Source organism: Helicoverpa zea, chromosome 29 (genome assembly GCF_022581195.2).
Source record: "Helicoverpa zea isolate HzStark_Cry1AcR chromosome 29, ilHelZeax1.1, whole genome shotgun sequence".
NCBI lineage: Eukaryota > Metazoa > Arthropoda > Insecta > Lepidoptera > Noctuidae > Helicoverpa > Helicoverpa zea.
This window is the reverse complement of record NC_061480.1, coordinates 1,352,413-1,835,968: the sequence shown is the minus strand read 5'-3', so window position 1 is coordinate 1,835,968 and position 483,556 is coordinate 1,352,413. Positions and strand designations below refer to the sequence as shown.

The 483,556-nt window shown below is 38.0% G+C and overlaps 26 protein-coding genes and 6 long non-coding RNA genes across 48 annotated transcripts; 18 read left to right on the top strand and 14 right to left on the bottom strand.

Annotated features, from left to right (window-relative positions):
• Positions 1-8,358: 8,358 nt before the first annotated feature.
• LOC124644336 (probable tyrosyl-DNA phosphodiesterase) lies at positions 8,359-56,610 on the top strand. Of its 2 annotated transcripts, XM_047183645.1 has the most exons (14): positions 8,359-8,491; positions 8,583-8,681; positions 9,144-9,300; positions 9,909-10,102; positions 10,881-11,060; positions 12,245-12,347; positions 46,323-46,445; positions 46,712-46,807; positions 48,110-48,280; positions 50,353-50,521; positions 50,942-51,044; positions 53,151-53,250; positions 54,763-54,967; positions 56,269-56,610. In XM_047183645.1, exons 1-14 carry the CDS (start codon positions 8,455-8,457, stop codon positions 56,389-56,391), a joined length of 1,860 nt encoding a protein of 619 aa, XP_047039601.1. In that variant the 5' UTR covers positions 8,359-8,454; the 3' UTR covers positions 56,392-56,610. The 2 variants fall into 2 exon arrangements, with proteins under 2 accessions (XP_047039601.1, XP_047039602.1); XM_047183646.1 differs by lacking the exons at positions 54,763-54,967; positions 56,269-56,610 and adding an exon at positions 54,296-54,532.
• LOC124644339 lies at positions 21,535-22,371 on the top strand. The gene is made up of 2 exons (XR_006986048.1): positions 21,535-22,140; positions 22,308-22,371. It is a non-coding gene; the product is annotated as an uncharacterized LOC124644339 (long non-coding RNA).
• Positions 25,385-27,362, bottom strand: LOC124644338 (galectin-5-like). The gene is made up of 3 exons (XM_047183647.1): positions 27,179-27,362; positions 26,521-26,731; positions 25,385-25,603 (listed from the first exon to the last, which is right to left on the bottom strand). The coding sequence occupies exons 1-3, from the start codon at positions 27,244-27,246 to the stop codon at positions 25,403-25,405; spliced, it is 480 nt and encodes a 159-aa protein (XP_047039603.1). The 5' UTR covers positions 27,247-27,362; the 3' UTR covers positions 25,385-25,402.
• Positions 30,069-35,882, top strand: LOC124644335. Of its 3 annotated transcripts, none has more exons than XM_047183644.1 (3): positions 30,069-30,761; positions 30,870-31,010; positions 31,401-35,882. In XM_047183644.1, coding segments are annotated over exons 1-3 (498 nt in total). In that variant the 5' UTR covers positions 30,069-30,759; the 3' UTR covers positions 31,756-35,882. The 3 variants fall into 3 exon arrangements, with proteins under 3 accessions (XP_047039600.1, XP_047039598.1, XP_047039599.1); XM_047183642.1 differs by having other exon boundaries at positions 30,076-30,761; XM_047183643.1 differs by having other exon boundaries at positions 30,076-30,765.
• On the bottom strand, positions 36,664-39,652 carry LOC124644340. Its single transcript, XR_006986049.1, has 2 exons — positions 37,692-39,652; positions 36,664-37,605 (listed from the first exon to the last, which is right to left on the bottom strand). It is a non-coding gene; the product is annotated as an uncharacterized LOC124644340 (long non-coding RNA).
• Positions 56,611-63,564: 6,954 nt separating the features above from the next.
• LOC124644142 lies at positions 63,565-84,373 on the top strand. The gene is made up of 9 exons (XM_047183377.1): positions 63,565-64,144; positions 72,169-72,252; positions 78,056-78,164; positions 78,929-79,042; positions 79,723-79,877; positions 80,298-80,355; positions 81,005-81,114; positions 82,162-82,239; positions 83,411-84,373. Exons 1-9 carry the CDS (start codon positions 64,139-64,141, stop codon positions 83,486-83,488), a joined length of 792 nt encoding a protein of 263 aa, XP_047039333.1. The 5' UTR covers positions 63,565-64,138; the 3' UTR covers positions 83,489-84,373.
• A 12,972-nt stretch (positions 84,374-97,345) lies between these two features.
• On the bottom strand, positions 97,346-97,765 carry LOC124644284. Its single transcript, XR_006986042.1, has 2 exons — positions 97,615-97,765; positions 97,346-97,481 (listed from the first exon to the last, which is right to left on the bottom strand). It is a non-coding gene; the product is annotated as an uncharacterized LOC124644284 (long non-coding RNA).
• Positions 97,766-105,727: 7,962 nt separating this feature from the next.
• LOC124644306 (synaptic vesicular amine transporter) lies at positions 105,728-129,364 on the top strand. Its single transcript, XM_047183603.1, has 13 exons — positions 105,728-105,857; positions 113,226-113,377; positions 119,990-120,145; positions 120,585-120,717; positions 121,009-121,067; positions 121,359-121,480; positions 122,434-122,578; positions 123,958-124,059; positions 124,833-124,967; positions 125,617-125,708; positions 126,186-126,369; positions 126,777-126,910; positions 127,599-129,364. Exons 2-13 carry the CDS (start codon positions 113,245-113,247, stop codon positions 127,662-127,664), a joined length of 1,461 nt encoding a protein of 486 aa, XP_047039559.1. The 5' UTR covers positions 105,728-105,857; positions 113,226-113,244; the 3' UTR covers positions 127,665-129,364.
• A 4,831-nt stretch (positions 129,365-134,195) lies between these two features.
• On the bottom strand, positions 134,196-186,368 carry LOC124644070 (conserved oligomeric Golgi complex subunit 7). Of its 3 annotated transcripts, none has more exons than XM_047183276.1 (18): positions 186,245-186,368; positions 185,257-185,343; positions 184,466-184,546; positions 183,229-183,402; positions 164,118-164,208; positions 163,917-163,972; positions 162,599-162,716; positions 161,766-161,935; positions 155,965-156,066; positions 154,408-154,540; positions 139,817-139,950; positions 138,794-138,928; positions 137,485-137,671; positions 137,056-137,238; positions 136,618-136,712; positions 135,968-136,051; positions 135,418-135,511; positions 134,196-134,399 (listed from the first exon to the last, which is right to left on the bottom strand). In XM_047183276.1, the coding sequence occupies exons 1-18, from the start codon at positions 186,245-186,247 to the stop codon at positions 134,293-134,295; spliced, it is 2,034 nt and encodes a 677-aa protein (XP_047039232.1). In that variant the 5' UTR covers positions 186,248-186,368; the 3' UTR covers positions 134,196-134,292. The 3 variants fall into 3 exon arrangements, with proteins under 3 accessions (XP_047039232.1, XP_047039231.1, XP_047039230.1); XM_047183275.1 differs by having other exon boundaries at positions 163,917-164,002; positions 164,148-164,208; XM_047183274.1 differs by lacking the exon at positions 163,917-163,972 and having other exon boundaries at positions 164,062-164,208.
• Positions 157,232-159,180, top strand: LOC124644072. The gene is made up of 2 exons (XM_047183277.1): positions 157,232-157,930; positions 158,647-159,180. The coding sequence occupies exons 1-2, from the start codon at positions 157,399-157,401 to the stop codon at positions 158,697-158,699; spliced, it is 585 nt and encodes a 194-aa protein (XP_047039233.1). The 5' UTR covers positions 157,232-157,398; the 3' UTR covers positions 158,700-159,180.
• LOC124644073 lies at positions 179,280-180,382 on the bottom strand. Its single transcript, XM_047183279.1, has 2 exons — positions 180,151-180,382; positions 179,280-179,824 (listed from the first exon to the last, which is right to left on the bottom strand). Coding segments are annotated over exons 1-2 (531 nt in total). The 5' UTR covers positions 180,153-180,382; the 3' UTR covers positions 179,280-179,295.
• Positions 180,808-181,508, top strand: LOC124644074. The gene is made up of 2 exons (XM_047183280.1): positions 180,808-180,970; positions 181,155-181,508. Exons 1-2 carry the CDS (start codon positions 180,965-180,967, stop codon positions 181,485-181,487), a joined length of 339 nt encoding a protein of 112 aa, XP_047039236.1. The 5' UTR covers positions 180,808-180,964; the 3' UTR covers positions 181,488-181,508.
• Positions 186,369-187,388: 1,020 nt separating the features above from the next.
• On the bottom strand, positions 187,389-188,414 carry LOC124643902. The gene is made up of 2 exons (XM_047183028.1): positions 188,056-188,414; positions 187,389-187,927 (listed from the first exon to the last, which is right to left on the bottom strand). Exons 1-2 carry the CDS (start codon positions 188,399-188,401, stop codon positions 187,389-187,391), a joined length of 885 nt encoding a protein of 294 aa, XP_047038984.1. The 5' UTR covers positions 188,402-188,414.
• A 4,044-nt stretch (positions 188,415-192,458) lies between these two features.
• On the top strand, positions 192,459-198,115 carry LOC124644285. The gene is made up of 5 exons (XM_047183556.1): positions 192,459-192,654; positions 193,400-193,571; positions 193,981-194,200; positions 196,532-196,821; positions 197,628-198,115. Exons 2-5 carry the CDS (start codon positions 193,405-193,407, stop codon positions 198,100-198,102), a joined length of 1,152 nt encoding a protein of 383 aa, XP_047039512.1. The 5' UTR covers positions 192,459-192,654; positions 193,400-193,404; the 3' UTR covers positions 198,103-198,115.
• A 9,553-nt stretch (positions 198,116-207,668) lies between these two features.
• LOC124643962 (glycine-rich protein DOT1-like) lies at positions 207,669-213,037 on the bottom strand. 2 transcript variants are annotated; one of them, XM_047183097.1, is made up of 3 exons: positions 212,843-213,037; positions 208,516-208,931; positions 207,669-207,783 (listed from the first exon to the last, which is right to left on the bottom strand). In XM_047183097.1, exons 1-2 carry the CDS (start codon positions 212,879-212,881, stop codon positions 208,524-208,526), a joined length of 447 nt encoding a protein of 148 aa, XP_047039053.1. In that variant the 5' UTR covers positions 212,882-213,037; the 3' UTR covers positions 207,669-207,783; positions 208,516-208,523. The 2 variants fall into 2 exon arrangements, with proteins under 2 accessions (XP_047039053.1, XP_047039051.1); XM_047183095.1 differs by lacking the exon at positions 212,843-213,037 and adding an exon at positions 210,454-210,610.
• Positions 213,038-218,013: 4,976 nt separating this feature from the next.
• LOC124643963 lies at positions 218,014-222,487 on the bottom strand. Its single transcript, XR_006985989.1, has 3 exons — positions 222,332-222,487; positions 219,796-220,045; positions 218,014-218,103 (listed from the first exon to the last, which is right to left on the bottom strand). It is a non-coding gene; the product is annotated as an uncharacterized LOC124643963 (long non-coding RNA).
• Positions 222,488-232,872: 10,385 nt separating this feature from the next.
• LOC124643964 lies at positions 232,873-233,690 on the bottom strand. Of its 2 annotated transcripts, XR_006985991.1 has the most exons (5): positions 233,659-233,690; positions 233,476-233,570; positions 233,270-233,365; positions 232,981-233,047; positions 232,873-232,905 (listed from the first exon to the last, which is right to left on the bottom strand). It is a non-coding gene; the product is annotated as an uncharacterized LOC124643964 (long non-coding RNA). The 2 variants fall into 2 exon arrangements; XR_006985990.1 differs by having other exon boundaries at positions 233,476-233,681.
• An 11,133-nt stretch (positions 233,691-244,823) lies between these two features.
• LOC124643960 (ciliary rootlet coiled-coil protein 2) lies at positions 244,824-273,575 on the top strand. Of its 4 annotated transcripts, none has more exons than XM_047183091.1 (15): positions 244,827-246,156; positions 254,982-255,133; positions 258,694-258,828; positions 259,275-259,417; positions 259,828-259,989; positions 260,417-260,656; positions 261,186-261,386; positions 261,833-262,010; positions 262,350-262,514; positions 262,988-263,113; positions 263,856-263,958; positions 268,224-268,355; positions 268,806-268,937; positions 270,276-270,361; positions 272,702-273,575. In XM_047183091.1, the coding sequence occupies exons 1-15, from the start codon at positions 244,892-244,894 to the stop codon at positions 272,878-272,880; spliced, it is 3,399 nt and encodes a 1,132-aa protein (XP_047039047.1). In that variant the 5' UTR covers positions 244,827-244,891; the 3' UTR covers positions 272,881-273,575. The 4 variants fall into 4 exon arrangements, with proteins under 4 accessions (XP_047039050.1, XP_047039047.1, XP_047039049.1 ...); XM_047183093.1 differs by having other exon boundaries at positions 244,828-246,156; positions 270,276-270,381; XM_047183092.1 differs by lacking the exon at positions 270,276-270,361 and having other exon boundaries at positions 244,828-246,156.
• A 3,206-nt stretch (positions 273,576-276,781) lies between these two features.
• Positions 276,782-278,690, top strand: LOC124644093 (39S ribosomal protein L43, mitochondrial). Its single transcript, XM_047183306.1, has 3 exons — positions 276,782-277,022; positions 277,447-277,553; positions 278,311-278,690. The coding sequence occupies exons 1-3, from the start codon at positions 276,886-276,888 to the stop codon at positions 278,628-278,630; spliced, it is 564 nt and encodes a 187-aa protein (XP_047039262.1). The 5' UTR covers positions 276,782-276,885; the 3' UTR covers positions 278,631-278,690.
• A 386-nt stretch (positions 278,691-279,076) lies between these two features.
• Positions 279,077-295,245, bottom strand: LOC124644092 (mannosyl-oligosaccharide glucosidase). The gene is made up of 16 exons (XM_047183305.1): positions 294,897-295,245; positions 293,458-293,609; positions 292,864-293,041; positions 291,957-292,116; positions 291,333-291,478; positions 290,741-290,928; positions 289,984-290,139; positions 289,451-289,599; positions 288,707-288,879; positions 287,526-287,656; positions 286,311-286,421; positions 285,812-285,900; positions 285,448-285,567; positions 284,741-284,858; positions 283,937-284,127; positions 279,077-282,984 (listed from the first exon to the last, which is right to left on the bottom strand). The coding sequence occupies exons 1-16, from the start codon at positions 295,110-295,112 to the stop codon at positions 282,848-282,850; spliced, it is 2,415 nt and encodes an 804-aa protein (XP_047039261.1). The 5' UTR covers positions 295,113-295,245; the 3' UTR covers positions 279,077-282,847.
• Positions 295,246-298,651: 3,406 nt separating this feature from the next.
• LOC124644032 (LIM domain-binding protein 2) lies at positions 298,652-354,629 on the top strand. Of its 6 annotated transcripts, none has more exons than XM_047183209.1 (9): positions 298,652-298,681; positions 316,684-317,075; positions 344,344-344,419; positions 345,875-345,977; positions 346,411-346,583; positions 347,614-347,814; positions 348,370-348,493; positions 351,136-351,254; positions 352,142-352,630. In XM_047183209.1, the coding sequence occupies exons 2-9, from the start codon at positions 316,684-316,686 to the stop codon at positions 352,298-352,300; spliced, it is 1,347 nt and encodes a 448-aa protein (XP_047039165.1). In that variant the 5' UTR covers positions 298,652-298,681; the 3' UTR covers positions 352,301-352,630. The 6 variants fall into 6 exon arrangements, with proteins under 6 accessions (XP_047039165.1, XP_047039163.1, XP_047039164.1 ...); XM_047183207.1 differs by lacking the exon at positions 298,652-298,681 and adding an exon at positions 301,519-301,882 and having other exon boundaries at positions 352,142-354,629; XM_047183208.1 differs by lacking the exon at positions 298,652-298,681 and adding an exon at positions 301,519-302,004 and having other exon boundaries at positions 352,142-354,629.
• A 1,740-nt stretch (positions 354,630-356,369) lies between these two features.
• LOC124644202 (translocon-associated protein subunit delta) lies at positions 356,370-358,619 on the top strand. The gene is made up of 3 exons (XM_047183453.1): positions 356,370-356,725; positions 357,543-357,699; positions 358,462-358,619. Exons 1-3 carry the CDS (start codon positions 356,480-356,482, stop codon positions 358,560-358,562), a joined length of 504 nt encoding a protein of 167 aa, XP_047039409.1. The 5' UTR covers positions 356,370-356,479; the 3' UTR covers positions 358,563-358,619.
• Positions 358,620-359,538: 919 nt separating this feature from the next.
• On the top strand, positions 359,539-360,470 carry LOC124644203 (cytochrome c oxidase assembly factor 4 homolog, mitochondrial). The gene is made up of 2 exons (XM_047183454.1): positions 359,539-359,916; positions 360,359-360,470. Exons 1-2 carry the CDS (start codon positions 359,815-359,817, stop codon positions 360,461-360,463), a joined length of 207 nt encoding a protein of 68 aa, XP_047039410.1. The 5' UTR covers positions 359,539-359,814; the 3' UTR covers positions 360,464-360,470.
• A 1,813-nt stretch (positions 360,471-362,283) lies between these two features.
• LOC124644201 lies at positions 362,284-372,141 on the top strand. Its single transcript, XM_047183451.1, has 4 exons — positions 362,284-362,408; positions 363,098-363,304; positions 364,369-364,538; positions 371,874-372,141. Exons 1-4 carry the CDS (start codon positions 362,335-362,337, stop codon positions 372,035-372,037), a joined length of 615 nt encoding a protein of 204 aa, XP_047039407.1. The 5' UTR covers positions 362,284-362,334; the 3' UTR covers positions 372,038-372,141.
• Positions 372,142-374,311: 2,170 nt separating this feature from the next.
• Positions 374,312-396,065, bottom strand: LOC124644033 (programmed cell death protein 4). The gene is made up of 10 exons (XM_047183214.1): positions 395,619-396,065; positions 392,131-392,291; positions 386,692-386,793; positions 383,679-383,796; positions 383,164-383,326; positions 382,739-382,828; positions 382,266-382,398; positions 381,477-381,587; positions 379,515-379,654; positions 374,312-378,693 (listed from the first exon to the last, which is right to left on the bottom strand). Exons 1-10 carry the CDS (start codon positions 395,875-395,877, stop codon positions 378,621-378,623), a joined length of 1,350 nt encoding a protein of 449 aa, XP_047039170.1. The 5' UTR covers positions 395,878-396,065; the 3' UTR covers positions 374,312-378,620.
• A 459-nt stretch (positions 396,066-396,524) lies between these two features.
• Positions 396,525-397,941, top strand: LOC124644034. Its single transcript, XM_047183215.1, has one exon. The coding sequence runs from the start codon at positions 396,612-396,614 to the stop codon at positions 397,824-397,826; it is 1,215 nt and encodes a 404-aa protein (XP_047039171.1). The 5' UTR covers positions 396,525-396,611; the 3' UTR covers positions 397,827-397,941.
• Positions 397,942-398,519: 578 nt separating this feature from the next.
• On the top strand, positions 398,520-411,904 carry LOC124644252. 2 transcript variants are annotated; one of them, XM_047183507.1, is made up of 5 exons: positions 398,520-398,749; positions 403,386-403,471; positions 407,494-407,670; positions 410,747-410,861; positions 411,722-411,904. In XM_047183507.1, the coding sequence occupies exons 2-5, from the start codon at positions 403,396-403,398 to the stop codon at positions 411,843-411,845; spliced, it is 492 nt and encodes a 163-aa protein (XP_047039463.1). In that variant the 5' UTR covers positions 398,520-398,749; positions 403,386-403,395; the 3' UTR covers positions 411,846-411,904. The 2 variants fall into 2 exon arrangements, with proteins under 2 accessions (XP_047039463.1, XP_047039464.1); XM_047183508.1 differs by lacking the exon at positions 398,520-398,749 and adding an exon at positions 403,012-403,112.
• A 6,378-nt stretch (positions 411,905-418,282) lies between these two features.
• LOC124644135 (cilia- and flagella-associated protein 91-like) lies at positions 418,283-447,658 on the bottom strand. Its single transcript, XM_047183366.1, has 23 exons — positions 447,583-447,658; positions 446,987-447,063; positions 446,416-446,479; positions 445,847-445,979; positions 444,729-444,845; positions 443,229-443,329; positions 442,787-442,853; positions 439,104-439,224; positions 437,318-437,486; positions 435,860-436,057; positions 435,007-435,180; positions 434,592-434,776; positions 433,948-434,094; positions 433,143-433,272; positions 432,443-432,534; positions 431,466-431,614; positions 424,099-424,268; positions 423,468-423,595; positions 421,881-421,968; positions 421,221-421,337; positions 419,648-419,776; positions 418,827-418,925; positions 418,283-418,415 (listed from the first exon to the last, which is right to left on the bottom strand). The coding sequence occupies exons 1-23, from the start codon at positions 447,656-447,658 to the stop codon at positions 418,315-418,317; spliced, it is 2,832 nt and encodes a 943-aa protein (XP_047039322.1). The 3' UTR covers positions 418,283-418,314.
• Positions 447,659-450,667: 3,009 nt separating this feature from the next.
• On the bottom strand, positions 450,668-459,679 carry LOC124644236 (otolith matrix protein OMM-64-like). Its single transcript, XM_047183485.1, has 12 exons — positions 459,413-459,679; positions 458,650-458,748; positions 457,513-457,718; positions 456,547-456,649; positions 456,021-456,131; positions 454,780-454,887; positions 453,765-453,891; positions 453,246-453,478; positions 452,594-452,716; positions 452,011-452,101; positions 450,947-451,685; positions 450,668-450,808 (listed from the first exon to the last, which is right to left on the bottom strand). Exons 1-11 carry the CDS (start codon positions 459,458-459,460, stop codon positions 451,513-451,515), a joined length of 1,422 nt encoding a protein of 473 aa, XP_047039441.1. The 5' UTR covers positions 459,461-459,679; the 3' UTR covers positions 450,668-450,808; positions 450,947-451,512.
• A 527-nt stretch (positions 459,680-460,206) lies between these two features.
• Positions 460,207-465,812, top strand: LOC124644084. The gene is made up of 2 exons (XR_006986004.1): positions 460,207-460,316; positions 465,683-465,812. It is a non-coding gene; the product is annotated as an uncharacterized LOC124644084 (long non-coding RNA).
• A 3,438-nt stretch (positions 465,813-469,250) lies between these two features.
• Positions 469,251-472,589, top strand: LOC124644159. The gene is made up of 5 exons (XM_047183395.1): positions 469,251-469,321; positions 469,498-469,753; positions 470,133-470,237; positions 470,368-471,416; positions 472,395-472,589. The coding sequence occupies exons 1-5, from the start codon at positions 469,295-469,297 to the stop codon at positions 472,575-472,577; spliced, it is 1,620 nt and encodes a 539-aa protein (XP_047039351.1). The 5' UTR covers positions 469,251-469,294; the 3' UTR covers positions 472,578-472,589.
• LOC124644160 lies at positions 472,587-474,323 on the bottom strand. The gene is made up of 2 exons (XM_047183396.1): positions 474,000-474,323; positions 472,587-473,856 (listed from the first exon to the last, which is right to left on the bottom strand). Exons 1-2 carry the CDS (start codon positions 474,125-474,127, stop codon positions 472,689-472,691), a joined length of 1,296 nt encoding a protein of 431 aa, XP_047039352.1. The 5' UTR covers positions 474,128-474,323; the 3' UTR covers positions 472,587-472,688.
• Positions 474,324-483,556: the final 9,233 nt, after the last annotated feature.

Here is a 483,556-nt window from a genome sequence, read left to right as displayed (position 1 = left end):
GAGCCGCGCGCGATAAGCATCGATCGCATGTATTGCTAGATCCGCCGCGCGTGCCCTCACAAAGGTTCCTCTACGAAAGATGGCGTCCCAACTTTAGGGCCTTATACCTACTATAGTTGGTGTTAAGTATAAACAATTGGTGTAGTTATTGTTCGTGTACATGTTCGAGTACCATAGTGTCCGTTTAAAATGCCGCGAACGCGCCAACGGCAATCACTCAATGGCTCGCACGCCGAAGACCTCAACGACAGCGTCACCATGTCTCGCGACAACTTTACCGCACTGCTGACGACTATCCAGCAGTCCAACGCGGATATGTGCGAGCGCATGCTGCAACGCCTGTCCGCGACGGCGTCCACCCCGACCGCATCACCGGCACCAACGCCGAGCGCGGCAGAGAGGACCGGCAACTTCGCTCGATGCACGTCGAGATTCTCCGGATCGGCGAAGGAAAACGTGGAAACGTTCATCGACGCCATTGAGGCATATAAAGAGTGCACCAATATTTATGACGATGTGGCCATAAAAGGCATGTCCATGCTACTGACAGACGACGCAGCGACCTGGTGGCAGAGCATTCGTTCCGAAGTTTCGTCGTGGAATGACGTAATAAAATACCTACGCGACGCATACGGAGATCGCCGCCCCGAGTACAAAATATACCGAGAATTGTTTAGAATCGAACAGGCCGAGGATGTTCGAACAGACATTTTCATAGCGAAGAGCCGAGCGCTGTTATCGCGCCTACCAGCGGGCGACCTGTCATTGAAGGTGCAGCTCGATATGGTTTACGGCCTACTTCATCGCAAAATTCGAAAACGCTTACGTCGCGAAGAGTTTAATAATTTCTCTGAACTTCTGAATAAATCGAGAATTATCGAAGAAACTATCGCCGAGTCAACAAAGAGCGAAGCGCTCTACTCCGCACCGAAAAACACTGCGGCCAAACAGCCCGCAATGTACAGCAATGCACGCGCCGAGCCGCACGGAGCACCCGCAGCGCGACGCAACGACGGCGGCGGAGGCCCGCTTCAAGCGCCCGCGCGCCCTCTCCCCGCGCGCCCGCGCTCCCCTCGCGACGAGACAGCGCCGACGCCGCGCGAGCCGCGCGCGCCGCGCCCTCCGCCCGAGCGAGCGCCCGCCTCCACAACACGTCAGGAGCAGACGCATACGTCATCACCGGCGTCATCGAGACCTGCATCGCGACCATTCTGCGTGTCCTGCAGAAGATTCGGACACCGAAAGGAACAGTGCCGTAAGTCAACAGGGTCAGCTGCTCAGACGGTGTCGTGTTATCAGTGCGGTACACAAAATGTGACTCGTGAAAACTGTAAACAATGCAACAACGAACAAAGTTTTTATAGCATTGCCCCGCGATGTGTTTCTTATTCTAAATCAACGCAACAGTCGAATCATAATATAAGTAATAAGAGTTACGTTGCAAATTGTATAGAGTCGACGTCGCATTCGAACATATTTTCTAATAATAATTGTGTTCAACAGAATAGCGGGTCATGTGATAGTCCGCGCATAAACGAGCAACCATCTAAACAAAAATTAGATTCGCGTTATTTACGTAAACAAAATAGTACGTGCTCAACTAATAACTTAAAACTAAATAAAGAGTTTGCGGACGTTCACTTGACCAGCAACGTGGTGAAATGTTACCACGAATATGTTACGAAGAATAATAGCAAGGATAACACGATTATTGATAACGCTCATTGTGATTTAGGGTGCAAGCGCCAATTATCTACCATTGTACCGAAAAACATTTTATGTTGTGATGACGCCGACGACGACTATTCTTCGCATTATTTTAATATGTGTAATGACGCCCGCGATATAGAGGGGTGTAACCAATATGCTTGTAATTTGTTTAGTGATTCTTTTTGTTCTTGCAATTGTTTTAAGCATAAGTTAGATATTAAGGTGTGTAGTGACACAATATATTGTGATGAGAGCACGCGCGCCGGTGACGGTAACCATGATAAACTCGGGGTAGTTTCGCGACCTATTTTTAATATAATAAAAATATTAGGCGCGTCGGGAACCGCGTTAGTTGATACCGGTGCTAAAAATTGTATTGCGGGCCACACGCTGCACATCCTCCTACGTCGCAAGGGTCATCCGCTTCAACCGGCGCGAAGACGTATCAAACTCGCTGACGGACACGCGCGCGAGCTTGACGTCCTAATGACGACTCTGGACGTGCACCTGGAGGGAAAGGTGGTTCAGGCACCCTTCCTCATCCTTCCGGATGCACGACAGAATGAGACATTACTGGGCATGGATTTCCTCTTGGCAGCTTCATTAATAATGGATTTTGCTAGGAAATGTTGGTGCTTTTCAGAGACTCGCCACGTGGAGTACCCAATGCAGTTCGAACCCTCCATCTTGCCACAGCTTTCCTGTTCCTCCGCGGATGTACTCCGGGAAGATGAAGGTACAGTATTAACCCAACCGGAACGGGACCTGCTGGAGCAGACCTTGGTGGACAATGGGGACATCTTCCAGCTAGGGGGAGAGCCTACCCCCTATGCTGAACATCGCATTGATACTGGTGAGCACCCTCCTATCTCGGTACCACCGTACCGATTGACCCCGGCCAAGAAGGAACTTATGCGTCAAGAAATCGAGAAGATGCTCAAGGACGACATCATTGAAGAGTGTGAGTCTGCATGGTGTTCTCCTGCTCTTCTAGTTCCTAAGGCCAACGGCAGCATACGCTTCTGTGTAGATTACAGGCGCTTAAATGCTGTTACCAAAACCGACCATTATCCTATACCGTTGATTGACGAACTATTACAATCAACGAAGAGGGATTGCTATATGAGTACCCTGGACCTTAGGTCAGGTTACTGGCAGGTGAGTGTGAATGAGCAAGATAGAGATAAGACCGCTTTCATCAGCCCACTGGGAACTTTTCGCTTTAAGCGTATGCCTTTCGGACTGAAGAACGCGCCATCGACGTTCCAGAGGCTGATCGATCGTCTGCGCTCATGCTCATCTCTAGCCAACGTCACCATCCTGGCCTATTTGGATGACCTCCTGATCATCTCCGAAGGTTTTCAGCAGCATCTAGAGGATCTCCGGTCTGTTTTCAGTCGCCTTCGAGAATTCAAGTTGCGGGTGAATCGAGATAAATGCGTATTCGCCAGGGGGAGTGTCCAGTACTTGGGCCATGTTATTACCCAACAGGGAATCTCACCTGACCCTGACAAGGTCAAGGCCGTTCTGGATATGCATGAACCCAACAACTTGAAGCATCTACGAACCTTCTTGCAGACCTGCTCGTGGTTCCGCAAATTCATCCCGAATTTCTCGGCCGTGGCCGAACCTCTGACTAGATTAACTAGGAAAAGTCAGACTTGGACCTGGGGTACAACGCAGTCCTCTGCTTTTCACGACCTGAAGCGACTTTTGACTTCAGCTCCAGTGTTAGTCCAGGCAGATTTCAATCGCCCTTTTATCCTCCGCACCGACGCTAGCAATTATGCGCTGGGAGCCGTCTTGCTCCAGGGGGAGGATAAGGAAGAAAGACCCATCGAATACGCCAGCCGTCTTTTGACCGTCGCTGAGCGAAATTATTCCACTACTGAGCGAGAGGCTCTAGCCGTCGTATGGGCTGTAGAGCGATTTCGGTGCTACTTAGACGGACATCCCGTAATTATAGGTAGCGATCACCAACCCCTCCGTTGGCTTATGACGCTCAAATCCCCTACAGGACGCTTAGTAAGGTGGGCTCTTAAACTTCAGTCATTCGATATTCAGTATCAGTACACCCCGGGAAAGGCGAATGTAGTGGCAGACACACTGAGTAGGCCTATATGTTCACCAGATACCCGCGACTCTTGCGGTATCTGCACAGTGATTGTCGACATACCCGCTAGGAGCCCCGAAGAATTAAGGCGGGAACAGCTTGCCGACCCGGAGATTCAGAAGATCCTCATCGATATGGAAAGTACCGACGAAGTAGCGTCACGGAGATGGACAGAACGCGGATACCTGTTATCCCTAGGAGTACTTTACCGATACAACCCTGATTCGGATAGTGAGTCTCCTCAGCTCGTCATTCCTCTCTCCCTTCGTCCTGAGATCCTCAAGGAGTGCCATGATTCCCCCCTAGCGGGACATTCTGGGATCGATCGCACTTACCTCAAGATCGCTCAGTCTTTCTATTTCCCTGGGATGCGGAGGATCGTTACAGATTATGTGAAGGCTTGTGTAGATTGTCAGCGATACAAGGCTACCAATAACAAGCCCCCCGGACTGCTCCAAACGCCAGTGTTACAGCAACGCAATGAGGTCTTAGCTGTTGACCTTTTCGGTCCCCTACCTGAAGGTGAAAACGGTGAGAGATGGATTCTTCTGGTTGAAGACACCGCTACCAGGTGGGTAGAACTTTTTGCCCTGCAGGAGGCGACTGCTGAAGCTTGCGCACGAGTGCTAACCGAAGAATACTTCCTTCGGTATGGTTTACCCCGCAGGGTAACGTCCGATAACGGCGTACAATTTGTTGGGGCAGTCATGCAACAATGTATGTTTATCTTAGGGGTAAAACAAAATTTTGTACCACTTTACCATCCAGAGGCAAACCCCGCTGAACGGAAAAACCGCGATCTAAAGGTCTGACTGCGAAATTCTTCCCCAAACGGGACGGACCCTACGTGATCACCAAAAGGGTTAGCCCGACTACCTTTATTATCTCGCCAATAGAAAATCCGGCCGACAGTCTAGGTAAATATCATACACAAGATTTAACACCGTTCGTGGACACTGGTACAGGTAATGCCGTACCACCCAATCCTGTTCGACCCAAACGACGTCGCGGACGTCCGAAACGCTCGGGCAATGAGCTAGTCCAGGAGCGAGGACGCTCTCCAGAACTAGAGGGGGAGTATGTCGCAAATCGAATTACCCCGCGCATTTCCGGACGCCGCCAAACTCGCGTTCCCGCTCGTTTCCTAGAATAGACGGAAGGGGTGGGACGTTCGTAGCTTACGCGAATGCGCGCCGACGCGCCACGAACGCGCAGCGACGGGCGCGCCGACATCTTGTTTTTTTTAGTCAGTAGACGCAGGAGCCGCGCGCGATAAGCATCGATCGCATGTATTGCTAGATCCGCCGCGCGTGCCCTCACAAAGGTTCCTCTACGAAACTGATTAGATAGTGGTTCTGCTCAATAATACTGGGTCTATATTTGTCAATTTGCTGTGAATTTACCTATCGATAAAAAAATATAATTTAAGTAAGAAAAAAATCATCATCTCAATTTTATTTCTGGTCGGCGCAGCATATTTTCTTCTTGCATACTCTTCTATTCTATCTGCCGTCATCTGCCAAGTTTTTCTTTATAACCATGCCGAGATTCAGACAATTCATGGATGAATCGTCTCTGTCGTTTTTTCGGTCGTCTTCTTAGATTACATCCTGTCCACGTTCATACCCAAAACCAGAAAATCCCGATAAAAGTTTACCCAAACGATAAAAAGGCGGGCAAACGGTAAATGTTGCCATAAAAAAACACACTAAATTGGTAGAAAAATCTTTGTTAATTGTTAATAGTGTGTTCGTCAAAAACACAGGAAATAAAGCGTGGGTGTTTTGAACTTGAAAAAGTGCTGTTTTGCCAAGTTTAAATGAATGATTTTGAGTTCCTTTTGTTTTGATCTAAGAGCAAAGTTACGATAATTTATTCACGACTGAAAGGGAACTTACGTGTGTGTAATGTTTTAATCGAAATTAATTTAAAATTCAGTAAGAGATAAATTCTGTAACTTCTACCTAACTTGTAAATTGTAACTTTTCCGATTATAATAATAATAATAAGCCCCGCAGGGCATCTGAGGCGGATGACGGGGAGTAGCGATCCTGCGGGGCTATATATCCGAGTGCTCCAGGGAGAGTATACTGTCCCTCACCTCCGGCTTGCCGGAGTGAAGCATGACGGGGGATAGGTCTCCCGCCTCTTGGCTTGCCTTCATCGGCCGGTCAGAGTGGAGTCGCTAGAGCAAGGTTAGTCCTGCTCGGAGGGTAGGTGCCTCGTGGTAAGTGGCGAGTGGGCCGGTGATGCTGGACCCACAGGGAGCGCGTGATCTGCGTTTAAAGTCCGCCGAGGTATCCTCAGCCTTCTCAGCCGCTCATGTCCCTGTTGCCCTCTTGTTGCTTTTCAGTGACTGATTCCCGGGGGCCCAGTAAGTGAGTTGGCGAGTCTCCACCTGCCATTTTAACATGTATTTAATACATTGTCATCGGCAGGTGCCATAGTTCCCGTAGTTTCCCCATTCCTAGTCCATTAGCATACCATCACAATAGCCTAAGTAGTTTTCATCCATAGTTAGCAATAGTTTAGCACAGAACCGGGGATTGTCCTTGGGTACATTTCTATAGTGTATACAGGGATAATCGTCGGTTTTGTGTTACCATTTCATTAAAGTTGTCTCAAAAGGGCTTCAGCGTGTTGGCTTCGGCCCCACGTTCGCCTTCCAAAAATCCGGGACTCTGTAGTCCCGAGGTCAGAAAGAGACATACAAATAATAATAATAATATAATCTTTATTTCAGACCAATGTCCATACATAAAAACATACAGAAACCAGTTTACAAAATTTGAGCACGTATAAATGCTTTCAGGACGTTTGAGTCTTGCTTTTCCGCAATAACCTGTAGGATGCTGTTGGTGCTGCTCCTGACTCTGTTCAGCAATGATGCGAGCCGCTTGCGTATTATAGCATGGAAGCCGTCTACCCTGGCTTCCGCAAACATACCGGAGGCACTGCAGAAACGGGGCAACCCCAACAACATCCTAAATCCGTTATTATATTGGACACGTAGAGCATTGAGCGTTCTCTGTGTATATCTGAACCACAGGCTGCACGTGTAGAAAGTCTGGCAGTAGGCTTTAAAAAGTGTGACTTTAACTTGTTCACTACAACGCACAAACCTGCGGGCCAGCATGTTACTTCGCACTGCCAATGCCCTACGTTCCCTTTCCATGTCAACTTTGTCCTCAAGGTCCTCAGTAACGTAATGTCCGAGATATTTGAACTTGTCAACCCGCTTTAGTTCAATGCCATTTAGCTTTATTGCGGGCACATTTAGTGTACATTTACCGGGGGCCTTGAAGACCATGTACTCGCTCTTCTTAGCATTGTACATCAAACCATGTTGAATGCTATATGCTTCACATATTGCGAGCAACTGCCTCATTGCACTTACAGTTGGGGTCAGCAGCACCATGTCATCTGCGTAACTAAAGTTGTTCATACAAATGTTGCCAATCCAGCATCCCACTCGAGTGCTGCTGAGCCCAACTATAAGCTCATTAACGTACAGGTTGAAGAGCTTAGGAGAACTTAAACCACCTTGCCTCACCCCACACTCCAACCTGTACGTGTCTGAGAAGGTGTTTGCCCATCTTACAAAATTATTCTGGTTTTGGTACCAGAAGTGAAAAATTCTTTGCACCTGTGTAGGCACGCCAGTTTTCTTGAGTTTCTCCCACAACACGTCATACGACACAAGGTCGAATGCCTTGGAGAGGTCAAGAAAGCATGCATACACAGGTGTACTTCTTTCCGTATAGTATTGAACAGTGTGCTTCAGACTCAGAATTGCGCTTTCAGTGGAAAGTCCCGCGCGAAAACCAAACTGAGCGTCATGGATATTGAGATGTTTATCAAGTTCTGAGTCGAGCACACTGTCCAACACCTTGGCTAAGATTGTAGCCAATGAAATCGGTCGGTAATTGTTCTTATCAGACAAATCTCCAGTTTTATTCTTTACAATTGGTACCACGATGGTTTTCATAAGATCCGTAGGCAAGTACGAGTGATTTAGACACAAAGTATAAAACATTGCGAGCACACGTGGTAAATGCACACCAGCATGTTTTAAATGCTCGATACTGAGTCCATCGTGACCCGGTGACTTGCCCCTAGACATGCTACTCACAATTTGTCGTACTTGTTTAGCAGAAACCCTATACAAATCACCAGTCACGGTGGACCCAGGATCTGCAGACGAGGGACCCAGTGGAGACTTAGTGGTAAAATGTTCTCTAAACAGTTCCGCTATGTCTCTGCTATCACTCGCACCTCCCACGCTCACTGGAAGGCCAGTCTTATGGTTTAAACTGTTGGTTGCTTTCCAAAAGTCACTAAAGTTTTTAGAGGCACGACATTCTGAAATAATGTCCATTTTTAGCCGTTCTTTATTATTGTGCACAATTATGCACAAGGTTTATTTAAAACATGTAAGAGTATGTTTTGATCAATTTTATCTTATAAGCCTTCCTCATGGAATTAGTAAGTCCTGGACGTCCGATTATCCGTCTAACATAAGTTCATGTCATTGTCACTCTGACATCAGCCCATTTGATTTATTAAAATTTTGAATTTGAAGTTGCCACTGCACTGATAGAAGGATTTAAAAACATAAAAATACTATAAATATGAGTACACCGAGTAAGCGAAAAGAAACTATGGACGGTAAGCTTTAATTACTGTGTTAAAAGTCTTAATTACAACTTGTATTTGGCGCCAATTTTGACGAATAATACACGTTCTTCTCAAATTTCAGATAAACAAAATAGTAAAAGGCCGAAAATGCAGTGTCCTTATGCAGATAAATGCTTCCGATTAAATCCTATACACTTTAAGGAGTATAGCCATGAACACTGTAAGTTTTGAAACTATTTTTTATAAAAGAAAGTTCGCCATATGGAAAGTTTACAGAAAAAGAGGTTGCTTGCTTGCTCCTTACAAAACTATAAGATATCTTTAGAAAGAAAATAGATTGTTTACTTAGATTTATCTTTACATTAATTAAAAAAAACTAGCTTCTACCAGCGTGTTTACCCGTGTCTCTTGATAAATACCTAATCTATGCAGTGTGCATTTAGGATATAAGTGGTCTATACATGAGTCTTTCTCTACACATACCCTATTAATAAATATACAAAATATTTTTTTTTTAAATTGTGAAATTAGTCTTGAGATTAGAATGTTCAATGAAAGCAAAATCATTTAATCAAATTAGGCTGAAATTAGCACTTTTTGAACATCCAAAAAGCAAAAAAACAAACCCTTAACCATTATTAATATACTAGACTAACCAAGAAGTATTTACTCATAATTCCAGTGGAATCCATCCTGGATTCGTACACGGGTTCTGGAGACTTTCCGATCCCGTCCAAGCTGCAGAGCCAGAAACAGATGTACGTGGATCAACTGAAGATGCTTCTACACCAGCAGTTGTACACTCCCGGCAAGAACTTTGGCACAGAACTTAGTGCTGGGTGAGTTAAAAAAAAAGACATCTGCCGAGCCTTCAAAGTCAAAGTTGTTTATTGAAAGTAGGCTAGTTTTTAGCACTTTTTCACGTCAAATTTACAAAAGGACAGCACCCCCAAAATGCCCTCCTTTCACCACTTCCTAGTGTTATGGCTGGGAAGAAGAAGTGGTGAAGAACAAACTTCCCAGCAAAACAGCTGTCTATTACAATTTAATTATAATTAAATTACAACTTATACAATTCAGCCAGGTCAGCTTCCATCAGCACCGGAGGCAGTCGTGTACCAGTGTGCCACATTAAGTGATTGCCTAATTGATCTCTTCGACCCAGTTACCAGGGCAACCCAACACCCTTTCATGTGACTGTTTGTCAGACTTACTGGTTTTTGTTTGACTACCAATAACAACCGCTAAAGACACTCAATTGCTAGCTTAGCCAATTTATCGTGTCTTCCAAAACATGGAAGAACTCGTCATGTCAAGAAGGTGACCCATCCACAAAGTGACCGCGGCAAGAGTTGCTTAAAAACTTGCAACTTTGACTTAGCTATGATCTCTTCAATTAAAAGTTCCCTAGTAATTAGACATTAAAATGTTCCTTCTACATTCACAGTGCATCAACATCAACAACGTCAGAAGATGTAAAACCTCAGAAGAGGCCAGAAGAGAGGAATGTGACCCTCAAACCAGTCTCACATGAGAAGCAGCGGGAGACTAGCAAATCTCCTCATGATAGAGGGGGAAGTGGTACTTCTAGAAGTAGAAGTGGAGAGAGTAAGGGGTCTTCTAGTGGGAGTAGTCAGAAAGGTAGGTTATTTTTTTTTAGTTAGATTCCCTCACACCTCCCCCCTTATCTATACTAATATAATAGCAGGGTAACAGTTTTTGATTATATGTACCCTAAAAGCTCCGTAATTACTGAACTGATTTGAAAAATCTTTTCACTCTTGGAAAGCTACACTATTTATGAGTGGTAATGGCCTATTCACATGACATAAAAATGTCATGCGCCGTGTAGCGACGGCTTAAGAATACATATGTCGCTACCCCTTCTTCCAGTGGGTGTCGTAGAAGGCGACTAATGGAGTAAAAATGCACCGAACACCAGTGCGAGAGAAGGAAAACTCGGAAAAAACCCTCTACCAACCCGTCTGGCCAGCGTGATAGCAGTAGGCTAAATTCCTCATGTGCAGAACAAAAAAGCCACGGCCCCTAGTTCCCGGCAGTCCCGCTATTCCCGGTCATGGTGGCGACCGTGGTTACGGCGGGGCAGGGGGTGCGAAGAATCTCCGGGTTACGGGAGGCCACCAAACAAAACTGACTCTGGCGACGTACAACGGCCGCGCGCTACGGCTTGACTCGCATCTGGCGCAACTCGAGGTGGTTTTTGAAGGTCCACTCAAAGCTTGTTCTTTTCCAGGCTCTACTATAGACTATCTGTGTACCTACCTTTTATATTTATATTGGTTCAGTCAGTCCTTTCGGCGTGTAAGCTCGACAGGTAGACAGACAGACACATTCCCATTCATAATATTTGTAAAGATTGTAATAAGTAGGTATGTAATTTTTTTCATAATATTTCCAGACAGTGACTACCGTCCCATAGTGAACCCGACTCGGAGACCAGAAGACTTCCTTTCCGTGGTGCTGCCAAAAGGCAAGATGGCCGCCAAGCATGCAGCGAGTGCTCCCTACTACATATTCTATACCACCATTAAAGACGCCAAGGAAACTCATACACAGCCGTATTCTATTACTTTTCAAGGTAAACCTCTTACATCTTATGCGAGCCTAGTACCTTTTGCAAGACTTTCAATTTTAAAAAAGAATTTGACATGTTCTTTCTATTCTAATTAAGGCAAGTAAGTCCTTAGAGATCTCTTTAACTTTATGTGCGCCTAGTACTTTTAGCTGATCCTTTTATTATCTGCCTAGCCTTCCATGAGGTTTTTGGGTGGGCATTCGTCTCACATGATAGCATCTCTTGTGACTCTTGTGAGCCTAGTACTTTTAGATAAGCTGTTGTACCATTTGCCTAGCCATTTTCAATTTAATGTAATCTGCTATCGCACGAAGAAAAATTATTCACAACCTTTCTATAATTTTTCAAGGTAAATCTCTGAAAATCCTCTCTATCAAAATTGATCACTTTTGTTTTTTTCAATATTTTATTTACATTTATTTACAAAGTTATATACATAGATATTTACAACACAAAAAAAAACTTTCTTAGTAGAACAATTAAAAAAAATATATATATATATACACTATATCTAAAAGGCGTCAAAAAATTCATCCCCATCGCTGTCAACTGGGAGCGTACCCAAGAGGCTGGCAGCATTACCTCGTTGGATGGCCATGCTGATCCTTTGTCCGAGGTAATAGCCAGCCTTTTGGTCACGAGAAGCGTCAACCAGCCGCCTAGACAGGTCTTTAAATAGGGTGTGCGCATTCGGACCCCACGACCCGAGGGTTTCAACCCCAAACGGTTCGAAAATATAGTTGCCGACAAGGCCTCTATATTTCCGCCGCTTGAGGTTCTCCGCGGCCGCAGCGGCAGCAGCAGCACAGCACGCAGAACTTGGAAGATGGGATGGCGCTTTTGTTTTTATAATATTAGTGTGATTGTTTTTTTCTACGCCTTTATAAGGTCAACCTGTGTGTAACTATGTAATGGAATCTAACGTAACCAATTTAACCATCTTCCAAGGATCGTGGCGTCATGAAAATTAGCAGCTGTATGTAGTTCTGATGACAATACAATAATATGGTACTGTCGAACTGATCTGATGATGGAACCGGAAGATATGAACTGGACCTTCATATGCAACATCGTATCATAGCTGTGTTTGGAATTGTTAGAAAAACCTTGTAATGAACTTTAACCATATATTTTTACGTGTATTTTATTATATTAGGGTTTTTTTAACTATTAATTGATTATTTCAGAAATCCTGGACCGCAGTTTGGGTGAGCTGAAATGTTCGTTACAAATCAACTTCATGGTAGAAATAGGATGGCTGTTGGCGCAATATTACTTCGCTGGCTATAGGTGTGTGTGTATCACTATTCTTATACATCCTTCCCTTCTCTCGGGAACAGGGGCCCGATTCTCCTAAGTTAATAATGTCAAAATTGAATAGAAATTGCATCACAATAGCAGTTTTAACCATATCGGGCATTCTGCTACTAATATAAGACCAATCATCGTATTCCAACGACATTGCTATTTTGGTGATTTTGGTCTAACGGTAGTTTGCTCTACAATCATATTGCAATCGTAAAGCACGCAAAATGATTCATTATTGAATGACAGAAAAGGATAAAAACATAATATATTTCAAAGAAACAGTTGCGGCGTAGCATCGGGTGGCACCCGGGGCGGAGTTGTTGAGCAACCCCCTCCCCCCCCAATATAATTACGTAGTTAAAAAAAATCATACCGAATGAACATAAAAGTACCCAAACAAGTTTGAAAAAGTACCGCATAGTGAAGAAGCCGCGAGCGTAGCGAGCGCGAAATTTGAGATTTTTGGGACGCAAAAAGATATGTAAAGAAAAGTACCACAAAGTGTAAATCGCGAGCGCGGAATTTTTAAGGATTTTAACACAAAAGTACCCGAACAAGTTTGAAAAAAAAGCACTGTTAAGTGAAGAAGGCGCGAGGGTAGCGAGCGCGTAATTTTTGATATTTGGGACGCAAAAAGATATCTAAAGAAATTAGAGAAAATTACTGTAAAGTGTAAGGCGCGAGCGCAGCGATCGCGAAATTTTTGAGTTTTTCAACACAAAAGTACTCAAACAAGTTTGAAAAAAGAACACGACCGCAAAGTTAAGCAACTGCGAGCGTAGCGAGCTTAAAATTTTTAGAGATTTGGGACACAAAAGTCCTCCACCTCCGCTTACAAATAGCGCCTAAATAGCTTAGAAATATCCACTGTAAGGTGATTTTTTTAATTGTTATTTTTGAGGACTCTCTAATTTAACTCAGAATTAAGCACAAATTAAAAGAAACCGTGACTGAAGCGAGTGTCAGTTGTTTTTGCTACTTCGCTGCTTTAACTTCTTGCTAGGTTGAGGGGTCCTGCGTTTACCCTTAAAAGTAAGCGCAGAACAATTTAGAAATTAAGAGAAGTCCGGAATTTTTTTTTCTAACTTTGAAGAATTAATTTAAGTAATTAGATAAATGCAAAAATACAAGAGAAGGGTGACTGTCGAACTGAGAGGGGTGACCGCCTCGATGTCTCACATATGCACTGTTGTAGTTTTGTTTAAAATTTGAATATCGCGCAGAAAATGGTAGTGAACCTAGGCTTCGTAGATAAGAATGGCACCCTTAGTGACTTGTCCTTTCTGCCCGCGCCATCCTGGTCGTGCAGATATATGTCGACCAAGATGGCACCCCCCGAGATGTGGCACCCGGGGCGGACGCCCCCCCCGCCCCCCGCTTACGCCGCTACTGCAAAGAAAAAATAGCGGAATGCCACATACGCTTCAATCGTAATTGAGTCGTGATTGGATCGCAGTCGGATGTGTAACGTATGTCGCTAAAGTAATATAGCGGAATCGTGCCCCTGTCCTCGTTAAAATATAGCCTATGTTCACCGGGATTATGTAGCTTTTCAATACAGAAAGAATTTTTAAAATCGGTGCAGAAGTTTCGGAGCCTATCCATTTCAAACAACCCAACAAACAATCAAATCTTTCCTCTTAATAATATTAGTGTAGATATATCATCATCATCATCATCATCATCATCTCAGGCATAGGACGTCTACTGCTGAACATAGGCCTCCCCCTTAGATCTCCACAGATACCTGTTGGAGGCGACCTGCATCCAGCGTCGACGGCGACCTTTATAAGGTTGTCTGTCCACCTTTTTGGTGGATATAGGATGCTGCATAAGCTTGCAATATACAGGGTGCTACATAAGTTATCAATATATAGGGGTGTTAAAGATTTTTCTAAACATTAAATTGAGAAAATAATCTAAAACTTTTTTTGTTACGATTTTAGGGATTGGGCAATTTCTGATGACAATAAAAATACAATATTGTGTAGCTAAAATGCTTTATTTCGTTCGTCTAAAAACATTAGTTTTGTCAATTTTCAGAAAACACTCTTCTCTATTCTATTCTAAATTGAAATTTCAACTTTATTTCTATACGGTTAGGTTTCATTTTTCCTCGTCGTGTCATCTGTACAGCCCTCTGGACAATGGCCTAGAAGCTGATATGACTTAGCTTCAGATCCCCGTCCACGTCGAGGTGTGTGATGCGATCGAATGGTAAGCGATGCTTGAACTCGCAGAAGGAATTTCCGTTCATTTTCACCTGGGCATAATAATAATTATGATTAGAAGGCAGAAGGCAGTAATCCTTGATACGGCGCGTATTGTGAGGAGGTTTCTGGGACCCTAACCACCGGGACCTTGGACCCTGTGCCCGAAATCGGTGGCCATCTATTTTTTATATTTTTAAATGCTTTTTATTTTTATATTAAATATTTAAAAATGTAATTTATATGTTGAACAATATATAAATGATAATATCAAATTATGATTAAAGTATTCTCCGTGAAAGTTCACCTCAGTGGACACAATAATCTGCCGGGGTTGCGGGATTGTTCGCGCGAGTTACCGCGGCCCTGGTACATAAAAGGCCTACGACGGAGCACCACGGTTTTTAGTCAGTAAGGGCCTTACTACAAAAACTTTAAACCCTGTTTTACACTTGTCTAATAAAATTTTGGCTGCAAAATGAACCATATGTCAACGTCATAATTTGTCATTTTTTTAGACAAGGCATAAACTGACGTTTAAAAGTTTTTGTGGTAAGACGGTAAGAGTCTGACACTCCCTCACCGCTGCTAACCCACAGCGGGAGGGGTCATTTGATGATTTTTGACGTCGTTAAAAAAAAAGGAAAGATGGGATTTTTACATTAACAGTAAGCAAAACAGCAGGTACATAGAATATTGAATATGTCAGTTTTCTTAAAACAACCATTTTTTGAATTTTTTGCTATGAATATTTACGTTCAATTTGCTCTCAGCGGGAGGGGTCATTTGATGATTTTTGACGTCCATCCGCTTGTTCACGTGTGACGCCCGATATTAACGAAAGATATGTTTACCAATGGGTTCATTATGATATACCTTTGATGGTGCCAAAAAGACCGGCCTGAAATCCATGGGGTATAGAAGCTATATCATATTATAACAAAAATAGGTTATGTTGATTTTAAACATTTACATCAAGGAACATAGAAAAACAATATACACTAACATTATACAAGCCAATAGTAATATCCCCATAGTTACAGAGATGGGCTGGCGATTAATACTCCAGATACGATTAAGCACTGACCTGACCGAATGGTCGGCCCAAAGAGTCGGGTGTATTAGGGCGAAGAAAGTAAATGTTCCTCGTCCCCCGCACTCCCGCATGTTATCGCGCTACTTTCTTAGGAGATTTTCCGTTATGGCACCTATTTTTAACGACATCAAAAATCATCAAATGACCCCTTCCGCTGTGTGTTAGCAGCAGTGAGGGAGTGTCAGACTCTTACTGACTAAAAACGTCGTGTTCCGTCGTAGGCCGCGTATGTACCAGGGCCGCGGTAACTCTTCGCTAGCATTGATATACAAAAACCCAAGATGCAGTCTCGAATAAAAGTAACGCTCGAATGTGTCCTCAACCACTAACTCTGTCTCTTTCTATAAGGTACAAGCTTATGTCATTGCAAGTTCAACTTTACGCGAATTGTTTAAAGTCATTATTACAACGCACTGTACTTAAAGCAATAAAATTGGGAGTATGCCTAAAGTTTTGTGAAAACAATTTCTAATTTTATTATTTGTTACTAACGTGTTTTTTACTATATTTTCATTTTATTTTATTTTTTTATATTATGTTAACTGTATTTTTAAGTTTTTATTTTTCATTTTAAATTTAAGTTTACGATTTATGTAATTGGCTGTTAAAGCCGTGTAAGTCGAATAAATAAATAATAATAAATAAAATAAGCCCCGCAGGGCATCTGAGGCGGATGACGGGGAGTAGCGACCCCGCGGGGCTATATATCCGAGTGCTCCAGGGAGAGTATACTGTCCCCCATCTCCGGCTTGCCGGAGTGAAGCATGACGGGGGATAGGTCTCCCGCCTCTTGGCTTGCCTTCATCGGCCGGTCAGAGTGGAGTCGCTAGAGTAGAGTTGGCAGCCCGCTCGGAGGGTGGGTGCCTCGTGGTAAGTGGCGAGTGGGCCGGTGATGCTGGACCCACAGGGAGCGCGTGATCTGCGTTTGAAGTCCGCCGAGGTATCCTCACCCTTCAGCCGCTCGTGTACCTGTTGCCCTCTTGTTGCTATTCAGTGACTGATTCCCGGGGGCCCAGTAAGTGAGTTGGCGAGTCTCCACCTGCCATTTTTACGTGTATTTGTTACATTGTTATCGGCAGGTGCCATGGTTCCTGTGGTTTCCCCATTCCTAGTCCACTGGCATCCCATCACAATAGCCCAAGTGGTTTTCATCCATAGTTAGCAATAGTTTAGCACAGAACCGGGGATTGTCCTTGGGTGCATTTCTATAGTGTATACAGGGATAATCGTCGGTTTTGTGTCACCATTTCATTAAAGTTGTCTCAAAAGGGCTTCAGCGTGTTGGCTTCGGCCCCACGTTCGCCTCCCAAAAATCCGGGACTCTATAGTCCCGAGGTCTGGTAGAGACATACAAAATAAAATAAAATTTTACGACCGAAGTGGTCGGCTAGGAAGGGCACGCCACCATCGTGGCGGTAAGTCCCCTCTTTGAGGAGTGGCTCGGGAGGAGTCACGGCGCCCTCACGTACCGCATGACGCAGGTCCTCACCGGACACGGTTGTTTCGGGAGGTACCTGCACCGCATCGGTCGTGAGGAGGCGCCCGGGTGTCACCATTGTGCGGACAGCCCCGAGGACACGGTGGACCACACAGTCCAGGTGTGCCCCGCATGGGAGGGGCACCGCCGGGTCCTCGTCGAGGCTTTGGGCGGCGGCGACCTCTCGCGTCCGGCCCTGGTTCAGGCCATGGTCCGGGGCGAGAGGGAATGAGGCGGAACGCCAGAGAGTTCGCACCTCTCATCCCGGCCGCCGCGCTGGACCAGGTAAACACCATGGGCGCCAGGTGTCGCGAGATGACTCCCGGCCACCGTAGGCGTGGGTCTGTGGACTGTGAGTTCGGGTGGCTCATCGCCCCTCTGTCTACTTAGACGACAGACCCGTGTCGACGGCGCGCGTTGTTCCACGCGCTCCTCAAAGAGATGTCAGCAACCCCAGCGTGGCCCATCAGGGCCAAGGCCTGCCGGGGCTGCGGGTTGTTCGAAAGAGATACCGCGGCCCTGGTACACAAAAGGCCTATGACGGAACACGACGGTTTTTAGTCAGTAAGAGTCTGACACTCCCTCTCCGCTGCTAACCCACAGCGGGAGGGGTCATTTGATGATTTTTAATAATATTATTATTTTTAATTTTTGACGTCGTTAAAAAAAAAAAAAAGTGATCGGCTAGGACAGAGCAAATGAGCGCACAATTTTGAATGTTGCGCTCATTTGGTGAGGACGTTTTTGAGCCGTTGAGTGTGCATGTAGGTTTTTGTATATCAATGTTCGCTAGTCATTTTGTTCTCCATGGGGGTCTTACCTTAAAAGCTGAATCGGTACATTCGATCTCAATTTCGACTGAAGTGCCTGGCGACAGTGGGTTCCCGCCGGCCGACTCTTCGTCCTTAAATTCTTTTTGCGAGCGGCTGTTGCGAACAACCCTACCTTCCTTGAACCTTGGGCATAGGTGGAAGGCGATGTCTTCTGGTTCAATCGTGCTGGATCCGCATAGGAGATTGATTGCGAATCTGTGAAGTTAAGAGGAATCTACATTTGTCGTCTGCGCAGCAAACAACTATGTTGGGGTCAGCTTCCAGTCTAACTGGATGTAACTGTGTTTTTATAAGGACTGCCTATCTGACCTCCTCAAAACAGTTATATACCCCTATATATCATCATCATCATCATCATCATCATCATCATCATCATCATCATCAGCCTATCGCAGTCCACTGCTGGACGTAGGCACCCCTATATATAGATACCCTTTTTTTTATAAGATCGTCAAAAGTCTTCAAATGACCCCTCCCGCTGTGGGTTAGCAGCGGTGAGGGAGTGTCAGACTCTCACTGACTAAAAACCGTCGTGTTCCGTCGTAGGCCTTTTATGTACCAGGGCCGCGGTAACTCTTTCGAATAATCACGCAGCCCCGGTGGTATATAGATACCCCTTGGTAAGATCGGTTCTCAGACTTACTGGCTTCTGACTACCCGTAACGACTGCCAAAGAAGTTCAATGACAGCCGAATGATTTACATAAATAAGCATATAGGTGACAAATAATATAAGTCTTACCTTACGGCATTCGAGGGTATGTTGCCCTTCACCGTTATTTTGATGCCGCTGTAGACACCATCAGGAAATTTAATCAATAATTTCATGGACTGAAAAAAGAAGAGAAAAGTCTTAAGAAACAGATATAATTCGTGGTGGCCTAGTGGGTAAAGAACCAACCTCTCAAGTATGAGTGTGTGTTCGATGCCAGTACCAATGCAACTTTTTTAAGTTTGTATGTACTTTCTAAGTATATCTTGGACACCAATGGCTGATTAAAGGTGAAGGAAAACATCTCGGGGAAACTTGGACTAAATTGTCTGAAATCAGCAACCCGCATTGAGCAAGCGTGGTGATTAATGCTCAATCCTTCTCCGTGTGAGAGGAGGCCGCAGCCCAGCAGTGGGACAGCAAAAAACTTCACATAAACCATCTACTAAATAGTTCGAACAAAGCCTTAACATTTGGTTTGGAGTACTTGAGTTACAAAATTACAACGAAAAGTTTTATTTATTTATTTAAGGTTCCAACAGCTTCTGTGTAGAAAAAGCTTAAAATACAGTTTTTGTTATGACTAGGACTTACACAGTCGCCAATTATAGGTTAACCAACGTTCACAAAATAAATGATAGTATAAAAACTAGAACATGAATGAGTACTTGGGCAATAATAGAAACAACAAATAAATTATACAAACCAAAAAAGAAACGCTCCTTATAATCTATACTAATATTATAAAGCTGAAGAGTTTGTTTGTTTGAACGCGCTAATCTCAGGAACTACTGGTCCGATTTGAAAATTTCTTTCAGTGTTAGATAGCCCATTTATCGAGGAAGGCTATAGGCTACTTTTTATCCCGGTACGGGAAGTAGTTCCCACGGGATGCGGGTGAAACCGCTGGCAGAAGCTAGTTAAAAATAATAAAATAAACTAAACATGTGTCTATCAACTAAACGTGTATCTATAGCACGTAAACTTAGAACAGAATAACAATTATCATAGAAATATCATAGTTTTATACATATAGATGGATTTGTATCTAAAAGTGTCGTAACACAAAAATTCAATTGCTTTATATTATGTCTGCTATCGGTCTGTGATTGAAAAGAAAAAAAACAAACATCCATTATTTTAGCGTTATCTAAAACACGGGCTAATTACTTTTTTTCATTCGTCACGCATATTACGTATCAAGCTAGTTAACTTACAAAACTTTTAATGAGCAATTATACCTGTCTACAATCATGATGAAGGAAATTTATGAGAAAAGTCGCATTAATTCAGCTCCATGCGTTTCTTCATCTGCCTAGCCTTTTGTAAACTCATCATCATCATCTCCCTTTTACCAACTATGTTGGGGTCGGCTTCCAGTCTAACCGGATGCAGCTGAGTACCAGTGCTTTACAAGGAGCGACTGCCTACGTGACCTCCTCAGCCCAGTTACCCGGGCAACCCAATATCCTTTGGTGCTGTTTACTGACACTCGGATGTATATAGTGCTAGATGATAATTTCAGCTTTTAATTATGAATAGTGTTTACCTTTACTTGTGTATGTAGCAGAAATGAGAATGCTGAGATGGATGTGTGATGTTAAAAGAATGGATAAAGTGAGGAATTATTACATTAGAGGCAGTCTGAAAATAGCGCCAGTTACGGAATGGGGCATGTAATGAGGAGGGATGAACAAATAGTGTGCTAAGTATGAATGTAGATGGATGGAGAGGAAGAGGAAGACCTAATAAAAGATGGATGGATTGCCTAAAAGATGACATGAATAGGAAGGGAGTGAGTGTCAGTATGACGAGTGACGAGGAAAGAAGGAAGAGGAAGACATATTGCGCCGACCCCAAATAAAATTGGGAACAGGGCAGGAGGAAGAAAAAGTAGTTTACCTATACTAATATTATAAAGCTGAAGTGGGTTTGTTCGCTTGAAGGCGCAAATCTCAGGAATTAGTGGAACGATTTGAAAAGTTCTTGCAGTGTTCGATAACCCATTTATCGAAGGAGGCTTTAGGATACTTTTTATACTGCAATATACAAATTGTATGCAAAATATATCAAACAATGTTGAAAGTTTCTTCTAACGTACAGATAGACATGTGTTGCTGGGGAGTTTGTTGCGCCACTTCTTCCCAGCAATAACACATAGGAAGTGGTGAAGGGTGGGCGTTTTTGGGGGCTGTCTTTTGTAAATTTCTGACGTTCATAAAGTGCTGTCTTACAGCTAAGTTTGAATAAATGATCTAACTGAAAGAAAAAGGAAAAAACCGGCTAAGTGCGAGTCGGACTCGCGCTCGAAGGGTTCCGTACCAGAGCAAAAATGAGCAAAAAATCACGTTTGTTGTATGGGAGCCCCCCAAAATATTTATTTTATTCTAGTTTTCAGTATTTGTTAAAATGAAAATTTCAGCTCTCTAGCTATCACGGTTCATGAGATACAGCCTGGTGACAGACGGACGGACAGAGGAGCGAAAACAATAGGGTCCCGTTTTACCCTTTGGGTACGGAACCCTAAAAAGAAAGAACACTGAAAGAATTTTTCAAATATGTCGTCGAGGAATGAACCTTACATTATCGATTGCAGCCATGTTTTCCGCTAGCGGCAACTTTTCGAAAAAACTGATTTCACTACACCGCGTCGCTCATGGACAAACAGAAAACTGAATTTGCAGCAAACATGCATTCTATATATATGCGAAATTATCAATCATCTCGGAGTACGGGTCCGTTCAGACAGACCGGCTCGGAGAGCAGAGCAAATTCCTAACACGTTGAAAATTGAAAGAAAGAAAAAAGAAAGAAAATACATTTAATTACGTAATTGAGGACGCATACATAAGTACCTACATAAACAATCAATATAATAAATAAAACAAAAAAGGGCTAAAATAGAAAGAAAACAAACATGAGGGGGTAGTATGCGTCACAACCACGCAATACGGCCCTCGCTCAGCATGATGCTGCGACCCCGTGCGAGACAAAGTCCCAGCGCTGATTTTCAGCGACAGCCGAAACTAACGTTATGGCGTCCAACGGGTGATTATGCGAATATGTGTTAAATAAATTGTGTTTAAATATATATTAAATAAATAGTGTTTCTTTGAAGAATATAATAGAATATAATTAGTTTACTCCATATGATCAAAATACATGTGGTCGCGCCATTAATTATCTATGCCTGTAAACCATAGAGGTCAGTGCTGTAACTTAAACATCTGTCAAAAACTATTTCAGCTACTGAAAATAAAAATGTATTTTTAATGGCGACCGACGCTTTCGTACTTTATTATAAGAGGGTAATATGCTTTACAAAATATTGTATAGTGTGTATGTATCATACGAGATAAGTATCTTGAGCAACGAGTGACTAAGTTTTATCTTATCCCAGTTTGGGATCGTGCGAGGTGTTATAAAATATGCTTTGTCATGACGGTGGGTGAGTAGAAGTTACACGTGGATTGCGAATAGTACGTAGTAAGCAGCATTCAACTTTAATTAAAAAACAACATTTTAGTTAAATTAGGGAATATAAAAAGTAAGGAATAATAATGATTTAATTAAATTTAGAATTAACATTAAAATCGTAATGAATTGATATCACAGGTACATAAAAATATATGAGGACATAACAAAGAACACAGATGAAGGATATTTGGAGCAATATGAGCCGACACAGCCCCTCCTCCAAGATTGCTCAACGATCAGGAGCCACGCTTCTACTACAAGTGTGCCTCCAATGCATCCCACGCCTCAGGAAATCCCTACAAAAAATTGACTACTTAATATTTGAAGTAAGGTTTATTTTTGCATGCGCACTGCTTTTGTCATTGAGAATGCTCGAAGGCGCTCGGTGTGAAATAATAAGAGGAGCAGGTCTTCCGATCGTGTATTTTTTCTTGATGTTTGGCTCCATTTGCATGCTCTTTAATGCTCGCATAGCCGATCGGCTCCGGTCTGTGTGAAAAGAAAAATGCGCGCCGATGATCTCCGACCCGGTCTGTTTGAACGTACCCTTAGGAAAGATGACCGGGGATGCAATAATGCAGGTAGGTCGGGCACCTTCTAGGTCAAAATCGTACGGTGGACACGACCAAAACGATCAGTTATGAGTGAACTAACGAAGCGTTCGGGTTCCTAAGACATCTGTTAACGATTTTTGGTATTACAAAAAACCGGCCAAGTGCGTGTCGGTGCGCACGTAGGGTTCCGTACCATCCAAACTAATATTCTATATGTATTTATGGATATCGAGCAAAAATGAGCAAAAAAATCACGTTCGTCGTATGGGAGCCCCCCGAAATATTTATTTTATTCTAGTTTTCATTTGTCGTTATAGCGGCAACAGAAATACATCGTCTGTGAAAATTTCAACTCTCTAACTATCACGGTTCATGAGACACAGCCTGGTGACAGACGGACGGACGGAGCGACAGGCACAGGAGCGAAAACAATATGGTCCCGTTTTACTCTTTGGGTACGGAACCCTAAAAAAAGGTCGGGTCCAAAGAATTCGCATTAAAGCGAAATCAGTATCGTCGTCCCCCTAATACTCGCATTTTGTCGCGCTACCTTCTTAGGCGATTTTCCGTTATTGCACCTCCGCTAGTCATTTTGTTCTCCATCAATCAATCATACACTTATATATTTTAAAAATTATTAATTCTTTCAAATGAAATTATGAAGTCACGCTGGCTATGTGACTTACCGGTAGCCCGGGTAACTGGGTTAAGGAGGTCAGATAGGCAGTCGCTCCTTGTAAAGCACTGGTACTCAGCTACATCCGGTTAGACTGGAAGCCGACCCCAACATAGTTGGGAAAAGGCTCGAGAGATAATGAACATTGTCGGTTTTTAGAAAATATTGTTTACTAGCTTCTGCCCGCGGCTTTGCCCGCGTAGAGATCAGTTATATCGCGTTTACAAGAGAATTATTCAAAAGTCCGGGATAAAAACTATCTATATTCTTTCTCAAGGTCAACTCTATCTCTGTACCAAAGAACAATGTCAGACGTCCATAGTAACTTAGGCTCAATAAAAATATTTCATGTACAGTGAAAATTCTTACAGTTTTTTGTGTAGTTTAATGTCAGAAGCTTTTCTATGTTTTCCACTTTTGCATTGAACTTCTCAAAACCAAATTATTCAGACATTGTAAATTGGAGGTTATTTATTTTTACAGAGTAAATTAAACAAAAAAATATATAGTAATTGAATAGTTTTATTCGTTTTCACCATACTCATAAACATCATCTTCATTTTCGTTATATTCGTTGTAGTAAAGAACTTTGTGTCCGTGAGAATTTAGTTTTAAAAGTTGATTGGGCCGAAACCTGACATTGTTCTTTTATTAAAATCAGTTCAGTGGTTTAGACGTGAAAGCGTAACAGACAGACAGACAGAGTTACTTTCGCATTTATAATATTAGTAGGGATTATTAGGGATACTAGCAAACCCGGCGAACACCGTTTCGCCACCTGGCTTCGTTTTATGTAACATTTAGTTTTGTGATTAAAAGATAAAGATTTTTTTTGTTTTATATTTCAAAAGGCAATTTTTTTTTATTTCACAATAACAATTAACTTACTAAGAATTAACAATGTTATCAAAGCTATAAAATAACATGTGGAGGCATATCCAGGTATATATGTACCTAGATATTTAAATTAAATTTTACCCATTAACGTCAATACCTATTATTTGCAATTACATGATAATACAAATAGACTTTTTTATGATTTCCCTTCTAGCTCTAAGTATTCGAAATTATTAAAAAACTAGCTTTTGCTCGCGACTTCGTTCGCGTGGAATAGTGGCACCCGGCAAATTTTATAGAAATATAAATAGATGGCGCTATATGTCCGGAATAATTTTTTATTTTTATATTTCTTTGTAATAAAAACTATCCTATGTCCTTTCTCAAGTTCCAGACTATGTCTGTACTAAATACACAAATCAGTCCAATAGTTTAGGCGTGAAGAAAAGACAGACAGACAGAAAGACAGACAGACAGAAAGACAGGCAGACAGAAAGACAGGCAGACAGAAAGACAGACAGACAGAGTTACTTTCACATTTATAATATTAGTTAGGACTAGCCGTTTTCCCGCGGTTTCACCCGCGTGCCGTGGGAGCTACTGCCCGCACCGGGATAAAATATAGCCTATGTTACTCGCACATAATATAGCTTTCTAATGGTGAAAGAATATTTAAAATCGGTCCTTTTTATAATATTAGTATAGATGATAGGTAAAAAAGTCGTGGTGGCCTAGTGGGTAAAGGACCAATCTCTCAAGTATGAGGGCGCGGGTTCGATCCCAGGTCAGGCAAGTACCAATGCAACTTTTCTAAGTCTGTATGTACTTTCTAAGTATATCTTAGACACCATTGGCTGTGTTTCGGATGGCACGTTAAACTGTAGGTCCCGGCTGTCATTGAACATCCTTGGCAGTCGTTACGGGTAGTCAGAAGCCAGTAAGTCTGACACCAGTCTAACCAAGGGGTATCGGGTTGCCCGGATAACTGGGTTGAGGAGGTCAGATAGGCAGTCGCTTCTTGTAAAGCACTGGTACTCAGCTGAATCCGGTTAGACTGGAAGCCGACCCCAACATGATTGGGAAAAAGGCTCGGAGGATGATGATAGGTATTTCTGTAGCCAATAAAAATACAATCAAGAGTGGATAAAAATGCTTTATTGCGGTTTTCAAACATTATTTTTGACAGTAGTCGGAATAGATTCTTCTGGATCTTGGACCTGAGAAGTCTTTGACATATCAACTTCCTCCTTTTTAGGTAGAAGTTCATATGTCGTAATGTTGACATCGCCGTCCACTGTGAGAGCCTTTACCCGGGTGTACGGCACGCGGTGAGCGAAATCGCAGAAGCGTTTACCTTGAACGTTCACCTGTATGGACACAAAAGTAATATGATTAAAGAGTCTGTGAAAGTAAACCACACAATAATCCCCGAGCCATTTTCCCAAACTATGTTGGGGTCGGCTTCCAGTCTAACCGGATGAAGCTGAGTACCAGTGTGCCACAAGGAGCGACTGACCTATCTGACCCCCTCAACCCAGTTACCCGGGCTACCCAATACCCTTGGTTACCCTGTCCCTTGGTTAGACTGGCGTCCGACTTACTGGCTTCTGACTACCCGTGACGACTACCAAGGATGTTCAATGACAGCCGGGACCTACAGTTTAACGTGCCATCCGAAACACAGTCATTGGTGTCTTAAGATATACTTAGAAGCATCACACAATAATATGATTAAACTAATATATGTATAAACAAACTTATATATAAAACATTGTTGAAAGGTTCTTCTAACCCGCAGACAGACATGGTTAGAGAGTTTCTTGCGCCACTTCTTCCCAGCAATAACACGTAGGAAGTGGTGAAGAGTAAGCGTTTTAAGCCCTGACTTTTGTGACTATCTGAAGTTCAGAAATCTTCTATCAGAAGTCGTGGTGGCCTACTGGGCAAAGAACCAACCTCTCAAGTTTGAGGGCGCGGGTTCGATTCCAGGTTAGGCAAGTACCAATGCAACTTTTCTAAGTTTGTATGTAATTTCTAAGTATATCTTGGACACCAATGGCTGATAAAAAGGTGAAGGAAAACATCTTGAGGAAACCTGGACTGTAAAGTCTGAAACCACCAACCCGCATTGAGCAAGCGTGGTGATTAATGCTCAATCCTTTTCCGTGTGAGAGGAGGCCGCAGCCCAGCAGTGGGACGATAAAAAGGCTGTAACAGCAACAGTAACAGAAGTTCAAAAAGTGCTGTTTTGCAGCCTAGTTTGAATATACGATTTTGATTTTACCTTAAAAGCCGATTCGTCACACTCGATTTCCAACTCGAAGGTACCCTTTGAGAATGGCATGCCTCCGAAGGATTCCTCGAGACCCCACTGGTTGTTTTCGAAGCAATTAAGGACCACCGTATTGTTGTTGAACCTCGGGTTCAAGTGGAAGGCAATGTCTTCTCTATCCGTGATGCTGATGCTGGGACCGCATTGAAGATTTATTGAGAATCTGTAAAGAGTTTAAAAGAATCTATCTATAGTCATCATCTGCCTATCTGAACACCGCCTTGTTGGTCTAGCTGTCGCAAGTGCGGCTGCTGAGCACGAGGTCTCGGGTTCGATTCCCGAGTCGGGCCAAAATTGCTCTGAAGACTCACATAGCAGCCCGGAGCCTGGAAGTTGGTGATTGATACACCCGTGTATCGGAGAGCACGTAAATGTCGGTCCTGCGCCTGATCTCTCTCCGGTGGTGTCGGATTGCCGTCCCATCGCGCTATGAGAGTGAAGGAATAGTGAGTGCACCTGTGTCTGCGCAAATGCTTGTGTGCTATGATATGTTCTGCGCAGTTGGCTAATCTCCTTACATGAGAACAGCCGCCGTAGCCGATAATCGTCTAGGAGAAGGAGAACATTGGAACATTGAACATTGGTAGGTGACAAATAATGAAAGACTTACCTTATAGCGTTTGAAGGTATACTGCCCTTTAAAATTATTGTTTTGCCCCCATAAACGCCGTCCGGCATTTTGAGCAAGCATTTCACAGACTGAAAAAAAAAGACTGGATCAATATATTCAGAAACAGATCTTTACAATTATGGTAAAGGTAAATACTGTGAGAAAAGTATCAGTTCGTCAGCATCTGCCGAGCTTTTTCCCAACTATGTTGGGGTCGGCTTCCAGTCTAACCGGATTTAGCTGAGTACCAGTGTGCCATATGGAGCGACTGCCTATCTGATCTCAACCCAGTTACCAGGGCAACCCAATACCCCTAGCTTAGACTGTTGTCACACTTATTGGCTACTGACTATCCGTTACGGCTGCCAAACCTACCGTCCGTTTGTGAAGGTGAAAACATATGTTTCTTAGAAACAGTTGTTCAAAGAAAACTGAAGTTTACTTTGTGTAAGCCTAAATAGAGAAATGAAGGAACTTACTGGATCGACAGCGGGCATATTTTAAAGATATTTTATTTTACATTGGCGATATTAAAAAAAAAAGGCTTAAGTATTTCACAGCACTGTGCGTCGCTCACCACAGACAGACCACTGAATTGGAAATAAACGTGTATTCTATATATATGCGAAATTATCTATCATACACTGATAAATGTGTAAAATACGGACTCGAATGATCTAGAAAATACGGTACCTTTTTTGAAGGGAAATTATCAAGTGACTCCTTCCGCTGTGGGTTAGCAGCGTGAGAAAGTGTCAGACTCTTACTGACTAGAACCCATCATGTTCCTTCGTAGGCCTTTTGTGTACCAGGGCAGCGGTAACTCTTTCGAACAATCCCGCAGCCCAAAATACGGTACATAAGGTAGACTGGCAGAGAACGCCTAAGGCGTTATGACCGCCGTTGTACATTGTGCAAAAAGTATGTATAAATGAATAAAAAATTTGAAAGACATTTTCTTCGTTCAAATGAAATTATCTAAATGTAAAAATTGAAGTCGTAGTGGCCTAGTGGGTAAAGGTCTCTAATAATCCAATCTCTCATGTATAAGTTCGATTCCAGGTCAGGCAAGTACCAATGCAACTTTTCTAAGTTTGTATGTACTTTCTTAATATATTTTGGACACCAACGACTGTGTTTTGTAGAGCACGATAAACTGTAGGTGCCGGCTGTCATTGAACATCTTTGGCAGTCGTTACGGGTAGACCGAAGCCAGTAAGTCCTACAATCCGTCTGACCTAAGGGTGTTGGGTTGCCCGGGTAACTAAGTTGAGGAAGTCAGACAGGCGGTCGCTCCTTGTAAAATACTGGTACTCAGCTACATCCGGTTAGACTAGACGCCAGTAGGATATTATTGGGCATTCTAATCCACCTTCCGTTCCTACGGCTCACTCCGTTCGCCTCCGTCGCTCTCGGTGGATTAGAATGCCCAATAATATAAATGGATTACCTTGTTCGATCAGCAAACGGATTGGGCGCCATTCCACTATTTCAGTTCACACACACTTTACTTACACGTTAACAAACAAGGTATTTCGCTGTATGAACCGCTAGCCTAAAATTCAGGACAGATTGTCTCATGTCTCTCCACAAAGTAAGAGATTGTGCATCGCTACAGGTTACACATACTCCGTTTTCTGTGACCAGATTGGCTCGAGGACATCTGAACTTTAGGATACCGTATATATTAAACTAAAATTTGGGACAGATTGTCTCATGTCTCTCCACAAAAATAAGAAATAGCGTATACTCATAGGCACACACACATTCTATTTTCTGTGACCAGATTGGCTCAAGAACATCCAAATTTTAATTTAATTCATTCATACAGACGACACACACTTTACTTACACGTTAACAAATAAGGTATTTCGCTGTATGAATCGCTAGCCTAAAATTCAGGACAGATTGTCTCATGTCTCTCCACAAAGTTAGAGATTGTGCATCACTACAGGTTACACATACTCCGTTTTCTGTGACCAGATTGGCTCGAGGACATCTGAACTTTAGGATACCGTATATATTAAACTAAAATTTGGGACAGATTGTCTCATGTCTCTCCACAAAAATAAGAAATAGCGTATACTCATAGGCACACACACATTCTATTTTCTGTGACCAGATTGGCTCAAGGACATCCAAATTTTAATTTAATTCATTCATACAGACGACACACACTTCACACTTTAAGAAATAAGACATAATGGCCATCTGAACTCTGAGCGTTGAAATAGATTATGGTGCTTTTACACTTGCCGCCGACAAAACGGTACATGAGCCATTCGACGCGACGGCGCGGCGGGGCGGTCAGCCGGTGCGACGTACTATATCATAAACCGCTTGTCGATGAAGTCGGAAACGATTTTATTATGCAGTCGATGAGTAAGTGTAAATGGGCTCTTAACATCTGCAAAACTGCAGAATTGGATTATGAAATAACTTGCAGTGTAAGAACTTTATAGCATGCGGTGTGAGTGTGGGTAATTTCCATAAATATGTTAAGCAATCATATTACAAGAAAGAGGACCGCTGTGTATGTTGCGGCTATAATTCAAATTAGTATTTTATTAGAATTCTCCATGATCAAAAAAAATTTAATTGACACTTATATGGATTATGTCTGAAATAAATGGTTAATAATAATAATAACCAGTTGTCAGTTCTAGTTAAGGAATTGTTTATAAGATATTCTTAATCATATCATTACCTATTGAATTGAATAGCGTTTTTTTTATTCGAATTCCAATTACATGAATTTAATGTTTTATAAAAAATGTTCTAGTAGTTTGATTTGATTATTTTATTTCAATTTTAAGTTAAGCTGTAGCATTATTGTTATCAAAATTTTTGACGTGAATTTCATTTCATAATTTCATATTATGAAATGTTTAAAAAAAAAAATGTTCTAGTAGTTTGGTTATTTTATTTTAATTTTGAGTTATACTACAACATGGTTGTAAACTAAATTTTTAACGCGACTTTCGTTACATGAAATGTTTTATAAAAATTAGTAGTTATTTTATTTTAATTTTGAGTTAAACTACAAAATTGTTGTAAACTAAATTTTTACCGCGACTTTCGTTACATGAAATGTTTTATTAAAAAGTTCTAGCAGGGGGTTACTTTACACCAATTTTGAGGATAATTGTAATATTTTTTTTTTGAAATATTCGTATAATGTCATATGAAGTTTTATATTAGCGTTTATTAAACAAACAAACTTACATAATTTTATTATCATACCTATAATGATTAGCGACAGCCAGGTAAGTAGCTATCGGTTCCACCTTTGTCGGCGTTGGTGGTTTTATATTTCATTTCTCACGATAAAATTGCAATTTGACAGTATTGGTATGCAAGCAATACGATTTAATTGGACGTAAGTGACATAAATTGGTAATACAACTGTAATACATATTATTTAAGGATTAATTTTGTGATTAGGTAAATTTTGCTGAAATTGTATTTTTTTATGAATATAAACCGATGGATTGTATCCAAAAATTACATTTGCTCCAGTATTTCCAAGTGCTCATCGCTGTCTACCTTACGTTATAATTACGTGAATCTCTCTTCATAAAATGTAAGTAAGTACTACTCAAAATTAATTTAATTAAGAAGGTTAGATATTTCAGTGCGTTCTTTACATCATAATTGTTTTATAAAAAATAACCTTTGTGTTCGATTGCAGGTCTGACTCCGAAGTTGAATACCAGTCGCTGCCGGGGTGCTCAGCAGTAACCGAGGCTTCGAAAAACGTGCAGCCGAAGAAAAAGGCATCGAAGCGCAAATCTTCTGGGAGCGGCACCACGCCTTCGGAATCAACATCAAGGTAATTTTTGACTTTATTACTTACTTGTCGTGTATGTTATGTCCATTAGAGTTTTATTCACAAATCGAAACTAAACTCTAGTTCAGTAACGCAGAGAGCACTATCATAAATGTTAGATACGATATCTTTCATACATCACGTTTAGTTGGTCATATTTAGGAATTTCTTCTGTATCGTGGGTGCGTTTACAGACATAAATCTCACATGCACACACACACCTAGACCCCGAACAACTATCTGTAGATTATACAAATATTTGTTCCGTGCGGGAATCGAACCGCGACACGCAATGCAGCAGTCGATCGCTCGACCACTGCGCCAACCGTGCCGTCAACTTTGAAGGTATTATTATCGTAATAATTATAAATAAAATGTTTTATTTTGTTTCAGTAAATACAAACATCACAGCTCGGACCTCTTCGGTCTAGAGAACGACAAGCTTCTCCCAGCGACATCGTGCGGAGACCTTGGATCGTCCCTCGTCAGCCGCGTCGCCAACGGGAAAGTTCGGCGGACAGCTGACCTAACGGGGGACTTCTACGTAGAGGTGAAGGTGTACCATAAGGCTGACGCCGCTTCCACTCCTAGAGAGGATCGGTGGAAGAAGGCGTCGGTTGCACTGAAACTGCAACTTAATAGAGGCTCCTCGACGTGGGACGCCTTACAAATATTTATGAGACGGGCTCATGAGCTGTTTGATAACTCGGAGCCCATCTTTTATAGTGATAATATTAATATAAAATAATTTTTTATATTAATATTATCATTGAAAATTTAATGAATTTAATTTTTTTTTATATTTAAATTGTAATTGAAAATGTCATTTTCACACATTTTTTATATTTAATTATAGTTTCGACACCAGTCTCTTACATCATAGTCCCTATTGTGTATACCTAATGTGTTTTGGATATATTGCTTTTTACCTAAATAAATAATTTCTTTCTACTTATACTTAACTTATACTTTATTTTTGTACCTTTTGCTGTCTTATATTAACACATAGCAGCATCTTCAGTAATTTATAGCTTGTTCTAACTTTAAAGTACAAGGTAATTAGCATAATAATAAAATGCCTTTCTGTACTGTTTGTAACACATCTGTTGAGCGCAATCACTGGGTAGGTCATTTACGCAGTAACGATCATAAAAATAAAAATATTTCACATTTTTGCGAAGGCGTTGAAATTATACATTCTGCATTTCGTAATCGTATAGCTTCTTATAGAATTACCGATTCGTTTGAAAATTGTTCTTTAGAATCATTTTTAAATAATATTCAGGATAAAATTCAAATGTTAATAGATATGTCTCTTAAAGAACATACTTGTTTGAAAGTAAACTTTGAATATTTTGCTTTGTTTTTATTGGTTAAAAACGAGTCTCAGGAGATGAAATCATTTTGTACGAAAAATTTCAGTCTTTATCAGAATTATGATTATGTCACTTTGATATCTCAAGTTGAAAATACTTTAAAGAAAAAGATTGAAGAATTCCAAGACCGTGATAGTGGTTGGACTTTATTAAGTAGTTCTCATTTGGAAATTAACATTAACAAATATCAACCTTTGCGCGGCTCCGGTTTTATTGAGTTACCGGCAGCAATTAAATCAAAAAGAGCGTGTGTTAATATTCATAATAATGACGAATATTGCTTTTTGTGGTCAGTAGTTGCTGCTTTATATCCAGCTAAATCTCATCCTGAAAGAGTTTTATCGTACCCACATTTCAGAAACGTGTTAAACATAGAAGGTTTGTCTTTCCCATTGAGTTTCTCTGACATAGCGCAGTTTGAAGTAAATAACCCCGAAATTTGTATTTATATTTATGGTTTAAAAAATAATACCGTGGTAGGACCGCTTTACAAACCAAAATCCTTGAATAATAAAAAGGTGATCCATTTACTTTATTTACAAAATGACAATCTGTCACATTACTGCCTCATTAAAGATTTACCGCGACTTGTTAAGAATCAAATAACGAAACATCACAGTAAATTGTACTTTTGTGAGGAATGTTTAATGTTTTTTGATTCATGTGATGATCTTAGTTCGCACAGTTGTGGAGGAATTGCCACTGTGCTGCCTCCAAAGGGCTCATTCATACAGTTTGAAAATTATAATAGAAAGCAAACTGTTCCATTTGTTATATACGCTGACTTTGAAACAATGCTGGAAAGGTACCAATCTTGTGACCCTGATCCAACAACTGCGAGTACTGTAACACGTCAGCGACATGTACCTATAGCCTTCGCATATCATATAACGTGCACATTAGCTGACAGCCATAATCGTTACGTTTCGTATCGCGGTTTGGATTGTGTATCTAAATTTGTTAAATCTATTTATAACGATGCACAAAAAATTTATGGTATTTTAAAAAGTAACGTTCCTATTATTTTTACTGATGATCATGCTCATGACTTTGAAAATGCAGCAACATGTCATATTTGTGAGCACTTTTTGTTCGGTGACAAAGTCCGTGATCATTGTCACTTGACTGGTAAATATCGCGGCGCAGCTCATAGTTATTGTAACATACAATACAAAGTACCATCATTTATACCAGTATTTTTTCATAATTTATCTGGTTATGACTGTCACCTTTTTATAAAAGAATTAGGAGAAGCTCCAGGATCTCTTAAAGTGATACCTAAAACGAAAGAAAACTATATTTCTTTTACAAAATTTATTCCGATTTCCCCTAAGGAAAGCATTCAGGTTCGGTTTGTAGATTCTTTCAAATTTTTGGGAACTAGCTTAGAAAAGTTAACTAGTACAATGAAAATACAAGAATTTCAACAGTTAAAATCACATTTTCCTATTGAAACACAATTCAGTTTGTTAACCCGAAAAGGAGTGTATCCATATGACTATATGTCTCAATGGGAACGTTATGAAGATACATGTTTGCCATCTAAAAATCATTTTTATAACTCTTTGACTAATGAATTAATTTCCGACGAAGACTATGAACATGCTCAATCTGTTTGGTCAGTATTTAATATTCAAAATATGGGTATGTACACAGATTTATATCTTAAAACGGACGTTCTATTGCTAACAGATATATTTGAAAGTTTTAGAAAAACTTGTAAACGATATTATAATCTCGATCCTGCATTTTATCTTACAGCACCAAGCCTATCGTTTGATGCAATGCTTTTGAAAACAGGAGTTAAATTAGAATTAATTAGTGATGTTGAAATTTTTAGAATGATACAAAAAGGTATCCGCGGAGGTGTTTGTATGTGTTCCAGAAGACATGCCAAAGCTAATAATAAATATTTGGATTCTTATGATACGTCCAGTCCAAATTCATTCATTATTTATTTAGACTGTAACAATCTATACGGGTATAGCATGTGTCAGGCACTACCCTATTCCGATTTCAGATTTATGAACAGAAAAGAAATAGATGATTTACAATTGAATTTAACAAATATTAGTGATACCGCGGAAAAAGGTTATATTCTTGAAGTTGATTTAATGTACCCTAGGCATTTGCACATTGATCACAATGACTTCCCATTCTGTCCTGAAAAATGCTTACCACCTGGCGGTAATAATAAAAAACTAATACCAAATTTGTATGATAAATACCAGTACGTTATTCATTACGCACATTTAAAAAAATGTCTACAGCACGGTTTAGTGTTGAAAAAAATCCATCGAGCTATAGAATTTAAACAAAGTTGTTTTTTAAAGCAATATATTGATCTTAACACCCAGCTACGTCAGAAAGCAGAGTCGACCTTCGAACAAGATTTTTTTAAATTACTAAACAATAGTATTTTTGGGAAGACGCTGGAAAATAATGAACAAAGAATAGATGTAAAATTAGTAAACAAGTGGTGTGATTCGAACAATAAAACAAAAAAGACAACTTGTGCTGAGAAATTAATAGCCAGCCCTTATTTTCATAGCGCGTCTGTCTTTTCTGATAATTTAGTAGCAATCCAAATGAAGCCTTCGCGTGTTATTCTAAACAAACCAATATATATAGGGTTTGCTGTATTAGAATTGTCTAAGAGTCACATGTACGATTTCCACTATTCCACTATAAAGCCTTTTTATGGTAACCGAATTCAATTGTGCTACACTGACACAGACAGTCTGGTTTATAAAGTTGAAACGAATGACATTTATAAAGATTTCAAGATGCATTTCCTAAAATACTTAGATACCAGCAACTATGATTCGAATAACGAATTTGAGTTACCAATTATTAATAAAAAGATTCCAGGGCTATTTAAGGACGAAATGGGTGGTAAAATCATTAAAGAGTTCGTTGGACTGCGCTCAAAGCTTTATTGTATTAAAACGTTAGATAAAACTATAAAGAAGGCAAAAGGTACTAAAAAATGTATTACGAAGCAGTTTAAAATGACCGATTATAAAAGTGTTTTGTACAACTGCAATGTCATTCGCAAAAAAAATATTTTGTTTAGGTCAATAAAACATGAAATATTCACACAAAATGTAAATAAAGTGGCACTTTCAAGCAATGATGACAAACGATTGCTATTATTTGATAAAGTGTCAACTTTAGCCTGGGGAAATGCAACTATTTTTATGTAATGTGTAATAAATAGGTATTTTTCAATCCATTTTTACCTTGTAACTTCATTAATGTTGCAAAATATATGTAATTAGCTACCTAAACTTAATCAATGACTATAACTCCATACCTACTATCTATGATGTAAGTACCTACCTAGGTACATGGTAAAAAAATATGTAATTTTGAATGACTGGTGTCCTAAATAGGCATAAGCTTTTTGTAATCCATAATTGTAAGGACTAATATTAGTTTGTAAGAATTATGTATACTAACCAAAATATTTTTATAAATAAATATATTATGTTAATTATATCTGTGTTTTAATTCCTGATTGCACTCGCAAGTTGCAAAGGTATAAAGAAGTCTGTTGTAAAAAAATTAAATAGTCTTGATTATGAAAACGTATAATTGTCATGTTATCCGCAAAAAAATGTGTTGTTTAAATCAATAAAACATGAAATATTTACACAAAGTATAAATAAAATAGCACTGTCAAGTAATGATGATAAACGGATGCTAAATATTAATATTATATATTTTTAAAATATTATGTAAAACATACAATAATATATTTTATTTCCATTCCTGATGTCAAATATTTTCAAAACAAGTGCTCGAAGCATACAAGATCAGACTTGTGAAAACATTAGTTTCATGTTCATTCCTGTCTATTGCGCTTACACGTATCTGATGTTAAATATGACACCACACAGGTGCGCTCGTATAAAGTATACAGGTTTAAACTTGTTAAAACATGACATTGTTTTTTTTTACGGATTAGTTCCGTCAATGTAACTCCTCATCCATACCAGTTCTCGCAATACATTCCTCTCGTACTTTCATTCTTCATACTGTGCCTTTCTTACATCCTTTCCATATTTTTTTTTTTTTAATTTTTTTGCCTTACTAACTTTAAATTAGCTACAGTAAAATATTTTTGTTTCAAATTATGGTTTTTAATCATTGTTTTTATTTAATATATTTTATGACCATATTAGCGTATATTTATGAATTAAAAAACTGTAAATACAATTTTCCTATAGCTAATTTAAATACCAATGATTAATTATAATAGAAAATGAAACATAATATAAATTTAAAATTTATCCTGTTTATTTAAATATATAACAGTAACTTATAATATTATATGTACATTGATAAACTACAAACTATTCTAGATAAAGTTTAAACATTATATATTTTTACAACATTACTATAAAATTAACTTTATAACTGCGCAAATATAATATTACCAGAATCAACTACAATACTACTACACAGCTAATTATGGCTAGGTACAATTATTTTTATAAACTTAGATTAAAATGTGATTTCCTTATATATTTAATATAATGATTACAATTAAACATGTGATGTGTAGACAAAATAATAGAAATATCCTAATGTTAATAACTAAAATCTACCTATATTATTCACATGCAACATATTTACATACATACAAATAATCATACTTAATTATAACTATAGTTTTCACAAAGTTTCCTTACATATATATAAAGATTACAATTAAACATGTGATGTGTGTAGACAAAATAATATAAATATCCTAAAGTTAATAACTAAAATCTACCTATATTATTCACATGCAACATATTTACATACATATCTACAAATAATCATACTTAACTTATAACTTATAACTATAGTCTTCACAAAGTTTTTTGGATATTTTATTTATTAATGCCTGTGTCTCGTCCATTATATAGTCCACAGGCTCAGTCACAACGTATTGCGCACTCATCACTAGCACTTCTCCGTCAGGGGTTGCAGGTTTTTGTTGTTCATTAATGTCCAACACTTGTACTTGAATGAGCCGTACTCCTTTTTTCTTCTCATTGTTGATGACGAACGATTGGTACACTGGAGTCTGCTTTTGCTTTTGACGTCTCACTCTAGGCTTCTTACTCGCACGAGGTTGTGGCTCTGGTGTATGCCAGCTCAAACTTGGAGTAGGAAAACCTTGAGCGTATTGTGAGAAACGAATGTCAGGAGAATCACACATTATTGATGATCTGAAACAGATAAAACAATAAGTAAGTTTTAAATCAAAATGAGTAATACAGATATACTGATAGAAAGATATAGGGTCAATACTTACAATGTTTTATTTTTTGATGAGATGTTACCACTTCGACAACGGACAGCGCAATGACGAAGGAAGTGAAATAGTTTAATGTAACAGTACTCAATAAAGACTCGTATGCTTTGAATCAATGTCATGTTTTAACAAGTTTAAACCTGTATTCTTTATACGAGTGCACCTGTGTGGTGTCATATTTAGCACCAGACACGTGTAAGTGCAATAGACAGGAATGAACATGAAACGAATGTTTTTCATAATATAAGTATGTATAATGGTATTTTATGACACATTATTAACAATCCACTTCATCATTTCCAAACTTTTTGCTGAATAAATTAAACACAGACATGTTATTATCAAAATACCATTTTCTTATACACACAGCATTATTTAATGCACAGTTAATTCTATGATGCACACAGTTAAAGTCTCTTTTATTTTTTAAAAACATTCTTTTTAATGTTGAAAGATTAGGACATCCCTTTTCACCAAGATCAATCACTTTACAGTTCGTGCATAATTCTTGAATCCACTGTATTTTTTCCAAACCCTTGGTCATTATTTTCTTATTCTCGAGATATAATACTACGATGCGTTGAAATTCTTTATAATCGATGTAGCCCTCACTCCAGTAAATTCCTCGATTTCTTTCTATCCATCTCACTTGCTTCTTTTCTTCTTTAGACAAATAATGAAACGGATATGGTGGTTTTACTAAGAATGTTTGGGTAAGTTCCTGACTTACAATGGCCACTTCCTTCACGATAAAATTATTTTGATTATCTTTAAATCCTTGGAGATCAACTATGATGGTATCTGCGTTCATGATATCTTCTTTACGATGTTACTTAATGGCTTGTATTCAACAATGCAGTCATTCAGAATGAGACAATAAGCTGCAGTTTGATCTGGTAGTTCCGAATCACTCTCAATTTCTACTCTTACATCTACGACAGGACCCGCCTTTAGATTATCTGCTTGTCTAGAGCAATCGACTACAAACAGCGGTGCTAAATCTTTAAACTGTTTCTCACTTAACAAGGGTTCTGGACGGCGTCCGTAATACGACTGTTGAAATCTGACGTATTGCTCATATAATAATGCAATTCTGTTATTAGCGAAGTTCACATTAAGACTTTCATATGGAAAATAAGTTGAATTTAGGTACACTTTTACGTCACGAACATTGCAGTGATCGAATTGAGACATGTCAGAACTTGCACTATTTTTCCTATTTGTCTGTAAGCCTATAATGACGTATCTTGGTTTTTCAATTTGAGATGCAGTTTTGATAGACCACGTATGCTTTGTAGTTTTAGGTAAAGCTGGATATTCGTAGAGATCCCAATTTCTGTAAATCATCTGAAGCGGACGATCTTTTTCTAACAGTTTTAGCAAAGAAATTTTTTCTTTATCTGATACTTTAACATGTGGTACGCGCCATATGATTTTGTTGATGTGAACGTCATCCACTACTTCGCCGGTGCTAAGTTTTACAGCGTTCAAATTAGTGTTACTTCGTAACAGTACCAGTTCGTGTCTACTATTTATGATGACTTTTTTAAAATCTTCAGCGAAACCGAGGATATTGCGAAGTGGGATAGAAGCAGAAAAACTTCCTCCATGATTATTTTTTATTCCATCGATATTCCAACCCCAGGCGTTAGACATCTTTGATTCGCCCTCATTCATTGATATTAACGATTTTATGGTTGTAGTTATACCAGCATTTTTTATTTTATCTATCTCTACTCCATTTAGCTCATACCTAATATCTTGAAATAAGTAAAGTAGAGCATTGTTGGTGAAATGGACACTAGTAGCTTTGTCTTTCGTATCCTTCTTGCTAACTATAACGGTTCCTTCCAAATATAAAGTGCTAGCTGATGGTAATATGTACAGGTCCTGTTGATTGATAGGTATACGTATTTCATCATTTCTATTAAAACTTGTTACGTAGGGTTTGTAAGAATGAAATTCAATTCCTTCTACTGCAGTGTCGTAAGTCGGAGTGGATAAAACGTCTAATATATTCATTTTAGTAATCCGATTGCTTTAAGGAATGCCTTATTATCTTTAGTTAATTTTATTTTCTTCTTAGAGCGTGGTCTTGTATGGTGAGTAGCTCGAGTAGAACTGATATTTTTAACTTGTTGAGGTACATATTTATTGTAGTCAATCATTTTTTCGTCTAAGATGCAAATACAGCTGCACTTCTTCACCACGTAAATTTATTAAGCGATTCCTTATGTCTAATAGCCTAATATGAATACAGCTTATATTATTTTGATTTATCGGAAAGTATATTGCGTTCTTCGGTATTTCTATGATCCTATATCCAGGTGGCACGTTGAGTGCAAATTCGTGAATAATGTGACTTGGTTCACCGTTTATAAACGAGCCGCTTACAATATCACATTCAACCCTGATCACAGTCGTAGGTAAAATGTTGACTGGAAACTGTGATACATGCCATTTATTACCTTTTAAAATCTGCTTATTAAATCCTAACAGTCTTCTGAAAGAGCTTTCTTTGCTAAAATCAATGTCTTTTGTACAGAAAATAGTAGTTTTTAACGTATTATTATTGCACAGTAGTTTTATTGTTGCATCCTTAATTTCAGATTTTAAATAATCACTGATATCTTGCAATTCATATGTACCTTCCGGTATTTCAATAACTTCGTTGGAACCGTAGTAGAACTTGTTATTCGTTTTGTCAATGTTGGGAATAGAATTAAATGTTGAAAAATGCAATAAGGCGCACTCATAAGCTCCATCTAGTTGCAACGTATTTGGATAGTATGTAGATAAATTTGACGAATTTCCAGTTATTGACAAAGTGAGTGACATTGTGGAAATGATTAAAATTAAAGAAAAACATACATTTTATATTTTTTTATTCCAAAAAGTCATCAAATACTCTAAACATAAGTGACCACAATTTACTGCATTGAATCTTTGATATCTTGTGTAGTTATAATAAACATTACAATTCTTAAAATATCGCATTAATTCTGTTGGAGGTTTTAAATCTCCATAGCTATCAAAATATTCACAATGCTTGTATAATTTAACATAAGCTACCCAATGAGTTCCTTCGTTCTTAGAATCGTCTAAGTTTACGATAGCGCATTCAATTTTTTTCGGCTTCCTTGGTAACTGATCCTTCATGTAGATTCCCCGGAAATATGGGATGTCTTTTGCATACTTTTGAATATCTACATTAGTCAGAGGACGATTGGGTAGCATACTTTTTAGTTTTTTGATGGTTTTATAAACAAACCTTTGCCATTTTTGTACGGTTTAATGTATAAACCCTTGCCCACCACTAAGCCTTCCATAACCTTATTGTGTCGTTCTGTTTCTCGTAAATTTTGCTGAGCTGCTTTGTAATCATTCACAGTTTTTGCAATACCAGCGGCACCACCAGCTAAAGTTCCTAAAGCTGATAAACCAGCGAAAATAGGGATTAGAGGCAAAACCCCTCCAGTCTTTGGCAAAGGTATTACTCGCGGTACTCGAATTCGATTAATTCCTGGAAACATTTTTTTTGCTGCTAAATAAGCAACTTTAATCAAAGTTTTACTATTCTTGGGTTTCATTTTTTTAATTTTTGATCTAATTTTTGAAACCAAGCTTCTAAATGTTTTTACACCGGAACCAGACTTCAGTTTTGCTTTCATAACCTTGCTCACTAGCCATGAGCTTAACTTTTCACCTTTTCCCGCATCTTTTGATTTAAGTCTTTGTTTAGCCATGTTGAGTAATTGTAAGTCAGCTTTGTGACGATGGGATAGATCTGTATGATTTGCGTAAGCAATGTCGTGGTGCATACAAGCTTCGTCTAGCTTATTCACGCCTCGATCACCTCGCAACAATCGTTTTTGAAGTTTAGTTCCTGGTCCGCAATAATTGTATCCGGGCAAATGAACTTCGAACGGTAGATTATTAATTATGTTATTTACTAGTCCACCACCTTGCATTACTTTAAGTGTACTGATACAAATATTACATCTGTATTATTTATATATTTTAACTCATTATTGCAGCTTTATCAATCCAACTGTTTTCTTCATCATTCAGACCTAACCACTTCACGAACAGTTTACGTCCTCTTCTTTTTAAAACTTTTTCTATCAAATAAACATCAGAATAATTAGATTTCTGAAGTTCTTGCTCATAAAATGCCCCCAATATTATTTTTTTTCGCTGATCTTCTATGTGGTATGTTACTGGTATGGTTTTATTAATCTTTTTAATAGTAAATAATTCAGTTGACCAATTGGGGGTGTAACCTTTCTCGAAATTGTGTTTGTATTTACTGATGCGTACATAATCGCCTACTTTAAACTTAGGTTTCTTTGTATGGAGAGAAGATATTTTCTTTAATGTTCTGTTAATATTTTCTTTTATATCGTGTTCATTATATTTATTTACTTCAGCTGGTTTATATTTAATAGTCTGATGCTTTGTATTATTATATGTCTTCAATATTACTTCTAACGGTTGTCCTAACCATTTGTAGTTTCCGTTATAGCTAAAAGATTTATATAACTTGTTTTTAATAGTTCTTATTAGTCTTTCAACAATCGAAGCTTTTTTGGTTGAAAACGTTGAGTAATGGTTAATATTGTTCGTCTTCATAAGATTCTGAAACGTATTGTTATAAAACTCGGTCCCCATATCCGTTTGTAAATTAACAGGTCTGCGATTACTATCAATCAATATCCTTTCAAATGCATGAGTAACATCTTGTTTATTTTTTGATTTCAATGGTTCCGCCCAAGCATACTTTGAGAAGCAATCAATAACCACTAGCACATAATTGTAACTTTTATTATACTTTTTCAAGTTTTGCATGTCCATCAGATCGGCTTGCCACAAATCATCGATTCCTTTTAAAATAACTGAACGCCTCAGGAAATTTCTTCGTGCGGCTTTATGTATTTCATTAACTATTTGCTGTTTTGCCATTAGGGAAATTTTTAATTAACTTATCTACCTCTGCTTTAGTATAAAACTTGTCTTCGAAATGAGTCAAAACGTCTGATGACTTTGTTTTTAAATAAGACTTAACTGCATTTTGCCCATCTATTATAATTTGAGAACGTAATGAAGAAATCAGTCTATTGAATTCTTGTACTGTCTGAGCATTCATTCGATCTACATAATCCTTGTTCACAGCTTCGTCTCCTTCTACAGGAGATCTTATTCCTTTCAATCTAATTGTTTTTAAATCATAGTCTCCCGTTTCTGACTTGCACAGGGCGTTCTCATTAAAGTCAAGTAACTCTGTTAAACGTAATCTTTTATGAACGTGATGTCCAAATTTGTCTACGTTCATATTTAGGTGTATATTGATGAAAGGTTAACAATAAAATGAATACATTTTTTAAAATCATTTATTTATTATTTTATTTTCACGCAATTCTTCAATGATAGATATAATTTCATTGTTAACTCCAGTGTTACCAGCATCTCGAGAAGCTATCAGTAATTTTAACCTATCCACTAGTTCATTTGGATCATCCCAATATACAAAATCTGTGTTCTTTTTCCACATTTTTGTCAATGACAGTCCTTTTCCCTTCGGAATACTGTCTTGGATGGTACTTTGTAGTTTAAAAAGTGGCTTAATAACTTGTAAATATTTCTGCCCCTTATTACTTTTTATTGGTTTACCGGAATCATAGTCTCGTCGATGAGCATTTGTATCGAGTAGCATTGACTTATAATGTTGCATATCCCTGTCGGTTACCAAACTTAAATCTACATCTTTCTTTAGCAACAACTGTTTTAAACCAGGTGTATTTTGATATTTGTGACCAGACACATTAATATATTCATCGCTGATTGTTATGCGAGCTGAACCTAGCATCAAGTTCCCATCCACCACTCTGACACCATATGGGACCCCGGCAAGTGCTTCTGAGGTTATTGACCAAGATGATGTATCACCCTGTTTATTTTCAACCAATGATTGAAACGAACAATCACTGTCCTTGTCGGATTCATAGTCACCGTCGACTTTACTCAGGTTTTTTTTCTGAGAAGCTGAATCAATAAATGAAATATCTGCTTCTTCATTTCCCGTAGCATATAAACGAGGAGGTTGCATGCTTGCATTTGCAATTAGGTTGAGAGGTTCTGTTACAGGCTTGAACATTGACTCCAGTGTCTGATTATTATCAATCTCAATGTCTTTCATCTTTCGTATTTTTTTCTTAACAGCTTCTGCAGCATCAACAATTTGTTTTTTTAATGTTTTTTCCATTTTTATATCTTGATAGGTTAAGCGTTGTTTAACGAATAATAATATTTCTGTGGTAAGATACTTAAATATTTATGATCTTAATCAAAGATTACAAAAGTGTCAAATTTATTTCTGTAACATCCTTTATTTTTGGAACAATCCTTATTAATGACTATATAATTGAAAGGTTCACTCCATATTTTTGAACACATTTCACGGAATTCGCTCCATGACATATCAGTGTTGACATGTTCTTCATAAATATGTTTCAAATTAATTTCATCTTGTTTAAAAAGTATAATTAAGTTAGCATTGTCCCGAACTAACTGTTTAGGAATTTTAGTATATGTTTGGTTAAGATAAAAACAATCAATACATTTATGTCTTCCCATCGCAAAGTAATCACGCATATTGTTTTGGTTTTCGCAAGCAACATCATCAAATATGATCACAGAATTAGGTTTTGCCTCCTGGACACTCAGTACTTCCTCATTACCATGATATTTCTGGAATGATACACCAGGAACTCGTTGCAAAACTTGTTCTAAAAAAATGTATTTGGGTTGATGCAGAGTTTTCGAATAAACATAAACATTTTGAAATCTTAATCCATTCTCATGTATGAGAAGACCTATTAACAAATTAGTTTTTCCAGAATTGGAAGGCCCGCAAATAATGCAACGTACAGAGTTGGGTAGTAGGTCTCCATGACGAGAACCAGTATTTCGAGGCTCAATACAAACTGTATTCACATTTAATGATTGTGGCTGTTTGACAAACTTCATGGTTACTACATGAAACGAACAGACTAAAAATGACTCAATTAATTTGTTACATTCACATTTATAAGCAACATTACGCCAGCAAACACTAAATAGTCTGTTCTCATGCTCGTTTTAGTTTTAAACTAATAACCAATTGGAATGGCGCCCAATCCGTTTGCTGATCGATCAAGGTAATCCATTTATATTATTGGGCATTCTAATCCACCGAGAGCGACGGAGGCGAACGGAGTGAGCCGTAGGAACGGAAGGTGGATTAGAATGCCCAATAATATCCTACTGACGCCGTCCCCAACATAGTTGGGAAAAGGCTTACCTAATAGACAGACGTGTGTTTATTTTTTTTTTTTATTTATCTTTATTGACCAACCAACAATTGTTTATACTGTTACATTTTAACATAAATACTCTATAAACTAAGGTTAGTATAACAATTTCTTATAGGTTAGCACCGCATGCCCCATAAATTAACAATTAAAATGCGCTACAAACACTATCCTAAAATTAATTATTTATAACTAGCTGGTGCCCGCGACTTCGTCTGCGCAGGTTTAGTATTTCGAACAATATGTTTACAAATTGTAGCCTATGTGTTATTCTGATGTATAAGCTATATTATTGTAAAGTTTCATTAAAATCCATTCAGTAGTTTTTGCGTGAAAGAGTAACAAACATCCATACATACAAACTTTCGCGTAGTAGGATTATTTGACGATACGGCGGAACTTGCCTAAGGAGTCGTGTTGCTGGGGAGTTTGTTGCGCCACTTCTTCCCAGCAATAACACTTAGGAAGTGGTGAAGGGTGGGCGTTTTGGGGGCTGTCTTTTGTTTTCGACGTTCGAAAAGTGCTGATTTATCAGCCTTAATTGAATAAACGTTTTTGAGTTTAAGCTTGAGTTTGATACCTTAAATAAAATTAAATATACCTACAGGTATTTTTACCTAATAAAAAATGTTTTCTTTATAGATACTAACAATGCAATATAAGAGATTTTTATATGTATAATTTTTTACATTATTATCTATTTTCGCACGACATAATTTGCACTAGCCCAAAAATAATAATTTAGGTAATATGGTTATAGGCATAGGCATTTAGCTGACCACAAACCGAACACAAAAGTCAAGGTCGGTTATTTACCATGATAATACAAATATTTTATATTCTACATTATAGAATGCAATAAACGAAATAATTATGATATGTGGTTCTTTTTTAGGGTTCCGTACCCAAAGGGTAAAACGGCACCCTATTGTTTTTCCTCCTCTGTCCGTCCGTCCGTCTGTCTCTCATGAACTGTGATAGTTAGAGAGTTGAAATTTTCACAGATACTGTATTTATGTTGCCGCTATAACACAAATATTGAAAACTAGAATAAAATAAATATTTTGGGGGGCTCCCATACAACAAACGTGATTTTTTGTCCGTTTTATAAATAATGTTACGGAAACCATCCTGCGCGAGTCCGACTCGCACTTGGACGGTTTTTTAATTTTTACGTATTTTTTTTTCTATAGGTATGCTAATCGCCATATATTAACCAGTAAATTAACGTATTTAATTTAATGTGTATAATATTTAATAAATATTTTTTTAATGTTTTCAGTGAAAAGAAGCTAACTATACTATACGGAGATGACTGCTCGGATTTAAAGAATATCAAAGCGAAAAAACCTCATGTAGATGCCCACTACGTAACTATGGCAACGCCTTTTGGAAAACATCATACGTAAGTCTTTTCATTAAATGCCTAGCCTTTACCTAACTACGTTGGGGTCAATATCTTTCCGGTGGTGTCGGATTGCCGTCCCATCGCGCTATGAGAGTGAAGGAATAGTGAGTGCACCTGTGTCCAAACAAATGTGCGTGCACTATAATATGTCCTGCGCAGCTGGCTGATCTCTTTATATGAGAACAGCCGCCGTGGCCGATAATCGGCTAAGAGGACATCATGGTGGGATATTTTTAGTAATATTTTTAACTATTTCGTTTCAGTAAAATGATGATACTGTGCTATGAAGATGGATCTCTTAGAGTGGTGATATCTACAGCTAACTTGTACCTGGATGACTGGGAGAATAGAACTCAAGGGTGAGTTTTTTTTTATAAACCAGCTGTTTCTTGTTTTAACAGTTGGAAAGCTATAACATGCCAGAAGACGCTGGATGCAGGTCGCTTCCAACAGGTATCTGTGGAGATCTAAGGGGGAGGCCTATGTTCAGCAGTGGACGTATAGGACGCCTGAGATGATGATGATGATGACTATGCCAGAGTAACATAGGCTCTTTTTATCCGAGAACGGAAAATAGTTTCAACAAGACGCGGGTGAAACCACAGGAAGATATAATTAAATGGTTAAATGGTTGCATAAAAAAACAATATGAAATTTCATCGGTGTGCATAACTGATGAAAAAATAAGAACATGAACTCATTGAACACAAACCCGTTATTGAAAACCGCATCAAAATCGGATCATTAGTTTAGAAGATAGGAGGGAACATTACTTTGCACAAACACACACACAAACGCACATCTCTCACCCTAAACGCATATACCTGCTCCGTTCCGTCGTGGGTAAAAATCGAATTCTGATAAATATTATGTTGGTTTGTTTAGCCAAACGTTCGTACAAGTCAAACTGACACCCTCCTTTTTAGGGTTCCGTACCCAAAGGGTAAAACGGGACCCTAATGTTTCTCCTACTCTGTCCGTCCGTCCGTCTGTCACCAGGCTGTATCTCATGAACCGTGGCAGTTAGTGAGTTGAAATTTTCACAGATGATGTATTTTTGTTGCCGTTATAACAACAAATACTGAAAACTAGAATAAATTTTGGGGGGGGGGGGGAGGCATACAACAAACGTGATTTTTTTGCTCACTTATATATAATGGTATGGAACCCTTCGTGCGCGATTCCGACTCGCACTTGGCCGGTTTTTATTTATTTATTTATTTATTTATTTATTTATTTATTTAATGCTTCTGCACATTTCGTACAAGGCGGACTTAACGCCATAGGCGTTTTCTGCCAGTCTACCTTTGGGTGGTGGAGAAAAAGCTGTGGTAGGTGCAAAGTTTTTGTTAAAAATATTGTCAACAAAGAACACAAAAATATATATATATATTTACAATATATGAATAATAATAAATATACAGTATACATACATACTTAAATACATACATACTACACTATTAAACTATTTAATTATTACTATTTAATTAACAAGAAATATGGAATTTCATGATGGAACATTGTATCATAGCTGTGTTTGGACTTGTTAGAGAAGTTTTTTGATGAATTTTGACCATTATAAGGTTTCAAGGTGATGAAGCCGGATTTTGATATATGAACGCGTGTTTTTGTAGTGACTTTGAACTATTAATTTATTTCAGGCTATGGTTCAGTCCCGCGTGTCCGGAGATGCCTCCCGAAGCGATGCCACATGACGGCGAGTCTCCGACGTTGTTCAAGAAGTGTTTGCTAAGATACCTCAATCATTACCATCTGCCCAACTTGGCGTATTATGTCGACAGGGTCAAGAGATGCGATTTTAGTCATATTAAGTAAGTATTTATCATTATCATTAGCCTTTTTATCGTCCCACTGCTGGGCTGCGGCCTCCTCTCGCACGGAGAAGGATTGAGCGTTAATCACCACGCTTGCTTAATGCGGGTTGGTGATTTCAGACTATATAGTCCAGGTTTCTTTGAGATGTTTTCCTTCACCTTTAATTAGCCATTAGTGTCCAAGGTATACTTAGAAAAGTTGCATTGGTACTTGCCTGACCTGTAATCGAACTCACACATGCTTGCGAAGTCGGTGCTTTATCCAATAGGCCACCACGACTTTTAGCCCAACATGACTTCTAGGCCAGCACGACTTCTGGGCTACCATGACTAGGTTCATACGACTTGTAGACCTTCACGACTTCTAGGCCACCATGACTTCTAGGCTGTCATGACTTAATTCGTGACTTCTAGGCCACGACGACTTCTAGGCCATCTTGACTTCTAGGCCACCCCGATTCAAGGCCTCTATGACTTAATTTTTTTTTCTGCTATTTCTCAAAATACATGTTGTTTATTGTATTTTTTTCTCAGTGTATTCCTAGTAGCATCGGTGCCAGGGTCCCACTTCGACCAGGACTGGGGCATGACTCGAGTCGGCTCGCTGCTGCGGCAACATTGCGCTATCCCACCCAGCGAGAACGCTCAGAGACCTCTTAAAGCTCTAATCAGTTATTAGTGTCCAAGATATACTTAGAAAGTACATACAAACTTATAAAAGTCGCATTGGTACTTGCCTGACCTGGAATCGAACCCACATACATAACTTAGGGGGTGGTGCTTTGCCACTCTGCCACCACGACTTTTAGGCCATGACGACTTCTAGGCCAACATGACTTCTAAGCTGTCATGACTTCTAGACCTCCCCATGACTTCTAGGCCCCCTTGACTTTAATGTTTTTTATCTATTTTCTCAGTGTATTCCTAGTAGCATCAGTCCCAGGGTCCCACTTCGACCAGGATTGGGGCATGACTCGAGTCGGCTCGCTGCTGCGGCAACATTGCGCTATCCCGCCCAGTGAGAACGCTCAATGGCCTCTTATAGCTTTAATCAGTTATTAGTGTCTCTAAGATATACTTAGAAAAGTTGCATTGGCACTTGACCGGTCTGGAATCGAACCCACACATTAATGAGAGGTTGGCGCTTTATTTATTTATTTTTTATTTATTCCTTTATTTCAGGCAACTAGGGCCCATAAAAATACAAATACACATATATCGTACATTACAATACTTATAAACTAATACATAAAATCACCATATCAATATATATATACAATACTATATCTAAAGTACAACAAACATACTATAAATACATAACAGATATTCTTAAAAACTAATGCACACGATGTGTCGGCGTCGTGTTACCTTTACCCACTAGGCCACCACGAATTCAAGGCCTTCATGACTCTAAGGCCACCCCCACTTTTGGGCCATCTTGACTTCTAGGCCATCTTGACTTCGAGGTCATCTTGACTTCGAGGCCATCACGACTTCTAGGGGGGGCCTAGGGACTTCAATGTTTTTGCATCATGATTATTATCTATTTTCTCAGTGTATTCCCAGTAGCATCAGTCCCAGGGTCCCACTTCGACCAGGACTGGGGCATGACTCGAGTCGGCTCGCTGCTGCGGCAACATTGCGCTATCCCGCCCAGTGAGAACGCTCAGTGGCCTCTTATAGCTTTAATCAGTTATTAGTGTCTAAGATATACTTAGAAAGTACATACAAACCTAGAAAAGTTGTGTTGGTACTTGCCTGACCTGGAATCGAAACCACTCATGCTTGCAACGTTGGTTCTTTACCCAATAGGCCATGACGTCTTCTAGGCCCACATGACTTCTAAGCCAGCACGACTTCTGGGCTACCATGACTTTTAGGTTCATATGACTTGTAGACCTTTACGACTTCTCGGCCACCATGACTTCTAGGCTGTCATGACTTCCTTCGAGACTTCTAGGCCACCATGACTTCAAGGCTTCCACGACTTTAGGGCTACTTCGGCTTCAAGGCCTCTATGACTTCATTTTTTTGTCTGCTATTTTTCAAAATACATATTTTTTTCTCAGCGTTTTCCTAGTAGCATCAGTCCCAGGGTCCCACTTCGACCAGGACTGGGGCATGACTCGAGTCGGCTCGCTGCTGCGGCAACATTGCGCTATCCCGCCCAGCGAGAACGCTCAGTGGCCTCTTATAGCTCAAGCTAGCAGTATCGGCAGCTTTGGGAAAGAGCCTAAGGTATGTCAGTTTATTATTTGCCTAGCCTATTTGAAAAGGTTTCTGGTCTAATTGGTGAGCGGGTTTGAGAGAGTGAGTAATCATGTGAGTGTGTGAGTTAGAGAAGGTGAGCGAGTCAGTTTGTGAGAGCGAGTTTGGGAAGGTAAGAGTGGTGAGTGAGTTTGGGAAGGTAAGAGTGTTAAGTGAGTTTGAGAAGGTAAGAGTGGTGAGTGAGTTTGAGAAGGTAAAAGTGGTGAGTGAGTTTGAGAGGGTGAGAGTGAGTTCGTGAATGAGATAGTGAATTTAATTAAGGTAGTGAAAGACTTATGAATAGGCCAAGTGAGCATGTGAGTGAGCTTAAGAGGGTGAGTGAATGACTGTAAGTGATTGAATGTGTGAGAATTACATAACAAATATTCACATTGATTATTTTGTCCACAGCTATGGCTGACGGGTGATTTTCTACACAACTTCACTAAAATCAAGAATCAGTCACAGTTGTTATCCACTCCGTCGCCATTGAAGATTATTTACCCATCTCTAGGTAAGACTAGCCGTTTTCCTGGTTTCACTCACGTCTCTGGGGTACTTATTCTCTTGGATAAAATATAGGATGTCTTACTGGGGTATTGTGTAGCTTTCCAAAAGCAGACTGTTTGGGTATTAGAACAAATCGATTCAGTAGTTTTGGTTTGATAGCCAGACAGGCACTTTTTCATATAAGTAGATTCAATGGTTTTTTAACGGACTTCCCAAAAAGGAGGAGGTTCTCAATTCGGCCGGCATGTTTTTTTTTTCTATGTATGTACATCGATTACTCCGAAAGTTGTAGGCATGCATAGGGTAAAAACTCGACACTGAGGTGTACGCCTAAAAGCACTATTCAACTGAAGATTTGGAGCTGACCTGATGATGGAGACCAGAGAGGGCCGAGGGAACTCGACAACTGAATATGTAAACTACCTCGTGTTTGGGCTTAAATTATTTGTATTGACAAGATCTTTGCAACAGTGAAGGTTTGGAGCTGACCTGATGGTGGAGACTAGAGAAAGTCGAGGGAACTCGACAACTGAATATATAAAATACCTCGTATTTGGACTTATATTCTTTGTATTGATGAGAACTTCCCACTTATATGGATAGTGACAACTATTCGTATCACTGAAAAGCTGTAAATAAAAAACTTTTTTGCTTTTTAGTGTTTTGGGAAGTCGGTTTAATTTTTTTGTTTATAGTCATACAGATTCTATGTATGCAGTGCCGGCTTTAACTCTACTAGCGCCCTGGGCGAGATTTCTACGGCGCCCCCAACTGCAATTCAAACCCATACGAAAAACAGAGACATATGCAGTTACCGATTGCGCGAGCGAAGCGAGCGCGAATTTTTTTTTTATAGTTAACAAGTCAACGCAAAAATTACCTAAAATGTAGCCCAATCGTACATAATTTATTGCTGGTTGGTGAATGCAAAAACACGGGATCACAGGTTCTGATTGCGCGAGCGAAGCGAGCGCGAAATTTTTTGTTATATTTTAGAACTCAAAACAAAAATGACTTAAAATGTAGCCCAAACGTAGATAACTCTTTGTTGGTGTTGGCGCCTATGAATTAAAATTTTGGGACTTAAAGAAGTACCATAAATAGAAACTAGAAGTTACTTTCTTATTAATAAAAGGACTTTAAAACGACGCTACCTTTTTGCAAAAGAAAAAGCTTTTTTGAGATTTGGATCACTAAAAGTCCTTAACATATATAATAAAAGGCGACTGTGAAGTGAAGAAGCCACGAGCGAAGGGAGCGCGAATTTTTTGAGTATTGGGACATTACATTAAAAGTAGCTATAAGTGAAAAAAAATTTAAGTGTATAGTAAAGAAACAGCGAGCGAAGCGAGCGCGAAAATTTTTGAGTTTTGGGACATAAAAGTAGTGTATCTAACGCGCCCAGCATTGTATGACAATACATTAATTTAATTGAAATTTCTGGTCCAGGAGCGTACCGCGGTGCCCCTGAGCCCGCGGCGCCCGGGTTATTCGCACACCCTGCACCATAGGTTAAGGCGGCCCTGATGCTATCCATACATTTGGATACAGTTCTTGTAAGCTGCGATCTTTGATGAAATTTAAAACAAAAATAGGAGTAAAATTCTGATCAAGGATTGGTTGGGGGCGCCAGGCGCCCCTTATGTCCGGCGCCCTGGGCCGTCGCCCAACCGCGCCCTACCCTAAAGCCGCTACTGTATGTATGCATGTAAAAATAATGTAATCTTCTAATAGTTGCAAATTAAAAATTCTATAAGAATTAAAAATGACGGTGCTATCGTGAACATCCCTACTATCCCTACTAATATTATAAATGCGAAAGTAAGTCTGTCTGTCTGTTACGCTTTCACGTCTAAACCACTGAACTGATTTTAATAAAATTGGGTACAGAGATAGAGTTAGCCTCGAGAAAAAATATAGAATAGTTTTTATCCCTGACTTTTGAAGAATTCTCTTGGAAACGCGATATAACCGAAATCTACGCGGGCGGAGCCGCGGGTGGAAGCTAGTATTCAATAAATATATTTGATTATTTATAAACTCATTTTTTTATATTTTACAAAACAAAAACAGAAAAAATAATTAATATATTAATTTCTATTGTCTTCAGAGAATGTACGACAATCACACGACAATCTTTTAGGCGGTGGATGTCTGCCGTACGCCGCTGAATGCCACGCTAAACAGCCGTGGCTCAACAATTATTTATAGTGAGTATATTTACTAATTAGTGTTCCGAGTAGGGCTGCCATTTCGAATTTGGACAAATATTTAAAAAACCCGGACATTTGGCGTAAATGGCATTTCCCCGGCCGTGTCCGATTTTTTTTTTATACGAAACAAGACCTCATTTTTAATCCATTTACTATTACCATATACTTAAATTCAATGAGGCGTTTCCTTACATGAAAAGTGTCCGGGTTTTCCCCGGACTCTTGAAACCCCGCCCGGACGGACCCCGGAAGGCCTCCAAATCCGGGGAAACCCGTACGGATGGCAGCCCAGTAACTAATTCTGTTACCAGGATATAATATACCCTATGACACTCAAATATAACTTAGCTTCATAGTAAAAAGCGTGCTAAAAGAATTTTCGAAATCGGTTCAGCAGATCCTGAGATATCTTCGTTATAGTATATGCGGGTCTTCTCTTATTATATATCTCAGTTAAAATGTATACTATAATTTTGATGACTGTTGTTGCCATGTCCTTGTCAAATTAAATTGTGTCGATATTGGTACAGCCATTTTCCCGTAAACGGCTCTAGTTTTCTCTTCATCATTTTAGCAACTTTTATCTACTCTTAGCCCAAGATTGCTCTGTGGCTTTGTCCATAATGCTAGCTAGTTCCCTGTCAAATTTTATCAACGTTGGTTCAGCCATTTTTTCCCCGAAGAAAAAAATGTGTTTTTCAATTTTTTTTAGTTTTCTTTGTTAAAATTCTCTCTAGATTTCCCCAGTCAGGGGGTAGCTGATCATGCATGTACATACACACACACGCTTATCTATTTAGTAATCTTAGTTAAAGAGTTGTTGATTCGTATTCGCATTCTCTTTCGAATTTGCAAAAAATGGCGTCTTCCAGGATCGTTAGCCAGATTTAAGTAGTTTTATGGCTTTCTCCATGATTCTAGCCATTTTCCTGTCAAATTTTATGGACCTTGGTTCAACCATTTTTCCCCAAAAACATGGAATTTTTTTTTTCCATTCTTTTTTGCTTTTTCTTTTGTCATAATTTCCCTCTTTTTTGACCAGTCAATGGGTAGGTGATGTGAGCGGTCGCAGCCGTGCCATGCCACACATAAAGTCGTACTCGCGCGTCTGTAGCGACAGCGCTGCTTTCTACCTGCTCACCTCCGCCAACGTCAGCAAGGCCGCTTGGGGACAGCTCAACAAGGCCAACCCAGCCCTGAGGCTTGCATAGCCGGTCCTTTGTTATATTTCACCGATATCGATACTGACATTTTGAGTGTGAAATTCCAAGTTTTTGAGTGTTATTTTTGATTTTGAGTGTCATTGTCCATTTTGAGTGTAATTTTGTCCATTTTGAGTGTCATTTTCCATTTTGTGTCATTTTCCATTTTGAGTGTAATTTTCCATTTTATGTCATATTCCATTTTGAGTGTTTTTTCTCCATTTTGGGTAATGTTCCATTTTGAGTGTTTTTTCTCCATTTTCAGTGTCATTTTCCATTTTGAGTGACTTTGTGTGTATTTCGGCAGTCAGTGGGTAGGTGATGTGAGCGGTCGCAGCCGTGCCATGCCACACATAAAGTCGTACTCGCGCGTCTGTAGCGACAGCGCTGCTTTCTACCTGCTCACCTCCGCCAACGTCAGCAAGGCCGCTTGGGGACAGCTCAACAAGGGCAATGGAGCTCTGAGGATCATGAGCTATGAAGCTGGTGTCCTGTTCCTGCCTCAGTTTGTGGTAAGTTTCTTTTATTTTTTATTTAGCCATTTATAATAATAATAAAAACTTTATTGCAGACCAGAGTTCATAAAAAAACTAAATTACAATTTTAATAGTCCCAATACAAAAACACACACACAATCACACATGTTATAATTTAATTTAAACTTTTACAATCAGGCAACAATGACCCATTGATACATACCTTAAAACGAACACACATACATTATATACAAAACTTGTTAGTAAATAAAACTTAAATCTATGTTAGTAGCACTTCACTTATTATACACAACGTCTGTGCGTCCATGTGGAAAACACATAAAAGAAGAAGTAATATAAAATAGTACAAAGGTACTGCTTATTTCTAATGAATTCTCTTCCAGCAGACCCGTAGTAGGAGGGTTAGAATTTCAGTATCTGCCCTAGCCTTTTTTCTACTATAGAAAGTTTTTTGTTACCGGTTGCGGCTGAGTACCAGTGTTTTACAAGGAGCGACTGCCTTATCTGACCTCCTCAACCCAGTTACCCGGGCAACTTAATGGTTAGATTGGCGTCAGACTTACTGGCTCCTGACTACCCGTAATGACTGCCAAGGATGTTCAATGACAACCATCATCCTCCGAGCCTTTTTCCCAACTATGTTGGGGTCGGCTTCCAGTCTAACCGGATGTAGCTGAGTACCAGTGCTTTACAAGAAGCGACTGCTCTGCCCGACCTCCTCAACCCAGTTACCCGGGCAACCCGATACCCCTTAGTTAGACTGGTGTCAGACTGGCTTCTGACTACCCCTAACGACTGCCAAGGATGTTCAATGACAACCGGGACCTACCAATTCAAAGTGGAAACACGGAGGTACTTATGAATGATAAGATGGTCACCTTTCCTCGGACCAATTTTTCTAGCAAACGTACTGTTCGCACCCGGGTAACATACCATATGTCCTTTCTGAGACTGTAGACTCTCTGTGTACCGAAATTCATTTGAATCCTTTCAATAGTTTTGGTATAGTCGTGGTAGCCTAGTGGGTAAAGAACCAACCTCTCGAGTATGAGGGCGCGGGTTCGATTCCAGGTCAGGCAAGTACCAATGCAACTTTTCTAAGTTTGTATGTAGTTTCTAAGTATATCTTAGACACCAATGGCTGATAAAAAGGTGAAGGAAAACATCTTGAGGAAACCTGGACTATATAGTCTGAAATCAGCAACCCGCATTGAGCAAGCGTGGTGATTAATGCTCAATCCTTCTCCGTGTGAGAGGAGGCCGCAGCCCAGCAGTGGGACGATAAAAAGGCTGTAACAGTATTTTATTTTTTACAGATAAAAGAAGACTTTTTTCCACTGAAGCGGGGTGCCAAGAACCGTCTGATAATTCCTTACGACTTACCTCCTGTCAAGTATACGCCTGACATGTCAGCCTGGGTGTCAGACTATCTCAGATAGACATAGTAAATTAAATATTCTCCTTTGAGTTGGTAATTAACTAGAGGTAAACAATTATGATATGACTTTTTACACTAATTATGTCCAAAATCAAAATCAAAAATCATTTATACAAACTTGGCTGCAAGACATCACTTTTTGAAAGTCAGGAATTTACATATAGTCCGGTCAAAATAGACATAAAAGTAGTGGTCAAATAACAAAAATTCCCACAAAGCTGATTTTTGGTGGAGAGCTAGATTTGATCATTATAAATAAAATACTAAAAGTCCCCATCGATCCCATGTGTGCGTCAAAAGTTATTCGAGGTCAAATGTCAAAATTTTAGGTTTTTTGTTTTTTTTTAGAAAACGGTAAGTTTTATCAAAAAAAGACATCAGACCAAAATTGTAGGTCTTTAAATTTTCTACAAAAATGGCATTAACAGTTTTCTCCTAAATCTTAACATTCCTGAGATATCGCGATGCAAAGAGTCACACTACACATGATATGCACATATAAGCCACGTACATACGAGGGCTGCCTTTAAGTTGTATCGTTTGAAATAAGTACAGACAATCTAATAGGTTATAGTTCGGCCATTCAGAGAATGCGTTCCTGACACGTCGCGATTGAACTGACGACGTAACTACATTCATTGATTATTGATATAATAATGTTGTTTTAATGCTCCTCAATTGTTAAAACGGTAAACAACCAGCAAAAATATTTTTATCGTAACTGCAACGCCATTGCAAAGTTACGTCGTCAGTTCAATCGCGACGTGTCAGGAACGCATTCTCTGAATGGCCGAACTATAATACCATTTATTGTTTTTCAAAGAATTCTCCGCGATATTTAATGCACTTTTGCATGCATTAAACCCAGTTCTTGAAATATTTATTCCATTCTGAAGTGGGGGTAGTCAAATTGGCCGATTTGTATGCGTCAACAGCTTTTTCAGGTGTGCTGAAACGTTTACCACGAAGACTTTACTTAATTTTGTGGAATGTAAAACAATCGTTATGCCCACGGATCTATGTCACGGTATGTTACATGTTGGTCTGCGACAATTAACTGCCGCATAGCCTCGATATTATCTTGGGTCATATCGGGTTTTGAACTACCTTCACGTGGCTTGTCTCTAAGGCTAGATTGCCCACTTTTAAATCCTAAATATCAGCGTACTGCAGTCCTAAGGCATGGTTCTGCATCACTAAACACAGAACAATTTTTTTTAAAGAAGTCGCGACAATCCGCTTTTAAAGTTGTAGAAAATTATCGCACGCTTATTTTCCTTCGACATTTCCATTTTTATCCAGAATTGATATAAAAATTTGTATATATCCTCCTAGCCGATTATCAGCTACGGTGATTGTTCTCATATAAGGATATCAGCCAGCTGCGCAGGACATATTAGAGTGCACGAGCATTTGCTTGGACACAGGTGCACTCACTATTCCATAGCGCGATGGGACGACAATCCGACACCACCGGAGAGAGATCACAAGCACGACCGACATCAACGTGCTCTCCGATGCACGGGTGTATCAATCACCAACTTCCAGGCTTCAAACTGCTTAAATTTTTAGCACAAAATTTTGGATTAATTGGATTTGTAATGACGATTCTTAGCTAGTCATGTATTGTCACCAGAACTCAGAGCGTGTGAAAATTTCAACTTAATTGAAGTCGGGGAAGTGGGTCAAAGAAAAGATTCCAAGATTTTCTTACATACATAGTTACAAGTGAAGCTAATATAAACGTGTTAAAAAGTCATCAAGATTGTTTATCTTTAGTTTAGTTCCTGCTCAGATAGAGTATAGGTGGAGATTAAGGTCACCCATCATATGGCTGACCGCGGCAAGCTAAGCTTAATGTTTGTGATTCCATTGTTTAAATAAGATGTTAAATGGTGATATTTTTTGTAATAAATCAATTGTTTTTTGTATTTTTTGGTTGTTTTATTTTGAATACCCAGTTGCAAAATAAAGATACAAATTGTTACTAGGCATATGATGTCCTCCTCGCCGATTATCGGCTACGGCGGCTGTTCTCATTTAAGGAGATTAGCCAGCTGCGCAAGACATATTATAGTGCACGAGCATTTGCGCAGACACAGGTGCACTCCCTATTCCTTCACTCTCATAGCCCGATGGGACGGCAATCCGACACGACCGGTAAGAGATCGGGCGCAGGACCGACATTTACGTGCTTTCCGATGCACGGGTGTATCAGTCACCAACTTCCAGGCTCCGGGCTGCTTTGTGAAAGTCTTCTAAAACCCACAAAGCAATTTCGGCCCGACTCGGGAATCGAACCTGAGACCTCGCGCTCAGCAGCCGCACTTGCGACAGCTAGACCAACGAGGCAGTTGAAGTAGGCATATAAAAAAATGCGAGCGATAATAAATGTCTTTGGTGTCTTCGTGCTGAAACGACTGCACCAATTTTGGTATGCATGCACAAAGCTGGATTAAAACATGAGTCATCTGGATAGCTTTTTCTCAATTATGTTGGGGTCGGCTTCCAGTCTACCGGGATGCAGCTGAGTACCTACCAGTGTGCCACAAGGAACGACTGCCTATCTAAGCTCTTCAACCCGACCCTCGGTAAGACTGTTTGTCATGTTGACTGGTTTCTGACTACCCGTAACGACTGCCAAAGATGTTCAATGACAGCCGGGACCTACAGTTCAACGTGCCCTCCGAAACACAATCAGACAGGTCTCCAAGATATACTGAGAAAGTAAATACAAGCTTAGAAAATTTGCTTTGGTACTTGCCTGACCTGATTGGTTCTTTACTCACTAGGCCGCCACGACTTTTCTTGGTGGTACATTATTATCCGGGTGCGAGAATTAATTCCTTCGGGACGCGGGTGAAACCGCTTTCCTAAGCTAGTCTTACCACAATAACATAACAAAACGGAAATAAGACGGATGTATGAATTATTAATACGTTCATAAACGGCTCGGTTACTCTTACATAAGTCTTTAATTGTTAATTGATAGGTAATCACTTTCACGCGATACCTCTAGTTGTGTATTCTGTAATCTTCAAATTGAGATTGTCAGTTTGAAATTGGTCTATGGATGGTTAAACCTGACATTCATTAGGTCTTCAAACAGGCGTAATAGCTTGCTGAATTCTGTTTTTTAAGAAACCAAGTTAAGCTTCATAGTATAAGTATAGTTTCGGCAAGAAAGTTATCTAAAAACAGGGGTGGATCAAAATGACTCGGGCACATTTATATACTTAAGGGTAAGTACATAAGGGCGTGCATAGGGGAGTACATATGGTGTGAGTAGGATACATAATGGTGAGTCCACACCATACCAACTTCACAAAGACTCATAGAATTGTGTCTGCGCAACAAATCGTGCATCGTCTGAACCAATGATAGATAAGTCTACACAAACATCTTGTCATCATATTATTTCCACTCACACTTAAGATTTTTACTAAGACTATCGTATCCAGTGGACCCACCATAAGGGAGTATATAGGATGAGTACATCTGGAAGTATAGAGACCAGTATAATAAGGCAATACATAAGGGTCAAAGTCAAAGTAAAAAACGATTATTGAAACTAGGCTAGTTTTTAGCACCTTTTCACGTCAAAAATTACAAAAGGACAGCACCCACAAAAGAGGGTACCTAGTACATAAACAAAAGGGAAGGTATGTAACTGGTACATTGGGTAATGCATAGGTGAGTATATAAAGAAGTCGGTATATAAGGGTGTACAATAATGTAGGTACACAGATAAAGGGGATGTAGGTATTCCCCTTATCAAAATAAACCCAACCCGAAATCCCTTGGTAAGACTGATTGTCATACTTTCTGGCTTCTCTTCCCTTATAAACTGCCAAAGATGTATAAATGACGGCCGGGACCCACCACTTTAAAGTGCCTTCCGAAACAGTACAGGCTAGCTAGACTAGACTTAATTTAGAGCACTTCTAGAGCGATCAATTTAGCAATCAACAACCACATCTACTCACCCCCTTATAAGTGGTGAGTATGAAGATATTACGCAACCCAGTAATTATTACATGCGTCTGACCGCGACATATAACCTGGTTAATGCTAACTAGGGTTTGTTGGAACGCGTGATTTTTAACTCATTTCTCCGAGTTCGATATTGATCTAATCGTGGTTATTAAAGTAGACTAGACTTGAAATAAAACAAGTATTGAAACATATGAAAACGTGAAAGTTTTAAGGTTCTTTTGTACCGGAACGACTGTTTACTTTGAAAATTAAACGTCAACATTCACTTATAATACCACAAGAGCTTCAAAATTATCGGGTATTTTCCGATAGGTTCGTTGCAAACAAATGAAGGAGTCAAGTTTTTCAGGTTAAAAAATAACGAGCGCGAAGCGCGAGTGATTTTTCCTGAAAAACTTGACGACTTTATTTGTTTGCAGGGAACCTTGAGGGAAATGCCAGATAATTATGAAGCTCGTGTGGTATTCGGGAGATTATTTTTCCGTCCCAAATGTCGGCCACAACCTGTCAGTTTGACGTAGCAACGACCAGAGAAAATATTCAAAAAATTTTCAGTATAATACCATGTAGGTTGTACCACGTGACGTCGAATGGTGCAATTCTATTGGTCGATATTTGGGTCGGAAAAATAATCATAGTAAACTGGTTTTTTGTCGGTGAACTTGGACCAAGTCTAAGAAAATTTTCAAATCTAAATACCTTTAGGTATTCTCAGTACGTTTGTACAGTATGTACGTTTTCTCTTTCGATTTTCATAGTAAGCAGTACTTTTAAGAAAACTGACGTTTATGTCGGCGTTGAACTTAGGCTCTGGTACATGCTGATCAACGTGGTTCAACCCGTGTCCCGAAGGAACTACTTTCCGCCCACATGGGTAAAAAGTAGCCAGCTCTGTTACGCTTTTACAACATTTTGGTGCATGGATAGGTCTAGGCTTCTTTATAAGGTACGTATTGAATGCTAGCTGCCGACTGCAACTACTAGATACTACTGCTAACTCTAGCGCTGCGTCTGCGGGACTTCTTTCGTGAAATGGGGCAAAAATAGCGGAATGCCACATACGCTTCAATCGTAGGTAATTGAGTCGGGATTGGATCTCAGTCGAACGTGAATCGTATGTCGCTTAAGTAAAATTAAGAGAATCGGGCCCCTGATATAGTGGATAAACGGTTGTTTCAACAAACTGACGTTTACGTTGTCGGTGAACTTGGAATGTTAATAAAAGCCTGCAATCTGTAAAAGTTAGACGGATGCCTTAATTTAAAATACATGTTGATAATAATCGGTTTTTAAGCAGGTCAATAATTAACATGTGAGCAAATAAATAACATTCAATATATTTATTTTCTTGTTTGTGAATATTTTTAATTAGTAAGCGATTAGTGGAATCCACTCGTGACCAAAGGGCTGGCCTATACTTCGGTCAAAGGATATGCATTGCCATCCAGCGTGGCAATGCAGCCAGCCTTTTGGGCACGATCCCAGCTGACAGCGATGCGGATGAATATTTTGATACTTAGTTTCCCTATAATAAGATCATTTTGTAAAACTATTGAATAAAATTAATAAGATAACCCGAAAATGTGACTTGATACTTTTTGTACCGGTAACAAAAGTACCAGGAGCCCATAACTAGCAAAGAGATTGTATACATAAAAACATTCAATTAATTAACATTTTATAGCTCAAATTATGCCTATTATGTATTGACTGCACAGAGTGTGCTATAATCATATAGGTATAGGTAGATATATAGATATACTTGATTAGGTACGCGAATTGCTACATTTTTGATTTTGAAACTAATAAGGTTTGTAGGTAGATGACATAATGAGCGGTCTTATCGCTAAGAGCGATCTATTCCAGAAAACTTTCCATATACCAAATAAACAATATTCGCTGCTGTATCTGTCTGTCTGCGCAAACCTCAAAATCTACTGGACGGATTCCCTCAGTGTTTGCAATAAGAGATAGATTTATTTATGCGGAAATTTAAACGAACGTGCAAAGCCTAGATCTGGGCGGGATGCTATCAGAAGATTAAAAAATAAAAATCTCTTCCTTTTTCAAAAGTTGGTTAAAAACCAAGGCAATTATGTACGTAATTAGTCTGTTCTTATGAAAATATGTACTCACCGGTTACCTTGTTGACCCTCAATTAAACGCCTAAAGCAGTGCGTAGATAAGGTCAAAGTCAAACACAAATAGGTACGTTTATTGAAATTAGGATTTAGTAGATAAATAAGGTTGCGGTATTGTTTCGAAAATGTTGCATGGATTCGAAAGAGTTACCTCGGTCCTTTTACATTAGGAGGTACATGATGGGTTGTAATCAGTAAAAGTCTGATACTGCGGGACCCACTACACCCATAGCAAAAAAAGTCATCTGATATTTCCCCACATCTATAAAACAGAGAAGGTCTACAATCGTCAATCCACCTTCAGCAAGCGTGAAGATTAACGCTCATCCCTTCTATGTAGGCGAAGAAGACTTGCAATGAGACAAAACAAGGCTGATGATGAAAATTTTGAAACATAGATTTGGGACCGCATTATCGAAACAGGTACCTAATATTTTTGGGAGCGCTTTTTTATTTTGTTTCGTTCAAATGGATCCTGATACACCCTGTATCGAATTATCGATTAATTAAAGAAAATATATGACCCTGATTGTTGTCCACGAAAATGTAATAATGTTATATGAAAAGTAAATATAAGAAGTTCAACTTAATGATTCCACAAAAAATACAGCCCCATACCGATTGTATAAAAAAAATATAATGTATAAAAATGTTAAAAGGAAACATTCAAAATCAAAAGTCATTTTATTCAAAGTAGGCTGTAAATCTGCACATTTTGAAGGTCGTAGTCGCTCCTTGTGGCACACTGGTACTCAGCTGCATCCGGTTAGACTGGAAGCCGACCCCAACATAGTTGGGAAAAGGCTCGGCAAATGAGGTATAAATATTTGTTATGTATCTTTCTTAATACAGCATATTGAATATGTGTAATATTTTACACAATTATGACCTCATATCATGAATGTAGTAACCATTTTCATTTTTGTAAACACGCTCGACGCAAGATATTTTCACACAATTGAAATTCATTCGTTTGTTTGTTTGTTTTAACATGCTTATCGGAATTTAGTTCAAACTGTACAAAATCTTTCAGTTGTGGACAATCCTTCTATCGGGGAAGACTAGTTTTTTATTCAGCTGTGTTAAATAGACGCGATGATAGGGTTAAAAAATAGTCATAATTATTATTAGTTACACACGTATTTAAATTAAACTTAAAAAAAAAAAACTAAAATATACCTATGATTCATTTAAAAAGACTGAATGTTTGAGACGTCATATTTAAAGTTTTTAAATACCTATAAAAGAGATATAAATTCCAACGCGTTTGTCTTTGTTATTTGTTTGTGAAAGAAAAGAAAAATAATATTGAAGAAACCATCTTGAAAAAAAATAATACGTTCTCGATTAATTTGTATTTAAATCATATTTCAAGTGTACAACTTGTAAAAAAATCAATCATCCGAATTGAGAACCTCCTTACGTCATTATATTAAAAAAATAAACTTCTGCAATCGGTTCTTTATAGTAAAATTTCGCTACAATCTTCATACGAGTTTTGCTACGGTCTATTGAGCCTTGCTTAACATCTATATATGAGCAGATTTCATAATATTAAACGCATTTTCCGTCTGTCCATCACTTTGTGCGGAGGCCTTTGCAGTTCTGACAATGAGGGTGAGTTATATTTTTTTATTATTTATGTAGTTAACGGTATTTACAGTAATATACAACTAAAACAACAAATAACAATTAACCAAAAAATATTTACTTACAAATAACAAAAAAATTGATATTACAACTAACTAATCTAAGTATTTGAAAAAATCGAATTGATTGAATCGATGAATGATCGAATAAATTTATTTTATTTTATTTATTTACAAGGCACACCAACAACTTATTTACAATTACTTTCGCATATATAAGTTTACAATTATGGTAAGTCCTGCGTAAATAAGTTAATTACAGGTGCGCACAACGCTCAAATTAAATTAAACCAAACCAAACTATACATAACAAAAATAATAAAAAAAAGCAGAATCGATAGAGGCAAATGATAAGAAAGTAATATTTCATAATAGGTACTATTCTAAATTGGCCAATTTTGTGCAAAAATTAATTTACATGAGGCATTTACATTAAATCTATACTAATATTATAAAGCTGAAGAGTTTGTTTGTTTGAACGCGCTAATCTCAGGAACTACTGGTCCGATTTGAAAATTTCTTTCAGTGTTAGATAGCCCATTTATCGAGGAAGGCTATAGGCTACTTTTTATCCCGGTACGGGAAGTAGTGCCCACGGGATGCGGGTGAAATCGCTGGCAGAAGCTAGTTTATTATAAGGATCATGGAAAATGTCAAAATTGTCCGAGCTCCCGCACAAAGAGTTATATTCATTGCAAATTCGTGCCACAGGTGAGCGTTTACCAACATTGGTTCTGTAAAATAAATTACTAGTTAAACAATTTTTATAAATGAGCGTACGTAAATATGGCCAAAGTTCTTTAAAAGATTTTCTAAAAAATCCAACACAGCTATGATACGATGTTCCATCATGAAGGTCCAGTTCATATGTTCCGGCTCCATCATCAGATCAGTTCGACAGTACCATATTATTGTATTGTCATCAGAACTACATACAGCTGAAGCATGACATGACATGACATGACGCTACGATCCTTGGAAGATGGTTAAATTAGTTACCTTAGATTCCATTACATAGATACATACAGGTCGACCCAATAAAAGCATGTTAAAAAGTGATCTTAGTATAAATATTTTGGATATGCGTAAATCCGAAACCTACCTACTTAATAATTAGAAATAATTTAATAGTTAAAATAATTTTAAAAAAAGTCGTGGTGGACTAGGCCACCACGACTTTTTTTAAAATTATTTTAATTAATGGGTAAAGAACCAACCTTTCGTGTATGAGGGTGTGGGTTCGATTCCAGGGTCAGGCAAGTACCAATGCAACTTTTCCAAGTTTGTATGTACTTTCTAAGTATACTTAGACACCAATGGCTGATAAAATATGAAGGAAAACATCTCGAGGAAACCTGGACTATACAGTCTGAAATCACCAACCCGCATTGAGCAAGCGTGGTGATTAATGTTCAATCCTTCTCCGTGTGAGAGGAGGCCGCAGCCCAGCAGTGGGACGATAAAAAGGCTGTAACAGTAATTTAATAATTAATCATTAATTTGTGACACAAATTAATAGCAGCGTTTTACCTGAAATAAAACGCATATTAAATACTTACCTTATTTGAAGCTTACTAGTTTGAGATAGGCACCTACGTGTTTTCCGCTTTTATCTCCGTCCTTTTCTACCCCATATCTTGCATCTCTCTCGCACACCGACCAGTTTCACTCCCCACCAGGCAGGAGGCGACGAGTGTTCTCGGCGGCCACAGTTCGTCATTGAGTCGAAAACACCAGGCAGAAATTAAAATGTAAGCTTCAAATAAGGTAAGTATTTAATATGCGTTTTATTTCAGGTAAAACGCTGCTATTAAATTCTTGACCGTTATTTGAAGCTTACTAGTTTGAGACGTGTTTGTTATCGCCTGGTGGAAGTGGACGCCAATGTGAGCAAAAGCACAATGAAATTGTGTATGTAAATAGGTACTTAGGTACACGAGTAATCACATGTAAGTATGTGTATTGCGTCCTGGAATACTAATGTAATCAAAGTTAACTGGTACTGGTACTCAGCTACATCCTGTTAGACTGGAAGCCGACCCCAACATAGTTGGGAAATGGGCTCGAAGGATGAGTAATAAAAATTAAAAGAGAGATGCAAGAACAAAAGCAAAATTGATTTCATTTTCTAATAGTAATTAACAAAAACATTGCGATACTTCTTAATAACAATAGTAACAAAAATATAGACATTAATCAGCCGGATTAATTAAATAATCGAGATAACTTGCTACTTCTATTTAGTGGGTATCTTTCCCTTCTGTAAAAATGGGCAAATGTATTGCCTGATCGCCAATTACCCTTTGCTAATATATCGTCCAAAAGTATATTGTCAACACAGATTTTGACGCTACCGCCGAGTGGAAGCTTCCTGGGGTTGTAGTTATTCCTGCCTCTTTTAACAATGTCTTAATCCACCCGCATCATCGTTCGGGTGCCTGCCTTTGGTTGGCCTCTAACGGATATAAATAAATTTAAGGAATTAGCCGATGTCCGTCTATCTTCTAACAAGGCTTTAGTCTTTCTGACCCAATACACTGGACTTAGATTTATATTTTCCTGATTATCCATCAAACAACAACCCGACTGCCTATGACTAGAACTGTCGGTCTTAGAGCCAAAGACTGGCCATAAGATTAAATTATCTTTGTTGTTTTTGAAATGTTCTGGGTCTATTGCAAGCAAGGAAAGATCATGGACTCGCCTTTCCGAAACAAGCTAGCAAAAGAAAGAGCAGCAGTGTGCCTGGAAGTTGCAAATGGATTATTCTCGTCTACGTTTACTGCACTTAAGTAGGTTACCAATTGGTCATTGTTCCAGATGGACGGCTTCCCGGGGAACAGGTTTGCTCAGCGCTATTGATTTTAAATTGTGTCCGACTAGAAAGTGTGAACCTAGCTCTCCAGTGGTTTCTGCATTGCATAGTGTAGCTATAACTGACTTGTGTAATAAAATAGTATTGTATGTTAGTTTATTTACTATGTGTAAGTCTGCTAAAAATTGGGTAAGTATAGGTCCAAATAGGGATTCAAGGATTCATAGGATCCAATTTCATACTTTTCGCCCCAATTTAACCATCGACTCCAAGCTGATTGATAAGTGTTGCGTGTGGATTGAAGAAGACTTCAGTCGGAGAGACTCCTTGTCCCTCCCCCCCCCCATTTCCCTGACCTTGGCAGGGGGTATCCCCGTTGCTGTGTCTATCGGTTTCTGCTCGAGGTTCATCAGTGTGTAGGGTACTGCTAATGATCGGGACTTCAAATCTGCTCGCCAAAATACCTGGTGCCACCGAAGGAACTACTATGAGATTAACTCCCGTTCCTGAATTGAGATGACTGAGGACCTACGGTATAAGGTAAGGTGGCGGTAATACCCATGCTAGCGGGTAAGTCAAAACTTGAGAAAAGGGCATCGTGGAACCCCGCTTTCGGGTCCTTCAGATCTAGGGGCACGTAGTACACAACTATGTGTCCCTGGGCTCGCTTCGAGGCAAGTAGGTCCACTGCTGATACAAGATGCCACTCCGGTGGAGGTTTGTGTCGGGAGAGATGGTCTGCCTGACTGTTGAATAGGGCTGGTATATGATTCACGACGTGATAGATTTGATACAGCTCAAGATAACTGAATACTCTTGTACGTCAAGTTCGGTAGGCTCCTTGATCGGGTGCCACCTTGATTTCTTAGATATGACACCACAGTCCCATTTTTGCATTGAAAAATGGCTGTTGATCTCTTTAGCAACTTGCCGTGATTTTCCAGTTAATACTGCAAGCATCTCTTTCAGATCGCAGTGAAAGCCTTTTTCTCTCTCGTTCCATGAACCCATTACGGGAGTTCCGTTCAGTTGTGCCCCCATCCTACATCGGAGGCGTCCGTGGTTATAAGGTGACAGGGAAGTGGCGAATGAATATCCAAGGTTTGGTGGCAGCTGACCAGCCACCACTTTAGATCTGCTAAGGCATCTGCTGGTAGGTTCAACATTGCTATACTCCATTCACCGAGCCGTGAGCCCACAATGTAACCAAAGAATGACACTTTTTCAAAATGGTGGGTATAACCCGACCGATGACAAAAACGTCACATTTTTATGTAAAATGTTCTTAGTATCGTGGTCTTCAATTAAGTAGGGTTCTATGTATGACAGTCAAGACTTCTAGGTTCATTTTACATGTAAACGATTTACTACATATTTCATTAAAATTAAGAAAATAATTTACGGCCTTTATTATACATATTTGATTTCAAATAAGTTTGAAAAGATTGCATAAGTTCCACAGACATCGTTCTAAAATATCATTTCTAATGTTGTCAGTATATTACTTTCGTAGTTATTTTTATAAAATATGATCATTACTTCAATCGTGACTTATAAGAACCCTTTTTATGGTTTGTTCACCGTTTGGCTCACGGTTCCATGAATAGGGTAGGTATAGATTGCTGTTCAACACTGCATTGAGGAAAGTGAGGAGAGCCCGGTAATGCAGTCTGCCGTATGGAACAACGAAAACTTGCGAAGTTTAAAAGTCCTATCAAGCTATGCAGGTCTTCTAAGTTTGTCGTGCTGTTTGTCACGTAGTGCGTTTTGTCATTATCTTGTTGATAATGCTTGCGATTTATTCACTTGCCATCCAAAACGTGGTGCAAATGATCCCAAAGTAGGCAAATATATCTTGGTGAGCCACCAGAAAATCGAGATACACAATTATAAGTAACCCTTGAGTTTTCAAAGTTTGAGCCACCCAAATTGGTCACTGTGGCGAAGGTCTTGGGTGCCGTGCTTAAGCCAAATGGTAGGCACGTAATCTGAAGCAGTCTTCTTCTGTATACTAGTCGAAGAACATGTCTGTGACCTCCGGCTACCGGAAGGTAGAAGTAAGCCTGGGCGAGATCCACTTGCACAGCCATTCGTCTTTCTGAAGAAACTCTAGCACCCGAAAAACATTTATTAAACTGAAGGGTTCCGTAATTATGAACTTGTTGAGAACCTTGAGATTGAGTATTGGACGGTTCTTTCCGTCGCCTTTTGGGCACAAGAAACATATTGGAAAGAAAGCTGGCAGAATTTGCAGCTATCAATAGAACTTTTTGTTTTATCATTTGGGATATGACGACATCCATCTCTTTGGACTCTCTGGTCAAATCTGGCATTATCTATCAAAGGTGGCTCTTGGCCAATGGTATGCGATACCCAGTTATTATTTTTGACAAGAAAGGCGGAGCTCCCATTTCTTTCCATTGGTCTTGATATAATGTTAGGCAACCCGCCTGGAAAGTCATAACTTACGTGCCTTGTTGGACGCATCAAAGTCCGCCTGCGGTCCTGGACGCTTTCTGTTTCCTCTGTTGGACATGGTTCCTATTGTAATTTACTCGTGATATCCCAAGGGAGCTTTTAGAGTTTTGCGTCACACGCCATTCAGCGTGAGTGTGATTACCATTTCCCTTCGAGGGAAGGTTATAATGGCGACTCTTCGAAAGTCGATCCAAAAAGCCACCCTGCGAGGGTAGATTGCAATGATGGTACGACCCGCAACATGCATGATTGGTACCCTGCGAGGGTCCGTGATAATGAGCCGACCCCTGCGGGGGGTGGCTAGTATACTTACTGGTCCCTGCTTTGTAATGATGCTGCGACTCGCAAAATGCAAGATTGGTACCCTGCGCGGGTCCGTGATAATGAAACGACCCCTGTGGGGGGTGGCTAGTATACTTACTGGTCCCCACTTTGTAATGATGCTGCGTCTCGCAACATGCAAGATTGGTACCCTGCGCGGGTCCGTGAAAATGAGCCAACCCCTGTGGGGGGTGGCTAACATACTTACTGGCAGTCCTAGGCGGAGCGTACCAAGTCTTTCAAGGCCGAAAAGCATCACACGCCGAGATAATGAGCCGACCCCTACGGGGGGTGGCTAACAGACTTACTGGCAGTCCGAGGGGAGCGTACCAAGTCTTTCAAGGCCGAAAAGCATCACACGCCGAGATAATGAGCCGACCCCTACGGGGGGTGGCTAACAGACTTACTGGCAGTCCGAGGGGAGCGTACCAAGTCTTTCAAGGCCGAAAACCATCACACGCCGTGATAATGAGCCGACCCCCATGGGAGGTGGCTAACAGACTTACTGGTAGTCCGAGGGGAGCGTACCAAGTCTTTCAAGGCCGAAAAGCTTTCTTGACACCATCAGCCCTCTTCAAGTGCGGTAGTGATCAGTCCGAACTAAGGAGATGCTGGTTGGACCGCACCTCACACCATTCTTTTTTGTCAAACCGTTGAACGCCTTGCAGGATTGAACTAGGGCCACAGGTGCCTTAGGAACTTCGGGCTTGCTTTCTTTTCCATAGTCACGTGCACGGGCTGTGGTAGCTTTATTATTTACCGCATCTGTATTTGCTTTATAAGTCACTCATTCTGAAAACAAATTACTGAAAAAAAAGTACACGGAAGAAACTCGTGACAAAAAAGGGGTAGATGTACAAAATATTAACACTTGATTTCGCAAAATCGAATATCGAACGGTAAAACCGTTAACAAATTGTATAAAATATTATAAACTCACCTGTGTTCTGCGAGAGCACTGAGTTTATTTTTCAACGAAATACTACAGCGGTTGGTTAGACAACCTTCTCGGGCGGAAAACAAGACGCCAATGACGAACTGTGGCCGCCGAGAACACTCGTCGCCTCCTGCCTGGTGGGGAGTGAAACTGGTCGGTGTGCGAGAGAGATGCAAGATATGGGGTAGAAAAGGACGGAGATAAAAGCGGAAAACACGTAGGTGCCTATCTCAAACTAGTAAGCTTCAAATAACGGTCAAGAATTTAATGATTAATTATTTCATTTCATTAAAGTTGTCTCAAAAAGGCGTGTTGGCTTCGGCCCCACGTTCGCCTTCCAAAAATACGGGACTCTATAGTCCCGAGGTCTGGTAGAGATATATAAAAATAAATAATTATATGTAGGACCTGTAAGATAAATGTAATTATGTAGATATGTCGTTATATTTGTCACTCTTTCACGCTAAAACTAGTGGATGAATTATGAATAGCTTAATTTATCAGTATAACATACAGGCTGTTTTTTATCCATGTATGAAAATTGCATCCCTCGGAACGCGAGCGAAACCGCGGACAGAAGCTAGTACCTACCTATAAAAAAAAATGATAAAAAGCCTTTTTTATTTCTTGTAAATTAAATATGTAAACAAAATAAAATACTGCGTATATAATAAAAATATTAATAATTCTTAGAATTATTTCAGTACCTATCTGTTGTTTGTAAACACTTACTTAACTATGCATTCCATGTATGCATTTCTGTCTTTTTATTATGTACTTTATTTTAACTTAGAATCAGCCTACTGCATACCGTAATTACCGTGCTCTTGCTATTAATATAATACTGGAAGTATATAATACGGAAAGATTTTTAGGGTTCCGTACCCAAAGGGTAAAACGGGACCCTATTGTTTTGGCTCCTCTGTCCGTCCGTCACCAGGCTGAATCTCATGAACCGTGATAGTTAGAGAGTTCACAGATGATGTATTTCTGTTGCCGCTATAACAACAAATACTGAAAAGTAGAATATAATAAATATTTATTTACTCCCATACAACAAACGTATTTTTTTTGCTCATTTTCTAAATAATGGTACGGAACCCTTCGTGAGCGATTCCGACTCGCACTTGGCCGGTTTTTTATTTTTGAACGGTCTAGTAGCTTCTGAGATCAGCGTGTGCAAGTACACAAACTTTTCAGCTCCAAATATAGTATGGATTATGGATATATATGTAAGTAGGTACTGTCAAATTAAAGTATATTAATTAAAAAAAAAATTGTGAAAGAGTAACATACAAACATACGTTCTTACAATCTTTCGCTTTTATAATATTAGTAGTATTACTTTAAACTCAAGTTTTAAAAATATCCGAATCAAACCGACGGTTACCCATCCATAATTTCACCGCGATGTATTAACTTAACTTAAATATTATTACAGTTGATATGCTTCTGGTGTTTCCTGCTCGCGGCGGCAGTCAGAGGTCAAAATAACAACTACTATGCACCACAGACCTTTCACCAAGTAAGTACATCAATATTTAGAACAGTTTCTTTAAGCCCTTGTTTCGGAGAGCACGTTAAACTGTAGGTCCCGAAATGAAATGAAATGATTTATTTGCTATGAATGTAGGTACAATAAATTTAAATTAAGAAAATAGTGTTCAAAATTTCAATGAATATAAATTAATAATAGTGTGAATACAAAAAATATATTTAAAAAAAGCGTGGGGTGCTTTTTTAAGGTATTATCGAAATGAAAATCACTCTACTCATATCTGTCAATAAAATATTTATAACTATTGACACCATGCACCCCACGCTTTTTTTAAATATATTTTTTGTATTCACACTATTATTAATTTATATTCATTGAAATTTTGAACACTATTTTCTTAATTTAAATTTATTTTCTATTTTTTAGTTCGGTTTTCTATAAAAAGCGTGTTTTTTAGTTTTTTTTAAACTATTATTTATTTTCTACTTTTTAGTTTTTTTGTTTAAAGCTTTTCAGTGATACGAATAGTTGTCACTATCCATACAAGTGGGAAGTTCTCATCAATACAAAGAATATAAGTCCAAACGAGGTATTTTACATATTCAGTTGTCGAGTTCCCTCGACTTTCTCTGGTTTCCATCATCAGGTCAGCTCCCAACCTTCACTGTTGCAAAGGTCTTGTCAATACAAATAATTTAAGCCCAAACACGATGTAGTTTACATATTCAGTTGTCGACTTCCCTCGACTTTCTCTGGTCTCCATCATCAGGTCAGCTCCAAACCTTCACTGTTGCATAGGTCTTGTCAATACAAATAATTTAAGCCCAAACACGAGGTAGTTTACATATTCAGTTGTCGAGTTCCCTCGACTTTCTCTGGTCTCCATCATCAGGTCAGCTCCAAACCTTCACTGTTGCATAGGTATTGTCAATACAAATAATTTAAGCCCAAACACGAGGTAGTTCACATATTCAGTTGTCGAGTTCCCTGGACCCTCTCTGGTCTCCATCATCAGGTCAGCTCCAAATCTTCACAGTTGAATAGTGCTTTTAGGCGTACACCTGAGTGTCAAGTTTTTACCCTATGTATGCCTACAACTTTCGAAGGTTGCCCTCGATTTCTCAGGTTTCCATCATCAGATCCTGACCTGATGACTATGGGACCAACTGGCAGCTATTCTGAGTCGAACAAAAAAAGAATCACGTAAATCGGTCTATAAACCTCGGAGTAATCGATGTGTATGTGTAACCTCCTCCTTTTTGGGAAGTCGGTTAAAAATTGAATAATTTTATCAAATTAGTGTATTGTCATCGGTCCTCAATAAATCTACAAAGTTTGAACGAAATCTGGCCGTTTAAAGTGGGTCAAAATCGCGCCCAAAGAAGTCGGTTACAAACCTACAAACATACAGGTGAAGCTAATAAAAAGCGTGTAAAAATATGGTGTTAAGTGAAAGAAGAGTCCAGTACATTCTACCATGAGGCATGCAAAAATTTATATATATTTTTTTTAAATGCTATTATTTATCGTATATCAAATGGTGTTAAAATATAGTCCAAAATTCTCAATTTGTAGCTTTGTGTTCAAGTAATACAATGTCAATAATAAAAAAGTAATTTAAAAAACGATGGTACAATGTCAATAATAAAATAATACAATAAAAAACAAAAACGATGGTAAGACTAAAATAAAAAACATAATATAAATGGTAAAATTGGGAGTCATGAAGAAATTATTTTTTTATAAATAATCATAATATACATTCGTCGTCCAAAAAATCATCTATTGTATAATAACATTTTTCAACCAGCAATTTTTTTTATTTTTTTTTAAATAATTCTTATATACAGTTTTTTATACTGTCAGTGATCAGGTATTTTATTGTATACCATTACCACCACCATACCCGGCTGTCATTGAACAATAAGAACAAACTGAGAATTCTAAGCTATCATTGAACATCTTTGGCAGTCGTTACGGGTAGTCAGAAGCCAGTAAGTCTGACAACCAGTCTTATCAAGTGATATTAGGTTGCCCGGGTAACTGGGTTGAGGAGGCCAGATAGGCAGTCGCTCCTTGTGGCACACTGGTACTCAACTGCATCCGGTTAGACTGGAAGCCGACCATGACATAGTTGGGAAAGGCTCGAGAGATGATGGTTTTTCAACCCTTTTGATTACAAGACCCTTTATGAATGAAGAAATATTTCTAACCCTACGCGTTGCTTTTTTTAAGTATTTTATTTCGTAAAAAAACATTTGTACAAAGTAGGCTGAAAAACAGCACTTTTCGATCGTCAGGATTACATGAGACAGCCCCCAAAACGTCCGCCCTTCACCACTTCCTATGTGTTATTGCTGGGAAGACGAAGTGGCGCAACAAACTCCCCAGCAACACATGTCTGTCATTCTTATGAAAAAAATCTTACTGATTTCAATACAATTCATACGGAATTTCAATACATTTATGTCATTCATAATATATGAAATATGTATGTCTTTCATATTAAAAAGAAATCATCTTAATGATTTCAATACGTTTACTAAAGAATTTCAATACAACACTTATGTTATTCATGATACATTTACGAAATTATGTAATGAATGGTGTAATGAGATATCTAAGTATTTACATATATTAAAAGATGTCTTTGAACAATATTTATTTATTTATTTACACATACCTAACAGATGGTTGGAATATCATATTTTTTTTTGCATTACAAATGATTTATCTTGAACTAATATCGCAGTACGAGTTTTATAAAGTCCACCATTGTTACAAAAAATGTCATAAATGAAGTACCACTGGACCGCTTTGTGCAAATTTCACATTTCTATATGCAGACTAGCTGATCCTAACAAACTTCGTATCGTTTAAACCTTCCCTGGACCTCTCTGAACATTTTAAAACCAAAATAAGCCAAATCGGTCCAGCCATTCTCGAGGTTTAGATTAAACTAAAAATCAGTTAATTAGATGATGTCATATGTTGACAAATTGACGTAATCAATAAGGCAATATACGTACGATATACAATATACACCGTATTTGCAAATAAATGGTATTCAGTCACCGAGTACGTTATACTATTGTCTTAATCAAAACATAAACGCCAGATTTCTTAAAACAACTGTTTATTTTGAATTTTCTTTCAAGTTTCAGACTAAACAGTTTTCATAAAGGAAAATGGGCGTGGAAAATAACAATGCCTAAGTAAATAATAATAGTAGTTTATGTCAGAAGAAGGTCCATGAATTGTAAGGAAAATGCTAAGGTACATAATTATTATGACAAAACTGGCTCCTAGCGGTTTCAATCGCGTTCTATGGAGACTACTTCACAAACTGAGATAATTTTTCAAATGGTACATGTCAAATAAGTAATTTTATTTCATCTAAGCCTTTACAAGCACTTATGATCATCAAAAAATATAAATAAACTTGATTCTAGTTGCCGATTCCAAAAGTAGCTTCCCATGGAGAAGAACGGGCAAGAAAATCTATAGTTACTGCCTTTTCTCAACTACATATGTCGGGGTTGGCTTTCAGACTAACTGGGTGCAGCTAAGTACCACTGTGCCACATGGAGCGATTGCCTATCCGACCTCCTCAACCCAGTTATCCGGGCAACCCGACACCCCTTGATTGGAATGGTTTCAGACTACCTGTATCGACTGCCAAAGATGTTCAAACGACAGCCGGGACCTACTAAGCTAACGTGCCTTCCGCAACACTGTCATTGGTCTCCAAGATATACATAGAAAGTACATACAAAACTTAGAAAAGTTGCATTGGTACTTGCCTGAGCTGGAATCGAACACACACTCATACTTGAGAGGTTGGTTCTTTACCCACTAGGCCACCACGACTTACCTACGATACTCATTAAGTATTACTAATACATAGTTGCTTCACATAATTGGAACAGTTAAAATCGTAACATTCTTAGCTAAAATTAATTGAACTGTGACCAAATAGTATGCGGGCAGTGGACTGAGACTGCTAATTAAACTTGAGCAACTGTTGATCCATCACTTTTCATACTCACTAGCTTTTTATGTCAAGCCCTAGTTTACAAACTTCTTCTTCTTTCGTGTCGATGGCATGTCTTACAGTGAGACTACACTTTGTCAGCCCAATATGTAGCCAGAGCGAGAGCTCGGCCTGATACGCTCATTAGGTCCTCCCGCGAGCAAGTTTCAGGGCACAGTGGACATGCGATGAGGTGCGACATGGTCTGCATACAGTTTACAAACTGAGAATTCAAAGCTGTCATTGAACATATTTGGCATTCGTTACGGGTAGACAGAAGCCAATAAGTTTGACAACCAGTCTTAAAAAGTATGAGGATGCATACTAAACTGGGTTGACGAGTCATAGGCAGTTGTTACAGCCTTTTTATCGTCCCACTGCTGGGCACAGGCCTCCTCTCACAAGGAGAAGGATTGAGCGTTAAAGGCAGTTGCACCTTGTAAAATAATGGTACTCAGCTGCATCCGGTTAGACTGGAAGCCGACCTCAACATAATTGGGAAAAGGCTTGGCAGATGATTATGATAATTCAAACCTCGTCGGTCGTGATATCGGGACCGTTTCGGTGTCAGGCCGAAATCGCATTGCGGGTTTAAGAAACTTTCACAAAGCAGGCTGAAGTCTGGAAGTTAGTGATTGATACACCCGTGCATCGGAGAGCACGTAAATGTCGGTCCTGCGCCTGATCTCTCTCCGGTGGTGTCGGATTGTCGTACCATCGCGCTAAAAGAGTGAAGGAATAGTGAGTGCACCTGTGTCCAAGCAAATGCTCGTGCACTATAATATATGTCTTGCGCAGCTGGCTGATCTCCTTAAATGATGAAGCCACCGTGGCTCGACCCGTGTGGCTTCATCAGGCTATAGCCACGAGTCACGAGCCCCTTACTCAATGTTTATCACCTTAAAACTACACCAAAATCACAATACCTCTTTTTCGTCTCCCCAAGTCGTTAAACCCTTCTTCGAGTCCTTCCCTGAGACATCAAAAAGTACCAGGACAGCATAAATTCTAAGATACATATGTGACAGGTAGATCCCGTTCTGTTCAAACCATTGGATCGCCCTTGGAACCAAAAGAATATAGTAAGAAAACTTTCTATACAGGGTTTATGACCAAACGGTAGCTTATGACCTATCTACGTAGATGGAAATCGGTGTTTCAATAACTTATCCATCTATTTATGTGCTTTCTAGAGATAGAACTTTGACGTTAGCCCCATACTATATAGTCATGTCATGTTCTTATCTCTAGTAAGTTAATCGACAGATGGATATGTTTTCGAAATGACGGTGGATTTTACGAAATATTTAAAGATTATCTGTAGGTTTCTGTGTACATAAATCCATTTATAGAAATAATATTTTTAAAGTTATATAATTGAAGATTTTAATAAATATATATTTTTTTTTAGTTCATTTGGACAGTGAAATTATTTCATGTATTTTGCTATTTTAAGTCATTTTCGGACGTCGAAAATTAGGGCAAGGGTGCATGCGTAAGACAGATATTTGGTGAAAACCTAGTACATACAGTAGAGTCGCTTTGTTTGTTGAAATTCACAACATTTCTGTAAAAATCTTATTTTTCTAGAATGATCCATACCAGCGACCGTAGTTCTCACCAGCTTATTTCTTATTATTTTAAATATAGGAGTTTATTATTTTAAATATAGGACTGGAGTACATGCATGAAGCGCCAAATAGCGATTTTCAGAAATAAAGAGTTCTTGCAAACTGTGGAGCTGGATTCTTTGTTCCTTGAAATCTACCATTTTCTGTAAAAATCTATTTTTTCTAGAATGATCCATATCAAAGGGCGTTGTTCTCGCCGGCTCCGAATGACGTGAACGCACAAAGTACTACCGTGGTAGACCCATGGAGACCAGCGCCAGTCAATGAGTGGAAAGGTAAAATATGACAGATACATCCGATCCGATCTCCTCCTTGATATAAAGTCGGCTAGTGAAAAATAAATAGAAAAGAAAGATAAATAAAAACTAAATAAATGGCTAACTTTATTTTTAACATTTTAACTTTATCCGTCTTACCACAAAAACTTTTTAACGTCAGTTTAAGACTTGTCTAAAAAAATGTCAAATTATGACGTTGACATAAGGTTCATTTTGCAGCCAAAATTTTATTAGACAAGTGTAAAACAGGGTTTAAAGTTTTTGTAGTAAGGCCCTATATGTTTAACCGGGACAATATCGATGTCGAATTTTTCATCTATATTACAACACCGAGGATGTGTAGGTATTACAATTCACTAGGATTTTCCGCAGATTGATAGATATTTTTGAGAAAATATACTGTATAATATATGATTAAAAGATGATATTGATTTGTAAGCACGGAATTATAATTGTTAATTTAATACTTTAGAAAAGTCGTAAAAATTTATAATTACAATAAGTTAGTTTTTGTTTTTAACAGCCAGTTTCTTCATCAAAAGTAAAATCCAAAGTAATGTCATAAAGTAAAAGTAACGGTCAAACTCGATTTTTCAAGGCTAAAGTAACAGCAAAACTAATAGAAAAAACGAATTTGACCGTTACTTTTACTTTATGACAATATTTTGGCTTTTACTTTTGAAGAAGAAACTGGCTGTAAGACAACATTTTTATTGAATTCGATCTTTTATCCCTATTTATCAAAATCGTTGTAATTTCAGAGCGCACCACAGCGGGTCCTATAATACCTAAAGCGGAGCCGTGGCGTCTGCCGTACGGACTCACCAAGGAGCAGCAAGCGGCCATCTTGCACCACAAACAATCACTGACTTCAGGTACAGAACATTCACAGATATTTAAAAAAAATGTGTCACACGAGCGGGTGAGTCATACTTCTGTGTGTAAAACATGCACATAGTCATTTAAATAAAACTACCTTTACAGATTTTATCGCGGTTATATTATTATTATTTAGTCCCAACGTTTCGGATCCTTTACGGCATTTAACGGCATCCATGGTCACGGGCAGACTACCGACTGTCTGCCCGTGACCATGGATGCTGTAACCGCGATAAAATCCGTAAAAGTCGTTTTATTTAAATGTCTAATATTCGCGAGTAAGTGTCAGTAATCAATATGCACATATTATGGATTTTTGTATGCGTAGGCAATGGGCGAGTTGCTAGTAAATACAAAAATAATGTGCATGTTCTTTTTCCGCTCGCGTCCCGATTGAACTATTTCCCTCATATGGATAAAAAGTAGCCTGTATATATTGTTGTTCTGGCTGTCAGATTTACTGCCAGGTTTCATCAAAATCCAGCTACCTACTACTTAGTGTTGCGCGAAAGAGGAACATACCTACCTACATCCATACAAAGTTTCGCGTAAATTTTTTAGAAGGAATAAAATCAGAGATTTTTTGGCATTGCAGAACATTCTAGTCTCTAAATTATCATAAGGATAAACTTATGAAGTAACCTGCTCTGGACTCAAAATACCCTATTACTTCCAGACGGCGCATTCCGCTTCGAGTACGCATCAGACAACGGTTTGGCAGCTGGTGAACAAATAGAGCCTGATGGCTCCAGGGTCGGCGCCTACCAGTACAAGGACCCCAGTGGACAGCTCGTCAAGCTCAAGTATAGGGCCGGGAAGGACGGATTCCAGGTAAGGATTATTAAGCATTTCATTGTCAATGAATACTACAAAGTCATGGTTAAATTGATTTATTAAAATTAGTTCCACAAGTACTTTATTACGTCAAATTGATGATGATGTGTTCCTTGCCGATTTTTAGTTGTTCTAGAAACACACAGACATGTTATAGTGCACGAGCATTTGCTTGGACACAGGTGCACTCACTATTCTTTCAATCTCATAGTCCAATGGGACGACAATCTGACACGACCGGAGGGAACGACATTTACGTACTCTCAAATGCTAAATTCTGGGTTCCATAAAGCAATTTTGTCTGACCCGGGACCTCGTGCATAGGAGTCGCGCTTTGTGACAACTAGACCAACGAGGTTATGAAATTACCTATATTTGTACTTTCTAGGTAAACTTATCATGATGCATCTCTTACAGATCTTGGAGGGCAGCCATTTACCAAAGAGTCCGGAGCCTGTTCCCCCCAGCAACGCAGGTTAGTACTATATGCGATGTTTTATCTCACCAAAGCGGGCGAGCCATACATGTGTGTACATGACGACTCCGTCACTAGCATAAAACCTTATTTTTTTTAAAATAACTTTCTAAACTCTTAAAATTATCTTATTTTTTATGACTTTTTTGTTTTAAGGTAAGTTTTGAATTCTTGCCGACTGCAACTGTCGACCGCACTTGATCATTATATCGATGTCTGATATCTGAGGGCGACTGCACGTGCTGCTGCCGCTTCGATCCAAAACGGTTTCATGTACATACAAACCAGTAGTGCAGCTGCGGCCGACTTCATGCAGTCGCGGCTTGTGCGGTCCGCAGCATTCAAAACGTACCTTTAGACTTTGGTACATTGAATTATAAATCTTTGGAGTGACTGCGATTTAGGACATATTAATTACTAGCTTCTGCCAGCGGTTTCACCCGCATCCCGTGGGAACCTCGGCACGAACCCGGATAAAAAGTAGCCTATAGCCTTCCTCGATAAATGGGCTATCTAACACTGAAAGAATTTTTCAAATCGGATTTATTTTGAGATTAGCGCGTTCAAGCAAACAAACAAACAAACTCTTCAGCTTTATAATATTAGTATAGGTATGTAAAACACGTCTAAATAATTATGCCTGTTTCAGACAACTACTACCAGCAGGCGTACGCGCAGCAGAGACAGCAGTACAACCTGCAGCAACAGTATAATCAGCAGAAGCCCAACCCAGCCCAACAGAACTGGGGACAGAACCAGGTAACAACCAAACAACCACTAGCTTCCTATTGAGATACTCTCATCCATGGAGTACAAAATGGACGAGGAACGTTTCTGTTTTCGCTCTTATACGCCTTCGTCGGACCTGAGCATGTTACGCAATACTAAAAATAAATAAGATAAATAATGTCGGGACTTCTTTTCACACACGGTCGGTTAGCCCCATACTAAGTTATTAATTAACTTGTGTTATGGGTGCTAACACAACTGATAAACTACATATGTATATACATATTTATAAATACATATTGTAACACCCAGACCACGGCCAACAAGCATGCTCATAACACAAATGTCGACCGAACCGGGAATCGAGCCCGAGACCTCAGGTCCGGCGTGACCATTGTGCCATCGACGTCGTCAGAAAATCGTTGAGAGATGTCTCAAAGAACCCGAATGCCTCATTAGTTCACTCGTAACAGATCGTTTTGGTCATGCCCACCGTAGGAATTTGACTTAGAAGAAAAAAGCACCTGACTTACCTGCATATAATGGTATCTCCGCTCATCTTTATTTACTCCGTAGCGGTTGAGAATCCTCCTAGCTTGATAACAAAGTGGTAGTAGTAGATATGTTATATAGAACAGTCCTTTTTTTTTCCGACGTCAAAAATCATCAAATGACCCCTCCCGCTGTGGGTTAGCAGCATTGAGGGAGTGTCAGACTCTTACTGACTAAAAACCGTCGTGTTCCGTCATAGGCCTTTTATGTACCAGGGCCGCGGTATCTCTTTCGAACAACCCGCAGCCCCGGCAGGCCTTGGCCCTGCTGGGCCCCGCTGGGGTTGCTGACATCTCTTTGAGTATAGAACAGTCCTCCAGCTGTGATTGTTGAAGTGGTTTCTGATTTTGCAGTGTTTTTTTTTTGTTTTTAAATATTGACGATTTCATCTGTACCTGTAATTCTATAGTAACAAAACATGTTTTGTTTATTTGTGCCGCAAGGGCTCCGAAACTTTAGAACTGATTAAAAAAAATGTGCAGCCATTCTCTGCGATAGGGTACTAAATGTGCTCTTCCTCCTCAGGGTCCCTCAGAACAGCGTCCCGCTGGTAACCAGTACTTCGTCTCCAATTGGAGAGGTCAAAACGAGGACGACGGACAGGTAAGAACATCAACTGCGTAGCCTTTTCTCAACTATGTTGGGGTCGGCTTCCAGTCTAACCGGATGCATCTGAGTACCAGTGCTTTACAAGGAGCAACTGCCCTATCTGACCTCCTTAACCCAGTTACTTGGGCAACCCAATACCCATTGATAAGACTGGTGTCAGACATACTGGCTTCTGACTACCCGTAACAACTGCCAAGGTTCTCACGGGTATTCAGAAGGGATCCACCAATTTAACATGCTTTCCGAAACACGCGACGTTGGCAGTCGTTATGATATTGATGGTTACTCATCATCATCATCATCATCATCATCTCAGCCATAGGACGTCCACTGCTGAACATAGGCCTCCCCCTTAGATCTCCACAGATACCTGTTGGAGGCGACCTGCATCCAGCGTCGACGGCGACCTTTATAAGGTCGTCTGTCCACCTGACCAGATGAGTAACCGTTGATGGTTGCTACTACCTGCTCCAAGCGTTGCTTAACCGTATGAATTATGATCGATAGACGCTCTCTTTCTTCTCGTCGTATATAAGTCGTGGTGGCCTAGTGGGTAAAGGACCAACCTCTCAAGTATGAGGGCGCGGGTTCGATCCCAGGTCAGGCAAGTACCAATGCAACTTTTCTAAGTTTGTATGTACTTTCTAAGTATATCTTAGACATCATTGACTGTGTTTCGGATGGCACGTTAAACTGTAGGTCCCGGCTGTCATTGAACATCCTTGGCAGTCGTTACGGGTAGTCAGAAGCCAGTAAGTCTGACACCAGTCTAACCAAGGGGTATCGGGTTGCCCGGGTAACTGGGTTGAGGAGGTCAGATAGGCAGTCGCTTCTTGTAAAGCACTGGTACTCAGCTGAATCCGGTTAGACTGGAAGCCGACCCCAACATGATTGGGAAAAAGGCTCGGAGGATATATAGACGCTCTCTTTCTTACAAATAAGAGATTTTTTAAATAAAATTATGGAATCCAGCATTACTTTGCGGAAATCCATGATATGTTTGGAAAAATATGTAGCGTTAATTTTCACGAGACAGTTACAAACACAGATTGGATACTCGCCGTGTTTCGCCCCTCCACGGAGTATCTTCACAAGATGTTAACTCGTCGACCGCGAAATTTTTACTTAGTTTAAACATTTATTATATATTTTTTTTTTATTACAGTACCGTGAAAATGAAGTAGACAACGCGAACAAACCGCACAGCTTCGGGGATGGTTTTGCGTTCGCGTTTCAAGGATAAAAACTATTTGAAGCCTGCTATTTATCATAATTAACAACATCTATTTAATTTATTGTCATCTTCCTGCCCTTTTCCCAAGTTATCTGAGGTCGGCGCAATATGTTTTTTCTTCCATTTCTCTCTTTCAGACGTTATACTAATATCGACATACTTCTTTTTCATGTCCTCTTTCAGGCAGTTATATAAATCTGTATCTGTATAAATTATAACATTTAAAATTAAACTTAGGTATACTTTGATAAAGTAGGGGTTAAACACTTTTTTTACTTCTTACTGATATAAATTATATTCTAAAACCTTTCTTATGGAACCCTCTATCTATAATTGAAGTTAGAAAATCCATGTAGTATTTTCTGAGCTAATTGACGGACGCGCCTTATTTTGATAAAATTGACATTACTTCAAGAAGGAATTTTAAAACTAGGATCCACAGTTTACTGAGGGAACTATTTTCCGCACTCGGATAAAAATAAGTTTTTTATGGTGACGTATCTGCTAATAATATTTAAATATCTCCGTTCAGCTGTTTTGCACAACTATGAAGAAGTTACAAAATAACACACACTCAGAATGTTTTGTTAGTTTTCATAATGTTAGTGTGATATATAGTTACCGGCACGAATCTTGAGCTCTGACCTTCACCTGCGCAGAAGTAATGAAATGAGGCGCAGGGGCGGGCTAAAGCGGCATAACCGTCACTCGGGATTGGTTATTTGCTAATAAACACTTCTGCGCAGATGTAGGTCAGAGCTCAAGATTCGTGCCGATAACTATACCCTAATTAAAGAGATGTTGCTAATTATGGCTTAACTTAACGTACTCTCTTACTTAAGTGTGTATAATAATATTATTAAGTAAATTATATAATGAATACATTTGTAACTATTTCTTGTTTATTTTACAACCTAAACATACCAATCTTTGATAAAGTATTATTAAAAATAAGGACGTCCAGACCGATTTTCACGGCGGCGTGTTCTCATACAAGGAGATGAGCAAGCTGCACAGGACGTATTATAGTGCACGCACATTAGCTTGGACACAGGTGCACTCACTATTCCTTCACTCTCATAGCGCGACAGGGCGACAATCCGACACCACCAGAGAGAGATCAGGGGCAGGACCGACATTAACGTAGGTACTCTTCGATGCACGGGTGAATCAATCACCAACTTAGAAACTCCAGGGGCCCGATTCTCCTAATTTTACTTAAGCGCCATTCGATTCACGTTCGACTCGATTCGACTGAGATCCAATCCCGACTCGATTACGATTGAAGCGTATGTGGCATTCCGCTATTTTTTCTTAGAAATAAACGTTTTTATCCTTTTCTGTCATTCAATAATGAATCATTTTGTCTGCAAATGATTTACGATTGCAAAATGATTGTACAGCAAACTACCGTATAGACCAAAATCACCAAAATAGCAAATCAATCGCACACCAATCAAATGTCAATCGAATACGATTGGTCTTTTATTAGTAGCAGAATGCCCGATATGGTTAAAACTGCTATTGCGATCATATTGCGATTCGATTTCTATTCGATTTTGACATTATTAACTTAGGAGAATCGGGCCCCAGGTTACTTTGTGCAAGTTTCTTAAGTCCTACAAAGTGCATCTGCATCTGAATATCACTAGAGTTGGTGTCGAAGCCTGGCAGATAGACTTAGTAACAACATTAGTAAAGCCTAGCTTATGCCCGCAACTTAGTCCGCGTTGGATTTGTGAAAAGAGGGGAAGAAATAATAAGCACCAGACTATCCAATGCCCATAGAACCTACGAAATTTTGTACGGTAGACTGCACATCAGTGGTAACTGTCATGCACCTTAACTCAATAGTAATAAGTACGATTTTCCTATAAAACTGTTACCACTGACCTGAAGTTGACTGCACCAATTCCTGTTTAAGGTTAACCACCAACGCTGAACAAGGGCGAGCAGGATCACAATTACATATATTGAGCGAAAAGCGTACCCTAATATTCTTTTGAAGTAAGTTGAGACAAAAATGACAAATACCGTAGAAATGGGATCTGTGAGTAGTGGCTGGCAGTTGTTTTTCTCAATCGGGTCATTCGTCATCTCGACACACTTAACGCACCACGAATGTGCCCACTTGGTGAAACTCAAAATTTTAACATTAATCATGTCGTCAACTCGACACGTTAAGATTTTGAGCCGTGTCCAGTTAATGAAACTTAAATTATACACTTTTATGTTTTCACCAACTCGACACGTTTTAGAATTTAACCCGATTTCAAGCAAAAAGTACAGTCAACACAAACATCATCGGCCATTGAACTTCCGCTTAGCAAACGCTTGAAACGCGAACATGGACTCCCAAACTACTTACTACAAGTACCAGGAAATCATAAGTGCATTGAAATTTTTGAATCTACATATTTATTATATTTGATTGATACTACAACTACTCAATCTTTAGCAGTTTTCAAGAACCTGGTAAAAAAACACTACCTTTCTAATTTGTAGTTGGGTATAATACCATACTGTTGCAGACTTGTTGTCAAGTTTAATTGGCGACTTTAAAAATATATCATATATGTATACATATTTCTGTTATATTTATCTATTATATATATAAATATATATATATTTATTATATTTTATTTGTTATTGTTTTACGTATTAATATTATACATACATAGTGCACCAAAACTACCTGCGATATGGTTATTTCCTTTTTTCACAATCCATCCAAAGGTTGTCTGGAAGAGATCGCTTTTAGCGATAAGACCGCCCATTGTGTCACCGACTTCAAAATGTTTGTTTGTTCTTGTTGTTTTTTTTTAATTGGTGTGCATAATAAAGAATATATCTATCTACACAAAATGATTAGTTACACAATTTCTTGCCATCGCAAATACTTAAGAGGTTACCTATAAAGAACTACATATTTAACCGCATCTAGTTAGACGAGAGACTGATTACGACCTAGTTAGAAAGTTAGGTTAAATATTAACTAGAGTAGCTTACCTATGCGATACCGCTTCAAAAGGACTTACCTATCTAAGACATGTTTAAGATCTTTACTTAGGTATTTTTACATACTCCTATACAGGTACATACTATTATTAAAGTTGACTCCGTCTGTAGTAGAAATTCTATATAAAAATCCTTTATTTTGGTATTTTATCTTTTCTTCCATTACTCCTCAACCCAATGCCCCTTGGTAAAACTGGTTGGCTGACTGTCTGGCTTCTGACTACCCGTAACAACTGCCAAGGATGTTCAATTACAGCTGGGACCTACAGGTTAACGTGCCATCCGAAACACAGTCATTGGTGTCCAATATATACTTTGAAAGTACATACAAACTTAGAAAAGTTGCATTGGTAATTGCCTGACCCACATTCGTACTTGAGAGGTTGGTTCTTTACCCACTAGGCCACCACGACTCACAGCTTTAACCCACAGATATTCCCAAAAAATAACGGCAGATCAAAGCTAGTAGTAATATTAAGATCTGTGTGAAACCGCGGGCTGAATACAAAGCGGCATATTATATTGGTACCCCGATAGCTGGGGATGGAATTGAACGTGTCTGCCGCAGCAGTCGGGTAATAAAAGGGGATGATAATTGAAACCCCGAGCGGGTAGACTATGTTGCGTAGATGCGGGGTTAGGCAGAAAACTGTGATGGCGTACTTTTAAAAAAATATTGCAGCTCTTTTTTTGTATATTTTATTATTGTTTTGTTTTAAGAGACGTAGATAATACTATAAAGCCGAAGAGTTTGGTCGTTAGCCTTAATGCGGTAATCGCAGGAACTATAGAAAGAATTTGAAAAAAAAAACTGTTAGATAGCCCACGAATCGAAGTAATAATTTTCATCAATTAGTTCATATCATATCGTGTATTGCATTCCATACAGCAGTGCGATTCTATAAGACTTCACTCTAAACTTCGAATCTGCATGTCGATTCTATAAAATATCACAACTCACTTCGACATCACTCTCACTTCGACTTCGATCTAAAGGTAGAATTCCGTGGACGCGACAATAGTCAACCTATGAAAATGTATGGCACCGTTGTCGAGGCCCGTGACAGTCGCGCGCGGCCGACGAATTTCGTAAGCTGCTCGCGGCATTGTCAAAAATTTAATTCTGGTTTTACTAAAATTCTATAGATGTTATTAAGCGCTAGACCATGTTGAGAAGCGTACGGCCGCGAGCGGCTCACGAAATTCGTCGTCCGCGCGCGACTGTCGCAGCCCTCGGCAGCGGTGCCATACATTTTCATAGGTTGACTTTTGTCGCGCGCGGCTGTGACAATCGCGACCCACGGAATTCTACCTTAAAGTTTCGTGATTGACATTGTCAAACTACACTAGCGCTACACTATCGAGCGTGTTGACAAGTTGAACTAAATCAAAGTCGAGATTTTGACAGATCTGTCAAAATCTGTCTATCTATAGGGGAGGTAGGGGAGAGATGGGCAGTTGGGAGACATGATCAAATCAGAATAAAAGGGGGGTCCTTTTATTCTGATTTCTGATCATAGTTTTGTTTTTTTTTATTGGGTAGTTTACGTAACCGACTGGTAACGGTGTTCATCCATAGACTATCTGTCATTTCTGTGAGTTGTCAAGAACAAACACTCGTAAAAGTACTTAAATATTTTGTTGCGGTTTCTTTGTTGTTCTTGGCTAGTGGCGGTTACCAGAAGGTTATTAAAGAGGGCATCAGAACTTATTTATCGCAACCGTCTGCATCTCGTTGCATAAATGAAGTAGTGGAAGCTCTGAACAATCCGGCCGTAGTAAAAAAATATATAAGGTTTCCTCAAAATCAGCAAGAAAGGCAAATTGGCGCTGTCAGTATTTTTTTTTCGTAGGGTAAGCATAGATTATATTCACAGCACGAATTTAGAGATTTCTGTTTATTTTATACTTAAAAGCTGCCTCAAATTCCTTACAATAACAAATTATAACTAAAACATCATATTTAGCTAAAATTCTGTGTCAAAACTGATAAAATTAAAAACTGATTAATCTCGGTTGACATTTTGTCGAGTGGGGAAGTCACTAGCACAGCATTGGTCGATGTCGAGCTCACTTCACTTCGCAAGTGATTAGGTGATGTTTACAGAATGCAAAATCAAGGTCGTTCTGAATCGAATGCGAAGTGAGAGTGAATAGCGAAGTGAAATGCGAGTTGTTGTTCGAATTTTATAGAATCGACGTGCAGGCAGGCCTTGGCCCTGTTGCGCCCCGCTGGGGTTGCTGACAGTATTCTACTTGTGTAGCCCTTTCATTTGATACCCATATTGAGGGGGCTGTGCCATTTTGTGCCGGTGGCCATATTGGATTTAATTAAAGGTGTATACAAAATTTCAGACCAATCGGTTGACAGGAAGAGGGTGAAATTTGAATTACTAAATTTGATCCAAGAATAAATAATAAAACAAACGGGGTGAGCTAAATAAAACCGTTTAAATATCTCGTAATGTTGAAACTGATTGTAATTTTTAGGAAAGCTCTTTCATTATATCTAGCCGAATATAAGAAATGGCAATAAAAGTTGATAATGATCTGTAAAATCTGATTTTTTATGCAATAAATTGTGAAAAAGTGCCCATCCCTCCCCTACCTCCCCTAAAGTATGAAATGACATTACGAATCGAAGTGAAATGCGAGTTGTTGATCGAGTTTTATAGAATCCCAGTACTGAATCCGCCGTGAGTTTCGTGATTGGCATTCTAAAACTCGGTTGATGATTCGAATCTACACTAGCGCTACTCTTGCGAGCGTGTTTGCGAGTTGAACTAAATTGAACTCGAGATTTTGACGGATAAAGTATGAGATGACTTTAAAGTGGCATTCTATAAGGATTTCGACGCTCACTTCGCACTCGAACCTGATTCAAAGTGTCAAATTATAAATATCTATTTTACGAGTGAAAATAGAAGAAATTATAGTTAAAATAGTGTTTAAATAAAGTTTTAAGTGTTCTAAGTTCTGAAATTATTGTTGGATTAATAAAATAAACACTTCTTTAATTAATATTGTTTTTAACTTTATAACAAGAAATATAAACTTACTTCATGATTTTATCACAATTACGGCGAAAACTGGCAAAAACAAACAAGCTTAAACACAATACAAAGACAGAAGAGAAGAAAATATTGTCCACAGATTAATAATGGTATTGGCGCTGTCAGTATTTTTTTTCGTAGGGTAAGCATAGATTATATTCACAGCACGAATTTAGAGATTTCTGTTTATTTTATACTTAAAAGCTGCCTCAAATTCCTTACAATAAGAAATTATAATTAAAACATCATATTTAGCTAAAATTCTGTGTCAAAAACTGATAAAATTAAAAACTGATTAATCTCGGTTGACATTTTGTCGAGTGGGGAAGTCACTAGCCAGCATTGGTCGATGTCGAGCTCACTTCACTTCGCAAGTGATTAGGTGATGTTTACAGAATGCAAAATCAAGGTCGTTCTGAATCGAATGCGAAGTGAGAGTGAATAGCGAAGTGAAATGCGAGTTGTTGTTCGAATTTTATAGAATCGACGTGCTGTACATTAGGTGGAAAATATAAAATTTTGATCACAATTATGCACCCTGATGGTCACAGCAAAATAATTCAGCGGTTTTGGCGCCACAGCTGGACAAACAGAGTTATTACTTTCGCATTATATTAATCACATAAGTCAGAATTATCTTTTCCCCATAGATCTATATATCCACTTTATATAATTGAACAAAAGTCTCGTCTACGGCATCGCTAGTCTATGACAGAGGGGAGGTCAAATGCTAAGGATAATACTCAGCACTTCAGATAACATGCGTTTACATGCCGATACAAATAATATTCAATAATAACGATGTATTTTTATTCTAAGTACACTTTAGTTACCACTTTAGGCCTTAGACATCAATGACCGTGTTGAGAGAGCACGTTAAATCGTATGTCTCGGCTGTCATTTGAACATCTTTGGCAGTCATTACGTCTTACCTGGGGTGTTAAGTTATCCGGGTAATTGGTTTGAGGAGGTTAGATAGGGCAGTCGCACCTTGTAAAACACTGGTACTCAGCTGAATCCGGTGAGACTGGTAGCCGACCACAATATAGTTGGGGAATAGGCTAGGGAGATGATGACTACATATTACATTATAATGTAAACTGCTCATGAGCAGGCCCCCATTTGATGGATGGACGATGTCACGTTTGCACATACAAGATTAGAATTGAAGCATTGGTACTTGCCTGACCTGGAATCGAACACACATACTCATACTCAATAGGTTGGTTTTTTACCCACTAGGCCACCATGACTTTTTTCTAATAATATTTAGATAGATGTAATATGTAGAGGTCTATTTTGATATTTTTTGCTTAGCTAGTTGTCTTTAATTGTTATCACCATGTAAACTCTGTCTAAAACGTTCAACAGGCGCCGTGGATAGCGCGCACAAATTGAAATTCACTTATTAATTTATTTTATTTAGATCTCAAGGAATATCTATAAATAAATTCCAGTGGCGAGTCTTCTTATACTGAGAAGAAATGAGCGTTAATCACCACGCTTGCTCAAGGTGGAAGCAATAGCAGAATATAATAATGAATATCTCTATACTAATATTAGAAAGAGGAAAACTTTGTTTGTTTGTTTGGTTGTAATGAATAGGCTCAAAAACTACTGGACCGTTTTTGAAAATTCTTTCACCATTCGAAAGCTACATTATCCACGAGTAACATAGGCTATATTTTATCTCGGTACGGGCAGTAGTTACCACGGGACGCGGGTAAAACCGCGGGAAAACGGCTAGTCAGAATATAAAAATAATATGATATAATTAATGCACCTACCATGTTATCTCCGCATCACCCTAAGGTTGACTAGTGAGAATGTCTATGGCATTAAGTCCGCCTTTGTAATTTTAGGATTGCATAAAGTTAAATAAATAAATAAATAAATAATATGATAACTAGATTTGTAGATTTGACCTACGTTTCCAGTATTTTTTTTGGGACGTTGATGGTGCTTAGCTGTCATTTGAACACCTCTTGACAGTCGTCTAAGTATATCTTGGACACCAATGACTGATTAAAGGCGAAGGAAAACATCTCGAGGAAATCTAGACTATATATAAAGTCTGAAATCAGCAACCCGCATTGAGCAATCGTGGTGATTAATGCTCAATCCTTCTCCGTGTGAGAGGAGGCCGCAGCCCAGCAGTGGGACGATAAAAAACGCTGTGTCAATTTTTTACATTTAAAATGTTTTCACATGTTTTAACTTTACTTGGAAATAGAAATAGTTCCATTCACATTCGCAAGAAATAACTCACTACTGCAGCTTACACACAGGGTGTTCAAAACTTCAACATATTTAAAATGCTCGCACACATCGCTACACAGGGTGTTCTCAGTCGGATATTGATCTGAATTCCTGGCGATCGTACGCGTGGGAAGGCTTTATTAAATAACTGACGCCTTCTGAATTCTATTCAGTACGGACAGTAGGGTGTGTATGAAAACTTGGGAAAATATAGGATAAAAATTATGCAGGAAAATATGGTTATTTGTGGTAAAAAAACTGTTAAAAGTCGGAAATTTATAAAACAACAGCCTACAACATAAGGAAAATACTTTGCAGGTTTAATTTACTTTTTTTCACATATGATTGTATATTTTTGTTTCTGTATATACAACGTAAAACTATTAATAAATACGGTTTAATTTTGTGTAAATAAATTACGCAAGTAAGTGTTATTCTGATATTTCATCAAAATGCATCCTGTAGTTACAGCGTGTAAGAGTAACATGCATACAGACATACTCAAATATATACAAACCTTCGCATTTATAATTTTAGTAGGTAAATCTCTTTAAACATTCTTAAAAGTTAATAAACTTATAACGGCTTCGCCCGCGTGGTGTGTTGATAAAAAGTAGCCTATGTGTTAATCCAGGGTATCACCTATCTACATACCGAATTTCAATCAAATCGGACCAGCAGTTTTTGCGTGATTGAATAACAAACATACATCCATACATTCTCACAAACTTTCACATTTATAATATAAAAAAGTAAGAAGTAAGACTATTGTCAAAACTACTACGAATTTTGCTACGAGGCAGCTACGGCGTAGCAAATACTACGCGGCTACGCCGTATTATATTAAACATATTATATTAAAGTAAATAATGTATAGATAGGTTTTTAAATACATGGAATTTGTTGTATCGCTATATAAACACGAGTAAAACAGGGAGAAACAGCTCGTATTAAATCCTTTCAAAATCAACAATTTGATATATTTCCTACAAATGATACAGCATTTTCTTTTCAATACAAATGTCTTACTGAAATCTGAAATTATTGTCTCACTAACTCAACGTAATGAATTGACTGCCATTTACAAACAAATTTCAACTCTAAGTCTTACACATAAAGACTATATTCGCATATCAAGTTTCTCTTTTAACGGAGTCCGAAGAATTTGATTGACGAGCAAAGGATTTTCGGCTTTATTTTGTACGTAATAAGGTTGGTTTTTCTATGTAAAGTTTTAAATATAAATGTAAGGGCCGAATTTCCCATAGATAATGCATTTAGAATAAATTCTGTCTTAAGTGAGGACTATGAAAGTATGTCGAGTGCTTTGTCTCTTTCTCTCACTGTGAATGTGAGAGGGACGGCAATAGGACGGAATAGATTATGTTATGTTCTCATTATTGTAATGAAAATTATATTTAGAATAATGTGTAAGAAACCTAGTTGTTTCTCGTGGTTTCACCTGCGTTCAGGGGGAACTATTTTTCGCATCCTATGTTTTTTTTTCTCAGGGAGTAGGTAGACTATACGTTTACGAAAGAACAATGGGCGAAATGTTTGGATGTTGGTCTACTCCCCCTCTAGTAATGAGTCATACATCATTTGAAAGGTCTTTTCAAGCGTTACATTTTGTACTAACATACTACTTACCAATTCTTAGTAATTTAGATGTTAGAACACGTTTAAGGTTTTTTTATCGATAGTTAGTTTAAAGTTCTTAGATTTCTTCTCTAGTAAGGCCTTTTTTAATAGAACATTTCGTACTAAAATACCTCTAACAAATTGTCAGTACTTAAGAAGCTACAGCAGATTTTTGACATAGTTATTATTTCACTAAACACGTTCTAACTCCCTAAATACTAACAAAGGCCAATCGCCGCCATACAAGAAAATATTCTACATAACACAAGCTTTCTATTGATATATCGCTTAATGCTGGAGGAGAGGTAGACCAAAACGCTCATTGCCCTTTAATGCTGGAGGAGAGGTAGACCAAAACGCTCATTGCCCTTTTAAATTAAACAAAAATTTGTTTAATTTTTGCTAAACAAATTTTAACAAAAATTTGTTTTTGTTAAAACAAATTTAACAAAAACAAAGTTTTGTTAAATTTAACAAAAACAAATTTTTGTTAAATTTAACAAATTTAACAAATATTTGTTAAATTTTTGTTAAAACTGAATTAATAAGTTGAATTGTTTGCGAGAAAGTGCGTTAGACAGTGTTAAAATCGATTTTTTTTTTAATAAGCATCTTTTTATTTACAGATAACTTTTATGTTATCTTAATAATGAAGATACAAACACCATACTAACTTATTGCCTAGTATATTTTTAAATTAGATTTTACAATATTTCTTCTTTCTTCTGCCCTGTTCCCAAATTTTACTTGGGGTCGGCGCAATATGTCATTTTCTTCCATTTTCCCCTGTCACTCGTCATACTGACACTCACTCCCTCCCTTCCTATTCATATCATCTTTCATAATTAGATTTTACAAGCCTATATTTCAGTCATTGCTGTTACTACAATGTACACACTATACATATATACAAACTTAAACTACTTATTTTTAAACAAAACTAAAAATAAAATACTATATACAAAATATATATAAACATAAAATATATAAAAAGAGCATCGATCAGGCGTCGAAGTATTCCTCCGCATCACTGTCCTCCGGAAACGTGCCCAGAAGACTGGCTGCATTGCCACGTTGAATGGCAATGCTAATTCTTTGTCCGAAGAATAAGCCAGCCCTCTGGTCACGCGAAGCGTCGACAAGCCTTTTCGCGATGTCCTTATAAAGTAACCGCGTACTCGGGCCCCATGGTCCGAGCGTTTCGACCCCAAATGGCTCAAAAGTATAGTTCCCAATAAGGTTACTATACTTGCGCCGCTTGGTGGTCTCTGCAGAAGCAGCAGCCGCACCAGCATGACCTGCCGTGCAGGGAAGATGCGATGGCGCCAGGGTGTCGACGCACGTTGCATCCCACACCAAGGGCCTACCCAACTTCCATGGCAACAACGTCATACCATCTGGCCTCTTTCCATCGTCACGTACCAGTCCATTAGGCTCTAACACGGCTGGCACGCCGGCGGTGGAAAGAGCACGACGGATAATGTCGTTAATGCTGGCATGCCGTGCAATACGACCAGCACTTCTGCAGCACAACAGACCATGGTGCCCGAAGCTGTCGACGGCTTCACCGCAATGGCAGCGATGCGGAGCAACACAGGGAGCGCCTAACCGTAAGCATGTAGCGATGCGGAACGTTGTGTCATCCAGCATAGTGCCTATGCTAGATGACGGGATCGCCTGTAACCAGAGGCCCGACTCCCACTCTCCCACAGCCAACAAACGGGCACGCTCAGCAGCACTATTACACGTATTTAATAGATTATTCCGTATAGTGCTACAGAGCGGCCCGTCCCATTGTCTCTGAGAGCAGCGGTTGCCGGGCAAATCCGTATTGGGAGTAGCCATTTTCCAGGCATCCAGCGCGTCGGTCAAACACGGTACTTCAACATCAACCAGTGCAGAAGACGACAATATCTTTCTGGTTAATGTATCAGTACTGTGAACCGAGGAGAGGAATGCCGGTAAACTAACACTTGAAATTTTGCGGACGCCGAGACCTCCCATGCGTATTGGGAGTGCAGCTTGCTGCCAGGCTCGATCGTCCAAGGCCACATTGAGGATGGAGGTGAGGGTGCATCTGATAATTTGGTCAACTTTGTCCAAAACTTGTGGGTGCTTCCATATATGTGAGGAGCGAAGAATATAAGTAAATTTTGGTCCAAAACAACAGTACCGAATCAAAGTGAAGGCCGAATGTATACTGATTTTGTATAATCTCTCTGAAACATCATTAAAATTTTGAATTTTCTCGTTAATATAACTGGTGAAGGACTCATCGAGAATAGGTGATCCCAGGAGGCGAAGGGAACTTTTTTCTAGTACTGTCAAATTTGGAGCTATGGATTGGAATTTCGAAAAGACTTGTTGGTTGTTATCAGGGATGAAGATTTCACATTTTGATAAATTTAGTTGTAAGCCAATCGAGTCGAATTTTTGTATTAATAATCTAAAGTCGTCAGCTACAGTATCTGCGTCGCCTCCTAGGATCCCATCATCGAGGTACCACACATTAAATTTAGAATTTAGCTGTCGAATGATAGGGTTAATAGCTAAGCTGAAAATGGCAGGCCCCAGAGGATCACCTTGTTGACATCCGACGGCCGAATCTAGAACTTGGTCTTTATAGAGTAATTTAGTTGAATGTCTATAACACTGCCAAAGAAATTTATATAATTTTGGAATTTCATTTTTAACTTCCGTCAACAAGGTATCTCTATTTACGGAGTTAAAGGCGTTCCTAATGTCAACCTTAAGGATGACCTCGCCTTTCCCGCTATTTACGTACGTGGAAAGGGCGTGTACCGCAGCCTCACAACCCCCTTTCGAGCCAAAACCTAGTTGTAAGGGCTGAAATTTGGCGGCCAGGGTTTCTTTGTAGTAGGCACAGCCAAACTTGGCTGCGATACGGCGATATGTGCATCCCACGGCAATGGGACGGATGCCGCCATCTTTTTTACGCAGGGCACATAAATTGGCACCATACAAAACGTCGATGACGGCTCCGTTCACATTGCCGGAGAGCATTAGGTTAATAAGGGCTGTCAGCTCCTTCAAAAGCGACTCACCAGCTTCCCCGGCGCTTGAGCACGTCAGATCCTTAAGGTGCTGCGGCGTCAAGCCGTCGAGACCACCGGCAGAGCCGCTCCGGAAGGAGCCGACAGCAGCGCACAATTGGTTGGCTGTAATTGATAGATTATCTGATTCTGGGGCAGGAGGGTCGGGGAAGGAGAGGTCATCCGATGCTGCCGGGTGTTTACTCTCCAGAGCTGCAACAGTCTCTGGGGAGCACGGCGCAACCACATCACTACTGAAAAGAATTCTAGCGGCACCCCTTATGTCACCTTCCCCTAATTTTGACTCTACATGATGCAAGAGTCCTTTGTGGGAAAACTGTGCTGTAAATTTTGGGTCAAACGAAGTAGAAGGACTATTACAGTTCTCTTTAACTTGGGCTGTTAGGGTTTTTTTGGAGGCCAAATTTTTTTGGACATGTAGTATCTTATAGGGAAAGGTAAGTAACCGCTCCCAAGCACGTTCAGAGTTCTCTCGGACGACGAGAGAGACGCATCGTGCCAAACACGCTGCCACGGATGGTCTCGCGCCTCGAGGAACTCTTTTTAAAACGGGTATGGAATTTTTAAATTTACATAGCTGTTGCCAAATGGGGGTGGGATCAGGATTAGATGGGGTACTAGGTAAGGATACGGGGGCCGAAGGCACACCGTGAGGTTTATGAACCTTGCCGCAGTGCACCTTCAAACCCCGTTCACCTTTAAAAAAACGTGCTTGTGGGCAGTGGGGGCATCTCACTGATCCTTCCAGCGATGTGGCAGGCTGACTTCCACCATCACTACATGCGTCACTACATAACATGTAAAAAAAACAGTAAACTTACTCTATTAAATTAGAAATAAACATAAATTAATAAAACACAGAAAAACTGAGAGTCATTTTTGACACCTGGTGTCACTGGTGACGCATCAGGACGCCACCGGAGGCGCCGCCGCGCTGCGCCGTGCATCGTGGCGCAGCTGTTGAATATTTTTAGAGATCCGTGGATATAAATATGAATAACTGGATGAAATTGAAATTTTTTTATGCAAAATTAATTGCAGATGACAGGAATGACAGGTTGGAGCACTATGCCGTTATTCTTGTAATCACCTTGTTCTTGGTGATTTATTTATTTACATTTCACTTTTGTGTTCTCATTGCTGAGCTTTCCTGCAGCAATTTGCGGCATAAGTCTAGGTTTTGCGGTTCAAATTAATATTTATTTATTATATATATTGATGTCCTTGACAGCTCCTTGACAGCCGATGATTTTACAATATTTGTAAGCATAATTACTGCACAGTTGCATCAAAATTAATCTAGTAATCTTAGAGTAACAATCACACATACAAGGTGTTGATTTGCATTTGTGCCATAGTTCAGGAGGAGGACATACAATACGTAAATAATCGATTGGAATTACAGTAGACGGGAAATAGCTAATATGCACTGCTTTTTTTGTCATTGTAATGTCGTGGTATTTCCGAAGTAATCCAATTTTATGAATGAAATTTATGAGTGATCGTTGCGTATGCTTTGTGTTTGCGTTTGTGTGAGGGTGCTGCACGGTTTTAACGCCAGTAACACACGCGCCAAGTTTAAATAAGGCTAGATGACATTTACGGAATTCTGAAAAAAAATTACGTACCAATTTTTTTATTGATTTGGGTCGAGAATCATTAGCATAATTACCTCCTTGAATATGGCACGGATACAAATCAACAGCTTGTATAATAGTGCATTTATTTATTTTAGTTTATATAAATATTTATTCGATCTCAAAAGCAACTGCACACCGTTTATACATTACTGCGTAGAATATATTCCTCTCAAGTTTTTTCAAAATCCATCCAATAGTTTTAATGTTAACGAGTAAAAAACTGACACTCACACTCATCTTTGAAAACTTTCGTATTTATAATATTAGTTCTACCTTTCACACAAAACTTCTGCCTAAGTTTGTAAAACATAGTCACAACGGTTGCCTAGCAACGCGCGTGATTTCTCAAGATTGAACCAATTACTATCATAGACACAGTTAACGTAAGAATTCAGACTTTATTTCTGAAGAGTAAGCTATGAATATTTTGACCTCTAAAATACCTGCTGAGTGAAACTAGAAGTATGAAGAAGTCATGGTGGCCTAGTGGGTAAAGAACCAACCTCTCAAGTATGAGTATGTTCGATTCCAGGTCAGACAAGTACCAATGCAACTTTTCTAAGTTTGTATGTACTTTCTAAGTATATCTTGGACACCAATGACTGTGTTTCGGATGGCACGTTAAACTGGAGGTCCCGGCTGTTATTTGAACATCTTTGGCAATCGTTACGAGTAATCAGAAGCCAGTAAGTTTGACACCAGTCTTACTGGGTTGCCCGGGTAACTGGGTTGAGGAGATCAGATAGGCAGTCGCTCCTTGTGGCACACTAGTACTCAGCTGCATCCTGTTAGACTGGAAGCCGACCTCAACATAGTTGGGAAAAGGCTCGGACTATGCTGATTTCATTTCGGCTAAACAACTGGATAGGCTAAATAATAGGATGATGTAATATTCAGCACACACAGAGACACACGTATGAGTGTGTGCTGTAATACGTATAGAGGCGTTGATTACTGGCGAGTGCATACCTATGTACAGATGACGTGATGCTCAAGTTAAGAGCTATGGAGTCGACATTATTCTTCGATTATAATATTTAAGTTGATAATGAATATTTATTTACTAATCTACTTATACTATTTAGTACCATAAACCTGAAAAGTTTGTTTATTTGAACGCGTTTATTACAGGATCTATCGATTGAAAAAAACAACAAGAATAAAAAGTAGCATATAACCTTTTTATTCGGGAGAGCAATTTAGTTCTCACTGGAATGGGATGAAACCTCTAGCCTCTAGCCGAAGCTAGTCATATCTAGAAAAGAAATTGCCTTCCTCGATAAATAAACTTTCGAGCAGCGAAAGAAATTTACCAAAAATTAGTACGTAGTTCCTGAAATATACCTAAGCGTTCAAGCAAATAAACAACAATTCGGCTTTGTAATATTAGTTCTTGATTCGCTAAAAAAACTTTTGATATCATTTTATTTTGACTTGTTATGGTATATCCGAATAAATAAAATATAGCTCTGTTAATAAGTAATAATATAACATTCTAATGGACAATGAAGAAAACTTTAGAAGCGTAGGTAGATAATACAACTTTTATGTAATCCTTCCTTTTTCTGTTCTATTTATTTTGTTTATTACATAAATATTTACACAACGAACACATTTACAAATACATATTTGACTATACTTGTAAAAAAAACAATAAATCAATATTTTTTCTTTAAACGTAACACCACTCCACTCCTTTTCTGTCCGTCCATCTGTCCTTAAAGGACTTTAAGTGTTAGAGCGAGACAGCAGTTGTAAGAGTGAGAGAGAAACAGATCTCGGCTTATAGTAGGGCAACTATGCTTTAAGATTTTATGGGGACAAAAGGTAATAATATAACGTTTTATGGGATATCTTTCCTATATATTTTTATGTCAAAACTAGCGGTTTTGCCCGCGTCCTGAATTAACTTCTTCGTGAACGTGGATAAAAAGTATCCCTAAAGGTAAGGTTAGTTAGGATATCGGCTCGCCAATGTCACAGCGTCTCCGCTCGTCGTGCGTTCGTGTCTGCCCGCCAACCGTGGCCCTAGACAACCTTTCGCACCTCGCGCTGCGCATAGCCGAGACGACAGATAATAAACGTACCATAGATGTAGCTGCTACTATTCGCATACACTACAGTACCTTCTGTTATAAGATTTATAAATGTCAAGTTTTATTAAAATCCATTCAGTTGTTTTTGTCTTCTAGAGTAACAAACATACATGTCTATAAACGTTTGCATTTGAATAAATAAATAAAACAAATTACGTATTATTTCTTCAACATAACAGCGGAGGTACCTAGTATAGAGTTTTCTCACATGGAGAGTAAGTAAGTTAAATAAGTACCTACTTATTCGTAATACGTGTGCTAGGACAAGCTCTTTCTGAAAACCACTACACGAACTCAGATAAAAAGTAGAGTACCATCCCATCGCCCTATGAGAGTGAAGGAATAGTGAGTGCACCTGTGTCCATCAAATGTGCCTGCACTATAATATGTCCTCTGCAGCTGGCTGATCTCCTTACATGAGAACAGCCGCCGCGGCCGATAATCAGCCGGGACGTTAAAACCACAATAAATGGTCACCCTTCGAGAGTATGACTACAGATTGGCTATCGCGTTACTTATCTTTTCGGTAGACTATTAAAAGATTACGCAGACTCTCTCCGATCTTTAGTATTTAAGTAAATTAAATCGGATTACTTTAATAAAGTTGGATCTTTGGCAACCGTTACGGGTAGTCAGAAGCCTGTAAGTCTGACAATCAGTCTTACCTAGGGGTATTGGGTGGCCCGGGTAACTGGGTTGAGGAGGTCAGATAGGCAGCCGCTCCTTGTAAAACATCATACTCAGATGCATCAGGTTAAGAAGCAGACCCCAACATGGTTGGAAAAGGCTCAAGAGATGATCTATATCTATCATCATCATCATCATCATCATCATCAGCCTATAGCAGTCCACTGCTGGACATAGGCCTCTCCAAGTGCACGCCACTGAGATCGATTATATACTATATCTATAGTTATAATAAATCTGTAGAGAGATCAATTCTGTACATTAAATATATTTCCAAAATAACTATCAGGGGGTGATTAGTGATCGATACTGATGCCAAAAATGCTACACAGAAACAATGTATGACGGAAATGTTCTCCTTAAAATTATGTAAAAAATATACCATGACAGTATATGTCTTTTATGATTGGCTCAGAATAACACGTTTAACTGTCGATAGCGATTACGTTTATAATACTCTCACTCACGCTTATTTAAAAAGTTATTCTTTATTACGTACTTATTCAATAAAAAAAGAATAATATGAATCGGTAGTAGGTACGCATAGATTTAGATAATTGGATAGGTAGGCTGGTGTTTATTATTTCTTCCTCTCTTTGCACAAAGTCCGAACGCGGACGAAGTCGCTGGCAGAAGCTAGTATTTTAATAAAATTTCAGGCAGGCACTCCATGGATTATAAGGTTAAGTCGGTCGATCCGTGGATGGGTGGACTTGTCATGGCGAGTTCCTAAAAGCTCTTTAGATTGATCAGCTGTCAATTAAACATCTTGGCATATTATTTGATGACTTCTTCCATAAATATAGTCTATGTTAGTGAAAGGGGCGCGTTTTGGGGGTGCTGTCATTTTTGTAATAATTTTGACGTTAAAAAGTGCTAATCATATTGGCCCACTTTAATAAATGATTTTGACTTTGACTTTGACTTTGATACTGTAGTTCCCCAACAGAGAGATAATTTTCAAATTGATTCAGTTTTGAAAAAAGAAGTTTCTTTAGTTTATGTTAGTAATAGTAGCTTTTATTGTGTCTTTTTGAAATAATTACTTCGATATTTCAGTATTTTTGTTCTTTACCCACTAGGCCACCACGACCTCTCGAGTATGTGGGTGTGGGTTCGATCCCAGGTCAGGCAAGTACCAATGCAACTTTTCTAAGTTTGTATGTACTTTCTAAGTATATCTTGGACACCAATGGCTGACAAAAAGGTGAAGGAAAACATCTTGAGGAAACCTGGACTATAGTCTGAAATCACCAACCCGCATTGAGCAAGCGTGGTGATTAATGCTCAATCCTTCTCCATGTGAGAGGAGGCCGCAGCCCAGCAGTGGGACGATAAAAAGGCTGTAACAGTAACGATTTTTGTTGTTTTGTTTGTTTGTTTCACCGGTCAATTTAAAGTCAAACGTGGGAGTGTAACAACTGTCAATTTGCCACGAAATAATGTAAAGCAGGATCTCCTTATTACCGAATTATCTAGTTATCACTAAACTAGACTTTGACTGCAATTTTGTCTTTATTTTTGGATATGGTTCAAATATTTTATTTCTAGTTATTTATAAATAATATTAATAGGTACGCAAATTGCAGGAGCAACTGCCCACCGTATTGTCTTTTCCTTCTCGTCGATAAGACCGCCCATTACGTCACCAATTAAAGATCTAAGATCAACAATTTTAAAATTGGTGTACCTAATAAAGTACATATATATTTATCTTTTCTATAATCATAACTGCTAATGTAAGTTTGTTAATTTGTTTTTACAAACAAACAAATAATTGGTACTGGTGAAGGAACTCATCATGACTTCCATAGACTGATCGCTCTAGCATTGTTTAAATATATGATCGTAGATTCGTATCATGCAGAAAAAGGAACATAACTTTTAAAAAGAACAATAATAAATAAATATATACTTATGTAGATATGTTACCTCGTAAACATTTAACTAGCCACCAAGTATTGGATTTAGTACCAATATTTATAGCCTGCCAGCTGTTCCCTGCGTCCCGAGGTAACTACCTCCCGCCCCCGATAAAAGTAGCCTATGTCCTTTCTTAGGCTCTAGTATCTATACCAATATGTAAACCAAACATTTAAATTGGTGAATAGAATTAAAGAGAGGGTGAATGCTGTATAAGGAAGTTCAGGAGTTGGCACTAGATAGGCGTTAATGGAAGGAGCTGCACCGACAAGAGCTGGGCTCTTAAATTGAAGAAGAGGAAGAATAGTTGTATCGTGGAAGCGTAACAGACAGACAGAGTTATTTTCGAGTTTATATTTTAAGTATAAGGATTCTGTTCAAATTGCATCTCTTGATCTGGATGTTTAATGATACCTTACCTTAGTTTAATCTGTAGCTATACAAAATCTCATCAAAATCAACCCATCAATTTAGGAGCTACACACGAAAATACATACCTACACATCCAATCATAACCCTTTCTGTCTTCTACACTTAATATCACAAAAAAAGACTTAACCAGTCCACTTGATTGCAATAAAAAGGGAACAAAAGTTCTAGAACAAAGGTTCTAAGATTTAAGTTAAAATGTAACTTAGTTGCAAAGCCACAGCGCTTGAAGCGACGCCATATTGGTTCTGCGTCACAGCGAGATAGACAAATTGTGTAGTGAGATTGAAAGCTGGGTGTGTGTTTGTTTGTGTGTGTGTGTGTGAGTTTAAAACTTTATTTACAAATAGTGAAAATAATAATGAATAAGTATGTCCTTTTTTGGGAAAGTATAAAAAAAATAAAAATACAATACCTTTGTTTGTGTAAAAAAGAAAATATTGTCATCATCATCGTCAGACTTTTTATCGTCCCAGTGCAGGGGCCCGATTCTCCTAATTTTACTTAAGCGACATACGATTCACGTTCGACTGAGATCCAATCCCGACTCAATTACGATTGAGGCGTATGTGGCATTCCGCAATTTTTTCTTTGAAATAGACGTTTTTATCCTTTTCTGTCATTTAATAGTGAATCATTTTGTCTGCAAATGATTTACGATTGCAATATGATTGTAAAGCAAACTACCGTATAGACCAAATGGCAGACCAATCGCAAACGAGTCGAATGTCTTTAGAATACGATTGGTCTTATATTAGTAGCAGAATGCCCGATATGGTTAAAACTGCTATTGCGATCATATTACGATTCGATTTCTATTCAATTTTGACATTATTAACTTAGGAGAATCGGGCCCCAGGGCTGTGGCTTCCTCTCACGGTTGTTTGGACCCTAGTCTTCTCCTTTTTCATGCCCTACTACACTTTCTATTTATCCATTTAAAACAGTGTCTGAGTTTTGGCGTGAAAGCGTGACAGAAATTAACTTTCGTATTCTACAACATTAAATAATAAAGTAATAAGTATAGTATATTGGGTAAACAGAAAACTCGGACTTTAAAATATTACAAAAAAAAAACTACTTCATACTGAATTCGATTATTTAATATTAGATTATTCGATACGCGCACAAACACGCAGGTCAAATTGAGAACCTCCTTTTTTAGAAGTCGGTTAAAAATGCAGTCTATAGTTGTATTTTTTACATACTTAATTTCAATAGAAAACTTAAGAAACACGATCGCCAAGAATATTCAAGCAAAAATTGGAAAAAACATTAATTTCCCCAAAAATTTTCCAAGCGAAGTCAGGCGGCAAAGCAAGTATTATAACATCAAAACGCGGGAGTCACGCCTGTAAGTGACGACAGAGATGGCGCTATACATATACAACGTGACAGACAAGGATGGAGCGAGAAATTAAGTACCACGCCTCGGGGTGTACGGATAAGTGGGTATGTGCACTTTTGGGAAGTCATTTGAATTAATTTAATATATTTTTAAACAGTAGTTTTGACGATATAAGTTTTCTGATACCTTTATCGCTTATCTATTGTATCCTACTGAACTACATTAAATATTATAAAGCTGAAATTTTTATTAGTTTTTACATATAAACGCGCTAATCTTAGAAAATATTGGACCAACTTGAAAAATTCTTTAAAAAGCTTTAGATATTTAGTTTTAGTTTGATTCGTTTTAGATAGCAAATTAATAGAGAAAGTCTTTTTATCCCGATGCGCAGAGTAAGTCCCCATAACGGAACCCATGTACACCGCATGAAGGCAGGAAGCTAGTCTTTCAAACAAAAAAATCTAAAAAAATAATCTAACTACAAACCACTAAAATCAGTTAAGTTTGTCAATACCCTGAATTTTTATGTAATATTGGACAAATTAATCTAAGGTAAAACATTTGTACTTATAATCTTAAAAATTGAAACATATTTACTAACTTAACAAAATAAATATCCCCAAAAGATAAGAAAACGCGCAATAAATCAAACCATTACAAAAAGACTCACTTACCCCATTATCTCTGACATCAAACGCGCGCATTTTCAGCGGAAACTTATCGAAAACCTGTAGCTTTTGTATTAATCGCGAATCAATATAAACCTTATTATTTAAGCCTTACATATGAAAATCCCTTGCACATTTCCGTTGTGTTGGAAAATTTTGCACTACAGACTAAATTGCATCTTATGTGGTAAGGAATAAGGTGTATTTTCTAATGTAGGGGTTAACACAAGCTGATAAGGTAGACCAATAGTGTTAGAGCTCTCACCCCTCCCGTGACGTCATATATTGACATATATAAAAGGGGTATACTTGTCTATAGAGTAGAGTTCAGGATATTCTGGTCTATGGTATCCAGGCTTCTATCCTAGAGGAGAGAATTTAGTCGCGCCGCGGACATCGCGCGGGGCGGACGTGTCTAATAGTTAGTAAATACATATTATTTTATATTTTTTTTCCCTTTATAATTGTTAAGTAAAATATATATTAATTTAGGCTCGCTTCAAACATGTTGGTTGGTGGTTTCAAGGCGTTTATTTAGAGTGAGTAATTTTCTTTCTTATTTTTTAGGAAAGTAGTATTTTTTATATATTTGATCTTTGATTTTTCATACGTTTGCAGTACAGTTTTTGCCTCAAAATTGTTATTTGTTAAGCTTTTAGAAATGTAGACATTTAATAATTTTGGTAAGAAGTAAAGATTTGGTGATTTAAGCTCCTGTAATTGACTAGTTTCTGTCTGCGGCGTCACTCGTGTACTTACTAATTAAAAATATATTATGTCGTTAACATCCTACTAATATTATAAATGCGAAAATTTGTTAAGATATATAATGTATGTACCTATAGGAGATTAGGTTGTAGACTGAAAACCGACCCCAACAGTTGACAAGGCTAGGCACATGATGATGATAATAATACAAGCGTGTATGTGGGTGGTGTTTATAACACTTTCACGCAAAAACAATTGAATGATTTGATATATGAGCTACGTTTTATCTTGGTCCGGGAAATATTTCTCAAAGGAACCTGGTGAAACCGCTGACGGAAGCTAATCTATGAATAATGTAATTTTCTATCAGTAACCTCTATTCAGAAGATCTTGCAAGTTTTTCCCTTTAATCGAAGTTTTTAGTCGGTCTGATACCGGCTGGATATCTGATCGTTGTAATGTGCGCTACCATTCATCTTCATACTGATTTATGAGTCCAAACAAACTGCTGACTTGAAGTTTTCAGTGTTATCGAGCTTTTATCTAAGTGATATTTTCTTGCTGAAATGTTCACAGATGATGTATTTTTTGTTGCCGTTATAACAACAAATACTGAAAACTAGAATTAAATAAATGTTTTGGGGGGCTCCCATACAACAAACGTGATTTTTTTGTCCGTTTTATAAAGAATGGTACGGAAACCTTCCTGCGCGAGTCCGACTCGCGCTTGGCCGGTTTTTTTATTAATTCAGTCTATCTGACTAATTTATAATATTGTTTTTTTTTTAAGCATTTGTCTAACTAATTTATTATATTTTCGCCCGCGTTGAGTTCGGTTATATCGCGTTTCCAAGAGAATTCTTCAAAAGTCCGGGATAAAAACTATTCTTTGCTCTTTCTCAAGGTCAACTCTATCTCTGTACCAAATTTTATTAAAATCAGTTCAGTGGTTTAGACGTGAAAGCGGAACAGACAGACAGAGTTACTTTCGTATTTATAATATTAGTAGGGACTAAGAATATAAATATAAAAAGCTCCACCATTTATTACTTACGTAAAAATTCTCCAATGACTAATTCCTTTGAACATTTCATTTCAAAGATAAGTAATAATAATTATCTTTTCCTTTAGAAATTGTGAAAAAAATGTCCAACCATTGAGCTCTCTTATAAATACAGGACAGACATAAAAATCTTTTTATGAAGGTCCTCTCATTCTTGCGGAACTCAGAAATTACATAAAGAATGACCTTTTCGTGAATTCATAATTTTATTTTAAAAGACGAATTTAAGTGAAATAATAATATTCATTTATTTTAGACAAAAGATCCATAAAAATAAAAGTAAAAGTACTTCATGTAATTATAAAAAACCGGCCAAGTGCGAGTCGGACTCGCGCACGGAGGGTTCCTAACCATTACTTATATAAAAAAAGGTTTATTGTATGTGAGCACCCCAAAATATGTATTTAATTCTAGTTTTCAGTATTTGTTGTTACAGCGGCAACAGACATCATCTGCGAAAATTTCAACTCTCTAACTACCACGGTTCATAAGATACAGCCTGGTGACAGACGGACGGACGGACGGACAGAGGAGCGAAAACAATAATAAACATAGCGAAAATAATCCCGTTTTATCCTTTGGGTACGGAACCCTAAAAAGAACAATTTCTCTCTTCTCTTCTGTCTATATACAAAAAATCATTCCACTTTTTGTTGCTATTTTACAACTGAAAAACGATCTCACCTGTCCAAACCAAATGTTTTGTTTGGAGTATTTAGTAAATACTAAAAAGCTTCAAAAAATTCCTACTCATCGCTGTAAACCGAGAGCGTGCCCAAAAGGCTGGTAGCATTGCTACGCTGGACGGTAATTATCCTGAGTACAAGGTAGTAGCCAGCCTTTTTGAAAGTTCTTTAAAAAAAGCGTGGACATTCGAACCCCACGACCCGAGGGTTTCAACCCCAAATATAGTTGCCGATAAGGCCTCTTTATTTCCGCCGCTTTAGGTTCTCCACCGAAATGACAAAAGATGAATGACGAAATGATAAGATATTGTAAATTCGTGGTGGTCTAGTAGTTTAAACACCAGCCTCTCAAGTATTTCAGGCAAGTACTGATGTTACTTTTCTAAGTTTGTATGTACTTTCTAAGTATACATATCTTGAACACCAATGATCGTGTTTCGGATGGCACGTTAAACTGTAGGTCCCGGCTGTCATGGAAAATCTTTGGCAGTCGTCACGGGTAGTCAGAAGCCAGGAAAACTGACAAACAGTCTTACTAAGGGGTATTGAGTTGCCCGGGTAATTGGGTTGAGGAGGTCAGATAAGCAATCGCTTCTTGTAAAACACTGGTACTCAGCTGCATCGGTTTAGACTGGAAGCCGACCCCAACATAGTTGGGGAAAGGCTCGCGAGATGAGGTAGCATTATATTAATAGTCAATCCATTAACAATTATATAGATGGGCTCAGCTGAACAATTATGTCAAGATCCATTACTCAGTAGCTAAGATTGAGTGCCAAAATTAATCATAATTATGCCTGAATTTCTTTGAGAAATAACTTTCATTTTATATTCTGTGGAGAAGTCTATCTTCTATTTTTGGTAATTTGAAAATAGGTACTAGCTGTTCCCCGCGTATTTATCCACGTTCAGGGAAAACAACTTTCTGCAACCGGTCAAAATAGTTCATGTTCTTTCTCAGCCTCAAGCTAGGGGATCCTTGTAGTAAATTCCATTGAAAATGATTCAGCGACAAGGAGGAATTTTTGAAGCTTTTTATGTAATATCTTTTACAAACTCTGTACCTACATATTTTTGTTGTAAATAAATGCTCAATGCAATACTTGGTTCAGTTAGTAGTTTAGAAGTGAAAGACAGACAACGCGCAACAAATGGCGCGAAAGCAGATTTATTTTCACATTATAATACATACTAGCTTTTGCCCGCGACTTCGTTCGCGTGGAATAGTGACTTCCGGCATTACACCTTTTTACTGTTTATTTACATTTTTCTGATGGATTTTCCGATGAATTAAAACAATAACATGAACCGAACACGTGTAATGACACCATTGCGCGATTAACGCCATCTATCTACGGAGCATAGGAACAGCTCGACATTTGACCAATAGATGGCACTGTATGTCCGTAATAAATTGTATTTTTTATTTTTATTTTTTGTAATAAAAACTATCCTATGTCCTTTCTCAAGTTTCAAACTATGTCTGTACCAAATTTCACACAAATCGGTTCAGTAGTTTAGGCGTGAAGAAAAGACAGACAGACAGACAGACAGAAAGACAGACAGACAGACAGAAAGACAGACAGACAGACAGAGTTACTTTCGCATTTATAATATTAGTTTGGATGTATAATTAATATGGATTTGTAGATTAATTGTACTCAGCTGCATCCGATTAGACTGACTTTTTTTCCCAACATAGTAAAAATACTGACTTTTTTTACTTTTTACAGTATTTTTACTTTTTCCCCAACTATGTTGAAAAAAAAAGGGAAAAAAGTCAGTATGTTGGGAAAGTTCGGATTATGATGAATTTATAAATTAACACACGTATTTTTCGTTATATTTCACAAGCACTATTTATTTATAGGACGATTGAAATCTCGATCACATTTTCAAATCATTTTTTCCCACCCAGTTTCAATAACGGAACGGAAATAAAAAAAAGATTGACAGAACTGTTTATCGAACACAAAAGATCGCTCCGATGGATTTCCCGAGAGATCAGACGTTTATCTTTGATAAAACAACCATTAAGAGATAAACTCCTATCAGAAAGTAGACTGACATTTCGTCATCTCCCGAGCCTTCTCCCAACTATGTTGGGGTCGGCTTCCAGTTTAACTGGATGCAGCTGAGTACCAGTGTTTTACAAGGTCAAATGTTTTTATTTCAAATTGGCCTTTGCAGGCTCCCATGAAACGTCACACTAGTTGCACGGTTCCAAAAAGTTGGTCTTATGGAGAAGAGCCGGCACGAAACTCCATAGACAGTTTTTTAGGGTTCCGTACCCAAAGGGTAAAACGGGATCCTATTGTTTTCGCTCCTCCGTCCGTCCGTCGTCCGTCCGTCCGTCTGTCACCAAGCTGTATCTTATGAACCGTAATACTTAGAGAGTTGAAATTTTCACAGATGATGTATTTCTGTTGCCGCTATAACAACAAATACTGAAAACTAGAATAAAATAAATATTTTGGGGGGCTCTCATACAATAAACGTGATTTTTTTCATAAATAATGGTACGGAACCCTTCGTGTGCGAGTCCGACTCACACTTGGCCGGTTTTTTTTAATTAATACATAACAATAGTATAAGGAGACAGCTACGCAGGACTTACTATAGTCTGATGGGACGGCAAACCGACACGACAGGAGAGAGATCATTCGCAGGACCGACATTAACGTGCTCTCCGATGCACGGGTGTATCAATCACCACCTTCCAAATTCCTGTGTGAAAGTTTCTCAAACCCACAAAGTGATTTCGGCCCAGGAATCGAACTTGAGATATCTTGCACAGAAGTCGAATTATTATTAATACAGTAGTGATTAAATATATTTACGACTATCAATAACTCAGCGTATTTCTTCTTGTCACATATATTATGAAGTAATACATCATAACGTTAGCTTCTACGTGCTGTAATAAAGATGAAAAGGGTCAGACATAGAGGTCTGAGTTGGATTAACCTAGCTCTGTAGTTACATAGCTTTGGTCTTTGGCTTAGGTCTTGTTTTACTAGATTTTGAGTAAATATTAAATGACCCGAGCCTGGAGGAAATGGATTCACTGAATTTATTCATATATAATGAATCCCTACTATTAATATTATGAATGCGAAAGTAACTCTGCCTGTCTGTTACGCTTTCACGTCTAAACCACTGAACTGACTTTAATAAAATTTGGTACAGAGATAGAGTTGACCTTGAGAAAGAACATAGGATAGTTTTTATCCCGGACTTTTGAAGAGTTCTCTTGGAAACGCGATATAACCGAACTATACGCGGGCGAAGCCGCGGGCGGAAGCTATTAATCAATAAATCTTGAAGTATGAATACTCATATTAATAAAGTGGAAACAAAGTTTTTTTGTACCCTGAACCGGATTAACCGGAAATCGGTTCACAGATTACTTAGTAGTTACTACGACTTCTATCCGCGTGACATTGATTTTACCTACTTTATCCAGGTACGAGAAGATGTTCCCCGGGAATGTTGTTGAATGATTGAATGAATGTTTTAAAACAATAGAAATAATCTGTTAATAACTTTTAAAACTTCAGTATGTTATCATCCTCCGAGCCTTTTTTCCCAACTATGTTGGGGTCGGCTTCCAGTCTAACCGGATTCAGCTGAGTACCAGTGCTTTACAAAAGCGACTTAAAACTTCAGTATGTACTGACATTTATTAACTATGGCCATTTATACCTTAATTTATTTTGAAATTCTCTTTTTAAAAGTCATGTTGTAACTCTGACCGCATTATTGCAATGTTTTCAACAGCAAAATATGCTTTGAAGACCTCGTTTGAGCAAAATATTTGTACGAAACTGAAACATAGACACGTTTTCCTGTTATTTTGTTAGTTTTTTATAACGCTGAACTTTTTATTTTTTTCGTATTGTCTTAACTACAGGTCGTCATTCTCCTGCCCTTATCCCAATTTAATTAGTGGTCGGCGCCACATGTTTTCTCCTTCCATACACTTCTATCTGCCGTCATCTCACAAGTGACATTCTTTCCAGCCATATTTTACATATTTTTTTGGTCGTCCCCATGTCGTCCCATTCCATTTAATTGAGAGTGTGTTAAAAAAAGTAGCTAAGCTTGTTAAGGTGTTCTTTAAATCTAACAGACAGACATGTGTTGCTGGGGAGTTTGTTGCGCCACTTCTTCTTCCCAGCAATAACACACAGGAAGTGGTAGGTGGGCGTTTCGAAAGCTGTCTTTTGTAAAGTCGAAAAGTTCAATTCGTAGCTAAGTTTGAATAAAAGATTTTGAGTTTGAGTTAATCCTACTCTTTCAAAGTAGTGTATTTTTTATTTTTGTAGGCTTCATATCATAATGAAAGCCCGCTTATCAGCTGAATAAATACTTGTGCCATTTTTAAACCATCTATATATTAAATAACTTTCCTTTCATATAAAACAAATCTTTTTATAAAAATCTTAAAATAACACTCAAAAAGAACATTAGGTAACTTAATTAATTCAGCTTGAATTAAACAAAAATAAAAGGTAAGACCGGAAGCTCCGCCATATTGGTGGAAACTGCTCGTTACCGCCGTCGCGTGGCTTCCGGCGGCCATCTTGATACGTCACCGCCGCCATTGTGAGACGCCATTTGTAAATTGTTAATTGGCGGGAAGATTCTGTAAAATCTGAGGATTTCGAGTTTCTGTTTAAATAAAAGCAGTTTTGAAATGAATGCTTTATTTTTGATCATAATGGGTTGATATTAATAATTTTCTTTATTTTTTCTCTCTATATGTTTAACCGAACCCCGCTATATGTTTTTGGAAATGCTTTCTAATATCGTCCGGCGGATAAGAGAATAAAATGGTTATCACTCCGCAAGAACCTTAACTAAAAAAAACATTATTAGGTATTTCAGTATTATTCATATCAGCTGTACCTTCAAGGCTTATTTTGGAACCCATCTGACGAACTTCCAAATGATAAGGAAACTCGGTCTTATAAAAAAGGATTGCGGATAATCTAAAAACGACTATTTGCTTTAGTTATTGTTTTACGTCAGAGGCTGCCAGGTTTTTTCGTGTTAGATGACTAAACCTGCAGCTCATTCAATAAAAGTAATCAAGTCACCTACTCGTGTCTTTTTTAGGGTTCCGTACCCAAAGGGTAAAACGGGACCCTATTGTTTTCGCTCCTCTGTCCGTCCGTCCGTCTGTCACCAGGCTGTATTTCATGAACCGTGATAATTAGAGTTGACAAATTAATTAGAGTTCACAAATGATGTATTTCTGTTGCCGCTATAACAACAAATGAAACAAAAACTGAAAACTAGAATACAATAAATATTTTGGGGGGCTACAAACGTAATTTTTTTGCTCATTTTCTAAATAATGGTACGGAACCCTTCGACTCGCACTTGGCCGGTTTTTCTAGAAAGAGAAGCAATATTCTACCATTACTAACCCAACCTTTTCACAGGACCAAAAACACCATCAAAATGGGCGTGGCATCAGACGGCTTTGCGAGCGGGTGGCGCGCGAAGATCGCCGCTCTGAGGGAATCCAGGAAGCTGGTGCTGGTCATCGTCGCCATCGCGTTGCTGCTAGATAATATGCTGCTTACTACTGTTGGTGAGTACTTGGACACTACACCCTGGTTTTTCGGAAGGTGTTTTTGTTTCTACAGCTTAGTTAGAGTATACTGCAGACTAAACAGTAGATCTATCGACAGTTAAACCGATGGTTGCAAAATTATTTATTTTAGTACTTATATCGTGAATCCAATCAAAGTTTTTCAGTTACGGTTTTCAGTCTTCTTAGATAGTCTTGAGTTCAATCAATTTCTCTAGTCGGTTTGATACAAGCTGAATACCTGATCGTTGTAATGTGCCCAATGTGTGTTAAGAGCCCCCTGACCGATCATACTACCGGCTGACATAAAAATTTCAATGTGCTCTATTTGAGTAGGCAGTTAACTAAAGACAAACCACATTGATGGGACTTACTGCACAGTGCACACATACTTAAATAAGTAAATCTAATTAAAATAAATATTCAATTGATTAAAAAAATATACCTATTGTATTCAGTAGCGGCTTTAGGGTAGGGCGCGATTGGGCGACGGCCCAGGGCGCCGGATCGCCCCCAACTAATCCTTGATCAGAATTTTACTTCTATTTTTGTTTTAAATTTCATCAAAGATCGCAGCTTACAAGAACTGTATCCAAATGTATGTAGGTATAGCATCAGGGCTGTCTTAACCTATGGTGCAGAGTGTGCGAATAACCCGGGCGCCGCGGGCTCAGGGGCGCCGAAGCGAATTTGTGTTTAATTCAGCGCTAAATTTGAGAAATTCTACTTTTATGTCCCAAAACTCAAAAATTTTCTCGCTCGCTTCGCTCGCGGTTTCTTTACACGGCAATTTTTAATCACATATAAGAAGCTACTTTTAACGCCCCAATACTCAAAAAAATTCGCGCTCCCTTCACTCGCGGCTTTATTACTTCACAGTCGCCTTTTGTTATATATGTTTAGGACTTTTAGTGATCCAAAACTCAAAAAATTTTCGGGCTTGCTTCGCTTCACAGTTGTTTTTATTTTTCAAAATTTATTTAGTCTACCCTAGCAAAAAGGTAGCGTCGTTTTTAAGTAATTTTATTAATAAGAAAGTAACTTCTAGTTTCCATATGAACTTTCTTATTTGCGGTACTACTTAAGTCCCAAAATTTTAATACATAGGCGCCAACACCAACAAAGTGTTATGTAGGTTTGGGCAATTATAATTTTTGTTTTGAGTTCTAAAATATAACAAAAAATTTCGCGCTCGCGCAATCAGAAGCTTTTTTCCCGTGTTTTTGCATTCACCAACTGGCAATAACTTATGTACGATTGGGCTACATTTTACGTAATTTTTGCTTTGACTTGCTAACTATAAAAAAAAAATTCGCGCTCGCTTCGCTCGCGCAATCGGTGAATACATGTATCTCTGTTTTTCGTATAGGTTTGAATTGCAGTTGGGGGGCGCCGTAGAAATCTCGCCCAGGGCGCTGATAGAGTTAAAACTGGTAGAGTTAGATTGTATTTAATAACTTCCCTATCCCATGAGTCATATGTGATACACACTGAGGGCCTTACTACAAAAACTTTAAACCCTGTTTTACGCTTGTCTAATAAAATTTTGGCTGCAAAATGAACCATATGTCAACGTCATAATTTGACATTTTTTTAGACAAGTCTTAAACTGACGTTAAAAAGTTTTTGTGGTAAGACGGTGAGGGCCTTACTACAAAAACTTTAAACCCTGTTTTACACTTGTCTAATAAAATTTTGGCTGCAAAATGAACCATATGTCAACGTCATAATTTGACATTTTTTTAGACAAGGCATAAACTGACGTTTAAAAGTTTTTGTGGTAAGACGGTGATTGTTTAACTATTGTGTCTGTATCGTGGACAGTGAAGTGGTTAAGATAGATTTTTGACGTATTTTATTTTCAAACTGAGTTTTTAATAAAAAATCCTATGAAGCTAGTTTCTTTTTAAATGGCTACTCAACTTTTTAAATTTTTTACCTATTATGTATCTTTTTGGTGAGATATCAATATTCTACCACACAAAACTAAAACATTTCTCCCATTACTTAATAATTCTTACCTCCCCATTATTTCACTGTTTCCCCGTGAATTCGTTACGTTCCTTCAACAGAGAGAAGGCCATTACACGGGCTAATGAATTGCAGATGAAGCAGCACTCAGCTGATTGTCCGCCATATTGGATCCTACGATAGATAGGAAACGGTTCAATGGTAGAATGGTAGAAAGTAGTGGTTTGAATTAGGAATAGAATGTGCGCTGTTTTTTGTTTTGGATATGGAATAGAGAAAAGGATGGAATGGTCCCTTCTAATTATTGTAAACTAACTTCTGCCAACGGTTTTGCAAGCTTTTCGAGGGAACTACTTGCCGATCCCGGATAAAATAATAAAGCTGTGTCTGTTCTTTCTCAGTAAGTATTTAGGTAGATAGCTGTGTTTCATATTTTTTTAAACGCTACAGCAGTTTTGACGTATAGGTGACCATTTAATTTAATTTTTTAGAGCTTTCTAAAAATTATTACTCATATTCTTTTCAATACTTTCATTTGATTTGAAACTGATTTCTTCATCTTCGTCATTCGGCTTCCCACAAAGGTTTTTTTTAATCAAATTAAATTCTGTCTTATCATTCAAAACTATAACATTTAACCAAAACCTCCCTTACAATTTAACTATAACAGTTAAACAATGGTTAAATCAAATGGTAAGATTTCAAACACACGAGTCTGAGAGAGTCGGTACGGAAGCTGAGGCAATTTCCCCGTCGGCGAGATCAAAGTGAAATTCACTTAGCCGCCTCATCAAAAGAGCCGACGCGTAGGGCTGTGATTTTGTTGTGGTATGTCGATAAATGAATATGGGGAAGTTTAATTTTTCTATGTGGGTTTTTTTTATGTTTTATACACATAAAAATACCTATATAAACATTTTCATTATATTTCATGCGATAATATATTTGTCAATTTTTTTAATCCATATTGTACCTATAAAATATTTTTTGTAGGTCAATCCATTTATTTACATATCAGTCAATACTTAATAATAAATGCGAAATCAACTCGTTGAGTCGCTCTGTCAGTTTGTCTCTTAACGCTAAAACTACTGAACAAATCTATTTGTTTGGTACAAAAACAGCTTAGCTTGGAGCCTGAAAAATTACATGGCTACTTTTATCCATGTAAGAGAAAACCACTTTCTCGCAGCGCGGAAGGAACTGCTGGTTTCAGTGAAAAATGAAATATAATAACACTAAAGAACAAATTCGTATTGACACTAACACATCCATCACTAAAAAAATCTATCGACAACAATTCTATTGACAGTGCCCCCTCCCTAGCGCAGAGGAGGTCCTCGTAGTCGCATTTCAAATCATATTTGAGCGAGTTTTCACCCTTTTGCCACGGGCAGAGTTTAACTCTATTTACTAGTAGTTAATTGCCTTTCCAGTTTCGGTGGAAATATAATGAAACATTTAGGTTTTGCTCGATTTTATTCTGGTTATTTATAGTCTTGTATAATAAGTAATTTAAAGCGAAATGAAGCATATTGAGTATATTAAATTCATTAAAAAATAGGTAGAAATATATATTCTTTACAGTCTGTTTCCCCAGGGGTTACACGAGCTGTTGCGAAGAAACCACTTCCCGTACTAGGATAAATGTAGCGTAGGTATATCTTTCTCAGGCTCTAGAGTATCTGTATGCCAAATGGCAGTTAAAGTGATTCAGTAGTTTGGGCGTGAAAAACTGTCATATAGAGTTAGGTAGTCTAGTTTAAAAATATGATTGAAATATACCTCGGCAACTCCATAACAAAGATTGATTGACAGATTTTCTGACTACCTACACGTAACAACTGACAAAAATGTTTGACCAATTTAACGTGCCTTCCGAAACACGGAGGAACTCATCACGACATAGACGTCATCATATATCCGTCATAGACGTCATCGCGGTAGCACCGGCTGTCGCTAAAAACCAGCTGGGACTCTGTCTCGTTTCGGGTCGCAGCATTATGCTGAGCGTGGGCCGTATTGCGCGCTTTAAGACGCATATTTTCCCCTTCTATCATTATTTCTGTATAATGTGCCTAATTTTAAGTGTGTGTATGCGTCTATTGTTGCGCAATAAAAATTATTTTCTTTCTTTTCTTTTCTTACATAGATAGTCACCCATCCACAGAGCGACCTCATCGAGCATTACTTAACTTTATGAACGATCGTCCCGTGCGGCTGTTACTAAGCCGAGCGCTACGAGTTACGAGCTCCTTAAAAAACGCACAGATTAACAGAATTCTCAATATTTTCGGATAGCAAATTTTAATATAGGATTAAAATATAATAATTATAGAAGTACGAGTAATTATAAAACTCATTAAATATGTGAAAGCACTTGAACACGAACTGTTAACCCCGAAAGTGGTTTGGCATGGAGAACAAAATGACTAGCGGAGATGTCATAACGGAAAATCTCCTAAGAAAGTAGCGCGACAACATGCGGGTGTTCAGGGGACGAGGAACGTTACTGTCTTCGCCCTTATACACCTTTTTTTTAACGACGTCAAAAATCATCAAATGACCCCTCTCGCTGTGGGTTAGCAGCGGTGGGGGAGTGTCAGACTCTTGCTGACTAAAAACCGTCGTGTTCCTTCGTAGGCCTTTTATGTGCCAGGGCCGCGGTATCTCTTTCGAACAACCTACGAAAAATTGTTGTACCAAAAAACACCTCGTTAGTTTACAAATAACTAATCGTTTTGTTCATGCCCTCCGTAGGTATTTGGCCTAGAAGAAGGCGTGACCTACTTGCATTATGGCATCTCCGCTGATTTCCTTACTCCATGAGTTCGGCAAACTTCGGCAACGCTCGGCTATTTCCGACGAGAGCCGAAACGCGTCATATTCGGAATTAACTGTCGTTTCCAACGAGCTCTTGACGAAGTGAAGAGCTTTTCAAATTTGGAAGCTCGATCGAACGGTATTACGTTCCGATTTAACCTAGGAATCTATGCGTTCGTTTGGAAAATGTGATGTCATCGAATTTGAGGATATTTTTAAAGCGTGACCCAAAAAAAGGGTGTTATGAGACCACTATATGATTCTATCTTATTTTTTGAATTTGGAAAGATAAAGTAGCCAACTTTGGATAAAAATAGATTCCTGATCTGTACAAACAAATGCTGAAGGAATGAAATGGAATTACAAAGTCATTTCATGTGAATAGGCATGATGACAGTAATCAAAAATCATTCAAATAATATATTTATTAAATTAAACTTGAAGCTTGGAATATAAAACGCGCATTGTTTTCTTTATTAATAATGTGATTAATATGTATTTTTATAAAATAAAATTACGAAATAAGGCAATCCGCCATGATATCTTGAACACCAATCAGAGCTCGTGACGTAATTTCTCAAAACAACTCGCGCGAAAGCGCGCGAACGTGACATTTCGTTATTGTGATCTTCCACTGCGATCTTTGTTTTTAATTAATTATAGTTCGGCCATTCAGAGAATGCGTTCCTGACACGTCGCGATTGAACTGACGACGTAACTTTGCAATGGCGTTGCAGTTACGATAAAAATATTTTTGCTGGTTGTTTACCGTTTTAACAATTGAGGAGCATTAAAACAACATTATTATATCAATAATCAATGAATGTAGTTACGTCGTCAGTTCAATCGCGACGTGTCAGGAACGCATTCTCTGAATGGCCGAACTATAATTGTTTATAACACGAGTTATGGAGCCCGGATTTATCAAGGCAAACAGCGCTAATTTGCCTAGAATTGATATCATAATGCTGGGAAAGTTTTTGGCATCAAATAAAGATTTTTGTTCAGCTGAATTTAGAAATGTTAAAACTTCCATGTAAGTATACTAGTTTAATTTAAAAAAACTTTAATGTAAGTGTATTAGTTTAATTAAAAAAACTTCTATGTTAGAATCTAGAGAACTATGTAATAACTTACATCAAAGTGATCTTCACAAAAATAAAGTTGTACCCTGGGCAATATTGCTTTTGAATCTCGCCTTGCAAGTTTAAGCGACTTGTTTCGTATTTTTTTATTGTGAGGAACGTACACAAATAACTTATCAGGAGTTGTTGTGGATGTGTTCTTACACTGGGGGACCCCACAACACCCATGCACTTTCGAATTCATATTTAATAACACAAAAAACTTAATTATTGCACGAGCGTTGTTTACTTGCGTCTTGTAATTTCAGTCGTGACGTCACAAGTGACGACATGACACTGACAAGCGTTTTCGCGCCGGATTCAAAGTGGACAGAGAAAAATGCAATTATTTGATAAAAAAACTTCGCATTTTCTTAAAATTAATAATTTTTCATATAAAATAGACGTATACCTACATCATACAAAGGAATTTAAAAATTTGTCATCATGCCTATTATACACATAGGGCTCGAGAAGGAACATGGTTAGGTATTTAGTGCGTAATGGCCTTCAGTAAACGTTCTTACAATAGAAATGATTCTCATTGACTCTCAAAAGGAGCCATCATTTGACGATTTCCGAACTACCAAAAAAGAAGTAGATAATAGATTTCACCGTTTTTTATGATCCCGTTTTTTCCTCAATCCCCAATTTTCCGATATAACGGGTACTAAATTATTATAATCTTTCGTAGTACCAATAATCCCGGAGTTTCTCTACGACATCCGTCACCCGGACGCGCCGCTCTCCATGTCCTTGGAAGACATCACGCTGCCACCACCGTCACCCACGCCCTACTGCCCCTGTCTGCAGCAGAACACCAGTCTAGTGCAGAATGAGACGCAACATTGTGAGTATACATCAAAATACTACAACGTTGCTTAACTTCGAGTTCTATGTTAAAAGTATTTCAGAAAACATACCTAAATATCTGGGGCAAACATACAAAAGCTATGCTATATATTGTTATCATAAAGGTACTTTTTGAAAGCCAGCTGTTGATTGCAACTGTTGCTTACATGAGAACATTTTGGATCGAAGCGGCAGCAGCATGTGGTCGCCCAGTCGCCCTTAGCTATCGACCAATTTCATGCCTGTAGTCGCTGCAAGTGCGGTCGGCAGTTGCAGTCGGTGACTAGCTTTCAAAACGCTTCTTAAGGCATTTGCTGTTTAAGTATAGAGTTGATAATTGAAGAATGCTCAATGATTTATGGCGACTTGTATTTCGCAATTTAATTGATCGCCTAAGCTGCCCGTTACAGGCCCATTAACCACTTCTCTATTTGCAGTGAACCTGACGGTGCAGCGCGAGGAGAGACATCAGGAGTTGATCCACGAGACAGTGGCAGTCGGCGTCATGTTCGCCAGCAAGGCGCTCGTGCAACTCCTCGCTAACCCCTTCGTAGGACCCCTCACACACAAGTAAGTATGACAACCTGGTAAGACTACCAGGGGGTATTAGGTTGCCCGGGTAACTGGGTTAATGAAGTCAAATAGGCAGTCCCTCCTTGTAAAACACTGATACTCAGTTGAATTCGGTTAGAGTGGAAGCCGACGCCAACATAGTTGGGAAAATGCTGGGCAAATGAGTCTTTGTGCCAGTGGCTTCCAGTCTAACGAGATGTAGAGTATCACATCTATGCCTCAAAATCATTTAGGAAAATAACTTCACTAACCACTTATGTATTCTATAACCCACTGTTTTCTTTTCAGGATCGGTTACAGCGTCCCAATGTTCACCGGCTTCATTCTGATGTTCCTGTCTACTCTGAGTAAGTATATTAAATAAAGCACATAATGTCTTCCTTCAAACTATCCATTAAATTGAGCTTGAAAAGCTCATTGCTAACTTTGACTACAAAAAACTTTTCAAGAAAATTACCAAGTGCACTGTATCCCGCGTCCAATTCCTAGATCGGGCTATTTCGCTTTGTCTTAGTTAAACTTTCACGAAGCAGCCAAATGCCGTCAGAAGGATTTGAGACAACTCCGACACTAGGGCTTGCACTATTATACCTGCAGCTTACTCGATAAAAAGATATAAGAAAGTTCCTTTCTTCCAGTCTTCGCGTTCGGGCGGTCGTACTCGGTGCTGTTCATAGCTCGTGCTCTGCAGGGCATCGGGTCGTCCTGCTCCTCCGTGTCAGGCATGGGCATGCTGGCTGAGAGATACCCTGATGATAAGGTGAGTCTGGTCCCGAATACAATGTCCCTCCAGACAGTTTCCGAAGGAGATCAACCATGACTGGAGACTTACTACTAAGAGATTAGCCATCTGAGTAAGACATATTTACAGTGCACGAAAGGAGATCAGCCAACTACCCAAGATATTATATACCGCCGAGCGCATAAGCTTTTGCGCGGACACAGAGTGATTTGTAATCTAACATTTATTATAGTCAAAAGGGATAGGACTTATTGTTTGGAATTGGATTATGAATTCGTACGGGATTCCAACAGAATGCGGTACTGTGACGCACACAAATGTATCTTCTGGTGTATTCGCTCTAGCAACAGGAACACATTGCGCGCGAACATTTGTAAAATGTCCGCGAAACTACAACCTCTTTCAAAATACGCTAGCTGTGGTCTCGCGCCGAAACGCATACAATTTCACCAGGGAATGTGGAGACAAACGTAACGAAACGAAACGTAGTGTAGGACGTCCTCAGGCACGGTGGAGTGATGACTTGCGCAAGACGGCTGGCAGGAGCTGGATGCGAGCAGCCGAAAATCGATCCCAGTGGCGTGCACTTGGAGAGGCCTATGTCCAGCAGTGGACTGCTATAGGCTGATGATGATGGTGATGATGATGCGGAGACAAAATTTATTTATTTTAACCATTTATGTACACAGTATAGACACACGAAAGAAGTAGAAGTGACATAAAAAAGTACAAAGGTGCTGCTTATTTGTCTAATGAAATCTCTTGCAGCAGACCCGTAGTAGGAGAGATTATGGTTGAAATCCCTATTTTAACCACCATTGGTCTTACTACAAAACCTTCAACATGTGTCGAACACTTGTCTAAAAAAAGTGTGGCTGCAAAATGGACCTTATTTCAACGTCATAATCTGTAATTTTTTTAGACAAGTGTTAAACTGACGTTTTTGTGGTACAACGGCATATGTTTTTCAGGAACGTGGTAACGCCATGGGTATAGCTCTCGGCGGTTTGGCTCTAGGAGTGCTCATCGGGCCGCCCTTCGGAGGACTCATGTACGAGTTTGTTGGCAAGACTGCTCCCTTCCTGATGCTGTCAGCCCTGGCTCTTGGAGATGGATGTGAGTATTATTATATGTCGTTTCTTAAGCACCTGTCTATATGAAATAAAATCCTTTGACTTTGCCTTTTGCTATACTAATTCTCCTGCGGTTTTATCCAAATCCGAGTTTCTCCGTGGCTCGGAAAACACGTTAAATTGATGGATGGACCGACTGTCATTTGAACATCTTTGATAGTCGTTACGGGTAGGCAGAAGCCAGAAATTAAACCAGTCTTATCAAGGGATATTGGATAGCCTGGGTAACCTGGGTTAAGAAGTCAAATAGGTTATTGGCGAAATCGGGTAAGTTGGTTCAGGTCAGAGAGACAGTCGCTCCTTGTGGCACACTGGTACTCAGCTGCATCCGGTTAGACTGGAAGTCGACCCCAACATAGTTGAGAAAAGGCTCGGCAGATGATGATGAGTTTTAGCGTAAAAGTGTGACAGACAGTAATTTTAGATACGCTAACAGTGGTGTAAAATAATAATAATGGCGTCCACGGCCGATTTCGGCCACGGCGGCTGTTCTCATTTAAGGAGATCAGCCAACTGCGCAGGACATATTATAGTGCACGAGCATTTGCGCAGACACAGGTGCACTCCCTATTCCTTCACTCTCATAGCGCGATGGGACGGCAATCCGACACGACCGGAAAGAGATCAGGCGCAGGACCGACATTTACGTGCTCTCCAATGCACAGGTGTATCAATCACCAACTTCCAGACTACGGGCTGCTTTGTGAAAGTTTTAAGAAAACCCATAAAGCGATTTCGGCCCGACCCGGAAATCGAACCCGAGACCTCGAGCACAGCAGCCGCGCTTGCAACCACTAGACCAACGAGGCAGTGTAGAATACATCTAGCTTGTAAACAATACTTTTATTTCCAAGTTCAGTAACAGAACTCGACATTAATCTCGGTCATTATCAACAATAAGCGCAACAATATATTTCCTCCTCCAGTGGGCGGCTAATGTGTGGATTGTCAGCAATGTGATACGAATTATAAGTTAATAAGTAAATTGTCTCGTAAGTGGCAAGTTTGTTGCGACTGACGATGATTTAGTACGTTGAGAAGTTTGTTGAGGTTATTTTTTGGATAGGTGACCGGGTGTCGCAAGTTATACCTAATCATTCAAACTGGCAATCCTTATTTTCATTTTGTAAATGGTAAAGTTACTCTATCTGACTGTCACGCCAAAACTAATGAACCGAAGGACATAGGCTACTGTTTACCCGGTTACGGAAACTGGTTCTTCCGGGACGCGGGTGAAACCGGGGGTAACAGCCAGTTATAAGTATGTCTAAGGATGTATAAGAAATGAACAGAACATTTTATAATATAATGTACTAAAGCACATTGTCCTTAAAAATAAAATAAAACGTGTTTTATCCCCAGTGCTTCAGCTGATGATCCTACAGCCAGGAGTGGTGCGTCAGGAGTCTGACCCGCCTTCTCTGAAGGCTCTCGTCTGCGATCCTTACATTCTTATTGCTGCAGGTCAGTATTGGGCTAAAAAATGTCAAAATGGACGAGTCCTATTACTACATATATTTGAGCGCACGTAACTATAGATAAACAATTTTGGTATGACTTAAGGCTCGAGCAGACCGGATGCGTATGCGTAACCACGTCGTAGTCACGCGCGTAGTTACGGCGTAACAATGAGTTGTAATGTATGGAAATGTATGAGACAGGCCACACCGCTTGCGTAACGTAGACGTGCGCGTCGTTAATTATATAAAACAACATTATTATATCAATAATCAATGAATGTTATTACGTCGTCAGTTCAATCGCGACGTGTCAGGAACGCATTCTCTGAATGGCCGAACTATAAAAACTCACTTTAAAAACAAAATGCGTCTTAAAATCAGTATAAAATACCTATGGCAATGGCAATAACATTATGCATTTGAATCTTTTATTACTTTCGGAACCTTTAGAACTGTTTAGCCTGCACACACTGCAGCCTAAACAGTCGGTCGACAGAAACCCGATTCTTGTCAAAGTTTTCAGTCCGTCTGATACAGGCTAAATACCAGACCTTTACAATGTACGATCTACCTTTCATATTCACACTGATTTATGTACCCAAACAAACTATTGGCCTACTCAAAGTTTGCCGTGTGACTCTTAGTAAAGTGCCTACCTCAAATTGTGTTTTTGAAAGCCATTTTTAATATTATCGATTATATCTAATAAAGTTTTTGTTACTTGCACAATTTTGAATATATGTAGCTTACTAAAATAATGATTTTCGTTAATCACAGGAGCCATAACATTCGCGAACGTGGGCATCGCGATGCTGGAGCCGAGCCTGCCGATCTGGATGGCGGACACCATGGAGGCGCGACGCTGGCAGCAGGGAGTCGCATTCCTACCCGCCAGCATCTGCTACTTGATTGGTGAGAAATTAATTATTATAGGCTTCCCGCGTACGCCAGACTTTGTAGTGCAAATAGTCCGGCCGATTTTTGTAGGAATTTCTGATCAGCTATTAGATCGGACCGGGCATCCTCAAAATAAAGAATTCAATTCTTGTCTTCTTCTCTTTCAAAGAACCAAAATCAAACCAATTTGGTTTAATTTTAGTTCTTTTAGTGTTTAGGGCCCATTTATCGAGGAAGGCTGTAGGCTTTTAAAAGGGTATAATCGCGTGGTCCCCAGTCTATGTCTTACGACTTTGCAGGCGTTCGGAAGAATTTAAAAAAAATCGAAAATCGGTCCAGGCATCTTCGAGTAATCGGTGAACATAAGATCCCGATGAATTGAGAACCTCCTCCTTTTTGGGAAGTCAGTTAAAAATCTCTGACTTTTGCCTGCGGTTCCACATGCGTGCCATGGAAACTTCGCTCACCTGGATAAAGAAAATCGCATACAGCGCTCCTCAATAAGTGGGTTTTTACGACACTGACACATTTTTTCTAATCGCGTCAGTAGTGCTTGAGTGTGGCGCGTTTAAAAAAACTTTGCCTTTTAGTATAGATCTGGCCTGGACACATGATTACCAATTGTACAGTAGGTACATATAATCATGTTTTTATTTACTTTCAGGTACAAATCTATTCGGACCACTGGGGCACAAGATGGGTCGTTGGCTAGCAGCTTGCTCAGGACTGATCATCATTGGCTTATGTCTTATTCTGGTAAGTCCTTGTCATCTACCTAGCCTGCTGAGTGCCAGTGTCTTACAAGGAGTGACTACCTATCTGACCTCCTCAACCCGGGAAATGAAATGAAATGAAATGAAATGAAATGAAATCGTTTATTTTGCAAGTTGGACATTACATCACTTTTACACGTCATTTTAAGAACGCTGGGGTCGGGCAACCTAATAGCCCTTGGTAAGACTGGTTGCCAGACATACAGGCTTCTCACTACCTGTACCGTAACTATAGCCAAAGATGTTCAAATAACAGCCAGGTCCCACGATTTTTTGTAAAACTACATATATTTTGACTCAAATATTTATTGTCAGTTTTACCGGCTACTGATAAAGTCTCTGATATCCTATCAGGAACTTTTGCTTTTATGGGTACCAATATCTGGCAGATAGCATTAACTACCAGATAACTAACCGACACTATCAGCAACCTAGCCTTACTTACTTCTTTTCTCTACAGATACCAATGGCGCGAAAACTTGAACACCTGATCATTCCCAACGCTGGTCTCGGCTTTGCCATCGGCATGGTGGATTCTTCAATGATGCCTGAACTGGGCTTCCTGGTGGACATCCGACATGCCGCTGTGTACGGCTCAGTGTACGCTATAGGAGACACTGCCTTCTGCTTGGGATATGCTGTTGGTATGTTATGGGCTCCTGGTACTTTTATTTTAGAAACTTACATGTTTATGGCACCGTAGCTCCCAAACGGATGAACCGATTTGGATGTGACTTTTTTTGGTAGAAAGCTGGCTTTTCAGCGGTGGTTCTTAGATATGTTTCATCAAAATCGGGTGAGCTGTTTTGCAGATATTTTCGGTTTTGTTAACTTTTGACGGGAATCTTAGTCACGAGATATCAGATAGGTACATAGGTAAGTCATGAGTTTGACGACGCGTTCTAAAACCCGTTTAAATTCCTAGTTTTAAATAGCAAACTATTTAAAATTGTTTAAAACATTCAAGTTACCTATGTATTACCCACTTAGACAAGAGTTCTCGTGTGTTATATCAAACTACATTATTAAAAAAAATGTCTTCCTTCCTCAGGTCCTGCCCTATCTGGCGCCCTGATGAACAGCATCGGCTTCGAGTGGATGCTGGTCATCATAGCAGTGCTGAACTTCGGCTACGCTCCCTGTCTGCTCTTCCTCAGGTCACCACCGGCGAGGGATGAGAAACAGGTGAGAATAACGGTCTATTAGACGAGGGATAAAAGGGGGACCTTTCAAAAGAGTCCATTTGAAGGCTACTCGGTAAAAGAAATTGTGAATTAGGTACACTTTTTTGTACAACTGCCATAGTTCTGCCTTTTTTTATAAAACGGCTTATACCGTCTTAGAAAGGTTTGAGGACACGAAAACGGTGTGTGGGTGAAGTTACAATCGATACCGATCCATATTGAAAGTCATAATTTACCTAAGTATATGAAGGTGATGTCAAAATTCAATATGCAATCGCAAAACCATGGATAGATTGGTTACCCACAGTAAGTAGGTGACGAGATGTTTGAATCACGAAATTGGCTATTGTCTGTTAAAAAACTTTTCCGCTCGACTTTGGTCTGAAATTGTATAACACATAATGTAGTGTGTATTTTATTTTATAAATAGACTAGCGACCCGCTCCGGCTTCGCACGGGGTAACATTATTTCCCCACTATTTAATGTATTTTATTATACCTACATATAAACCTTCCTCTTTAATCACTCTATCTATTGAAAAAAACCGCATCAAAATCCGAATTTTGAAGATATAAGCGTACAAAGGGACATAGGGACAGAAAAAGCGACTTTGTTTTATACTACGTAGTGATACAGATTGAGAAACCAAAATTAACTCATAAATAATCATTCTAAATTATATTTTCAGAGCCTAATAATAAGCGACAAGTCCTCAGTACGCTACGTGAGCTACCAAAACGAAGAAGAAGAATAAAGACTCCATTTTGATCCCGCCATCTTGAAATTTTAAACGCGGGAGATTTTTTAAAAGGGGTTTGCTATCAGATATAATATAAATAAGGTAATATATGTATACTGTAGATAATTGCCCATAAATAAAATGTATATTAAATCATATCTAAAAATACATATTTTACTAAATAATATTTTATGTCTATCTTATACAATTTGTAACTAAATCTTCTCTGTATCCTTCCGACCAATTTTTGCTCTGTGACCTGTAAAAACGTGTATATTTTATGTAGATCTGTATATTAATGGCTTGTAGTTATATACATATAAATTATATAAATAATATATTTAACATTTATACTACTCTTTATGCCTGCCAAAATTATGGCACAAATATCTATAAATTGTGTAGGTATTTACTTAGTTATTTTTGAGATAAAACACTTGAAATCTTTGTAGCAAAATACGCAACAACTTTAAGCAATGTTAAAAGTAATAATCAGTCAGAATAATACTTGAAAAAATATCTAAATAAAACCCTATTTTTAGTTGGTGTTACATGATATCGAAACAAAAACTTTCTTTTGAAAACTGTAAAATATCATATTAATATGCCATTTAGATCAGGGTGTATATTTTAGCTACGAAAATGTATATCTTTTCAACGTATTTACTAAAATGTGTCTTTACTCTTCAATGCGTATAATATCGCTATAATACTGATTCTACAATATGTATATGTATTTTAAAAGAACCTAATTGCAACTTATACTTAAAAAAATGATTACCAAATGTCAAAACATAGTTGGAATTGTTTTTAGTATGTTGTCTATTCAATAATGTATACATTTGATATTTGGCCTATGAAATGTATAATATATACCTAACTATATACCTAATATATATACTATATACATTCCTTATATTATGTATATTTCTTAAACTATTACTAAAGATTTAATTTGCAAAGGTGACTTTGACAATATTTTTCATTGTAAATTTTTTATTATTAATATATGTATACCTACAATAATTAGGACAATAATATACGAGTTTTGCGCAAATATATTTATACATTTATTTGATATAAATATAATATATTAGACTAGATTTATTAAATGTTGCCCAAAGACATTAAATTATTTCTAAGTTGCCAAAAAATAATATTACTCATCTTTTTATTGGATTAATGGACCAAAAAATGTAGATTTTTCTTTCATAATTCAAATATATGAGCTTAAAATATATAATAATGTTGTAAATACGCAATAATAATTTAAATGACAATATGTATCACAATAATATACGCATAAATATTATTACACATATAGTTGTAAGATATATCGCATAGAGATTTTTGCAATTACCAGTTATTACGTATTAAAAAAATAAAATGGCGTCTTTGCGTCGGGATTGGTTTAAAAATTGTGCTAATAAGTATGTATATCTTTTTCATCCATTTTCAAATAATGGCTGTTTCCAATAATCTATCTTCTGTTGTTTAGATTACCTACTAGAGATAGGAATTTGATATTAAGTCAAATTTTCAAATTGTTTGTTACTGTTTGATAAGCACCTATACACAAAATAAATGGCTGGTTATTCCATGAATCTCATAAATGTATATAATATTTTTTTGTAGATAGTAATTGTAATTAATTGCTTAAATTTTATGGAATTTACCAAAACGAAAATATTAATAATTATAGTGAATATATTTATAAGATTTTTTGAGTATGCAGAATGTTTTAATAACTTTACCTATGTGATAAATTCAAATGTGAATGATTGTAATTGTAAATATAGTTAGATATATCATAATATATTAATCACTAAATACATACTTATCATGAAATCTTAGTAAAATTTCTTGATATATCAAAAATAGTAGTGTCATGGTGTAGTTACCTATACTCCATTAATTTCCATTTGCTTAGGCACTTAACTAAAGGTAAACAATCTTGATACTTAGGACTTTTTACACAAATACAAATTAAACAAATACACTACTGCTTAAAAGGTGAAGGAAAACATCTTGAGGAAACCTGGACTATATAGTCTGAAATCACCAACCCGCATTGATCAAGCGTGGTGATTAATGCTCAATCCTTCTCCGCGTGAGAGGAGGCCGCAGCCCAGCAGTGGGACGATAAAAAGGCTGTAACAGTAAAATAATGACTCAATTGATTGAGTTACTGCTTTTTTGTATTTACATTGATTTTTAGCTGCATTTTATTTTTAAAGAGAGATTTTAAATACAAAAGTCATATTATGAAGATTGTTTGTCTTTAGATTTTTTCGCATAAAAGCATTGTTGTCAGTGATTTTTGAAGTAAAAATTGCAAAATAAATTGTCTACTATTCATGAATTCGATGGACATAATTTCTTCATTATAGTTCGGCCATTCAGAGAATGCGTTCCTGACACGTCGCGATTGAACTGACGACGTAATAACATTCATTGATTATTGATATAATAATGTTGTTTTAATGCTCCTCAATTGTTAAAACGGTAAACAACCAGCAAAAATATTTTTATCGTAACTGCAACGCCATTGCAAAGTTACGTCGTCAGTTCAATCGCGACGTGTCAGGAACGCATTCTCTGAATGGCCGAACTATAGTCGTCATTCATTATAAAAATCTGTATTTCCAAATAAAATAATTCATTCCACCTTTGATTTTCAAAGTAAATATTTTTAATTAAATACTTTTATACTTACCTGTGTATTTAAAAAACAAGGTTTCATCGTCGTTCTTATCAAAAAGTTTTCAATATGTTTTAATTCAAAACGAGGAAATATTTTGCCACTTTATTTATTTCTCTCAAATACCTTTTTATTTTGAATATTTTGTGTAAAAATAAGACGCGTTGAAAACAATTCATGTATGGCTGCATGGTTTGTTCGTCAAAAATGTTGAAAGATGTCCATTTCATTCTATTCTTATACCTTGAAAAAATTATATTCAATGACATTAAAAACGCTATATATTAAAAGTAACAGTATCTCTACGCAAGTATATAATCACATAATCTTCCAATTTTAGAAGATATATAATAAGGTACATTATATATCAGTATATCAAAGTAGGTATAATGTATACAATTTTCACAAATACATTTTTATATACCTGTAACAGTCGGCTTAAGTAGTTTAGTAGCAGATACGAAAAATATTCACAAGAAGCCGATTTTTAAAGCAATAAGCCGCCCGAAGTCTGGGGAGGGCACGTAAAGACGGCGTCCCCGAATGCTACTCAGTAGCAGTCGTTGTTACAATTCCACGTCAGAGGCCGTCAGGCGGATTTGAGAATACTCTGACACATTGTTAGGTGATTAAACCTGCAGCTCACTCGATAAGAAGAACGCAAAAGTCGGTTTCCCTCTAGTTTGAACAGTTAATTATAACGTTTGCACATGTAATAGGCAATTTTTTTCTCATTCACAAAGATATTTTGAAATTTAAATCGCAATATATCAATGTATAATGTAGGATATTTACATGTAGTTTATTGTAGTGACATTTTAAAATAATTAAAATATTACAATCATTCATATTTGATAAGTTTTTTTTTTTGAGAAAATATGACAATAGCTGGGTTTGGGTCCTGACGCAGATTATGTATTTTTAAATCATTTTCGAATAAATTTCGAATTAAAATGATTTGTATATTTGAATCCGTTTTACTCGAACTTGTAGTGTTTTTAGGATTTTTTGGAATTTTTTGAAGTTATATTATCAAAGAAATGAAAATAGTATAAATAACCATACATTGAGAGCTTCGTAACAGTATCTAATATCGTTTTTTTCCTCCAATTTTATTTGGGGTCCGCAAATAACAAAATTGCTATGGATATAGTAATATACAAATTATCAGTTTTAAATATTAAAAATTCTGACAAAAACTTTTTATTGGCAATATAACTTTAAAAAATAATAACAATGTTATACAAACATATACATATATGTATTATAAATAATAAAAAAAATATATAATTATAATAAAACAAAAAATAACTTAATATTAGTACAAGAGCCGTGAGCTACAAGTGTATCCTAGTAATAAATATAAAAACTTTGTAAAATAGCAAAATATATATTTATGTGACTTTTCATATATTTACCTACATACTAATGATATCTTAATTCTTATATAGGAACGTTGACCGGGTATTCTACGAATAGGTATTTCATGTCAAAGTTAACAAAGCTAGTTTTGATATATTGAAAGCTGCTTAGCATTTAGATATTAAAGAATAAAAATATAACAAATTCTTTTTGGATAGTGATAGTGTGAGTGAATGAAATGAAAAATGAAATCGTTTATTTTGCAAGTTGGACATTACATCACTTTTACACGTCATTTTAAGAACGCTGGGGTCATTTCCTAACTGACTGATCTCTGAGAAGAAACGCCGAAACAATCTCATAGTCTCTTTTAAATGTTTTGCTTTTTAACCGACTTCTCAAAAAGTAGGTTTTTAATTCGAATGTTTAGTATTTTCAATGTTTGATTGCCCATACCTCGGTCGTTTACCAACAGTTTTGAACAATTCTTTCTGTTTTTAATACCATTTCGTGCTTTACCCGGTTTATATAAAAAAGTGAAATTTTATCGCTATTTCGCTAATATTAAAATAATATATTATATTTATTATTAAAAATATATATATAGTAATCTTATAAATGTGATAGATTAGTGATATTTTCCGCTTTTTAGATTTTTAAGGTAACGTTAAGTATAAAATAATGAGTATTTATATAATATTAAATTAAATATTTGTGCCCTGAGTGTTATATTGTTGAATTTATGATGTGTATTAACTGTATGTGACGGAATTCTTAATCTTTTTTTAATATATTTACCTTATATATTTATAATTTAACACCGATTAATATTCCACAATAATACATGAGATATTTCCATTAAAATAGTATATTTATAATTAAGTATCTTTCGTAGGTAAATAGATTGTTTTATATGTTTTACTGATATCAAAAAAAGTTCTCAGTTTGATTCTGTATATATGCATGTACGTAGGTACCTGTGTGTATGTTTGTGCGCGATTATCTCACGTTTGGCTTAACCGATTTGGATGAGATTTTTAGCATATTGTTTGTCAGACTAAGTAGAAAGTTACAGATTTATTATTGAAGTCGCTTTTTCCCAAAAAGATTGAGAATTTCCCACAAGTAAGTAAATGTGTTATGTTAAAAACGTAAATGTTTGTTTATTGTTATTTACGTTAATTAGGTATAATCATATCTAGTCCTGCCCTGAACTTCTAAATCTTAAACTTAGATATAAGTTTATATTTTTTAAATTAACTACTGCGCTTGTTGACAAACTTGGCCAAACTTGGCTGTCCAATTTCATGCTATCAAAAACGTTTTCATTTTCATTATCTGAAGAATATATTTGACGTTTTGACAGTTTTTGTAAAGAAAATAATATGTCAAACGTAAATGTCGGTACGGCTGATCTCTCTCCGGTGTTGTCGGATTGTCGTCGCATCGCGCTATGAGAGTGAAGGAATAGTGAGTGCACCTGTGTCCAAGCAAATGCTCGTGCACTATAATATGTCCTGCGCAGCTGACAATCGGTTAGGATGACATCATGATCATGTCAAAACGCCATATTTATTTTTCAGATAAAAGTTAACTGATGATTGCAAAAATAAAAAATATTGACCAAATATCAGTGTTTTTAAAAAACTTGGCTACATATCAAAATTTACATCAAAATATCAAAGAATCTTGGCCTTTTATCATTACCTATTTCATTCTTGTTGTCCATTTTAATATAAAAATAATCATTGTTTAAGTATCTTGGCCTATGTGATGACAATATATGTAAACTTGGCCTCTAGCCAAGTCGTAGACAATAAAAGCGCAGTATTAAAGTGTTGAAGTATGATTTATTAAAAATGTGGGTATATGAACTTATGATGTCGTTTTATTTAATGTGTTTCTTCATAACTCATCATCTCCCGAGCCTTTTCCCAACTATGTTGTGGTCGGCTTCCAGTCTAACCGGATGCAGCTGAGTACCGGTGTTTTACAACGAGCGACTGCCTGTCTGTCCTCCTCGACCCAGTTACCCGGGCAACCTAAAGGCAAAACTGGTTGTCAGACTTATTCACTACCCGTAACAACTGCCTAAGATGTACAAATGACAGCCGGGACTTACAGTTTATCGTGCTTTCCGCAACACGGAGGAACTCGTTAAGACATTGATTTGCTAGTGTAAAACAGCCGTTGATATATATATTAAAAAAAAATACTGTAATACAGAATTGACCTACATCAGACACCAGTATGTCAGTTTAACCCGGTGCGCAGATCTACGCGAGACACAATTGATTTTCTATTGTTCTCTAATTGGCGGCATTCGAGCAGTTAATGCAATTTTGTAACTACCAAATTCAGGTATTTGATGATGCGAGTGTCAGTATGACGAGTGACAGGGAAAAATGAAAATGGAAGAGGACATATTGCGCCGACCCCAAATGAAATTGGGAACAAGGCAGAAGGAAATAAATAAAAAGTGATTGATTGTTTATTAGGCTTTATTTTACAACTTAAAACTACTAAGTTAATGGTTACATAAGTTGGTATAATTTGCTACAATAAGATAAGTTTAACATGTTATTCACTGCTTGGGCTGGGCGTGGCGGCTCGGAGTGATTTTTCTAGATTCCTCAGAGATGGCGTTATTGTACTCCCTAGATCTTCTACCACGCTTGATAAGTATACTGAAATATGGAAAAATATATACGTTTTACGGCCAGTTTCTTCATCAAAAGTTAAAGTTAAAGTAATGTCTAAAGTAAAAGTTACGGTCAAATACGTTTTTTCAAGGTTAAAGTGACACACAACTAATAGAAAAATTGAATTTGACCGCTACTTTAACTTTAGACATTACTTTGACTTTTACTTTGGCTTTAATTTTTGATGAAGAAACTGGCTGTTAGTGGTATTTTTCTTGTTATATAGTTAATAATAGTATATATAGCTGTTTCCTGCGGTTTCACCCGTTCTATGGTATCTACTTTCTGCATCGGAATATAAAATAGTAGTGAAATCGGTTCAGGTAGTTTTAGTGTGACAATTACTTTCGATTAAAATATATTTGTTTTATACTTAGTGACTAGCTGTTTTCCCGCGGTTTCACCCGCGTCCTGTGGGAATTACTGCCAGTATCGGGATAAAATATAGCCTTTGTCAATCGCAGCTCGCAGATAATGTAGCATTCTAATGGTGAAAGAATTTTGTAAATCGGTCCAGTAGCAAGTTATTTTTTTTTTTTTTAATCCAAAATATGTTTTTCCTCTTTATATTATACTTAGATTTATAGATCATCATCCTCCGAGCCTTTTCCCAAACTATGTTGGGGTCGGCTTCCAGTCTAACCGGATTCAGCTGAGTACCAGTGCTTTACAAGAAGCGACTGCCTATCTGACCTCCTCAACCCAGTTACCCGGGCAACCCGATACCCCTTGGTTAGACTGGTGTCAGACTTACTGGCTTCTGACTACCCGTAACGACTGCCAAGGATGTTCAATGACAGCCGGGACCTACAGTTTAACGTGCCATCCGAAACACAGTCATTGGTGTCTAAGATATACTTAGAAAGTACATACAAACTTAGAAAAGTTGCATTGGTACTTGCCTGACCTGGAATCGAACCCGCGCCCTCATACTCGAGAGGTTGGTTCTTTGCCCACTAGGCCACCACGACTTAGATTTATAGATACTTATAAAAAATCTTACCGATATCATTGAGACAGCGTTTAGTGCCCAAGGCATCCATATTCCTAATATTTAGGATTTTCTCAGCATAAACCTCGCAGGTATGGGTGCAAACCTAGAATAATAATAAATAAAAAAATATAGTATATTTTTTTAGAAACAAGTACTAAATATATCGGTCTATATGTATGTCGGTCCTGCTTGTGATCTCCCTCCGGTGGTGTAGGTTGAAGGAATAGTGAGTGCACCTGTGTCCAAGCAAATGCTCGTGCACTATAATATGTCCTGCGCAGCTGGCTGATCTCCTTACATGAGGACAGCCACCGTGGCCGACAATCGGCTTGGAGAATATCATAAGCAGACATAAACCGTCGTACCACAAAAACTTTTAAACGTCTGTTTAGTACTTGTCTAAAAAAATGACAAATTATGACGTTGAAATAAGGTCCGTTTTACAGCGACACTTTTTTAAACAAGTGTTCAACAGATGTTTAAGTTTTAGTAGAAAGGCTGGTAGCGTCCATTTTTTTAGAAATTGCACCCTGGTATAAGTAAATATGATATTTCTTACGTCAGATAAAAACTGCAATGGAGCCTGTTTCTCTGACAGATGCAACTCCAAATGCTGTGGCAAAGTCATCAGGTATTGTCCAATCTGAGAAAAAGAAATAACATTAATTCATCATCATCATCATCATCATCTCAGGCATAGGACGTCCACTGCTGAACATAGGCCTCCCCCTTAGATCTCCACAGATACCTGTTGGAGGCGACCTGCATCCAGCGTCGACGGCGACCTTTATAAGGTCGTCTGTCCTTAGTTAAAACTGCCTTCTAAAAGTTAAAGTCGTGGTGGCCTAGTGGGTAAAGAACCAACTTCTCAAGTATGAGTATGTTCGATTCCAGGTCAGGCAAGTACCAATGCAACTTTTCTAAGTTTGTATGTACTTTCTAAGCATATCTTGGACACCAATGACTGTGTTTCGGATGGCACGTTAAACTGTAGGTCCCGGCTGTCATTGAACATCTTTGGCAGTCGTTATGAGTAGTCAGAAGCCAGTAAGTCTGACAACCAGTCTTACCATCGGGTTGTATACGTAACTGGGTTAAGGTCAGATAGACAGTCGCTCCTTGTAAAGCACTGGTACTCAGCTGCATCCGGTTAGACTGGAAGCCGACCCCAACATAGATGGGAAAAGGCTAGGCAGATAATGAACTTACCTCAGTAATATACTCTTGTGGTGATAGGGCGAAATCTGGTAAATCCGTAGACAATGCATCGTTGTTATTCCAAACTGACAGTTGGGGTATTTTCTCTGTAACAAAATTTTGTTTATTGGGTAGTTGGTCAATGAGTGTGTTAGTGAGTTGGTTAATGAGTGTATAAGTGAGTGTGTCTAAAGCAATTAGTTCAGCGAGTGAGTTTATTAGTAAATGGTTTCGTCAGTGTATGAATGAGTGCATTAATGGCTACGGTTTGTGAGTTTATTAGGGAATGGTTATCTGAGTGTATGAATGACTGTAGCGAGCTAGTTTATTCGTTAATTATTAGACGAGTGCATTAATGAGTGCACGAATGACAACTGCACGTGAGTGTACGAATGACAACAGCGAGTGAGTGTACGAATGAGTGACTGTTTAGATAGTCCAGCTACTAACCTAGTTGCACATCCACAGGGTTCCTGAGCACGGCGCGGGCTAGCCCTCGCAGCTGTTCGGCGGAGCGGCGCAGCCCGGCAGCGGAAGCCGGAGGCTCCGCCCTGTATGACGGGAGCCGTTGACGTACCTCCGCTTCTAGTAATAAAGTTGGGAGGTCATGGAGGGGGGTCAGGTGTTTTGTTTCTGAAATAAAAAACAAGTTAAATTGGTAGGTCCCGGTTGAACATCTTTGGCAGTCGTTATGGGTAGTCAGAAGCCAGTAGTCTTACCAAGGGATATTGGGTCTTACCTAGGAGAATCGAGTTGCCCAAGTTACTGGGTTGAGGAGATCAGATAAGCATCCACTCTATATGGCATACTGGTACTCAGCTGCATCCGATTAGACTGGAAGCCGACCAACCCAAAATAGTGCTCGGGAGATGATCTTACCTTCCTCCACCTTCATGCTGGCTAGAGTCTCCAAGATGTTGGCAGCAGCAGTCTGCAGCATCAGAGAGGCTGGGAAACAGCTGGATAACACTCCAGTGGTCTGACCAGATGTGGCTGATGATAGGAACGTAGACTCTATGCGGCGACTGTGACTTGATATCAGAGAAGAGAGTGATGATATGAAGTTCTGGAAATAATATTATTCGTTTATTACTATCTATACTGTATGTCTCTTCCAGACCTCGGGACTATAGAGTCCCGGATTTTTGGGAGGCGAACGTGGGGCCGAAGCCAACACGCTGAAGCCCTTTTGAGACAACTTTAATGAAATGGCGACACAAAACCGACGATTATCCCCGTATACACTATAGAAATGTACCCAAGGACAATCCCCGGTTCTGTGCTAAACTATTGCTAACTATGGATGAAAACTACTTGGGCTATTGTGATGGGATGCTAATGGACTAGGAATGGGGAAACTACGGGAACTATGGCACCTGCCGATGACAATGTATTAAATACATGTTAAAATGGCAGGTGGAGACTCGCCAACTCACTTACTGGGCCCCCGGGAATCAGTCACTGAAAAGCAACAAGAGGGCAACAGGGACATGAGCGGCTGAGAAGGGTGAGGATACCTCGGCGGACTTTAAACGCAGATCACGCGCTCCCTGTGGGTCCAGCATCACCGGCCCACTCGCCACTTACCACGAGGCACCTACCCTCCGAGCAGGACTAACCTTGCTCTAGCGACTCCACTCTGACCGGCCGATGAAGGCAAGCCAAGAGGCGGGAGACCTATCCCCCGTCATGCTTCACTCCGGCAGGCCGGAGATGGGGGACAGTATACTCTCCCTGGAGCACTCGGATATATAGCCCCGCGGGGTCGCTACTCCCCGTCATCCGCCTCAGATGCCCTGCGGGGCTATCTATACTAATATTATAAAGCTGAAGAGTTTGTTAGTTTGTTTGTTTGTTTGTTTGAACACGCTAATCTCAGGAACTACTGGACCGATTTGAAAAATTCTTTCAGTGTTAGATAGCCCATTTATCGAGGAAGGCTATAGGCTACTTTTTATTCGGGTTCGTGCAGAGGTTCCCACGGGATGCGGGTGAAACCGCTGGCAGAAGCTAGTAATAAATAAAATTTCAAAGTTCCCCATGTTTCCCGTGTGCAAAAAAAAAAATATTCAAGGTCAAAGGTTGTTTTTTTTTTTGTGATTTCCAGGAAAACGGTAAGCGAAGCGGCCAGCGATGACACTCCCCGTGTATAAAAAGAAGTACTGTAGGTAAAGAAATTTAAACTTACCTCTACGGCAGGCATATAGTACGGATACATGGCGTCCCCAGCAATCTTCCTAGCGCGACTCTGAGCTGTGACCAGCCAGCCTTCACAGCGCTCCGACACTGTCAGAATAGCTCTGGAAAGTTCTAGGAGATCCTCCTGGAATAACCGTCAAAATATCGTAAGGACTTTAACTCCAGCACTCAGAGACATCTACCCCCTTACTTATAAAAATCTCTAATCACCTTCTAAGCAACATTTTAACTAATCTCTACTAAAAGCCTTAAGTAGTGATTAAATGTTAGTTAAGACATGCTTAAGCAACGTTTATAAGTAAGAATTTTCTTAAACAGCCCGTAAGTATTACTTATTATTTAATTCACGTTTATAAGTAAGGCTGTTAATGGTTCTCCGTAGTGACGAATTGTCAAAGAAATCCTTCGCTAAGGAATGGCTTAAGTAGCCATGAAATGTCTCTAAGTGCTGGGGTAATTCTTTCTTCTTACTTTTAGGAGGAAGGTGATGATTAGAAATGTAGTATATCCAATACTGGTAGGAGCAAAGAACCGATGGATGGACTGTGTGAAAGTCGACATGGCTAGAAAGAATGTTACTTGAGAGATGACGGCAGATAGAAGAGTATGGAAGGAGAAAACATGCTGCGCCGACCATTGACATAAGGGCAGGAGGATGATGATGATAAGTAACGACTTTTATTCATAGTGAACATTTAATAAGTATTGTTGGTGAATAGCTCCGTGGATCAGACCATTTTATCATGACGAGTTCCTCCTTGTTTCGAAAGAATTGATAAATTGGTGGGTCCCGGGAAACGAAGGATAGATAAGCGGAAATGCCGTAAGGCCGGTATGCACCTTCTTCTAGGTCAACTACGGACGGCGGTATGATCAGAACGATCCGTTACTAGTGAACTGACGATGCGTTCGGGGAAAGGACTCGAAAGATTTTTTTCTAAAGACAGTTTATAATCTACTTTTGCTAATAGCAGGCAGAACCGCGGTTTAGAACTAGTGTATACAACATTACCTGTTTAAGCTGTGGATCATTCAAATAATTGAGCAACAACTGCGATTGTAACTCCGTGTATTTCGGCAGAAGTTCTCTCAGCGGCGCGTACGCAGCTCTCCCGAATTCCCTCAATATGCCCGCCAGAAGAGTTTCTATGGACAATATTGTCTTTTAAATACCAAAAAGAAATAATATTTTATTTATTTAAACATACACACTATCATTACAGCTTAACTTAACCAATACGATATGGTCACATCACAATCTATACTATAAATTATATATTATAATATTATAAAGCTGAAGAGTTTGTTTGTTTGTTAGAAAGCGTCAATCTCAGGAACTACTGGTCCGATTTGAAAATATCTTTCAGTGTTCGATAGCCCATTTATCGAGGAAGGCTATAGGCTATATATCATCACGGTAAGACTAAAAGAAGCAGACCAATAATGAATAATATTACAAAATCGGGGGTTGAAATTCATAGTGTACATAAGGAAATACATAGGGCAGTACATAGAGTGTACATAGGGGAGTACATAGAGTGTACATAAGGAAATACATAGGGCAGTACATAGAGTGTACATAGGGGAGTATATAGTGTACATAGGTGAGTACATAGAGCGTACATAGGGGAGTACATAAGGAAATACATAGGGAAGTACACAGAGTGTACATAGGGGAGTACATAGAGTGTACATAGGGGAGTACATAGAGTGTACATAGGGGAGTACATAGAGTGTACATAGGGGAGTACATAGAGTGTACATTAGGAAATACATAGAGGAGTACATAGAGTGTACATAAGGAAATACATAGGAAGGACATAGAATGTACATAGGGGAGTACATAGAGTGTACATAAGGAAATACATAGGGCAGTACATAGAATGTACATAGGGGAGTACATAGAGTGTACATAAAGAAATACATAGGGGAGTACATAGTGTACATAAAGAAATACATAGGGGAGTACATAGAGTGTACATAGGGGAGTACATAGAGTGTACATAAGGAAATACATAGAGGAGTACATAGAGTGTACATAAGGAAATACATAGAGCAGTACATAGAATGTACATAGGGGAGTACATAGACTGTACATAGGGGAGTACATAGAGTGTACATAGGGGAGTACATAGAGTGTACATAGGGGAGTACATAGAGTGTACATTAGGAAATACATAGGGCAGTACATAGAATGTACATAAGGAAATACATAGAGCAGTACATAGAATGTACATAGGGGAGTACATAGAGTGTACATAAGGAAATACATAGGGCAGTACATAGAGTGTACATAAGGAAATACATAGAGGAGTACATAGAGTGTACATAGGGGAGTACATAGAATGTACATAGGGGAGTACATAGAGTGTACATAAGGAAATACATAGAGGAGTACATAGAGTGTACATAAGGAAATACATAGGGCAGTACATAGAATGTACATAGGGGAGTGCATAGAGTGTACATAAAGAAATACATAGGGGAGTACATAAGGAAATACATAGGGCAATACATAGAGTGTACATAGGTGAGTACATAGAGTGTACATAAGGAAATACATAGAGCAGTACATAGAGTGTACATAGTTGAGTACATGGAGCCTACATAGGGGAGTACATAGAGTGTACATAAGGAAATACATAGGGCAGTACATAGAGTGTACATAAGGAAATACATAGAGGAGTACATAGAGTGTACATAGGGGAGTACATAGAATGTACATAAGGGAGTACATAGAGTGTACATAAGGAAATACATAGAGGAGTACATAGAGTGTACATAAGGAAATACATAGGGCAGTACATAGAATGTACATAGGGGAGTGCATAGTGTACATAAAGAAATACATAGGGGAGTACATAGAGTGTACATAGGGGAGTACATAGAATGTACATAGGGGAGTACATAGAGTGTACATAGGTGAGTACATAGAGTGTACATAAAGAAATACATAGGGGAGTACATAAAGTGTACATAGGGGAGTACATAGAGCGTACATAGGGGAGTACATAAGGAAATACATAGGGGAGTACATAAAGTGTACATAGGGGAGTACATAGAGCGTACATAGGGGAGTACATAAGGAAATACATAGGGCAATACATAGAGCGTACATAGGGGAGTACATAGAGTGTACATAAGGAAATACATAGGGCAGTACATAGAATGTACATAGGGAAGTACATAGACTGTACATAGGGGAGTACATAGAGTGTACATAGGGGAGTACATATAGTGTACATAAGGAAATACATTGGGGAGTACATAGAGTGTACATAAGGAAATACATAGAGGAGTACATTGTGTACATAAGGAAATACATAGGGCAGTACATAGAGAGTACATAGGGGAGTACATAGAGTGTACATAAGAAAATACATAGAGCAGTACATAGAATGTACATAGGGGAGTACATAGAATGTACATAAGGGAGTACATAGAGTGTACATAAGGAAATACATAGAGGAGTACATAGAGTGTACATAAGGAAATACATAGGGCAGCACATAGAATGTACATAAGGAAATACATAGAGCAGTACATAGAATGTACATAGGGGAGTACATAGAGTGTACATAAGGAAATACATAGGGCAGTACATAGAGTGTACATAAGGAAATACATAGAGGAGTACATAGAGTGTACATAGGGGAGTACATAGAGTGTACATAGGTGAGTACATAGAGCGTAAATAGGGGAGTACATAGAGTGTACATAAGGAAATACATAGGGCAGTACATAGAGTGTACATAAGGAAATACATAGAGGAGTACATAGAGTGTACATAAGGAAATACATAGAGCAGTACATAGAATGTACATAGGGCAGTACATAGAGTGTACATAGGTGAGTACATAGAGCGTAAATAGGGGAGTACATAGAGTGTACATAGGGGAGTACATAGAGTGTACATAAGGAAATACATAGAGGAGTACATAGAGTGTACATAAGGAAATACATAGGGCAGTACATAGAGAGTACATAGGGGAGTACATAGAGTGTACATAAGAAAATACATAGGGCAGTACATAGAATGTACATAGGGCAGTACATAGAATGTACATAGGGCAGTACATAGAATGTACATAGGGGAGTACATAGAGTGTACATAGGGGAGTACATAGATTGTACATAAGGAAATACATAGAGCAGTACATAGAATGTACATAGGGGAGTACATAGAGTGTACATAAGGAAATACATAGGGCAGTACATAGAGTGTACATAAGGAAATACATAGAGGAGTACATAGAGTGTACATAAGGAAATACATAGAGCAGTACATAGAATGTACATAGGGCAGTACATAGAGTGTACATAGGTGAGTACATAAAACGTAAATAGGGGAGTACATAGAGTGTACATAAGGAAATACATAGGGCAGTACATAGAATGTACATAAGGAAATACATAGAGCAGTACATAGAATGTACATAGGGCAGTACATAGAATGTACATAAGGGAGTACATAGAGTGTACATAAGGAAATACATAGAGGAGTACATAGAGTGTACATAAGGAAATACATAGGGCAGCACATAGAATGTACATAAGGAAATACATAGAGCAGTACATAGAATGTACATAGGGGAGTACATAGAGTGTACATAGGTGAGTACATAGAGCGTAAATAGGGGAGTACATAGAGTGTACATAAGGAAATACATAGGGCAGCACATAGAATGTACATAAGGAAATACATAGGGCAGTACATAGAATGTACATAGGGGAGTGCATAGAGTGTACATAAAGAAATACATAGGGGAGTACATAGAGTGTACATAGGGGAGTACATAGAGTGTACATAGGTGAGTACATAGAGTGTACATAAAGAAATACATAGGGGAGTACATAAAGTGTACATAGGGGAGTACATAAGGAAATACATAGGGCAATACATAGAGTGTACATAGGTGAGTACATAGAGTGTACATAAGGAAATACATAGAGCAGTACATAGAGTGTACATAGTTGAGTACATAGAGCCTACATAGGGGAGTACATAGAGTGTACATAAGGAAATACATAGGGCAGTACATAGAGTGTACATAAGGAAATACATAGAGGAGTACATAGAGTGTACATAGGGGAGAACATAGAATGTACATAAGGGAGTACATAGAGTGTACATAAGGAAATACATAGAGGAGTACATAGAGTGTACATAAGGAAATACATAGGGCAGTACATAGAATGTACATAGGGGAGTGCATAGAGTGTACATAAAGAAATACATAGGGGAGTACATAGAGTGTACATAGGTGAGTACATAGAGTGTACATAAAGAAATACATAGGGGAGTACATAAAGTGTACATAGGGGAGTACATAGAGTGTACATAAGGAAATACATAGGGCAGTACATAGTGTACATAAGGAAATACATAGGGCAGTACATAGAAAGTACATAGGGGAGTACATAGGGTGTACATAAAGAAATACATAGGGGAGTACATAGTGTACATAAAGAAATACATAGGGGAGTACATAGAGTGTACATAGGGGAGTACATAGAGTGTACATAAGGAAATACATAGAGGAGTACATAGAGTGTACATAAGGAAATACATAGAGCAGTACATAGAATGTACATAGGGGAGTACATAGACTGTACATAGGGGAGTACATAGAGTGTACATAGGGGAGTACATATAGTGTACATAAGGAAATACATAGGGGAGTACATAGAGTGTACATAAGGAAATACATAGGGCAGTACATAGAATGTACATAGGGGAGTGCATAGAGTGTACATAAAGAAATACATAGGGGAGTACATAGAGTGTACATAGGGGAGTACATAGAATGTACATAGGGGAGTACATAGAGTGTACATAGGGGAGTACATAGATTGTACATAAGGTAATACATAGGGAAGTACAAAGAGTGTACATAGGGGAGTACATAGAGTGTACATAGGTGAGTACATAGAGTGTACATAAAGAAATACATAGGGGAGTACATAAAGTGTACATAGGGGAGTACATAAGGAAATACATAGGGCAATACATAGAGTGTACATAGGTGAGTACATAGAGTGTACATAAGGAAATACATAGAGCAGTACATAGAGTGTACATAGTTGAGTACATAGAGCCTACATAGGGGAGTACATAGTGTACATAAGGAAATACATAGGGCAGTACATAGAGTGTACATAAGGAAATACATAGAGGAGTACATAGAGTGTACATAGGGGAGTACATAGAATGTACATAAGGGAGTACATAGAGTGTACATAAGGAAATACATAGAGGAGTACATAGAGTGTACATAAGGAAATACATAGAGCAGTACATAGAATGTACATAGGGCAGTACATAGAGTGTACATAGGTGAGTACATAGAGCGTAAATAGGGGAGTACATAGAGTGTACATAAAGAAATACATAGGGGAGTACATAGAGTGTACATAAGGAAATACATAGGGCAGTACATAGAGTGTACATAAGGAAATACATAGAGGAGTACATAGAGTGTACATAGGGGAGTACATAGAATGTACATAAGGGAGTACATAGAGTGTACATAAGGAAATACATAGAGGAGTACATAGAGTGTACATAAGGAAATACATAGGGCAGCACATAGAATGTACATAAGGAAATACATAGAGCAGTACATAGAATGTACATAGGGGAGTACATAGAGTGTACATAAGGAAATACATAGGGCAGTACATAGAGTGTACATAAGGAAATACATAGAGGAGTACATAGAGTGTACATAGGGGAGTACATAGAATGTACATAGGGGAGTACATAGAGTGTACATAAGGAAATACATAGGGCAGTACATAGAATGTACATAAGGAAATACATAGAGGAGTACATAGAGTGTACATAAGGAAATACATAGAGCAGTACATAGAATGTACATAGGGCAGTACATAGAGTGTACATAGGTGAGTACATAGAGCGTAAATAGGGGAGTACATAGAGTGTACATAAGGAAATACATAGGGCAGCACATAGAATGTACATAAGGAAATACATAGAGCAGTACATAGAATGTACATAGGGGAGTACATAGAGTGTACATAAGGAAATACATAGGGCAGTACATAGAGTGTACATAAGGAAATACATAGAGGAGTACATAGAGTGTACATAAGGAAATACATAGAGCAGTACATAGAATGTACATAGGGCAGTACATAGAGTGTACATAGGTGAGTACATAGAGCGTAAATAGGGGAGTACATAGAGTGTACATAAGGAAATACATAGGGCAGTACATAGAGTGTACATAAGGAAATACATAGAGGAGTACATAGAGTGTACATAAGGAAATACATAGAGCAGTACATAGAATGTACATAGGGCAGTACATAGAGTGTACATAGGTGAGTACATAGAGCGTAAATAGGGGAGTACATAGAGTGTACATAGGGGAGTACATAGAGTGTACATAAGGAAATACATAGAGGAGTACATAGAGTGTACATAAGGAAATACATAGAGCAGTACATAGAATGTACATAGGGCAGTACATAGAGTGTACATAGGTGAGTACATAGAGCGTAAATAGGGGAGTACATAGAGTGTACATAGGGGAGTACATAGAGTGTACATAAGGAAATACATAGAGGAGTACATAGAGTGTACATAAGGAAATACATAGGGCAGTACATAGAGAGTACATAGGGGAGTACATAGAGTGTACATAAGAAAATACATAGGGCAGTACATAGAATGTACATAGGGCAGTACATAGAATGTACATAGGGGAGTACATAGAGTGTACATAGGGGAGTACATAGATTGTACATAAGGAAATACATAGAGCAGTACATAGAATGTACATAGGGGAGTACATAGAGTGTACATAAGGAAATACATAGGGCAGTACATAGAGTGTACATAAGGAAATACATAGAGGAGTACATAGAGTGTACATAAGGAAATACATAGAGCAGTACATAGAATGTACATAGGGCAGTACATAGAGTGTACATAGGTGAGTACATAAAACGTAAATAGGGGAGTACATAGAGTGTACATAAGGAAATACATAGGGCAGTACATAGAATGTACATAAGGAAATACATAGAGCAGTACATAGAATGTACATAGGGCAGTACATAGAATGTACATAAGGGAGTACATAGAGTGTACATAAGGAAATACATAGGGCAGCACATAGAATGTACATAAGGAAATACATAGAGCAGTACATAGAATGTACATAGGGGAGTACATAGAGTGTACATAGGTGAGTACATAGAGCGTAAATAGGGGAGTACATAGAGTGTACATAAGGAAACACATAGGGCAGCACATAGAATGTACATAAGGAAATACATAGGGCAGTACATAGAATGTACATAGGGGAGTGCATAGTGTACATAAAGAAATACATAGGGGAGTACATAGAGTGTACATAGGGGAGTACATAGAGTGTACATAGGTGAGTACATAGAGTGTACATAAAGAAATACATAGGGGAGTACATAAAGTGTACATAGGGGAGTACATAAGGAAATACATAGGGCAATACATAGAGTGTACATAGGTGAGTACATAGAGTGTACATAAGGAAATACATAGAGCAGTACATAGAGTGTACATAGTTGAGTACATAGAGCCTACATAGGGGAGTACATAGAGTGTACATAAGGAAATACATAGGGCAGTACATAGAGTGTACATAAGGAAATACATAGAGGAGTACATAGAGTGTACATAAGGAAATACATAGAGCAGTACATAGAATGTACATAGGGCAGTACATAGAGTGTACATAGGTGAGTACATAAAACGTAAATAGGGGAGTACATAGAGTGTACATAAGGAAATACATAGGGCAGTACATAGAATGTACATAAGGAAATACATAGAGCAGTACATAGAATGTACATAGGGCAGTACATAGAATGTACATAAGGGAGTACATAGAGTGTACATAAGGAAATACATAGGGCAGCACATAGAATGTACATAAGGAAATACATAGAGCAGTACATAGAATGTACATAGGGGAGTACATAGAGTGTACATAGGTGAGTACATAGAGCGTAAATAGGGGAGTACATAGAGTGTACATAAGGAAACACATAGGGCAGCACATAGAATGTACATAAGGAAATACATAGGGCAGTACATAGAATGTACATAGGGGAGTGCATAGTGTACATAAAGAAATACATAGGGGAGTACATAGAGTGTACATAGGGGAGTACATAGAGTGTACATAGGTGAGTACATAGAGTGTACATAAAGAAATACATAGGGGAGTACATAAAGTGTACATAGGGGAGTACATAAGGAAATACATAGGGCAATACATAGAGTGTACATAGGTGAGTACATAGAGTGTACATAAGGAAATACATAGAGCAGTACATAGAGTGTACATAGTTGAGTACATAGAGCCTACATAGGGGAGTACATAGAGTGTACATAAGGAAATACATAGGGCAGTACATAGAGTGTACATAAGGAAATACATAGAGGAGTACATAGAGTGTACATAGGGGAGAACATAGAATGTACATAAGGGAGTACATAGAGTGTACATAAGGAAATACATAGAGGAGTACATAGAGTGTACATAAGGAAATACATAGGGGAGTACATAGAGTGTACATAGATGAGTACATAGAGTGTACATAAAGAAATACATAGGGGAGTACATAAAGTGTACATAGGGGAGTACATAAGGAAATACATAGGGCAATACATAGAGTGTACATAGGTGAGTACATAGAGTGTACATAAGGAAATACATAGAGCAGTACATAGAGTGTACATAGTTGAGTACATAGAGCCTACATAGGGGAGTACATAGTGTACATAAGGAAATACATAGGGCAGTACATAGAGTGTACATAAGGAAATACATAGAGGAGTACATAGAGTGTACATAGGGGAGTACATAGAATGTACATAAGGGAGTACATAGAGTGTACATAAGGAAATACATAGAGGAGTACATAGAGTGTACATAAGGAAATACATAGGGCAGCACATAGAATGTACATAAGGAAATACATAGAGCAGTACATAGAATGTACATAGGGGAGTACATAGAGTGTACATAAGGAAATACATAGGGCAGTACATAGAGTGTACATAAGGAAATACATAGAGGAGTACATAGAGTGTACATAGGGGAGTACATAGAATGTACATAGGGGAGTACATAGAGTGTACATAAGGAAATACATAGAGCAGTACATAGAATGTACATAGGGCAGTACATAGAGTGTACATAGGTGAGTACATAGAGCGTAAATAGGGGAGTACATAGAGTGTACATAAGGAAATACATAGAGCAGTACATAGAATGTACATAGGGGAGTACATAGAGTGTACATAAGGAAATACATAGAGGAGTACATAGAGTGTACATAGGGGAGTACATTGTGAACATAAGGAAATACATAGGGCAGTACATAGAGAGTACATAGGGGAGTACATAGAGTGTACATAAGAAAATACATAGGGGAGTACATAGAATGTACATAGGAGAGTACATAGAGTGTACATAAGGAAATACATAGGGGAGTACATAGTGTACATAAGGAAATACATAGGGCAGTACATAGAGTGTACATAAGGAAATACATAGGGCAGTACATAGAATGTACATAGGGAAGTACATAGAGTGTACATAGGGGAGTACATAGCGTGTACATAGGGGAGTACATATAGTGTACATAAGGAAATACATAGGGGAGTACATAGAGTGTACATAAGGAAATACATAGAACGTACATAGGGGAGTACATAGAGTGTACATATAGAAATACATAGGGGAGTACATAGAGTGTACATAGGGGAGTACATAGAATGTACATAGGGGAGTACATAGAGTGTACATAGGGGAGTACATAGATTGTACATAAGGAAATACATAGGGCAGTACATAGTGTACATAAGGAAATACATAGGAAGTACATAGAATGTACATAGGGGAGTACATAGAGTGTACATAGGTGAGTACATAGAGCGTAAATAGGGGAGTACATAGAGTGTACATAAAGAAATACATAGGGGAGTACATAGAGTGTACATAAGGAAATACATAGGGCAGTACATAGAGTGTACATAAGGAAATACATAGAGGAGTACATAGAGTGTACATAGGGGAGTACATAGAATGTACATAAGGGAGTACATAGAGTGTACATAAGGAAATACATAGAGGAGTACATAGAGTGTACATAAGGAAATACATAGGGCAGCACATAGAATGTACATAAGGAAATACATAGAGCAGTACATAGAATGTACATAGGGGAGTACATAGAGTGTACATAAGGAAATACATAGGGCAGTACATAGAGTGTACATAAGGAAATACATAGAGGAGTACATAGAATGTACATAAGGGAGTACATAGAATGTACATAGGGGAGTACATAGAGTGTACATAAGGAAATACATAGAGCAGTACATAGAATGTACATAGGGCAGTACATAGAGTGTACATAGGTGAGTACATAGAGCGTAAATAGGGGAGTACATAGAGTGTACATAAGGAAATACATAGGGCAGCACATAGAATGTACATAAGGAAATACATAGAGCAGTACATAGAATGTACATAGGGGAGTACATAGAGTGTACATAAGGAAATACATAGGGCAGTACATAGAGTGTACATAAGGAAATACATAGAGGAGTACATAGAGTGTACAAAGGGGAGTACATAGAATGTACATAGGGGAGTACATAGTGTACATAAGGAAATACATAGGGCAGTACATAGAATGTACATAGGGGAGTGCATAGTGTACATAAGGAAATACATAGAGGAGTACATAGAGTGTACATAGGGGAGTACATTGTGAACATAAGGAAATACATAGGGCAGTACATAGAGAGTACATAGGGGAGTACATAGAGTGTACATAAGAAAATACATAGGGGAGTACATAGAATGTACATAGGAGAGTACATAGAGTGTACATAAGGAAATACATAGGGGAGTACATAGTGTACATAAGGAAATACATAGGGCAGTACATAGAGTGTACATAAGGAAATACATAGGGCAGTACATAGAATGTACATAGGGAAGTACATAGAGTGTACATAGGGGAGTACATAGCGTGTACATAGGGGAGTACATATAGTGTACATAAGGAAATACATAGGGGAGTACATAGAGTGTACATAAGGAAATACATAGAACGTACATAGGGGAGTACATAGAGTGTACATATAGAAATACATAGGGGAGTACATAGAGTGTACATAGGGGAGTACATAGAATGTACATAGGGGAGTACATAGAGTGTACATAGGGGAGTACATAGATTGTACATAAGGAAATACATAGGGCAGTACATAGTGTACATAAGGAAATACATAGGAAGTACATAGAATGTACATAGGGGAGTACATAGAGTGTACATAAGAAAATACATAGGGGAGTACATAGAGTGTACATAAGGAAATACATAGGGCAGTACATAGAGTGTACATAGGGGAGTACATAGAGTGTACATAAGGAAATACAAAGGGCAGTACATAGAATGTACATAGGGGAGTACATAGAGTGTACATAAGGAAATACATAGGGCAGTACATAGAATGTACATAGGGGAGTACATAGAGTGTACATAAGGAAATACATAGGGCAGTACATAGAATGTACATAAGGAAATACATAGAGCAGTACATAGAATGTACATAGGGGAGTACATAGAGTGTACATAAGGAAATACATAGGGCAGTACATAGAATGTACATAAGGAAATACATAGAGTACATAGAGAGTACATAGGGGAGTACATAGAATGTACATAAGGAAATACATAGGGCAGTACATAGAGAGTACATAGGGGAGTACATAGAGTGTACATAAGAAAATACATAGGGCAGTACATAGAATGTACATAAGGAAATACATAGAGCAGTACATAGAATGTACATAGGGGAGTACATAGAGTGTACATAAGGAAATACATAGGGCAGTACATAGAATGTACATAAGGAAATACATAGAGTACATAGAGAGTACATAGGGGAGTACATAGAATGTACATAAGGAAATACATAGGGCAGTACATAGAGTGTACATAGGGGAGTACATAGAATGTACATAGGGGAGTACATAGAATGTACATAGGGGAGTACATAGTGTACATAGGTGAGTACATAGAGTGTACATAAAGAAATACATAGGGGAGTACATAAAGTGTACATAGGGGAGTACATAGAGCGTACATAGGGGAGTACATAAGGAAATACATAGGGGAGTACATAAAGTGTACATAGGGGAGTACATAGAGCGTACATAGGGGAGTACATAAGGAAATACATAGGGCAATACATAGAGCGTACATAGGGGAGTACATAGAGTGTACATAAGGAAATACATAGGGCAGTACATAGAATGTACATAGGGAAGTACATAGACTGTACATAGGGGAGTACATAGAGTGTACATAGGGGAGTACATAGAGTGTACATAGGGGAGTACATATAGTGCACATAAGGAAATACATTGGGGAGTACATAGAGTGTACATAAGGAAATACATAGAGGAGTACATTGTGTACATAAGGAAATACATAGGGCAGTACATAGAGAGTACATAGGGGAGTACATAGTGTACATAAGAAAATACATAGAGCAGTACATAGAATGTACATAGGGGAGTACATAGAGTGTACATAAGGAAATACATAGGGCAGTACATAGTGTACATAAGGAAATACATAGAGGAGTACATAGAGTGTACATAAGGAAATACATAGAGCAGTACATAGAATGTACATAGGGCAGTACATAGAGTGTACATAGGTGAGTACATAGAGCGTAAATTGGGCAGTACATAGAGTGTACATAAGGAAATACATAGAGGAGTACATAGAGTGTACATAGGGGAGTACATAGAATGTACATAGGGGAGTACATAGAGTGTACATAAAGAAATACATAGGGGAGTACATAAAGTGTACATAGGGGAGTACATAGAGTGTACATAAGGAAATACATAGAACGTACATAGGGGAGTACATAGAGTGTACATATAGAAATACATAGGGGAGTACATAGAGTGTACATAGGGGAGTACATAGAATGTACATAGGGGAGTACATAGAGTGTACATAGGGGAGTACATAGATTGTACATAAGGAAATACATAGGGCAGTACATAGTGTACATAAGGAAATACATAGGAAGTACATAGAATGTACATAGGGGAGTACATAGAGTGTACATAAGAAAATACATAGGGGAGTACATAAAGTGTACATAAGGAAATACATAGGGCAGTACATAGAGTGTACATAGGGGAGTACATAGAGTGTACATAAGGAAATACAAAGGGCAGTACATAGAATGTACATAGGGGAGTACATAGAGTGTACATAAGGAAATACATAGGGCAGTACATAGAATGTACATAGGGGAGTACATAGAGTGTACATAAGGAAATACATAGGGCAGTACATAGAATGTACATAAGGAAATACATAGAGCAGTACATAGAATGTACATAGGGGAGTACATAGAGTGTACATAAGGAAATACATAGGGCAGTACATAGAATGTACATAAGGAAATACATAGAGTACATAGAGAGTACATAGGGGAGTACATAGAATGTACATAAGGAAATACATAGGGCAGTACATAGAGAGTACATAGGGGAGTACATAGAGTGTACATAAGAAAATACATAGGGCAGTACATAGAATGTACATAAGGAAATACATAGAGCAGTACATAGAATGTACATAGGGGAGTACATAGAGTGTACATAAGGAAATACATAGGGCAGTACATAGAATGTACATAAGGAAATACATAGAGTACATAGAGAGTACATAGGGGAGTACATAGAATGTACATAAGGAAATACATAGGGCAGTACATAGAGAGTACATAGGGGAGTACATAGAGTGTACATAAGAAAATACATAGGGCAGTACATAGAATGTACATAGGGGAGTACATAGAGTGTACATAAGGAAATACATAGAGGAGTACATAGAGTGTACATAAGGAAATACATAGGGCAGTACATAGAGTGTACATAGGTGAGTACATAGAGCGTAAATAGGGGAGTACATAGAGTGTACATAAGAAAATACATAGGGAAGTACATAGAGTGTACATAAGGAAATACATAGGGAGTACATAGAGTGTACATAAGGAAATACATAGGGAAGTACATAGAGTGTACATAAGGAAATACATAGGGCAGTACATAGAGTGTACATAAGGAAATACATAGGGCAGTACATAGAATGTACATAAGGAAATACATAGGGCAGTACATAGAATGTACATAAGGAGTACATAGAGTGTACATAAGGAAATACATAGAGAAGTACATAGAGTGTACATAAGGAAATACATAGGGCAGTACATAGTGTTCATAAGGAAATACATAGGGAAGTACATAGAGTGTACATAAGGAAATACATAGACGTCAAAAATCATCAAATGCCCCTCCCGCTGTGGGTTAGCAGCGGTGAGGGAGTGTCAGACTCTTACTGACTAAAAACCGTCGTGTTCCGTCGTAGACCGCGTACGTACCAGGGCCGCGGTAACTCGCGCGAACAATCCCCCAGCCCCGGCAGACCTTGGCATATAGACTTTATCTCATGTGCAAAAACAACAAGAAATGAACTCACCTTTATTCTGCCTAGGCGCATCTATAACTCCTTCAATGCAAGTTATAAAGTCTTCTATATCATTTCTCAAGTCAGTCAGTAATAATATACCTTCTTCAGGAGATGAACATAACTTTAAGTTAGCTGAAACCACCTGAAAGACGACGGTTCATCATCTGTCTAGCCTTTTCCAAACTATGTTGGGATCGGCTTCCAGTCTAATGAGATGCAGCTGAATACCAGTGTGCCACATAGAGCGACTGCCTGTCTGACCTTCTTAACACAGTTACCTGCTGTCATATGAACATCTTTGGCCGTCGCTACGGGTAGTCAGAAGCCAGAAAGTCTGTCAAACATTATTAAGAGCTATCGGGTTGCCTGAGTCATGTCATTGAACTCCCTTGGCAGTCGTTACGGGTAGTCAGAAGCCAGTTAGTCTGACACCAGTCTAACCAAGGGGTATTGGGTTGCCCGGGTTCTGGGTTGAGGGGGTCAGATAGGGCAGTCGCTCCTTGTAAAGCACTGGTACTCAGCTACGTCCCGGTTAGACGGGAAGCCGGCCCCAACATAGTTAGACAAGGCTAGGCAAGTTATATAATTAAGCTCAACTATAATATTTATTATGTACGTAAATTATACATTTAATTATAAATATCAATAACCAGAAATCCTTACTAATATTATAAATCGGAAAGTGAGTTTGTTTGTTTGTTTGTTCCACTTTCACGCCGTAACTACTGAACCGATTGCTTTGAAATTTTGCAGACGTAAAGTTAGAAGTCCGGATTAAATAATAGGGTACTTTTTATCCCGAAAAAAAATAGATATTCCCGAGGGAAAACAAAAATATTGTTTGCTTGATGGATGGATTGTAGATGGCGCTGTGTGTCGTTTAAAACAAGGTAATATATTGCAAACGAATATAAACATGTAAACTTAGAAGCTAAATGATACGATAATGAATCCCCGAAAATGAGGAATTCCCGAGGGATGATGTACAATTTGTTTAATCGTCTAAACTGTTTTTTTTTACATCTACTTATATATTGCAAACGAATATGAACATATAAATTTAGAAGCTAAATGATACGATAATGAATCCTCGAAAATGAGGAATTCCCGAGGGATGACGTACAATTTGTTTTATCGTCTTAACTGTTTTTTTTACATCTACTTATCCTGAAATAACTATAATTCAACGAATTACTAATTGGTATAAGTATTAGTTAAGTTATTTAGTTCTTGAGGTATGCGATAGATGGCGCTGGGTGTTTTTAAAACGTGGTAACGATGTGTTTTTAAATACGTAAGAAGTGGAATGATAGCTTTTTAAAACGTGGTGACGTTGTTTTTTTTAAGATACGTAAGAAGTGCAATGATATCTCGCGCTTTAACCTGTAGCTCATCGTATCCAGCGTTACATCGCGCTTCTTAGATTTTTCCGTGGGAATGAGAAGTTTTCTTATAGTTGTGATTTATACCGCAATATAACCGAATTCCACGCGGGCGAAGCCGCGGGCGGAAAGCTAGTATAAAATAAATAAATACTACTTATTCTTAAGCTTATTTCACACAGACCTTAGTAGGTGGCGGGTCCAAGGAAAGTAGCAAGTCGGTATACAGCCTTATCAATTCCGCTAGTGGAGTCTCCGATTTCAATACATTTGTCAACCAGTCCACCTGTAAAGGAAAAACCGTGTTCATGACATATAAAACCTCATTGGAGGATGTATTTAATTTTAATTTTTTCTAAAATGTCAAGAACAAAAGAAATGAATGTCACTCTGTACAAATTTTTCCCTGTGAGCACGTTTATATAATTTCTTCTAAATTAATAAAAGTATTTTTACATATTTACACCACTTGGAAAGCCTTTTTCTTTTATGTTCCCAATGGCCACACCAGCGTGATATTGAAGAACTAATTATTTAACTTTGTGGGGAACATAAAAAGTGGTCCTTCGAGAAAAAAGTGGTCCTTCGAGAAGAAAGTGGTCCTTCGAGAAAAAAGTGTGATCCTACGAGCTTTCGAGAAGCTGGTCCTTCGAATATAAGGAAAAATAGGTCCTTCGATTGTCTTCGACTTGCATAGAAGAGAATTATTCCTTCAAATTAAATATATGTAAGAAGATAGTACTCTTATAAAAGTGGAGAAATTTGATGCTTCGTATTACAAGGCAATCCCTTTATGAAAAAGTGGTTATAAAGAAGAAAGCCACAGGAGGATTCGGAGTCATCCATCAATTGTGCGTAAGGGTGTTTCCGTGCTATTACGGAAGCAGTTTCGCTGCGTGCATCGCGCGTATCCAAACGTGCAAACGAGGTAAGGCGCTGCCAACCCAAGAAAACGAAACGCGACCAATGAGCGCGCGAAGAGCGACCGAACAATGAACATTTGCCGTGAGTTTCCGGCCAAATATCGAACATCGAGTGAATGAATTGACTGTCGGCGTTCATCATTTTTTTCGCGTCGCCATTTTTTTACACGTTTCTGTTTGTTTTGTTAGTTGTATATTATTTAATTTTATAACAGTGTACTTAACGTTAAGGTGTTGCTTACATTTGTTGCATCTGGGTTTTGGCTTGCATCTTAGGATATAGCACCATGGCTCTTAGTGACGAGCTGGCTCAATTAAAGCTCCGTAGGGGCTATGTAAAGGGTGCAATAACTCGTGAAGAAAGTTTTTGTAACAGCGAAGAAATTGTGATCGCGTCTAGTGAGTTGCTCACGGAGCGGCGCAGTCGCTTGGTGAAAAACTTTGCCTCTTACGAGGACCTTAACAAGAGTATTTTGTGCATAAATCCAAAGGACGATGAAGAACCCGTTGTTTATGAAAGTAAGTACTTCACCTGCATATCCAAAATTGATCGTCAGCTCAATGCTTGTCGTACATCGGGGCAGCCCGAGGCGGAGCCTCCTAGGCAAAATGCAAATAATTTCAGGAAGCTCCCACAAATTACAATAAAAGAATTTAGTGGTGCCAATATTTTAGATTATCTACCTTTTATTAATATGTTTAAGGCAGTCATTGATTCTGACACAAGCTTGAGTCTGTGCCAAAAATTATATTATTTGAGATCATTTTTAACTGGGGAAGCCTTAAGCTTAATTCAAAATTTGCCTTTGACTGAAGTAAATTATTCTGAAGCATTAAAGTTGTTAGAAAACCGCTATAACAATGAGCCAATGATCATTAACCATCACATTAATACTTTGATTGATTTGCCTAAATGCACTGCTGATCTTAGATCTTTGGTAGCAAGTGCTAATGTACATTTAACTGCACTAAAAAGTTTAAACATGCCGGTTGAAGCTTGGGGTCCGATAATGGTCAACATTTTGCTCCGAAAAGTGGATTCTGAGACAAACAATGAGTTTCATTTAAGACGGGATAAAAAAGTTGTGTTTTCTATGCAGGAATTCATAGATTTTTTGGAGTCCAGAGCGTTGGCCAGGGAGAATGCAATGGAAACAATGCCTGTGAGTACTCCCAGTGGTGTGAAGACTGGCAAGCCTGCATGTAATACAGCAGCAGCAGTCTCATGTAAGTATTGCAATACTAATCATAGATTGTACATGTGTGCCAAATTTAAACTTGCTGCTGATAATGACAAGGGTCAATTTGTTAAAAAACATAAGTTATGCATTGTTTGTTTGAATGCGCATGGTGGTAAATGCAAGCTGCGTTTGAAATGCTCAATCTGTCAGCAACGGCACAATACGCTTCTGCATGGTGTGGAAATGGCTAAGATGGAGGCGAGCAATGTCACCACTGCCAGTTCTTCTGCCGCAGTGCCCTGTGCTGATGTTGGAAGGTCTGACAGGGCAGTAGCTATGTCAAGTACCTCGCCTGTGAAGGATGTGCTGCTACCTACCGCTATAGTGCGTATTATCACCAAAAATGGTACATTTATCCATGCACGCGCTTTGCTGGACACGGGTAGCCAGGTATCTTTTATTACAGAAAAGCTTGCTGATCAAATTGATTGCAAGATTACACCGGCAAATCAGCTCATAACAGGTATTCTACAAGGCACTAGTAATATGCACCAGAGGGCAAATTTTGATATTTATGCTGCTAATAGTAACTTTAAATTAGCCTTAAACTGTTATATAGCTAAGAATATAACTTGTGAACTGCCACAACACAGTTTTTATAATGTTGGGTTTAATATTCCTTCGCATGTCTATTTGGCAGATAAAAACTTTAATAAAACTGGTGAAATTTCTTTGTTATTAGGGTGTGATGTATTTTTCCAGGTGCTTCAGAGGGAATCACTGCCTCTAACGCCGCAAGGTCCCTACCTGGTTAGTACCAGCCTAGGTTATATTGTAGCAGGCAGCCTGCCAGTATCCGTTGGAAACATCCATTCTTCAAATTTCTGTGTAACAGTTCAAGGTACCCCCCATAATATTTCTCATAATTCTCATAATGATCAACTTGATAGTATTGAACATACTATTTCAAATTTTTGGAAATGTGAAAAAGTACCTGAAATTTATAAAGAAGGTATTACTGAACATCAACTAGCTGAGGAATGTTTTCAAAACTCTGTCAAACTTGTTGATGGAAAGTTTTGTGTAGATTTACCTTTAAAACTTAATTTAAACGATATCCAGATGGGTAACTCATTTAATCAGGCATTGCATCGTTTTCATAATTTAGAAAGGCGTTTCGCTAAAGATGATAAGTTATATCAACAGTATAAGAAGTTCATTCATGTTTATCTTGAGCAAGGCCATGCCATGTACTTTGATATATCTAACTATGATCCTAGGGCAGGTAATGTGTATTTCTTACTTCACCACCCAGTCATTAATTTAAATAGTAAAACTACTCCGGTTCGAGCTGTCTTTGACGCGAGCATGAAAACCAATAAAGGTATTTGTCTAAATGACATGATGCTTAATGGGCCTGTTGTGCAAAATGATTTATTTGATATTTTGACACTATTTAGGAGTTTTAAATATGTTTTACTGTGTGATATAAAGGCTATGTATAGGGGTATATTAGTGAGTAAAGACCATTGCTGCTTGCAAAATATTCTTTGGCGAGATTCTGTTGATCAAAGTGTGCAATGTCTTCAGCTACAAACTGTCACATATGGTTTAAAGAGTTCTGCATTTTTAGCAACTAGGTGTTTGATTGAACTTGCTGAACGGTACCAAGAGAAGTATCCATTAGCATCTTTTGTGTTGAAATATTCTACATATGTCGATGATGTTTTATGTGGTTCCAACGATATTTTAGAGCTTGTTGAGATAAAAAGGCAACTTATTGAGCTTTTGAACTTAGCTAGTTTTTCATTACACAAGTGGTGTTCAAATAACACTGAAATATTAGATGACATTCCTATAGAAATTCATCAATTAAATAAAGAGGATTTTGATAAAACAAATACTTTTGTGAAAACTTTAGGCTTGTCATATGATGTGACTTCTGATACTTTAAATATGAAATGTCCAAGTGCTGAAATACAAAAACCTTCTACTAAGAGACAAATGTTAAGTTTTATTAGCAAATTTTTTGATCCTTTGGGTTTGGTAGGTCCTATTTTGGTGCAAGCTAAATACTTAATGCAACAAGTCTGGTTTGAAAAGTTAAAGTGGGATGATATTCTCCCTGATGCTTTAAATAAAAAAATTCTTCAATTTGTTGAAGGTTTGATGAATATGTCTTGTATATCTGTTCCTAGAAATATCAATGTATATCCACATAAAAGGCTAGAGTTAGTTGGTTATGCTGATGCATCTAATATCGCACATGGGTGTTGCCTTTATTTGAGAGTAGTCAGAGATGATAACACTGTAAATGTTAACCTTTTGTGTTCCAAGTCTCGTATTAATCCTAAGGATAAAACGTTAACTATTCCTAGACTTGAGCTCAATAGTGCTTTGTTGTTAGCCAAGTTGGCAAGAAAAGTGCATGATACTTTAGCAGTAAAATATAATTATATTCCTATTTACTTATATTTAGATTCAAAGATTGTTTTATCATGGCTTAAGATTGAGTCTGTAAAACTAACTGCTTATGTTGCTAATAGAATAGAAAAAATCAAGCAGTTATCAAAAGATGTACACTGGGACTATGTCAGCACCAACGACAATCCTGCTGATTGCTTATCTCGCGGTCTTAAACCAGATCGGTTAATCGAAAACTCATTGTGGTTTCATGGTCCACAGTACTTGCAAAACAGTGAATATGTTCATGATAATTCTCAGATAAATACTGATGTTTCTGATACTTCTGAGCTCAATTCGATTCCTTCAACATGTAATTCTTTAATTAAATGTAAGGAAAATAATTTGTTTTATAGTTTTAGGTATTCTAATTTAAGTACAATGGCTAGAATAATGGCTTATGGCTTTTATAGTCTGATAATGTATCTCCATTGAACTGGCCTGTAGGTAGAATTGTAAAGGTCATTCCAGGAAAAGATGATTTAGTTCGTGCAGTGGAGGTAAAAACTAGCAAGGTCACGTTGTAAGAACAAGTGTTATGGAAGTGTGTCCATTACCTATTGAGTATAATTAATGGACCTACTCTTTAATTTTAAAATAAGAATTACTCCTGAGTTTAGTTTATCTTTAATTTCTTTACTAATCCATTTGGGTATTTATTTTAAATGTTTAGCTTTATGATGAGTTTAGCTTGTGGCTGAGGCCCCAGCATGTTCATGACATATAAAACCTCATTGGAGGATGTATTTAATTTTAATTTTTTCTAAAATGTCAAGAACAAAAGAAATGAATGTCACTCTGTACAAATTTTTCCCTGTGAGCACGTTTATATAATTTCTTCTAAATTAATAAAAGTATTTTTACATATTTACACCACTTGGAAAGCCTTTTTCTTTTATGTTCCCAATGGCCACACCAGCGTGATATTGAAGAACTAATTATTTAACTTTGTGGGGAACAAACCGCTTGTGATCTCTCTCCGGTGGTGTCGGATTATCGTCCCTTCGCGCTATGAGAATGAAGGAATAGTGAGTGCACCGCTGTCCAAGCATATGTGCGTGCACTATATGTCCTGCGCAGCTGATCTCCTGATATGAGAACAGCCGCCGTGACTGTTTTAGTGTTTGTTGTTATAGCGGCAACAGAAATTCATCTGTGAAAATTTCGACTAGAGAGTTGAAATGTTCTGTATCTCATGAACCGTGATAGTTAGAGAACTATCACGGTTCATGAGATACAGCCTGGTGACAGACGGACGGACGGACGGTCGGACGGAAAAAGGAGCAAAAACAATAGGGTCCCGTTTTACCCTTTGGGTACGGAACCCTAAAAATAAAGGCAGAAATTACCAGCAGCCTTTATTTGGTAGGTAGCATTCACTAACTGCAACTGGAACCGAGCCTATACGTAGTACATACCTGTCTCCCAGCTTCAGTAGCCAGCATCCTGGTGAGGGCAGCCAGGGTGTGAGCATCCAGTCGTCTCCAGCTGTTGGCGAGCCTGGCGGCGGCGGCGCGGCGCCAGCAGCGACACACGGACACCGCGCGGCCCATGCCGCTGAACAGCGACACGTACGTCGCCGTGCGCTCTGAGTAACACCCCCTTGGTTATATGTGAGCCTAGTACTTTGGGTGACTTGTACTTTGCTTTTCCTTACTGGGCAGGGTGTTAGGTGAGAACATCTTCTGCTATATGGCAGCCTAGTACTTGACAAGGATACGGAAGAATGAAATCCCTCAAATCATTGCCGTCCACTAAACGGAGACCACCAACCAACCAACAAGGAATGCCAACAATCTTATGTACACCTACTAGCACTCGCTGGTTTTAGGTAAGCGCTATTTCTCGATTGTACTGGGATCACAGTACTAAGCGATACGTTAACATACACCCTCTGGGTTATGCTCGCCTAGTACTTCGAGAGGCGGAATTGTAAAATTGGCCGGCTGCACATTCAGTTTCCGGATCAGGAATTCAGATTAGGAAACCGAAATGCTCTTTTTTTGTACAAAATGTTCACAAAAACGCACACGGTTTTACTTTTCCCGAACGGAAAAAACTGAAATTCGTTTCGAAATTTTATCGGCCTAAGCATTTCCTTGCCTCATAGATGCAGCTGAATAGCAATTTTAGAAAACTTAACTAACTATACCATCCTACCAGAACTTCCTTGGATTTTATGGCAGCCTAGTACTTGCTGTATAGGACTATTGAGGGGGGAGGGGGAGCGTAGATAGTAAAATCAACATACCAGCATCCATTTGAGTGAGAGCCTCAATGAGAGGCGGGCTGATGGCTGCTTCCAGCCTATTGTATAGCGTCTCCAGTTGAAGCCGCTTATTCTCATAGTCGGGCGCCTCACTTAGTACCTAGAAATAAATACAGTTTATTTTAATGACTGAAAAAAACAATATCGACTGCAAGCAAGCAATACCTCCTATCTGACATTTTTGTTTCAAAAAACCAAAAAACTTGTATCTACCATAAACTACCTTTAGATTCAAAATAAAAACAAAAAACTTTATTAATCAATACTATGCTTAGAAAAAGAAAACTTGGATTTTCAGTATCTCATTATACCTTCCTCGGAATAAGGATTTTATTAAGTTTTATTGTTCCCCTTTAAAATCCACCCGGAGTCAGATAGGAGGTATTGCTTGCTTGCAGTCGATATGTATGTGTTTTGGGCTTCGGGATTGTTCGAAAGAGTTACTGCAGCCCTGGTATATAAAGGGCTTCAGAAGGAACATGATGGGTTTTAGTGAGTAAGGTTAAATAACCTAGTAGGTAAAGAACCAACCTCTCAAGTATGAGTGTGGATTCGATGCCATGTCCGGCAAGTCCCGAGGCAACTTTTCTAATTTTTTATGTACCTTCTTAGTATATCTTGACACCAATGACTGTGTTTCGTAGAGCACGGTAACTGTAGGTGCTGGCTGTCATTTTAACATCTTTGGCAGTCGTCGATGAAAGTCAGAAGCCAGCTTACTTAGGGGTATTGGGTTGCATGGGTAATGCCCGGGCTGAGGAGGTCGGGTAACTAACTGGGTTGGAAGGTAGATAACTACCAGGCGCCCATAAACTCGAGGGGCATACCCACGGTACCAGGCGCCCATAAACTCGAGGAACTTACGTCAAGACTGGCAATCATAGCAGCCATTTGATCTGATAACTCCACCAGTTTCTCGGTGAGCACTCCAGATTCCAGGACATCTTCCAGGGAATTAGCTAGGACATATCCACGTTACCAGGCGCCCATAAACTCGAGGAACTTACGTCAAGACTGGCAATCATAGCAGCCATTTGATCTGATAACTCCACCAGCGTCTCACCCTGGGTGGCACTCCAGATTCCAGGATATCTTCCAGAGAAGTAGCTAGGACATACCCGCGGTACCAGGCGCCCATAAACTCGAGGAACTTACCTCAAGACTAGCAGTCATAGCAGCCACTTGTTCTGATAACTCCGCCAGCGTCTCACCCTGGGTGGGCACTCCAGATTCCAGGATATCTTCCAGAGAAGTAGGACATACCTAAGTTACCAGGCAAGCATAAGTTAGAAGAACGTACCTCAAGGCTGGCAGTCATAGCAGACACTTGCTCTGATAACTCCGCCAGCTTCTCACCCTGGGTGGGTACTCCAGATTCCAGGATATCTTCCAGAGAAGTAGGACATACCTAAGTTACCAGGCAAGCATAAGTTAGAGGAACGTACCTCAAGGCTGGCAGTCATAGCAGACACTTGCTCTGATAACTCCGCCAGCTTCTCACCCTGAGTGGGTACTCCAGATTCCAGGATATCTTCCAGAGAAGTAGCTAGGGCTGCCCATTTGTCTGCTTCGCGAAGAGCTGATGCTGCAGTCTGGAAAAAATATTTTTTTTTTTTTCAGTTTTATTTAAGTCCCCAATATATGTCTGTCCGTCAGTGGCACCATAGCTTCCAAATAGATAAACAGATGTTAATACATTAAGAAGTGCCAGGTGTCCAAGAGCATTGTTATACATAGAGCAAAGTGGAAAATTAGAGAACATTAAAAATTAGGAAAGCTTACCTCACCACTATGGGGGATAGCAGGAAAGAGAGAGAGAGAAAAAAGCATGTTTCACTGATGAAAATCTGAATGATTCTGAAATCAGGTCAGCCATTTTAAAGATATTAGCTATTTTGTAAATTGATGGCTATCGGAAGGAGCATTTACATTTAAAAATATCTAAATCTATACATATAATAAATCTGTAAAAAAGCTGTGTCTGTACATTGAATATATTAAAAAAATAATAATTGGGTGGGGTTTAGAAACAGTAATGGAGCACAAATCCAAAAAAAAAATTCTGTCTGTTTGTCTGTATGTCTGTATGTCTGTATGTCTGTATGTCTGTTTGTTTGTACACGCTAATCTTCCGAACTACTGAACGGATTTCAATGATTTTTTCTTTGTTGTATCAGTATTAGGCCTGGTCAACATATAGGCTATAATTTATCTTCGAACTCAACTTGAAGACCTGATGCAGAACTCCAACAGACCAATAAAACTATAAGAGATACAAATATGGTGCCGTGGCAAAAATTGTTTCATTTGATGAGCATTTTCAGCTGAGATTATAAATTTTAAGATCTGGAACACCTGATGTGGAACCCCAAGAGCCCAGCTTCTCTGTACCATATACAGGTATGCCGTTTTAGCAAAAGTTGTTCAATTTGATAAGCACTTTCTATTGACTTATACAAATTGAAGATCTAAAACACCTGATGTGGAACTCCAGGGGCCCAGCTAGACTATAGCATATAGAGGTATGACGTTTTAGCAAAAGTTGTTCAATCTGATAAGCACTCTCTGTTGACTTATAAAAATTGAAGATGTAAAACACCTAATGTGGAAACCCAGGAGCCCAGCTAGACTATAGCTTCCCCCCCGATTTTGTGCTGTATTGTTTTAATGTTAAATTGGATTTTGTATAATTTTATAATTTTATTGTTTATTATTGTGATTATGATGGTGATTTGATTTTTTTTCGTTTTGCAGTATTTTAATTAATTATTTATTTGTAATGTTTTAATACCATTGTTATGTATCGTATTTATTGAATTAATAATGCTCATTTGGTGGCACTCATTACCTAATATTTTTGTTAAAATGAGGATAATGCAGTGGGCCACAATATTGTTATCACTCACCCTTATTGTTAATTTATCAGTATGTATTGTATATTGTGGTTGTTAATTGTCCCTAAATAAATAAAATAAAAAATAAAATAAAGATATGACGTTTTAGCAAAAGTGGTTCAATCTGATAAGCACTCTCTATTGACGTGTAAACATCGAAGATCTGGAACACCTGATGTGGAACTTCAAGAGCAATACTACACTTGAAATGTATAGAAATGAATGTTATGAAATAGGTATAGTGAATCAAAATAAGTAATTAGTCCGTCTTTTAGATAACCCTAAAATAATGGACACGCATTTTTCTTTTCTCTCTCTCACAAACAAATAATAACGAAGATACAACAACGCTTGAATTTCGTGTTAAGTCACTGCTTAGTACAAATTTTACATACCTAGACGTGGCGTCACGAGCCTCCACTCTCTAACTTTGTTGCGTTTTATCTTCATTATTATTTTGTATATCTCTTCCAGACCTCGGGACTACAGAGTTCCAAATTTTTGGGAGGCAAACGTGGGGTCGAAGCCAACACGCTGAAGCCCTTTTGAGACAACTTTAATGAAATGGTGACACAAAACCGACGATTATCCCTTTATACACTATAGAAATGAACCCAAGGACAATCCCCGGTGGACGTCGTTAAAAAAAAGACAATCCCCGGTTCTGTGCTAAACTATTGCTAACTATGGAGGAAAACTACTTGGGCTATTTTGATGGGATGTTAGTGGATGACAATGTATTAGGTACATGTAAAAACGGCAGGTGGAGACTCGCCACCTCACTTACTGTAACCAGTCACTGAATAGCAACAAGAGGGCAATAGGGACATGAGCGGCTGAAGGGTGAGGATACCTCGGCGGACTTTAAACGCGGATTACGCGCTCCCTGTGCTTACCATGAGGCACCTACCCTCCGAGCAGGGCCACTAATCCTGCTCTAGCGACTCCACTCTGGACGGCCAAGCCAAGCCAGAGGCGTGAGACCTACCCCCGTCATGGTTCACTCCGACCGGCCGGAGATGGGGGACAGTATACTCTCCCTGGAGAACTCAGTATATATAGCCCCGCGGGGTCGCTACTCCCCGTCATCAGCCTCAGATGTCTTGCGGTGCATATATCTCATTATTATTGTCGTTATTATCTCAAGAGCCTTTGTCCCAATTATGTTAGGGTCGACTTCCAGTCACGATGCAACTGAGTACCAGTGTTTTACAAGGAGCGACTGCCTATCTGACCTCCACAACCCGGTTACCCCTTGGTAAGACTTACTGGCTTCTGACTACCCATAACGACTGCCAAGAATGTTCAATGACAGTCGGAACCTACAGTTTAACATCCCCTCCAAATAACGGTCATTGGTATCCAAAATATACGTAGAAAGTACATACGAACTTAGAAAAGTTGCATTGGCAGGCACTTGCCAGACCTGGAATCAAAGACGCACGCTCATACTTGAGAGATTGGTTCTCTACCCACTAAACCACCACGAATTCCACTAAGTCACCACGACTTTGTCATCTATTTAATGTTTTTTTACGAAATAATACCTACGTGTAATATTTTTGCCACACACAACTTAAATGCGGTCTAATTAGAATCACTACTTTTATCCCTATGGTCACGTCTATTGCGACTATTCAGATCTTTGATTTTGCTGACCCCATAGTCGCTGGCATAAGGGACAGGATCCGCGTACGAAGTCGCGGGCAGAAGCTAGTTCTAAATAAAAGCATAGCACCACATACCTATTATTTCTGACTAATTTCAATGGTGTATTTTATAATTGTTGTAATGTTTAATGATGATTGGTGATTGATTCACCCGTGCATCGGAGAGCACGTAAATGTCGGTCCTGCGCCTGATCTCTCTCTGGTCGTGTCGGATTGCCGTCCCATCGGGTTATGAGAGTGAAGGAATAGTGAGTGCACCTGTGTCTGTGCGAATGCTCGTGCACTATAATATGTCCTGCGCAGCTGGCTGATCTCCTTGTTTGAGAACAGCCGCCGTGGCCGAAATCGGCCGTGGACGCCATCATCATCATCATCATCATCATCATCATCATCAGCCTATCGCAGTCCACTGCTGGACATAGGCCTCTCCAAGTGCACGCCACTGAGATCGATAGTAGTGTAGAATTGGGGTTCCTGGATCAAAAAAATCCAGGAACCCCAATTCCACACATGAATTATACCTACTAGACTACCTATCAATCAATCTAACCTGATCTGATATCTGGTGTGTGTGAGGGTGTGTGTGTGTGTGTGTAATTCTGATCTTATCTGTTTCTGGAGCTTAATATTTAGCAGGTGTTTAATGAAATACGTTGGGTCTTATTTTTACGATATCTTTATTTAAATTAACAGTATCGAGAAACAATTACAAAATCCACACCCGAACAAATATCAACTCTTGTTCGTGTGGGAATCGAACCCACGACACTCGGTTTAGATGGATAAAGAACGTGTTATATTGCACTCAGTTGTGACCGGGGGTCTTAACCATTAAGCCAAACGTGTCGTCGAATATGTAACAAAATAGCGAATTGCTTCATGCACTTTGTTTACAATAATGAGACATGTATTGTATGACATCATTCATTAGATGCTCTTCCATATATAGTTTTCATTGCAACATGAAAGATTTCTCCCTAACACAATTATTTACGATGTTTTGACACTTATTGACATATTCTCCCCCTTTCACAGCGTTCAAATAAAAACACTGTGGAAAATTTATAGCATGCTGCATCCAAGGATCATCATAAATTTCCCAATCTTCTATAACACCTCCGCATGAAAAACATGCTGCTTTATCATATGGATTATTTCCGTAATAAAAGAATCCCGCATCAGCCATTTCCATCACTAATCTTTTCCTTGAGTTACTCGTCCCCCAATAATAATTAAAGGATAATTCACGTATTTTGTATGTATTATACATATCATATCGAGGTTTATATTCAGTTTGAAACATATTTTATTTATTTAGTACTAGTTCTTGATGCTAATAATTATAAACGAAGAATGACACTGCTTTAATGCTGCAAGCAATTTATAAACGTGATTGTATAGGATTGGGAGAGATAGTAAACATATTATAAAAAAATGAAACAAGTTTTTTTTATTGCATAAAAAATTTATTATCATGGCACCATTTATTTAAACACAATATATTTTAAAAGCACATACAGAGTTATGATAAATACAATTATACAAATCTTCAGAATGTTTATATTGATCATATAAATGTACTAAACTAGAACAACCCTTATCTTCTAAATTAAATATATTACTATTACTATTTTCTAAAATATGCTTTAACCATAAAACTTTTTCTGAACCTTTAACATAAACACATTTATCTCTTAATATATCGAAAACCAAAGTCTGGTAATAGGAATAAGGTACAAATCCTTCACTCCAATATATCTTTTTGTTACGTTGAATCCAAAGAACTGTCTTCTTTTCAGAGTCCGTTAAATTTTTAAATGGAAATGGCGGCTTAACTAAAAACACTTGTAATTTTTTGTTACACAAGATAGCGATTTCTTTTAATATAAATTCATTTGCTTCTGTTCTAAATCCCTGAATATCAACAACAGCAATCATGATAACCTGCGCACTATGTTGCTGAGAGGTTTGTATTCCACAAGTCGATCGTTTATAATTAAACAATACGCAGTTGTTTTATCTGGTATTGGTGTGGAACATTCCACTTCTAACCGCACGTCCACTGGACCGGTTTTTAAACTATCGTTTTGTCTTGAGCAATCCAAGATGAAAAGGGGGGCCTTTTCTTTAAAATCTGTTAGATCTAGCAATGGGTCTACAGGACTGTTGTAGTACGACTGACGAAATTTCACATACATATCATATAATATACTGTACTTGTTCTCAGAAAACTTTAAACTCAAAGGTTCGTAGGGATAATATTGCGAATTCAAAAAGAGTGTTACGTTGGTCACTTCACAATGATCGAATAGTGAACTGTCTTTAGTCCTATTATTTCTCCTATTAGTTTGCAAGCAAAATATAACATATCTAGGCTTTTCCAATTGTGAAGCTGTTTTAACTGACCAAGAATGCTTTGTAGTTTTAGGTAGCAAGGGATACTCATATAAATCCCAATTTCTAAAAGCCATCTGAACAGGTCTATCTCTTTCTAAATGTTTTAAAAGCGTTAGTCGTTCTCGATCTGACACTTTTATATGTGGCACCCTCCACTGAACTCTTTGTATATCTATTTGAAAATTAACAACATCATCAGTAAGGATAACACTATTTAAGTTAGAGTTACTTCTACTCAAAATAAGTTCATGTTTACAATTTATCACAATTTTATTGTAATCTTCTGCAAACCCTAAAACCTTATTCAATGGTATCACAGCACTAAAATGTCCATCACTTTGAAATCCTGCTAATTTCCAACCCCATAAAGCCGCAACTTTATTTTCTGCTTCATTTAATGAAATGTATGATTTTATTGTTGACGTAATTCCCGAATTTTTAATACGGTCTATTTCGATACCATTCATTTCGTATCTGATGTCTTGAAACAAAGACATAACAGGGTTATTAGTGAACGTAACAGTTTTCTTGATCGGATTCCCATCTTTACCGAACAGCCTTGTCTGTCCTTCGATGTAAATTGAACTGGCTGATGGTAGCACGTATATGTCTTGCTGATGTATGGGGATTCTGATTTCATCGTTTTCTCTAAAGCTGTTATTGTAGGGATTGTATGTATGGATTTCATAACTTTCAATCGAACTGTCGAAATGCGGTAATTCAGTTATCTGTAGCATATTCATACTTTAAACCCAAGGGCTTTAAGAAAGTCTTTATTTGCTTTAGTCAGTTTCTTAATTTTTGTATTACGTCCTTGCACCTTAGCGGTCGCAGAAGAAATAAACCTATTTATTTTCATTCCAGTGTTTTTATAATATACTATCATTTTGATTTTCTTAAGTGCAGACGTAACTGAATATATTCTTCTTTGAAGTTAATACAGTGACCAAATTGATCAACAATCTTAACAGATATGGATGAAATTATATTTTTGTTCACTGGAAAGTAAATAACGTTTTGTGGTATCTCTATATAATCATGACTTAGCGAAGTATCTGATACAAATTCATGAATAAAATGTGTTGGTAATCCGTTGCAGTATGAACCGTACACAAGATCACATTCAATTTTGATCACAGACAGAGTGCTAGTTTTAATCGGAATATCTGGTCTTGAATTCAATACTGAAAAGTATAGTAAACCGCACTCGTATTGATCAGATAAATGAAGAGGTGGTTGAAAATACGAGACCAGTTCTGATGTATTTCCAGAGATGGTAACCGTAGTAGACATGCTTATATACTGGACTGTTATGAAAGATCCCGTTTATTTTATTGCTTTGTTGACCAAAAATTGTTTAAGAAGTGTATACAAAGATGCCCGCAATTAAAGGGATGGTCACGTTGTATATTTTCATAATTGTAGTTCACTTTAGAACCCACATATTTTATAAATTCCTTTGGCGGCTTAAGATTTCCGTAACTATCAAAATACTCAATGTAATCGTCGTATTTTGCATAGGCTACCCAATGAGAGCCAGAGTTTTTAGAGCTATCTAAATTAATAACACCACATTCTTTTTTGAAGGGGTATTTAGGGAGCTCATCTCTCATAAAGACACCTCTAAAATATGGGATGCTATTTCCATACTTTAAAATGTCCAAGTTAGTTAAAGCGCGATTGGGTAGCCGAAGTCTTAGTTTTTTTCTTTTGATATGAATATTCCAAACCCATCTTTATGTGGCTTAAGGTGTAGCCCTTTTCCTATGCAAAGAGCCTCCATTTTTTCATTATGTCTCTTTGACTCAGCTAACAGTTTTTTAGCCATCTTGAATTCATTTATGGTTTTAGCAATGCCAGCTGCACCGCCTGCTAGAGCTCCAGCAGCAGATAATCCCGCAAATATAGGAATTAAAGGTAGCACTCCACCTGTTCGTGGTATAGGAATGACTCGAGGAAGTTTGATGGATGAACTATCAGCTAATTCTCTGGCAGCAGCCATAGCTAATTCTATCGCTGCTTTTTTGCATTTTGGTTTTAATTTTTTGATTTGTTTTTTCGTTTTGGTAATAACGCTTTTAAACTTATTTTTTAATCCTTTTCCAGTTGTATCTTTTTGAGAACACTTGTTGCTACATTTCTTTAGACCAGAACCAGTTTTAATTTTCATTGACATAGCGTTGCGTACTAAGCGTGCCGCGAGTTTTTCACCTGGACTTGCATCCAAGGCAGCTGCTCGTTCTTTCGCCATATTTAACAAAGTTAAATCTGCCTTGTGACGATCCTCTAAGTTTGATGACTTGTGATAAGCGATGTCGTGCTCCTTGCAATACTCGTCTAATTTATTAATACCTTTATCTCCACGTCTAAGTCTTTTAATTATTTTTGTGCCAGGCCCACAATATTTATAGCCTGGTAAATGTAACTCAAACGGTAAATTATTTATTATCCAATTGAGAAGACTGCTCTCTCCAATACACATCATAAGACTGATAAGTTATGAATTGAACACTTAATAAATAGTGTTGTTAAGTGAATTAATTTGTTACAATTTATTCGACTTTTCAATCCAGCTATTCTCAGAAGAAGGTAGACCTAACCATTTCACTAAAACTTTATTTCCTTTACTTCTTAGAACTTTCTCTACTAGATATACATTGGAATGTTTCGTTTTTTGAAGCTCTTGTGCATAAAATGCACCTAAAATAGGTTGACCTCTAATTGTATCTTCAATTAAATATGTAACAGGAGTTGTATTTTGTATTTTTTTTATTTTAAATATTTCTGTTGACCAGTTGGGTGTATATCCTTTTTCAAAAGTTCCCTTATATTTACTTATACGCACATAATCGTCTACTTTAAACTTACTTTTTGTATTTTCATTTTTTACTAAACTTATATATCTTTCCAATATATGTTTTTTATTTTTACTATTTACACTTGCAGGAATTTCATCAATTGTGCGATGATGAGTGTGATTATATTTATAAACAACATTATCAAGAGTGTTATCTACCCATTTATAGTTACCTTTTAAATTAAATTCTTTATACAGATTAGATTTTAGTGTTCGGATAAATCTCTCAACAATTGAAGCTTTTTTTGTTGAAAATGTTGAATAATGATTAATATGATAAGATTTCATAAGTGCTTTAAATGTGTTGTTATAAAACTCAGTCCCATTATCAGTTTGCAGATTTTTAGGCACACGTCCTTGGTTTAATAACGTCTTGAAAGTATTACTAACAACATCTTTGGTCTTACATTTCAAAGGAAAGGCCCATGCGTATTTCGAAAATGTATCAATAACGGCGAGAATAAATCTAAATTTTTTATTTTCCTTAGAAATTGATTGCATATCTATTAAATCCGCTTGCCATAGATCATCTATATCTTTCATGATAACGTGTCTTCGTGAAAAGTTTACTCTAGCATTTTTATGAATTTCGTTGACCACATCGGCTTTACTCATGTTTATTTTTTTCTAGTTTTAATATCTCTCTCTTAACAAGTTTAATGTGATACTGAATAAAAGGCACCTTACTTTTACTATTTATTCTTTAATAATGTCTGCTTCCTTTAATTCTTCAATTATTGAAAAAATTTCATTATCATGGTTTGTGTTGCCAGCATCTCTTGATGCAACTAATAACTGCAATCTCTCAACCAGTTCATTTGGGTCATCCCAATAAACTAAATCAGTGTTCTTTTTGTATTTCTTGAGCTTTGGCAACTTTCCTCCTTGTTTAATGGGAGTTTTATCATTTGATATGACGGAAAGCAGTGGTTTGATGATTGCACGATATTTTGTTCCTTTATCTCCTCTTATTTGACCATTAGGATTAAAATCTCTTTTGTGTGCATTTGTAAAATGCAACATATCCTTATAGACAAGCTTATCTCTCTCAGATATTAATTTTAAATCCGGTTTTCTTCGAAGTAAAAGTTCTTTTAGACCAGGGGTTAAATTATAGGCTCTGTCGTCGATTTTAACCATAATTACATTATCGTTATTCAAGTTTTCCGTTTTAGAAAAGGATACTATTGAATTGCCCATCCATAATTTTTTATTTTCACTTCTTATCCCGAAAGGTATATTTACACCATCATAAATATCATGGATATCATGCCCTTCTAATGAAATTTCTAGGTCATCTGGTGCCCCCATTTTAGGCGACTTTTCAAATAATAGTTCAGAATCTTGTTTAGGATCGTAACAGTCTTCAAACTTTGCAAATGAGCTAGTATTATTGTCATTAGATTCAATGCTGTCATTATTACTGAAAGTTGTATTTTCCACATTCCTATTTTTTATTATAGATAGATTCGAATCAACAAGGGTTTTAAGAGGATCTGCAATAGGTTTCAGCATTTTATCGAGTGACAAATTCATAGCGTATTCCTGGGTCTTCATTTGTTTTATTTTATTCTTAATGGAGTCTACTGACTTCATTAATTCTATTCTAATATTTTTCTCCATCTTACGTTAAACGACTGCATTCACTCATGGAAGAAATAATACTAGTTTTCATTTATATGGTATTCATAATTATATATTGTATCAGTTTCCACCACCAACATTCATCAAATTTCCAAAATATATCAAAATTATTTCTATACCTTCCATGATTCATTACTCATACAAAGTACAAACGTCCCTTGACCATATATTTTCTACATGCACTTCCTATGTAATTGTGAAGCAATCATTAGGTATATGGTAGATAAAGATAAATTTATTTATTATTCAAAGTTAATGAAATTATCAAATGATTTTCTATATCTGCCATGTTTCAAATCACAGTCTTTATTGATAGTCAAAAAATCGTATGGACCCCGCCATACTTCTGAACAGAGATTTTTGAATTTAGACCATTCCATATCTGAACTTACATGTTCATCATAAATATGTTTTAAGTTTATATCATCTTGTTTGAAGATAATCAGAAAGTTAACATTGTCGCGTAACAACTGCTTTGGTACTTTTGAATATGTCTGAGATAAGTAAAAACAATCTATTGCTCTGTGCCTTCCCATTGTAAAATAATTACGTATGTTTATTTGTTTTTCACCAACCACATCATCAAATATTATTATAGAATTAGGTAATGCATCATTAGGATGAATCACATCTTCATCGAATGTAAAAATAAATAGTTTCACACTTGGAACTCTATCCAGGATTTCTTTGAGAAAGCGATATTTTGATTGTGAGCTTGTTTTGGAATACAAATATACGTTTTGAAATTTTAGCCCATTTTCATGAATTAATAAGCTTAACATGACGTTAGTTTTTCCACAATTCGAAGGACCACATATTATACTGCGGATGTTATTCGGGAGAAGTACGCTATGTTTCGAGTGCAGCGTATTCTCCTTCACATCAATATTTTTAACTGCTAAGGATACCGGGTGTTTAATCCACTTCATTTTTGTGTCTGACATAAATAATATTTGTTCTGGTATTTATATAGTTACAAGAGATCAGGGATTTCTTTTCCTTTCATTACAACTAAGACTTTATTTTATATAAGAATAAAATCAACTGATAAAAAAATATTAGCCAGTCAATCAAGATAATATCGAAATTAACCACCCTGGATGCGCCGAATATACTCGATACCGAATATACTAATTTACTCGAGGAGGCTATTTTCACGCAACGCTTATACATGAGAAAATCACTTTAAATATCGTAAATGACAAAACCTCAGTAGGTAATTAAATAAAACACATATAATTATGATTCATATAACAATCATTTATTTCCATTTGTATTTTATTACATATATTACAACACACAATAATTTGCACTTTGCAATTACACAATAATTTTTTATTATTAAAGTTAAAAAAGTCGTTAACATTAGTTAGCATACGTGATTACAATGACCCCAAGGTACAGTGTCAATTTGGTTTCTTAAAATTTGCCTTTTATCGTCTATTCTATTCAGGACTACTTTATTTACTGTTTCTGAGAATAGCACATGTTTCATTGATCTGATCATATTCATCTTTCGCTTTAAAGATAAATTTTTAAATAAAGCGTGCTTATAGTTACGTGATTTTAAACTACTGGTTATAGATTTTGATACACCTTTAGCTTTATTAATTTGCATTTTTAGTGATTTTATACAGTACAGTTTCGCTCTTAAGCCTATAAATTCAATAATTGGGTCACCTCCTAATTCATCCTTAAATAAACCAGGTATTCTTTCATTGACCTTTGGAATACAGTAATTATTGTTAGATTCAAAATTACTTGTGTCAAATTCTGTTAAATTCTGTCGTATATCTTTATATATGTCGTTAGTGTTAATTAAATACAATAAACTGTCTGTATCGGTGTAACACAATTTAGCTTTATCACCATATTTATTCTTAATAAAATTATAATGAAAATTGTACAAATGTTGTTTAGAGTATTCTAATACCGCAAATCCAACATATATTGGTCTATCTAATATAAGTTTTTCTAGACTGAGTTGTATAGCTAAAAAGTTTTCATTAAATACGGAAATACTTTTTAAATTAGGTTTTGCGATTAATTTCTCAGCACCTACTGTTTTGTTGGTTTTGTTCGAATAATCACTCCATTTACTTATTAATTTCACTTCAACATGCTTTCGTTTATTTTCTATTGTTTTTCCAAAAATTGAATTATTGAACAATTTAAAAAAATCTCTTTCAAATGAAGTTAAAGCTGCTTGCCGTAGTCTAGTATTCAAATCTATATATTTTTTTAAAAAACTTTCTTGTCTAAAACAAAGGATTCTATGAATTTTTTTCAAAAGCAAACCATTTTTGAGACATTCTTTTAAATGAACATAATGAATGATGTAATTATATTTATCATACAAATTTGCGATTAGTTTTTGCGTTTTCCCTCCAATAGGAGTGAATTTCTCTGGAGCAAAAGGCAAGTCACTATGTAAATTATGTAAATGATCTGGATACGTTATATCTACTTCTAAAATGTAACCGAACTCTGAATTATCGGGAATATTAAGCACATTAAAATATTTCATATCATTGTCGGTCATGAACTTAAATTCTGAAACGGGTAATTTTTTCGTCATAGCATATCCGTAAAGATTATTACAGTCTAAGTAAATTAAATAAGTTGATGGCTTTGAATTATCGAAATGAGGTAAATAAACATTATTCGCTTTGGCATATCGTAGAGAACATTGAGCTAACCCACCTCGTATTCCTTTTTCCAACATTTCGTAAATTTCTAAGTCATGAATCATTTCTAACTGAACACCTGTGTAAAGGAGCATAGCGTCCCAACTCAATCCAGGTGAACTTACATAATATGCAGGATCAAGTTTATAATGCTGGAGACAAATGTTTCTGAAGCTTTCAAATATATCACACAATAATAGTACATCACACTTTAAATACAAGTCAGTATATTCACCAAGAGAAGTAATATTAAAAAGATTCCACACATTTTGAGCATGTTTATATTCATCATCAGTTATGTGTTTCATTTGTAAAGAGTTATAAAATTTATCCTTGTCAGGTAGTTGTGTTTCATTGTATTTAGCCCATGTACAAATATATTCATATGGGTAAATACCTTTCTTTCGCATTAAATTAAATTGATTTTTTCTCGGAAAATGTGTGAATAAATGAACAAAATCATTCTCCGTTAAACTTTTACTCAGGTTATCAAGACTTGAACTAAGAAATTTAAACGAGTCTATAAATTTAATTTGTGCTGGTTTGCATCCTTTACCAGTATTTATTATTTTTGTTATGGTTAAATATTTTTCTTTAGTTTCTGCTATAATTCTTATCTCACCTTCATATTTTGATAATTCAGTTATAAATATATGAGAATCGTAGCCAACTAAATTGTGAAATATAACGGGTATAAAGGGACAAACTCTATAATTTAAATTGCATTGCGAGTGTGCCGCACCTCTATACTCAGATGTTATATGATCATGATCGCAAACTTTATCATCAAATAATAAATCATTACAAATATGGCATGTAGTTGCATTATTATAATTATCAGTCTGATCTCTTGTCATTGGTCTCATAGGTTTCTTTGTTAATAACATTTTATGAATTAATTTCACTTCTTCAATCAAGCTTTTAATAAATACTTCCACACAGTCAGATCCTCTATATGATACAAATTTATTTAAGCTGCTATCATGAGAACAACACACATAGAAAGCAAAACAGGACGGTTGATGTACTTTATTCTTTACTGTATTTTTATCATTCTGTTCCATTTTACAGTTTAACAATATACTTTCAAAGTCAGCGTATATTACAAAATTAATTTTTTGCTTTCGCTCATAATTTTTGAATTTTAATGTACTGTTCTTATCAGGTAGTACGGTTAAAATTTGAGAGCAACTATGACAATTATACTTTATTTCAGAAGTAAAAAATTGTAAACATGTCTCACATAAATACATTCGTCCCTTATGACATGAAACTTGTCTTCGTACTAAACGTAGCAGATTTTTTATCAAACAGTAATGACCTTTATTATGTTTTTCAAAGTACAGTAAGTTTATATGTTTATCTTTCCTGCAATTCGTCACATAAATAGGTCCAGTTATAGTACCATGTTTATCAAATCCATAAATATTAATACTCAAGTCACAATTATTTTTTTCAAATAATTTTATATCTTTATGTGAAGGTGGAAATGAAATTCCTCGTGTATTAAGTACTGTACTAAAATGTGGATAGGAGTTGACCCTGCAAACATTATTTTTAGCTGGAAATAATGCTGCAACTACGCACCACAAAAAACAGTATTCATCATTATTATGTATATTCAAACAGCTCTTTGTATTTTTAATAACATCTGGTAGCTCTAAATAAGTACCACCCCGCATAGGGCAATATTTATTTATATTAATTTCTAAATGATTTATTGAAACAAATGACCATCCGGATTGACAATGTTCAAATTCGGTAAATTTTATTTTGAATGTTTCTATTACATTCAAATATATGTCATCAAAATCAGTATTATTATATATAATTTCATATTTAGTATTAAATGATTTAAGCTGTTGCTCACCTAACGTAGGCAGTAAAAAGTAAGCAAACAGCTCGAAATTAACTTTAATGCAGTTATGTCTCATTAATAACATTTTAATTATATTAGAAACATCTTTTCGCTTTTCATCTAAGAACGCCTCTGGTGTGAGGTACTCATTTTCTATAGATGGATTTAAGCGATAAGTCAGAATCCTGTTTTTAAATGCAGTTGCTATAATATCAACATTTTCAAAATTTGACTTTATTAAACAATTTGATTTATGGATATTCGTTCTTTTATGGTATCTGTATTTATGTTCGGGGATCTCAATTTTACATTTCTCGCAATATCTTTTTAATAAACAATTAGTCTCAATAACATTCGTTTCATATTCATGTTCGGGGATCTTAGTTTCGTATAAATCATTATAAGTATCTGAACTTGCTGGTATCGCATTACTCGCTTGTGTAACTGGAAACAAAATAAATATAACACATTTTAATCGTACTGAATACTTTAATTAAGAAATAGTGGGTTACAAAAAAAAAAACTTAAAAACTAATTCACTGAATATAATGTAGGTTATAAGGTAGATTATAATAATGTAATATTATGATTATAGGTTACATATGTTATAAAATAACTGATTATAATATAATATCTCATACCAATAATTGAGTATAATACATTGGTACTTAATTATTGGTATGAACTTATAAACGTTGGAGTACAGCGTTTGAACTCCCGCCTAGTACTTATAATGAATTCATTCAAGTGCCTCCACGATTCAGAATCTTCGTCAGTTTTATTTTTTATTGTTATCACCGAGTGACGCCACCTATTCACGGGTTGAATCCGCTCTATCTCGTCACACTTGTATACTTTAAGTTCTATGTAGAACGCACCTTTTTTATTCTCATCTATTTGACGAGAAAAACCGTTGGCCAGCCTCCGTGTGACATAGGAGTAAATCATCGGAGGCTTCTTCTCCGCGGGTGCGTCTACCGCGTCGTCGTCGCTGTCACTCCCGAACACCTCGCGAGCCGTAGACTTGGTAATAGGAGGGATGGGGCGAATAACTGTCTTGCCTTTCTTACTGGTAGACGGCTGGGGGCTGCGCGTTGGCGACGATTTACGTTTCTTGTTCTCCTTTGTCTTGACCTTCATCTGCACCCCGTCCGACGATTCGTCCTCCGAAGGGAAAATATGGTCAGCAGTGTGTTTGGACCTAGAAAATAAAGATAAAAAATATTAGATAACATTCATATAAATTGTGAATTGAATGATTGAAGAAAATGAATGAAAGTAACTTTAATGATTGAATAATAAGAAAATGAAACATGAGGAACACGAATGAATATATATTGAGTAAGCATGATTGACAGAATACTAAATAAAACAAATAAATGTAGTGTTTGGACATAGCAAATAAAAAATATTGGGTAACATTTACATAAAATAAGAATGGAGTGATTGAAGAAATTAATAAAACTAGCTTGAATGATTTAATACTAAAAAATGAAACACCGAATGAAGTATACGAGTAATACTTACATTTTAGAAGATTGGTGGTTCTTTGGTATGTACTTCCAAATTTGGATGTGACTGCTTCTAGCTGAAGAATTGTTGTGATCCAGTCCCTGCAGATGATCTCTTAAATAGCACTACATCCACGTGACGGTATACCAATTAGGGAATAGGGCACGGGTTTGCTAAAATGCTTTGTCAGATCTACCACCCAGGTTGCTGGAAAAATAACTTAGCAACATACCGAGATCACGCAATATCAACTTTATCTACTTCATATAAGATATAATGTAGTAAAATTTAATAACACTGAAATGTAGATCTTATTCAGATTAAATAATACATACTTATTACACCTGGGTTTGCCTCCTCCTTTACGTTGGTAAGCAAATGTAATAGTATGTGCACAAATCTCTTACCATTTACCTACCTCATAAAGCTCGAACGATTGCTTTTTTTTATTTTTAACAGTCTTCAAAGAGGAGGTTATACCTATGTTATGTATACTCTAATAAAACTATTAAATACACGAGTGAAGTGGTGGGGCAACCTAGTTTATTAGTATGGATGAACAAACTTACACAAAACCGATTTCGATATATATAAAAAGTTATGTTTAATTGCAATCCGAAGCGGTGTAGCGCCGTGTTGTCTAGAGTGTAGAATTACATTTACACGTTTTAAAGTACCGATAATATCGATGCTAATTTGAACTTTATGTTCCTTTACAAAGTATTTTCTAAATTCTATATAAAGGATATAATCATGCGAAAAAATAAAAATAATTTAGTTTAATTCCATCAGCGAGCGGGGGCGCAAAGACTCTATCCTAAAATAAAATATGTCGGTGAGTTATTTTCTTTAAATAGTATCTATATATAATAACTTAATTAATTGAATGCAACTTAATAATTGTTACACATTTATATTCAATACAACACAGTTCTAATATCGATTATTTGAATTTATAAATAAAATATACCTATAATATAAGTTACAAAATTGATATTGATTATTATTATTATTTTTAGGACTATGAAAATGACCTGTTCAACTTCATTCCCATGAACAGGGCAGCTGCGGAACAAAATAACGATAAACAGTTGAACCTAGAAGGTCCTAGCAGCAAGCAACTGAAAAAATCTTCAACGGCTGCATTTACCTCTGTAAAAAAACTTACACGAGGTGCTAAAATTATAAGAATCGAGATTTATGATACCGAAAACTTCCCCGATCATATAAGTTCATTATGCAATTGTGATGCTGAGTTATGTGTGCAGCATGTGGTTAAAAATGTTTTTATGGACGATGTTTATAAATCTGTTAAAGAAATTGCTTTAAAAGTGTCAGATATAATGCCATAAATAAAGTTCAATCAATTATTATTGAATAGCATTTTTTTTTCTACTGAAATTATGATTTTTACAACCTCTTACGATACATTTTATTTATCATCCAGTAGTTTTGATTCCTAAATTCCAATAAAAAGTGTAGAGTGAGCCCGGATCGTGTTACGAACGTGAACGGATGTTATCACGAAGTTATCACGGAGGTAAGGTAAAGGTGTATGGATTTGCGATTGGTAACTTGGTAATGGTTGTTTGTAAGTATAAATAATCCATGTCACTACATCCTCTAGGGGTTTGTAGGCTAGTGACCTATAATTGGCTAGTTATAGACAAAAGCTTAATTATTCTTCTTTTTTTGAGGGATAAGGGCTTCTCAGCTGAAATGAGCCAGTAAAAAGGTTGATAATCAATCAATTCACATAAAGTGCTGTAAGTATGTCGACAGTCCTATATAAGGCGACTATGAAAGTCATCTGAGCGCATTATAATTTCAGGGCTGCTATGTGCTAAATAAAGGATGCAGTGGAATATAGATTACACGTATAAAATAAATAGTAATGGAAATAATGATGAAAGTTATTATATCATCAGTATATTTCTTATTTATTTATTTAACAGTTTATGTACACATAAAAACACAGACAAGAATAAATAATAGAAAAAAAATTGTACAAGGGCACAGTTTACTTATCTCAAAAGTATTTTTTTTTCTTCATTGAAATCATATAAAGGTTGTCCTAGTTTATTAAACTTATTTAAAGAATATGAAAACTCTCATGATCTGTATAGTTGTACTTATCATGATTCTGTATGTGCTTTGAAAAACGTTTTTTTCACGCAGATGTTCGAATCAATGTAAGTGCAAGCAAAGTAAATACAATGAAAACCATATAAGGCAGTGCATCGAATGAATGATGAATGATGTCATACAACATGCATATCGTTAAAATAAACAAAGGGCATGAAGTAGTCCGCTATTTTGTTACATATTTGACGACACGTTTGGCTTAATGGTTAAGACCTGATCACACAATCAAATACTAAATTTCACATTCCTTAATCACAAAGCCGAAGTGTCGTGGGTTCGATTCCCACACGGACAAGTTAATATTTGTTCCGGTCTGGTTTTTTGTTTTAGTTTAAATGAAGATTTCGCGCTAACATTTCATTTAACCGCTAAATATTATGATCAAGAACAGATCAAAGAAACAGATGAACGCATAATATTGATACATTTTTGTACGGCCGGTCACCATCACACCGATGACATCCACTCGTGAGTCCGCAAAAGTAGAATGTTTCAACTTTGAGAGAACGAAATGTTTGGTTATGTTGAAAGTAGCTGTCAACTATTATTCCTAATAAAGAAAAGATTCTTAAATACTTATGTATTCCGCGGTGATAAAATGATTAAAATAAACATTGAGATTTTAAAAGCAAATTGGTACATTTGAAATTATGTAACAGTATTCGAATAAGATGGTACTTATACTAGTTTTTGAAGTATCGATGTATTTAAATAGATGATTTATTTGAAATGATGTAACAGTATTCGAATAGATGGTATAATAGTTTTTGAATTATCAAATTGTAGTAAGTAGTGGTATTTGAATAAATGAAATTAAATTATTTGAATAGATATCATATTTGAACTAATGTATAATTGGGGTTGATGGATCTCTTTTGATCCAGAAACCCCAATTATACACTACTATCGATCATCATCAATGTTTAATTATAACCTGATACACCTTACCTCTAACCGACTCTTAAGCTGATCAATCTTCTGCAGGCTCTCAATCGAGTGTCCCGTCTGCTCCTCAACGCTCTGCACCTTCTGTTCAAGAGAGAGCAACTTCTGTTGCAGCATCGCACCTTCTAGCTGGAGAGCTGATGCATCTTGCAGGATGCGGGGGATGGACGTCACTATCTGAAGAGCGGATTGGTGGTTTAACAGTCAGTTGCACAAAGCTCCATTAAAGTGAGAGCTTCTTTAAATCTTTTGCTAGCTCTTTCTTTGTCAACAAGATAAAAAGTGTTAGCAATAAAGATTTAATGAAGCTTTAATTTTAATGGAGCTTTGTGCAACTGACGGTTAGTGAGAATGGCAGTAACATCAGGAATCAAAATGAAGTTCAAAATCATGAAAATAGCACTTTTTAAGCAACTTCCCAAGAAGGTTACCAAGTTGGATGTCTGGTATGTACCCATAGTCATTTGCAGATCTTTGTCATTAGTTAGAAGGCAAAATGTCTTTCAAACTTAACTTGGTTTTGGGTTGGTAACTGGGTTGAGGAGGTCAGATAGGCAGTCGCTCCTTGTAAAACACTGGGACTCAGCTGCATCTGATTACACTAGAAGCTGGTAACCAGTATTACTAGGGAGGGTAGGTAAGTAGTGAATTTGTACCTCAAAGCAACTTAAGGCGATTATCACACTGCCCCGCATGATGCAGCGTAGTGCGTGGATGCGTTTTTTTCCGTTGTATGGAAATATCTCCGTTTGTATGGAAAACACGCATAGTCCAACACACTGAAAATGCATCCACGCGCGTTCATGCGGATCACGCACATACATGCGGAGAAACACGCACCCCCGCGCGTAGGTGCGGGGCGAGACGCAAGGTATGGCACACTGAATCCCGCAATGCCGCGCGTGATTTTGAATGGGCGTGACGTGTATATTTGAAAATGGAACTCGCTGTGCGTGAATTTACAAAACGCACCTACGCGCGTGAGTGCGTGAAAAACCCGCACGATGATGCAGATCTGCACTCCCGCAGGAACGCGCGTAGGTGTGTCGACACGCAAGATGCAGCGTGATGCGGGGCAGTGTGAAGATCACCTATATATCTCTGCCCAGTTCAATAGCCACAAAATAAAAGTCCCAACTAGTTTGACGTTTTCAAAAAGCTTTCATAGGCCATTTGAAATAAACTGACTTTTACAGGGGTCAAGGTCATTTGCTGGTCAAAGTATTTTTTTTTAATATACCTGTGTAGTGGTCTCATCTAAGGAGTTGGTTAGTTGCTTCATATATAACTGTAATCTGGACACTGTGTTGGCCACAAATATCTGAAATATATATAAGACATTTGTTTTATTTATGGTCGCTGCACACAGCGGGCGGGGCGCGACGGGACGGGACGGCGACGCGACACTGAGCAGTTGTAATGTACTAGATATTACGGACGACGTCACACAGAGCCGTCCCGCTCGGCGCGACGGTAACTGTCGCGCCACGCCGCCGTCGCGCCGAGCGGGAATACAAGTCACGTATACAACGCACACGAATACAGGCGGGGCGGGACGTGATCGTGCCCGCAGTGTGACCGATCCCGTCGCGCCAGCGCCGCGTCGCCGCCCCGCCACGCCGCGCCCCGTCGCGCCGCGCCCGCTGTGTGCAGAGACCTTTAAAGTCATGGATAATTTTTAAATATTTAAAAATTCAACTTAATGATAAATAGATGAATACAAAATCCATAGACTAATTTTAATCATTATATCATACATTTCATATTACTTGTGAGATGACGGCAGACAGAAGAGTACGGAAGGAAAAAACATGTTGCGCCAACCCCAAAAAAAAAATTGGGTAAGGGCAGGAGTATGATGATGACGATGATGATGATGGGGAGTTTTTACCAATTTATAGATGTAATTGATGAATTAACATGTACATTTGAACTACACATTACTGTGAGATCTAAGCAAGCAGCCTATCTAAGCATTGCTCTTGCTTACGTATTTAGAAAATAGCATATTTACTGTATTTTGAAGTATACCTCCTTCTCCTGATTGCCGCTGGAACGCCAAGCTTTATTAATCCATTGCTTAGCATCAAAATCGCCTTCTCCAAACGTTTTTAAGTCCTAAAAACAAATTTTATTATTGTTCATACAAGAATCTGCTTGACTAAGCAAAAACTGTAATATATAGGTTTACTGAAACTACTTTCACAAAGTATCCTACAGTTAGGGAGTTAGTGGTCTGGACTCTCCTGTCTCGACAGACCAGAATTCCTAAATATTACGACCATTCCTTAAACGAGATTGGGCAAGAATGTATGAAGTTTGGTCCAAATGTCCACCACGAACGAGACCTATATAATTAAATAGTCCACTTAATTTAGAGTAACTTTTACTAAGCAGGTAAAAAAAAACAATGCCAAAAAAAGTTATAGCCAAAAATGTATTGTTAATTTTCGGTAGTTTTTATATGTTATCATTATTATTTTTTATTTTATTCCACTTCCATTTCCACACTTTGTCTAAAACTAAGATGAGTAAGACACGTTTGCATATAAACAGCCCATATTTTTTGCCCGATGGATGTACGAATCACTAAAGCATTGAGGCGCCAGAAGTGCTTGAATATACTCAGCGGTTCCTGGATCTAAGAAAGTTCGATGTAACTGGTGAGTGGTGGTGTCTTCTCTCTAATAATGAACAATTCTATTTTGTCAGAAGTTACGGAAAGTACGAAAATCGAACATCACGAAAAGTAATTGAAAAATCTATAAAATGTTTTATTTGATTTTGCTATAACTTTTTTCTGGCATTATATTTTTTTTTTACTTTCATAACAAAAAATGTTCTATGTTTAACGGGCTATCTAGCCATATAGGTCTCGTTCGTGGTGGACATTTGGACCGGAATCGCCCATTGTTCTTTCAAAACAAACTTCCCGTCTATTTTGATAAGACTAATTTGCAATAAGTACTAAAATTTTTGGGAAGTTTCCGCGCTGAGAGATTAGTTAAACTGTAGTTACCATTTTAATTAGCAAATCAAGCTGATTTATTTCACTTCAATGGAGTAAACACAGATCTGAAAACTGCAATTGTATCCAAAACACCAAAAGTTTTGACTTGATGGCAAATTGCCAATTTTTGACGTTTGTGACGTTTCAGTTTTAGGATTGCCAAGTAAAATAAATTCATCATTACACGTTTTTGTTCTACATAAGTTGTTTTCGAAATACATAAGTAAAGATAGTAATATAACAATAGATAAAAGTAGAGTTATAATACAAATACATAGTTAATGGCCCGCATAAAAGGAAGAAACACACACTCATGCATAGTCTGATGAGCACATTGCCCACCCTCCTTTGGCGCGCTGAGTCGGATAAACGATAAAACGCGGGAACTTCGGTGATTAGACAACACCGCACCGAAACGACACGACGCACTGTGGGATGGATTTCGGGTTTCATAGACATCCGATTAGTAACCTCGAAAGTGATGACTTTTACGCCTGAATATCTTTCGGAAGACCACATACATACTTTAAAATTGTATCATTATAGTATAGACTCGTAAACGGCTCTTTGAGAAATTTTTATTCATAAATTTGTATGAAGCTGAACGAATAAAAGGACATATCTCCGGTCTCGCACAATTGGCCCTAATTATTTTTCAGGGAGTCAATCTATGAATTATTTGAAATTTTTTGATATATTGCATTATACGGCCAGAGGTGCGAAACATTTTTTTTTAAATTATTAAACTTTTTTTTTTGGAAGTATCAAAAGTTTTAGTTTAGGCCAGCTTGGCGTCTATATCTAGCGCAATAAAAATAGGGATATGAATGGGGCTATGAAAATATATGAGAAATATATATTTAAGTGACAATTATTTAACTTGATTTACCATACATACATAACATAACCATTTGTAAACTATTCCTCAATCAAGAAATATTCGATTATTTAAAATAATAAACACGATATATAAAAATAACATAATCAAAGATAAGTCATAATTAATTTGGAAACAATATTATGAAACAATCTTAAAAAACATAAATTAATAAAATAAAAAAATCTTAAATCTTAAAAAAAATAAAAAGACAAGTAGGTATTCATGAAACTAAAATTAATGTCATAATAACAATCACACTCCAAATCATCACGATCATTCAGAGTCCGAATCAGAGTCACAGTCCATTTCAAAGTCAGAGTCTAAATGCGAAATGTCTGTGAATTCAAACTCAGAATGTTGAAGCTTAAGTAAATCAAGGGTTTCTCTAAAGAAAGTTTTATTTTTCTTCGCGTCAAAAGTGGGTCTTATTGATGAAATAAGTGGATCCGAAGAAAGAAGAAGAAAGTTTAAAATGTCATCATTGGAACTCACTCTACTTTTCTTACGGGAGTTGTGTTCCCTGAATCTTCGGAAATCCTTGTTGCAGGTTTCCGAAGCCTCTTCAGAGAGGTTGTGTGGTACGATCGCATTACAAGTAATGATGTCAGCTCCATGAAGTAGCAATTTGTGCACGGTTGCAGTCATGTAGTACCAATTATACATGGATACGTACCTTTTAGCAGTTTTGTATGCGTAATCTTTGAATTTTACGGTATCCACATCCTCACCGGAAGTTATCGCTTGCAAAATAACAGCAAACCTGTGAATCAGTTTCGCATCGAGTCCTGTTATATCGGCAGTTTTCACTGAATCTGTAAAGAATTTTCTCGCTATATTACCGTCAATGGTCGTACCATGGCCATGCTTCACTACATCAATCAGTAAGCCGAGTTCATTTTGAAAAACGATCTTGATCTATCTTCTTTCTCGCATCTCTTACATTTTGTTCTTCTTTTTCCTCTTACAGACGATTTTTTGATATGAAGTCTGTATGATATATTTAAAAGGCATCCCATCACATTTATACGTGCATGCAGCGTAGATAGTCCAAACTTCAACATTTCCGGTGATGTCACTCTTTTTTCTACAAGTTCCAAGTTGTTCATCTCGGTCGGTTTCGCTAAACAAATGTAGCATGCAGCATTGGACTTAGCCTCTGAAAGATAAGTGCAAATCTTGACATCAACCATTGTCATCATAAGGTCATGGGTTACTTTGTTAGTTTCATATTCGGTTGGTCGAAGATCTGAAATTTGCTTTTCCATTTCCGTTACTTCGGCCTTCATCACAGCCTCACTTTCTTTTTCAAATTGAAACTGCTTTGGACGACAAAAAGCTGGTGAACAAGGTTTTTGGTTTTCCCAAACTGTTATGTCTTCACACATTATTTTTAAAGGCACTAAGGATGTCATAAAAATGCTGGAATCATCGTCTGCAGAATCCAACTTTTGCTTATATCTAGTTTGGCTCGATGCATCGTCACAACCCCATTTCGATACCAGAATCATTAGGTAAAAAGCTAATTAAAAAACTAGCCTAAAAGCCATATTGTGAAATTTGTGTCATAGTCATATACACATATTACATTAATATACTCATACATGTCATACATACTGATATACAAATAAATTTTAAATACAAAAATACTTATCGAATAATTTAAAGAAAAGTTCAATAAATGTCACTTAAATATATATTTATCATATATTGTCATGGCCCTATTCATATTCCTATTTTTATTGCGCTAGATATAGACGCCAAGCTGGCCTAAACTAAAACTTTTCATCATCATCATCAGCCTATCGCAGTCCACTGCTGGACATAGGCCTCTCCAAGTGCACGCCACTGAGATCGATTTTCGGCTTCTCGCATCCAGCTCCTGCCAGCCGTCTTGCGCAAGTCATCACTCCACCGTGCCTGAGGACGTCCTACACTACGTTTGCCGAGGCGCGGTCTCCACTCTAGAACTCGTTTACCCCAACGGTTATCGGTTCTTCGGCTAATATGGCCAGCCCACTGCCACTTCAGCTTGCTGATTCGATAGGCTATGTCGATGACCTTGGTTCTCTGACGGATTACCTCATTTCTGATGCGATCCCTCAGAGAAACGCCGAGCATAGCCCTTTCCATAGCCCGCTGAGCGACTTTAAACTTGTGGACCAGCCGTACCGTCAGTGTCCACGTTTCGGCTCCGTAAGTCATGACAGGTAGGACGCACTGATTAAAGACTTTTGTCTTTAGGCACTGTGGGATCGACGATGTTAGGACCGTGTAGCGACGGCTTAAGAATACACATGTCGCTACCCCCTTCTTCCAGTGGGTGTCGTAGAAGTCGACTAATGGAGAAAATTGCACCGAACACCAGTGCGAGAGAAGGAAAACTCGGAAAAAAAACCCTCTATCAACCCGTCTGGCCAGCGTGATAGCAGTAGGCTATATTCCTCTAATGTGCAGAACAAAAAAGCCACGGCCCCTAGTTCCCGGCAGTCCCGCTATTCCCGGTCACGGTGGCGACCGTGGTTACGGTGGGACAGGGGGTGCGAAGAATCTCCGGGTTACGGGAGGCCACCAAACACAACTGACTCTTGCGACGTACAACGGCCGCACGCTACGGCTTGACTCGCATCTGGCGCAACTCGAGGTGGAACTTGGGAAGATTAGGTGGCACATATTAGGGTTATGTGAAGTTCGAAGAGAGGGGGAGGACACCATAACCCTCGAATCAGGTCACCTAATGTACTTCCGAGAGGGAGACCAACAATCCCAAGGTGGCGTTGGGTTTCTGGTTAATAAGTCCCTAGCTGATAACGTTGTGGAGGTGTCTAGTGTGTTGAACAGGGTAGCGTACCTTATCATAAAGCTCACCGACAGGTATAGCCTCAAGGTAGTGCAAGTGTACGCACCGACCTCGACACATTCAGACGATGAAGTGGAGGATATGTTTGATGATATATCAAGGGCCCTCCACTTCACTACAAAGACCCATTACACCGTTGTCATGGGGGACTTTAACGCTAAAGTGGGAGTACAGATTTGCGGCGAATCGGCAGTAGGATCCCATGGATTTGGAAGCAGGAATCATAGGGGGCAAATGCTCGTCAACTTCCTTGAACGCGAGGGGCTCTTTTTGATGAACTCCTTTTTCAAAAAGCAGCCCCAAAGGAAGTGGACGTGGCAAAGCCCCGACACTATGACTAAAAATGAGATTGACTTCATCATGACGAACAAGAAGCACATATTCAGAGACGTCTCCGTGATCAATAGGTTTAATACCGGTAGCGATCACCGACTTGTCCGAGGCTCTCTGAATATCAACTTCAAGGCCGAACGTTTCCGTCTGATGAAGGCCAGGCTCCGACCAACACTGCTCCAAACCATGACAGGATCCGAAACGTTCCAGTCAAATCTGGAGAACCGATTTGCCGCCGTGGAAACCACAACAGACGTTAACCAGAACCACGAATATGTGGTTCGGATCCTCAGGGAGGAAGGTTCGAGATTCTGTAACATGCAGCGTAAGGGCAAGAAATCGAAGCTTTCGGAAGAGACATTAGGGCTTATGAAGAAACGACGTGAAAACCCGCCTGTCACTTCGTCAGCTAAGCGGGCTCTAAACCAAGAGATCAACAAGCACGTACGACGCGACCTCCGGTGCTCCAATACTCTTGACATTGAAAGAGCAATTGAGCTGAATCGGGGGTCAAAGGTGTTCGTACAATCTCTTGGAAGAAGCCACTTGACGAAGCTGACCACAACAAGTGGGGAAGTCGTTTCTTCGGTGCCGGCAGTCCTTTCGGAAGTGGAAAATTTCTATGGCCGGTTATACGCATCGCATGCATCTCGACCTGATCCCGGAAATGAGGATTCTAGAGCCACATTAACACGCCATTTCACCGAAGACCTGCCAGATGTCAGCAGTGGCGAAATCGAGATCGCTCTGAGACAGCTCAAAAATGGAAAAGCCCCTGGCGAGGATGGCATTACAACAGAGCTTTTAAAAGCAGGAGGTAAGCCCGTACTGGGGGAGCTCCAGAAGCTTTTTAATGCCGTCCTGTTTGAAGGGAGAACTCCAGAGGCGTGGAGTAGGAGTGTTGTCGTCCTGTTCTTCAAAAAGGGAGACAAAACCCAGTTGAAGAACTATCGACCCATTTCCCTCCTAAGCCACGTATATAAGCTGTTCTCAAGAGTGATCACGAACCGACTTGCGCGAAGACTCGACGAATTCCAACCACCGGAGCAGGCTGGGTTTCGGAGCGGATACGGCACTATAGACCACATCCACACAGTGCGGCAGATTATACAGAAGACCGAAGAGTATAATCAGCCCCTGTGTCTAGCATTTGTGGACTATGAGAAGGCCTTTGACTCGGTTGAAATCTGGTCTGTTCTGGAGTCCCTGCAGCGTTGTCAAGTAGATTGGCGATACATCCAAGTGATGAGATGTCTCTACGAAGCCGCTACAATGTCCGTCCAAGTACAGAATCAGCAAACAAGGCCCATACCGTTGCATCGAGGAGTGAGACAAGGGGATGTTATTTCCCCGAAACTGTTCACTAATGCAATGGAGGATATGTTCAAAACGCTGAACTGGAAAGGACGCGGCATCAACATCAATGGCGAACACATCTCTCACTTGCGATTTGCTGACGATATCGTCATCATGGCGGAAACGCTGCAGGACCTACAACAGATGCTGAACGACCTGGCTGAATCTTCTCTACGCATCGGCCTACGGATGAACTTGGACAAAACCAAGGTCATGTTCAATGAACATGTTCTACCGGAACCGATTGCGATACACGGCGCCGTTCTCGAAGTTGTTCGGAAATATGTATACCTCGGGCAGACATTGCAGTTAGGTAGAAACAACTTTGAGGACGAGGTGAATAGGAGAATTCAGTTGGGTTGGGCTGCATTTGGGAAGCTACGTCGAGTCCTAACATCGTCGAACTAAAACTTTTGATACTTATAAAAAAAAAGTTTAATAATTAAAAAAAAAATGTTTCGCACCTCTGGCCGTATAATGCAATATATCAAAAAATTTCAAATAATTCATAGATTGACTCCCTGAAAAATAATTAGGGCCAATTGTGCGAGACCGGAGATATGTCCTTTTATTCGTTCAGCTTCATACAAATTTTTGAATAAAAATTTCTCAAAGAGCCGTTTATGAGTCTATACTATAATTATACAATTTTAAAGTATGTATGTGGTCTTCCGAAAGATATTCAGGCGTAAAAGTCATCACTTTCGAGGTTACTAATCGGATGTCTATGAAACCCGAAATCCATCCCACAGTGCGACGCGAGGAATCTTGAAAAAAAATATTGGCAAAATGGCAACACTAAAACTGACAGTTGGTGCAGTTGTTTGATTGACAGAAAAGTGAAAAAATTTCGCAGAAAATGAGGAATCTATATTAAAAAATGCAATTTAATCGTTTATTATCATCACAATATTATTTATTTCAATTAAGTTATAATGTGTTATGTTTAATTATTTATTAATAATATTCAATTTGAGGTCACGATTTCAAAAGGTAATGATTTTAGTAGTTTGTTGAAAAACATACTGTTTTTGCTTTGTATAGACGCGTTTTCGCTGTAAAAACCTAGCTATCATAGTCAAAGTTAAAGAAAGAAACATTTTTTAAAGTAGGTTAGTTTTTAGAGCTTTTTCACGTCAGATTTACAAAAGTACAGCACCCCAAAACGCCCTCCTTTCACCACTTCCTAGTGGCTCCTTATCGCTGGAAAGAAGAGCTGGAGTACACACTTCCCAGCAAAATAGTTGAGCTTCAGAGAACCTTGATTAACACATTCATCTAGTATCAGTTTCTTTGTAATATTTGGTTCTATTCTAATGTGATGATGATTTACTCTTAGCCGATTATCTGGTGGCTATTCCCATATAAGTAGATTAGCCAGCCGCGCAGGACATATTATAGTGCACAAGCATCTGCGCAAACAGGTGCACTCACTATTCCTTCACTCTCATAGCCCAACATAACATAACTTGGTGTAATAAACAGTGTTAAGCAAAACTAAACAATGTATAAACTCTTTCATGTTCAACTCATCCATCTAGTTATCCACTTTTCTAAGTTTCCCATAGATTTATTCATATAATGCTTTCACTGTTGCAAAGCTACCCCCTTCCGATTAACGTAGGCTATATTTTATCTGGCTATGGAAAGAGCTTCTCCCACAACACGGGCAGAACTGCGGGAAAACAGATAGCTTACAATAATATCATTATTAACATGTTTTTTTCTGTTATTTCAGCAATAATGAGGAAAAAGGCGATTAGTATTAGCAGCGACAGTCACAGTGACGATGATGTACCTCTCCATTTAATAAAAACTAGCAAATGTACAGATGATCCCAATGCGTACGACAGCCTGTGTCAACGCAGTAATGAAGCATGTGAATTCTGTGATAGGATCTCTAAAACTAGGTAAGATCTAGTTATTTCCGATTTACCCTGGATAAGACCAATCATCACCTGCCTAGCCTTTTCCCAACTATGTTGGTGTCAGCTGCCACTCTAACCGGATGCAGCTGAGTTCCAGTGTTTGGACAAGGAGAGACTGCCTGTCTGACATCCTCAACCTAGTTACCCGGGCAACCCAATACCCCTTAGTAAACTGGTTGTCAGACTTACTGGCTTCTGACTACCCGTAAGAACTGCCAAAGATATTATAGTGCACAAGCATTTGCTTGAACACAAGAGCACTCACTATTCCTTCACTCTCATAACCTGATGGAACGGCAATCCGACACAACCAGAAAGAGATCAGGGCCAGCAATGTACTAAAATGATGATGACAATATGTTACTAACTAAAACTTCCTCTCCATTTCCAGATATTCCAGTTTAATCCACAACGCTAGTCATATAATCATTCCGCTGTTCAATCAGACAATCATTCGATGCCCTATATGTTTATTCTGCTTCACCAGTGAAGAGGACTTAGCTATACATAATGTTAGGAAGCATATCGAGCTCACCGCACCTAAGGTATCTCTAGTCAAGATTGAGAGTGATACTAGTGGATTAGATCATTCTAGATGTATTAAGATTGAGGTGAGTATGTTTATTAATTTATTTGTTTTATTTACATGACTTTTTCTTCTTCTTAGCGTTTATCCCGTCTTGTGACGGGGTCCGCTTTCCGTATCTTCTTCTTCCACTACGCTCTATCCTGGACATCTTCCTCTTCGAATTCGCAGTTTAATATTTGATTTACATGATTCCCAAACTTAATGACATAAATAAGAATTAGTACACTGCTAATGAAAGAAACTTTTACAAATACACACATCAAAAGTGTCTAGGGATCAAGCATTTTTATGCGGATTTCTTGAGATTGAGATGTGGCTTTGTAATAAATTTATGATTTTATAAATTTATATGGATCCTTTTTGGTGCATTTCATAATTTGAATCAGGAACTGTGAATCAAATTCGAGTAAAAGATGAAAATCAGCTGTCAATATTTTCCCTATAAACACATACAACGCATTGAAGACATTATTAGTGCTACTGTTTCCCTACTACTGATTAAAACCAACGTTATTATGGAGCGGCGACGTCATTTAAGCAGGGAAGAAATGCTCAGAGCCGTGGGAATGATAGAAGCTGGTTCCCGGCAACGTACTGTGGCTTTAGCTCTGAATACAAGTCAGAGTGTTATCAGTCGACTTTGGACACGTTACCGAAGCACTGGTACCGTAGCTGAGCGCCATGGAGGACGGTATCGCTGCACCACACGGAGACAAGACCGATACATTCAAATCTTAACTCGAAGAGCTCCAACAATAACCGCCATGATGTTAGCCGTGAGGCTTCATCACTCTTCAGGGAACTTAATTAGCGACCAAACAGTCAGAAACCGCTTGCATGAAGTGAACCTTCATTCCCGAAGACCGCTACGGGTACCACCTATAGCAATGCACAATCGTAGGATTCGATATCAATGGGCTCTTGAACACAGAAATTGGGCAGAAGAACAATGGCGTTTCGTGTGCTTTTCTGATGAGTCTCGTTTTGGTATGAGACCGGATACAAGACGTATACGACACTGGAGAACCCCTGGACGCCAACAGCGATTAAAATCCTGCCAGGAAGTCCATCCTTATAGTGGTGGAACCATCATGGTATGGGCGGGTATTTGGATCGGCGGAAGAACTGAGTTGATTTGGATCAGAAGCAACCTCAACGCTCAAATTTATGCTGAGACGATTGTATCAGACGTCATCGTTCCTCTACAAGTGCAAATCGGTCCCTTATTTCAGTTAATGCATGATAATGCACGACCGCACACCGCAAGAGTTGTAAGACAGACTCTCGCGGCAGCTAACATCAATGTCCTGCCCTGGCCTGCTCAGTCGCCAGACTTGAACCCGATTGAGCATGCATGGGATATGCTACAGAGAAGAGCTCTGCCGAATATGGAGGGTATCCAGTCGCAAGAAGACCTTTTTTTGTTGTTGCAACGAACATGGGCGGCCATTCCACATCGTGATTTGGATGAACTCATTTTGAGTATGCCAAACCGATGTTCTTGTGTTGTTAGTGTTCGCGGTAGAAACACGGATTATTAATTGTTTAAGTTACCCAATAAACTTTTAAAGAAAACTGTTATTTCAGTCTTTTTTTTCGAACTTTTGTGTTAGTGTTTCAAATGTCAAAAATCCCTTTATTAGGAAAATGGCAAATTTCTTTATTAGTGCAAAGGTGACTTGGTTTATCGTTACTGTGACAAACGAAAACACTTTATTTGATGAATCCTTAAAGAAAATTTTAATTAATATCAATCAGGAGAAAAGTTATTGCAAAAATATATGTTGATCCCTAGACACTTTTGATGTGTGTATATGTAAATAGTGTAGATTTGTCTGCATTTTGGATTTCTGAGTTTTGTTATTTTTATTGAGGTAGAGTATTTTTTTATTGATCGTCACGTCCCGTGGAAGTAAAGCCCGTACTGCTATAAAATATAGCCATGTTACTCGGGAAGAAATCGGACCCGGAGTTTCAGAGCCTTTTGGGTACAAAGAAGCAAAAAAATCTTTAATATATAAACTACATTACCCCTAATTAACATAAGCTATATTTTATCCCGGTACCGGCAGTAGTCGGCGGGACGCGATAGAAACAACCGGTTATTTCGAAATAAAATTTTTAAAAAATGAGTTTGAGATCAAACTATAAGGGCTGCGGAATTGTTCGCGCGAGTTACCGCGGCCCTGGTACATGGCAGGCCTACGACGGAACACGACGGTTTATAGTCAGTAAGAGTCTGAGACTCACTCACCGCTGCTAACCCACAGCGGGAGGGGTCATTTGATGATTTTTGACGTCGTTAAGATAGAAAAAAAAAACAAAATATAACATAATCTTTTATCTATTTCAGCAACCACAATTAAAGGAATCTCCCACCAATAGCATATTACCTACCAACCCATCGGACGTTACCAGCTCAATCAAGAACCGTCTAGTCTTCGAAGACGAGGACGATGACTTAATACTCTTGGACTGCAATCAGCTACTCAATGACTTGACAACTGATTGTAAAGTCAATATAGAGGTATTTGATACACCATGGATGAACGGTGAGGGGTATACCAAGAGTGTGCACTATGATGAGCTGGTGAACCCTGGCGTTTATAGGTGTAGGAAGTGTGGAAAAAGGTTTCCTACTAGGTGAGGATTATTTTTTTTAAAGCTAAAATGGTAAATGATCCGTTTGTGGGCACTTAACTCATTGTCTGTCTAGCCTTTGCCTAACTATGTTGGGGTTGGCTTCCAGTCTAACCGGATGCTGAATTCCAGTGTTTTACAACGAGCGACTGCCTATCTGACCCTCTCACCCAGTTAGCCGGGCAACCCCTACGTAATACTCTGGCTTCTGACTATCCGTAACGACTGCTGAAGATGTTCAAATACCAACCGTGACTTACAGTTTAACGTGCCATCCAAAACACAGTCATTGGTGTCTAAGATATACTTAGAAAGTACATACTAACTTAGAAAAGTTGCATTGGTACTTGCCTGACCTGGAATCGAAACTATACTCATATTTGAGAGGTTGATTCTTTACCCATTATCCTACTTATATTATAACTGTGAAAGTTTGTGAGAATGTATGGATGTATGTTTGTTATTCAATCACGCAAAAACGGCTGGACCGATTTGATTGAAATTTGGTATGTAGATAGGTGATACCCTGGATTAACACATAGGCTACTTTTTATCAACACACCACGCGGGCGAAGCCGCTGGCGGAAGCTAGTTTACCATAATAACGAATAATAAAATTTCTTTTTCGGTTTCTGTCTCTGGGACCCTAACCACCGGTACCTTGGACCCTGTGCCCGATATACCGATATCGGGCACAGGGTTCAAGGCCATCTATTTTTTATATTTTTAAATGTTTTTTTGTTTTTCTAATTTAATATTTTAAAATGTAACAATATGTTGATCAATAAATAAATAAACTTCTTTTTCAGATATGACGTGATAATCCACGAATCCTCTCACATTAGATTTAAAAATAGTCAAATAATTCTCTGTGTAAAATGTAATAAATACCTTCAAGGGGGTCGGAAAGACCTCAGATTCCACGAGTATATGTTTCACTCGAATATAGAAGAAAAACAATTATCTGAAGATAGTACCAAAAGGTTTTATGATGAAAATACAAAAGATAGAAGAAATTTCAACTCCGAAGTATTTACTTTCTGCGAAGTATGCTTTATATTTTGCAAAAATAGGGGTGTGATTAACTATGAATGCTTGAAGACTTTATGTGAAGTAGGTAAAAGGTATCAGTGTGATAAATGTGGGCAGTTATTCTTTGAAATTAAACTTGTAAGAAGATTGGTACAAAAGAGGGCTGGATATTCTGCACATAAGAAAAAAAAGAAAACTAATGAAGATCGTTTGAAAACTATTGTAAAGAGATTTAAAATAATGAAACATTGAGTTTGGTGTTTTATTTTTTTCTTCTTTGTAACAGCCCTTTCACACGGCAGTCCAGTTTTTTGCAGGATCCCGTTTGATCGCAAAAGATTATATTTGCTGTTGCTTTAAACTATTATATTATACGCTAATGTTCACACGAGCAAACCGCTTGCAGGATCGTGCAAAATGCTGTTCCCGTCGATTTGTGCAGTTCGGTTTTGTCACTGGAAACTGGATCGTTTGTCCAGTAAAAAGCGGGGTCCCGTTTAATGACACATATATTTCTATAGCAGTGTTCACACGGCAGTCCAGTTTTACGGGACCGGCCCTTTACTATGGATCCTACAAAACTGGACTGCCGTGTGAAAGGGCTGTAAATGTGTTGCTATTATTTAAATTATAGCAATTTAGAACGCCTGCCTCGCTAAAGTAGTAATGAGTGAAGACGCGCTGCAATTTTTTATCGTTATTATTTTATCAGGCACTTTTCCTTAGAATAATTTAAATGATTGCTATATCCTTTATTTATAAGATGTTTGAAGTTACAACTAGAAGTGATAAATTAAGTAGGTAAATATGTAACAATTATCTACGCAGTACATTGTTTCAGTTTTAACCTTGATTATGGTCCAAAATGAAATACTGGAATACTCTACGTAAAATAAACATGCAAACTGACTACTTTTGCACAATTTCTACTCACTGGAAAAAAAAATACCAGATATCAGAAAGAATGTCCGAAGCCGGCAGACAGAAGAGTATGGAAGAAGAAAACATGCTGCGCCGAGCCCAAATAAATTGGGATAAGGACTTGAGAATGATGATGCCGAGAGGTCACGAAAATCGTCTTTGGTCCTAGTGGCCCCTCTCTAAAAGGCAGAAGACGGCACGAAAGCTGAGGTTTTTAGTGGGTGCAAGCCCCACATAACCTCACCGTCTCCCCGCGGCGGTGTGTGTATGCGTCAGGCATTTTCCTCAGCTGAAACAAAAAAAAAGGAGGATGATGATGATGATGATGAGAAAGAATGGCAACCCTTCAAAAGGGATCACATATTTTCAAAACCCTGAGTGTAGCAACATGTAGGTATTTCCAGAGCTGCCTCTTTGGTCTAGTAGTCGCAAAGCACGCTTCTCATCACGAGGTCTCGGGTTCGATACCCGGGACAAAGCAGCCCGGAGCCTAGAAGTTCCGGGGCTGCGGGATTGTGTTCGAAAGAGTTACCGCGGCTCTGGTAGATACATAAAAGGCCTATGACGGAACACGACGGTTTTTAGAGTCAGTAAGAATCTGACACTCCCTCACCGCTGCTAACCCACAGCGGGAGGGGTCATTTGATGATTTTTGACGTCGTTAAAAAAAAACCTAGAAGTTGGTGGTTGATACACCCGTACGGAGAAACATTACATTGCGACAATCTTGTGAAATTAATCACCCGATTGTGTGTACTGCATATTTAGAACAAACACGTATTTGCCTAACTAATTATACCCGCGGGCTGACAGCCAAAACAACAGTTGTGATAATTATTTGTCTTATTTAATTGTAGTAGTCAAACATGGCTATTAAAAGGCAGATTGTTTCATATGACTCCATAGACTGCACGTCACGCGAGAGTTGATACGTCAATGAAAAACCTATATTTACAAAAATGAATCCCTATATACCTATATCCCTTGGTCACGCCATCACGTGTGAATTGCTGGACCGATTAAGATGAAAATTAGAGGGGAGGTAGCCTTAACATAAAGTAGGCATAGAGATAGGGTAGGTATATATAGTTTTTGTCACCATCCGGAAGCAGTTGCCTTGGGACGCGGGTGAAACCGCTGACAGAATCTGTGTTTTATAAAAATAAATACGTAAGTAGGTAATAGGAAATTTTAAAATGTCAAAGTACCCATCCGCGTGCTCTTGTCACTTGCGCATTTTAACTTGCTCCAGCTACATGCACCCTAAGAAAAATGCCTGTACCTGAAATATTTGACTCTTTACAAATTAAACTGACTGTTTGTCTGTCTTCACAGTTTAGCTGTCGAAAATAACATATTACTTAGGTACACTTTTCTAGAGCGTGGGAGTCAAGAATGTAGAATTCTTTTCACACCTTTCAAGGTTTCCGCAACCGTGAAACAGGTAATTTCGTAATACATGTAATTATAGATAGACTAGCTTCTACCGGCGGTTTCACCTGCGTCCCGTGGGAGCTAGAACCCGTACCTACCAGGATAAAAAGTAGCCTATAGCCTTACTCGATAAAAATGGGCTACTAACACTGAAATATTTTTCAAATCGAATTCCTGAGACCACTACTACTTTAGGAACTTTTACGTTCCTGAGGTATTGGGATTTATGAGCCCGATGAAACAGTCGGCCGACTAACAGTTTGCAGTGTGCTCTTAAGTTTATTAACTAATCTTTGCTTTTGCTATGCTGCTATGCTGCTTTGCTTTTTATAGCGCTGAAGAGTTTGTTTGCTAGAAAGCACTGAACTCAGGGCCTACCTACTGGTCCAATTTGAAAAATTATTTCAGTGTTAAATAGCCCATAGGTTTCCATAGGAAGCGACTGCGAATGAAACCATTGGAATTGTATAAAGCTAAAGAGTAGCTTTGTTTGATTGAACGAGCTAATCTTAAGACTCAGGTAGTGTTGCAATTTGAAATATATTATTTCTGGGTTAGACAGCTCATTTATCGCAGAAAGCTATAGACTTTTTTCTTATCCTGGCACCCTAGTACCTACCCTGGGCAGCCTGGTAGGTATTTAAAAGGCCCCCTAAAAATGCATTATGCGTCCTAAAAAGTGCACTGTTGCATCCCGCAGATATGAAAGAAAACAGACGAGTGTGACCGAGTGCAGCGAACTGCTCGCGTTAAGAATAGACATTATGCTTGGCGTTGACAAGAACAGCGATAGTGGAGACGGTGTTTGTGCTAAAACTATTGATTTTATTGTTTTAAATGGAGGAGCTAAATAGCAGCCGAGAAGGTTTTTCGATCAAAAAGGTTGACTGCTTGATTACCGCTAATTATAAAACAAAAGAAAATAAAATGTGTTTCTCACATAGGTATCAGCTCTCCGTTACACCACGAGTTAAGTAGCGCTTGGAGGATGTGATCATCCCAGTTCTTCAGTGTTCCAGAAATAACGGGTCCCCCCTCCTCCTCCCACCCTCCGGAGTTCTGGCTGTCATTCAAATATCTTTGGAAACCAATCTGATCATGGAGTATCGTGTAGTGCTCGGGTAACGTGAGTTGAGGAGGTCAGATGGGCGGTCACTCTATGTAGAACACTGAGACTGGAAGCCGACTCGAACGTTGGGAAAAGGCTAGACGGATGATGAACTATCTCTTGCACACACGTCTCAAGGGAACTGCTCCCCGCACCAGATACTAACTCTCATCCGTATTGATTTAGTTGCTTTCTATTTACTAGTCCGTGACAACAGTCAAAGAATTTTCAAGTTAGTTCAGTAATTCCAGAGACTTTAGGGTCCAAACAAACAAAAAAATCACCTTTATTAAAATACAAGCTGTTGATTTGCATCCGTGCCATATTTAAGGACGTAATTATGCTAATGATTCTCGACACAAATCAACAAAAAAAATTGGCACGTAATTTTTTTTAATTTTTTTTTCGGAATTCCGTCAATGTCATCTAGCCGTATTTAAACTTGGCGCGTGTGTTACTGGCCTTAAAACCGTGCTCCGCCCTCACACAAACGCAAACACAAAGCATACGCAACGATTATTCATAAATTTCATTCATAAAATTGGATTGCTTCTGAAATACAACGACATTACAATGACAAAAAAAGCAGTGCATATTAGCTATTTCCCGTCAACTGTAATTCCTATCGATTATTTACGTATTCTATGTCCTCCTCCTGACGTATGGCACAAATGCAAATCAACACCTTGTAGAATAGATAAGCGACTCCATTCATTTCTTCGTCTCGTAGTCAATGTAAAACGAAGAATATAAGCCAGTACGGGATCGCACGTTAACAAACCTAGTGCGTAACACAAAATAATAAAAATAATACACATAGACAACTAAATAACTATAGACAATCTTAACAGGAACTTGTGAGTCACTACAGGTTAAATTAAAAAGTATTCTATCTATTTCTTGTTATAAATAAGCTTATTTCGTGTTTCTAAATCTTTAATTTATTTAAATTATACTTTTTACTGGTTCATTTTACTAAATATTTGTACAAAATAAAAAAATCTGACAGTTAAAATTTTCCCGCGTTTTTCAATGTCAAACTTTGTTATTTTAAAAAAGTTTAAGTGAATTTAAAATAGTGAAGTGCACGATTAAGTCAGTGTGTGGACAGATAATAAATAAGTTACGGTTTTACGGTTTTTTGTGGTGTTTTCTTCTCTTTTTGTTTTTTTATTTTTTATTTATCTTTTGCGTTCAGTTAATACCTACTTACTTTTATGCTTATATATCTGAAAGCTTATAATTTAGGTAGCGGTTCTATACGGGCGATTAAAAAGAATCTATGTAATTTTTGCAAAAATAAATGATTAATTGTTTGTTATTTTTGTATTCGGACAGATGATATCATGAAATGCAAATGGGGACATTTATGCTCGTGCTAAGCACGTGCACATCAGATGCATTTGAAATTTATTTCAGTGCAACTGTTCGATAAATATATTCAATTGGGTTTGTTATGAAGTTACATTATTATTGATAAATTATATTTCTTTTGTCATTTGGTTTGCTTGACACGTTAATCTCAGAAAATACTGGACCAATTTGAAAAAATTTCAGTGTTGGCCCATTTATCGTCAATTTTTTATCCAAGTACGCAGATCAGATCCTCCGGGACGTAACCGGTGACACCTTAGCAGAAGCTAGTGCCTGTGGTAAGAAGAACAGAAATAAATTATGTTCAAAAATTATAAAACGGTGAATGTGATATATAATGTGATATGTTTCCATACATTCAAGGGATTTAAATGGGTTTATGTTTTAATAGGTCTAGGTAAATCTATATGGTCTTCTGATTCAAGCACTTCATCTTACGATCGGAACTTGCTTTTCTCAAATATTATCATGTCGTAAAACTTTCTTGAGTGCTTTCTTATAAGAATAGAATAGAATACATGAAGATAACTTTATTCTACAGAAGGATGATAAAAAACGTCACTGACTGATGACGGAATAAACGATCAAAACATCACGTTTGTTGTATAGGAGCTACGTAAATAATTATATGTTTTGAGTATGTTTTGTTATAGCTGCAGCATATACATCATCATCTGTGAAAATTTGAAAATTAAAGCTGTTTAACTGTCACGGTTGATGCGATATAACCTGGTGAAAGACGGACTGACAGACGGACGAATCTTAGTAATAGAAAGGGTCTCATTTTATCCTTTGGACTTGGAATAGAGAGTGAATTGCACACTCTCATTATGATGCTGAAAAATAATCATGGAACACTAAAATAACTATTATGCTTATGCACGTTTTGCAATATTGTGAAATAGTAGACAGACATCTTAAATCTATTTGCAGTGAAGATGACAATGCGTAGTGTCGAATGCGATGCAGTTTATAACCTCTAGTCGTGTTGATGTATTTAATCATTTAATTTATGTTTTACGCTCTCATTAAGAAGGTTTTAATCATCATTATGTACTACTAGTTTATTACCACGGTTTTGTCTAGGTATAATTAAAAAAATATTTAATTAATAATACACTCACTATTTTCATGTTTATAATAGAAATTGAAACCTTTGAGTCATTCCTAAGGCGTTTGAACAACTGAAATTCAAAATAAAAAACTTAATTTGCACGACATAAATATCTAAAGAACTCAAATGAATTCACTCAAATTATTCTTTATTTAGTTAATTAAGTTTAATTTAGTTTATTTTAAAAATAAGAAAAAAAATCCAAATAAAAAAAAAAAAACTAAAATTCACTCAAATATTATATTTTTTTACTTGTAAAAACCTACATTAATCTTAAAAGGTTATTTATAGCCCTATACAGAAAACCAGTAATAAAATTTTGCAAAAGAAAAAAAAACAACGAAAAATCTCCAAACTTTCGGCATACCACACCAAAAAGTACTAGGCGCCCATAAACCGTTAGAGTAATCGATCAAAGCTCAATCAACGATCGATCAACCAGGAAGCTTAGTTCCAACAATCAATTGGGGTCAATATAAATAATGCCCGGGTCGGCTCTTGGCGGGCTAGCTCAGTTAAATGTCAGACGACGCTTGCCAGCTAGAAATAAATAGAATTATCGAATTTTGAGGGCACAGCGAAGAGAGATATGACTTTGCTTGATGAAAGAATGTGTTTAAATGCCATTTTTTAAGATGGCAAATATGCTCTAAAGTCAAAGTCAACACCTTTATTGATTGAGGCTAAATAGATTAGCACTTTTTTTCGTAAAAATTACAAAAGGGCATCCCCAAATCGCCCCACCTTCACCGCTTCCTAGTGTTATGGCTGGAAAGAAGAAGCGGTGAAGAACAAACTTCCCAGCAACACAGCTGTCTATTACAATTTAATTAATCGTCATCATATCCTGAGCCTTCTCCCAATTATGTTGTGGTTGACTTCCAGGCTAAACGGATGCAGCTGAGTAGCTACCACTGTTTTACAAGGGGCGATCTCTATCTGACCTCCTCAACCCAGTTACCCAAGAACCCAATACCCCTGGGTAAGACTGGTCGTCAGACTTACTGACTTCTGACTACCCATAACGACAGCCAAAGATGTTCAAACATAGGCTGTTAATCAAAAAAGGAAATACAAGGTGTGAACAGCAGCAAACATGACATAAACTTTAGTCATTTAAGTACTAAAAACTCCTTCAGTTGAGATTATTCTGAGCTAAAACATTTACACGTTAATTTCTAATGAAGATTTGAATTAATCTAAATGCGATTACGAATGACATGACGTTAACAAATGAGCTTTATACGCCCTCTTCGGTTTGTTCTACATAAATCTTTGAAACATTGTAGTTTTGTATGTAGGAATGCCTTTCGTTACAACACTAACACTATGTTATTTCGATCTTTTTGAGAAACATGTTCTATCTCAATGCAACCCTGCAAAGGCCTTGAAAATCACCCAATGTAAAAAAAAAAACTGTTACTTATTTTAGTTTTCAAAACATTTTTTTGCAAATAATTCTTACTACTGAAATAATTGGCGTCCACGGCCGATTTCGGCCACGGCGGCTGTTCTCATTTAAGGAGATCAGCCAGCTGCGCAGGACATATTATTATAGTGCACGATCATTTGCTTGGACACAAGTGCACTCCCTATTCCTTCACTCTCATAGCCCGATGGGACGGCAATCCGACACGACCGGAAAGAGATCACTACTGAAATATTTATTTAATCACTCTACGTTACGTTGCGTAGTGTTTGTTCGTTAAATACTTCAGAAATAAATCGTTGTTATTTATTTTCGCAACTACAACACTGATCAATCAAGTCTTTATTTTTACTCTTACTGTAGTTTAATAATGTTTTTAACATTATGTACAGAACTGGTTCTTCAAACCATACAGACAGAATTGTGTTCCATAATTTCTTTTTCAAAGCAAAAACACATAGGAAGCAGTGAAGTACGGACGTATTGGGCAGTCTCTTGTAAACTTGACTTGGTGGTAATTTTCAGCCTACATTAAGTAAATGACCTTTCATTGCACTACAAACTTTACCTTCTATCTTTCAAAAAAAATTGGTCCTAACTTCATACCTAGCCTTTTGAAGCACAAGAAATCAAGAGAGTCGTCAACCGTGCGCGTTGTCACCTGCGTATCGATGACACACATATATTATTGGCTGAAGTCCTAATTATCAATCGTTGGCTGTCACGGCAATATCTTACGCAATTAAAATGACATCAAATATGTATACTGCCCATGTCATTTGGCATCGTAAATAATATATCGATTATTTTTCATTTTATTTATGTTTGAGGATTAATGTACTTTAAATTACTTATGTATTAATCATAATTTGCTAACCTCTTTAATACACCGACAAACTTGATTAAAATAGTTCGATAGGAATCATTGATCACTGTGTTGAGAAGGTTAGATAGGCAATTGCTCCATATAAAGCACTGGTACTCAGCTGCATCCGGTTAGACTGGAAGCTGACTATAACATAGTTGGGAAAAGGCTCGAGAGATTATGATAAATATTTCGACACAAACTCCATTGTCTACTATATTGTATCGTCAATCGTCTACTACTTGAATCAAGAACCAACACAAAAAATATCACACATAAAAATCCTTCACCAGAGAAAGAAAACACCACACAAAAAAAAACCGTAACACCGAAAAAAAACCGTAAACATCGACACATCTCTACACAAATAACCGCCATATTTAAATTCAAATAAAGTGTAATATAAATGCGATGAATAACACTCGTTCAGACTCGGAAAGTGATAGTGCATCCAGCTCTGAAGAGGATCTAGACTCAGGCATCGCGGAGGAAACTTCAGAAACGAGAAAAGAGGTCGACTGCATGGATTTATCCGAGTTCTTCGGTTATTGGTAAGTATAATCTGTAGTAAATTGACGTTTCTAGTGTTGTGATGTCCTTTTACCGGTGTTTACCGGAAAACCGATAAATATTTCGTAAAACTTGTTGTTATATTGTTTTGTAAGCATTGTATGTATTGTGTAGGAACACCCTTCATTACACCATTTCATTTTACGCCTAAAAACTTAAAAAACGGCTTTGTAATGTTTCCAGATGAGGATTAAAAATACCTGCCTTCCATTCATTTAACTGATTTTGACTAATACTTACGTCATGTTACTATTTATTCTGGTTTACACCTAAGAAGGAAAAAAAAATGTATGTTCCTACAGATGCTGTCTCACCCGCTTTCCGCGCGAACTTTTCTATACTTACGAGAAAACATTTACTTTAAAGAACATCCTTTAAAGATTCTAAGCCTTCTTCGTGTATATACATAGTATACATTATCTGTATATCTATCTACATGCCTATCTCCAATAGTTAGCTGACTCTCTTGAACAAATGTTCGTTCGCATTTTAGTAATGTTAAAAGGTGTGCGTTAAGCGCCTGAACTATTAATACGATGATGTGTTTCGCCAGCTCAGTGCTATTCGTTTTTGTTAGGCGTTTATTTCTTTTAGTTTGTCTTTATTTGTAGAAAATTGTGCTTTTGTGACTTTATAACTTGTAACTAAATTATTTTTAGCTGAACTTAAAGCCTTTTTCTGTTATATTTTACACCTTATAAAATACTCGTACTCAGCTGCATCCGATTAGACTGGAAGCCGAACAAAACATAGTAGGGAAAAGGCTCGGGAGATAATTCAACCAAATCGTTTACGTATCTAAAAAGTAAAGAAAGGTGGTGTCCAAAAAAGAGATGATAAAAAAGGCATCAGCCTTTTTAGACTGTAATCAATATGTTTAGTAACTAACTTTACTATTAAAATAAATTATTATGATGGCTACAAGTTACTTAAAGAGCTATGGGACTGTCATAGATATATCTAAAACCAACGTCAAAGGTGAAAATAAACAAATAAAAGATCATTTAAAAAATAATACAAAATTATATTTACAACTATTTTAAGTATAGTACGTAGTAGATTAGTTTCCGTCCAACGATTTTTTTTAATTTTTATATTAACGTGTACAGTTTTGTTACCTGTAACAAAAACAAAAAAATATATTACTAACATCCCTACTAATATTATAAATGCGAAAGTAATTCTGTCTGTCTGTCTGTTACGCTTTCACGTCTAAACCACTGAACTGATTTTAATAAAATTTGGTACAGAGATAGAGTTGACCTTGAGAAAGAACATAGGATAGTTTATATCCCGGACTTTTAAAGAATTCTCTTGGAAACGGGATATAACCGAACACTACGCGGGCGAAGCCGCGGGCGGAAGCTGGTTAATTATAATTCATTGGCAATGCTTGACTTTACATGGGGTTCCGAGTTCCATTCAAAGTTCTGGCCAAAATAGCTTTGTAGTTTTCAAAAACATTTGCACATCGGAGAGCACGTTGATGTTGGTCCTGCTTGTGATCTCTCTCCGGTGGTGTCGGATTGTTGTCCCATCGCGCCACGAGAGTGAAGGAATTCAACTGTGTCGGTATAGTATTCAAATATGTCCAGCACCGACCTCAAATAAAAATAGGTGTAATAACTTGGGAATGATTTACAAAGATAAAGATTCATTTATTGCATAACTGTGTACATATTGATGTTAATAAAATACAATAGATTATAGCCCAACAGTCTATCCAAGTCGAACAAGCAATATTAAAAGAAAGTAGAGAAAAAAAACACAGCTCCGTGATTTTATTTAAAAGCATTCTAGGAAATTCTCTAGAGTACTTAAGGAGGTACCTACTTAAAACTTTTACTCACCAGATAAATCAGCCGACAATATGAACCCCACCGCCCCCATTGTTTCCATCGACAACGTGCACTCCGCCCCCATAATCTACATGATCGACTACATTCACTCCTCCCCCGTAGCCACTATTATCTACCACGTGAACCCCACCCCCGTAGTCTACATTATCTACTACGGATACACCGCCCCCGTAGTCTACATTATCAACTACTGACACACCGCCCCCATAATCTACATTGTCTACAACGTGAACTCCACCGCCCCCAAAATCTACATTATCAACGACATGAACGCCCCCGCCTCCGTAGTCAACATGGTCGACGACGTTAACTCCGCCCCCAAAGTCTACATTGTCTACAACGTGCACTCCGCCGCCGCCCCCGAAGTCAATACCGTCGACTACATTGACGCCTCCCCCGAAATCGTCCTGGAAAAACAAAATACTTTACTTTATATAATACAAAATACATTACAAATAATTAGTCGGCCGATGGTTGCTTTGAGCTCATAAATTAGTATGAAGATGAATGGAAGTACACACGTAAAAACGGTTAGGTATTTGTTCGGTATCAGACCGACTAATAACCTTGATAGAATTCACGATTTTCTAAAAAAAAAGTATCTATTTTTTTTTGCTATCAAAGGCCGACTAAAGACAGTGTCTACTGTGTGCGCGCAGAATAAATGTGACTCCCATTCGTACAAACTTAGGACAGCATAGGTCTACTACTCTAGGTCTACTCTACGTCTCTACCGCGCCGTTTATTTCTGTTTAGATTTCATGTTTTTGTTTTTATCAACCTTTGAATTTATTATTAAAAATAAACTGTACATTATTTTAAAGTTAAATAAATCTATATTTACTAAATACAAAAAAAAAAAACTGAAAACTAATAAAGGGCGTCGAAAAATTTATTGGTCACTCTGTCACCCGGTACCCAAAAGGCTGGCTGCATTGCCACGTTGAATGGCAATGCTTCAACGTTGGGCAAAATAAAAGCCAGCCCTTGGTTACCGTCAGAATCGCTATTACTCCTCACCGATCCCCTCGAAATACAAATAGAGATTTGCTACCTAATTGCTACCCTCGCGGTTTTGAAGATATTCAGCATCGAAAGGTGACAGCCATTCTGAAATCAGGATGGCTGTCAATGTGAAGAAACGGCGCATTATTGAGGTTTTTTTTTCACCCAGAGTTTATCTACCTTTTGTTTTCTTTTATTTGTTATTGCTTCTTTTTGTACGTACTAAATAAACGTTTTTCATCTAACTATCTAGTTAATCACAACAGGAAATTATAGCAATCGGATATCAAATAAAACGTACTTTGCCCTTTGTCACATTTAGTCATAACTGTTTACTATGAATTTTCACGTAAGTATAGGTAAGTTTCAAAGTACAAGGAAAACAGATGTTTTTATTGTCAGTGCAAATGGGCTTACACACAAGTATTAGCTCACTTGATTTCGAGTGATAAAACATAGGTGGAAACCTACTAAATGATAAATATCGATACATGACAATTTCACCATTAGGAAACACTATTTATTTAATACACTATGAAAGACACGACACGATCAATTAAAGAAATTAATCTTAAAACCTGAATATTTTCAATGAAAAAACTGAAGGGGCAGAAAAAGTAGAACAATCACAGTTGGTGGACGTTTCCAAGAAACACTTGCTTATCTAGCTCAGCCGTATCAAAACATGAGGAAAAAGAATACAAACTAAATATTGTTCATATTATTAATATGTTGCTGGGGAGTTTGTTCCACCATTTCTTCTTCCCAGCAAAAACACATAGGAAGTGGTGAAGGGCGGGCAAATTGGGGGCTGCCTTTTGCAAAGACCTTCAAAGTGCTGATTTTCAGCCTGTTTTAAATGTGATTTTGGTTTTACGCACAAAAAACATAACCCATCTTACAGCAGTCGGATAAAAAACATACCTGAATACCATCGACAACATGGACTCTCTCGTCACCCATTTTAAAATTTAATTTTGTTAAAACAATATTACTTCGACTGTTCACAAATACTTATCGCGGTGGACTGGATAGATAAAGCTATCGATGTTTCATACTCACATTAGTACTTCAATAGATAAAGTGTTTACAGGTGTGTAATCTTGAATCACGATAATACTGATTGATTGGTTAAACTGTGGAGTTAAGACTTATTATTAAGTCATTTGCAGCTCGCGCCAAACTTAATGGCGGTCCGCAATTAACTTCAGAGAAACTCTAACCGGTCTAACATGATTATACCTGGTGTCATCATCATCATCATCATCCTCCGAGCCTTTTTTCCAACTATGTTGGGGTCGGTCAGTCTAACCGGATGTAGCTGAGTACCAGTGCTTTACAAGGAGCGACTGCCTATCTGACCTCCTCAACCCAGTTAACCGGGCAACTCAATACCCCTTGGTTAGACTGGTGTCAGTGTGTGTACTTACTGGCTTCTGACTACCCGTAACGACTGCCAAGGATGTTCGATGACAGGCGGGACCTACAGTTTAACGTGCCCACCGAAACACAGTCATTGGTGTCTAAGATATACTTAGAAAGACCACTATACTATGCTACCTTCATGTCATAATTGCAAAAGGACAGGTCCTCAAAACCCCCCCTTAACTACTTCCTAGTGTAATGGCTGGAAAGAAGAAGTTCTGAGTCACCATTAACGTTGGCACGAAGTATACAAATCTATACTATCTTATTATAAAGTTGAAGAGTTTGTGTGTTTGTTTGCTTGCTTGAACGCGCTAATCTCAGGAACTACGGGTCCGATTTGAAAAATTCTTTCAGTGTTGGATAGCCCATTTATCCAGTAAGGCTAAAGGCTACTTTTTATCCGGGCCCGTGCCGAGGTTCCCAAGGGATGCGGGTGAAACCGCTGGCAGAAGCTAGTCAATTATAAAGTCGTGGAGTCTATCTGCCAGTAATCGCCTTACAGTCAACTAGCAGTTGATTTTGAAGGTATTCATGTAAATAACATCATAGAACTTTGTAAGGCCCTTGTGCACACTAACGGAGAGTCGCACTAGTTAACTACATACAACGATAACTGAGCCATTTTTAACCGACTTCCCAAAAAGGAGGCGGTTCTCAATTCGGCCGGTATGTTTTTTTTTTTTTTTTTTTTCTATGTATGTACATCGATTACGCCGAGGTTCATAGACCGATTTACGTGATTCTTTTTTTGTTCGACGCGGAATAGTTGCCAGTTGGTCCCATAGTCATCAGGTCATGGATCTGATGATGGAAACCCTGAAAAATCGAGGGCAACCTTCGAAATTTGTAGGCATACATAGGGTAAAAACTTGACACTCAGGTGTATGCCTCAGAGCACTATTCAACAGTGAAGGTTTGGAGCTAACCTGATGATGGAGACCAGAGAGGGTCAAGGGAACTCGACAACTGAATATGTAAACAACCTCGTGTTTGGGCTTATATTATTTGTATTGACGAGACCTTTGCAACAGTGAAGGTTTGGAGCTGACCTGATGATGAAGACCAGAGAAGGTCGAAGGAACTCAACAACTGAATATGTAAAATACCTCGTATTTGGGCTTAAATTATTTGTATTATACGGATAGTGACAACTATTCGTATCACTGAAAAGCTGTAAATAAAAAACTTTTTTACAAAAAAATTAAACCGACTTCCCAAAAGGATTGGCTTTTTAGTGTTTTGGGAAGTCGGTTTAATTTTTTTGTAAAAAAGTTTTTCAATTGTCAGATCGTCGATGTGAGCAATGCGCGGCAAGTATACGGCTGGTTATGGTTTGGTTATCTACCGAGTGCCGATCTTAATTGTCGGCCGATGGTTGGCCGACAGTTTAGCAGTCTCTTATCTAATTTTTAAGGGCTGTACCTGATCGTTGTTATGTGCGCACTACCGTTCGTCTCCTGAAGTAATGAACCCGCAAAAGTTATGCACTAAAAAAATATATGAATTCTGAAAATTACATGCTTATTTGAATGTTAAGTGTTTCATGATTACCAAAAATTTTATCATTTTTTTGGGTTTGTGAGGATAATTTTTTTAAGTCCGACTAAATATTTATTAAATAAGATTTTATATTAGACGCATCCCGTGGGAACTTCTTCCCGTACCGGGATAAAAAGTAGCCTATAGCCTTCCTCGATAAATGGGTAGTTCCTGAGATTAGCGCGTTCAAACAAACAAACTCTTCAGCTTTATAATATTAGTATAGATTCAACCCGCGAAGTGTGAGACCTAGAAACCTTGAAATATCTTTTTAAATCGGACCTACAGTGATTAGGATTAACACGTTAAAACAAACTGTTCAGCTCTATATTATAATTTAAATTACCTGGTCTTGACAACAAACAAATAGGCATTGTAGACACATGTTTTCTCCACAAAGTTACAACTCACGAAGCTATTTACATATGTACACAGCACACCACTACACTCGGTACAGAGTACAAAATACAGTAGATATATTACAAATGACTGTTTCCTACATTTTATCAAATAACAAATTATCTAGTTAACACAGAAAAACCCGATATATATTGTTGGGAGGTGAGTTTACAGGGTGTTCAATTTATATAAGTCACTAATTTCCATTTTCCTTCATCAAGGTGAAATATGTAAATAATTTCTTGTGGCAAAACCTACCAATGTATTATCTCCGTCACCCAAAGGTAGACTGTAGGTAGAGAACGCTTAAGGTACTAGGCACGCTATCGTACAGTCAGCACCAAAAGTCGATGAACAGAATCAACATGACAAAACACCTGTTCACAATAAAATGCCATAAGTTATAGTCGCAACTAGGAAACAAAATAGACTGTACACCAGAAACTTACAAAAGTCGTTAAACACGAGTATTTCAAAAGTATCTGTGCACTAGTATTCCTAAAGTCGTTGTACACCATCAATCCAAATGTCGCTGAACATCATTGTATCAAAAGTCACTAAACAGCAGTAAATACAAAATTAGGTTAACAAAGTATATTTTTAATGTTGCCGTGTGTTAATGTACTTTTGACGCTAATGTTGTTCAGCTACTTTTGGGACAGTACTTGCATGACCTTAATAATGTATGTTAACACGTTAGTATCTATTTCAATAATTTTAATAATTATTTTGGAAATACACTCTTTTGCAAAAAAAGCGGGCACCTAGTTGCGAAATCTTAGTTTTAAGGACTTTACGTGTATTTTAAAGGGTTTTAATGATTGTAGTATGTTTCTAGCATCAAAAGGGTTAGCCAAGCATGCGTGAGAGTGTATTCTAAATTTGAATTTTGTACAATTGCTAAGAAATTGATTAAACCTTGTTTTGGACTAATTGCTGGCAGAAAGTTCGTCGGTGTTTTGAAAAGTTTTTGAAGTGATTTTCAGAAAACTGATAATGCAGTTTTAATTAATGAATAATGTACCTTTTTGTTAGATAAAACATTTTTGAAAAACTATGCGTATTTGATAAAATTTTCACCTGCTCTAAATGGGCTATACTGATGATTGATGGCAATGTTAAGAGTTTCGGTATTTTAGTGTAAAGCGTTCTTCTGTTTAGATATTATACCCACGTGTTTTAAAATATCGCTTTTTCGTAATTAAACACTATTTAGAGGAGTATCAGTACATTGGGCTGCGACAAAACCAATTTAAAGTAAGCAGTGCCGATCACAACTCGTCTCCTTTCGGACTTTAACATTTTTAAAAATCTTGAAATTCTACAAAATACAGAAAATAGCGCATAGACTGTGAGCACGAGGTCTTAAGGTCTCGTAATCACTGATTTTCAAACAACCTCGTCTCTTGGGAAACTCCGTAGACCTCCGAAGATCTATGAGTCTGAGCGTTCAAATAGCGTGTTTTCATCCCACTGACATTTTATTAAATAAACTTGCCTGCACCGAGATTTCCTAGCATCTACAGCACTTTACTGCTTAAATCATAACAATAATTGGTTATCTGCTCATTTCTTAAGAAACATACGTTTGGTCAATACTTTTGAATTCTTGACTCCGTTTCAGCGAAATCATCGTTTAGTAACCCGATACCTATGGAGTTATAGAGAGCTTCAACGCAGCGATAATTAGACTTTTTAGATAGCTTAAACCCTCCTCATCATTTTTCATGTGGTTAATTTTAACATTTATCACAAAATTTGGTATTTTTTAATGTCAAAGTACGATAGGAGACGAGTTGCGATCGGCACTGCTTACTTTAAATTGGTTTAGTCGCAGCCCAATGTACTGATACTCCTCTAAATAGTATTTAATTATGAAAAAGTGATATTTTAAAACACGTGGGTACAATATTTAAACAGTAGAACGCTTTGCACTAAACTACCGAAACTCTTAACATTGCCATCAATCATCAGTATAGCCCATTTAGAGCAGGTGAAAATTTTATCAAATACGCATAGTTTTTCAAAAATGTTTTATCTAACAAAAAGGTACATTAATCATTAATTAAAACTGCATTATCAGTTTTCTGAAAATCACTTCAAAAACTTTTCAAAACACCGACGAACTTTCTGCCAGCAATTAGTCTAAAACAAGGTTTAACCAATTTCTTAGCCATTGTACAAAATTCAAATTTAGAATACACTCTCACGCATGCTTGGCTAACCCTTTTGATGCTAGAAACATACTACAATCATTAAAACCCTTTAAAATACACGTAAAGTCCTTAAAACTAAGATTTCGCAACTAGGTGCCCGCTTTTTTTGCAAAAGAGTGTATTTCCAAAATAATTATTAAAATTATTGAAATAGATACTAACGTGTTAACATACATTATTAAGGTCATGCAAGTACTGTCCCAAAAGTAGCTGAACAACATTAGCGTCAAAAGTACATTAACACACGGCAACATTAAAAATATACTTTGTTAACCTAATTTTGTATTTACTGCTGTTTAGTGACTTTTGATACAATGATGTTCAGCGACATTTGGATTGATGGTGTACAGCGACTTTAGGAATACTAGTGCACAGATACTTTTGAAATACTCGTGTTTAACGACTTTTGTAAGTTTCTGGTGTACAGTCTATTTTGTTTCCTAGTTGCGACTATAACTTATGGCATTTTATTGTGAACAGGTGTTTTGTCATGTTGATTCTGTTCATCGACTTTTGGTGCTGACTGTACATGGTGTGCATTTAGTTCTAAATAAATTAAAACTGTGTACTAGTGTTATTTATGTGTACTAGTGTGACGCTTGTATGTGGTGGTGTCCGATTGTCGTGGCATCGCGCATTCAGTGAAGGAATAGTGAGTGCACCTGTGTCTGCGTAAATGCTGGTGCACTATGTCCTACGCAGTTGGCTGATCTTCTTGAGCTCGAGAACAGCCCTCATTTCTGATACTCGTCTTGGATATCACTATTATTTTTTTACCTCCCCACTCACAGTCATTTAATGATTACGTAAGTCACTCCTTAGTGACGGAATGTCATACAAATCCTTCACTAAGGAATGGCTTAAGTAACCATTATATGTCTCTGAGTGGGGAGGTTAATCATATAAGGAATTTTCCAAATCAGTCCAGGCGTCTTCGAGAAATCGCGTAAAACAGACAAGACAAACATCTGGATATTTTTAAACCACGGGCGTCGGGTGTCGAGATGACTCCCGACCACCGTTGACGTAGATTTGACGTGGCTAGAATCATCGTCTTCCTCAAATAAAGTCAGCAAACCCCAGCGCGGCTAGAGCCAAGACCTGTTGGGGCTGCGGGATTGTCCAAAAGAGACCGCGGCCCTGGTACATCAAGGGCTTAAGAAGGAACATGGTAGGTTTTAGTCAGTAAGAGTGACACTCCCGTACGCTGCACCCACGGCGGGAGGAGTCATTTGATGAATTCCCACCAAAAAAAAAACTAAAAAAGCCACTTCCTTTTTAGGAAGTCGGTTAAAAACACCCTCTAACACCTGAATCACCTACGTAGGCAACATATTTCATATTGAGCAACATGATATACTAGGAATTCCTTATCTCAATCAATCGAGGCATCATTGAAGTTTGAGCACCTGCTTATCATTACTGCTAAATGGAGGAAAAAGACAGTTAATATTATATTTTCCTCATCAATGTATTATGTTGTGTAACTCAGTGGTTCGTTGTTATAGAGGAAAAACGTTCATTGCTGGACTGCTGTCTCCACGTGGACTGGTATTTCTCCATAACCATCGCGCTGGCCATGCGTGTTGGTGAGCGCAGTGTGGGATAGTCCTGCTGGGGCTGCGGGCGCAGTGTAAAATATTCCTTAAATGTTGTGAATATTTACATGTACAAATAAGCATAGGCTAAGTCAGAAAGCATAGGTCGAATGAACACGAAGTAGGTATAACAAACCTTGGCGCCGTGTGTCTGTGAATGAGACCACCGCATTATGACAAGTTTCTCCATGTTTCGGAAGATCCGTTAGATTCTCGGTTGCTATTTGAACATCTTTGACAGTCATTACGGGTAGCCAAAAACCTGAAAACTGCTTACGAAAGGGTGGCCCAAGTACCTGGGTTGAAAGATCAGTCGGGCAGTCGCTCCATGTAAAAGTCCGCTACATTATCCTAAAATCCGACCGCAATATGTTTGGGAAATGGGCTAAGCAACACAGGTGATATCGTGGTCGGAAACTGCTCATATAACTAGGCACTTCGACGGGAAACCGCCAATAATTATGTTTAGAAAACGCCAAAGCCTACTTTAAGATAAATTGCCTGGTAATTTCGTCATTTACATAAACCATAACGTTATTATGGTCACCATGGGACGTAATGGGGTTGATTTCACATCCACCATGGCTTGTAATGTGGTTATGGTGGTTTTCATACTTATGCTTAGCATATCTACGCTAATATTATATGAGGATTTTTTTGTGCCCCAAAGGCTTCGAGACTTAATCTATTTGAAAAATTATTTGTCTGATTAAATGGTAATGAGTAAATGGGTTGAGGAGGTCAGATAGGCAGTCGCTTCTTGTAAAGCTCAGCTGGTATTCAGCTGAATCCGGTTAGACTGGAAGCCGACCCCAACATAGTTGGGAAAAGGCTCGGAGGATGATGATGACCCTAAAGGCTCCTAGAGTTTTAATCGTTTAATCGTCTTAAAAATTATGTGTCCCTGGAGAAGCTATAATATCTCGACATAGGCTATATTTTATCCGAGTAAGGGGATAAGTTTCGACGGGACGTAGGACCTAGGCACGTAAGCTGGCTTTTTTGGTGGTCATTATGGGTAGTCAGAAGTCAGAAAGGCTGGTAACCAGTTTTATTACCAGGGGTTTCGGGTTGGACGAGTAATGTGTTGAGGAGGTCATATAGGCAAGCGCTCTATGTAAAACATTGGTCTGCATCTCGTTAGAATGAAGGCGACCCCAACATAGTTGGGAAAAGGCTAGGCAGATGATGATATAGAGTGAGAAAACGGTAATTAAAACGAACGTTTTTATTTCATAAAGTATTTTATTTATTTATAAACATTAGGCACAGATCTTGGACGTGAAATAATAAAATAATAATTATTAATTTCCATCCATGTTTATTTTAATAATAATAGACATAGGTATTATTATTTAATTAAACCATAATTGAGCTAGTTTTGAAGAGTTGACCTGAAACAAAAAAAAACTTTGAACTTAGACAAACAAATCTTGGCTTTTTCGTTCTGCACATGCGAGAAGCCGAAAATCGATGTCAGTGGCGTGCACTTGGAGAGGCCTATGTCCAGCAGTGGACTGCGATAGGCTGATGATGATGATGAAACAAATCTTGAAAATATTTCAATCACGTGGCTACGAATATTAACAGAAGCTATATCTAAGTACCTAAGTAAAAGTACTGCAATTATTATTTATCATCAATCTATAAAAAGAATAGGTACTAGGTATTTGATGCCATATCAAATGCTTTCTATGAATCATACCTTAAAAAAAAACACATGAAGGTTAGCACTTTAGCAACGTGTTTCAACTAGTTCTTTTTACAATACAGTTATTACAATTTTTACTATTAATTTTTGGTTAGTAATTTACAATGATATTCACATTTACATATTTACAAAAATAAAAAAAGGGAAAATTAAAACAATGTATCAAAATATTCATCCGCATCGCTGTCAGAGGGGATCGTGCCCAAAAGGCTGGCTGCAATGCCACGCTCTGGATGGCAATGCATATCCTTTGGCCGAAGTATAGGCCAGCCCTTTGGTTACGGTGGACTCCACTACTACAGTTATTACTATCTTTACAAGTTAACAATTCGTATCATTAATAACGCTAAAGTACCTGAAAATAAAGAGGACCAGACAGGCTTCACCTAAGCAAAGTAAAACGGAGAAGTATTAGGTACACAAGCTATAGAGTTTTTCCGCACAAGGAAAGGTACTACTGGGTGAGTGGAGACGATATAGTTATCGGCACGGATATTGAGCTCTCGGCGGAAGAGTGGGGATCGCTTTGCGCACTGTACACATAAGGCAATAAACCAATAAATCACTTCTGCGCAGGTGAAGGTCAGGGCTCAATATCCCTGCCGATAACTATACCTATGGTAAAAATAATCTCTTTGGTGGATCTAAGTAATGGTGGGTCCACACGATACAGACTTTATGTTCGTACAAATATCTGTACGAAGTTCAAGTCTGAGTGAAAATCTAAATTCTCGGTGGAAATATGATGACTGTGCAGACTTATCATTGGCTCAGACAGTTGTATGCACGATTTGTTAATCATCATCATCATCATCTCAGCCATAGGACGTCCACTGCTGAACATAGGCCTCCCCCCTAGATCTCCACAGATACCGGCTGGAAACGACCTGCATCCAGCGTCTTTCGTTCGGCAACCTTTATAAGGTCACGATTTGTTGCGCAGACAAAATTCTATGAAAGTCTGTGTGAAGTTAGTATCGTGTAGACCATTACACTATTAAATAAATAGGTTTGCCTGCCTCGTTGGTCTAGCTGTCGCAAGTGCGGCTGCTGAGCACGAGGTCTCGGTTTCGGGACGGGCCGAAATAACTTTGTGGGTTTTAGAAACTTTCACCCCGTAGCCTGGAAGTTGGTGATTGATTCACCAGTGCATCGGAGAGCACGTTAATGTCGGTCCTGCGCCTGATCTCTCTCTGGTGGTGTCGGATTGCCGTCCCATCGGGCTATGAGAGTGAAGGAAAAGTGAGTGCACCTGTGCTTGTGCACTATAATATGTCCTGCGCATTTGGCTGATGTCCTTACGTGAGAACAGCCGCCATAGCCGACAATCGTCTAGGAGGACTATTACTATTAAATAGGTATTGAAACAACTTACGCCAGAAAAATCAGTCGGCAAACTGCACACTAGTCTGATCTCCATCAGAAAACTGCACAGCGGTCTGATCGCCATCAGTAAATTGGACCCCAGAATGGTCTCCATCAGTGAATTGGACCCCAGAATGGCCATCAGCGATCTGAACTCCACCACCGTTGTCGTCTACGATGTTGAGCCTGGAGTCATCACCATCAGCTATTTGGACACCGCCTCCATTATCATCTACTACGGTTATGCCTCCGTCGTTGATCTGAGAAATGGGTAGAAAACTCTTTTATATTGACACTACGGATTGCAGAAAACTATATTTAATATTATAAAGCTAATGAGAGTATTTTTAATGCACCAGTATCGGGAGCTGTCGGATCGATTTGATTCTTTATAGGTATAGGTTTAGTTTAGGTATTGTGTCTTGCGTCAATCAGTTTTCGCAGAATCAGTGAGTCAATCAATCGTCAATCAGTTTTTAAAATCTAAGTAATAATATTATAAAGCTGAAGAGTTTCTTTGCTTTGGAACTACTGGCCCGATGTGAATTATTCTTTCAGTGTTAGATAGTCCATTTTTCGAGAAAGGCTGTGGGTTATGTACTTTCTACCCAGATGCGTGGTGTAGTTTCCCACGGGACGCAGCTAAACCGCTAACAGAAGCACGGTAACATTGTATGACCACAGCCGCGGTTTTCGGTACTAGTTTTCGCACCCGGATAAAAAGTCTAACTTTCTCCTTGTTACATCAGCAAAGTCCGGTCAAAACCGGTTCAAACATTATGCGGAATGAGGGTTTTCGATACTTTTTCTGCCGCCAGGCGGCGCTTCGTATGCGTCAGGTCCAAACAGTTGTCAAATAGTATGGAATAGGCATGATGACAGTAATCAAAAATCATTAAAATAATATATTTATTAAATTAAACTTGAAGCTTGGAATATAAAACGCGCATTGTTTTCTTTGTTAATAATGTGATTAATATGTATTTTTATAAAATAAAATTACGAAATAAGGCAATCCGCCATGATATCTTGAACACCAATCAGAGCTCGTGACGTCATTTCTCAAAACAACTCGCGCGAAAGCGCGCGAACGTCACATTTCGTTATTGTGAACTTCCACTGCGATCTTTGTTTTTAATTAATTAATTGTTTATAACACGAGTTATGGAGCCCGGATTTATCAAGGCAAACAGCGCTAATTTGCCTAGAATTGATATCATAATGCTGGGAAAGTTTTTGGCATCAAATAAAGATTTTTGTTCAGCTGAATTTAGAAATGTTAAAACTTCCATGTAAGTATACTAGTTTAATTAAAAAATAATGAGAGATGAAACCTAACCTCGAAATAGTTATTTACATTATAAACTATGCTAGAATCTAGAGAACTATGTAATAACTTACATCAAAGTGATCTTCACAAAAAAAAGTTGTACCCTGGGCAATATTGCTTTTGAATCTCGCCTTGCAAGTTTAAGCCACTTGTTTCGTATTTTTTTATTGTGAGGAACGTACACAAATAACTTATCAGGAGTTGTTTTGGATGTGTTCTTACACTGGGGGACCCCACAACACCTATGCACTTTCGAATTCATATTTAATAACACAAAAAACTAAATTATTGCACGAGCGTTGTTTACTTGCGTCTTGTAATTTCAGTCGTGACGTCACAAGTGACGACATGACACTGACAAGCGTTTTCGCGCCGGATTCAAAGTGGACAGAGAAAAATGCAATTATTTGATAAAAAAACTTCGCATTTTCTTAAAATTAATAATTTTTCATATAAAATAGACGTATACCTACATCAAAGGAATTTAAAAATTTGTCATCATGCCTATTGTAGGGTCCGAACTTATTGTTTATTGAAATTCTGTTATATTGGAAGTGTTATTGATTTTATTATGGACTACGGTCAGAATAAGGTTTCCGAACTAAAAATTGAGCTAAGAGAGAGGGTGCAAAAGTCACTGGTACTAAGGAAAAGCTTGTTGAAAAATTTGTTAACACAATATGATTTAGTTTTTTTTATTTACTCAACCTCAATAGTAAAACAATAATGCAGTGCTTTAATTATAAAATAAAAAAAAAAAACACTAAAATCGTTCACTATTCATAGTAAAGATAAGCACTTTGACAGTTATCTGGACCTGACGACTCGGTGCTGCCACCTGGTGGACGCCATTTTAGAAAACCCTCATTGACAGAACTCGAGAAAAACATACGCACTTAGTAAAGAGCTATCCGTACTATTTATAGTAAAATTATAAAGAAAAAACATACACATTGGAAAGCTACACTCTTCTCGAGTAACATAGGCTATATTTTATCCCGTTACGATCAGTATCAGTACGATCAGTAGTTCCTACAGGACGCGAGTGAAACTGCGAGAAAACGGCTGGTTTTTATTAACACATAACAAGATAAAAAAGACAATTGGATTACCTATATTAACTTGTAAATATTTAAATAAAACTACTTTTACGGATTTTATCGCGTTATATTAATATTATTTAATCCCGACGTACTAAAATAAAATAAATAAATACCTGAATACTCATTGTGGTTTCAACAAAAACTAAAATTTTCCAAAAAATACGTGTTATCAACACAAAGATGGATTAACAATGAGTCGACTTACAAATATTATCTATGACCATACCTACATATTACATACGTTTTAAAAATATATCCATTATCTATAGGAACTATCAGTTTATCTAAAAAATCCTTTTTTGGCACTGTGATTGCGATAACTGTGGATTTAAGACCTTTTACGTATTTACACAAGGTTCTACCTATTTTTTTTTAAACGTCGTGTCGTCAAAAATCGGGGAGTGTCAGACTCTTACTGACTAAAAACCGTCGTGTTCCGTCGTAGGCCGCGTATGTACCAGGGCCGCAGTAACTCGCGCGAACAATCCTGCGGTCTTGTTTGCGTCCCGGGGGAACTACTGCCCGTACCGGGATAAAATATAGCCTATGTTACTCGGGAAAGGTGTATAGCTTTCCAACAGTGAAAGAATTTATCAAATCGGGTCAGTTGTTTCGGAGCCCTTACTTTTTAAGCCAAACGAAAAAAAAGTTTCCTGTTCATTACCTACATAAGTATATTAGCTTAGAATATTTTTATTCATGTGCGGAAAGTCCTTTCCTCGGGTCGCGGGTGGAAACGGGGGCTGAAGCTAATATGGCCGCAGCATATTAATATCAAAAATACATATTTTTAGTCATTTCAAAATTATTTAAGCATTTATCAAAAGATTTGTGCTTGATTAGCTCTTATCAGTTTTTATAACGATAATACAAATCTGTCCAACTCGGGTTTGGTTTAAAAATGACGCTGCCTACCTGATAATAAATATCTACATAATTAGCTAGAATTTGTAAATATCTTCTAGGTACATAATTAATTACGCAGTATTTAGTGTTATTTTCCTGTTTCTTTTTGATTTTGATTTCATATTATAGGTGAAAGCTGGTATCCGGAAACACAGATATAAATTGGTTTTTGATTTTATGTCTAAGTTAACGTTCGATGTGAGACGTGTCTTATTGATTGCGCTATTTAATCTAAATGATGCAATCCAATATATTGTTATATTTTGCATAAAAATCGGATTAGAGTACGCACACACTACTTAGTCTGGCCATAAATACTGTTACACTTAATTATAAAAAAATATTACATTTGAATTTCGAATCTGTCATTTTTATATGATTGTTCATTGTGTTTTCTCATTTTGGCGCCAATACATTGTAAAATATTTTGCGATATTAAAATGGTGTGGGGTGATAAAGAGAACCGAATCGCTGTGATAGCATTACACAAAGTAGGTATGGAGCCAAATGCAATTTTTAAAACTCTCCATACACTTGGTATTAGTAAAATGTTTGTGTACCGGGCTATTAATAGGTACAATGAGACCTCCTCTGTTTGTGACAGAAAAAGATCTGGCCGTCCACGTAGTGTTCGTACGAAAAAGGTGGTCAAAGCAGTAAGGGAAAGAATTCGAAGAAATCCTGTCCGAAAGCAAAAGATTTTATCTCGGGAAATGAAGATAGCACCTAGAACCATGTCGCGTATTTTAAAAGATGACTTAGGACTTGCAGCCTATAAGAGACGCACTGGCCATTTCTTAACTGATAATTTAAAGAAGAATAGGGTGGTAAAATCGAAACAACTACTGAAGCGGTACGCAAAGGGAGGTCACAGAAAAATTTTGTTTACGGATGAGAAAATTTTTACAATTGAGCAACATTTTAACAAACAAAATGACCGTATTTATGCTCAAAGCTCTAAGGAAGCTTCCCAATTAGTCGACAGAGTGCAACGTGGACATTATCCGACTTCAGTGATGGTTTGGTGGGGTGTTAGCTATGAAGGAGTGACTGAGCCATATTTTTGTGAAAAAGGTATCAAAACATCGGCACAAGTGTATCAAGATACCATTCTTGAGAAGGTAGTTAAGCCCCTTAACATCACCATGTTCAATAACCAAGTATGGTCCTTCCAGCAAGACTCGGCGCCGGGTCATAAAGCTCGGTCCACGCAGTCTTGGTTGGAATCGAACGTTTCGGACTTCATCAGAGCTGAAGACTGGCCGTCGTCTAGTCCCGATCTTAATCCGCTGGATTATGATTTGTGGTCAGTTTTAGAGAGTACAGCTTGCTCTAAACGCCATGATAATTTGGAGTCCCTAAAACAATCTATACGATTGGCAGTGAAGAATTTTCCCATGGAAAGAGTGCGTGCTTCTATTGATAACTGGCCTCATCGTTTAAAGGACTGTATTGCAGCCAATGGAGACCACTTCGAATAAGCTTTTTATATTTTTAATTGTTTTATATTTATGTATTAAACTGACACACTGTAAAAGTAATAAATGTTATTTGCAGTTAACAATTTTCTTTTTTCTTTATTACAATATTTATGGCAAGACTAGGTACAGATTTTTAGTCGGTCGATAATTTGTTTAGTTTCATATAAGGTTGGAGATGAATTACAAAGATCAGGTATTCAGCCGGTATCAGACCGGCTGAAAATTGGAATCAAGATTTAAAAAAAATGTTGGCCAACTGTCGGCTGACTCTTTATATTATATAAATATATATTTCAGTAATATTGAGGCATAAACCAGTGGTCCAATGTGAAAGAATCTTTGTTTTAGAAAAAAGCCTATTTTACCAAGGTGCGTGAAATAGTTACCACGGAACACGAGTAAAACCGTTGGCAAAAACTACTTCTCAAATATTAATAAGGTATTCGTGACTTGTTATTCACGCCTAAAGAAAAGAAAAACAAAGAAAATCCAATATGGCGGACTGTTTTGGCGGCAAAACAGTCAGAGCAAAGGAATTGTAATTATGCAGCCGGGTCGAGTACCTTTGTATGAGTCAGAAGTACAGTTGCCATTTTAGTGTTACTGAAAATTATTGAGTAATAAAAAATGAATTGAATTCGACTTCACAAAAGACTGAAAATTTACAAAACAACATAAAAATTTTGACATGGCTCTAGAAGTCAGTGGCAAAATAAAGACAGTTACCGAGCTCTAGAGGCAAGCGTCAAATTATTATTAATTTGGTCCCTTTAAGGTTTTGTGAAGTCGGTTTAATTTTTTTGTAATTTTTCTTTTCATGACGAGTTCCTCCACGTTTTGGAAGGCATGTTAAATTGGCTGGTGGGAGGGGCCCACCGGCTGCCATTTGAACATCTTTGGCAGTCATCATTACTTGTTTTATTCATTTATTTATTGCAAAATGTATACTGATACAGATATTCATCCTTATCCTAGTTATACATTACCCGTTTTCAGAAGCCAGTAAGTCGCTTGAGTAGGTTAGATAAGCAGTTGGTCCATGTAGAACACTGGTACTCAGCTGCATCCGCTAAGACTGTAAGCCGACCCCAACATAGTTGAGAAAAGGCTAGGCAGATGATGCAATGTTCCTGGCACTAAAAGCTGTCAGTGTTTGTTATTTCAACGATAATAGGTGATCTAAAATGAGCTTTCTATTGAAATAGGTCACTCTAAGTCATTTGTACGTAATTTCTTTTGTAACTAACCACGTCATGCTGATTCACTTGTAAACTGATGATATTTTTGGCAATTCCAGTAATCCATTATCTATAAATACAAACATATTTTTGTTTGTACCCTAAAGGCTCTGAAACCTGTAACCATTTGAAAAAATCGTTCGCGAGTACCTTACATTTATTTATTTTATTTATTGCTTATAGGATATAGAAGGTACATTTAATATTCTAAAAAGTATAAAATGTCCAACAAAACTATTTTTCGGGTGCGGGAATCAGTAATGAGTGAAACTGTGGGAGGAAAGAGGTAGTTAGTGCAAAAAATCTTCAGAAACGAGCAACCCCTGATGACTAACAGCTTTTGCAGTTACGATTTGAAGTGCATATTTCAACGTACGCAGACAGTAACAGAATAAGTATGTCTATTTCCGAAGACGTAACGTAAAACGAACCAGTCTAACGACGGTTTTCTGACGCGCGGACGCGACAACAGTCAGTTATAAACAACCTCTTTGCTCACTATCGCTCTCTATTTAATCTGTGGTTCGATAACCTATTTTTTTTTTGTTTGAAGGGAGCTGTCAGATTTTGCCGCGTATTTTTTTTTGGTTTTTGTAAATAATATTGTGTGGTGATACTTTAAAGTATTATAGTTTTCTAATAACTGGTTTTTAAAGTGAAAATAATTTTTGCCTAAGTCTATGTTTACGTTGACAGTGCGTTGTGAAAAGTGTTTTTCTTTTGTTGCCAAGTGAGGTACGCCATCTTTTGTTTCAAGTTTTTAAATTTAGAAGGTTGGTTGTTCTGCGATTTGCGGTTTGTTTTCGAAAAAGGTTTGTGACTGTAGGCAGAATAGTAGGTATACCGTTTACTGTACCGTAACATTGTATATATAATCAAATGAACGATAATTCCCTACAAAAAATAAGATTTAAACCCTGATTCAAACATACATGCACTTATATTATATTTATACTTCTTATTAATTACTTATATACTTTATAAGTTGGTCTAGTGTAGTGGTAGGAAAGCGCGACTGCTACACGACCCGGTCTCGGCTTCAACTCCCGGGTGAGGCTTTTGTTAAAGCAGCCAGGAGTTTGGAAGTTCGAAGAGTTCTATCATCTATACTAATATTATAAATAGGAAAACTTTGATTGTTTGTTTGTTTGGTTGTAATGGATAAACTCAAAAACTACTGGACCGATTTTAAATATTCTTTCACCATTAGAAAGCTATAATATCTGCGAGTAACATAGGCTATATTTTATCCCGGCAGTAGCGGGCAGTAGCTCCCACGGGACGCGGGTGAGACCGCGGGAAAACGGCTAGTAGGTAATATTATTATTCGAATGAATGTTGTCCAAAACACTATATTACGGCCCTTTTGATCATCCATTTGGCAAAGACAACTAAAATATCGAAAGTTTATTTTTTCCATTTGTTGCCAGCTAACGACATGAATATTTATAAGTAAATAATAATGTTGCCAACATACAAATTAGACAGGTGTTCTCTTACATCACTGGTTTGTGTCGGCTTAGCTTTTAATGCCTAGTAATAGTGTTTATTCTGATTTAATACTACGCTAAAGATTCATTAGAATCCGTTCAGTAGTTTTGGGGGTGAAAGAGTGATAAACAAACACAAAGTTTCACGTTTTATAATACTTGATAGCTTATTCCCGCGGATTCACCCGCATCCCGTGGGAACTACTGCCCGTACCGGGATAAAATATAGCCTATGTTACTCGGGAAGAGTGTAGCGCCCCAACAGTGAAAGAATTTTGCAAATCGGTTCAGTAGTTTCGAGGCCTTTAGGGTACAAACAAAACAAACCGTCCAAGTGCGAGTCGGACACGCGCACCAAGGGTTCCGTACCATTATTTTGAAAATGAGCAAAAAAATCACGTTTGTTGTATGGGAGCCAAAATATTTATTTTATTCTAGTTTTACAGTATTTGTTGTTATAGCGGCAACATATCATGTTAGGAGATGCAGATGGACGGACGGACGGATAGGGGAGCGAAAACAATAGGGTCCCGTTTTACACTTTGGGTACGGAACCCTAAAAAGTAATGTTTCTTCAATAATATATTTATATTATTCTGTACTTATAGAAGAAGTATGATTTTATAAAACCAAGAGAAAAGCTAGTCATTCATATACCTAAACCGTTTAAACAAGTTTATTAGATAAAAATCTATATGATTATCTCCATCCTATAATTGTATCTATCTTGATCTAGCCGAGCTAGGCCCAGTGACCCGGTTTTACCTGTTTTTACCGTTAGGTTATAATTTGGTATAATAAAGTCGATGTATGTGCAATTAATTGCCACATAACTGATCATTAAGAAAATCTTTTACTATGAGGTACTGATAAATAATCATCTGCCTAGCCTTTTCCCAACTATGTTGGGATCGGCTTCCAGTCTAACCGGATGCAGCTGAGTACCAGTGCTTTACAAGGAGCGACTGCCTGTCTGACCTCCTCAACCCAGTTACCCGGGCTACCCGACGTTTAGACTGGTGTCAGACTTTCTGGCTAGTGACGATGTTACTTCGGAAACACGGAAGAACGCATCCCGCTTTATTATAAACCGTTGTTTTAAAAAAGTACCAGATTTTGTACCACGTTAAAACCACCGCCCCGAACAAAGTTAGTGGACTAAACTAAACTAAAGCGGGCACCTACTTCTTAAAACCACGTTTTATAACAAGGTGCAATATAGGTACAACATGTAACGTAATTAACGCACACCCTCAAACACGCCAATTAGAATATTATGTTATAATCATAATACACACACTGAATTTTTAATTTAACATGTATATGCATTGTTATTTACTAAATTAGTTATACCAATTCTTGGAGAACTTTTTGGTCATACTACTACGCACGCAAATATCGCGCCGCGCGCCGCTCGACTCGACACAACATAACGAAACTACGGAAAAAGCCGACAATACACGAAATCTTATTACTTTGAGTTACGGTCTATTTGAATTTGTTTTGACTGTACAGGGTTAATATGACAATAATTTCCGTAGTTTTAATTATTTTTCTGATAAAAAATTACCTATATTAAAAATGATATAAATCGATTCAGTAAACGATTCTGAATAAACTAATTTCAGGATGTGCGTTAATTAAGTTACATGTTGTATATGTTAAAAAGATTATTTTCGGAGACGCGTCCAATCGATACTGAGTAACTAGTTCAGTTTAAAAAAATAAGCTACGTCATACATGCAAGTTTGATGCACACTTTAAGTCTTACGCAAAATAAATGCCATTTCAAACACCCGCTAATTGAATTCTCATGGTCAAACCAGTTTAAAGAAATTACGTAAAAACTAATAAATAAAACATAAAGTTGAATGAAAACCTCTTCGGTCGCGAATCCATTAGAATTGACTTAAATACTTATGTTAATAGACAGTAAAAAGTAGTCAAGCAAGACTGTATGTATACGCATAAAATGGTAACAGATTATATAAGAAAATATGTAACAGAGTGCGCAGTAAATGCTGCGGGGTTGCTCCAAAGTTATTGAAGGCCTGAAAAAAATCTGGTGCATAGGGTTAGTTGCCAGCACGACTACTGTGCCAAAGGCTTTAGGTTTCCTTCCTGGATCGGGCTGAAATCGCTTGTAACATTCACAAAGCAGCCAAAATTGCATTTTTTATATCGGTCCTCGCATAGATCCTGCTTTTCATCTCTCTCCGGTGACACTACCGGAGGATTGTCGTCCCATCTTCTGACAGAGAATAGCCGCTATGGCCGACAATCAGTCTGGACGTCATTACATTTCTTAAAATATTGTAAGATTGACCGCTATACAAAGATATCCAAAGCAATTTTATGATAACTTAAAAATACAACCATCCGAACTCAGAACTTCCTCCTTTTTGGGAATTCACTTAAAAAATAATAAAATAATCTAGTAAGCTCTCTGTTCAATCTATACTCTGTGGTATCCAAAGACGCGTAACACACACATTTTTTCTTAGCAAATATGAATAGAATTGCAACGAGTCGGTCAGGAAAACACTCAAAGAATGTTGCTTGACCTCCTTTCGGTTGCAATTTTACAACAGTTTATAAATACAAAACATTTTGTACCTGGATGTTATCTTTGTATTTATAACCTGCTTCTCAAAGATGCGTTATGCGTTGATTATTACGATTTCCGATTTACCAAGTTGGATTGCTGATTAAGGCTCTCTTGACGAGACTAACCCCCGCACTCAGAGACATTTAATCATTACCTAAGTCACTCCTTAGTGACAGATTCTCATAGAAATTCTGCACTAAGGACAGCTTAAGTAACCATTAATTGTCTCTGAGTGTGTCCAATAGACTCTAATTCTTGCCAGAGCCTAATAGCTACGTGGATCGATCGATCATAAAGTTAAGCAATGCTTGCAATGGATGGGATCATCTTGTCATAACGAGTTCTTCCGGGTCCCTGCTGTCACTGAATATATTTAGTAGTCAAATCTTACGAAAGGGTATTGGGTTGCCCGGGTGACTAGGTAAAGGTAAAGAATAGAATAGAAGGTACTCAGCTGCATCCGTGTAGACTGGAAGCCAACACCCATACAGTTAGGAAAATGCTAGGCAGATGATTACCTCTATATACTTAGGACTCGCCAAACTTTTTCTCGTCATGCGTGTACGCAGAAACTCGAAATAAATTCTAATTCTGAATGGTTCAATATAACCCAGACAGATCCATCGCAATCCTTGGCTATTCATAAATAAATATAAATTGCGTACCAATCGCATCTCAAGTGGATTCGTAAATGTAACATTGGTTCAGACAGATATATTATTTTTATATGATCAGGCAATCAAGAACATGCTGGTAGTATCGGTTTCTGAATGCTAAAATGGATTTCGATATTAATCATTTCAATAAACATGGTTTTTAATAAACATTTCCACGCGGTTCCACTCGCGTCCCATGGGAACTAATGCCCGTACCGGGATAAATTAATACAGCCTACTTTACTCGGGAAGAATGTAGCTTTCCAGCAGCGAAAGATTTTTCCAAATCGCTCCAGTAGTTTTTGAGTAAACAAAGGAAAATACAACGTTCAATTTTCAAAGTCAAAAGATTTTTTCAAGAAAAACGGACGTTTTACGTTGTCGATGAGCTTACGGGCCTACAAGAAATATTTTTGTGAAGTCGTCTAAAACATTCGGTTTCATAGGAAGTAGGTAATTAAAGCTTTCTCATTTTGGGAACTTACGCAATTCAACTCAGACAGGAAATTGACAAAATATAAATAGAAAAACAGATCTTTTCTTGATGGATTCTAAGAGACACATCCGCTCTTTTAAAGTTTTTAACCATAAAAATAAAATATGGCGGTAACCACGGAGGAAGGAAAGATAGCGGAGATTCCATAAGAAAGATGTGTATCACGGGTGTATCAATCACTAAATTCCAGGCTATGGGCTGCTTTGTGAATGTTTGTAAAACGTACAAAACGTTTTCGGTCCGATCCGGGAATCGAACTCGAGACCTCATGCACAGCAGTCGCACTTGCAACCACTAGACCAACGAGGCAGTCATAATATTAGTAGGTACTTACTTAATATTATCATCCTCCGAGCCTTTTCCCAACTATGTTGGGGTCGGCTTCCAGTCTAACAGGATGAAGCTGAGTACCAGTGTTTTACAAGGAGCGACTGCCTATCTGACCTCCTCAACCCAGTTTCCCGGGCAACCCCTTGGTTAGACTGGTGACAGACTTACTGGCAGGCAATTATATTAGTACTAGCTTCCGCCAGCGGCTTCGCCCGCGTGGTGTGTTGATAAAAAGTAGCCTATGTGTTAATCCAGGGTATCACCTATCTACATACCAAAGAACAATGTCAGGTTTCGGCCCACCCGGCCCACAATTGTCACGGACACAAAGTTCTTTACTACGAAAATTTAAATATAAAATACTAACTTCTTATAAAATATTTAATTGTTATCTAGAACTTTTCAAAAAAAAATCATTTTAATAAGTAATTATTTTGTTTATCGAGTTCAGGGTTTTCGTTTTAATAATTTGGAATAATTTGGTTTTGAGAAGTTCAATGCAAAAGTGGAAAACATAGAAAAGCTTCTGACATTAAACTACACAAAAAACTGTAAGAATTTTCACTGTACATGAAATATTTTTATTGAGCCTAAGTTACTATGGACGTCTGACATTGTTCTTTCAATCAAATCGGTCCAGCCGTTTTTGCGTGATTGAATAACAAACATACATCCATACATTCTCACAAACTTTCACATTTATAATATAACTAGTGGAAAACCCGGCTTCGCTCGGGTGAAATTTGACTCATAATACACGTCTAGTTGCAAAATGTAGGTAGAAATTTCTGTAGTCATCGGGTCTCAAGGAATATTAAAGGAATAAGCAAGGCATAGATTCGTATAGCTTCGTTCGTTATGTTTAATAAATATAATAAATAAAAACTGCAAAAGTTTTTACACAAATTATTTTTATTTCAAATTAACATTCAAAATAAACTAACACAAATTAATAAAACATATAATTTTTAAGGTTTACTCTGTGTAAACCTCTTTGTTTTAAGCACTCAGTCTTTTTCTTTACTTTGACAGGTAGATAAGTACTTACTAATTTTAAAAATAAAATATGAAATTGTGGTTCTTTATCCAAATTGGCTAAATCAAGAATAATATTAGGAAGTATGTAAATTGTAATTTTACAATGAGTACTTGTCCGAGAATTTGGCAAAGGTACTTATAAAAAAATATTCTCTATTATACATCAGAGGTTGATTATCACAAAATTTCTCTATATATAACATTTTTCGATAAATATTTATCACCTTGCAAGTCTTGTTCAGTGGTATTGATAATTTGAATTTTTACATCATCGAATCTTCGAACTCGAAACAATTGCCGAGGAAGTTTAAAATCAATTGCTTCATTCAAACATCTTTCCCATTCTTGATCGTCATAAAGGAGCCCTCTTGCTTGAGCAGCTTCTCGAAATGAGTTGTAAATAATATTTTCATAAGTTCTAACATTCAACTCTTCGTTATCGACCTTAAAGGAGAAAATATATTAGATAAATATTCAAATAATAATAACTATTGTGAATGTATGTAGGTATATCCTCACATCTCTATCTGGTAATAAGTATTATTTTTCATTTTACAGCCACAGCACTCGCAATAATCGAAATTATCTGCAAAAATATATTATACAATTAATAATGTCTATTGTATAATAAGAGCCAGCCAAGTTCAAGTAGAACTTGCGCATGAAGGGGTTCATTTCATTATCGAGAAAAACGGTGAAAAAATCGTGTCTGTTTCTGTATGTGTTCATGACACCTCAACACAGGCTATGCGTGTGGTCATTTATTATTATTTGTCGAATTATAGAGAAAAAATATTGAGCCGCTTACCGAGTATAATGTTGTCGCATTCCACACACCGACTGCACATTTGCTTTTGTTTGCCATCTCTTGCAAATATTTTGCCATTACAAAAATTGCATATCACTGGAAGTAAATAAGTACTTATTTTATTTTTAAATGCAGAAGGCTCACAATCCACACTTTAAGAAGAAAACAAAACAAAATTCACTTAAAAACACAACCTGCCTACATACCTACTAAAATACTACACACCATCTTTACGAAGAGCCCTTCGCTCCATCCACTTTCCACAATTGTGACAATGTTTACCAAATGCACGGAGATTCGGCTGTTAACAAAATGATATAGGTATCATCAAACAAAAGACTAAACGAAGACAGAGACACGACCAACGAAACATTTTATGAAATACTTACGATTTTCGGCATGATGTGTGTAATCCAAAGAGTAAAGTAATATATAGGGAAAAGAGAGCCCACTCACGTGTTATTCTTGCAACCCAATTTGACAATGCGCCATCTTTCTCTAAATTGGCCCCGAACTACCTACATAGCTATAGCTATAAAAATATTATAATTATGCATCATATTCATGACATTTTCTATTAGGGTAAGTAGCACCATGTAACTATAACGATAACCAATGTTATAGTTATATGGTGCTACTTACCCTAATAGAAAATGTCATCGTTAATATAGTAAAAGGTCGAAGGAAAACAAATAATTATTATATATTACTTTTTATTTACGCGTGTATGCGGAATGCAAAAAACCGCCATATTGATATTATTATGATCGGTTTTGTTAAGTTACTTGGAATACTGACACCAGGTCTTTTTAGATGAAATTTGATATTTGTGCTTTTTTAAACCGTATTTAATTTATTCGCCTATTATATCTTTTTTTAAATTGTCTAATATTTTCCTCATACTTTTCTCTAATTAATATTGCATAAATAATTTTATATTAACAAACAAAATCGATTATAGTGTAGTGCCATCTGTTGGTAATTTAAGGTATCTTTTAGATAGTAAATAGTTTCCGGGCCAAATAAAAGGTGGCGACTCTTCGTTTACTTAGCTGTCAAAATGTACGGAGTGTCCTCCCCCTGGTGTAATCCAAACAAAGTAAATGACAATGACATTTGAACAACTAAATGACATTTGAACTAAAACTTCGACTTTGAGGTTATGGTTATTATTCTTCTTTCTATGGTTTTTATCGCAATCGGCCAATCTTAGGTTTAAAGAAAAAACACATAACAAAAAGTATATCATAAAAAAGTGTCAAAAACAATATTTTCGCGAAACGTCAACGACTGACGAAAAGTATTTTTTGATAAGATTCACTAAACGTTGGCGATGCGTATCTAAGCAACGTTTATTAACTACCCAAGATGGCGACTGTGGTTTGCTTGTCAGTGCAATTGAAATTTAACGAAATTCTCCATAATCCGAATTTTGCGGATATATGTTGTCGACTCAAAATTAATATTTTTTTATGTTTTGTTATTCATATAAGGTTTCGATCGAGTCTACCGTACCCTTTGACGAAATTATTAATATAGAATATAAAATATATAAGTAGGACTTAATAATTTTGTCATAATCTGAGGATGAAAAGTCGGTATGCTGTAATGTAGGAAACAGTGTTATTCGCTTCTAAATTGCATCCCATTCCGTTCAACCGCTATGGACTGATTAAGCCTTCCTACTTCCTAACATTATTGTGAAAATTGTAAGTGGGTAAGGTAATAAGTACTTTGAAGCACTTAAAGGGTTAATTATATTATATTATCTATCAACATCACTAGCGAAAGTTTAGTTCGGTTCGAAATCGCTTTGTAGGGTTTAGAAACTGGCCTGGAAGTTGGTGATTGGTAGGTACACTTGTGCATAGGAGAGCATTGAGAGATGGTCGTCCCATCGCGCTATGAGAGTGAAGGAATAGTGAATGTACCTGTTTCTGAGCAAATACTTGAGCACCATAACATAATATACCTATGTATTGCGCAGCTTTGTAATCTCCTTATATGAGAACTGCCGCTAGTTGATAATGGGTTAGGAGGACATCAACTTCATTACTGATGGGCATCATCATCCTCCGAGCCTTTTCCCAATCATGTTGGGGTCGGCTTCCAGTCTAACCGGATTCAGCTGAGTACCAGTGCTTTACAAGAAGCGACTGCCTATCTGAGCTCCTCAACCCAGTTACCCGGGCAACCCGATACCCCTTGGTTAGACTGGGGCCCGATTCTCCTAAGTTAATAATGTCAAAATCGAATAGAAAACGAATCGCAATATGATCGCAATAGCAGTTTTAACCATATCGGGCATTCTGCTACTAATAAAAGACCAATCGTATTCGATTGACATTTGATTGGTGTGCGATTGGTCTGCCATTTTGGTGATTTTGATCTATACGGTAGTTTGCTGTACAATCATTTTGCAATCGTAAATCATTTGCAGACAAAACGATTCATTATTGAATGACAGAAAAGGATAAAAACGTTTATTTCAAAGAAAAAATAGCGGAATGCCACATACGCTTCAATCGTAATCGAGTCGGGATTGGATCTCAGTCGAATCGAGTCGAACGTGAATCGTATGGCGCTTAAGTATAATTAGGAGAATCGGGCCCCTGGTGTCAGACTGATGGGCAGAATATAGTTAATAAATAGTTTATAGACTACTTTTTGTCCTAGTGAGGTAAGCAGTTCTCTTAGGAAGCCGGCGAAACTTCTGGCGTCGACTAGTAAATGTAATTTAAATGCTTGATTTACTCAAATTATATGTAAGAAAATCGTATCTTTGGCAGTCGTTACGGGAAATCAGATCCCAGCAAGTCTGACAAACAGTATTACACAGTATTAACAGTATTATTGGGTTGCCCGCGTAACTGGGTCGAGGAGATCAGATAGGCAGTCGCTCCTTGCAAAACACTGGTACTCAGCTGCACCCGGTAAGACAGGAAGCCGACCCCAACATAGTTGGGAAAAGGCTCGGGAGATGATTTAAGCAAATCGAATACCTATCTAAAGAAGTAAAAGTAGTAATATTTTTTAATAATTACCAATAAAACTATGATTGCGGTTTGATTTTATGAGCTGGCAACATTCCAACGGCTCACGATCTCGAATGCCGAATATCGGATTGGCGTTATAATGAATGCTTTCGTTTTTATTGGTTTAACTCATTCCATCCTGTGGCTATGTTCGCTTTTATCTATGTACTAGCTTCCACCCGCGGCTTCGCCCGCATTGAGTTCGGTTATATAGAGAATTCTTCAAAAGTCTGGGATAAAAACTATCCTTTGTTCTTTCTCAAGGTCAACTCAAATTCAACTCAAGGTCAAATTTTATTAAGATCAGTTCACTGGTTAAAACATGAAAGCGTAACAGACAGACAGACAGAGTAACTTTCGCATTTATAATATTAGTAGGGATTTATTGCTCTTCTCATTAAAGCAAACTGTGCATTTTCACTTAATATTAAGTCACCAGCTTTTCGGTTTCACCCTTGTCCCGAGGGAACTGCCTGTATCGGAATTAAATATAGCTTAAGTTACTCGGGAAGAGTGTAGCTACCGAACCTTGAAATTATTTTCAAAACGTTTCAGTAGCGTAAACGTTTCGGCTCTCGCTGAAAATCAGCGCTGAGGCTTTTGTCCCGTATAGGGTCTCAGCATTATGCTGAGCGAGGGCCGTTTCACGCGGGTGTGACACATATTTCCCGTTATTCTTCTTCTCGTGTCGTGTCTCTTGTTGTAATTCCGTACTCTGTGTTGTAATTCGTATTTTTTTTTAAATCTAATTTTTTTTGTTGTTGTTTTGTTTTGTATTTTTCTCTTTTTTCCTTGTGTCACTCGCGTGAATAAAACGTTTTTCTTTCTTTCTTTCTTTCTTTAGCTTCAGAGCTTTTAGTGGGGTACAATATCCTCTATATTATATTGGTATACTATAAAAGTATGATAGTATAGAAGTATAAGTCGTGATGGTGGCGTGGTGGAAAAAGAACCAACCTCTCAAGTATGAGGGCGCGGGTTCGATGCCAGGTCAGGCAAGTACCAATGCAACTTTTCTAAGTTTGTATGTACTTTCTAAGTATATCTTAGACACCAATTACTGTGTTTCGGAGGGCACGTTAAACTGTAGGTTCCAGCTGTCATTGAACATCCTTGGCAGTCGTTACGGGTACTCAGAAACCAGCAAGTCTGTAACACCAGTTTAACCAAGGAGTATTGGGTTGCCCGGGTAACTGAGGAGGTCAGATAGGCAGTCGCTTCTTGTAAAGCACTGGTACTCAGCTGCATCCGGTTAGACTGGAAGCCGACCCCATGATAGTTCGGAAGAAAGCTCGTAGGATGATGATAGTATAGAAGTATGATATATGTAGATTATACAATGTTCCTAATATTATAAATGCGTTTACTCTGTCTGTATCTTAGACTCATGTTTACATTCCCACAGTTCACCACAATAAGAACTTTTATTGGAACACATACTTTTTATACTCAGCCTCAATGTCAACCATCTTGTTTTCACGAATGACGTCAATCCACTTCCTTCCAGCACTTTATGATTGATTCTGTTTATGTCTGGAAGTGGTTTAGATTTAAGAGGAAAATACGAATATTTAATTTACTAAGTAGATTTTTATTTAGCGACTTGTATCGGCTTCTTTAGCGAATGAACTCGAATTACTTATCACCAAGATAATAAAGAGATTTTATTTTTTGTGCCGACTCGACCACTACTGAGCGCTCCCGAGCTTACAAATACGAAAGACTACTACGAAATGCTTTCCTGAAATAACAAAACTTTTCACAAAATAATACCTACCGCCGTTTTACAGACTTCAACAACTTACCTAAAACCTAACAAATACTAACCTGAAAATCGCATCTAAATCGATCACCAGAACGTGAGATGAACTGAAAGAAAGAAAAAACATTTATTGGAACATCACAAGGCGAACACAAATGACAAAGAAAGTACATAAAAATGAGAAATGTGTGTGCGAAATAGGGACAGTTCAGCGTAATGCCAGATAACTGAGAACCTTCTTTTTTTAAGTCAATTAAAAATAATTACGAACCCGATGGCGCAATGGTCACCATGCCGGACTGCCGAATCTGAGGTCCCGGGTTCGATTCCCGGTTCGGTTGACATTTGAGTGATGAGCATGCTTGTTGGCCGTGGTCTGGGTGTTACAATATGTATATATGTAGCTATATGTAGTTTATCAGTTGTGTTAGCACTCATAACACAAGTTAATTAATAACTTACCATGGGGCTAACCGACCGTGTGTGAAAAGGTGTCCCGACATTATTATTATTAAATCTATTTTCAAATATGGAACTGCATTCGAACGAAGTTCAAACAAAAAGCAACAAAACTCTACATGTGTGTGCGTGGAACAGTATTTCGAACCGGACGCGGCTTTCCGTTAGATCAGCTGTTATTAGTTACACTACGTTAGTGAGGGGCGTTTATCGATTATATTTATCGGTTTTTGGGAAGAACGGTTTTTGGGTGGGCTGAGCTTCTGAATTATGGTTATGGATGATTTTGGACTGCTGGAAAATAATTTTGATAGATTTCTTTGTTAGTTTGAAATTAAAATAATAAAAGAAACTAAAATATTACACAGTTTAGGAGACACAATGTACGGTCTCGTCGCTAAAAGTCTCTTACATACAGCCTTTTTAAATTTGATACATTTTACTAAGTGGACTCGGTTGTTACTTTTTATATATGACTAGCTGGTGCCCGCGACTTCGTCTGCGCAAGTTTAGTATTTCGAACAATATGTTTACAAATTGTAGCCTATGTGTTATTCTGATGTATAAGCTATATTATTGTAAAGTTTCATTAAAATCCATTCAGTAGTTTTTGCGTGAAAGAGTAACAAACATCCATACATCCATACATACAAACTTTCGCGTTTATAATATTAGTAGGATAATTCACATCAATACGCGTTTAAAACTATATTTAAAAGCTAAATTAATTATTGGAAAACCAGCATTCGTCTATAAATACTGCATCCAAATAGTTAGTGTGCGACAGACAAAAAATCATAAAACATTTCACTTTTCTTATTGTCACGGTAGTTAATTATAAACGTAAACGTTCTCTTCCATGCAACGCGAGTATTAAAATAGACTATATTCTTAATCCCATGGACATCTCAAAAAACCTTCAGACTTACACTAAAAATAAAAACAAACATCTTTAAATTAAAAGCAAAGTCATTTCACATCTTTTATCTATACTAATATAAAAAAGATTCACATTTTTGATTGTGAAAGGCTCCGTAACTACTAAATCGATTAGAAAAATTCTTTCACTGTTGTAAAGATACACTCTTCCCGAGTAACATAGGCTATATTTTATCCCGGTACGGGCAGTAGTTCCCCCGGGACGCAAGTGAAACCGCTGGTACTAATATCTAAAAGATATTTGTTTTTGCTTGTACTCTAGTCTCCGAAAGTACTGAGTGCCTAGTGCGAGTTTTGCAAGTTAAATTTTTCGATGCGAAGATTATTACACCATTGAATTACGTAGCACTTATCTTTGAATTGTTTATTTAATAAAGACTGTCATCGGTACGTGGTCGTATTACAGTCGCGCTCACTTTTGCGAGTGTAAACATTATTAACCGGCAAAATGAATGAAGATGTTATACCTAAATCATGTGACGCAGCATACGACTCTTTATTTCAATGGAGTTATAATTACGGATCGAGTTGCGAACGCTCAAAAAACTCGGAATCAGCACTCAGATCCGATTTGAAAGAAAAAAACACAGTTGGGAGGCTACACTCTTCCCGAGTAAGGGCTATATATTATCCCGGTACGGGACGCGGGCGAATCCACGGGAAGTTCGTTGAAAAATAAAAACAAACGTGTTTAAATTAAAAGTCTAGTGTCATTTCGTCATAAGACAGGCCGCGTGTCACAGCCACGCGTCTAACAGTGCGTAGTAAATATAAAGATATAAATAGATAATATACGCTTAATGTAAATAAAAACTCTCTCGTATTGATCGCACGCGTACCACCACGAGATAGGTGGCATGTGCTTTTTGTAATTTTTATTCTTATTCGTAATTAATTTTGCCTTTTCGTTGTTGGGGTCGGCTTCCAGTCTAAGCGGCTGCAGCTGAGTACCAGTGTTTCATAGGCTTGATTTATTTCGTCTGTCATGTAATTTCGTAGGAGCAACTGCCTGTCTGACCTCCTCAACCGAGCTCTGTCTAGTGACTCCCATAGCGATTGCCAGAGATGTTCAAACAGTTGACAGTCAGATTTCACAAATACTTTCCTTCCGAAACACTTATGAACTTGACCATCCATTGCTTAACCTTATGATCGGTGGAACCGAGCATCTATTACTTAGCTGCAGAAAAAAGTAGTACAAAATACGAACAATTCGTCACCTGCAGTCTACCTGTCTCTTACCATCAATTCGTCCGCTGCCAAATGTCACTTTATTTTTATCACAACGTGAACTGTCCACTATGTCATAGTACCTATCTATACTAGCCGCTTTCCCGCGATTTCACCCGTGTCCCGTGGTAACTACTGCCCGTACCGGGATAAAATATAGTCTATCCCAAGTAGGTAGCACAAAACTGATGCTTAAGAGCTTTAGAGCCAGAGCGAGAACTACAGACCTTATGCAGCAGCTTTGCAGCCAAAGGGGCACAACTTTTTGCAGTCTATTATAGTCCCATTAGAACTTCATAGTAGAGGCATAAAAGCGATACAGGAGCGGCACTACTGCCCATACCGGGATAAAATATAGCCTATGTTACTCGGGAAGAGTGTAGCGCCCCAACAGTGAAAGAATTTTTATAATCGGTTTAGTTGTTTCGGAGGTATTGGGGTACAAACAAACAAGAAAATGTTTCCTCTTTATTATATTTGTATAGATATAGTTTAGTACGCATTACAAGGCACGTGGTGGTCACGTTTGCATGCTTTCTATCTGTTGTAATGTTTTTAATTATAAGACTATCAATCTTGTCTGCTTTTATAAATATGATGCGACAACTGTATGAAAGTAGATGTGTTTTACAGATTTTATTTATTTGTTTTATTTTATTCTACGGAATTCACCGCAATATTCTTTACATATTCTGATGAAGCCCCCATTTTTTTAAACTAACGTTTATTTTGAATATTGATCGTGAAAATTTATAGCAGACAGTTAAGAAAACTGACCGTTATGTTATCGGTGAACTTAGACTTTAGGCTCAGTTAGAACCTTTTCCATAGTTTAATGATATTTTAATATTTTTATATATGTAACTTTATACATGTAATTTTTATACATACCAAATAAATTGCAACTTAAGTAAAAAAAATGGAGAATGTACCTAAACATCGATAGTAAATCAACATCTCTACTATTTAACTGAATTTATTGATAACTACCCATCACTATAATTAACTTTCTCTGAAATAAACATTCGCTAGTGAGAACACATGGCTCGTTTGTAATTTAATTGTGCTATTGACCTTTAAAGATCATCTGCCTAGCCTTTTCTCGACTTTATTGGGGTCGGCTTCCAGTCTAACTCTTCTGCTTCCAATCTGATGTAACTGAGTACCAGTGTTTTACAAGAAGCGACTGCCTATCTGACCTTCTCAACCCATTTACCTGTAAGACTGGTTGTCACAATTTCCAGTACTAACTACTGCCAAAGATTTTCAAATGGCAATCAAAACTTGTCAATTTATCCACGAGCTTGCTAAACCATACTATCGACAAAATGAAAACGCAAAATTAATCATTCACAAAAAATAAATAAATATTGCGACATCTTCACAAACGGTCGGTTAGCCATAGTAAGCTAATTATTTATTTATTTTGTTTTAAAGAAAGCTTACAGACTAATTACACCAATTATTTAACAAGTATATATTTTAAGGATATAAATTTGCTAATGACAAGCTTCCACATGTTTAACTTGTTAGCATTAGCTTGTGTTATAACATTACTAGCTTCCGCCCGCGGCTCCGCCCGCGTAGAGTTTGGTTATATCGCGTCACCAAGAGAATTCTTCAAAAGTCCGGGATAAAAACTATTCTATGTTCTTTCTCAAGGTCAACTCTATCTCTGTACCAAATTTTGTTATAATCAATTCAGTGGTTTAGACGTGAAAGCGTAACAGACAGACAGACAGAGTTACTTTCGCATTTATAATATTAGTAGGGATAATTGATGAACTACATAATATACGTTAAATACACGTACCTACCTCAAATAACATCCGTACTATCGATAAACATTCATAAATCTCAGCACATCACTAAACTTTCCCTGCGCGCGCGCAGCTTTATATTTAGCCGAGACACTGACCTTATGCTTTTTTACGGCTGCATTTACGTCTCAACCAAATTGTATGAACTTAACTCTTAGTAATTTGGATTGAATTGACGTTTTGGGAAAAACTGTTGAAAAAAACAGGAAAATTGTATGAAAATCTTTAATTTAGGTAGTAGTAGCGGTTTCTTTTTAATAGTTTCCCTTGCTTTTTAATATTATTAGTACCTACAGAAAAGTTCTGGAATAAAAGTCAAAAGAACAGGAAAATTGTATGAAGAAAGCTTTATTTAGGTAATACTAGTGCTTTCCGCGTTTTCGGCTGCGTCCTGTTTTAACTACTGCCCGTACCGAGATAAAATATAGCCTATGTTCCTCGCAAATAATGTATCTTTTTCATGGTATAAAATGTTGCAAATCGAATCTGTAGTTCCGGAGTTTTAAGAGTTACAAACAAATAAATAAAAAATCCTCTTTATGACATTAGCGTAGAAATAAAACTCAATACCCGGTTTCATAACCCGTTGCATGTCGGATTGCAGATACATGAGACATAATTGATTTTCTATTGTTTTATAATAAGCGACATTCAAGAGGTTGATGGTAAATGATAAATAATTTATTTACTTACTCAAGTGACCATGTATATTTTTTTATTTTATCAGTAGGTAACAATTTTGTAGTCATTAATATGTATTAAATCCCGGCCCGTTAAAATTGTATATTATTTACGCGAAGGACTTCAAAAGGCGAGCGAAACTGCGGCAGACAGCTAGTTTATATTGTAATACTGCCAATACTAATAATGTACACGACCTTGTTTGTAGACGTTTCCTACTAATGCGATGATAGGTTTAGTAGTTTGTTGTATAATATACACAGACTAGCTTTTTTCCCGCGGATTCACTCGCGTCCTGTAAGAACTACTGCCTGTACCGGGATAAAATATAGACCATGTTACTCGGGAAGAGTGTAGCGCCCCAACAGTGAAAGAATTTTTCAAATGTTTTTAATAGTAGAGTCTTTAGGGTACAAATAAATAAACAAAAATCCTCTTTATTTTATTGGGAGAGATTTCAAACAATATTTGCTGTCTTACTATTCATAGATTCTCATAATAGTGGCGTCTACACCGATTGTTGACCACGGCGGCTGTGCTCTTAGGAGATCAGTCAGCTGCGCAGGACATATGATAGTGCTCAAGCATTTGCATGGACACAGGTGCACTCGCTATTCCTTCACTCTCATAGCGCGATGGGACGACAATCCGACACGACCGGAGAGAGATCAGGCGCAGGACCGACATTTACGTGCTCTCTGATGCACAGGTGTTTCAATCACCAACTTTCAGGCTTCGGGCTTCGAGTTACTTTGTGTATGTTTCTTAAAAGTAGTCAGAAAATCAGTTGTAGATGTCAGATGGGCAGTCGCTCTATGTAAAGCTAAGTACTCAGCTGCATCCGGTTAGACTGGAAACCAACTAGACAGGTAGTTGGGAAAAGGCTAGGCATATGACTAACGGTTGCACTGTTTAACTATAACGATAACCGAACCATTTTCAGTAGTCAAATCGCCGATGTGAGCAATGCGCGGCAAGTATACGGCTAGTTATGGTTTGGTTATCGTTATAGTTAAATGGTGCTACTCACCCTACAATTATTTCGATTGGAAGGAGATCTAGCCTAGTCCATTATATTGATGTTTTTATATTTCGAAACTATTACAAAACAACGATATTTTAGTTTCATGACACACATAGGTAATGCCAAGTTTTTCATACAAATAAATACCTGTGATATAAAAATAGAATTTGTATTTTTGTCACTTCGATTCTCTTGGGCACAGAAAGATATATAATATTTTTGCTGTGAAGAGAAATAGTATTTGAATTTATTTTAATCTGTTTTGAAATCTATATTCGTATCTCGATTTGTTTATTTGAGAAAACGTTTGCAAAAACATGTTAAAATGTAAACTCTTCGAGTACCAGGAGTACATAAATTACTAGGAGCTAAACAAGTGCGAATCGAAGGAATGTATTCACCAAGTAGGTGTACTATACGTAAACGCAATGTGTAGAATATTTTTATACATTATGAAATTGTTTCATAGTACTCAATTTCATTCACGTAGCTACAAAAACAATCCAATATTTACATAATATAGCGTCAATCAAAGAAAAAAAAACGAAAACAGACCGCAAACCGCGCTAAATCAACCTCGTAACATCAATATTGGCCACTCTATAGTCTATAGTTTCAGGCGAACAGTCGCTGTGACATCGCCGGCCCAAGCGGACATGACACGCGGCTGCCATGTTTAATTTCTTCAAGAGGAAAGGCGGCAAACCCGAGGCCGCGGCGACGGCCGACGACGCCCGAAAACTCCCGAACCCCGACCATACGAAATTAACATCAGTTACCGCGCGCGCGCAACGAAACGAACAGCCTAATGACAAAACGAACATACTACGCAAAGATGTAGTGAACCTGTTGCTACCTGACACCGATTACAACAACCAGAAGACTGGCGTTGGCGCTATCCTGCAGATTATGGCCGGCAAAAGAAAACGGGGGAAAAGAAAGAACGTACGAGCCGAGTCGTGTCGCATCAGCCCCTTGAAAGAGACGAATGTATTACAAAGGAGCAACTCCGATCGGAAAGCGAGTGACGTAGACGTTCCCACACAAGCCAAAAATAATTCAGACGATGCGGACTTCGTCAAAGCTTTGGTACTGCAGAAATATTCAAGGAACAACGATAATAAGGAACACGTGTCGTTAGTGTACGTGAACGAACCTGATTTGGATGAAAAAAAACATGCGGAGGCATTACTTAGAGAGATCGCGCGCACTATAGACTGCACCGTCGACAAATTAAATGAAACCAAACAAATGGGAGGTACTGACAGCAAAGTTGATAAGAGTGAACCTCTATACGAGAGTATTGACGAACGAAACTTGAATTATAGAAATGAATTGAAAGGGGAATTGGATAAACTTTTGAATGCCGACAATGGAGAAGCAGATAGAAATAGCGCGGAACCTGAGAGTGAATCGCCAGGAATATCGAAGAAATCGAATCTGAAGCCTCCTAGGTCTGACACAGAAGGTTGTTCAGATGACGACAGATCAGACTGTGGGAAGAAGAGAGTCACGTTCAGAAAACACATAGTCTTCGATGATGGGGAGCAGCAGACTGATGAGGAAGTCTGTTCTTCTTTCGAATCCCTTTCTTCTGAAGACGAAGAGTTTCTAGAAGATGCTGACGACATAATATTCGCTGATAACACGACTGTTATCAACGTTAATAGTTGTGACAGCACGCCTCCAGTGACGATTAAAGTAGAGAGTCCAGAGACTTTAAAAAGAATATCCAGTGACAATAGTGATAGTGGTTTTATAGAAATAGGTGATAAGAGTGAAGTGACTGACAAGTTAGAGGACTGTGAAGGTAATGAGAGTGAGAGTGAAGGTGAAGTGAGTGGGAGTGACTCTGAGGAGGAGATTATAGAGGAGATAATAGAAGAAGAAGTTTTGGAGACTTTCGTTGATGGAGAAGATGGAGATTTGGATGAACAGTAAGTAGCTTAGTTTTATTAAATGTCTGTTAAAAAAGTCCTTTCTTCTGATTCAGTGAGTTGCAGGTTTAATAACCTATCAAGACTTTATTATTGTGTACACACTCGTTCATGTATCATCCTCCGAGCCTTTTTCCTAACTATGTTGGGGTCGGCTTCCACTCTAACCGGATGTAGCTGAGTACCAGTGCTTTACACGGAGCGACTACCCTATCTGACCTCCTCAATCCAGTTACCCGGGCAACACAATACCCCTTGGTATACACACTCGTTCATATAAAGAGCTTAATTATTATTTGTATGAACACGCTTATCTTGCGAACTACAGAGCCGATTTAAAAAATTCTTTCAGTATTACATAGTTACGGTGGATGCTAGTAAACAATGCGATTGTATTTTAAATAAATAATGCCTAGTGTCAGAGTTTTCTAAAATTATCAATGTCATCTAAAAAGGTCTTTGGAATTTGTCATTCATATTTCAATAAGAATAATTTTGGGTTAGCATAAAATTTTATGATTGCTCAGTTAGCCAATAGGAGTGATCGTTAACGTTTCAGCTAAGCATTATTTATTGGGTTCGATCTGTTGACAAACTTTTCTAATTATGTATCTAAGTTGCGACAGCGGTTTCACACTTCTTGAGGTAGATATTAAGTACCCCATAGCCTAAATGGGTTACCTAACACTGAAATATTAGCCTTCCTCGATAAATGGGATGTCTAACACTGAAATAATTTTTCAAATTGGTTCAGTAGTTTGTAGTTACAAACAAACAAAACAATGTTTCCTCTAAATAAACTGACCGCTTTCCCGCGGTTTCCCCCGCGTTCCGTGGGAACTATTGCCCGCACCGGGATGAAATATAGCCTATGTTACTCGGGAAGAGTGTAGCTTTCCTAAAGCTCTTCTGTGTTTCGATAAAAACTATTTTACTATTTTATGAATATTTTAAGAAAAATCTAAAGGCTGAGGCCCAAGTTTACCAATAACATAAAAGTCCGTTTTTCCTAACAGCAGTCAACTTTGAAAATCATAGTGAAAATTCATAGTAGGTACACAGTTAATAAGAAAACTATTATTTATGTTGTCGGTGGTCTTAGCCCTTATAATATTAAATCTTTATTTTCAAGCAAGACTCAAAATCTTAACCTTAGTATCATATATTTACGTAAGTATCCATAAATGATGTTTGGATACACAGAAATGACTTGTGACAAAAACTATTGTGTTAATAAAACAATTAACTTACTTATAAATGCTAATAATGGAAATCCAACAGTAGAAATTGTTCGTCCTCTTCGTTATTTACTTAAAAATCTTAATAATAGAAAAACAAAAGAAAATGTTCTTAGTCTTCACAATTTATAATTGTCAACAAAACAAAAACGTGCTGTTTAGTGAAATGACAAAGAAATATATTGCATAGCAGTGTTTCGTGTTTTTCTGAACAATGAGCGAGCGTAGTCATAGTTATCATTATCAAGGCTTTTCTTTCTTTATTAATAGCTTTGTTTTACAGTCAGGCACTTCTTGTTATTAATGTCAACATGACACGAACTTGCATAGAATGAGGCCTACCGCGTATGAAATCGCCGCAAGAGGCGCTTGTGTAGCGTGAGGTCTTCGAAACGTCAAATGCCACTGTTTGTATACGCGCGAGGGTTTATATTTCTAATTAAATTAATATTGTGAATATTTAACAATACTTTAGATTAATTATGGCAAATACAGATCAGGGTTCTATAAATGTCACTGCTTTTACACTCTATCTTTCGGATACTTGTGTTCGCATTTCTTTTTCGAGCAAAACGGCACTGCGCAACACTGTGGCATCGCCAATACTTTCACACTATAGTTCTATTGTATTAAATATGATCTAATATAATCATCTAATGTAGATAAAAGTTTTAGCGCTCATAATACGAACTTTGATTGCCATAGTTTTAGACCTCATGCTACAGTTCCGCCATCTGGTGAAACAAAAAACGGTAGCCCCCATTGTCTTATTTCTGCCTTGTTCTCAATTTTATTTAAGGTAGGTATGTCTTTCGCTACCACCGTTTCTGAAGTATGTTGGGGTCGGCTTCACGTAAACGTATGTAGCTGAGTACCAGTGTTTTACAAGGAGCGACTTCATATCTAACCTCCTCAATCGACCCAGTTACAAGGGCAATCCGCCTCCTTTTAGTAAGCCTCTTTGCCAGAATTTCTGACTTTTGACTAGCCATTAAGTAAAGATGCTACTGCTAAACTTGTTAAATGCCGGCCAGGACCTACCAATTTGACGAGCCTCCCGAAACACGAAGGAACTCGTCATGACAAAGTTCATTCTTACACGGAAAGATCACGCTAAGCATTGCTTAACCAGCTTAATCATGATCGATCGACCCTTGCAGCTGTTACTTACCCGATTATTACAATTTAACAATAAATCTATTCATTAATAACAAGATTTACATGCCATAAGAAAAACAAGGAAATGCTCTATTGTAATAAATAATTACAGATTAAACGCAATATATTAAGACGTAGATTTGGCTGCATGAAGATCAGTAGTTGATCCTACGCACTCAAGTATTACGCATTTTGAAAAGCAAGCTTGAGTACTTGTCAATATTGATTTGTAGCACTCATGTTTATTATTAGATGGTAAATTACTTTCCAAGTGAGAAACTCGTGGCTAAATAGCAGCCGCATGGATCGATCGATTAAGGTTAAGCAAGGCTTGGTGCGGTGGGTCCGAGGATGACCATCTTTTTATGACGAGTTCCATCGTATTTCGGGAGGCACGTTAAATTGGTGAGTCCCAACTGTAATTTGAACATCTTTCGCAGTCGTTACGGGTAATCAGAAGTCAGTACCTAAGTCTGAGAACCAGTCTTACCAAGGAATATCATTGGGTTGCCGGGGTAACTGCGTTGAGGAAGTCAGAGTACACTGGTACTCGGCTGCATCCAGTTAGACTGGAAGCCGACCCCAACACAGTTAGGAAAGGCTAGACAATTGAAGATTGAAACAATGCTCTGTGTCTATTTACATTAAAATTATTTCCCTACAAGAAAGCCAAATTCCTCAAAATAATAAAATAATGCTTTATATTTTTGTTTGTAAACTTTAAATGCATCCGTGAGGATTCCAAGAAAACTGATTGACGCAAAACAAATATCAAAATTCCATGTAAATTAATAGAATTCTCAAAATATCTGACCAATAACTAAATTTCGGACGTCATTGATGCCTTCTCTGCATTAGGAAAATGGTTTATTTTTTGACTAAATGTCGTTTGCTACGGTTTCTTTATAATAGGTATTACCTACAGCTGTTTCTGGTTAAGCTACCGTCTAACCGGATGCGGCTGAGTACTAGTGTTTTACAAGGAGCGACTGCCTGTCTGATCTCCTCAACCCAGTTACCCGGGCCACCCATTTAAAACCCCTTCTTAGGACTGGTTGTCAGTCCCTTGCATCACCGGGATTGCTTGCAACCGGGATTGTATTAATAAAACGTGCTTTCCGAAATACGGCAAGCACAACGTCCGCTAAAGAATTTTCATTGATTAAAGAAAAATGTACGTTATTCACTATTTATTCGAAACTTCAGAACTGTAAATCATAGTATTTTCGAAGGATTACTCTTCATAAATATTTACAAAACCGATCATAGACAAACATATCATATGACCACAGATTGTAAACGAACTCAAGTGTATTTGCGCGCGCTTTTTTGACACTTCAAGGGCGCCATATTGGCGATTGACGCACGGATGAGTCATGCGTATTCTAAAATTGTAACAAAGAAAGTTTGTCAGACATGTTTTAGTTTTTATTGATTTTGTTAATGAGTTTTAGTTTGGAATGAGAAATTGAATCAGTAGGTGACATCTAAAAACTAGTTTTTATATTTTTCTTTGTAGAAGGTAGGTCATTACGAAATATAAATTGTAAACGAAATACATAATATATATAGGTATTTAATTGTCCCACGTACCTACGTGCTCCGGCCTCTTCTCAAACAGAGAAGGACTGAGCACCATGTTTGCTCAAGGCGGATTGCCGATTTCTGGTGTTTAAGTTTTCCTTCATGAAAACATCTTGAGGAAACCTGGACTTACTCAGTCATTGGTGTCCAAAATACTAAGAAAGTATGACTCTAGTTCACTACAACGTAAACGTCAGTTTTCCTAAAACAACTTTCACGAATTTTCACGTACAAGTTTCAAAATAAACAGTTGTTTTAAGAAAAACGGACGTTTATATCGTCGATGAACTTCGGCCTTTACATATGTAACTAGAAAAGTGACATTGGTGCTTGTCTGACCTGGGCCCCGATTCTCCTAAGTTAATAATGTCAAAATCGAATATAAATCGAATCGCAATATGATCGTAATAGCAGTTTTAACCATATCGGGCATTCTGCTACTATATAATAAAAGACCAATCGAATTCGATTGACATTTGATTGGTGTGCGATTGGTCTGCTATTTTGATGATTTTGGTCTATACGGTAGTTTGCTGTACAATCATTTTGCAATAGTAAATCGTTTGCAGACAAAATGATTCATTATTGAATGACAGAAAAGGATAAAAACGTTTCTTTCAAAGAAAAAATAGCGGAATGCCACATACGCTTCAATCGTAATCGACTCGGGATTGGATATCAGTCGAATCGAGTCGAACGTCAATCGAATGGCGCTTAAGTAAAATTAGGAGAATCGGGGCCCTGGGGCGCAATTCTACTAATTTTATTTAAGCGACATACGATTCACATCCGTCTGAGATCCAATCACGACTCAAATACGATTGGGCATTCCCCAAATTTTTTGTCTGCAAATGATTTACGATTGCAATATGATTGTAGGTAGAGCAAACTACCGTAGAGACCAAATGACAGACCAATCGCAAACCAATCGAATGTCATTGGAATACGATTGGTCTTATATTAGTAGCAGATTGCCCGCTATGGTTAAAACTGCTATTGCGATTCAATTTCTATGCAATTTTGACTTAGCAGAATCGGGCCCCTGTTTACTATGAATTTTCACGGACAATTTTCAATAATGAAAAGTTGTTTAAAGAAAATCGGTCGTTACTGTGATCAGTGAAAACCAGGCGTAAGAAAAGTTACATCAAATTCGTGCTTGCCTGGCCTGGAATCGAACACACACTCGTACTAGAGAGGCTGGTTCTTTAACCACTAGCCCATCCAGTTAACTGCCTAGGCGGATGATAAACCAATTCAGTAAACCATTGTTATTGTTCAAGTTTCCGCCCAAAGACGTGCTTTAGTTATTTATTTACAAGTTGTACGAAAACAGCGTGTAACGAGAAATACTAAAATAATAATGTTTATTTCATTTTCAATGTTGCTATGTTGCGATAGCTGTTTCGACTACATATTTTCATAATCATTAGCCTAGACTTACTGGACTATGTTGGGGTCGGCCTTCAGTCTAACCGGATGCAGTTGAGTACCAGTGTATTACAAGGAGCGACTTATCTGACCTCCTTAAGGGGCTGAATGCCGAAATTACCTTGTCTCAAAATTTTTTTTGGCCAAATCTAAATAGTTTTTGACGGCGAAAAAAATATATGTTAATCTTGAACATATTTCTGAGAACCCTGTTAATTTAAAAACACGTTTTCGAAAAGTTTTCTTGAAACTTAACTCTAAAATTATCTTCCAACAAAAATATCTACAGTCACACCTCGTAGGACACTGGTTCTAAGCCCGGAAGCTGGCCTTAAGATTGTTAGGAAAAGACTAGGCAGATGATGACGTCTAAGGTTAACGAAAGCATTATCCTCCGAGCCTTTTTCCCAACTATTTTGGGGTCGGCTTCCAGTCTAATCGAATGTAGCTGAGTACCAGTGTGCCACAAGGAGCGACTACCTATCTGACCTGCTCAACCCCGTTACCCAATACCCTAAGGATAACGAAATATAATGTACATATGTGTTTTTATAGCAAAAACTAAAAACATATTTATTTATTTTATTTATTTACAAATTTTTGTACACACACATAATAGAGAAAGATGACAGGAAAGAAAGAATTTACAAAGGTAATGCTTATTTCTTAAGAAATCTCTTCCAGCATACCTGCGAAAGGAAAAAGAGAATAAAAGAGATGTAGACAGTGTGTAAAAAGCAAAGGAAACAGAAATTAAAATGGAAGAAAACAGCTGTATATTGTATATTATACCTACATAAACAATACGTAAATAATGAATATATGCCTACTAAATAATATATACCCAAAAATAAAATAATATATACCTAGATACATATATAAATAAATAAAATAACTATGATGCAATGGACAGATAATGTTCTTTATTTTAGCAGTTCCCATGGCTATACCAGACATTAACGCACCTAAACCAACAAACTACCTATACACAGACTAAACCAGATGCTTGAACCATAGATAAATAAATCTAGACTGAAATCCAGGCGTAAACACTGATAGTCTGGCCAAACGTTTCAAGTGGGAAAACATATTTGAATATTTAAATGATAGGTCTAATTTTGGGCGCATCTGATTGGAATATGTAATTGAATTGTAAACAGATGTTACTGAAGCTATGTATTATGTATTGTATTATCTATACTAGCTGTTGCCCGCGACTTCCTCTGCGTGAGCAATATAGAATTTCCAATTTCGTTTATTTAATCGTTCATTGCTCAACCCCAGTAGGTGATAGCGTGATAATATATAGCTTATATGTTGAACCGGCCCCCAAGCAATAGTCATGCAAAATTTGATTGAAATCCATGCAGTACTTTTTGAGTTTATCCGGAACAAACATACAGACAAACAGACATACAGACAAAAATTCTAAAAACTACAAATTTGGGTTGAGAATTGATTATGGATCACCCCCCAAGTATTCTTTAAAAAAAATGTCAATGTACAGTTTTGACTTTCCTATCATCCAAACTAATATTATAAATGCGAAAGTAATTGTGTCTGTCTGTCTGTCTGTCTGTCTTTTCTTCACGCCTAAACTACTGAACCGATTTGTGTGAAATTTGGTACAGACATAGTTTGAAACTTGAGAAAGGACATAGGATAGTTTTTATTACAAAAAAATAAATAAAAATAAAATTATTCCGGACATATAGCGCCATCTATTGGTCAAATCAAAAATCTGCTGGTAGTCACTATTCCACGCGAACGAAGTTGCGGGCAAAAGCTAGTTGTATTATATGTATAGATGATATAATAGTATGTAGTATTAGAACCATTGATATATATCAATGATTAGAACCATTTATCAGTAAATAAACTATCGGAATCTGGCTAGGTTATTGTATGAATGAATTTACTAATCTAAAAATGTCTTGTCTATAAATCTTTAACATCCTTACCTTCAGGCTCTTACGTTAAAACTAATATTAAAAAATAGAAGAATAGAGTGAGATATTTTTTAAAACTATACCTAATAGTCCAGTTTTGGATCATTTCTGTTTTCAGCTTTGCTTTGTTCAGGTGTTAGTAGCATTTAATATTGTGCTCAAGGAAAAAATACTGGTTTTTCAGCCTGAAGGTACCTACTCTATTTTTTAAACTTATTCACCTGTCTCAAAGTTATTATTTAATTGTCCTTTACCGTCTTCCCCAATAAGAGGAGATTCTCAACTCGACAGGGTGTAAATACTTTATTCTTTCTTCGTTTGAAGCTAGCCTAGTCGTTTATAAAAGGATTTAAATATATTTTTTATTTCTTATAGAGCAATAAAAAGTTCATCATTCACAACAGGAAAAAAACTTTTTTACAAAAAAATTAAACCGACTTCCCAAAACACTAAAAAGCAAAAAAAAATCTATTTTTAGGTGCATCGGCCTAGAAGTCGGTGTCTAATGGATGTTACTAAGTTAATTTTGCCACCGACTTCTAGGCCGATGCACCTAAAAATAGATTTTTTTTTGCTTTTTAGTGTTTTGGGAAGTCGGTTTAATTTTTTTGTAAAAAAGTTTTTTATTTAAAGCTTTTCAGTGATACGAATAGTTGTCACTATCCATACAAGTGAGAAGTTCTCATCAATACAAAGAATATAAGTCCAAATACGAGGTATTTTACATATTCAGTTGTCGAGTTCCCTCGACTTACTTTCTCTGGTCTCCATCATCAGGTCAGCTCCAAACCTTCACTGTTGCAAAGGTCTTGTCAATACAAATAATTTAAGCCCAAACACGAGGTAGTTCACATATTCAGTTGTCGAGTTCCCTCGACCCTCTCTGGTTTCCATCATCAGATCAGCTCCAAATCTTCACAGTTGAATAGTGCTTTTAGGCGTACACCTGAGTGTCAAGTTTTTACCCTATGTATGCCTACAACTTTCGAAGGTTGCCCTCGATTTCTCAGGGTTTCCATCATCAGATCCTGACCTGATGACTATGGGACCACCTCGGGAGTATATCCTATCAAACAAAAAAAGAATCATCAAAATCGATTAATAACTGGCGGAGTAATCGCGTAACAAACATACAAAAAAAAAAAAAAAAAAAAAAAAATACGGTCGAATTGAGAACCTCCTTTTTTGAAGTCGGTTAAAAAGAACGTAAGATAAAACGTTAAGAAAAAAATGTAGCGCTAATTCCAAAAAGTAACCCTTTTTTTAATGGGAAATTATCAAATGATGCCCCCTCACGCTGGCGCAGCGTGAGGGAGTGTCAGACTCTTACTGACTAAATCCCACCACGGTCCTTCTTAAGCCCTTCACCTAACAGGGCCGCGGTAACTCTTTCAAACAATCCCGCAACGACAAAGTTATACCTCATTTCATAATTTATCTCACGGCAAATAAAACCTCTTTACAGGAAAACCCTGGTCTCCCAAGAGTCGAAGTTTCAATCCCAAGTGGCGACGCTGACAGAGTTAGCGGACAATAGATGCGGGGAGGCTGAGAGAGCGAGGGAACTCATCTCCGCTTATAGGAAAGAAATTGAGGAAAAGGATCAGGAGATAGAACGTAAGTATTCTACAGATATTTGAGGTTTTAACTGCGGTTTTCAAACTAGCTCAGTCGAGTCCATCTATACTAATATTATAAAGCTGAAGAGTTTGTTTGTTTTAATCTCAGGAACTACTGGTCCGATTTTAAAATTTCTTTCAGTGTTAGATAGCCCATTTATCGAGGAAGGCTATAGGCTTTATCCGAGTTCGTGCAGTGGTTCCCACGGGATCCTGGTAAAACCGCTGGCAGAAGTTAGTCATTACATACAATGTGGAACTGAAATTGAACCTACAGTGCACTCTAGTACAATTTCACAATGTTCCTCACAGTGCAATGATTGTTTGCTCGCACCCTGGCTGGGAGCCAAGCGTACTTTTTTCAGCTCAGAGACGCAACTATATGTCATGTTGACTCATATTGTTGCAATCGAGTAGTTTATTCTTTGTTTGCGGACGTTTGGCGGGAGTGGGTTGGGGTTTTTTGTTTGACTGTGTAGGAATGTAGAGTGATCATTTTTTCTTGAATAGGGATGAAAGTATGTACTTCTGTATTAGCTTCTGCGGGCAGTTAAACACGCGTCCCGGGGGAACTTCTCGTATAATATGTAGATTCTATTAACGAAAGTATAATATTTCTGTCTGTTGTACGCGCGGTAAACAGACAGAAATACTTTCACGCCAAAACTTCTGAACCAATTCAAGTGAAATTCGGAAAATATTTTCACTGTTGGAATGTTACATTCTTCCCGAGTAACATATTCTAGGTACATTTTATTCCGGTACGGGCAGTAGTTCAGGCGGGCTGCAAATAATGAATCAAATCAAATATCTAAACATCTTTCGATATCAATAACTTTTCTTTTTTGTACTAAAACACTACAAAATAAAAATATACGTATCTATAAAACTTATTTAACTATAAGTTGACAAAGTTTGCGCACTGGATAAAATTCATTCCTGTATAAAAACTTAAATCTATGTTAGTAACACTTCACTATGCACCATGTCACTGTGCGCGTATAAAATCGCGGGGCCAATAAATAGCCAGTCTAGTATGAAAGAGTTAATTTCAAACTGTCTGTTACTTGGCTGACTGTATGTCCGTCTGTCATCGGTAGCCCTTCGTGAGATCTGTAGTATTTAGCTCAGTAATTAATTATATTACCTTTGACCTTTGTTGGCGTCGGCGCTTCGGTAATTGTCTTTCTAAAGAGAGTTCATAGTTCTCGCCAAACGTTTTGTCGTTACGGCACATTGTGAATCATCATCATCAGTATTGGTAAAGACTGTATCGATCACAATACGATATTCAAAGCATTACCTGATGATATTTCTAATTAACGCAGAAACCGTGATTTTAAACCCTTCGATATTAGGTACTTCGGCATCACAAACTTTCGATATTCCGTACATCGGTATCATGAACATTCGCAATTCAGTACTTCGATGTAGCGTACATTCTAAGATCGATGCACATGAGCATCGATCTTGTGTACTTTATGGGTACAGTACATCGGCATTTTGAACTTCGAGATTCCGTGATACAGTCTTATTTATCGTCCCACTGCTGGGCTGCGGCCTCCTCTCACACGAAGAAGGATTGAGCGTTCATCACCACGCTTGCTCAATGCGGGTTGGTGCTTTCAGACTTTATAGTCCAGGTTTCCGCAAGATGTTTTCCTTCACCTTTAATCAGTCATTGGAGGCTAAGATATACTTACAAACTATATACTTTAGAAAAGTGGCTTTGGTACTTGACTACCCTGGAACCGAACCATACTACTCATACTCATACTTTAAAGTTGGTTGTTTACCCACAATTAACGGCTTTATACAGGTGTTCCCAATATTATATCAGTTGATTTGCTTACCAGAGATAGAATTTCGATATCAGCCCCATACCACCAATGTCAAATTTCTATCTCCACTAAGCAAAAGAAGACGTAGATAGATTATTGGAAACGGCCGATAGACAACAATATAACTCACCTCCCCACTCAGAGACATTTAATGATTACTTAAGTCACTCCTTAGTGACGGAATGTTATACAAATCCTTCACTAAGGAATGGCTTAAGTAACCATTAAATGTCTCTGAGTGGGGAGGTCAATCCTCTATCCTCTAATCCCCAACAAAATAAACCACAATATCTCTAATTGGCATCTTTATCTTTCTTTAAAGCCACCAATCTTTCAAAATGGCGTCGTTTCGTTTTGAAACTGTCAAACAAATTGTTAAGAGCGTTCGGAATTCGAGGGAACGGCCATATTTCTTTTCCCCAAATCAAATGACATCTTACGATATATTTAAAAATAGATCACGTTGAATGAATGAGAATAATTTTGATGTTTTTCGAAAATAAAAGTTCTTTCTTTTTGTGGTGTTTTGGATAGAAATAGGCGTCCAAAAATAATTGGTAATTATAGAATATCTTGAAAAGTTGTTCAGAGTATATAATTATCTGTTTAATAATATCTGATCGATTCGGATTCCAGTCTAACCAGGTGCAGCTGAGTACCAGTGTGCCACTAGGAACAACTGCCTATCTGACATACTCACCCCAGTTACCCGGCCCCCCTCAATCCTACCCAGTAATAAGAGACTGGTTGTCGGACTTACTTACAAAGCGTAACGATATCCGAATATGATCAAATGACAGCCAGGACCCACCAATTTAGCGTTTCCCCCCCTTAACACAGAGAAACTTACATAAATAGTTAACCATCCCCGAGACCCAAACGCCCGATGTGATAGATCCGTGCAGATGTTACTTCAACCACGACCTATATTGATGGTAGACAAGATCCTGGATATTTCTTTCAGGACACGGATGAAACCGAGAAAAATAGCTAGTCTTCAAAACAACATGTGTTGCAAAACATGATCTAATTTGTTTTGATAGACGAGACGACACAAGGATGTTTTTCAAGCCAAATTTTCTGAACGCCTTCCCGTAATTAAATCGTATTCCAGAAGATTCCATCATTTCTAAATATATCCGATGCATACTGGTTTACTCCTACGCAGCGAATAACTTTGCTCTCAAATTGCTTTCTGATGAAACTCTTGGTAAAATCGGTCCTGAACACGGAGGAGGGAAAGATAGCGGAGATGCCATAAGGCAGGTGAAGCGCCTTCTTGTTGGCCAAAGTTAGATACGGTAGGTGTTTTCAGATACTAGAATCTGAAAGAATCAGTAACTGAGAAACAAATCTGTCAAAGGATTTATTAACTGGTGAGTTGGTGTCTAAAGAATCGTACGAGGGCGGAGCTGGTAACGTTCCTCGTCCTCCAACTATGTATTTCTTGTTGGTGGTTCTCCGTGGTACTGCGCCTGATCTCTCTCCGGTGGTGTCGGATTGCCATCCTATTTGACTATGAGAAAGAATAGAGAGTACACCTGTGTCTGCACAATTATGTGTCTTTAGTTAATTGCCCTTTTAATTCATGTATTTTTTTAACAAGACGCGGTTGATTCCACAGAAAACAGTTTTTTTGCATTTTAGCAATCTTTGTTCCATGTTCCCCATTTTTTCTATCTATATACATATATATTTTTTTAATTTTTATTTCCAGAATTAAAATGCGAGTTAGCTTCAGCATACAAGGAATCAGAGCTGATTCGTCAGAGAAGCCGCTCATTGGAGGAGGAGCTGTCGGCAGCCAGGACCTGTTCCGCCAACTTGGCTGATCAGCTACATAGGCGGAATGGTATGATAATGTTATTCTTACACATCTGCGTAGCCTTTTCCCAACTGTGTTGGATTGGGACAACTGAGTACCAGCGTGCCTCATGGAGCGACTGCGTCAACAACTCTGTTACCCGGGTAACCCAATACCCCTAGGTAAGACTGTCAGACTTACTGGCTTCTGACTACCCGTAACGACTGCCAAAGATATTCAAATGACAGCCGGGACACACAGTTTATCATGCCCTCCGAAACAGTCATTGGTGTACGAGATACACCTAGAAAGTACATACAAACTTAGAAAAGTCTAATTGGTACTTGCCTGACCCAGAATCGAATCCACACTCGAGCACCTCTAAATTAACTACCTAAATCGCTTTAAGAATATACACAAAATTAAGTCAACTTCACCTTTGCTGTTAGGGTCACATACATCATATTATTTATTATATTTTCTGAAAATTCCAGATGAATCAATACGTCAACTCAGGGCGGAGTTGGAAGATGCTCTGGGCCAGCGCGCCGAGCTCGAGTCTCGAGTGCTGGCGTTAGAGCGAGACAAGGAGAGATTAGAGCAGGAGAAGATAGTACAGGAACAGAAGGCACAAGAGGTGAGCTTCTTATGTTTATGATAGCCTGGTACCTCGTAACTGCTCTGCTGCTCTTTAGAAAATTAAGTTTTGTGACTAAAATGTGTATTTTCACATTCGTTCTTCGTATAATTTTGATGATGAAATTATTTGGCAGCCCTGAAAAGCTAACTTACAGCTACTCCCAAAGCACAATGTTCGTTTTCCTAAGTTCTCCATGGTTGTAATTTAATCAAATAATGTGAACTGTTTGCCCACAAGCTCAAAATTAACTTCCGAATATCGTGTGTAGTACATATGCAACCAGAAAATACTTACTAAAACTTGGACTACTCGCTAGCATAGATAACCTTCATCGAAAGCCTTGTACACCTGGAACAGTAACTATGCTAGAATTTTCTGTACATTCTAAAATTACTGAACTTTTACAGGCCCTAGCAGCAGCAGAAGCCTGCACATCAAAATGGCGGGCAGCACACGAAGCAGCTCGATCACAAGCCGCCGCCCGGGCAGAGCGCATGCTGGCAGACTGCGAGTGGAAGATGAGGGAGCTCGAGAAGAAGGCGAGAGACGCTGATAAGCAGAATAAAGAGGTGAGCTAAGATTGGGAGGGAAAAGCATCATCATAATTTCTTGTCCGGCCTATTGACTTCTCACGACCCGAAACGACTGCAATTGATCTTGAAATGACAGGCGGGACTACAGTTATAGTGCCCTCTTATGTACTTAGAAAGTACATGCAAACCTATAAAAATTGCATTAGTTCTTGCCTGATCTGGAATCGAAGCCACATTCATATTTGAGCGGTTGTTGCATTACCCATTAGCAGCAAAACACTGAAAGCGACAAAATAATACCTTAGACAACTCTAGAACTCGGCAAAATAAACACAGTCGACAGAACTGCAGTCACAGACTTTTTTTGTCCCTTTCAGCGTTTTGTCAGCTTCAATATTTTTTTTAGTTTTGAAAGTTAAAGTTTTTAAAGCACTTTTTATGTATTTCCTCCATTTCTCCCCAGCTAACAGCAACAGTAGAACAACTCAAATCCGACCCCAAGCCGTCACCAGCTCAAGTAGCAGAACTCCAACAGCTCCGAGGAGTAGTCACAGAGCAGCAACGCTCGGTACAGTCACTGACGCTGCAACTCCAGAGAGTGGAGACGAGAGAGGAGGCGTTGAAGTTAGAGGTGCATCGACTGAAGGAGCTGTTGGAGAGAGAGACTGTCAGTGGCAAGGAGAAGGAGGAGAGGCATAGGAAGGTTAGTAGTGTTGAGTAGATGGAGGTTTTTGTTGGTGGGGGATATTATCAAAGAGTTTGTGTTTGGATAGGTAACTGATGTTAAAAGTTAAAGAGTCTAGGTGTTCTACCTTCCATCAGCAGTTTCCTTTTTTTTTAGAAGGAACCACATTGATAAAAACAATCCTATATGTTATTTATATTCATATTTATTTGCATACCATAATGTTACAATGATGTTACAAGGGGCTTAAAGCTAGGTACATATTATGGACCCTGTTAGGGCACAGCAAAAGAAAGCTAGGAAGTTTAATTACATATTAATTATTATTAATTCTGATATACAAAGCTATACTGCCAATTTTGTTTCAAGATCCATCAGCGGTTTTTCAGATGCAGAAGTAACAAAAGAGAACAGCATTGGAAAGCAGTAGAAACTCCTCATTAATTTACCAGTTCATAATTATACATAGTTAGCTTTTAACTAACGTAATATTTGTGTTATTTTTTATTTATTTTTCAATAATTTTCCCTCCTCTCTTTCCCTCCAGGAAGTCCAACGCCTAGAGCAGCAACACTCCAAGACCGTCGACTCTCTCCGCGCGGAACACCAGTCAGCCGCCGCGTCGTCCCGCGCGGCGCTCGAGCGCGCACACGCGGAGCGCACGCGCGCCGCGCTCGCGCAGCTCAGAGCTGAGGCTGAGCAAGATGCTAGGAACGCTGATAGGAAGCTGAGAGAAGTTACTACTAGGGTAAGTGTTTAGAGCTAATGGGAACATAAGAATTTATTTAATGATCGCATAATTCCTAAAAGGAAAACTGCTCAAGGTATATATGCCACGACAGGAACAGGTTTAAAAATTGTATTTGTTTTTTTCTTATTTAATTGTTCACTTAAGTTAATATCACTAATAAGAATAACACACTGCAAATTATTCGATAGTTTGAAAAGTCTCATAAATTAGTGTGAAGACAATTGATTGTGCACACATCATTACTCATTACATTATGATCGTTAGACCAACTTTCAGGCCATCTAAAAAGTTTAATAGGATTCAAGATTGTTCTAATTTAACTTTCGGCCAAAGATTTAGCCTGCAGTGTGCTCAGTACCAATACCTTGACTTTGAAAAACTAAACCAATTCCATCTACCAATTTTCGTGTTATAAAAATACATATATAAAACTTCTCTTCCAGTTCGAAAACCTAAAAGAAGTGCTAGCTAACAAGGAAAGTCAGTTCGAGCACGCGATAGCCGAAGCCCACAGCAAGGCGGACTGGGACATCATGCAGCTCAGACATATGCTGGACAAGGCTGATATCACGTACGCCAACAAGGTTGAAGAGATGAGCGAGCGGTTTGAGAAGGAAAAAGGTAAACTAACAAAGCAACAAATGAAGTAAAGAAATGTAGTAGGTAGTCATATTGGCGGGACTCCATCGAATTCCAAAAGAAAAATACATGTTGGTCCATAGCTTAGCATCACATTTCAGAAATGTATTGCCAAGATATTTTTACAACCCTGGTTTACCATAAAATTCAGTAAATATGTGCAAGTAAACATTGTAGTACGAAAATAGCAAAACAAAAACATAAATAATTAATTTTGATAAAAGAAACTAAATTTTATCTTATTAAAATAATAATTACGGAAGACTATTTTAAGAAATAAACGCGGAGGAAATAATAATTTGAATAATTTTACTTCCACAGAGAGTCTAATAGAAGAGTGGTCAGAAAAGCTAAAAGTAGTAGAAGAACAAGCAGCCAGCGCCGCAGATGAAGCTAAGAATCTTCTAGAATCTACCAGAATGAAGCTCATAGCCGAACGAATGGAACAGGTCAATAAACTCAAAGAACAACATCGACAGGAGATGGGTAAGCTATATGCCTAGACTTTTCCCAACTATGCTTTAAGTCTTACTAGAATCAGTGTTTAACCAGGAGCCTATGTGACTTGACACAGCTACTGATTAAAACACATTTTTAATAGTGAATTTAAAACAATTAAAACTTGGTATGAATGGTGGTAAACTTTTTGGTTTTTGAATAAAATTAAAAATTGTCGCAGATGTACAAAAGACAAAACATGGTTTCCAAGACGGTCAATTTAATTTTTGTACAGAAATATGTCCATCCACTTAGAGGTCATGCCAAGTGCAGACTAACGCCCGCACTCACGAGTCATTTAATAATTATTAATGTCACTCCTTATGTGTGAATGGCTTAAGTAACCATTAAATGTGTCTCTAAGTGTGTCCATAACTTAGAACTCTTAACAGTCCATATACTTTACCTGAAACTCCTCATTATAAAACTGTTCATAATAAAATTCTATTAATGAAATCCAGATGACCAATGGGAACAATTTATGGAAGACAAAGAGAATTGTCTCGCGAGAATGAAGACGGAGTGCAGACAGGAGGGAGAGGAAGAAAGAGTTAAACGAGAGAAGGAATTGATAGAAGAAATAGCTGGTAAGTTATTTAGACTTTTGAAGCTTATAATCGTTTTCAAAAGACTTAAGATGCTATGATATAAATTATAGGATACGCAACCCTATAATAAATTCACTCTTAGTGTTTTTCAATTTCTTATTCACAGATGTTGTAATAATTTTAAAAATTGTTGTCGTTATTAATAAGTTTTATAATATCTGACGTACTTCAAGTTATGGATATTATTGTGTGTTGTTTTAAAGCTTTTATTTAACTTGCTTTTTAGGTATGTATTGGCGCAATAAGCTTTTACTATCATACAAATTGTATATAATAAGTTATACGTTGATAGCTAAAAGGTTTAAACAGCAAAATTATTTTCTTATTAGAGCGTTTAAATAAAAGCTTTTTGTTTTTAATTTCTGCTAATATCGTAGTCTAATTATTATTTTTTCATTATTCATTTATAAGGAAAATTGTAATAAGTATAAATAATTGCATATTTATTGCATAATATGGCTATCTGTAACTTGTAAAATAAAATCTGTAACCTGTGTTAACAAATAAAAGTGGTTTAATTGAATTACATTTCATTTCATTTGATATGTTAAGTTTTATCATGCATCCATTGAATTTACATTATTTCATTAAACATAATATAATAATTAATATATGATATATAAAAATGTTATTTTCTTTTCATCTCTTTCCATAAAGCATTGCAATAAAAACTATTACTTACTAGACTTACTGATTAGATTTCACCAAATCCCTATTACAGAATTAAAGTCACAATTGCAGTCACAATCAAGTGAATATGACCATTTGGCAGTCAAGGCAGCTGCTTGTGGCAGGACATTAGCAGTAACAGAGCAGGAATTAAGGTTAGTGAACATTTATCACTGATGTCATTAAAATTTTAGTTCTCGTCTATATAGACGACTTTGTTACATGCATGTTTGCATTAGCAACCTAATTAGAAGACCCGTGTTCAAAAGTTGGTTTGATATGTAATAATGGATTGCGTTTTTAAAGTTTTAAAGTTACTTATATTCTGTGGCGTTACTCGGATTATTTAAGCTTTGTAAAGTCTGTCACACATGAATTATTTCAATTTCCAATCTTTGAACACGGGTCAAAATTGTCCAAAGCCCTCATTTGAAAAATAATCATTAATTTATTCAACCAAACACAATTGGTAGCGAAATTTGTTCCCAAAAAACCTTATTCTTTTAGAACTAATAACTTTTAATACTAATTTTATTGAAATATAGTCTTTTGGACAAATTTGGCTACCATGATCGCATGTCAAAATTCGCCCATGGAGTGATAACTACCATTAGTTTATATTTCATGGTCAATAACTCTAGTTATTATTTAAACACATATTTCATCAATTCATTGGAAGATGTCTTTATTTTCCTATAAAATACAAAATGCTTCATTGTTCTGTTTTTTTTTATCGTCGTGAAAGGTAATTTGTGGATCGTAACTTGGTTATTTAAAAAAAATCCTCCCAAGATCTCCTTAATTACAGTTGAAACAAAAGTCGTTTTACTATAACAATCATACCAAAAACTTAAAATTAATTACAGAAAACAGAATCTAATGAGGTCATCAAAAATATTAATCATTTACTCTATTTAATCAAATCTATTTAATGAAAGACATCTTCCAATAAATTCAAATATTCGTAGGTACACTAATCACAAATACATAATATACAAAATTGAAAAACAACAATGTCCAAAAGGCAGTATTTTAATAAAATTGTAAAATATGAATGACGTATTTTAAAAAGAGTCTGAACAATAGTTGCGCAGAAGCTTTAGAGTGGCCCCTCTTCCTGCAATGACATTGCACAATCTTCAATATGAAACCTTAAAATATTGCGCAATATAATCGTTTGTTTAGGGACCGCCTAATACAATAAACATCTACTGCGCAGCTAATCGGCTAAATTCAGGCTTGTAGTATAAAACGATTTCAATAGGTAACCTAGATTATATTTCAATACAGCTTTTTGAGGAACAAATTACGCCAAAAATTGTGTTGGTATTAGTTAAGCTGATTTTGTGTTTCATTTGTCAAAGTGACGGTTGATTTATTAGTCAAGACAATTTATTTACGAATCAATTATTGTATTTACAAAGAAAAGTAAATAACTTGTGTAGCAATCACCAAGTTCTACTTAAGGTCCGTCTACGCGATCAATTAAATTGTGCTATATTAAAAATACTAGCTTCTGCCAGCGGTTTCACCCGCATCCCGTGGGAACTACTTCCCGTACCGGGTAAAAAGTATGAAATGGGCTATCTAATACTGAAAGAAATTTTCAAATCGGACCAGTAGTTCCTGAGATTAGCGCGTTCAAACAAACAAACAAACAAACTCTTCAGCTTTATAATATTAGTATAGATTGTGCAAGTGAAGTTGGTGATTCATTCACCCGTGCATCGTAGAGCACGTAAATGTCGGTCCTGCGGATTGCCGTCCCATCGGGCTATGAGAGTGAAGGAATAGGGAGTGCACCTGTGTCCAAGCAAATGTGCGTGCACTATAATGTGTCCTGCGCTGCTGGCTGATCTCCTTAAATGAGAACAGCCGCCGTGGCCGAAATCGGCCATGGACGCCATTATTATTGTGCAATAAAAATCATTACACAATCTTTAAGTCCTAATAATGTGCAATTTAATTGATCGTCTAGCTTATTTAAGGTCTCAGTTAGTTCCTTTGTATTCTTAATTAAAAATCCTACACCTTCATTAGTCAATAGTACGTAAGTCTCTTTCTCGCACAGTGTTGGGATCATCACGCTTCTCCTATGCGCGTGGGCGGGCTGTACTCTACGGACGACATTCATCACCACTTCTATAGCTCTCATCGTGGTGATCCTAGCCAGGCTGCTGAGGAGGGCTAAACGGATGCTACGATATTAGATTTTTGGAATCACTTGCTCCATATTTGTTTCTATAACTTCCGTTAGTGGTCCTGTAGGAACTACTGTCCCTACCGGGGTAAAATGTAGCCTATGTTACTCGGGAAGAGTGTAGCTTGTCAAAAGTGAAAGAATTTTTCAAATCGCTCTAAAATTCCTGAGATTGATGATTGCCGTAGCAAAGTGACTTTGAAGCCATATTTTGGGGCTGCGGGACTGTTCGAAAGAGTTGCCGTGGCCCTGGTACATGAAAGGCATACGACGGAACATGATGGATTTTTAGTCAGTAAGAGTCTGACACTCCCTCACCGCTGCTAACCCACAGCAGGAGGGGTCATTTGATGATTTTTAACGTCGATAAAAAAAAAAAACCTTTTTTTGAAGTCGGTTAAAAATGACAAATGGCCAGTAACACTTGTTAAAAAAAAATACACGGGAAGGGGCGGCAAAATCGACAACTGCCCCGGGCGGCAGATACCCTACGCTACGCCACTGGATTTCAGACTATAGTCCAGGTTTCCTCAAGATGTTTTCCTTCACCTTTTTATCGGCAATTGGTGTCCAAGATATACTTAGAAAGATATCACTATTTTATGAAAACTTTGAACTTGACAAAGGAGTTTATCTTATTCTTAGGAAGTTAAAAACCAATATGGATTGAGTTCAATTAAAGAAGTTAGGACCCTATAACACAGTTACTTTGTCAAAAGGCTTTGTATTGAAACCTTTTTTATGGGATGTATTGATGTTAACATGTTATTTTAAAGCTTAACCAAAGAGTCGAAAAAACAGCAGCACCTATACTTTGACAATACTACTTTTTGCCAAACTTTTTGTCGTCTAGAACATTGCGCGACTCGTTGAGCCGAAACCAAGTTTAGGTACCGGGGTTTAATTTTAACTTATTTAAAAGGACTAATATTCTCAGACCATTACTTAATATGTCTAAATATGTTAATAATTTTCTCCTACAAAAGTGCTCTTGTTTTGTAAACCACTGAATATTTATAAGTAGAAAATTGTATACCAACCAAGAAGCTTATAGGTGCAACTGGAAGCCACGCTCGAAATAATACTATAATAAAAAAAAATGTTAATGGGTGTTGAAAATCTATTTACACACACAATATGTCGGGTTGTATCACCACCACGATATTCTTTAAGTTAAAAAATAATAAATTAATGTTATTTCACAAAAATTGGCCATACACTATAACATACGACTTTTACAACAAGTTTCATAGTTTAGATAAATACAATTGACGTGAACTCTGGTACTCATGTTAAGATTTAACTTGTGTTATGGGTACCAGCGCTCTTACACGAGTTTGCTCCTATTACATTACATTGTGGCAGTAAGTTACCATAAAAGGTGGTGGTTGGTTTCCAGTTATACCTAAAAGACTCTTGACATATTTTTTCTATAATAATCTTTATGTATCTTTATTAATATAAATACTGCCAATTGGACTGATCTAACACATCACACATACATTTCATTCATCATATAGAATATATTATCCAGCATTTTTATCATAATCTAGTCATGTTCAAAATCATACTTTTATATTTTCATTTTTGATATGAAAATCATCTTCAGATTCATGATTTGCTCAAATTGTTATCATTCATGCATAAGTGTTTACTTGTTCATCTTTTTTATATTTTTATACTATATTTCGAAAATTATTTTGTGTGAAATAAAGATATTGCAAAAAATATTTTTAGTTAATGTTGGTTATTGCTGTTTAGATCTTACACACTCATTAACACTTTTTGACCAACATAGTTGGGAAAACCTAGGCAGATACTTATACAGATGGAAGACTAATGATTGAGGTCTCTGTCTAGCAGTAGGATAGTATCAGCCTATTGAAAGAAGCACTTTCTAAATAATGTTGCCAGGTAAAATATTTAACAGAACATAAAAATTACCTTTACTAAACTACTTAACAATTTCGAAGTTTTTTCTTAACCATAGTTTTAAAATTTAATTTAAAAAAAACACACACTTTAGTTACCGAGTTACCCCTTTTTTCATACCTATTAATTTCCTTTAAAACAAAAAAAACTGGCAACACATAGGGTAAGAACACCATTTATCGGCAATACCACACAAAATGCAGGGTAAAAGCCCCAACAATCGGCCAAGCATATAAATTTTTATTTTTTACACAATTTAACTGTCTCTCCTTAACCGACTAACTATAGAGAAGCATTGGCGAGGGAGAAGGAGTTGAGAGAGAAGAGATCAGAAGATGCTACCAAGATTAAGCAGGTGGAGAATGCCTCGAGGGACCAGATTGAGCATCTCACGAGGAAGTGCGCTTGTTTGAGGAAACTGTAAGTATTATAAGCAAAATACTACATATATTCATTCTGGTACAAAATATTTTATACCGACTTCATTTGTATCTATTTACTTTACGAACGTACCGAATTATGAATTTTGAAAAAAAAAATAGGATAAGCTAGTTCATAAGTAAAAAAACTACCAATAGCCGCAAAAAATATTATTTATTTTATTTTATTCATAATTTTATCGAAACTTGATTCATGAGGTTATAAGAAATCGAATGTGTTATTTTAAAATTGAAAGAATTAAGTTCCTCATTTAATAAAAATAAAAGATTTCGAAGAATTGAGGACCTCATCCTTTTTTAAACTCTGTTAAAAATGAGGGCATTTTTTTAAGATTTCGCCGCTGTAAAGTTCTTTTTTTCCCAATAACAACCCTACATATTTATACTTAAAAACCAAATAAATCCACTTAATCCATCTTGCACTCCTCAGTTTCGACGACATACGTGCCCGCCTAACAGCCCGGGAGCGCGCCGCCGAGCAGGACTCCAAGGCTAAGGATAAAGAGCTCCACCAGCTGAGGGGCGAAGTCGCCAGGCTCACCAAGATACTGTTTGAGCAGAAGTTAGTATATTTACTTAGTATTGCTTACTAATTTTTATCTATAGGCCTCAATAGGCGTGACGACCGGGAGAAAAAGTTGTATAATTCTAATTTCCAAAAAATATTGGACACGTATTTTTTTATTCTAACAAAATGTTATTTTTTTATTATATCTACATCCGGTTAGACTGGAAGCCGACCCCGACAAAGTTGGGAAACAGGCTCGGAAGATAATGATTAAATATTTACTATAATATGACGCAATAAAGATTGAGAATTGGGGCTCGTGACGTCACATCTATGTATTTGTACTTAAAAGTGACGCAACACAAAATTTTATCGTGTCATATCTTCATTGTTATTTGTTTGTGAGAGAAAAGAAAAAATAAGTGTCCATTATTTGAGGGTTATCAAAAGGACTAAATACTTTTTCATTCCTCACAGGGCTGTAGACACTTCTATCTAGCTAGAGTCTAGGGCATCACCAACACTTGATTTTGTACCCACATACTTTTTTTTCTGACCCCAAATAAAATTGGGACTTTTGTAGAGTGGTACCATTCAAACAGACCGGCTCAGAGAGCATCGGCGCGCATTTTTCTTTTCACACAGACCGGAGCGCGAGTATTAAAGAGCAATGCAATCGGAGTCAAACATCAAGAAAAAGTACGCGATCGGAGCCGGTTGGCTCCTCTTATTATTTCACTCCGAGCGCCTTCGAGCATTCTTGATGACAAAAGCAGTGCGCAAACAAAAATAAACCTTACTTCAAATACTAAGTACTCGATTTTCAACGTGTTAAGAATTTGCTCTTCTCTCCGAGCCGGTCGAAGAATGCGGTGTCTTTTAATTTCAGTAAGGGTTGCACCATCTAACTACTGGTTATGGTTTAGTTATTCTTAAAGTTAAGTGGTACGTCATGGTGTAGTTGTCATTTAACTATAAGTGAAACGTGAAATGACCGCCTAATGGACAGATCGGCGATTTGACTACTGAAAATGGTTCGGTTATCGTTATAGTTAAATGGTTCAACTTACCTTATCTGGGAATATCTGGGTATGGTTTTTCTTCAACTCTTTTAACAATTTCTTCAAGAAAATAGACGAAGCCTGGTTTCACTGATTACCCATAGAGTGACAGTCAGATCTGATAGTTAATGCTGTCTGCCAGATTAAAGCTGCTTATAAATTCAGACAGATATAGCTATACAAGACCTGTGAAACCTAATTATAGTTAATCTGTCAGATAAGTTCCTGATAGCCTATCAGAGACTTTATAAGTAAGTAACCAGTGAAACCCGGTTTCTAATATTTATTGCACGAGCTTAAAACTATATCTCACGCAGTCTTTCTCTCCTAGCACTCCAAAACTAGGTGCTCGCACTAGGGCTGACGGGTGTGAGACTGCGCCCCCCGAGGAGACGCCAGCGGAGCCCCGGCGCAAGGGTATGTCACCCTGTATATAGGTGAGCACTTTTGTGGCTATAGTGTGTGGAATGTTCGGGAATAAACACCCTGTGTTGCGTAGTGGTGGGCATAATTTGATGTTGTTAAAAAACACATATGTATGTCATAATAATGGTCACTATATGTCAATATTTCTCACTAGTTTGATAGAAAATGTCATTGTCATGATTGTTAATTTGAAAGGCATCCATTGGTAAAAACTGGCCTTTGAATAGTCCCACTGTTTGCAGTCCAAATCACACAAATTCACAAAAAGAAGACATAAACATACAACCTACGTATATTCAAAGCACATTGGCGATATATTATACTTTTTTGCATCACATGAATATCCAATATTTTTACTCTAAACTTATAATCTACGTTTTAGTTTAAATATTCTATCTAACCAAAGCGCGTGAACCATTGTAGTGGGTCTAGACATAAGCACATTGTCTTTTGCATGACTCGGCGACCAGTTCTGAGCGCATCCGAGCTCATTCTTTTTTAAAAAGCATACAAATAAAATGTGCATGTACATTTATACACACAAATATTAAACTATACGATAATAGATCTCTAATCCTTAGGTATTCAATCCTTTATCAGTAGACCATGACATTACTGTGTACGCTTTAGATTCGTCATTAATAACTGTCAAAATATGCCCAGCGCTATCTACAAACCCAGGTGCCGTGTTAACAAAAGGTATTGGAACTACTCATAATGTTGTGTTAAAGGTATGTTACTTGTAATAACTATACGTTGTATAAACTCAACTCTGTCTTTATGGTAAAGTATTTGGTGGTGGCTGGTGATGGCTCTACCAGAAGGTAGTTAATACCTATCTTGTAAATATGTTGGAGACTAAACTGTCATTTGAAACTCGAATATTTCGAATATATTTTTGATTGTTTAAACAAAATAAATCTTTATTTTTTCTTTTTTTTCAATATTTTAAAATGAAAGACAAAAGATTATTGTAACGCTAACAAAAAAATATGTAACGTATGTAACATTTATTTTATTTAAATACATAAGCTTTTTCAACTTTTTTCTAACGTAGTCTCCAGTTTAATTTAAAGTTTCTTGGTCGGATGGAGTCGAGAAAAAATTTTGAAGCATAACATTTGTGCTAAAAATTGAGTTTTATTTATCCAAATTTTCTAATTACAATTTCGTCTCTTATTTTAGACTCAGAGACCGTTTTTTTTTATTGTCTGTCCTATCCCAGCCGAAAACAGCTTGTAAAAAGCACACAGGTTTAAATATTTTTGTGTATAGATAGTTTCAATGTGATTTTTTTGTTTACATATAAGTTCGTTTCTAGGTAAGCAAACGAACGTTTTTATTAAGCGTGAAGAAATATTAAGAGTGAATTGCACCATTTAACTATGACGATAACCAAACCATAACCAGCCGTATACTTGTCGCGCATTGCTCACATCGGCGATTTGACTACTGGTAAAATAAAATAAAATGGTTCGGTTATCGTTATAGTTAAATGGTGTAAGCCACTGTAAATGTTGTTAATAATCTCATTAAAAACATAGTTTTAAATTAACGACTTCTGTTAAATTAGTATGGTTTTCGCGCCAGAATTTGACATTGACATTTCTGAAACGTCAAATCACAAACTTTTTTATTGTAAAAATGTGTCAAAGTACAGGCAGGCCATGATACCTGAATCTGTCAAATGTTACCAATCGAACAATTACCTTCCACTATTGTGATAATGGTTAAAAATCTATTGAAGACATTTGGTAGATTAAGATAGGTTGATGTGCTGTCTATACTTCGCTAGATTCTGGTGTGAATAATCCTTAGTTATTTATTTTAAAGGCAACGTTTAAATTTTCAAAATTAACTGAAAGCGAGCACAATTTCTTGGCCTAAATTCTCTGCTTATCTATCTCTTTATAACTTTTAATTGAATATTGTTAAATAGTCGTGTACATAGATGACAAATAGAAACTTAAATGTTTGATTTTTAGTTTTATTAATTTAAATTAAACACAGCGGTATGAGAGCGGCTTTAAGTAAATAATGCCATGCACGAACAGACTTGCAATTTTTTAAGAAGACCATTTCCAAAATAGTTTTTTCTAGTCTGATTAAAAAGCCACATTTCAGAGGAATTTAGTTAATGGAAAACAAAAATTACGAAATTGATTAATTTTAGTAAAGTTTCACCAAAATCCATCCAATAATTAAATTATTTTTTGTGTGAAAGAGGAACAAACATAAATACATACATACAAGTTTAGTGGCACCGCTCCATCACCGCTGTCCAAGCTACCAAACTCCAGCAAAACTAACATCCATCTCTATCCTTCACAGGTGGGACTCTTCAAACTCCCGAACCAGTCCGGAAACACTCGATGTTACCCGAAGCCACGTTCGCGCGCCTAACGCCCGTAGAAATTCAAAATGGCCGCCGCCGGGCCAAAAGCGTCGACTTACCAGCGGTGCAAGTGCCAGTTAGAATAAAACAATTAGAAGAGAAGAATAAAGAATAATATTGATAGTTTTCAATGCACATTGTCTGAGTAAAAACTTTACTAGGATCCTTTGCACCATTTAGCTATTTTAACCAAAGCATAACCAGCCGTATACTTGCCGCGCATTGCTCACATCGGCGATTTGACTACTGAAAATGGTTCGGTTATCGTTATAGTTAAATGGTGCAACTCACAGTAAATAATTGAATTTTTAGGAATTGATACATTGAGTGCTTTTGATTTCATTTTAGAAAAAAAAATCACTTGAGAAATAATATTGAAACGCTGTTTGAATATATTCTTTAAGAAACTAGCTTGCAGCCGATGTGTATTTTAACTATTAGTTTTATTAGAGTCAATGACTCTCGCTCGGCTATGTAAGAGTTAGTTGATAGAAACAGTCATTGTGAATTCAATGAAGACCATTTCAAATATTGCGTTTCATATGTAAGTAATTTCAGACTTAACATTTAAATACCTCAAAAAAAGTGAAAAATAATGAAATTTTTGTCACAATGGCTCTATCAACTCATTCTACTAACAAAAATGAGTACACTCGTAATACTTTATACTCTTTTGCTAATTCGCCTCTGACTCCGAAGAGAAAGGGTATAAAAGTATACTAAAAATATAAAACTAAGTGCAATAATAAATAAGTATTTATGTTTCTCATTATTATTGTTAAGGTTTAATATAACATTCTGACAAAGGAATTGATGTCTTACTAAAATAATGTCTGCCTTTTTTCCAAAGAACCAGTTGCACCATTTAACTATAACGATAACCAAACCATAACCAGCCGTATACTTGCCGCGCATTGCACTCATCGACGATTTGACAACTGAAATGTCAAAGTTAAATGGTGCAACTCACAAGTAGCATAAATTAAACCAAGCACTTAAAAAATGTATTCCAACTTTTCCCTTTCTTTAGTTTATCCGTTCATTTAATCATAGTACTTCTCAAACTAGCTAGTACAACTCCAACTACTAGTTCATAAGCCAAGTACTAGCTACGCCTTTGAAAACAGGCAAAGTCAGACAAATAATCCTTAATATTTTGTTTCCACGGGGTTGGAAAGTAAACCCGAAAAACAGCTATATTAAATAACACCTTTTTAACCAACTAATTAAATACAAAACATTATAAATCAAAATACCTATATACTTAGGTAATTTTTGAAACTAGGGCCATAATTTTAAAATATCCGCCAAACAATGTGGTGGGAATCTCAGTGTAAGAAAGTATCTCAAAAACTCAAAGAATCGTAATTTATCTATCAATGTACTTACTTATCCAATTTACTTTAACTTTACATAAACAATATTTAAGTCGTACTATTATATAGAGTGGCAAACAACTTTCCAAAAGAAACTTATTTTTTATTCTGATTAGTTTAATCAATTCATTAAAACTAATAAGAATAAAAAAATATTTTCCTTACTGGTAATTACCAATCACCCTACATATACAACATGTAACGTAATTAACGCACACCCTCAAACACCCCAATTAGAATATTATGTTATAATCATAATACATACACTGAATTTTTAATTTAACATGTATATGCATTGTTATTTACTAAATTAGTTATACCAATTTTTGGAGAACTTTTTGGTCATACTACTACCAGGCCTCTGTCACTCGACGTACTTGCGCGCGATAAATGCCTACCGCTCGCTGGGTTACCGGTAACCCCACGCGGCTCAGGGCGCACAACAGTCACGCGCCGCGCGCGCGCTCCAATATTATTATTTTTATTTCGTGGCATGTTATGCTGTTGGTTTTTATTAGGTTTTTTAAGCTACCTAACAAACTGATGGATTATTTTGAGTTGTGTTGGTTTATATGCTACTATTGTAAGATTTAGAAACATTTTATATTTATGAACTTATCTAGTAATTCTATTTTTTTTTATAAATTAATACTTATCTACTTTATGATTTTAACAACAGAGATCATTAGGTACTTATTTTACTTTAGATACCTACTTAGTTAAATATGAACTGTATTGTGAGTTTTGTGGCTCAAAACACATCTCAAGTGTAAGTAGGAATAGTTCTGGTCCAACTTAATGACGACTCGGCACATTACGCGTGTCGCTACGCAGAAACCAATTTTAGGTAAGTATGTATCAACACTCGACGGAGTTGTACCATATGGGGTATGGCACTTGTGCTCGAAAAATAGTTGGAAACCGCCTTTGATTTTGACGAAAGCCTTACTTAAGTACTTACCTATGCTTACGTATTAGGTAATATTTAGTAATATGTACCCATACTCCATTTTAGTAGGCAATACAATAGTTAACTAAAGAAAAATATTCTTGATATTACTTTTTATTTAAAAACTCAGTTTTAAAAAAGGCTATCTTAAAATAAGCGTAGCTTTGTTTTCCTTTTAAATATTAATAAATTGTAAGAAGCAACCCTAAGCGCGGCCACGGCACGGTTGCGGTCACTGAACTGTGCGCTATCGCATTGGAATAACAATCAAGCGCTCGAACTTTTAAGGTTCATTTTATAACGCAGCTAGGAATTTGTAGGTAGTTGGGGAACTTGTAGGTGCTTATAACAGTAGGTATGGACTTTTTTGTATGGAGTGATTTATCTGTTACGTAGTAACTATTATATAATCTGTGCTACTACGCACGCAAATATCGCGCCGCGCGCCGCTCGACTCGACACAACATAACGAAACTACGGAAAAAGCCGACAATACACGAAGTCTTATTACTTTGAGTTACGGTCTGTTTGAATTTGTTTTGACTGTACAGGGTTAATATGACAATAATTTCCGTAGTTTTAATTATTTTTGGGATAAAAAATTACCTATATAAAAAATGATATAAATCGATTCAGTAAACGATTCTGAACAAACTAATTTCAGGATGTGCGTTAATTAAGTTACATGTTGTATATCAAATACCATTTCATAGAAAAAAAAATAGTCCCCTAGCCTTTTTTAGCCTATCCTCATGTCGTCGAGTGACTAGGCATCTTTATTGTATTATTACTATAATCTGTTGACTATGGTGCGTGATCACTAATATACAATTATAATGCATTCTCGTGAATTAAATGGAAGTTGTATTTAATCGTTGACTGTGTACATATTATATGATTTTTGTAATAAACTTTTTGAAAGTATGGGGGTGTTTCATTTGTGACTTGTCTTGGTAATAATTAAAATAACCTGGTACATGTTTTTATTTTAACGACGTCAAAAATCATCAAATGACCCCTCCCGCTGTGGGTTAGTAGCGGTGAGGGAGTGTCAGACTCTTACTGACTACAAACCGTCGTGTTCAGTCGTAGGCCTTTTATGTGCCAGGGCCGCGGTAACTCGCGCGAACAACCCGCAGAACAACCTGGTACTTAGGTGAAATAGGTATTGTCTCTTTAGCTTGTTAACTTATACAATAAAATATAAGATGAGATTATAATTAAAGAGTCGTGGTGGGCTAATAGGTAAAGCACCAATACTCAATTCTTATGATATTATGATCAGAAACAATATGGACCCTATAGGGTACAGCTTAAAGAAGTTGGACCTTAAGTATGAGTGAGCAGGTTCGATTCCAGATCAGGCAAGTACCAATGCAACTTTTCTAAGTTTGTATGTAAAATAATAAAATACATAAAACTAAAGAGATGATGATAAGATTATATTTGAATATCCCGCTTTAGTTGAAAGTCTCATAGTGATCACAGATTGCAAGATTACCTGCTATCTTTTGTAAAGAAAATTCATAAGTAGTAAGGGTAACGACAGACGCTCAAGGTTTAGTTATATCAAAATTATCAAAATGAATACTTGTTTGTTTAGTCTAAAAATTCAGTGAAGTAAAAAATGTTTACACCTTTTTTTCATACGGTGGCCACAGTAGAAATGAAACGCAATTTGTCAAATGTGTCACAATGTCATTTATGTCATGTGTCACAACAGTTCATACCCAACATAACCTCAATACTAAGAGACCTAAATAAAACCAAATAATTTGCAAAATATTCACTAAAAATGTCGGCGAAAAACATGTTCTTGAAGCCCGGGTTTATCCGGGCACCATTGCAGAACGGTGTGGGCCGATATGTGTGCCAGTTACAGCGAATTGTGCTTAAATTCTGCAAATCTAATGGCTCTAGTCGTGGAATGAGGTAACAATACTTTTAAAGATCCCTCTTAAGAAGCCTCTTATATAGTCGTCCCCTAAGACGACCCACTGACCCTTTGCCTATATTATATTTATATTTAACGTAGTTTTTAATAACCACAATTCTTTCTGATGGCATCCTACATGCATCTGCTATTCCTCTATTAAAAAGTCTTGTTAGCTGCACTGTATAAGTTGAGAACGGCTAAACCGATTTGTCTGGAATTAGAACTAGGAGGCTGACATAGGATACTGTTTACCCGCGATTCCACCCCATCTCTAAGAAATTTAACTGCGCAACCGCGTAAAAAGTAATCTGTGGATTACATTTAAATTGGTAATGTAGTTTTGGCATGAAAGCGCGATAGACAGAGATACTTTTCCATTTATAATATTAGTAAAGATTTGTGTATGTTTTTTTTTTTCAGAGATTTCATAGAACAAGACCTCGTAGACTTTGCTAAAGTGAACCCTGGTGTGGTTGTGTACTTGAAGCCTCGCAGACACAGAGGACCTGTTGTAGTTGCTGAGTATTGTAAGTTTAACTTTATTATTTAGGCTTAGTAACAGCTGCGCTGGTCTATTGGTCACAAGGTTAAGCAACGCTTGGCGCTGTCAGTCTCTCAAAATAAAAATCAAAAGTCATTTATTCAAACTTGGCTGCAAAACAGCACTTTTCGAACGTCAAAAAAAAAAAATTACAAAAGACAGCCCCCAAAACGCCCACCCTTCACCACTTCCTATGTGTTTTTGCTGGGAAGAAGAAGTGGCGCAACAAACTCCCCAGCAACACATGTCTGTCTGTTCGGTTAGAAGAACCTTAAACATTGTTTGATATGTACATTTGTATACAATTTAATTTGTATATTACAAAAGAGGACAATACAGTAAAAATAATGTATAAGTAATAGCTCTAAGTAATAGCTCTCTAAGTAATAGCATCTTGTCATGACCAGTTCCTCCGTGTTTCGGAAGGCAAATTAGATTGGTGGGTGACACTGCCATGTTTACATCTTTGGCAGTTTTTCTAGTAGTGTAAATATCTCAGCAACATGTCAAAAAATAGTCATCAAAATGAGTTCACAGACAATGGAGTTATTATCCACATACACAAAAAATAATCTCTTTCTCTCTTTTCTTCATTTTGGTAGGTCAGTGAAAAAGCTTTGCCTCTTCAATTTATTGTACAGCACAGAGTCCATTTTTCTTGACTGGCAAGACCATTATACACTAAACTTAAACATAACCAACAATATGTTCATTCATAAATATATTTTTTTTTAATTTTTCAGTAAACGGTGACCGAGTATGGATGAGCATGTCCAACAAAACACACTCAGAAATAACCAAATGGATTGACGTTCTACGCACCCAACAAGGTGACAACGCTACTACCCGTCTCCGTAAATACCAGTACACCGACTATCCATCAGTCCAAGGTCCCTGGACTCCGTTCACACACAAGCTACCAGAGTTGAATACTGCAGAGCTTCCCGACCCAGCGTTCGGAGCTAATAATAGATTGCCAATGTCAGCTACGGAACAGTTAAGGTTAATGTTTGAAGCACAGAAGTTGTCGGGCAAAAGTGAGGATTTAAAAACTGCAGAATAATTGTGTTTTTAGTGTAGTAGTGTGTATAGTTATTTAATAAAGTTTTATTAGTAAGATTTATTTGGTTGGTTTAAGTCATTATTATCTTCCTATTCCTACTGATACTGCAACCTTACCTTATCAATACAAATGGTAGTCATGATTAACGCCCCCCATCAAAGTAGTGACTTTGACTACTGATGCTGAACTTGCTCATCCAAACAACGACCTTGTTGACAGTTGCATATCCTGAGTCATCCAAAAATCGAGATCCTAAGCTCTCAAAAATTTATTTATTGTTCTATAAAAAGTTTTAAGGAATCCTAAATCATAAATTAAATCTCCATGAGTTTAGCCGTTCTACCATGAATTTTATTTTATATTTTTTAAAGTTAATAATAAATCCCTACCACAATTTTAGGCAAGTGTAGACGCACCCTAAGGACCAGTAAAAAAAATCAGAGCACATTTTCCAAATAATTTTATTTAACAATAAAATCTATTTACAAAAATGTACAACGTTGAAATTATAATTTTAATCGTTATTACGTGTAGTGAAAACTTCTGAACAGTCCCTTGAAAATCATTTTTTTTTCAGTATGTAGTCAGATTCAAAAGTAACTGAACAAATGAAAATTTTCATAACTGAAAAACACCGAGTCGTCGATAACTTACCAGAGTTCAGTATATGTTATTTCTGTTTTGTTAAGCAATATAAAAAATTGTTGATTTTTTCAGCAACTTTTGATACTGACCGTATTATACTTTTATAAATTCTACCTTTTTCGAGACTCTCTTAAAGCCCTAGGTACTCAGCTACATCCGGTTAGAGTGAAAGCCGACCCTAACATTGTTAGGAAAAAGGCTCGGAGGATGATGATGATGAACTTTTTCGAGATTCGTACAAGGTTTTCACTGCACGTAACAATACATAAATGATAAAATTAATATTTCATTCATCATGTCTTTTTTTATCCATTCACATAGACATTTTATTTTTTTCTAAGCTCCGTATCACAAAATAAAATTCACGTAGTAAATAATGCCTGCAAAATTTATATTTATTAAAGTATAGTCATCGGCACGAATCTTGAGCGCTGACCTTCATCTGCGCAGAAGTGATTTATTAGCAAAGAACCAATCCCGAGTGACGGCTATGACGCGATGCGCTGCGGACCAATCACCGCTTTAGCCCACCCCCGCGCCTCACTTCATACCACAAAAGGGACCCAATATATCACTTCTGCGCAGGTGAAGGTCAGAGCTCAAGATTCGTGCCGATGATTATATTGGTATGCAATACGGATCTTAGAATTTCGATTGCATACTTTTATAAAATTAATTTCTTAAGGATCGCATTGAGGAAGCATATAATTCACAAATATATAATTAGGTACATATTCGGATCTTTTTACCAACAACTACCATATTTTGCTAAAAAAAAAAACGTTTTTGCCTATTTTTTTTTCAAATCTACATATTTTTCTGTACAATTACGGGTGTGGTAACAATAAAATTTCTATAATTCATTATTTCAATATTTTTGGACTATAATAGGGAAAATTTTAGCCTTTTTAATCTGAAAATCTAAGACAAAGGAAAAATGCGTTCAAAACAACAAATATCGCTTATTCGTCTATTATTACAATTTATTACGCTAGCAACACTACCTGGATTATTTTACTAACGACAGCCTCACGTACCTTTTTAAATTTTAAGACTTAATAGAACTTATAATTTTATCTTTTTTTTTTATATAAGTACCTTTCATTTCATTAGTTTAGCTACACGGCGTAAAAACATTTGAATTTGAATCAAGATCTTTAGGGTCCGTTCAGACAGACCGGCTCGGAGAGGAGAGCAAATTCTTAACACGTTGAAAATCAAGTACTTTGGTTTATTTTGCAACATATAAAGAAAAATAACTATAAAACGAAGTTATGCTACACAAATATATACTTAATCTTCTATAATATAAAAATGAATCGCAAAATGTGTTGGTAAGCGCATAACTCAACAACGCCTGGACCAATTTGGCTAATTCTTTTTTTGTTGTGTTTGTTATTGTCAGGAGAAGGTTCTTATGAAAAAAAAAATAGGGTAAAGTGGAGAAGTCAGTTGACGGGAGCCGCGGGCAAAAGCTAGTATTATAATATAAATAAATACTTAAATAATATACTACATACTACTAACTATTAATAATCTGTGATACTACTATATTATTATTACATTACACGCCTTCCTCTCTTCTAACTATTTTGCTGTGCCCATCAGGGTCCATAATTGTGACTACCTCTATTATTTTATATTTTCCACCAAATGTACATTATGGAATGCAATAAATGATATGATATGATATGATATTTTTGCCTGTGCACTGATTTTGTCATTAAGAATGCTCGAAGGCGCTTGGTGTGAAATAATAAGAGGATCCGACCGGCTCCGATCGCATACTTTTTCTCAGTCTTGCAGACGTTTGGCTCTGATTGCATCTCACGCAGCCGATGGGAGCCGATTCCAATCTGTGTGAAAAGAAAAATACGCGCCGATGCTCTCCGAGACGGTCTGTCTGAACGGACCCATATAACAGCAGTATTTAGGTAGTTAATTCTTTTATATAACAGCTGCTTTACTATTGAATTTTTTAATTTTATCAAGCCATACTTTCTTACTAATTGTATTTATTAATAATTTTAATTTGAGCAAATTCCTAATGCGATTTATCCAATAGTTTCATGCGTCTTGTAAATTTTGTGCGTACTACAATTTTCTACAGTTTAAAATTCTTCCAATTACAAGCAGTAAGTCTGGCGCCAGAACACAAAATATTTCGGCGCCTTGTTTCACAAGCCCTTTGGCGACCTCATCCTAGAGCGCCCTAGACGGGTACCTACACAAGTAATAAACCCCTTTACTATTACTATACCCTTTTCGCCGACCCGTGAGCCCACAGGTAAACAAAGAATGACTTTTTCAAGATGGCGGGTATAACCCGACCGAACACAAAACGTCACATTACCTGTGGTCTACAATTTAGTAGCGTTCCATGTTTGACAATCAAGTATTTTAGGTTCTTTTACAAGTGAACGATTTAATACATAATGGATTTAAATTAATAAAATAATTTACGGCGTTCATTATATTTGATTTCAAATAAATCTGAAAGGATTACATAAGTTCTACAGACATCGTTCTAAATATCATTTCTTCATTTCTAATGTTGTCAGTGTATTACTTCCGTAGTTTTTTTTTTATAAAATATGTTCATTACCTACTTCAATCGTGACTTATAAAAAACCCTTTTTATGGTTTGTTTACCTTTTGGCTCATGGCTCCGTGTATAGGGTATAGCGTGTTCTTTGACTATACTGTCTATATGGGATAATTTACAAACAAAAAAATTGGAATTTGTAAATACCTACAAACTTGACCTGACTACTGGAAAAATCTGTGTGTGAAAAACAGAGAGCGACCACGGTAACAAATATTTAAATTGACACTTTTTGTCACAAAACTGTAGGTCCAGCCTATCATTGAACATCTTTGGCAGTCGTTACGGGTAGTCAGAAGCCAGTAAGTCTGACACCAGTCTAACCAAGGAGTGTTGTATTGCCCGGGTAACTGGGTTGAGGGGGTCAGATAGGGCAGTCGCTTCTTGTAAAGCACTGGTACTCAGCTGCATCCGGTTAGACTGGAAGCCGACCCCAACATAGTTGGGAAAGGCTCGGAGGATGGATGATGGAACTTTTGTCACAAAAAGGCAACAAGTTATGTCGGCTCTGTCAAAAGGCTAGCCGTTTGATTGAAAGGTGTGTTTTGTCATTTACATCCTGTCAAGAGCTGGACCCCGTAAGGTAAAATAAAATCTTGTATGTATATTTTTAAACATTCCTGCACGATTTGAAAACACAACTCAACCCGGTAGATGGCGTTAGAATCATCGGCACGAATCTTGAGCGCTGACCTTCACTTGAGCAGAAGTGATTATTTATTAGCAAATAACCAATCCCGAGTGACGGCTATGACGCGATGCGCTGCGGGCCAATCGCCGCTTTAGCCCGCCCCCGCGCCTCACTTCATACCACAAAAGGGACCCAATAAATTTCTTCTGCGCAGGTGAAGGTCAGCGCTCAAGATTCTTGCCGATGATTGTACTATCATTGTTGTTTCCAATATTTTTTTCTATGCGTCTATTTTATAAATAAAGTTCACTGAATCTTCTAGCTTCTTATGTTATCCTAGTACTCATCTGCCATGATCAGGACTACTAGCGCCGTCCAGCCGTTGAAGGGCTTACAGCCTGAACCCTTGCCGTCTTCCCCGGAGTACTGCTCGAATAGGTACCCGGCGCGTTTGTATTCGTTTAGTATGTTACCTGCGGAAAATAACATTTATATTATGTAAGTAAATACTTTAGTAAAAACGTGCTGGTCTAGCGGGTAAAGAAAGAGCCAACCTATCGAGTATGAATGAGTACCTGGAATCGAATCGAATCGGATCGGAACCCGGTGTGGGTTCGATTCCAGGTCAGGCAAGTACATACCAATGCAACTTTTCTAAGTTTGTATGTACTTTCTAAGTAGGAATATCTTAGACACCATTGACTGTGTTTCGGATGGCACAACAACAACCTTGGTATTAGTTACGGGTAGTCAGAAGCCAGTAAGTCTGACACCAGTCTAACCAAGGGGTATTGGGTTGCCCGGGTAACTGGGTTGAGGAGGAGATCAGATATGGCTACATCCGGTTAGACTGGAAGCCGACTCCAACATAGTTGGGAAAAAGGCTCGGAGAATCACGACTTTATCGTTGCTAATTGGAGACAGGTTCGACAAGAGCTCGTGGATAAGCAACAGCCGTTCGGGCCAATTTGTCACAAGATTAACCCGATGCTTGGCACGAGTTCCTCCCGTGTTTGTGTCCCGGCTGTCATTGAAACATCTTTGGTAGTTGTTAAGGATAAACAGAAGCCAGAAAATCTGTGCAACAACTAGCAAGGGGTAGGTATCGGATTGCCTGCATGACTGGATCGAGCAGGTCAGGTAGGATACTTGGACAACCTAATCTGGTTAGAGAAAAGGCTTGGCCAATTAGAAGAGGTATTCAAAATGTATAATAGCACGTTTGTATTTATCCAAAAACCCATCAGTCAAGCGCTTTACCTATAAATTCTCGGAAAAGTACTAGGCTGTTATAAAATGACAGAGCTACTTACGGACGACATAGCTATGTATCAACCTCCCCCGCCCCCCTCCACACCCGCGTGAAAATTGGACAACTCTTCTGAAAAAAGTACTAGGCTTGCATAAACTGAAAGAGCTACTCACGAACGATATTGTCTCTCAGCCTGGCGTTGAGTTCTGCAGCCCTAGCCGCGTGAGGTCCCTCTATACTCGCGTAGTGCTTCAGAGAGGACAACGCGAGATAGTTTATGGGGATCCAAATTTGACCCCTCCAATATGGGGGGTCGTGTTCTGTGTTCCTCTTCATGTACAGAGGAGATGATTTTGAGAGGGACCTGTGGAAAATTAGAAGTCATTCTTACTAAAGTTATAAGTCTGAAAGTAACTGAATGTCTGGCTGGTCGGGCGAAAATTACACAACCAAGGAAGAAAGGACATAGGCTGCATTTTACCAGGTTGTGAAAAGTGGTTCTTCATGGACGCGGGTCGAACGAAGGGAAATAGCTAGTATGACTATAAAAGTAGTTTCTACCCAATGTAACCCCAAACTATGTTCTGCCCATTTTGTCGTCAAACAATGTTCTACCCATTCTGACCCCAAATAATGTTCGCCCAAGAGAATTCCATATTCCACAACTCTTGGTATATGTAGTATACCGCACTCAGTTCATCATACTAAAACTGCCAGTTTTCCGAAAAGTATTTCTATTTGAGGTCAGCATTATTTTAAACGACCTTATAAAGGTCGCCGTCGACGCTGGATGCAGGTCGCCTCCAACAGGTATCTGTGGAGATCTAAGGGGGAGGCCTGTGTTCAGCTGTGGACGTCCTATGGCTGATATGATGATGATTATTATTTTAAACAACATATGGGCAATATTTTGAGAAGGAAAACAGAAACAAAGACAATAATTAATTAATTTTATGAAATTCATAATTATATCTAACCTGAGTCCGTATGGTGACCACAGCAATTCAGGTTTATCCAAATCTTCTAGTATTTTACCCAGCTTGTCACTGTCGGGTTTCAGCACCTTCAGTAACATCGGGAATAGGGATACGTAACCTGAAACATAATAGAATATTTAGTAAGCCATGAGAACATTTGTCACTATATTTCATTTGAGTAGATTATAGTTAAACAATCTTGATATAACTTTTTACACAAATACTTGTACTAGACAAATAAATTGCTACTCTTTAACCGACTTCCCCAAAAGAAAGAGGTTCTCAATTCGTCGGGATCCTTTTTTATGTATGTTCACCGATCACTCGACGCCTGGACCGATTTCCAAAGTTCATTTTTTTTATGCACTTTATTTTGGTGGGTCCCGGCAGCCATTTACACGGAATTCATAACACAGGGTATCCTTATTTTAATTCCTGAAAAATGCTTGTACATCCAATATTTGTTACATCAGTATATTCTAAAAATACGCTCTGTCGGGGAAAAGAAATCTTTATCATTAGAAAGTCTCTACAGGTAATCAGAAGTCACAAAATCTGAAAACCTTAGAAAGAAGTCAAATAGGCAGTCGCTCCTTGTAAAACACTGGTCAAACACACAGGTAAACTGGAAGCCGACCCCAACATAGTTGGGAAAAGGCTAGGCAGATGATATTTTTTTTTCATGAAGTATTATTTTGTGTACTTACCAAAAGCAGAAGTGACAAGCCTTGGTTGTGGAGGCACGGTGACACTGCGCACTACTCGAGCGCCCTCTGACGGATTCTTAGGCTGTTGGCGAACTAACTTCACTCCGTCTGTGTGGAGGCCTGAAATATAATTATAAAATGGACCATATTTTTTTACTTAAAAGACCGGCTAAGAGTGAGTCGGACTTACGCATTAAAGATTTCATACCACTATCTATGGAATAGCTAGATATCTAAATGGGTTGAGGGGTCAGATAGGCAGTCGCTCCTTGTAAAGCACTGGTACTCAGCTGCATCCGGTTAGACTGGAAGCCGACCCCAACATAGTTAGGAAAAGGCTCGGGAGATGACGTATTGAACTCACCATAATCAGCGTAAGTCTGTGTGTGTGAAGACCAATGCAGTTCATTTAGTAATTCTTCGTCACCTAACTGCTCTTTGGTAGCTTCGTATCTGGAGAAAACAATTAATGTGTAATGATATCAATATTTAAAACTGCCTCGTTGGTCTAGCTGTCGCAAGCGCGGCTGCTGAGCACGAGAGGTCTCGGGTTCGATTCCCGGGACGGGCCGAAATCACTTTGTGGGTTTTAGAAACTTGCACAGAGTAGCTCGGAGCCTGGAAGTTGGTGATTGATACACCCGTGCATCGGAGAGCACGTTAATATCGGTCCTGCGTCTGATCTCTCTCCGGTGGTGTCGGATTGCCGTCCCATCGCGCTATGAGAGTGGAATAGTGACTGCACCTGTGTCTGCCCAAATGCTTGTGCACTATAATATGTCCTGCGCAGCTGGCTGATCTCCTTATATGAGAACAGCCGCCGTAGCCGATAATAGGCTAGGAGGACAGTATACTCGACTTACTTGCTGGAGTCCCGATGCAGTACATCGGCGATGGTCATCATGGCGTCGGCGGCCGCGTACATCCAGCACCTCAGGTCTACGTGACGCTCTATGTCTGAAGGGTGGGATGCCCTGGAAGCAATCACCATCATTTTACCACTTGCACTTGAGACGTTGCAATCTTGGAGTTGCATCCATGCCCGTGCATGAGTCTGCCCGAGACCATGGATGCTGTAAGTGTAAAGGATCCGAAACGTCGGGATTAAATAATATTAATATAACCGCGATAAAATCCGTGAAAGTAGTTTTATTACTGTGTTCGGTTCCCCCACTCACGCACCAATTTCCCTTCCCCCTTTTTTCTCTCCGATGTCGTCCGACGCGGTCGCGCGTTTGTATCGATAGAATCGCGTTGCAGTAGCGCGTTGCTAAACGCTCGATTGCATAGCTACAAAAAGTCGCTGGGGCCGAAGGCCTAAGGCTAAGAACTCACGGAGCGATTTTTAACCGTGCCCCGCCGCGGCTGCGGGCCCGGAGCTTCTGTAGAATGCAGATATACATGTAAAAAATTAAAGCACATTTCACGACGCGATTTACGCCCGCAGTCTGCGCGTTTGTTTGCGGGTCCCGCTGCACCGGCGGGCAACTAGTAGAATCGCGCGGGCCGCGGTCACCCGCAGCCTCGGCGGGTTGCGCCCGCGCGCTCTGCGGTCGATTGGCCGGTTCACTAATAAGGGCCGATTCACTAAGGGTAACAAATAATCCATAACGATCTCTATCCTGAATCAGTGGATGCACCCAGAACCTTTTGGGTCTTTTTTTTTTCATTCTTCTGTGAAGTAAGTATAACGCAACAACTCGTTTCTGATGTGTGTCCATGGCGGTCTGGACTTCAACTGATCGTTAACTGCCCGTCTTGCGTCTTGCGATCATCGCCCGCCACGTTTGCGGGCGATAATCTCAACCGCGACGGCTGTGTAACCGCGCAAATAAACGGTCTCGTGAGTTTGGAAATAAAAACGCAGTTCCGCCACCGCGGCGGGCACGGTTAAAAATCGCTCCGTGAGTTCTTAGCCTTAGAGCGTTTCCGTGCGATTTTCCCGCATGAAAATCTCAGACCGAGCGACAGGTTCTTTGCCTCGGTATGGTATCCTGTTATTTACCCTTTCGACCTCCGACAGATAACGAACATGACATGAGGACCTGGTAATGCTCGTTAGAAAAATAATGACTTACCTAGGATAGTCATCGAGTCCTGAAGTCAGGGTCTTAGGGTTCAACTGCAGGCCATCATCTTCACGCCCACGCCAGCGATAGGAAGTGGGTTCATCCCCTTTCTGGGTGGTTTGGAACCACTGGTACCACGCCTGGAACAAACAGATACACCTCGAAATTCTCAAACGATACATAAGTAATTATTATCTACTTGTTGTTCTATCACAGCAATTTACTTAAATATTACAGGAGTACATAATGTTTGAGCTGTTCTTAAAATTGAGTGGCATTTCAGTTATTTACACTATACGGACAAATGACATGAATAGGAAGGAAGTGAGTGTCAGTATGACGAGTGACAGGGGAAAATGGAAGAGAATGACACATTGCGCTGACCACAAATAAAATTGGGAACAGGGCAGGAGGCAGAAGAAGACACTATACGGACAAATGAGAATACTGTCGAAAACCTTTTCATTATAATATTTACGTCAGGATATTCTGCAGAAAGTACTAGAAAATGCCCTAAAAGTTTTGTTTTTCGTTGACACTATTTTCTTAATTTTCATCACAAAGTACTGGGCGACCATAACAAGCTAGGAGCTCACCTGTAACCTACTGAACATCCTGTCAAGAGTGCTTCTATGCTTGGAGCCGCTGACGAACAGTTCCGGCCTTATCTTCACGAAGTGAGCGTTGTATTAGCAACATCGGCGGGTTGGCGGCCGCGTTGCTTTTTATTTGATCTACTTTGTACTTAGGCTCTCACAAAATAGCAAGAGATGCTTCCATACACCACGTCTGGCGTAGTGGCCGATTGAATGAATTTTACTATTGAAGTGGGCATAACGCAGCTTTAATTCTCAAAACAAAACATATTTTCTTGTTTAAAAAAAAAATAATATTCTTAAAACCTACGAACTCAAAGAAAACGCCCTAAAAAGTTTGTTATGGTTTTTCGTCGACACTATTTTCTTAATTTTCATCAAAATGATCTTCACAAAGTTCTAGGCGCCCATAACAAGGAGCAAAAATCAAAATCAAAAGTCATTTATTTATTCAAAGTAGGCTGAAAATCAGCACTTTTTGAACGTCAAGTCTACAAAAGACAGCCCCCAAAACGCCCGCCCTTCACCACGTGCTTCTATGCTTGGATACGCTCACAAAAAGTACTAGGCGCTCATAACAACTAAAGAGCTTACTTGCAGCCTGCTAAACATTCTATCCAGCGTGCTCCTATGCTTGGAGCCGCTGACGAACAGTTCGGGGCGTATCTTCACGAAGTGTGCAAGTTGTATGAGCAACATCGGCGGGTTGGCGGCCGCGTTGCTCTGTACCACGAACTCTTTGGGTACTCTTGCTAATGCCTCCGATCCTGGTACATGAAGAGAAGAAATCGTATGAAATTTTTGTTTTCATTCATTTATTCTTGCACATATTTATTACATTTTTAAATATTAAATATAAAAATAAAAAACATTTAAAAATATAAAAAATATGTTGCCACCGATATCGGGCACAGGGTCCAAGGTACCGGTGGTTAGGGTCCCAGAGACAGAAACCTCCTCACAATACGTGCCGTATCAAGGAGTACTGCCTTCTGAATCAGTCCCGTGATCCAGCCGCCCAACGAGAGCCTCCTGAGGTGTTCGTCGAGGCTCTTGGCTATTAAACCATTATGAAATTATTTTTTTAAAGTAAAGAAAAGATCAATTGTGTGCATGTATGTATGTGTATATGAGCTGGAAAGTGAGTGAGTTAATGAGTGTGTAAATGAGTGCAGCAATGACTGTTGTTACTTTTTGTCCAAAGGTATGTGTAAATTGCGTGTATTCTAAATGCAGATGTAAAGAAAAAAAGTGGATTAGTGAATGAGTGAGTGTCTGAACGAGTGCAGAAGTGAGTGTGTGAATGAGTGTATGAATGCGTGAAAGTAACATACGTACCTAAAATCTGTTCCCTAGGAATCCAGCCCTCAACATTGATGAGATCCAACCAATGTGCCGCGATATCCATCTGTATGTCGTTAGACCATCTCCCGATGAGAAGACCGTGGAAACCCTCGTCCCAGAGGAAACCGCGGGGGAAGAATGACCTGGGAACATGAAAGGAGAATATAAATTACCCTCTTCCTAAAAAGTGGTCTAGGCAAGCCATTATGACATCAATTCGCTTAGGTTTAATTTTCTAACAGAGCGTCAGATATCCACCTTATTCTTTGGGTGGTAGACAGTCTTGGCCAACTGATCATCTGCTTAGCCTTTTCCCACCTATGGACACTGAGGTCTGCTCAAAGTTTCATTAGAAGCATGACTCTTTGAAAATACATAGCTATCCGGATAACGCTATACCCTCTGGTTAGATTGGTTGTCAGATCTTCTACCTTCTTTTCTACCCTCTTTATCCCGATTTTCACAAATCCTCATCAAAAATTGACTACTCAAAGACCACATTATATTTTACAGTGATAAATGATTACCTGCTAGGAACACCAGTATATAGCGGCGCTCTCCAATAAGGCACTGGTTCCCTGGTATATTGTGACTGCACTCGACCAGCGCCAAAGAAATACCCCACACCTCCGAGAGTGTTCGAGAGAGCCGCTCTGGCTATAGCCACGTCGTGTGGTGGGTAGCTGGAAGAAAGAAAAGAAGAATTGAGAAACTCCTCTTTTTTGGTAAGTCGGTTGAAAAGAAAATCTGTGCCGATATTACCTCTATATATGCGAAAGTAATTCTTGCTTGAGTCTGTCACGCTAGAATCGCTAAACTGATTCAGATTAACTGACTTAGTCTCTTTTTTGTTTGTATGTATCCAAAAGGCTACGAAACTACTAAACCGATTAGAAAAATTATTTCACTGTTGGAAAGCTATTCTCGAGTAACATAGGCTATATTTTGTCACGGCACGGGATAAGATCCCCTGGGAAAATAAATGAATGCAGAAGCTGAACTGATTTTAATTATTTAGTTTTTTTTAGTACACGGTTAGTCTAAAACCTGAGAATTAACATCAACTACTTTTTATCTGAGTGATGAAAGTAGTTTCCGCCGGATGGGGATAGTACTGGGAGGGACAGCTAGTTAAAAATATTAGACCCTGTTTAAAATATCAGTACTGGTAATGTCCTGACGCCACGCGAAAAATGTCGCATACTATGGTCCAGCAAATCAATAAAACGGTCCCTTCACAACAAACGAGCAATACCAATGAACAAAACCAGTGTAAAAACTCACCCTTTCTCATCCAATTTGAATTTCTCTTCAAATTCAATATCAAACGAGGTCTTCTTAGACTCCAAAGCTTTCGTATACTTCTCCCCCTTTAACGGAGGAGTGGGGAGATCCTCCGTGGTATAGACTATGTCTATGGAAAATGGCGTTTCCACCAACATCTGTATTGGCACGAAATTTATGTCTTTGTCCTGAAAATAAACACAAAAAAATATTATGTAAAATCCTTATTAATATTATAAATGCGAAAGTAACTCTGTCTACCACGGATAATCTAGAGCTTTCTATCCGGATGCGGGAAGTAGTTATGGGGTAGCAGGGGAAACTGCGAGGAACAGCTTGTATAACCAAAAATGTTGTTACTACCCAATGTAACCCTAAAATATGTTCTACCCATTCTGACCGCAAACAATGTTCTACCCAATGTAACTCCAAAATATGTTCTACCCATTGTGACCCCAAATAATGTTCTACCCAATATCATCCACTCATTCTTAGCCTATAAAACTTTCTTTATTTCATTCCATTTATTCTACTTTATTCCATTTCATTCCATTCTATTCCAAAATTCTACCACATTTCTTGGTTTACATACCTTGCTAAGTTCATCATCAGCCCCCAAAACTGCTAGTTTACCAAAAATGGAATGTCTTTCCACCTTCAGTAGAGCATAGAACTTCTCTTTGAGGAGATGCAGCCCTGGTGCGTGGGCTTCCGAGTATGATGTGTGCAGGAGTTTACCTAAAAATATTAGGGGAAATAAAAGTTTTAAACAAACTTAAATTAGAAGATTTTGTTTGAATGCTTTTCGTTATCTCAGGAATTTTCGTCCAATTTGAAATAATATTTCATTACGAGACAAGGTATACCTTGACTACTTTTTACCCAGGTATGCTTTAAAACCACTGGCAAAAGCGAATATATTTGTATATAAAAATATAACTTCTTATAGCACTTTCTCTGTGTATGTCGTAATGGACAACTTTTTTATTATGTTAATATTGTATGTATCTGCAAAACTTGCTTTTTGTGCCCTTTTTATAATGATTAATTTAAGAGTGAAGTTGGATGTTCATATGTAGCTAAAAAAACCAAACGCGGACGTTACACACTGTGGGCTCCAGAAGGAAAATGATGGGTTTTAATCAGTAAGAGTCTGACACTCCCTCACTGCACCCACAGCGGGAGGGATCATTTGATGATTTCCATTTACACTTACCCTGATTAGGCACCAGATTGACTCTAAAGTTATGCAGCTGTGGCGTATGACCCAATATGGAGCCGTCTTCATACCAGATGCGGGAGTGAGGAGCGGCGGCACCGAGAGACTCGTCCAGAGCCCCGTACCAGATCAGCACGAAGGGAACTTTGGCGTTACCCTGGAATTTTGGAAAAAGTCATATAAGTGCCTCGTAAGACGCTGGATGCAGGTCGCTTCCAACAGGCATCTGTGGAGATCAAAGAGGGAGGCCTATGTTCAGCAGTGGACGTCCTATGGCTGAGATGATGAAATAAGTTGATAAGAGTTCATTTTACATGGGCAAATCCATGCAGTTTGTACCCAAAAATGCTCTGGGAATTGAACCTTAACATTCGCGTACATGTCTGCTATATGAATGAAGCACTATCTGTGGCATTCAATAAACTATGTATCTGTTGGTTTGCCTACTAAAGATAGAATTTTGACGTTGCAATTTCTAAGCAAATCAATAAACAGACAGTTTATTAACATCCGCCATAAACATACTCTATGTTTACTGTTAGTCAAAATGGAATGCATGTATAAGTCAGACTGGAATTTCATAACTTCCCGTGCCTAAAGCCTAACCAGAAAAAAAAAATTGAGAGAAGTGTGGGGTGCAATAGTTATTGACAAAGTTCCAACCATTTGATGATGACGATGTCCTCCTAGCCGATTTATCGGCTACGGCGGCTGTTCTCATATAAGGTGATTGGCCAAGTGCGCAGGACATATTATAGTGCACAAGCATTTGCTTGGACACAAGCGCACTCACTATTCCTTCACTTTCATAGCGCGATGGGACGACCATCCGACACCACCGGAGAGAGATCAGGCGCCATTTAAAATATATTCAAGAATCCAAACATTATAAAAATAAACATACCTTAGTTGTAACATTGATCCTAACAGTCCAGTGACCCCCGTGTTCTCCGCCGGGGGTCTTAATAAACGAAGTAGTGATGTTATGGGGGTTGTCCGTGATCAGTTGCTCCCCAAACGTGACCCCGTCGTGTCGGAGCCAGCCGTACGTCGCTAGGTTGTCATTCTGGTCACACCAGTGTCTGTGGATGTCAAATTGGGTAAAGAAGATAGGAAGAGATGCATTTTGATGAAAGAATTGGTATTGGAAAACTATTTGAATCTGAGATTCTCTTTTTTACTATCCATGTTTACATTCTGTGTTATCTATGTTGTACTTCAAAATATTTCAGTAAGTAATATAATGTATGTATTTATTATAAAGATGAAGTTTGTATACTTAGAAGTGTTACTCCTAAGGACTTCTGGATTTTTTTAAAATTTTCTGATTTGATGTTCTGATACCTCCAATTCATGACAAAAAATATGAATACTATTTAATTTGTCAGCTAGATAATCCATGAAAAGGCTTCACAATGAAAAAAACACTTTAAACTTAATAACAAACTTAATAACATCATCAAAATTCCAAAGACACGATCTTCATAATTTTACCCACCTGATACCCTTATGTGAGGAGGCAGCGAGCTCGTACCACATCATGCCGAACACAGGTGACCGTGGCTCCCGACTCTTCATGCCCATGTACACACCAGGCCTGTATGTGCCCCAGTATCGCTCCGGTATTTGTAGACCGGTTTCTTTTACTACCTAGAAAGGTAGGTAAAAGTTTTGATTAGTACTACATATTATAAAAAACCGGCCAAGTGTGAGTCGGACTCGCGCACGAAGGTTTCCGTACCATTATTTATAAAACCACATCTACCTGTTGTCGTTATCGATATCGAACAAAAATGAGCAACAAAAACACGTTTGTTGTATGGGAGCCCCCAAAATATTTATTTTATTCTAGTTTTCAGTATCTGTTGTTATAGCGGCAACAATAATACATTATCTGTGAAAATTTCAACTCTCTAACTATCATGGTTCATGAGATACAGCCTGGTGACAGAGGGACGGACGACGACCTGCCTGCCTGCCTGCGGAGCCTGGTGACGAGGAGTGAAAACAATAGGGTCCTGTTTTACCCTTTGGGTACGGAACCCTACAAACCCTCTATGTATACTAATATTATACATTGTGTCAAAATCAACAGTTATTTATTCAAAGTAGGCTAAAAATCTGCACTTTTTGATGGTCTAATTTACAAGAGACAGCCCCCAAAACGCCCACCCTTCACCACTTCCTATGTGTTTCTGCTGGGAAGAAGAAGTGGTGGAACAAACTCCCCAGCAACTCATCTGTAAGGTTTGAAGAATCAGTTCTATACAAACTGTTAAAAACATTTATTACATAGAATGATATAAATTATGTCTAGATCTACTCTAATTTTGCATCAATAGAAATCTATATTATTTATTAATGTTTGGATATATTTTATACTGGTATGTCAAATAGTTTCCACTCACACATAGATAGCTGGTTTGCAATAAATAAAAAAAAACTATTAATTTTCATAGTAGGTACACATTGAATGATGCATGTAGGGTTCAGAGTACAATTTATAATGGTATCAAGCTAGAGCTAGGTGCTAGAAATAAATAACATAATAAATATGTGAAATAATTATGAAAATCAGTGTTCCACTTTTATGAGCATTATTTTACTATCATGTAAATGATTGTAACATAACAATGTTATGTGACATACATTCCTTTGTACAAGTTTAGCATTATTACAATATGTAAGTTAGAAGTACCGGCTTTAAAGATTAAAAGATAATTACTTATTATTAAACTGGATTTGCCTGTAAACTTGTGTAAATAAGACTATTGTAATATCTACATGAAAATTAATACATTATGATTACTTAACACTCTGTTTATCTCTTATTATCGCTAAATTAAACGATGAATATCACTTAGTTCGTGGAACAGGGCTTAAAACTGATGAAACAAGGAAAACCGACGGCAAATTTACTTTTGGAGTTTTACGTACCTTATCATCGTCAAATGGCGTGTTAACCCGAGTTTCCAGGTAGCCTAGAGTGCTTATATACACAGCGATTAAAAAACAAACGAAGCCGACACCGGTTTTCCATACAGAAAGGAACTTAAACGTCTTACTACCAAACGAAGATTCGCTACTGCCCGCACTGCTGCTTGTATCGTTCTTATCTGTTTTAAGCGACACTACTTTTCTATGCCGTACCATTTTAACAATTATTTAATAACTAATCTACAATATGTATGCGGAATTGACACTTTTTCTTTTATAATTTATCTTTAAATTCGTTTTATATTTTCATCGGCGTTCGCGAATTGAAAGCATCAATACGCGAGCGCGATTGACGTTTCGGTTTTATAGTGATGTTGATGTGTTACTAAAATTGGCACTCCTGTTAATCGACTAAGTAGTGTACAGATTTTAGAAATAATATTAGGTCCTTAGATTTCCATAAAAGGTAATAATTATAGAAGATCGAACCGCTGATTCACCCCAATCATAAAAAAATACTACAACAAACATGAAACTACAAGTATCAGAATGAGAACAGTGAATTATTAAAATAGTGTCAAAAAAAATTACTTTTAAATGATTGTTTTATATACAAGTGAAAAAATTCACCGTGTAAATTCAATAAAGGAGATGGCCAAATTTTCATAGTAAAAAAAACCCAGAATCGACAGCAATGAAATGCTTACCAATAGGTTCATTATGATAGACCTTTGATGGTGCCAAAAACTCCAGCCTGAAATCCATGGGGTATAGCTATATCATATTTTCACAAAAATAGGTCGTTGAATTTATATTGATTTTAAAGATCATTTACATCAAGGAACATAAAAAAAAATCTATGTACACTAAGATTATACTAGCCAACAGTAATATCCCCATAGTTACTGAGATTGCCTGGTGATTAAAAGGTCTTATATTTAACCACTCCAAACACGAAAGCACCGATCTTACATACTTGGAGAGGTTTCGTAGTTATATGCAACCTTCACAACTGGCTATGAAACGTCTTTTTAAAAATTGTCTTTGAAAATCGCGCCATGTGACATTGTCAAATGTAACAAATGACTTAGCGATGCAAAACGGTCCAATCATGAGTCTGCATTCAACTTCTAATGAACATGAAACAGTAAAAGTAAACTTTTCTGTGAACTAAAATCATGATCGAAAAAACGTTATAAAAAGAGAACCCCATGGTTTTTAGATAATATGAAATACTTTTTTTAATCCTTACATTATACTGAATCTAATCGTACATATGAAGTTTCTGTCGACTCTGGGTGTTTTTTTGGCCATCTCCTTTCTCGTACTGCAACTTCTGTTCGTGTAAATACGACGATGCCCAACACATGTCATCTAAACATGTCAACTAAAAATCCCAGAGTAGCCTAAAAGATTTAAACTAAACACTTCATCGCATACGTTCATTCCTTATACACATTTTCGTATTGCACAAGTATGTTGTCATATTGTGAGACGATAATTTAGTCGATTGTAAAATTTATATACTATTCATGAATTAGTATTTAAAGTAACATCACTAACATCAATACGTGGGCTTGTTGACATTATTTTGAAGTTGAATATTTCGTTCGGAAATTCACACATAACTAACGTTTCAAAAGTGCAAACCCCAAGCATAAGTTTCGAAACGTTATCGTGTTTTTTTTTTAATTTCTCTTATTTTCCCTTACCCATTACATTTAATCAAATTAAAATATTTCCCCCTATATGCTGTTATGTCTGAATTATAGACATATAATGTACAACTACATTATAGATAGAGAGATATAGCAGCTGGATGTTTTCTGCGATTTTACTAGTATTTTTGCCTAACTACTTCATACTCTTGCATTTATATATATTACTTTCCCAGGCTCAGACTTCACGAGAGCAGAGCGGAGTGGAGGAGTATTTGAACCACAAATATGTTCTCTCTGAGGAATACTGCTGGGACCCGATTCTCCTAAGTTAATAATGTCAAACTCGAATAGAAATCGAATCGCAATATGATCGCAATAGCAGTTTTAACCATATTTGGCATTCTGCTACTAATAAAAGACCAATCGTATTCGATTGACATTTGATTGGTGTGCGATTGGTCTGCTATTTTGGTGATTTTGGTCTATACGGTAGTTTGCTGTACAATCATTTAGCAATCGTAAATCATTTGCAGACAAAATGATTCATTATAGAATGACAGAAAAGGATAAAAACGTTTATTTCAAAGAGAAAATAGCGGAATGCCAGGGGCCCGATTCTCTTAAGTTAATAATGTTAAAATTGAATAGAAATCGAATCGCAATATGATCGCAATAGCAGTTTTAACCATATCGGGCATTCTGCTACTAATATAAGACCAATGGTATTCCAACGACATTCGATTGGTTTGCGATTGGTCTGCGATTTTGGTCTATACGGTAGTTTGCTCTACAATCATATTGCAATCGTAAATCATTTGCAGACATAATGATTCATTATTGAATGACAGAAAAGGAGAAAAACGTTTATTTCAAAGAAAAAATAGCGGAATGCCACTTACGCTTCAATCGTAATTGAGTCGGGATTGGATCTCAGTCGAACGTGAATCGTATGTCGCTTAAGTAAAATTAGGAGAATTGGGCCCCTGTATTCGCTTCAATCGTAATTGAGTCGTGATTGAATCGCAGTCGAATGTGAATCGTATGTCGCTTAAGTAAAATTAGGAGAATCGGGCCCCTGGTAGGTGATATCAAGACGTTTTAATTTATGTTGATAGTTAAAAACTGTTCTGCTCTGCTTTAACTACTTTGGTGGATTCTGGACTTTACCTAGGTTTCCCATGCATTCTCGCTGTACATTTTTACCTATGTTGGGTGTTTCTTTTTCGATTATCACTTAATAGAAAAACGTAAAGTAAGACTTTGTTTCATCTAAAATTATCTATCTTTTCAGTTTTTTTTTTTTTCAGAAGCAACTTGGTAGATATGTACTTCACTCGTTTGAATTATTTTACTTCACATCTGTTTAGGTACTATCCTAGCTAGGGTAAGCAATCCCGATCTCGCAATATCCAGATACAATCAGGCATAATAATATGATGATGATCAATGTGGCTGTCATGAAACAATCATTACGGGAGCGTTTCTTTGGCCGCCTTAATAGGGTTCTAAAAAGTTCCTTATCGGGCGGCAACAAGGTTCGCGCCTTTAATGGTTGGGTCATGCCAGTCCTGATGTACTCCTTCGGCATACTCAAATGGACTCAAACTGAATTGGATGCCCTGGATAGGAGAGTCCGCACACTGTTGACCGCAGAACGAATGCATCACCCGCGATCGTCGGTGATGAGACTGTACATCCCGCGGAAATGTGGAGGTCGAGGCTTTTTAAATGCAAAGACGCTCCGCAACCGCGAGGTGTGCAGTCTCAGAGAATATTTTCTCAAAAGCGACGTGGGTATGCACCGTGATGTGGTAGCAGTGGACAGAGGACTCACCCCGCTATCGTTGGCAAATGAGAACTGGCGCAAACCTGTGGTACTAACTACCCATGATCGCAAGGAGGTATGGCAGAGCAAACAGCTACACGGACGCTTCTTCGGGGCTCTTCATGGCCCCGATGTAGACTTTAAAGCGTCCGTATCTTGGCTATGCTTCGGTGACTTATTTGGAGAAACCGAAGGGTTTGTATGTGCAATTATGGACGAAGTTATCCTAACGAATAACTACCGGAGATATATCATGAGAGACGGGACAGTTGACATATGTCGGGCATGTCACCATCCGGGTGAGTCTATCAGACATATTATTTCTGGTTGTTCTCGTTTGGCTAACGGTGAATATTTGCACAGACATAACCAAGTGGCCAAGATCATCCACCAGCAGCTTGCTCTGCAGTACAAACTTGTAGATCTTGAGGTACCGTACTACAAGTATGCGCCCGACCCAGTTCTCGAAAACGACCATATCACGTTGTACTGGGATCGATCTATCATCACTGACAGGACTATTGCAGTCAATAAGCCTGATATAGTGGTGATAAATCAATTAGCGCGCCGCGCGATGATAGTCGATGTCGCCGATTCGCATGACGAGAACCTCGTGAAAGCTGAGAAAAAGAAACAAATAAAGTATCTTGACTTAGCGCACGAGGTTGTCGCCATGTGGAATGTCGACACGGCTGTCATTGTGCCGATTGTCGTTACGGCCAATGGTCTAATAGCCAAGAGCCTCGACCAACACCTTAGGAGGCTCTCGTTAGGCGGCTGGATCAAGGGACTGATTCAGAAGGCAGTAGTTCTTGATACGGCGCGTATTGTGAGGAGGTTTCTGTCTCTGGGACCCTAACCACCGGTACCTTGGACCCTGTGCCCGATATCGGTGGCAACCTATTTTTTATATTTTTAAATATTTTTATTTAATATTTAAAAATGTAAAATATATGTTCAAAAAAAAAAAATGAAAAATAAAATGATGACGAGATAGCTCAAGTTTAGACTTATAAAATTGAAATGGAGTTTGAGGGAAGCAAGAAGTGGTTTTTCACAGATTATGAACCCGTACTGCGTTAAAGATGCCATTTTCAGTGTATGGGCGACTGATGTAGCTTTCTTAAGAATTTGTTTCATCCGAATTCCATTAGAACCGATTCGAGCACCTAAGTCAATCAAATGGGAACAGGGTTCCTAAGATTAACGCGTTAAAAAAAAAAAAGTCATCAGCTTTGTCAAAGTATACTTAGATTAGTCTTAAATATCTGGGATCATCATCATCACCATCATCTCAGCCATAGGACGTCCACTGCTGAACATAGGCCTTCCCCTTTGATCTCCACACAATATCTGGGATATGTATAAAGAAAGCAGTAACTTTAATTCAAAACTGCAAAGAATTATTTGATTTGGTGCAGTAGGTACTTCATCAACGATTTAAATCTAAGTCTACCTGGATCTCATAAGATTGAAATTCTTAATCGAATACGATGTTGAGTCATACATTGCATAGCAGACTAGCAGTAAACCTTCAAGATAGGTCCAGTCGTTTTACCGTTATAACGTAAACAGACTGTAACATAGGCATTGAATGAAAATGGCTATTGGCTATCCTATGTTGTATTTCTTCGAATATCTGCGAAATTCTGGCTTGCTAGCTGTTTAACGCGATTGCACACGCATCCCGTGGGAATTACTAACCGTACTGGGATACAATATAGCCTATGTTACTCGGGAAGAGCGTAGCTTTCCAACAGTGAAAAAAAAATTCAATTCGGTTCAGTAGTCGCGGAGCTTTAAGTTCAGGGTGGAAACAAACACACAAAAAATGATTCCTGTTTATTATATCAGTTTAAATGACAATTCCTTTCCTAAAATTACCGTTTATCATTTTCAAACTAAGATCTACCGGACAATTATACTAAAAATAGAGGCGTCGATGGAATGCTCGGAGCCATCACGACCCAAACGGGTTGGTGACCGCTGACTCCGCACTGACCGACGATACGGCTTGCCGACTCCAATAATTGTTTTCAAATTGAAAATCTTTATTTTATTGTGTAATACAACCTCTTTTCTAAAAAAAAGGCGTAATACTAGGCATGAAAAAAAATTGTATTTGCATCATTTCCCTAGCAATAAAAAAAAGAAAAATAAATATGGCGCAACCTATCTTCTGTAAAACGTAAAAGATTTCATTAATATTTTCTCATTTATTTTATAATTTCTATCAGTATTTTACACGAATACAGTAAAGTTAGGTATTAAAAAGGCTATGCCTTGCTGTGTCCGAGTAAAGTCAGGTGTATTATGAGAGAGACAAGAAGATTATAATTTTTATTTTTCTCGCCGTGACAAGCGCATCGTTGGTGTTGTGCTTTCAGCTATTCAAGCGCTTTTGTTTACCCGATCGCTGGATTTGGGAAGATATTGCTTTTAAAAATTTTAGGTACCTATTTAGGATCTTGCAGGGTATTTTGTGAGAGTTACAGTTTACCTATTATGGTAGCATAATTATTTCATACTTATTTGAAAACTTTGATTATATAATATAATAAAAGTTTGAAAAGTGATTGTATGTATACCTACCTATTTTGTAATAAAGACAATTTAATTACGCAGATAAATATGGTGTACAAATCTAATTTAAATAAGTGACTATTGTGGTGTTTATAAACAGATTCCTCATTTTGATTGCGGAGAAATTAAAAACGGTGAAAAATAAGATAGGAGACCTACCGATTTATGAATCTTGTCATAAAATACGTATTTAGAAGAGAATTGTATATAGGTATACTATAACTTAATTGTAACTAAGTAGGTAAACAGCTGGTTAAAACAAAATAAATTAGTTTTAACTAACTTTTTAAAATATCTAAACTATCCCGTTGCCAGAACATTTCTAAAGCTCAGTATTAAACCCAAAAAATCATTAAAAATCTTAAAACAAACACAAAGTAATATCAAAATAATGAAGACCGCTTTTTGCCCAAAAACACAATCGCTTGAAGCACTTTGTTGTCACAAGCCAGCAACCGCGCCACCTGTACGTTCCAAGTGTAGATAAAACAGTTCAGAAATACTGCGCGTCGGTAAAGCAGACCCTCCCCCCGCGGCGGCGCGTACCCGACCCCTTCGGGGGCGAACGAAACCAACCAGTGCGATCGAGCGACACACGCCGCGCGTACCTGCGACAAACTCCGTAACGCGCCACGCTACGCGATATCATGAACCGAACACAACTATACACGCATTTATTCAGTGAAATAATGTAAATAATAACGTTAATTAACATTTAGCATAGTTTTAGTGTTGTGTTGAAACCGTGAGCATTGTTTACCGGCCGGCGAACGCACGCCACAGCGCTCCCCGAAAAAAAAAACTCCGATGTCGGTGGCAGTGAGGATGCTTGCTTGTGTCAGTGTAGTGTATTAAAATAGGTAAATGTATAAACGGCGTGCTATGATCGTATGAGGAAGAAAAGCACAAGGAACATTGTAAGTGAAGAGCGTGTCGGCTCAGTGTTATTACTGTTGTTTGGGCAGAAATGCGGGGTAGCTCGCCCCAGTCCAAGGAGGTATTATCCGAGTGGGGCGGCCGCCGCTGATCAAAAACGGAGGTACGGAGGTCTATCCCTCGTGTACTCAGTGTTTTTTTTTACTGAAGCAGGTCCCACGTAACCCCTTTTTTGTGCGACGCGTTTTTTTTGGAGGGAATGTTTACGAATCGATACTCTTGTAGGTTATAAGCGCCTAGTACTCGCGTCTGAGTTCCTACACGCGTTTTTGATAAATAAACACAAAAAATCGATTGGTTCGATGGTTTTTATTTTCGAAAACAATGTTTGTTTTTTCCGTTGTCGACTAACTTCGGGTTTGTACAGTGGTTAGGATAATTCGTATAGTTTTAGGTGTTCATTTTATGCCTTAAAGAAGTTGTACGTATGTAATTGTTAGGTAGCGATCCAGTCATTGGAATTGTACGTTCGCCGTGAGTGATAATGATAACAAATAAAAAATATAATGTAAATACGTATTTTTTGTAACTGATAAATAAAATACATTTTGTTAACGTGGATAAGCTGTGGTGAAGTCACAGAATGTACAGCATACTTTTTGATTTTCGAATGTCAAACATTTGAAAATAAGAACATTTCTCTTCGTATTATGCTATCCTGGTACTTTCAGGTAGCCAATAATTATAAAGATGCCAATCAACACCCAGAATCTAATTGGCTGTCTGACGGTATTTTGACCTAGGGTCAGACTCTGACCCTAGGTCAAAATATTTAGCCTAGGCAAGTTACATTACGGCAGGCAGAAATCTAGACTCAAAATATGTATTATCTCTAGACCGTTAAACTGATCTGGTGGATCATTCATAAATTACATCTATATAGGTATGATAAATCTGAAATAATTAACTCAACCTGCTTGACTAGTTTTTATTTCGATTACGTCAAAACGGCTAAGCAAAATTCGATGATTTAATACACATACGGCAAGACTGGCTACAGACGCTTACAGAGGAAAAAAAATTGTTGTTAACATGAAACAGTACACATACGCAGTATTTCGAGTTTTTCCTCAAAAATCACGTTCCTTCAGTTAAGGAAAGGTTTCGTCACGGGGCGAAGCCCTATTAACGTCTATCGGACAGTTAAAATGCTGACTAACCACCGTCCCCAATATTATTATCTATATCATGAATTTTCGTCACTAGCCCCATACAAGTTGTCAAATTCCTATCTGTAGAAGCAAAACCAGAGATAGATAAAATATTGGAAACGGCCGTAGATGGAGTGACAATACAGTACAAGTTGTATGCGTCAGACGACCGGACAATGTGACGATTTCGTCAATATAGGCATTTGCAAATAAAAGACGTCATGTAAAAATCAGCCCTTTGCTAGGCACAAAAAAGTTTTTAGGTCTTAACTGGTGGGTAACTTATGGACTACTGTTCTTGATAAAGTCGATATATAGCTAGAATGTTACTTGTGACCAGGCCCGCCGCTAGCTGTTTGTTCGCCCGCATGCAAAACCGATTATGCCGCCCTACGACTACATATTATACTGGGTTTTTTTTTTAAATATACATATAAGGGGGGGGGGAGTCCAGGGGGTCCGGACCCCCCTGCCCATTCATATCCATTTTACTTGTCCAACAGAAAAAAATATGTACATGCACCGCTCTCATTGCAGAAAAATCCTGGGTTAGCCCATAAGCAGACTAAGCAATTGCTTAGGGCATCAATGCAGTGCAATCATTACCCAAGTGGCCCCTATGTATTGAAAGATTGTGATTAATAGGTAGGTACTTACCAACATAAAAAGTAAAATATGTTATTAATGGTTTTTGGTGGGTTTCCCGTTGAAAAAGTCAACGCATGAGACATATTTCATATGTAAGGAAGCGCGAGCGAAGCGAGCGCGAAATTTTTTTAGTCTAAGGACACAAAACAAATTAAAACCACTGTAAATTAACAAAGCAAAGTCAAAAAGAAAGATATGCTCAGAAATGAAGTGCAAATGTACATGAAGCCGCGAGCGAAGCGAGCGCGATTTTTTCCTTAGAGTTTTCATGAAGTAAACATATCATAAAAAGCCAAAGTGAACAAAAAGCTATAACGGACGTGCGCGAAAAATGATTTTTCGGAATTGAATGCTTCAACAATTAAACAAAGATAAATTGCGACTGCGATAACTGACATGAATGGAGGCGCGAGCGCAGCGAGCGCGAATTTTTTTGGGGATGCAAAGGATGAACCCGTCAAAATTGATAGGGGACGACCAAAGCGAGGGCGGCTTTTTCTGAAATTTAATTGCTAATCTAACTCATCTATTTTTAGTAAAAATATTTTTATTACGTAATTATGGTTTAATTTTGCCGTATGGGTTAATTTTGCCGCCCCCTAAATAGTGCCGCTCAGGGCATTTGCCCCCCCTGCTCTCTCCCCCCACGCTACGCTAATGGTTGATCTTAAATCGTTTTTAATAATTTTTAATTTTGAAAATGATCAACAGATGTAACTCAAACCGGCAGTGTAAGTAATATTCTTAGCGCTATTGCTGTGTTCAGAAATATTGAAATCAAATAATTGGTAAAAATATATTGTATTTTTTTAATATTACGTGATAGGTCGCTCGATTTGCCGCCCCCTAGGACGTGCCGCCCGCGTGCGGTGCACGCCTTGCACGCCCGCTTACGGCGGGCCTGCTTGTGACGATTGACGGCAGAGAGAAGAGTACTGAACACAAATGAAATTGGGTTAGGGGCAATAAATCCAAGATGCTGACTTCATGCTCTTCTTGCTGATCCAGGCGCATTTGAGAATAACAGCTAGGCATTCCACATTATAACAGTTTCCTACACGATTTTTTTAAAACAAATTGTAGTAAGTCTACAACCGATCTATGTTTAAGTAAGCCGATTCCGTAGTAAACAATTTTGATACTAATGGATCTGCTGGCCAGCCAAACAACTCCAAACTACCTAAGATAAGTCCTACGTCGTCATCTGCCTATCTATCCTTGTCCTTTGGGGTCGGCTCCCAGTCTAACCAGATGCAGCCGCATACCAGTGTTTTACAAGTAGCATGTGTTGAGCACGTAAATGTCGGTCCAGCGCCTAATCTCTCTCCGGTGGTGTCGGATTGTCGTCCCATCGGGCTACGAGAGTGAAGGAATAGTGAGTGCACCTGTGTCCAAGGTAATGCTTGTGCACTATAATATGTCCTGCGCAGTTGGCTTCTCCGTACATGAGAATGAGAACCGCTGCCGTAGCCGATAATCGGCTAGGAGGACATCATCTCACATGTAGCTAGTGCCTATCTGACCACCTCAACCCAGCTACCTGGGCAGCCCGAAACCCCTTGGTAAGACTGGTTGTCAGAGTTTCTGGCACTCATGACGACTGCCAAAGATGTACAAATGTTAGCCAAGACCCAGCAATTTAACGTGCCTTCCGAAATTCGGAGGAACTCGTTTTGAAAAGATGGTCACCGATTCACCGATTTTATGATCGATCGATCCGTGCGACTGTCCGTCCGTCTAAGGGTCGTTCTTATATTCGATCTATCTAGTATTATCTTACTAAAGATAGGTATTTGGCATAACTTATATGGGACTTTTGTCAAAAGTAAGCAAATCGACAGATACGTAACGGCTGTAACTCTACATACATTTATGATAGTTTAACTGCAGAATTCCACATAGAAACTACGTCGTCAGTTCAGAAAGTTCTTGTTGAAATAAAGGCTATTTTCGCGTACTTTTCGCGATTTGACTCAGCTAAACTCTGTTTGGGAGTTTCGAAGCTGTGGAGGTCGGACAGTGGCTTTATGTAACTTATACATACTATTTAGTTGCATCTTATTGGACTGAAAGATGACCTTCATCGTCAGCCTTTTTACAGTCTCACTGCTGCCAGGTATACCAAGAGGTATCGGACCCAATTAACTGGGTTGAGGAAGTCCAATAGGTAGCAGCTTCATATAAAACACTAGTACGGTAGACCGTACATCAGTGGTAACTGTCATGCTCCTTAACTCAATAGTAATAAGTACGATTTTCCTATAAAACTGTTACCACTGACCTGAAGTAACAAGACAAGGAAAAGGCTAGGCAGAGTATGATGATGCTGAGTTCAGGCACCTTAGAGAGCATTAATTACCACGGCATAGCAAGGAAGAAATGCCAGTATTAACCAAAATAATGTGGATGACTGATCATCTGAATCATACTCAGATAGGTACCTAGTTCTCCGTGACTCAAAATGCACGTGACATCCCCAGATACTGCAAACTTTTAGTCGGCCGATAGTTTGATCGGGCTTTATAATTCAGTATGGAGATGTGCGGGTATGTTAGTGTGCACTATGCACATTACAAAGATTAGGTACTGAAGTTTTGATTATATTAACTATTATTGTCTTTAAAATAAACTGTCAGCTAACCACCAAGCCAGCCATAGGGTGACAGTTTCCTTAAAGTTACCCGTTAATCCCATTACTCGAAAATGTTCTTGTATGTAGTACAGTGCAATACAAAATAGTATACAATTCTGTTACTGTTACAGCCTTTTTGTCGTCCCACTGCTAGGCTACGGCCTCCTCTCACACGGAGAAGGATTGAGCATTAACCACGCTTGCTCAATGCGGTAATGCAAGTATACAATAGGCAATATTAAAAGACAAAAATTCAGAAAGTCTGACAAGTAATCTTACCTATAAGTACCTTGCCTCTATTAAACTGAAGTCAGATAGGCAGTCACTCCATGGTACAAAGGTATAATAGTCTTCACCTCTTAGCCAAACTCTATGGCCAACTTGGAGCATCATGGCGGTCACTGCTCAAATCCTAATTTTTAGGTGTCAGCGGGTGACGAAGATGAGCGAGGGCTACATACAGGCCACCTGCGTGTCAGTGACCTCTGAAATTGTACCATCCTCTATGAAGTTTGGCGACTCCTAAACCTTATGCATCTTGTTTTAACCCGACCTCAAAGCATACGAAAATTACTCTGTTATAAGTAATTAGCCAGTAAATTGTTTGAACGAACAGCACTGTTTCGTCAATCTTACGGTCAAATGTTTATAAACTCCGTTAGTTTGGTTCAGCGCTGAAAATTATCGGTAACTCACTGAAACAATCGACGGACATGTCTTGATTTTATGGAACATTGGTATTATAACATCAATCTTTACTTATATTATAAATGGGAAAGTAACTCTGTCCGTCTGTCGCGCTTTCAAACACTACTGCAGCAATTTCAATGATGCACAGATAGTCTAGAGCCTGAAGAGACCATGGGCCTCTTATTCGGGCACAAATAGTTCGCTCGAGACGCGCGTGGAACCGCGGAGAATCTTCTACATCTTCACAGCAGTCCATCTTTGAAACCATGCTTTTAGGTGCTGCTAGATCTCTCGCGATTTTGCAGCGCTGCTTCAAGCGAGATTCACCAAGTGTGTATCCACAAATGTTTCTTCTGATCTACTCGCTCTAGAGTAGTATTAGTATATAGCATTATTTTTTTTTTGCAAATAGCGGAATCTCGCCGTGATATCGCGCAGGCTCAAACTGACTACTTTTACGCGATTATAAGAAAAAGGAGCGCCTTCTCATTAAGTGGCTTCCACCAGCATTACCAGTGCCCCAAGCATATTGTGGTAATGATGGACTAAAGGTCTTAGCTGACTAAAGGGCAGAAGGCCCCATTTCACCCACAACATGTTTTTTCTTCTTAAAACAATTTTGATACTTGAACGTGAAACATAGTAAACAGGAATTAAGGAATCTGACATTTGTGAAACTTGGGTCTTAGACAATATCCTTCATACTTCAAATAACATCAAATATCTATAAGTATACTCTATCGCGAATGCGTAACAGATCACTATAATTCGCTCGGCGAGTAAAAAAAACTGGAACGCGGTATGTTTAGGTAGCCCCGAAACTTGTTTTTACAAGTACCTACATCGCACATTGCAGTGACGAAATTGTCTTAGCTTTTAGTTGTAAAACTGCTTGTTCTTTGTATCTAACTGTTTCTCGCGAAAGTTAGTACTTTTAATAAAGTTCGGACCGAAAAACTACGTTAAGTTATCCATTTTGATTTCTTGCTCATTTGTTCGTTTCGTACCATAGATTTGGGATCTCAATACTGTTTGAGAGATTTATATGCGTGACAGATAACTAAGTTAGTTGCACGATAGTAAAAAAAAACAAAACACTACTACGCATTCATGAAAGCGTCAAATACTGAGATAAATAAATAGATCAAATACAAATACTAAAAAGCTTTAGAGACGCCAAGTTATTTGGTATGGTATGGTCAGTAGTTCCCAAGGGACGAAGGCGAGAAAACAGATATATATTCACTAGCTTCTGCCAGCGGTTTCACCCGCATCCCGTGGGAACTACTTCCCGTACCGGGATAAAAAGTAGCCTATAGCCCTCTCGATAAATGGGCTATCTAACACTGAAAGAAATTTCAAATCGGACCAGTAGTTTCTGAGATTAGCGCGTTCAAACAAACTAACAAACAAACTCTTCAGTTTTATAATATTAGTATAGATTAGTATAGATATAGATATGCACTTAACGAAAGGCAGTTATTTTTTTTCTTTAAGTAGATAGATAGGTAGATCATTCTTTATTGTACACCAAGAAAATTAACATCACAACACCAGACAACCTTTTAGTGGATGTTAGTAATGAAAACGCCGAATAACATTACGCCAGAATTGATAAGATTTTTTAAAACGATAAGGTAAAGGTCATTAGTAGGATGCAATTTATTCCTTACAATTTCTACTGTAATTCTTAGTACCTAAGTACTTATATTTCAAAAAATACAATTTTACTCTTTTACGCTTTAACAATTGATTGCAAGTTGTAGTTCGAAGTATATTATATAGATCTGGATACTGTTAATCTGATTCTGGAAGGATCTTCTTTAAATTGGAGTACAGCACTGATCGTGCTCTCTGATGTACGAATGCATTAATCACCAACTTCTAAACTTCAGGCTGTATTGTGCACTGATTGTATGTTTGCAAAACCCAGTACGTAGGCAGTTTTTGGGGGTCGAACCCGATTAACGTGTGATCTCTCTCCGGTGGTGTCGGATTGCCGTCCCATCGGGCTACGAGAGTAAGGGAATAAGGAGTACACCTGTGTCTGCGCGTACGGGCCGCCGCTATGTACCTTGAGAAGAGAGCCTATAGCCAAATATCGTTGTGGATCACATTCCAGTTTATAGTAAAAGCGTTTATCTTAAGAATCAATCACTTGCCAAATCTTAATGTGTTTCTACATCTAAGTTTCTATTTCGGAAAGTCCCCAATATTCTAATCAAAACTCCAGACATGTTTCGAACTAGTTCCTATAATAATAGTTCATTTACAATAGCAATACTGACCAGCAAAAAACTGGCTAGTTTCACGGCCGCTCCTAGCACATAATAAGTACCGAAAATGTTAGGTTACGCTTTTTTGGCGGCAAATTGCACTTGCTTTGGGTCAACGGTCGTAAGCGACTAACTACAGTCAGTAAGCTTGTTGAACGTTTTAGCCGACTTCTAAAAGTGGGGTATCAATTTGGTGCGAATGTTTGTGGTATGAGCGATCGCTAAGACAGATTATGGGAGAAAATAAAAAGTTATTCATTATTTTAAACTTACTCATTTCTTTATACAAAAACATTCATGGAGTTTCTTGCCGGCTCTTCTCCATGAGACCAACTTTTTGGAACCATGCAACTAGTGTGACTTATCATAGGATTGAAATAAAAACGGTTGACTTTAATTCAATACAAAAAGGGTTTTAATTGTAAAAACACTATGAATTGTTGCATTATTTTTAACTAATATTGAACACAGAAAGGATAGAGGCTTATTTTTATCCCGATGCGGGAAGTAGGTCCCTTAGGACGCGGGAAGCAGCCAGTTTTCAATAATAATCCTATTAATCTAGTCTGGTCAGTCTCCGTTACGGATCATGAGGTTATGGGTTCAATTCCAAGGTCGGGCATAGTGCTACCACAATAGACTGCCAATCTTTGTAATATACTATACTAGCCGTTTTCTCGCGGTTTCACCCGCGTCCCGTGGTAACTACTGCCCGTACCGGGATAATATATAGCCTATGTTACTCGTGGATAATGTAGCTTTCGAATGGTGAAAGAATTTTTAAAAACTGTCCAGTAGTTTTTGAGCCTAATCATTACAACCAAACAAACAAAGTTTTCCTCTTTATGATATTAGTATAGACGTACTAGGGACCTGACTTGGCTTCACAACTGGCTATGCTCCACTGAGGTATACGTATCAACCTTCTTCTTCAGTGTAAATCGTATTCAGTAGTTGTGGATGTTTCTTTCTCTTTAAGCCCAAAACTACTGAACGGGTTTTGATTGAATTCTGCAATAACTTTACTCATATTATAAAAGCTAAATGAAAGTTTGTCAGTCACGCCTTCATTCCAAAATTACAATACTTAAGCCTACTTAACTGATTCAAATTGATACACAGATAGTTTACGAGCCCGAGAAAGGACATAGGCTACTTTTTATCTCGGACGAGAAGTAGTTCCCTTGCGACGTCAAAAACCGAAGGGAACACCTATTTTACTAAATGATAAAGCATGAAAACCCATAACCTATATTATATATTTGCTTCCTTATCAAACAGTCCATGTAATAAGTACCCAGAAATGAGGAAAAGTTATTCAAATACCAATACAGAGGTTTTAATCTGTTGCTGCGCAAATATAAATAACCCACGTGGTAACTACTGCTCCTTGTGTTCTAGAAACTCAATTTTATTAACTAGTTTTACAGTATTCAATCCATCCATCTGTTCTCTCAAAGGAGATCAGCCGACTGCGCAGGACATTATAGTGCACTAGCATCTGTGCAGACACAGGTGCACTCACTATTCCTTTACTCATTCATATATTTTGAGACAGATCAGATACAGGACCGATATTAACGTGCTTTCTGATGCACGGGTGAAGCAATCACCAACTTCCGGACTACGGGCTGCTCTGTGAATGTTTCTTAAACCTTTCGGCCCGATCCGGGAATTGAACCCGAAGCTTGGGCACAGAAGGCGCGCTATGCGACTACTTGACCAACGGCAGTCAGCATTTTAAGCTACCAATACATCTTTTGTTTGTTTGTCTAAAACCCGAAGGCTTCCGAATCGATTTGAAACATTCTTTCACTGTCGCAAAGTTACGCTTTTCCTGAGTAACATAGGCTATATTTTATCCCGGTACGGGCAGTAGTTCCCACGGGACGCGAGAGAAACCGCGGGACAACAACTATATACAAATTGTATTGTATACAGTTGCATCCAAAAATAGCTGACAAAATTGTACAAAACTCAAATGTTTTTAAAATAAAAATCCAAGGACGGTTTTGGCTTGAATGATAAATCTTTTTTCATGGGACTGTGCAGTGCAGTGCAGGTAGAAATGACTCAGTGGCCTTGAGAGTGATGCATTATTTCGCATTGTTTTAACTCCTTGCTGTTATGCTAGCCTGGTACTTTGGGCTTGAATGTTTTTCTAAATTTGGCAACTGGTGATTTTTTTATTCCGTTAAAAAACTATAAATAACCGGAATATCTATTACTCAGATAAACTGTTTGTTTGCTTGAACGCGCAAATCTCAGGAACTTCTGGGCTTCTTTTAATAATTAGTATTTTTCTAAAAACTCTATGATAGACTAGCCCATTTACTCGAAGAAGGCAAGTTATTATTTATTATAATCTAATATCATTTAGCTTTGCTTTCTCAAAACTCCTATCGGAGTTAGTTTCTAACCTAACTGGATTTAGCTGACTACCAGTGTTTTACAAGGAGCGATTTCCCATCTGTAAAACCTTTGGTAAGACTGGGTGCCGAACATACTGGCTTTTGACTACTCGAAACAACAAAGTCACAAAAAAGTCTTATATGGTCACCCCATCCACTAAATGGTCGCAGAAAGCGTACCACTTACCTTGGACGGTACACCTGTGTGTTTTACTTACTTAAAACAAACACAAGTAGAACTCCTAATAAAAAAGTTTTGTAAGAATCTTCTGAATAATATAACACTCCACCTGTGTTGCTGTTGAAAGTTCAAGCCCTAATTTTAGCCCGCGATAACTTGGCACGCGAGTGATCTTCCATGCAGTCACCTCGGCTGTTATGCGCTCCTGGTATTTTAATTGCAGTCTCCTGGTTGCGGAAGAGCAACTGTTGGGTTGATTGTTGCTGGGTACGGTAGCAATTTAGGCTCTGTTCAAACCAAACTGACTGTCAACCGAATGTGAGCGAAGGTTACGTAGTTTATTGTATTTCCATACATATTCACTACGTCTAACTGACGATACGCTATGCGTAATATGCATAGACTCTGACATTCGGCGGCTGACAGTCAGTTTGGTTTGAACGCAGCCTTATAATCACGCTTTGTCGAGGAGTTGCAGTGCCGATGCCGCCGTACGGCTGTCGCACCGCGCGTTTTGTATGAAAACAGTGTGAATCGTGTGTCAAAATGCAACCCATATGAAACGCCCAATTTTAAAAAAAAACCTTAAAGTAGCGGATCATGGTTGTCATTTGTAGGTAAATTATTTCTCTATGTATTTGGTATAACGGATGATGATGGTCTTCTGTGTACCATTAACTACATAGCGTTTAAATCGGTTTTAGTACTTTTGGTGTAAAAGCCCTACAGACAGACAGAGTTACTTTAGCTATTTATAATATTAGTAAAGCTTGAAACTAACCCATCAAAATAATTGTAAAATAAATTGCATCATTAGATGACTAGATAAATCGTAATCTGAAACGGCTTCCGTATGTCCAAGGACGTTAAAGTACCAGGATAGCAGTGCTCAAAGGAGCATAGATCGAAAGATACAAAACGAGTAGCGACAGGTTGCTAGCTCATCGGAACCTGTTTGTGAACAACACGGAAAGATGCCCCATGCCTTGTTACTTGTATGTAAGGCTATGTACCCCGTATGATCCCTTTTCATATTTGTTGTTCATTTGCCGAAAAGGCTTTTTCGTATGTTGGGGTCGGTTTCTAGTCCAAAGCTGAATGCCACATGAAGCGGCTGCCTGTATGAACCCAGTTATATAGGTACCTAAGCAAACCCTTGGTAATACTGGCTGTCAAACTTTCGGGCTTCTAACTACCCGTAAGGACTGCCAAAGAATTTCAAATGACAGCCGGGAGTCATCAATTTAAAATGCCTTCCGAAACAGGGAGGAACTCGTCATGACATCATCCACGTTGTTTAACCTTATGATCGATCTGCCCATGTGGTGTGGCTATAACTTAGCCACGAGCTCCTCGAGTCTCTTATAACACTACAAATAATTACTCTAAAACAGACGAAGCCGTGAGCAGAAGTTTGCTTATAGACATTTGTCACGTACGATCATACACAGCTAGACTAAAAATACTATAAGTACCTAAGTACTGAAGTCCTCTAAACAAATAACAGCCCAAATCCGCCTGAAACTAGATCACTTTGCTTACAACTCATGCGCGTGTCAGTTAAAAGGATACGTTCATTAAGAACTACTCCTTGTCATGTTTGTGCTCCTAGTATCCGTTTGGATATGCTAGTATGTTTTCCTGGGGTTTGCCGGCTTCCTGAGGGAACTTCTTCCCGTGGTACTATATCGGTAATAATGTGCCTTTCTGAAGTATATTTTTTAAAAGATTTTTTTCTAAATCGGTGCAGTAATACTCAGTTTTTCACCCCTTTAGTATAATGAAGAATTATAGACTAGCCGTATTCTGAGGTTTCGCTCGTGCCCCGAGAGAACTGCTTACCGCATCCGGATAAAAAATATCTTGCTATTAACCGTTTCTATTGTACCATCCATCTTTCAGTTCTACAGCTGCGTATCCATTAAAAGCAGCCTCAATCTGAGGCTGTTTGCTCCAAGTCGAGGCTGCTCGACCTGAGGCTACCTGTAGTGGATAAGCAGCTTATGACCTATCTTAAAAACCCGTAGTTTTAATCGTTCTATAAAAAGTTACATGAATCCCGGTTATCATCGCTAGAGCTTCGATGGTTACGGACAGTCAAAGCTCTAAGCTCTGCCCTAAGGGGAAGTCTTTGAGAAAATCTTAAAAAATACGTAATTCTCGGTCGGATCCAGGAATCAATCTTGATACCACGTTAATAAGACTTAACGCGCCTGTAATGTTGTATTATTTTTAATACAACATTACATATAAAAGTCGTGGTGGCCTAGTGGGTAAAAGACCAACCTCTCAAGTATGAGGGCGCGGGTTCGATCCCAGGTCAGGCAAGTACCAATGCAACTTTTCTAAGTTTGTATGTACTTTCTAAGTATATCTTAGACATCATTGACTGTGTTTCGGATGGCACGTTAAACTGTAGGTCCCGGCTGTCATTAAACATCCTTGGCAGTCGTTACGGGTAGTCAGAAGCCAGTAAGTCTGACACCAGTCTAACCAAGGGGTATCGGGTTGCCCGGGTAACTGGGTTGAGGAGGTCAGATAGGCAGTCGCTTCTTGTAAAGCACTGGTACTCAGCTGAATCCGGTTAGACTGGAAGCCGACCCCAACATGATTGGGAAAAGGCTCGGAGGATGATGAATGTTGTATTATTTTTGCTTAGCCGTTCGTTCGATTCAAAGACTTACTTCTCCAAAATCAATTTAATAATTGTACTCTTTAAAAAAACAAACAAAATAATCCAATTTAATAGACCGTACACTTTCTATATTTAGCAATAATATACAATTTACTGAGCATATGACGTAAGTACACCGCTGCACTCAAGTTGTGTAACGTCTGTATAGAAATAGTTCAATAAACTCAACATGAGCCGCCGATTGTATCGGAGTGACAGCGATGTTCGATTTTCGAATGACTTTTTTACGTATTTTTGAAGTGTTCGAAAAAAAAATAGGAATAATAGCAATTGCAATGTGGGATCGGTGCATACAATCTTTCTTATTCTGATCTCTTCGATTAGCATGTTCTCCTGGTAGCCAGAAGTAAAGGGCAACATCTCATTGCAAATTGATTCTTCTTTACTTAAATTATTCTTTACTAGGTAGATGACCTTGAGAACGAATCTTTCTGGTTCATAAAGCTAGAAAACAGAATCAATGTTTTTTTTTTTTTACCGACTTCCCAATTTGGATATCTGTATGCTCTTGGAACTAAGAAGTAGAGGGCATGTGTTCTGAGAACAACAACTTAATGCTCTGCAACCTTAACTAGCTAGCTATAGAATAATTGTTACAGTTATCGGCACGGATATCGAGCCATGACCTTCACCTGCGCAGAAGCGATTTTTTGGTTTATTGCCTTATGTGTACAGTGCGCAAAGCGATCCCCACTCTTCCGCCGAGAGCTAAATATCCGTGCCGGCAACTATATATGAATCTCTTAGGTAACCATGTCCTCCCAACTAGGAGTGCCGGATCGTCTCGTACTCATCCTGCGAGACTTCCTGTCGAACCGCACCTTTCGTTACCGCATCGGCAAGTCACTATCTGACCCACACCCGATCACAGCGGGAGTCCCTCAGGGCTCTGTCATCTCCCCACTCGCCTTCTCGCTGTACACGAGCGATATTCCCAAGTCCCAAAAAGTTAAACTCGCACTCTTCGCTGATGACACGGCCATATACTATACAGGCCGTGACATTAAAACCATCACCCGAACCCTCCAGGAGGCAGTCAACAACTTAGCTGACTGGTTCAGGAAGTGGAGAATCGAAGTGAACCCGGACAAAAGCCAGGCGGTACTGTTCAGTAGACCACGCCACAAGCCTGGCACTCCCCCCCCTGTCACCATGAACGGCAAGCCCATTCCTTGGAAAGAGCAAGCCAAATATCTAGGAGTAATCCTAGATAAACATCTCACGTTCGCTCCACACATCAAAGCGGCCCGCGGCAGAGCCGCCTTCGCTATGAGCCGCCTCTACTTCCTGACCAATGCGTCAAGTAAGTTAGCTCTTAAAGCTAAACTGCGCCTGTACACAGGTGTGATCCGTCCCATCATGACGTATGCGGGAGCCATCTTTGCCCACGCAAAACCCCGCTTCATCCACAGAATGCAGACCCTGCAGAACAAGTATTTCCGTAGAATAACCGGAGCGCCCTTCTACGTTCGTAACGAAATGTTACACGTCGATCTTAAAGTGCCTACCGTGGCGCAATTTCTCAAACGCCTCACCAAGCGTCACTTCGACGGTGCAGTCAAGCACCGCAATCCACTGATCGTATCGGCCGTCCAATACGAACCTTCGCGGATGAGTAAACTCCGCCGGCCAAGACACACCCTGACCCTTCCTGACGACCCCATCACAGTGCTCCAAGAGAGCCGTAGGGACACTAGCACTCTCAGGAAACACAGACACATCCGGAAACTTCCGAAACCTCGCCGCCGAGGTACGCGTACGCGTAGAAAGTCAAACTCCCCCCCCCCGACCCTTGCTTAGCCAGCCCGCGTAGCTGAGCGTTAAAGTTAAAACGCCCCTTAAACATGATCCAGCCTGTCCCTTTGCTGTAGTCAGCGACGCCCTAAGCCGAGGCTCGTACCCCACAGGGGGTGCCCTTAGCGCAGTCGCTTAGTTTATAAGCTTTTTTGCCCCTGGCTGGAGGCCTTAAACTCTAGGCATCCACAGGGATTTGTCCGGTTAAGCAGTAAACAGCCTCCTAGGCTGAACTGCGAGATGCCATTCACAAAAAAAAAAAAAAAAAAAAAAAAAAAAAAAACCATGTCCTCCTGGTACCCAGATGTCGGTGGGGCTGCAGCGGCGCGTGCCGGCGCTGGACGAGACCGGCGGCGGCGTGCCTGCGGCGTGGAAGAGCGGCAACAGCGAGCCGCCATTCGCGTCGTTCGCGCCGCCTGCTGGCTCCCCGGCGGGGCCGGCGTTCGCCGCGTCCCCAGCCCCGTCGACCCCCGGGCCGGGGTTCGCGGGCCCGCCGTACGCGGCGCCGGGCCCCTTCGGCTCGCCGTCGGCCCGGCCGGGCTCCGGCGGCGGCTTCCCCCCCGGCCCGCCGCAGCAGCCACACTTCCCCGGGCCGGGGTTCGCGCCGCCGGGGTCCCCCTTCCACCCGCACCCTCCACATCCGCCTATGCCACCGCACCCGCATATGATGGCGCCCTTGCCGCCGCCTGTTGACAGGTAAGTCTATGATACCCTAGTACTTAACATATTAAGAACTTACCATGATGACCAGCAACATAAGTCACTGGCCCAGTGGGTCAAGTCTGATTTGCTACGGCTTGTGGTCTACTGTTATAGTGGTCCACTACAAAAATATATTACAGTTTATGCTTGCAATTGAAAACAGGCCAAGAATAGGAGGTTGAATAGTGTGCCTGTGAAAAGCACGTAACGTTTACATTTTAATATCGGCTGAAAATCGGAACTTTCGGAATATTGTCGCAATACAAGTTTACAAACCGCACGTCCTAAGTAAAATGACGCAACAAACTATAAATATTACACAAATTAATTATACTTCAAATATCAATAGCTCCATAGCCTTTAATCAAATTATAACTATCACCATATACTTCCTTTATTTAAGGAATGAAAAATGTACCCAAGTATAGTTTTTGCCAAACGCGCCTGTGATCCATACCTCTTTACGCAGCGACCCTCGCAATGTTCTGAGAGACCAAAAAGTTCGGCGAGAACTACGCATCAGTTCTTATATTTATTTCTGTTTTTACGATTTAGTACATGTCTGCGACGTACGGTAAGGTACGTTGTATCTTTTATCCCAAGTTCAGTGACAACAATCGTTAGTTTGATCTGAAAATTAAACGTGAAAAATCATAGTAGATGACACAGATGTTTTAAGAACTTGAGAACAAGAACTGACACAGCTAACTTCAGTCAGTATTTTTTAAGAATCCAACATAATAATTTAATTAATATCTTCACAAATAATAATGCAGTAATAAATAGCTGTCTATTGCAATAATCTGCGCTAAAAGAAACATTTCTGAACTTTGTTCTAATGATAACGTACTGATAACGTGTGCAGACGCCGACTAGACTTTACGGACCGGAACCCTATTGTTTTGTGAAAAATCTTAACATACACAAATCGCATTTGTAAGCTAGAATATTTTCCTCGACTTTTCTCGTATATCATCATCATCTTTCTGCCATTCATCATCATCTGCCGAGCCTTTTCCCAACTATGTTGGGGTCGGCTTCCAGTCTAACCGGATGCAGCTGAGTACCAGTGCTTTACAAGAAGCGACTGCCTATCGGAGCTTCTCAATCCGGTTGCTAACAATCTGATACCCCGTGTTAAGACTGGTTGTCAGACTTACTGGCTTCTGTATTCCCGTAACGACTGCCAAAGATGTTCAAATGACAGTCGGGACCTACAGTTTAACGTGCTTTCACTTGAAATAAAATAAAACGGGTACTGTAGTTCCTAAGATTAAGTACCTAAATGGCTAACCAAACTCTTCAGCTTTATAATATTCGTATAGAATTGCTCACTTTATGAAATGGTCACAATTCATGGCCTGTTAACCACCCCTGAAATATCCCCTGAAAATATATCGATATAAAGATCCCCTGGTATCCCCGGTGTTGCATAAGATTATCGATTATTTCATGAAATTATGAAATCTACGATAAGTATATACAAGTCTGCTTACACCTTTTGGGACAAATAGGTTTCATATTTACCGACCTATCCCATCTTTACTTCTATGTAAACTAATATAATTAAGCTGAAGGGTTTGTTTGTTTGAACGCGCTAATCTCAGTAACAACTGGGGCCCGATTCTCCTAATTTTACTTAAGCGACATACGATTCACGTTCGACTCGATTCGACTGAGGTCCAATCCCGACTCGATTACGATTGAAGCGTATGTGGCATTCCGCTATTTTTTCTTTGAAATAAACGTTTTTATCCTTTTCTGTCATTTAATAATGAATCATTTAATCTGCAAATGATTTACGATTGCAAAATGATTGTACAGCAAACTACCGTATAGACCAAAATCACCAAAATAGCAGACCAATCGCACACCAATCAAGTGTCAATCGAATACGATTGGTCTTTTATTAGTAGCAGAATGCCCGATATGGTTAAAACTGCTGTTGCGATCATATTTCGATTCGATTTTGACATTATTAACTTAGGAGAATCGGGCCCCTGGTCCGATTTGAAAATTTTTTTTCATTGTTGAAAAGCTACACTCTTCCCGAATAACATAGGGTATATTTTATCCCGGTACGTGCAGAAGTTGTGCAATGTTTTTTTTGATAAAGCCAAAAAAATAATTTTCAAATCCATAAATAGACATACGAAAAACGAGAAACTCAAAAATTTTACCTTCTCTGAAAGAATAAAATATTCGCCGTCTGTGTGTGTAAGCGTGTCGGTGTGCTACGTCTGTGTGCGTGCTCGACTCGGGCTATAAAACTGCGTCTGTGTGGGTGCACGAGTAAATGTAGGTGAATGTAGTATGTACTTGTATATTGGGGTAAGGTTAGAGAATTCGGTTTAATTAATATATTTTATTTTTTTTCGATAACCAAAATATTTTATTTTTCATTGAAATTTACATAGATATTTACAATACATATTTACAATAAATATCAAAAACTATCCTAGTAAAAAAAACAACTAAAAAGCGTCAAAAAATAATATTTAATTAATATAATAGATACTTATTGTTTTTTTTTTTTCTTTTTTTTTTGTTGTGTGGGATTGTTTTGGAAATAATGATTTTTTGTTTTTTTTTTTTTTATACGATTTTATTGTTGAGTTTGTTAAAAAAAATAATATACTAAATATAGTTTTTTTTGTTGTTGTGTGGGATTGTTTTGAAAATTATTGTCATTGTAATGTTTTTTTTTTATTTAGATTTTATTGTCATGTTTGTAAAAAAAATCTTTTAAATAAATATTGGGGAGATCGATAGAGATGATTGAAAGTTTTTGATACTTTTGGTTTGGTTAAAAACTAACTTCGGTATATAAAAAATAGTACATATGTCTAAGATTGATTAACTTCGGTATCTAAAAAAAAATGATGAAATTCATTTTTTTTTTTCATATTTTCAAAAACATAAAAGAATCGTTTACAAAAATTTTGCTATTGACCTTATTATTCTCATAATAGCAAACTTAACATTCATTAAAACCAAAAATCTTACAAAATAATAAAGAACATTAAAAAAAATATCTTCGCCTCATTTTCCCAACGCTACAATCCCACCCCTACATACCTAACTTAAGTATAACATCGGTATACTACCAACTTAACTTGACCCCCACCAACATGGAAGGTTCACCTACCCAGAGATCTTTCCAAACTGGTCGTATAATATCGGTAGAACACGACCAACATACATTGATCCTCGCCGATATGAAAGCGTCTACTTTGCGGAGGTCTTTACTAACTGGTCGTGTAATACATAGCTATATTGAAACTCCACTTCGCTCGAGTGTCGTCTGCCGCGCTCCACGATCAGAACGATTCGAAATTCGAATGAATATTTTTTTTTGTAATTTTTTTACGTTTTTTTTTTTATTATTTTTTGGAGGGTTGTCGTGTAAGTTGGGTAGATTGTAATTGTGACATCGAATTTTTATTGTTTTTTTTTTTTCCTATGTTATACTGTATTCTGGTTACGGAGGTCAGACAGTCGCTCCTTGTTATTAAACACTGGTACTCAGCTGCATCCAGTTAGACTGGAAGCCGACCCCAACATAGTTGGGAAAAAGGCTCGGAGGATGGATGATGATCTAATTTCAGCAGGCTGGTTATCAGTACCTGCCTCACAGAGGTTTAAACGCTTGTCGGCATCAAAGAAAAAGTTAAAATGGCTCACGTGCCTGTAATTTCATCTGTCGGCAAACCGTTTGGAGTTATCAAGTGTTTATATATGTATGTTCATTACGTTATTTTAAGGGAAAGGTTCTTTCTAAGTATATCTAGGACACCAATGGCTGATGAAAAGGTGAAGGAAAACATCTCGAGGAAACCTGGACTATATAGTCTGAAATCACCAACCCGCATTTTGTTGTTTTTAATGTTATGAAAGTGCAGGTGTATTCTCTATCTATAGTAATATTACTGTTAGAATGTACCTAGTATACACCTGGAGGCCAGCCATTATGACCTTGACCTCCCAGGGTCAGTGGAGGTTAACTTAATTATTAGATTAATATTTTTTCTGAGTATTTTCGATACCAATGACTATCTTTAGGAATCCTGGAATTTAAAGTCTGAAATCGTCAATCCCCCATGAGCAGCCGTGCTTCTCTGGTTATGGTTTGGTTATCATTGTAGTTAAATGGTACCTACCAGATGGCAACTCTGTCTTAATGCTATATTTTTACCAGTCGATTCCGTCTACAGATTACCTGTAATAACTTACATATTAATCATACTACTCTCCAAGCTCTCCGAGCCTTTTCCCAAACTATGTTGGGGTCGGCTGCCAGTCTAACCGGATTCAGCTGAGTACCAGAGCTTTACAAGAAGCGACTGCCTATCTGACCTCCTCAACCCAGTTACCCGGGCAACCCGATACCCCTTGGTTAGACTGGTGTCAGACTTACTGGCTTCTGACTACCCGTAACGACTGCCAAGGATGTTCAATGCCAGCCGGGACCTACAGTTTAACGTGCCATCCGAGACACAGTCATTGGTGTCTAAGATATACTTAGAAAGTACATACAAACTTGAAAAGTTGCATTGGTACTTGCCTGACCTGGAATCGAACCCGCGCCCTCCTACTCGAGAGGTCGGTTCTTTGCCCACTAGGCCACCACGACTTCATCATCATACTACTCTACATTATTAGGATAAATAAAAGCCATACTTAAATACTCTGATGAATTACTATTTCCTATCTATCTATACTACTGTAATGAAGAGGAAACATTATTTTGTTTGTACCTTAAAGGCTCCGAAACTACTGAACTGATTTAAAAAATTCTTTCACTGTTGGAAAGCTACACTCTTCCTGAGTAACATAGGCTATATTTTATCCCGGTACGAACAATAGTTTCCACGGGAAGCGGGTAGAACCGCAGGAAAACGGCTTGTCTATTTATAAATACAATTACTTAGTTGGTATCAGATACTGACCTACATTTGTCAAAGTCACATATTCTGCTAAATTATATGACTGAAATTCTGTTGTTTCGGCTGAAGTTAAATGAATTGATGATGAATGCAGACTGATAGACGAGAGACTACAGATGGTTATAGACTACTTTTTTAGGATAAGCATTGCCATCCAACGTGGCAATACTTTTTAGGCCTTTTTGTCTTAATGTCATATTAGACATTACATATAACATGTAATATTTTTGTTGTAAATCATCATCATCATCCTCCTGCCCTTATCCCAATTTTATTCATGGTCGGCGCAACATGTTTTCTCCTGCCATACTCTTCTATCTGCCGTCATCTCACAAGTAACATTCTTTCTTACCATATCTGTTTTCACACAATCCATCCATCGTTTCTTTGGTCTTCCTCTTCCACTATATCCGTCCACGTTCATACTCATCATCTTCCTCACAACATGACTAATAAATTATATTAAACATTCCTAAAGTAATTCCCTCAGGGTGTTAGTAAAATCACGTGAAACAGTCAATAAATAAATACAAGTATAAGTACTGAATAGCCTTTAGAAGTTGACCATTCTCATGGCGTATCTAGTAACGGTTCAAGGCCTCTCCGTGACCTTTCACCATGTCTTACCATCAATCAAGTATACTATGCACTGAAATGTGTCAAGAAAAGACTTATTGTTGTGACTGTTACAGCCTTTTTTTTATCGTCCCACTGTTGGGCTGCGGCCTCCTTTCACACGGAGAAGGATTGAGCATTAATCACCACGCTTGCTCAATGCGGGTTGGTGATTTCAGACTATATAGTCCAAGTTTCCTCAAGCTGTTTTCTTTCACCTATTTATCAGCCATTGGTGGTGTCCAAGATATACATTATTGTTGAAGAAAATATAATTCAAGATTTGTAGCGAAATCTTTTACGTAGATGATTTAATGACATGCTGAAAATCGTAGGATAAAATTAACAGAAGTTACTTATTGTAAATAATAAACTTTTTTGGCAAAGGTGTTGGTATCTGATACATATTCTTAGAATATATTCGCCTGATTTTTTATTTTTAAACGCATATAGCTAAGCAGACAATGATTTCTTTAGAGAGATAAAGAAATACAAAAATTGGTATTTTCCACTATTTCATACCTAAAACTAAAAGTCTACATAAGGACCATGATCATCATCATCCTCCTGCCCTTATCCCAATTTTATTTGGCGCAGCATGTTTTCTTCTTCCATACTCTTCTATCTGCCGTCATCTCACAAGTAACATTTTTTCTTACCATATCTACTTTCACACAATCCATCCATGCGAACACCAAAGTTACTATACTCCCATTAGAATAAGTCGACAAATTAATGCACGCAAAACTCCTACAGTTCTGCCGACGAAAGTCTATACTTATAGCTCTATAGTAAGTTCAAAAACGTGGTTAGCAACTCCACACAGTGACAGACAAGCTAACCTATATTTAAGTATATAGGCGTATATATAGCTGTATGTACTGTGGGGTGGCGAGCACGTGGCGAGGGGAGGTTGCAACCCCCTCGCGACGCTGCGGTCTTGGTACTTTGCCGACGGTTGCCTTTTTTTTTTTCATGTTGAGGGTTGATAAGATTTTTTGGTTTGATGAATTGATATATGTAATTTTGCATCTTTTTAGAAACTGTGGGTCCCGTTTGTATATCTAACAATCGCTTAAAACAGTTAAAGCCAACACACTCGAAAACCAGTCTTAATGAAGGGTATGTGCTACCCACTAATAACAACGTATGGTATGTAGATGTATATTTTTACGGGTATTCAGAAGCCAAAAAGTCTGACGCCAGTCTAACCAAGGGGTATCGGGTTGCCCGGGTAACTGTGTTGAGGAGGTCAGATAAGCAGTTGCTCCTTGTAAAACACTGGTACTCAGCTGCATCCAGTTAGACTGGAAGCCGACCCCAACATAGTTGGGAAAAGGCTCTGAAGATGTTGATATATAAATATTTTCATGCAAATAGAATTTGATGAAACTTAAGAACTTAATGCTACTTTTTACTCAGCTGCTGAAAGTAGTTCCCTCAAGAACCGCTGAAGGAAGCTTGTAGATAAATATATACAAAGCCCCCATGTCGTTATTACCTATCTAACAACATTTTAACATAAACTATCACCAGCTAACGAATTAAAAACGTATTTGGAATAATTTTTCATTCTAAACACCTAATTCTCTGTCAAATTTTATTTTGTTTTTGACATTTATATTGTGTTTTTATTAATTCTTGACAGTTGAATTGTGTTTTTAAAGATGGCGCTTGGTTTAGTAATGGCCGTCAATTTCTTTAGCTGCGGACATAATAAAAATGTTTGTCAACTTGTAAAATGGTATCACCAAACATTTTTTTGTAGATTTAAATTAATGGTATATGGCTTTCCGCTTAAAATGTTAAAATATAAATTAAATCAGTAAAAAAAAACATTATTTTAATAAGATATAATTCCTGCTTTAATGTGTAATAGAAATACTTACTTTACGCTTCCGATATACATAAATTATTAATACGTGAATTTTGAAGAAAATTTTTCTTGCCGTAAGTGGCAACAATATAACATCTTGATTGGAATAGCAGATGCATCAATCAAGATAAGGCTAATGGTTCACAAAATTAAAAATAAAGGCTAGTTTTATTTTACCATTTAAATTACTGAATTACTTAACTTTTAGGATGTCAACAGTTTTTTTCCACTTCTACGCGTATTTTACCTAAAATAAGAATTTAAGTTATTTAAAGTAAGATTATAAATATGTATAATTTTAACTCATTAAAAAAAGCAACACTGTTTTTTTTTTTACCGACTGCCAAGAAAGGCACTTTTTTCCGAAATCTACCAATATTTCCGAATTTTTTTTACGTACCACGAATAAATAATAATCCTCATTAAAAAATATCCAAAAAAAAATTGTGTGACCAAGACTACAAAGGGATGATATAATTGGTCAACGATCAAGACCGTTTGACCGCGGTTTCGAAGAGCCCCTCAATCGCGTGCCCCCAGTGTACGGTGCGCGAAAATGCTGAGCTGAACAAAAATATTATCATCGGGGTACTCGAGTCAGCATCACCTGGCCATCGCTGTGTGGTTATGTGCTCCTGGTATCTGAACTTGGATCTTGTATAAATTTAATGACAATAGGGTAATACATGCATTTTTGAAATATATCTTAAATAAATTCTTTAGTCTTAATTTTTCTCTAAAAAATTAAAAATATTTTTTTTTCTCACGTTATGTACGAATATAAATTAATTGTTTTATCATAATTTCAAATTTCGCGCGTATTTCGCGAAAACGCGGCACACAACGGACGCCATGATTGTTTTTTGGTCATGACGTCATTACGTAAGAAAACAAACTACAGCTGTCAGTAATACATATTTTGATATGTATTGAAAATTTTAATAATGAGTAATTATGCTCCGTATCGTTGGTGTGTTGTTTCTGAATGTGAGAACACTAGTGTAAAAACACCAGACAAATTATGGATTCAAGTACCAGTGGATATAAATATGAGAAACACTTGGTTAAAAGTTGTTGACTACCGTAATGACGTCATTAGCATGGCGGCGACATTTCGTAGTGTTCAAAGACAGATAAAAAAACCTAAAAACTTTAAACTGCAATAAAAAATATATTTATGTACCTTACGAAGTGAAACTAACATTTCCCGATTGCTTTTCCTCTAAACAATCATTGTAATACACTTTTAATTTTTTTCTCATCTAGACTAAAATACCCTATTGCCACATACATTAACTATTTTGGAGTACGTACGTACAACATGAGAGCTTCTGAGATTTTGTACTTCGGATTACAATACTGTTGATTAAAATAACTGATCCATCTTTTATTCTGCGGTGAGAGATAGTTTGACCTCAGTTTCGAAGAGCCCCTCAATCGCGTGCCCCCAGCAGCGAGTACGGTGCGCGAAAATGCTGAGCTACACAAAAATATTATCATCGAACCCGAGTCAGTATCACCTGGTGGTTATGCGCTCCTAGTATTTTACTTCGATTTTCTTTGGTTTTTGGTGGATTTTAATTAAATAACTAACTACTCGAGAGCTTCTAAGATTTTGTATTTCGGATTACAATACTGTTGATTAAAATAACTGATCCATCTTTTATTCTGCGGTGAGAGATAGTTTGACCTCAGTTTCGAAGAGCCCCTCAATCGCGTGCCCTCAGCGAGTACGGTGCGCGAAAATGCTGAGCTGAACAAAAATATTATCATCGGGGTACCCGAGTCAGCATCACCTGGCCATCTCTGTGTGGTTATGTGCTCCTGGTATTTTACTCCGATTTTCTTTGGTTTTTTGATGGATACAATAAAATTATAGTACTCGAGAGCTAGTTTTAAGATGTTGTACTTCGGATTACAATAAATTATTCTTAAAGAAAGTCGTGTTAGTTACACCAGTAAATAATAACTCGAGAATGGGTGAACTGTTTAAGCTGAAAATTAGAGAGGAGGTAGCTTAGACCCGGGAGAAGGATATAGGATTTTTCGTCGCCATCCGGCTATGGGAAACAGTTATCTCGGGACACGGGTGAAACCGCAGGCAGAAGATAATTTTTTATGAAGCTAACGTCGAATTCAATCTCCAGATTCAATCAACGGATAGATCGGCTATTGAAACCCACAGTTAAAAGACCATTTGATTGGAAATGAACACATTTTGACAACTTAATGCAACCTTAAAAATGTATTGCTGTAATAATCCTTAATTAACAATGCGTGTTAGAAATACATGACACACATTTGTTAGTCATTCGTCCTGAAAACCACTTGACCTTGCCAAGGATACTACTAAGACAAAGCATTTACCATCTCACTGGCTAATTACAGTTATGGCAATAAAACGCCATTAATCATCATAATTCTTCGTTCTTACCCGCCCGTCTCGTCTGTTTTGACATCTGACGTATCTATGCTACCCTAGTAGTTCATGGCCAACTTGACAGGTGGCAGGCGATGCTAGGGTATGGTCACGGAGTGAGTGATCAGCAGATATGCCATAATGCAGGTAGGTCAAGTACCTTCTAGGTCAAATACGTATGGTGGATATGACCAATACGATCAGTTACGAGTTGTCAACGATTTTTGGTTTTACAAAAAAATGGTCGGGTCTAAAGAAGGCGTGGGTTTTTTTCTGTTCTGAACAAATGACTAGCGGAGGTGCCATAACGGAAAATCTCCTAAGAAAGTAGCGCGCCAAAATGCGTGTCCGGGGGACGAGGAACGTTACTGTCTTCGCTCTTTTAAGACCCGATTATTTTCTGAAATACTAAAAATCATGAAAAATGATCTCAAAGAAGAACGTCTCGTTAGTTCACTCGTAACTGATCGTTTTGGTCCTAGAAGGAGGCGCCTGACCTACCCTCATTATCGCATCTCCGTTCATCCTTCCTTACTCCGTCGGTATGGTTCAGTTCGGTTATAGCTTGACTGCTGTAAGCTTATGAGTGCCTGGTACCTGTTCGTATCGATCGGCAGCATGGGGTAGGCAGGAATCTAGGTTAGTAATGTTAGGGGATGGTATGGTGTTCAATCATCATTATATTTTTGCGAGATTACATTAGAACACCATATAAAAGTCAGTCATTACAAACAACTGAAATTCTCCCTTGAAAACTGACAGCTGTCAACTGATCAAAACATTCGATACTCCTAACTTTATCTCTGCTTTACACAATATGATGTTGTAAATTATGAAAACGAAAAATGACTCCTGTGGTTAAACCACTGAATGGATTAGGTTATTTTTTTTACAATTCGCCATAGAATATCATTAAGTATAAGTGATAGGATTTAATGTGATTGGGTACGACACACTCGATGTAATATTAGAAACAAATATTGAATAAGGACTGCAACTTAAAACATTATTTAAATATTGATTTCAAAAATCGACGTTAAGAGTGAAGGGTGCCGAAAGTCACCCCTATGTAATATAATAAATACTTTATCTCTGTCTCTCATTTAGTTTTAGCATATATCTGTCTCATTTGGCCTGTAGATGTGAAATCGATGGATTCACCTAGTATAACTAGGGGATGATTTTTCCAAGAAAATATACTTGGTTGTTTAAAATCAAGAAATCTGTACTTATAAATTAGAGGAAAAATTTGTGTTTGTTTGTACCCTAAAAGCTCCGAAACTACTCAACCAATTTGATGAATTCTTTCACTGTTGGAAAGCTACACTCTTCCCGAGTAACATAGGCTGTATTTTATCCCGGTACGGGCAGTAGTTCCTACGGGACGCAGGTGACACCCCGGGAAAACGACTTGTAATTTTTTTTTTTTTCAAGTCAGTCCAGTAGTTCTTGAGATAAGAGCGTTTAAACAAACAAACTCTTTCGATTTATAATCCTTGTATAGACTTCTGAGGGGAATCCTAAACGCAACTTAATCAAATCTATGTGTATCCTATTTTATCTCTATTACAAGATTGCAATCTATCTCAGGCGTTTTACCTAGAAATGGTGACAAATAGACATACGTACATACAATAATAATATAAGTTATTAGTGACGAAGTGACCAGTCAATTGAAAATAAGGTTAAGCAACGTTTAGCGCGGTCCGTGGATGGATGACCATCCTGTCATGCCGAATTCATCCGGGTTTCGGAAGGCACATTAAATTGGTGGGTCACGGCTGTCATTTGAACATCTTTGGCAGTCGTTACGGGTAGTCAGAAGCTAGAAAGTCAAGCAGTCTTATCAAGGGGTATCGTGTTGCCCAGGTAACTGTGTTGAGGAGGTCAGATAGGCAGTCGCTCCGTGTGGCGCACTGGTATTCAGCTGCACCTGTCTAGACTGGAAGCCGACTCCAACATAGTATGGCAAAGGCTAGGCAGATGTTTTATATTAGTATTTTTAGTTAGATAGTCATCAAATTACACCTCCCGCTGTGGGTGCAGCGTGAGGGGAGTCACAGACTTACTGACTAAAAAACCCACAATGTTCCTTCTGGAGCCCTTCATGTACCAGGACCACAGTCATTCAAATAATTCTCTGACCTTCTCATCTCCCGAGCCTTTTCCCAATTATGTTGGGGTCTTCATCCAGTCTTACCAAATGCTGCCAATCAGTGTTTTACAAGGAGCGACTGCCTATCTGACCTCCTCAACCCAATTACCCAGGCAACCTAATTAATACCCTTGGTTAAACTGGTGTCAGACTTACTGGCTTCTGACTACCCGTAACGGCTGCCAAGGATATTCAATGACAGTCGGGTCCTACAGTTTAACGTGCCCTCCGAAACACTGTCATTGGTGTCCAAGATATACTTAGAAAGTACATACAATCTTAGAAAAGTTACGATACCGCGTCACCGTTTTGGATTCGATACCGTACTCACACTTCTTGAGAGGGTGGTTCTTTTCTTTCTTCTTGGTTTAGACCACCACGACTAATTCTCGGACCTTCTGAACACCTAAAAATCTTATCACCACAATTCTAAGTACCGATAAGTCATCAAAGTTAACTCAAAATTAAGACACGCACACGAGTGTGAAATAATTTACACGTACATACACTATTTTACATATGTGTGTGTTCTGTTTATGTAAACGTATAATTAGTATGTAGTTGTGTGGTAATGCAACTGAGTGATTTTGATTTTACATATTTTTTTGCCTATTAAATAACCTGTCTGTCTAGCTAGGCCTATCAATGGGACTGTTAAACTTCAGGCCTATACCTATGTATATGACTGTGGGTTTTTATCATTTGTCTAGTATTTTCTTAAGGGAACAAATATAATGACCACCATAAAATGCTTTGATACCCTTAGTTTTGCAACCAGAAAAATCTACTGAACACCAGAAAAATAAAGTCTAAAAATGTAATAGTACCAGCTATTTTAGTCACGACTTCACTTTAAATTGTATTCGACCACCAAATTTAGTAAATGATCACCAACTCTTGACGACCAAATTAATGTATTATTTTTGCCTAAATAAGTCACTGTGATTGCCATAAAATGTAGGCTTATTATCAAATAAAGTATTATGATGCCATATTAAGTTATGTGTCCGGCTTGCAATGCATGCGTGAGTGTCAGTATGACGAGTGACAGGGGAAAATGGAAGAAAATGACATATTGCGCCGACCCCAAGTAAAATTGGGAACAGGGCAGGAGAAAGAAGAAGAAGAATGTGTTTCTCAATACACTCCCTCGAAAACACACTCTTATCGCACTGTTTAGAGGCATGCAATAGACAATTTTCCACCCTAGTGCAGGAAAAGGGTCCCCATAATGTAATTACATTTATTGTATCAGGCCGAACTTATTTTTTTGGAGTCAGTTTACTTAAACAGGATAGCAAGATGTAAAAACTTTGATTATCATTTTATATTAAAACGCTGGTATAATTTTGATGATCATTCACTACTTTTGGTGATCATTTACTACTTTTGGGATAACAATGATTTATTTGGACTCATTTTGCTTAAATAGGATAGCAGAATGTAAAAACTTTGGTTATCATTTTACTTTAAAATGGTGGTTTAATTTTGGTGATCATTTACTATTTTTGGCTTGCGCATGATTTATTTTGGAGTAATTTCACTTAAATGGGATAGCAAAGTGTTAAAACTTTGGTTATCATTTTACATTAAAATGCGAGTTTCATTTTGGTGATCATTTACTATTTTTGTCTGCTATTTGTTACTATTTCTGGTGATCAGTTAAACATAAGCCTTTTCTTAACTATGTTGGGGTCGACTGCCAGTCTTCGGAATGGAGATAACCAGATGCAGCTGAGCACCAAAGAGAATAGTGACTGCCTCTTTGACCAACACAACTCGGGCAACCCGATATCATGATGAAGACTCGGTAGTTTTCAAAGTTCTTGAATGAAAATCCGAATTGAGAAGCTCCTCTCAAAAATGGTGTATAGATAGACGGTCAGACATAGGATGGGTGACCATTTCTAGTCATCATCATCATCGTGTGATAAGAGCAGGGGATGATGATGATGGTCACCCATCCAATATTTGACCGCAACAAGGTTAAATATAACCTTTATGTCCCAGAAGTACCAGGATACCATGACGCGCAAAAGGTACGCAGACCAGTCATAACTATGATAACTGGAAATATCAGAACTAACCAAGAGTCAGACTGCAGTCTTGAATGATTTTGGTTGAAAAGCCGAATTCAGAAGCTCCTCCTTTTTGAGAAGTCGGTTAAAAATGATCACCCATCTAATGTCTGACCTCGAAAGGGTATTTTTTGGATTCTGACTTGGCCACCCTTATAATTTTTGAATTTGTTCTCAAAATAACCTGTATTTAACCCAGAGGTAACAGGACACCATAAGGCGCAAAAGGTTCGCCATAACACGCAGACCAAAAAGTTTTAGCCCAAAAACTATTAAAATAGATAACTATATACAAGTATCAACTAAGCGAACGTACTACACTTAGACACCGCACGCACACACACAAGTTTTATTGTCTTCACTTACACGTTTACACGAGACGATTTGCACCTGTGTGCGTGAGTTCAACCGCACGCTGGTTCGTGGTAAGGTGATAAGTGAATTTTTTGTGCTTTTATTTTTTTGTATTTTTGTTTTTTTTTTAGTTATTTAATAACGTAATTATTTGTATTTAAGCTAGATATAGTGTAGGTTTGAATGATTGAAAGATCGTCTAGAGTAGATTTTTCTAAACTGTAATGTAAATGTAGAAAAAAGAAAAATGTATAAGATTTGAAACATAAGGGCAGAATTTTTAATAATGTTGAATTTATATAAGGTTTAAACTACCAAGTCACTATGTAAGTAATTTGCTAGCTTTTTTAAAGACTTTAAATGAAGGAATTACTTCTTACATTTGAATACAACTTCCAAAAAAAATATACCTTCTTCAGTACTTACCTAAAATCTTTTCCCAAGTTAGAGAAATACTATGCTGAACTGCATTGTAATCATACAATATACATACAATCTAAGAATCTTTATTTTTCGGAAGTCGATTTAGAAAAAAACATTTTAATTCACAAGAAAACATTTTTCACATACATCTCTATCTATCTTTGCAGTCGTGTAATAATAATAATTCGCGTCTGTGTGCGTGAGCCGTAATCTTTGCATGTGTGCGTTCGGCTCGTGCCGCGTTTGCATCTTGTCATTGTTTGAGGCGAGCGGATGGGCGAGTGCTGTGTTTCAAGTTTAAAATTATTGTACTGTAGAAAAAAATAGAGAAATACGGGTTGATAATCTCTTTTTTGGGATGTCGGTTCATCATCATCATCATCATCAGCCTATAGCAGTCCACTGCTGGACATAGGCCTCTCCAAGTGCACGCCACTGAGATCGATTTTCGGCTGCTCGCATCCAGCTCCTGCCAGCCTGCTTGATGTCGGTTGTTGAAAGGAAAATACAAAATTTTAGATACTAAAGTTACTGACAGTAAAACAAACTTGAGTGAAATTCGGCATGGAGCTAATATATGGACAATTATGATGATTTTGAATCCAAAGCGAGAAAGCTGGAGTTATTAAAATATTTTTGGCTCTGTAAATTATTCCTTTTTTTTTTCGATTTCCAATGGAATAAATAGTTAAGATTCTTACATAACTTTGAAAACAAAATCTAAACTTTTAATCTGTAAATCAAAAAACTTGATTGACTGCTAAAAACCCGTCAATTTTAATAGTAATTATAAAAAATGTTAGAGCCATTAAAAAAACCCAAAACATAAAAATTTTGCTTCGTATTGATGATTAAGTTTGGTTAAAAATATGTAAGTATGAAAGAAATGTACCTAGTAAAAAGGACAACAGTATATTTTTTTTATATTGAGCAAAATATAATAAAAATATAAATCGTCGATCGTATAAAGGTTGTATAGACAGTTTTCGTCAAATAATTTTGGTATTTTAGAAATTGACCCTAACCTCTATGATCTGAGACCATTGTCAAAATCTGTCTACCTATACTATAGTTCGGCCATTCAGAGAATGCGTTCCTGACACGTCGCGATTGAACTGACGACGTAATAACATTCATTGATTATTGATATAATAATGTTGTTTTAATGCTCCTCAATTGTTAAAACGGTAAACAACCAGCAAAAATATTTTTATCGTAACTGCAACGCCATTGCAAAGTTACGTCGTCAGTTCAATCGCGACGTGTCAGGAACGCATTCTCTGAATGGCCGAACTATAATATGAAAACGACACATTAGTTTGTTTTGGTAGCTACGCTCTTCCCCGAGTAACATAGACTATACTTTATCACAGTAGTTACCCCGGGACGCAGGTGAAACCGCAGGAAAATCGCCAGTGAACGACACCAGAATTTTTATATTATTACTAAACTAATAAACAGTAGGTAAATACCGTCAAATCACAACAATAATAAAATTAAAAAAAAACTCTGAATGGGAATTTCCCAGGTTTCCCATACACTATTTCGTAAGATTCCCATACGAGCACTTGCCACAAAAACCCGTCAGTAAAGTATTCGAGTAAAAAAACCGTTCGAACGCGCACGAACGGCTGATATCCCCTTATCTCATCTACTACTACGTCAACATCTTGTGTCTCTGTCTAGCTTGTGGTTGTTGTATATGTGCGTCTTGCTCACACCGGCGTGCCTTTCACTCATTCAGTGTTAAGAGGGTGGTACACTGTTGAGTTTTGATGTCGACGTTGACAGTGCGTGGCATTTTGATGTTATCTTTTTGTGTTTTAATTTTGTTTGCTTTGCTTATGATAAACGGTGTAGTCGTTTTGGTATTTTTTGCCCGGTAAAGGATAATGTTTAACACGCCTTTATTTGTTCGACCTGTATGTAACGGATTCTAAAGTAACTAATTTAACCGTTTTTCAATCAAAATTGTCAGCTGTATGTAGTTTTGATGACAATACAATAACATGGTACTGTCGATCTGATCTGACGATAGAACTTCGTGTTATACCTGTGTTAGGTCTTTTTAGAAAAGTCCTCTGATGAACTTTGACATTATCATATTTATTTACAAACACGTGTTTTTTGAAATGTTTTTTTTTTAACTTTTAATTTATTATCATCAGTCGTTAAAAATATTTTCTACGACAGCAATAAACGACAAAATATGCGTCGCCAGCGAAAAGTCAACGACAAAACCGGAGAGTGTACAAACCACTTAACGCATCGTTATGTTTCCATCTCGCTTCCACGCCGCTATCGCCGTCTCTGTCCCGCTAATGAATTAAATCAACAACCTCGCTCGCTCCCTCTCGATAGATGATCGTTCCATATTTGAATTTATTTCAAAATAGGAATTCGATTCTTTCTTATTCCTTGGTTTGGCTTAAATACTCTTCCTATGTATGTTGTCCTGGTAACCGAGATTAAAATTAAAAATACATTTTTTTGGTCATTTATTTTGGAAAATTTGAAAAAATCTTGTCAGCTACCAGTAGATGTGTAAAATAAAAGATAATATCGGTACAGTCGTCACGGGATAGTCAGAAGTCAGTAAGTCTGACAACTTGTCTTACCTATGGTTATTGAGTTGCCCTCACAACTGGGTTGAGGAGGTCAGATAGGCAGTCGTTCCTTCTAAAACACTGGTTAGACTGGAAGCCGACCCCAACATACATAGTTCGGTAAAAAGCAGATGATGATGATTCAAAAAGATATAAATACAAGACAAATACATGTTAATTGAGACAATATTTCACATCGTCTCAACGATTTAATGATAAATGTCGAAAATAAATCTAAATATTCTTATGAGTTTCACCTTGACACCGCTAATAGGAGCCATTCATCTTTCTTTTCACACTTTTATATGTAGAACTAGCTATTTTAAATGTTCATTATCATCTTCCGAGCCTTTTTCCCAACTATGTTGGGGTCGGCTTCCAGTCTAACCGGATTTAGCTGAGTACCAGTGTTTTACAAGAAGCGACTGCCTATCTGACCTCCTCAACCCAGTTACCCGGGCAACCCGATACCCCTTGGTTAGACTGGCGTCAGACTTACTGGCTTCTGACTACCAGTAACGACTGCCAAGAATGTTCAATGACAGCTGGGACCTACAGTTTAACGTGCCATCCGAAACACAGTCAATGTTGTCTAAGATATACTTAGAAATGTAGCTATTTTATAATGTTGTAGATAAGTAAATGTCTAAGTAACAGCCGCACGGGTCGATCGATCATAAGGTTAAGCAACGCTTGACGCGGTGTGTCAAACATGGGTCAGGCAGGGGCTGTCATTTATGCATCTTTGGCAGTCATTACGGGTAATCAGAAGCCAGTAAGTCTGACCAGTCTTGTCTAGGAGTATTGGGTCTGGGTAAAGGAGGTCAGATAGGCAGTCGCTCCTTGTAAAACACTGATACTCATCTGTTAGACTGGAAGCTAATATCTTGATCCTAAGTTTTGATCAAATTTTATAGTTTTCGATTCAATAAGTTTTATTTACGCTTTCATTCCTCTCTGTCAGCCACCATACTACCTACATCACTCCTCTTAATATTCTTATCATCTTTCAGGTAATTCATCTTTGGTCTACCTCTCCATTCATACCTAACTACTTATTCTCATTACGTGTCCATACCATGACAAATGTAGTACTCTTGTATTTTGTACCACTGCCATCAATGTGAAATTCCCTCTAATGTAATTATTCACCACGTAACACCTTGTGAGGAATCATGGAATGATCCTTCTCGCTGTGGATGCAGCGTGAGGGAGTGTCAGACTCTTACTGACTAAAACCCACCATATTCCTTCTGGAGCCCACAGTGTATCAGGGCCGCGGCAACTTCGATCAGGCAGCCTCTACATGTTGAACCTGACTTCAACATAGATACGAAAAGGCTAGAAAATTGACCAGTGCACATACAGTTTTCGCAACGAAATTCCACCGTACACCTAGAAATACTGTCTGCGCAGCAACTCGCGCTATACCCTGACGACAAAAAGTTTGTCAGCCAAACTCTGCAATATAGCTTGCTCCAAATCCTTCAATGACCGTACATATACATATAATATAAAAGTGATTTGTGCAACAATAGTGAGAAAGCTGGTGAAAGTGTGACGGCTTGACGCTTCACTGACATTGTCGCTGCTCAGCTGCATACAGACTGCAGACGCATTGTGCAAATCATTGTAATATTTAGCCGGAGGCATAGATGGTAGTTCTGATTTTACACCTCTGCAACATGACAGTTCTTCAGATTTTGCCACGCCGAAAATAGCTTCTATTTCACTATAGTCTAAATGTACGAACAATCACTGTTGCGCATGCAACTATCTTGTCAAGTATGAAGTCAACCGCAGCCGTGAAGATGAAAATGTTCAGAACAGTAAATCTAGGAAACCTGCTTGATGATATGCTGACATGTAATACACCCAATGTGGGGAGCACGCACAGCACGTTACTAAGAGAATAGGCATGATGACAAATTTTTAAATTCCTTTGTATGATGTAGGTATACGTCTATTTTATATGAAAAATTATTAATTTTAAGAAAATGCGAAGTTTTTTTATCAAATAATTGCATTTTTCTCTGTCCACTTTGAATCCGGCGCGAAAACGCTTGTCAGTGTCATGTCGTCACTTGTGACGTCACGACTGAAATTACAAGACGCAAGTACACAACGCTCGTGCAATAATTAAGTTTTTTGTGTTATTAAATATGAATTCGAAAGGGCATAGGTGCTGTGGGGTCCCCCAGTGTAAGAACACATCCAAAACAACTCCTGATAAGTTATTTGTGTACGTTCCTCACAATAAAAAAATACGTAACAAGTGGCTTAAACTTGCAAGGCGAGATTCAAAAGCAATATTGCCCAGGGTACTACTTTATTTTTGTGAAGATTACTTTGATGTAAGTTATTACATAGTTCTCTAGATTCTAGCATAGTTTATAATGTAAATAACTATTTCGAGGTTAGGTTTCATCTCTCATTGTTTTTTAATTAAACCAGTATACTTACATGGAAGTTTTAACATTTCTAAATTCAGCTGAACAAAAATCTTTATTTGATGCCAAAAACTTTCCCAGCATTATGATATCAATTCTAGGCAAGTAAGCGCTGTTTGCCTTGATAAATCCGGGCTCCATAACTCGTGTTATAAACAATTAATTAATTAAAAACAAAGATCGCAGTGGAAGTTCACAATAACGAAATGTGACTTTTGCGCGCTTTCGCGCGAGTTGTTTTGAGAAATGACGTCACGAGCTCTGATTGGTGTTCAAGATATCATGGCGGATTGCCTTATTTCGTAATTTTATTTTATAAAAATACATATTAATCACATTATTAATAAAGAAAACAATGCGCGTTTTATATTCCAAGCTTCAAGTTTAATTTAATAAATATATTATTTTAATGATTTTTGATTACTGTCATCATGCCTATTGGCTATATGAGCCATTGGAGCAACTAACGAGTTCCTACATCAGCTTACATATAATCTGAGTAGGTAGGCAGTCGCTGTAGCCGAATACGGCAGTAAGGTATGTCTAGAATCATTTGAACCTCTTTGGCAGTCTTCTTCTTTAAAATCTGACTGAAAATCAGTCTTTCAACGGGATGTTGAGTTGTCCAGGCTGAGGAGATCAGATATGCAGTCTCTCGGTCTCTCCATGTAAAAAAACCCTGGTACTCCGACCCCAATGTAGTTTTGGAAAAGGCTAAAGTGTTGTTCTACCCAAACATGAACTATCAGTAACACTTTTCAGTGTCATGTCCTCGCAAGTTCATTTCGGGACACCATTGAAAGACAGTACAGGAAAACATCGCTTGAAAACCTAAACTAAAGGTCTTCACCTTGAAAAAGCGTGATGGATGATCAAGACTCGTCACCAGGCACGAAAACTCTAAAAACTCTGCGACATTTTCATCTCTAAAATATGTCATATGCCACAAGACATGCGCACAGAAACACCGGGCATTCATAAAGCTGCAGAGCATTCTAACTATACTCTGACATGTACTACAGACGTTTAGAGTTCAAGAAACCTGTTCGAAACAGTCAAGAATGCATCGCACTTGCAAATACATCAATCTGTCTGGCTGCGATCGCGGAAACACTTGTAAGCCAAAACTAGTCAGCCATTGTAAACTATAACCGGCCCAAGTGATTGACCTAACTATAACTTAAAACCGGTTTCTCTTAATCATTTTGACATAATCTAATCGTATATCCGAACGCGCCTGCCGACGCTACCCGAGCGGCCGCCGACAGCTCACGGAAACAGCCGAGCGATGACAGTCCGTCACCCGTCAGAGCGGCACAGTTCTACCTATGTACTTTACATAGGTGCAGTACGCCGCGTAACTAGCTAGTGTGCATTCAAATTTGGAATCGCTTTGTAATACTACAATATTTTTTTCTCCAATCGATTGATAGGATTTAAACGCGTTCTTATTAGTGTTGTAGCCGTGTCGGGCGTCGCACGTCGCGATGTCCGATTATTCGATTTTCAGGGCAATTTTCTTTGACACACGTGTTTAAGTTTACGTGTTAGTACTGTGAAGTCATTGACTCGTTGTGACACACATTTGTGGCACCTCGGATTCTAGCCGACGTAGTTTTTTGTAAAAGTAATGTTTTATTGTTTTATGGCCGCGAACGCTATTTACTTGTGTACAGCGCGTTGTTTGGTGTTGTTATCAGTGTATCTAGATAACGCTTCAAGGCAACATCCTTGGGTTTGCGATTCGACAATTGTGTGAATTGTAGTTTTTATGATTCGCTTCACAATGAGGTTTTTGTTCGACTGTTTTGAAGATGTCCTCGCCGCTTTTTGACGATTTTTTTTGCCGTCAATTATGTAAAAAATAGCTTTATAATGAAGGAAAAGAAATAAGAAAATCCATTAAATTCAAGACTGGCACACGATTTATATAAAAAAAAAACAAAAACATTACAAAAAATAAAAAAATAACAATAGATTTTCCCAATTTTCCGAAATGAAATTTTCCAATTCGATTTTCGAAACTTTCCCATGCGCTCGCACTCGATTAACCCGCGTCTGTTTGCAAAAAAAAATCATTACACGTCACTATGACTATGACGTTCCGCCCGCCATTTTCGAATTTGATCATTTTCCCAAACAATCGGAAGATGCGCGCGTTTCACGGACACGTTTGCATTTTATTTATAGACGCGATGTTTGATTTGTACAGCGACGTAGTTTACCTACATATCTACCGTCGCGGAATGTACATTATATACCATCTTGCACTATGTACTGCGGATACAACAATATAAGCTGTGTCTGTGTGCGTGCCAGCGTAATGAGCGTTTCTATGTGCTAAGAAACAGTAAAAAGTATGGCGCGAACGTGCTGAGCGGCAACGTCGCGTGCGTTCCGAGGCCTTGCCGCGGTGAAAACAATACTCTTTTATTATTTAATTTTTACTTGAATAAATTATTTTATATGATAATTTTTGACTGGCGAATAATATATGGAGATAATTAGCCTCGTTTTGCGTTAATAAACCAGTTTTAGCGATATAAACAACGCGCCGGAAACAATGCCGTTAGCCGTATGCAGTCTATTATGAAATTCAATATACATTCTTGTTGGTGTAAATCGATATTCGACGCGTCAACCGTAACATGTTGCCGGTGGTTTTAAACTAAAATTTCCAATCCACATTCCGGTCCTAAAAATCAATATATCAATGATAAAAAAACAAACAAAGCCAACGAAAATAGCCGGTGGGATGAAAAAAAAATAGTAACCGATGTTGACCTTTTCGAACGCGTCTCGCTAGTAGCACAGCCAGCTGACGCGACGTTGCCGCTCCGCCTGCCGTGCTCAGCACCGTTCACGCTTATCGCCTCTACTGCCACGCGATAAAGCCCAAATTCGCGTGGCAACGTAAAGTATATAAAGGATTTAGGACGTTTCACGGTACTATGACACATCCCGCGCGAAAAATTTGAAATGCTTTATCAGTCGCTCTTCGTGATGCGTTGCGCGTAGTAAATTCTTGAAAGCTACGCTTAGAATAGTATTTTTATAGGTTTAGCCTATTTTCAGAAGTGAAGAAGAAATTTTAGTTTTATTTAAGAATAAAATTGTGTTATATAAAACCAAAGTGCCCAAAGTTAGTGCTTAAATATTTATTGCGAACTAAAATTTAAATTAAAATTCTATTTATTAAAAATACTAACAATTTAGTCCCTGAAAGACGCAAAAAAAGTGTGATAAAAAGTAAAACATTGAAAGTGTTAAAAAACTCAGTGAAGAAATTACCGCTCGCTACCAGGAGCGCATATCCGTCAAAGAGTCAGCCACAAGTGACGCGATGATGGCGCGGTGACAAAGTGGCCTACATGCCGGTAGCCCTGGGCTCGCTTGGCGGCGAGGGCGAGTACCGAGAATACGGCCACCATCTCTCGCCGCACCACCCGACGCACATACAGTACCATGAGTTCGCGCCGCCGCCGCCGATGTACCACCCTATGCCGGAGCCATATTTTAGGTAAAGCTCTTCGCGTCTTATGGGCGCCTGGTACTTTGGTAGAAATAAGAAAGCGAATCTATCAATCAAAATGAAGCAGCCAACTGCCGATTTCAATTACCTATCTATCTTTTGATTTTCTTCACACGAATACTTCTATACTAATATTATAAAGAGGAAAACTTTGTTTGTTTGTTTGGTTGTAATGAATAGGCTCAAAAACTACTGGACAGTTTTTAAAAATTCTTTCACCATTCGAAAGCTACATTATCCACGAGTAACATAGAGGCTATATTTTATCCCGGTACGGGCAGTAGTTACCACGGGACGCGGGTGAAACCGCGGGAAAACGGCTAGTATGTTATACACGAACAATTATGTCAGATTCTGCAGAAAATCTCTAGATAGATAAGTAATTGCAATTCTCCGTAAAAGATTTTGGTTTTGCCTAGCAGGATTTGGGGATTGTACACTTCCCAGTTTACAAATCACCTCCTCATTTTTATAGTACCCTGGTTAACTTCATCTACAACCACCTGTTTTAACCGACTTAAAAAGTGAAAGGGTTCTGAATTCTGTCACTTGTAGCTATTTTCTACGTCATAAAAATGAAAATATCTTTCTGAAAAATATGCCAAGTTGCGTTAGAAACTCTACGTAGCATTGGAAAGTTGGTCATTTGACTGCGTTAAGCACGCTTGCAGCCGATTGCGCTAAAATGCAAGTGCATAAATTATAAAACTATACAGTTCGCAAAATTCTGAAACCCAGTCTTACCAAGGGGGGTATTGGGTTGCCTTGGTAACTGGGTTGCGTAGGTCAGATTAGCAGTCGCTCCTTGTTAAACACTGGTACTCAGCTGCATCCTGATTAGACTTTATGCCGACCCCAACATATTTGGCAAAAGGCTATCCAGATGATGACAATTTTCTCAGAAAATTATGATATAAGTAGAACAAGATTATCGTGAAACTGAATTTTGAGTTCAAACTATAAAAAAATGCATTTGAGCACGTCTAGAAAATTGATTTGACAATTCAAGCAATTTTAATTGCCTTGCAACCTTGCAGTGGCAGCGAATTCTTGCAAACGTTTTCATAATTAATTGCTGATGTGTTGACAAATTGTTTATTTCCTTGGGTATCGCATAAAATCACGTTCATTTCTCCGAAAGACTACGTAAAGCCTTGGTGAGTCCGAATTTTAGATGATTCTTCATTATACGCAGAATGTACTACAGCGCTCGTCAAATACCTTTGCCTGTCTGAAGTCAGCCATGTTATTAACAGGCACATGAGCAATAGTTCTTTTTTAAAAAGCAGACTGTTGTACACTCATTGGGACATAATTTCAGAATGGTAAAGTTAATTGTAGTACTTCCTATGTTAAAGAATTTGGCTCCTAAAACATTTACCGCCTAGCCAAATATCCTACTTCGGACGCATTAGAAATTGGCAAATGCAATTCCCTCTGGGAACGCATAGAAAAATATGATAATTCTGATGACCAAACAAATCTTGCTATCTGTCTTTTGTAATTTCTAGGACATATCTAATTCTGTTATCTTGTCCCAAAATTAAAGAACGTTATCAGTCAGCCTTTTTAAATTACTATCGTCACGAGAATCTCTCGCGTTTCATGTTTGCCTAGTACTTATCTTGATGAAATTCTTCCGGGATTAAGGAAAATTATGTATGTATGTTTCTTCTGATAATTTGTTATTCTTTTTAAAATTAATACGGTTTTAATCAAAAGGCTAGGCAGATGATGAATCAAGACTTCTCTTCTAGCCCAATACTTACGCTCTCCGCGTTTTCAGTCCTGATGCTGTCCTGGTACTTTCATTAGTTTTATTACGAGTAAATAACCCGAATATTCGATAGAGAGTCAAAAAAATGTTTGCCTGTTCGTCCATTATCGGTAGGCAGTGCTCATCAGTTTCGGATATTTTTATTTAAACAATGTTTTGTTTACAAACAAACGAGAAATAAACAAACTTTGTTTTTTGTTTATCAAATTGTAAGTCGCGATAAGTATCCGATATCGAAATCCTCTTTACATTCATAGTTTTTACTTGACTGCTGAAAGAGGAGTCATATTTTTCGTATTACATCATTTGCATACCTTTGGCAGTCGTTACGAGTAGTCAGAAAGCAGAACGTCTGACTACCAGTATTGCGAAGGGGTTGCCCAAGTAACTGGATTGAGGAGGTCAGATAGGCAGTCGCTCCATGTGGCACACTGGTACTCAGCTGTATCCAGTTAGACTGAAAGCCGATCCCAATATACCAGGTGAGGAAATGCTAGGCGGATCAAAACATCAGCTGATTAAAGTTCAACGCCCTCGATGCTTTAAAAAAATATAGCGTCCAAGAAACTACGCTATGGCGCTATCAAATTATTATTTTATCTGATGGGCTAGTCTCAGTGTTAACTAGTATATTTTTCATAACAAATACTTTTTACGTGTGTGTATTCGTTGCTTCTTCACCCGCTAATGGATGAATAGATTTTCATAACACTCGGTGGTCAACACTATAAGACAGCTGTGCATAGGCTATATTTTACCAGGGTACGGGAAGTATTTTCTTCGCTCGCTTGGACCCCCCCAAATCTCAGGAACCATGCCCCAAGCTGAAGTGGCTCAAAGGCCCCAATTTTGGAAGAACTATTCCGATTTGAAAGATTATTTCATCAGAATAGATAGTCAATTATTTTATCGTGGTAGGTGACTACTGCACACGGCAGAAACTCTTGACGAAAGCTAATTTCCACAACACATATAGTATACATAAGTAAGGGTTGATTTCTCAGAAAGTAGTCATTATCAAGAAAACTCGTACAAATGCGATTGTTTTTCTCGTCCGCCTCCGTCTGACGTGCGGCTTCGAGAGTGACGTCATAGGCGTGACGTCATTGCTCTGAAATACTCTGAATAAACATTGTTTTGTTATTTGAAGCGTGAATTGGAGAAGGCTTTCATACTAGGGGGTTTTATCGCGCTTTTCTTATGATCGGTACGCGCTGCAAAAATACTGACGTACGGTTTGACTGTCACACGTGTACTCGAGGCACAACGTGAAACGAGCGAAAAACCGAGAATAAAATCCGCTAGTTTGACAAAACTCTTATGGGCTACAAAAAATTTAACCACTGTTTTACACTTGTCTAAAAAAAATGTGGCTCCAAAATGAACCATATGTCAACGTCATAATTTGACATTTTTTTAGACAAGTCTTAAACTGACGTTAAAAAGTTTTTGTGGTAAGACGGTATGTGTTTAGGAACGTAGTAATCATAGCCTGAAAGCTGGTAGAGATTGCTCCGAAGGTAGGCTGGTTTTTCAAAATATGTTTTCAAGAACGCACGCACGATCTGCGGAACAACCGAGAAGGAAAACCGCTAGTGCGAAAGCACTATAAGGGCTGCGTTTATGTAATTAGACGTTGGAAAAGTTCTGATTTTTGGCCTGTATTTGAATAAGATAATCATTTGAATAAATAGATAAATAATAATAATAAAGAGAAGGTGAATGTTGTGACGTATAAGGAAGTTCAGGAGTTGGCGCTAGATAGGCGTAAATGGAAGGAGCTGCACCGACAAGAGCTGGGCTCTTAAATTGAAGAAGAAGAATAATTTGAAACGATATGTCTTACATTTAGTCCTATATTTATTTTCCTTGCACAAAATTAACATCCTATAAAGGATGTCTGATTTCGCCAATCTGCCTGAAGCACGTGGTGATCAATATTCCTCCATCTTTACCTAGCAATGATATGTATGCCAGTCTAAATTAGACCTTATTTACTGTATTTTAACGTCTATTTTACATCTGTTTCAGGCGGCACGCTCCATACTTTGGTCAGCCAGATTACAGAGTATATGAACTCAACAAACGGTTACAGCAGAGGACAGAGGTTGGTATTCTATATTGTATCTAAGCTAAGCTAAAGTAGGTACAGATTAGACACCACTGACTGTGTTTCGGATGGCACGTTAAACTGTAGGTCCCGGCTGTCATTGAACATCCTTGCCAGTCGTTACGGGTAGTCAGAAGCCAGTAAGTCTGACACCAGTCTAACCAAGGGGTATCGGGTTACCCGGGTAACTGGGTTGAGGAGGTCAGATAGGCAGTCGCTTCTTGTAAAGCACTGGTACTCAGCTGAATCCGATTAGACTGGAAGCCGACCCCAACGTGGTTGGGAAAAAGGCTCGGAGGATGAGGATCTAAGATAAGCTATAGTTATCGGCACGGATATTGAGCCCTGACCTTCACCTGCGCAGAAGCGATTTATTGATTTATTGCCTTATGTGTACAGTGCGCAAAGCGATCCCCACTCTTCCGCCGAGAGCTCAATATCCGTGCCGATAACTATAACCTTGGTAAGGCCAGAACATGGGTTGGTCACCCTATGGTCAATACACAATGCAGGTCATCATCTTCCCAGCCTTTTCCAATTATGTTGGGGTCGGCTTCCAGTTTGACCTGAAGCGACTGAGTACCAGTATTTTCATGGAGAGAGTGCCTATCTGACCTCCTCAAACAAATTGTCACCCGATACACCGTGGTAAGATTGGCTGTCAGACTTTCTGGCTTCTAACTGCCCGTAAAGACTGCCAAAGTTGTTCATATTATATTCTATGTACAAGTTAAGCAAACCGTGGCAAGGTAAGAACATGGATCGGTCTCCCAAAAGAATCAAGCGTGCCAGCCAGAAAGTCTGATAACCAGTCTTACAAATGAGTATAATCATCGGCAAGGATATTGAGCCCTGACCTTCACCTGCGCAGAAGTGATCAGTGCGCAAAGCGATCCCCACTCTTCCGCCGAGAGCTCATTATCCGTCTATCGATCGATGTCTGCCTCGTGGGTCTAGTTGTCGCAAGTGTGGCTGCTGAGTACGAGGTCTCGGGTTCGATTCCCGAGTCGGGCCGAAATCGCTTTGTGGGTTTTAGAAGACTTTCACAAAGCAGCTCGGAGCCTGGAAGTTGGTGATTGATACACCCGTGCATCGGAGAGCACGTTAATGTCGGTCCTGCGCCTGATCTCTCTCCGGTCGTGTCGGATTGCCGTCCCATCGGGCTATGAGAGTGAAGGAATAGGGAGTGCACCTGTGTCTGCGCAAATGCTTGTGCACTATAATATGTCCTGCGCAGTTGGCTAATCTCCTTACATGAGAACAGCCGCCGTAGCCGATAATCGGCTAGGAGGACATCATCATCATCCGTGCCGATAACTACCTATATCTAGTGAAACCGTAGGGCGGAAGACTATTAATTTTGTTTGGTTTTGATTAAAAAATTACACTTTTCTAACTTCCCTCATAGTACTAGGCTAACATAAAACTAAAGATGTTCTCACCAAATTCCAGGACTCAGATAACCTGTGGTGGGACGCGTTCGCGACAGAGTTCTTCGAGGACGACGCGACGCTGACCCTCACATTCTGTTTAGAAGATGGACCTAAGAGATACAGTAAGTGGCACCTCCTTACGTTTCATAGGCTCCTGGTAGTTCTGCGCTCAGAAAATATCTACAGAATATTAAAATGTAGACAGTGGCGCCATCTATTGGGTTAAAACATGACTACGGAGCTTTTATGATTTCTGATTTTGCAAATAAATGATTTTATATTTCTGGATACCCATTGTTAGAAGGCTCATCCATTTGATTCAGACCTTTAGAAGTATTACAAACGCTGGACTTCTGATTTGGTCTGGATCTGGATTCTTTAGATCTTCTTAAAATTTTAAGAAAGTCAAAAAAGGATTTTTTTCTAATCCAACAATGCAACAAACAACTTGTTTTACATATTACATTGGCAACGCCCGTAAAAACCGAACCGAAAATCCGCTAGTGCAAAAACGCTACCTATATGAGAGACTAATATTTTTTTTTCTCTTTCCAGCAATAGGAAGGACGTTGATACCGCGGTACTTTCGTAGTATATACGAGGGCGGAGTCTCCGAACTGTACTACACGATGAGGCAGCCCAAGGAATCCTTCCACAACACAAGCATCACTCTAGACTGCGACCACTGTACCATGGTCACGCACCATGGGAAACCTATGTTTACTAAAGTAAGTTCATCTCTTCATGTTTTCTGTGCGCCTAGTATTTGTCATCATGCTTTCGACATCTGCGGGCCCAGCATGACCGCCGTAGAAACAGCTTTTGTCTACCGGAGAATCGACATAATGACAGATTGAAGAAAGATTTCTATCGTCTCGAGCATGGCGATGTTTGACACCGAGAAAAGAAATGTTTCTTTTCTTCGATCGACATGAGTCTATCGCGTCGAGTCGTCACTCTTTCGAACACTCAAGTCCGGTTTCATTGGTTACCGACAAAGTGTCAGTTAGTTATCTGGTAGTTAATGCTGATTTGTCAGTAAAGGGTTACCTAAAACTGCCAGATATTGCTGATTGAGACCTGTGAAACCAAGTTATAGTTTATCTATCAGTAACTGGTGAAACTGGCCATAACATATATTTTTTTTATTTGATTTGCACGACTTCAAAAGTCAATTACATAAATCAGAGTAGTTACATTTCTTGCAAAGGAAACTTAAAAATAAAGAAAATATAAAAAAGATAACATAAAAATTAAAAACATCTTACTTCTTACTTATATTATAAATGTGAAAGTTTGTGAGAATGTATGGATGTATGTTTGTTATTCAATCACGCAAAAACGGCTGGACCGATTTGATTGAAATTCGGTATGTAGATAGGTGATACCCTGGATTAACATAGGCTACTTTTTATCAACACACCACGCGGGCGAAGCCGCTGGCGGAAGCTAGTAAAAAATAAAACTTTAAACTAACTAAGTAACAATTAAATACTATTTAAATAAGAGTAGGTAAGTACATTCCTTGCAAAGAAAACTTAAAATTAGAAATAATATAAAATCTATCATCAATGTTTTATCTCAGCCATGTGTGACATTTTGTTCTCAAATAGGAACAGTTCCACCTTGCTGGAACTCGCCATAAGTTCCTCAAATTCCTGCTCTCCTAGTACTTTTAGTTTGCAAGACACCTGTTATTGACCAGTTTCTTTCTCACGTATCTATTATAAAAAATAACCTCGTGATTTTCTTCCCCAGGTATGCACAGAAGGGCGTCTGATCCTGGAGTTCACGTTCGACGACCTGATGCGCATCAAGACCTGGCACCTGGCGGTGCGGGCTCACCGCGAGCTGATCCCGCGCGCCGCCGTGCACCCGCCCGACCACGCCGCGCTCGACGCGCTCGCCAAGAACATCACGCGCCAGGGCATCACCAACTCCACGCTTAACTATCTCAGGGTAAGAAGTTGTACCGTATGTCTTTCAACCACATAAATTCTCAAACGAGACGATGAGCTTATGTATTCTGTATGTAGTGTTACGTGGAAATCAGCTTGCTAGGAACTGCTAGATACGTCCTGACCCAGGTTTAGAGTAACTAAAGATAAGCTCTGTCACTTGTGTCTACGCTAATCGCTGATTATTGGCGAAAACTTGAGATTATTGTTATCGGTGGACTCAGACACTCTGTATTCCCACTTTCTTCACTCTCATGGTCCTCAATGACGACAATCTGTCACGACCGACAAGAAATCACGAGGACCGACAGGGTTACATGCACACTAGCGACTTTTTCATAAAATATCGAATATAAAATATCTTATTATTGCACGATTCCACCAAAGGCACAAGAGTTAAAGTTTCGCAGACAGTATATGATGTTCGCTCGCAATTTGTTACTAGAGCGAGAAGATCAAAAAATATGTGTGTTGTACTCATATTGGTAGAATCTTACCATCGCGTAATTTACTAAAATAAAGCTAAAATCTAATAAAACATTTCATTATATTCCAGTTATGCGTGATCCTAGAGCCGATGCAGGAGCTGATGTCGCGACACAAGGCGTACGCGCTGTCGCCGCGCGACTGCCTCAAGACCACGCTCTTCCAGAAGTGGCAGCGCATGGTCGCACCTCCTGGTCAGTACTGTTCGCCTAGTACTCGTAGTATATGACTCTCTAGCTTGTGTTAGCGGACTACCTACCATGCTCTTTCTTCCAGAAGTGGCAGCGCATGGTCGCACCTCCTGGTCAGTACTGTTCGCCTAGTACTCGTAGTATATGACTCTCTAGCTTGTGTTAGCGGACTGCCTCAAGACCATGCTCTTCCAGAAGTGGTCCTGGTCAGTACTGTTCGCCTAGTACCCTAGTACCAGCATACACAAGCTGGTACTACTTCTAACTGCTACTGGCCAATGATAAATGGGCTATGTCACTGAAAACATATTTATGTTATGTAAACATATTCCGTCTTACCACAAAAACTTTTTAACGTCAGTTTAAGACTTGTCTAAAAAAATGTCAAATTATGACGTTGACATACGGTTCATTTTGGAGCCACATTTTTTTTAGACAAGTGTAAAACAATGGTTAAAGTTTTTGTAGTAAGGCCAATAGGCATGATGACAAATTTTTAAATTCCTTTGTATGATGTAGGTATATGTCTATTTTATATGAAAAATTATTAATTTTAAGAAAATGCGAAGTTTTTTTATCAAATAATTGCATTTTTCTCTGTCCACTTTGAATCCGGCGCGAAAACGCTTGTCAGTGTCATGTCGTCACTTGTGACGTCACGACTGAAATTACAAGACGCAAGTAAACAACGCTCGTGCAATAATTAAGTTTTTTGTGTTATTAAATATGAATTCGAAAGGGCATATTTAATAACACAACACAATAAGGTGTTGTGGGGTCCCCCAGTGTAAGAACACATCCAAAACAACTTATGATAAGTTATTTGTGTACGTTCCTCACAATAAAAAAAGGCTTGTGTTTAAACACCACCCAAAAAAGTACCTATTTTACTACCAAAAAAATTCTAAACGGTTACCAAAATGGATAAATGGTCACCAAATAACGTTTCCAAAAATATTATTAGGTAAAACCATTTTTTCGTATTATTGACTACTAAAAAAATATATGGACGCCTTTAAAATACACTTTAGACCAAATATTATATATTGTCACTACTTAGATGTTACCAATTATGTAATACCATGACTCCTAATTTGGTCATTTTTGTTAGACTAAAAAAGCTAACGATCGCTAGAATATTTTCCAAATACCAATTAATATACTGGGGTTCCCAAACGTACGTCGCTTATTTATTGTTATATGAATTTGTGTGTAACTAAATAGTAAAATGTAAGCACGAAACATGCAGCAAGCATGGCTTCTGTCACGGCTCCGGCACTGCGGGGCTCCGGCGGTCCCATGCGAGCTTATCGTCGCAGATGGTTTTCACGCTCACCACCGCGGCTGAGGCTGGCCGGCTGAGCCGGCCAGCAAGCCGAAGCAAGCTCTGCGCCTACGCGGATTTGAATTGCACTCTAGGGGTAGGGCAGACAAGACTACGTGGAGTCGGTTTTGCAGCGATTCGTTTTCGTCACTAACTTTGATTTTGGTAGTAATATTAATCTTTTAGTTGGATAGAATTTGGTGACCATTAATCCATTTTGGGAACCAAAAATAATATTTGTGCGAGATTTGCGATTTTTCTGATGTTATTTTATTTTTTTTGGATCATAATATTATATACTTTAGTGCCCTTTTAATAAAGTCAATTTATTTTTTTTGGAGTTCTTTATTTTATTTGGTGCCTCAGCTTAGTCTTAAAAATATTTTTGGTGATCGCCTAAATTATACCCATAAAAAATACGAAACAAGTGGCTTAAACTTGCAAGGCGAGATTCAAAAGCAATATTGCCCAGGGTACAACTTTATTTTTGTGAAGATCACTTTGATGTAAGTTATTACATAGTTCTCTAGCTTCTAGCATAGTTTATAATGTAAATAACTATTTCGAGGTTAGGTTTCATCTCTCATTGTTTTTTAATTAAACTAGTATACTTACATGGAAGTTTTAACATTTCTAAATTCAGCTGAATAAAAATCTTTATTTGATGCCAAAAACTTTCCCAGCATTATGATATCAATTCTAGGCAAATTAGCGCTGTTTGGCTTGATAAATCCGGGCTCCATAACTCGTGTTATAAACAATTAATTAATTAAAAACAAAGATCGCAGTGGAAGTTCACAATAACGAAATGTGACGTTCGCGCGCTTTCGCGCGAGTTGTTTTGAGAGATGACGTCACGAGCTCTGATTGGTGTTCAAGATATCATGGCGGATTGCCTTATTTCGTAATTTTATTTTATAAAAATACATATTAATCACATTATTAATAAAGAAAACAATGCGCGTTTTATATTCCAAGCTTCAAGTTTAATTTAATAAATATATTATTTTAATGATTTTTGATTACTGTCATCATGCCTATTATGTTCCGACATTCCTGAGATTATTGAGAGAGAGTATGAATGAGAATGTTTGTAAAGATGTAAGTGTGTATGTTTGTGACTCGTTCACGCTAGAACCACAGCATGAACTACGGTATGAAACTTGACAGTAATTTGCAAAAACATCCTCATATAGGCAATTTTGTACCCATGTACGGGAAGTTATTTCCTTGAAGAATTGGGTGGAACTGCGAGCTAATTACAGTTAACAGTGATAAACTTAAAAGAATAGCACTATTAACACAATTATTTCCCTCGCAGAGTCTCAGCGTCCAGCCAGCAAGCGACGCAAACGCAAGGGCAGCGGCGGCCCCAACGCCGCGCCGCCCGCGCCCGCCAAGAAACGCTCGCCCGGACCCAACTTCAGCCTTGCATCACAGGTAACTACATCTTCTTCTTCCTCCTCCCCTGTTCCCAATTTAATTTGGGGGTCGGCGCAATATGTCACCCTCTTCCATTTTTCCCTCTCACACGTTATACTGACACTCACTCCCTTCCTATTCATGTCATCTTATAGGCAATCCATCCATCTTTTCAGGCAATCCATTCATATTTAGCACACACTTTGTTGCATGCGTATCATCCCTCCTCATTACATGCCCATACCATGACAACCTTCTACTTCTCATATTTTCTGTAACTGGCGCTACTTTCAGACTTCCTCTAATGGTAACTACATCAATACTAAATAGATACACCTCCTCCTCATCCTCCTGCCCTTATACCGTAGTAGACAGAGTAAACTATAGACAACGTGATACTTGATAGTATCTGTTTCATTCACACAAGACAAAGAGCAACTTATGCCTATGACGTGTAAAAATGCGGGACAGAATGTTAAGTTTTTTGTTTCTCGGCGCGTGCCGCCTAATATCAATTTTATTTGCGGTCGGATGATTTCTCCTAATAAGCGCTTCTATCTGCCGTTATCTCACAAGTCATGTCGACTTTCACACAATCCATTCATCATTTATTTGTTCGTTCTCTTCCACTATGTTATATCCATCCACATTCACGCACCTTCATCGCAACATGATCCTTATTCCTCCGCATCACATGCCAATTACATGACAGCCGGTTTTCACATAGTTCCCGATGCAACTTTCAAACTTCCTCTTATGTACTCATTCCTCACCGAATGGATAGCATTTACATAAATTACCACATAAGACCGCGCCAAGTGCTTGCTTAGGCTTGAGACCTGTGGAACTTCGGTAACTTGTGTCAACAAATACATACAAAACTACATAATTTCCCTCATCTCCAGGACGTGATGGTGGTAGGCGAGCCGTCCCTCATGGGGGGCGAGTTCGGCGACGAAGATGAGCGGCTCATCACGCGATTGGAGAACACTCAGTACGAGGGAGCTGACGATTGGACCGCGCCGCCGCCCGCCTCGCCCGCCAAGACGCCGCCCAACCACTGACGCCCGGCCGCCCTGTGCTGCAACCCTCATGTTCAAAATAACTGAAGTTACACGTATCTTACTTTAAATATGCTGCAGGTTAACAAAAAAATCTCAGGTGAGAAGTCTTGTCGGGAACCGAAATTATATCAAGGTATGACTGCGAGAAAGAGACGACCTATCATGTTCTCGCCTCTCGAGTTCTCGGCGTGAGCTCAGGCTGTTGTTTTAAAACCTCTTCAAGGGTTATGCTCTCCTATAATAGTACTTTTTCTGTTGTTTTTTCCCCAAATTAATTGAAAGACTCTTCAAATATTATTTATCAGTTTTATGTAAAGAAGCTCTTTTAAAAATTAATTATACATTATATAATTTTCAAAAAATTAGCATAAGTTAATTTTAATAACTTTAGCTGCAAAATGTGTTATTAAAATTGTATGTACTGAAATTTTATTTATTTATTGATAGATAGCATAATTTTCACATGATAAAGCTAAAATTCAGTTATTTTGAACGTAAGCACTGAATTTGGCAGAAAAAGCAAAAAGTACGCTAAATCAGTCTTAAAGAAGTATGTGAGTTGACTCAGAATAGTTAACTTTACTTCGAATAAAACCTATTTGTAAGCTTGAAGAACAATTCCAATTTTAAAATGTTTATATGTACTTATAATTTGATTCAACCAATCGAATAGCACTATTAATACTCTGGATTGAGTATATTAGAAAAATAAATCAGATTAAAAAGAAAAAACTTTAAATTGACTTTAAAGCATTTCAAAATTAGAATTGTCCTTCAGGATTAGAACAAAAATCCTCTCATATAAAAAGTGTCTTAAGACCTCTTCTTGTGTTGTGCTCTCCTAGTACTTTTTCTTTAGTAAATAAACCACCAAATAAATGTATGACGAAAAAAAGTTAATTTGAATGTTTTTGAAAAAAATGTAATACTTGTCATTTTACAATGTGAGAAAAATAATTTGTATCGTCTTAGATATACATAAATAAAGTTTATAAGTTAAATAATTATTGTATGTGAACGCTAAATGGGAATCGAAAACGTCTATGCTTACCCATTTAGATTTAGAAGCGTGATAGAGTGTATGAAAAATGTATTTATATTATTTGAAGTCATTCAAATTAACTTTACAAAATTTTTTAACTTAAAAACGCGTATAAAGCAACTCTTTTTGATTCAGTCGGGTGAAACTGTTTCTTTCTTAATCATTGTTTATAATGTTAAACTATTACAATAGTTGCTGAAATTATCAATCAGCCTTGATAGACGGACAGGCTTCGCAAACAAATCTAAGGTTCCTTATACATTATCTGCCTAGCCTTTTCCCAACTATGTTGGGGTCGGCTTCCAGTCTAACCGGATGCAGCTGAGTACCAGTGCTTTACAAGGAGCGACTGCCTATCTGACAGAAGGTTCCTTATACAGAACCTACGATTTGTCGTGGTCTCGACTCATACTTGACCAATTAGTTATATAAATAAATATTGTACATAATATTCGTCTTTATTTATGTTTTATCGTAAAAATATACATTGTTTTAATGACATTGAGTTGCACCATTTAACTATAACGATAACCGAACCATTTTCAGTAGTCAAATCGCCGATGTGAGCAATGCGCGGCAAGTATACGGCTGGCTATGGCTTGGTTATCGTTATAGTTAAATGGTGCAACTTAATTGGCTAAGTTATTTGAGTGCAAAAATTACACGCTTCGTCGTCTCAAAAACTTTTTTCAGTGTGTTCTTGTTCCTACATATTCGTTTTATATATTTTTTATTGATCAATCAATATTTATATCACATAATTAATTGTATTATTTGAGTTTTATTAATCATTGTAATTAATCTGTCATAAATTAATTATATTTTTTTTTTCTTGTACTGGATAACATTCCATTGAGAAATCACTGATATAATTTTGAAAATAAAACTGTAGATATAATTTATTGATATAAAACACTTGTTATTTTATACAGTCACGCGGCCATTTCCAATATTCTACAAATCTGTTATTTTACTTACTAGAGATAGAATTTTGAAATAAAAGTACTTTCACATTCCTATCTGTAGTAACCAAACAACAGATAGATAGAATATTGGAAACCGCCGTTACAACGCCACGGTATTTACGATAGTCTTGTAAAAAGTACCAGGAGAGCATACTTAACAAAGAGGTTATCATAAAGCAGTATGTAAATGTGAAAATGTCGCGGTTAGGGTACTATGTTGGGCACGCGAGCTAGGCTGTCGACGATTAAACGGGCACACATGGATTATGTCAACAAAATATAAATAAATCAATAAATATAGGCCTTTACGGATAAATTATCATTACGACTTTTATTTTTATACCCTTTTGCCCTATTCTCTTCACTACTGCAGGCATAATAAAAACCAAACATTGTTTTGTGTGGAACATGTTTGATTAAGTCTGTGTATGTGTAAAAAAATGTATTTACAGGGAAAAAGTATCCTCATACTATATTAGTTGTGTATAGTTAATACACAGTTTTTAGCAAAGGAAAACGGTGAACTTTTTATTTAATTATTTCTTTCGAAAATTAAGGATTAAGCACTTCGACGTTCTTTTGGTGTGAGTTGACCCTAATGGTTTCGTGTCACGCCTACCAGACCCTGTGGAAACTACTTTCTGTGTCCGGATAAAGCATAGCCAAGTCAGTAGCGTAGTCAGGGCGTAGGGCTGCCATCTCGAATTTCGCCAAACCCGGACAAACATTTAAAAAACCCGGACATTTGGCGTAAATTGCATTTTTTCCCCGAACGAGTTCGATTTATTTAAACAAAGTAATCCATTTACTATTAACAAATAAATAAAAACACTAGGGGGGCATAGGTATCTTTTTTTCCGCGGGCTGCGGAACGGGATACCTATTAAAACCGACATAAAGTCGAGAAGGTCAAACCTACACCTAAGATAAATAAAATAAAATAGCCTTTATTTACTTACAGTTATCGGCACGGATATCGAGCCATGACCTTCACCTGCGCAGAAGCGATTTACTGCCTTATTGCCTTATGCGTACGGGTGCGCAAAGCGATCCCCACTCTTCCGCCGAGAGCCCAATATCCGTGCCGGTATCTGTACTACATTACATTACAACTTTTTACGCCTACCAAAAAAAAAAAACTTAGATAAATAAATAAATATTGTTGATATATGTTCACTCTGTACTAGTAGTAGTCGCCTCTGCGGCGTAGGCCTCTCCTAAAACTGTTTCTCTCTCTGGCCATTTGCATCCAGTGATTACCACATTTGTAGCTGAAAACGTCTCTCCATCTTTTTCCTGGTGTTCCTTTTCTCCGTTTATATACATATTCTTAAATTTAATGAGGTGCTTCCTTACATGAAAATTGTCCGGGTTTCACTTCCGGACACTTCTTGAAACCCCGCCCGGACGGCCCCCGGACGGCCGTCCGGGCGGACGGCCCCCGGACGGCCTTCAAACGAGGCCAAATCCGGGGAAACCCGGAGGGATGGCAGCCCTAGTCGGGAGTATTGTTGGTTTTTTTGCCCAACAGTAAATAATTTTTCAAATCGAATTTGTAGTTTCGGAACCTATATAGTACAAACAAACCAAATATGCTTCTTCTTTATTACATTAGTATACAGTGTTTTTACTATATATTGCTGAATAATTTAGCCAGCCATCTGTTCAAAGACCACGAAGATCATAAAATATTTTTTTTTACATCCGTGTCGAATCAAAACACTTGAAAAAACTGTAAAATTAAATAAAGCGTTCAGAATATTAATTAGGAACGCAACTGAAAGGCCAAAACGTATCAACTTGGCATTTTCGTCACACGTCATCGCTGACGTTTGGAAGGTGCGTTCAAAACTCCACTCTCTAAAATTTATAGAACACTATGAAGGAATCCTTAAAGGAAGTCATTGTAGAATATGATTAAAGCGACAGGATTAAAAATACCACAAAGAACTTAAAAAATATAGTTTTGTGACTTTTTTGTTACATTGTCGATTAAAATAGCCAGTATCAAAACTTTTAATCCTAACCAAAGTTATCATTCCCTGACATAAATCCGATCAACATTTCGAACGCCACATTCATAATACGTGGAGCCGCGGTCAGTCAGTCTTTAGTGTAACTTTTAAATTAAAACAACTGTATTTAGTCACAATTCGTTAGAAAATCATCAAAATGGTCACAAAATACGCGTTCTGTTTGCTCGCCATCGCGTCTGTAGCTTTAGGACAAGGCTGCACAAACCCACAAGTTGAGGCTTCATCTTTCACTAGCTTAGATGCCACAGTCGTGACACAAATAGCATATATTACAGAGTTTACGCTAAAATGCGACAATCCTCTGCCTGAAAACTACGCATTGTACGCTGAAGTTGAAGGAAAGCCCTTGACTGCCGCCCGTGTTGGTGAAAACAGATACCAGGTAAGCATAACCTTATTGGTTTATTTTTGTACTTTCTAAGCCCCGTTTTTGATATTGGTGACGATAGCAGATCGTTTGTGAGATTTCTGACTGAAACTAAGCCTTGAAAGAACTGTGGTACTGTAAAATTTTATCATCATTTGTTATGCTACCTGCACTTTCTAGTTAGAATTTCGTAAAATTATTTCAAGCATCTGTATCTTACAATGTGTAAGATGTAGGATTTACACCTTTCACTTTTATGGAACAAAGGCTTTCATAAAATAAACATACTGTTTAGTATAGGCACCATTCTAATTGATAGTTCATATATCTCTGGCATGTATTTACAATAAGATTCTTAGTTGCAGCAAGAAAACAAATACTCCTCTGAAGTGCACTACACTGTTCAATTCCGATTACATTTCTATTCAATTCCGATTACATTTCTATCTAATACTGGCTCTATACTAAAGTTACAAATAGTTTGTTTATTTACTTGAACACACCAGTTGCAGGACTTTCTGTTAACTTTACTAAGTTTTAAGTTAGTCTTTTAGGCTAAAGTTATAGTAGGTAGAAAAAGTTTTTGCGTTTTTTGTCTTTTGTGTCAGAATTGCCAGGTATACATAATACAGTATTTACTATCATATACTCAGTTTATATAATTAAGACTTATATGTAATTGTCTTCTTCTTAGCGTTTATCTCGTCTTGTGACGGGGTCTGCTTTCTGTATCTTTTTTTCCCACATCGCTCTATCCATAACATCTACATAATAAAAATTTAAACAACAGCAATAAACCACCAGTCTCTTATATTTACCTTCTCATTGCCAGGTATCATGGACTGAAGAGCCAGCTAAGGCTCGCTCCGGTACCCATGAGGTGCTCATCTTAGACGAGGAAGGTTGGGCGTCTCTCCGCCGCGCCCGCCGTGCCGACCCTGCCGCGTCTGTCGCTCCCTTGATCGCTATCCAGCTACATCACCCTGGCAGTACGTATCTATAATAATATAGTAGACAGGCCACTTAAATATAAAAAAGGTTAAAACATAAAAAAAAACTGTATTTCTTTCAGTGTTAGATATAAGCCCATTTACTGAGGAAGACTGTAAATTACTTTTATCTGAGTGGGCAGAGTAGTTCTCTAGTTTAGGCTAGTTTTAAACTGGTTGTCTTACCCTCGTCTTGTAGGCATTATTTCATGTACCTGGGGCCCGATTCTCCTAATTTTACTTAAGCAACATACAATTTACATTAGACTGCGATCCAATCGAGATTCGATTACAATTGAAGTGTATGTGGCATTCCGCTATTTTTTCTTTGAAATAAATGTTTTTATGCTTTTCTGTCATTCAATAATGAATCATTTTGTCTGCAAATGATTTATGATTGCAATATGATGGTAGAGCAAACTACCGTATAGACCAAAATCACCAAAATAGCAGACCAATCGCAAACTAATTGAATGTCGTTGGAATACGATTGGTCTTATATTAGTAGCAGAATGCCCGATATGGTTACAACTGCTATTGCGATCATATTGCGATTCGATTATTAACTTAGGAGAATCGGGCCCACTGGATATAAAGTCTATTACACTCAAGAACTTGCATTTATGGATAAGCCTAGTTATATATTTCAAGGTGCTCATGTATTAGTTATATAACAATACATAGCATAGAAAAGGATTCAAACAAAATTCACATTTATTAATATAATATATTTTACAAACAAATTGTTTATTCTTTTTCCAGGTTACTCCGGCCCCTGGGTTAACTCGGAAGTGTTGGCCACTGCTCTCTCGATCCTGGTCGCTTACACGGCACTCCGCAACAAGAGCAAAATCTTAGCCTAATAGCATAGTTCTACTGTTTATTTTTATATTTAAATAAATGAGAAGTTAAGTTATTTATGTTTGTTGTTTTTATTTCGTCTTTGTCGTTTTATCTACTGTCTCCCCCAGACGTCAAACGTTTATTAGGCTGAAAGTGTGAGATACCAGCTGTTTTCCCCGTGTCCCGTGGGAACTACTGCCAGTACCGGGATAAATATAGCCTATGTTACTTGAGAAGAGTGTGGTTTTCCAACAGTGAAAGAATTTTTCATATATCTTCTGTAGTTTCCGAGCCTTCGAGTTAAAAACAAATAAAAAAAAACGTTTCCTCTTTTTTATTATACTAGTATAGATCAATCAGAGTGAAAATGTATGGTAGCTTCCTGAGTGGTTCTTATTCAACATGCTTCATTATAATCAATTCAGCAGTTTTAAAGTCACTATTTAGAAGTATTTTTATAGTGTACACAAAAATGTACTTGTAAACCATTCTTTCATAGATACTTGTTACTATTTACATAGTTAAATATAAGATTTTGTTGCACTAAGGCGGCCAACTTTCCGAAAACTGAATGCGGGACTTAACCTTTCGTGAAAAGGGGGGGGGGGGGGGCATTGAAAAATGATCGGACGGAACTGATAAAATAAAAACCGTAAGCAAAAAGCTATAATTTAACCTATCAATATCGAGTCACAGCGTGCACTAATCTCTTATTTTCAAAATCATTAGGCCTCACGAGTTCAGTAGAAATAAAGAGAACGAGATTATATTATAGGTAATCTGTGTTCCTGCACTGTTGAGCGTGCGCGCAGGTGGGTGTTGTGTAGAAGCGTGGTAGAAAAATAGGGATGCGGGACATGCGGGACGCATACAACGTTTTGCGGGACTATTTTACTAATAATTTCAAAACGGGATTTCGTCAAGCATTGCGGGACGGTCCCGCAGAATGCGGGACGGTTGGCCGCCTTATGTTGCACTGCTCGACTTAGGAAAAAAAACTTTATTTTCTGACACTTCTGAGAAAAAGTAATTTGATCCATTTACCCACTGTACTTTTTATTTATGTCTTGAGCAAAACGGAACGTAACTACAACCCGTACAAAACAAAAAGTCTTCACAATCATCCGTTTGCGTACACTTTTAATAGTTTTAATACATTGCATTTTATAGTCGTATTACCTGTCATAACATCAGCTGATAACCAAGGGACGAAGAGGTTAAGTTGTATTTGTAAAGAATTATATCGAATATTATTGATTATTAAACAGTAAAATGACTGTAAAACCTCGAGAAAGACCTGCGGACCCAGACGATGATCCCGTAGAGAGTATGTTAAAGAAAACAGGCTGCTTGGAACTACATTATAAAGTACAGGTACTTATTACATTATATTACTATTTTGTGGTTAAATTTAGGTATTACGATAACGTTATCTTAACCAATAGATTACAAGTATTAACATCATCTGCCTAGCCTTTTCTCAGCTTAATTAACTGCTGAGTACCTACCAGTGTTTTACATGGAACGACTGCCTATATATCTCCTCAACCAAGTTACCTGGGAAACCCGATACCCCTTAGTAAGACTTGTAAAAAAATCTGTCTTCTGACTACCCGTAACGATTGCCAAAGGTGTTCAAATAGTAGCTATGACTAACTTCGACACACGTAGGACCTTTTTAGACATAGATAGCCAACCCATCCAGGGCCTGCCCGCGCCAAGCGTTGCTTTACTTAGTGATGAGAGAACCGTGGGGCTGTTATTTAGCCACAAGCTCCTCTAGCAAATCTAATAGATGTTTTCCTATATTTTACAGGAGTGTATAGCGACCACAAAGGATTGGAGGAAATGTCAGACAGAAGTGAATGATTTTCGAGATTGTATTAACAAACACAAAAAACCTGAAGAAGTAAAAAGTTAAACCTATACATATTGGTTTTATTTTGTAAAGGTATAGTTACCTCCTGTTCACTCTTAGGTGCATTCTGAAAGCAAGCTGCCGACTGCAACTACCGACCGCACTTGCAGCGACTGCATAGGATCGGTCGATATCTGAGGGCGACTGCACGTGCTGCAGCCGCTTCTATCCTAAACGGTTTCATGTATATACAAACCATATTCATACATAGTGCAGCTGCGGCACGCGCGATCGGCCGGCAGGTAGGTAGTGTCCAAAACGTAGGTACTTTAATTTACCTTACTAAATGAAAAACTGAAGTCCTTTGCACTAAGCTCCATTATCCACTCATTTCTACTAATATCCACGAAAATATTTTAACCCAAACCGTCGTACCACCAAACTTTTAAACGTCTGTTGAACACTTGTCTAAAATATTTCAGATTATGACGTTGAAATAAGATCCGTTTTGCAGCGAGGGAAATACTTTTTCAGTAGTTTTAGCGTGATAGCCGTGTAAACAGAGTTACTTTCGTATGGCTGAAAATTCACATAGTGGGTACAATGGGTTTAGGGTTTGTAAACGGACATGAAACGAATCTCTAAAAACTTCAGGTTTCTCTTTCGCCAAGAATTATAGGTAGTTTTTTTATAAATCACTTTACAAGAAGTTAGTGATTGTTTTCTAAGTAGATCTACTGGCTTTACCTGTGCTGTAACAAACAAGCTAACGCTAATTTAGCTTTGCTTATTAACTTTCGTCGTAATAAAACAATAGGAGACGTGACGTTTGAGCGCCGTGAGTGATTCTTACAGACTATGGACAAGTGGACGCTGTTCGCTCTTTTATTTCAACTGTGTTAGTGTTCCAATACGAGGTATAGGTAATTACTACGCAAAATTGTAATAGACCAACTTAATTTATCGTTGACGCTGATAAATATTTATTTTTATATTTATTTATACAACAACATCATCACTATCATTACAGGTTTCCCTAATTCAATAGTGTGGTACAAAATTATAATATTTTCATTGGCAAACTACCATCATTGCATTACTTTTTAAAAAGAGTGTCTATGGAGTTTCTTGCCGGCTCTTCTACACGAGACCAACCTTTTGGAACTGTGCAAATAGTGTGACTTTTTAAAGGTGCCTGCAAAGGCCTATGTGAAATAAAAAGATTTTGATTTTTGAAATAGGCAAATTGATCGATCATAACGTTAAGCAACGCTTGCCGCGGTAGGTCTGTGAATAGGTGACCATCTTGTCATGAAGAGTTCTTCCGTGTTTCGGAAGGCACGATAAACTGGCTTTAGCAGTCGTTACGGGTCGTCAGAAGCCAGAAAGTCTATCAGTCTTAACCTGACTTCCCCGCGTAACTGTTTTGAGGAGGTCAGATAGGCTGTCGCTCCATGTGACACACTGGTACGCAGCTGCGCCCGGTTAGGCTAGAACCCGACCCCAATTTAGGCAGATGATGATATACTTACTAACTACATAGGTATAGCTCAGCTCTTAAGTTCAATCTATTGGGTCAAAATAAGTAGGTACCTATCCAGTGCTCGAAGCCTTTCTAGGAACAAACATAGGTACGTACAGTCAACTTCAGGTCAGTGGTAATAGTTTTATAGGAAAATTGTACTTATTACTATTGAGTTAAGGTGCATGACAGTTACCACTGATGTGCAGTCTACCGTACCTTAGGCTGCCTGTCCACCGGAGCGGAGCTAGGCTGCGGAGAATCTGAGAAATATTAACCAATAGCATTGAGGAGCGGAGATTTTGTGCAATCCTATTGGTTAATATTTCTCAGTTTCTCCACTCCGCAGCCTAGCTCCGCTCCGGTGGACAGGCAGCCTTACTCTGAAGTTTGAAGAAAAATATATTTGCTGATGTTCTATTGTTTTGCAGTGATATTGTGCATCGTTCTTCGAAATGTCTTGACAACTTCTACTACAACTTCAAGGTATGTTGTAATAACGTTTTATTCCATAAGAACGTTTTATTCCATAAGAATACCTACCTACACCAAAAGACAGGCCATCATCATCATAGTCTTCATCATCTCCCGAGCCTTTTCCCAACTATATTGGGGTCGGCTTCCAGTCTAACCGGATGCAGCTCTTTACCAGGACCAGTAATTTACAAGGAGCGACTCATGCCTATCTGACTTTCTCAACCGAGCTACCCAAGAGTGAAGGAACAGTGAGTGTCTGCGAAAATGCTTCTTCACTATAATATGTCCTGCGCAGCTGGCTGATCTCCTTATATGAGAACAGCCGCCGTGGCCGAAATCTCCCTTGAACATAACTGTAACAGCCTTTTTATCGTCCCACTGCTGGGCTGCGGCCTCCTCTCACACGGAGAAGGATTGAGCATTAATCACCACGCTTGCTCAATGCGGGTTGGTGACTTCAGACTTAATAGTCCAGGTTTCCTCAAGATGTTTTCCTTCACCTTTTTATCAGCCATTGGTGTCCAAGAGATAATTAGAAAATACATACAAACTTAGAAAAGTTGCATTGGTACTTGCCAGCCCTGGAGTTAAACCCACAGCTTCATACTCGAGAGGTTGGTTCTTTACCCCCTAAGCCACCAAGAGTTTTTTTGCCTTGGACGTATTATTATTTTATTTATTTAAGTCTTTGTTTTTAGTACAACCACATTGAGCGTCCAGGAGATGAAGGAGCGTATAAGGAAAAAGAAGTTCGAATATAAATACAATCCGAACTATGGGTTCGAAGCCTACTGGGTTGACGGCGAGTGGGTGCTATTTACCACCACCATACGTACCACGAAAGGGGAGACTACTACCAAGCAACTTACTGTATGCGACGATGAATGCAACTATTTATATCGCAAGTAAGAAAGAAATAAACTAGGTACCTAGTACAGTAGACCGCACATCAGTGGTAACTGTCATGCACCTTAAGGCTAGCCGCTGATTGCAACTTTTCGTCATCGTGACTTTTTGTCACTTAGTCAAGTGCAATGAAAACTATACTGAGTGCACTCATTGTGGTGACGTGATAATACGGTGACGAATAGTTGCAGCAAAAGGCAACCCCCAGAGTGACATGACTGTCACTCGCCCTGTACATTACAATGGGAGTCCGCTCACTGGTGACTTTTTGTCAATCAGCCGGCATACAAAAATGAACGCCATTTGTCACCCAAGAACAGATTCAGTGAGCGCATCGTGGGTGACAGCAGGTGACAGTGACAAAAAGTCACGGTGATGAAAAGTTGCAATCAGCGGCTAGCCTAACTCAATAGTAATAAGTACGATTTTCCTATAACTGTTACCACTGACCTGAAGTTGACTGTACCTACATACATTAACACAAATCGCTGAAAACCAGTGCTGGGAGTCTGGGAGTCTGTCTCGTTTCGGGTTGCAACATGCTGATCGAGGCCCGTATTGCGCGTTTTAAGACGCATATTTTCCCCTTTCATTTTTTTTCTATTATGTTTATGTTAAAATCCAAAGTCTTTTTATTCAATTTAGGCTGTAAAACAGCAAGTTTTGAACGTCAGAAAAAAATTTCATGTTATTGTCCTATGTGTATATTTGCATGTGCAATAAAACTTACTTTCTTTCTAAATCTTTGCCTAATAATAAAAGAAAATTCTTAATAGACAGTTGTTTTAAGAAAGCCAACAATATATTATACTAGCTTCTGCCAGCGGTGTCACCCGCATCCCGTGGGAACCTCTGCACGAACCCGGATAAAAAGTAGCCTATATCCTTCCTCGATAAATGGGCTATCTAACACCGAAAGAATTGTTCAAATCGGACCAGTAGTTCCTGAGATTAGCGCGTTCAAACAAACAAACAAACAAACAAACTCTTCAGCTTTATAATATTAGTATAGATTGTCGATGAACTTGGGCTGTAGGTAGTCGAAACTTCGTCTTTGTTTCAGAATTAAGGAAGTATGCGGCCGGCTCTCAGACTTTGAGTCAGTTTCGGCTTGCTCAGGCACCAAGTGTTCCGGCAAGCCCGGGGTCAACCTGAAGTCAGCCTTCAAGACCTTCAACACTTACTGCGAGTTCCTCGACAATCAGTGCGAGAACAAGTTCTATACAGAAAAACGTACGTATAGTTTTCTGTCATATTAATTTTGATTGGTATTTTTCATTGTTATTGGCAGCACGAATATCCAACGCAGGACATATTTCGTGGTCGGACATTACGGGCTTCTGCAGTTGTGGTGTAATTTTACATGTCTTTAGTATGACAGCAAGCTACAAACATACCGTGTCGTTTCATGTACATTTCATGAACATAAATCAAAGTGTAGGTACCTAACGGATGATTAACAATTAATGTCATTATGTCCATGTCAGATAGTAGTTCGTTTATAAAAAACGCTCCATTCCGTCCAGGCTTGAATGTCACTTTCCATTTGTTTATTTTTGATTCCTCTGGTTAAAAACAAGCAATAGCGCTCAACTTAATCAAAGCGTGTTAATTTTTGACCAAAATATGTAAACAAATATAATTTTTATGAATTAATAAAAAAAAAGTGCAATATGAATGCATTATTAAAATATAATGGCATTATTATAGAATTGCATGTTTGACCGACCAAGTCGGTTTTTTTCCGTTCGCAAGACACCGATGCCATCGACTCGTAGTTTCACATACTAATGAGCGGCGCGCTCGCTACCGATATGTGATAAGCCGGTGACGTCACGCGCTGTGTCGTCTCTCTGAGGTCGGAGAGATACCAATACATAACCAAAAAGGTACACATGTGACGTAATGCATTTCTTTTATCCTGAAATCAATAGGAAGCTGATTAAAACAAAACGAAAATGAGTGTTATCTCTCGCTAAATAAATATTACACGAACATAATTCGTCTTTTTTTTTAAATTAAATAGCCTATCTTGTTAAATTTCATTATAAAAATACGTGGATTGATAAAGACCGGTTGACGGGGTAGGTATGTGGTTGGTGTACCGATTAATATCTCTGTAAGTATCGATATGTCCGAAACCACAGCTAGTTGCTTGTATCAATGTAATGATGGCTGTGAAACTTTTCTATCTGCACCATCGTGTGCGTCGACCACGGAACATGCAGTAGGGTCACAACAATGTACTGTGTCCGCGCGGTCGAACTCTATCGGCGACCGTAGATATTCGTACCAAAACGATGACAAAAATTGAAACGACCCTTGAAGCAATGTTGATCCTATATAAAAGAGCAACTAATAAACATGAATATTATGACCTACTGCTACTACCAATGTTCTTCGTTCTTGGCGCGTATATGTCGGCTAACGTACACGATACGGTGTCGGTACCGTGCGACAGACTACTTGCCAGGATCACGAGCTGTTGAACGTGTGATAACTGTATGCACATCTAATAGGGCACAGCTGTCATGAACACAGTCTGCTATATAATGAATAAGACTGGCGTCTCCACCGATTCGTCGGTGGGGACTCGTCCGGTATTGCTGAGATCGGGATTATTGAAAACGTGTCGATTCCGTCGACACGTACAGACACAGGCTCCTAAGTAACATTGCATTTGTTGATTCATCCGCTAAAGTAATCGCCTTTGCTGCGCTTGCCTCGCAGAGAAATATCATTAATTTTGAAGGCGCACTCAAGCTTCTGCCGTTCTGACACGATGGCAAAAATTGTAAATTATAAGGGAAAAATAGAATCATGGATTCGTTACGAAAAATTTTCGACGCATTCGTTGCCAGCGTGTGTCGCCTGGCTTGTAGAATGTTTGTGCGCGAGGACACGAGCGCCTTTTACATCGAAGACTATCGGTCGCTATACCCGAACTATGTGCCGAGCTCACAAGCTGACCATCTGAGCGACAACTAAGACTGAAAAGCTGATGAACGAAAGAATAAATTAATAAGACCTAGCTGTTGAACGAATGTGTACTGTTGTTGACACAGTGGATATGGATACAAGAACATAAAGTGTAGTAAAACGAAAAAAAAAACTTATGCACACAAGATTGAGCAATCCTGTGTTACATAAGTTTTTTTTTCTTTTACTGTTTTTAAAATCCGCAACTGTCCAAAATTATGGCAAAAGTGAGTTCCAGCTTGAGTGTGCGGTAAAGGCTGTAGTTCTTCGTGTCCTTAGTTATCGCTCAGTGTCTCCTGGTCATGAGCAGTCGCTAGATGGTCAGCTGGCGAGCTCGGCACATAGTTCGGGTATAGCGACCGATAGTCTTCGATGTAAAAGGCGCTCGTGTCCTCGCGCACAAACATTCTACAAGCCAGGCGACACACGCTGGCAACGAATTCGCCGAAAAATGTTCGCAACGAATCCATGATTCAATTTCTCCCTTATATATTATAATTTTTGTCATCGTGTTAGAACGGCAGAAGCTTGCGTGCGCCTTCAAAATTAATGATATTTCTCTACGAGGCAGGCGCTACCCAGGAGTATAGTTCAGTGGAAAAATCTTATGATGTTATATTAAATGCTAAAGAGCCGATACCATATCGGCACGACGTATTCTAATCATCTGGTGCTCTGCAATAAGAGACGAGTCTCCGGAAAGTCAGATTGTAACCAGTCAGACTGGGTTCATAGCTGTTCCCTGTTAGATGTGCATACAGTTATCACACGTTCAACAGCTCGTGATCCTGGCACGTAGTTCGGGAACAGCGAGCGATAGTCTTCGATATAGAAGGCGCTCGGGTCCGGCACCGCGTCTGTCGCACGGTACCGACACCATATCTTGCACGCTTGCCGACATATACGCGCCAAGACGTTGTAACTATTTAATAAATAATCAAAATAAAAAATACCTACCTCGTCTTCTATTGTGGTAGTTTCCACTTACTGCGAATTCCTAGACAATCAGTGCACGAACAAGTTCTTCTATCAACAAAACCGTACGTATGGTCTTCTGTCATATATCCTTCACTTATAAGGAAGTATCCGATGATTATACCCCCCTAGTCGAATATCGGCCTCGGCTGTTCTCATATAAGATCATCCAGCTGCGCAGGACATATTATAGAGCACAAGCATTTGTGCAGACACAGGTGCACTCGCTATTCCTCCATTCTCATAGCGCGATGGGACGACAGTCCGACACCATCGGAGAGGAGAGAGATCACAAGTATCACCAGATACTACAAACATAGATGGAGTAAAAGGGGAGTACATACGGAGGATATGCGGGAGTAAATTGAGAATAGGTACATAACAGAGTAGTTAAGGGATATGTATAGAAAAAAAGTACAGCTGTATAAGTATCTGCAGCTGTATAAGTAGTTTTACTACACAGAAGTAGAAGAAGACTGCAGAAGCCTGTAATGTTCGTCCACGGAAAAACAGTCGGGCTGTGGCCGCGTGGTCGAAAGCTATGCGACGTTAGATATTCGTGCCAATAACAATGAAACATACCAAACAAAATAAAATCTACTCATGTAGCAATGGAGCTCATTTAATCAATATTTTGCCGATACTCTTGAGTAGGCACCTTATTACTCCCGATGTACCTCGCTATGTAATCCCTTAATTACCTATTCCCCAAATGTAGTTCTTCTTCTTCTATGAATGTTATTATTTTCAAAAATTTTGCGTTCGCGGCTCCATGTTAGATGGTACTTTTATATTCGTTTAATTGCTGAGCATCCAACTCCGAAAAAAAATCGCTCCATTCTGTCGAGGCTTTTTATTCACTTTTCATTTGTTTATTTATGATTCCTCCGGTTAAAAAAAAGCAATAGCGCTCAACTTAATCAAAGCGTGAATATAAAGAGAAATCAATTTTTGTTTGTGCGTGACCAAAATATGTACCAAATATAATTTTTATGAATTAACAAGAAAAACGACAAGCTTTACCAAAATATACTATGGCCTTATTATAGAATTTTATGTTTGACCGACCACTTACTTCAGTTGTCATCCGTTCACAAGACACCGATACCATCTACTCGTAGTTTCACATACTAATGAGCGGCGCGCGCTCGCTACCGATATGTGATAAGCCGGTGACGTCACGCGCCGTGTCGCCACTCTGAGGTCGGAGTGATAACAAGACATAATAAAAAATGTACACCTATGACATCATGCGATTCTTTTATCCTGCATTCTATAGGAAAGCCGATTAAAACAAAACGAAAATGCTTAGATATCTTTTGCTAAATAAATATTACACGAACATCATTCGTCTTTTTAAAATTAGCCTGTCTTGTTAGATTTCATTATAAAAATCCCACGACGGTAAAAATCTTATTGAAAATAATAAAATAACTCAAAACCCCCGACTTCATCCAATTATTATGTAGCTAAATATTATTGCTGTAAGTATCGAAATGTCTGCTAGTTGTATCAATGTAATGATGGCTGTGAAACTTTTCTATCTGCACCATCGTGTGCGTCGACCACGGAACATGCAGTTGGGTCACAACAATGTACTGTGTCCGCGCGGTCGAACTCTATCGGCGACCGTAGATATTCGTGCCGAAACGATGACAAAAATTGAAACGACCCTTGAAGCAATGGGGATCCTATATAAAAGAGAAACTATTAAACATGAATATTATGACCTACTGCTACTACCAATGTTCTTCGCTCGTGGCGCGCATATGTTGGCTAGCGTACATGATACGGTATCGGTACTGTGCGACATACGCGGTGCCGGACCCGAACGCCTTCTACATCGAAGACTACCGCTCGCTGTTCCCGAACTACGTGCCAGGATCACGAGCACTTGAACGTGTGATAACTGTATGCACGTCTAACAGGGCACAGCTATCATGAACCCAGTCTGCCAATGAATAAGACTGGTGGTTCCACCGATTCGCGTCGGTGGAGACTCGTTCGGTATTGCTGGGATGATTGAAATATGTCGTGTCGATTCCGTCGACACGTACAGTCTCCGACTCCTAAGTAACATTACATTTGTTGGTACCTAATAGCCTTTGCTGCGCCTGCCACGCAAAGAAATATCGTTAATTTTGAAGGCGCACGCAAGCTTCTGCCGCTCTAACACGATGGCAAAAATTATAATATATAAGGGTAAAATTGAATCATGGATTCGTTGCGAAAAATTTTCGGCACATTCGTTGCCAGCGTGTGTCGCCTGGTTTGTAGAATGTTTGTACACGAGGACGCGCACGCCTTCTACATCGAAGACTATCAGTCGCTATACCCGAACTATGTGCCGAACTCACAAGCTGACCATCTGAGCGACAACTAAGACTGAAAAGCTGATGAACGAAAGAATAAATTAATAAGACCTAGCTGTTGAACGAATGTGTACTGTTGTTGACACAGTGGATATGGATACAAGAACATAAAGTGTAGTAAAACGAAAAAAAAAAACTTATGCACACAAGATTCAGCAATCCTGTGTTACATAAGTTTTTTTTTCTTTTACTGTTTTTAAAATCCGCAACTGTCCAAAATTATGGCAAAAGTGAGTTCCAGCTTGAGTGTGCGGTAAAGGCCGTAGTTCTTCGTGTTCTTAGTTATCGCTCAGTGTCTCCTCGTCATGAGCAGTCGCTAGATGGTCAGCTGGCGAGCTCGGCACATAGTTCGGGTATAGCGACCGATAGTCTTCGATGTAAAAGGCGCTCGTGTCCTCGCGCACAAACATTCTACAAGCCAGGCGACACACGCTGGCAACGAATGCGCCGAAAATATTTCGCAATGAATCCATGTTTCTATTTTACCCTTACATATTATAATTTTTGCCATCGCGTTAGAAAGGCAAAAGCTTGAGTGTGGCTTCAAAATTAATGATATTTCTCTGCGAGGCAGGCGCTGCCCAGGAGTATAGTTTGGTGGACATATCAAACGTATTCTAATAATCTGGTACTTTGTATTAAGAGACGAGTCTTCACCGACAAATCGATCGGATTTTAACCAGTCTTTATTCATTAGCAGACTGTGTTCATGACAGCTGTGCCCTATTAGATGTGCATACAGTTATCACACGTTCAACAGCTCGTGATCCTGGCACGTAGTTCGGGTATAGCGACCTATAGTCTTCGTTATAGAGGGCGCTCGGGTCTCGCACCGCGTATGTCGCACGGTACCGACAACATATCGTGTACGCTAGCCGACATATACGCGCCAAGAACGAAGAACATTGGTATATAGTAGCAGTAGGTCATAATATTCATGTTTAATAGTTTCTCTTTTATATAGGATCCTCATTGCTTCAAGTGTCGTTTCAATTTTTGTCATCGTTATTGGCACGAATATCTACGGTCGCCGATAGAGTTCGACCGCGCGGACACAGTACATTGTTGTGACCCTACTGCATGTTCCGTGGTCGACGCACACGATGGTGCAGATAGAAAAGTTTCACAGCCATCATTACATTGATACAACTAGCTCTGGATTCAGACATTTCGATACTTACAGATATTAATCGGTATCGCAGGCCTTGAGCGCGGGGACCAAATCCAGAAATTCCGTAACGAAAAAACCTCACGCTCCCCACTCCGACGGGCACGGAGGTGTGGCTTGAAGGCCGTGCATCGTCTAACGTCGTGTCAGTTCGGCAGTCTTCGACACGGCGCTGTGTGTCGTGCGATTAGACGTATTGTACGACTTTACGGAACTCGCCCGAATCGAGACGAGCTGCTCCGAAATCGGACGAATACAATACAGAATGCTATGCAATAGCTTTACCGCGGCAGTCCCCGAGTGCCACACGTATTTTTTTACTAATTATTGTTATCACTCCGAACTCAGAGTGACGAGACAGCGCGTGACGTCACCGGTAGCGAGCGCGCCGTTCATTCGTATGTGAAACTACGAGTCGATGGCATCGATGTCTTGCGGACGGAAGAAAACTGAAGTGGTCGGTCAAATATAAAATTCTATAATAATGCCATTGTATAAAGCATTTATCTTGTAACTTTCTACGTTTCTACATAAATGTATGCCAGTCTTATTCATTAGCAGACTGGGCTCATGATAGCTGTGCCCCGTTAGAGGTGCATACAGTTATCACACGTTCAACAGCTCGTGATCCTGGCACGTAGTTCGGGAACAGCGAGCGGTAGTATTTGATGTAGAAGACGTTCGGGTCCGGCACCGCGTCTGTCGCATAGTGCCGACAACATATCTTGTACGCTAGCCGACATATACGCGCCAAGAGTCATATGAGCTCACTGTATCCTTAGGTCTAGCATCTCGTTAAATTCAAACATTTTTAATTTTGCATGAAAATCTAATATTAAAAGTCAGAACTTGAAAGGACGAGCGTAGGCAGGTCCTCCATTAGATGGACAGACGATCTGGCCAAGGTCGCCTGGAAGCAGTGGATGCGTTCTACCGAAGATTGAGCAAAGTGATGAACCCTGGGGGAGGCCTTTGTCCAGTAGTGGACGTCATTCGACTGACACGACAAGAGGTTGCCTGTGTTTTACAAAAATCCTGTATGTAGGTAGGTACTTATTTTGTCAATATTTTCAGGTTGGGTGTTCGTCCACGTGGGCAAGTGCCTAACAGTTGAAGACCACTTCAAGCCACTGTGGTCGAGTTGGCAGCCAGTCAGTAGGATGACATTTTATTTACAAAGCTTCTCCGATGCATACCCCACGACTACGTCGACGACTGTAGACCCGTTAGAAGAATAAATCTTTCTATATAATAGAGAAAAAAAAAACCTTATTTTTAGGGAACCCTACCCAAAGGGTAAAACGGGACCCTATTGTTTTCGCTCCTCCGTCCGTCCGTCCGTCTGTCACCACGCTGTAGCTCATGAACCGTAATAGTTAGAGTTGAAATTTTCACAGATGATGTATTTCAGTTGCCGCTATAACAAAAAATACTGAAAACTAAAATAAAATAAATAGTTTGAAGGGTTCCCATACAACAAGTGTTTTTTTTTGCTCATTTTAAATAATGGTACGGAACTCTTTGTGCGCGAGTCCGACTCGCACTTGGCCAGTTTTTACCCTAACTAAAGGATCCAAAACTAATGAACCGAGATGAAAAATTCTTTCGCTGTGTAATGATGTAAAGTTACCTTTTGACTATAACCAAACCATAACCAGCCGTATACTTGCCGCGCATTGCTCACATCGGCGATTTGACTACTGAAAATGGTTCGGTTATCGTTATAGTTAAATGGTACAACTCATCGTAGTTAAATAGGTATTTATTGTAAAATTACTGACTGCGGATTAAAATATTTATGCGATTAGGGACTGCAAGTTTGACATCTATCTATATATGTTACCGTAAGATTACAAACATCGTTAGATTACAATCTATCTCGAGAGATTGTAAACTGTCGAATTATTGTGAACCGTAACATCTGATTGCAATTTAACGCATTATTTTTCGCTATATTATAATCTATCGATGAGAAATTGTCAAATTGTCAACTGTCCGAAAGCTCTCTCTGATTGGTCAGTCTTTTTGTAAGATCGACCAATCACGACCAGCCGTTCTGTTCCCATGGAGTTCCCGTAGAGTTAGGAATGAAATAGAGGTGTCAGTTAAATAAAATAAATGCTCTTCAAAAATTCTTCAAGTATTAAATTTATATAAAAATAACTCTTATAAAAATACAGTTAGGTATTTTGTCTTCAAATACAAACTAATATTTAAAAATAAAATAAAAGGGGTGCTAATTAAACAGGCTTCTTTTTAATATCATTATTCGCCCCCAAAAATGTATGTTGCCTTCTAAATTACTAAGTCAGCCACAATTAATAAAGCGTCGAGCATCTAAATAATACTATCTTAGCCACGAGTTATCTTCCACTCTAAATACAATTCAGCATGATGGTTATTTTTTTGCATCTAAATTTGTAGCATGCATTCTAACAGTAAACTTCTTAAATACTATTAAATGACATCATAAAAATATTTATTTACCTTCTAATTTTTTAACTCGTACCTACTGAGTTTTTTGTTTAAAATATAACACATCCCATATTAATTGACCCAGCATGGAAGTAAGCATGCAACATGCAGCAAGCATAACTTCTGTCACGGCTCCGGCGCTGCGGGGCTCCGGCGGTCCCATGCGAGCTTATCGTCGCAGATGGTTTTCACGCTCACCACCGCAGCTTCGGCTTGCTGGCCGGCGGAGCCGGCCAGCCTCAGCCGCGGCGGCGAGCGCTGAAACTACCTGCGCCTCAGCTCGCAGGCCGCCTCGCCCCTCCGCGCCTACGCGGTTTTGAATTGCACTCTAGAGGTAGGGCAGACAAGACTACGTGGAGTCGGTTTTGCAGCAATTCGTTTTCGTCACTAACTTCAATTTTTAATACAATTTTTAATTGTGTGTAATTTGAGTCTTAAAAATTAAGTACAATTTTTGATTTTATAAAAAATTAAACCGTCACTTATTTTTGCACGTCAAAGAGCTGTGACACCGGGAGTTGCAAAGAACATTGTCTTTTTTGACGTTCTACCAATCAGCGCGCAAGATGCATTCCGTTCTACGCCAGTTGACAATTTGACCGCTCTACATCGCTCTCGATCTTACAAAAAGACTGACCAATCAGGGAGAGCTTTCGGACAGTTGACAATTTGACAATTTCTCATCGATAGATTATAATATAGCGAAAAATAATGCGTTAAATTGCAATCAGGTGTTACGGTTTACAATAATTCGACAGTTTACAATCTCTCGAGATAGATTGTAATCTAACGATGTTTGTAATCTTACGGTGACATATACATAAGAATTAAAGCCACTTTTCGTTGTAATTTTATAACTCAAGAACGTGCTCACCTATGCAAACCATATGTTTAGGCTTTGTTCAGATTATTTATCATATTTTTTGTAACAAAATGGTGGACTTTATACTTAGCGAAGTACGTACCGCGGGTCACAGTAATTTATATGGAGCTTATGTAAAAATAAGATATGAAAGGATATAAAATAAAACATGTTAAAAGTGAAACATTCTATATATTTGCCTCGTTTTATTTACAATAGACTGCGCTAACAATCTCGGCTCTAACTTACGCAAATTAAAATACAACTTATAACTACTGAGCGCTTTGAAACAAGACGAAATTTTAATACTTTGCTACAGAACGCCCAGTATACTTAGGCAGGAAACTGAAAAGGCATGTTCAGACAACCTTTAATTTTTAAATGTAACAGAAAATATACTGGGCACACCATTTTCCGTGAAATGTACACTCAATATTAAAAACTTGGTCAAAATAATTGAAATTTCGTATCATTTGAATACACAATGGTCTATCATCTGCCTACATTATCCTAATTTTTAAAAGGGGGGTTACATATTCAAGAATGGGGGGTATATAGAGAAAATCTAGTCAAAGGTGATATACACACAGACAGAAGACAGACCTATTGTAAACGCTCATTAAAAAAAAAACCTTAAATTTAAAATGCACTTTTAAATTTGTAATGGCAAAATGGACCTTATTGTTAATTTTGTCATTTAATTACAGAAAACAACCCTGTCAAAACTGTATTTTTTTCGAAAATAACACAAATTACAACTGAGTGGTGTCTTCAAAAATGTTAGGAACTTGAAAATGCTGAAATGATGAATATATTTCATCAAAATGAAATAAAAACAAAAATGCATTTAAAACGCAGTGCGCAAACACCGCATTGCTATCTTCAGGGCGGTAAAGATGTTGAAAACAAACCGAGACGAGAGACACCAGAAAACAAACAAAGACTTTTGAAAATTTTGACCAATCTTGACAGGGGAACAAAAATTCAATACAATTTTTTTTAGACTAAATTCGACTTGATAAATGAATGTTTTAAAATAACATTAAAACCAAGTTCACTGAAGTTTATGTTGTCCGTGAAATCGGACTAAAAGCTAGTTTTTTTAAGATGTTCTAAATAATTGCCGTGTAAAGTCTTGCCATAGAAAATTATACAATTTTGTAATTAGAATTCTCTCGGTTAATTTCTACAGGACCGCGGAAGACCAACACAGCTGAAATATTATATTTTAAACCTTCGAACATCAATTATCAAGTCGAAATCAGCAATTACAGCCAATCACACACTCATACAGACATATTTAAACACAAAAAAAAACTTTTTCAAATGAGTTAAGCATTATATTATACTTTTAAATATTAAAGGCTTCTTGAGACAAAATATAAATCAGGTTGCACTTTTTTATATTCCATTACGGACTTCTTTCGGTTTTATTTAACTGTATGGTAAGATCGAATACCTGTCGTTGCCAATTTATTTGTATTGTATAAAACAATGCTTAAAAACTCATTTTAAGTTTTCAAAATAAATGCCTACAATTTTGGAATCTTTTGTAACACAATTCTCATTTTAAAAAACAAAAAGACAATTATTGGTGGCCTTAAAAATACATTTAGAATATGTTTTTTTCGTACTAAAGCCATTTTTACTTAATAAACATATTACTAAGACCATTTAACTATAACGATAACCAAACCATAGCCAGCCGTATACTTGCCGCGCATTGCTCACATCGGCGATTTGACAAATGAAAATGGTTCGGTTATCGTTATAGTTAAATATATAAAATAAAGCATATAATATGTTTATTAAGACAAAAAAGGTATTTAGTTGGAGACCACCAAAAACTTATAATTTTGAAAACACAAATCGGATTGTACTATAGCATTTAAAAATATGTTAAAAAAAAAATAATAAGAGAAAAAATAATATCGTCTAAGTGCGTTCTAAATTAAAAAGAGGGTACATATTGATCATATAAATAAATCTATACTAATATTATAGAGCTGTAGAGTTTGTTTGAACGCGATAATCTCAGGAACTACTGGTCCGATTTCAAGAATTCTTTTAGTGTTTGATAGCCCATTTATCAAAAGACAATATAGGCTACTTTTTATGCAGTTGCGCAGGATAGTTCCCAAAAAGTAAAAATTCAAAACTGTCTTGAAAACTTGATATTTTTTTCCGACATAATTTGCTCGTATAAAAAAATGAGTTTATTTCTTTGTATAGATTTAATGTATATAATCAATATGACCATTCTTACATACTGCAGTCCGTTCGCACTATTTACTTGAAATGTACAATTTTACATAGATAATATTAATATATTTTATTATGAAGACAAAGCTAGGTAGTTAAAAAGTAATTTTAATATGATTTCGTTACAAATTAATTTTGAAAAAAAAAAAAAATGCATAAACGCAACATATATCACTGATTTCCAAGAAATGTATGTTAACGAAATTTTTTAAATTTTTGTTTCAAGAAAAAGAAAAAAGATTTTCACAGTTGATTTTTCTCAAAAAACTAACATTATTGAGTAAATTAAAAAAAAAAAAAACTCTTACACATACCTTCAAAAATATTACATTATCTATGTAAAATCGTACATTTAGACTTAATAAAAAGAAAAAATAAACTAAGTTACAAATCTATCCTATTCGCGTATGAAAAAATATCAGTCGCCCTATGTACCGGCGATGTATGTAAGAATTTTTAATATATATATATGTATTTATTATTTCATTAACTCTTATTTTCAAGTTAATGTGATTATTTACCAACGCTTTTTGACGGCTATATGATTTTTTATTACTAAAAAAATATTGTTAGAAAAAAAAAAGATTTTGGAAGTAAAATCGCATTTATTTAGTTATGCTTATGCGCGATTATCTCGCGTATGGCTGAACCGTTTTTGGTTCGGTTTTCAGCATGACATTTTTTAGAATTAGAAGGTTTTAAGTTTATTGAAGTCCTATTTTTAAGTGTTTTTATAACAAATATTATTAACTCAGTAATATCAAACCAAATAGCATTATCTAATTATTATTATTTAGTGTTTCATACACTACGATTTTGTATCAGAACACTTTTCAATAAATTTTTAATTTTGGTATTATTATTGCAATCCTTAAAAATTAACACACGGACAATACACGGACAAACCCGCGACATTTAATAAGTTCGAATACAAAATCGTGATGCCAAAACTAACGGCCGATTTCAATAATCTATCTGATCTATAGTTTGCTTACCTAGAGATAGGAATTTCACATTCCTTGTATGAGACTCATCCTCATAGCCTTTTTCCCAACTATGTTGGGGTCGGCTTCCAGTCTATCCGGATGTAGCTGAGTACCAGTGCTTTACAAGGAGCGACTGCCTATCTGACCTTCTCAACCCAGTTACCCGGGCAACCCAATACCTGAGTAAGACTGGTGTCAGACTTACTTGCTTCTGACTACCCGTAACGACTGCCAATGATGTTCAATGACAGCCGGGACCTACAGTTTACTTGTATGAGGCTAACGTTAAAATTCTATCTCTAGTTACCAAATCCAGAGATAAATTATTGGGAGTGACCGTAAAGCGTTGTTTAAAATTGATGACATTGAAAACATCAACATTTTTTTTAAGAAAAAATGTCTAGAAAAAGCTTTTTTTATTCTTTCGTATGTAACTCTAATATGTCTATGTATTAAGACGAGAATATCGGAGGTAAGTTCCTCGTAAAACACATTAAGTGTAGCTTGCCAAATGCCACTGGATACTTATAGAGCCTTTTTATATAGTTTTTACATTGAAATTATGAAGTTAATAAATTCAAAATTGAAAATAAAATATTTCTTGTCTGGTTCGTTATTAATAGAACAAAAATACGTGTCCATTATTTTAGGGTTATCTAATAATCGAACTAATTACTTTTCTTTTATTTCAAATACCTATTATAACTGTTACTAGTTAACCAATTTCCGTCTTACCACAAAAACTTTTTAACGTCAGTTTAAGACTTGTCTAAAAAAATGTCAAATTATGACGTTGACATATGGTTCATTTTGGAGCCACATTTTTTTAGACAAGTGTAAAACAGTGGTTAAAGTTTTTGTAGTAAGGCCATAAATATTTAAGTTATTTTTTAAGTCAATTTTATTATTCTGAAAAATGTTTTTGACTTGACTATACCTGCTAGTTTTTAGGATTATTTTAATGTACAAAGTGTTGAAATAAAATTGTTCTTACAAGGGTGACGGCATTGCAGTACTGTTGGTTAGGGCTCCCAATGTTATTGGTTGTGGCTCCCAATACTGTTGGTGGTTAGGGTTCCCAATAATGCTGTTGGTTTGGGCTCCCAATGTCGTTGGTTAGGGCTCCCAATGGTGTTGGTTACGGCTCCCAATGTTGTTGGTGGTTAGGGCTTCGCAATGTTGGTGGTTAGGGCTCCATAGTGACAGTGGCAGGGCTTCGCAGACAAATGCTTGTGTTTACTCGCGTAGTTTCAGCGCGTGATCTTTGATTACGCCGCCGTCACCTTCCGAGACGAACCTTTTACGACCTCTGTGGACAAAAATAAATAAATAAATAATATTTTCTATGTTGTATTCTATAGCAAAATAATGTGTAAAACAAATGTATGGAAATTTGTTCCTCTTTCATACATAAAATACCAGATAAATTTTGGTGAAACTTGAGAGGAATATAGATTATACTAGCTTTTGCCCGCGACTTCGTTCGCGTGGAATAGTGATTTCCAGCAAATTTTTGGTTTGACCAATAGATGGCGCTATATGTCCGGAATACATTTTATTTTTATATTTTTTTGTAATTTAAACTATCCTATGTCCTTTCTCAAGTTCCAAACTATGTCTGCACCAAATTTCACACAAATGGGTTCAGTAGTTTAGGCGTGAAGAAAAGACAGACAGAGTTACTTTCACATTTATAATATTAGTTAGGATTAGAATATCAGAATAATATATAGGGTAATTTTCATTCATATACAGGGAGTACATCCAGGTTAGGCAAGTACCAATGCAGCTTTTCTAAGTTTGTATGTACTTTCTAAGTATATCTTAGACACCATGGACTGTGTTTCGGGTGGCACGTTAAACTGTAGGTCCCGGCTGTCATTTGAACATCTTTGGCAGTCGTTACGTGTAGTCCAGAAACCAGGAAATCTGACTAACCAGTAAGGGGTAGTATTTGGTTGTTCGGGTAACTGTGTTGAGGAGGTCTGAGAGACAGTCGCTCCTTGTGGCATACTGGTACTCAGCTACACTTACAGGAAGCTGTGGCCAACACCGAGACGGAACTTGTGCTGGCTGTCCAGCATGATGTACGCAACACAGGGAAGTGGCTAGCCAGATGGTGAGTGTTACCTGGTGGGCATGCGCTTGAGCACGTGGTCTCCGAGACGGAACTTGTGCTGGCATCGCTCGCTGAACCTGTCCAGCATGATGTACGCCAGCGGCACGTCCAGCACGATGTCGCTCATGTCCTCTAGCACGCGGAGGAAGCCCTGGAAATAAGAATATGGTAAATTAAATTACTTTACTAGCTTTTGCCCGCGACTTCGTTCGCGTGGAATAGTGGCATCCGGCAGATTTTTGGTTTGAACAATAGATGGCGCTGTATGTCCGGAATAAATTGTATTTTTTGTGATAAAAACTATCCTTTGTCCTTCTCCTGGCTCTAATCTACCTCCCTGCCAGTTTCTAAATCTGTTCAGCCGTTTTTGAGTTATAAGTGGAGTAACTAACATGACTTTCTTTTATATACAACATGTAACTTAATTAACGCACATCCTGAAATTAGTTTGTTCAGAATCGTTTACTGAATCGATTTATATCATTTTTAATATAGGTATTTTTTTATCCCAAAAATAATTAAAACTACGGAAATTATTGTTAAGCCGCGTACGCACGTACGAACAAATTTGTTGCGTTACATGATATGCAACAACTTGGTTCGCACGTGCGTACCACTATCGAACATCGAACACTCTGTTCATCAAACATGTTCGCGGCGATCCTTGTAGTGTGTTCTGTATGGACGGTGTTCGAAGAGCTTTAATAAATGTTACGCAACAAAACTGCGAACATCAAAAAATTCTCCGCTACTTCACAATCGACTACTTACAACGGCGCCGTCATGGCTACTAAGATAGAGTTCACGACTGTTGTTCGCGAACTCGACTCGAACTATGTTTGCGTTCGTGTTCGAATATGCCGTCCATACGTACGAACCAAATGTTCGGGTCTGGTGTTTGTGTTCGCTATGTTCGTGTTCGTACGTGCGTACGCGCCTCAAGAATTGGCATAACTAATTTAGTAAATAACAATGCATATACATGTTAAATTAAAAATTCAGTGTATGTATTATGATTATAACATAATATTCTAATTGGGGTGTTTGAGGGTGTGCGTTAATTACGTTACATGTTGTATATAGATGTAACAATAAGAACTAAACTAATTTGCAAAGAAAAAATAGTAGCGTAATGCCACAATAAACCTCATTGGCACTAGGAAACCCTGGAATAATATTAATACACATATTAAGTTATTTTGTGTCATATAAGACTAAAAGCCAGTGTACCAGATTTTTTATATTTTATAAGGTAAAAGTATGCATCCACCTTAGGCCGCCTATACTCTTGTAAGTATCTTACGATTTTGCAGATGTAAAACCCCTTCGTCATCATCCTCCGAGCCTTTTTCCCAATCATGTTGGGGTCGGCTTCCAGTCTAACCGGATTCAGCTGAGTACCAGTGCTTTACAAGAAGCGACTGCCTATCTGACCTCCTCAACCCAGTTACCCGGGCAACCCGATACCCCTTGGTTAGACTGGTGTCAGACTTACTGGCTTCTGACTACCCGTAAAACCCCTTCGTAAGTCCCTAAAAATAATTTCTTAGAATTTCTTCCAACTTGCGGAAGTGTTAAAACGGGGGTTTGAATTGGTGGGTCCTTTTTTTTTTTTTTTTTGTTTCAGCTGAGGAAAATGCCTGACGCATACACACACTGCCCGGGGAGACGGTGAGGTTATGTGGGGCTTGCACCCACTAAAAGCCTCAGCTTTTGTGCCTTCTTCTGCCTTTTAGAGAGGGGCCACGAGGACCAAAGACGACTTTCGTGACGAATTGGTGGGTCCTGGCTGGCATTTGAACATCTTTGGCAGATGATACGGGTACTTAGAAGCCAGAAAATTTGTCAATAAGGTAACTTTCCTGGGTTACCAGAACCTTGCCAGTAACCTTACTGGGTCGAGGTTAAGCTGACTCCAACATAGTTGAGAAAAGGCTAGGCAGATGATGAGATATTTAGTAAGTTATGTATACCCTGTCCATCTGGTCTGGTGTGACGATGCCGCGGCGGCTGAGCTCCGCGAGGAAGGTACACAGCTGCTCCTCCACGCTAGAGTTCACCGTCTCCAGCGCCAGCAGGACCGTCTGTCAACAATTATTATACTGTTTTTATAAATACTATAACAAAGGCGGACTTAACGTCAGCATTCTCTACCGGTGTCCACCGAGATAGAGAAGAGATAGATTCTCAAGCACTAAGTTTTATATAAAGTTTATTTATTTATGTATTTTATTTTTATTTATTTATTCACAAAGTTAACACAAAGTAAGCTTTAGGCGGTCACTCTTTCTCTTATATGCTTATTTTTTTATATCCTTTTTTTATGAAGAAATAAAGTAAAACAAGAATATAATCCGAAAACCTAATTTACCAATCCACTTCGCACCGAAGTTGTCATAAAAGACTAATATAATATGATGAATTTTCCCGCCTCCGTTCGTCTTTGCGCAACAGTCATACAAAAAAAGTGCTCAACTTGAGAACCTCCTCTTTTTGGTAGTCGGTTGAAAAGAGCACCAAGAAAAACACACACCCGAGGCTCCGAGATTGCTAGACTTTTGGGACTGCACCTATGTCTGCGCAAATGCTTGTGCAAATGCTTGTCCTGCGCAGTTGACTGATCTCCTTAAATGAGACCAGCCGCCGTGGCCGATAATCGGCTAGAAAGACATCATATCTATGTTTTTTCGGATTTTCTATAATTAAAAAATGAGTGGTACTCCTTCAGCATTTGCTGGATCTGAGGATCAGACGCTGTGTACCTCATATACGAGCTCATGATGGAAGTGCGGCACCTCCAGGTCCCTGACGCAGCGCATGGCCTCGGTCAGGTCGCTGGACGTCAGGTACTCCTTCAGCAGTAGCTGGATCTGACGGATCAGGGATTTTACTGGCCTGGAACAAGCAAGATACAGACTTAATTTATAATACCAAGCCGATTTCCTGCGGTTTCACACGCCTCCCGAGGCAGCTGCTTCCAATAGCCAGATGGTGACAAAAACTATCCTATCCTATATCCTTTCTTATGTAATCCTACGTCCTTCTCTCAAGTCTAAGCTACCTCCACTCTAATTTTCAGCTTAATCGGTCCAACCGTTCAAGCGTGATGGCGTGACCAAGACATATGGGTATCAATTTTTATATACAAAAATCATTATTTCAAGACTTTAAAATGTATTTTATTAGTAATAAGTATTTTTTTTTTTTTTTAGTAGATCTAGATAGGTATATTTACCTGATACCTCCTCCAACTCCCCATATGTTATCGAGTCTGACCATTCCTTGTTTCATGGACAGCAATGTCTCCGCTCTTTGAATAGCTTGTCTGAAACAACAATTAAATTCATTACAAAAATTCAACAATTACGTAATTGAAACTTTCGCTCCCGTGTTTTCACGCCAAAATTGCGAAAGTGATTCAAATTAAATTATGTACCTATATATACAAATTGCTGCTGAAATTGAAAGGGCCACAAATGAATTGTAAAAGCAATTCCTGCATTCAAAAATACAAATACATTTTGCTTTCATTATCTGCCTAGCCATTCACCTATTAGGTATTATTTATTCTAGATTTTTGGTTTAAGATTTTTACATTTGTGGCCTATTCTTGTGAGCCTGAAGAAGGCTATTTTTAACCAGCTGCGGGAATTTACTCACTTGGCATGAGCATTAGCGTCAGTTTTGTCCATGGCGGTCTGCACGAACCGCGGCGGCAGGCAGTCATCGGCCACACACCGCGCTATGAAGTTAGACAGCAACACAGCCGCGTCCGGTGTGTCCAGGACTAGGTCCGGTAACTTTTCTAGGAGACGGTCGAATGCTGGGAAAGAAATTAAAAATAAAATAATTAAAACAAGGAGTAAATATGTAGATAAAAAGGGAAAAGAAAAAAGCAAACTTATGTTTGCAGTTGAAAGTCTAGTTTTGTAGTACTAAGTGTATGGAGAAATGTGACTTTCGACTACAAAGATAAGTTTGTACCTATTTCGTTTTTTTAGTTTTAAAATTCAAAACAGTTTTTTTTGTTAAGTACTGATCGTGCCAAAAAACTTTAGAATGCCTTTAAAAGAAATACATGTAAGCTACTTTTGATCTACGTAGGAGCAGTAGTCAAGAATAAACATGTACAAAATTGCAGAAGCTAGTCAAGAATAAAAATGTACAAAACTTACCAACACCAATGTCTTTAGCGGAGAACACTCTGCCGTAGAGATCAGAAATGAGCACGGATGCCATCTCACAGTGCGACGGCTTGTGGTCCAGGGCTATTTCCACTATCGTCTCGCAAACCTGGAGGTAAAATATCATCATCATCATCCTCCTGCCCTTATCCTAATTTTATTTGTGGTCGGCGCAGTATGTTTTCTTCGTCCATGCTCTTCTATCTGCCGTCATCTTACAAGTTACAAAATATATTTCTAGAATTAATCATTTATGTTAAAAGAAATAAAAATAGTGAGTCTCGGCTGACATTTGTACATCTTTGTCAGTCGTTAAGGGTAGACAGAAGCCAGAAAATATACTAAATGGCTTTGAAAAATGCTTTCAGTATAAGATTTACGGAGGAAGAATTTATATAGGACTCCCTCAGAAAGCGAGCGAAACCGCGGTAAAAAGCCAGTGGACATTAAATTACTTAGTAGTTTTGAAATGACAATAGCACTTTAGACTCATTGATAACACTAATGATTTAATAACGATGTTTATTTTTAGATCAACTTGTACAATAGTTGACTGCCTCGTTGGTCTGGTACGGTGTCTCGGGTCCGATTTACGCGGTGTCCTGCGTGAGCGACGAACGCGACGCGACGCGACGCAACACGACGCGACGTAATGCGACGCGATGCTATACGCGACAGATGTCCTACGTGATTTTGGTCATTACTTCTCAAATCATGGAGAAGTTGTGTTACAATTTTGCTTGAAAGTTCATATTTAAAGTACAGACAGCAACAATCTTCCAACTTGTTTGTACTAATAAACGATTTCTTTAATATTTATGTTTTTTTTGTCCCACAACAATCAACGCTTCTGAATAGTTCGCGGTGTCGCGTCTGGTCGCCCTCAAAACAAGTACGCGTTACGTCGCGTCTCGCCGCAGACTGTCACATAGGCCGCATGTAGGGAATTCCTTTGAGTTGATCGCGTTCGTCGCGTTCGCAGCGTCGCGTCGCGTCGCGTTCGTCGCTCACGCAGGACACCGCGTTACGGGCAGGGTCGTTATTTCTTTTTGGGTTTTATTTAAGCGACTTTCATAATGCAGCCTAGAATCTGGAAGTTGGTGATTGATACACCCGAATTGAGGAGGTCAGATAGGAAGTTAAATAAAAAAGCAACATATAAATAAAAATAACTATAAAACGAATTTATGCTAAACCAAAATATACATAACTATACTCCATTCAAAATAACATAGAAAGGACAATGCTCAAAAAAAAACCCAAGCCCGGCGCAAAAGAAAAGTAACTCAAATTATAGGTAATAATAAGTAATAATATACTGCATAGTAGGCATCATCGAAATTAATGGCTATATGTGTGAAATTGTTATTTGATTTTACAGGGGTAACATGAGCAGCTGGGACTTATAGTTTAATTAAAGTGCTATCTGAAACAACAAACAAGTAATATGGCATGTAATAAGCTTCTCCAAAAAGATAAATCAATACCGATGTACAGCTCGGGACTTTGGGATGCGACTCAAGCTTGTCCCAACTTAGGGTAGGCTAAGCATGTGGAACAGTTCGCGCATCCCGCAACATTTTTGGATCATGTCGTGTTAGGAATAGAGAATCGATGACTTTTAAGCGTATCTAATTATTAAAATGAAAAGTACATTCATAACGTGTTTTAGTTCTATCATCTTATTATCTTGTAAAAGTAGGTAGAATAGTGGAGAAGTTGCGATAAACATGTCATTATGTACACTTTTAAACCACAACTGTATCTATTTACTGTTTCTTTTACTAATACATTATGTTACCTCTAAAATCTCGAGTAGCAATGTGGCGCATATGTTAATATTCGAATAGCAATTTCACACATATAGCCACTGATTTCGATGATGCCCCCTATGTAATATTTAATAACTTATTTTTACCTATATTTTGAGTTAGATTTCTTTTGCGCCGGGCCTGGGTTTTATTCTCATACTTCATGAGCATTGTCCTTTAAGTAAACCTTTTTTACTGTTTGTTCAACCGATTTTGACTTCTATTGCGTTAGTAGTATGATTAATGGCGGCTGCAGTAAATACTTGGTATTGTAACCACTATTTTGCTTTCAACTGCGTTCTTTTGTCTACGGAATAGAAGTCAAAATCGGTTGAACAAACAGTAAAAAAGGTTTACTTAAATTTCTAATGTTATTTTAAATGAAGTATAGCAAAGCCGGCGAACTCCTTTTCGCCACCAGATGGCTTCGTTTTATGTAACATTTTGTTTGGTGATTAAAAGATTATTTTTTTCTGCTATAAACCTCACGGAGCCCAAGACCTTTCCAACGAATGCAAAACCGTGAAAATCGGTTCGTGCGTTCTGGAGTTATAGCGTCAGGAAGGAAAACCCGACTTATATTTATATATTAGATATTATATAATATACAAATAGCTGCCTCGTTGGTCTAGCTGTCGCTAGTGCGGCTGGTAAGCACGAGGTCTCGGGTTCGATTCCCGAGTCGGGCCGAAATCGCTTTGTGGGTTTTAGAAGACTTTCACAAAGCAGCCCGGAGCCTGGAAGCTGGTGATTGATACACCCGTGCATCGGAGAGCACGTAAATGTCGGTCCTGCGCCTGATCTCTCTCCGGTCGTGTCGGATTACCGTCCCATCCCATCGGGCTATGAGAGTTAAGGAATAGTGAGTGCACCTGTGTCTGCGCAAATGCTCGTGCACTATAATATGTCCTGCGTAGTTGGCTAATCTCCTTACATGAGAACAGCCGCCGTAGCCGATAATCGGCTAGGAGGGGGACATCATTAATATAAATAAATTAACAGTATACTACTACAATGTTACATTAAACGCCTTCCTCTCTTCTAACTATTTTGCTGGGCCCATAAGGGTCCATAATTGTAACTATATGATATGACGAAGTTGCTACATATGGCACACTGGTACTCAGCATCCCGATAGACTGGAAGCCGATCCCAACATAGTAGGGAAAAGGCTAGGCGGATAATGAACTTACTAAATGAGATCTCTTGCTGGTGACGAATTCTAGGAAATCTTCAGCCGCTGCGTTTGTGTCACCATGTTCGAAGTACTCCAGTATAACCGGCTCGGATTTGCGCTGAAACAAAAAACAAATATGACTGAAAAACTCATACTGGTGTAACTTCTAATTTATCAAAGTCATACACACGTTAATCCACCTATAATAGTCGTGGTCGGTTAGTGGGTAAAAAAAACCTCTCAAGTACTTATACTTGAGAGTTCGATTCCAGGTCAGGCAATTACCAATGCAACTTTTCTAAGTTTGTATGTACTTTCTAAGTATATCTTGGACACCAATGACTGTGTTTCGGAGGGCACGATAAACTGTAGGTGCCGGCTGTCATTCGGACATCTTTGGTAGTCGTTAGGGGTAGTCGGAAACCAGTAGTCTGACAACCAGTCTTGCAAAGGGAATAATTTGTTGAGGAGGTCAGATAGGCAGTCGCTCCATGTGGCACACTGGTACTCAGTCGCATCCGGTTAGACTGGAAGCCGACCCCAACATAGTTGGGAAAAGGATCGGGATATGAAAATTTGTAAATAAAAAAATTCGTATCAAGATTGTTCATCTTTAGTTAGCTTACATACGTATTGGCAGTTTTACAAATAAATGTGGCGTCAGTCCATAACTCTGTGTGCTCGCTGTTGTCTCGCGGTTTCACCCGTGTCCCGGGTGAAACATAGCCTATGTTACTCGGGAAGAGTGTATAGCTTCCCAACAGTGAAATATTTCTTCAAGTCAGTAGTTAAGGAGCCTTTAGCGTAAAAACAAACAATAAAATATTTCCTCTTTAATATTATTAATATAGATTAGTCTTTCAGTGCGTTAGTATGTCTGTTAGCGGTAATCTGAAAACTGCAGACATTTTCAAAATTTTTTTTCTGTATTTTGCCTTGTTATTTTGCGAAATATTATTTTATATCTTTGGACAAACAAAGCGACATTCTCATCCTACATTATATGATAATGAAAACATTTTGACGTGATCGCTGTTGGCAAGCGACCTACGTGAGTGACCTTACAACTAGGGCATGCAATTTCGGTAAAACAAAAATTACCGGTAAAAATTCGGTAATAAAAATATTTTTACCGGTAAACCGGTAAAACGGTAATTTTTGTAGTTTTTTTTAAATGTGATATTATAACAATAAGATTGGGTAGTCTTAAAGCAAAAACTAAATAAATATGCAAAGTATAAGGTGGTAAACGTTTTTTGTGTCGTGGGCCGTAACAAAAAACATGTCAGTACCATCCGTACGCGATGTCGCCGACAAAATGCAAGAGAAACGGCTGCGATGGTACGGACATGTAAAAAGGAGTGACACCTGAGGACATCGGCAGTGTGAATGTGATACTCAATCTCAATATACCCGGTCAAAGGCGCAAAGGCAGGCCGAAACTGTGGTGGTTGTGTGTCGTAATGAATGACATGAAAATCTGCGAACTCGAAGAGGAAGATGTCTATTCAGGAGGATAGAGCGAAGTGGTAGAAGGAAGATACGGAAAGCCGACCCCGTCACAAGACGGGATAAACGCTAAGAATTACCGTAAAAAATATATTTTTCATTGAAGGGAAAGCCCTTTTTTATGGTAAATCATCAAATGACAGACTCTTTCTGTCTAAAACCCATGTTTTTTAGTAAGTGTTTTATGGACCAGGGTAGCGGTAACTCTTTCGAACAATCCCGCGGCCCCGGCAGGCCTTGGCCCTGCTGGGCCCCACTGGGTTTGCTGACATCTCCCTGAGGATCCCGTGGAACAACGCGCGCCGCTGACACGGGTCTGTTGTCTATGCAGACGGTGGAACGATGAGCCACCCGAACTCACCGCCCACAGACCGACGCCTACGGTGGCCGGGAGTCGTCTCTCGACCCTTGGCGCCCGTGGTGTCTTCCTGGTCCACTACAGCGGCTGGGATTAGAGGTGCTACTCGCAGTCGCTCCGCCGTCTCCTTCTCGAGCATGACTGCTTCGCAGAAGGGGCGACGGCTTCCCATTCCCTCTAGCTCCGGACCATGGCTTGAACCAGGGAAGGACGCGAAAGGTCGCCGCTGCCTATTGCCTCGACGACAACACGGCGGTACCCTTCCCAGGCAGTGCACACCTGGACTGTGTGCTCCACCGTGTCCTCAGAGCTGTCCGCATGGTGGTGAAGTAAAAGCCCTTGCTCAGTAAGGTCATAGAGTAGGTAAAATAAGCATTAGCTACATTTGTACCTAGTATGAGCTCACAGCTATGAGGAAAAAAAACAGAATAACCGAATGAATACAATTTGTTTAGATTTTATAAATTACGATGAGAAAGAAGATTTGTATCTAACCTAGAGATAGTTAAGGACACACAAGTTTACTTTTCTTAAAAACAGCAACTTTAACACTCTCACAATACGTAATGTATGCAATATTACATTATATTCAGGCTACATAACAAAGATTTGACGTTAAATGAACAATTGCTATATTTTATCAGAAAAACGTAAAAGCCGGTAAATTACCGGTTTCATATTATTTTTACCGGTAATTTAAAACTCGCAAAAATGGGCGATTTACCGGTAAAAACGAAACCGGTTAACCGGTATTGCATGCCCTACTTACAACTGTGTCACTGACCTCCGGCGCGTAAACAAATGATACTACGTTCTAATGTTTATTTTGAAAGATTATACTGTAATTCAGAGCTCGTGGATATGTAACAACTGCACGGGTTCATCGATCATAAGGTTCAGCAACGCTTGGAGAGGTTGGTACGTGGATGGGCGACAATCTTGTCAAGAACTCTTCCATGTTTCGAAAGGCACGTTAGATTGGTTCTGGCTGTCATTAGAATATCATTGGCACTCTTTACGGGTTGTCAGAAACAAGAAAGTCTGATAACTAGTCTTACTTATGGAGGTATCGTGTAGCCAGGGTAACTAGGTTGAGGAGATCAGATGAGCAGTCGCTCTACGTAAAACTCTGGCACTCGATGCACCCAGTAAAAAAAAAAATACGAGAAATATATCTCGAAGACCCTACTTTAACCTAGGTTACCTACAACTTACGAATTTGCATGTATGTTAGTGTCTTCAAGTCTAACTATGCAGCTGAGTACCAGTGTTTGACAAGGAGCGACTGCCTATCTGACCTCCTCAACCGACTGGGGTCTTCGACACACTTGCAAGGGCTCGTTATAAAAAGAGTCACGATCAAGCTTGGCAGACATTGCACATACATTGTTGTCGAAACATTTGCATATATTTTGCTGAGTTGTAGTTTCTTGCGTTTAAAAAACCAAGATATTTTTATTTGAATACTGTTTCCCGTTTCACCCGCGTCCCGTGGGAACTACTTGCAGAATCCGGATAAAATATAGCCTATATATCACCCAAGGATAGTGTAGCTTGAAACGTAGATTTTTTGTAGCCAGAAGCCAGTAAGTCTGACAACCAGTCTTACCTAAAGGTATTGGATTGCCTGGGTAACTGGGTTGAGGTGGTCTGGTAGGCAGTCGCTCCTTGTCCCACTGGAAGCCGACCCCAACATAGTTGGAAAGGCTCCAAAACTACAGGGGCCCGATTCTCCTAATTTTACTTAAGCGACATACGATTCACGTTCGACTCGATTCGACTGAGATCCAATCCCGACTCGATTACGATTGAAGCGTATGTGGCATTCCGCTATTTTTTCTTTGAAATAAACGTTTTTATCCTTTTCTGTCATTCAATAATGAATCATTTTGTCTGCAAATGATTTACGATTGCAAAGTGATTGTACAGCAAACTACCGTATAGACCAAAATCACCAAAATAGCAGACCAATCGCAAACCAATCGAATGCCGTTGGAATACGATTGGTCTTATATTAGTAGCAGAATGCCCGATATGGTTAAAACTGCTATTGCGATCATATTACGATTCGATTTCTATTCAATTTTGACATTATTAACTTAGGAGAATCGGGCCCCAGGATTGATTTGAAAAATTCTTTCAGTGGTAAGCTGGGTACTCACTTAGAAGTGTAGCACGTAACGTATCAGATACGGTATCAACATGCAAGTGGGTACGGCTCGTCCACGGTCCTCACGAGCACTGCGAGCCGCCTTTGTGTTCGCAGCGAAACCGCCACTCGGCGGGTCACTGCGAGCTATCAGCGCTCCACGCGCGAGCGGCTCGCAGCGGGCTCGTGCCTACGTACTCACTTGATACCGTATCTGATACGTTACGTGCTACAATGCTAAGTGAGTACCCAGCTTTAGATAGCCCGTTTATCGAGGCAGATTTTATCCGGGGTGGGAAGTGGTCTCCATGGGACTCGGGTGAAACTGCGGGAAAGAGCTATCAATAGAAAAGGTATGACTATAGGTAGATGTGGCCGGGAAACTTGCAAACGTCGAAATATTTTGTTTTCATTGAGCAGTCAAGCTAAAGATTTCTATAATACAATAGAATTCCACCATACAATTATTTAAAAACAGTTCATTTATTAACTTTACTAACAAAAATATACTTTAATCAGTAGAATAGAACAATAACAAATACTACTATCGCTCTATCCGTTAATATTTAATAACATTTATGTTCAAAACAATGAGATTTGAACTTTATTTCTACGTCTATAGAGCCTAAAATCGTTTAAAATCAAATACATAACGTTGTTTTGTTCTTATTTCTGTAAATCGACCTTGAGATAATGTGTACAAGATATAAATTATTCTTTATATATTATAGTTCGTATTTTTTTGGATAATTTCGGTTTTAAGAGGTTCTCTCTCGACATGGGCGTTTGTCGCACGCGGTAAGTTACAATATGGGAATTTATGGGCTGATGTATGTCCCGAGTCTTTGGGCGACAGCCGCGAGCGATAGAAGAGAACCTTTAAGAAAAACATACCATGTGGGACGCGGGTGAAATCGCGGGGAATAGCTAGTACGTCTATGTATAGACTAGAGTAGATTTATTTTGACACAAAATTTAATAATAGTAGGATGAATTTTACAGGAAAAGGAAGAGAATACGACAATAACCCTTGGCAGCAAAGACATACATATGATCTGAGGTTTGGAATTCAGAGCTTTTAGGGTAAATCACCAATTGTTTTATCACGATTTCTGGCTTAACTGTAATCCAATTTTTTTTTTTAATAATTATACCTACTTTTAAATCCCGATAAACAGATAATATTTGCCCTAAATCCCCCTTAACTTTACCCTACATAAAGTATCTTAAGAAATGTTTTTATCCGACTTCGCGAAGTAGTACCTACCCACGGAACGCAGGCGAAACTCTTATATCTTATAATAATAACTTATGTACTGTCATTGAAGTTGTCTCAAAAGGGTTTCAACGTGTTGGCCTCGGCCCCACGTTCGCCTCCCAAAAATCCGGGACTCTATAGTCACGTGGTCTGGAAGATACTTGGGTACAAGGTAACTCACCACGACTTCCTCAGGCTCAGCCTCGACGATGATCTGCTTAAACTCCACATCGCCGTTGGTGATGGCCTCCGAGTCATAGTTGGGGTCATTGGCGTCTTCCACGTACTCCTCAAGGAGTTCAGACCCCGGGGCGCCCCACACCCCCTTGCCGCCGGCGCCACCTGGTGGGAGAATGGGTAAGTTAGGATTTTAAAATTGGAATATGTGGGTTAGCAGCGTGAGGGGGGAGTGTCAGACTCTTACTGAGCAAAACCCACCATGTTCCTTTTTAAGCCTTAGTAACTAGGTTGAGGTCAGATAAGCAATCACTTCTTGCAAAGCACTGATACCCAGCCACATCCGGTTAGACTGGTAGCCGACCCCAACATAGTTGGGAAAAGGCTTGGGAGATGATCATGTTCCTTCTTAAGCCCTTTATGTACCAGGGCCGCGGTAACTCGCGCGAACAATCCAGCAGCAAATTTGAGTACCTCTAATATTAAGTTCAGTCTGATGATGGATATTTAGGTCATCATTTGATTATGGACATCATCTTTGAGTTTTTTTTTTTTATAAACGTAAACCATTTGTTATGAAGTCTTTAAAAAGAGCTGGGCATTTCTAAGACGCGATGATATCAACCTAAAGGTTTGAAAATATAGTTGCCGACAAGGCACACAGAAGTCATAAAAATATCCATTCATTAAACTTTCATAGATTGTTAGGTAGAAAAACCTTCACTAAAACAGGCAAAACAAGATAAAGGGATTTACAAATATCTTATCTCACCCGAGGTTTAAGATTGTACAAACCCAAGATTTTTTAAAATCAAGGTATTCAGCTTATGTAAACATTTGTATTGATAGACTGATAGATAAAAATATTTATTCGGTGCAAAAATAACAAAGATATTGAATTGGATATTTTGCCAGTGAAAAATTGCTGCACCCATATTACAACTTAGATTATGGTTTACTGTTACAGCCTTTTTATTGTCTCACTGCTGGGCTGCGGCCTCCTCTCACACGGAGAAGGATTGAGCGTTAATCACCACACTTGCTCAATGCGAGTTGGTGATTTCGGACTTTATGGTCCAGGTTTCCTCAAGATGTTTTCCTTCACCTTTTTATCAGCCATTGGTGTCTAAGATATACTTAGAAAGTACATACAAACTTAAGTTGCATTGGTATAGATAGTTCAACTCAGATTTGCGCGCGGCCCTATGTGTGCGTCGGCTTGTAAATATACAACTTTCATTCGTGTGACAATGACGTCGTCCGAGCATGACGTGTTCTCATCGCTTTTTGTTATGGGTACAGTCGTTTACGAAAATGTCTAGTTCTTCACGGAGAAAATGTTTTAAGGAGTCAGGTAGCGTTTCAAAAAAATGAAACAACATTCAAAGCTTTTTATTATTACATTTTACAGTTTATAATTATTTTCTCATACGGCTTTTCAAATTGACATTGACAGTATCTAAGAAATAAATGAAGTGAAATATCTAAGGTGAATTAAATACTCCTTACATATTTTCTAGCTCGGGGTACGCGGACAATAAATAAATGTGTGGACTAAGAATGTAAAAGACCTATAATTTAGTATAATAATGGAAACAAAATGTGTGGGGAATTTTAAAAAATTATATTGCTTCGCATAATGTCGACCAAAATAAGACGGAAATAATGAAACTCATAAATGAACGTTTAAGTCAAATTGATGAAGGGATGTTGGGTAATACTTGTCGACATGTACAAAAGAAAAAAGAAGAATACTATAGACATTTTGACATGGAGTCAGAATTTATAATTAACATTGGTGAAAGTAGCGAATACGAAAATTCATTATTTGATTTTTCAAGTAGCGATACAGAATCATTATAAATAAATAAACTAAATTACGTAATAACTGTACTTTAAACAGCCGTATACAACCCCTAAATAACTGTATTTGTACCCGACTGTACCTCTTGTCACGCACACAAAGTCACTGTGTATGTACAAGGGTTACCCACTCATAGGGCCGTGCGCACGACTGAGTTGAACTTACTATACTTGCCTGACCTGGAATCGAACCCACACCCTCATACTCGAGAGGTTGGTTCTTTACCCACTAGGCCACCATGACCTCAAATAGGATATAATTATTATGTAAATAAATAAAAAAAAAAATTAGCCTACAGACCAAACACAACCATACAAGTTTTGGCTTAAATTTCCTACCACTAATATTAGGCAGGTGCTAAAATATTTACAAACAAGTTTGACCTTGAACGTCATTGTGCTAACTGAACGCACCCAGATAAACAAAGAATACAGGCTGGTGTTTTTTTTAAAAAAAAGATGAGAGGCTATTTTTTGTAATACAATTTTATTTTTGGTTATTTTTTTTTCTGTATATCATTTGATAAGTTTTCTTTTGTTTTGTAAAAGATAGTATGTTGTGATTATGTTTATATTTTTTTTCTTGGTTTTATGTTGTTAATGTGTGATAAGATTTTATTTATTTTCTGAAGGATGGTAACTTGTGTAGGTGTTCAGATATAGCAAATATTTTAAAATCTACTTTGTTGTATGCAGTTGCATTAAATGTTATTCTCTTGCCTATGCTGTCCCAATTGCTTGTTGAAGTCAGTCTGCGAGGAAGCTATCCAAGTTATCTACCCAGATTTGATGCAGCGTCTTTCATATTACCCAAGTTTTGTAGCATTTTTAACGTTTAGAGGGTCATCTTAGGGGAAGATTTTACCAAAATAATAATATTAAAAAAATGTGCTAATGAGCAACACCCTGTAGCTATGAGTAGATTTTTAATCTACAAACATTGAATGCATAATCAACGTATTATACAAATATACATATTAGCTTAAATAACCTGTTTTCATATTATTTTTAAGTTAATGAATTAAGGGACTAGAATCTTAACCTTGTTTGTTAAATAAATATTTCATTTTTAAGCATAATTTGATACTTATTAGAATCTCAAACGACAAAATCAAATAAGTTTATCGACCAAAACAGTCATAAAGTTGGCATTTCAAAACGAAACGTGCTCATTTCGCAAAAAAAAAACGCGTCAAAACATGGCCGATGCGTATTTTTGACATAAAAACAACAACAAATCTATGGTCCGTCATCTAATATGTTTATATTTAAACCGCGTGGCAGTCGACGCTACCAAAATAGCCTTGATACGGGAAAGTTGTTTATATTATGATATTGCGTAACATCTATTCAGTCACCACGCCGCGCCGGGGCTCGATAACAAAACTTTGAAGTAATAATAATACGTTACTGCGCAAAAACGTACTGCGATTGCGTGACCTTCGAAACGTAGCCCGAATGCCCTATATACTTATATATTACTATTGCATTACGTGACTCGTAAACATTATTCAAAAAAACTCCAAATGCACCTCCCTTCATGGCGTAGAACCTTTTTCTAGAACTTTCAAAACAACTGCTTGGGGAAGAAAGCATATATAAGGCGTGGTGTGCCGCCAGATCGCCTACCTTTCTTTGGCAGGCCTCTTCCATGGCCGTTTCGAGGCCTGCGGCTGTTCTTCCAGCTACGGTACTTAGGCAGCGGCGTCACAGCCGTCGCGTTCACCGGTCCCTCCTTGCTATTAGAGCGCCAAAACTTCTTATTTTTGCGTCGCAGGCGCTCCGAATGGGAGGTGGCCGCGTCTCCGGCGCCTTCGTCTACAACCGGCTTTTCGTTATCGTCTACCGCCACGTTTTCAGAATCGGAAGCGAAATTCTCGACTTCCATGGCGGCGGCGCAACGAACGCTTAGTAATGCAAATCGAAGTTGAAAACCTACAAATATCTCGAAATAGAATCCAATGGGACTCTCACAAAAATGTGGGTCACGTTTATTTTGTTTTTATGAACGATAAACAATGGACCGCACGACGCACGTATTTGTTTTGAGAGCACACCGATGTGAAGTTAGTCAAATAACATGGCGGACGATGCTGATTTTTTCTTGTGTAGTGCGATTGGGACACGAGTCTTTTGGAAGATAGTATCTTAAGATATTAAGTACTCTGTTAAACTGTTGTATGAATTAACAAAATTGGTATTTCCTTTATTGTATTTTACTTAAAAAGGTTGGAATGCTATTTCATGTGCGTACATGGTTTTGGTAACGTTTGGTTAGATGCGAATAATGCTAACCTCAACCAAACTTCCCTGTGCACGTAGGGAAGTAGTTCCGTCAGAGGCTTTTTTTAAGTTTGAGAACTATAAATGTAGACACTGAACACATTTTTCAAGCTAATTTAGAGGTTGATCAAGAAAATGCTAAGGCATTTGGGGCCATTTGAGACCGGAAGCGGGGCGGTTTGGGGCGGTTTCATCACGCATTCGCGTTGATTTTTTTTGTCACTTGGCAACATTTGAACTTCATTTGACATTGATGTATTACAAAACGTCATTCAAGTTTGAACATGTCAAAATTTATCAATATTTATCCGGGAAGAGTAAACTTTTTAATAATTTACCATGCCGAATCATAAAAACAACTTGTTTTTAGACAAATTTAGCCTCTTAAACTCACAGGAAAACACTGAAGACATAAAGTGGTCATCCAGTTCATCCAGTGACTATGAAAACACATCGTTTAGTAACAAATTGGGTAACAACAATAAAACATGCAGTAAGAAGCGAAAACGTAAGAAAAAAGTGCCAAAAAACATGTCTAACTTGGATATTACGATCGTAGATTCTTGTAATGATCGTAAAAAAGAGTGCTTTAGAGAGAAATCACCGATTTTAGTAACGAAAAGTGTTGAAAGTCCCGTATCTCCTATACTTATGTCATCATGCAAATTCCCGCGAAACAGACCAACTTCCCCGATACTCACTCAAAAGAGTTTACAACAAAGAAGTCCTATATTAATGCCAAGAACTACTTCTCCCAAATATACAATTAAAGTGAGAAAAAAACTGGATTATAAAGAACATAAAAGCAAGAAAAATGATTTTAAATCAATTGACAGCAACCAAGAGGCGTTTGGTGATGATAAGATTCTAAATATGAAAACAGAATTGCAATCATTTGATAATAGTCTAGAGATTAACACTACAACATCAGACAAAAGTGAATCATCATTGCAAGCGAAATTAAAACTAATAAAAAGCGTTAAGAATTATTTTGACAGCCATTTCAGCTCTGAAAATACATCACAGAATATCAGTGACACACCCACTCCTGAAGAATCTAGTAAGAATGAAAGTATAGAGATTTTAACATGTAAAACACAAGTACCTAACTTACAAATTATAAAACAAGATAGTACAAGCAATTCTGATACTTCAATATATATGCAGAAAAATAAAAAAATCAAATGCAAAAAAGGTGGATTAGCACACAGGCTGAATGCGCTTTTAAAAAAGCAGCAAGCGCATGTTTCTCTATGGCAACACGAAAGATTTTTGGCAGGAACATCAAACTTTGTAATTCCAAAAGGAGAACATGCTGTGTTCTTTATTCAAAATATAGATTTCAAATATGGTTGCTATCTGCTAAATGCTTTCGATGTAAAAGATGAGAAATATGCAATTTTTATTAATAGTTCTTCTGTAAATAATAATATTATAGCTGATGCAGTTCTTAAATTGTTTGAGCCTTATAAAATTTTAACTCTTGATGATAAGGATTTTAAAATTATTATTAATGTTAGTAAGTTTGAATGTTTTGATTTGAAAAACAGCTAGAAGCCTTTGTACTGCCCAATGTATTAATATATAGGTACTTGTACTATGTTCATTTGCTACCTCATTTTTATAAAAAAAAAGAAACAAAAATGTAAATAAAATTGTTTAAAATGTGTTAGTTCATTTATTCTACTTATCATTGAGTGCTATCATCACATATATTTTGGGTTGTTTGTCTATCCTGCAAAAAACTACTACTGAATGTATTTTGATGAAACTTAATATCAAGTGGATTCCCAGTCTAAATACGGAAGCTTCCCACTGGTAATTGGGAACTTACGACACCCACTAGGTACCTACTTATTATTACGTTAGTCTCAATGAAACCTGAAGCCAGGTCCTCATTATTTTATTTTAGTCAATAATCACCATAAAAACTAGATTAAAAAAATGAGTATGTCAAAAATTCCTTTATTTTCACAAACAAGAATGGAACCCATTTTGACATTAGATGTTCGTTTACAAAGAATGTTTGCGCGCTACCATGAATCGTTGCAAACTTAATTTATTAAAATAAATATCTAGGTACATTAATAAACAAAATAGTCATAATAAAAAGATTTTTAATATTAATTTAAGCGTACACGTTCAAAATGATAGTAATCATGAAAGAAATATTTTTTACCCCATAATTTTTCCACCAAAAACAACAAAATAATTTGACCTAGTAACACCGATTTCAGTGCTGAAATTCAGTCAATAACGCGTACAGATAGGAAACTCGCGTCCCGGTCGTTCCTAAAACAACTAAACGCAAGTTAAACACGAAAAAACGTGTTTTTGTACCAAAATTAATATTAATTTTTAAGTACAAGCTTTCCTACTATTAAAATGGCACTAATTTTAAATATTACTCTTTGATTTAAATAAGATTTTTACGAAAGAGTGTTATTGATTGCGCTGCGTATTTAGTTACTATTTCGGTAAGTTAAGTTTTATTAAAAGCTCTGTACCATAAACATTGGAGTATATTTACTGTTTGTTGAGTAAATCATATTTATTTACTCTTGAAATACGTTTGGTTTACATTATTATATAATTTTAGTGTTCTATACTTATGAATTGTGGGTATTAAGTAAGTATTGCTAGCTTACAGGACTCGATTGAATTTATAAATAGATTTCTAAAGATTGATATCTTTTTATAATTTAAGATACGATGAAATAATTTATAACTAGGCCCTAACATTATATATGATTTTGGTGGAACGCCCAAATCTCAGGAACTATCTCTAGACCTATTTGGAAAATTATATCAGTGTTATAGAGGTATAGCCAAAGTTATCAGGGAAAGGTAAAGGTAAGCTCTTTTTTATCCGAGTGCGCGGTGTTACATGACATGATATAATAAAGAAACATTGTTTATGTATTTGTTTGTGCCCTAAAAGATTTGTAAGTACTGAAGCGATTTGAATTATATTTTATTCCGGTACGGGACGCGAGTGAATCCGAGGGAGACGGCTAGTTGCGTATATTATGAGATAGGTAATTTAAACATTTGAGTTCATTACTTTATTTTTATAACATTTAAAAATGTTATATTACCTACCTATAATAAACTTATTCAAAAGTAGATTGAATAACAAATAAATATACCTTCTTCCAAAAATCTAGGTAGGTAAAGGTCTTTAATGGAACTCATAAATTTACGACCTGCTTACGGCTTTTATCATCGTATGCATGATTTTAACCGACATCGATATTCATGATTTTAACCGAATTATAAAAATACGGTCCTCAATTCAGACATGGCGATTTTGATTTTTTACTTAAATATTATTCCTAGCATTTTATTTACTTTGCTCAAAGCTCGGGGTTCAGCACAGCATAACAGCCACACGGGTCAATAAATTGTGAGGTTAAGCAACGCTTGGCGCTGACGGTCATTGGATGGGTGACTATCTTATTATGACGAGTTCCTCCGTGTTTCGGAATGCACGTTAAACTGTAGGTCCCGGCTGTCATTTGAACATCTTTAGCAGTCGTTACAGGTACTCAAAAGTCAGAAAGTCTAACAACTATATAGTTCTACTAATAACAATTATCTGGTTGCCATGGTAACAGGTTGAGGAGCTCAGATAGGGCAGTCGCTCCTTCTAAAACACTGGTACTCAGCTGCACCCGGTTAGACTGGAAGCCGACCCCAACATAGTTGGGAAAAGGCTCGGAAGATGAAGTATATAATTAGGTAAATAGACTATCTCTCGTCACGTTATCAGAACTTCTCTACATTAAGTATTCTGTGGAATTTCTAAAGGTCAACAGAATCACATATAAGGTTATCTACTTCATGTGTGAACATGTGCTTCTAAGTACCTATCAGATATTTTTGAAATATTACAAACACTAGCGTTTTCGTTTTTAACACGCTTATATTAGCTTCACTTGTAACTATGTATGTAAGAAAATCTTGGAATCTTAATTCGACCCACTTCCTGGTCTTCGATGAGGATGAAATTTTGCACACGCTCTGAGATCTGATGACAATACATGACTAGCGTGTTTTTTCAACTATTTATATATTTTTACAACCCGCGTCTAAAAGGAACTTCATCCCTAAAGTAGCTTTCCAACTGTGAAAGTATATTTCAAATAGGTTCTGTAATTTCGAAGTCAACAAAAGGTATTAACAAAAAACCTCTTTATTATAATACTTATAGCTTTCCGCCCGCGTTTGCAGCCGCATCCCGTGGAAGCTAATTCGTTTATGACTCGGGGATAGGATAGTGCGTAGACTTAACAGAGAAACTTTTCCGTGCACTCAGATAAAAGTAGTCTAAACTGCTTACAGCCTACCTCGATAAATAAAATTGCCTATCTAACACTGAAATAATTTTACAAATCAGATCAGTACTTCCTGAGATTACCGCGTTCAAACAAACAAACCTCTTCACCAATATAATATTAGCATAGATTCCCATACATTTGATTCCAGAAAATACAGTGATGAATGATTCATAATCGCTTGTAATACTTACTTTTGAAATATTATTCGAAAGTGATACAAACTAGATTTCAAAGAGATACCGTGATTCAAAATAACATGGACTGACGTTGATAGGAATAAACATTTTACTACTTCGAATTTTCGTGGAGAACCAAATGACTAGCGGAGATGTCATAACGGATAGCCTGCCGGGGCTGCGGGTTGTTCGCGCGAGTTACCGCGGCCCTGGTACATAAAAGGCCTACGATGGAACACGACGGGTTTTAGTCAGTAAGAGTCTGACACTCCCTCACCGCTGCTAACCCACAGCGGGAGGAGTCATTTGATGATTTTTTACGTCGTTAATAAAAAAGATGTCATAACGGAAAATCTCCTAAGAAAGTAGCGCGACAACATGCGGGGCGAGGGGGACGAGGAACGTTACTGGCTCCGCCCTTATACACCCATTTGAAACACGCCCATTTTCTGTAAAGCCAAAAATCGTTGATGACACTCGTAACTGAGCGTTTTGTACATATCCTCCGTATGATTTCTTTTTTAACGGCGTCAAAAATCATCAAATAACCCCTACCGCTGTGGGTTACGCGCGGTGAGGTAGTGTCAGACTCTCACTGACTAAAAACCGTCGTGTTCCGTCGTAGGCCGCGTGTGTACCAGGGCCGCGGTAACTCTTTCGAACAATCCCGTGACACCGTATGTATTTGACCTACAAGAAGGCGCCTGACCTACCTGCCTTATGGTATCTCCGCTCTTTCCTCACTCTGTTTATTTCAGTTAAAATCTAGTTATTTGGGTTTTATACAACAGTTCTAGTTTCTGTACTATTTGGCAATGAAATTATGAGATTTAGAAGTACCTACTTAATTTTATTAGGTAGTTCGATTTGAAATTTCAAGAATTGCTTTCGTATATTCGAAGTACCTAGTACCGTCTTTGAACTGCGTAATGGCAATCGCGCGTTCTGTCATAATCGACCGCGCTGAACGCAATGAACTTTTACGAATTTTTGATTCTTTATATCACATCTCTCACATCTATCTATCTATCTATCACATCTATCTATCTTCGCACATTTTCAAGAGCCAAATAGTTCGAATCTGAAAGGACCCCTAAATTGGCAGATGGATTCGGATAATACCGTTAGATTCCACGTGGTTGAATAGCTACGTATGATAGGTTTACGGCCGCTCCCAATGTCCTATGTATTGTTTTATCTAACTATTGTTTTTCTCACCTACCTAGTAGAGATAGGAATTTAACATTACCTACTTGTGAGGGGCTAATTTCAAAATTCTATCTCATCATCATCATCTCCCGAGCCTTTTCCCAACTATGTTGGGGTCGGCTTCCAGTCTAACCGGATTCAGCTGAATACCAGTGTTTTACAAGGATCGACTGCCTATCTGCCCTCCTCAACCCAGTCAAAATTCTATATATAGATAGTAAATCTTCAGATAAATAGAATATTAGGAACGGCCGTTAAAATGCAAGTTTTGTATTGCATAGTGATTGCATACAGTCAATGCGCGTGCTTTCGGCGGTTGCATTCTGCTGGCTTCCAATTTGCACTTTTAATAAAAATGACAAACGATTTCTTACGCATTCATTACGTATGACGATGTTCGCGACACAATTTGTACGAAGATAATGTAAGAATCCAATCTTCAGCCAATTGCAAATCAATGGATAATGCGAAACCAATTCTAATAAAGAATTGAGTATTGATAGATCCGTTATTAAATTCCACAGTACTTAAGTCTATTCACAATAATACCCACCCATCGTTTCTTTGGTTTACTTCTATATCTAAATCCGGATTGCCGTCCCATCGGGCTATGAGAGTGAAGGAATAGTGAGTGCACCTGTGTCTGCACAAATGCTTGTGCATTATAATATGTCCTGCGCAGCTGGCTGATCTCCTTAAATGAGAACAGCCGCCGTGGCCGAATCATCATACCTAAATCCGTTATATAAATCATAAAGAAAAAATATTTATCCATGTTTGATTAAGTCATTAATTTTTACCCAACTGCGTCAAGAAGAGTTATGTGTTTCACTATCTTGTGATTAATCAATAATGTTGCTTTCAAAATTTTGCGTGGGCTGGTCGAAATATTCTACGAAACGTTATAAATAAAACATTAATCAATAATTTAGTTGTTTAATGTACGGTAATGTGTTTACGAAGCTGTCTGACCGCCATTTAAAAGTCTATTGTCGATGCCTCTGTCCATTAGCGGGTTGTCTATGGTATCGAATGTTGCTAAAAAAGTTACATGGCCTTCGGCCGTTGTATGTACTTTTTTACTAGACTGCTAAAAAATATTATTATTATTTGATGTATGTTATTGTACATATTAAACCTTCCTCTTGAAACACTATCTAATAAAAAAAAACCGAATGAAAATCGGTTGCGTAGTTTTGAAAATTTAAGCGTACAAAGATACATAGGGACAGAAAAAGCGACTGTGTTTTATATTATGTAGTGACTAGCTGTTCCACGCGGCTTTACTCGCGTCCCAGGGAAACTTCCTCCCGTACCCGGTTAAAAGCGTGTACCTACCTTTATAATATATTATTATGTATGTTATAACAATCATTTTTCTTTTCCAGATTCAGAATAATGGAGAAGATTCTGGAATGCCACCGAAATAATATTTTGATAGCCATTTTTATTACACTATGCTGGTCACCCACAGGTAAGTTATCTATATTTATGACAAAATTCTACCATAAGGCTGTCCGCCCACGTCCGATAAATCGGTGACCGATATTTTGTAGGACAAAAATAGAAAACACTCATAGTCATAATAGAAAGTGTCTATAAAAAATCTGACCGATTATCGGGCGCGATTCTGCTAATTTTACTTAAGCGACATACGATTCACATCCGACTGAGATCCAATCACGACTCAATTACGATTGAAGCGTATGTGGCATTCCGCATTTTTTTCTTTTTAAATAAACATTTTTATCCTTCTCTGTGATTCAATAATGAATCATATTGTCTGCAAATGATTTACGATTGCAATATGATTGTAGAGCAAACTACCGTACCTATAGACCAAATGGCGGATCAATCGCAAACCAATGTAGTTGGAATACGATTGGTTTTATATTAATAGCAGAATGCCCGATAAGATTATAACTGCTTTTGCGATTCAATTTTGAGATTATTAACGTGGCAGAATCGAGCCCCTGTCCTACGAAAAGTCAGACCACACGCAAAGTAGCGCAAAGCCGCACCTTTTAATCAGTCATTAATGTCCAAGATATACCTACTTAGAAAGTACATACAAACTTAGAAAAGTTGCATTAGAACTTGCCAGACTTAGAATCGAACCCACACTGAAACTTGAGAGGTTGGTGATTCAGTGGGGCCCACCAGGGCCAAATACTGACGAGGCTGCGGGATTGTACGAAAGAGTTACCGCGGCCCTGGTACATAAAGGGCTTAAGAAGGAACATGGTGGGTTTAGTCCGTTAGAGTCTGACACTCCCTCACGCTGCACCCACAACGGGAAGAGTCATTTGATGATTTCCCACAAAAAAAGAGGTTGGGGATCTACCTACTAGGCCACCATGAGTTTTCGCCTTCATTTTTATAGCTATAGAGTAAATAATTAATCAATGGAGTGCTGATAGCTATATTTATGTCAATTGCCTCGTAAAACTAAAAATATCTTAGTGCCAATCATTTCTGCCCTCGGCGCACGTCGTCTCTGTATAAAGTAATTTACTAACTGTTCCTCGCGGTTTCACTCATGTAACTCAGCACAGATACAAAAAGTAGGTTTCATCTCTCAGGGTTTAGACTATCTGGCATCTGGGTACCCATTTAAATCAGTGCGATAATTATGGAGAGTTTTATCAAAATCTTTGCGCCTACCACAGCTATTTCTCCACCACCCAAAGGTAGACTGGCAGAAAACGCTTATGGCGTTAAGTCCGCCTTGTACGAAATGTGCAGAAGCATTAAATAAATAAAATACATGAAACAGATTAAGATTATACAGTTACTTTCGCATTATTAATATTATTAGTAAGCCGCAAGTAGGTTTATATAGATACACGAAACCTCCCTTTGTTTTTTAAGTCGGGTAAAACCGTTCTATCTGGCAACATTACCCGCTCTATTATGTACTGTTTACAAACAAACTACCCACACATTAATATTTTATTAGTGATTAATGTGTGGTTAAATCTGCAAAACATCAAGGGCCTTACTACAAAAACTTTAAATCCTGTTTTACACTTGTCTAATAAAATTTTGGCTGCAAAATGAACCATATGTCAACGTCATAATTTGACATTTTTTTAGACAAGGCATAAACTGACGTTTAAAAGTTTTTGTGGTAAGACGGCAACTTTTCAGTTCTGACGTTTACAAGGTAGCGAAAATAAATCATTTTTCTTTTTAGCCGAGTTTCAAAAATGAAGAGATTCGATTTTATATTCAGACTAACCGTTTTTCCGCGGTTTCACCCGCATCCCGAGGGAACTAATGCCCGTATGGGGATAAAATATAAACTTTCTTATTCTGGAAGAATGTAGCTCTCCAATAATGAAAGAATTTTTCAAATCGGATCAGAAGTTTCAGAGCCTTTAGGGTACAAACGAACAAAAAAATATTTGCTCTTTGTTATATTGGTATGTATATGTTATGGACCAAGTGATAAATTGTGCAGTATACATAATGCCCGGTCATTATGAAAAATGCCCAATATGAGAGCGCAATTTGATAATAATTATTCAAATAATCAAATTGACCGGGCACTATACATATTGCCCGTGACCTTTTGGGCAAAGTAATACAAGCAAAGTAATAACATATTTATATTCATTTTTTTATTGTTATTGCCATTTAATTTAAAATAAACTAAATATTAAACCACTTAAATAATCAGCCTCATGATTTGGATTAATTATGAAGGACTTCTGCCTTAAAAATCCACTAGTTTTTGCATTTAAAAGTTAAGGAAAGTCATATTTAAAGGGTGCTTATTAAACAGGCTCCTTTTTAATATAATTATTCGCCCCGAATAATGTATGTTGCCTTCTAAATTACTAAGTCAGCCACAATTAACGAGCATCTAAATAATACTATCTCAGCCACTCGTTATCTTCTAAGTAAACCGCTCTAAATACAACTCCGCATGATGGTTATTTTTTAGCATCTAAATTTGTAGCATGCATTCTAACAGTAAACTTCTAAAATACTATTAAATGACATCATAAAATTTATTTATTTAGCTTCTAATTTTTTAACTCAGTACGTTTAAAATGTAAGCAAGCAACATGCAGCAAGCATGGCTTCTGTCACGGCTCCGGTGCTGCGGGGCTCCGGCGGTCCCATGCGAGCTTATCGTCGCAGATGGTTTTCACGCTCACCGCCGCAGCTTCGGCTTGCTGGCCGGCTCAGCCGGCCAGCCTCAGCCGCGTCGGCGAGCGTTAAAACTACCTGCGCCTCAGCTCGCAGGCCGCCTCGCCCCTCCACACTTACGCGGTTTTGAATTGCACTCTAGGGGTAGGACAGACAAGACTACGTGGAGTCGGTTTTGCAGCGATACGTTTTCGTCACATCATCCTCCGAGCCTTTTTCCCAAACTATGTTGGGGTCGGCTTCCAGTCTAACCGGATGTAGCTGAGTACCAGTGCTTTACAAGGAGCGACTGCCCTATCTGACCTCCTCAACCCAGTTACCCGGGCAACTGTTACGTGGGATACGTTTTCGTCACTAACTTCAATTTTTTGCTTTATTATCAAATTGCCCAACTGTCATGTAGCAATATAATAATGCCCGTGCAATGTGATAAATAATGAAGTTAAGATAGTTATTAATCACTTGGCCCGATAAAGCTAGACATTATTCATAATGCTCGGGCATTATTAATAATGCCCGAATTAATCACATGGTCCATAACATATAGATTAATTATCGTTGTTTCGGATAGTTAGAAGCCAGTAAGTCTGACAACCAGCTTTTAAAAGGGGTGTCTTGTTGCCCGGGTAACTGAATTGAGGTTAGATAGGCAGTCGCTGCAGGCTAGACAATTGAAACCGCGGGGGAAAATTGCTCGTATTTTATTTTATTTTGATAGAAAGGAAGCTTTCCTGTCCTACATATATCCTACTAATATTATAAACGCGAAAGTTTGTATGTATGGATGTATGGATGTTTGTTACTCTTTCACGCAAAAACTACTGAATGGATTTTAATGAAACTACAATAATATAGCTTATACATCAGAATAACACATAGGCTACAATTTGTAAACATATTGTTCGAAATACTAAACCTGCGCAGACGAAGTCGCGGGCACCAGCTAGTGTATAATAAAAGGGAAAGAGTACCTATGTTATAGATATTTGTTCCGATTTCATGTAAAAACTAAATGGATTTTGATAACCGAAAACTGAGTAACGTAACATAGGTCATATACCAGAAATATAGGCTTCTTTTTATCAGGGTACGGGAATTAGATCTTTGAAAGCAGTTGAAATCCATCAACATCAGCCTTTTTATCGTCCCACTGCTGGGCTCTCACACGGAGAAGGATTAAGGGTTAATCACCACGTGCGCTCAATTTGGGTTGCTGATTTCATATTTCGTACCTAGATACACGTTTTCTCAAGATGCTTTCCTTCACTTTTGATCAATCAGTGTCCATTGGTGAAAAAAGCTAGAAGTCAGGTACATAATCCTTTCACTTTGTTACAGGGAACGCCATAGACTGTTTCAAATGTGTATCAATGAACGGTCGGTTCCCGGCGTGCGACGACCCGTTCCACAATAATCACAGTCTTCAGATGCTGGAGTCGCCCTGCATGGGAGGACGGAAGGGGAGGGACGGCCTGTTCCCCGCTACTTCTTGTATTAAAATCGCTGGGGTTTTTGGTGAGTGACCTTAAAATTAGTATGAATTAATTAAGGTATAGGGAAACCTATATAATATGTGTTTGGTCACACAGATAAACTACATAATTATATGTATATTTTCCAAGCCGTTTCCCTGCAGTTTCAGCCGCGTCTTGTGGGAAAGGAAATACTGCCGGTACCAGGATAAAATATAGGTAGCCTATGTTACTCGGGAAGAGTGTAGGTACACTTACAGCAGTGAAAGAATTTTTCAAAGTCGGTTCAGACATCTTTCTCATGGGCTACATGGGAGTACTTTCTTGTGTGAGGAATTTACTTGCGGACCGCCATTGAGTTTTGTGACCTGCATGATGCATTTGATAAGACTGGCACCCGATTTCAACAAACACAGTCTGGAAATGTCTAGCCATATGCGAGCCAGGACATTTCAAGGGGTATTGGGTTGCCCAGGTAACTGGGTTGATGGGTTCAGATAGGGCAGTCATTCCTTGTAAAGCACTCAGCAATAATCATCGGCACAAATCTTGAGCGCTGACCTTCACCTGCGCAGAAGTAATTTATTGGGTCCCTTTTGTGGTATGAAATGAGGCGCGGGGGCGGGCTAAAGCGGTGATTGGCCCGCAGTGCATCGCGTCATAGCCGTCACTCGGGATTGGTTCTTTGCTAATAAATCACTTCTGCGCAGATGTAGGTCAGAGCTCAAGATTCGTGCCGATAACTATACATCCGGTTAGACTGGAAGCCGACCCCAACATAGTTGACAAAAAAGGCTCGGAGGATGGATGGATGGATGCGAAGCGACTCACGTGTTCCGAGACGACAAAAAGCTTGGCAAGAGCTACACCTGTATTTGAAGATCCTTTTCTCTCATCCATATTGTCCTTTACTTCTAATAAACTTGAAACATTTAAACAACTAGCCGTTTTCCCGCGGTTTCACCCGCGTCCCGTGGGAGCTACTGCCCGCACCGGGATAAAATATAGCCTGTTACTCGCAGATAATATATAATATATAGCTTATCAGCGGTTCCCGAATTCTTTTGGCTTCGGAACCCTTTTCGTTTCACCATTTTTCGGCGGAACCTTAGCTTAAGTAAGAAGTAAACTAAACACGTAAAGACACTTAGGTACGGCTTGTAGCGTGTGGTAGCGCACCAAATGGTTATATGGTTAGAGACATATTCAGTATACTCAGGCATAGCATGGCTATCTGCCACACGGGCCAGAAAACAATTTAGCCGCCCTTGACTTTGTGCATTATGCGAATAGTTTTCAGTTTGAAGACTGACAAAGTAAACGCAAAAAAAAATAGATTAGGTTTGTACAGGTGTGAGGCGAGCGAGTGCGATTTTTTTAACCGACTTCCCAAAAAGGAGGAGGTTATCAATTCGGCCGGTATGTTTTTTTTTTTTTTTTTTTTTTTCTATGTATGTACATCGATTACTCCGAGGTTTATGGACCGATTTACGTGATTCTTTTTTTGTTCGACTCGGAATAGCTGCCAGTTGGTCCCATAGTCATCAGGTCAGGATCTGATGATGGAAACCCTGAGAAATCGAGGGCAACCTTCGAAAGTTGTAGGCATACATAGGGTAAAAACTTGATACTCAGGTGTACGCCTAAAAGCACTATTCAACAGTGAAGATTTGGAGCTGATCTGATGATGGAAACCAGAGAGGGTCGAGGGAACTCGACAACTGAATATGTAAACTACCTCGTGTTTGGGCTTAAATTATTTGTATTGACAAGACCTTTGCAACAGTGAAGGTTTGAAGCTGACCTGATGATGGAGACCAGAGAAAGTCGAGGGAACTCGACAACTGAATATGTAAAATACCTCGTATTTGGACTTATATTCTTTGTATTGATGAGAACTTCCCACTTGTATGGATAGTGACAACTATACGTATCACTGAAAAGCTTTAAATAAAAAACTTTTTTACAAAAAAATTAAACCGACTTCCCAAAACACTAAAAAGCAAAAAAAAAACTATTTTTAGGTGCATCGGCATAGAAGTCGGTGGCAAAATTAACTTAGTAACATCCATTAGACACCGAATTCTAGGCCGATGCACCTAAAAATAGTTTTTTTTTTTGCTTTTTAGTGTTTTGGGAAGTCGGTTTAATTTTTTTGTAATTTAACTAAAAGAAGAAGTTCTAAACACCCGCTGGCATTGAAAGACATTCAGTGGCAGCCGATATCGCGAGCGAAGCGAGCGCGAATTTTTTTTAGTTTAAGTACCTACACAAAATAAACAAAACCACTGTAAACTAACTGCAAATGCAAATGAATAAGAAGCGCTATTGCTTTTTCTGAACCAGAGGAATAAAAAATAAACATCAAAGGAAACCTCGACGGAAGAGCGCGTAATTTTTTCGGTGTTGGATACTTGAGCAATTAAACGAACATAAAAGCATCACATGTAACATGGAGTCGCGAGCGAAGCGAGCGCGAAATTTTCGGATTCGCGGAGGTGCAAAAATTCGAAATAATGTCACTTTTTGATTCATGGTAAAAATAGCCACTGGAAATACTCGTATGCCGTGTCGAATGTATGAAAACATATCATCCTGGCGGTGAAATAAGCCCAAAAAATGCGGTGATTTTTGGCCGACTCGCTACCTATTTTTGCCGATTGCCGAAGACCTGGAGTTATTAAGTTAATCTACAATTTGTAAAAAACGGAATTAAATTATCTGCTGCCGTGGACTTCCCCCGCCACTTGACGCGTACTTACACTCCCGAGTGGTACCCACCTACATGGTGCCTAAATGGAATTTTGGAATGCAATATTTAAAACAATTTAATTGAAAATGAATTATAATTAATATTGTCAAAAGTGAAACGATTTACCATATGGAAATCTTGAATTTTCCACGGAACCCCTGAGGGCCTGTCACGGAACCTCAGGGTTCCGCGGAACCCCATTTGGGAACCGCTGTAAGGCTTATATAATAAATAAATATAATATATAGCTTTCTAATGGTGAAATAATTTAAAATCGGTCCAGTAGTTTTTGAGTTTATCCATTACAACCAAACAAACAAAGTTTTCCTCTTTATAATATTACCATAGATGACAAATATCGTTTCAGATGACACAGGCGAGACGATAACGGTCCGTGGCTGCGGGTTGGACTCCGGCACGGCGACCACCGACACCGAGATCATAAGGATGTCACATTGCGGACGATTCTATTATGATGACAGGTAAACTTTCATAAAAACTATTTAATTATATTTTTTAAAATTGCAATGATATGTTTGCCACCGGGGCTACTGGATTGTTTGAGAGATTTATCGCGGCGCTCTGGTACATAAAGGGCTTAAGAAGGAACATGGTGGGTTTTAGTCAGTAAGAGTCTGATACTCTCTCACGCTGCACCCATAGAGAGGGGTCATTTGATGATTTCACATCGAAAAAATATATGATAGGTAGTTTAGACTTAAGAATGGGATTACATCTTGTATTCATACCTTAATTTTTTGTCAAGCTCCTGAGTTTACGCATATAATGACAAAGTTAGGGTGCATCTACACGGAACAAGTTAACATGAGCAAGTGACAAGAGCACGCGGGTGGGTACTTTGCTTTGGTATATGCGCGAGTCGCTGGACCCGCACGTTTTAAAATGCATGTAACCTGCGCATGTGCCTCAACATACGCAAGCTTCTTGCACCGCCTTGTAGATACACCCTTAAAATTATTTACACTGACAAATATGGTTCACTCCCATTCGTGGTATAGACACCTACAATTCTACATATTATATAGTTATCGGCACGAATCTTGAGCTCTGACCTACATCTGCACAGAAGTGATTTATTAGCAAAGAACCAATCCCAAGTGACGGCTATGACGCGATGCGCTGCGGGCCAATCACCGATTTAGCCCGCCCCCGCGCCTCACTTCATACCACAAAAGGTACCTAATAAATTACTTCTGCGCAGGTGAAGGTCAGAGCTCAAGATTCGTGCCGATAACTATACTCAGCTTCATGCGATCACACTGAAACTCGACCTAGTTGAGAAAGGGTAAACCAATATTCATGATATTTTCACATTTTTCAGATACGTCCACGGTTGCCTACAAAGTTGCAACGATGCAGACGCCTGTAACAATGCTGAAAATATTCGCACAAACTTACCAATACTAGTTATTATATACCACGCATATAAGTTATTTTCTAGCTAACAGATCTCAAGTATAAAACATATTAAATAATAAATAAATATATCGCTATCGTAGATATACATAATGTGTATAATTTTTAAAAGTTAGTTGCACCATTTAACTATAACGATAACCAAACGATCACCAGCCGTATACTTGCCGCGCATTGCTCACATCGGCGATTTGACAACTGGGGCCCGATTCTCCTAAGTTAATAATGTCAAAATTGAATCGTAACAGCATTTTGAACCATATCGGGCATTCTGCTACTAATATATATAAGACCAATCGTATACCAATGAACTTCGATTGGTCTGTCATTTGGTCCATACGGTAGTTTGTTCTACAATCATATTGCAATCGTAAATCATTTGCAGACAATATGATTCATTATTGAATGACAGAAAAGGATAAAAACGTTAATTTAAAAGAAAAATAGCGGAATGCCACATACGCTTCAATGGTAATTGAGTCGTGATTGGATCGCAGTCGGATGTGAATCGTATGTCGCTTAAGTAAAATTAGTAGAATTGGGCCCCTGAAAATGGTTCGGTTATTCGTTCGTTATAGTTAAATGGTGCAACTAACTGTTAGTTAAGCATAGTTATTTTTGAGTTACGCCGGATTATGAATGAAAATAAGTTAAGTACTACTTATTTATACTTTTTTAAGGCATTGATACTTTGATGTATTTGTTTAAGAATGAACAATTTTTTCCTGCGATTTTAGTAAATAAATAAATAGTAATGTATTACCTAACCTAAAGGATGCGAGTAGGCCATATTGGCACAAATGTCACATTTTCAAAATGAGCACAATTGTCACTTTTTCAAATTAAATTTAAAGCAACATGGCTGCTTTTAAATACATTCACATTATTACATATACATCTCCCAAGCACTTCCACATTCTGACTTGAATAAGTTTTTTTTATTACTGGATGCAATTGGAAACAACAATATAACAGATAGGCCCCAGGGCCCAGAACTTTATTATAAGTATGGGCCCTTTTTGTAGTCTATGATAGTCCAAAAAAAGGTCAACAGCCTTGAGTCTAGTCACTATGGTACACGACTTTAATCATACATTAAAAATGTTATAGAGTGTTTTTGTTATACTGTACCTCGAATTTCCATGGGTTTTTTAGTTATTTATATTTCATATGAAATAACATATCGAAATTTTGTAAAAGTTGTCTAAGCATTTCATTTCATCCAAAAATGGCACCAAATATGTATATAATCATAAAATCTTGTATTCACTCGAATTTATCTGGCCTATATTTAGTGGGAATCGCATTAGTGTTCAAAATTATCAAACAGCTACCACCCAAGGTTTCACCCGCTTCCTAAGTAAAATACTTTTCACACATGGTTAAAATGTAGACTACATGTTACAAATATATATAATACCTATTAGTAGGATTTAACAACAAAATATCTAACATTTATTTTTGGGTGAGTTGTACCATTTAGCTATAACGATAACCAAGCCATAACCAGCCGTATACTTGCCGCGCATTGCTCACATCGGCGATTTGACAACTGAAAATGGTTCGGTTATCGTTTTAGTTAAATGGTGCAACTCACAGTTAGTCTGAATACGTGACAGTCAAGGTTAATCCTAAAGATTTCACATTTTATAAGTTCAAGTTATTATTAAATATTTTGTAGATAATCCTTAAGTTTAAGATTTGACGCCGTAATGTCAATTGGCTTAAATTATCACTTAGTTATATCTAAATTAATAATAATTTATTAATAACTTCAGCAGCGCAATGTTATTTGACGAGAATTTGTAAAGATCTTTAATTTCAATAAAGCGGATAAGCCGTACGACACGCTCCTGGGGCCCGATTCTGCTGATTGTTTTGCGATTGGTCTGCCATTTTGGTGATATTGGTCTATACGATAGTTTGCTCTACAATCATATTGCAATCGTAAATCGTTTGCAGACAAAATGATTCATTATTAAATGACAGAAAAGGATAAAAACGTTTACTTCAAAGAAAAAATAGCGGAATGCCACATACGCTTCAATCGTAATTGAGTCGTGATTGGATCTCAGTCGAATGTGAATCGTATGTCGCTTAAGTAAAATTAGGAGAATCGGGCCCCTGAGCGCTCCCGAGTTTACATAATACAAACACAAGGTCCTAGTTATTTTCTGTTTGTAATTTTTGTTTATGTTTACATGCAGTGAATGTTGTGTACATCTGTTAGAGACATACATACAAGTTCTCTGTCTCGGGCATAAATTAAAAAAAATGTATTTTTATTTATGTTTATTGTTAATGTACCTTATTAAATAAATAAATGTTTATTTACACACACAAGTAAGGCACGCCCGCTTTCGTGAGATAAAACATCTGTAGTATGATTTAACAATCTACAGATGAGAAAAGGTCCTATTATTTATTGAATTAGGTTGTTTTATGCCCAATGTATCTAATATCATAAAAATGTAAAATTTGAGTACCCGCAAACCGCATACTAAACAGTCGGCTAACAGATAATGAATGGTAGTACGCACATTACAAACAAGATCGTTATATGGGTTTTAAGTATTTAAACTACACAAACTGAAATTTATGTTTAATTAACAAAAATAAAATCAATATATAAATTTAAGCGCAATGTAAATGCCTCCTATAAATTAAATTTTGCACAAAATTGACCAATTTGAATAGTACCTTGTCATTTGCCTCTATCGATTCTTCTTCTTTTTTTTTTATTATTATTTTTGTTATGCATAGTTTGGTTTAGTTAATTTAAGTTATTTTTAATTTGAACGTTGTGCGCACCTGTAATTAACATATTTACGCAGGACTTATTACAATTATAAACTTATATATGTGAAAGTATTTGTAAATAAGTTGTTGGTGTGCCTAAATAAATAAGTAAATAAATAAATAAATTAACCTTATAGACAGTGAAATTGCCTTGCGTTATTAAAAAATAACATAGTTATAGGATAAGTAGTTAATGAGAAACAGTGGTTTGAAAAGTACTATTTTAGGCCAAATGGCGCGCGGTTGACATACACCCTCTTAGGGGCTTTACTAAATTCAGTGTTCGAAAGATTTACCGCGGCGCTGGTACATACGCGGCCTACGACGGAACACGACAGTTTTTAGTCAGTAAGAGTCTGACACTCCCTCACCGCTGCTAACCCACAGCGGGAGGGGTCATTTGATGATTTTTGACGTCGTTAAAAAAAAGGGCTTTACTAAATTCAGTCGTCTCTAAATGATGCAGCTACTAAATTCAGACAAATGTAATCGCATTTAAGAAGGTAGGTTTCTAAATTTAGGAAAAAGTTCGACTATTTAGTGACTCACAAAATCATTTACAAATCTAATTACACAAACCTAATTAGGCTACTAAATTTAGTAAAGTGTAATAAACCCTTTGGCCGGTATCAGACCGACTGAAACTTTGATTGGAATCAAGATTTTCTTTAAAAAAAAATGCTAACCATCGATTCAACTGTAGGCCGACTGTTTAATCTGCAATGTAGTTACTATAAGGCGATTATCACACGGTACCGCGCACCGCCACGGAGGGCGGTGGCGGTAAAGCGGATTTCGTAGCGGCTCCCCGCGCGGTAAGGCGGATTACACGCCTATCAGCGCGGATGGATTTTACGCGGATTTGACCAGTTTCATCACACACACTGGCAAAAGTGCGGCGCCCCGTGTGGTGCACCGCCCGTCCGCGCGGCCGGCTGCGTGGAGGGGCGGTGGTGGTAAGAGCACCGCTCGAACGCGCGGTCAGGCTGTGTACGTGTGTTAGGCATTAACAGATTTAATACAGGTCAATGCGACATGAGATCCGCTTCACCGCCTACCGCGGCGGTGCGCGGTGCCGTGTGTCTAAATGTAAAATAATGAGTAATATTATATCAAAAATACATACAAGTTTATAAAGCTATCGTGTAAAAAGATTTTGTATACAGCTAAAAGCACAGATTTATGTATCAAATAAATAAATAATAAATATAAGAATGCTATATAAATGAAAACGTATTTTTATTTCAATATTAATACATATCTTCACTTTGCCGCATCTATTTGATAGTCCGAGAGCAGATAGTCTGACGACCAGTGTTACCATGGAATATATCGTGTTGCACGGGTAACTGGGTTGGGGGGGTCAGATAGGCAGTCGCTCCTTGTAAAGCACTGGGGCCTGATTTTCCTAATTTTACTTAAGCAACATACGATTCACGTTCGACTCGATTCGACTGATATCCAATCCCGACTCGATTACGATTGAAACGTGTGTGGCATTCCGCAATTTTTTCTTTGAAATAAACGTTTTTATCCTTTTCTGTCATTCAATAATGAATCATTTTGTCTGCAAATGATTTACGATTGCAAAATGATTGTACAGCAAACTACAGTATAGACCAAAATCACCAAAATAGCAGACCAATCGCACACCAATCAAATGTCAATCGAATACGATTGGTCTTTTATTAGTAGCAGAATGCCCGATATGGTTAAAACTGCTATTGCGATCATATTGCGATTCGATTTCTATTCGATTTTGACATTATTAACTTAGGAGAATCGGGCCCCTGATATGGTTAAAACTGCTATTGCGATCATATTGCGATTCGATTTTGACATTATTAACTTAGGAGAATCAGGCCCCTGGTACTCAGCTGCATCCGGGAAGACTGGAAGCCGACCCCAACATAATATGTATATAGTTGGTAAAAAGGTTAGGATCATGTTAAAAACGCGTTGTTGTAGTGTTTTTAAAAATAGAAATACTGATTATTTATAAACCATTTTCAATTAACCCAGCTGTTGGGTTAGATCTAAAAGGAGAAATCATAATAAAACAAAATGTCAATCAAATAAGCATTTATTTAAATAATTAATTAAATACAATAATCGTAGTGAAGTGTTATTTTTAAAAGAACAACAATGCAAACATTGCAAAATATTTAAAATTGAAATTTTAATAAATATACGGAATAATAATGACTATATACCATGATTTTTCTCACAGTTTGTATGTAGTTTTCATACCAAGTGAACCAATGCACAAAAAGTTCTTAACAAATGTCCTATTTTTAAAACTGAAATAATTTTTCTAGCCAATAAATAATAAAATAAAACGTGTTATATTTACTAAATAATACTAAAATTTATATAAAATAAAACGTGCTCGTCATAATTCCAAATGGGTACATTAAGTGCAGTTAACATAACATTCCTAAAACCTATTACAAATTATAAATATGACAGGTATACCTATCGTGGTCATTTCAAAGATGGGTAAAAAAAAATACACACGCTATTAAGAAAAGAACAATGTCAGACGTCCATAGTAACTTAGGCTCAATAAAAATATTTCATGTACAGTGAAAATTCTTACAGTTCTTTGTGTAGTTTAATGTCAGAAGCTGAAATGAAGTTTTCTATGTGTTCCACTTTTGCATTGAACTTCTCAAAACCAAATTATTCCAAATTATTAAAACGAAAAACCTGAACTCGATAAACAAAATAATTACTTATTAAGATGATATTTTTTTTTGGAAAAGTTCTAGATAACAATTAAATATTTTATAAGAAGTTAGTATTTTATATTTAAATTGTTGTAGTAAAGAACTTTGTGTCCGTGAGAATTTAGTTTTAAAAGTTGATTGGGTGGGCCGAAACCTGACATTGTTCTTTGCTCTCATGTTTTTCATGAACTAACTGTTCTACGCGTTTTCACCCACGTTCCGGGAAAACTTCTGTATTACTCGGTAATAATCCAGTGATTACGGAGCTTTAAGGTACAAATAATCAAACAGAAAAATATTGCCTCTTTATAATATTAACTATCAGGCTCCGTTCAGACAGACCGGCTCGGAGAGCAGAGCAAATGCTTAACACGTTGAAAATTGACTACTTAGTATTTTAAGTAAGGTTTATTTTTCCATGCGCACTGCTTTTGTCATTGAGAATGCACGAAGGCGCTTGGTGTGAAATAATAAGAGGATCCGACCGGCTCCGAACGCGTACTTTTTCTCGGTCTTGCAGACGTGTAGCTCCGATTGCATCTCACGCAGCCGATCGGAGGCGATTGGAGCCGATTCCGGTTTGTATTTAAAAAAAAAGGCGCGCCGATGCTCTCCGAGCCGGTCCGTCTGAATAGACCCTAAGTAGATATAGCATACGGTATACGAAGGCAGATAAAAATGCCTTCTAACCGAGCGATTACATAAACGACTGTCCATGAAACTGTCATAATATGTATATTAAATATTGGCTCTACATATTATAAACTAGCTTCTGCCGGTTTCACCCGCATCCCGTGGGAACTACTTCCCATACCGGGATAAAAAGTAGCCTATAGCCTTCCTCGATAAGTGGGCTATCTAACACTGAAAGAAATTTTCAAATCGAACCAGTAGTTCCTGAGATTAGCGCGTTGAAAGAAACAAACAAACTCTTCAGCTTTATAATATTAGTATAGATTGTATATTTCGTTCAGTTCTCCTCCTCAATCTCTCCGAGAGCCTCCTCGTCCCCGTAGGTGGAGCTGGTGAACTCCGTCGTGTAGTCTGTCGTCGTGTCGTCTACTAGATTGTCTGTTTAACATGAGATAAACTATTTAATGAAACTGGAAAATTTGCACCCTATTATTTTGGTAGTCCAAAAGTACGCGTTGGAAACTCTTGGATTATCAACATAATTGGGTAGTTGACTAGATCCAAAATAAATAACTGTCAATCGTATTCATTTGGTATAAAGCATCTCAAAAATCTTTCACGATTCTTTGTGATCGAAAAAAATTGTGTGTAGAAAAGCAACCTTTTTGACAGTTCTATAAAAGTATTGAATTTGACTAATATGTAGGAAACAAGCGTATTTTAAGGTTCCAACGTTTCCAGTGTACTATAAAGACTAGATATGGACTAAAGAATCATGTTACCCCCTAACAGTGTTGTGTAGATCAGATTGGCAGTCTACATGGGGGAAGGCTAGGCAGATGACATTACCTTCTTCCATCTCGGAGTCACACTTGCATTTCTTCACCTGTTCCAGTTCCCTCAATTCTGAGGGTAGCAACTTCTTCTTCTCCTCAGGAGTCATTGTACCTATAGGTGTAAAAAAAAAATTGTTTTAGAAAACGTTTTAACCTTCTTTCATAGATATAGTCAGTTTCAAGATGATGTAGCAATTCGCGAGCGAGCGAGTATCTGCCCGTAGCTATTGCGTAGTAACTCAGTTGTAAACTGGTGTAGTAACTCGTAGCCATCATGTAGACCGAAATTAATGCATAACTTTCTGAACGGAATAATTTGCTCTTAACGGAGATACCAAAAACCTCATTACACAAAGGTTATCCGGACAGTGAAAACCTACTCGTAGTGATCACTCAATAAGTCATAAAGACCGCGTAGCAATTCGTAGTGATCGCGTAGTAACTCGTAACAACTCGTGGCAATCGTGTAGCATATCGTAGCGACCGCGTACCTACTCGTAGAATCTCGTAGCAACTCATAGCAATCACATAGCAACTCGTAGCGATCGCGTAGCTGCTCGTAGCGATCACAGCAACTCGCTGCGATCATGTAGCAACACATAGAGAACGCGTAGCTACTCGTAGCATCTTTTAGTAATCGCGTAGCAACTCGTAGCGACCGTGTAGCAAATCATAGAGACCGCATGGCGCATAGCTACTCGGAGCAACACGTAGCAATCAACTCGTAGCGATCACGTAGTTACTCGTAGCAACTGCGTAGCATATTAGCGATCACGTAGAAACTCGTAGCTTCCGCGTAGTAATCGCGTAGACTAAAATCGAAGCTCAACTTACTGAGTCCGAATTTGATAGTAGGCTTGGTGGTCCTTGCTTCTTCGCCACAGCGGCACGGCTCGTCCTCCTCTGGAGTCGGCACCTTCACTTCCGTGCGCTTTCTTATAGCTGACGGCAGTTCTTTGGGACCTGAATATAAGAAAATATTTGTATATGTTCTTCTTAACTTTAGACAGTCGCTCCTTGTAAAACACTGGTACTCAGCTGTACCCGGTTAGACTGGAAGCCGACTCCAACATAGTTGGGAAAAGCCTCGGGAGATGAGATAATGTTTTTTGTAGGGTTTTTTGTAGGGTTTAAAAGCAGCCTCTGGTCTGCAAATTACTGATTGATACACCCGTGCATCAGGTGATCTCTCTCCGGTGGTGTGGGATTGTCGTCCCATCGCGCTATGAGAGTGAAGGAATAGTGAGAGCACCGCAGTCCAAGCAAATGCTCGTTCACTATAACATGTCCTGCGTAGCTGGCTGATGTCATTGGACTTTCTTTCTGAATACTATTACCTTATACGTTCTTCTTCTTCTATTTACATTTCTCTACTAGCTTCCGCTCGCGGCTTCGCCCGCGTGGTGTGTTGATAAAAAGTAGCCTATGTGTTAATCCAGGGTATCACCTGTCTTCATACCAAATTTCAACGAAATCGGTACAGCTGTTTTTGCGTGAAAGAATAACAAACATACATCCATACTTTCTCACAAACTTTCACATTTATAATATTAGTAGGATAGTAGATTATTAGTAGGATTATATATTCTATCTTCTATTTATGTAACTCTTGGTTAAGGCTGAGCTAAATACGATAGGATATAAACTAACATTCGCAGGTAGCATCGGATGGGAAAGGCGGGGCGATCCAAAACGTCAGGATAAATCTTCCTCATGGTATGGAAATACTTGGATTCTCTCATTGGCTTCAAACGTTTAGTCGTCGCTATGTCGAAAGCTGGATAAAATCATATTTAAAATGTAATTGTTTTATAAAAACCCCCGACGAAATAAAAAAGGAGTACCTATTACGTTATCAAAAGTCATAAAATATGACCTCTTAAATGTAAACTGGGTCATGACTAACTAAGGCCCATTCTTTACCAATGCGGAGCGGAATGGAAACCTTTTATAATTTCTTCGCGAAGGGATACTGACGTGGTCAAGTGTGATCGGAGTCGAGACGTTTCAATTACGAAATTCTATTATTTGTTTAAAGCCTTCTTTTCTCCTCTCCGTTTTGGTTAAGTCTGGGCCTAAGAGATGCAAGGCTTAGTGCGATGAGTGCCTCGATGGGTGACCAACTACGAATACGTCAAAACCAGTTCCTCCGTGTTTCTTAAGGCACGTTAAATTGGTGCGTCCCTGCTGTCATTTCAACATTGGCAGTCGTAACGGGTAGACACAAGCCTGAAACTCTAACCAATCTTAGCAAATAGTATTGGTTTGCCCCGGTAACTGGGTTGAGGAGACCAGATAGGCAAAGTCACTCCTTCTGGCACACTGGAACTCAACCGCATCTGTTTACACTGCAAGCCTACTGCAAGTGGACCTACATAGTTAAGGAAAAGGCTACGCATATACTCACCGATCTCCAGAATATGTTTGACATCAAGAGTGATCTCCATGCGGTCTCCCAGAAGACCTTGGAATTCGCGTTTAGTGTCCAACTCTTCAGCACGGTCATGACGTGATTTCTTCACAACTGTTAAGTAATTAAGATTTTAACTAAACGGTCCAATGAAATTATAAAGCACTTAAACTACATTTATCATTAACTAGCCGTTTTCCCACGGTTTCACCCGCGTCCCGTGGGAGCTACTGCCCGTACCGGGATAAAATATAGCCTATGTTACTCGCAGATAATATAGCTTTATAATGATGAAAGATTTTTTTTAATCGATAAACAAACAAACAAAGTTTTCCTCTTTATACTATTAGAACAGATTTATTCATGAATCACTGTGGTAAATAAATAATAATTAACAGATTTTTTGTAGGACGATTGCGTTGCACCATTGTTATCACTATCAGTGTGTTCAATTTTTGTCCTACAAAAAGTCAGGCACCGATTTATCGGACGCGGACCGTCAGCCTAAAATGAAAGCCGTGGAAAATGGGTTCCCTGTTATTTTTTGGCTTTAATTGGGGACGAATTTTTTGATGCTTTTTAGTTTTAGGTTTTTTTTTTTCTAGAATAGATTTTAAATAGTAAAAGGTGTCGAATGTATATACTGTGTGTACTTACCGTCATCCAGCATGTCTCGTAGCATGCATCTCATCTCATGGGATATCGGGTACCTCTCGGACGGCGTCTTAACCGGGGGCTCTGGTCGCTCTGAAAAATAGTTAGAAAAAAGTAATATGAGTATATCTACTCGACTGTAGTAGGTATATTTACGAAGGTGAAATATAAAAGATATTTAAATAATGTTACTTAAAAAAGGTAAATTGCAATATGTATTTTCTTGAATGGCAACTGGATTTAAAGTCGTAGGCAGTCTTTAATTTTTGGTCTTTGACGATACATTTGACTTTCATTTTGGCCATTGACTTTGACTGTGAGCCATTGACTTTAATTTTTGACCAGTTACTTTGAATTTATTTTACACTTTGACTGATTTATGTAGATATCAAGTAGGTACTACATATCGGGTGTGTCGTAGGTACCTCATCACATTAAATCCTTTCACATATGCTTTAAGATATTCTATGGCGAATTGTAAAAAAATAAACCTAATCCATTCAGTGGTTTAGCCACAGGAGTCATTTGTCGTTTTCATAATTTACAACATCATGTGTAAAGCAGAGATAAAGTAAGGAGTGTCGAATGTTTTGACCGGTTGACAGCTGTCAGTTTTCAAGGGACCACCAACAGACTTGAAAGTAGTGTCATTGGATGCGCCTCATTTAGTAGATCATTTCTTATTATGGAGACACATTCCAAAAGTATGGGGTTTAGGAACTATAAGACAATTTAGTATCCTTAATAATCAATTAACTTCAAGTTTGTTAACCAATTACTCGGTGTTGGGTGGACCGATTTTGATGTTTTTATTTTTATTTTAAAGAATCTATCTCAAAGTTAGTCTAATTTAATTTTCATCAAGATCTTTGAAGCAGTTTTTGAGTTATCATCGGTTAAAATAATCGGTTTGAAAAGGCAATTCAGGATGTCGTACTCTGTTGGAGTTAGTAAAGATCCATACAAAATCATTAAACTAATTATCATTCTAACCGGTGATAACTCAAAAGTTGCTAAAAAGATCCCGATGAAAATTATATCGGACTAACGTTGAGGCACGTTCTTTGCACTAAAACAAAAATAATCAAAATCGGTCCACGCATCTCCGAGTAATTGGTTAACAAACTTGAAGTTAATTGATTATTAAGGATACTAAAATGTCGTGTATTTCCAAAACCCCATACATTTGGAGTAAATCGTTTTGATAATCATGATCTATCGAAGGATGCGCTTGCGATGACACTAGTTTCAAGTCTGTTGGTGGGTGGAGACAGGGTCCATACAAAATCCGGCATTGTCCTTTCCGTTGTTTCTAATGACTGACTCATAATTCGTGTTCTAATTCTCGCATATTTTTATTCTATTTACTTTGTTCGAAAAATTCAGTTTTTTTTTTTTTTTGTGCCATTCGACACTATATGAACCAGTATATTAAAGTATTTGATTTAATGTGATTAGGAACGAAACACCCGACATATACTTACTTCTAGCGCGTTTCCAGCGAGGATCGTGTCGATGCTCGGTCTCCTTGGGTTCAACCTTGATGGGACAGAAGCGGCAGCGACAGTCCTGGTCCATCAAGTAATATACAGACTTACTTCTAGCGCGTTTCCAGCGAGGATCGTGTCTGTGCTCGGTCTCCTTGGGTTCAACCTTGATGGGACAGAAGCGGCAGCGACAGTCCTGGTCCAGAGGCTCGCCGCATAGGTTGCATTTATCTTTGATATAAGGACAAAATTAACTTTGGAAATGTTGAAAAACTTGATTTTGTCTCTAATAATGTCAACTAATAATAAAATCTTTCTCCTTTACAATAAATCTCTGGACATACTTAGGATTGGATACGAGAGTGCGTCTAGGAATATTCGTAGCAATCTCTTAAAATAAGATATGAAGCACGATCTTATACATGTTTCTCAAAATATTAAAACGTTGATTATTGATTTTCTTGCGATTTAAATATTTCTCTCAAAAAAAAAACTGGAGAAACATCTGAATTGTAAGTATTTTTTTACTTACTTCCCAAAATGGGAGGAGGTTCTCAATTAGAGGAGTTAAAAAAGACATTAAAAAAGATTAAGTGATAAGATTATATCAAATTTTAACTTATTTCAATTTAACTAACTTTAACTCAGAGTCAAGGTGGGGACAATCAAAACATCTTTCTAATTGAATTTGCAACATTTCCTCATTTTACACACATACTAATATATATTCTTACCCTTCTTCCTCTCGGCGCTCTCAATGAGGCCGAATATGGTGCTTCTAGCGGTCTCAAGCCTCGCGTTCTGCATCATAGTAATGCGGTGCCTCGTGGCCGTCTTAGTCGAGTGAGGCAGGAGGAATTGCTGGACTAATTCAGCTACCAACTCATTGGTACTAGCTGTGGATCTATAAGGAGGGAAAAGAGAGAAGATAACTTTATTTTCCTCTGTATTGCGTGGTTTTATTTACTTTTCTAAGTTTGTATGTATTTTCTAAGTATATCTTAGACACCAATGACTGTGTTTCGGATGGCACGTTAAACTGTAGATCCCGGCTGTCATTGAACATCCTTGGCAGTCGTTACGGGTAGTCAGAAGCCAGTAAGTCTGACACCAGTCTAACCAAGGGGTAATTATTGGGTTGCCCGGGTAACTGGGTTGAGGGGGTCAGAGGCAGTCGCTTCTTGTAAAGCTCTGGTACTCAGCTGAATCCGGTTAGACTGGAAGCCGACCCCAACATGATTGGGAAAAGGCTCGGAGGATGATGATGTGCCTATATGTTGTTGTGAATATAAAACGTTGTTACTGTTACTGCCAAGTTTCATCACAATCCACCTGAAGTTTTTACATGAATAAGAAACAAACAGATGCGTCGAAAATTTCCGTATAAGTTGAAATTAATTTGCAAAAATGTGAAAGATTCTAATTAGACTTTGATTTTTTAAGTCACAATAAAGGTAAAACGTCCAGTTGACGTTGTTTACCCTTACCAAAAAATACTGACTTATACGGACTGATTTTATGTAAGTCTTAAGTTATAACTTATGTAAGTTTTTATTAGAATTTAGACTGCTGTAGGTAGTCTTATTTTCTTGGTAGCGAAACCATAGCGCGATGCAGAAATGAGCGCTCACGATCAACGCCATCTGTTGAGCAAGAAACGAACTAGCACGGCTGTTGTTTCTGATTCTGATTATCAACTTGCCTGGACTTGTATGGTGTTAGTTGTGTACCTACAAATTACCATTTTATTGTTAAGAAACTTATCGTTATTAAACCGATGTTGTCATGCTTTTTTGTTCTAATGAATATAGTCCTTAATTCTCTTTAAATAAATCCGAAAGTAACCTGACTGTTCGGCTTTCAAAACTAAGTAGGTAGGTACTGAAAGTTGTAAATATTTAAGCATTTCTATGTCGCGTTGCTGCCCTGTTTTCCAGAATATTATAATGAAATTACAAAAATATTATTTTAAAAGTACCTTGATATAGATCGAATTAAATATTTAACCATGTTGGCTAGCACATTTTTTTTTACGATGACCAGTGACAGATGTTTGTTCAAAATGATTTTTTATGTCACAATAGAGGTTAAACGCCTAGTTAACGTTGTTTAACCTTTCCAAAAAGTCGAAGGCTTTAATTAATGTGCGCCAGCATTCCAGCAATGGCTTTAAATATAAACCACATATTACTCTCTCTCGGGTTGTCGCTGCGCCCCCGCAAGGGGGCGCGGCTGGCGGGCCACGGGGCTACGCCCCTTTCCCGCGGGGTCCAATCGCTGCCCGTTACCACGGGCAGGTCGTTGGATTGCCGATATAGGCGCGGCAGATTAGGACAGCGTTTGTGCGACGCTGTCCTATGTGTTAATAAGAATTTAGACTGCTGTAGTCTTATTTTCATGGTAACGAAACCATAGCGCGATGCAGAAATGAGCGCTTTCGATCAACGCCATCTGTTGAGAAAGAAACGAACTAGCACGCTTGCTGTTATTTCAGTTTTTCCACGGTGATTTTAAATGATTATCAACTTGATTAGACTTTGTATGATGTTAAATTGTATCAAAAATCAAAATAAAAAATCATTTATTCAAACTTGGCTGCAAGGCAGCACTTTTTGAACGTCAGGAATTTACAATAGACAGCCCCCAAAACACCCACCCTTCACAACTTCCTATGAGTTTTTGCTGGGAAGAAGAAGTGGCGCAACAAACTCCCCAGCAACACATAAATATACACTATAAATACCGACTTCGTTTTTAAGAAAAGTTATCGTTAATAAACCAATGTTGTCATGATTTTTTGTTCTAATGGATAATAACATCCTTCGATAATCGGTCCAGGTGGGGTTTCGCGGATGGGGCGGACCTTGAGTGCGAGTGCAGGGCTGCTGTGCAGACCATGTCCCACCTCATCGCATGACCACTGTGCCCTGAAACTTGCTCGAAGGAGGCTCTTATCGGAGGATAAGGAGAGGATAAAGAGAAGAGCGCATCCAGCCATGCTCTCGCTGTGGCGGCATATTGGGCTGACAAACTGTAGTCTCACTGTAAGACATGTCACTGTAAGACACGAAAGAAGAAATTCCTTTTGAATCAATCCGAAAGTAACTGCCTGTTCGGCTTTCACACCAAAACTACTGAAAATTGCGAAGCACTCGTATGTCGCGTTGTCGCTCTGTTTTATACAAGCTGTTGATTTGCATCCGTGCCATATTCAAGGACGTAATTATGCTAATGATTCTCGACCCAAATCAACAAAAAAATCGGTACGTCATTTTTTTTTAATCTTTTTTTTCGGAATTCCATCAATGTCATCTAGCCGTATTTAAACTTGGCGCGTGTGTTACTGGCCTTAAAACCGTGCTGCGCCCTCACACAAACGCAAACACAAAGCATACGCAACGATTATTCATAAATTTCATTCATAAAATTGGATTACTTCTGAAATACTACGACATTACAATGAAAAAAAAGCAGTGCATATTAGCTATTTCCCGTCTACTGTAATTCCAATCGATTATTTACGTATTTTATGTCCTCCTTCTGACGTATGGCACACATGCAAATCAACACCTTGTAGAATAGGATGTATAATATTGTTGTTCTATGTTGCGTGTCTGAATGATATGACACTCTAAACGGAACGATAAAAATAAAATTATACAAGCATCTACTATAGATTCAATTAAATATTTAATCACTAGCTGTTGTCCGCGACTTCGTCTGCGTGGGCAATATAGAATTTCCAATTTCGTTTATTTAATCGTTCATTGCTCAACCCCCGTGGGTGATAGCGTGATAATATATAGCCTATGTGTTGAACCGGCCCCCAGGTAATAGTCATGCAAAATTTGATTTAAATCCATGCAGTACTTTTTGAGTTTATCCGGGACAAACATACAGACAGACAGATAAAAAGACAAAAATTCTAAAAACTACATATTTGGGTTCAGAATCGATTATGGATCACCCCCCAAGTAATCATTAAAAAAAAATATTCATTGTACAGTTTTGACTTTCTTTCCTATCATTTTATTATATTCATAGATTCATAGATACGATTGGATTATGCAAAAATGCTTTGTCCAGTGATTTTTCGTTCAAATTATTTTTATTTTTATGTCACAATAAAGGTTGAACGTCTACTAGACGTTATTGAACCTAGCCAAAAAAGATAACAAACTTCAATTGTTTGTCGGCGTTCATAACATCGAGCTTAGAATTATAAGGAGACGCCGTTTTGATATTGACGTATCTATAGTTATATAAATATGAAACAAACTATGCAACATAGTTCTGTCTCACTCTTTCTAAGCAGATAAGTGTATTTGAAAACAGGGACAACAATATTTTTGTGATTGCGTAAAATGGTGACATTTACTTTTGAAATCCTCCTGTTTGTAGGTGCGTGCCATATCTGGCCATATATGTCATGGTAGTTGTGCTGTCAAATAGGTGCTCTTCGTGACTTATTTTTGCTATTCTATAGAATATCACTCGTGTTTACTTTTAAGACTTTACTATTTCAATAGTGAAATAATCAACGAATATGCCTATGTGTTGTATTGTGAAGTGTGGTGCTAGGAAGCACCAAAATCAAGCTGGATTGTCTTTACACAGGTTAGGAACCTATTTTTGCTAGAAACTACATAAAATAATTCACATTTTATAAAAAATATGTTACGGGAACATGAATTGATGGTGAAAGTACTTATATTTTGGTTTATTTCTGTATAAAAACCTATATTTAGAAATAAATGTTGTTTACAATAACATGTTATATTGGCATAGTGCTGTGCAGTTGTCATAATAGTATCGATATAATATCCACTTAATAAGTCTGCTTTTACAAATTTTAACATCAGAACTTACTGTCCCTAAGACACTGAGCCCTCAGAGTTGTGTATTATTTTCAACAAAACATCAGTTAAAAACATTTTGATTAAAAAGGCGTATTATAAAATTCAGGATTTTAAAGACATATTTTATTGAAAATAATATGTTTTGCCTTTTTATTTTCACATGATGCTTCTACGGCGACCACGGGCACGGCAGTGCTTCCGCACAGACGAGCAAATCGGAATGCAAGTTGCAATATTTGCTTCAGAACTTAGTTACCGAATATAGGTTTCGAATTGTATAAATATTTTTTTCTTAGCACTAAAATTGTTTTGTACAATCGATTAATACATAATTAGCTCCATTTGCATTATATAACTTTCTCATGAATAGCTTGAAAACGATTTTAAATTATTGTATTTTTTTTAAGAGAGTATCTCCTTATGGCGTTTCTTGCGGATTCTTCTTCATAGGACCGAATCTTTGGCACCCTGCAACTAGTCTGTCGTGAAAGAACTTTCATAGGGCTATTTGAAATAATAAATAATTACTTTGCCTGTTTTTTTTTTTTCAAAGGTATCACCCTACTGAAATGACTCCTCCCATTTGGTTGATGTTGTTGAGGTTATTAGTATCAGTGAAGTTAATGTGATAGTTAGTTCTATGACGAAGAGATTATTTATACTCGGTTATTTTTATGCACCCAGTAAGACTCGTACCACAGATTATATAATAGTTACTACGTAACAGATAAATCACTCCATACAAAAAAGTCCATACCTACTGTTATAAGCACCTACAAATTCCTAGCTGCGTTATAAAATGAACCTTAAAAGCTCGAGCGCTTGATTGTTATTTCAATGCGATAGCGCACAGTTCAGTGACCGCAACCGTGCCGTGGCCGTGCTTAGGGTTGCTTCTTACAATTTATTAATATTTAAGTAGGAAAACAAAGTTACGCTTATTTTAAGATAGCCTTTTTTAAAACTGAGTTTTTAAATAAAAAGTAATATCAAGAATATTTTTCTTTAGTTAACTATTGTATTGCCTACTAAAATGGAGTATGGGTACATATTACTAAATATTACCTAATACGTTAGCATAGGTAAGTACTTAAGTAAAGCTTTCGTCAAAATCAAAGGCGGTTTCCAACTATTTTTCGAGCACAAGTGCCATACCCCATATGGTACAACTCCGTCGAGTGTTGATACATACCTAAAATTGGTTTCTGCGTAGCGACACGCGTAATGTTCCGAGTCGTCATTAAGTTAGACCAGAACTATACCTACTTACACTCGAGATATGTTTTGAGCTACAAAACTCACAAAATCACAATACAGTTCATATAACTAAGTAGGTATCTAAAGTAAAATAAGTACCTAATGATCTCTGTTGTTAAAGTCATAAAGTAGATAAGTATTAATTTATTTAAAAAAAAATTGAATTACTAGATAAGTTCATAAATATAAAATGTTTCTAAATCTTACAATAGTCGCATATAAACTAACACAACTCAAAATACTCCATCAGTTTGTTAGGTAGCTTAAAAAACCTAATAAAAACGAACAGCATAACATGCCACGAAATAAAAATAATAATATTGGAACGCGCGCGGCGCGTGTGACTATTGAAAGCCCTGAGCCGCGTGGGGTTACCGGTAACCCAACGAGCGGTAGGCATTTATCGCGCGCAAGTACGTCGAGTGACAGAGGCCTGCTCGTACATACTTCTAACTAGAATACAATATCGATATTTGTTGAATCCGGTAGCGGTACAACCCTAGTAACGGCAGCCATTTTAGTTACTACTGCAGACTGACAGTAGGTGTGCACGTTTTTTTCGTGACATTTCCTGTCCCTATACTTATATGTCAATGGTTCATAAGGCCTGAACATTTGCTGTAGTCATGTTTCCGTGGCAACGAAACCATATCGCGATGTATTTTGATCCCAACGCCATCTGTCGAGCATAGTGACAACTCGGATTATTTATCTATACTCCGTTAGAGCATTTTCTTTGTACTAAAAGTTTTATTATACCTATTGATATTATTTTTTTCATACTTTTTTACTATTTGTTTACTTTTTTCCGATGAATGACATGAACCGACCACGTGTAATGACACCATTGTGCGATCAACGCCATCTATCTACGGAGCATAGGAACAGTTCGTCATTTAAAGTACTGAATTGATGCTGTAGTAGTGACCTACCTTTGACCACAAACACGCTCACCACACAACACTATGTTTGTCAAGTGCCAAATTTCACACAAATCGGTTCAGTAGTTTAGGTGTGAATAAAAGACAGACAGACAGACACAGTTACTTTCGCATTTATAATATTAGTTTGGATAATAATAGTTACTTAATCAATTGAATAATTATTTTCAGCCTTTGTATATTTAGCCGGGACCTACAGTTTAACATGCCATCCGAATCACAGAGCTAGGCAGTGCCGGATTTATATTTTCAACTAGCTTCTGCCAGCGGTTTCACCCGCATCTCGTGGGAACTACTTCCTGTAGGTACCGGGATAAAAAGTAGCCTATAGCCTTCCTCGATAAATGGGCTATCTAACACTGAAAGAAATTTTCAAATCGGACCAGTAGTTCCTGAGATTAACGCGTTCAAACAAACAAACAAACTCTTCAGCTTTATAATATTAGTATAGATGAGTGTAGGCAACTTAATTTCCGCCGCCCCATGTACCTACAACCTTACAAAAAATAATTTTCCATTCATCGTAAATCGGCCAAGGGGACCTTTTTTTAGCGAGTGGACGTTTTTAACTTCTATCTGCTGAAATCTGCCGAACCTCTGATGCGGCCTATATGGCCTTTTCATAAATCCAGGACTGGAGCTAGGGCCTATGTACTCACAAGTCGGTGGTCTCAATGAGGGCCTACTTGTGGGCCTAGGCCTTCGCCCTCGTGGCCGCGTCTTCCACGGCAGCTAGTTCTACTCCCTCGCTTATCATAACTATTATAACAACACTACTGTATGGGAAGATTCATGGTATGGGCATGGTAATGAGGAGGGATGATACAACAAAGCGTGTGCTAAGTATGAATGTAGATGGATGGAGAGGAAGAGGAAGATCTAAGAAAAGATGGATGGATTGCCTGAAAGATGACATGAATAGGAAGGGAGTGTTAGTATGACGAGTGACAGGGGAAAATGGAAGAGGATGACATATTGCGCCGACCCCAAATAAAATTGGGAACAGGGCAGGAGGAAGAAGAAGAGTAACACTAGTGTACTCACAAGTCGGTGGTCTCAATGAGGGTCTCGTGGTACTTGTGGGCTTGGGCCTTCGCCCTCGTGGCGGCGTCTTCCTCGGCAGCTAGTTCTACTCCCTCGCTTATTATCTCTTGGAGGTACGCGTCTACCGTGCCTTGGGTGACGCCTAAGATCTGGAAAATGCAAATGAGTTATAATGAGCTGTCGGATTATATACATTTGCATATTATATGCAAAAACGGGCAAAGCTGGCTGATCTCCTTATATGAGACCAGCTTTATTTGAAGTGCCTCGTTGGTCTAGCTGTCGCAAGCGCGGCTGCGGAGCACGAGGTCTCGGGTTCAATACCCGGGACAGGCCGAAATCGCTTTGTGGGTTTTGAAACTTACCCAAAGCAGCCCGGAGCCTGGAAGTTGGTGATTGATAGGTACACCCGTGCATCGGAGAGCACGTAAATGTCGGTCCTGCTTGTGATCTCTCTCCGGTCGTGTCGGATTGCCGTCCCATCGCGCTATGAGAGTGATGGTATAAGGTGTACCTGTGTCTTGCGCAAATGCTCGTGCACTATAAGTCCTGCGCAGCTGGCTGATCTCCTAACATGAGAACAGCAGCCGTAGCCGATAATCGGATAGGAGGACATCAGTTCTCCCCATGCTTTTTATCATAGCTGCTTAAAAACCATTTCTATCACTGTATCATCTGATTACGGAGCGCGAGAGGAGAATGATCACATGTTGCGAACTTATGTGAGAAATTTAGTTTCGAAACGACATAAAGATCAAAATCAAAAATCATTTATTCAAACTTGGCTGCAAGACAGCACTTTTTGAACGTCAGGAATTTACAATAGACAGCCCCCAAAAACGCCCACCCTTCACCACTTCCTATATGTTTTTGCTGGGAACAAGTGGCGCAACAAACTCCCCAGCAACACATGTCTGTCTGTAGGTTAGAAGAACCTTAAACATTGTATGATATAATATGATTATTGAGAACTATACCTGTCTGAACATCTCGTCGTGTTCCCTTCGGCGGTGCTCCTCTTTCTGTCTCCTGCCGGCCTCGGCTGCCTCACGCATAGTCTTCTCACGTACTGGTGACAAATATTAACATCATCATCAACCCAGTTACCCAGAGAGCCCAATACCTCTTAGTAAAACTGGTCACTTTTGGTACTCATCTGTATGGGATTATCCTCGAAGCCTAGAAAAGTCTAGGCTCGTCTAGATAATATTCTTTTGCTACATCTAACTAAACACAAGGCCAACTGTAAGTAGCATAATTTAACTACATATCGGGTGTGTCGTACCTAATCACATTAAATCCTATCACATATACTTTATGATATTCGATGGCGAATTGTAAAAAAAATAACCTAATCCATTCAGTGGTTTAGCCAGAGGAGTCATTTTTCGTTTTTATAATTTACAACATCATGTGTAAAGCAGAGATAAAGTTAGGAGTATCGAATGTTTTGATCAGTTAACAGCTGTCAGTTTTCAATGGAGAATTACAGTTGTTTGTAATGACTGGCCCTTATTTTTACATCTAAAAATGCATTTTTTATTTTTACGTATTTTATTTTTTCTTTGTGCTATTCGACATATGTTTAGCAGTATATTAACGTGTTTAATTTAATGTGATTAGTTAGGTACGACACACTCTGCATACCGCGAATGCCATTAACAAAGCTATACTCACAAGCGATGAGCAGGAAGGCATGCTGCCTCCTCTCCTCCTTCAGCCTTCGCAGCTCCTTCTCCAAAAAGTCCAGAGCTGCAGACACGGCACCACCACACAGCTCGTCTACTAGCGCTGATATTGTGTCTTCCTGGGAGAGAGGTACAGTGGAGTAGAGTAGAGTAGAATGGTAGGGAGACGAATTGAATGGTGTAGAGGAGAATGGTATAGAGTAGAATGGTGTAGAGGACAATGGTGTAGAGGAGAATGGTGTAGAGGACAATGGAATGCTGTATAATGGAATGGAGGAGAATGTACCTAATAGAGTAGGCTGGAATAGGGTGGTGTAGAATAGAATAGAATAGATAGAGCATAATGAAATGAAGCAGAATAGAGAGGAAAGGAGAAGAATGGTATGTAATATAATAGAATTGATTCGAATGGGTTTTAGTGTAATAGGATAAGGTGGAATTGACGATCTTGTTGGTGCAAGAATTACCATGCCGGTCAGCCGTCCATAGAATCCTGGGTTCGATTCATGTCAACTTTTAAGTGATGAACATAATATTTTGTCATACGTATTAAAAGGAAAATGTAACCCTTTGAATATTTTTTTTAAGAGGAAGAGGAAGACCTAAGAAAAAATGGATGGATTGCCTGAAAGATGACATGAATAAGAAGGGAGTGAGTGTCAATATGACGAGTGACAGGGGAAAATGGAAGAGGATAACATATTGCACCGACCCCAAATAAAATTGGGAACAGGGCAGGAGGAAGAAGAATATTTTTTTTTTAAATACCCAACTTTAAGATTGAGAACACTAACTTTAAGTTCAGTCTCGGTCCTCCTGGCATTAAACTCTCTGGCCTTAGACTCTTCGCTGGAGATCCTCACTCTGTCTTCCTTCTGGAGACCATGTGTGGTCTTCAGTTCCTCTGTCAGCTCTGCAGCTCTGGTACGACCTTCGTACATCTGGGAAAGGTGGAATACCATGTAATAGGCGTGATGACAGAGTTAAAAATATAGTGATTCTAGCTAGTGGGTAAAAATATTGGAGGCGTATTTTTAATTTTAGTTAAACGTTAATAATTTACACAGATTTAACGGGTTTCCTCAAGATCTTTGCCAAGTCAGTGATGTCCAACGGATGAAAAATGGCTAACTAACTAACTGACAAATATATGATGATAAGTCGTGATAGCCTAGTGGTCAGTGCACCAGCCTCTCAAGCAACAGTGTCCGGGTTCCATTCCAGGTCAGGCAAATTAAGCTTTTCCCAATCGATGTCAAAAGACTGAGTCAAGGTGAGGGAAAACATCTTGAGGAAACCTGAACTGTAAAGTCTAAAATCGTCAATCCACCTCTCGCACACGTGGTGAATACCACTTATTCCTTCTCTACTACTATGAGAAAAGGCCTGCACCATACAGTAGTACAATATAAAAGGTCTAATGATGATGAGAATTTACCAAGTTCTGCACAGCGCGTCCTTTAATGATCCTCTGGAGTATCAAAGCGGCTTGGTGAGCGGACTCCTCGAGGTCATCCAAGGATTCCACTTCAGGAGTCTTCGGCCTGGCCACCACGTGTTCTTTGCGGGATTTCAGCACGTGGAGAGGACCTGCTGTCATCTTTGCGGCTCCTAGACGGGCCTCTGAGAGGGGAGAAAAGGGTGTGTCTTTTAGGAGGAAGTGTTGAAATTGGTATGAGAATTCAACTGTCTTTGGATCCACACAAAACACTTCATGCATCCATCCGTACACACAAACTTTCGTGTTTATAAGACTAAGACTTCGTTTACTTATGTTTTATACTCTATTTTCCTGAGAAAGAAATCCTATTTCATTTTTGGCTATCCTATATCTATGTACAAAAGCCACTTACTCTTCAGATCATTATGAAGGTTCTCCAAGAACTGCTCACTCCACTTGGTCTGCCGTTCACAGAGCACGTTAGGGTCTCGCGTCAGCTGGTGGCCGGAGCAAGTCTTCTTCAGGTCTTTGCCGCAAGTCTCCAGCCAGGGTGGTGGCTCTGCAAGCGCCTTGTGGTCTTCTAGAGCTGATTGATGATGGAGAGCATATAATTAATAAATTATTGATTTCTTTAAAGTACTGGTACTCAGCTACATCCGGTTACACTAGAAGCCGACCCCAACATAGTTGGAAATAAAACCATTTAAAAAGGCTCGGAGGATGATGATATCTTTGGTACATTTGGAAATGGATTGGAACGGAAAATTACTTATTTTAGAATTGTGTTTTTTTTATATTTTTTTAGTATGATGGAATGCAGAAGGAATATAATAGTTTAATTCGTTAAAAAGCAGTTTAATATTGACTTCGAAATAAACTGAGGTAAGTAATGATTGAGTACTTAGTTTTTATAGGTGTAAATCTGTGTGCTAGCCTACTTGTGTTAAGTTTGTTTGTTTTCTATTTTTTTAATTTTATACATATAATGGCTATCATGTGATAATGATATTTTTATTTGACTTGTTTTGTATAAATTCTGGTTCTTCAAACCTAACAGACAGACATGTGTTGCTCACACGTAGGAAGTGGTGAAGGGCGGGCGTTTTGGGGGCTGTCTTTTGTTTTTGACGTTCGAAAAGTGCTGATTTATCAGCCTAATTTGAATAAACGTTTTTGAGTTTGAGTTTGCCGTAGCATTAGCTGACGTGGGGTCTCTCGACTACCAGGTACTCAGCAGCAGAACACATCAGACTAACTGTACTCACACAACAGCGTCGGATCGTATTGTATCTCCGCGTGTCTTCTGCGCGCCTGGTAGCCGTGCCTCGCGAGCGGCGCGTGCAGGTCCGACGTGGGGTCTCTCGACTGCGAGGTCATGCAGCCCGCGCCTCGTGCTGTTTGCATGCGAGCCACGAGGCCTGCTCGACCCCCTCCTTCGTGGAGGGCTACTAGTTTGCGTAGCTCTGAAAAACGAAACACTTCTTTACAAAAGGGTTGGTTTATAAGTTGAAGATAGTCAGTCAGTATAAAAGGAAGTACATAAGTGATATTAGGTAAGGTGATCTTCACACTGCCCCGCATCACACTGCATCTTGCGTTTCGACGCAACTACGCGCGTTCCTGGTGCAGATCTGCATCATCGTGCGGGTTTTTCGCGCACTCACGCGCGTAGGTGCGTTTAGTAGATTCACGCACGGCGGCTTCTATTTTCAAATATACACGTCACGCCTATTCAAAATCACGCGCGGCACTGCGGGATTCAGTGTGCCATACCTTGCGTTTCGCCCCGCACCTACGCGCGGGGGTGCATGTTTCTCCGCGTGAATGCGCGTGATCCGCATGAACGCGCGTGGATGCATTTTCAGTGTGTTGGACTATGCGTGTTTTCCATACAAACGGAGATATTTACAAGCAACGGAAAAAAACGCATCCACGCGCTACGCTGCATCATGCGGGGCAGTGTGATAATCGCCTAAGAAATTACATAACGAATAGTTTAAAAGAAAACATAGGAAAGTACCAAGTAGTAAAAGACAGTAAACCAGAGAGTTGGTTGGGAAATCATCAAATGACCTGGGTGTCAGACTCTTACTGATTGAAACCCACCATGTTCCTTCTGGAGCCCTTTATGTACCAGCGCCGCGGTAACTCGTGCGAACAATCCCGCAACTCAGACAGGCCTTAGCCCTGTTGGTGGTGGGTTTGCTGACTCTCTTTGAGAAGAGGGTGGAACGACAAGGGCTTTATAACTCCTTAATTCCATTTCTACCATACTTGCCTCGGTCCCTGGTCTTCCGTATATAGCAGACTTTCAACCTTCTCTTCTTCAGCGCAAAATATGGCAGAATTATGACTCTCCTATCTCTAGCTATCAATACGACAGATAGAGTTTGGGAGTGGAGTGGCCTCTCCACCTACCTCGATCCCTGGTCTTCCGTATATAGCTGAGTTTCCTCTCCATCTCCTATTTCATCAGCTCAAATAATTTGACATTCCTATCTACAGTAAGTAAATGCACAGATAGATGGAATATTGGGACCCAACCTAATTCAACTCTCATCTTACCTCGGTTCCCTAATTGAACACCCATCTTACCTTGGCACCTGGTCTTCCGTATATAGCAGACTTACTACCTCCTCTTTTTCAGTGCAAAATAGGACAGGATTATGACATTCCTATCTCTAACAAAAAACAGATAGACTATGGGGAGCGGCCTCTCCTACCTCGATCCCTGGTCTTCCGTATATGGCTGACCTTCCTCTCCATCTCGTGCTTCTTGAGCGCCCACAGCTTGGCGAGCTTCGTGCTGGTCCTGTTGGCTTGCTTCTCTCGCTGCTCAGCCTGCAGGCGGTGCAGCAGTTCCAGTCTGATGTCTTGGAGCTCGTCTATCTCCTGAATGAGGATAGAATATTGGTGTTATGGACTTTAAAGGGTTATGTACGCTAAGGGTAAAACGGGAACTATTACTAAGACTCTACAGTGTGTCTTTCTACAGTATGGAGAACAAAATAACGGAGATTTCTTGTGATTTCATACGCCTTCTTTGGAACATTTTTTTAAACCAAAATTTTCAATGAACCCCAACGTCTCGTATATCTTAACGAATTGAACCTAGACCTTAGACCTGCCTCATGCTATCTCCTTTTATCTTTCCTTCCTTCGTAAAAATGGCTAACTTTAAGATTGCAAAGTTATAACTGTTTCTTCACCTCTTTACCATTTTTTTTCATAAAATTTTCTTCAGAAGAAACTAATATTTTTTTTATATTCTAGAACTTTTTTTATGTGATAAGGAAACCGGCCCAGCTACAAAACTCACCGCCTCCCTGAACATCCAGTCCTTCATGACGACATCGTTGATGATGGAGCGAGGGAACTTGCCGCTCTCCACCAGCTCCACCCTGCCATGATACCTCCAAGTCCTACAGAAACTCACCGCCTCCCTGAACATCCAGTCCTTCATGGCGACTCTCTTCTTCATCCAGCGAGGGAACTTGCCGCTCTTCACTAGCTCCATCCACGTGCGAGCGTGACGCATCATCATCCTCATCATCCTCCGAGCCTTATCCCAACTATGTTGGGATCGGCTTCCAGTCTAACCGGATACAGCTGAGTACCTGTGCTTTTCAAGGAGCGACTGCCCTATCTGACCTCCTCAACCCAGTTACCCGGGCAACCCAATATCCCTTAGTTAGACTGGTATCAGGCTTACTGGCTTCCGATTGCCCGTAACTACTGCCAACGATGTTCAATGACAATCGGCACCTACTGTGTAACGTGCCATCCGAAACACAGTCATTGGTGTCTAAGAAATACTTAGAAAGTACATACAAACTTAGAAAAGTTGCATTAGTACTTGCCTAACCTGGAATTGAACCCGCGCACTCATACTTAAAATGTTGGTCCTTTACCAACTAGGCCACCACGGCACCACCTTCTAGATGAGTAAACGAAGAGGAAAGATACCAAGTCCTACAGACACTCACCGCCTCCCTGAACATCCAGTCCTTCATGACGACATCGTTGATGATGGCATCTCGCTTCTTCATCCAGCGAGGGAACTTGCCGCTCTCCTCCAGCTCCACCCTGCCATGATACCAAGTCCCACAGACACTCACCGCCTCCCTGAACATCCAGTCCTTCATGACGACATCGTTGATGATGGCATCTCTCTTCTTCATTCAGCGAGGGAACTTGCCGCTCTCCACCAGCTCCATCCTGCCATGATACCTCCAAGTCCTACAGAAACTCACCGCCTCTCTGAACATCCAGTCCTTCATGACGACATCGTGGATGATGGCATCTCTCTTCTTCATCCAGCGTGGGAACTTGCCGCTCTCCACCAGCTCCATCCTGCCACGATACCTTCAAGTCCTGCAGAAACTCACCGCCTCCCTGAACATCCAGTCCTTCATGACGACTTTCTTCTTCATTCAGCGAGGGAACTTGCCGCTCTCCACCAGCTCCTCCTGCCATGGTCCCTCGCCTCCAAGTCCTACAGAAACTCACCGCCTCCCTGAACATCCAGTCCTTCATGACGACATCATTGATGATGGCATCTCGCTTCTTCATCCAGCGAGGGAACTTGCCGCTCTCCACCAGCTCCATCCATGTACGCGCGTGACGCATCCTGAGTGAAAGGAACCGTGGATGACAGTTAGAAATTAGATCAATGTTGGCTGCAGTGTAAAATTAAACAAACTCGGAGAACAAATGAAATAAAAATCAATAGTCATATATTCAAAGTAGGCTGAAAATCAGCACTTTTTGAACGTCAAATATACAAAAGACAGCCCCCAAAACGCCCGCCCTTCACCACTTCGTATGTGTTTTTGCTGGGAAGAAGAAGTGGCGCAACAAACTCCCCAGCAACACAATTCTGTCTGTATGGTTTGAAGAACCGTATAATAAACCGGCCAAGTGCGAGTCGGAATCGCGCACCGAGGGTTCCGTACAAATGCTGTATAGATAAAAAGTGAGTTTCGCGCCAACCGTTCAGTTTAGAACAATCATAGTTATGGTAATTTCGTGAGAGTCAAAATAGTTAATATTTTTTATTTTATAATATAACTAAAATAGTAGGCCAGTACCTTGTAAAAGTTATTTTATTGAAGTTATTTATATACAACATTTTATAGTCATCATTCAGAAATCTGATTGAAAATAACTAATTATGTCTTAAAGGTCATTGGGCATATCTGACCCGCTTTGTAAAAAGTGGCGGACATGAATCAAAGTAGTTTTAAATCGTGGAGAATGGTATGACGTTTCTTTGAATATAAATATTTTATTAAAATTCCATGGAGACGAATGTCCAGGATCGTTTGAAAAATATAAAAGACAAGCAGTTTCAGAGGATTGTACAGGTTGCAATGCTAGTTTTTATTGTTAAAGACATTTCATAAAGAAGGAAGGTGCCAATCCGGATGACCAGGATCTAATGAGGATCTGGAAACCCTGAGAAATCGAGGGCAACTCTTGAATATTGTAGGCACGCATCGAGTCATAACCAGACATGTGAGTGTATTTTTGAGCGTACTGGTAAACAGTGAAGGTTTGGAGCTGATTTGATTATGGAGACTACAGAGAGTCAAGGGAACTCCCGAACGGTATGTTGCAACTACCACGTGTTTGGGCTTATTTTATTCGTATTGGCGAAGACTTTCCACAAAGATAGGTTTGACTGCCATTGTGGGATCGACAGCTAAGATCAGATATAGTTATGGGAACTCCTTTACAATTTATAACGTAACCTGGTGTTGGAGCTTATTTTATTTTAGGTGATGAGAATTCACTACTAACTTGGGTTAACACGTTCGCGTGAGCAACGTCTTACAACGTGGTATTGATATAAGTATGAAAAGGCGCAACGTCGTACGATGGCCTCTAGATTGTCATATTTATTTTGACCGACCATGTCAGACCTATGTGGTGGCGACAACGTTTATAGACGTTGGACGTGAAATAACGTTGCGCCACATAAAACAGATTATAAGACTACGTATAACGGCGGGACGTCTTAAGACTTGGTTTAATTTTGTATGGGAAAAAGATGCGCCACAGTACCAACATTTAAAAATGAGACTGCTCACGCGAACGTGTTAAAGCAGCCATTGCAGGAATGGGATCTTTTATTTTTGAGGGGTTAATCACCTAAAGAGCCCCAGTTTCAGGTTTTTTTCGAAACCGCCTGACGACTTGTAGCTGTCGAATTGTAACAACGACTTCTAGAGAGTAGGATTCGGGGCTGCTGGCTTTACGTTTCTAGAGCCTTGACAAAAGTGTAATTCTGTTCCTTTCTTTTTTTTATAAAGTCGGCATTATTTTATTTTGTAGCATTTTACAAACAAATCCAACTTCAAACATATAAAAAAGCAACAAGAAAACAAAAGCAAGAAAGAAATTAAAAAGATGTTAGGTGCATCGGTCTAGAAGTCGGTGTCTAGAGGATGCATCTATATTTATTTAACCACCGAGATCTAGACCGATGCATATTAATAGTTTTCTTGTTGTTTTAGAAGTTGTTTTTTTTTTTTGTAAAAAGTTTTTATTTTTAACTTTTGTGAAAAGTTCTCGTCAATACGAATAATATGAGCCCAAACACGACGTAACTAAAACATACCGAGTTCTCTCGACTTTCTCACGTCTCCATCATCAGATAAGCTCTAAACCTTCACTGTTTGATAGTATCACCAGACATACATCTGAGAATCAAGTTTTAATCCTATGCATGCCTACAATTTCTGATAGTTGCCCTCGATTTCTCAGGATTTCCATCATCAGATCCTGACCTGATGACAATGGAAATAAACGGCGAGTATACTCTTTCACTACAAAGAAATGATTTCTCAAATCCGTCAAACTTGGTCGTTTAAATTCCCCATTGAAATGAGGAAAATATTTGATGTTTACACCTGATTTTCTCTAGATTCCCATGGTTTACATTGATGCGACTAATGCCATAGTAAATCAGAGCCTTTATCATTATACTGTGCTATATTTCGTTCGTATCCGCCCAATGACCTTTGAATGATTTAAAAATTTTCACAGTTTAGGGCTAGGAGGGAGGATATTTAAGAAGTGTTTGATATTAATTTCACTTTTTATTCAAAACTTTAATATCTCTACGCGTTCATGTGAAAAGGGTAGGTAGTAAGTTTATAATTATTAAAAAAATATTTTATGTCATGTAAGCAAAAATAATATTTTAATATTTTATGTAACTTCAAATTTATCATTTTCGCAATTTTTCCTTTATCTGTACTATATAACGTTGCTTCGTGCCGAATTTCAAGATTCTGAGTTCACGGGAAGTACCTTGTAGGTTTTGATTCCCTAGCGTGTGACGGAAATTCGTCTTAGGTGTCGGTATAACTGCTGTATCTTTTGGACTTAACTTAGAAGTTTGGTTTTTTCACTGCCTAAAGGGACAATAAACCTAGGTATTTGGTATAAATTTCAATCTGGTACCTTTATTCGTTCGTGAGAAATAAGGTAGTAAGTTTCATTTTATTAAAATATTTTTATTATATTATATAACAAAAAAATGAGATTTTCGCAATTTTTCCTATATTTGCATTATATAACAATGCTTCATGCCAAATTTCAAGATTCTGAGTTTACGGGAAGTACCCTGTAGGTTTTGATTCCTTTGCGAGTGTCGAGAATTTGTTGAAAATATCGACATAATCGGTTGTATCTTTTGATTGGCTTGGCTTAGAAGCTTGATATTTTCACAGCCTAAAGGGACAATAGACCCGAGTATTTCATGTGAATTTCAGCTTGATACGTCCACGCGTTCTTAAGATAAAGGGTCTTGACAGACAGACAGACAGACAGACGGACAACAAAGTGATCCTATAAGGGTTCCGTTTTTTCCTTTCGAGGTACGGAACCCTAAAAAACATTAAAAATATTATTCAAAATGATATACATATATTTGTAGGTATAATATAAAAAAGCAAGTAAAAATGTAATCATGTTGACTAGTACACACCTTACCCATACCTATTACTTGAACAAATTGACCAGCGAAGATGGCATCCCTAAGAAACTAGGGTGCCAAAATGCGGGTGTTTTGGGGACGAGGAACGTCACTGTCCCAATGCTGGGCCAAGGTATCCCCAGGTCGTCTCGCCACCTCATGGTATCTACTGGGTGATAAAATTGGAAGATAGAAGAAGAATTCTTACTTGTTGATAATGGCTGTGGTATAGAAATCGGCTGGTAAGTCTCCCACGCGGTATGGACTGCCGGGACCTGTGAACATACCAGTAATAAATTCAACATTAAAATAAAATAAATTAAACTTACAACTTAAAAGTCAAATAGCTAGCTACAAAAATTTAAGAATTTGAAACTGACAACATAAACGTCCGTTTTTGTTTAAAGAAATACTGTTTTCTACGTATTTCCTTTTTCAAGTAAATATTTGTTTAAGGAGTGTCAGGTGTCCGAGAGCGATGTCATAGATAGAGCGAAGTGGAGAAAAAAATTAGGAAAGCTAAATCCCATCACCATGTGAGATGCATAGCAGGTAAGAGAGAGATTGCTTTGAAGAAGGCTGACGTTTGTGTTGTCTAAGAACTTGGGCCAGGCATCTCACTATGAAACGAGAAAGGCATATATACGCACCCCATTCTAATTTATCAAGGAACAACACTTCAGGAGTTTCCTCGCAATTTTCAGCAGCTTTTCCATCAGGCTGCCACGGTACAGTCTGAGCTGATGACTCTCTGAAACATTGTCATCATCATTGCAAAGGATATTTGTTACCAAGATCAGGAGATACTTTACACAACTTTACTTTTACAGAAGGCACGTAAAATAAAAAATCGGTAAAAAAAAAAACTTTTAAGTTAAACGGTTTATCTTATGTGCACTGAAAACTAGAAAATTAAAAAAAAAACTGTTACTTACCTATAAACCTACGTAGGTGGTCCCGGTCATATTAGACTAAAATAAAAACGTGAGGCCCCTCAGAAATCCTACCTATGGCAAAGCATATCTTTATACTTTGGTAGATCATGAGCTCGGCGTTCGCTGGAGAAGCCGCTACGGCTGATTATTGATTGTCAAAATCGCCAGTTACGATTATAGTAAGTCGATGCAATCCACACCTATTATACCTCTAGAAGAAATTACTACAGCAATAGTTAATGGGCCCCACGTTTTTATTTTAGTTTTTTTACCGATTTTTTATTTTCTAGTTTTTAGTATTTAATGAAAATGCCTACCGAATATTCCTCATTCTATATATGGGTCAGCAGCGGTGAGAGAGTGCCAGACTCTTACTTACTAAAAACCGTTGTGTTTCGTCGTAGGCCTTTTATGTACCAGGACCACGGTAACTCTTTCGAACAATCCCGCAGCCCTGGCAGGCCTTGGCCCTGTTGGGCCCCGCTGGGGTTGCTGACAGTATTCTACTTGTGTAACCCTTTCATTTGATACCCATATTGAGGGGGTTGTTGAAAAAATATGTAATCCGCCATTTTGTACCGGCGGCCATCTTGGATTTACAATGTTATTGATATTACTATATTGTATTGTCATCGGAATTAAAGGTGTGTACCAAATTTCAGATCAATCTGACAACAGGAAGGTACTTAAATTTGAATTACTAAATTTGACCCAAGAATAAAACAAACAGGGTTAGCTAAAAATAAAACCGTTTAAAAATAGTGGGTCCTGGTTGTCATGTAGGTACACATTTTTGGAAGTAGTTACGGCTTGTCAGAAAGCCAGAAAGTATGACAACTGACAACCAGTCTTATCTCAGGGGATTTTGAATTGCCCGGGTAACTGGGTTGAGGAGGACAGGTAACCAGTCCATGTAAAACACTGGTACTCAGCTGCACGCGTGTAGATTGGAAGCCGATCCCAAATCGCAGTTGGAGAATCACTTAGCAATTCTTTCATAGAACCGAACTCCAACTGTGATTGTTCAAATTTGCAGATCGTTAAATATTTTTTTCATACTAAATAGGTTCTTAGTGTTTGTTTTTAAGGATATAAGTATTATGTCGGTTAAAAAAGATCGCATAGCCTCTATACTATTTTACGTACTCATTGCAAACCAATGGCCTAGACCATATACGTAAGGGTCTTTAACGCTGTAATACTTAAAGCAGTTACCTGAACATGCTTTGTGTGCCTCTATGTCGAGGCTTGGTGGGCCCCTGAGGAAGACAGATTGGCGTGTTCGGACGGAAGTCAGGAGTGGTCGACGGTAAGGACATCACTTTCTTCGGCCTGAAATAAATAATGTCGGACGGAAACTATACTCTGTTTGAGCAGGCACAGGTCATAAGGTCATATGTAAAAAATAAATTACTGTTGCATAGCATATGTAAAAATAATGGATAAAATGATTAGGCCATCGTATTATACATAATATTTTGCCCCCTTTATTTTAAACTGCTTTTTTTAAATAAAATGTCATGTCAGGATTATTTATGCTGACTCGGCAAGTTCAGCGACAACATAAACGTTCGTAGATCAGGGGCCCGATTCTCCTAATTTTACTTAAGCAACGTACGATTCACGTTCGACTCGGTTCGACTGAGATCCAATCCCGACTCGATTACGATTGAAGCGTATGTGGTATTCCTCTATTTTTTCTTTGAAATAAACGTTTTTATCCATTTCTGTCATTCAAAATGAATCATTTTGTATGAAAATGATTTACGATTGCAATATGATTGTAGAGCAAACTACCGTATAGACCAAAATCACCAAAATAACAGACCAATCGCACACCGATCAAATGTCATTCGAATACGATTGCATTGGTCTGTTATTAGTACCAGAATGCCCGGTATGGTTAAAACTGCTATTGCGATCATATTGCGATTCGATTTCTATTCGATTTTGACAAATTAACTTAGGAGAATCGGGCCCCTGAGAAATGTTAACTTTGAATTGACGACCAAAGAAGCGATGGATGGATTGTGCGAAAGTAGATATGGCTAGAAAGAATGTTACTTGTGAGATGACGGCAGATAGAAGAGTATGGAAGGAGAAAGCATGTGCGCCGACCAAATAGAGTTGTATAAGGGTAGGAGGATGATGATGATGAATATTTTACTTGAAAATTCAATTGTTTTAAGAAAACTGACGTTTATGCTGTCGCTAAACTTGGGCCGTAGATATACACACGTACAGCTCTCATACAGCAAAAGATTTTAGCCGTTTTATAGAATGTGAGAGTAATGTAGAATCGCAAATAACCGATTTTTATGAAAAATACTTACGCCGCAGTATATTTATAAGAATCTTTGCCGCTGAACTCAGGAGTTGGTACGTTCTTGGCTTCCTCGACCCGGTTTAGGTACCCTTCGTAGGACCGGTCCACGTGGTTTGGAAGACGGCAGTTGGGATGGTACACTGCGGAACAAAATGTTATAGGTATGTTTAGTATTAATTAGGTACATACCTACAATTTTGATGACTTAGGTACATAGTACTTAAAATACATAATGAATGACTCACAGTTACACGCTGTATACTATGAAAGGTAAATATTTAGATCGTGGAGGTAGGTTTCTTACGTCTTCACAGACAAACGGCTTACTGGATTTTAAAGAAACTTGGTTTTAATACAGGGGAATAACATAAGGCGAATTATTTAAGAAAAAGTAGTAAGGAATCCCCTCGGGAAGCGAGAGGAACCGAGAGCGGAAGCTAGTTATTATTTGCTACTCTTTCACTTTCATTAACCTACTAACTTAACATTAATAGAATAGTCTATCTGGATGCTAAAAGTACTCCCCTCACGACAGAGGTAAACCCGTAGGTTGAAGCTATTAAATATAATTCTTACCGACTTGCATTCTGGGCCGTAGGCTGATCTCCGAGAACATACAGTCATAAACTGGCTGTAACACCTGAAAACATATGAAATTATTACGTAACTGCAAATTACAGCTTTTAGAAAACTTTAACCTAAAACCTGGAAATTGGTGATTGATACACCCGTGCATCAGAGAGCACGTTAATGTCGGTCCTGCGCCTGATCTCTCCCCGGTGGTGTCGGATTGTCGTCCCATCGGGCTACGAGAGTGAAGGAATAGTGAGTGCACCTGTGTCCAAGCAAATGTGCGTGCACTATAATATGTTTTTCGCAGCTGGCTGATCTCCTTAGAGACCAGATACCTAGGCGAGTGGCAGCGATTACCACGAGGCGGTAGCAAAGTTACTTTTAAGTACCTATGTGGTGCAAATTAATCCAATTAGCTATCTTTGAAAATTATCGATTTATTCAATCCATCTTTCTGTCAATTACATTTTCACGACAAGATGTCTGATCCAATTTCGATGCTAAGCATGCAGGATCCAACCTTAGGAAGGACATAGGATACTTATTTATTTTATAGATTCCTGTAAATACTTACAACTTGGGCGGACGCCATGGCTGCTCTGAAAGCGGTGCGCGCGTAGTCGCGAGCGCCTGATACTATGAACGCCGAATCTAGAAATATTGTTATCATCATTATCATCTACTCATTAGGTACTTATTTATACTAATGAAGAAATGCTAAGACTTCGTTTGCTCGTTGGAATTCAGAAACTACTGGTCCAGATTGAAAAATTCTTTCTGCGTTACCTGCCCATATAGTAAATTTATCGAAGAAAGAAGGTAAAGGGAGGGAAAAGCTACTCTTTTTATACATTTATGAATTAAATGTTTTTGAAAATCAATGCGCAAGTATGTCGGTACGTCACGACAAAACTATAGAACCGATTTATATAAAATTGGGTACACGGGTAGGAGTCTAGCTGCATCCGGCGAGTCTCAAAGCCGATCCCAACAATCAATATGGTTGGGAAAAGGCTCGGTAGATGATGATGATGGGTAGGTAGTCTGAGAAAGAACACAGGTTCCTAGAATTACTAGACCAGTCTTTTTTCACATGGGAGAAAGTGGTTCTCCCGGGAAATAGGTGAAAACTTGGGAATCAGCTATTTGATGAGAAATAAACGAACTCACCATACAAATAGTCGTGACAACGCATTTTAGCCACGTTGTGCTTCCTAGGAGCTGCATATAACGTGTCGCCACTCATTTTGTCACAAATGTAGTTAATACTTTACAAAAATAAACCACTTTTAACTCAGTCTTCGGTTCTTTTCTGGTGATATCGAAATAATAAATACCGTTGTCATGGTAACGGCTTTTCATCTGTGACTATCTTTGAGTGATTGTAAAACCTTCGTAGATAATTATAGATTATCCTACCGTAGTTACATATAGACGATGAGGATTTATTCTAGGTACCTACTCATGAATAAGAGTTCGTGGCTAATTCAAACCTACGTGGATCGATCATAAGGGGTGAAACTACACGGTGCAAGTGTCTTGCGCATGTTGAAATCAAAATCAAAAATCCTTTATTCAAACTTGGCTGCAAGACAGCATTTTTTGAACGTCGAGGAATTTACAAAAGACAGCTCCCAAAACCACCCAAAACGCCCACCCTTCACCACTTCCTGTGTGTTTTTGGTGGGATGAAGAAGTGGCGCAACAAACTCCCCAGCAACACATGTCTGTCTGTACGTAAGAAGCACCTTAAACATTTTTTGATGTATAAATTTGTATACAATGTAATTTTGTTGAGGGACATGCGCAGATTGTAGCGGAGTGTATCCAAACCATAGACATAATATTAGTAAACAGGACTGCGCATATAAACCCAAAAAACGAGCCGAGTGAAACAGTTAGTACGGAGGCTGTCTGTCCCTTTCTAATAGGGTGACTATGAGATTAAGCTATGTGAGACAAATCCGAATTTGCTAAGATTATTAAACACAGATTAGTATTGAAGTTTTAACTTTCGCAGTTTGTGACCTTAAGATACTAATAAAGGCTTTTAATAATTAGCGGAAATTAGCAGTATAAAAGCAGGAAGATTCGAAGTGAAGCCTGTTTTCTTTTTGTATTTCTACTTCATATATAGACTGCTGAGCCATTTATGTCGCCTTTCTTCATTTTTTGGGAAGCTATAACAATAGTACAACAGTTTTAAAATCCATCACCCATATTTTGACTCGTTACAAGAATTCATGGGCACCCTAGTTGTTTGGTTTACGAAAATGTTATTATTAGCTAACCTGTGGAACGATATATTGCAACCACCATAGAATTCACTTTTGCAAGTAGAAACGCAACACTTTTTCACCATTTTAATAGTTTAAATTGATTTAATACAAAAAAAATAAACAACATTTTAAATGCTGATTACGCGCCAAGAATGTTCAGGGTTACCGCTAGAAAATAAAAAAAAGCAAAATAAAAATTTATGTTGTTTATGTTTTAATAATAAATACGAATAAATTAATGCGATTGTTATTAATTTGTTGACTGACAATTGTTAAAATAAGATAAAAATATAAGTGATTCAATTGTTTTTGGGAAGACAAAACTTTTGATCACAACATTTTTTTATGCTGGCAAGGTGTTAGAAAGAGACAAACAGCCTCCGTTCGAACTATCCCTCTCGGCTCGGATTTGCCTCTGTGTATTATGCAACCAATTTAGTACCTTATTGCGTTAGAATAGAGTTCATTTTCGTAAATATATATTTTGAGCGTGCGCAATCTTGTTTAGTAATATTATATCTATGATCCAAACACAAAAATCTGACATTGACATTTATTAAATATTTTATGAAACGCTTCCGCCTCCACCAACCCTCTTTCTCTCTGGCCAGCGCTCGCCTGCACGGCCATATCGTTCTCTGCGTATTTTATATTAAATTAGCAATTAGCAATAAGTACATTTAAGTGCAGTGTAATAATAAAATAAACAACATAAAAACATCAATACTATTTTATTGTTCGACATCATTACACAGATTACATGTATTTTAAAAACGTGCGGGTCCAGCGACTCGCGCATGTACCAAAGCAAGATACCCACCCGCGTGCTCTTGTCACTTGCGGTAGCTACATGGACCGTGTAGTGTAGACGCACCCTAAGGGTAAGCAACGCTTGGGGCGGTCAGTTCCATGTTTCGAAAGGCACAATAAACTGTATGTCCTGGCTGCTATTTGAACTGCTACGGCAGTCGTTACGGGTAGTCAGAAGCCAGTAAGTATGACACTGGACTTACAAAAGGGATAATGGGTCGGTAAAGGGCGGGTCAGAAGCAGTCATCCTATGTGGCACATGTGTTAAAATTTAAAATATGCCTAACGTTTGTGAAAGAACCACAACGTGCATATATTTACACACACAAGTATTTAATTGCTCACCGCATTTCGTGAGATAAAACCTTATTTAATAGATTCTAATTTAGGCAAGAATTAATTAATTTCCGCCTCGCTACCTGTTTACGTTTAGGAGCACCGTGCTGCTCCCCTCATCGCTGCCACTGTGGTGAGGCTGTCACCAGCCTCGGACACCACGGCCTGTCGTGCAGCCGTAGTGCGGGCCGTATTGCGCGGCACGCAAATATCAACGACATTATACGTCGGGCTCTTGTTGCCGTCGGGGTGCCAGCTGTACTGGAACCAAATGGCCTGGCACGCGACGACGGTAAGAGACCAGACGGCATGTCTTTATTCCCTTGGAAGATGGGTAGGCCTTTAGTATGGGACGCAACCTGCGTCGATACTCTTGCGCCATCCCATCTTCCAAGTTCTGCGTGCTGTGCTGCTGCTGCCGCTGCGGCTGCGGAGAACCTCAAGCGGCGGAAATATAGTGGCCTTGTCGGCAACTATATTTTCGAACCGTTTGGGGTTGAAACCCTCGGGTCGTGGGGTCCGAATGCGCACACCCTATTTAAAGACCTGTCTAGGCGGCTGGTTGACGGTTCTCGTGACCAAAAGGTTGGCTATTACCTCGGACAAAGGATCAGCATGGCCATCCAACGAGGTAATGCTGCCAGCCTCTTGGGTACGCTCCCAGTTGACAGCGATGGGGATGATTTTTATATATATATATATATTTTTTTATTGTTCTACTAGGAAAGTTTTTTTTTGTGTTGTAAATATAACTTTGTAAATAAAGAAAATTACTCAAAAAAAACCAAAAAAAAAAATACCAGAAGAATTAGAATTAATAAAAACAAACGTACAATTGAAATGTATATTTTATTAAACAAATAGTTTTATTTACAAATTTTAACACTAACTTACACTATAGGTACTAAAATTAAGTCCTTACATTTAAAAAACTTTACTCGAATTTGTCCTAAAAAACTGTATCGAGGTACAGTTACCGGCACGGATGTCGGGCCCTGACCTTCACCTGCGCACAAGCGATTTACTGCCTTACTGCCTTATGCGTACGGGTGCGCAAAGCGATCCCCACTCTTCCGCCGAGAGCCCGACATCCGTGCCGGTAACTGTACTGTGCATTGTATACGTTTAATATTATGTCTCGATATTCTAAAATATTTTTTACACCTCAAAAATCTTAATATTCAGTCTAACCATGGGGTATTAGGTTGCCCGGGTAACTGGGTTGAGGAGGTCAGATAGGCAGTCGCTTCTTGTGGCACACTGGTACTCAGCTACATCCGGTTAGACTGGAAGCCGACTCCAACATAGTTGGGAAAAAGGCTCGGGAGATGAAATTGGAAACAAATAGATTTACAATACAAGATTCAAATGGCTGCTACAGTCAAAATTGGTTTTAATACCCAAAAATCTATTCTCAATTTAGCAAATTCTATTCAAAATTCTATTTCCAATTTTAAAACATTATTAGAAACACAACAGTGAATTCATCACGTTACCACTAAAAACAACTGAACCGATTGAGATGTAATTTGGTTATGACACAAGTTACACAAATTAGTCAAATCGGTACACGATTAAAAGGGTTTTTTCATATTTAATTCATCAATCAAACTTCAAGGTCATCTTGAAACTCAAGGTCATCTGAGAAATTCAAGGTCAACTTTTAAGGTCAAGGTCAGGCCGCTTTCAGAGTGTCGTCTATCTCTGCGAGTGCCATGGCAGCGGCTCGGAGCTGGTCGGCCTGCCTCCTGGCGCTGTCGGTTAAAGCTGATAGACTTTGACGTAATGTGGCTACTCTTGCACTGACGCGTTTTCTCTCTGCTAGTAGAAGTTCTTTTGCTTTCGTTCCTGGAATGAGAACATTTTGAGTCATGTTAAGGTTTGTCGAGAAAGAAGAAATTGTGAACAGAGGTAAGATTGAAAGAAAAAAAATACAGTTGGTTGTGAGACTCAAACACAAAGCTTCAAGATGACCTTGCCTAGCTGTGATTTTTTCGAAGTTGTTTACTTTTAGTTAAAATACCTAACCAAAAGGCATATGCTTTATTATCCAAGGGACTTGAACCAAGGAATTAGTCCTAGAAACATTTCGATTGAAATTGTTTACCTTTTTGCTATAAATCAAGTAGAAAACAAATAAAGAATATTTGCATTTGTATATGCTGATTCATACCTAATAACGGTAGGTAGTCACCCGCTCTTTCTGCTCGGATGTCCAGTGTGAACCAGTCGTCCAAATCATCGGAGTCTGAAGAGGGTAACTCCTGAAAACCATTTAATAATAAGGATTAATGATTTTTTATCTGTGTGAAAAGAGGCCGCAGCCTACTGAACGTTCATTTGAACAATTTAGGCAGCCGTTCCGGGTAGTCAGAAACTGGAAAGTCTTAATAAAGGGTATTTTGGATTGCCCGGGTAACTGGGTTGAGATCAGATAGGCAGTCGCCCCTTGTAAAACACTGGTAAGCCAACCTCAATATAGTTGGGTAAAAGAGCAGATTATGACTTCAAGCATGATTCGTTCAGTAGCTTGCGAGTTTGTCATGCATATGGCTGTCTCTAGAAATGTCAAATACTTCTTTATTTAAGAAACAAAACACATTAACCTTCTTTGCGGGGCGCAGTCGGGTGAAAATCGTGAGTTCATTCAAAATTCGTGTTATAATTTTTTCAAATCAAATCATTTATAGGTATTATGTATACAATGAAAAAAAATCCTTATGACTCTGATTAACTTATTTGAATGTCTAACTTACATCATAAAGGCTGCCATCTTCAGAGCGGCTCTCAGCATCACTAGGAACCTCTTCATCCATCATCTCCGGCTTCATGATTCGCTGTTTCTTACTGTCCTCACCTTCTGAACCTTCTGCGAACTCCTGACAACAACAGAACACAATATTTTATACCCATTATACCTGATAAGGTGGACAGACGACCTTATAAAGGTCGCCGTCGACGCTGGATTAAGGTCGCCTCCAACAGGTATCTGTGGAGATCTAAGGGGGAGGCCTATGTTCTGCAGTGGACATCCTATGGCTGAAATGATGATGATGATGATTATACCTGATGAAACTATTAGTTTTGCAAATGGACGGTAGTTTTCCAAACTCAAACTCTAAAACTTATAGTGAAATTGGGCTGATAAATTAGCACTTTTCAAACATCAAAAAAGCGCGGACCCTCAATTCTGCGGTAAGGTATTATTAATAAAAAAAATAAAAATAAAAAAATGTTGGTGTTTTAGTATCATATAAACTTTATAATGATCGTAAATTAATTTTTCATGTAGATACCGTTTGTTGTTTGTATCTGATGTTTTTTCCCTATCGCTAATTCACCATAAACTTTAAAAGTTTCAAATAATACTTTTTGTATAATAGCGGTCTCATCAAATAAAAATCTTACCTCTTCATCCAACTCATATTCGTCATCATCCAAAAATTCTTCTTCATCGATAATTTCATCAAAATCATCATTTTTTACTTCCGACTTCGAGACTTTCTCTCTCGACTTCTCTTTTTCTAGCGGCTTGAACGGCGCCGGGGTTTCGACTTCTAACGACTTCTTATGTATAACTGTTGGTTTCACAGACTTGTGGTTTTTGAAAGTCTGTTTATTGGACTTCGTTTCTGTTTTTTCTGTAATGGTAAAATAACTATGGTTACTTTATAGAGATCGACATCTGATCTGTAGGCCGGTATATAATTAGTTCAAATATATTAAGAATAAATTCCGCAATCCGGACTATAGGCCGAAATCTAGTTTGAAGTACGTAAACTATAGGTTAAAGCTGATGTCTGGAATTTTGAATGCAGGCTAAACACTGATATCAGATTTGTAAGGCCGAAATCTGATTTCAAGGTCGAAATCCTTCTACACAAAAGTTTCAAGGTCAAATTTTTAAAAATAAATAATAATACTCACGTGATCTATTCAAACTATTATTATTGTTGGCTCGAACGTGTTTGACGACTTTCTTCTGACTGTCAGACTTTGATCCCGATTTCTTAACTTCGAACATACGCTGTACGGTCGATCCTTCGTCTGTTGACTGAAAATATAATACTTTTCTATACTAATATGAAGATAGTGAATTTGTTTGTTATGCTTTCAGAGTTAAACGGACAGACTGATTAAATAATGGTGATGATATAATGAGTCTAACCAAGGGGTATTGGGTTGCCCGGCTAACTGGGTTGAGGAGGTCAGATAGGGCAGTCGCTCCTTGTACAGCTCTGGTACTCAGCTACATTCGGATAGACTGGAAGCCGACCCCAACATAGTTTGGGAAAAAGGCTCGGAGGATGATGATGGTAATGATATAATCAGAAATTATTGTGTGTATTCTACTTGCGCGCGTGTGTGTGTGACCATATACATGCGTGTCTGTCTGTGTGTGCATGAGTGTTTGCGTGTCTACGTGCATGCATGTTTGTTTGCAACTTCATGTGCAAACGGCTGAACGGACTTTGACAGCACTAGACAATAATGCAGCTTAAACATCACAACGACATAAATGTTCAAAATTAAAAACAAAGTAATTTTATTCCATTTAGGCCTTTACAAGCTCTTATAAAAGTCAAGTTGCCACTTTTTAGGGTTCCGTACACAAAGGGTAAAACGGGACCTATTGTTTTCGCTCCTCTATCCGTCCGTCCGTCTGTCACCACGCTGTATTTCATGAACCGTGATAGTTAGAGAGTTGAAATTTTCACAAATGTATGGTTTCTGTAGCCGCTGACAACAAATACTGAAAACTAGAATACCATAAATATTTTGAGGGGCTCCCATACAACAAACGTGATAAACGTTATAAATAATGCTACGGAACCCATAGACTCGCACTTGGCCGTTTTTTTATGTTATAGTTGGGGAAAGTTCCTTCGGGAAGCGGGTGCAAGGGCGAGTAGAAGCTAGTTGATAAATAAATGTTAGTTACCTGTTCAGTCTCATCGTCTCCGTCGCTCATGTCTTCGGGCACAGCTTTGGTGGCAGTCCTCTTGATCAAAGCGTTCTTAGCCAGTTTCAGAGTTTTTACTTGACTTTGCTGGAAATACAAACATATTATAATAATATAGCCCAAGTAGTTTTCATCCATAGTTAGCAATAGTTTAGCACAGAACCGGGGATTGTCCTTGGGTACGTTTCTATAGTGTATACAGGGATAATCGTCGGTTTTGTGTCATCATTTCATTAAAGTTGTCTCAAAAGGGCTTCAGCGTGTTGGCTTCGGCCCCACGTTCGCCTCCCAAAAATCCGGGACTTTACAGTCCCGAGGTCGGGTATACATACAAATAATAATATTAATAACTAGCTTCTGCCAGCGGTTTCTTTTTATAACGATTAGATTTCTAGATTATTAAAAAATCGTGGGGGCCTATTGGAACCAACGGGGCCTATTGGTTCGATTCCAGGTCAGGCAAGTACCAGTGCAACTTTTCTAAATTTGTATGTACTTTCTAAGTATATCTTAGACACTGACTGTGTTTCGGATGGCACGTTAAACTGTAGGTCCCGGCTGTCATTGAACATCCTTGGCAGTTGTTACGGGTAGTCAGAAGCCAGTAAGTCTGACACCAGTCTAGCCAAGGGGTATCGGGTTGCCCGTGTAACTGGGTTGTGGAGGTCAGATAGTAAAGCACTGGTACTCAGCTGCATCCGGTTAGACTGGAAGCCAACCTCAACATAGTTGGGAAAAAGGCTCGGGAGATGATGAGAATAATTATAATAGATGAGCCGATTTTGGTGAAATTGGCTGTCAGATATATTTTGGCAACTGATTTGAAATCTGGGTATATATCTGACATACCCATCGACCAGTTTTCAATCCAAGTATATCCATATAAACTAGCTGTTCCCTGCGGTTTCACCCGCATAAAAAATAACCTATAGTCTTTGTTGATAAATGGGCTATCTAACAATTAATTTATTATTTATTTTATCTGTTCGGACCAGTAATTCCTGAGATTAGCCCTTTTAAACCAACAAACTCTTCAGCTTTCTAATATTAGTATATATTTAAAGAAATGGATTGTGTGAAAGTAGATGTATGGTAAGAATGTTACTTGTGAGATGACGGCAGATAGAAGAGTATGGAAGGAGAAAATATATTGCGCCGACCATGAATAAAATTGAGATAAGGGCAGGAGGATGGATGATATTGATGATTTAAAGAAATACCTCATAAATGAAGTCATCATCATCGGTGGAGGCCTGGTCTTCATCTTTATCAGCCTTTATGATCTTGAACGTTTTCTTCTTGGCTTTCTGTTCACCGTCTCCTAACATACGCTGTGAAGAAGAGAAACAATACTTAGATAGTCAAGTATTTAACAACAAAATATAATTTATAATTAAATATATCTTATACATTTATGTATATTTTGTTTATTTATGTATTATATTTTTATGGAATTGTTTTTATTAGGGTTCCATACCCAAAGGGTAAAACGGGACCCTATTGTTTTCGCTCCTCTGTCCGTCCGTCCGTCTGTCACCAGGCTGTATCTCATGAACCGTGATAGTTAGATAGCTGAAATTTTCACAGATGATATATTTCAGTTGCCGCTATAACAAAAAATATTGAAAACTAAAATAAAATAAATAGTTTGGGGGGCGCCCATACAACAAACGTGTTTTTTTTGCTCATTTTCTAAATAATGGTATGGAACCCTTAGTGTTGTATTACCAAATAATTTTATATTACCAGTAGATCATCCGTGTCGTTGCCATCATCCTCCTCAGGCTTAGCTTTAGGTATATCAGTCTCATCCTGTAGTTTCGCTTCCACAACATGGCCGTCTGTCTTTCTGTAAATATTTGTTAATTAATATAAATAAATAGATGAATAAAATAAGTTTACAATAGATAAAGGATTAAGTTTCTACCAAAGAAGTGGATAAAAATTGGTCAATTGAAGTAAACTAGCCAGAGAGAGATATAGGTTTGATCATGTGGTGGTTCTAAGACATATTTCATCAAAATCGCCTCACCGTGCTAAATTATAAGTTTTTTTGTTATAAAACGACAAAGACCTCAGGTACAAATGTGTTTTATTCTTTTTCCAAAGGTGATAAGGTCTAATGCGATTATTATATTATATCCATGAGACTGTTTGTCAGAATTAACTTACGAGCGTAATTGTACCTATCTCTTGTTAAGAAGTCATAAGGTCTTATTCATATAATTATCTGACATGCATAAAGACTATCAAGAAACTTAATAATCAGGGAATACGCAAGATGTACATATTTATTTATTTTCTAAAAATAAATATTTCATCATCTCTGGAGGCTTTTCCCAGCTGTGTTGGGGTCGGCTCCCAGTCTAACCGGATGCAGCTGAGTATAAGTAGTGACTGCCTATCTGACCTGCTCAACCCAGTTGCCCGGGCGACCCAATACCCCTTGATAAGATTGGTTGTCAAACTTACTGGCTTCTGACTACCTGCAACGAGTGTCAAAGTTGTTCAATGACAGCCGGGACCTACAGTTTAACGTGCCATCCGTAACACAGTAGTTGGTGTCTAAGATTAACTCAAGATGTACATACAAACATAGAAAAGTTGCATTGGTACTTGCCTGACCTGGAATTGTTACCCACATACCCATACTTGAAACTTTATTTCTTTACCCAGTAGGCTACCACGAATATTAAAAAAAAAAACAAATACCTGATCAAAAACGCATCCAAATCGTCCGGCAGCTCATCACCATTATTCGTACTGTCCATATTATTCAGCTGCTCCTCAATGTTCTGCGTCATATTGCTGGTATCATCGGCCGTGTCTGCGGTGGACGTCTGCATGGCTTCCGTCTCGTTACTCTGTGTAGTTTCCTGGTCTATTGTGAGCGCGTGGTCTGTGTCATCTTGTTTGGTCTAGGATAGAGAATTTTAGATTATTATCTTTGTTTTTAATTTTTATTCTTTAACCTCCTGAATGCTGCTAATTAAAGAACAAAAGAAAATTCATTGTGTCTAGCATAGATCTGCGCACCGGCATACAAGGGGTTAATTATATCGGGTGTGTCGTTCACAATCACATTAAATGAAATGCGTTAATATTCTGGTTAATATATGTCGATTAACACAAAGAAAAAAGCAATATACGTAAAAATAAAAAAATGTATTTTTCAAACAAAGTAAATAGAATAAAAATGTGCGAAAATTAGGACACCATATAAAAGTCAGTCATTACAAACAACTGAAATTTTCCCTTGAAAACTGACAGCTGTCAACTGATCAAAGCATTCGATACTGCTAACTTGATATCTGCTTTACACATGATGTCGTAAATTATAAAAACGACAAATGACTCCTGTGGCTAAACCACTGAATGGATTAGGTAATTTTTTTTACAATTCACCATAGAATATCATAAAGTATATGCGATAGGATTTAATGTGATTGTGAACGACACACAATGTATATTTTTTTGATAATAATATTATCAGTGGACTTCGCGAACCCGAAAGGGATGATGTCCTGGATAGAGCAAAGTGGAAGAAGAAGACACGGAAGGCGGACACCGTCTTGTGACAGTGTTCTGCTATAAACGATAAGAAGAAGAAAAAGATCAGTGGACAAATGAAGGTTGTAGTTTTGTAGACATTTTAAAAATATTTGCATACAAGAGAAGATACATTTGCACTCTGCAGGAATTTTGGTCTTACAATATCTCTCAATTAAGTAGACAGTCAAGAAAATCATCAAACTCAAAGTTATTTTTTTTTATTTCAAATAGGCCTTTGCAGACTTTTGTGAAGCATCACACTGATTGCTGGTCATCTAGCAGAGTAAATAAACTTACCGTTTGAACATAATCATCGTCAGTGAGCACTCCTTCACTGAGCCACTCTTCCTGACCTTCCTCCATCACATCCTCACCTTCCGGCTCCGGTTCTAAGTACTGCAAACAACATAGAGTAATATTAAGTCTTCTTCTTCCTATAGAGTGAGCTGCAGGTTTAATCACCTAGGAAGCCCTGGAGTCAGAGTTTTCTCAAATCCTGATGGCCTCTGACATGAAATCATGACAACAGTTGCTACTGAGTAGCATTAGGGGATGTCGGCTTTAGGTGCCCTTCTAAGCTTGGGTGTGTAACACTTCCAACTTCCAGACTCAGGGCTGCTTTGTGAAAGTTTCTAAAACCCATATAATACAGCGATTTTGGCCCGTTCCGGGAATCGAACCCGAGACCTGGTGGGCCAAAGTGTAGCAAAGACTATGCAATAGATTCGGAACTAAGAAAATTGTAAGAGCTGAGAAATAAAAAACTAGGTCCTGGCTGGAAATAGTTGCCCGAGACGAGGGTGGAACCTCAACTAAATGTTACTAGCCATTATTAGCTTACAAAACTCTATAAAATCCACCCCCATGATGAGCCACTGACTAAATATCGTGCTTTATTGTGATTCAAGGCATATCAATCGATATAGAAAATTATAAGTATAAATAATAACTCTAGTTTTACATTTAAACTATAAATAACAAGTTCTTCAAACAAATAAATGTAATAAAAGGCAAAAGGAAGCATTCACAATTAAAAAATGAAAAATATATGCTATCATACCTCTTCGTATTTCGACATCTTAGTCGGTGGTTCTTCAACATCAGACATTGCAAAACTGAACTAAAAGGTTTTTTTTCTATTTCTGTGCAATATAACATTTAAATAACATAATTTATCTCATAAAGATACTTTCTTTACAGAATTTACGGAATTATAACCTCAATCCGGTTTCAATCAATCGATGTTCCAATGTTCCAATATTTGTATGTTTTGTCTCACAATATTACGATTTATAAACAGAGAAGGAATGATACAAGTCTAAAGATATGGAATATTTCAGTACAGCAATGGAACGCAATGCGACGCTAGCAGAGTTTTGACAGTTTTAGGGAAGTCCAGGGACCCGATTCTCCTAAGTTAATAATGTCAAAATCGAGTAGAAATTGAATCGCAATATGATTGCAATAGCAGTTTTAACCATATCGGGCATTCCGCTACTAATAAAAGACCAATCGTATTCGATTGACATTTGATTGGTGTGCGATTGGTCTGCTTTTTTTTTAACTTTGGTCTATACGGAAGTTTGCTGTACAATCATTTTGCAATCGTAAATCATTTGCAGACAAAATGATTCATTATTGAATGACAGAAAAGGATAAAAACGTTTATTTCAAAGAAAAAATAGCGGAATGCCACATACGCTTCAATCGTAATCGAGTCGGGATCGGATATCAGTCGAATCGAGTCGAACGTGAATCGTATGACGCTTAAGTAAAATAGGGTAGTTGAATAATTTTTAAAAACTTACTCATAGCGCGCCCTATGGCCAAATGTAACTGAAATATTGATTCGAGGTTTGGTCTTGACACGGTGTGCTTACTTAACCTTAAATTTTGCTTTCGGAAAGAGGTTTTAGTGCTGTTTCTGTGGTGTGTTTTTGTTTTTTGTTTGGTGAAGGATTTTTGTAAGTCTAAATTTATATAGTCTAAGTATTTAACACTCATTTCCCAAGGAAATGAGTGACAAAGAACCCCCTGATGGGGGTGGAGGGGTTCCTCCAGATATAGACATCTTAGATTGTTCCCAAGACATAAATGTAAGTCTTCAGCAGAGATCTGCCCTTAAACGACCTGCGGATTCAGATTCCTCCATTGAATCCAAGAAAAACAGACCTCCGTCTGATTCAATTCAGTCGGTTTTTTCGAAGCCTGGATTCGAAACCAACTCCAAACTTTTCTACAATGAGTGTGACAGAGCACCCTTCACTGTTTTTGTATCCAAAATTGAGCCTGATCCTGCCACTGGTACAACTTTAAAAGTCCTGAAGTTCGCTCAGTTCTTGCACAAAAATAACGTCAAAGGCATTTCTGAAGGTGGAATTAAGTCCCTAGGACGCAATAAACTCGCCATTGAATTCAAGACTGCTTCGGAGGCCAATAGTTTTGTGGAGAGTGACTTTCTTACCTCAAATAACTATAGTGCTAAAATCCCCCGCTTCCAAATTACTCGTATGGGCATTGTCAGGGATATCCCTACCGACTGGACCTTGGAGGACTTAGTCTCAGGGGTAGAAACTCCTCGCAATTGTGGGGAGGTCATTCGGGCTAGACGCCTCAACTTTAAAAATAAGAAAGGGGATACAGTAACGTGGTCCCCTTCTTCTACGGTGGTTCTGACTTTCGCTGGTCAAACTCTCCCAGAGAGAGTTTTCTGTTACAATGCCTCCCTCCCTGTCTCAGTCTATCATCTCCCAACAATCCAATGCCGCAACTGCCTCCGTTTTGGCCACATCCGCTCTCAGTGTAGGTCGAAAGCTCGATGCTTTAAATGCGCTCAGCCGCATCCTGGTGACAGCTGCAACGTCCCTGACTCACAGGTAACTTGCATTTTATGCGATGGTGGCAACCACAAGGCTACAGACGATCAATGCCCTGAACATTCACGCCAAAAAAATATCAAAATGGTTATGTCTCAGGAGAACCTCAGCTATAGTGAGGCGTCTGCAAGATTCCCGCGAGTTAAACGCTTCTACTCTAACGTCACGGCGAACTCCCCACAATACCATTCCACACAGGCTCTCGCTCCCGACTTCTCTCAGCTTTTTGCTTCCCCTCTCTTGTCTCCTTCTTCTCCATCTGCCTCCCCCTCCAAAACATCGTACACCAAAACAGTTTTCCGTTCCCCCAGACCTAGACCCGAGCTGAGCAAGTCATACGATGTTCAGGCCCATAGGTCGATTGTATCGTCCCCCAATTCCTCTCAGCCAAATGGCTGTGCTTTACAGCAGCCTCCTAACACAGAATCCACTCCCCTTTGTACTCCTAATGATAACCTTATTGAACTTCTCACTTGCTCCCTTATCAACATCCTCTCCAAATTTAGTGATGCCATACCGAACAACGTCCTCATACTTGTTGAGCAGCTGCTTCAATCTTGGATCCGTAGAAATGCCAAAGATCCTTCAATGGAATAGCAGAAGTATCACTCAAAAAAAGCACGATTTACTGTTCCTATTGAATCGCCACAATCCCGTTGTTTTTGCCTTGTCGGAGACATGGTTGAGGCCGGGGTCCCCTTTTAGGGTTCCTGGTTTCTCGTGTCTCCGGGATGACAGAGACGACGGTCGAGCGGGATGCGCCCTGCTGGTTAGCAGATCAGTCCCCTTTTCCCAGATTCCCATCCCTCTACATAATCCTGGTCTCCATGTTGTTGCCATTAGAGCCATGGACGTCTCCTTTGTTTCCGCCTACATTCCTCACCCTAATGCCAACATCCTGTCTGAATTTAACCATATTCTCTCCACCATTCCCAGCCCTTTGGTGGTGCTAGGCGATTTTAATTGCCGTCACACGCTCTGGGGTTCTCATACTAATGATCCCTCATCTAGCTTTCTACTAGACCTACTAGATGATATGAACCTCTGTGTCCTGAATGATGGATCTGCTACCCGTAGGGTCTCCCCTACACAAAATGCTAGTGTCCCTGACCTTTCTTTTGCCTCTCCCACTCTAGTCTCAATTCTCTCTTGGTCTGTCCTGCCTAATTCATATGGCAGTGACCATTTCCCCATCTTAATTACTTTTCATAATTCCTTCTCCCCTAACCCTCCCATTCAACCTCTCCAGAAATATCGCCTCCTTCAAGCTGACTGGGGTAAATTTTCTTCCTTGGTAGATTCAGAACTTCACACCCTTCCCCAGGTAAACTCCTCTAATTCCCATGACGTCTATGAAAATTTTGTCTCCTCTTTAAAACGTGCGGCTGACGCGTCTATCCCCCTAAAAAACTCTGCCCGGAAATTTATTTCCTCCCCTCCATGGTGGGACGCCGAGTGCACCGATAGCGTTCGAAAACGGAGAGAAGCAGAAATCCGATACGCATCCTCTATTAATATGACCAATTATCTCGATCTTAAGAAAACTTCGGCACGCACCTGCAGATTATTGGCGAAAAAGAAAAAATCTGGTTGGCATAACTTCTGCGAATCGTTGTCTCCCCGTTCACCAGTATCGATAGTCTGGAAAAGAATTAAGGCATATCGCAGAGTCTTAGACGCCCATTCCTCAGACATTTCTTCCAATGACTCCAGTTGCTGGCTAGAAGACTTCATAAGTAAGCTAGCCCCTCCCTCTGTCCCTAGTTTTGAATGCCTTTCCTTGTCAGACTCTCCTCCCCCCTCTTCTGATAAATTCGATGAACCTTTTTCTCTTTCTGAATTATCTTGTGCTTTGGACCATCTGCGGGATTCCGCCCCGGGTGTAGATGGTATCCCATATTCTTTCATCTGTAAATCCTCTTCTCTTTGTAAACAAATACTCCTCAACCTTTTCAACTCTTTCTTCCTCTCTGGGGTAGTCCCCGAGTCTTGGAAATGCCAAATTATCATTCCAATATTAAAGCCTGGTAAAAATCCAAAAGATTCCTCCTCATACAGACCCATTGCTCTGTCCTCTGTTCTGGCTAAAATCATGGAGAACCTTATCAAGAACCGGCTTGAATGGTTTTTGGAAAGTAAAGGCATCTTATCTCCTTCTCAGTTTGGCTTCCGAAGAGGAATGGGTACTCTGGACAGCCTTAGCATTTTCGTTTCGGATGTTCGAATCGCTTTTTCAAAAAATGAAAGCGTAGTTGGTGTCTTTCTTGATGTTGCATCAGCTTACGATAACGTCCAACTTCCACTACTCAGGCAGAAGATGCATCAGCTGAGTGTTCCTGTGAGGTTGGTTAACATAATCTGCAACATGCTAATGTCTCGAACGATCACTATCCGTCATCAACATTCCGTTTCCCCATCCCGTTTAGTCTGGAAAGGCCTGCCCCAGGGCTCGGTCTTAAGCCCTATCCTGTATAACTTATATACTCACGATTTAGAGTCTTCGGTTAACTGCTTCTGCAAAATTCTACAGTACGCGGATGATATTGCCCTCTATTATAGTTTCTCCTCCCCTCAAGATGCCTCTTCTCGCTTAAACTCTGCTCTATACTACCTCAATCAGTGGCTATGCGACCATGGCCTTAGCCTATCAGTGCCTAAATGCAATGCGGTTGTCTTTTCTCGCAAACGTAATATCCCCCCTATTAACCTATCTATTGATAATGTTCCCATTTCTACTCTTGACAAAATTAAATTTCTCGGTATAATTCTTGACTCTAAATTATCTGGCCTTCACCATCTAGAATACATTAGCAAAAAATGTGAAAAAGGTGTGAACGCCCTACGTGCCCTTTCTGGGGTTCGGTGGGGTGCTCACCCATCAACCCAAAGAATCCTTTATAATGCCATAATCCGGAGCCACTTTGACTACGGCAGCTTTCTGTTGGAGCCATGTAACAAAATTGCCTTAGCCAAATTGGATAAGATCCAAGCCAAATGTTTGCGAATTATTACAGGAGCTATGAAATGTTCCCCTATAAACGCTCTGCAGGTGGAATGTTTGGATCCTCCTCTTAACTTACGCAGACAATACCTCTCGGATAGATTCTTTTTCAAAGCTCTCCAAATTAAATCCCACCCCCTTCTTCCTCTTTTAAAAACACTGCATGAGCTTATTGCCTCTTCCCGTTACTGGTCACACAAACTTCCTCCTCCCCTTATTAACAGCTACAGTAAAGTCAATGATCCCCACATATCCCTAGTCCAGTCCAATACTAACCCTCTTTTTGAAGTTAGTTTCGAAACGTTACTCTTTCAACCGAAAGTCATTCTCAGCCTCGGTATTTCCAAACATGACCCTGGTGCTAATAATAAATTAAATAAGATTTTAACCGAAGACTGGCAAGACTGGCTCACTATGTACACTGATGCTTCCAAAATTTCAGAAGATGGCATTGTGGGAACTGCGGTGTGGATCCCTAAATATAAAATTATTCTGAGCAATAAAGTTTCTCCACACTCCTCTATCTATACAGGGGAATCAATAGCCCTTTTAGAAGCTGTTAAATACGTCGATTCTCATAGTCTAAACAAAACTTTAATTCTTTCTGACTCTCTAAGCTGCCTTCAAGATTTGATAAAATTTCCTTTTCGTGCTCGTCATAACTTCCCCATTATTCTTCAGATCAAGCAACTTCTGTTTAAATGTCACTCTTCAGGTATTCAAGTTACTTTGGCCTGGATCCCCAGTCACTCGGGCATCGTGGGTAACGATAATGCAGATTCTCTTGCCAAGGTAGCAATTCGAAATGGAGATGATTCTTACCTCAGGACTTGTTTCCCTCGAGATCTGTGCTGCACCGCCAAACCTTCTATGATGAAGAGCTGGGATTCCCTTTGGCAGAAAACCCGTAAAGTCAAAGGTAAATTCTTCGGATCCATTCAACCTTCTATTCCTCACAAAGCTTGGTTTAGTAAACACAAGAATTTTAAGAAATTGGCTACATCGGTCATCATTCGATTGCGGCTTGGTTTTGTCTGTACTCCAGTTTTTTTGGCTAAGATCAGAGTCAGAGATCATTCTATCTGTGAATGTGGCCTGGAGGAGGGTACTCTGGAACACTTATTCTTTTCCTGCCCCCGTCTTATTACGCCCCTTTATGACCTCCTTCCTAATGACATCCCACGTCCTATTAACATTCCTTTTTTACTAACCCTAGTCCATTCTCCCATTATTAAAACGTTATATAAGTTTATTAGTATTAATCAGATATATATATAACATAATTCACCGCCTATACTCACAATAGTTATTATTGTTTCGATGTTACTTTTTCGCTCTTACTTCAAATATGTATGACATTGACAATACTGACAATTAATCATTTATGTTCTAACAGCTGTGCCGTCTCGTGTTTGTCACAAATACTAACAAATGTTTTGTCCCCCTTTTTCAGCTCTACAATCGCTGTAGTCACTAGAGAATAATAAGTATTATTTTATTTTTAATTAAAAACCGATCAGTGTCATTTCCTACCTTGACGTTGGCAAAATCTTCGATACAAATGAAGGAGCCATAAACAAAAAGAAGAAGAAGAAGAAGAACTGAAATATTAATATTTCAGTAAAATACAAACTGAAACATATTTTATTTTGTATTTTTATGAATTTTTTGACATATGACCACCAAAACGCCTCAAACTGTCATGGCGAATCGTGTGACGTCATACGTTGCAAAACACAGTGCTGTTTGTTTTTGGTGGATGAAGCGTTCTTATAATTAAAGCAATAAAATGGATCACAAGTTTTACAAATATTGTATAGTGCCTCAGTGCGAAAGCTCGACTATTAAAACACCTGAAAAACTATTTATACATGTGCCTAGAAATGAACAAAGGCGAACAAATACATTGGAATGAATTGAACAAATACTTGAAAATACATACAAACATTGGAATGAATTCACAGAAGATATACCATATACATATAACTCAATAACAATGCTTCACGTAAATATCAGATCGATGTTGAAGAATTTCTCTCAACTCGAATACGTCGTTACGAACTGCCCTCAGACTATTCACCTGGTCATTATCACCGAGGCAAACATCTCTGATTGGACGAAATCATTGTTTGAGCTCGACAACTACGACATGGAGACTCAGCTGCGTGATAATAGGAAGGGAGGCGGTGTCATCGTGTATGTGCACAAGAGCATTTGCTTCACCAGACTACCTTCGCGTACACTAAACTTCGAGTCTATAAACGGCGAGCTAAAAACGGACTATGGTGCAACTGTTGGTTTGTGTGTTGTGTATAGACCTCCTGATACAAATAAGAGACTGTTCATCGAAGAGTTAGGTAGGCTAATAAACAAATATTCGCAAAAAAATAATTTCATCCTGGTAGGTGACATGAACATCGATTTGAAACAAAAATCTTCGATAACAAATCATTATTTAAACACACTCTGTGAATTGGGTCTAGAATGTGGAATAAACCAGTTTACCCGAATAGATAAGCGAGGTGAGTGCATAACAAAATCATGTATTGATCATATTTTTATACGTAGTGTCGACTGTCGCACTGCACAAACAGCTGTTATAAAAAATGCCTTAGCCGACCACTTCATAACCGGTTGCGCGCTAGTCGACAATACGTATGTAAACAAAGCCACTCAATACAAAACCATTAGTAAATTAGATAATTGTAAGCTACAAAATGAATTGATTAATATTAATTGGAGTGTGGCCTTGGATTACGACAACCCTAAAGATATTTTATGTTTTATCTTGGATAAATTTTCTGATGTGTACGAGAAATGCAAGTATAATATAAAAATTAAAACTAGTAAAAGACAAACTTGTATATGGAAAAGTACCAGAATAGAAAAAATGTGTGAAAAAAGAGATCAATTATTAGATATCTGGCTTAAAGATAAAAGTAATCTGGCAAACAGACTATTATATAATAAGTACAGAAATAAAACAAATAAACATATTAATAATGTAAGAAATAATTACTTTATGAAAGAGGTAAAATCAAATTTTCATAATTCTAAAAAAATTTGGGCAACTATTAATACCCTTTGTGGAAAAATAAATAAATCTATAGATGAAATAATTATAAAACACTTTAAATTATTGCCAAATGTTGTATCCAATAAATTCGCCTCTGAATTCAGAAATAATGTCAAAAATACATGCAAATTTCAGTGTAACACACCTATTTTAGACGATAATTGCTATATTAATAAATGTCACTTATCAATGAGACTACAGAAGGCCAAAGAGGAGGTTGTATCTTTTATTATAAAACACCTCAATGAGAGGAAATGTCCAGGTTTCGATGGCATCCGCGTCAAAGATTTAAAATATATTCATGAAAAAATTACCCCCGTTATAACGCACCTAATTAACAGATGCATTGCCACGTCCTCGTACCCTGATCAATTAAAGATTGGTATAGTAAGACCTATCCATAAGAATGGTTCGTACAAAGATGTAAACAACTACAGGCCTATTACTATTTTATCATGTATCGATAAGATAATTGAGAGGTATCTCGGACTAGAAATTAACAATTACTTGACAAAAAATAATGTTATTAATGATAAACAATACGGATTTCAAAAAAATAAAAATACCTCACAATTATTATCTAATTTTAGTAATGGGGTCAACAAGTGCCTGAACAATCGCGAACATGTACTTGTTGTCCTCATTGACTTTAGTAAAGCTTTCGATTGTTTGGAATATAATACACTATTTAATAAATTAGAGCAAAATGGTATACGGGGTCCATTATTAGATTGGTTCAAAAACTACCACAAGAACCGCTACACGTCGGTGTGTGTCGCGGGTTCGTTAAGTAGCATGGTCTCAACTGATAAAGGCACAGCACAAGGTTCAATTATCGGGCCAACTGAATACTTACTGTACGTGAACGACATGTGTAACATTTTCACAGAAGGCTCCGTGTACCAATTTGCTGACGACACATGTTTGGTTGCTGCACATAAAGACATACGTGAGGCGCAGAGAGTGATGCAGTGTAACTTCGACCTCTTATGCAAGTGGGCCCATGACGTTGGTCTTGTAATTAATACAAAAAAAACTAAGTTAATTTACATACACTCACCTTACCTGACAGCGTCTTGTGTGCCTTCTGTCGTTGCTCATGAGCACCTGTGTCTTCACCGACCGGTCAAAGCGTGTAGTTGCTCCTCATTGGAGCTAGTGACTCAGCATATGTACCTTGGTCTGATAATAGATAGTAACTTCCACTGGAGGCCGCACATCGATCATGTATGCAATAAGCTCAGGTCTATATTAGCAAAACTATCGATACTTAAGTATAAACTACCATATAAAATACTTAGAACATTGTACTTGGCATTGGCTGATTCCGTAATTGATTACGGCCTAAGTAGCTACGGACGAACATACAAGACTTATATTGAAGACATTTACAAGTTACAGTTACGCATTTTAAAAACGATAGTACCCAAAAAAATAAAACAGCAATTCCAAGATGATGACTCGGGTTTATTTAAGCACTGTCAAATTGTTAATGTATTTGATAAGGTACGTTTACGCGTTATAAGTGAAAATTGTCACAATATTCTCAATATCCGTAAATACGAAAGGCTAAAGTCGTTGCGTTGTTTAACATATTTACCTACATTTATCATACCTAAATCTAATAATATCTATGGAACAAGGACGTGGGAATGTATGCTACCATCATATTTAAATGACCTGCCCATTGAACTCTGCAGTAAAATAAATCCTAAAAACTGTCAAAAGATACTAAAGAAGTACTTTCTAGACTGCAGTGCGATCTAGAAAGTAACTCCTTATGTATATATAATGTATACCTATGTATAAATGTGTCACCGAGTTGCCGTGGCTGACATACCACTGTTAAACCCGCGATGGTTTGTGTCGGTATGTTTACTGTTATGTAACCAAATTGTAAATCTGATATTTTGAATAATAAATAATAAAAAAAAAAAAAAGTGGCTACAACTTGCAAGACGCGACGTGAATGTGGCTTTGGATTCAAAAATGTACTTTTGTGAGGATCATTTCGATGTAAGTTTTAACTTTTTTGCTATAAGTAATGTTCGTTAAATATATTAACGTAATAATAATAAGTAATATCTAAAAAAGATAGTTTTTTTCCGTTGAATGCAACTTGGATTTTTAGGTTAGAATACGAATGAGTATTTCTAACAAAAACTTTAATTATATAAGACTTTAAATTACAGTTGCCAAATGATATGGAAAATTACATGGAATATCATGTCATGGGATTTGTATCGCAAGTTCGGATGAAACCAGATATTTTACCTAGTAAATTTGATTGTCAACCAGATAGAAGAAAACGAGCAAGCAGTGGTTTGGAACGACCATGTGCTCTAAAAAGACAAAGGATGACTATAATAGCAGAGTGCTTAAATAAAACAGACAGCAGCATTGCCAAAACTACTCCAGTTCAAGAAAAATCTCCAGTTATTAATGAAGGTAAATTCATGTTCTGTTACCAACTTATTTACAGACATTTTTAATGTGTATGTTGTACAGCACTGTAGTACATTATTTTGATCTATCTTATAAGGTTCAATATAAGCATAAATAATTGATATTGAGATTATTTAAAGTACTTAATTTATATACCTATATTTATTTTTAAAGTGTGTGCAATCTCACAATTTAAATATGCACCTACCCAACGTCTCCAAATCACCTGAAGGTTGACTAGTAGATAATCTTTAGGTATAAGTCTGCCTCTGTACAAATGTTCATGAAATTAAATAAATAAATAAAAACCTCTAAAACAATAAGTGTTTAACTATTAAATTTATCTGGAATAAATCCATTTTCATCATCTATTTCTTTTCAGATTTACAAAAAACTAGAAAAACAGAAGATTGCTTAAATAAAACAGTTGAGAGCAGCATTGCCAGCACTAGTTCAGTTCAAGGAGAATCTTCTGTTACAAATTCAGGTATTCTCATGTACCAACTCATTAGCTGACTATTTTAATATTTACAATAGTAGTACATCATTTTTTAATACTATATTTATGATGTATATTTCAATAAATATTTATATGGAACCACTATTATTTTTTTCAGATTCACACATGATCAGAGGAATTTTACAAGAACCTAAAAAAACAGCAAATAAATGTGTACAAGTATTGCTGACAAAGAAATACAGAAGCAAAGCTACTCAAACACAAAAGAAATCAGTGGACCAGGCAGCTTCACCACCTTCACCATTCAGATATAGCAAAAATGTTTCTACATCTCCATTTAAAGTTGAACATGTACAACCTAAACTATCACGACCATCTGGATCTGGAATATCAAAGAAGTTGTTATGGGAAGAAGATAACTCAGATAGTGATTTTTCTTTATGTAAGTCAACTGTGACTCATTCAGAATCTTCACCGTCTACAAAATCTACTTCAGGCGGCAGCGAAACAGTTAAACAGGAGAAAAAATCAATTGAAGCTGTACAAAATATAATTAATAAAATTAAAAATAAACCTAGGTTTTACATTGGAATACCCAAAAGCAGTTACTTTTTATTGGACATAATAAGTAAAGAAACCAATATTTCAATAGAAAATTTGATGTTATGTTTGAAAAAAATTCGCTTAGACACTAAAAATCAAGAACTAGCTGATGACTTTGCAATGACACCGTCGAATGTTACCAAAATTTTTTTTAAACATGTGCTTACATTAGCAAGTGTGTTGCGTCCATTCATTGTGAACATAGATAAAGAATTAAATAGAAAAACCCTGCCCATTGCATTTAGGCATAAATATTATAACGTTAGCTGCATTATTGACTGTTTAGAAATTGAGGTGCAAAAGCCATCTAAGTCAGTCAACCAAGCATTAACTTGGTCTGAATATAAAAAAGCCAATACAATTAAATATTTAATATCTTGCACTCCAAATGGATTAGTGAACTACATATCGCAAGGATTTGGGGGCAGAACAACGGATACATGCTTGGTAGAATCGTGTGATTTTGTAAATACTTTAGAAAAAGGAATGGTTGTAATGGCAGACAGAGGGTTCAAACACATTGAACAGTTTTTATTAAAGTCTAGGGTTCAATTAGTTAGACCTCCAAGTGTACAATCGGGTGGAAAACTAAGTAAGGTTGAGGCATAGATATAATATTACTAAACAAGATTGCGCACGCTCAAAATATATATTTACGAAAATGAACTCTATTCTAACGCAATAAGGTACTAAATTGGTTGCATAATACACAGAGGCAAATCCGAGCCGAGAGGGATAGTTCGAACGGAGGCTGTTTGTCTCTTTCTAACACCTTGCCAGCATAAAAAAAAATTGTGATCAAAAGTTTTGTCTTCCCAAAAAACAATTGAATCACTTATATTTTTATCTTATTTTAACAATTGTAAGTCAACAAATTAATAACAATCGCATTAATTTATTCGTATTTATTATTAAAACATAAACAACATAAATTTTTATTTTGCTTTTTTTTATTTTCTAGCGGTAACCCTGAACATTCTTGGCGCGTAATCAGCATTTAAAATTTTGTTTATATTTTTTTGTATTAAATCAATTTAAACTATTAAAATGGTGAAAAAGTGTTGCGTTTCCACTTGCAAAAGTGAATCCTATGGTGGTTGCAATATATCGTTCCACAGGTTAGCTAATAATAACATTTTCGTAAACCAAACAACTAGGGTGCCCATGAATTCTTGTAACGAGTCAAAATATGGGTGATGGATTTTAAAACTGTTGTACTATTGTTATAGCTTCCCAAAAAATGAAGAAAGGCGACATAAATGGCTCAGAAGTCTATATATGAAGTAGAAATACAAAAAAAACAGTCTTCACTTCGAATCTTCCTGCTTTTATACTGCTAATTTCCGCTAATTATTAAAAGCCTTTATTAGTATCTTAAGGTCACAAACTGCGTAAGTTAAAACTTCAATACTAATCTGTGTTTAATAATCTTAGCAAATTCGGATTTGTCTCACATAGCTTAATCTCATAGTCACCCTATTAGAAAGGGACAGACAGCCTCCGTACTAACTGTTTCACTCGGCTCGTTTTTTGGGTTTATATGCGCAGTCCTGTTTACTAATATTATGTCTATGGGTTGAGGCTAAGCAAACGAAACAAATTGCTAGTTTAAGAATACATGTGGAACGTGTGATACGGCGTTTGAGAGAATTTAATATGTTAAGACCACATGCATGTGTCAATACAAATCATGTAAAAATATTAGATGATATTATTACTATAGCATGTGCTTTAATTAATTTGCAAGATTCTCTAATTAAATAAAACTTCAAATGATGCCTTGTTTTATTTATTATAATTATTTTTATACAAAAAGTAACATGAATATTAAACCTAGTATATCCATTATTATATCAAAGTATAAACAAAACCTAGTTAGGAGTTGTTTATACTTTGATATAATAATGGATATACATTGTTTTGCCAAAATGGAACCAAATTGGTTTCTATAATATTTACAACAAATTTTTCATCATAATCAACATATAACATTTCAATTTTCTTGTTTTCACTAAATTTAGGATCAGCTACACAAAATATGCACTTTTTTAAATCAGCCAAGTACATCTGAATTTGGATTTGATAATAATATCTTTCAGTAGTTTTCCCATCTTTTATATAATTCATAAAAGTTTTTGCACTTGTAGGGCACTTAATTTCTATTATGTATTCTTCACAGATACCATCTGGTGATCCAGCGATCATAGGATATTTTGAGTTCAATATTAGCCCACACGTTCTAATTGTTTTCTTTAACTTTCGTTGCAAAATTTGCCTCACCGAGTCTTCTAAAATCCTTCCTCTTCTCATTGCTGGTGTGTCTGGTATCTGTCCACCCATAATTGTTGATATTAATGTGCCATCTGGGGTCTTACAGCGACTTACTTCGAAAGCTCTAGATGCGGTTATTCGGCCATACCGCAGTTCATACCATAGTCTGCTTTTGTATTGATTTCTAGTTTCTTTTTCAACTTTTCTGATAGTAATATCTGGTATATTAACATTTTGAATAAATATTTCAGAACATTTTTCTTTAAATTTAAACACAAGTTGATGCATTGAAACTAATGCTGTATCTGAAAGGTTTGAGTTGGGCTGATATTTTAATAATTCACAGTCCTCAATTTTTCTTTTACTTGCTTCGTGTAAATACTTTGCAAGCACACTCGAATTCGATGACAAACTAGGACAGCCCTTGGACATTTCTTTTGCAGTTATGCATTTAAGACTGGTACCAACTTGTGACAGTTTCGACTTTTTCCAATAACACTCAGTGGACGTGCATGATGGCTCTTCACTCCTGCGATGAATCCACATGACAAACGCTATGGCATGCTTGCAACCGCCATGGGAAGCTACGCAGTCATGGCACTCTAAGGAACAAATCAAGTCCTCTTCTTCGTCAATAACTAATGTCACTGTGTATAGTTTGGAGCGCACTTTATGCTCTGGACATATTTTACATTTTATGGTGCAAAGTTTTCCGTCACGTTTTAATTGCACGTAGCTAATTGCATCATCCCCGTATGATGCACGAGATGATCTGAAAAAGAAATTATGAGAAGTGTTTCTTACATGAGAATACACATACATAACCTATAAACAAAATGAATTTACATATTTATATTGTAACTTTTGTTGAATGGTTAAAAGTTTTATTATATTGCTGTACTGTTAAATACTTACAATGAAGTTTTGGTATTCCGGAATTCGGCAGAGCAAAAATTGGTATTATTTGCGAAAAACGCACCCAACATAATAACATCGACTTTGGGCAAGTTACTGCTAGTCGCTTTTAAAAACCCTGCTTCCATTGTCGTTACCAACAGTTTCTAGTATTAGTATAGTATAATTAAGTAAGAAAAACGAAAGAAAGTAAGAGAAACTAATGAAAACCACAATATTATTACGACCGTAATGATAATGAATATGTCAAGCTAATGTCAAGTTGTTTTGTATTGCAACATACGACGTCACGCGCTCTCATTGGCGTTCGTTGTCACGTGACTGAGGACTGTATTTTAGGAATTTTAAAGTTAAAAAATATTAAATAATCGTGATTTATTTATTCAATTTAATTAAATTTTAAGATTTTTAGATATTTAGCTACCATAAAAAACATAAATTTTCCAAATATTTTCTTACTGTCATCTACCCTATTAGGAGAATCGGGGCCCAGGGACAATATTTAAATCAATCGATAATAATTTTTTACCAGACGATTTCCCGTGGCTCACCCACGTTTCAGGTGCCCGGGATACCGGAACAAAATGTAGATTATGTTACTTGGGTTGGGAAGAAAATTTTTCAAGTCGGTTCAGTTTCAAAAAATCGTCTGTATATTAGATACATTTTATGTAGCGACTATGCTTTCAAGGCTTTTAGTTTCTTCTCTTGCCGAGTAACTCTTAGGGCAAAAACTCTCTTTCTTTACACAAGTGTAAATCAAAATGCTATCTAGCTGGTAACCAAATCTACAGTACAATATTGGGAACGGCATGAGACTGGTTCTATGTAGTTCCCAACATGTAGGTAATTAAGTTTACTGAAAATAAAGTTAGATGACTTTTTTTTTTGGCAGGGGGAAAATCCTCATGGACTTCCCTCCACCTGAGGTCGGTGGAGGGGGTGTGCCGGACTCTTACCGGCTAAAAACCCACCCAGTGTTGCCTTCTATTACCTATTGTCGAGGGCACGGGTATCGCCAAAAGCATTCTTCCGCACCCCCGACAGGTATTGGCCCGCTAGATGTTCAAAGGCGGGCCCCGTCACCCTCTGTGGCCGTCACCCAGCGGCCACAGCAAGCTCCACTAAGAGAGGCGCGCGCAACACAACGCCACCGTCTTGAGGCCTGTTTCTGATCGGACGACAGACGTCCCTAGTCTGTCGCCCGCAGGTCGCGCCCTATGGTGGCCGGAGATCAGCCACCCTGCGACGCCCACCACGTCTGCTGCGGGCGGGGAGAGAGGAAGCAGCTTCTCTCTCCCTTTCCGCCGCCTCCTTTAAAACCATCACATCCTCACAAAAGGAGGCGACGGCGTTCCACCCTTCTTCGCTGCCGACCATGCAGGACACGACAGCCGGCAGCGAAAGACTTCCCGCAGCATCTACTGCTGCCGCTAGGTCACGGCGCTGCGTTGCCCATACTGGGCACTCGACCAACGTGTGCAGCGCCGAGTCTTCGCTGCAGATACCACAGTGGTGGCATTCGGGCGTGGGCTGCCGGCCGATGCGACACAGGAACTTTCCGAAACACCCATCCATGTCCGGTAAGAACCTGCGTAAGCCGGAAGCTGAGGGCGCCGTGGCGTCTCTCCAGCCACTCCTTCAATATGGGCCTTACCGCCGCGATAGCGGCGTGCCCTAAAGTTAGATGACTGGACTTACTGTCTTGCTCTAGCGATAGCTCGACGGAAAAACGAAGTTGTTGTTATAAGAAAAAACACAATTTACAATAGACATTTATTTATTTATCAATAAAGAAATTTGTCATTATTTACACAATTTCACAATATTTTCGTTTAAATTTAATTTGTAGATACAGTACCTATTACAAAACGATAAAGCAGTCTATTTAATTTTTTAAAGATTGTACGCGACGCGATGGCGTCTTGGGGAGATATGGTACCTAAGGGATGGCGGAAATGTACTTCGATTTTGGCTGTTTCTTTAGTTAATTAATAAGCAATATGAAATTGGATAGCAATGAAAGAATCGCCGAAATAAACACGCTTTTATTAGGTTGTCATATACGTAATGGATCGTAGCGCCAGTAGCGCCATGATATTGCATTTTACAAGCGTGTTTTTCTTGTTCTAAACTACCTATTCCTTATTTGTAAGTGTTCATGTGGAAGTACCTACTTCGAGAAAAATATTTAACAATTTTCAAGTTGTTCTGAAAAAACTTCTGTATAATTTTGTTAACATGACCTATTCTGTGACTGATTTGTCACTGGTGTACATACCCTGGCACCATGGAGGACATTCTTTAAAAATCTTTGCTCACAAATCGAAATACATTTTCGCCACCGATTCAAAGCACTTTTAATCGATATAAAGATTAATAGCATCAAACGGCATTGCCATAAAAATAAAAAACTATATTACAACTGTCATTTACATTTCCCGCCATTTTTGCAAAACTAACGCTACATTATTACCTGAGAAATATCTCTGTACTTCACTAACTGGACTGTACCTCTTTCTGCATTTAAGTAGTCTTGCTTAATTATTTAAATAATAGATTGTTAAATTTCGCGATATGTACTTGCACATACTTATAAAAATCGGGACTTAAACGCGAGGTAGGTATGCCGAATTGCACTGATCCGGTAAAGAAAATGCTTTAAGCACATAGTATCGCATAGTGTTTTATTCCCGATTGATTAATCACTAAATCAATTTAATGGAATGATTAAAATTGATTATTCAGCTCCCATTCAGTTCCGAAGTTCTTCTTATTGGTACTACCGATATCCCAAGTCCGGCAAAAAAAAAAACATTTGTATATGGCTGAACATGTACCTACATTACTGTGTGTGTACTTATCAAATTGGCATTGTATTTTTTTTATTTTAGCCTCAAACGGTGAAACTAGACAAGAAAAAACACAACTGTACAAGCTTTGCTTAAATCACACAGCACGCCAAAATGGTACTCTATAGTCAGGTAAGTCATGACTGTCACATTTCGTACTTCTCATAGCTGTCGAAAAATAAATAAAAAGGAACTAAAAAAAAAAACAATAAAATAAATTAAATTAATTTAATTATAAACAAGCAATATATACAAAGATTGCGATAACTCGGTATTAAAATATACATGATGCGTGTATTTGTGAAATTATATTATAATCCAAACTAAAGTCTATTATTTTTGTGTACGCACACAATACTTGGCAGTTTTCAGTTAGAAATTATTTGACACTTTTTATAAAAATCATATTAATGCCCTTCTAACCGATTGCCGGTCATGGCGCTGCCCGCGCCATCCTGGTCGTGCAGATATGTGTCGACCAAGATGGCACCCCCCGAGATGTGGCACCCGGGGCGGAGCCCATATAAGGAGATCAGCCAGCTGCGCAGGACATATTATAGTGCACAAGCATTTGCTTGGACACAGGTGCACTCACTATTCCTTCACTGTCATAGCGCGATGGGACGGCAATCCGACACCACCGGAGAGAGATCAGAAAAATAATAGAATTAATATGGATTACAGCAAAAACAAAAGTAATTGTAAACAAAAGAGAAAATTAAAAACTTAATCAAATACATTTTGAATTAAATTAAAATAACATAACATAAAGGCTGGTGTTACCTAATGAAAAAAATATATAAAAAATGGGGATAAAAGGAACTAGTAGTCTGGTAGTTCTATCGCACTCGTACTGGGCAACATTTTGAATACATTTCAACCATACTTTTAAAATTATTGTCATATTATAGAAATTTTATTCACACAACCAAAAAACGCGGACATTCATACAAAATAATAAACTTAAAAGTTAAATAAGTATCGGTTCTTACTACTATACTTTTTTTTTACTATATTTTTCTATCATACTTTTTTTGCTTTTTATACAGTGCCAATGTAAAAATTCTATACAGAAAGACCAATAAAATTAATCTAGGTTAAAAATATATGTTTATTTTATTGTTTGAATCTTCAGCCTGTGTACGCTTCATAGATTCTTATACAGTTATTCTGCCAAATTGAAAATACATATAAATATTTTTCATAATATATGAAAATCATGGATCAGTGTTGCAAAAGTACACATTTTTTGGAGATTCTAAGAGCCTCTTGTTACTTGTTTATTTATTGTATTTCTGATACTGAAATAATAAAATGAAAAAAAAAGTATCCGAATTTCGACTTGACTCAGAGAGATCCACTTATGTATGAAAAAAAAACTGCTTTTAAAACCATTGAATGTCGTTAATTTCGGACTTCAATTCTATTTCTATCTCAAGCTTTCAAAATACAACTAGAAAGAGACAAGAATACCATAACCTGACTAATCTTCCATCTCTTTCTCGCTATACTTGTTAAAAAGAGACAGCAATACTTTTTACTGGATTTAAAATGGTAATAAAAGATGCCTCCTTTGTAGGAAGTCGTTTAAAAAGAACTATTATCATGCTACTTCGTCTGTCTTTCTTTCCTGATTTCAGATCATGATATTAAACTAACAGTTCCCGTGGTTTCGCTCACACATAGAACTTTATGCACTCATATAAATATGCCTACATCCTTAATCTGAGCTAACAACATATCAATTTTCACATGAATCGATACAACTTTTTGGAGACAGACCAACATTCTCACAGTTAAAATTTCTCAAATGACTTGGTTCTAAAAAGATCTATTGCGCAGCCGAACGTAAAATTCAGAGCGGAGATGTCATAACGGAAAATCTCCTAAGAAAGTAGCGCGACAACATGCGGGCGTTTGATAGACGAAGAACGTTACTGCCTCATTTGGAACCCTCCCATTTTTAAATAAACCAAAAATCTACGCCAGATTTGTCAAATAACGTTAGTTCACTCGTAACTGAGCGTTTTGATCACCTACCATACGTTACAAGAAGGCGATTGACCTACCTTCCTTATGCCATCTCCGCTATTTTTCCTTTCTCCGTAATCAAGCAAGACTACTTATACGCTCGGAGCTTTACGGAATTCAAGTCAAACATCCCATTATCTTTACATTCTGGTATATTTGCTAAAGGTAAAATCTAATATATCTTTTTTATAATCTTTTGAACGCCATATTGGTGGTTTGATAATGGTACGCGTTTCTGTTTAGCGCTTTCAGAGGGAAATCGACTTCGTTGGTATTGCTTGAAGGTCCAAAATGAATAATCGTTTATCAGATTTAATAACAAAAGAATTTCTAATAAAGTTTACCTAATATAGAGACTTACGCTGGCAGTTTATTTTCCTAGGTCGACATCAAAATCAATTTCATCAAAACATTTTGCTACGATTTTTGAAAGATTAAAAACCAGCCAATTTCCCTCTGAAAGCGCCAAATATAATCTGTATTGTACTTAGCCTAAATTAACTATCTAGCGTCGAAATTATCATGTTTTTTATTTTAAATAATTACATATTTCTAAAGCGTATTCATTTCCAATCTGATTTTGAACTTGGTTTTGTCACAGAATGAGTTTTAAAAGACTGGTTAAACTGTTTTGTTCACCAACAACATAAACGACCGTTTTTTCTTAAAAAAACTACTTTTTTGAAAATTGTATGTTAAAATTCATTGAAAACAGATGTTTTAAGAAAACTGAGGTCTATGTTGTCGGTGAATTTGGGTTTTAGAAGACATTTATGTGATCAAGTCTAAATTAACTCGATGATTAACGAAAAGTAAAGGTTCAATCGATGCACAAGGCTTTCTTTGAGGTCGTTATGTCAAACTAATAAGTGAACAACCAATTGTTAATATGTATTGTAAACTAGAACGCACGATCTTACATTGCTCATCTAAGGTGAACTTTAAAAGGGATTATGACTCTTGAGTTGATGTCGGTGTTTCTTCTCAAGGTAAATAGGAAATGCCGATTTCATTTCACTTTTGAATAAAATTTTAAGTGTAGGTACGTAAAAGTGTTGTTTTTAACTTATTTTGGAACATAAATTAATCATTAATCACTAGTGTGAATAAACGCGGTAGTAATGCGCATCATTTAAGCTTAGACGAGATTCACTCGGTTTAGTTTAATTTTCGGTCTTTCGCTGATCTTACTTTTCGTTGAGTTAAATGGCTATACTTCATTTAAATACGCCCTTTTCTAAAGATATACAATCTTGTTATAACTTTTTATACAAATACATACATATTGAATAAAAAATGGCTGCTTAAAGTAGTGATACAATTGATTATTATTGTATATTTTAAAATAAAACGTCAAATCAAGATTGTTTACCTTTAGAAAAGTGCTTACTCAAATGAAGTATAATTTTAAAATTATTCTGAAAAAAAATTCAAGAAAGTGATCTATTCCACAGCCCGTACACAAAGACAGACAGACAAGAAATTAAAATACAAATACATAGTACAGTGTAGCATCAGTACTGAATAGACAAGGTAACTTAGGCCAAAGTTCACTAACAACATAAACGTCAGTTTTACCTTAAAACAACTGATAACTTTGAAAATTGAACGTCACAAAAAGCATGGTAAATGAAAAAAGTAATTAGTCCGTCTTCTAGATAAGGTTAAAATAATGGACACGTATGTTTTATTTTCTCTCACAAACAAATAACAACGAAGATACAACACGATTGAATATTGTGTTGCGTCACTTTTAGGTACAAATTTTACACAGACGTGACGTCACGAGCCACCACTCTCAATATTTGTTGCGTTATATCTTAGTAAATATTTACCCCCTTACTTATAAAAATCTCTAATCACCTTCTAAGCAACATTTTAACTAATCACTACTCAAAGCCTTAAGTAGTGATTAAATGTTAGTTAAGAAATGCTTAAGCAACGTTTATAAGTAAGAATTTTCTTAAACAGCCCTTAAGTATTACTTATAATTAATTCACGTTTATAAGTAAGGCTGTTAGTGTTTTGTTAATATAAAAAATACGTGTCCAATATTTTTAGGTAATCTAAAATGCGGACTAATTATATTTTAACTCTGACAGAGTTACAGAGTTCACACCTATTCATACATAGTAAATACTTCTTCCCAGCAAAAACACAGGAAGTGGTGAAGGGCGGGCGTTTTGGGGGCTGTCTTTTGTAAATTCGACCTTAAAAAAGTGCTGATTTTCAGCCTACTTTGAATAAATGACTTTTGATTTAAACAATTGTTTTAAGAAAACTGACTTTTATATTGTCAATGATCTTGGGCCTAAATAAAGAATTGGTAGAATGATAACTAAAACAGATATTAATAGCCTGTAAGTTGTCCCCACAAGGTTTAGGCATATAGGCACAATTTTATTGCTTTAAGCCAAACCTTGTAACACTTAAAGCATTTATTGCCAGATAAAAAAAAAAAAACTGATATCTAACTATCAGTTACGATGACTTACATATTGTAATTAGTTCTGTCTCAAAAATGAAAAGTTGTGGCATACCTTTTAATTTATAACGTTGAAATTGAAATATGAACTTTGTTTTCATATTGTTCAGGTACATATTTTTTCGTTGCCTACAATTCTTTTACTGTTTTTGGAAACAGTCGAGAGAGTAGAATTCATACAAACGTACAAATAAAGAATCAATCAATAACTATATGTCTGATTTCAGTACCTTAGTATATAACATCCCAACTATTATTTTAAAATATTCAATGAACCGTTTTAACTTTCCTACGATGATGTTAAAATATTACTTACGTTAGCAATATATGCTTTAAGTCCCAAGGCTTGTTACTATTTTATATTATTCCATTACTGCACAAAATAGACCATTTAGAAACAAGTAACTCTATATTTTGTATCTAGCTTCAAATTTAGGAAGTATAGTTGTATTCTGTCTCATGAAATCTTATATAGTTCAAATATTTATAGTCACTAACTGTTTTCCTGCAGTTTCACCCGCGTCCCGTGGGAACTACTGCTCGTACCGGGATAAAATATAGCCTATGTTACTCGGGAAGAGTGTAGCTTTCCAACAGTGGAAGAATTTCTCAAATCGGTCACGTAGATTCGGAGCCTTTATGGTACAAACCAACAGAAAGTTTTTTCTGTTTATTTTCTTTCTGGTCACACTAGTCTAGTTATAAAAGAAAGTCGTGTTAATTGCACTACTTACAACACAAGAATGGATGAACCGATTAAGCTGAAAATTAGAGGTTAGGTAGCTTAGACCCGGGAGAAGGACATAGGACAGTTTTTGTCACCATCCGGCTACGGGAAGCAGTTATCTCGGGACACGGGTGAAACCGCGGGCAGAAGCTAATATTAGTAAAGCACTGGTACTCGAGCTACATTCGGTTCGACTGGAAGCCGACCCCAACATAGTTGGGAAAAAAAGCTCGGAGGATGATCTCTTGGCTACCACAAAATGGTCTATTTTGTACTGTATAATCTATTCTACTAATATGAGTGGCGTTCAAAAGACATCCCGTTATCTGAATATTATTTATTTATTTATTAATATATATATATATATATATATATTTAATCTAATATAGTTGATTGTGTTACTAAATACTTTTCAGGCAAGGCATTTTAAAGTTTTCAGTAGAAGCGTTTTTTATTCTCTCACTGGCAGTTACTAACTATGGACGAAAAGTGTCCATAAAAAGGTAAGTACTTAAAGACAAATAACAATATTTTATATACAACGTAATTTATTTAGATGTAAAAGGAAACATATTTACATACATACTTGAAATCTGACAGCCGTACTACAAAAATTTGAACATCTGTTGAACACTTGGGCCTCAAAATGGACCTTATTTCAACGTCATAATCCGATTTAGAAGTGTTCAACAGACGTTTAAAAGTTTTTGTGGTACGACGGCATGTGCCTAGTGTGGGTTTTGACAGTTAACTCTCTCGATACGTAAATTAATGACATAGCGTTAATTTTAGAACTGTTTATTTACTAAAAGCTGTCATAGTCACTTGGTCGTATTATAAACGTCACTCACTAAATAATAACGTTATTATCCGTCGAAATGAATGAAGGTGTAATATTCACCCCGGGGCTGTGGGATTGCTCGCGCTCATTACCGCGGCGCTGGTACATACGCGGCCTACGACGGAACACGACGGTGTTTAATCAGTAAGAGTCTGACACTCCCTCATCGCTGCTAACACACAGCCGGAGTGGTCATTTGATGATTTTTGACGTCGTTAAAAAAAAGGTGTACCTAATATTCAAATCATGTTATGTAAGCATACGACTGTTTATATCAGCCGAGTTATTATTATGTATCGAGAGCTTTAACTTACAAAACTCGGAATCAGCACTCTATGACCCAATTTCACCGAAACGTAAACTTCAATTTTCTTAAAACTATTTACTTTTCAAAATAAACAGTTTGTTTCTTAGTTGTTTTAAGAAAAACTAACGTATATCTTGTCGGTGAACTTGGGTTCAAATAACTCTAGCCACATTATAAAACTTGGTTTTAAAAAGTACTGAATTTAATGCTATGTTAAGACCAATAACTTTATTTAAACTTAGTACTAAACACGGTACTTTTTTAAGACCAAGTTTTATAATAAGGTCTAAAATTCTTGGGCAGATTTGTACATC

Excerpts from the sequence above, each read along its gene's own strand:
- LOC124644336 (XM_047183645.1), top strand. The coding sequence starts at position 8,455 with ATGAGTACACCGAGTAAGCGAAAAGAAACTATGGACG. Across the intron at positions 8,682-9,143 it reads GGAGTATAGCCATGAACACT|TGGAATCCATCCTGGATTCG; the intron begins GTAAGTTTTGAA and ends TCATAATTCCAG. Across the intron at positions 11,061-12,244 it reads GTATTCTATTACTTTTCAAG|AAATCCTGGACCGCAGTTTG; the intron begins GTAAACCTCTTA and ends TGATTATTTCAG.
- LOC124644338 (XM_047183647.1), bottom strand. The coding sequence starts at position 27,246 with ATGCCGGACGGCGTTTATGGGGGCAAAACAATAATTTTAAAGGGCAGT. Across the intron at positions 26,732-27,178 it reads ATACCTTCAAACGCTATAAG|ATTCTCAATAAATCTTCAAT; the intron begins GTAAGTCTTTCA and ends AACTCTTTACAG. Across the intron at positions 25,604-26,520 it reads GTGACGAATCGGCTTTTAAG|GTGAACGTTCAAGGTAAACG; the intron begins GTAAAATCAAAA and ends GTGTCCATACAG.
- LOC124644335 (XM_047183642.1), top strand. The coding sequence starts at position 32,083 with ATGCCTTTCTGTACTGTTTGTAACACATCTGTTGAGCGCAATCACTGG.
- LOC124644142 (XM_047183377.1), top strand. Across the intron at positions 78,165-78,928 it reads GCCAGTCAATGAGTGGAAAG|AGCGCACCACAGCGGGTCCT; the intron begins GTAAAATATGAC and ends TTGTAATTTCAG. Across the intron at positions 79,878-80,297 it reads CCGGGAAGGACGGATTCCAG|ATCTTGGAGGGCAGCCATTT; the intron begins GTAAGGATTATT and ends CATCTCTTACAG.
- LOC124644306 (XM_047183603.1), top strand. The coding sequence starts at position 113,245 with ATGGGCGTGGCATCAGACGGCTTTGCGAGCGGGTGGCGCGCGAAGATC. Across the intron at positions 113,378-119,989 it reads TATGCTGCTTACTACTGTTG|TACCAATAATCCCGGAGTTT; the intron begins GTGAGTACTTGG and ends AATCTTTCGTAG. Across the intron at positions 121,068-121,358 it reads GATGTTCCTGTCTACTCTGA|TCTTCGCGTTCGGGCGGTCG; the intron begins GTAAGTATATTA and ends CCTTTCTTCCAG.
- LOC124644072 (XM_047183277.1), top strand. The coding sequence starts at position 157,399 with ATGTTTAAGGCAGTCATTGATTCTGACACAAGCTTGAGTCTGTGCCAA. Across the intron at positions 157,931-158,646 it reads TACAGCAGCAGCAGTCTCAT|GTGCTTCAGAGGGAATCACT; the intron begins GTAAGTATTGCA and ends GTATTTTTCCAG.
- LOC124644070 (XM_047183274.1), bottom strand. Across the intron at positions 183,403-184,465 it reads TAGATGAGACCACTACACAG|ATAGTGACGTCCATCCCCCG; the intron begins GTATATTAAAAA and ends TCCGCTCTTCAG. Across the intron at positions 136,713-137,055 it reads CCCTGTGGATGTGCAACTAG|AGAAAATACCCCAACTGTCA; the intron begins GTTAGTAGCTGG and ends ATTTTGTTACAG.
- LOC124643902 (XM_047183028.1), bottom strand. The coding sequence starts at position 188,401 with ATGAAGGCCGAAGTAACGGAAATGGAAAAGCAAATTTCAGATCTTCGA. Across the intron at positions 187,928-188,055 it reads AGGAAAAAGAAGAACAAAAT|ATTCAGTGAAAACTGCCGAT; the intron begins GTAAGAGATGCG and ends AATTCTTTACAG.
- LOC124644285 (XM_047183556.1), top strand. The coding sequence starts at position 193,405 with ATGAGGAAAAAGGCGATTAGTATTAGCAGCGACAGTCACAGTGACGAT. Across the intron at positions 194,201-196,531 it reads CTAGATGTATTAAGATTGAG|CAACCACAATTAAAGGAATC; the intron begins GTGAGTATGTTT and ends TATCTATTTCAG. Across the intron at positions 196,822-197,627 it reads GGAAAAAGGTTTCCTACTAG|ATATGACGTGATAATCCACG; the intron begins GTGAGGATTATT and ends CTTCTTTTTCAG.
- LOC124643962 (XM_047183097.1), bottom strand. The coding sequence starts at position 212,881 with ATGTGTCTACAATGCCTATTTGTTTGTTGTCAAGACCAG. Across the intron at positions 208,932-212,842 it reads TTGTTTGTTGTCAAGACCAG|GACGATTTCGGGGGAGGCGT; the intron begins GTAATTTAAATT and ends TTGTTTTTCCAG.
- LOC124643960 (XM_047183091.1), top strand. The coding sequence starts at position 244,892 with ATGTTTAATTTCTTCAAGAGGAAAGGCGGCAAACCCGAGGCCGCGGCG. Across the intron at positions 262,515-262,987 it reads ACAACATCGACAGGAGATGG|ATGACCAATGGGAACAATTT; the intron begins GTAAGCTATATG and ends AATGAAATCCAG. Across the intron at positions 268,356-268,805 it reads TGCGCTTGTTTGAGGAAACT|TTTCGACGACATACGTGCCC; the intron begins GTAAGTATTATA and ends TGCACTCCTCAG.
- LOC124644093 (XM_047183306.1), top strand. The coding sequence starts at position 276,886 with ATGTCGGCGAAAAACATGTTCTTGAAGCCCGGGTTTATCCGGGCACCA. Across the intron at positions 277,023-277,446 it reads GGCTCTAGTCGTGGAATGAG|AGATTTCATAGAACAAGACC; the intron begins GTAACAATACTT and ends TTTTTTTTTCAG. Across the intron at positions 277,554-278,310 it reads TGTTGTAGTTGCTGAGTATT|TAAACGGTGACCGAGTATGG; the intron begins GTAAGTTTAACT and ends TTAATTTTTCAG.
- LOC124644092 (XM_047183305.1), bottom strand. The coding sequence starts at position 295,112 with ATGGTACGGCATAGAAAAGTAGTGTCGCTTAAAACAGATAAGAACGAT. Across the intron at positions 293,042-293,457 it reads TCCTCACATAAGGGTATCAG|ACACTGGTGTGACCAGAATG; the intron begins GTGGGTAAAATT and ends TGACATCCACAG. Across the intron at positions 290,929-291,332 it reads CTGATGATGAACTTAGCAAG|GACAAAGACATAAATTTCGT; the intron begins GTATGTAAACCA and ends GTTTATTTTCAG.
- LOC124644032 (XM_047183207.1), top strand. The coding sequence starts at position 301,856 with ATGAGGAAGAAAAGCACAAGGAACATT. Across the intron at positions 344,420-345,874 it reads GGTTACAGCAGAGGACAGAG|GACTCAGATAACCTGTGGTG; the intron begins GTTGGTATTCTA and ends ACCAAATTCCAG. Across the intron at positions 347,815-348,369 it reads CCACGCTTAACTATCTCAGG|TTATGCGTGATCCTAGAGCC; the intron begins GTAAGAAGTTGT and ends ATTATATTCCAG.
- LOC124644202 (XM_047183453.1), top strand. The coding sequence starts at position 356,480 with ATGGTCACAAAATACGCGTTCTGTTTGCTCGCCATCGCGTCTGTAGCT. Across the intron at positions 356,726-357,542 it reads TTGGTGAAAACAGATACCAG|GTATCATGGACTGAAGAGCC; the intron begins GTAAGCATAACC and ends TCTCATTGCCAG. Across the intron at positions 357,700-358,461 it reads CCAGCTACATCACCCTGGCA|GTTACTCCGGCCCCTGGGTT; the intron begins GTACGTATCTAT and ends TTCTTTTTCCAG.
- LOC124644203 (XM_047183454.1), top strand. The coding sequence starts at position 359,815 with ATGACTGTAAAACCTCGAGAAAGACCTGCGGACCCAGACGATGATCCC. Across the intron at positions 359,917-360,358 it reads AACTACATTATAAAGTACAG|GAGTGTATAGCGACCACAAA; the intron begins GTACTTATTACA and ends TATATTTTACAG.
- LOC124644201 (XM_047183451.1), top strand. The coding sequence starts at position 362,335 with ATGTTCTATTGTTTTGCAGTGATATTGTGCATCGTTCTTCGAAATGTC. Across the intron at positions 362,409-363,097 it reads ACTTCTACTACAACTTCAAG|TACAACCACATTGAGCGTCC; the intron begins GTATGTTGTAAT and ends CTTTGTTTTTAG. Across the intron at positions 363,305-364,368 it reads TGCAACTATTTATATCGCAA|AATTAAGGAAGTATGCGGCC; the intron begins GTAAGAAAGAAA and ends TCTTTGTTTCAG.
- LOC124644033 (XM_047183214.1), bottom strand. The coding sequence starts at position 395,877 with ATGGAAGTCGAGAATTTCGCTTCCGATTCTGAAAACGTGGCGGTAGAC. Across the intron at positions 392,292-395,618 it reads AAGAGGCCTGCCAAAGAAAG|GTGGCGCCGGCGGCAAGGGG; the intron begins GTAGGCGATCTG and ends TTCTCCCACCAG. Across the intron at positions 381,588-382,265 it reads ATCATGAGCTCGTATATGAG|ACGGTCCTGCTGGCGCTGGA; the intron begins GTACACAGCGTC and ends AATTGTTGACAG.
- LOC124644034 (XM_047183215.1), top strand. The coding sequence starts at position 396,612 with ATGCCGAATCATAAAAACAACTTGTTTTTAGACAAATTTAGCCTCTTA.
- LOC124644252 (XM_047183507.1), top strand. The coding sequence starts at position 403,396 with ATGGAGAAGATTCTGGAATGCCACCGAAATAATATTTTGATAGCCATT. Across the intron at positions 407,671-410,746 it reads TAAAATCGCTGGGGTTTTTG|ATGACACAGGCGAGACGATA; the intron begins GTGAGTGACCTT and ends ATATCGTTTCAG. Across the intron at positions 410,862-411,721 it reads CGATTCTATTATGATGACAG|ATACGTCCACGGTTGCCTAC; the intron begins GTAAACTTTCAT and ends CACATTTTTCAG.
- LOC124644135 (XM_047183366.1), bottom strand. The coding sequence starts at position 447,658 with ATGAGTGGCGACACGTTATATGCAGCTCCTAGGAAGCACAACGTGGCT. Across the intron at positions 424,269-431,465 it reads CTCATTGAGACCACCGACTT|ATCCACAGCTAGTACCAATG; the intron begins GTGAGTACACTA and ends CCCTCCTTATAG. Across the intron at positions 421,969-423,467 it reads AACGCGCTAGAAGTAAGTCT|CGACCAGAGCCCCCGGTTAA; the intron begins GTATATTACTTG and ends TATTTTTCAGAG.
- LOC124644236 (XM_047183485.1), bottom strand. The coding sequence starts at position 459,460 with ATGTCTGATGTTGAAGAACCACCGACTAAGATGTCGAAATACGAAGAG. Across the intron at positions 452,717-453,245 it reads AATATGAGTTGGATGAAGAG|GAGTTCGCAGAAGGTTCAGA; the intron begins GTAAGATTTTTA and ends TGTTGTTGTCAG. Across the intron at positions 451,686-452,010 it reads TGACTACCTACCGTTATTAG|GAACGAAAGCAAAAGAACTT; the intron begins GTATGAATCAGC and ends TTCTCATTCCAG.
- LOC124644159 (XM_047183395.1), top strand. The coding sequence starts at position 469,295 with ATGTACTTTTGTGAGGATCATTTCGAT. Across the intron at positions 470,238-470,367 it reads ATCTTCTGTTACAAATTCAG|ATTCACACATGATCAGAGGA; the intron begins GTATTCTCATGT and ends TATTTTTTTCAG. Across the intron at positions 471,417-472,394 it reads GAAAACTAAGTAAGGTTGAG|GCTAAGCAAACGAAACAAAT; the intron begins GCATAGATATAA and ends CTATGGGTTGAG.
- LOC124644160 (XM_047183396.1), bottom strand. The coding sequence starts at position 474,127 with ATGGAAGCAGGGTTTTTAAAAGCGACTAGCAGTAACTTGCCCAAAGTC. Across the intron at positions 473,857-473,999 it reads CGGAATACCAAAACTTCATT|ATCATCTCGTGCATCATACG; the intron begins GTAAGTATTTAA and ends TTTCTTTTTCAG.